This window comes from Leguminivora glycinivorella, chromosome 7, assembly GCF_023078275.1.
Source record: "Leguminivora glycinivorella isolate SPB_JAAS2020 chromosome 7, LegGlyc_1.1, whole genome shotgun sequence".
Lineage (NCBI taxonomy): Eukaryota > Metazoa > Arthropoda > Insecta > Lepidoptera > Tortricidae > Leguminivora > Leguminivora glycinivorella.
Window position 1 is genome coordinate 16,771,008 of NC_062977.1, and position 576,716 is coordinate 17,347,723.

General features: G+C 37.7%; 18 protein-coding genes, 1 long non-coding RNA gene and 1 other non-coding gene across 28 annotated transcripts in view; 11 read left to right on the plus strand and 9 right to left on the minus strand.

Moving 5' to 3' along the window:
* Positions 1-27,692: 27,692 nt before the first annotated feature.
* LOC125228137 lies at positions 27,693-31,088 on the minus strand. The gene is made up of 4 exons (XR_007177251.1): positions 30,577-31,088; positions 29,999-30,128; positions 29,415-29,552; positions 27,693-28,958 (listed from the first exon to the last, which is right to left on the minus strand). It is a non-coding gene; the product is annotated as an uncharacterized LOC125228137 (long non-coding RNA).
* Positions 31,089-68,292: 37,204 nt separating this feature from the next.
* Positions 68,293-68,364, plus strand: Trnat-ggu. The gene has a single exon. It is a non-coding gene; the product is annotated as a tRNA-Thr (tRNA).
* Positions 68,365-147,492: 79,128 nt separating this feature from the next.
* Positions 147,493-207,546, plus strand: LOC125228258 (glycine receptor subunit alpha-4-like). Its single transcript, XM_048132756.1, is given in 11 exon segments — positions 147,493-147,801; positions 174,055-174,122; positions 196,752-196,819; positions 198,049-198,263; positions 198,946-199,028; positions 199,671-199,829; positions 204,568-204,621; positions 204,624-204,765; positions 205,354-205,561; positions 205,763-205,876; positions 206,491-207,546. Coding segments are annotated over 11 exon segments (1,422 nt in total). The 5' UTR covers positions 147,493-147,709; the 3' UTR covers positions 206,710-207,546.
* A 4,499-nt stretch (positions 207,547-212,045) lies between these two features.
* On the minus strand, positions 212,046-214,615 carry LOC125228031 (mitochondrial inner membrane protease ATP23 homolog). The gene is made up of 5 exons (XM_048132472.1): positions 214,286-214,615; positions 214,161-214,206; positions 214,005-214,086; positions 213,209-213,433; positions 212,046-212,836 (listed from the first exon to the last, which is right to left on the minus strand). Exons 1-5 carry the CDS (start codon positions 214,515-214,517, stop codon positions 212,642-212,644), a joined length of 780 nt encoding a protein of 259 aa, XP_047988429.1. The 5' UTR covers positions 214,518-214,615; the 3' UTR covers positions 212,046-212,641.
* A 2,218-nt stretch (positions 214,616-216,833) lies between these two features.
* Positions 216,834-218,820, minus strand: LOC125228057 (protein-lysine N-methyltransferase EEF2KMT). The gene is made up of 5 exons (XM_048132504.1): positions 218,531-218,820; positions 218,126-218,446; positions 217,742-218,003; positions 217,391-217,606; positions 216,834-217,024 (listed from the first exon to the last, which is right to left on the minus strand). Exons 1-5 carry the CDS (start codon positions 218,615-218,617, stop codon positions 216,834-216,836), a joined length of 1,077 nt encoding a protein of 358 aa, XP_047988461.1. The 5' UTR covers positions 218,618-218,820.
* A 46-nt stretch (positions 218,821-218,866) lies between these two features.
* On the plus strand, positions 218,867-240,787 carry LOC125227903 (uncharacterized protein YdcI). Its single transcript, XM_048132304.1, is given in 18 exon segments — positions 218,867-218,969; positions 220,725-220,856; positions 221,323-221,388; positions 222,377-222,469; positions 229,366-229,470; positions 230,395-230,660; positions 231,526-231,677; positions 231,680-231,896; positions 232,283-232,528; positions 232,912-233,146; positions 233,771-233,892; positions 234,458-234,605; positions 234,779-234,862; positions 236,882-237,024; positions 237,614-237,826; positions 238,695-238,951; positions 239,951-240,147; positions 240,633-240,787. Coding segments are annotated over 17 exon segments (2,691 nt in total). The 5' UTR covers positions 218,867-218,945; the 3' UTR covers positions 240,139-240,147; positions 240,633-240,787.
* A 167-nt stretch (positions 240,788-240,954) lies between these two features.
* On the minus strand, positions 240,955-263,302 carry LOC125227902. The gene is given in 27 exon segments (XM_048132303.1): positions 240,955-241,091; positions 241,401-241,523; positions 241,947-242,059; positions 242,384-242,521; positions 243,075-243,207; positions 244,538-244,657; positions 250,921-251,036; positions 251,469-251,612; positions 252,082-252,255; positions 252,880-253,122; positions 253,464-253,734; positions 254,107-254,183; positions 254,454-254,642; positions 255,092-255,262; positions 255,337-255,403; positions 255,582-255,749; positions 256,015-256,178; positions 256,266-256,398; positions 256,534-256,640; positions 256,836-257,013; positions 261,031-261,112; positions 261,447-261,729; positions 261,844-261,963; positions 262,210-262,364; positions 262,500-262,572; positions 262,574-262,720; positions 263,192-263,302. Coding segments are annotated over 27 exon segments (3,900 nt in total). The 3' UTR covers positions 240,955-240,991.
* Positions 263,303-263,656: 354 nt separating this feature from the next.
* On the plus strand, positions 263,657-319,378 carry LOC125227959 (activated Cdc42 kinase Ack). The gene is made up of 10 exons (XM_048132377.1): positions 263,657-264,034; positions 264,408-264,661; positions 264,849-265,263; positions 268,731-268,932; positions 272,469-272,664; positions 288,993-289,118; positions 289,945-290,018; positions 312,244-312,450; positions 314,423-314,542; positions 315,104-319,378. Exons 1-10 carry the CDS (start codon positions 263,945-263,947, stop codon positions 316,273-316,275), a joined length of 2,856 nt encoding a protein of 951 aa, XP_047988334.1. The 5' UTR covers positions 263,657-263,944; the 3' UTR covers positions 316,276-319,378.
* Positions 319,379-325,754: 6,376 nt separating this feature from the next.
* Positions 325,755-364,029, plus strand: LOC125227969 (receptor-type tyrosine-protein phosphatase N2). 3 transcript variants are annotated; one of them, XM_048132388.1, is made up of 23 exons: positions 325,755-326,140; positions 334,654-334,737; positions 342,629-342,682; positions 345,733-345,796; positions 348,621-348,755; positions 349,093-349,180; positions 349,287-349,416; positions 349,519-350,040; positions 350,114-350,260; positions 350,533-350,688; positions 351,436-351,532; positions 351,630-351,719; positions 351,800-351,879; positions 351,968-352,035; positions 352,173-352,397; positions 353,248-353,396; positions 353,819-353,873; positions 354,255-354,476; positions 354,778-354,975; positions 355,741-355,907; positions 356,417-356,470; positions 362,455-362,632; positions 363,291-364,029. In XM_048132388.1, the coding sequence occupies exons 2-23, from the start codon at positions 334,659-334,661 to the stop codon at positions 363,405-363,407; spliced, it is 3,075 nt and encodes a 1,024-aa protein (XP_047988345.1). In that variant the 5' UTR covers positions 325,755-326,140; positions 334,654-334,658; the 3' UTR covers positions 363,408-364,029. The 3 variants fall into 3 exon arrangements, with proteins under 3 accessions (XP_047988345.1, XP_047988346.1, XP_047988347.1); XM_048132389.1 differs by having other exon boundaries at positions 352,173-352,391; XM_048132390.1 differs by lacking the exon at positions 350,533-350,688 and having other exon boundaries at positions 325,756-326,140.
* A 5,444-nt stretch (positions 364,030-369,473) lies between these two features.
* LOC125228301 (glyoxalase domain-containing protein 4) lies at positions 369,474-388,730 on the plus strand. Its single transcript, XM_048132805.1, has 6 exons — positions 369,474-369,694; positions 371,032-371,081; positions 372,483-372,748; positions 383,843-383,998; positions 387,179-387,355; positions 388,468-388,730. The coding sequence occupies exons 1-6, from the start codon at positions 369,605-369,607 to the stop codon at positions 388,578-388,580; spliced, it is 852 nt and encodes a 283-aa protein (XP_047988762.1). The 5' UTR covers positions 369,474-369,604; the 3' UTR covers positions 388,581-388,730.
* A 17,113-nt stretch (positions 388,731-405,843) lies between these two features.
* LOC125227975 lies at positions 405,844-450,344 on the plus strand. Of its 6 annotated transcripts, XM_048132404.1 has the most exons (15): positions 415,993-416,126; positions 416,281-416,341; positions 421,840-421,998; positions 433,084-433,180; positions 435,983-436,030; positions 442,406-442,462; positions 442,957-443,066; positions 443,671-443,889; positions 444,419-444,601; positions 445,114-445,289; positions 446,148-446,351; positions 446,885-447,106; positions 447,329-447,529; positions 447,763-449,106; positions 450,101-450,344. In XM_048132404.1, the coding sequence occupies exons 2-15, from the start codon at positions 416,294-416,296 to the stop codon at positions 450,159-450,161; spliced, it is 3,129 nt and encodes a 1,042-aa protein (XP_047988361.1). In that variant the 5' UTR covers positions 415,993-416,126; positions 416,281-416,293; the 3' UTR covers positions 450,162-450,344. The 6 variants fall into 6 exon arrangements, with proteins under 6 accessions (XP_047988364.1, XP_047988363.1, XP_047988361.1 ...); XM_048132407.1 differs by lacking the exons at positions 415,993-416,126; positions 416,281-416,341 and adding an exon at positions 405,844-405,971; XM_048132406.1 differs by lacking the exons at positions 415,993-416,126; positions 416,281-416,341 and adding an exon at positions 405,851-406,187.
* Positions 450,345-460,509: 10,165 nt separating this feature from the next.
* LOC125228058 lies at positions 460,510-466,307 on the plus strand. The gene is made up of 4 exons (XM_048132505.1): positions 460,510-460,545; positions 463,280-463,343; positions 464,208-464,264; positions 465,695-466,307. Exons 1-4 carry the CDS (start codon positions 460,510-460,512, stop codon positions 465,889-465,891), a joined length of 354 nt encoding a protein of 117 aa, XP_047988462.1. The 3' UTR covers positions 465,892-466,307.
* Positions 466,308-466,432: 125 nt separating this feature from the next.
* Positions 466,433-469,263, minus strand: LOC125228122. Of its 2 annotated transcripts, none has more exons than XM_048132579.1 (3): positions 469,210-469,263; positions 467,609-467,665; positions 466,433-467,006 (listed from the first exon to the last, which is right to left on the minus strand). In XM_048132579.1, the coding sequence occupies exons 2-3, from the start codon at positions 467,657-467,659 to the stop codon at positions 466,524-466,526; spliced, it is 534 nt and encodes a 177-aa protein (XP_047988536.1). In that variant the 5' UTR covers positions 467,660-467,665; positions 469,210-469,263; the 3' UTR covers positions 466,433-466,523. The 2 variants fall into 2 exon arrangements, with proteins under 2 accessions (XP_047988536.1, XP_047988537.1); XM_048132580.1 differs by lacking the exon at positions 469,210-469,263 and adding an exon at positions 469,109-469,144.
* Positions 467,288-507,946, plus strand: LOC125228121. The gene is made up of 25 exons (XM_048132577.1): positions 467,288-467,382; positions 469,237-469,298; positions 474,698-474,794; positions 481,385-481,504; positions 483,004-483,188; positions 486,743-486,860; positions 488,247-488,379; positions 489,124-489,242; positions 489,389-489,501; positions 489,840-490,049; positions 490,614-490,725; positions 492,101-492,218; positions 492,804-492,943; positions 493,383-493,505; positions 493,945-494,037; positions 494,386-494,493; positions 495,177-495,247; positions 496,138-496,278; positions 496,741-496,899; positions 499,692-499,792; positions 500,097-500,283; positions 501,273-501,464; positions 503,696-503,801; positions 505,632-505,767; positions 507,079-507,946. Exons 1-25 carry the CDS (start codon positions 467,356-467,358, stop codon positions 507,225-507,227), a joined length of 3,120 nt encoding a protein of 1,039 aa, XP_047988534.1. The 5' UTR covers positions 467,288-467,355; the 3' UTR covers positions 507,228-507,946.
* Positions 507,947-508,872: 926 nt separating this feature from the next.
* On the minus strand, positions 508,873-509,848 carry LOC125228387. Its single transcript, XM_048132937.1, has 2 exons — positions 509,620-509,848; positions 508,873-509,082 (listed from the first exon to the last, which is right to left on the minus strand). Exons 1-2 carry the CDS (start codon positions 509,791-509,793, stop codon positions 508,948-508,950), a joined length of 309 nt encoding a protein of 102 aa, XP_047988894.1. The 5' UTR covers positions 509,794-509,848; the 3' UTR covers positions 508,873-508,947.
* Positions 509,849-518,830: 8,982 nt separating this feature from the next.
* Positions 518,831-546,611, minus strand: LOC125228228. The gene is made up of 2 exons (XM_048132719.1): positions 546,230-546,611; positions 518,831-519,033 (listed from the first exon to the last, which is right to left on the minus strand). Exons 1-2 carry the CDS (start codon positions 546,486-546,488, stop codon positions 518,837-518,839), a joined length of 456 nt encoding a protein of 151 aa, XP_047988676.1. The 5' UTR covers positions 546,489-546,611; the 3' UTR covers positions 518,831-518,836.
* Positions 526,683-529,463, minus strand: LOC125228227 (histone acetyltransferase KAT6A-like). The gene has a single exon (XM_048132718.1). The coding sequence runs from the start codon at positions 529,423-529,425 to the stop codon at positions 526,816-526,818; it is 2,610 nt and encodes an 869-aa protein (XP_047988675.1). The 5' UTR covers positions 529,426-529,463; the 3' UTR covers positions 526,683-526,815.
* A 7,407-nt stretch (positions 546,612-554,018) lies between the features above and the next one.
* Positions 554,019-558,345, plus strand: LOC125228302 (pescadillo homolog). The gene is given in 7 exon segments (XM_048132806.1): positions 554,019-554,168; positions 554,267-554,500; positions 554,858-555,229; positions 555,364-555,487; positions 555,490-556,086; positions 556,571-556,767; positions 558,035-558,345. Coding segments are annotated over 7 exon segments (1,824 nt in total). The 5' UTR covers positions 554,019-554,144; the 3' UTR covers positions 558,311-558,345.
* A 2,196-nt stretch (positions 558,346-560,541) lies between these two features.
* On the minus strand, positions 560,542-567,028 carry LOC125228101 (protein pelota). Its single transcript, XM_048132548.1, has 7 exons — positions 566,882-567,028; positions 566,548-566,791; positions 566,077-566,331; positions 564,972-565,194; positions 564,095-564,287; positions 562,646-562,752; positions 560,542-561,305 (listed from the first exon to the last, which is right to left on the minus strand). Exons 1-7 carry the CDS (start codon positions 566,920-566,922, stop codon positions 561,208-561,210), a joined length of 1,161 nt encoding a protein of 386 aa, XP_047988505.1. The 5' UTR covers positions 566,923-567,028; the 3' UTR covers positions 560,542-561,207.
* A 354-nt stretch (positions 567,029-567,382) lies between these two features.
* Positions 567,383-576,716, plus strand: part of LOC125228260 (CAP-Gly domain-containing linker protein 1-like) — an 86,330-nt gene continuing 76,996 nt past the window's right edge. Inside the window, 2 exon segments of the mRNA XM_048132758.1 lie at positions 567,383-567,686; positions 568,025-568,371. Of these exon segments, the coding sequence (XP_047988715.1) occupies positions 568,110-568,371 (262 nt within the window). The 5' untranslated portion in view covers positions 567,383-567,686; positions 568,025-568,109.

Genomic DNA, 576,716 nt, shown 5'->3' on the forward strand with positions numbered 1-576,716 from the left:
CGATGTCGGATGTCGGAAGGATTTCAAAGGCAAAAATCCAAGACGGCGCCTTAAATGTACGGGATATCGGTCCTACTTCCGATATTGGATCGGATAATGTGAAAACGCACTTAACCCGCGCGCGCGCGCAGCCCTTTATAAGCCACCGCGCGGCTGGCGCTCGCTCATCCCAGTCGTCCTCAAAACGTCGATGTAAGACGGCCCCACAAGGATGGGGCGCGACCAGATACAGCCCTCACAGCGCCCAGCGCCGAAGGGGCCACTTACATCCCAGCAGGGGTGTTGAACGACATTACAGCAGCGCTCGCTCAGTTTGTCTCGCGCAGCGATCCGATCACATTGTAGCTGACTTGACGAGCAAAGCATCACGACCGCCCTGTATTGCTTTGATGGGATAAATTCATAAATAAAATTCCTAACTATCTTCCGTCTCTACTTCGATGGGAGCTCCGTTAGTGCATGCTCCCGAGCATACACCAGAGACACTGGAGCAGGCAATTCCTGCTTTTCGGCAGCGGCATCGCACCCCACACCCTGTCTTGCATCGGCAAAATATAGTTTTGAGAATGGAGTCAGGTGTCACTGGGTCGTTGGTTGTCACTGGCTTTAATATGCCATCGCCTCTTCTAGTTCATCCCCATTCAGTAGGTGGTAAATAAATTGTACGTTAAATACAAAATATTTGTACGCCTTTTTTTTCGGATTCAATAAGTAAAATTTTCCTAAAATAGAGGTAAGTTTAGCACGTGCATTCAATATTCAAGCAGGCGTACAAATATTTTGTATTTAACGTACAATTTATTTACCACCTACTGAATGGGGATGAACTAGAAGAGGCGATGGCATATTAAAGCCAGTGACAACCAACGACCCAGTGGCACCTGACTCCATTCTCAAAACTATATTTTGCCGATGCAAGATTGGGTGTGGGGTGCGATGCAGCTGCCGAAAAGCAGGAATTGCCTGCTCCAGTGTCTCTGGTGTATGCTCGGGAGAATGCACTAACGGAGCTCCCATTGAAGTAGAGACGGAAGATAGTTAGGAATTTTATTTATGAATTTATCCCATCAAAGCAATACAGGGCGGTCGTGATGCTTTGCTCGTCAAGTCATACAATGTGATCGGATCGCTGCGCGAGACAAACTAAGCGAGCGCTGCTGTAATGTCGTTCAACACCCCTGCTGGGGTGTGAGTAGCCCCTTCCGCGCTGGGCGCTGTGAGGGCTGTATCTGGTCGCGCCCCATCCTTGTGGGGCGGTCTTACGTCGACGTTTTGAGGACGACTGGGATGAGCGAGCGCCGGCCGCGCGGTGGCTTATAAAGGGCTGCGCGCGCGCGCGGGTTAAGTGCGTTTTCACATTATCCGATCCGATATCGGAAGTAGGACCGATATCCCGTACATTTAAGGCGCCGTCTTGGATTTTTGCCTTTGAAATCCTTCCGACATCCGACATCGGATCGGATAATGTGAAAACGCACTAAGGCGGGCTGCTAGTACCGGGCTTATAGAGGAGCGCTTATAGCTCATACTTTTACTACGCGCGTTGGTTTCTTTTTACGTTGCATTATAACACGTTTATGTGAAATAGTTTTTGAGTTAGAAGGGGGTCAAATGTGGCTCCAAACGGTTCGTGTAATATTACACACGGTGCTGCTTGCTACTTTTGTTACTTGAACCTGGCTTGACACGCTACCGCGTCTCTATAAGAATAAACGTATTGTTCATAAACAAATGAGTTTATTCCTTTATTGTCCATCTTTTTCCTTCCATATCTCATGAACGATTGGTCCCAGATAAAAAGTGTATAATACTTTTTAGGGTTCTGTAGTTAACTAGGAACCCTTATAGTTTCGCCATGTCTGTCTGTCCGTCCGTCCGTCCGTCCGTTCGTCCGTCCGTCCGTCCGTCCGTCCGTCCGTCCGTCCGTCCGTCCGTCCGTCCGTCCGTCCGCGGATAATCTCAGTAACTGTTAGCACTAGAAAGCTGAAATTTGGTACCAATATGTATATCAATCACGCCAACAAAGTGCAAAAATAAAAAATGGAAAAAAATGTTTTATTAGGGTACCCCCCCTACATGACATTTTTTTTCATTCCAACCCCAACGTGTGATATATTGTTGGATAGGTATTTAAAAATGAATAAGGGTTTACTAATATTGTTTTTTGATAACATTTATATTTTCGGAAATAATCGCTCCTAAAGGAAAAAAAAGTGCGACCCCCCCCCTCTAACTTTTGAACCATATGTTTAAAAAATATGAAAAAAATCACAAAAGTAGAACTTTATACAGACTTTCTAGGAAAATTATTTTGAACTTGATAGGTTCAGTAGTTTTTGAGAAAAATACGGAAAACTACGGAACCCTACACTGAGCGTGGCCCGACACGCTCTTGGCCGGTTTTTGTAGAGAATTTTATGAAGATTACTTGTGTTTCAGAACATTTTTTGCTATGTGCCACAGTTTAAGAGTTATTCGCGAAAACCTAAAAAAAGGGACCTTTACACCCCCCTCCACCCGTTAGCTCCTCCCCTACCCATCAGTACTTTGAGTATGTGGATTAGAACACCATTCCCTACAACTATGCCAAAATTCGCCTATACACGAATTATTTCCCGCGAGATAGGCTTCATTTAGTGGATTAATATCGTAGTAACATTTTACTCAGATTTTTGAAACATGTTTTGAATAATATTCAGTGCAATCGTATATAGTCATGTATTGTTCATGTTATGAGCCATATTTCATACAAAAAAAAAATATGATAGGTAATTATTTATTAGGTACCTATCAAATAGCAATGTACAAAAAATTACGACAACATTACCTCTAAAATAACAATTATGTAATTGTTTATGTTGCATTTTATCCACATTTAGATATACACCGTGTTTCACTTAACACTAAAAACCTGAAAACTGTTTGTTCAGAATCGAGAGTAGAATCGATTGAGGTATATCTTGATGGGGGTAATATTTTTTGTTTTAATTTGTATTATTAGTTATTGTTTACGTGCCCATTCTACAAATTCGTAATACAACATTGTGCATATCATATTGTTAGAGGTTGTATACCTTTTTCAGTATTTAAGGGTATTAATACTGGCTGGTTACTTGGACGATTTTTTTTTCTGCTACGAGATAGACGTTGTGCGTCGGTTTAAATTTAAAGTTTATCATAAGTCATAACAAACTGAACTCGTACCTAATTACAACCTTGTCATTTTGAATTTTAGGTTTAAATTTGCTTACTGAGTCACCTGTCCAATTTGAAGTTTACTGTGAGACAGGTTAAAGTGCTTTACATTGCCATAGCTGTCTATTGGTAAACCTTGTGTCGTTGCAGTAACGTACACAATTAAGCAGTTTGAAGGTTTATGATGGTAGCTAGCAATTATTTTATTGAGTGTAGAGTTAAAAGCCGAGTAGAGCTGCACAGAAAATTAAAAATTCAATTTAAACAAATAATAATCACCAGATTAAAAAATGAACATTCTAGATACGTTTAAAAAAATAAAAATCAGTTGGGGTGTCTGAGGTTTTGAGTGATACCGGAAACACGGTGTATATATATATATATATATATATATATATGGCTGTCAGAGAATTTTTCGGCCACTTGCATTGACTCTGTATAACCTCATTAAAACAAAATTTACCACTGAATAACAAGAAAAATAATGTTCCAGTGGTGTTTACGCTTTAAAAGCAATTAGACTTTCCACTATAGATGTTGCCGCCAATTTGCATTTCCCGGGGTAATTGATGACTGTAAACTTTCTCAGGACCTAATAAGCTAAACTTTAAACATCTATCGAGTTTCCATTCCTTCTAGTAGAATTAGTCCAGTGCCAGCTCGAACTACGCAATACAGCTCTAGACCGTAAACAATGTACTTATCTAATACCGAAGAGATTGCTGTTCGCGTCCCATTTCTATGAAACAGTTTATCAAATATCATGGAAGATGGCGCTGTACCGGTTGCGCCGATTCCTACATCGCGCTAACGATATTTTTCTGAGATAGTATATAAGGGTCGGGGATAATTTTAGCGTTACATGTGACTAACTGATTGATTTTATTGTCAATTTTTGAATAAGGTGCATTGCGCCCTTATTAAAAGAATAAGTGGTTACAGTTGCCTAATGGGTCTCTGGCAGTAAATGTAAAATATACAGAGGCTGCCAATTCAATGTGCAAGTGTAGTATATTTTATTTTATTGCGAAATAGTGTACACTGTACATATAATAATTACTAACTTGCTCTGATCTGATTGAGCCATCGAAGCTGATCCTATAGTAAATAAATAAATAAAAAAATAACACAAACCAGTGTAGGTTCGCCAGAGTTCTGATTGCATTTCAAAAGTTAATTTCGCCCGTTCATGTAAAATTGGAACTATGTTGACTTTCAATATTTTTCCAGTTCTATTTTCCAATTTAAATTAATAAACTGAGCAAATCATGATAGCTGAAAATAGTGATAAACGTAAGTATGTAATATTAATTATAGTCTCAAAATTTCCTCTTTTCCGCATGTATATCATAATGCATATATGTACCTGCTATTCAAATACTACACAGTATTATTTACTTAACAAATTGGATAGGTACAAGGTCAAACTTCTCATAGTCAGAGCATCCCTGTTGTATTACAGTTCTCTATATAAGTATTTATATTCGTAATTTATTACGTTTCTTGTGGAATAAAATAAGAAAAAAATATAACTTATAACAGCTTCCTAGTTACAGAGCTCGGTCTTGCTCGTTAAAAACGTAATTCAAAAAATCTACTTAAAACCAATTTTCTGTAATTCTCGCGTTGCAAGAAATTCCTAGTTTGAAATGAACAAGCTTGCGGCCCATTAGCGTCGGTTTTTTACCTATACTTACACATCATTTTTTTTTTATGTTTAGAATATTATTGGGAAGTAGAAAAGTAGCTACAATCAAACACAGAATGTACATACATACATACAACATACATACACTCACGCCTGTGTCCCATGAAGGGGTAGGCAGAGCACATGAAACTACTCAGGTTTCAATGCCACTCTTGGCAAATAAGGGGTTGAAAGAAAACGAAACTGTGACATTGCACGATTGCAGTGACAGGTTGCCAACCTCTCGCCTACGCCACAATAGGCTACTTGACTCTTTTTCAAAGTATGTCTTATATTATTAATTACTGTCTAATTAAACCAAAAAAAAAATAGTACCATATTTTATTACGACTTAAAAACCCGCAAAAAAATTATTTAAAGTTTACTTTTACGTGATCAGGCAAAAACAACATCGGCCATATTAATCTATAGAATATCTATGACATGACGTCAGTATATTTAGAAAAAAATATTTCACATTGTCACACCCGTCAACCACTATGAATTTTAATACAATAGAGGTTGCTTCTATGGAGATCAGATTACTACCTCTAATTTCCATAGTTGATCTGAATTATGTGACGTCAATCCATTGGCCAACACCGTTTTCGGAGTCCATAATTAAAAAAAAAACATACACACACATTTAATTAAAAATACGCAGTCATCACGCACTTTTAATGCCCGCTAGCTATAAATATTGATTTCTTAAGTCAAATACTACAGAAAACAATAACTTGATGTGCTAAATTCGATACGAGTCTAGTAGCCTATTTAACCCATATCCCACAGTCGCCTTCTACGACACCCACGGGAAGAAAGGGGGTGGTGAAATTCTTAACCCGTCACCACACGGGCACGGGCCAGAATGCACATTTAATTTAAGTACCTAATAACTATATGGTTTGCTGACATACGCAAATATTATTATGTTTTAATAAATGCCCACATGATGGTAAGGTATACCTTCACTGTATACTATACAAACATAACGTTTCGAAGTTTAGAACTACATTCAGCGTCTCACAATGTTGTGTTCCAGGCCAGACCTCGAGGCGTGTACTTCTATAGGTACTAAATTACAAGCTTGTATACGAGTCAAATCCGATAAGTATATACCTACTCGTACAATCATACACCGTGTTCATTATCAGGAACCACCCTGTATGTCACTTTTAGTTAAATTCGCAAAAAAAAATGTTCAACATTTTCATACATAATAAATGAATTTATTAGTGTGAGAGAGCCTTAAGAACAACATTCAAGTTAGTGTCAAGTGATTGACGGCACATGTTAAAACAAATAACATTAGAAATTGGTAAAGGCTGTCACACACGTCTTCAGTAATTATCTTTATTTTTGTAATAACTCGATAACTGTAAGAGTTAGGACGCTAGTTTCTTAAAGAAATTAATTGTATTTGATCTAAAGAATCTTCCCTTAAAGCATGAACAAAATAAATAAGCAGTATTTTATTTTTCCTACAGGCAGTATGTACCTATTTATTCGTTTAAAACCTGAAGCAATATATAGGTACTCGTACTTATGTAGTTATAAAAGGTAGAATTATTATAGGTGACTGGCGCGTGCTTACTAAAGCTCAGTTTGCAAACCAAGCCTCTAACACTTTCTAGTCATTCTATAGGGATAGAAAACCGAGGAAGCCCAACTGAACTTTATTCTTCATTTCAATATTTTGAGACATTCGAATCCGGATCACCACGCTACGCTCCAAGACCCAAAATTGTCGATGTGGCTCGGAAGACGGCCGAGTTAAAATGGGCCTGGGCTGGTCACGTCTGCCGCATGCCAAATCAGTGTTGTGAGTTAAACTCACTACAGTGTGGGAGCTCGAAAATTGTGATTGGGGATCGGGTAGATCCTGCCGGCGATGGCGGGATGAACTGGGTACGTAGCCGAATGGCACAAACGCTCACGAAACGAAACGCTCGTAGATATCTATCTCTATCGCTCTTGCGAATTGGTGCGACAGAGCCAGACTACCTTTCGCGGCGTTTCGTTTTCGTTTCGCGTCGCAGAAATGCCTACGGCTACGGCACCAGGGCTGGTCACGTCTGCGCATATCGAATAAGTTGTGAGTCAAACTCACTACAGTGTGGGAGCCCGAAAACTCTGATTGGGGATCGGGTAGATCCTGCCGACGATGGCGGGATGAACTGGACTCCTTGGAGGAGTGGTCAAACATCAGTGGAGAAATTGAGATGATATTCCGATACTTCCGATCACTTTAATGTCATCATTTCCAATATGTCGGAAACCGACATAGCTCGAAGCTATAGGTACACAGATTATGTTGAGATTTCAAAGTTAGAGTTGGCATCTAGTTGACGAAAAGTTTCGCCTCATTAGCACCCGTCCTTCATAAACCAACTGTCTGGAAAGGACGCAGTAAGTTACCAGTAACAAGTTCACTGAGGTTCTATCCTTGTCCTCGCATTGTTTGTCTTTGTAAATGTACAACTACTATTTTACCTATACCTAGTCCAGATGCCGTAGCCGAATGGCATTTCTCCGACGCGAAACGAAAACGAAACGCCGCGAAAGGTAGTCTGGCTCTGTCGCGCCAATATGCAAGAGCGATAGAGATAAATATCTACAAGCGTTTCGTTTCGTGAGCGTTTGTGCCATTTGGGTACGCACCCAGGACTAGTAGTAAATAGTAGCTTGGAGTGCTCGCGCTCGTAATTATAACCTTTAATAAATCCTTTACGAGTACTTTTATTTATTATTCATTTATTTACACACGTAAAGCATAAGCGTAAGCATAAGCTCTTTATGATAATTATGTTCAGAAACGGCAAGTATGACCGTCATTGGCAAATGATCACTATTAGATTGAAATTAAAGTTATATCAAAAAAAATTGTTTGTAAGTTGCATTAGGGTAATTACGAATGACAGAAATGCTGGTGTAATTACGAAAGTGGAATCTTGATATGATGGAAATAATGGTGATTTTTATGCGACTTTCGAAATTAGACGACTTTCAGAATAACCCTAATGCACCTTATTTGAATTTGTATGCCTGCTAACCGAATTGAATATCATAATCACTACATATGGTAGTTTAGGTAAAGAATAATCTGAGTACTATTATTATTTCAAATTTCCCTAAAACCCGCTGATTGCCTGCATCAGCGTCTGTACTCCCGAATGTACCCGATGCTAAATAATTTTGAATTTATTTAAAGAACCTTCATCAATCTAACAGCCCGTCAAGGAAGCCTTTTCATCAAAAGCATCAAAGATCAGCAAAAGGAACCAATCAAAGGCAGCGATAGCAATGGACGTGACGTATTTCTAATTTAACTGGCATCCTCAATTTTAAATTCACTCGCAATAAATATCTTAAAGAAGCCTCGTAATGTATTATTCAAACAGATAGTTAACGGGAAAAATAACCGTTCATCTATTCATTTTTAAGTACTTACCTATGATATTTCTTACAAAATATATTTTTGAAACTCTTCCGATAACACTGTAAATAGGTTACTGTTTTTTTTTCCTTTTTCTCTTATTCTCTTATTGTTTGTTTTCAATCATTGCTAAAACTCATTACTGCTGTAAGTACCTACTTTAAATATTGATACATATGTAGTACTAAATCTTCAAATATATTTCAAAATTTTCTGTAATTTTGCACGCATGTACTTCTCGCATGTAGTTTCTATCTGTGGAAACTTGTTATTGGCTCATTGTTTTTATGTTATAAGCCTTATTGTAACTTTAGCTGTGAGTTTTCCTAAAAAATTAAATTAAATAAAATAACCAATCGAATAAATACTACCCACATTTCCAAAACCTAAATGTATTGGGTTGGTAAGAAAGTAATGAGCGATCGATTGAATTCCACATAAAATTTTTGAGAGAGTTCTAGAATCTTCTGTGGTCGAAAGTATATAAAGGGCGAGTCGCACAGTTTCTCGTCAGTCATTCACTAGCTGTGGCCGAGCTAATATAAGGAAGAAAATGGACGAATTAAAAGTGCATGTAAGACATTGCTTACTATATGAATTTCAGTCTGGCCATTCAGCCGCCGAAGCAGTGCGTAATATATGTCAGCGTGTTGCTCCTGAAGTTGTGTCTGAGGCCACGGCGAAACGATGGTTCCAGCGGTTTCGTAGTGGCGACTTTTCATTATCAGATCAACCTAAGTCTGGTCGACCGGTGAAGATTGATGTAGCCAAATTAAAAACCTTAATTGAAGGAGATCCGAGGCTAACGAGTCGTACTCTTGCTACCGAGTTAGGCTGCTCTCATGTCACCATAGAAACACATTTACACGAGTTGGGAAAAAACTACAAATACAGTGTTTGGATACCGCACGAACTTGATAGAGATCAACTAAACCGCCGTGCCGATATCTGCATACAACTTCTATCTTTTCGCCGCACATTCAACTGGTTGGACCATCTTATCACTGGAGATGAAAAATGGGTCTTATATATAAATCACACACGCAAACGTCAGTGGCTAGCTCCAAACGAAAAAGGAATAGAGGCACCAAAAACAGAGCCTCACCCGAAAAAAGTTATGCTGTCCGTTTGGTGGGATATTCATGGTATTATTCACTGGGAACTCCTACCAAGTGGAATGACTGTTACCGCATCAGTATACTGTAATCAGCTTGAAAATTTAAACCAAAAAATCTGCCAGAATCGTCCACAGCATGCTAAAGTTTTTTTCTTACACGCCAATGCTCGCCCACACATTGCAAAAGTGACTCGGCTAAAGCTATTGGAGCTAGGTTGGAAAGTGATACCTCATCCACCGTACTCTCCAGACTTGGCACCTACGGATTACGCATTGTTCAGATCGCTAAGCAATGCCTTGAATGAAAAAAAGTTCGATGATCAAGCCCATCTACGACAGTACATAGCTGAGTTTTTTGAATCTAAACCTAAGAACTTCTTCGCCGATGCTATTCATTCTTTACCAGAACGATGGAGACAAGTAGTAGATAACGAAGGCCGTTATATTTTTGATAAATGATTAAAATAATAAATTAAATAAAAATTACAATATTGGTTATGATTCGCTCATTACTTTCTTACCAACCCAATACCTATCAAACCGGGGATCCGGCAGACCACACCGGCGATGGCGGGATAACCTGGACTCATTTTTGATTGGCTGGCCAGAAATAGCACTAGACAGAGAAGATTGGAAAAAGAGGGGGGAGGCCTTTGCCCAGCAGTGGAACACAGTAGGCTCTGAATAATAATAAATGTATACTCGTAGTAGGTACATCACATAATTATGACGACTGCCAGAGACGAGTAACAATTTATTTCACACTTTCGGCAAAACAATTGAGGCCTTCTGACTTCGCCGGACGAATATCGGCATGTCAGTGAGAATAAAATAAGTTTTTTTGCAAAAAATTCATTTTTGGCACAAGCTTTTATCACCGACTGTACCTTTCTTTCAACAGTCCTCTAAACCCTCTCAGAGACGTTTCTAAAAACCCCTTACTGATGGAGATACGACATTTCATAACAGTTCCTATGACCACCTTTCTGCTCCGTTATCAGATCAGCTTCATGATACCATAATATTGCAATGTCACGTGATTTACATATGTGTGCAAAATTTCAGCTCAATCGGAAATCGGGAAGTGGGTCAAATTTAGCTTCTACGTTTCGACACAAACTAACATATGTAGGTACTAACAAAGCAAGTTGAATAAAAGCTTCTTAAAAATGACAGCGCTGAGTCAAATATGATTTACTCAAATAAGCTACAGTGATCATTTTATTCTAAATAAACAATACAACTAACAAAATTGATTTTATTAAACGACATTGAAATAATAAATGTATCTATAAAGCCGAAGGCGTCTATGCGATTGGGTTAAATTGTGGCGTAGGCGAGAGGCTGGCAACCTGTCACTGCAATGTCACAGTTTCGTTTTCTTTCAACCAATTATTTGCCAGGAGTGGCACTGAATCTTTGGTAGTTTCGTGTGCCCTTTATGGGATACAGGCGTGATTGTATGTATGTTGTATGTATGTATCTATAAAGCCGTTATCGTCTGGCCAACTGATAGTTAGTGTCCCCAAGAAGCATCACCGACAACTATTAGGTAATTTATCAAAGTGTCCCGTGTAGAAGATTCGGGTATCGTTACAGGCCTGAGACCGTCTCTAATTTCGCGAGCCGTCAAAACATGATCGATCGCCAGGACATTTGTTTGTGTTCCGAATAAAGGTTAATATAAGACGATATCACTTGTTACACTCGATCTTGCATGTCATTTTAACCCCCGTCGCAAAACTGACGGGGTGTTATAAGTTTGACGTGTCTATATGTCTGTGTGTGTGTGTGTGTGTTTGTGTTTGCCGAACCAACTTAAATTTGTTTTTTTTTTTTTTTTGTTTGATAGTTGAATTGGTCGGGAGTGTTCTTAGCCATGTTTTTGTGGTTAGGTTCTTTGTGTTGCTTTAGTTCTTACCTTGTATGTTGTGGAAATGAATAAAGTTTTTATCTATCTCTTAAATCGTCACGAGAACAAAGGACAAGTCGTAGATAAATTGCACCACTTAGAGAAGGATTGCTAGGTGTGTTCCTAACACAGGTTTTGCTATTTACTTAATAGGTGGTATTTATATTGCTAGATAAAAAATATCAGTTTTCAGATTTTCTTACTCTTTGCACGTTTATTTTAAAAGTTGTTATAATATTTAAGATTTTTCTTAAGGTCAACAATTTACGATAAAGAGCTTAAATACTTTATAACTTAATATTTACCTATGTGAGATTGTTATTCCAACATTAAGAAAAAAAGACCTATTAAAACTTTTAATGATTTCCCTGAATCGAACAAAGAATGGACGTGAGAACCCAAAACGAAACCACTTTAAACATTTCACGCAAGTCAATCTTTCATAGCCTTTTCCTACTCAAATTTATAAGCACAAAATAGGATTAAGGATTGGCGGTATTAATATCTATGGAAGACCACGGTTTTCCATTAAGTACTGGAATATTTCCATTATCGAAAGTACAGAGGGCCTATTACCGTAATTATATGCAATGCGACATGGAAAACCTCTCTGTTTCGATTGCGTGATAACAATCCGATCAGGAGGAGGCCGCAATAATAAATAAATTATTCAGAAAACGCAACTGAAGCCTGAGAGAGCTCCTTTATTTGTGACCGATGAACATACATATAAGAACATAGTGACATATGTAGACTGTGCTGACATAGGTATTCTAAATTGCACATCTTAATACAGAAAAACAATAGATCGTGCGAACTCGTGTGGGATTTTACCGGTTTGCTCTAAACCGTTTAAATGGGCCCTTAATATTTCAGAAAAGATAATACAACAGGCGAACTTACCTTTCGCTAATAAGTTTTCTCTTCCAGACAACCGGGGTTTAATAAATGTCAGAAGGTGTGCTATATGTAGAGATAGAAAGATTTTATGTTCTATGCTAACCTGGCAGCCAAGCATGGTCGTGCGATAAATGATAAAACATCAGCTTACAAATAGTGCGATAGGGACGGCCAGATGATTGATCATTTATACCATACTTGCCTGCCTGTAATCAATACCTAGAGACTACATACTATCAAATACTATGTAATAATGAGTTTCGTCAAGAATTACACAAAACAGCCTGTTAAAATTTCTACACAAGTAACAGCAAATTGTTTTGGTATTCAGAACAGAGCCGCGAATAAAATTCATGTCAAGAGAACAGATTTAAAAAAAAAAATTTCAAACAAACATTTGAACTAACATGCCATCTCTAGACACACGATTCAAACATTTGACCCATATTCCTTTCCGCACATGTCCGTTAGAAGGATTATTTATATAGGATTTACATACTTCATACTAAGAATCGTACGTCGATTTTTTAGCGCCACCTATTACATACTATCATAACTACACTGATGAATTTTTTTTTTCAAAATGTGTATTGACGTGATTGATCATGATTTTAAAATAAATAAATATGTCATTTGTTCTTATAAATCATAAAAACACGCCAAACTATTCGGGGAAAATATGGTTTTGGTCCGTTAATTGTTAAATATGAATATATCTACCCGAGCATCAATAAAGATGTGGCGCCATCTAAACGAGCGTACATTTTCCCGGTACTTCCGAGGTACGTTTTTTAGACTTTATTTATTTTAAAGAGATCCTCTATAATCTCTTCCGTAAGCTGATTGGATCAAGACGCTGTTACGACGGATCCGACAAAAACGGAAAAGCTTTTGACAACTTCCTGTTGGAATGTAGAACCAAAGAGGATCGAGTATTATAGAGAGTTACTGTCGAAGTAAAATGTGTAATCACAGTGCATAGACTGCCATCTCTTGACACATGCTTAAAACTTTTGAACCTCAGTTTTGACATTTTGGCCCATATTCTTAGCTTGATATGTTTTAAAATGTCAAATATTAATATTAGCGCCATCTAGCTGAGCGTACCCCAAAGGTGTAATGCCATCTAGGCCACCGTACCTTTTTGTGTATGGTACTGAGGTACGTTTTTTCATAGACTTTATCTGTCTATACGGAGTTATATATGTCTTTGGTAGAACTATTCCCAGCTGACAGCGCTATTGGCTTGGAAGTGAAGCTTTGTGCTTTGCGATTGGTTCCCGGGTGATTCAATGGAAAGTCCCAACTTAAATAGGTATAGTCAAATACTTTCCATTTATTACGATGATAATTTTAGTGCTTATTATGATCGTCACCGCACTCCGCACTTTTGCGATTAAAAAACTTACAATTTAGTTTGCATGAAAATCTATGTAGGTATTGGTATAGTAAATAATGAAGTATGAAAATGACTCTGACTAACTGGAGGATTTTAGAAGCTTCAGCGTGCGTAGCTGTATGCATAAACGCTCACGAAACGAAACGCTCTCGTAATAGATATCTACTTCTATCGCCCTTGCGTATTGGCGCGACATAGCCAGACTACCTTTCGTGGCGTTTCGTTTTCGTTTCCCATCGTAGAAATGCCATTCGGCTACTACGGGGCCTGTTCTTGATCGGCCGTGGTTCAACTTAACAAAAAGTAATGAATATATATTCATGAATAAATCAACGATAGGTAAATAGAATGAAACATGTTTGTTAAGAGCTGAGGCTGTTGAGGATAACTTTTTTACTTATTCAAAATTAGTTGAAACAGGTCGTCAAATCCGGTGCTGAATTCTATAGTCATTGAAGTCATTCTGTGCCCGATCGAATTCATGGTATCACGTGACAGACAATGACAATATAATAGGTATACCTCGAGAAACAGAACGAAATAAAAAATGGATTAGGTGGGCCATTTTTGTCAAAGTTGTCCAGTCCACCCCACTTTTTACAGATTTGGATTTTTTATATGGGGTCCACTCAGAATCGCGAGCTCTTTTCATCTTAATAGGAGAAAAAAGTGTCCCAATGCTATTTTTCGCATTCCGTTACCATTTTTTCATACATTTTGTATGTGTTGATTTGAAAAATGTATGGAAATCTTGGGACATTTTTTTCTTCTATCAGGATCGAATGACATCGCGATTCTGAGTATGAATCGCGTAAAAAATACCCATGTTACAAAAAAAGGGGTGGACAACTTTGACAAAAATTGCCCAGGTATTTCAAAGATCCTGACGATTTGACTTTCATAAAACATTTTTATATTAACGTTTCTTTGAATAAAGTCTCAATAGGATGCTACGGCTAAAAGTTTTAATAAAAACGGCACCACGTTTTCGCTTTGCAAAGCAACTCTTTAAGTAGTATCTGCGGGCCCATATTTCACTCCAATGACTTCTTTAGAAGACTTTCTACATAAACTCGAATTCATAATAAAGGTCTGAGATAGTTACTCTCGGAAAAGAAAATAAAGTCAGGTTGTCACTGTAGCCACAATGAGTTCTTCAGCAGTTCTCAAAAAGTTTGTACATAGTCACGTCAGCAAATTTTAATTGACCCTATTTTGTTACCAACATTTATAATATAAGTCGACTTTCGTAAGATATACAGAGTGAGGCCTGTAACAAAGGCGAAGAATTGAACTGTAGGCTATTCTCCTTATACTGATCAACATTTGAGCAGTGACTTAAAAATTATGAAGTCATTAATTTTTTTATTTTTCATACAAAATAAATATTAGCTTCAATGTACGCCATTATTGTTGTCATTGACGTTGTCTGTCACACTTTAGACTTAACAGAATTCGCAATACATTACCTCTTAGAAAAAACTTTCAAGGGTGATAAAAATCAAAATACAAGTTATTTTTAAAAGTCGCCGAACAAATGTTGATCAGTATAAGGAGAATAGCCTAGAGTTCAATTCTTCGCCTTTGTTACAGGCCCCACTCTGTATACAGGATAATTGTTATAATTAAGAATATATAGATACTAAAAACCGGCCAAGAGCGTGTCTGGCCACGCTCAGTGTAGGGTTCCGTAATTTTTCGTATTTTTCTCAAAAACTACTGAACCTATCAAGTTCAAAACAATTTTCCTAGAAAGGCTTTATAAAGTTCTACTTTTGTGATTTTTTTCATATTTTTTTAAACATATGGTTCAAAAGTTAGAGGGGGGGACGCACTTTTTTTTCCTTTAGGAGCGATTATTTCCGAAAGTATTAATATTATCAAAAAACGATCTTAGTAAAACCCGTAGTCATTTTTAAATACCTATCTAACAATATATCACAAGTTGGGGTTGGAATGAAAAAAAATATCAGCCTCCACTTTACATGTAGGGGGGGGGTACCCTAATAAAACATTTTTTTCCATTTTTTATTTTTGCACTTTGTTGGCGTGATTGATATACATATTGGTACTAAATTTCAGCTTTCTAGTGCTTACGGTTACTGAGATTATCCGCGGACGGACGGACGGACGGACAGACAGACATGGCGAAACTATAAGGGTTCCTAGTTGACTACGGAACCCTAAAAACCTTAATGACGAAATAAAACTTACTAGAATCTCAATCCATCAAAAAAAATGCGTTTGAACTGGGTTTGAACCTGATATAGGTTTACTGTCTTTTCTTATGTTTCTTATTTCTCGAAAGATTTAGTGACAATTATAATAAATTGCCTTGCGATCCAAGCATGTTCATTTATGCAAAAAATCTTTATTTATAGGAAGATTTAATAATTCTATTTCTACCATAAAATAAGAGGAACTTATAATTATTTTCTTTTATTATTTCTTTTTTTGGCGACCGGTCTGGCGCAGTCGGTAGTGACCCTGCCTGCTGTGCCGCGGTCCCGGGTTCGAATCCCGGTAAGGGCATTTATTTGTGTGATGAGCACAGATATTTGTTCCTGAGTCATGGATGTTTTCTATATATATAAGTATTTATAATTATATTAAATATATCGTTGTCTGAGTACCCACAACACAAGCCTTCTTGAGCTTACCGTGGGCCTCAGTCAATATGTGTAAGAATGTCCTATAATATTTATTTATTTTATTATTATTTATTTATTTTCACTATTATAGAAAGTAGAAATAAAATAAACGAACACTACTTACGCGTATAAAATTAAAACAAAATAATAATACCTATTTTAATTGAGTATAAGCTTACAAATTTACTTTGTATGTATCCAGGTACAATATTTTAACTATATTTTTGTCGGTCACAATCACGAACTAGATTATTTGCCAGACATGTTCAAGAAGAAGCGAGGAATGGCAAAATACATCTATTTTCTCTGTTTTCATAAAACGTTGAAGACTGTGTTAGCAATTTAAAAATACAAATACAGTTGAAGCAACGTTCAGAAAAACAAAAAATCATAAAATAGCTTCTATTCGTAATAATTTATGACAGTGATATATGCAATATATGCATCATGTAATTTTGTTTTATGACTTTAGACGATTCTAGATTGTTTCAAAAATAAGAGGTACCTAATCTTGTCGCTAGTAAGATTTCTCTTATATTAAAACCGAAATATTAAAACATGAAAGAAAAAAAAGTGACCAAGGCCTCCAGTGCCTGAGGCTGGAATCGAACCAGCGTACTCTGCAATCGCGGCAGATGCCTGTTTCCGTTCGGCCATCCAGGTCACAGCTGCTGAGGTCGAAATTATCTCTCACATGAGTAATCTATACAAGGACTCGTAGCGCCCTCTGAATTTCTCTTATAATTTGAACATGACTGCATTGCGTGGGTATCACAAGTAACCTGACGACACAAATTGACCTTTCCTTTGTTGTTTACCTTGAATCTCACCTGAAGCATAAAAAGTAAACCACACTTAAAGGGCGCATAAAAAGCCGGGAAAGGCAGTGTGAGTGGGCATTATACCCGGCCAAGCCAAAGTGACAATTGTTTACGGTACTTGGCCATCGAAACGCAGTCTGGCTCTGTCGCGCCACTACCAGGGGCGGCTCACTCCGCCATTCTTTAACCGAGCTACAAGTACATGCCAACGGCCGCTTATTCGTGGTTCATTCAGTGGTAACGTCCTTTGCGCGGCACAATAGAACTCAATGTCGGCTGCTCGCGTGCGGTCCATTCGTTAATATATACGTAAGAATTTTATTATGAACGCGGCTTTTTGTGAACATCACAGCATGAATCTTCTGTCCTTGTATAGGTAAAACCATTACGGAAGAGCGATAGAGAGAGAGAGAGAGAGAGAGAGAGAGAGAGAGAGAGAGAGAGAGAGAGATAGCAACGGAGCGTGAGCCATTGTAACGTTGGCTAGGTACCCAGAAACAAACTCACAGTGCTCGTTACGAGAACTGCATGCACTTAGCACCAGCGGAGAAACATTTAAGGCTTTAGTGAGGATAAACGTCGGAAAGCTTATTCAGTAATGTACCATTCGAAATCAAAGAGATCTCAATATCCTTTCATTGTTATGAATGTATTGTATGCAGTAAGTAAGTAACAGTTTCGCCCCGGACAACAGTTTTGCCTTAGAGTGAGCGTAGGACAAGTTTTTTTTTATGGGATAGGAGGCAAACGAGCAGACAGGTCGCCTGATGGTAAGCGATCACTGCTGCCCATGGACACCCGAAACACCAGAAATGTTGGAGGTGCGTTGCCGGCCTTTAAGATGTACGCTCTTTTCTTGAAGGTTTGAAGGTCGTATCGGTCAAATCATTAAAACGATGATAATTGTATATTTATTTATGTATTTTGGGGGTCTCATAAACGGTGAAACTTTGCTTTGATTTTTGACACGAAAAATAGCTATAACCCGTTAAGCAAGCAGAACTTGCGGTAACATTGCTCAATGCTACACCTGGGAGCTTGAAACTTACAATTGCAAGCTTGTAACGTTAGAGCAATGTTTGAGCTATATTGATGTTAAACGCTTTCGGCCGCGCTGTAGATAAACCCTGTAAGTTTCCCAGATCGGAATTTTACAACTTTCTATAACTTTGAATAGCAATGTTGCTGATACATTGAAATATAAACTTACTAGAAAGTTATGACGAAAACTTTTAAGAAGTTCATTTTTGTACATTGCAACAATAGCACATATGCAACTTGTGCGTAACTTACACGCTATTCATTACGGCAAGGTTACATTTGTAATAAACCAAAAAGTTTGAAATTGTATGTTATATAAATTTTTCACTGGCACCTTTTAATAAGTTACAAATGTAACATTGCTTTAACAACTCTAGTGAAGTTCCTTGCAAGTTACACTTGTAATGTACCTAAAAGTAGCGCTCATAATGTTTCTGGTATATAACCATTTGGTATGTTGTGTCAATAAATCACTGGCAACTTACTAGTTTAGTCAAAAAATAATATTGCTAGAACTTGCTAATTGCACGTCATGAGAAAGTAACTCGTGAATCGTTCGCACAACATTTCATAGGGATATTGCAGGGAAATTAATTTTTGTGGTTGATAGGACGTCGCAAATACAAATGCACGCAAGGTGCTCTGCGAGCTGCGTGCGGACCGCAGCGAGCCTGGGCGGGCGGGCGGGCTCGCCCAGGCTCGCTGCTGTTCGTGTGCAGCTTAATAACTAGAAACAAATAAAGTCAAACTTTAAAAATACCACACACAAAAATCATTGATGTTTATAAAACAAAAACATGGATATACAGCCAACATAATTTATTTCATTTTTTTCTTTTAACCCTTCAGACCAAACCAGCACCATACTAATGTACAATGATAATACTTATTTATACTAATGGTGTTACATATTTGAATTGACAATGACATATCTATTATAATACACACAAACACATTTTAAAACAGTGTGCGTGAATACTACTACTATTATTTAGTGCCTAAAAAATCGAAAAAATCAAGGTTTTGTTCTCCACTGTTTCGTTCTCCAAAACCTAACCAATCGTAATCAAATGTTTAAATCTGGATGATAATGATTGTCTGTGTCGGACTGTTTAGTTTTTTGGACAGTCGATGTCAGATTTGAATAGGTACCACGCCTATCTTTGCAGCTGTGTCAAAATAAAATCAAAAGAAGCAAAACAGTCAGACACAATATGAAGTATTGGTAAAAGGGGCATTCCACGAGAATGTCCTGTACAAAATACAATTATTCTAATACTTCTGACAACGCTAAGAAAGCGATTTTGTGCCTGACCATCTTTCATGACTTAAGAGTATTTTCTCGAGCTTCACTGACTTGATTGGAATAGCTGCCTTATATACGTATTTCGTAAAGGATATTCTCGTGGAATGCACTAAAAACCAAGCTCTAACTTAAAAAAAACCAATGAAAGATACAGTCGAGAATATTTGTATGAAGAAATTACTATTCCTGTTTCCTCTTAACTAATACGCACATAAGTTTTCATGAAAACATGTTTTTTAAATCATAAATACAAAATACAAACATTTATTCAGCAAGTAGGCCACAAGGGCTCTTATACACGTCACTAGCCACAGCACATGAAATATACATAATAATATGTTTAAACTTTCAGACTGAAATACATGATAAACATTTACATTACATAACATGAAAAACATTCAGATATAAATAAATACAACAGCCAATACCTGGGTACACTTTAAATTGAAGTCTAGTCTCGATGGAGTTTTAATAAGCTTTATAGTCAGTGATCGGAATAGGCAGAGTACATTTACCTACACTTGGTAGAACATATAAAAAGTAGATTTCCTTACGACATTTTTTTTTTGCGTAACTAACGTCCCGGGAACCTACCGTAATTAATATAGTTCTAAATAGGTCAAAATACACTGCAAACTGACCTAACTCGAAAATAAAGTGTGCTACTCTGCGGCGGCGCCACCATAATGAAATTCAACTAATTATATGTTAAAATGATGTTCGTAAGACGTACAGTATGTACGTATAATTTTATGACTGTACCTATAGCGGGAAACGAAATAATGGGCTTTTATTGTGGCGCCGCTGCAGAGGATGCTCTGCAGCGGCGCCACTCAGTTCTCATAGATAGATATGACATCATCTACTTTTTTCTCATGGAAATTGATGTACCAATGCTGTTTATTATGTACGTATTGAAAAAATCACTATAACTTAGTAAATTTATGTACTTTCAGTAATTCCGCATTCCGCCTGAACGGTATGAGCTAGTATGTAAGGAGGTGTACCTACGGGTAAGCGAGAGGGAGATATGTTCCTTCCCGCTCGCTCCCGCGCTCGGCGCGTTTCGTTCTAGGTTTCAATAATTATTATTAAATTTATGCCCCTGTTGTACACTTTGCTTTTTACTTCGATTGCGAGGAATTAATTATATTTTTCTCGGCAATTTACACCACGAAATTGTCGTAAAGCGAAAGAACATAATAGGTACATAAGATAACCAATTCCCGCCAACTTTTTTTTCAGCATGTGATCAGAGTTTCAGACGCTTGGTTTTTTGCCAAGTCAAAATTTTTTTAAACGATAAGTAATCGAATCCTATTTTATTTAATTTACTTAATTTAATGACAGAAAATACGGAATTCTAATAAATTATAGCAAAAATAAAATAACCTATCAAAGTTTTGTCACCTACACAATTTTATTGCTCAATAAAATTGTGCAATATGTTTTAACTGTTTGTCTCTTGAGACCGATTACCTTAGTCTTAGGCCGGCACGGCAACAGACAGTCTTAAAATTCATAATCTTAAAAAACAAGAGTGTGTGTGGACTAGGGCTTCCAAATACCGGACCTTATCCAATACCGGTATTCATTCCGGTATTGGCGATTTCAATTCCGGGATCCCGGTATTGAAATCGGGAAAATATAAAAACCAAGTAATTTGCTTAACACTTTCGAAACCGGGCTCTACGCGGCGCTACGACATTTTCGCTACATACGGGGAAACCCATGTAATCGGCTACGCTTCTACGAGCGGTGTGCCCGACAGTCGGGTTCTTGGTAGCGAAAGTGTTAAAATAACAAATTTTATTCAAAATCTCGTTACTTTTCATGCGTGTTATATACTACAGCGGAATCTTGCCAATCCGACTTAGTGAGGTGTCAAATCGATTACATTTCCAACTTCATAAGTTTCGATTTCAACCCAAACGGTTCGCAAACTTATGTGGCCAAGTCCGTTCAACTTCTATTGTTTTTAAGTATACATAGTTGAAAGGGCTACGCCCTGTGCTCTTTATTTTTGTTATGAGTCCTCAGTCCCAAGTACGCAGTATAAAAGCAAACGGGAAAGAGCGCCAGATCTCTACTCAGGTGATTCTGTAAGTTAGATATCGCCGCCATATCGGACATTTCACAAGAAGACGCGGCTATAGCAAACCATGTTTTCTGCCAAATCGATCTCTTTAAGCTCGTGCGGAATAGAACCTTTTACATTTTAATAATAACAAGCCTTTGCATATATAACCAGATGGTTCAAACGGCATCCTTGCGACACTTACGTTTGTGGCTGTACAGCCCAATTCGATAGAGGATCCCTCGTCCGCACACACGGCAGGTGTATGCTCCCCCAGATGAGCGGGGTTTAGAGGCTTGCTCGTGACGCCTCATGCGTTTATCATTCAAGGAGGAGAACCAGGCATTGTCGTGCTTGGATTGAACGTCATGGACAACACGGCGCCACGTGGTTCGGTCTTCGGCCAGTCGTTGCCACGGGTCGCATGGAATATCAAATGTGACCATGTCACGCTTCACGCAATCTTTAAAGCGCAGCGTTGGCCGTCCGACCGGTCTTTTTGCATCTACAACATCTCCCAGCGTGGCAAACGAGTCCGCTCCATTCGATACACATGCCCGAGCCACCTCAATCGCCTCTTCTTTAGTATGGCTGTGATACTAGGAAGCTGCTGTGGCTCATTCATGCTGTGTTACATTTTATAGTCAGTGTTAATGGTGTAGTTGTGCTGTAGGTTTAACTATAATATCACTTTATTAAATAACAAGCATTAAGAAGCATTTCTCGATTATAGTTTCATCATTGACTTTTGAAATTAGAACATGAGATGATTTTTTTTAGAAACACATTGTAATCAATATCTGTGGTACAATTTAGTGGTATTTTTGTATTTCGTGGCGCTAGAGGCGCTAATGCACTAATAAAATAAATCCGCCAAATCATTGAACAATTAGCCAAAAAAGCTGAATTGTCCGACATAGATTATCAAAAATCACATTAAATCACATTATTTTTTTTTTTTTTTTTTTTTTTTTTTTTTTTATTTATTTTATTTATTTAAGAAATAATCTATGGAATCACACATTACTTTGCGGAAATCCATGATAATCAAAATCAAAAAGATTATCCGCGGAATAGGAACACTTAATTTACGGATTAGAAAAGTATTTTTCTTGATTTTGATAGTTAAGGAGTGATTTCCCAATTTCGGTACTAAGTATAGGGAATGTTATGTACGGCAAAGTTTTGAGCTAGATAGAGTTCAACACACTAACGCACACGCATAGTAAAAATAGAGTAGCTACGGTATACGTTAGTTCGTATGCATTAACTAATTTTTTGAAAAGTTATATCTATGATATAGATCAGGGTGTCCACTTTCTGGAAAGTCAGGGAAAGTCAGGGAAAAGTCAGGGAAGCTCATAGTGGTCATGGAAAGTCAGGGAAAGTCAGGGAAATTATTTGGAGGTCAGGGAAAAATTTGGCACCAAGAAAAAAAACAAAAAGTATTGAAAAAAAATTATATGATTTCTTGGGTTGGCCACATCCATGACAGCAAAGATGGATCTTAAGGCAACTTAGAATTGTCTCTTTAGACTTTTTATGACAAGTATAGTGCCTGGCCTCCATCCTAGTGATTACTAAGGAGGGATATCTTCATGCTCTAGCTGACCTTAATTTATTTACATATATTTGTACAACATTTATAATGGGCGACGTGAAAACGACAAAGTTACGTCGCTGTCCAAATTCTAAGTATCTATCCGACGTTCCAAAGCGGAGTTCCTCATAAAGCCAATGGCAATGGCGCAGAACACATAGACACATAGAGGCGCAATTTTGTATGAGTCAAAGGAGCATAGGAGGATAGTAAGCCTGACGATAAGAATCACTTTGAAACCTAAAGGCATGTCGTGGCAAAACACCTAAATGGGCATCCCGACTCTGACAACAGACGAAAAATTTCGCGTTCGCTTCGCTCGCGTTTACTACTTTTACATAGGTCATATTTCAGTTCTTGGTCAATACTTCGCGCTCACTACGCTCGAAATCTCGTTTTCATTTCAAGCCTGTTTTCCTGCTCGCTCTGGTACTGCATTTTGTTTGCTATGCTATCAGCTGCAAAAGTGCATGGCGAATTTTGCAATGAGTTCATTTATACTTTCTCCATGCAATTTTGCAGTTCACTGTACGTAATAACTACTATCAGCGCCAGGGATGTATAAAACGGGAAAAATTTTCGTGCTCGGGCTGGCACTGCAATAGCCAAAAGTAAATGGCTATAACTACCAACTACAGATTTCGTTAATGTTAGTTTTATAAAACCAGAAATTAAAGTTTAATAATTAACATAAAGGTAAAAAAACCGTCTACGTATGAAAGTATGAACTGCCTTGAAAATTTTAATATTTCGTACTTTACGTACATGAGAAAACAAACATATTCCGGAAAAAAATTTGCTGTGACAGACGGACAGACAGACGCACGTGTTGGATTTGCCATTATAATGTTTAATAATTGTAACATTTTAAGGTACGTTTCTCTCAAACATTTAAATTTATGGCAATAATGTCGGTAGACAAAGAAACCGGGTCGGTCTGGCAAGTTTACCTGGACTGGTTATAAAAGGGACTGCTCGTCGGCGAGCAGTCACTTTTAGTTCTACCAGCGCCACGAACAGAGATAAGTACCTTTATCTGATTATATCATAATAATAATAATAATTGTCTGAATTAATTTATGAAATTATTTGAAGTACCTTAATCTGATTATTTAATAAATACCTGAATTTATTCAATGAAAATTGTCTGAATTAATTTATGAAATGGGTTAATGAAGATGTAATTAAAAAGTTAATGTTTTAGTGTTTCGTTATAAACAACTCTACAACGCTGTTTATGTCTGATTATTTAATAATAATTACCCGTATTTAACTATGAAAATTAATTAATGAAAACTACCTGAATAAATTGATGAAACTGACTAATGAAATTGTAATTAAAAATAAGCATATTTTACTATTTCATTATACGTAACTTAATAGTAACCATGTTTATGATTTTACTCCCTTGTTGAGTATATTTTGATGTGTCTCTAACGAGTAAATATATAATTGGTGTCATTGATTTATAACCAACGCAGTTTTATTATGTCCCATATTTGCCAATTGAATTACATATTTAAATTTATCCCAAAAACAAATTTAATTAGGATCGCTTAAATGGAGAATTGCCCGAATTGTAATACAAATAAATGTTTACAATTATTTTATCATATTAGTCACTTCAGGTCATATGACATTTGGGTAAAGCTAATTTGTTCTTTGGAAGTTAGTTATTTCGTCATATTAGTAGTCACTATAGGTCATATGACATTTGAGTAAAGCTAATTTGTTCCTTGGAAGTTAGTTACCTCTCTTGAAGTAAAAACGTTGATTATTATTTTGGACAAAAGGCTGCATATTATACCCATTTAACATACTCTGTCGCATAATTGAATTGATATGATCTCTCAAACAAGCATAAAATAAAAACGTTTCATTATATAACCAAAATGCTAAATCACGAGTGATCCTATAACGGTTCCGTTTTTAAAAAAAAACTGCCTTTTTTTTCAAGATAGAAAAAAACCGTTTTTTCACAACCCTGAGCAAAAGTGGTAAAAATGTCATCATAGAATGAAAATTTGGTCAGGGAAATTTTCTTAAATGGTCATGGAAAGTCAGGGAAAAGTCAGGGAATTTTTTTTGGGTTTAGTAGTGGACACCCTGTAGATGCATCAAGGCGATTGCCCAAAAAAAGGCGGGATCCCGTGATACCGGGATCCCGGTATTGGAAGCCCTAGTGTGGACGGTCGCGAAATTGTATGGAACTCCGTGCACTCGATCTGATTTTTGTACTGATTATGGCTTCCCACAGACAGTCTTAAAAATTCATAATCTTAAAAAAAAATTGTATGCAAATTGACACTGACAGATCTGTCAGTGTCTTGTCAGTGTCAGTTTGAACTGTCAGATTGCATACAAGTTTTTTTAAGATTATGAATTTTTAAGACTGTCTGTGGGAAGCCTATGACTTTATCAAATTATGAATTTTAAGACTGTCTGTTGCCGTGCCGGCCTAAGACTAAGGTAATCGGTCTCAAGAGACAAACAGTTAAAACATATTGCACAATTTTATTGAGCAATAAAATTGTGTAGGTGACAAAACTTTGATAGGTTATTTTATTTTTGCTATAATTTATTAGAATTCCGTATTTTCTGTCATTAAATTAAGTAAATTAAATAAAATAGGATTCGATTACTTATCGTTTAAAAAATTTTTGACTTGGCAAAAAACCAAGCGTCTGAAACTCTGATCACATGTTGAAAAAAAAGTTGGCGGGAATTGGTTATCTTATATACCTATTATGTTCTTTCGCTTTACGACAATTTTGTGGTGTAAATTGCCGAGAAAAATATAATTAATTCCTCGCAATCGAAGTAAAAAGCAAAGTGTACAACAGGGGCATAAATTTAATAATAATTATTGAAACCTAGAACGAAACGCGCCGAGCGCGGGAGCGAGCGGGAAGGAACATATCTCCCTCTCGCTTACCCGTAGGTACACCTCCTTACATACTAGCTCATACCGTTCAGGCGGAATGCGGAATTACTGAAAGTACATAAATTTACTAAGTTATAGTGATTTTTTCAATACGTACATAATAAACAGCATTGGTACATCAATTTCCATGAGAAAAAAGTAGATGATGTCATATCTATCTATGAGAACTGAGTGGCGCCGCTGCAGAGCATCCTCTGCAGCGGCGCCACAATAAAAGCCCATTATTTCGTTTCCCGCTATAGGTACAGTCATAAAATTATACGTACATACTGTACGTCTTACGAACATCATTTTAACATATAATTAGTTGAATTTCATTATGGTGGCGCCGCCGCAGAGTAGCACACAAAATAAAATATAAAAAAAAACGTTAAACTAATGTCCACTAACTTTTTAACAGATAAATAGTTAATTAAAGAAATTTAAAAACCGTGACGAGTGGCGGAAAACAGGGTAGCACGCCCAACTTTTAACTGCCTGTCGGGGGAAATAATTCGTGTATAAGCGAATTTTGGCATAGTTGTAAAGAATGGTGTCTTAATTCACGTACTCAAAGTACTCTTGGGTCGGGGTGGTAATGGTAGTATGGAGGGGAAAAGACGGACAATAATAGTACATTGTACTAACGAGAGTAAGTTGGCTTGCTGGAGCGATTTAAAGAGTCGAGTTAGTAATATTCATACTTCCCGAGTAACGCACAATGTTTTTCATCACACTTGCATTATAAAAAAAATCTTCCCTGTCCATCTTTTCCTATCCATATTTCATGATCCCAGATAAAAAGTGAACATATTTTTCTTTGTAGAGAATTTTCTGAAGATTACTTGTGTCTTGAAACATTTTTTGCTACGTGGCACAGTTTAAGAAGTATTCACGAAAAACTAAAAAAAGGGACTTTTTCCACTCCCCCTCTACCCGTTATCTCCACCCAAACCCCGAGTACTTTGAGAATGTGGATTAAGACACCATTCCCTACAATTATACCAAAATTCGCTTATACACGAATTAATTCCGATGAGGTAGGCTTCGTTGAGTGTGCTAGGGGAGGCCTTTGCTCAGCTGTGGGACACAATATAGGCTGTTAAAATAGTATCTTACGACGTTTTTCAGTACAGATGAGCCTCCGAACGAGACTTCGGAGTCCGAAGTTTCGACCTGGCATATAATGAACCACTTCTCGCACTAGTGCGTAAAAAAACCACCATCTGTACTGAAAAAATAGTTAATTGTTTTACAAGGGGGCAAAGTTATTGTTTAACTGCACGTGCCAATATTGATACTCGAGCAAGCGAAAGATTCCAATATGGCAAAATAGTACATTACAATACAAGTGCGTAAAAAAGGAAGTTCGAAACGAGTAGCGATAAATTAAAACACGACCGAAGGGAGTGTTTTAAATCGACACGAGTTACGAATTTCCTTTTCGCACGTGTATCGTACGACGTTTTTCAGTACAGATGAGCCTCCGAAGTTTAGACCTGGGGCCCGTTTCTCGAAAGGTACAAGCCTTGTATTACAAGTGTGTTTCCATGACAACCCATACGATTTGACAGTTCGCGCACTTGTAATACAAGGCTTGTACCTTTCGAGAAACGGGCCCCTGGCGTATAATGAACCACTTCTCGCACTAGTGCGTAAAAAAAAACACCATCTGTACTGAAAAAATACTATCGCAAGGAAGTCATTTCGTTTAAAAATAAATATATCTACTCTGCCTATTCCGATTGCTTATAGTACAAGAACTTATTTAGTTAAAAATAGAATAACTAAGGAACTTATAAATTTGGTCTTCTAGTAAAATTTACCGTGTAACAACATGCACTGTCGTCTGTCTAACACAGTCCGTTCTCTATTGGGAAAAGGTGAATTTTTGAGTAGGGCATTGGCGTTTGGTATGGGTATTATACACGTCCTCCCGAGTCAAACAAGACCGGTAGCCACTTTGAACTCCGTGTCCGAAGGGGGGAGAGGGGGTCAAAGTATGGAGCTCCTGCTGCTCAGAAAAAAATTCTGGCCGATTAGTTTGAGCTTTTGAGTCAATTTTAGTGTCAGTTTTATGTAACTACTTTTTTAGGGTTCCATAGCAAAATATAGCACAATATTTAATATAATGAATTTTTAGTAGCCACGAAATGCAAACAAATCCTCATATTTCCATATTTTTATACTAATCATGATTTTTAAAAAATATTTTTAAAAAGCCTATTTTATTAGTAATCTTTGATGATTCTAATATTTGATGTAAAAAAAATATTGAAAGTACTGCAACGATCGCCATCGCAGCATAGGGGACAGCATAAAGATTTTTAATAATCATTATACTGCGCCCCGAGTGTTACCCACGATCAAGAAGAAGCGACGTGTTAACTTAGGGTATATCTTACTTCCTCCATACTTAATTTTATAAATAATATTTGTTAAGGCACTTGGGCGTGGCGTGAGGAAGTAACAAACACAGTATGCTCACAAACTTTTGCCTTAATAATATTACTGTGATTTTTAATCTTCTTCAATTTAATAATGAAGCGAACAGTTTACATAAAAATGACACCAAACTTGACTCGAAAGTTCAAAACTAATAGGCCAGAATTTTTTTTCTGAGTACCGGGAGCTCCATACTTTGACCCTTTCGGACACGGAGTTCAAAGTGGCTACCGGTCCTCTTTGACTCAAGAGGATGTATATAATACTCATACCAAACACCATGTCTGTACTCCAATATATATACCTCTCCATACAAGCATGCCCAATAGAGAATGGACAAAACAGTACAAACTGACGTCTCTTGAGTTGGGTCTCAGCAGCGTGTTGAAACCATTACATGTCTCGAAACTTTCCTCCGTTACATTTGGAAATGTCTGCCTTACAGCACCTGTAAAATTTATAAAATGTTAGGAAACCTTTAGATATATTATTTTAAATCAATTTGGACTAAACGCATATGAATAAGTCTTTTGCAAAAACGTCTTTTTTGGCACAAGCTTTTTTATTGCCGACTGTACCTTTCTTTCAACAGTTGTCTACTGCTCTCCGAGATGTTTCTAAAAACCCCTTTTACTCAATGGGGATACGACGTTTCATAACAAAGTTCCTATGACCACCTTTCTGCTCCATCATCAGATCAGCTCCATGATACCATAATATTGCATTGTCACATGATTTACATATGCATGCAAAATTTCAGCTCAATCGGAAACCGGGAAGTGGGTCAAATTTAGCTTCTACGTTTTGACCCAAACTAACACTAACACACTAACAAGGCAAGTTGAATAAAAGCTTGTAATAAAAGATGGACATTGCCCTTTATGAAGGGTTCATAAGTACTTACGTTTTAGAACATTCGTCAGTATTAGGGTAGATGATGAAATTGTTTTTTCCCTGTCCAGAAGTCATCCCACAAGATTGGTTCCAAACAGCAATTGATGCAGTCCCGTTCCTTGCCTCCTTCTGTTTGCCTTAGCATATCCTAAAAAGAGAAAAGAGAGTCAGTGTTATTCAATCCATAATTACTTCAGCAGAAACGGGCGATTTACTACAGCAGGGGTCAATTCTCCATACAAAAGCTCTCGACTATTTCCTCCCTGGTTTTTTCAACACAGATTATTATATTTATTATCGTTTATATATGTGTCGGACTGTCGTAGGATAGTCAAAATGGGTCAACAATTAGCCAAAAAAAACCAAACGGTATGACACAGATTATTTCATTATCATTCAAATCCTCAAATTTCATCCTGATTGATTAAGTTTTAGAGGAGGAAACAGTTGAGAGTGGAACCTCAATTTTTATACTATAAATCTAGTTAATAACACAAACTAGTAAGAGATTTTTGCTATACCCTTTTCAGGGTCCAAATATGTACATATTGTAAAAATTATATGGTATGCAAATAAAGAACAATAGTATATTACCTAAGATTCTCTAATTGAAAGGGGGAGCTCCTTTCCATTTTCGCTCCTGTTGCCCTTCAATGCAGCCCGTGGAGCAGCTGTGACATACTCCATGTTATTATGAGCAAAAGTAACAAACTCATACCTAAAGCTGAAAACATAAAATTAGTTGAATAAATCAGCATCATTAATATATTTACACAAGTAGAAGTAGTTAGTTTCAATTAGATTTGAATGGTTTTCTCCTCATACCATAAAATTTATTCTATATCTAATCTATCTCATATAATCTAATTAACAGGATAACGTTAGATTCTTCACTCCTACGGTTGCACCTAGATCAGCATACCTAGGGCATTTTATTTCTTAAATAACTAAAAACTAAACCAAACAAACAAACTCGACCAAAATCAATAAATAACCAGAACTGGCAGGCAAGCATGGTCGTGCGATAAATGATAAAACATTAGGCCATCCCATGCTTGCCTGCCTGGCGCTAAGAATAAAACACATGGACGCCTAACGCAAAGTGCAGTTAACTCGATAGAACTCATTTCATTCAAAGAATCCATACAAAACTTAAGAAACAAAATACTTACTATATGATCCTGGTCTGCATTCCGTGGGTTTCCACTCCGTTCTATATGTGACGGTTCTGTGCCAGGTGGGCCCTGCCGTTTTTTGATGTCATCCGACCATCTGCTCGTGGTTTCCCGCCACCTCGGCCACCCAGGCTAGGTCTCCACAGCAATACTAGGCGACCCCATTGATCGTCATCTCTGCGAAAAATATAGCCGGTCCATTCCCACTTGAGTTAATCCTTTTTGCAATGTCGGTAACTTTATTGCGTTGGCGAATATCCTCATTTCGAATTCTGTCTCGCAATGAAATTCCTGGCATCGCGCCCTGATAGCTCTTTGCGCCAGTCTGAATTGACGAATTCTTCCAACAGTCAGCGTCCATGTCTCCACGTGTCCACTAAAGTAACACAATTTGTAAAATACCAAAAATTACTTAAAAAACGGCACGGTGGACGTCGGCAAAAACTAATTACAAAATTTACAAGTCAACAATCAAAAAGGTAAGAAAGATGGCGGAGCTTCGCAGCTCGCTTGTTCGTGGCGTCACAAGGGGCGTCAGGGTTACCAACTTAAATGTTTTACCGCTACTTTTTCGTTTTCGCTACAATCCTTACAAAATTTTATAAAAGCAATACTTTGAGAACGAGGTATTTATTTCATTTATTTGTGTGGTATTTAATATGTATTTAATACGAAATTGTCTATTTTGATTTGATTTCCTAGTAATTAGTCTCATTTATTAGTAAGTATATTTAAAGAAGTACGTTACGTAAAATATGCATGCAATGCAATTAAGAAATAACTGACAAATAGTTTTGATACTTATAATTTTTCCATATTTATTCTTTATTCAATTTTTTTTTAACACGGAGTTTGTACTAACGGTATCTCGAATAAAAGATAACATATTAAATGATAATGAAAGTTGGAATGCACTGCACTGCACATATTATGTGCTGAGCTGTGCAACAATAATAATTATATCAAATTCAAGCATTCTTATAAGACTGGGGCGCTTGGTATGAGCAACTGATGGGAAGGCTATACGAGTACATTACGTTTAGTTAGAAATTGAAACTTTCTGCCCGTACATGGAATATAATACAATCTTATACTTTTAAACGAACAATTCTTGTATATTTATTTATATATTTATTTATACTGACGATCTCGGAAACCGCTCTAAAGATTTCGCTGAAATTTGTTATGTGGGGGTTTTTGGGGGTGAAAAATCGGTCTAACTTATCCTTAGGTCCGGAAAACGCGAATTTTCGAGTTTTCATGCGTTTTCTTCGCGCGCCATCTCATGTGCAGTAGTTGTACTGTTAAGACAGAATTCTTTCGGTCGATGTAAGTACTATTTATTGCAAACACTAGATGGCGACACAGGTCAAGGCTAAAATGAATAGAAAAATACACTATTTGAGTTTTAATGGCGAAACGCGCGCCATCTCGTGTGGAGTAGTTGTGTTGTTAAGGCTGAGAATTCTTTCGCTCGATGTAGGTACTATTCATTTTTGAACTAGATGGCGACACATGTCAATGATACGAAACAGAACCAAGCGAAGCTCGGTCACCTAGATATTTATATTAATAAGTGACACATTTACACTTTGCTACACCCGTATCAGGGTCCATGTATGTACATATGTATGTGGGCCTATGGGTGTACAGAATGAATGAGGTATGCAAATAAATTCTCTATTCTCTATAATATTTTCAAGTTCCTATGGGTACAAAATATCGTGAGTGTTTTTTTTTTATGTGAACACTTAATGTTATTCTTCACATAATAAAAAATTGTAACCGGTTATGAAATTTGGTCGGTTATTGCATTCCCTAGTCTTAGGCACGCCATAGACACTCTGAGAAATTCATAATCTTAAAAAGATTTGTATCCAACCTGTCAGTTCATACTGACAGAATTTTCAGATTGAACTGACAGGTTGCATACAAAAAAAAAAGGTTGCATATAAACCTTTTTTTTCCACACTGTGGCGTGGTGTGCCTTAATTTATACATGCAGCTGAATAGGCAGATTTCTAGCAAGTAGTTTTTTTAAGCTGTCACTGTAGTATCTAAGTCATAAAAATAATGAGTTCAAGTTTAATTGGTTTTACATGAAAACTAGTGCCTGTGCTATGAATGCGTCACCTACAGAGCTGAATTTTTTTATTTTTATTTACAACATATCTGTTAAGGGTGCGCGGCTCGCCCACGGTTATTAAACAGCGTCCATCAGCGACGCGTCGAATCGCATATGAGAACTCGATTCGACACAGTTCGATTCCGCCTTAAGCCTGGCATCCACTAAGGGCACTAAGAACGGCAACAGAGTCTGAAAGAGACAGTCTGAAAAAATCATAATCTGAAAAAAGATTTGTATGCTGACACTGACAAATCTGTCAGTGTACGTTTGAACTGTCAGTTATGCATACAGTCTTCATTTCATAATCTTAAAAAATCATAATATTAGCGCTAGGAGGTAGGGCATAGCGAATGATATTCCGCTTTCTGTGGTAGGGCACACGGATATCGTTTCGCTCGAAGCTAGAGCAGAGCCCAACTGGGGAAGTACCTCCGCCTAACAGAAGACCGCAGCCAAATAGCACTAGACCCTACTCATAGTGTTGTGTTCCTGCCGGTGAGTAAGGCTCCCAGAGCTCAACGAGGGTGCGGGGTGCTGACCACGGGAGGACTTAAGGAAATAATTTGTTCCGTCTATTGTCTTTTGAGTCGTTGGCAACCCAAACCCTCCTTTGAACTTGTGCACTCCTTTTTGCTGTGTACTTATACTTAACACAGCAAAGGGGAGTGTACAAAAGTTTCTAATGGGGTGGCAACGCGCATGTGACACTCTTTGAGTTGCAGGCGTCCATAGGTTACGGTAACCACTTTCCATCAGGCGGACCGTATGCTTGTTTGCCACCGACGTAGTATAAAAAAATGAAATCAGATCGAGTGCAATGAAAATTCATATTATTCGCAATCTGTCAGATCGATCTGAAAAAAAAAACATAATATTAAAAAATAACACGGACAGTTGCGAATTGTATGGAAATCCTTGCACTAGATCTGTCATACAAATCCAAATTCAGATTATGAATTTTTCAGACGGTGGACGCCAGCAGGCTTTCGAGACGGTCAATTTAAGTGTTATGGCTCCTCGATGATTCCGTTCATCCAACTTCAATGTTTAGGATACATTTTTCTAATTTGCCGGCTTTTTTACTGCCGAGATTTGGTTGACCGTCTTTAAATAAAAAAAAATGTTTATAGTGAATTAATACTTTTAATTACTTAACGCTTTTATATCAGAAATGCACAGAACATTGAGAATATTTTGATATCTTTAATTCATGCATTCAGGTTTACCGAGCGGTTTAACTTCAAAAAATTAGAGACCTTTTCATAATCTCCGAAATTTTCCGATTGTATCTGATCTCCGCTAGAGGCTCAAATTCTCAGCAAATCGGAGAAAAATCTCTGAACTGACAACACTGGTCGTGCTATAATTACGTTACAGTGCTGTCAGCATAACAAAAACTCCTTGACGTTTCGTTTCGATTGACGGAATATGTGAAACCATGTAACTCATTTTCAGATTTTACACTCTAGAAAGTTAAAAAGTATTTAAAGTGCATATTTTACCATCACATTGTATTTAGTATCGATTCACTTTAAATGTATATTCTTTCTACAACAATTATTAATGACACAAAAATACTTTTTAAAATATATTATGAAATTTTATGTGGATCAAAACGTAACTCAAAATGTAGTGATTATACAGATCTGTCAGTGTCAGTTTGAATTGTCAGTTTGCATACAAATCTTTTCTAAGATTATGCATTTTTATGACTGTCTGTTGCCGGCCTATAAATTCTCTTTGATGTCCTGAGAGGAAAACCTGCCCGACCCGACAACCCAGAACAGAGCGTCCTGGCGCCGTAGAATTAGGATAGCCGACCCTAGCCCTACATGAAGTGGAAAGAATCAAAGAACAAGAAGAAGACTTGTTTCAGTATTGGTAAATTCACCATTCTGGAAAGCTAAAGAAACACCTGTTGTTTTTCCACCAAAGAAAACCGTACGTAAGTATAAACCATATTCTTTCTTTTAGTATGAATTGTTTATATTGCTAAATACCAGGGCCCGTTTCTCGAAAGACGGGCCACAGGTCTAATAATATAATAATTATTTATTGTTACTTAATCTACCTCTTCTATTTTGCAGTGGATCCTCCCATCATTTGAAGGAAGCAAGTTCTGAGACAGAAGCAAGAGCACATAATTATAAAAGTACAAGTACAGAAGGCTCTGCACTGTCATCAACCTGTCAACGGACTGCATGCAACTTTGAGTTCTATTGTGCAGGGAGACGGTCATCAAACTCTAAGCCAGGACTTGCGGCTGCCGGAATGTATGAAAGAAAAGTTGAGTGAGCCTCCCTGGCAAGAGTATATTTGTAATAATCAGGTAGAACCATCACAAACAGAAGACTTCAAATTCAGTACCATCATTGTTCAACCACAGGATCTATATAAATTTATAAGGGCATGTGGGCCTTAGAGAAAGAGTTGTTAATGTGAAGACTAAATAAATTCAACAAATAAAATCTCAACTATAATACTGTCTTTGGTACACCCGCTACCATCACGTCCAATAGTGAAAGTGCAGTTCAGTGTAAGCAAAGACAGTGTACAAGATATACCACTCACCTATGGCATTAGTGTTACTAGACTACGTTAATACATAAAGACTATTTTTCTAAAGTTGTCCAAAAATTTTATTAAAAAGGTGTCGGAACGCCTTATTGGTGTCTCGGCGGACCAAAGAGCCGGTTCCTTCTTTGCTCAGAGGTTGAGTCTGGCGGTGCAAAGGGGAAACGCCGCAAGCATTCTTGGGTCTATGCCAGAGGCAGGGGATCTGAGGGGGGTTTTTTATATTTAGTTATAACCTGCTTGTGTTAGTTTTAGTCTTTAGGGTTTTAAGATTTAATTATAAGATTAGATATATTGTTCGTAGTTGTTCTTGAATAAGCAGTGTTTGTGTGTCTGACTAACGAAAATATAAATTCATATTCTAAACGTCTAAACTTGTGTATAGCTCTGTGTTGTCTTAATAAATCCTATTGGAAACACTGTTGTTGTTCTGATTAGCCAGGCCTGAACATTACACTTCACCATCTTATAAGAGTGCCGACTATTGGGAACCTGAACCTAAATGACAGTAAGGGTCACTTGCACCACCGAAAATCCGAGGTTAACCTTAACCCACCATTTTATATGGAATTTGACAGTCCACTAACCTTGACTTAAGCAGGTGGTACAAGTGGCCCTAAGGGAACGCCATCACACAATGAAGCTAGGAATATATTGCGCTGACGTCCGCGATCGCACGTGCACGACCGACAACCGATAGTTTGCACAATTCAATCTAGGAACATACTACGCGGACGTCCGTCGTAAATCGACCGCGGACGGGGATCTGGACTGCACAATGAATATACACTTAACCGTGCAAACTATCGGTCGACGGACGTGGACATGGCATTGAGCGCATGGACGTCCGATCGAAATCTGGCTCGCTGGATGTTTTGGTGACCGTGCACACTGATCGGTCGCGGTCGATTTACGACGGACGTCCGCGTAGTATGTTCCTAGCTTCAGTGTATATTCATGAAGCTAGGAACACACTACGCGGACGTCCGTCGTAAATCGACCGCGGACGAGGATCTGGACAATGAATATACACCTCACCCAGCAAACTATCGGTCGACGGACGTGGACGTGGCCTTGAGCGCATGGACGTCCGATCGAAATCTGGATGTTTTGTTCCGTGCACACTGATCGGTCGCGGTCGCGGTCGATTTACGACGGACGTCCGCGTAGTATGTTCCTAGCTTTATCCAGATCGCGTCCGCGGTAGAGACCCATAATATGTTCCTAGCTTTACCAGTTCCACAATATAATATATAATATTATGTGGTCTGTACGTGGCTTGGCCCGAACCCCACTGATGTACACGCCGCTATGGTGGGGAGGCAAGTATGGTCGCGCGATAAATGATAAAAAACATCATCGTTTATCGCTCGACTATACTTAATGCCTGCCAGGGAGCACACGTAAGGCCGTTTTCACATTATCCGATCCGAATATCGGATGTCGGAAGGATTTTAATGGAAAAAATCCAAGATGTCGCCAGTAATGAATGGAATAGCGGTTCAATACATCCGATATCGGAATGGATAATGTGAAAACGCACTAACGTCGTTATACTCGTACCTACAGCGTCAAGCTAGGAACATACTACGCGGACGTCCGTCGTAAATCGACCGCGACCGCGACCGATCAGTGTGCACGGAACAAAACATCCAGCGAGCCAGATTTCGATCGGACGTCCATGCGCTCAAGGCCACGTCCACGTCCGTCGACCGATAGTTTGCACGGTTATGTGTAATTTCATTGTCCAGATTCCCGTCCGCGGTCGATTTACGACGGACGTCCGCGTAGTATGTTCCTAGCTTCACCCTCGGATTAGGCTGGTTTTACGTCACGCGGGCCGACCGCGCGGAGTGTTAAGTTAACACTGTTAACTTCAGGGAGCGGTTTAGACTTAGAGTGGCATGGACCGGGTCCGCGCGGACGACAACATCATCATATAAATTGGTCGCGATCCGCGCGGACGGGCCGCGTGAGACTAGTAAACTGCATGCTGGGGATGAATCACAGAACTAAATTCTGTGGGATGAATCTATTGAGTGGTTCGTGATGGAGTCGTTGGATATCCAACATAGGTCTTTCAAAACGTATAGGGGTTTCGAAATGAAATTCGTCCTTGATGTAACTTACCCTTAATACCTACCCACCGAGCAGTAAAAAAGCAATCTGAAAAATCTAATATACTTAGCTTAAAACATCTATTGTGTTTATAATTTGCCCTGATGTTATGCTATTTTGATACGGGTAATATTTATAGATTCTAAAATAGATTCATTAAAGGAAATATCAATTTGTGATAACGCAGCAAAATTATAAAAAATATATTTAAAACGGTCAATGACTGTAATATTGATGTTAAATGTTTAATAAACGTTATTATTTAAAATTGGTGCAACATTGAGAAATTAATTCTTAAAAAAAAACAATTGCTGTGACATTGTATTTATAATTACCTGTAATGTTACAAAATAAATATACCGGTTATATCAAAAGGTTTTATTGAAGTAAATCTTAATTTGTGATATTGCAGCAACTGCATAAAACCAATATTTCAAGTGGTCAATTGCAGTAATATTGATTTTGAACATTTGGGAAACTTTAAGTTTAGACATTGAAGTAACATTGAAAACTTGATGTTTAAAAGTTAATGTTGCTGTAACGTTGCATATGTAATATAGCTAATACCTTGTTGCAGCAATGTAATAAATGAACATTTAAATAACTTGTGATCAAAACATCCTTGCAATATTATAATATTAGTTTTCATTTGTCATGTTACAATAATATAGCACTACTAATTTTCTGAAAGTTTCAAATTACCAATAAGTTGAATGTTGTTGTCATATTTCTCCGACCTTACATTCTAAACTTACAAATGTGAGGTATGTAAACTTACTGCAAGTTATTGTAAGTTTCATGCTCAGTGGGAAGTTTGTCTAACCTCTCCGAAAACGCAAAATTCGATCTCCCGGATATTTTATTCAGAATATAATTTGAGATTTATAACATTACTTAAAAAGTAATCCCAAACATTTTTTTAAAACAAATTAAATGTATATATTTATACAGGTTTAAAGTAAATCCTTTTCGCTAAGAGACAACCAGAAGAGAATCGAATATCATGGTTCGAAATATCAGAAAAGAGAGAAATATCTGCTTGCGTGTTTTTTTAGAACAAAATTATATTTATATAACAATAAACTTAAATGTCTACTATCAAAAAATCAATGCTAGTAATATCTTTATAAAAGTACAAGTTTCTCATCCTCCGTTTTCTTCATTTAAACTGAAAAGCAAAGCAATTTATTTTGGTGCAATATATTGCAGCACAGTGACGGCGGGATCAAGTGTCCCTGGCCGCCATTAATCCAGCCGGCTGATGATGATGTCTGTCCTTCGTAGACCCGAGAGATTGATGAACTTACAACGTACTTATGTTATTTAAACTTAAAAATTGAAATATAAACGAAAAAGTGACCAACCCCGAAGGGTAAATGTTTACATTAGTAGTTTTTGTATTTGTACGTGTTTAAATATTTTTTAAAAATATTTTTCAGCAGCTGCCATTAATTCAGTCGGCTGATGATGTCTGTCCTTCGTTGCAGACCCGAGAGATTGATGAACTTACTAAGTATTTACTTCTGTAGGTAATTTAAATTAAAAGAGAAAATAGACACTTTTTCTTTAAATAGGTTTATAATATTGAGAAAAACCTCGAAGGGGAAATGTTTACATTTTTAGCAATGTATGCGTTTTATCGGTGTTTATTTTTCGATCAAGTGTCTCTCTGGCCGCCATTAATCCAGCCGGCTGTGATAATGTCTTTTCTCCGGCGTAGATCCGAGAGATTGATGGACGAATGTGTACCTACTTCAAAGTAACGTTGTTTGTTTTATTAACCCCCGACGCAAAAACGACGGGGTGTTATACGTTTGACGCGTGTCTGTTGTGGCAACGTAGCTCCCGAACGAATGAACCGATTTAGATTTTTTTTTTTTTTTTTGTTTAAAGCTGAGTTAGTCGGGAGTGTTCTTAGCCATGTTTCATGAAAATCGGTCGACCATGTCGCGGTCGGAGGTTTTTTAAAAATTTTAATTTTGTGGTTAGGTTATGTGGCTATTTATGAGGTGATCATGATTCGGAATCTAATGATTATAGTTAAAATAATTTTGTTTCCTTTTTTTTTCAATTTACTTCTAATAAAACAATATATTTCATTTAAACTAAAATACACTGAAATATAAAAAATGCCGTAATTTGCGGAAAAGAGTTTAGTCACCTTTTAATTTTACAACATAATGACATAAATTTGGTGTGTAAGATTTAAGTACCTACCTATACATTATTTTCAAGAACTACTTAAAAATACAATTTCACAAATAATATCATTAAATATTCAAATTGAGTTTTGTGTAGACCATTCACGCGTGGAAATTCTGTGACGGCGTATACAGAGTGGGGCCTGTAACAAAGGCGAAGAATTGAACTCTAGGCTATTATTCTCCTTATACCACAGAATATATAATAGTACAAGTACAGAAGGCCCACTGCTTTGATGTTCACGAAATGCCGCCTTTTTAAATGCCTACAAAATTCTAACAAAGAAAGGAGCCGCACGTGCGCAGCGTCGGACGATAGGGTTGCCTATGGATTAAAACGAATTAATATCAGATAAAATGTTGTACTATTATAGTCAAGTTTTGGGTACTCTCTTGGTACAGTATTTATATATTTTTGTAAGTCCCAACATCACAAGCCTTATTGAACTTTTCCGTGGGTATGTCCCAATATGTGGATATGTGTAAAATTGTCCTATTTTATTCATGATGTCTATTTAACTAAGTATTATTAGCCATTCGATACGCGGACATCGCATATGAACCTTAAAAAAACTTGCGACGTAAAATAACAATAGAAAGTGCGAACGTGCATTCCGTGAGAACGCGCGCCAATCCTGAGTAGGCCGCGAACTCGCGGCCGCCAGGATGTACTTGTAGCGCGGTGATAGAATCGCGGAGTGAGCCGCCCCTGCTTATACTGATCAACATTTGTTCGGCGACTTTTAAAAATAACTTGTATTTTGATTTTTATCACCCTTGAAAGTTTTTTCTAAGAGGTAATGTATTGCGAATTCTGTTAAGTCTAAAGTGTGACAGACAACGTCAATGACAACAATAATGGCGTACATTGAAGCTAATATTTATTTTGTACGAAAAATTAAAAATTTAAAGACTTCATAATTTTTAAAAGTCACTAAACAAATGTTGATCAGTATAAGGAGAATAGCCTACAGTTCAATTCTTCGCCTTTGTTACAGGCCCCACTCTGTATACATTTATACCTAGGCCAATTTCCATACTATGCTTACTACCTAAGTAAAATAAGCTTTTAAATATTAAAGCAGGTTCATTCCAATCCCCTAGCCAAACGAAATAGAACGTAAAAGATAACGGTGGTTGGAGGGTAAAAAGGTTATAATAAACAGTATCGATTTTAATTAAGGTTAAAAGCATGCTCGAGTTCTCGAAACTCACTCACGAAACTCAAGTCGATGGAGTAACCCGAGTGAAGCGATAGTAATAAATCTTTTGATCCGTTTCCCGCCCGACTTTTAACAACAAACTGATTAAACCCACGAGCCGCTCAATCTCCCGGCCGCTGCGACCGACCCTTCCCTTTTGCGACACCCAAGAAAAACATTTATTATCGATCGACTTTACTCTTTCACTCTTTCTTACCGTCACAAAACAAACTCTATTCAGCTACATCTTTTTCAAGACGGCGAAAGTTAATGAGAACCGTGAAAATCCACTTTTGTTTCCGACGTCTTTAGGTTGGCCGAGTGAATTTTAACTTTTTAAACTTTTGAATGAAAACCGAATATTATTTACTGCACAAATAGATAAAACAACTAATTCTTGACAATTTAATGCCTAATAGATGACACCGTTTTGGCCCATTTACTTTTTTATTTTATTATTGTTTTATTTTACGAGTATTATGTTTTATTGTTCATGTCTGCTAGTTATTATTCATTGTCAATTTGTTTTTAATTTGTATAGTAATCTTATTCTGTATTGTGTCACCAATGTATGAGCTATATTGCTTGAATTAAATAGTATGTAAATACATTGAAAATTTGACAATGACTTAACATCAAATGTGGCATCTACTGTTACTTAAACTGCCGATCACTTTTACCGTACTAAAACAATTGTTCAACATCATCTTATCTTCTCAAAGAATGAATGTTATTTATTTCGAATAAACAAATATTCACTGTAAAATAACCGTTTATATTATATCACTGTTATTTTACTGCACTATTTTCTCACAAACTGCTGATACAATAATTGGTATTTCGGCCCAAATACGTTTTCCTCGTAGGCCGCGATTGGCCCACGCTCAATAAAGATTTATGCATTCCCTTCCGCTATATCTTTGCAGCCGTAGAGCCCTGTGAATAGTTACCTAATCTTTTATAGACTTTTTTATTTTATCCGTGTATAAACGTTTTATTGTGAACCTAAGTATGCGTTAGAGTTAAGTTAGATATCATCATCATCATCATCATGTCAGCCCTTTATCGCCCACTGCTGAGCATAGGCCTCTCTTCTAGGCTTGTGCCGTTTCGTTCGTTGATCGGAGCGCTCCGATCTCGTTCAATCGCTCCCACGAACTAGTTCGCTCTTTTAGGTCTTTTGCTCATTTAGTTCAGACAAACCAGTGACCACTGCGGTCGGAAAGATCAGAACGAATGGGACCAAATAGTGTCAAAATGATATGAATAGTCAACAGATAGTAACATTCCGGGCCCAAAGGTGGTAAGTAACCGAAGTTTAATATGAAAACTTGACTTTTTTTGGTGCTCTGCTAAGTAGCTCTCGCTCTCGGTCGGCGCAGTCACACACTCGTTCTTGATCCAAACCGCTCGCGTTCGCCGATCCTATACTGAACTAAATGAGCAAAGACCGATTCTCAGAGCACGGAAAGATTCAGTTCATTTCGGTCATTGATGGGATTTTATTCCTAACAGTTCATAGTTCGTGAACGACACAAGCCTACTCTCTTCTAGTACGCCATGTATCCCGGTTAGATATACATACTCTAAAGTACTAGTACTATTAAACAAACATTCGTATTGTAAACAAACATACTACCTTAAAATAAGTAGCTAAAAATTCTAATGGTCCATATTATGATCAAATTGAAGATGTACTTATATAACTATATATAACAATTTCACAATAAATTTAATTTTTTTTAACAAGCAGAAACGTCTGCTAACGATTCTAAACATTTTTATATTAAAGGAAAAATTGGAAAAATTTACGCTTCCGGCGGGACTTGAACCCGCATCATTTTTTGCAATCCGTGCAATGCTCTCACCAATTGAGCTACGGAAGCCACGCCGGACATCGCAAATCTTAAATAAAGAAGCGTACATTTTTCCAATTTTTCCTTTAATATAAAAATTTCACAATAGTACCGATTAACATATATATTATTATTTATCTATTCCATATTCAGTTAGTAATAATCAAGAGATACTAGGTTATGCACATAACTAAGCAAACACGGTCGTACAGTTAAACCCGTCTGTGCCCTTACAATTTGTCCTACAGGACCTTAATCTAAGATCTACGAGCCCTTAGAGCACAATCTAAGACCTTTGTTTAGTGTTCTAGTTCAAAATAAAGTACCAGTACTCGACACGCTACTGTTCAGTAGATGACACCATTCTGTCACTTTTATTGACAATGACTTTTTGAAAGTGGCATCTACTGGCACAATGTCGAGCACTGGCACTTTTACCTTACTTATTCCCAAAAAATCAAATTCAAATTCGAATGCAAAATCTTTTTAACGTCAAAATACAAAAAATAATAATACAATAAAGAAAAAAATAAAATAATCATAAAAACTAAATCAAAAAATCATAAACATTAAAAACAGAAATTAAAACAAAATGTCAACAAAAAAAAAGTGACCAATATAGAATGAAGAAAAAATAACGTTATACTTTAATCTGCTGGCGTATCATGCTTCCAATGTGGATAAAGTATCCGTCATGATGAGTGACGTCGATAAGTGATAAAATTGCAATAATCGGAAGCATAATACGCCGGTTGTTGTAAGCTCGCATGAGCTCGCATGATATAAATTTCCACGTAACTATTCAGTAATTGAAATTATTTTGTTTTTAATAATTTGTTTATTTTTCAAATACTTCGTTTCTGAAATGTTTTCTTGCAGTTTAATACAAGCTGCGCTGAAAAGCTTGGAAAAATATTAAATATAACAGTAATTTACGTTCGCTAAAATAAATCAACTTGTAAATTGTGTGTATTTTTGTTTCGTAACGCAGAAAGAGTATTAGGCGATGTCACAGTCCCAAACTAATGAATTTAATTTGAAGTGTTTGCTGAATAAGTATATTCATTTTCGTTGAAATTTTATCAAAATGAATAGCTTAGTTAGCGTTGTACTAGTAAATCATCTCTGATTACTGTCGCGAAACGAAGACGCAGTCTCGTCAGACAGATAATTGAATTTATTACATTTATTAATTGCTAGCCCGTTTATTCCAGAAAGTTGATATCTGTTTCCATTAATTTATTTCTGAATTCAAATTGTGAACGGTATTTAAACTCGTAAATTTAAGTTTTAAATTTGTGTTCAAAGTTTCGAGGACGGCACTGTTCCCGTGGTCTTGGAAACGACTGGCTAAAATTGACATCAAAATTTTCTTCCCGCGCGAGTTATTCGTCATTACCGTCAGTTTATCTTGATTATTCTACGTACGCTTGGTCGTCGTACCTACCTACCTACGTACACTACGTCGGAGGCGAATACGAAATTAAAGTTCAGATGAAGTCCAAGCATTCAATTTTAATTTACTTAGTGTACAATTTGACCGGGTACATAATTTAGCTAGTTATGTAGCTTTGCTGGACAATTTCCGCCAATAAACAACCAGTGGGCATATTTTACGTGAAAATGCTAACCTAGCTTCTTTGTGAAACCTAGCAAAATTTTTATTTTGCAAACTGCCTCTTTCAGAAATACAGGCAGACCAAAAAAGAGATGGTGGGACGAGTTGGCCACATTATCTGTGGATTGGCAGCAAAATACAATCGACAAGATTGAGTAAAGGAAAAGAGGACTTTCCTTATCAGTGAGACACAGCAGGCCTTAAAAATACAAAGAATCACAGTAGGTACTTTGAATCATATATTTCTGGATTGGCAGGAAAATACATACGACAGGGTTGTGTAAAGGGTCCAGATACCGCTGCTCAACACTAAAGCAGGCTTAAACAATTCTTAAAAGATAATCAAAATCTAGAAAACATCAAACAGTTGCCGAAGCTCAGACCGTTAACATCTCCAGCATCTCCTGAGCATATCTCGTAGAGAGGCGAAACATTTGTCGAGTAAGGTGTATTAGGGTAATTCCGAAAGTCGTCTAATTTCGAAAGTCGCATAAAAATCACCATTATTTCTACCATATCAAGATTCCCCTTTCGACATTACCCGAGCATTTCTGTCATACGTAATTACCCTAATGCACCTTATTGTGATTTGTTGTATTTATTTGAGTATTGTTTTTTGCGTTGGGAGAATATTTATTACATGAAAAAAAAATACGCACGTAAGTATAACGGGTTAACACTGTTTGACCGCTCTCTGTTGTCGGATTAGCAAAGTAAATCTGTAGATTTTGACTATCATGGATTTCCGCAAATTAACGCCTGATTCCATCGATTAATACAAAGACACACAGTGGATACCTTGGACCATTTATTATCTAGATAAACTCAGAATAGTTCCGTCAGGTACAAGCGTGGCGATCGACAAGGTAATTAATCTGTTTAGGATTAACCGAAACTCGGGTGAGTCCTTAGCTACGGGCAAATTTGGGGCGGGATTATAACCCAGTTACCGAAACCGCTGCTGGCTCACGATTGACTACTCTAAATGCTGGAGGTTTATTCTAGTTGCCCAAGATGCCGTTTCGTGTTGATTCTCGGTGATGTGCATAAAATTGCACATTGTTCAAATTGGTCAAAATTAGACATTTTGCTATCTACAGTTAGTAGATAAAGGGGGTCTTATTAGTTTTACTTTATCTATCAACTGTCAAAAATCAACATTTATATTTGATGATGATATGTTGATTCTATCAATTCTTGATTGGATCAACTAGGAGTATAATAATAATGAACAGTGTACTGAAATAGAAACAATAATGTCACAAAAATAAACTTTTATATATTACTACTAAGGTACAGCGGGACAATTCCCGACTGGGGGAAATTGTAACTGATCCGTTTTTTCCATTATTACGCTATTAAGTTGAGTTCCACATGTATCCACTGAACACGCGTGCCATATATAACCAGTGGAGACTCTAATAAATAATGGCAACATTGTAAAACATAGAAAAAAATGGATCAGTTGCAATTGCCCTCCAGTCGAGATTTTCCCCGCTATACCTTACGCGGTTTTATAATGGTTTAGTTTTGTTGTCACACTTGTGAAGAATACAAATGTCAAATTTTGACAGGTGATGCGATTTTTTTACCTGCAATTTTACCCACTCAAACACGAATCGTCAGTTTTGGCATGTCGAATGAAGTTGTCTTCTAAAGGTTACTAACGAACATTGACTACATAGATTTAAAGGGTATATATGTACCTACAGGAGGGAAGGCCCATGTAGCAAGCTCTGGTAGCACAATTATCTGGTAAAATTGAAGGGAAACGTTGAGGATGAATTCAGTACGGGACTAGAGAGTAAATAAATCGTAACAAGGCTTAGTTAATAAATAGTTAAAGGCTCTGACATATTTTTAATTTTTTGCTGCTTGGAATGCATCGGTAAAATGTTATACAAATAAAAAGGGACTAAGTACGGCTATCTACTAAAATATTAATCAAAGGTAATGTATTTATGCTTGTTGTGCACCACATTATGAAAAAATATAGGTTAAGACTACAACTAGGAAACAAATCAAATTATTTTATTGAATATTTTTTGATTTGTTCTTTTTTCAAGTAGTCACATTACTATATATAAATTATAAATTGAAATAGATATCATACACGAAATTCGTGTATGATATCTATTTCAATTTATAGGTTAAGACTATTAAAAAACAAATAACAAGGTGAAGGTCTTTATACAAATATTTCCTATTCGCTTTTCGGTTAAAGAAAACATCGTGAGGAAACCGGACTAATTCTAATAAGGTCTAGTTTACCCTTCGGGTTGGAAGGTCAGAGGGCAGTCGCTTTCGTAAAAACTAGTGCCTACGCCAAATCTTGGGATTAGTTGTCAAAGCAGACCCCAGGCTCCCATGAGCCGTGGCAAAAAATGCCGGGATAACGCAAGCAGATCGACAAGGCACTTCCAATCTAGATTGGAGACAAGTATGAAACTCAGAAAATGTTTATGGTTAGTATTCAACAACTAAAATATCCATGCAAAACGTAGCGTTGGAAAGCCTTTGTTTTAAAGACTCGCAAAAGGGACATGATTTTTTTTTCAGAGGTGGAGGTAATCCTGATTGGATACTGCCGACCCGGTATTCGACAGCATGCGACTCGGCTACGCTGGAGGTTCTCCTCCCAACCGCCTACGGACTAAAGCCCTCCACCCTGTAGTTTGTTACCGGTATTTACGCTTTGTTTCTGAGTGTGTGTTGTTTGTATGATCCAGGATGATTTGTGGAGTTTAATGTGTGTGTTAAGTGTACCTGTGTGCGTAGCCGAATGCACAAACGCTCACGAAACGCTTACGATAATATCTCTTTCGTAGTAGCTATCTATCTCTATCGCTCTTGCGTATTGGCGCGACAAAGAGACTACATTTCTGCGGCGTTTCGGTGGCGTTTGCCGTCGCAGAAATGCCATTCGGCTACGGGGCCTGATTGCCTTTCACATTGACTACTCGGAGAAGGTCGCAGAACAACAAATGGAGTGGCACAAATGCGTTATGGAGGGCGGCTAAATTCGTGATAAGTGGATTACTGCACTCGCTGATAAGAGACAGAAGCGACGCCAAGGTGTTTTAAGGTCGACTTCTGCAAACTTTTCTCGTTAGTCCTGCCTGCTAAGTCATTAGAAGACTTGATTTTCGAATGTTACACGATGAACCGTCTGCAATAGACATTAAGGCCATTAATGATGATGAATATAAGTGACCTATTTTATAAATTTTAATAACAGAAGGCCGTCAAATATATAAGACGAATAGATAATATTCCTAATCATTTGTTTTGTCTCCACTGTATCTTTTCCTGTATCTTTTGCTGAGGTGTGCCAATAAAGAGTATTCTATCTATGTATCTATCTATCTATTCCTCAAACATGCTGCTATCATGGCTGTAAAAACGTAAAGCATTCCAAGCGGACATTTCATCCATAAAACCACGAATAAATCGTTTTTCTCGTTAAAATGAAGTCTCAAGTAATTGCAACCTGATTTCCTACAGATCACGTAGAGGTGAGACTCCACACGAGCGAGGTAAATTAAGTGGGTGGGTCTTTTCTTTAAATTTCACTTGAATTTGCTGGAATTAGAATTTGTGAGTGTGCACGGAAAAACGACCCACTTTGTCGATTGCTATAAAGCCGCTTTGTCAGTTTATATGTGACGTTATCTGGGTAAAGGGACCTTATTGTCGATCTCGCCTTAATTATAACCGACAAAGTGGGACGTTTTACTAAACACATTCACATTCACATTATTTACGAGTATGTTATTTCTGCCGTGGTTTTTTCATATAAAGTAATAATTATGGTGCGACTCTGTCCGTCTGTCTGTCCGTCTGTCACATTCCTAAATATCTCGAGAACTACTAATGCTATCAACTTGTTTTGTATTAGGTTATCGTATTAATCGAAGACATTTTTACGGTGTAACAATTTACAGATCAACTTTTAAGTAAAATGGATAATAACAGGCCTTTGCATCTATATCAGATGATTTAAGCAGCATCCTTGCGACACTTACGTTCGTGGCTGTAGGGCCCAACTCGAGAGAGGATCCCTCGTCCGCACACACGGCAGGTGTATGCTCCCCCAGTCTTGCTCGTGACACCTCATGCGTTTATCATGCGTTTAATCATTCAAGGAGGAGAACCATGCAGGCACTATCGTGCTTGAATCGACCGTCATGGACAACACGACGCCACGTGGGTCGGTCTTCGGCCAGTCGTTGCCACTGGTTGCATGGAATATAAAATGCTACCATGTCACGCTTCACGCAATCTTTAAGACGATACGGTATGGGTCAATTCTCCATACAAATGCTCTCGACTATTTCCTCCCTGGTTTTTGAAGATAGAGCAATGATTTTTTCAACACAGATTGTTATTATTTTTGTCTGTGTCGGACCCAAAGACCTTTACAGGGGACAGCTCAATCACATTTTTTACCATACGAAATTAAACCTTATTACTGAAACAGAAAGTCGATCGTATCAGACTAGCGAAAACGGTCCACATGAGAGGGCATTGTTTGGGCTGGTGTCCCTCTCGCACGTGTTGCCAGTGTTAATGAGGTTCCCATATTAGTAGTATTTTTATCTATATATTACCTGACTTTATAACTTCTTATTTTATTTTAATGTTATATTCAAACTAGGGTTTCGATATATTTCAAAAAATTTGAAAATAATTATAATGTAATTATTTTGATGCCAGTAAATCAAAGATTTGTATAATTAAAAAATACTTTCAATTGGGTGTTAGTAGATTTAGTAGTAACTTTGAAAATTGACTGGTATCCCCAATTTATGACAGTGATGACGTCACTGAATAATGTTGACATTATCAGCAAGTGCGAGAGGAACACCTGCCCAAACAATTACCTCTCATGTGGCCACACTTTTTGACCTAACTAAACAATCTAGTTTAATAATTCTAAATCTATGGTCGGACCGTTTTGATTTTTTTGATATTCTGCCTTTTAAAGATTCTAGAGCCAATCAAAAATTTCCAAAAACGGGCTTTTTCGTTGTGGCGCAAAAAAAGGTGTGATACTCAAGATTGGTAACAATTAACCAAATAATTTTTAAGAAAAAAAAACCGTCGCCTTTCGGGTTCTGGTGAAAGTTACTTGCGAATGTTGGATTATGTAGAAATGTGTAGGAATTTTTTAAAACTGCTTTTAATGCTTTAATTATTAGATGGCAACATAAATGAATATACGTATAACGTTAAGGTTTGAGGAGTTTCCTCAATTCCTCATGAATCCGATATTATATTATAAGAAATCGAAGCTTGACAAACTTTGACTTGAAAACTCAATATGCTTAACAAACATAACTAAATAAATAAATGTCACTGTTCTGAACTTAAATGCATGCTTTTCTTGCAAAAATACCAAAGTCACTTATGAGTGTGCCGTTCAGATTTGAGGAGTACGGTTCTGACTATCATCAGCAGTTCCACTGCACCAAATGGCACTGTTCTGGACGCAAGTGCATGCTGTTCTTATAAAAATACCAAAGTCACTATAAGCGTGCCGTTCAGATTTGAGGAGTTCGGTTCTGACCATCAGCAGTTCCACTGTACCAAATGTCACTGTTCTAGACGTAAGCGCATGCTGTTCTTATAAAAATGGCAAAGTCACTATAAGCGTGCCGTTCAGATTTGAGGAGTTCGGTTCTGACCATCATCAGCAATTCCGCTGCACCAAATGTCACTGTTCTGGATGAAAGTGCATGCTGTTCTTATAAAAATACCAAAGTCACTATAAGCGTGCCGTTCAGATTTGAAGAGTTCTATTCTGGCCATCATCAGCAGTTCCACTGCACCAAATGTCACTGTTCCGTACCTAAATGCATGCTGTTCCTTTAAAAACACAAAAATCACTATATGTATGCCTTTCAGATTCGAGGAGTTCCCTCGATTTCTCCAGGATCCCATCATCAGAACTGGGTTCTGAGAAAAATGGGACCAATCTGTATGCATATACATTCAATTAAAAAAAAAATTTCAAAATCGGTCCAGTAACGACGGAGATATCGAGGAACAAACATTAAAAAAAAAAAAAAAAAACATACAGACGACTTGATAACCGTCCTTCTTGAGATATGAGGCGACGGTTAAAAAGCTAAACGGTTTGACATAGATTATTTCATTGTTGTTCAGATTCTCAAATTTCGTTCCGATTGATTAAGTTTTGAAGGAGTAAAGAGTCGAGAGCGGAACCTCGATTTTAAAGATTTTTTTGAAATATTATTTGATTGAGTTGTTCTTAATAGACAATTTTTTTCGATAAATCTAGTTAATAACACTTGTATATTTAACTAAAATTACCAAGTTGAAAGGGGGCTCCTTTCCATTTTAGTATTTTTGCTACCGTATCCTCTTAAAGCGCAGCATTGGCCGTCCAACCGGTCTCTTTGCATCTACGTACAACCTCTCCCAGCAGGATTACTTACGTTTGGACCATTATGTCGAAATAACGTGTTCGTTTGAAGAGACTTCACATTCGACAATGACAATCAGTATTATATCGTGATCCAAAAAGGATTATTCGAATACAACAGTCTATTTCGTATAGTATTTTCGTCTTAATATTAAGAATAGACATCGTAAAATACATACATAATAAATATTCCTGTAAGTTATTCAAAGCCTCGCAGTCCCTCGATAGAGTTGTTTATAACGCTAGTTTGAATGTCAGGGGATGCTATTTATAGTTTAAAATAATTGTGTCGCTTAACTTCAAAACTGGGTAAATCCGTTCTGCTATAAGGTTAAAATTATCTTTCAGATCATAATATATTTTTTATATATTCAACCTTAAAGCTTAACTTTAAACCTGAGTAAATCCATTCTATTTACTCGGGTTTGAAGTTAAGCGACACACAGTTGGTATCATTGACAACACAGATAAATTTTAACAAGTTGTAACCTTTTTTGACCGGTTAGTTTATAATAATCCATAGATTTATTTACAGAATCAGTTAGTTTATTTTATATTGGATTGGCACAAAAGTAATGACACACTCTACAAAACTCTATACATTTCCTTTCTTAAGTTAATTGTTTTCGATAATATTCTAGTATGTTGTAGAACATTCTAGGTACTTCTAATGTGAGGGTATGTAAAGCCGCCCTCGTGATTGGTTTAGTTAGATTGAAATAAAATGGACGAGCGACAAGTTCGAACACTTTACTTATACGAGTACTTGTTAGGCCACAGTGCGCGGGCTGCGGCTGACAATATCAACACCGCATTGGGCGCTGGAAGTACAAGCCATGCCACGGTGTCCAGATGGTTTGACCGTTTTAAATCAGGAGACAGGAGCTTTGAAAGTCAGTCACGCTCAGGGCGACCACCTGCATTCAATGATGACGATTTACGCCGCGAACTACAGTCGAATCCTGATGCTACTACTCGTGAATTAGCGGAAGCACTTAACTGCAGTCACCACGCTGTGGAATACCATCTGCATAAGCTTGGGTATCGAAAAGTTTTGGCTCGATGGGTACCGCACATCCTTACCGACGCCAGTCGTGCAGTCCGTGTCGCCATCTGTCAATCACTTTTGCTGCGACCCCGACGTAAAGAGTTTTTGACTGATCTGGTTACGGGAGATGAATCATGGATTTATTATGAGAACAATACACGTCGTGCTTTTTGGATGCCTCGAGAAGAAACGCCACCAACTCAACCGAAGCTGAGTCAAAAGAACCGCTTAAAAGTTTTGCTTTGTTGTTTCTGGGACTCGCAAGACATGCTGTTTCATGAACTATTACACAATGAAACTGTAAACGCTAACAAATATTCAACACAGCTCACCGAACTATCTTCTGCTATCAAGAAAAAACGACGAAGACGAGCCACTGTAATTTTACTACATGATAACGCTCGACCTCATGTGGCATCTACCGTTCGCCAACAGCTGCAGAACTTGGGCTGGGAGACGATACCCCACCCACCTTATTCTCCAGACCTCGCACCATCAGACTTTCATTTGTTTAGAGCCTTGAAACGACATTTGCGGGGTAAACAATTCAATGATTTTCATGATGTACAGGTGGAGTTGAAAAACTTTTTCTAGGCACAGCCATCAGAGTTCTGGGCGAAAGGCATCCAAACTTTGCCGGATCGTTGGCAAGAAGTCATAGATGCTAATGGTGATTACATCATCGACTAAGCTTTTTGTATTGTAATAATAATAAAAAATATAAAACGTAAACCAAGTGTCTCATTACTTTTGTGCCAACCCAATAATAATCTATGAAATATATTTCCGGAATAAAATAAATTTCATTTCATTTCAAATTAAAGGTCTGGTTTACTAGGGTTTATTGTTATCCATACTAATATTATAAATGGGAAAGTGTGTGTGTCTGTTTGTTTGTCCGTCTTTCACGGTAAAACGGAACGACGAATTGACGTGAATTTTTAAAGTGGAGATAGTTGAAGGGATGGAGAGTGACATAGCTTACTTTTTATCTCTGTCTAACGCGAGCGCAGCCGCGGGCAAAAGCTAGTTTTTCCATAAAAATATTTGCTATAAAATTTTAGTCTTATAAGAGATATAAGTTACCCTTCCTTATTTAATTAAATTAATAGGTACATATATATTATTACATATAAAACATGCCGCGAAACAAATTAAGTCATAGTCTGGAACCCACTTTTGTTTCAACAATTTGGGTTTAAACTCGTTTTGCAGAGACCTTGATAACGTTTTTTTTTATGGGATAGGAGGCAAACGAGCAGACAGGTCGCCTTATGGTAAGCGATCACCGCCGCCCATGGACACCGGAAACACCAGAGGTGTTGGAGGTGCGTTGCCGGCCTTTAAGATGGGTGTACGCTCTTTTCTTGAAGATTTGAAGGTCGTATCGGTCCGGAAATACCGCAGGCGACAATTCATTCCACAGTTTAGCTGTACGGGGCAGGAAGTGTAATTTCCATTATTTTATTTTTTACAATCCTCCGTTATCGCGAGCGATTTTCAACACCATATCAAAACCAGTTCAATATCATATCAAATTGTTTAATCTGAATCAGGTTCCAAATTACAAGATTGAATAAGATTTGGGTAAGATTAAGACGGGACCTTATCTCAATATGAATAGAAAAAAGAATAGAAAGAATAGTAAAAAGGGGATAAAAGGAGAAATTATCGTAAAATTGGGCCACCAGGGCCACAGGGTAAGCGCAAAATGTGCGCGACGGTATCTCCCCTAGAGATAGACTTCCCGTCCTTTTCTAACTGTATTTATTAGAGAGGAATGGATAGTCTATCCTTCGGGCGAGGTACTGTCGTGCACATCGTGTTTGCCCTGTTGGGTCTGAAGTTCAACAGGTTCATTAATGTGCCTTTCTATGTAGGTTGGTTTATTTATAGGAAATAAATGTCCTAGTTATTAACTTTTCTGAGTCTTAGGAATATTTCTGTAACAATAATGATTATAAATAGCATGTCTGTATGTACACTGAGAGAAATTTGCATTGTGAATTTAACAAGTTCGACTTGTTGCGGTTTATCCGTTTGAATCAGCCAAACGTATGTTTAAAACAATATGTGTCAGGTTGTTTTTATGAAATCGACTTGTTGATTCAAATATATATTGCCGATTCAAATGACAAGTAGCTTGTTGTTTGAACCAAAGAGCACGTAGGCGCTATTTTAACCAAAAAACTTGTTGAACGAACATGAAAACTGGTTGTATTTTCTCTCAGTGTAGGATGTGTAAGTAGATAAGTAAGTGTGGTAAACTTATATTTATGTTATTATTTTATATATTTGTTTAATAATACTATATTTACTGAAATTGTAATTGGAACAGAATAAAGAGCAAACACCTCTTCATGTTCTCTTTGTACCCACTGCATAGTCAACTAACCACAAAATTAAAAGGAAAAACCCCCGACCGCGACATTAGTGGACTGATTTTCATGAAACATGGCTAAGAACACTCCCGACTAACTCAGCTTTCAAACAAAAAAAAGTAAATCGAAATCGGTTCATCCATTCGGGAGCTACGATGCCACAGACAGACACACACACAGACAGACAAACAGACAGACAGACAAACAGACAGACAGACCGACAGACCAATAGATAGACAGACAGACAGACACGTCAAACTTATAACACCCCGTCGTTTTTGCGTCGGGGGTTAAGAAACAAAAGACCTAATTCTATTTTAATCTCTGTTACAAAAACTACATAAATAAATAGATAATTATACCGTGGATTGTAAGTCCGTTTTCACATTATCCGATCCGATATCGGATGTCGGAAGGATTTCAATAGAAAAAATCCAAGATGGCGCCTGTAGTGTATAGAATATCGGTCCGACATCCGATATCGGATCGGATAATGTGAAAACGCACTAACACAAGAAATACTACTAATATTACTAACTAAACTTATCTACTAACCAACATTAATTTTGTTCTGTGACTGTTCTAACTATATTTCCTTCTCACTCCCACAGTCTCATTTACTGACGTAGGTGGGGACAACCAAAAATACACCCATTTTATAAAAAACATTCTTCATACATCCTATCCTTCGTTACTTTACACCAAAGACATACATAACTCCGTATCGACAGATAAAGTCTAAAGAAACCAAAAACAATATTGTACCTTAATTTTCAGTACCATACAGAAAAAAAGGTACTGGTGATTGCGATGACTAGATGGCATGTACAGCCTTTGGAGTACGCTCAGATAGATGGCGCTAATATTATTTATTTAGTTTATTTAATCATTTTATTGCACTATAAAGAAAATCTTGCAGTTTACAAAGGCGGACTTAATGCTTTAAGGCATTCTCTACCAGTCAACCTCAAGGCTAAGCAGAGAGACTTAATACTGAGAGTGATTAATACTTGACATTTTAACACGTCATATCAAGCTAACAATATGAGCCAAATTGTCAAAACTGAGGTTCAAAAGTTTTAAGCCTATGTCGAGAGATGGCAGTCTATGCACTGTGATTACACATTTTACTTCGACAGTAACTCTCTATAATACTCGATCCTCTTTGCTTTACACGAATCGTGATATGTAAGCTCAACTTTAAAATTACAACTCACATTAAGAATAGGCTTGTGCCGTTTCGTTCGTTGATCGGAGCGCTCCGATCTCGTTCAATCGCTCCCATGAACTAGTTCGCTCTTTTAGGTCTTTTGCTCATTTAGTTCAGCCAGACCAGCGATCACTGCGGTCGGAAAGATCAGAACGAATGGGACCGAATAGTGTCAAAATTATACGAATAGTCCACAGATAGTGACATTCCGGGCCGAAAGATTGTAAGTAACCGAAGTTTAATATGAAAACTTGACTTTTTTTGTTGCTCTGCTAAGTAGCTCTCGCTCTCGGTCGGCGCAGTCACACATTCGTTCTCGATCCAAACCGCTCGCGCTCGCCGATCCTATACTGAACTAAATGAGCAAAGACCGATTCTCAGACCAATTAAGAATCTCTGATTTATGAAACAGCGGCAAAACATTTGACAGTCTCGCAGCATTAATTAATCACACATAAACACAGCAATAATACGTCGCGGAAAAAGAGACAAACGAGAAAGCCTCTAGCCAAGAGAGTACAATCGTTGACGCTCGGTGGCGTACTGTAGTTGGGCCATTTTTTCAAAGTTGTCCATCCCACTTTTTTTTGTATTTGGAAATTTTTATGTGGTTTCCACTCAGAATCGCAAGCTCTTTCTATTTGTCCCAAAGTTTTTTCCCATTCCGTTACCATTTTTTCATACATTTCGTATGGCGGTAACGGAATGGAAGATTTAAAAAAATGTATGGAAATCTTGGGACATTTTTTTTTCCTATCGCTCGCGTTTCTGAGTAATAATCGCGTAAAAAATACCCATGTTACAAAAAAGTGGGGTGGATAACTTTGAAAAAAATGGCCCAGTTAGCTCTCTCTATCGCTCTTCTGTATTGGCGAGACAAAGCCAGTTGCGTATTGTTTGCCACGGAGTGTTAAAGATTGTACACTGAGAGAAATTTGCATTGTGAATTTAACAAGTTCGACTTGTTGCGGTTTATCCGTTTGAATCAGCCAAACGTATGTTTAAAACAATATGTGTCAGGTTGTTTTTATAATTATAAAATCGACTTGTTGATTCAAATATATTGCCGATTCAAATGACAAGTAGCTTGTTGTTTGAACCAAAGAGCACGTAGGCGCTATTTTAACCAAAAAACTTGTTGAACGAACATAAAAACTGGTTGTATTTTCTCTCAGTGTAGTTTTGGCTACAGACCCAGAACACCCTTATTAATCTTCTCGTAGCAGCTGAGCGCGTGAGCTATGATACTTTGAGGCTTTTACAATTGTTACATTAGGAATATAGCTGTATTTTGATGTTAGGGTAAACTTTACGGCATATAATATACATATATAGGTAGTATATGTGGGAGCTAAAGACCTTTCAAATTGATCTTGACAAATAAAGTACGGTCCACACAGAGCGTCGAGAATCCAGTTCCTTGCTCAAATGGTCAATGTAGAGTTGTTCCGGCTAAGGCATCACAATGCACCTACTGTTGCAATCGAGGACAGTCTACATTGAACATTTCCAACCAGTTTCATTTGCCCCCGAGAAGATTTGCCCCGCTGTACCTTAATCAAAAACTTAAAAGTGTTTGTCAATCTCTGTCTCTCTGTCTCAATTAAATCTTATAAATTCCCGGCATGACTTCACAAAATTCAACTTCATTTCGTTCTGTAACTTCGGCCCTTGTACTGTATTAAGTACTATAAACTCTAACCCCCTTATTCATAAACGTACTCTAAAGTTATCAAGCCGATAAAGTTCGTTTGTCCCTTTCTATCACACCAATACGTCAGAAAGGGACAAACTAATTTTATCGGCTTGATAACTTTATAGTAAATAGGTACATTTATAAGAGGTTAAATGTGTACAGTCAACCAATTGGAACCCTAGGCCACTCTACAACCATGTCAAAATGACAAGCAGTAAAAGATGTCTTACAATCTGATTTATAACGTCACTGTGACATAGTCTTACATTGGTTCCAATCAAGAATCTTATATACATGGATGTTGCACGCCGAACATTACTTTGAAGCCAGAAAATTTGACCTTGAATTACGTCACGCCGGTCTTGCATCTCTTTCTTTAGGGTGTCCATGATTAAGCATACATTAGGGATATCCCGCGGAATTTGACGTATTACATCTCTCGACACAGGCTTAAAACCTTTGAACCTCCGTTTTGACAATATTCTCAGCTTGATATGATATTGATATGTGTTAAAATGTCAAATATTAATATTAGCGCCATCTATCTGAGCGTACCTACCCCAAAGGTGTATCGCCATCTAGCTCACCGTACCTTTTTCTGTATGGTTTTGAGGTACGTTTTTTTCTTAGACTTTATCTGTCTATACGGAGTTACATAAGTATTTGTCTTTTACTAACTGACACCTGTGTTTATTAAAGGTCACTTTAAACCATCACAATAATATTTTGGTAGTAACTACTGGGAAAACTAATCCCAGTAGCTATCAACCCCGGTGTGGTAATTAACAATGTGGGGGAAATTCCAGTAGTTAGGACAGGTAAAAACTTGGTGGTAACTAGTGGGAATAGCCACAAAAATATAAGGGAAGTATTTGTCAATGGGGAAATAATGAAATACTAGGACGTTTTAAAACAGTATCTTTATTTTTAAGCGCCACCCCAAATCTCAAGGAAGGTGGTTCTCAATTCGTACGTATTTCAATTCTCTTCGCATGTATATATGTATCTCAATTTAATGTTTATGCCACGATATATCCGTCGTTACTGGACTGATTTTTAAAATTTCTTTCTGTGTCATAATCTTCAGGCTTAAAGTGCAAATCTGCAAATTGTCGAACGCTCTGAAACATTTCCTTTTATCGGTACAATCGACAGCCAACAGCCAATGCTGCCTCCTTCCTTCATCTTTTGGAACACTGAAAAGTTTAATATTATTCATGTTAATTGTAAAGACATAAATTATATAAAGTTGGTATTATTATACTGTGATATGAACTATGAACATAGAAACCGTACCAAGTTGATAGATTTAGCTCCATTCAATAAGAGTAAATACCATGCAAGAAAAAAGATTGGTCACCCTAGTCGTAAAACCACACATAGCATTATTTTTCTTTAAAGGTCATATTTATCGTTCTAAACCTATTCGTGGGAATTTTGATATAATTTGAGACAATGAAAACAATATAATGATAAGAACTAACCAAGATTACAAGCAAAATAGAAGAAAATTTATTGCCAGTGAGGTTTATGAACATTTTGGTAAAATAAGTACTTACTTGTGAAATTTTACGTCGGATTTCGGTTTCCATTTACTTCCACAATGGTTCACTATGCAATACATAGCTCAGAACTTAAGTAAATCGTCGAAAAACGTTTATTTTGCAAAATAAATCTCTGAATCGGTGAATGAATTTTGACAATTCTGACATATCGGGCATATTTTTTTATTATTAGTGTTCCCATAGTACGCAGGAGGTAAATACCGGAGAAATAAGGTTTTTGATTGAGTTTTTTTTTGTATAATACAAAGAAAAGTAAGTCAATTTGATTGAAGAATGTTTTATACGTTTTTTTTATTAACTTATCTGGCAATACATCACAGTGTTGGAATGAGATAGAACATAGGAGTAAAGGTGAATGAACCTGGCTTCAACTCATTGGTCGGCACGCACTATCCAGAGATATATATAAAATTCTTGGTTCCAATTGGTTGACTATACCTGTGACACTGTATACTTACTATCAAACCCCATGCAATCCATTTACGACCGGTCTGACAAAACTACGACCGGTGACCCTGCCTGCTAAACCGCGGTCCAGGGTTCGAATCCCGGTAAGGGCATTTATTTGTGTGATGAGCACAGATATTTGTTCCTGAGTTATGGATTTTTTCTATGTATATAAGTATGTATTTATCTATATAAGTAAGTATATCGTCGCCTGGCACCCATAGTACAAGTTTTGCTTAGTTTGAGGCTAGGAGATTTAAATCATTGTTTTCTGTAATAGCTTATATCGTATTACGCGTCCATGTCAGCGGCAATATGCCTTCAAAGTAAAAATACAACTGGCAACCGAGATTTTTGTTCAATGCAATCTGAATCTTACTCCATCCACGATAGAGGTGATATTATTTTAAAATGCTGATGTTACTATGAATATTCTTAAGTTACATCACTCTTCGTTGGATGACACTTGTTCTTTCGTAACGAAAGAAACTTATATAAGAACAATTTGTTTGATCTAAGAAGTGTGTATAACATTCTGCAAGGTACAGCGGGGTAAATCCCGACTGGGGGGCAATTGCAACTGATCCATTTTTTCCATTATTACACAATTAACTTGAGTTTCACGCGTGCTATTTAACCGGCGGTGGACACTATTTTATAATGCAAACATTGTAAAACATGGAAAATAATGGATCAGTTTCAATTGCCCCCCAGTCGAAATTACCACTTACACTTACTTACCGCTGTAACTTACCACTTACACACCAGTTACATGCTACTTATGCATATACATACAACATACAATCACGCCTTATCCCTTAAAGGGGTAGGCAGAACAGATGAAACTACTCAAGTTTCAGTGCCATTCTTTGAAACAAAACGAAAATTGTGACATTGCAGTGATAGGCTGCCAGCCTCTCGCCCACGCCGCGATTTAACCCGAATCCCATAGTCGACTTCTACGACACCCACCCGTATACCTGACTTGCTAGCATGAGTTACATCGCGCGTAACTCATCAGCTCAGTATTAAATATATTAGCATGCAACAAAATCAGTAACCAATCACAATCACTGGCCAGTGTTCTCGAGGCCGTAATCCCCACAGCGGCCACCACGGGACGGCTGTAATCCCACGGGCCGAGTTAAGCCTTCGAGTGATGAATTGCTCGAGTCTTCCACTCGACTTGCGTCGCATTGAGACAAATTGCTATTGAATCATTAGGTGTAAACGCCTACGGCGTGACGGCGTAGCGGCGCGTAGCTTGCTACAGTTGCGTAGTAAAGGGCGATCAGTCATTTTTAGGTCGGTTCGCGTTGGTTCGTCTCTTAGAGCACTTTGTCAAAGAATTTAAGTTTTAAAAGTTGTTTTCAAGACACAAAATGAATAACCTGTTTATTATAAATCTAAGATCTAAGCTTATGCGCTTTTGGAAGTTAGACGGAACGATCGACTTCATGCAGAAAAATATTTTGCAAGTTTTGTTCAAGGACATATAAGTAACATTGGAGAAATTATCTAAAATCTTTTGAAAAATATATTCACTTTACAAGTTCTTGAAATAATGATAATAAAATCCTTGACTCGAGGTTGGCAACTCTGGTCCAATGAAGTTACTTTTTGAGTAATTAAAATTTTGTATAATTTTGAAAAATGCAACAATGAAAGATATTTATTTAGTTATTGAACAATAATAGAATAGCTAATTTAAGTGATTTAAATAAAATTATTAAAAAAAATTGTATTTAATTTCAAAACGCCGAAGATCTCTCATTAAATTTTAACCCTGCAATGCTTAAGATATAATCCAGTCGGGACAGTAGGGTTTATTTATGTACGCCGTTAAGAAGTGGGTCACCCTTCGGCTCTTAAATATCATCCTAGGGAGCTCACTAAATAAAATATGCAGGGAAATCTTAGGGAAAACAAAGTATGAAATATTACGCCACTGACAGGGATACGATTTATTAACTACCGGTGGCAGATAATTTATAGTGCAATGTTTACATAGTTTACATATACTTTTCATAGTTTGAATATGACGGGTTAAGAATTTCACCACCCCCTTTCTTCCCGTGGATGTCGTAGAAGTCGACTGTGGGATATGGGTTAAATTGTGGCGTAGGCGAGAGGCTGGCAACCTGTCACTGCAATGTCACAATTTTCGTTTTCTTTCAACCCCTTTTTGCCAGTGAGTGGCACTGATACAGGCGTGATTGTATGTATATAGTACATATTGTTCATGTGTCTCTGTCCTCGCTACGGGCCGGTTGCTCTTTATGGGATACAGGTGATCTGATTGTAGGTAATGTATGTTAGGTTTTTGTATCTATTATATATTTGGTGTAACTTAAACTGATGATTATGAAATTGTCGCACATTTATCTGGGACATCAGATAAAGTTTCACATGGACAAGAGCCTAAGACTAAGAGCCGTGGCCTGTTAGTAAGTGAAAGCTTATGGTTGTATTTCAGACACCAACTTGCGCGTGTTATAACTACGAGAATAGGCTACTAGACTCATATTGAATTTGACACAATAAATGATTGTCTTCCGTTGTATTTGACATAAAAAACCAATATTTATAGATTTTGGGTATTAAAAGCGTATGATGACTACGTATTTTCAATTAAAAATGTGTTTAATTTTTCTTTGGCCACCGAAACGCTGTCAGCAATGTAGCGACGTCATCGAATTCGAACTTACTTCATATCAAAACAATCAGTAACATAACGAACTTTATGCTTCATACTCAAAAGTCAGAAAATAATGTTTTCGGTCTAGCGCAGTCGGTAGTGACCCTGCCTGCTGCGCCGCGGTCACGGGTTCGAATCCCGGTAAGGGAATTTATTTGTGTGATGAGCACAGATTCCTGAGTCATGGATGTTTTATATGTATATAAGTATTTATATATTATATATATCGTTGTCTGGGTACCTACAACACAAGCCTTCTTGAGCTTACCGTGGGCCTCAGTCAATCTGTGTAAGAATGTCCTATAATAATATTTATTTATTTATCTAGAAGGACCTGATGCACAGATAATCTATATAACATGACTGTCTTGTTTTCGTCTGATTACGTAAAAGTATACTTAAAAATATTTAATGCTGTTTTTAGGTCATAATAAAATATGGTAATATTTTATTTCGGTTAATATGACAGTGCTTAATCATATAAAACAGACTTTAAATAAAAATTAAAATTTTGAAAAAACCCCCGACCGCGACATAGTGGACCGATTTTCATGAAACATGGCTAAGAACACTCCCGACTAACTCAGCTTTCAAACAAAAAAAACTAAATCGAAATCGGTTCACCCGTTCGGGAGCTACGGTGCCACAGACAGACACACACACAGACAAACAGACAGACAGACAGACAGACAGACAGACAGACAGACAGACAGACAGACAGACAGACAGACAGACACGTCAAACTTATAACACCCCGTCGTTTTTGCGTCGGGGGTTAAAAAAGGGTCAAGTAGCCTATTATCATCACTGTATTTAAGGGGCAATCATATTTTTCACGAGCACAAGGAAAATAATACTACTTAAGTACGCATTTTTTGTGTCTCTATAACTTACTATTTCTATTATCCCTTTTCTATTCTTTCTCCTCGATTATTAGTGTATTTCCAAAAAAAGCCTTTGAATGGCTGCCCAATATATCTCAACACATTGTTCTTACATAAAACATTCGGGGCATGATTCTCCCCTAATTTCGTCGACGTAATTAAATAGAGTAAATTAACGAGAATAAAGACTATGTGAAGGCAAAGAGGATCGAGTATTATAGAGAGTTACTGTCGAAGTAAAATGTGTAATCACAGTGCATAGACTGCCATCTCTTGACACAGGCTTAAAACTTTTGAACCTCAGTTTTGACAATTTGGCCCATATTCTTGGCTTTCTGTGTTAAAATGTCAAATATTAATATTAGCGCCATCTAGCTGAGCGTACCCCAAAGGTGTAATGCCATCTAGGCCACCGTACCTTTTTCTGTATGGTACTGAAGTACGTTTCTTAGACTTTATCTGTCTATACGGAGTTATTTATGTCTTTGGTGAATGTGTACTCATTAGTGGAGCAGTGCGACGTAGCCTTACAAAGTTTCTTAGGGCTTTTGAATATGTCGTGAATACAGTATGGTCATGTACAGTGAACCAATTGGAACCCTAGGCCACCGTAGGACTATGTCATAGTGGCGTTATAAATCAAATTGTATGAAATCTCTTACTGCTTGTCATTTTGACATGGTTGTAGAGTGGCCTAGGGTTCCAATGAGGAGGCACACTCAAAGGTTATGACAGATGGCGCCACCCTATTACTCCATTGCACAGATAAAAAAAAAGTCATACGTGAGTGAGTATTTGTTTTCTCTCTCACACATATCAATGACAGTGACATGCCTAGACACTTGCACAGGCGCCGCCTGGCGGGGTAAAATATCAGCGTGTTTCCTCATTGGTTGAATGTACATACAAGTGTACGGAATACATGGCAGGCCCATTTACTGCCATGATTTTGACTGTTTCACATGCGCAGTTATTCTTATTCGAAGTTCTATATATTCTCAATGTATTTTCATTTTAAGAGTACCTAAATCTTACAAAATAGAATAATACACCGTTAACATTATTGATGTTACAACGTGTATAACCAGTTGATAGTAACTGATACGTTGAAATACGAAATGGAGAGAGGTTATGCTTTAATCGTACACGTTTTTTTCTTTATCAGAAAAGTAATTCAGGGTTACTTTAGGGCAGGGCAACTTTTATTTCAATTCTACTTGTACCATCTACTAATACGGTCCATGAGCACGTATATCTACTTTGTAACATCTTATAACACCATGGATGCAATAAATAAATATGAATATGAATACCGATTTTCATCAATTCATCATTCGAAAAGACAATAAATAAAATAAATACGTATTATAGGACTTCTTACATAGATTAACTGAGTTCCACTGTAAGTTCACGAAGGCGTGTTGTGGGAGCTTAGACAACGATATAAGTAAGTATATGTATAAATTGTAGAATATAGAAATAGTCATGGATGTTTTCCACGTATATGGAAACAAATATCTGTGCTCATCACACTCACACTCAGAACAAATATCTGTGCTCATCACACTCACACTCAGGAACAAATATCTGTGCTCATCACACTCACACAGGAACAAATATCTGTGCTCATCACACGAATAAGTAAATGCCCTTACCGAACAAATACAACTTGTATTAAGTACAATAGGTGCATCTTGTCTTAAAGAAAAAGCTGATGTAATAATAATTATGTCTCATTATCACAGCCCATTATTTACTGTTATCAGCATATACGAGTACAATGAAGATAGCACTATGTTGCCGTCCTAATGGGAAACAATGGCCGCCAGATGCATCACACAAAGGACACTTCCCGATTGACGTGTTCATTAAGATGGCCCTCTGTATCGCTGGAGGAAAAGTTTCCTCTGTACAAGTAGGTCAAGCTTCAAGTTGCCGATAATATGGAGAATGGGGTATAATGGGGGTATAATTATTGAGGGAAATTGGTCAATTTAGCCCCAAACTAAGCATAACTTGTACTAAGGACGACGATATACAAACATAAGGTGATAGCAAATTAGAAGTAAAATTCTTAATTTCAGTTTTGTGGTAAAAACATCGTAAAAAGTATAATATTTTAAACTCAAATATACTCAGGCACAGAGTACTAACCTAACTAAAAAATTAAAATTTTGAAAAATACCCCGACATTGTGGACTGATTTTCATGAAGCATGTAGCCATTCCAGAACACTCCCGACGAATCCAGCTTTCAAACAAAAAAAAACTGAATTCAAATCAGTTCATCCGTTCAGGAGCTACGATACCATAGACAGACACACACACAGACAAACAGACGGACAGAAAGACACGTCAAATTTATAACACCCCGTCGCTTTTGCGTCGGAGGTTAAAAATACCGGTAGCCAATTTGTTAGCACCTTATATTTTATGTATAAAAAACATAGAAAACAACAACGACTCGGAACAAATAACTAAGGTACAGCGGGACAAATCTCGACTTTGCAATTGGGGCAATTGTACCTAATCCATTTTTTCCATTATTCAGCAATTACCGAATAGTTTGTGCATTTGGAACACGACTCCGATTTTGATAAAAATTGGTAGGCTGATAGAGTCCATGATGTTGAGCAAGATCCATTAGGTTTCCCAAAATGTCCTTTTTATCAAAATCGGAGACGTGTACCAAATGTACAAACTATTCGGGAATTGCTCTATTACACTATGATGTTGAGTTCTACATGTATCCACTGAACACGCCTACCATATATAACCGGTGAACAGTCTATTTAATGCAAATTTTTAAATCATGGAAAAAATGGACCAGTTACATTTGCCCCCCAGTCGAGATTTGCCCCGCTGTACCTTATCTATATTTAAATCAGACAGGACTAACCACAAGGCCAGACCGGTCGTCAAATTATCTATGCCTTTATTAAAGCTATCTTTTTAGGCAAACAAAACACGACACTTAAAAACGTCATAAGACTCATAAGATTTATATCTCATTGTCACCAGTGAAGGTGATACATAGCCGTTATATTTTCCGGGTAAATCGTGTGGCTAAACCAAATTTATGGGGGCCTAAAAGGCAACGCCCGTAATCTGTTTCATTACACTCGGAAATGACGCCGCAGCGTTTTGAGTACTCCATTCGAGGCCATCACTCATATTTAGTTGCGTCTTTTCATTCTTGTAATCTTCAATTTAATTTGAAATGTTTGTAAAACACTGATTTAAACTTTCACGATTATCCATACTAATATTATAAATGGGAAAGTGTGTGTGTGTCTGTTTGTTTGTCCGTCTTTCACGGCAAAACGGAGCGACGAATTGACGTGATTTTTAAGTGGAGATAGTTGAAGAAATGGAGAGTGACATAGGCTACTTTCTGTCTCTTTCTAGAGACAAAAGAAAAAGCGAAGCCGCGGGCAGAAGCTAGTTACACATAATTTTATTATTTTTAAATCGTTACTTAATCGCGTATGACGTATTAAACTGACCTCCAACGTTTTAGGGACGGCGTTGTCCCCGTGGTCTCGGAGAAGACTCAGACCAGAGATCAGAGTCGCGATTAAGTCCCGATTTAAAAATAATTATTTCAAATGTTTGTACTGTACCTCTAGGTAAGTCTTATTCCTGAGTTGATTATTAAACTTACCCTTTTCGCCGCCATTTACTTGATAGGTATAAAGTATTACTAGTATGTCTACGTGCAGTTTTCGTTCCCTGATGCTAATTTATTACTTTGGTGACGTGACGGCAAAAGGGTTAAGTATAGCAACCAACTGGCCAAGGTATATGTCATACTATTTTTCTGTTCGACGAAACTGAGAAGTGTTAACTTCGTTTACCGCAGCGGCCTGAATTTTGTCGCTTTCCAGGACAGAAAAGACATTTTTTTTTTCATTCGAATGCCTACCCATGAATCCCGGTTTCATGCTCGATGAATATTCAGTATCGTGCGTGACATGGGCCGATTTGCATACTAACTGTATCAATTGGAGCAAGCTGAGAGATGGCTGAGAGAAGTCGTCGGGTGAGTAGAATGTGCAACTATCTTACTATTTTATATTCTGTTCATTTAAATAATCAAAAAAAAAATGTGCGTGGAGTCCCTACGCGCGAAAGAAGTGGAACTTCGTAACATAACCTTAAAACATTCTGTCAGGTGACTGTCACGTTTTTGCGTTTAGTTACTGTTTTAAATATTTACATAGCTAATTGCTAAAATTATTGAAAAAACAAACATAAACTCGTGAAATACGGACAAGTTCAAGAGTTTCACTTCAAAAATTGGCATATTCCTGGCATCAGTCTAGCATTAGGCGAAATTAGCACTGAGCGTTAAATATTTAACGCTGTCAGTTGGAAATCGCATTAGAAGTTTCACTTCAAGAATAGTAAAATAAATAATTTACGGTAGTTACAACATTTGTCGGTTACCAAACACGCTGGTAGCCTAGCGGTAAGTACGTGCGACTTTCGTTCCAGAGGTCGTGGGTTCGAACCCCAGCTCGCACAAATTAATTTTTCGGAATTTATGTGCGAAATTTCATTTCATATCTGCCAGTTGCTTTTCGGTGAAGGAAAACATCGTGAGGGAACCGGATTAATTCCAACATGGTCTAGTTTACCCTTCGGGTTGGAAGGTCAGATGGCAGTCGCTTTCGTAATAAACTAGTGCCTACGCCAAATCTTGGGATTAGTTGTCAAAGTGGACCCCAGGCTCCCATGAGCCGTGGCAAATGCCGGGATAACGCAAGGAGGATGATGATGACCAAACCAAAAAATATAAACCAAGCGGGTCTGTCACTGAGCGACCTGTCTTTAACCTTCTTAATTGGCTGTGTAATGTTTTCAGGTATCATTCACCCTCGTGGCTTAAGGAGCCTTTTGAGGGTAAACTTTGTTTACATGTTAGTATTTATTTAAATCCCTCAAGATACTATTAACCTTTTCACCGCCATTGGCTTAACGTGAAGTCAGTTCATTTTCATTCAAAACTCATTACGGGTTGTTTAAGTGCAATTTTCGACATTGCAATTTAATTATATATAAATATTACACAAAATCTTTGTTTCAAGTTACAACAAAAAAATATGTAGCTTCATGATTTACATCTACCCTTGAAAGTTATCACAGCAGTAATAAAAATACTTTCTACTTTAAAACCTCCAAAGGGAAATAAGTACTTACGCCCGACCGACCTAAGTATTCCGTAATACCTATACGTTGGCGCGTTACCAGAATACACAATTTATCTTCCCGACAAATCAGGGTATGTAGCCAAATGCACAAACGCTCACGATAATATCGTTATCGTAAACATGAAATAAATGTCATATACAAAGAAAAAGTGACCAAGGCCTCCAAGTGTACCGAGCTGGAATCGAACAAGCGTCCTTCGTTTACCGGACGGATACCTAAACCGCTCTGCCATCGGGTCACGAAGGCAAGGGTCGAAAATTCCAAGTACATTATATGACATTTCCGAAAGCTTGTGGCGCCCTCTAAGCATCCCTGAGGTAGAACGATATGGTTCGACCTCCTGGCTGAATCGACTCAGGTGATTACAAGCTAGCAAAGAAAGATGGCGCTACCATCGTCATTGGAATTTTCGACCCTTGCCTTCGTGACCCGATGGCCGAGCGGTTTAGGTATCCGTCCGGTAAACGGAGGACGCTGGTTCGATTCCAGCTCGGGATATTTGGAGGCCTTGGTCACTTTTTCTTTGTATATGACATTTATTCCATGTTTATGAAGTATAATAGTAGTGTGACTACTTAAAATACAAATTAAAATATTTTCATACAAAATAATTTAAGTAATTTGTTCGTTATCGTAGCTTGCTATCTCTATCGCCTTTCCCTTTTGGCGCGAGAGAGCCAGACTGCGTTTCGATCGGCGTCTGGCGTCAACGATTGTCATTTGGCTAGGTCGACAGGAAAGGACCGGAGATGACATTTCATAATCTTTCTGAAAGGTAATTCTGCTGAGTTTCAAATCCTGTGAATTTTTATACGGGGAGCTTTAGAGGACGTTTGGATGAGGATAAATACGTATTCATTAATCATTTGTAATATAAAATGTCTTTTAGGAAATGGAACGGTTTTTAAAGCAAATCATTTTTGGATTATTCATTGAGTTATTTAAACATGTCTGTTTTAAATCATACGAAATACCACATTATATTGAGGGTGCGCGAATAATTGAGTTTTTATAACTTTTTAAATTGTTATAAGTACGCAGCTTTGGTATCTTTTACAAATAAAAAACATGTATATTCCTACTACGTGCTGCGGCGGACATACCTAAGTAATGGGATATTTCGCAAAACGCATTTCGTAGCCATTGTCCAAGTTAAACACTCAGGCTGCAGAACATTGCCGTAATATTCCCTAAGCATTCTCTTTTAATCTCTGGCTCGGCTCGACTGCACTGACGATGACGCACATACTCATACTGATCAACTTATTTATTAAATTCCTATAAATAAATAAATATTATAAGGACATTCTTACACACATTGACTGATTCCCACGGTAACCTCAGACAACGATATATATGTATATAATTATAGAGGAATAAGTAAGGGACAGTAAGTCAGTAAGTGACATCTAGCGACAATCACGCGTCAAATAGCGTAAAATTATCAGTACCACTACTCGATACTCTAGGTGTCAACGGTGTCTCGTCTGCCAAAAATGTAATATTAGAATAGTTTACAACTTATATTACAGCAGAAGGAATTGAAAACAGAATACTGATTAATACTATTGTAATATTAGCTAAAAATTGGTGAGCATTAGACTCTTCGTTAGTCGCGACATCTATTGACAAGTAGCAGTACTGATAATTTACGCTATTTGATGCGTGATTGACGAGTGATTGTCGCTAGATGTCACTACAAATAACCCGCATTGACTGATGTTTGGAGTTACATCTCTTCCCTTACTTGTTCCTCTATGATATAATATACAAATACTTACAAATACATAGAAAACATCCATAACTCAGGAACAAATATGCCCTTACCGGGATTCGAACCCGGGACCGCGGCGTAGCAGGCAGGGTCACTACGCGCTAGGCCAGACCGGTCGTCAAAATATATATTACTAGCTTTTGCCTGCGGCTTCGCTCGCGTTAGAAAGAGACAAAAAGTAGCCTATGTCACTCTCCATCCCTTCAACTATCTCCACTTAAAAAATCACGTCAATTCGTAGCTCCGTTTTGCCGTCAAAGACGGACAAACAAACAGACACACACACTTTCCCATTTATAATATTAGTATGGATTTCTATTCTTCTACAAGGCCCAGGTATCGATGGATCGATGAGGTCCAGAAAGACCTGTGTGACCTTCAAGTGACGGAGTGGCATCAGATCGCACAGGATAGGAGCGAATGGCGGAATCTAGTGTCGGAGGCCAAGATCCACTTCGGGTCGCTGAGCCATCGCAGTAAGTAGTAAGTAAAGTAAGTACAATTCTTCTACAGTCGACATTCTTCGGTATTCTTCGGTATTCGGTTTTCTTAGGTATTCAAACTTGTAGTTTTCTAAAGTAGGTACACTCGGGTTTAAAAGGCCACATTTAATCCTAGTGATTATGCCCCAGCTTGAACGGTGCGTTCCTTTGTGCATCGGCGAGGTATGTAATCTCCTCTAATCTTCGGTTCGACTCAGCTGCACTGAGGCACACACCCATACTGATCAACTACGTTATTAAATTGCTACGTTTTATGAAACCTTGTACGACGAGTTACGACATCAAACTGACGGGGCTATTATCCAGCGACGCCTTAGTTTGCAACGCTAGTGATGTTATATTTTATTAATTTAGAGGTAGTATTGTTTAGCTTTCTATGTATTAATATTAAAAGGTGTGTAACGGTTTTATTTACTTTCAACCTTTTTTCTAGAAGCTGTTTGATGCTGGCCGTTTGACATACCTAATTGTAAAATTCAAATTTCTTATTCGCTGCTTCGATATGTCTGCGGGAAAATGCCAGAAGGTCACCGGCAGGCTGTGAATTTATATCTTTCTAAATATCTAATTCTTCTTCAAGCATCTTTTGTTAGTCTAATTTGAGTGTGCTGCGGTTTTCTGGTTCGGGTAAGTGTTGTAGTAGATGATTTTCACAATTAAAGTTCCACTGCGATCTGTGTCTCCTTCTTTCATTTATATGTATCCCACATCTACTTCTATTTTCCTTAGTGAACACCAAACACCAAAGTATACTTCAATCACTGAAAATCCCCACTTTGGTGGGCCGGGTGTGGCAAAATTCATGCTATAAAATAATATTTGCTACTTATTTTTTAATTAGTCTTACCTTTTATTTCCCAATTCGTCTAGACGCGCAGCGTGCGCTTAATGGTTATATTAACCTGAATTGCCCATGTGATGAAATTCCGCAGACAAACTTATTTTACCCTTAATAGGGCAGAAGAATTTCGGAACTTAGTCAAATTTGAATTCTATCAAATTGTCAAATAAAGTCTAAACTATGGTGGTAAATATATGGCAGGGTTAGCACATGATTGCCGCGAGAATATCTCTCCGCGTGATAGACTACTCGTCAAAGAAGATGTGCTGTACTGCCCTATTAAGGGTAAAACATATGTAATTACGTATTTTGTTCATTTCCTTCTTCATAAAATAAAGAAGTACCAAAATAAATTCTAAGTTACTTCCCAAACAAGTGCTTAAAAAAGAAATCGTTTACTAATAGGGTAGCATTAGTAAACGATTTTCGTGATTATCTTTTAGCTATGTATTTATTTATCTCCTGTATCTGACCTTTATGTTATCTGATTTATACCTACATATTATCTGATGCTTGATGAAATGAGATTTAACTATACCCTCCGGTCATACACATACTTACGTCAAAAAAGAAAGTACATCAGATATAGATAGGTACCTATTTACTTACTGCTTCACCCCATAGCACAATCACTATGCAAAGGACTGTCGATACTTCATACTAACACTCGAATCCAAATTTCACAATACATATTTCTGTCCTAAAATTTTATGTTTCTAATACGTCAATACACCGCCATTAGCAGCGTTGATTATGCAGATACCAAATTAAATTCAGTATCGCGCGTCGTATTATGTCGTATTGGCGAATTTGCGTTTATTAGGCGTCAACCCGCGAGTAACGAGTGTATACAGACTGTGGTGATATTGTTATTACTTACAGAGCAAGGGTACAGTACATATAAGGACGACTGGGCAAGTCCAAAGAACATAAATTGTATAAATGTCAGTGTAAAGATCGAAGCACGGTAAAACCTACGTTTAACCGATACTAAGGCCCACTTGCACCAATCACTTAACTCAGGGTTAGTGGGCTGTCATCTGTCAAATTCCATATAAAATGGTGGGTTAACCTTCGGATTACCCCACTATTTTCGTTGGTGTAAGTGGTCCTAATTGGAAAAAGCCCGCAGTGAGAAGTATTTGTTGTTTACTTCGGACTTTTACCGACATTGATTTGGTAAAACCTACCACGACGGTCGGTAAATGTTGGCCGAAGTTTTTGGGAAGTTTATGTAAAACTTGTGTCTGTCTTGTCTCCACACTTGTCTCTCTCTACCCAAAACAGAGGAGCTATAGAGAGAGCTTGCTAAGATAAGATGTTATTATTAAAACTCTAGATCCCAGCGCGAAAATGTTTTTCGGAGAAATCGCGAAGCGGCTGGCTGACGTAACTGCGTGCGTAGCCGAATGGCACAAACGCTCACGAAACACTTACGAAACGAAACGCTCGTAGACATCTATCTCTATCGCTCTTGCGTATTGGCGCGACAGAGCCAGACAACCTTTCACGGCGTTTCGTTTTCGTTTCGCGTCGTAGAAATGCCATTGCTGGCGACTACCTCACGCAACGTATCAGCATTGTGGCCAATGCCTCAAGGGTCTAGTTTAGATGTGAGCTAAGCTATACATTTTTTCATTGTTGTCCATGATGGCTGGGTACCCAGCCTTGGCTGGCTGGTAGGTACCCCCGCTGGTCTGTATTCTCGATTTACTAGTACTCGCTCATCATTAGAGAATATACTAGCATGGCGTTGCGAATTGCCGAGGTTAATTAAAAGCTTGCGAATATTCCTTTAAGGCCGGTTGCCAAGAGAGAGAGAGAAATTAAACGTTTAGAGTCCGCCCGGGAACTGAAATGAAATTATTTGGCAAGGCTAGTGGCGAGCTCTTGGTTGCCAAATTATTTTATTACTTACATTTGAAATCTTTTCTTTCTATTCTTAATACTTGGAAGCTTTCGTCTACGAGTATATTATACAATAAATTTACTTATTTTTACTTAGGTACTTACATGTTAAAATCTAAAATTATATAAAAATGTTAATTAGTCATTATCTTAATTACTTTTAATTAATTAACAACTGTAAATGTAACATACGGTGGGCTGCAAGATACAGGCCTAGTCTAGTTTGCAGTCCACCGGATAATGCCTGCGTGTAAAACTTTGTGTTTTTATTTAATTAATTAATTTACTTTACTTTAAATACTTTACTTTAAATAAACTTTTTCCCGTGGCTTCGCTCGCGTTAGAAAGATACAAAAAGAAGCCTATGTCACTCTCCATCCCTTCAAGTATCTCCACTTAAAAAATCACGTCAATTCGACGCTACGTTTTGCAGTGAAAGACGGACAAACAAACAGACACACACATTTGCCCATTTATAATATTAGTATGGATAAGTAGGTTGTGATACTCATAGAGAGTTGAAATCTATGTAGCTGATATCTAACCAACGCAAAAATACCTTAAATTTCTTCCCAAACAGCAAATAAGAAACGATTTTTTTACTTCGATTTCTTGAAATTCGTGACTTTTTTCTAAGTGAATATAGAAATAATTCAACGACAGATCTTGTAACAAATCTATATAGGAACTGAGTTTCTTGCCAAGATTCCTGATGGTCCATATCCATACTGAATACAAATAAACGGTACCAAATCTCTTCGTATCACTCTTCCATCTTAGTGACAGCAGAAGTAGAGGTACTTATTGCAGTTTCTTTCGCTACATAGCGTAAAGAATTGTAATACAACTAGGGAACGAAATCAAATTATTTCATTGAATATTTTCTGATTTGTTCTTAGGACGTTCGATTCCCGGCTCGGCTACCAGTGGGCCTTATCGTTTTTTCTTTCGTGTTGATATCTATCTCAATTTATAAGAATTGTAATATTAACGAGTTACGAAGTCCGTAAATGAGTGGGTAACATGTTATTGTAGTTTTATTCTAAATCAAAATTCCTATTTCACAGAATACATTTTATACGAGTATAGAACGTACATATATAGGCCTATAAAACATTGACAGAATTAAATTATCACAGTGAGCACTCGACCCAAGGAAGGAACGCGCCGAGCGAGTGAATAATTCCAGCTTTTCCACACCCTTGCGGCTGTTATAATGAAAACATTGGGATATCCTATAAAAGATAATTTCACCAACGCCTTTTACACTTTATGGTTATTACTGTATTAATTTAAAGTTTGCAAACCGAATATTTGTTAATGAGAGTTGAGAATGAAAGCATAGTGGGCCCTAGGGTCAATTGAAAATGAACGAACATTTTATAGAACCATTATTTTTCAGTACAGATGGTGTTTTTTTTACGCACTAGTGCGAGAAGTGGTTCATTATATGCCAGGTCGAAACTTCGGAGGCTCATCTGTACTGAAAAACGTCGTACGATACACGTGCGAAAAGGAACTTCCTTTTTTACGCACTTGTATCGTAATGTACTATTTCATGCGCGCACCGCGAGCTAGTGAACTATGAGCTATCGGCACTCCCGTGTAAATAAAAGAGACGCGAAGATGTTTATAGTTACTCGCCCAGCGGTGAACTATCAATATCGCCGTGTCTCATTTATTTGCACGGGAGTACTTATGTTTTGTTCGTTTTTATAGCCGTTAGCTCATAGCTTACTAGCTCGCGGTGGGACCAGTGCCTTACGCTGCTGCAAATCCTAGTTTTAGTAACAGTACTAGTAGGACACAATACAAAATACTATTTATTTATATAATAGGTATATGTTTCTTATTCTTGAGTGCCACATAGTTTCACATGTAATTCATAAAATTGAAAATGCAGATGCCGTACAATAAGAAAATCAACATTGATTGACTCTGGACAACGTAGGGCTCGAACTCACGTCCTTGGATTGCCGGTCCAATGCATTACCGATTTCGCGGCATCTGCATTTGCAATTTAGGAGTATGAGGATTCTTTACAGTTGTTACTCTTACCCAGTGGTTGATTTACCTCATCTTACCTTATTCTAAGTCTGAATTTTCATTTATTTATTTATTGTAAACTGGCCAGTGATTGAGAGTGACTAAGGAGTCGCACCTGAATTTTCATTATCCTATAAAAGCATATTTTTAGTAGTCTAGTTAGTAACAACATAAAATTTACCTTCTCGCTAGCAAAGTTTATCTATAAAGATATTTTGCTCCAGTAAACGTGGTTTCTAGAATATACTCATGTGTACTCAAATGGAAATTAGTTATTTTAGTAGTACCTACAGCATTGTTTGTTAGAAACTAGCAGTTTCATGGTTGTTTACGACTAGCTATATTCAAGCTTTTCAAACAATAGATTTTCGGTCTAAACTAAGTAACTTAAAGTGTAACGGACCAATATGTGGGCGAGTAATTTACTCAAAGTAAATGGAAATAGAGCAAATTGGGATTAGGTTAGAGTAGGAAACAAAGTTTATAACACTAATTGATTTTGTTTATTCAGCGACCGATATACTAGACTGTTATCAAAACTGACTAAAGTAAAATCCACAATCCTACGGACTAAATTGACAAATGACTGACAGGTAAAGTGTTACCAGGAACAGCAAAATAAAAATAGTGAAGGGTATATGTCGATAACAATATATCGACAAATTGTAAAGTACATATAACAGACAAGTTTAAATCAAAAATAAGTTTTAAATATGAGGTACACATTTTGGCTTGTTCTATTTTCGAGGTAGTGGATGGATACCATGCGTCTTTACCCACTAGTTTTAAAACATAAAAAGGTTTCCAAGCCTGTAGGTAAAGAATAAAATACCATGTCCGACGATAATTTTCCTAATCTTCATTATAAAATATTATTCATTCCCAGCCGGTGTATTATGCTTTCAATTTTATCACATATCTATGGGGATAAAGTATCCGTCACGCTATGGCAATTATATCATAAATATCTATATAATTTTCAAATAATATTATTGCTGCTTTGAAATAAAAAAATATCTCTAATTAGGGGTCTACAGACCTTTCGATCTGTCGAAATCACAGAAAAAGTTGGTATATTGATTAGTCGATCAAATTGACAATTTGATTGTCCCGTCTGGGTGCACCTTAAATCTAATCTACGATGATTATTTAATATCGATAAGTACGACACTAGCCAAGCTGTGGCAACATTGTTCACAGTTACTTGTCAATTTGGTCCGTAGGATTATGGATTTTACTTTAGTGGCAAAAAACCGAAATATATAAAAATAATATTTCTTAAAGAAACTTTACTTATATTATGGCTTGTATAAAACAACAAACCGTTTAAAAACTATCATAGTAACCTCAAATCTTCCTAAGCACACCCCGGATTACGGTATCACTTTTTGCACACTTCTTATCAAGGGTCATAATAGCCCACTTGCACAGCTAAGAATAAAACAGTGATAAACAGCTCATTATAATATCCCTGTCCCTCGACCTTTTTGAAGCCAGCATTATCAAGATGAATACGGCCATAAATCGCTCATGTCCCCGAGAAGCCAAGCCTACTCGCGGCTTAACACAAATGCCCCAAGTATCAACAGTGTTGAACACCACCTCTCAAGTTTTCACCTGATTGCCTTCTATTTTAGACAGTATTTCCTTAGATCACGAATCCTTTTTCAAATATAGTGTGTTTTCAAATAAGACTTTGCGAAGTTATCAGCTTGAAGTGTCTGTTCTAATCTCTGGAAGGGCCACATTTCGAAAAACTTGTTTGTCTGAATTCGGTACTAGTAGGTGTATAGTATAGGTTTACACGCGTGCAAGAAGTTGGTAAACAACTATTAAATGTTCAGTAAGCAGTTAAAATAAACAATTTTGTTAGTTTTAGCTCTCAATGTACTCAGTTGTGTACAAACGTAGTTTGCACGAAAGAACAAAGGTTAATTCGGCGAAAAGTCTGAATTTAGGTAAGTAAATATTTATTTGATAGTGTTGTATGGAGTTCATAATCAGCATAATAGTAATAGTGCTCTGGTTATATAATTTAAAGTAACATAATTATATTTACTCAGCGTCTACCTTGAGTTTTAGAATCTGGGGATCGATATTTGAGTCTCACGCGTTCGAATTCAGAAAACTGTCACTGAAAATAATAAGCAAATCACTGTTTCCAACCGGTATTTTAGTGACAAAATCCCGTATGCGAGATTCAAAAATCGCCCCCCTGAAGTTTTTACATTAAATAAATAAATAAATAAATATTATAGACATTCTTACACAGATTGACTGAGGCCCACGGTAAGCTCAAGTAGGCTTGTGTTGTGGGTACTCAGACAACGATATTATATGTGTGTTCATTATATGTGTTCATTATATCATTATATGTGTTCAATGTATAAGGTCGTTCATTCATCCATAATCAGAGTGTATTTTCGTCAAACAAAAAACAGCGACATCGAAAGATAAAGAAACAGACTTGAGTTGTGAAATCATCAATCCCCAGGGTACCTAGCCAATTTCACAATCGCTTACGCTTTGTAACCGTATCGTAGGTAGCTCGCTCTATAATGAGATGGCAACCCGTATTCCACATACGTGAATACGTGCTTTACTAAGTAGTTATAAATAGGTGATTAAAATTGCCATCGGTTAAAAGTAATAAATTTAAAAATGGCTAGCCGAAAAAAAGGGCGGCAATAAAAATAGAAAGCAGGCTGTTTCCCATTTTCGGATTGCTCAATATTTTAGTTAAAAGATATTCTATAGAAATTTAAAAACAAAACCCATTATAAGATTTATTTATGAGTTTACTGGAACAACAGAAAAACCGCTATCGCACAATGCACACCGTACGCCAAACCTATAACGTAATTATATTCTAATATGGTATATTATTCCATACAAAGTCTACTCTCCTTGTTAAACTGTTTCCAGGACATCTGGAGCCCATTGTGTCAAGGCATTTGACCATGACCGTACCACTCGTTGCAAAAGTGACAGCGGGGGGTCCTTCTCAAGCCCCTGACCACGCCGAGCGAGACAACGTGCACCGCTGCAGTAAGAGAGAGCGAGACAGCACACTAATCAGAGCCTTGGAAGGGATAAAGTCCCATAGAGAAAGCGTGGGCGCAATTGGATAATTGTAGCGACGAAATCCCTATATCATTGTTAATAAAGTTGATATTAGTAACGTAAGTTGGGTTTGCAGGGACTCCAGTTAGGACGAAGGCCGAGAGTTGAGGACACTCTGATTTTAGACTCGAAGGGAGACCCAAGTCTTTCCAGCTTTGTTTCAATTTGTGCCCTGATCATATATAATTGTAATAATTGTTAAATTTTAATTACTAGTTATAGTAGAAAATAAAGCCAGTGGTTCCGGATCCGGCGATAAACGAGCTAAGTACCTCTTTTATCCAAACATCTCAAGTTGTATTTTAAGTAACACAACATAAATATTTAATTATCTTTGTCAAGTGCAAGGCAAGTTCAACTCTTGCTTTATAATCTGGATTTATTGTTGGGGCAGGTTCTATAACCTTGTGACGGTTAATTAGTATTTTAAAGTAACTGTATAATGCTTCTTTAGTTCTTTCAGCTTTGTGTTACATATTTTGTATGACACTTTATTGATGAATATTAGTGCGAGTTCGAGCCTCGCCACTATGTTAAATATTTTCCATATATATTTGTTGAAACCAGGATTCGAGTTCCTGAGATATCTAATGTACCTAAATACATTTCGCAAAGGATTGAAACGAGACGACCGATATTATATTGTTATATCCTACAGATTAAACAACATGTGCATTTATTATAACTCAAACTGTGTTTAGAGTAAACTGTCTTGGAAATTCTGTTATTACAATTCCTAATGAATTATTGTATTGTTGTATTAAATAGAGCATAATTATAGACGTTATGTAGACATTGTATGTAGACGTTACATTAATAAGGCGAAGTAAGGGTTTTAGCGGGTTTTCCCTTACTTCATGAGCCATTGATTTAATATATTGTCCCCGCAAAGGTATGGGCTTGACTTGTATTGTATACACTTTGTCTTATAATTTATATAAATATTTCAAGTGATAAAGGCCTAAACTGTTTTCCTCAAGTACGTATTTCTGTAGTGTATTCAAGTTCGCATTCATAGATTTTTGATTTCATTTTATATAACGAATGCCTTATAGATTTCTTTGATAGGAACGCCCTATACCTTAATAAATTTGCGATAATATATTTCAATTTTATAAATCGCCATGTGCCTTTCCTTACAACTACCCCATATAGTAGCTCGGACTCCTTAGATTCATCTACACCTTAATCAATCTAATTTATTTAATTCTCTAAAGCCTTCAGCATGGTATTTTAGGTCCCCCAATACCATTACACGTGGCGCTCGTGACGCAGGATCTAGTGCTTGTGTCTAAAATCATTTAGAAAAAGACACAACTAGAAAAAGAACTTCTAACTTTTAAAAACTAAACACAACGTAGGAAACCTTAAATTTTATAAACTTAATACTTATGACGATCACTTCGATTACCTATGAAGAGTCTGAGAGGGGTGTTAAGTTGCTGTATAAAGTGCTATAATGATTAGCAGTTTTAACAATATTTGTGTATGTAGTTTGCTGTAATGTTTTACAACCAGAAATTCCAAGACAGTATACCTACTTTTATTCCGTTGAATTTTATTGTATATCTGTGTGTGTTTTGTGTGCAATAGCGTGTTTTGTGCTGATATTTAAATAGCAGGAGTCAGTTGTTCCCGCGATTTATATAACTTAAAATCAGTAATCTAGTATCAGTTTTAGAAATATGTTTAGTTGTAACTAAAATGTAAATGACGGTCAATAATCGGGATAGTGTTACCTGGGCAGTTCGAGATTATATAGCAGGTTATTATATAACAAAGCGTGTCGGAAAAAAAATTGACCGTATATCGGAATACATATAATAAAATAATACTAATTTTGTCAAGACTGGCGTGGTATATTATTTTCACTCTTGGTGATACAGATTATGATTTAATATTGGCGATTAATATTATAATAAATATAGCTTGCAGTTAGTGAATTCGAACAAGCTACATTAGCAGATAGACCTATCTACTCGTAGTTCAGTTAAAGGAAAATTTGATGATATTATGGAGGCTTGTGACAATAAAGAGAATGTCAAATCGGTGATTTGTGATGATACATAGGTAATTACCAAGGTATATTTCTAGTACCTACATATATAGATGTCGTAAATAGTAACGTTCAAATGTTAATGCTTTTATTAAAGTTTGGAGAAACTAAGAGATGATGACCAATCAAATGGCAGTAGGTACTATATAAACATTTTCCGTTTACGAATCTAGATTTGATGACATTGAGGTGGATTATAATTTCATTTGCAGCTTACCTATAAATTATTCCAACAATGTAAAATATACTATGTATGAATGTATTTTGCGTAGAGATATAGATATGAAGTTATTTCAAATATAAAATATGTAGTATGTATGTTTGTCGTAAAGATTTTGTTTGAGATACACGATATTGTTTCAATCAGTCAGTTACCGATATTTATCGATACTAGTTAATGGAACGAAGCATTTTAAAAAGCAGGTAGAATATTATTAGTTATAACCATGCATTGTTTATCACAATAGATAAAACAAGAAAAAAAAAAAGAACAAGTGTTCGGACGGTTTACTTGGTTCCACATTACCTGGTTTGAAAGTTAATGTTGCAGCTCGATTTTCGATTGTTTATGTTATCACGAAAGAATTACCAATTTAATAATTAAAGTCCTAAAAGTTTGGTTCTCTTAATATACATATAAATAAATAACACATTTAGAATAAATAAGTGTAGAAACACGCGATGTTTCAGTTGTATACCTATACCTATTTATGCACTCAGTATAACGTTGTTGTACCTCTCGACCTTAAATGAAAGATGCGATAAATACTCGTTTCGAAATAAAAGAGTAAAACCTTATAAAACACATTTTAGGAACAAAAATAAATAAGTACATAAATATTTTGTCTAAAGTGTTGTATTTCAGGCAGAATGCGTATTAATAATGATGAGGACAATTATTACTAATCGTGCAGGTTTCAATGGTTACTGTAAAAACAAAATAAAAGGTATACCATGTTTTGCATTTTAAATTTGAATTTGCAATTATTGAAAAGACTTGAAAAGAAAAAGTACATAAATCTTGCAGTTATTGGTTGGACAGACAAAAGGTATTTTGTTGCAGGATAGTTTCAGTATACCTAACATACCTGGCTTTAATAGGCGACTAAGACCGATCCTAGGAAAAGACTGGTGTGAATTGTGGCAGTTTTGACGCGTCTAGAGGCAAGACACGACGCCGCTGTATAGCCGACTGTGGACGGTCTCGACAACGCCTTTTGGGTTGACCTTAACTTACCGATGTCTGATTAATTTTATCCAATTTATTTTTGGTTTGTTGTTGTTTGGGTAATTTGGGACTGAATCGATGCTACCTGGTCGGTCCATGGTTTCTGTCACGAAAGGTTTTACTGATAAAAGTAGTTATAGATAGACATCTCTTACTATTCATAAATATGGGATAGAAGCTGTTTTATTACTAAATAAATCTCGATGTAAATTAAAGTTCTTTGCTGTCGTAGTTTGTAATGATTCTATAATTATAACATTCGGAAAGGCGAAAAGAAATAAACACACAACCTGTTCCGCATGGTTTAAATTCCTTTATTTTTTTTTTGTTTGGTTTATACGTCTCAATGATACATAACACAAATGTTGGGTCTTCATATTTAAATTAAAGGTGTACAATTTGTGTGAATTAAATGTACAATATTGCTATATGCAATGTTTATTATAATACTATCTTGTTAATGGTACTCGGAGTATTCACAGAGAAAAATCAAACCTGGAATGCACCTAAATATTGAAAACTAATAGCAATTTATGACAACCGTGGATTCATTAATTATTTGAATATGTCTCACGAAAGTTTAACGTGTATAATCAAAGATTGTATGAAATCAATTACCCCAAAACTTAATCAGGTATAAAAACATTTTAAATAAATGTACCACAAGTTCTAATATTATTAATTTCTTTCATCAAGCCTATCTATGAAATTTTATCGGTCAAGGCATTTGTGGCGGGGCTCATGAGTCAACTAGATACTGCAATCGAGGGCCTAGGGACGAGATTGATTGCCAGGTCACACCTCTGTTATATGACTTGCGTAGAATAACCTGACTTCACTTGAACTGAGGCGCCGGGGTTAGCCGCAGTGATCACTCACAAGTAGTGTCAAAGGTATACCGTTTAACATCTGACACCAAATCATTACAAATGAATGTCCTACCATGCGCTTGCGCATTCGCTAACCCCCCCTACGATACTTTGATACGTAGCCTCACGTTTCGAGTAACTCAGACTCTACGTGGGTAGCAGACGGGATCAGTTTTAGAAGCTTTGGCACCTCAGGGCTGCCCTGAGTAGTACATCTCACTTACGCTTAGGAAGGACTGTTTCTACGCCTCCGCTCACGCTGGACGCAGTGTGACCCGAGAATTAATTCTCTCGTCTCAGACGAACGCGTTTTATAGTAGATCAGGCTCTGTCCATGAGGAAGTGACTCTGAGGTGTGTGGCTGAGGTATTTGTCTGTCCAAACTTTACTAAATAGGGCCATAATACCATTACACGACGTATGGTCAGGCCATTGTCTGTTCAAATCATTATTTCATAACAAAAGTTAAAGTGAATTTTCATTTAGCTGGCATCACTATCATAATACTATCTAAATACCCTAAAGTATAGAGATGACAAAGGGTTTTATTTTATGACAGCTATACTCAACAAATTTAATGGTTTAAATAAATGTCCCTAAATAGAAAATAGACATTTACTATGCCACAATATAAATTATATGACACAAAATTATTTTGATCAGTGTAATTTGAGATGCGAGATCTCTTGACGACAACATAGGTGTTATTTACATATGTAATAATCTACTACAAGCTATCAAGTATTATTGAAAGTTGATTGTAAATTGTAATCAATAAACTAGAGGTCTTATGTGTGAACTTCGTGTGGAAAATCCCTGGCCAGGGTAATGCGTGGTTGTGAAAGGAGATGTGTGATTGCAACTTAGTATCTTGGGAAGGTGACGATGTGTGAATTTCGAAGATAGTATGGTGATGTATGAGTCAAGAGATCTTGTTAACACAAACTGTAGTGTACTTGGTTAACGTGAACTATAGATAATTATATGAAAACGCATAAAGCTTGAAATACAAGAAATAAAAATAATTAAATTTCATTAGCACTACCAAATAACGCTCTAAGATAGGCTGTCGTTTGTGCAAAGAGACATATGGTTAATCCGTTAAAGGCAGTAATTGTAACGGTCTAAGTGCAAACAATAAGATACAAAAAAAAAATACTTTATAATCTTAAATTTATTATTATTTTATTATCCGTGCCCAAACGTCAGGTAGTTTCTTCAGAGGTATAGGCGCCGGCGCTAACATATTATTGTTATTGGTTTATTGCCCATTACAAGGTTCATAGTGTGGTTTTGTTAGAAAAGAAAGAAGCATAATTAACTTGTTTAAAGCTACCTTCCGTTTGTAAACATTGGGACAAAGACGCGAGTAGCAGGATAGCATTGATTGACAAGCGCGTTACCTTTTTGCGGATTAATAAAGTAGTTTTCTAGATTTGAGTATCGTGGACGTGCACAAAGTAACGCCAGATTCCATCGCTAATTAAGTAATTATTAAGATATAAATAAAAAGTGTTTACATTTTTTCCAAGTTCTCGTATTCATGTTATATAAGTTACGTAGAAGACGGGGTAATTTTGTTCGACTAACCAGAGAGGGGCGTGAGATGGCAACCCGTATTCCACATACGTGAATACGTGCTTTACTAAGTAGTTATAAATAGGTGATTAAAATTGCCATCGGTTAAAAGTAATAAATTTAAAATGGCTAGCCGAAAAAAAAGGGCGGCAATAAAAATAGAAAGCAGGCTGTTTCCCATTTTCGGATTGCTCAATATTTTAGTTAAAAGATATTCTATAGAAATTTAAAAACAAAACCCATTATAAGATTTATTTATGAGTTTACTGGAACAACAGAAAAACCGCTATCGCACAATGCACAGTACGCCAAACCTATAACGTAAGCATATTCTAATATGGTATATTATTCCATACAAAGTCTACTCTCCTTGGTAAACTGTTTCCAGGACATCTGGAGCCCATGTGTCAAGGCATTTGACCATGACCGTACCACTCGTTGCAAAAGTGACAGCGGGGGGTCCTTCTCAAGCCCCTGACCACGCCGAGCGAGACAACGTGCACCGCTGCAGTAAGAGAGAGCGAGACAGCACACTAATCAGAGCCTTGGAAGGGATAAAGTCCCATAGAGAAAGCGTGGGCGCAATTGGATAATTGTAGCGACGAAATCCCTATATCATTGTTAATAAAGTTGATATTAGCGTAAGTTGGGTTTGCAGGGACTCCAGTTAGGACGAAGGCCGAGAGTTGAGGACACTCTGATTTTAGACTCGAAGGGAGACCCAAGTCTTTCCAGCTTTGTTTCAATTTGTGCCCTGATCATATATAATTGTAATAATTGTTAAATTTTAATTACTAGTTATAGTAGAAAATAAAGCCAGTGGTTCCGGATCCGGCGATAAACGAGCTAAGTACCTCTTTTATCCAAACATCTCAAGTTGTATTTTAAGTAACACAACATAAATATTTAATTATCTTTGTCAAGTGCAAGGCAAGTTCAACTCTTGCTTTATAATCTGGATTTATTGTTGGGGCAGGTTCTATAACCTTGTGACGGTTAATTAGTATTTTAAAGTAACTGTATAATGCTTCTTTAGTTTCTTTCAGCTTTGTGTTACATATTTTGTATGACACTTTATTGATGAATATTAGTGCGAGTTCGAGCCTCGCCACTATGTTAAATATTTTCCATATATATTTGTTGAAACCAGGATTCGAGTTCCTGAGATATCTAATGTACCTAAATACATTTCGCAAAGGATTGAAACGAGACGACCGATATTATATTGTTATATCCTACAGATTAAACAACATGTGCATTTATTATAACTCAAACTGTGTTTAGAGTAAACTGTCTTGGAAATTCTGTTATTACAATTCCTAATGAATTATTGTATTGTTGTATTAAATAGAGCATAATTATAGACGTTATGTAGACATTGTATGTAGACGTTACATTAATAAGGCGAAGTAAGGGTTTTAGCGGGTTTTCCTTACTTCATGAGCCATTGATTTAATATATTGTCCCCGCAAAGGTATGGGCTTGACTTGTATTGTATACACTTTGTCTTATAATTTATATAAATATTTCAAGTGATAAAGGCCTAAACTGTTTTCCTCAAGTACGTATTTCTGTAGTGTATTCAAGTTCGCATTCATAGATTTTTGATTTCATTTTATATAACGAATGCCTTATAGATTTCTCTGATAGGAACGCCCTATACCTTAATAAATTTGCGATAATATATTCCAATTTTATAAATCGCCATGTGCCTTTCCTTACAACTACCCCATATAGTAGCTCAGACTCCTTAGATTCATCTACACCTTAATCAATCTAATTTATTTAATTCTCTAAAGCCTTCAGCATGGTATTTTAGGTCCCCCAATACCACTACAGTCACTACCGACTGCGCCAGACCGGTCGTCTATAAGTCGACTGTTACAGTCGTCAGTAATGGCGTGACAGAGCCAGCCTGCGCTTTGATCGCAACATATCGTATTGTTTCTTCAGCTAGGCCGGCTAAGAACATATAAAAACAAGAAAAATAAACAAAAGAAGAAGATTTACAAGAGACTAAAGTATGGAACCCTTAGCAATTGTTCAACTTTCCTCATTATAAATAATATTATGTTTATAAAATGTCAGAGGAATTCTTGGAAACGTTTGGAATTTTATTTTTATGCTTATTAAGGTTGCCGCTCGATATCATTCTGTTTATTTTACACGCTACCATGGTTGTCGTTTTTAACAATGAATATAAGTACCTATTTGATTAATTACATAAAGTCATGAGAAAATCAGGAAAAACTAAGATCATATCAATATCAAAACTGGAAAATGTAGGAGATTGGGTAGTTATATGAGACGTAAGCGTTACTTATTTTAATTGCCATTTGATCTACCAGTTTCATATTTGAATGTAATTCATTTCAATTCACAACCCCTTTATTTACACGAACATATTTACATAACTATATAAGAAACTAAGACTAAAGTTATAAGCTAGCTAATATCTAAAATAGGCCCTTGAGGCATTATACCAAGGATACTGGCAACATTCATGACTATGTTTAAATAAGAAATATGAGTCAAGTAAAACATCTGAAATAAATATTAAACCCAAAACGGAACTCGGACATTAAATGGAAATCTTGGCTGAAATAATAATCATTTAATGGTTTATAGATAAAACAGAAATAATATAGTAATAATATGTTCTTAATAATAATGTTAAAGCAATATTCAATCAAGAACTGAATGTTACGTATAGAAATGTTATAAACCTATTTTATATTTCAATCTGCTTTTATTTATTTGGTTTCGAATGTTTCGATTTAGAAAAGTCCATGTAAGGCGCCAGACGAACCAATAGGATGTTTATTGGTCTGTCGGGCCGAACCCGTTTGTCTCCAATATTAGGTGGCCTATTCGACTAGTCCGAGTGAATTTTGAAACTTGGCTACACGTTATTGGCGGGAGTGAATTATAGACACGAGTTTTCAATATCCCCCTATTTCTTGCACCTATTAAGCTTTCCCTTGATTAGAGTACAACTCTCTGATACGCAAAAGAAATATATGGAGAAGTTGATGGATGACCAGAAGCTGAAGAGGATCTTTACATTAAGCTTTTATAGATCTGTTTGGCCCAAAGGTTAGCTGGTAGAGAATGCCTTCTGGCATTAAGTTCGCCTTTTGTACCTTCATATTTTTTTTACTGTGCAATAAAGTTTAAATAAATAAATAAATAATAATGAGCATTTCATGTGATTGTTGATAGCTGATATAAGTAAATTGTAGCAAAATTGGCACTGGTGGTCTAGTTGTACGAGCGTAGGCCTTTAAATACGGAGGTCGTGGGTTCAACGTCGGCTACTACCAACAATGAGTTTTCCCCATGAACCGTGGCAGACTGTCAGTTTCATACATTTACGAACGATGAAGAATTGAAGATCTTAATTCAGACTCTGAATAAGATAATATGTGGCCGCACGTAGATTAGATAGCAATTACAAAGTCAACGTAATTCACAAGAATCACAAGCAAGAGACGAGGTTAATGTTGCAATACCTTCATCTTCATCAACTACAGGCACTACAGCCACTACGCTGACATCGTTGAAGACAATGGCGGAGGAACTGCAAGAGGCAATAGATAAGTCTATGTCTAAACCCCAGTCGAGCAGGATATCAGTTTTAGACTCAGAATTTGAAGATGATTTGATTTCTGTGATCAAAGTGGAGATGGCTCTGTATGAGAACGGAGGTGTCAAGGGCAAGTACCTTTTACAAGTGTACAACACTTTGTTAAATGTTCCTCCCACGAGCGTAGAGTGTCAGAGAGTGTTTTCGTCAGCAGGTTTATTATGCCATCATCTGAGAACCTCGCTGAGTGATGATACTTTAGACGTTCTCTCGATACTACGATCTCAATATACATCTCTCAAGAAAAATTGAGATTTTTAAAATCTTATAACTTTCTTGGGAATATAATAGATTAGATTAGATTTCTTTATTTCATGATAAAAATTACACTATAAATTAGCTACATGTCAAAATTATGTTTATCTTCTCATCATGATCGTCAAAAATTACATAATAAATTCCAAATAAAAATAATTGTGTCTCCCAAATGAGGATCGTCATTTACAAAGAAAGAAAATACACATGCCAAGCTAAATAAAATTAATAAATTGAGTTACAATATCATGAAATTATCACGAAGCAAGAAAATATTATATAACAGAGAAATATAGGTATAATTATATCATCGGTCATTAAAAATTCAAATCCATGTACTCATTTACAGAGTACATGGGGTTATCTAACAAAAGGTTTCTCAATTTGCGCTTAAATGCTTCGTCACATGGCTCATTTCTCAGATCGGCAGGTAAGTGCTCATAGTAAGTAGGGCCGATGACTCGAGGGTTCTTTCTTGAAAGTGCCATGCGACGGGGGACTGTTCTCGGACGGCCTGTAGATCGTAGCTGTTTGCCCGGAAAGTCAATGCGTGCAAATTGGGATATATTATGTCTAACATACAGCAGTACGTCGCACAGATATTGTGAGTAGTGCGTCATTATACGTTGAGAACCGAAGAGCTCTCTACAAGGGTACCTGTCTTTTACACCGGCAAGTGTACGTATTGCGCGTTTCTGCATTACAAGGACTCTTTTTGCATCAGTTGAATTGCCCCAGAGCAGTGAGCCGTATGCCATGATAGAATGGAAATGCGCAAAGTACACCTGCTTTAAGGCTTCTGCCGAAATAAGAGGCCTCAGTTTTCTCAACGCAAACGACGCACCACCCAACCGATCACAAAGATTGTCTACATGGCACTTCCAATTTAGAGTATTGTCAATCAGGAACCCTAGAAACTTACTCTCTTCGCACATGGTCATTGGAAAGTTAGCCATGCAAGGTGGTGGTTGAACCTTTCGACCAGAGAATAACATAACATTCGATTTGGAATAGTTAAGTAACAGTCCATTTGCTGAGAACCATGACTGCAATTGGTGGCAAGCGTCATTAATGTTTATTGCCAGCTGGTCATAAGAACTTGTACTAACCAATACAGTCGTGTCATCCGCAAACAATACAGGCAAGCCAGCTTCAATATTCGACGGTAGGTCATTTACAAATAACAAAAACAAGGTATTTCCAAGGGACGAACCCTGTGGAATACCTATATTTATGCTACCTATGTCAGACTGAATTGACTTGCCGTCAGTGAGTATTTTCACGACTTGTTTGCGGTCTGACAAAAAAGAGGTAAACAGCTCATGAGCTGTACTATCCATTCCGTACATCTTCAATTTCTTCAGCAGTAATTCATGACTAATGACGTCGAATGCTTTAACTTTCTTGATCTCTAATTTAGAAATAATGATTACTGATCTCAATTCATATTCCGTGGCACAATTTATTTTTTTCAAAATGTGTATTCACGTGATATCATGATATGAAAATAAAGAAATATGACATTTAATATTGTCTTCGGTTACCGCGATAGTTACTCATGTTCTTATAAAAAATAAAAACACGCAAAAATATTTGGGGGAAATGTGATTTTTGCCTCTTCCAGGCCGCGAAACAGCGCCATCTAGTTTCATCCCTAAAAGGCCCATACATTTCAAGGCCACACTTTATGGGCTTTGTCATTCCCTGTATATTTCATCCTTGGCATTAGCTAGTTATTTTCCCCGAAACCCTTCGGTGATGCAACGCCGCCCATTTCTTGTATCATATAAACGGGTACCTGATTAGGTACTCGGCTCGGGTTCCCTGGCCGAGCAAGGGTTCTCATCAGTCGCCCGGGCGAATCACAGTCGAACTAGTTCAATGTGATCTGTGCTTTTATTTAGTTCTATTTATTTATTATGTAGTAGGCAAAATTGTATTGGATTAAACCTTTTGTTTTACAGGGTACTACTGTCTAAGATTTACTATTGCTCATTTATATTAAGACAAAGTGCTATACAAAGTGTTATATCCATTGCTGTTACAGCGGTTACCAATTTAAGAGCTAACACTTTAGTAGGAAGAATCACTGACGCCGAGTGGCTTTGACTTAGTTGGGAGACAGGTCAACCGCTTACCTAATTGTCGTTCGTCGCGTCTCATTACTATCCATATCGATAAGATTTGTATGTATGTATGTATGTATTATGTCGTATGCGTCGCATCGCAATCGCGCGACCATTCGCGCGATCGTCGCCCACGCAAGCCACGGCGTAAGCCAGACAGAATATTTGCCAAAGTGGCACTGAGCTTTAGTAGTTTCATGTGCTATGCCTACCCCTTTATGGGATACAGGCGTGATTGTATGTATGTATGTATGTATGTATGTATGTATGTATGTATAAACTCTTAATTGTACAAAACACAAAACACAAATATGACACAGGATAGACAGTACAAAGGCGAACTTATCCCTTTAAGGGATTTCTTCCAGCTAACCTTTGAGTAGGGAAAATGTGATGAAGAATGGTAGACAAATATAGCACAGTACAACAGACTATAGGAAAGCCCATAAAAATATAAAAGAGACGAAAACAAAAATAATAAAATAAAATTGGAATAAAAGGTACATCAAATATAAAGAATATAAAACTATATATATAGTATCTATAACTAGTTACAAACAAATCATCCATGTTCCGATAGCCACAGCTTCTTTAACTGCCCCTTGAGCGAGGTAACGGACTGCGATTGCCTTAAGGACGGAAGCAACTCATTCCAAAGTTGAACCGCTCGCACTGCAAAAGATTTACTATACGCACGGGATTTGTGATGAGGTGTTGCCAGTGCAAGATTGTAGTGACTACGAAAGTATTACGCCGTGTCTTGCGTGGGCGACGGTCGCGCGACCGTCGCGCGACCGTCGCCATCGCATCGTCTACTTCCATATCGATAAGGTTTGATTTCGTATGCGTCGCATCGCCGTCACGCGACCATCGCGCGACCGTCGCCCACGCAAGCCACGGCGTTAAGTAAGTACCTATCTTGATGTCCGAAATTTATCTTGGTAGGTTTATGTTCTCCGAAAACATTCGGTGATGCAGTGTCGCCCATTATGTGTTATGCCACATGGGATGTTTTTTTAATGGAAATTATGATGTCCGTAATTATTCTTAGTAGATACGTAGGTATAACTATATTAAATATATTCCCTGAAAACCTCCGGTGATGCATCGCCGCCCATTTCTTGTTTGAGATAAACGGCTCTTGATTACTGCGGTCAGGTTCCCAGGCTTAATCCCGTTGCCCGGCCAAAACGTAGTTGAACTAGTAGGACGTGATCCGAGATTATAATATAGGCAAATATATATTCATTAAAAATAAGAGTAATAAGATTTATTAGTTACGAATGCTACGATTTATGTTGACAAAATTTAATCCGTCATAATATTCGTATGGGTATTTAGTTACTTATTACTGTGTCGGGTGAGCGACTGGAACGACATCTGGATGTGGGTCACTTTCAATTAACGACGTCAATTACTTGTCCGGAAATTTGCTTTCCCGTTGGAATATAAATTACAACCCAATATGAAGTAATCACGGGGTAATTGGTCAATTAAATTAACTGTTATTTTAATTATAGCGGGAATATTGCCTGATGATGTGTTCTTATTTCAAACGAAACCGTCGTTTTTGCGTCGGGGGTTAAAAATAGATAAAAATTAAAGAAAAAGAAAAAGATTCTAGAGATTTTGGTTCTAATATTAGCCACTCATACACTTAGGGCCGTTTGCACCAACGAAAATGACCCTCAGGTTAACCCACTAAAATCAATGTCAATAGAAATTGTCAACAATGTAAACAAACCATTAATATTATAAAATATCAATATTTTAGCACAATTTTAATTTTTTGACGGTTGAGGATCATAATGTAATATGAATTGATTAAATAACACATGGATTTAGCCAGTATCTGATGAGTTAGAATGGAAATCAGAGACATTTTGACTACACGGTTTGTTTACATTGTTCACAAATTCTATTGACGGCGACTTTATTTTATATGGAATTTGACAGATGACAGCCCACTAACCCTGAGTTAAGTGGTTGGTGCAAGTGGGCCTTAATGATCTTAGTCTGCATCTAAAAATAAAATGTGGTAAATAAGACGATATTGTGAGGAGGGTGATGCAAAATGTTGTTTTCGCATAAAATGTACTCGATGCCGATTATGTTTCCGAGGGAAAATTTTGAGAAAAACTTAAAAATTAATGTTGGCTTGATACTGAATTATGAATATGAAAACATGGTTGTCTTTTTATATTTTTAGGTTCTACTACAATGATACCTATGGCTTAAGTATAGGTATGTACTAGAAACTTCAAAAAAAAAATATAATATTTTCAATTAAGTACGAGTTTAAATACGCCAATAAAATTTTAAGTTACATTTTTACTACAAAAAGTTGGTCGATGAAACGCAAAGTGCAAAGGTGGACCTCTGACACGATGTATCTTGCAATTAAAATGTTGAATAATAAACCCTTCATCTCAAAGAGCATAGGTAACAGCAGCGGCTGGCCCATACAAGCCGATTCCCACCGGCTTGTCTAAAATTGATCACTTATTAGTAAAGTACCTATGTTAAGGTAGGTTTCTTTTTGCTCAGTGTTGCCTAGCAGAAATTTTCACCAGCCGCCACTGATAGGTAATTAACTTGTTTATAATTACTCTCTCTTATATACCCGATATTTAAACATATTGTAAATAAACAAGACAAGCACGTGTAATCCAGCCCTAATTACTCATTCGGTTCCACTCGTTATTCGTCATTCACAAACAATAATCGTTGCCATGATTAATCGCTTAACGAACATAATCCTTCAGCTCATATTTCACAACAAATGTGCTTACGTTAATTGTTTATTGAATGGTCTGAAGGGAAAATTATATCTACATAGAATACGTAAGTAAATAAATATTCATGCCCAGATTTTTTGTGTTTCCTACGCCAATGCCCTTCGATTTTAATCCATTGATATTATGATAGTTTCTAAAGTCTATTATATTAACAGCATCGTCTTTAAACAAAATATTATCTCATACTTACTTCACAGCTCATTGTTTCTGTGATATTTGGCATCAAAGTTGAGTAATTTTAGGGTCGAAAACTAGTTATTTGATCATAACTTTTGTTTTAATTACTTTAACCCCTTAACTGCCTTGTTCCAGATCTGTTCCAGAAAATTTTAACTGTAATTGACAGATTGAAGGTTATTAAAATCTCTCTTGAATTAAACATGTCGATTTCATGTATGTAACTCCCTTCACAAAAAGCAAATTTCGATAAAAGTATTCATAGATGATGTTTAAAAAAATCATAAAAAAATATGTACTTTTTTTTTACTATAGCAGAAAACTGAACGTCTTTACTATAGCAGGAAAGTACGTGAAGTGATTGAAATCAGGAAACATCGTAATTTCAATCAAAATGAAGGGCAAGGGATTTCATCTTCGTGGAATCCAGTGATTAGCAAGTGTAAACGTGAGAAAACTTCCGGTCCCATACCATCGGATGTCGTGAGTGTTGTATGTAGGCAGAGTGGCAACCCTAGCGTAAAAGTGACTGATGACAATCAAGTGCGGGTAGTTCGAAAAACTCGTACAGCTAGAAGATGTTGATACAACTCCCAGCCAGTCTACCCGTGACCACGGACGTAATGTCATGTCCGAAACATCGGGTTAAATATAAACGTAAGTTTTACGCGATTAAGTCCCGTTTTAATTTAATAATATGAGTGAAGATCGTGTTAGTTTAAATCAATATACTTTTTTTTCTTCAAAATATGGCTCTTTCGAATAGAGATAAAATATTGAAGAACCGATGGCCGTTGGTCTTATTTATAATACTATCTGTAGTGCAAATTTAGGAGTTTCGACTCAAAACTTGTCAAAAATCGATGATAAGCCGAAATGGCAATCGTTGACGCTAGACGCCGATCGAAACGCAGCCAAATATAGCCCTTTTTTTGTCGGAGTGGGGAATGCGTTACGCACCGTCCCCCAGCCGCGGGAAGGCCTTGATGGGGGATGTGTGGGACTCCCTCCTTCGGCCCCCTTTTATCGAGAGGGAGGGAAAGAGGTTTACCCACTAAACCCCACTCCGGCGTTTCGCCCTCTGTGCCGTTCGCGAGAGCGTCATGGGATCATCGGGTCTCCTCTGTCCACCATGGCGCCATCCGGCAGCCCCGAATTATTTCAGGCCATCCGCACAAGGGAGTCAAATATAGCCCTGGGTACCTACGTATCCAAATGCACAAACGCTTACATATCGTTATAGTATCGTTATCGGTGTAGTATCGTTATCGTTATCGTTATATATCTATCGCCGTCTAGCATCAACGTTTGTCACTTCGGCTAGACAAGATGCCTATCTTTCAAGTTTCGTGGCGTATCGTAGTTATATCTAATCGCTCTTTCTTGGTGGTTAAAACTCTGAAAAGTAGCGAATAACTACTACATATAGGCATGGTGGTTAAAAGGTTGCATTAATTACCCTGTAGGCAGACAACACTTCTCTATATTATTTAGGAACCACTTAGATATAACGGATCGCCTACGAGTGTCATGTCTACGAATAAGCGCTACGAGATGTATACTATCGCTGCTACATGCGTGAGCTATGCTACAGCAAAAATATTATTCTGAAGCAACAGGTAAAGCTTTTACAAGCTTTTATTCAACGACCTGCTTCATTTTCATTGCTTTTATTTGACGACCGGTCTGGCCTAGCGCGTAGTGACCCTGCCTGCTACGCCGCGGTCCCGGGTTTGAATCCCGGTAAGGGCATTTATTGCGATGAACACAGATATTTGTTCCTGAGTTATGGATGTTTTCTATGTATATAAGTATTTGTAGTATTTTATACATCGTTGTCTGAGTACCTGCATCACAAGCCATCTTGAGCTTACCGTGGGGCTCAGTCAATCTATGTAAGAATGTCCTATAATATTTATTTATTATATTTTTATTCAACTTGCCTTGTTAGTACATGTTAGTTTGGGTCAAAACGTAGAAGCTAAATTTGACCCACCGATTGAGCTGAAATTTTGTACACATATGTAAATCACGTGACAATGAAATATTATGGTATCATGGAGCTGATCTGATGATGGAGCAGAAAGGTGGTCATAAGAACTCTGTTATGAAACGTCGTATACCCATAGAGTAAGGGGTTTTTAAAAACGTCTCGGAGAGCAGTACCTAAATGACTGTTGAAAGAAAGGTACAGTCGGCGATAGACGCTTGTGCCAAAAAGATTTTTTTTTTTTGCAAAAAACACTTATTCAAGATAAGATCGTGATTAATCTTTGATTAGGTTAAATCCTGCTCATACCCATATCAAATCAACACAGACAACAAAGGTAGCATATTGATGAGAGTCTTCATTAAAATAACAAATAAATTATAGTTCTATTTATTTTAATGAAGTCACACCCGATCATTTCCTTTTAACTTGCGAACTTTCTTTTGTGTTAATCAAATTCCTAAAAATCAAAGTATCGTTAAGCAATTACACACCCACTTAACAAATTAATGACTTTGCAGTCATTGACCTACGGGTATACAATCAAATGCTAAGATTAAAGGCCGAGGGTAGCACCCAAATTAATTAGAAATTTAAATGGACTGTTGTACAGTCAGCAGCAGAAGTTCCGTAGCGGGCAAGGTGTTCAAAATGAACTTGACACGATCTTATTTTTAAGACAATGAGAGCGTGTTAGGATCATTGTGAACACCCTGCCCGTTACGGAACTTCTGCTGCTGACTGTACTGTTGAACTTACAGTCAACAACACAGCTGTGAATACAGACAAAGTCCCAAAAATATAATATTTATACAGAACTTTATTGCCTGTACATTAAGGTGTGTATACATATTTTTTGGACTTTGTATTTGGAGCTGTGTTGTTGACCGTACGCTGCACCATTATTTTTCTTTTACATTGTCCTAGTTTTGCAAAATTAATCCCGCGGGAAAGATTACTTACGCGGAAAACAAAGTGTTGTGCTTAAGGCGACCACAGTATGTAATAAATAAGAGTATATATAGACCAGTGCGCGTCAAAATAAAAATTTCAAAATTGCTACACTGAATAGTGTATTGAATTAAGATTTTGAAAAAAATCTTCGACATAGTGGACCGATTTTCATGAAACTTGGCTAAGGACACTCCCGACTAACTCAGCTATCAAACAAAAAAAAACTGAATCTAAATCGGTACATCCGTTCGGGAGCAACGATTCCACAGATAGACACACAGACAGACAACAGACACGTCAAACTTATAACACCCAGTCGTTTTTGCGTCGGGGGTTAAAAAGGTGAAGAAGTATTTAAGGAAATTTCCATTTTCTAACAAACAGATGGAAAGATTTTTTTTTTCTTTTAAAAAATGGAATAATGGCACGCGCAATAATAGTTTCATATGAATATTAGCCATGTTGAATTGTAATTGTATTATAATATTTGTAATTTATAAAATGTTGAATTAGAATTGCATTATAACATAATGCACTGAGAAACGGGAGTCAGCATATTTAATTTGATGGTTACAGTCAAATATTTACTTCGGAACCAAAAAACATGTTTTTTTACAAATTATCCTGGAACAAGCTCTTCATGTAAGTTTAAACGCCCAACAATGAACATACAAAACACTGCCCTTAAAGAGGTTTCTCTTGCACTTGGCAGATTGAATGCACCACTACATCCTACCCGTCTAAAAATAGACCCACGGCAAACGTGCAAGTAAGAGCGAACTTGGCTGACCATACCTAGACCTTAACTCTTTTCAACAAGGTTGAAGTATAAACAGGTATATTTGGAGACAATTTACGTAGAGAAAAAGCTTTCCGCCGCTAAGACGATTATGTCGCTGAGAGTTAACTGCTAGTAGGTTAACACTAAGTAGAAAAATAAGACGGGACCGAGGCCACAGTCTTTGTCTTGGTTCACTGATACTATAAAATAAATAAATGGTAAGAAAATACGTGCAGGTTTTACGCTGGACGTTTGGAATAGGAACACTTATTTTTGCTTGGTGCACAACTGGTGCTGCCCTCATTATATAAGGTTTTTTTCCCCTCACTAGCTCGGAAACACGTGTTTTGTCCTTTAATACCAGCGGGTAAAAACGCATTTTATCCACTAGTGGGTAAAGTAATTTGACGTTGAATAAAGTCAAATTAACTGCTTTTAAATTGATAAAAGTAGGTGAATCTAGTAATAAAGATGATTAACCACCTGTGAAACTACTGGAAGCAGTGATAAATGCATTTTTTGCGTTGTACTTTCCTCGCTATAGTGAGGGGAAAAGTTTTGTGTTACACTCGGGTGCAAATGTATTTTACTTCTCGTGTGTTAAAAAACTCGCAAGTTCAGGATTCTATTCTCGAACCAACTCTTCGCTCGTTTCACTATGCTCGTTTTTCAACTCCACTCGTTTTTACAACTTTCCACACTCGACATAATGAATCTTATATAACAAATGTTGAATCTTATGGCGTGAGATGTTAGAACCATGTCATGGGACCACTACCGTGTCCGTCCATAGGTGGGAAAAGATATTTCCTGTTGTTCATTGATGACTTGTCAAGAAAAACATTTGTTTATTTTCTTAGGCGGAAGGATGAGGTTTTTGAGATGTTTAAAGAATTCAAAGCTCTCGTGGAAAACCAAACCAATAAGAAAATAAAAGTTCTTCATAGTGACAATGGTGGTGAATATGTCAATTCTAAATTTCAGAAGTTCCTGAAGGCGCATGGAATTCGACATCAGACCACGGTTCCAAGGTCATCAGCTCAGAACGGAGTCGCGGAACGCGCGATAAGAAGCGTTACGGAGAAAGCCAGGTGCATGCTTCAGGAAGCAGGCTTGAAAAAGGAATTCTGGGCAGAAGCGGTTAACACCGCCGTCTACCTTAAGAATCGCTCTCCGACTAAGGCTGTGATGGGCAGTACACCAGAAGAAAAGTGGACAGGTAAAAAGGAGAATCTTAGCTACCTGCGCATTTTTGGCTGTCAAGGGTATTCCCTTCAGCACAAACGGGACAAACTGGAACCCAAAAGTAAGAAGTATATTTTTGCCGGATACTGTGATGACACCAAAGGTTACAGATTGATAGATCCGGAGAACCCGAAGACTGTCATAAAAGCTAGAAACGTGATTTTTCTAGAACATGCTTTTTGGAATGACACTTCATCAGATGAGTATGACAGTTCATGTTACACTCAGATTAGTTTGACGAACAATGTAACTGTCACTGATAATACTCAGGTGCAACCCGCTTTACCCGTTTTACCCCAAGAGCCCGCAGAAATATCTGATGAAAATGCTCAAGATAACAGCAGTGAGACCCCAGATGACCCTGCGGATGAGACGTATGTCCCAGGAGATTCAACACTGGAAGACTTTGAAAACTCTACGGACGGAACGAGTGAGTTTGAGTCTGCTAATATAGCAAACACTGTATGCAGTGACACAGGGGACCCTCAAACAGTTCGCGAGGCGCTGAGTGGCCCGGATGCGAGTAAGTGGAAAGCCGCGATGGCGGAAGAGTATAAATCCTTCATCGATAATACTTAAGTGTTGGACTCTGACTGACCGCGATGCGAAGCAACGGCCTGTCAAATGCAAGTGGATCTTTAAAAGAAAGCTTGGCCTCGATGGGGAAATACCGAGATACAAAGCGCGCCTTGTTGCAAAAGGTTATACCCAGAAATACGGTATTGATTACGAGGAAACTTTTTCTCCTGTAGTAAGATATTCCACTATACGTACGTTACTGGCTTTAGCAACGGAACATAACATGAATATCGAGCATCTTGATGTAAAAACGGTGTTTTTGAATGGAGATTTAAAAGAAACCGTTTTTATGGAGCAGCCAGAAGGCTATAAGATTAAAGGCCAAGAAGATAAAGTTTACAAGTTGAATAAGGCCATATACGGACTGAAGCAAGCTTCGAAGTCTTGGTATGAGAAAATAAATGGCGTTTTGACAAACAAAATGAAGTTCAAACGTTTATCTTCCGAACCTTGTGTTTATGTCAAGTCGAGCGGGAAATCCATGATTATAATTGCGCTCTATGTTGATGACATAATGTTGTTTTCTTCAGCTGATTGCCGAGATACGGCTGGAATCAAAGAAGAATTAAAGAAGGCCTTTGAAATCAAAGACTTAGGGCCAGCTCAAGCTATATTAAGAAGGTGCTAGAACGATTTCATATGTCGGATTGCAAACCTGCGCGAACACCTATGGAAACAGGTCTAAAGCTCGTGAAATCTACAAAGAAAGATTGTACGCACGACTACAGAGGCCTGATAGGATGTCTAATATACATAGCGGTATGTACGCGACCAGATATTGCGCATGCTGTCAGCTCACTCAGCCAGTTCAACGACGCGTACGACGCGAACCACTGGAAAGCGGCGAAACGCGTTCTTCGCTATCTGAAAGGTACGCTTAATCATTGTTTAACTTTTCAGAAGTCAGGTTTAGACATCGTCGCATATGCTGATGCTGATTTTGCGTCAAATGAGGTCGATCGCCGATCTTATACCGGTTTTGTATTCAAAATCGGAAATTCTACGATCTCATGGGAGAGTAAGAGGCAAAAGACAGTCGCTCTTTCAAGCACGGAGAGTGAGTACATGTGTCTGTCAGATGCTTGTAAAGAGGCTCTCTTTCTACGCAAGTTTCTGTTCGAAATTTACGGGGTACAGTATAGGATTACTTTGTTTAATGACAATCAGTCTGCACTGAAATTGTGTGCTAATTCTATGTACCACGCCAGAACGAAGCACATCGATGTACGGCATCACTTCATCAGGGAAATCGTTGAGGAAGGTACTGTCGTTTTAAAATACCTGTCAACTGATGAAATGGTGGCCGATGTTTTAACGAAACCGTTAGCAAAAGAAAAACATGATAAGTTTGTTAGTCATTTATTTGTATCATTAAATAAGTGACTTGGCTCTAAGCAATATACTATATACTTGTGAAGGTATAGTTTGTTTTAGATCCGTTTCATGTATGTTTTGACTATTTGTAGTTTTATATGTTACGGATACTTTACGAAATTTACTGATACCTTTGCTATGCCTATTTTTGTGTTGTAGGTAATGTTTTGTTTTTAGACAGCGGATGTGTCTAATGTATTTGCTTAGATTACTATGTGTTTAATGTATGTGATGTACATGAGTTTATATTGGTTCAAGGGCCAATGTTAGAACCTACGTAAGTTTATTAACTATGAAGTTCGTATGTGTACCATTATAAACTCTACTGGTTGAATGCCGGCCGCACAAATATACATTGGAAAACTATCTAGTATTTTATTTACTGTGTCCACGGATATTTCCAACTTGAGATTCGTTTGGACGGGCGCCGCTATCATTAATGGTCGTCAGGCCCATACGAGTACATAGATACGTATAAAAATATATGTGACAAGCAGTGCCACTTTTTACACACGTTGCCAATGAAGTATTCATAAAATTTAAGGCGTTTTAATAAGCGTCTTCAATAACAAGATAAATCAGTGAGAAATGAAATTTTGAACAATTAAGAACTCGAAACACTGACTCAAACGGATTAAAAACCATAAATTATTGATTACATCGCTTTGCGTAACAATTCATAAGCCATAAGCCCTGAAAGGCTTCACTTCGAGTAATAAATAATAAGCAGGAGCTTATTCCCGATCAGAGGACAACAAAGGATTGCCGAAGTCACGAGGAGAGTATTATGGAGGACTATGCAAGGCTGCACAATCTTAGATTTAAAGTCACTTTTACTTACGACGCGATAATTTTTTTTATTTTATTTTATTTATTTACAATTAATAAAGTTTATCCAACTAGTGTACTACGTCCGCGGGTTGGACGCTCGCCGTAATTACGGAGTGAAGTCCCAGCAAAGTGTCAATGGAGATGTGACACCAAACTACCCGATATTCGTTTTTCATAAATGTTCGGGGTAGATAAAAAAGGGACTTTAAATATGTATGCAGAACGCGAGAATTTAAAGTTATACTAAGTTAAGTACCTACTCAGGTGAGGGATGGGACAGTTTTCTGTTAGCATAGGGTCTGATGACTCGGACGAGTCCTAAAGGCGGGTGTAACACCCGATTCCTTTTGCAACCCTGCTTACCGACGATTAAGAAGGACTATGCGGGGCTGCACGATCTCAGCTTAGGGAAGTGACAGTTTTGTCAGCGACGTAAAGGGTTTGATGACTCGATGGAGTTATAAAGAGGAGGACGGGGCTAACATTCATTTTTTATTGGTATTTAAAAAATTTCAATCATAATTTTACTTAGTTGTTTATTTTTCTGAATATTTCAAAATATTCTTTATTGAAAAACAGAAAAATTCTTAAAACATGAGCTATCTTAATAATTTAGGCAGTTATTTGCAGAGGCAAATTTTCTTCCCACGTTGAATACCTATGTATGTACTTACCTGAATGGCTAATTATAAATCTGGAGGCAGTTTTAATAGGGAACTTGCCTGTAGTTAAAATAATATATTTTATTACATGCACAAAAAAAAATCATCAGATAATGAAAAACATGGACAGAAGTAATTTTTAAACCCAATTTCTATTTTATAAGTCGGAGAGAAAGATATAAATGAGTTGACCTTAACTCAGCACGATTTCATATTAATAATACCATATTAAATTAGCAAATATGTAGTTCAAATTCGTTTTGACAGTTCTTAAAAAGAAGCTGATTTCATTAGAAACCAATGAGGAGGCACACTGACATTTTATCCCACCAGGTGGCGTCTCCTGTACAATGTGTCAATCATATGTAAGAGAGAAAAAACATATCTTCTCGCTCACACGTATGAAATTCTTTATCTGTGCAATGTAAGTGCAATAGACGATATGACGAGTGGCGCCATCTGTCATAATCTTTGAGTGTGCCTCCTCATTAGTACAGTATACATGAGTAATATCTCCATTTCTATAAGTACCAGCAAATTGCGCAGAACCCTACCTAGATTAAGTTATATTTATTAAAAGGGCGAATATATCACATGCATACATTTATCTCGGTGATTATATATCAAAACTACTAACCAACTAAGTTTTCGCATAACATAAGTTTTCATCACGTTTCGGCGGAACTCGATAAATTAGTCCTAACTGCGCAGCTCAAGGCAATTAGGTGTATATTATTAGTTCCTGCTTTTCATCTAATTTACTCGACTGGGAAATTAATCTCAAGTCCTATAAATTTGTTGTTTGCGCCACAATTCAAAACCTCTTTTAACATATTACGGCCTCCTTGTCGGTTGTTGTTGACAAGGAGTTGATATAAAGAAATAAAATGACAGTAAGTCAGTGTCACGACAGAAAGAAAAACGCATTATCGAATAACATGTTGCGAAGATTAATTCATTTTATATAATTAAAGGGAAACTAAATAAAATACATTCAAATAAACAACCTAAATACCTATATCAGTGAGGACACTCGCCACGGAGGGAACCAGTGACCAATATATATATTCGGTAAGTTATCCCGCAGCCCCATTTGTATTTAGTTACCTACATATTTGGTTGGAGCCGTTATTTTATTATTTTTTTAAACTATGAAATTGACATTATATAATTTATTGGATACATAATTATAAATAAAAACAATAATACTAAATCATAAACTAAACCTTAATCTAATAGACGGAGAGCTGGCAGGATTTTGGAGTAGGTCCTTGAGGCAACCTGGAAAGGTGCTCAGATGCTTCTCTGATCATAGCCAACATCAGGTCTGCAAGTCTGGCAGCTGGGGAGCGGGGCTTTATCGAGCTATGAATTTTTAAAGATTTAATTTTTTGAGGCCCAAAAAAGGTGTTTGAGGCAACCTGGAATTATTAAAAAGTGAAAATAGAGTTCCTCAGAAGTCGCATAGTATTTATGCCAGATCATTTGGCCGGGTCCTTCACCGTGCCAGAACGGTACAAAGTGGTAAAAAAAAAAATTCCAAAAAAGGTTCTTGAGGCAGTCTGTCATTTTTACCAGTGAAAGATGAGGGTCTAAATAGCCATGGAAAAATAATGCCATGACATGAGGTGGGGTCCGTACCCTGCCATTCGATCTTGAAAGTCAATTTTTTAGTTTTTCGTAAATAACTCGTAAACGGTGGCCCACAGCAAAAAAATATGTTAAACAGAAAATATCTACATAAAATTTCCTACAAGAAAGGTTATGTATGTTTTTTCGATAGGATCAATATATAAATGGATAATTTAGTAAGAAAGTTTTTTTTAATCGATTACATGCTCCGTTTTTCGTCAATACCTCGTAAACGGTGGCCCACAGCAAAAAATTATGTTAAACAGAAAATATCTACATAAAATTTCCTATAAGAAAGGTTATATAAGTTTTTTCGCTAGGATCAATTTTTTAGTTGGAAAGTATTTTTAAATAGATATTTGGGCCGTTTTTTGTTGATAACTCAAAAACGGTGGCTCACAGCCAAAAATAATGTTAGACAGAATTAATCTACATAATATTTCCTACAAGAAAAGTTCTATAAGATTTTTCGCTAGGATCAATATTTTAGTTGTAAAGTATTTTTAAATAGATTTCATGGGCAGTTTTTTGTTAATAACTCGAAATCAGTGGCTCACAGCCAAAAATAATGTTATACAGAATTAATCTACATAATATTTCCTACAAAAAAGGTTCTATAATATTTTTCGCTAGAATCAATATTTTAGTTGGAAAGTATTTTTGAATAGATTTCATGGGCCGTTTTCTGTTTATAACTCGAAATCGGTGGCTCACAGCCAAAACTAATGTTTCACAGAATTAATCTTCTTAATATTTCCTACAAGAAAGGTTCTATAATATTTTTCGCTAGGATCAATATTTTAGTTGGAAAGTATTTTTAAATAGATTTCATGGGCCGTTTTTTGTAAATACCCCGTAAACGGTGGCCCACAGCTAAATAAAATGTTCAGGAGAAAAAATCTACATAAAATTTCCTACAAGAAAGGTTCTATACGTTTTTTCGCTAGAATCAATATTTTAGTTGGAAAGTATTTTTAAATAGATAACATGGACCGCTTTTTGTTGATAACTCAAAAACGGTGGCTCACAGCCAAAAGTAATGTGATACAGAAGTAATCTACATAATATTTCCTACAAGAATGGTTCTATAAGATTTTTCGCTAGGAGCAATATTTTAGTTAGAAAGTATTTTTAAATAGATTTCATGGGCCGTTTTTGTAAATACCTCGTAAACGGTGGACCACAGCTAAATAAAATGTCCACGAGGAAAAATTTACACAAAATTTCCTATAAGAAAGGTTACTGCAGTTATAGGTTACTACAGTTTAAATCCACATCCACATCACTTTTGTCTGAACTCATTTTGAAATTTGAAAAGTATAGGTATTTGATAAATCCGAGCAAACATAGGTATATTTTTTTAAATTTCCGCGCTTAAACTTTTTTTGAAATCTTTTTGAGGCAAAGTTTTAACCGGTGACATTTACCGCATTAATAGTCTGGCAAAAAAGAGTAGAAATTAATAGGGGCGCCACAGTCTATGTAAACCGTTTTGCGAGGGGCGACCGTCGCGCGGCCGTCGCCGTCGCGTCTCATCGCATCGTCTACTTCCATATCGATAAGGTTTGATTTCGTATGCGTCGCATCTCCGTCGCGCGACCATCGCGCGACCGTCCCCGCAAGCCATAGCGTGAGCATTTCTTTTTTTTGCCACTTTTATGAAGTGTGATATTTTTGAAAAAAAAAATGCTATATCTACTCAGAATTACTAGCTTTTTAAAATAAATAAAATAAAAATAGTTTATTTGCCAAAAAGTGTTACAAAAGATTTTACCTTTGACCACCACACTAGGCTAGGCCTGTCTCGTGGAGTCAGTCCAAACATTACCATTTACATATTACATTTACTTTTCCTACGCTGAAGAAACAATTCAAATGACTAAAAAATATTTAAGACTAAAGCTAACCAGACAACAAGGGTAACACGGTTAATCACAGTATAGTTCAGTAACGAATTTTCGATTTTACTAGTGTTAACACATTTAATTAATAACATTTATTGTATATTAGTAGTTTTCAATCCTAGTAGTTAAAAAAATTGTCCCATACAATTTTTTCTTATTTTGTTACCATTTTCCGTACATGTTGTATGGGGTAACAAAAGAAAGTAACAAAAATGTATGGAAATTCTGGGACACTTTTTGTCTCCCAGTGAGATTGAAAGTACTCGTGTTTCTGAGTACAATTGACCTAAAATTTCCTAAAACAATCAAATTTTTTTTGTTGTCAATAAAAAAAGAAATGCTCGCGTAAGGTCTGCAATGTACAGTCAACTACAAAGAGATGTGTCCATGTTAGTCTTACAAAATGAAGCAAATTTTCATTTGCATTAATGAATTACCCTTGGTTCGTGACATTTCTAGTAACCATCAAACCTTACATTATCATCGACTCGAAAAAATGCTAAAATGGAAATGTCCCCCTTTCAAATAGGGAATATTTGTTAAATATACTCTTGTTATTTATTAACTAGGTTTATAGAAAACAATCGAGGTGCCACTCTCGACTATTTCGTCCTCTAAAACTTAATCAATCGGAACGAAATTTGAAAATCTGAATTTTTTTATGCTTCCCGTGCTGGATGTAACAAATAGGATTGTGATCATTTATTACCCCAAATAACATATTTAACAGCACAATCACGATTCTAAACGAGTTATCCCACTACGAAATTTAAAAACGTCTTCCGAAGAAACTGATTTGTTTTAAGTATAAAAAGACATATTTTAAAATATTATCTTATGATTAACTAGCTTAAGATATGTTCTTTTAGGAACATTATCAGTTTTTTAATAATCACTTAAGTATCTTTATAGTTTTGAATGAAAAATGTTACATTTTGCAAAAAACGCTCTTCTTTAGGAATAAGGCCTCTTAACCTTGGTTGATTCCGTTTCGCGCTACTTAGATAGAGGGATGCAGGTGGACGTGCTGTACTTTGATTTCAAAAAAGCCTTTGATCGCGTAGATAACGACGTACTCTTAAGCAAATTATGCAGCATTGGTTTTTCGCCTGAACTGCTTTGCCTTTTTGCTAGTTATCTACGTGATAGACGGCAATATGTGCAGCACGGATGCTTTGGTGTTATGGTCAATGATCTGGCCTTGGTGCCTAAGCATGCGCAATGCCTACTCTATGCTGACGACCTGAAACTAATTTACAGGGTCCAGGAAGATTCTGACTTACAATCTTTACAAAGTGATATTGATCGGGTTTATGAATTGAGTCTTGTAAACAAACTTCTGAAACATCAGTTCAATGTTGACAACTGTGCGGTTATTACTTTTTGTAAAGCGCGTAGTCCCCTGTGTAGGCAGTATCTCCTGGGGTGGAAACCCATCGCCCGTGTCACATCGATACAGGACTTGGGGGTTGTTTTAGATTCCCACCTTAACTTTCATGAGCACATGACAATGCTTGCTGCAGACTGTTACCGCAGGCTTGGGTTTGTTGACATAAAGCTTCTTTATACTGCCCTCGTGAGAAGTAAGCTTGAGACAGCCTCAGCCGTTTGGAATCCCCATGAAGCGCCCTACATCCTGCTGCTCGAAAAGGTCCAAAAAACATTTATGCGTTTCTTTTATAAAAAAATGTACGGGTATTACCGATTCTTGTACCTAACAAAATTCCTTTTGGGGACGTTGGGTTTCTTCTCGTTAGAAGTTAGGCGTAATGTCGTGCTGATGTCTGCATGTGGTATTTTGAAGGGGGAGTCAGATTGCCCGGTTTTAGTATCCCAGCTGGTACGTCTATTTGTTCCCCCTGTGACGAAATATGCTTTTCATGAATCTACATGCACCCCCTACTGGAGGTGCCGGCCGCTCGAACCGTGTTTTGCCGCAAGTCACCGCTAGTTTGTGCACTGCAAATAGTGAATGAGTTTTTAGACGTGGCACCTAATGTTGATATTCTTGCGAGCAGATGGGCGTTTATACGTGACGAATGCATGAGGTTTTGTGTGTGATTGGATGCTAGGCCTTCATCTGTTATTTATTAGTTATGTTATGGTATGTAATGTTTTGATTTTATTTATTTATTTATTTATTTAAACTTTATTGCACAATATAAAAAAGTACAAATGGCGGACTTAATGCCAGATGGCATTCTCTACCAGTCAACCATGGGCTAAACCGAAAGATTAAGTAGGTGCAGGGTCCTAGTATAGTTAGCGTGTAATGGAAAAGAATTTAAGATACAAACAATATCCTTACTGTTTATTTTACTGTTTATTTAATATTTAATTTTGTGTTACTTGTTGTAATGTTTATTTAAAATTCACGGTGCTTTAGTTTTGTACACTGTCATACTGTGTAACTTTCTTTCTGTAAATAAATAAATAAATCTATTTAAATATTATTGATCCTAGCGAAAAAACGTACAAAACTTTTACTGTAGCAAATTTTATGTTTGAAGATTAATTTAGCTGTGGACCACCGTTTTCGAGTTATTTGCAAAAAACGGCTCGTGTAATCTATTTAAAATACTGTCCTACTAAAATATTGATCCTAACGAAAAATCTTACATAACGTTTCTTGTAGCAAATATTACATAGATTATTTCTGTTTAATATTATTTCCGGTAATGGGGCACCGTTTTTGATGTTATTAACAAAAAGCGGTCCATGTAATCTATTTCAAAATTTTTTCCAACAAAAATATTGATCCTAGCGAAAAAACGTATAGAACCTTGCTTACAGGAAATTTTATGTAGATTTTATTCTCGTGGACATTTTATTTAGCTGTGGGCCACCGTTTACGAGGTATTTACAAAAAACGGCCCATGAAATCTATTTAAAAATACTTTCCAACTAAAATATTGATCCTAGCGAAAAATATTATAGAACCTTTCTTGTAGGAAATATTAAGAAGATTAATTCTGTGAAACATTAGTTTTGGCTGTGAGCCACCGATTTCGAGTTATAAACAAAAAACGGCCCATGAAATCTATTCAAAAATACTTTCCAACTAAAATATTGATTCTAGCGAAAAATATTATACAACCTTTTTTGTAGGAAATATTATGTAGATTAATTCTGTATAACATTATTTTTGGCTGTGAGCCACTGATTTCGAGTTATTAACAAAAAACTGCCCATGAAATCTATTTAAAAATACTTTCCAACTAAAATATTGATCCTAGCGAAAAATCTTATAGAACCTTTCTTGTAGGAAATATTATGTAGATTAATTCTGTCTAACATTATTTTTGGCTGTGAGCCACCGTTTTTGAGTTATCAACAAAAAACGGCCCAAATATCTATTTAAAAATACTTTCCAACTAAAAAATTGATCCTAGCGAAAAAACTCATATAACCTTTCTTATAGGAAATTTTATGTAGATATTTTCTGTTTAACATAATTTTTTGCTGTGGGCCACCGTTTACGAGGTATTGACGAAAAACGGAGCATGTAATCGATTAAAAAAAACTTTCTTACTAAATTATCCATTTATATATTGATCCTATCGAAAAAACATACATAACCTTTCTTGTAGGAAATTTTATGTAGATATTTTCTGTTTAACATATTTTTTTGCTGTGGGCCACCGTTTACGAGTTATTTACGAAAACTTAAAAATAAATACCTAACTAAACTAAAAATATTAAAAACTAGGTGAACTCCTTAGGCATGGTGCCGTAGACACTGGCAGTATTTCCTAGCTGTATCGCTGGGCTTATTCTTTGGGCGAGGAAGCTGCCAGTCCTACGGTCACCGTTTAATTAAAACACATTTCCTTTTATGCGTGTGTTTTTTGAGTATTAACCTAAATAAGTGTAGTTTCATATGACATTACATCCCTACTTAAACCAGTTAGATTAAAAAATTACCCAATAATACCATCTGCCGACGTACCACCTTATCCACGTGGATAAGACATCACTCTGACATACTTGCCAAAGCGTGACAGAAGTCTTATGGATTCATGATACGCCGGCTGAACTAATTTCATGATAATCATTACATAGTTTATCTTAAAGTGACCCCTTGAAACTGATTATAAATATATAATATAGCAAATAATGTTAAATGGAATGTGATCACAGCTAGGACATAAGTGGAGCTAACCAATTAGCCTAGGTACTCGTATTCATTCTTGCTTTAAAGAGCCAAGGTCATATTCCTCAGGAAAAAACAGGTAAAGTACTTAAAATTATCTGAGTTTTGTTTTTAGGGTTCCGTAGTCAACTATAGTTTCGCCATGTGTGTCTGTCCGTCCGTCCGTCCGTCCGTCCGCGGATAATCTCAGTGACCGTTAGCACTAGAAAGCTCAAATTTGGTACCAATATGTATATCAATTATGCCGACAAAGTAGTAAAATAAAAAGTGAAAAAAAAATGTTTTGTTAGAGTACCCCCCCTACATGTAAAGTGGGGACTGTTTTTTTTTTTTCATTCCAACCTCAACGTGTGATATATTGTTGGATAGGTATTTAAAAATGAATAAGGAAAACTACGGAGCCCTACACTGAGCGTGGCCCGACACGCTCTTGGCCGGTTTTTTAAATTTAATTATAAAAAACTGGAACATTTCACATTTTTACTTTTTCGAATAATTTCAGTTTTCTCAAAGTTGAGAAAAGCACAGTTCTGCCAACTGAAGTGTGGAAACAGAAAAAAAAATCAACTGACTGTGAAACTAAAGCAGCACTTAAACCTGGTGGATTATAAGAATCCCAACTTGCGCAGACTGTTAATATTACTTTACACATCATAGCAGTAAATAACTTATGTTTCATGGACCCAGGAAACAAAATGAAAATATAATAATAATTCTCAGACATCTGGCCGCAGGTAACCGCTATAAATTCGGACCCTACTCTATTTCCTCGATATAAATCTCCCCGTGTTATCTTGTATAACGTATCTTGTATACGACTTCATTATCATTTTGTATTATTTATTGGGTCTTGTTTATCATTCGGTAAGAGTATTAATGATATAAGTAAATTTCGAAATTACTTATATATTTTTTGGAATAATGTGGCGTTGTCAAAGACCCAAGGCTTCTATGAACTGTGGCAAATGCCGGGATAAAAGGAAAGGAAGATGATAACGTATGACATGTGTCAGTTTTAGTGACTTCGTGTAAGAAATTGATTTTATACAGTACCGAAACCCTTATAAGGAATGAAAGCAGGCTATAGCTGCATAGTTATTAAAAGGAAAAACAAAAATAGTTTTACTTGCAGAAAAAAATAGTGCGCGTGTGTGTGTGTGTGTGTGTGTGTGTGTGTGCGTGCGTGCGTGCGTGCGCGCGTGCGTGCGTGTGTGTGTGTGTGTGTGTGTGAGAGAGAGAGTGTATATGTATAAAAGCACATGGAAATCCCGACAGTCGAATAAACAGTAAGAAAAAAGCATAACAGTTAACAGTATAAAACAGTGCACAACAGGAACAAACTTCACCAGCTAAATAACAGTCGGTTTTTTGTTCAATTAAGCGTTGCCAGTCATGAAGTCATGATAAAATCTGGAGTAATAATTCAGTATCATCATAATTCCGTTGTTTGAGATACGTAGTTACAGCATTTTTGCAACCTCCGCTGGTGTACTTCTGCAGGTCAATATGTTTAGCTAAGCGGTTATACAAGAAGGGCCCCAAGAAGAATTGAAAGTTGTGTCCGAACTTCGTTTTACAAGGTGGAATACTAAAAACTCGATCTCGTCGTCTTTGGAGAGTTCTTACACCAGGAATATCCCTGTGCTGTCTACAAACCAGCGCCGCAATGAATAGCTGTCTGACAGTAAGTGCATTAAATTCCTTATAAATAAGAGCTGATGATGATGTTGCGTTGTGGTATGGGCGATGGGAAAGCTACCTATCACTGCAATACCACAATTTTTTTTCTATCCTCTATAATTGCTGAAATTTGCATTAAAAGTTGAGCAGTTTCATGTGGTTTAACATATTTTAGTAAATATTTAGGAAAACATTATCCTACATCCACATTACATTTTAGTCGTGGCTTTACATTCAGGACCTCGCAGACATTTGGTCTTTATAAAAATATTCAACTATGTTTTATAAAAAAATTCTTGCGACAATATAAAAGTATTAAGTTTGAACAGTAAGAGCTAACGAATTCCCAAGGCATATCTCTAGGCAAAAAGGGGGAGGGGAGGGTGTAGGTAACTTTCTTACTGAACATTAACATGTTTACCGAAAAATTGTATTAAGATATTTATATATTTTGGTTTGAATATGTTTTCTCTGCAAAAAATTGCAACGAAAGATATTTGCAGGTCTATTTGAAAGCTTTTGCAAGATTTTAAGGCAGTGACTGCCTAAATTAAAAAGTTAAAATTTACAGAATAATATAAATGAAGTAGTAACTTCACATTACTTTACTGTTACAACATCGTTGTCACCACTGCACCTGTTAATATCCATAATGAAACCAATTGCCTTTGAACCTTCGAGCTTTGGGATCATAACTTCTGTTCAGGCAATTGTAAAATATTTAGTAACTGTCTAAAGTTTAAGCTAAATCTAGCATCCGATATAAAAAAATGGGCACAAGTCTCACGCAGCTTTGAAGCAAAAGGACTGAAGTGGTGTCTACTTACATCACTGAGAGAAAAAACAACTAGTTTTCATGTTCGTTCAACAAGTTTTTTGGTTAAAATAGCGCCTACGTGCTTTTTGGTTCAAACAACAAGCTACTTGTCATTTGAATCGGCAATATATTTGAATCAACAAGTCGATTTTATAAAAACAACCTGACACATATTGTTTTAAACATACGTTTGGCTGATTCAAACGGATAAACCGCAACAAGTCGAACTTGTTAAATTCACAATGCAAATTTCTCTCAGTGCACCCTTTTACACTTTTCAGTATTGCTACAGCATTTTACTTTCAGTAAAACTTACATTTCTAAAAATATGATCTAATAATCTTATCCAGTTTTCTCCAAAACTTTTCTAAATAAAATTATGTTGCCTTTGTAAAATGATTGTGTTGTTTTGGGTACATTTTTGTTTGTAACAAATTACGAAGACGAAAACACTTTAGGCAATTTGTCAAAGGTCATTTGATTATGAGAAGACCCCGTCCCTGTTTAACGAAATAAACGCTAATTAGATTAGGACAATTTAAATGATGTCGTGCCCAACTGCCCAAGCTGTTTGCCGGCCGGTTTTCAACTTCGTAGTGAATTTAGGGGTCTACTGGATGAGACATGGAGGTGGGTGACGAACGAACGAAACGAACGAATCGTCCTCCAGTTGAGATTTGCCCATACTTTGCCCGATTTGCTTACAACCTAAGAAAACGTAATACCTACGCGTTTTTCTTACATTCAAAGAGAAATCCTACAACGTCTTACTAAAATAACACGGTCATCTCAGACAAGTTGGCTTAAAAATATTTGAAAGAAACCAACTTTTGAATGGCTGACGCGATGAAAAGAAACTGAAATTGCTGTAACCGACTAATCATAAAGCACACAAAAGACTGAAAGTTTTTACTGTAGGACTGATAATTTCAGCCTTCATTTGAGGAGTATAATCTTCGAGTCAATTACTTTGCAACAAAAATGTTAACATAAGACGCAAGAACTATTTCTAAGTACTTATATCCATCATAACTTTGAGACGAGAAAGTTTAGAAGTTTTTTGTTTAGTCCGCTGTATGTTTTAGCATAGTAAACAATGTCGCCCTCGGGAGGTGGGCAAAGTTTAGACATGTAACCAACCAAGAAGCAGCAGTTATCTGCAAAATACACTGTTTATAGTTAGCCACATACCTACTTACATCAAATAAGTAGTCAAATTACTCACTTAAGGAATTGGTACAACACTTTCTTTAATACTCAATGAATTTAATTTTATCCAAAAGCTGTTAAAACATTTTACAATCAATTTTATATTATTATAAATATACTTATGCCATATAAGTACATACACATACATATAATCACGCCTGTATCCCATAAAGGGGTAGGCAGAGCACATGAACTACTAAGTTTCAGTGCCACTCTTGGCAAAAAGGGGTTCAAAGAAATCCAAATTATGACATTGCCATATAAGTATTGTATTCTAAAAAAGGATTATTTTTGTTTGGAAGCGTGTAATTTATCAAGATACATCATATTTATTTTTAAAGGCAATATTTTATAATATCTCATGATGTATTTATACGTACCTACGATTATATGGTATCTACATAGGCTATAAACTAATGAAAGGATTTGATAAAAAACATAAAAATCAACTTTTTTTCATTTTGTCATCTAAATCAGGCCCCATAGCCGAATGGCATTTCTGCGACGCGAAACGCTACCAAAAATTACGCAGAAATGTAGTCTGGCTCGATATTATCATTATCGTGAGCGTTTCGTGAGCGTTTGTGCATTCGGCTACCCACACAGGCCTCTATATGACGCGTAGGGGAAGGTTGCGATTATTGGACCAGCGCCTTGATTGAACCACTTAAATATTTCAAAATCGAATCGTGACAGACGGCATCCAGTAAGGTAGAAGGTGACCTTAGGCCTCAACTTGGGCCAACCCGTAACCTCAGTCGCACCTCGCTTCCCGGAAAAGAGTGACGCGTCCAAGTGTCGAGCGCTGTTGAAGTTAAAATCACGAAAGTATAAATACATTTGCAATTGAATTTGTGTTTTGACGTATAATGCTTAAACATTTATTAATAAGCAAATTTAAAACAACAGTTTCCAGCCATTTGTTTTCTATATTTGTTAATATTTTTATTTGTGAAATGATACCTAGTTGCTATCAAAGACAAGTTCGTGGGGCCTTCGGGCCCTGCGCACCACCAAAAAAAAAGTACGGTACATATAAATAAATAAATATTGGACGACACCTTACACAGATCAACCTAGCCCCAAACTAAGCAAAGCTGCACTATGGGTGCTAGGCGACGATATACATACTTATTATACAGAAAACATCCATGACTCAGGAACAACTATCTGTGTTTGTTACACAATTAAATGCCCTTACCGGGATTCGAACCCAAGACCGCGGCTTAGCAGGCAGGGTACACCAGGGTGCGTAGCCGAATGGCATTTCTCCGACGCCAAACGAAAGCGATACGCCGCGGGCTCTGTCGCGCCAATACGCAAGCGCGATAGAGATAGATATCTACTAGCGGTTCGTTTCGTGAGCATTTCGTGAGCGTTTGTGCCATTCGGCTAGCCACCCAGACCAGTCGTCTAAGAGTAAGTAGTAGGTACGTATAATGTCGCTGGCACTCATAGTACGAGCTAGTCTTACAATTAGTTTGAGGACTTTGAGGCTAATAGGTTCGTTCTATGGAAGGTGTCTTTTAATATACATATTTTTGTATATTTGCAACTATGACGACCAACCTTGACGACCGGTCTGGCTCAGTCGGTAGTGACCCTGCCTGCTGAGCCGCGGTCCTGGGTTCGAATCCCGGTAAGGGCATTTGTTTGTGTGATGAGCACAGACATTTGTTCCTGAGTCATGGATGTTTTCTATGTATATAAGTATGTATTTATCTATTTAAGTATGTATATCGTCGCTTAGCACCCATAGTACAAGCTTTGCTTAGTTTGGGGCTAAGTTGATCTGTGTAAGGTGTCCCCAATATTTATTTATTTATTTATTTTTATTTATTTATAAGTTTTCGACACCGACTAGTAAAATTTTGAATGAATGAATGAACATTAAAAAGACCAAATTCTCAAGCAACCGCTGCCGGTTCCATTTACTGCCGCCGCGCCGCTACAGATTCTGATGCATTATTTGAGTAAAGTCGCCGTCAATAGAACTTGTGAACAATGTAAACAAACCTTGTAGTTAAAATGTATTTAATTTCCATTCTAACTCATCAGATACTGGCTAAATCAATGTGTTATTTAATCAATTCATATCACATTACGATCCTCAACCTTTAAAATAATAAAATTGTGCTAAAATATTGATATTTTATATACTTAATGGTTTGTTTACATTGTTGACAATTTCTATTGACAGCGATTTTATATTAATACTTACTGAATTTGAACTACAATAAATCATTATTGTTTGATCTTAGTAATAAAAGTATTTCGCGGCAGTTTAATGTTTTAAATTTTGCATACGATGGTCTTAAACGAATCGAAAGAGACAACATTGCTTCGGTATGTTATATGCGGCCGCCGGCGTCATACATTCTAATACTTATTTGAGGAGATGAATATGTTTTACTATAGAAAATGTATATTTATTGTAATTCTTATTAGTTAATCTTAGTATTTTTAATAATTTTTGATTGTTTTATGCTTTAATTTTCGCATACGATTGCCTCAAACGAATCGAAAGAGTCACGATTGCCATCAAGTTTCAGTACATTGGCAGCCGTTGCCGCCGCCATAGTTTCTAATGAATTATTTTATAAGATGAATAAGTTTTACTATAGATAATGTATATTTATTTTAATCCTTATTAATTAATCTTTATGTTTTAAGTAATTTTTGACAGTTTTATGCTTTAATTTTTGCAAACGATATCCTCAAATATGAACAATCGCCATTTTTTTGTAAAAATTGCCACATTATTGAATTTTTCCAGCTGGTCATAAATAAATATGTTAGTTTTTTATAATATTTCGATAGTTCAGCACTAGGTCTATTTAACAATACCATTTTATGTTACAGCACAATACAATTTTTGTAAGTAATAGCTGAACAAACACTACAAAAAACGTCATTTTTGGCCCGAATTGAACGCTTTTACCCCAAAAGTGGCGCCATCTGTATCAGCAAATTATGTATGTCCGAGTAATGGCTACTTTCCCCTATACGGTCATATTAAAATTGTCTATGTAGGTATTATAGTTACAGAGATATAAGCCGCCGCGCCATAACACTTTTCGTTACACCTGGTTTTCGGTCCGGTCACTCTACTACGGGTTTTTAAAGACGTTCACCTAACGTTTCACGTCAAAAACATTTCCGTACTGTTACTCAGTAGAAATAGTACATTACATCAGAGGCCGGGAAAATGAGGATTTCCGGCCAAGTGGGTATATACGGCCGAGCGAGCGTGCGAGCGAGGCCGGATAGGGATACGAGGCCGGGAATCCGTTTTCACGCCGAGGCATGTATAGTGCTTTTCTCAAACATACAATGAAATAAAAAAAAATGCTCTAAAGGACAATATTTTATAAAAAAAAGTTACTTTGCAGGCCTAGGCCTGAAAAATAATATGAAATCCCTTTACAGTCCTCTCGAGTTGTTGCGCCCAAAAAGCGATACTTCCCAGCCCATTTTAAGGAACGTAAAGACAATATTTCATTGCATGTTTGAGAAAAGGTTTCTTAACGGCGCTGATGCGCAATTGTGGAGCATAGTCTCACAGTAGTCATTGATAGATGTCAAAATGTGACAAGAAAAACTTCCAAATAATTTGGTTTTTAGAAAAATAAATGAAGGAACTCATTTTAATTGCCAACTTTATGGATAAAAAAAAAATTATGTGAAAATACGTCCAAAAAAGTAAAAAAAAAACAACAAAAAAAATTTTTTTTTTTTGGCGAAAAAATTTAAAATTGATATTTTTATACTACGTCGGTGGCAAACAAGTATACGGCCCAAAAGTGGACCCCAGGGGAGGGTGTGGCAAATGTAACTTTCTTACTGAACATTAAAATGTTTACCGAAAAATTGTATTAAGATATATATATATATTTTGGTTTGAATATGTTTTCTCTGCAAAAAATTTGCAACGTAAGATATTTGCAGGTCTATTTAAAAGCTTTTGCAAGATTTTAAGGTAGTGACTGCCTAAATTAAAAAGTTAAAATTTACAGAATAATACAAATGAAGTAGTAACTTCACATTACTTTACTGTTACAGCATCGTTGTCGCCACTGCACCTGTTAATATCCATAATGAAACCAAATGCCTTTGAACCTTCGAGCTTTGGGATCATAACTTCTGTTCAGGCAATTGTAAAATATTTAGTAACTGTCTAAAGTTTAAGCTGGCCTTCCCTTGTAACTATAATCTAGCATCCGATATAAAAAAAAATGGGCACAAGTCTCACGCAGCTTTGAAGCAAAAGGACTGAAGTGGTATCTAGTACTTACACCCTTTTACACTTTTCAGTATTGCTACAGCATTTTACTTTCAGTAAAACTTACATTTCTAAAAATATGATCTAATCTTATCCAGTTTTCTCCAAAACTTTTCTAAATAAAATTATGTTGCCTTTGTAAAATGATTGTGTTGTTTTGGGTACATTTTTGTTTGTAACAAATTACGAAGACGAAAACACTTTAGGCAATTTGTCAAAGGTCATTTGATTATGAGAAGACCCCGTCCCTGTTTAACGAAATAAACGCTAATTAGATTTGGATAATTTAAATGATGTCGTGCCCAACTGCCCAAGCTGTTTGCCGGCCGGTTTTCAACTTCGTAGTGAATTTAGGGGTCTACTGGATGAGACATGGAGGTGGGTGACGAACGAACGAAACGAACGAATCGTCCTCCAGTTGAGATTTGCCCCTACTTTGCCCGATTTGCTTACAACTAAGAAAACGTAATACCTACGCGTTTTTCTTACATTCAAAGAGAAATCCTACAACGTCTTACTAAAATAACACGGTCATCTCAGACAAGTTGGCTTAAAAATAGTTGAAAGAAACCAACTTTTGAATGGCTGACGCGATGAAAAGAAACTGAAATTGCTGTAACCGACTAATCATAAAGCTCACAAAAGACTGAAAGTTTTTACTGTAGGACTGATAATTTCACCCTTCATTTGAGGAGTATAATCTTCGAGTCAATTACTTTGCAACAAAAATGTTAACATAAGATGCAAGAACTATTTCTAAGTACTTATATCCAAGATAACTTTGAAACGAGAAAGTTTAGAAGTTTTTTTTTGTTGCATACAACGGTTGCGGACTAAACAAAAAACTTCTAAACTTTCTTTTAGCATAGTAAACAATGTCGCCCTCGGGAGGTGGGCAAAGTACATGTAGCCAAGAAGCAGCGGTTATCTGCAAAATACACTGTTTATAGTTAGCCACATACTTACATCAAAATTTGATAAGAGTCTAATCTTATTTAATAAAGTCTAATCTAATAATCTAATGTGTGAATGTCACGTCTTGCCAGAAAAAGAGTGAAGAACTTTAGAGCAGGTTACCTGGTGCCAAAGAACTTCAGAGACCTACACACGAGCCTCATCATCTGATACGTGGAGATGGTCGAGAAGCTCCTGAATAACTGAAGGATCTTAGGATCGTAGGGGGTAATTGCACAAAAGATCCCGATGAAGGTCGGTGGCAAACAAGCAACGGTCCGCCTGATGGAAAGCGGTATACAACGCAAACAGTGTCACATGCGCGTTGCCACCCCATTAGAAACTTGTACATTCCATTCCATTCAAGTGTATCCGTAAGCAGTTTTAAGATAAGATAAGATACATCAAATAAGTAGTCAAATTACTCACGTAAGGTATTGGTGCAACACTTTCTTTAATAAGCAATGAATTTAATTTGAATCCAAAACCTGTTAAAAATATGACAATAAATTTTATACATATTATACTTATGCCATATAAGTATTGTATTCTAAAAACAGGATTATTTTTGTTTGGAAGCAGATTTGGTGTAATTTATCAAGAGACATCACGTTTATTTTTAAAGTTTTTTAAAGTTAATATTTTATAATATCTCATTATGTATTTATAAGTACTATCCGCTGCAAAAAAAGTGCATGGAGAAATTATGAATAATAAATTCATTGATAAATTCGCCATCCACTTTTGCGGCTGATAGTACCTACGATTATATGGTATACCTACAATAGGCTATTAAACTAATGAAAGGTTTTGATAAAAAACATAAAAACATCTTTTTTAGGGTTCCGTAATCAACTAGGAACCCTTATAGTTTCGCCATGTCTGTCTGTCCGTCCGTCCGTCCGTCCGTCCGTCCGTCCGTCCGTCCGTCCGTCCGCGGATAATCTCAGTAACCGTAATCACTAGAAAGCTGAAATTTGGTACCAATATGTATATCAATCACGCCAATAAAGTAATATTTTCGGAAATAATCGCTCCTAAAGGAAAAAAAGTGCGTCCCCCCCCCCTCTAACTTTTGAACCATATGTTTAAAAAATATGAAAAAAATCACAAAAGTAGAACTTTATAAAGACTTTCTAGAAAAATTGTTTTGAACTTGATAGGTTCAGTAGTTTTTGAGAAAAATACGGAAAACTACGGAACCCTACACTGAGCGTGGCCCGACACGACTATTTCCGAAAATATTATCAAAAATTATTATTATTATTAATATTATCAAAAAACGATTTTAGTAAACCCTTATTCATTTTTAAATACCTATCCAACAATATATCATACGTTGGAGTGGGAATGAAAAAAAAATCAGTCCCCACTTTACATGTAGGGGGGGTACCCTAACAAAACATTTTTTTCCACTTTTTATTTTACCACTTTGTCGGCGTTATTGATATACATATTGGTACCAAATTTCAGCTTTCTAGTGCTAACGGTTACTGAGATTATCCGCGGACGGACGGACGGACGGACAGACAGACATGGCGAAACTATAAGGGTTCCTAGTTGACTACGGAACCCTAAAAATGTAATATTATTTCAGCTTTCACAAATTAGTCTACTGTCTGTAACGAAGTTAAATTAGGCCCGTACCTGCCAACAAAAACGCGCAATTTCCGCAAAACTCGTGAGCAGTTAATAAATCATGAATACGTATTGACAGAACTTCTAACTCCCAGAGCTCCGTAATTTATTCATAAACATTCTCCTAAAAATAAGCAGAATCGAAAACAATGGAAATGTCTAATGGGAAAAGTTGGGAACTCCACAATTAGGTGCGGACAAACAGACAAATGTTTGTGCGTTGAGGTGCGTTACGGCTTCCTTTGGTTTGTTCAGCCGTGGCGATAGTACTATTTATTAGGGATGTACCGACTATTGATTTGGCCGACTAGGCCGACTACCGACTAGTCGGCGCTTGGGTGGCCGATTAGTCGGCCGACTAGTCGGCTAGTCGGCCAGAACATAATTTTCGATAAATTCACATTTTGAATGTCATTTTTGGTCCTTCGTTCGCGCTTTTCATGATTTTTTACAGATGTTCAAAGGTTCATGACAATATTTATATACATTTTCCATTTTTAACAACTGGCTTGGCTTAGTGGGTAGAGTAGTGATCCCGCCTATGAAGTCGATTCCTAGGTAGGAAATTTATTTCTGTGGTGATAACAGATATTTGTTGTTTTGACAAAAAAAGGAATTATTAATAGCTACATAATACAACCATAATTTTCAGCTGGTAATTTAATTTTGTACTGTTTTTCTATCACTAATAAAGTGCCGACTAATCGGCCCTTTTTGCCGACTAGTCGCCGACTAATCGCCGACTACAAATGTGGCCGGATAGTCGGCTTTCCCGACTAGTCGGCGACTAGTCGGTACATCCCTACTATTTATTATACTGTGGCCGTGGACTGCCGCGGTCGAGCGGCACGAGCAAATAAATAGACTGAATCTGCGTCCGTAGCCGAAGGCACAAAGGCTCACGAAACGAAACGCTCGTAGATATCTATCTCCATCGCTCTTGCGTATTGGCGTTTCGTTTTCGTTTCGCGTCGTAGAAATACTTAAACAAAGGATACTATAGACTAGACAGCCAAATAATAATACCACTACCGAACGAGATGGTCACATACAAATTATAATAAGAGTGACAGAGAGCAAACTGTTATTTTTTGTCTTTGTCATAGTTTCACTTTTCCGCCGCTGCCACAAACGAGTTTGTGGCAAATAATAAGGACGTGACTTGTCAAGCTTATTATCCGCCCAAATTACGTAGGTTGTTTATGGTAAACTGTCAGCCATTTTTAAAGTGATTCTTAAATTCGCTCCATTATTCTATATCTGTCCCTTACGGGTGTACGCTTGCGTCAAGTCTATAGTATCCTTCGTCTGAGTAGAAATACCATTCGGCTACTACGGTGCCAGTCTTGGACGACGGTTGCCGCGTGCATCGGGCTTGTAGCCTTACGATTCAGCTAACGATACACGAACACATATCTACCTATTTCGTCAGCAATTTTTCCAAGAGTGCGTTATCGTTTATGAATCCTACTTGATCACGACGCTCTATATACAGTCTGACCAAAAATAATGAAAAAAGTGTTTGCACTTTTTAATTTCTACTTTTTTTTTGGTCAGACTGTAACCGAACTAACTCAGATACCTATTATTGTAACCGCACACCTTAAGCACACCTCGGACACTGGCGATCAAATATATGAAAGAGGCGCGTTCCTAGCACACAGTCTAAGCTTGTGTAAGTGAACGCGTAGGAGTTGCTATGCTTGTAGGAGTGAAATATGACAGGCCGACTGTTCGCGTTTTTGACAGGCGGTAACTGTGAGGTAACCGAGAGGGGGTGGGCGGCACTTACAGCGGGGAGCGAGAGTGGCCATACTGTACGATAGTACTCTTTATTATACTGTGCCTTAAGATTGTGCACAGGAAGATTAATTGATAGTCCTCGTCGCAGCAGCGAAGTGTGAAAACTGTGAAATGCATCTCCCCCGATCAAAATCCTTACGACATGCGACGCTTATACTCTAGGGGCTCGTAAATTTTACCCCGGCAAATAAAATTGCAGCTAGTAATTCTCGAATAAATAATGTATTTGTATTACATTGAAAACACGTTGGTTTGTGAAGGCACCAAGTGATAATCAGTATACCTAACGGTACCGACCAGCGGTTGTCACAATAGTGACAGTTGTCGCTCTACAGGGTCACTTCGCCGTTCATTTCTTGTTCAAGAAGGGAATATTGATAATAACAATGTTACTTATCGACCCATAAATAGGCACAGCATTGTCAGACTCAACTATCTCAACAATGCTGTGAGACTCTCAAGTGTCATAGTCACTGTGTTGAAATAGCCCACACGCTCTATCATTTTTTTCTGAATGACACTATGTAAGTACCTACTTACTTTTCTACTGGACAGGCCTCCTGAAGACTGACCGTTAGTGGACTGGCACTTTAGATGGCAAACAAAATGCACCTCGAAATATTAAGACGCTACGGGAGCGAAAATGCTAAAATGGAAAGGATTTCCCCTTTCAATTTGGGAATTACAGTTAAATATACTAGTGTTATTAACTAGATTTATCGAAAAAAAATGTCCATTAAGAACAACTCACTTAAAATATATTGCGATTTTTTTTTAAATCGAGGTTCTGCTCTTGACTGTTTCCTCCTTCAAAACTTATTTAAACGGGACGAAATTTGAGAATCTGAATAACAATGAAATAATCTGTGTCGGACCGTTCAGATTTTTTGACTAATTGTTACCGATCTTGAGTATCACACCTTTTTTGAGCCATATTGAAAAAGGCCATTTTTAGAAATTTTTGATTAACTCTAGCGTCTTTTAAAATAAAAATAGCAAAAAAATCAAAACGTCCGACACAGATAAAAATAATAATCTGTGTTGAAAAAACCATTGTTCTATCTTCAAAAACCAGGGAGGAAATAATCGAGAGCGTTTGTATGGAGAATTTACCTGTCGTCTTTTCAGTTGAATGGGGTAGGCTAAGGAGTACCAATTTTTTATAGAAAATGTGAAGTGATCTCCGAGTCATCACATGACCCCTTTTATTAAAATTGATACATCGACCGGTCCTTTCTCATCCCGTTCTAGCGTGAGTGATCCTACTTCACTGCGTTGGATTGCAATTATATGTATAAAAACTAAATGAATGGAGACCTAGATTATTTTACTTATATACGTGCTTACCCAAACGTTTATATACTGACAGTCGTAAAGATATATCTTTAATTTTCTTCTCTCACGCTGTTTCTAAAGATAATGCAAATTTGAGCACATAATATATCAAAAACTTATTCTCATTCTTATAGTTTACGACCATCACGTTTTAGAAGTTAGCTGTTTAGTACTCATTTAAACATAACGAGTATTTTCTCCGTTTATGAGTTTGTCGTAAACTATAGTTTTATGACTTACGTTAAAAAACACTAAACAATTTAAGGTATTTCTATATAATATATGTAGAATAATATAGCCACATGGATTTTTAAGTCTAATGATGGGTGTAAAGTATGAGTTTAAAATATATTTAATTCAGTGTTTTTTGCTAAACCTTACTTTACTACTTACGTACTTCTGTATCCAAGCAATAAGTTAAAAATATACACTTGCATCTAAAATTCACACTTGGGCAAACTCAACTTTAAAAGTAGATTTTGACCCGCTAAGCTCATTCCGAACATTTATTGTATAAATAAATATTGGGGACACCTTCCACAGATCAATTTAGCCCCAAACTAAGCAAAGCTTGTACTATGAGTGCTAAGTGCTAAGACAATATACGTACTTAAATAGATAAATACATACTTATATACATAGAAAACAGCCATGACTCAGTAACAAATATCTGTGATCATCACACAAATAATTAAATGCCCTTACCGGGATTCGAACCCAGGACCGCGGCTCAGCAGGCAGGGTCACTACCAACTGAACCAAACCGATCGTCAAACCGACCGGTATGTTTTATATTTTATTCTACCTTTATGTTTACTTTTTCCCGTCATTTTTTCTCGGTATTTTTATCAATTTACCATCCCCTCGAATCCCCAAATCCTCTGATAATGTTTGCTAACTCCTAAAGACATAAATTAATCCAATGAGCGTTTTTAAAGATCAGCCGGACTAGCCGAAGTGACAATCGTTGACGCTAGACGCCGATCGAAACGCAGTCTTGCTCTGTCGCACCACTACAGAAGGGATAGAGATATAGCTACGATACGCTTACGAAACCTAAGCGATTGTGACGTTGGATAGGTACCCAGAAGCATTAGCGTCTCCCAATTTAAGCGAGAGCCGTAAGTTTAAGAGCCATTAGTGCCCTTCGGATTCGGAGCTTCGCCGATTACAACTTTGCTTTTGCTCCGAGGCTATCACAAGATAAGACAACACTAATTCTTTTATAAAGTTAACGATATCTCTTTTAGAGACTTTTTTCAAAAATATTTATAATCCGTTACAACGGAGAACGTTTGCACCTCGGAAATATCAAGAAGAAATTATGCTGACCTTTGATGAATGCTTGGTTAGATGGCGACACTGATTAAACAATGTTAACACATATCAGTCAAAATAATTGTATGGGTCTCAACAATGAGGTTCTAAATCTTAATTGAGATGTACCAGGTGGGGCCTGTGACAAAAGCAGAAAATAAACAATACGCTATACAGGCTTATACTCCATAAACTGACCAACATTTGTTCAGCGACTTTTAAAAATTATGAAGTCTTTAATTTTTCATACAAAATAAATATTAGCTTCAATGTACGCCATTATTATTGTTATTGACGTTGTCTGTCACGCTTTAGACTTAACAGAATTCACAATACATTAAGTAACTCTTAGGGAAATCTTGCAAGGGTGATAGAAATCAAAATACACGTTATTTTTGAAAGTCGCTGAACAAATGTTGATCACTATAAGGAGTATAGCCGACATCGACAGTTAATTTTTTTGCTTTTTGTTACGGGGTCCACCCGGTATTATAATGGCGTTAAATGCACTCTGACTACTATCTAAATTTATGTACTTTAATTTTACAATACCTACTCGCATGCTTTTATATTCCGTCTCTTTGATTCTTCCATTGCAAATCGTGGGAGTCATTCACAATTTAATTTTGCCGTTTGAATTTAAAAATAAATTGAAAAGAAGCATTTTGTGCAAACATTCTTCGAATGGTGTTATCTTTTACTCAATGCTATTTACGTCCTTTGCTAGAAACATCGCGTATTGACCATCCAATATAAACTTGCTTGTCTTAACACATAGTGGCTAGGATTTTTGAGGCCAAGTTATAGTAGAAACGTTAATTTCATTGAGACATGTCTTATGATTGGAGAATGATAAAGAAGGCTCGCAATTCGCTGTCTTCAAAGGTCCCTAGCTGTAGCCATTGTGTTATCTGAATACCATCATGGTTTCGCCTCGTACGCTATTTGATATAAAACATCAATTTTGTAATTGACTGATGACCAATGAAAAGAGGTGTAGATATTTAAGGAAAGCAAAATTGCTCCTTTAAAATTACAAGCTCATTTCAGAAGACGTGTAGCTTACTTAGACATCACTTACTTACTTATTTTATTACATTTACGTATACCCTCCCCACCCCACCCTTAACTTCACCCGTGACTTCAAAATAAATGTCGCTTTTAGGGCACGGTCTCAAAAATGACCAGTATTTTAAGACAATATTTTTTCCTGCACGGTATTTTAAGACAAATAAATAAATTGATTGATTTATATTACCTACATCTGAACGGACATATTAGAATTATCCAAGAAAGAAATAATGCTATTATTTTACTTAGGGCTGGTTTTTCAATCGCCAGATAAATAATATCTGTCAGATAAATGTTAGCTGTCATTGTCATTTATACGTGTGATGAAAAGGATAGTGATAACTTTATCTGGTAGATATATTTATCTGGCGACTGAAAAACCGGCCCTTACAAAACAACAATTTGCATTTAAAGGGTAAAAAATAACCTTTAAAATCTTAATATTATTTCACAAAATCAAATAGACATTGCTTGAAGATTTATTACCTTTTTGTCCGACCGAGGTAGGTTTGCGGTGTGTTTATGATGGCACGAAAAGGTTAAACACGCCTCAACTGTACTTAAATATTTATTCTGAGCAAATTTACGTTCCCACATCTAGATTTAGTATAAAACAATTTGCATGATAACTCAACGATAGCGCCCCTGGATAGAATGTTTATGAATATTAATGTAAAATAGTTATAGGGACGACTATTATGTACGTAAGAACGATACGGATAGTATGTTATACGGAGAAGACAGACTTATCTTCATATTTGGCCTGTTTAAGCAAGTGTTTCATGGGATGAGAGGAACATAGATAACTGTACAGTGGCTATCTGTTCTCAATATTTTCTTTCTATTTATTAGTTGAATAAAAATATAGCGAGACAGATATCAAAATAACTTGTCAAATTATCCTCAATAAGTAATTTCCAATTTTTTTTTATTATAAATGAGCTTACTCCTGGCTACAGACTAGTCAAAGGCAAATACGTGGTCTAAGATAGAATGAGCTCGCCCAGAAAATACCCGTTCACCTCAGATACTGCTTCAAACAAAAACATTTTCAAATTTCCTAATTTGTAGAAGGAAATATCTTGCGGTGTTTACGGGCGGATATGACATTCGAACTTAAAAAAAAAGCGTACACCTCTCTTAATGGAAAAGTACTCCCTACTCCTAAGGTATTACAGGTGTCCACAGGCAGCGCTAATCATTTACCAACACCCTCCTTTATAAATAAAAATAACAAGCGAATATCTCACTTTTTAATTTCGAATTTCGGACCTCAATATTACAAATGCTTTTAATTCCACGACGAGCCTCCAAGAGGACGCCTTTCGGTCGGACGAAAAAAAAACAATCTCCTTAGTGAAAACCTTGTGTTTGAATAAAACATGCCGTAAACTGCTTTGGTAACGGGCCCGTGATACCGCTGAAGCCTTGGGTCCTGCAGGGCTATTATGCTTCCAATTTTATTTATCCACGTGGATAAGACATCTGTCACTCTCGCACTGACGCCGACGATACTTGCCAGAACGTGACGGATGTTTTATCCACGTAGATAAGTGATAAAATTGGAGGTATTATACGCCGGCTGAGAAAAAAGTATTAAGTATCCTTTCAGTGGAAAGTGACTTAATCCATTTTTGTACTGAAAGAAACTTTTATCTGCATATTCCAACTCCCGCAGGTGAAAATTATATGGAACATTAATATTGTTTTATAATTTAATCTTATTTTATAGTTTGACTGATTTATTATTATTTTTTATTTTTTTAATTAATTTTTTGAATAAGTAACTCGATAACAGTACGATAACATTAGTTAGAGAAATCAACCTAACGAACCTTTCTCAAAATTAACGGATATCAATAATAACGGGTTGTATACCTATATTATCATCTCCTACATTTCTTACGAATACCTATCTACATTTGATTCGCCTATTCGTCCAAGGTTACCGATGCCGAGCCTGTTGAATGCCTCACTAGAACACGTGACTATAAGTTAAGAAAAAATGTATATACAGGTACATTTCATTGCTATTTTTCTTTCCAGAAACACAGTATAATAAAGAGTACTATCGTAGAAATAAGTAGCAATTATTCATCACGAAAACTCATGAATTAACTAGTATGATGAAAATAAATTATTTATTTTATTCATTCTTGACCTTTCGTCAATTATTTATCTGTAATAACTTCCAGAATACAGCCGTACGTATAACAAGTACCTACTCAGAAAATGAAACGAAAACAAATGGTAAGTAGTCAAAGTTATAAATGAAAATTAGCAAGTAATATCTGTGTAATATCTAAACAATATACCTACCTCAAAAAGAGAAATGTCCTAAGACTTATTAAAAACAATCCAAGTAATCCGGCTATTCAGATTAAAACAAAAGAAGAATAATACAAAAGAAAAAAATAAACATTTCTAGAAACGCGTAATCAGCGCTAGAAACGCGTAATTAGCGATGCTAGCGCCATCTTCGGGACTATTTGGAAACACAAGCGCCACTGGCGCCGGAAAACTTTGCTACGCAACTCCGTTTCTTCAATGCTCCATTTTCCAAACATTTTCTTTCACTTCAGCTAGATGGCACTAATGTGACCACTCAATCATATTTAATCAGTTGATAAGCAGTTGATTGGTGCACCTGGACTACCTGGTCTATTAGGAAAAAATATTATATTTACAGTAAGTATACTAAATAAATAAATAGTATGGCCTCTCTCTATGAGGCTAAGTGCGGAAATCACAGCCCATAACCATAACCATAACCATAAGGTGCCTTGTATTGTAGTAGCATAAGTATAATCTGTCGAAGTATGATTTACGAAACATTCGAAGTTTCGCCAATATTTTACTCGTACTAACTTACAATCAACAGTTGATAAAAGTCGTTGTTTTCAAATAAACCAACAGTTTCATACTGAAGTACTATTTTCATCTTAATGGATTAAACTACTATTATAACAGTCATCAATACACTAAAGACCTTACACAAACTTCTACTTTTACTTACTGTTACTTTTTTGACGACCGGTTTGGCCTAGCGCGTAGTGACCCTGCCTGTTAAGCCGCGGTCCCGGGTTCGAATCCCGGTAAGGGCATTTATTTGTGTAATGAACACAGATATTTGTTCCTGAGTCATGAATGTTTTCTATGTATACATACTAATTATAAATGGGAAAGTACATGTGTCTGTTTATTTGTCCGTCTTTCACAGCAAAACAGAGCGACGAATTGACGTGATTTTTAGGTGGAGATAGTTGAAGGGATTGAGAGTTACATAGGCTACCTTTTGTCTCTTTCTAATGCGAACAAAGCCGCGGGCAAAAGCTAGTATTATATATATCGTTGTCTGAGTACCCATAACACAAGCCTTCTTTAGCTTACCATGGAACTCAGTCAATCGTTGTAAGAATGTTCTATAATATATATAAACTTGTGTGCCGGGGCTTTTCCCTTCAGGTGACACATACATTTCAAACCTACGATATATATTATTGTAATATGTGTCATGTATTTTGCCGTACCTAAATGAGAGACTGCGTCGGAAGAGCCTTGAGGCAGTCACGCAGACCTTCATTAAGCACCGCCCTTGATTCGGTTTTAGCAGGTTTAGCAAAAGTCACACGCATTCTGGCAAAGTTTTTGTAGCGTAAAACTTTGTGTTTGATTTGGGTTATAAAAGTCCGCACAGATAAAATAAACAGCCTTTTAGCACGAGTTTTAAGCTTTTAATTTCTTTGAATGTGGTCGATATCAGTAGTATAGAAATAATGTGACACATGGTCGCTTGTGCAAAGGCTCAAAAAGGTCGACCACGGAGTTGAATGAACAAAAGATTTCCTTTGGCATAGTTAACGTTTGTGGTCTTAAGTTGTATTTATTTAAGAAGTGGAGCCACACATTTTGATGCAGGAGGGGGGGGCTGCTTTTAACCTGTCGTCTGTTTCTGTCAATAAATTGCGAACAGTAGTATGACGAATCCACACCCCCACACACATCAAATTCTTTAAAAAATGACGAGTGTACAGTGTACGAGTAGAATGATACTGGACATTTTCAGTTGTGTATGAATACAATTAAATTGTTTTTATTAACTCTGAACTAAAATAAATATCATACATGAAAGAAAACACAACCGAGCCCACTATACACCACTAGACCACCCGCCCGCTGAGGTATCTGACGAAAATTCTGACAGACATTTCTGACTATACTCTGTCAAACACGTCTGTCAGTAAATAAGAACAAAGAAAACTATATGTATCCTTTTCTTTAGGGTGCTAGAGAAGAATACCTATAGTTTTCTTTGTTCTTATTTACTGACAGAGTATAGTAAATAAGTACATAGTTAGTTATTATAGCTAAACAATATGAGTCAAATTCAGGCGGATGTCAGTAGCGCTGAATTTTAAAGTCTTGTTGAATCAATGCCGCTGCTTACGTAGTTAGCGGAGCGTCAAGCGGGGCACGAAGGTTCCGTCAAAGTTGGCAAGGATAGTCGGATATGAATAACAAGATAGACTAATTATATTGGGAAATGTGGCACAATTGGGATTTGAAACATCTGACCGATTTTTGAGATTGAAGCGCTCAATATTCTAAAATTCACTTCTCAGATAAATGTTTTTAGTTAGGTTGAATTTTTAGTCAGCTTTAGTTTAGTACCTGTTAAGTAATTCAATTCCTATTTGACATATTTCCTTATATAATATAACTAGCTTTTTCCCGCGGCTTCACCCGCGTACTCATCTAATTTATCCATACAAATTAAACTAACCATGAATCACGCTTTGTACACATATTTAAAGTCACATACTAGTAGAGCGGCGAGAGGGTCTCGGGAAAAGTTGATGTGACTGGAGAGTATACTGCTGACAAGTGGTATCGTTGTGATCGGTACACTTTACTGAGTACGAAATAATGACTTGTCACTTTCTCAGACTGTGGGGGGGTTAACTATGACGTCACAAAGATCGCGGTCCCGGGTTTAATTTTTTTGCCAATTTGTCTAGAACCCCTTATCCAATTTTGAAAAATGAGGTGTCGATTGAAAGCGTATAACATGCTGATTAAGATTTATTATATGTGAAAAGTATAGTTTTGTTAGTTATTTTTTAATTAACAATAATGCAAAAAATACGTTTTTTTTTACTCTCTTTTTTGATTTTTGTGACTCAAAAAGGCAATGAAAACGGCCACTTAGCTAAAAAATATGTTATATAAATCATTTAACTACATTATTAAGCTATCTGTTGCTTTTTGAATTTCTACGATCGGATAATAAATGAGCAAACTACAACCACATACCTGTAGGCGGGGAGTACCGCTTGACACGCGTTCCCATACATTCGGCGTCTACCAAATTACACCTCGCGCAAAATTCGTTTCAAGCAGATATACCTCTAATCTTATTCATCGTAACCTATCAATATTGATATCATTTGAAAGCACAATTAAAGTACTTTAAAAAACAATGTCAATCATTTTTTTAAAATCAATAATCGCCAGTCTGTGGTGGTTACAAAGGAAAAAAGTGGGTATGCAATTTGACTGGTTTCCTAGGTTTGATACCCTAGACGAGTTTAAAAGGGGAGGTAAAGGTGACATATGGGTTTTTCTCTGGCCTAAAAGCTACACAGAGGGTCAGGGAGAAAAAACTAGGGTTTAAGTTTAGTTTTAAGTTATTTTTTCCTTTATTTGTTGATTTTATTGTGTTAAATTTTTTTGTAATTTTATCAAGGATACACGTTGGTTTCTTTTGCTAAAAGTTGCCTTTTTTATGAGAAATGTTATGAATTTTATGGCTTTTTCCGATAGAGACTAAAATTAACTTTCAAATAAGGCCACATAGTCATACTTTTACTTATATAATATTAAGGGTATGACTATGTATCAGTAGGCCACATAGTCATACTTTTACTTATATAATATTAAGGGTATGACTATGTATCAGTATGACTATGTGGCCTTATTTGAAAGTTAATTTTAGTCTCTATCGGAAAATGCCATGAAATTCATAACATTTCTCATAAAAAAGGGAATTTTCAGCAAAAGAAACCAATGTGTATCCTTGATAAAATTACAAAAAAATTAAACACAATAAAATCAACAAATAAAAGAAAAAATAACTTAAAACTAAACTTAAACCCTAGTTTTTTTCTCCCTGACCCTCTGTATAGCTTTTAGGCCAGAGAACAACCCATATGTCACCTTTACCTCCCCTTTTAAACTCGTCTAGGGTATCAAACCTAGGAAACCAGTCAAATTGCATACCCACTTTTTTCCTTTGTAACCACCACAGACTGGCGATTATTGATTTTATGAAAATGATTGACATTGTTTCTTAAAGTACTTTAATTGTACTTTCAAATGATACCAATATTGATAGGTTACGATGAATAAGATTAGAGGTATATCTGCTTGAAACGAATTTTGCGCGAGGTGTAATTTGGTAGACGCCGAATGTATGGGAACGCGTGTCAAGCGGTACTCCCCGCCTACAGGTATGTGGTTGTAGTTTGCTTATTTATTATCCGATCGTAGAAATTTAAAAAGCAACAGATAGCTTAATAATGTAGTTAAATGATTTATATAACATATTTTTTAGCTAAGTGGCCGTTTTCATTGCCTTTTGAGTCACAAAAATCAAAAAAGAGAGTAAAAAAAAAGTATTTTTTGCATTATTATTAATTAAAAAATAACTAACAAAACTATACTCTTCACATATAATAAATCTTAATCAGCATGTTATACGCTTTCAATCGACACCTCATTTTTCAAAATTGGATAAGGGGTTCTAGACAAATTGGCAAAAAATTGAAACCCGGGACCGCGATCTTTGTGACGTCATAGTTAACCCCCCCACAGTCTGAGAAAGTGACAAGTCATTATTTCGTACTCAGTAAAGTCTACCGATCACAACGATACCACTTGTCAGCAGTATACTCTCCAGTCACATCAACTTCAAAACTAGACGACATTTATTTTTTCAATTCCGCCGCCTTACTAAAATGATTTCTCAGTAACTTGAGTTCATTTCAATTTTCCGTAGAAATTGAATGGACATGCCTTCTTCGACGTAATGGGATATAAAATATTCTTAGGTTTTATTCTACTGAGAAAAGTGGGCTACCTATTTATGTTAGTATATTTCCTTTATTTAGACCAGTAGATAAATGCCATAGGAATGTCAATACAAATTATATATACTTATAATTATATATAACATAACATAACATAGCCTTTATTTCCATGACTTAAAATAAGTTTTAACAATCTGTAAATATTTCAATCTCAAAACGTGGTTAAGACATGGCCCCTGTTCGGGTATAGGCCTCCTCCAGCTGCCTCCAATCACTTCTTTTTTGTGCCTTTTCCATCCAGTCTGTCCCCGCTATGTTTTTGATTTCATTGACCCAACGATCTTTTGGTTTTCCTGATCTCCTTTCCCCGCTTGGACCCAACCATTTTGTGACACGTTTTGTCCATCTGTTATCTGTGACCCTGGCAAGATGTCCGGCCCATTTCCACTTTAGCCTTTGAGTGTGTTGTACTGCATCTATTATTTTTGTTTTCCTGCGTATGTCATCGCTTCTTTGTTTGTCTATAAGTTTTAGTCCTAGGATGCTTCGTTCCATAGCTCGCTGGCATGATCGTATTTTGTTTTTTATTCTATATGTAAATATCCAGGTCTGTGCACCATAAGATAGGCATGGCAGCAAGCAAGAATCAATTACTTTCTTTTTTAACTTAAGCGGTAGTTTTGATTTTAATATTTCTTTGAAACTCCAATATTTCTTCCAAGTAATGTTGACTCTGCGATCTACTTCGTCTTCGTGTCTTGTTCTGCTAAAAGATATTTGCTTGCCAAGATATATATAGCTATCTACATACTCTATCTGTGTCTTGTTTAAGATTATTGGATGTTTGTAGCTATTTGTAGCGACTTTTGTTTTCATAGTGTTAAGTTGTAATCCTATAGCTTGGCTAGCCTTATTCAGTTCTATAAGCATTGTTTCTAGTTGTTTTGATGTATTTGTGAATATTACAATATCAACTTTACCACACTACTATAGAAAGTGATCCTTAAAAAGTAAGGGCTTAAAGGGCAACAATATATATCAAGGTGACTTACGACTATATTTTTATTTGTAAATTTCCTTTACGACACAAATAATAATTTATAATTAATGACTTGATATTTACGCCCCTTCAGAAAAACTATTTTTGCAAGTCCATAGTAGAAAATCTTGGTCGTAAAGGCAACTTTTTAAGAGATATCGAAATTTTAACTACACAGATCGATAGCGCTTGAAATTCTGAACAAAACTGTATATATAACTCATTTTCGCCAAAATGTCCTTTACGCCAATTGAACCCAGAGGTATCGATATATATGTACAATACAAATTATATTTATGTTTGTAAGTAATTTGTAGGTAAATAATAGATAATTACCTATGCAGCAATTGAAGATTGAAGACTTTCCGGTAACAGACATAAATCATTGTTAACGTCATAGCGATTTGATATTTACTGTTGCATGATAATTTTCATCACTTTTACAGTATAAGGGTAAGTGTGTCACAAATATGTAAGCAAGTTAGACTGGAGTTCGCCTTTTGTGCAAGAGCACGCAAAATAACTTGCTAAAGAAAATAGACTTCAGTGGACTCCGCAGTAGCCAATAATAATTCGAAAACAGGCGCCGATTTTGAACAAAAATCTATCTCGAACTAGATTTTATGTATCAAGTTTTTCTAATTAATTTTCAAAATTTGCATGTGCTGTCAAATTTGCATATAGTCGCATGAAGGAAAAATAAATACCTAAATGTAATTTAAATTGCCTAATTAATTACGTGTGAGCGTGTATATTATATCAGAATAAGCAAAGAAAACTAATTTTAGTGAGCACGCGAACGAACGAATGGCACTGTCAAGGACTCGAGCTAAAGGATTCCCGTCATACAGAAACGGTAGGTCGCGATCGGGTTTCGTCTAACCAGCAGGCTGAAATAAAACTTAGGTACAGTCTGACCAAAAAGAGAAGAAATTAAAAAGTGGCACACAATGTTGCCTGTACGTCTATGGATACCTACTTCTAACAATTGTTAGGAATATGCCAGGAATTTCTGGCATAGAAAAATAAAGGCCAGTTGCACCAAACCGTCTGTCACCGTTAAAGCATCGTTAAATTTTATTGTATGGGGTTCCATAGACTTCTACTGCGTAACGATGATGTTTCTGTCAAATGTAGTTGATGCAACTGGCCCTTAGACTGTAAATAGAAGAGCGTCTATATACTTTCTAATTGTTGGAAATAACTTCTGGATTGATGTCATAATCATCATCCTCCTTGCGTTATCCCGGCATTTGACACGGCTCATGGGAGCCTGAGGTTCGCCTTGACAACTAATCCCAAGATTAGGCGTAGGCACTAGTCTTTACGAAAGCGACTGCCATCTGACCTTCCAACCCGAAGGGTAACTAGGCTTTATTGGAATTAGTCCGGTTTCCTCACGATGTTTTCCCATAATATTCTTTACAAATTAATTTATTTTGAACTTTGATGTATATTGGTAAATACAAGCAGATACAAAGTTTACTATTTTCAAAAATGGATGTAGCATGTTTACTTATACCAAGGATGATTTATATAGGATTTAAAATCTTCATACGAAGAATCGTACCTCAATTTTTTAGCGCCACCTATTAAATACTATCAAAACTACACTGCTGATGCCTACAATTTTTTTTCCAAATAAGTATTGACGTGATATCATAATATCAAAATAAAGAAATATGTCATTTGCTCTTATAAAAATAATTTTTAAGAAAAAAAAAACCGCCTTCCTTTGGGGTTCTGGTGATAAATACTTTCAAATGTTGGATTATGTTATCAATTCGTCTGTATATTTTTAATGTTTGTTATTCGATATCTCCGTCATTTCTGAACCACTTTTGAAATTTGGATGATTCTGAAGTACTTACAGATGAGAATGATTTTCAGAACGGAACTCTAACCAGGGGCGGCTCACTCTTCATCAGTAGTTCCACTGCACCAAATGTCACTGTTCTGGACGTAAGTGCATGCTGTTCTTATAAAAATACCAAAGTCACTATAAGTGTGCTGTTCAGATTTGAGGAGTTCCGTTCTGACCATCATGAGCAGTTCCACTGCACCAAATGTCACTGTTCTGGACGTAAGTGCATGCTGTTCTTATAAAAATACCAAAGTCACTATAAGTGTGCCGTTCAGATTTGAGGAGTTCCATTCTGACCATCATCTGGAGTTCCACTGCACGAAATGTCACTGTTCCGTACGTAAATTCATGCTGTTCCTTTAAAAACACAAAAATCACCATATGTATGCCTTTCAGATTTGAGGAGTTCCCTCGATTTCTCCAGGATCCCATCATCAGAACTGGGTTCTGAGAAAAATGTGACCAATCAGTATGTATACATTCAATCAAAAAAAATTTAAAAATCGGTCCAGTAACGACGGAGATATCGAGGAACAAACATTAAAAAAAAAATACAGACGAATTGAGAACCACTTCCTTTGAGATTTGGAAGGCGGTTAAAAAATAAAAACACGCAAAGATATTTGAGGAAAATAAGATTTTGGCCACTTCCAAGCTGCGAAACAGAGCCATCTCGGCTTTGTCAGTTCCATAGTAAATCGTCGTTGCTTATACTATTAGCCGTTGTAAAGTTACCGAATCAACATTGCACCATTTCCGGCATGAGGCAGGTTCAAACCCTGCGGTAAGCACAAGTTTTTTGTTTGTTTAATGAAACATCGCGACTGCAGAGACTTCCTTGCCCTACTTCTGGCTGTCACAGAGTTAAGCTTCGTTAGCACGCACGGCCGTACCAAATTGTTGCCTTATAAGTTTTTATTGGGTACTTATAAAAAATAAAAACACGCAAAGATATTTGAGGAAAATAAGATTTTGGCCACTTCCAAGCTGCGAAACAGAGCCATCTCGGCTTTGTCAGTTCCATAGTAAATCGTCGTTGCTTATACTATTAGCCGTTGTAAAGTTACCGAATCAACATTGCACCATTTCCGGCATGAGGCAGGTTCAAACCCTGCGGTAAGCACAAGTTTTTTGTTTGTTTAATGAAACATCGCGACTGCAGAGACTTCCTTGCCCTACTTCTGGCTGTCACAGAGTTAAGCTTCGTTAGCACGCACGGCCGTACCAAATTGTTGCCTTATAAGTTTTTATTGGGTACTTATAAAGGAAAATTATGGGTTTGTGTCCTCTACAGAGTGTCATGAGCCGTCCTGAAAAATAGTCGCATTCAGTTACACCTACGCACTTAAGCGAGCAAAAACATCTGAACACGCTCGTAATGTATCTTCTCTCTCTTCTTTAAATCCACCCTCTGCTGGAGTGTACTTAAATCCTGGCTGTCACAGAGTTAAGCTTCGTTAGCACGCACGGCCGTACGAAATTGTTGCCTTATAAGTTTTTATTGGGTACTTATAAAGGAAAATGATGGGTTTGTGTCCTGTACGGGGCAAAGGAAAATGTTTTCATGAACCGTCCAGCAAAACTACAATTTCGTCCAGAGACATCTTCACAATTACGCAAACAAAAATATCTGTACACGTACCTACTCGTAATATATTAAAGTAGTGTTTACATATTTTTGTTCGGATAGCCACATAATATATAATAATATATATGTATAACGGAACTCGACCAGACTATAACTGCATTGCATGAGAGAAGAAGAAATCCAGCATTGGGCTTCCCTCCAGTATCATCATCATCTCCTTGCGTCATCTCGGCATTTGCTGCGGCTCATGGGAGCCTGGGGTCCGCTTTGACAACTAATCCCAAGATTTTGGCATATGCACTAGTTTTACAAAAGCGGCTGCCATCTGACCTTCCAACCCGAAGGGTAACTAGGCCTTATTGGAATTAGTCCGGTTTCCTCACGGTGTTTTCCTTCACCTAAAAGCGACTGTCAATATCAAATGACTTCCCTCCAGTATGTTAGTAGATATAGGGCTGTAATAATAATTTAAAATAAAAACAATAATACTAATTATAAACTAAACCTTAATCTAAAAATAAATACCTAACTAAACTAAAAATATTAAAAACTAGGTGAACTCCTTAGGCATGGTGCCGTAGACACTGGCAGTATTTTCTCGCTGTATCGCTAGGTTTATTCTTTGGGTCAGCAAACTGCCAGCCCTACCGTCACCGCTGACCGCTGTCAGTTTTTTCGACATTTACCTTAAATAAATTTAAGGCGTTCAGACCCCACGGGCCAAGGTCTCAACGCAAATGGTACGAAATTGTATTTGGCGCCAAGACCCCTGTATTTTGCTTTCTTATTTAAAATTATGTTCTAGATTTTGAGCTTTTCTTGCTTTGCCGATTTTCAAACCGCAGCTCATGAGCTTTTATATCATGCAACCTGTAAACACCAGGAAATATTTGCATAAGCTTAATGTTTACTTCCTATTTCAATGAATGCATTTGCGTGTACATAAACCTAACTGTCAGCACATTTATAATTTGCTCAGAAATCGAACCTTGACTTTTATTTAGGTACCTTTTGCACATGCCTTCTCGAAATGTACATAATAGTTAATGGAGATTAAAGGATGACTGATGCTGAGAAAGGGATTTGATAGCCTTGAAATCAGGTCTGTTTTTTTAATTGACACATTTGGTGTGACTCATTGCATGACAATATTGTACATTATTGTATTATTCAATGACGTTACATGAGAGCAGGACAACTATTCACTATGAAGAGCAGTTTGAAAGATTTTCATCAAACGAGAAATGTATTTCAGAGATCGATGAAGATATATATGAAAATAGCTTTTGCCCGCGGCTTCACTCGCGTTAGAAAGAGGCAAAGAGTAGCCTATGTCACTCTCCATCCCTTCAACTATCTCCACCTAAAAAATCACGTCAATTCGTCGCTCCGTTTTGCCGTGAAAGACGGACAAACAAACAGACACACACTTTCCCATTAATATTAGTATGGAGAGGGCTGTTCTCGATGACTACTAGAACAAATAAGAAAACACTACATTTAATTTCATCAATTAAAATACCTAATCAATAAAACGACGTAGAAAAATAATTTAGCGCAATTAATCGTGTGTCAGTGTCGGAAAGACGCAAGCGCTGCTGCACACCTTAGTCTAATTAAATAAGGTATATAACTAAATAGATCTAAAAATGTCACTGTATGTGTACTGACAAAGACAGCACGGGGCATCTGGCACGCTCTCGTCGCGTAGCATATTCCGGCCTCACTCCTACACCTAAATAACCAGATTTTTCAAATACCAGACGATATTACGCAATGACAATTGACATTAGCCGATGCCGCCATCTATTTAAATCAGAAGCGATAACTCTAAGATCCGACCTCGCATATTTTCAGTCATTTCATCTGTTACGACTCAGTTAACACTAAACTGGATTAGGTATTTTTTTAAGTGTTAGTTGGGACATTTTTTTTTTAAGTTGTCCACCCCACTTTTTTTTAACATAGGTATTTTGGCGCGATTCGTACTCAGAATCGCGAGGTCTTTCGATCTTGATAGGAGAGAAAAAAAGTCCCAAGCTTTCCAAACATTTTTCAAATCTTCCATTCCGTTACCGCCATACAAAAGTATGAAAAAATGGTAACGGAATGGAATAGAACCTTGAGACACTTTTTTTCTCCTATTAGGATTGAGAGAGCTTGCGATTCGGAGTAGAAACCACATAAAAATTTCCAAATCAAAAAAAAAGTGGGGTGGACAACTTTGTAAAAAATGGCCCAGTTACAAGCGTGGCCGGAAAATAAAATCAAAGGGCGCGTTAACTAGCCTCGCCAGCAGCTTGGGTGCGATTTATTAATAAATCCAACATTGACAAAGACCGCCAAAACACCTGGCGGACCGCCAGGCACGAAAAAATCAGCCTACGTTGGCTGTCGCTCGCGGAACAATCCCATGACGTGACACCGAGTTGAAACATTTTTATCTCAATTGTGTGTACTGCCCTAGTATAATTTGATCTTCGAATTCTATAGCCACTACCCGCTATCAAAGATCAATGATGTAGACCTTTATTTTCACTGAGGCGCTAACAAAGTGTTCGTGAATAAATTTTAGCGACTGCACTCCCGAAATAAACTGACGGAAACGTTGATGTTTCTCGGAGATTACGCTGTTAAATGAGTCTACAATCGAAGTGTGTTTGTGTTATGACAGATGGAGGTCTGTGACGTGACGTGCGATATCTACTCTCGGTCAAATGTTCTGTAAAGTTTGAGATTCACTTTGAAACTGGTAGTAAGATGCGGCGTTTGAAATGGTCTGAAACTTTTTTGACGGTAACAATTAAAGAAAATGGTATAGGGTAATATAATGGTAAGCTTCAAAATTTATGACATAATTTTAAGAAGTGTTAGAGATATAAACGTTGTTTTATGAGACCGCATAAAGTCTGCTAAATTATGAAATATGTAAAATATTTGATCTTCCTTTGCCAAAGTTTGATACTGGACACCGGTTGTAAAACAGTGTCATACCGACAAGACGTTACGCCACGCGCCGTCTCGCCCCGAATCTGGAGGCCTACCACGGACACTACGTTCACAAATTACGATCTTTCTCTTTTCTCTAAAGTGACAAAGATGTGTGAAAAGAGAGTCGTTACTGAAGGATGACACCGTCACACCACAAACCGTATTGTCCCGGCTCTGAGGGCCTACCGCTAATACCGGTGTCGGCAAAATTTGTGTCATATTTTCCACTCATAATTATAATTAGAGTGACAGAATTGGTATGAGACTCGTGAACTTCAGCGTTCGCGGTAGGCCGGCACGTGCACGTTTGCGTGTAACGTGCGCGAAAACAATGTGTTAAAATTAGCGCGGCCGCCCCAGCCGCCACGAGACGCCGACTAAATATTTACCGAACTTCCGAACCAGTAATTATCGGCGGCAATTGACCACTTTGCGCCCGCGGCAATTAAACGCGCGGTGATTACCTGTTGTTTGGTTGCGAATTTTCGAAAATAGAACGCAATGAGGGACGCGTTTTATGAGCCCGCGTTTAACGGCGCGAAATGCGTTTCAGCAGCTTAGCTTGACTTTTCGTTACATTTTTTTTGCAAGTAGTTACTCATGATGTTCCTGGTTAATTTTCAAACTTGGCACTAAAATGGGAAATATGACACGATGAGGGTCGCTTTTTACTTATATACTCTCATTTTACTTGTCAAAAGTGTAGCAAATTGTGCTTATCAACAAATTAGTCGTATATAACCATTGAGTGACGCTGTCCCTCGACGACAGATGCTACTTAAATCATCTGTTAAGATGTACTTCAACTGCAAAAGTGCATGGCGAATTTATCCATCATTTATAATTTCTCCTTGCACTTTTGCTGCTGATATTACAAGGTCTAATGATGATTATGTATGAATTACCTACATAAATATTATTTTAAAACCCTGTTATAATAGATTATTGGCAGAAAGAGGACTTTATAGAACACATTGGTTTCTGTACAGCCCACAACTTCTCTTTCCACGCAGACACAACTAAGGAAACATAAATTCGTAAAGAGTATTTAAACTACATCAAACATTAAACAGCGTTCTATTCAGAATAAATTGCCACTAGCAAATAAAACAGCCGTAAATACCGTAACACATGTTGCATAAAGAAGCAGTGATTGTGTTAGTGTGTTACCCAACACGGGTAAAGGGAATCCGGTCAAGTGCAAGTTTACAACGTTCCATGGCTGCTCGGCGGAGCTACGCGTTTGGTCACCAGCGAAAACTGCTTCACGCGAGTGCTACACGTAGTCGCGTAGTTGAGATCAAGTATAAGTATAAGGAATGTATCCTCTCATGATCTGTGGTCCATTTCTCGAAGCTTAAAGCAGAAGCAGCTTAATAAAATGGTTAATATCCAATGGTTAATATATGGGTTAAAATTGTGGCGTAGGCGAGAGGCTGGCAACCTGTCACTGCAATGTCACAATTTTAGTTTTCTTTCAACCTCTTTTTGCCAAGAGTGGCACTGAAACTTGAGTAGTTCATGTGCTCTGCCTACCCCTTTATGGGATACAGGCGTGATTGTATGTATGTATTGTATGTATGTTAATATCCAACTAAAAAGGAGATGGCGAGACAACTTTGTTTTTAGTGAGAGCTGTTTAGGAAATAAGCAAATGTTTTATTGTGTGTTTGAAACATTGTCTCGTGCTCGTTTATTTCTGTTTGCTTTCCAAATAAATTAAATTAAAAAAAAACTTGGACGCACTTTATCCGAATAGGCGGGAATTTACAAACGACAGGTTTGAATGGATGAAGAGAGGGACGTGTTTTTCCAACATTGGGACACTATTTTGGTTCATAGTTAAGACAGGATTTTTCAAAAGTAGGTACCTACTTACTTACTTCATCTTCACAAAATTAAGTGTTTCAGCCTGCCTAGCCGAAGTGACAATCGTTGATTTTACTACGACCGAACGCGGTCTGACTCTGTCACGCCACAACAGAAAACCGATATAGAAAGCTACCTACGATACGAAAGATTTCGCTAGGTACCCTGAAAAGGTACTCCTCTCTTTATTTATACCTCTATCACGGACGCACTCACAGTCAATTTGATTAAGAATCTGTTTTGAATCAACAGTGTCTGAATGCACGCTTGGGACAGTAACCATCATGAATAATGTCTCCAATAAAATAATGCAGGGCCGAGCGCGTCTTGGATTCGATCCAAGACTCAGTACGTGTGTGACCAATAGGTGTGAAGTGCATACACCACTCCACTTTCAGCGCCTGTGACGTCAGAGTCGTCAGACACACAAGCGCCAGCGCCACCAATTCGTATTCTAACATTCTCTGATCTAAGCTCCTACAGTAGTGGAACACAGTCCTGCACGGGTAGCATGGTCAGGCAAGCAATTATGGTCGCGCGATAAATGATAAAATATCTGGCCGTCCCTATCGTACTAATACTGCTAACTTACTAATAGTGCGATAGGGACGGCCTGATATTTTATCGTCTATCGCGCGACCATAATAGGCTAGTTTCCTACTAGTCAAATCAGCTTCTTTTTATGAACTGTCAAAACGATTTGTTAGTATGGAATTACTATGAAATACTGAGGAGTGACGTCACGGTCAATTCATTTACTTTATATCTTTCTCTTTGACTTATTAAATAGAAATTATGTTTAAAAATAACTACTGTCCATATTTTCTTCTTATTATGTGGTGCTTTATTTCGTGCAATGCATTAAATATTTTATTTTAAGTATAGGAAACTAGCCTATTGCTTGCCTGGGTGCATAGCCGAATGGCACAAACGCTCACGAGACGCTCACGAAACGAAACGCTAGTAGATATCTATCTCTATCGCTCTTGCGTATTGGCGCGACAGAGCCAGACTACATTACGCGGCGTTTTGTTTTCGTTTCGCGTCGCAGAAATGCCATTCGGCTACGGCACCTGGGTGCGTACACTGCTACGTTCTTACGGGCACTGGCTACGTTCGGAGCCCATTGCTACGTGGCAATTGTTAGGATTTGTACTTGCATTTTCCATGCGTTGCGACAGATAAAATAATTCATCCATCTTTAACAACCCTAAACAGTAGAAAGGGACAGCAGAGACAACACGATTCAAGTCAGAAACTGCTCTCAAACTTCTTTTTTGTAGGCTTCTACTATGAATTTTTGACGTTTTAGAATACGTTACTGAATTTAGTGTATACGTCACCAAAAATGTATGTAATTATTGGTTCTAGTACCTAACCGTTTAGCGATGCTGTTCTAAATAAAATAAATGTCATGTTTTGTGACGTTTACGATATCTAGTAACGTATGTTAAAACGTCAACAGGTTCTAATCAAATCTCATACCTAATGCCAACACTACAAAGGAGTTGTAAGCAATTTCCCTATCAATTCCCCGTAACTATAACATGTGCATGACTCAATGATAATTTAAGAGCATTCAAACATCGATTGATCCTCTAACCCTTCTAAATTTACTCGCAAAACAACATTTGCATTCGGTTCGAGATTATGAACGGCCGTTATCATTCGATCGGAACGATAAATATCGTCTGATGGTTGAATGCCGAATCGGGCGAGCGAGGTTCGGAGCAAGCGGCCCGAATCGAACATTACTACACGTAGAATATTAGATCTATATACGATATGACTCTGATATGTCAGATTTTTTTAGAAAAGCAAAAATGACGTTTCTGACTTACCTATCGGTATCGTATCGCAGTGACATCTCAGCCACTCATCGGTATTACTGATATATATTTAAATATTTTAAATATTTTTTCCCCTCACTAGCTCGGAAACACGTGTTTTATCCTTTAATACCAGCGGGTAAAAACGCATTTTATCTACTAGTGGTTAAAGTAATTTGACCTTGAATAAAGTCAAATTAACTGCTTTAAACTTTATAAAAGTAGGTAAATCTAGTGACAAAGATGATTTACCACCTGTGGAACTACTGGAAGCAGTGATAAACGCATTTTTTGCGTTGTAGTTTCCTCGCTATAGTGAGGGGAAAAGTTTTGTGTTACACTCGGGTGCAAATGTATTTTACTTCTCGTGTGTTAAAAACCTCGCAAGTTCAGGATTCTATTCTTAAACCACTCGCTTTGCTCGTGGTTCAACTATAGCATCCTTTACCTTGCTCGTTTTTCAATTCCACACTCGGCGTTAAAATACAACTTTGCCCCCTTGTATAACAAATAACTATTTATTCATGGCAAAATAATACAAAAAAGACACACACAAATACAGAACAACAACAGAGAATTATTTACACATATAACATCACAAAAAGGTAAGTAGGTACACATAATTGCCATGAAGATGGTCCTGACTCAGCATGGTGTTAGCCTAGGTGGCCAACGCTGATCTTCCGTCAGGGCCATACCGAATGACACCACGGAAAGTACGAGTATACACATTACAAAGGAAATTACATCACATAGAAAAAGTATACAATTTAGAATAAGTTGATATCGCTGTGCTGGCACCATCTGGGTGCCCGTACTGCCCATATGCCACGTCCTTAGAGAATAATATATAATTCAATGCAAAAATTAAATAAATTCAAGCACGCAAGTGCCTCGCCAGAACGCAACGCTACGATACTTTGCTAAATTTACTATCTTATGTCGCACGTAATGCTTAATACGAGTTATACGAGTAATCCCGTTTTAATGTACGGGTGACCTCGAATATCTTTGGACGCTTTAGTTAGCACATTGCAACTTTTTGAATTTAATTTCTTATTAAACCTGACACACATATGATGTGAGTTGATTAATTTTGGGAGCTGATTTTATAAATGAAACTTAAAATGCTCTTATAGTATTTTATGCAATAGGCGTTTAAAGGAGGCCAAAAAAGACGAGTAGCGTGGGTAATAATTTGAGGCGAAGCCGAAAATTATTATTAAGACGCCACGAGTATTTTTTGACTCAGATAAACACCGTTGCATAGAATACTTTTTCTACGACCATGCACTTAGTTTTTAATAGTTTTCTTGAATAACTTTCGTGAAATTCACAGTTTCCTGTATTTTGACGCAAAGGATTGCACTGTCAGCTCAGCTGCCCAAAGCCTTCCCGCGCACGCGCGCTTTGTCGTTATAACAATGCGTTGCCATGGTTACAGAGCCAAACAATGCGTTTTCAGTTTTTTCGATACTGCGCGCATGCGCGGAAAGCCGGCGGACGCTGGCTTTGGGGAATAGACTTTTATGTAGGGTTTTAAAGATCTATGCACGACCCTGTAAATAACGAATAACAGTTCGGGAGTAGAAAAAAATCATAAATGACTTTAAAAATTCGAACGTATGAAGACACATAAATATACAGAAATATAGAGGAACAGCGTGTCAATATCCGGAGAGAAAAATAAGGACTTTGTTTGTATCGATTTTCCCGTCCTCTTAAGCACGTTGTTTATTCTGTAACCACGGAGCTTAGCTTACATTTGTTTTATGCCTAGCGCTAGACTACCTAGTGTTTGTTGAGGTACCGCGTAGTCTGGTGGGCACGGCGGCACGCGAACTCACAAAGCGAATCATTTTATTAAGCTTACAACCGTGTACCAGATATTAATGGCCGTTTTATCACATTTGTCGTTAACATGCACTTCAGTTTACTGTATGTGCGTAAAATTATTTTCGTAGTAGACTACCAGTCTAAAGTCTTCAGTAGCTGTCAGTTTTAGTAGCAATTGGGTCTCTTCTAACCAGTTAATAAGAACAAGATCTTTTAAAAATCTTTATTTACATGAACATATTTACATAATTATAAAATAAACTAAGACTAAACTTGTAGATGTAGTGTAGGGACGCCCGGCCGGAGGCAGGCGGGCTGTCGATCACTTGCTGTGTTCATTCAGCCCAAAGACTAAACTTAAAAACTACCAGCTAATGTCTAAAATAGGCTCTTTGAGGCATTGTACCAGGTACTGGCGACATTTCCACGCTGTATCGCAATGCTGATACGTCGTGCGAGGAAGTCGCTTAGCTCTTCGGTCACCAGACACGCGATTTCTGTGAACAACTTGTTCTCGCTGGGACCCCATGGACCTAGAGTTTCTACGCCAACAAGATTATAAAACAAACAAATAAGAATGATAAATATACATTCACCTACTTACTATGTATATTAGACTTTACCGTACCTATAGAGGTATATTGTGGCTATGCTTACCCTTACCCTTACGTATACATTGAATTTATGTACAGCGTGTAATCAAATTATTGCCAAGCCACTTCAAGGTAACGTCCATCTTCACATGGAATCTATTGACAGTCGAACGCTTATAAATAATGTAACAAATAACCTAACCACAAAATTAAAATTAAAAAAACCCCCCGACCACGACATAGTGAACCGATTTTCATGAAACATGGCTAAGAACACTCCCGACTAACTCAGCTTTCAGACAAAAAAAAAACTAAATCTAAATCGGTTCATCCGTTCGGGAGCTACGATGCCACAGACAGACACACACACAGACAGACAGACAGACAAACAGACAGACAGACACGTCAAACTTATAACACCCCGTCGTTTTTGCGTCGGGGGTTAAAAAAACCGTGGGGAAAAGGAAGGAATCTAGTTTTTTGATTTAAAGACCTCACTGATTTGTGAGCGAATCACAGAACTAGATTTACATAAGTAGAAGAAACAAATTTGTATAGGGGCCGAGCGTTTCAGATTTTGTACTGAAGTTGTTACATGCCTGTGATTTTAAATATGTCTCAGGCCCTTAAGTGTTCATTTTTCCAATTGTGCAATAAAGTTTAAATAAATAAATAAAAACTTAAGAAAGTCACCTGTTGTATGTGTGAGTGGCGTGTTCGAATAGGCGTTTGTTTTGGTTTGTTTTGTTTGTGTTACTAATTTTAAATATGTGTTCTCTATTCGAACACGTCACTCACACATACAACAGGCCCCGTAGCCGAATGGCATTTCTCCGACGCCAAACGAAAGCGATACGCCGCTGGCTCTGTCGCGCCAATACGCAAGCGCGATAGAGATAGATATCTACTAGCGCTTCGTTTCGTGAGCGTTTCGTGAGCGATTGTGCCATTCGGCTAGCCACCCTGGTGACTTTCTTAAGTTTCTCACCTATACGTTTGCTTGATCTATGGTATGATATGACATCTGTGGAGCGAATGATGCGAATCCATTCGGCTAATCGTACGCGTCACGAGGTCATTCCCGTGACAGAGTACGTAGCCAAACACACAAACGCTCACGATAATATCCTATCCTACTCTTGCGTATTGGCGCGACAGAGCTAGACTGCATTTCAGTCGGCGTCTGGCGTCGACAGTAGGCTACTTGACCCTTTTTTAAAGTCTGTCTTATATGATTAAGTACTGTCCAATTAACCGAATAACCATGTTTTACAATGACCTAAAAACGGCAAAAAAATATATTTTTAAAGTATACTTTTACGTAATCAGGCGAAAACAACACAGTCATGTTAATCTATAGATTATCTGTGCATCAGGTCATTCTACTCGAAATTAACATTTTCTGACTTTTGAGGCATCATAAGGCATAAAGTAAATGTCACTGATTGTTCTGATATGAAGTAGGTTCGAATTCGATGACGTCACAACATCGCTGACAGCGTTTTCGGTGGCCAAAATTAAAAAAATTACACGTGTTTAATCGAAAATATATAGTCATCATACACTTTTAATACCCAAAATCTATAAATATTGCTAAAGAGCGATTTCTCCATACCTTGCTTTCATCATACACTTTTAATACCCAAATTCTATACATTTTTTATGTCAAATACTACAGAAGACAATCATTATGTCAAATTCGATATGAGTCAGTAGCCTATTGCCATTCGGCTACGCTGGCAGGCGGGTTGTTTACAGGTGCAGGGCGCATACGCTGTAGACGGTTCTGATCTCGCGTCAGAGCACGGGGTGAGCGCGAGCCGCCCGCGAAGGTTGCGCCCGTGACCGCGCCCGCCGGCCGCCGCGCCCGCAGTACCGTGCCGCGCTCGCTCCTCCTCGCACCTCCCAGCCCGAGGACCGCCAGACCAGTGTAGTGATGTGCCCTTGCTGATCATGTGTGGCCGCCAGTGTGTGACAGTGCGGAGGCCCCGGCCCCGGTAGCCCGACATGTGGACTTTGGTGCTCCCGCTGCTGGCCCTGGTCGCTTCCGGCGGGGGGGCCACCTTCGGAGCCAACAAAGCCCTGCTCGACTGTGCAAGGTTCGCTACACCTGAACAGTCAGAAGTTATAAACACTTTCAAAAAGGCAAAACTTTGGACGCAAGGAAAACTCCATAATGAAAGGAAGTATGGCCAGTTCCGGTCCTTTTCAAAGTTTTGTCTCTTTAAATATGATTTTACTTCACCTGCCCTTTCGCACACCTAGATTAGAAATAAGGGAACTTCTATAAATAAGCACTACAACTTTTTACTTTTTTTAGTTTTTCAAACTTTATCATGTTTTTATATACTACATAATATTACTTAGGTACAGGTACATATATGGAGATCCATATACATATGTATAATGACAACGTATATAATACAGTTCAGTAAACATCTTCCTAGAATAATCTAAGTACCTACTTAAATAAATACCGAGAGTTCGCGCTCAAATTCTGCACAATACTAAATATAGCACAATTATTGTTTGAATGCAATAAAATTCAGCAAATCTACATAGTAGTAAATCGTAATTGAACTGGCAAATTGTGCGGGGACCTCGGATCCGAAAATAATTTGGATGCGACACGCGAGCCATCGCTGCCGTCTGCGAACTCGCCCAAATAATTATTATACAACTTTTGCTTTGCTCAATAATGATTTTAATACGAAATATTGTGACGAAGCACTGAATTCTGAGTTTACGATTTTTAAACAGAATTAAAATAACTGACTAGCTTTTGCCCGCGGCTTCGCTCGCGTTAAATTCAAAAATTGCTGAATGCTCTATGTATACAAACTTTCACCACAATATAATAAAGAGTACTATCGTACAGTATGGCCACTCCCGCTCCCCTCTAAAAGCGCTGCCCACCCCCTCTCAGTTACCTCACAGTTACCGCCTGTCAAAAATGCGAACAATCAATCTGTCATATTTCACTCACACAAGCATGGTACGCGTTCACGTACACGAGCTTAGAATGTGTGCTAGGAACGCGCCTCTTTCAAATATTTGATCGCCAGTGTCCGAGGTGTGCTTTCACCCCTTTTAAGGGAAGTGTAAGGGGTTAGAAAGAGAAACAAAAGTAGCCTATATCACTCTCCATCTCTTTATCTTTTTTTTTATCTTTACTAAAAAAAATCACGTCAATTGATCGCTCCATTTTTAACCGACTTCAAAAAAGGAGGAGGTTCTTAATTCGACTGAATGTTTTTTTTTTTTTTTGTGTTTTCCCATTTATAATATTTAAAAAATATACATATAAAGTATAGTACGGATGATTGTTTTTGTTTGATGCTGTAGTCCAATATTGCACAAATTCTCCGATACCACAGGTATCATCCTTGAAATGACGGAAATTAGTTTTGTAACTTCATTAAGTGTAGTATAAACGATTAAGTAACTTTAAAATGCTAAAAGTTATAACAGAATACGGGATTTTAGTAAATACATATTTTTATTGCAAAAGTATAATAAGTAACACACGAATTGGCAAAATATCAACCTAAAACTAATGAATATGCCATCATGGCGATGTTTTGAGCATTCAGTGGGAAAAATGCATGCAAAACATAAACAAAACATTAAATATTATGACGTTTATTATGATGTTTACTAAGTTATTTCAGGATCATGACAATGAAAAGTAAGTTATTCTATCATATACAATATAATTTAATTTTTCACTAAATGTGTGTAGGTATAGGTATAGTGCATGGAGAGAAAAATCAGTGAGGAATCAACGAGCGATTTCTAGAGCAATTGCATATACAGAGTGTGGCCTGTAACAAAGGCGAAGAATTGAACTGTAGGCTATTCTCCTTATACTGATCAACATTTGTTCAGTGACTTTTAAAAATTATGAAGTCTTTAAATTTTTAATTTTTCATACAAAATAAATATTAGCTTCAATGTACGCCATTATTGTTGTCATTGACGTTGTCTATCACACTTTAGACTTAACAGAATTCGCAATACATTACCTCTTAGAAAAAACTTTCAAGGGTGATAAAAATCAAAATACAAGTTATTTTTAAAAGTCGCCCAACAAAATTTTAATCATTATTTTTAAAATCGGGACTTAATCGCGTATAACTACATATTAAACTGACCTCCAACGTTTCAAGGACGGCGTTGTCCCCGTGGTCTCGGAGAAGACTGGCTTGAAATGACATCAACACCTTCTGACAGCCGCGCGAGTTTTTCGAACTACCCGCACTTGGTTTTGATTATCAACTTGAACTGTTTGCTCACTAGGGATGTTACTCTGTCGACATACAACACTGACGATATTTGATTTAACGACTGTCGATGTGTGGTGGTGTCGATTTTAAAAATAATGATGTGTAATAATCGTGAAAGTTTAAATCAAAATTTTAATGTTGATCAGTATAAGGAGAACAGCCTAGAGTTCAATTCTTCGCCTTTGTTACAGGCCCCACTCTGTATATGTATATTGATACATACCTACATACCTACCTAATTATATTATTTATTTTAGCATTTCGTAGTCATTCAAAAAGTTTGTGAGAATAATATTTTGTTCAGATATTTAGCAAGGCCGCATTTTTCTGGCTTCTGTTACTCGTGACATGAAGGAAGGCCGAAGGTGAAAAATATCGATAATAGTTGCGAACTGAATGTGGCTAAAATAGTCCTTAAAGGATTTCATCAGAGGCCGGGAAAATGAGTGAGTATATACCGGATAGGGATACGAGGCCGGGAATCCGTTTTCACGCCGAGGCATGTATAGTGCTTTTCTCAAACATACAATGAAATAAAAAAAAAATGCTCTAAAGGACAATATTTTATAAAAAAACTTACTTTGCAGGCCTAGGCCTAAAAAATAATATGAAATCCCTTTACAGTCCTCTCGAGTTGTTGCGCCCAAAAAGCGATACTTCCCAGCCCATTTTAAGGAACGTAAAGACAATATTTCATTGCATGTTTGAGAAAAATATCTTTTCACGATACGCAAGAAACTGTTTTTAAAATAAAAGTCGTCATCTTCTATACTTGCCACGTTATTATATTTTTGGCGTAAAAAGCGCTCATGACAGTCTGGGGTCAACTTGACAACTGATCCAAAGAGTTGGTGTAGGCACTAGTTTTTACGAAAGCTAGGACAGAGATCTAGGCCTTATTGGGATTTTTCCGGTTTCCCTACGATGATTTTCTTTCACCGAAAAGTTCATACAAATTTCAAATTACTCATTGTAACCAATGAGATCCAGCTTTGAACCTAGAATCCTCCGGGTTGACTGTCGCACGCTCTGGGCTCACGCGGCTAAGCTACCCTTCTATTTTAAGTTACATCATGCAATTTGTAAACATACAAAAAACATTGGAGAATTGATCCTTAGTTTAAAAATCTTTGGTGTCAATATACGAAACAGTGCAAAACAGTAGGAATCCGTTTAAGGTCATATATATTTGGTATCGTATTTTGATCACGAAAAATTAACGCAAAAAGAATGGCTTTCGTATGATGAAGAGTTGGCTGCATTTAAACTTATAATATACTAGCTTTTGCCCGCGGCTTCGCTCGCGTTAGAAAGAGATAAAAAGTAGCCTATGTCACTCTCCATCCCTTCAACTATCTCCACCTAAAAAATCACGTCAATTCGTCGCTCTGTTTTGCCGTGAAAGACGGACAAACAAACAGACACACACACTTTCCCATTTATAATATTAGTATGGATTACCCGCAGAAATTATTTTTCGACTCAAAAATTAACTTTTTTTTATGTATGTACTTTGTATGTCAGGACATGATGCCGAATATTATACGGATTCCCACTATTTTTGCCACATCTTTCGACTTTTTATCCAAAAATAGTTAGTAAAGTATTTGCATCTGCATGTTTCATTCTTAAAATACTATAAGATACATAGAATATGGAACATCGAATGTGCACAGGCAGACTATGGTTTTCCCAAACGTATACAGCGTGTGGATTCCATACGAGCGTATTACGAATCGTATAGGATAATATTTTTTTAGAAAGTGTTTTTAATTAAGAGTACAGATGTAGTGCGAAAAGATTTGCCTTCGAATTGTTACGGAAACGTACGAACGTGTCATGCTATTTCAGTCAGTCTCAGTACAAGATGTACTGACATTGACTGAACTAGTAACTGAACGATAATTATTTTTTTAATTCTGACTGAGCAGCAATGTACGCCGTCCAACTTAATTTGACATGACATAAACGTCATGTCGTAATGACAATTAGGTACCTACAGACACCGGCATAAATAAGTTATGATTTCTATACCTTGTCGTTTTTAATCATTTGACAATTTCGAATGACATTTCAAACACGACGTTAAAGTGACAAGGTAAAGAAATCATCACTTACCTATTTATGCCGGTGACTGTACGCTAATTGATGTGGACGTTATACATTACTTGCTGAATTATTATGTATGAAAAAAAATCTCATCTATTAAAAAAACCATGTAGTTTAGACTCCTTAGGTCCGATACTAATCATTATTAAGCTATGCGCCCGTATGGAACACACACGCTGTATAACACGTTTGTTACCCTATTGTCAACTAATGTAAAAAAACAAAGGATATAATCCAGTTAGTGCCAAAAACAATTCGTTAAGCCATTTTCGGCTCATCATTGATTAATCGCCCAATTAGTTTTCTCATTCAAAAGTATACAAGATAGATTACCCGATTCATTCCATTATTACCGTAGCATATAAAAGACTTCGCAAATAAGACATCAACTACTCATTTGTTTTTTTTTTGCGACGTCAGTCATCTGTTTAAACCAAAGATAAGTTTACAATAAGAACTGTCAATATTTGTTTATGATTTAGATAGCGCAGCGAGACGCTTCTTAATGAGGGCACTTATTTTACTAGCTGTATATCTAGTGAGATATGTACATACGTACATACATACAAATCATACAATCACGCCTGTATCCCATAAAGGGGTAGGCAGAGCACACGAAACGACCAAAGCTTCAGTGCCACTCCTGGCAAATAAGGGGTTGAAAGAAAACGAAACTGTGACATTGCAGTGACAGGTTGCCAGCCTCTCGCCTACGCCACAATTTAACCCATATCCCATAGTCGCCTTCTACGACACTCACGGGAAGAAAGGGGGTGGTGAAATTCTTAACCCGTCACCACACAGGTGAGATATACTTATGTACTTCAAATAAAATTGCTTAAGCTGCAAAGTATTTTAAAGTAGATCAAAACAGTTTAGGGCCTGTTTACTTTCTTCATACTTATAATATTCATTATATGAATAATGTTGGTGGCCTAGCAATAAGAGCGTGCGACTTTCGATCCGGAGGTCGCGGGTTCGAACCCCGGCTCGTACCAATCAGTTTTTCGGAACTTATGTGCGAAATGTCATTTTGATATTTGCCAGTCGCTTTTCGGTGAAGGAAAACATGGCGAGGAAACCGGACTAATTCTAATAAGTCCTAGTTTACCCTTCGGGTTGAAAGGTCAGATATATGGCAGTCGCTTTCGTAAAACTAGTGCCTGCGCCAAATCTTGGGATTAGTTGTCAAAGCGGACCCCAGGCTCCCATGAGCCGTGGCAAATGCCGGGATAACGCAACGAGGATGTTGTGAATAAATTTGGACAATCCTCAATTTTTCGTGACATTCTTGCTATTGAGTATCGTATTACTCATGATAACTGCAAAGTTCTAAGCAACTCGTTATTTTTTTAATGCGATGGAAGACAGACGAGCAGACAGATCGCCTGGTGGTAAGGGATCACTGCCGCCCATCGACACCCAAAACACCAGAAGGGTTTGCGAAGTGTAAGAGCAGGACTCAAGTCCTCGATTTGGAAGTCTACATCGTTACCGCTAGATACAATACAATACAATACAAATACTCTGTATTGCACACCTCAATACAGGAAACAACATAGTAAGTATAAACAACAAAATAAGAGGTAAAACAAGAGGCGGTCTTATCGCTAAAGAGCGATCTCTTCCAGTCAACCTAGGTAGTGGAGAATAATAAATTTAACCTTGTAAGTATTAGGTGTACTAAATGTAGACAGAGGAAATCTAGCACAAACTATACTACGCAAAACAATATACTACACACATAAAAATAAAATACAATACATAAACATACAAATACATAATTATATACAACAAAATACATGCCAGCTATAGGGGACATGAGTCTATCAAGGTATCATTGATCAGATAAAAAGTGAAGCTTGAGAAGTGTCTTAAAAGAAGTAGGAGATTGAGCGCGTCATATATTTAGGGGTAGGGAATTCCAAAGCCGCACAGCTTGAAATGTAAAGTTAGGAGTTTTTATAGAATTTAGACGATCTTCTTTACTTTGTGTATGTACCTACAATTGTACAGTGGGCTGCAAAATTGCATGGAGAAATTATGAATGAATTCATTAATAACTTCGCCATGCGTTTTTGCACATCACTGTACGTTGTAGATACGTACATCGCCATACATTATAATTTAGGTGTCTTTATTGCAAACCTATTATTTCGCAATAAATGTTGTTCAAAATAAGAAGGCTCTTGTAATACAGAGGTTTAGTCGTCAGAGCGATTGCATATCATTATATTCAAGTCACGTCCGGTGTTTCTGGGTGCTTTGTGACACGATTCAAAAGAACATGCGTATGATATATTTACCGGCACAATTTTGCTATAAATTACATTTGCATACGCTATACGGAAAACAATACTAACATGGAGTAAATATTTTTAGGGATGTGGAAAGAAAGGAAATGAGGTCTTGTTTCCATGTTTGTTTTTTTTATACTACGTCGGTGGCAAGCAAGCATACGTTCCGCCTGATGGAAAGCGGTCACCATCACCTATGGATGCCTGCAACTCAAGGAGTGTCACGTGCGCGTTGCCAACCCATTAGAAATTTGTACACTCCTTTTTGCTGTTTTAAGTACACGGCAAAAAAGAGTGTAGGTACAAGTTCTAAGGAGGGTTTCGGATTGTTTTCACAGTAGACATCGCTTTTAACAACACTACATGAAACTTGACTTATTGAAACCTCCTTAATATGATGCTGGCGTAGGGTTGCAAATAGAAAAAAAAAACATGTTTTTTTTTTTAATTATAAAATGGGCTTAAAACATGGAAAAAAACCAAGCACCATGGTTTTTTTTTCTAAATATGGTTATTTTTCAGATGAACAAATAATACGACAATAACGGTTTTTCGTGATTTGTGACGTTTCAATAACAATAACGTACATTTTAATTCGATAAACATGCAAACGTTTATTGGGGAATCCCCGATGCGGCGTGGAGCGTGGAGAGGCGGTGGTGTTGCCAACAGTAAATAGCGACGACTACTAACTACAGATAGTATAAATGTTAGTTTTATAAAACCAGAAATTAATGTTAGTAAATTAAATTTCGTTTAATAGTTAACATAAAGTCTAAAAACCCATATAAAAGTATTAACTGTTTTGCAAATTATAAGATTTCGTCCTTTAGAAAAAAAACATACTTCAGAAAAAAACTGAATTTTTTTCACGGTTTTTTATTTAATGTTTTTTTTTTGGCTGGCGATACTGACACTATGCAAGTATTATACAGACACTATGATTTTTAGCAGTTTTGTTTATAAAGTATGTACATTTGTATCATTTGTTTTATTTTAATCAGGGGAATATTTCCAGCAATTTTGGAAATCTTCCCGGGAAGAATGGGAATATGCCCGGGAGTACCTATAGGGAATTCACTTTTCAGCATAAGTTACACGGTCTAATATCTTGTTTTTTTTTACGTAATCCTAGAAAATAAAATAATTATGTATAAATACAATGTCAATATTCCCCTATATTTCCGTTGAGGGGGAATATTCCCTGGCACGTTTCCGCGAGTAAACGCGAGTAATTTGTATAGCCATAGTTATAGTGACATCTAGCGACAATCACGTGTCAATCACGCGTCAAACAGCGTGAATTATCAGTACCACTACTCGATACTAGGTGTCAATAGTGTCTCGTCTGTCAAAAATTTAATATTAGAACACTTTACAACTTACATTACAAGCAGAAAGAATTGAAAACAGAATACTGATTTATACTATTGTAATATTAGCTAAAAATTGGTGAGCATTAGACTTTTCGTTCGTCGCGACATCCATTGACAAGTAGCAGTACTGATTTACGCTAGTTGACGCGTGATTGTCGCTAGATGTCACTATAACTATGCTCGCATTTACTGATGTATGGAGTTAAAACTCTTCCCTTACTTATTCCTCTATGGAAATCATCATTTCAGTGGTGACGGGTTCCTCCCGTGGGTGTCGTAGAAGGCGATTATGGGATATGGGTTAAATTGTGGCGTAGGCGAGAGGCTGGCAACCTGTCACTGCAATGTCACAGTTTCGTTTTCTTTCAACCCCTTATTTGCCAAGAGTGGCACTGAAGCTTTAGTAGTTTCATGTGTTCTGCCTACCCCTTTATGGTATACAGGCGTGATTGTATGTATGTATGTATCATTTCAGTCTCGTACTTCACCGAGCAAATCATAAATGCCTTTCATAACAGTTACTTGCCTACTATAAATATAAGTAGGTATTCTTTGTTTACAGAGAAGAGTTTTTTTTTAAATTTAATTTCTTAATTGGTTAATTTTGTGTGTTAATGATAATTTAATTTAATGTAATTTATTTATAATTTTGATTTTAAGTTTAATATTTAATATTTATAAACTATGTATGAGCAATTAGCTTGAAACAAATGAATTTTATTTTTTAAAATGGACCACGTTTGTGTTAAATAAACGGTCGTATGATTTCCTCTCTTAAATCATTTCTGTTATCCATTTACTTACATGCCACTTTATGCGTTTTATAAGGGGTATCACGTGTATTTATATCTCAGAGATAGCGAACAACATAGCAATAAAACTGCAGTTTAAATATAGTTTGTAATCATATTACTGAGTAACTATAATGGGATTATGACATTCGACATGGCACTTTTGAGCCGTCTCGACACAAACACAAATTTCTTGGTTCACGGTCAATTTCACTAGACTTGTATGTATTGACCGCGATATAGACCGCGATTAGGTACCCCTCAGGTGCCGTAGCCGACTGGCATTTCTGCGATGCGAAACGAAAACGAAACGCTACGAAAGGTAGTTTGGCTCTGTCACGCCAATACGTAAGAGCGATAGAGATAGATATCTACGAGCGTTTCGTTTCGTGAGCGTTTTGTGAGCGCTTGTGCCATTCGGCTACGTACCCAGATCATATAAATATAAAGCGGACAAGTCACCCGCGGACATGTCGTTAGTCTCGTAGTTGTTAGCTCATTGAGCATACAGATGTCGTTGTGTGCGTGCGTGATGATGATGACACGATTCGCCATTCGTTTGCATGTACCTACACACACATGGAAATAATGCGCGTGTGTTGTGCAATATGAGCATAGGAGCATCCATCTACGTGTGTGTTTTGTGTGCGTTCGAGTAGGTACTTGCGACAGGTGTATTCAATATGGCATGCACCTACACACACATGGAAATAATGCGCGTGTGTTGCGCAATAAGAGCAGAGGAGCGTCCATCTACGTATGTGTTTTGTGTGCGTTCGAGTAGGTACTTGCGACAGGTGTATTCAATATGGCATGCACCTACACACACATGGAAATAATGCGCGTGTGTTGCGCAATAGGAGCAGAGGAGCGTCCATCTACGTGTGTGTTTTGTGTGCGTTCGAGTAGGTACTTGCGACAGGTGTATTCAATATGGCATATACCTACCTACACACACATGTAAATAATGCGCGTGTGTTGCGCAAAAGGAGCACAGGAGCGTCCATCTACGTGTGTGTTTTGTGTGCGTTCGAGTAGGTACTTGCGACAGGCGTATTCAATACAAATCGCCCGGCATGTCCGATCTCCTTTCTTGCTAATATATCTGTGGTATTCCCGGTCTATACCCCGGTCTAGTGCAATGTCGTCACAGTGTGGGCGATGCCTCGTTACCCGGTGACAGACCGCGCAATGAGAGGAGTTCAGAGCAAGGGTATATTCCTGTTATCACAGTTAAGGTACGGTACGGACCAGTCGTTAGTTGGTGATATGGAATGTATTTTTTTTAGGCTATTCCACAGACTTTAGTATGCGTACCAAATAGCAGACATAAATGCGTTAATTTTGGCTCGATAGTACAACTATTGTTATCATCAGCCCATCCGTCTATTTGACCCAATTTGTCCAGTTTATTTGTTTATATTAAATATAATGTCTTAATTTATTTAAGACGTCCAAGTTTTTGTAATTTATTACGTAGGTATGTTGTGATTAATTTATAAATATTGCTACCTATTGAATATATTTTATTTTCAAAGTAATAGAAATCAATATACACCGTGTTTCACTTAACACTAAAAACCTGAAAACTGTTTGTTTAGAATCGAGAGTAGAATCGATTGAGCTATATCTTGATGGGGGTAATATTTTTTGTTTTAATTTGTATTATTAGTTATTGTTTACGTGCCCATTCTACAAATTTGTAATACAACATTGTGCATATCATATTGTTAGAGGTTGTATACCTTTTTCAGTATTTAAGGGTATTAATACTGGCTGGTTACTTGGACGATTATTTTTTCCGCTACGAGACAGACGTTGTGCGTCAGTTTAATTTTAAAGTTTATCATAAGTCATAACAAATTGAACTCGTACCTAATTACAACCTTGTCATTTTGAATTTTAGGTTTAAATTTGCTTACTGAGTCACCTCTCCAATTTGAAGTTTACTGTGACACAGGTTAAAGTGCTTTACATTGACATAGCTGTCTATTGGTAAACCTTATGTCGTTGCAGTAACGTACACAATTAAACAGTTTGAAGGTTTATGATGGTAGCTAGCAATTATTTTATTGAGTGTAGAGTTAAAAGCCGAGTAGAGCTGCACAGAAAATTTAAAACTCAATTTAAAAAAATAATAATCATCAGATTAAAAAATGAACATTCTAGATACGTTTAAAAAAATAAAAATCAGTTGGGGTGTCTGAGCTTTTGAGTGATACCGGAAACACCGTGTAGATGAAGTAATTTGCATGTAGTTTTATTGTAAAATAAAATATATTCAATGTTATGATATATATCTACAGTCATTTACTACAATAAAATACATATGTTAATCAAATTAATGAAATTAGAACTATTACCTGTTTCTAAACTAATCTGTAATGTTATAAAAATAAATCTTACAAGTTAGCTATACATTTATAGTATTTAGTAGTTATACATATAAGTATAGCAAACGAACTAAAGTGCAAAATAATGTCAAAATAAAAACACTCGTGTAAAGGTTTACATTTCAAATAATCTTTGGCAAATCAGAACATTAAATTCAAAAGTGAACAAAACAGTTTAAAATGCCATTACAATAAAAAACGTTATGCATCTCATGACTAAGTATTACAATTAGCCCAAAAGTGACAGAAATATAGGTAATTTACATTAGGTCATACATAGGTCATCATACTCATCATCATTATGATCATCATAATATCTTTGTTTACGAAAAAGATCATCAGGCAGGATGCAACCATCGTATACACGTCTTAAATAGTTATTTCATTGTTTTTTGGTAATTCATTTCATGGATACTTATGGCCTAGTAAGTTGTTAAAATTTGCATGCGACTTTTTTTTTTAAGTAGTCGCACATAATAATGTATGTAAGTACCTAATAACATTTTCAGTTCAGTCCCATATGTTGCATTTCTTTATTTGTTTACAAAATGAATAAATGGTTTACTGGAAGAGATCCCTCAAAGGGTTCGCCTTTGTTCTTCACATCTTAATGTATGTTATTTTTAATGTGTTTTTGTACAATAAAGAGTTACTATGACTACTACGACTAAATAATGAAGTTCATCCGGTTAAACTTACACGCTGATAATATCTTATAACCTAGGGAGGGAGGGAGGCAACAGGTGACCCTCGCGCCGGCAGCTTTCTCGCGCAAAGAATTGCTATTGCAATACAGCGCGGGAATGCTGCCTGCGTGATGGGCACCTTGCCGAGAAGCCAGGGCTTAGACTTTTAGGTATTTTTATTTTTTTAGATAGGTTTAGTTTTAGTTTTCTAAGTCTAGTATAATTTTAATAGTATAATTTAGGATACTAGCTTTTCCCGCGCAGGGCTTGGATACCGGTTAAATTTTCAAACCGTTATCATGTACTTGCGGACAAACCTTAAAATTTCATTTTCGCTCGAAAAACCGCTATTTTTAAACCGGTTTTTAGGAGAACTCTTTCATAATGGTTTCGTTCGATTAACCGATTTAGAACAAAATAAACCAAGAACAAAGTAATACTGTTCGAACCAAACAAAAAACTCGCCACTTGAACGTAGGTATTTAGGTGCGTCTCGTAGCTCGTCGAATAAACCGGTTTATTTCGGTTAAAATAAAGTTCTCATAACGATCGCGTTCTTTAAAAAGTTCGGAGTAAAATCGAAATAAACCGGTTTTAACCGGTAAAAAATAAACCGGTTCCAAGCCTTGGCTTGTTCCCGCGGCTTCGATCGCATTAGAAAGAGACAAAAAGTAGCCTATGTCACTCTCCATCCCTTTAACTATCACCACTTAAAAAATCACATCAATTCGTCACTCCGTTTTGCCGTGAGAGACGGACAAACAAACAGACACACACACTTTTCCATTTATAAAATTAGTATGGATTACATTTTCTGCTAAAAAGAACATTTTGAGCCAGAAGTGCCAGAACTATATAACGAGTGAAAGACTACAACTCAACGAAATAAATGTATACATTTTATACCATATCGGAGCAAACACGCATACGGCCAGCATGATGGTAAATAGTCCCCGTAGCCTATGGACGCCTGCAAGTCCAAAGGCCTTAACCGTACCGACCCACTAAACCCCTAATATATGTATTTGTTTTGAAATAGGTATAATTTATCATCAAATAAAAAGATTTATACCTAGTTATACATTTATAGTTTGAAGGGCTATTGACCCAGAAGCCTAGTCTTGATTTTCATATCGCCTAATAACGAGCCAAATATTTGAGATATTGGCGGGAAACATGAACTTTTGTGTGTTTAAGATCTCTGATAAGGCAGTTATAACCTTTAACACGGTCAACACCTGTTAACGGTTCCTATAGGTACCAAATAAACGTTATATTTTCATATTTAAAGCCTGTAGCGGGGGTGCGCGGTGAGTGAAGGGAAACCTAAACCGAGGTGTAGATAGACTTATATTTATAGAGCCTTTACAATGACGACGAAACTGACGCGTTCCCCAACCAGTTAGTGTGAGAGTGTGAACTGGAGCGGAAGCACGTTTGCTAGACGTTACTTTTCTATAGTGCGTAGTTCCACGAGGAAAGCAGGAAGCAGGGGACCATAGGAAAGTATTGTCCGTAACTAAGATTCGATACATATCAAGTTTCAACCGGCGAACCTAACCAAATCGGGAAAAATCTTAACACCGCGATGTACGAATTCTATGGGATGCGGTCAGCGCCATCTAGCGGTTTTTTTGGTAACTAAACCGATGTCGCCGCTCGGCATTGGTCGGTGTAATATCTGGTGATGTTACAAGCCTGATTAGAAATATATGACTACGCGCTATGTTGCGGAATTTCATTAGGACTATTTTCTTCATACTAAACTGAACTGTCACCCCATGACATCAAAATAACAGCGCCCTCCTGTCAATATAGATTCTGGTCAGGGTACGTAGCCGAATGGCACAAAAGCTCACGAAACGCTCACGCAACGAAACCGTCGTAGATATCTATCCCTATCGCTCTTGCGTATTGGCGCGACAGAGCCAGACTACCTTTCGCGGCGTTTCGTTTTCGTTTCGCGTCGCAGAAATGCCATTCGGCTACGACACCAGGCTTTATCTACTAAAGCTAATTCACGAAGGCTCAATCAGTTTTTGAGCAGTTTTCAAAAAGTTTGTAAATAGCCACGTCAGAAAATTTTAATTGATCCTATTTAGCTACCAACATTTAGTAATATAGGTAAGTCGACTTTCGTAAGATATATACAGGACAATTATTGTTATAATTAAGAAAATATAGATACTAGAGAACTTTAATGACGAAATAAAACTTACTAAAATCTCAATTCATCAAAAAAAACTTGGTAACAAAATAGGAATAATAAAAACAAATTTAACTTTTTCCTTAACTTTTGTACAAACTTTTTGAGAACTGCTGTTTTATGATCACAAGCCCAATTCTTAATTAGATTTTTCCAATCGAACAATCGATATTATATCGATATCGAGATGTTAGAGGAAAAAGGAAAATCGTTTACAATTTCTTGCAGCAAAAGTCTCTACCAATACAAGCCAGTGTAATTTACATATGGCACCACCTGTGCGGCATTCGGTTACGACGAATATTGTGCTTATTGACTATGTTTTGCTACCGGTTATAAAAGAAGATTTCTTAGAAATCGTTACTTTAATTCAAATCCTATAATCTACACCTTAATAATTTCATTTTAATCAATAATTTGGTCTAAGTAACATTTTTTTCGTGATTCCTGAATAATACTACCTATTAATAACCTTTTTAGGGTTCCGTAGTCAACTAGGAACCCTTATAGTTTCGCCATGTCTGTTCGTCCGTCCGTTCGTCCGCGGATAATCTGAGTGACCGTTAGCACTGAAAAGTGGGGAGTGTTTTTGTTTTTCATTTCAACCCTAACAAGTGATATATTAATATTGTCTTCGGTTACCGCGATAGTTACTCATGAAATAAAACTATGGAAACGGATTAAATCGCGTATAATGAATTTAAAATACATCCCGACGTTTCGAACTCTTTACAGCGTTCGTGGTCAACGGGTGACTGAGGAAAAATTAAAATGTGCAAAAGCTACCCACTTACAAGAAATATTAACGAACCATGACCACAAATAATATAGATTTCTAAGGCAGGTTCACTCACCAGGCAGGCAGGCAGGTTCGGGATGTATTTTAAATTCATTATACGCGATTTAATCCGTTTCCATAGTTTTATTTCATGTGATATATTGTTGGATAAGTATTTAAAATGAATACGGGTTTACTAAAATCATTTTTTGATATTGTTAATATTTTCGGAAAATTATATATATTTATAACTTTGTAAAGGCTTTCTAGGAAAAATATTTTGAACTTGATATGTTGAACACGTTTTGAAAAAAAATACGGGAACTACGGAACCCTACACTGTGCGTGGCCCAACACGCTCTTGGCCGATTTTTAATTTATTTATATCAAAAAAAAGTTACGTTTGTCGGCGAAACGCTTTTTTCACAAATGGATTTTCATAAGATTCGCTTACACAGTAGACTGGCGTTTTCATTTACTCGTATATTACAATACTATTTGACGCGTTAGCTGATCAAGGATCTAAGACAAGTGTTCAATCGTTCACGCTTTGTATCGTATCATAGTTATCTTTGTCTCTCTCTCTCTCTCTCTCTCTCTCTCTCTCTCTCTCTCTCTCTCTCTCTCTGTCTATCGTCCGTGTTAATGCGACAGAAAGCAGCAACAATAACCGCACGTGAACAATGAACCACTTGTCTTCACACCCTGCGCAGACGACTGGCTCACAGCCAAGCACTCACAAGACCAGACATACGAACGACAATACATTTTACATCTAACCTCGACAGAGCTAGACGCATAAACGACAATTCTTTTTACATGCTCCCCTCATCTGTATTCCCGGGCGAATACAATCTGGGTGAATTCAAGTCAAGAGTGAATAGGCTGTTACTGAACCAGTGAGCTACAACCTCGGCCTTGTCGTCACTTTCCATCAGGTGCGACTAAGGTCAATCACTGGCCAGTTTATAATAAATAAAATAAAAATAATAAATAATAAATCTCTTACGTCAGCCAATGCGCCGAGAGGACAACGCATGCCGTTTCAATACTGATTGTGAAGTCGAAAACAAATGTAATCAAATTTGTTGGTTTCTACGCAAACAGCGCACTACTATCAAACACCAACAGTGGACCAAAGCAATCTAGCATCTTGAGCCAATGCTAGTCAGAGTTCGTATGGCTATCATCGTCATCCTTTTCCACAGGCATTTTCCACAGCTTATGGGAGCCTGGGCTCCGCTTTGACAACTAATCCCAAGATTTCGCGTAGACACTAGTTTTACGAAAGTAACTGCCATCAGATCTTCTATAATCGCTTATAACAATCACAATAAATAATATACAAAGACCATTGCCCCTTCCACGTAGCAACTCTACCTCAAGGTCGCAAAGACCATTTTTTAAAGTTTTATTATTTATTTTCGTGTCAACTGTGATCAGGGTACCTAGCCAATGTCACATCCGCTTACACTTCGTAAGCGTTTCGTTGCTAGCTTTCCCTATCGCTCTTCTGTAGTTGCGATAGAGCTACACTGCGTCTCGATGACCTGCGCTTATCGTCAACTATTGTCACTTCGGCGATGCTGTCAATTGAGGAGGCACACTGACATTTTACCCCGCCAGGCGGCGCCTGTGCAAGTGTCTAGGCATGTCACTGTCATTCATATGTGAGAGATAGAAATAACATATCCTCTTTTCGCTCTCACGTATGGACTAATAGGGTGGCGCCATCTGTCATAACCTCTGAGTGTGCCTCCTCATTGCGTTTCAATCGCAACGATGCGTTAACAATTGTCACTTTGGCTAGGTCGGCAGGTGGCCGCGATCCATCAGAGTGAAATATGCGGATTACGGATGCTTGTGAACGGAGATCTGAGACAGCTATGATAGAAATTGTATCTGAATGTGCAATTATAATAAATTTCAGTCACAAAATTACTTTTTCCCCTCACTAGCTCGGAAACACGTGTTTTGTCCTTTAATACAAGCGGGTAAAAACGCATTTTATCCACTAGTGGGTAAAGTAATTTGACCTTGAATAAAGTCAAATTAACTGCTTTAAAATTGATAAAAGTAGGTGAATCTAGTAATTAAGATGATTTACCACCTGTGGAACTACTGGAAGCAGTGATAAACGCATTTTTTGCGTTGTAGTTTCCTCGCTATAGTGAGGGAAAAAGTTGTGTGTTACACTCGGGTGCAAATGTATTTTACTTCTCGTGTGTTAAAATACAACTTTGCCCCCTTGTATAACAAATAACTATTACACGTGTGTAGCTTTTAATTTTATAATTTAAGGACATAGTCGAGAGCGTTTGTATGGAAAATTTACCCCTCCTGTATCGTCTTAAACTGACCTCCAACGTTTCAGGGACGGCGTTGTCCCCGCGGTGTCGAAGGAGACCACAAAATCATCAGTGTGTTAAATCAGTGTTGTGTAGTAATGCTTCTGAAGGTGAAGCAAATATCGTGATTCACGTGATTGATCACTTTTTTAAATAGGTGACGTCACCAGTAAACTGAGATGATATTTGAAAAGCTGGTGAGCTTTAAAGAAAACGTCCAATACCCAAAGGTAGTCTGGAAGAGATCGCTCTTAAACAATAAAACCGCCTGTTGTTACCTCTGTTTAATATGTTTTTGTTTCTCGTGCGTTACTTGTAAACTGTGTGAGGTGTGCAATAAAGAGTATTGTATTGTATATGTCATAATATCATAAACAATATCTATTTCGCCACATCCACAGTGCATAGTTTGTAGCTTTGTTTATTGGCACACCATTGTGTAAAATCTTTATTTGAAACTAGCATTTCAGAATTGTTACAGCTTTGTCACGGATCTATGACAGTCGTGGTAAAAATAAACACACCTAACTAGCGGCGTTACAATAATGTTTACGAATGATTTATGAGCTGTGTTTACAATTGAAGGAGAATTCTTTGTACACCCACCGATCCTCACACAATTAGCTACATAAGAGTCTCTTACGAGTGAGATATTATGCGACCTGCAGGGATAAAACTTGAAGAGTGAACAGGCATCTTCTGGGCGAGCTCACTCCATCGTAGGCCACGTCTTTGCCTTTGGCTAGTCTGTGGCTAAGAGTAAGCCCATTTATAATAAATAAAAAAAAATCTGACAGTTAGCTACCTTCGCTAAAGATAACGTCGTAAATATTTTAGTAAAATATAGCCTTCTAAAATGTCCTCCGTTATCGTTCTAATAATTCTGTACAAACTTAGACCTAGTTCGTTCTAACCCGCACGATTCCAACCAAGTGTTCGAGAATTTGCTCAAAACTTGGCTTTTAGTTCGTTCTAACCCGCACGATTCCAACCAAGTGTTCGAAAATTTGTTTTTAGTTTTTGCTATAGCAGTTTTCTTCTAGATTTGATTAATTAAATCGGAACTATTACTACTTCTACGAAATTTTAAATAATATTTTCTATGCAATTTAGAGAGATTTGAAGTCACGTAAATTGTAAGTTAGTTTCAGAAATGTGTGAAAAAAAGCGCTCAAAAATTAAATAAATTCGACGTAATCTAGACAAAAACATATGTTTATGAAGGCGCTAAATTAAAATAGAACAATAGAGCCGTAACGTTCTTGAGACTCATAAATGTCGGACGAACGGGTAAAGCAATGAAACGCCGTTTCAGCTGACTGTTTATATCGTAATAACTACTCTTACCTACTTACTACTGAGGAGACGGATTCATATATCTTGTACGTAAAACAGAAAACATTTGTGTGTAGTATTTGAGCCCAACCACCTTTGGAGTCTAATACTCAAACATTTCACTTACAAAAATCATTTGATTGTTGTAGTTACTAGCAAGGATGATTTATATAGGATTTACAATCTTCATACTAAGAATCGTACCTCATTTTTTAGCGCCACCTATTAAGACGATACGGTAGGGTTCAATTCTCCATACAAACGCTCTCGACTATTTCCTCCCTGGTTTTTGAAGATAGAGCAATGATTTTTTCAGCACAGATTATTATTATTTTTATCTGTGTCGGACCGTTTTGATTTTTTTGATATTCTGCTTTTTAAAGATTCTAGAACCAATCAAAAATTTCCAAAAACGGCCTTTTTCATTATGGCGCAAAAAAGGTGTGATACTCAAGATTGGTAACAATTAACCAAAAAAGCTAAACGATTCGACAAAGATTATTTCATTGTTATTCAGATTCTCAAAGTTCGTTCCGATTGATTAAGTTTTGAACGAGGAAAGAGTCGAGAGCGGAATTTGACTGAGTTGTTCTTAATGGACAATTTTTTTGCGATAAATCTAGTTAATAACACTTGTATATTGGACTAAAATTCCCAAGTTCAAAGGGGGGCTCCTTTCCATTTTAGCATTTTCGCTACCGTATCCTCTTAAATACTATCATAACTATGATGGCTATTTTTTTTTCAAAATGTGTATTGACGTGATATCATGATATTAAAATAAAGAAAAATGTCATTTGTTCTTATAAAAAATAAAAACACGCAAAAATATTTGAGAAAATAATACTCCCATTTATTTTATCCCGTTTATTGTAAGCCTTTGTATGTTGTGTTGTGGATACAAATTATAGTATTTTATGCAACAGGCGTTTAAAGGAGGTCAAAAAAGACGAGTGGCGTGGGTAACAATTTGAGGCGAAGCCGAAAATTGTTATTAAGACGCCACGAGTATTTTTTGACTCAGTTAAACACCGTTGCATACAATACTTTTTCTACGACCATGCACATACTTTTGAATAGTTTTCTAGAATAACTTTCGTGAAATTCGCACTGTTTCCTACAAGTATTTTGACTTGTCCTCTGCAATGTTTCTGCACTCACCCTGTCGCTCGCACTCCCCCGCGCCGCCGCCCGCCCCCGGCCGGCGCCCCGCGGCCCGCTATATCCCTTAACGGCTACCTAACAATGCTGTAAGAGCTATATCGTATGCGTGGGTACGCGGGGCGCCGGCCGGGGGCGGGCATCTTTTATGTAGGGTTTTAACAATCTATGCACGACACGGTAAATGACGAATAACAACACGGGAGTAGAAAAAGTTATTTATCTATCTATCTGTCTATCTATCTAGCATAAGGAAAGGTTTCTTTTTACTCCCTGAAATAGCCCAATTTTTGTAATTATTTAAAGGGCTTTCTTTATGTAGGACTAAATCATTTACATAACAACTTCGTATTGTGAGATTATCCCATTAAAAATTCAAAAATAAACCAAATAAGTATTACCAAGGACGATACATAACTGACAAAATCCGTACAAAAAAGTGTACCCCTGAAATGAACTTTTAGGGATAAAACTAGATGGCGCTGTTTCGCAGCCTGGAAGTGGCAATAATCATATTTTCCACAAATATTTTTGCGTGTTTTTATTTTTTTATAAGAACAAATGACATATTTCTTTATTTAAATATCATGATATCAAGATAATACACATTTTGAAAAAAAAAATTGTAGGCATCATTAGTGTAGTTATGATAGTATTGAATAGGGGCGCTAAAAAATTGAGGTACTATTCTTAGTATGAAGATTGTCAATCCTATAAGTATATAAATCATCTTTGGTGTAACGTAACACATTTTATCCTTTTCTGTACAAATGTGTTGTATTTACAAAAAGTATTCACGTTCGTAGCAGCCACTGTGTGATATTAATATAAGCTACGGCGTAGCAAGATATAATTACGTAGAGCAACTGAAGTAACATTGTTCTTTGGTATCGGAGGCAGGTCCCAAGTACCAAACTGATTTGAATATTAATAAACATCAATTATAGATCTCGATATGATATGGATTTCAAAAGTAAAGTTTTTGTTTGAAGACACGTCACTATTGACACTAATAGATCGGTATACCGCAGTGGCATTTTAGTCACATCACATCTTATTAAGAATCATCATTGTTTGAATACGGCAGTTCGTTTCCGTCTGTGGTTACCTGGTTACCGGCGTGTTCTATTAAGATAGTTTATTCTAAATTTTTTATAATGATATCGTTCATATTCGTTAAGAAAAACCGATCGTTTAATTTGAAATATTAAAACAAAATACTAGTATACCTAATCTTTTTCAAAAATCTTTATTACTACTTTTTACTACAGCTTTTAGGGTTAGTATTTGGTATCCATTAATTTTGTATCACTTATTTTTATGAGCTACTTACGCTGATCGGTGTTCACAGTTGAATCAATGTCGTTTCAAAACAAAACAAGATAAAAATATTATAAAATTGTTGACACGAAATCGGCCTCCAGTTGCGTGCGGGCAGTTTCCGGCAGAAATAAGTATTGTTCAGTAATCACATCCGAACGACGAAATGTCATGTTTACTTACTATGATATTTTTATTATTTACTCTCATTCTGTGGAATGGTTCTTTACATTTAAGTCTTTGCTTTTATTAATGTATTTTATTGTATGTTTATGAAATCTTTCTGCGGGATTTAAGAATAAAATCAGTCACCAACATTTTCGCGGATAAGTCAAACTGTAGATATGTACATTTAGCACTCCATACTAGTGGGGTAATTACTGGCAGATTTGTATGGACGACCTTGCAAAATGTTCGCAAAGGAAACCACTTGGCACAGTTGTTCCTTGGGTCATTCTGAGCTATTTAAGCCCGGTTGACACAAGTACCCCCCGACAGATAGATTTTTCCATTCACCACACCTATCAATTTCTTAGCGTAAAAAAGAAAACATGTTTTCTACTTTTTGAAATGAAAACATGATTTTTAATATATTTTTTGGGCTCTATATAAAATATAATATGTCTATAAGTGCGTATAAGGATATTTTCTTTTAACACAAGGCTACCTAATTTACTTAGGTTAGGTGTCTATTATTTATAAATGCATCATAATTAGTCACGAAATGCATAAGAATATTTCCTTTTCCGAAATAAAGCAAATAAAGCCATATCCATCAAACTAGTCCCTGAGTCATACTAAAAGACCTACTTACTTAAATAAAATGAATCATTTTATGCTGTGCAATTGTGAATTATTAATATTATTCTTAAACATTAATAGTCACACATACCTACATTACTTAATACTCTGAAAGTTATTGACACCTTTTTACAACCTATGTGACAAGGATAACATAATAATTAGAACACTTTTAGTACTACCACACCTCGGACACTGGCGATCAAATATATGAAAGAGGCGCGTTCCTAGCACACAGTCTAAGCTCGTGTAGGTGAACGCGTACTATGCTTGTATGAGTGAAATATGACAGATCGACTGTTCGCGTTTTTGACAGGCGGTAACTGTGAGGTAACCGAGAGGGGGCGGGCGGCACTTTCAGCGGAGAGCGGGAGTGGCCATACTGTACGATAGTACTCTTTATTATACTGTGGTACTACTGTCCTATAATATTTTTATATACCCCATATTGATGTCCCACTGCTGGGCAAAGGCCTCCCTTCGCTTTTTCCATTCGACTCTTACAATCGAAAACCCCTCCAAATTGGTTAAAATGCATTTAAGTCATCCCGCCATCCCCTTTTTGGTCCCATCATATTTATGAAATTTACTTATAATGGGGTCCCAGCGCGAACAAGTTGCTCACAGAAATCGCGAAGCATCTGTTTGAGGTAACTGGTGACTGAAGAGCTGGCGACTTCCTCGCACAACGTATCAGCATTGCGATACAGCGAGAAAAAATCGCCAGTATCCTTGGTACAAATGCCTCAAGCGCCTATTTTAGACATTAGCTAGTTTTTAAGTTTAGTCTTAGTTTCTCATATAATTATAAAAATATGTTCATGATTAATTTCCATTTATAATTTACTTATTGATTTCCGATATTCTTACTATAGAATAAAGCCTGTAATATTTACATTTCCTTTATGAAGCGCTGGTAGCCTAGCGGTAAGTGCGTGCGACTTTCGTTCCGGAGGTCGCGGGTTCGAAGTTTGAACACCGGCTCGCACCAATGAGTTTTTCGGAACTTATGTGAGAAATGTCATTTGATATTTGCCAGTCGCTTTTCGGTGAAGGAAAACATCGTGAGGAAACCGGACTAATTCCAATAAGGTCTAGTTTACCCTTCGGGTTGGAAGGTCAGATGGCAGTCGCTTTCGTAAAAACTAGCCTACGCCAAATCTTGGGATTAGTTGTCAAAGCGGACCCCAGGTTCCCATGAGCCGTGGCAAATGCCGGGATAACGCAAGGAGGATGATGATGATTTACATTTCCTTTATAAAACAAAGGTGAGAAACTAAGTGACTGAAGTTACAAGTGCAAGCGATGACCTATAACGATAAACAATCCACAATTTCCGTCATTCTTCATTCTGGCACGTTTTAGTTTGTAGCCGCCTTCGTGTGGTCGAACATGCGATATTTCATTACCAGCCCGTCGTGTAATTAATATGCCTACTTCATGTGCAACTCAAAAAGCGTTGTTTTATTCATGTGAGCCAAATTAAGAACAATAAAGAGGAAGAAATGTAAAAGGTTACTTGAATTTATGAGTAATAAAATAATGACTTTACTTCAAATTTAAACTAAACTGTGCAATAACAAAATAATTGCACTATAAACCGGCATTGTGCTATGCAAATCAGATTTTTTAAGCATATTTCTTTAAGGAGCGGCTAAAATGTATTGTCTTTCTGTATTTTTAGGTATTTAAAAGAAATTTATTTTTGCCTGTGTGGTGACGGGTTACGAATTTCACCACATCAGCTACCTGTTTTCTTCGTATTTGGTGGATGTCATAGTTAGAAAGGTGATTTATAGGGATATGGGTTATGGAGGGGACTTCCGGTTGGGAGGCCAGAGGCTGGCAACCTGTCACTGCAATGTCACAGTTTCTTTTACTTTCAATGTTATTTACCAAGAGTAATATTGATAGCTTATTTAGTAAGTTTCTGATGAAGAATTGTTCTCGAAACGCGTTTAGCCCCTTTTTGGGATACAGGCCGGTAGATTGTCTTGTAAAATGTATGTATGTATTTACAAGTGCTTTTTCGGGTACTTCTGCAACATTTGTTCGTCATATCACCTGGATGTTATTAAATAGTCGCAATTACCATCTATTTATAGTCATACTTGTTATAGAGGATTTTTGGCCAAAAGCTGCACTTTTAGATGGAAGCAAGCCGCTTTGCATCGTGATAGTAGACATCATAGTAAACGTTTTTTTCCGAGGATATCGAAATTTCATCCCTTCGGAAGCCGAGCGTGGCTTATGGCGGCATTAGGCACGGCACGAAGCATCGGAATGTACAAGCACCTCATTTAATGAGGAGGCACACTGACATTTTATCCCTCCAGGCCTAGACACTTGCAGAGGCGCCGTGCAAGTGTCTAGGCATGTCACTGTCATTAATATGTGTGAGAGAGAAAAAACATATCATCTTCTCGCTCTCACGTATGGGCCTTTGAGTGTGCCTCCTCATTGTTGTTTGAAACGTCAAAGCGGACCCCGAGCCATGACGAATACCGGAATAACGGAGGAGGGTGATGATGATGATGTTGCTTGAAACTGGGTATATTTTTCATCACTAAGAAGCGTCATACTACACCAACAGGCTAGTTTCCTATACTTGAAATAAAATATTTTATGCAGTGCACGAAATAAAGCACCACATAATTAGAAGAAAAATATGGACAGTAGTTATGTTTAACACAATTTCTATTTAATAAGTCAAAGAGAAAGATATAAAGTAAATGAATTGACCGTGACGTCACTCCTCAGTATTTCATAGTAATTCCATATTACCAAATCGTTTTGACAGTTCTTAAAAAGAAGCTGATTTGACCAGTAGGAAACTAGCCTACTGTACTAGAATCAATATATAGACAATTATATACCAGGAAATACCAACGCACCTAAACTGTCTCTAGAGCAGCTTAGCGGCCCTAATCCACGCAAATGCCACGTCGATTCTTCACCTTCCCCTAATTGTATTAGCGGAATCTTCTTATGCATTATCTGTTACATAAATAAATGCCATTGTAGACTATGTCTACACGTAGGCTACGTCGATTCGAACTTCAAGATACAGCAGATATTAGCTCTAGTTACGATACGGATCCATGGTTTTCAAAGTTGTCCCCCCACTTTTTTGGATTTGGAAATTTTTATGTGGTTTTCACTCAGAATCGCGAGCTCTTTCAATCCTAATAGGAGAAAAAAAGTGTCCCAAGGTTTTTTTCCCTTTCCGTTACCATTTTTTCATAGATTTTGTATGACAGTAATGGAATGGAAGGTAGCGGTAGCGGTAGCGTGCCAAGCCAAGTTCAAGTAACAGAACTGGCGAGCAGCACCGTGAGTTATATTACACGAACCATTTGGAGCCACTTTTGACCCCCTCATAACTCAAAAACTTACATAAACGTGCATGTTACATTTTACATAAACGTGTCAAATTTGGCTCATATATTGAGACTTGCGAGATACATATATGCTTTAAATTTGATAAACACATCTCAAACGGTTATTCAGATAACAACGTCTAAAAGTCGTCACTTTTATCATATATTTAAGAGTATAGTCGACTTTCGTATTTATTAACTGAGATTAACAATTAGTTATTGTTTCAATATTTAGCGCATGTAATTTATCTACAGAAAGTAATGATATCGCATCAAAAACATAATTGTGAAATGAGAGCCAAGTTCAATAATATTATGATACCTTTATGCCTTGGTTGTTGACTTCAGCTAAAAAAGAAGTGAGATCTAAATGGGTGCCAAGTTCAATGGTCCGTCCTGAAATGTATTTATAACAACATAAAATATCATTTCTTCTTATTACTTAGGATAATGTATTGTAGCCTGAGGTCTGACTTGGCTAGTTTTCATATACAAATCATATTATAGCCCTCGCAAGTTCTAAACTTGTTACCTACTTCTTATTTTATTATTCCGAAATTTGGCTTGCTGGTAGAAACTAGTCATCGAACATAATAATTCGTATATGAGAACTCGCCAAGTCAGACCTTAGGCAGACTAGTATATTATCCATACTAATATTATAAATGGGAAAGTGTGTGTGTCTGTTTGTTTATCCGTCTTTCACGGGAAAACGGAGCGACGAATTGACGTGATTTTTTTTAAGTGGAGATAGTTGAAGGGATGGAGAGTGACATAGGCTACTTTTTGTATCTTTCTAATGCGAGCGAAGCCTCGGGAAAAAGCTAGTGTTTTATAAATGGGAAAGTGTGTGTGTCTGCTTGTTTGTCCGTCTTTCACGGCAAAACGGAGCGACGAATCGACGTGATTTTTTAGGTGGAGATAGTTGAAGGGATGGAGAGTGATATAGGCTACTTTTTATCTCTAGTACATATACATATAAGTATAGGCTCATTTTGTGTTTCGTCAACCTTCCATTTACATACCATGAAATGTAGACTCGTAAGTTAATAATCTGAACACTAATCAGTGAACCTTGTTTCCAGCCAGATCCTGTACCTGGAGCAGCAAACCTACGACATACCTTCAGACTATAACAGAAACATTCCACCTGGTGAGTTCTTACACTTTGACATGGTACAGCGGGGCAAATCTCGACTGCGGGACAATTGTAACTTGTAACTAATACATTTTTTCCATTATTATGATGTTGAGTTGTACATGTATCCACTGAACACGCCTAGCATATATAACCGGTGGTCACTCTATTTAATGTAAACATTGTAAAACATGGAAAAAATTGACCAGTCACATTCGCTCGCTCGAAGTTCTGTTTTATTTTGAAGGAAACGTATGAATTTCAAAGAATAGCTTTTCCCGGGACGTAAGACTAAGCTAGATCAATTTTTCACCTCAGAAAACCCCCACATAACAAATTTCAGCCAAATCGTTAGAGCAGTATCCGAGATCGCCGGTATATACCTATATATAAACAATAATCCATACTTCCATACTTACTATACTTACTAATATTATAAATGCGAAAGTAACTCTGTCTGTCTGTCTGTCTGTCTGTCTGTCTGTCTGTCTGTCTGTCTGTCTGTCTGTCTGTTACGCTTTCCCGCTTAAACCACGCAACCGATTTTGATGAAATTTAGAACAGACAATCTTTAGACCCTGAGACAGAACATAGGCTACTTTTTATTTCGAAAAAAAGGGATGAAGGGGTTGAAAAAGAGGTTGAAAGTTTGTATGGGATTTCTTAATTTTAAATGATAAAACCATGAAACTTTATATTTTAGCACTTGATAAGAAATCATTAAACATATATTTAAAGTCACATACAGGTCGAACGCGATTAATTAACATTATTTTTACCTTTAAAATAAACATGGTGGGAAATAAACATTAACTAAAAGCGGGTAGATTATATTTATTTGTCTACCCCGAACATTTATATAAATTAATATCGGGTAGTTTTGTGTTGTTTACATCTCCGGTGACATTTTGCTGGGACGTCAGTCTTCCGCGACCACGGCCAGTGCAACCTGGCCGAAACGTTGGGAAAAAAGGTAAAAATAATGTTAATTAATCGCGTTCGACCTGTATGTGACTTTAAATATGTGTACAAAGCGCGAGAACTTAAAGTGTTATATCATTAAACATCTTGATAAGGGATAGGGATAGGGATAGCGATAGCGATAGGGATAGTGATAGGGAAAGCGATAGGGATAGCGATAGGGATAGCGATAGGGATAGCGATAGGGATAGCGATAGCGATAGCGATAGCGATAGCGATAGCGATAGCGATAGCGATAGCGTTAGCGATAGCGATACGGATACGGATACGGATAATATGGGTATCGTTAGCGGGATACGGATAATCGGTCGGCGGTCTCTTACAATCAATGTGCTCTAAGACGATCGTTGTTTGCTTGCTTGAAGATTACGTTTGCGATAAGTATAAGCAAAATGTAAAAAATTGTAAGGGATAATAGAAAAAAGTACTTTTTTCCCACCGATCATAGTGTCGAAATACGGGCTATGTGGGATGTTTATAAAGGTTTCCCCAGCGTATATAGAATTACCTACGCTGTGGTCGATGTGTAATATTTCTACAATCATTGCAAGCAAAAGTATTATGTGCAATCGAAATAATCGCAGATAAATATACCTACAGAGAAACCTACGGTCCCTACGGATCCAAATGAAAATATTAATGAATACTTTTATTACGCGGGCGAAGCCGCGGGTAAAAGCTAGTAATACAATAAAACTATGGAAACGGATTAAATCGCGTATAATGAATTTGCAGTTTGTTTTTGTCAATTTTGTGTAGATTAATTGATTAATTGTTTTTTAACATAGTAATGGTATTTTTTTTAATATTGTATAACTAGCTTTACTTATATTTTTAGTGTGTGAACCTGGCTTAGAAATCTATATTATTTATGGTCATGGTTCGTTAATATTTCTTGTATGTGGGTAGCTTTTGCACATTGTAATTTTTCCTCAGTCACCCATTGACCACAAACGCTGTAAAGTGTTCGAAACGGCGGGATGAATTGTAAATTCATTATACGCGATTTAATCCGTTTCCATAGTTTTATTTCATGAGTAACTATCGCGGTAACCGAAGACAATATTAATAATAATACAAATATACAAGAATTGCTCATTTAAAGGTATTAGTAACATAATATGCGAGTGTGTTTAGTAAAACGTCCCACTTTGTCGGTTACCATTAAGGCGAGATTTGCTTGTATCTTTATATGAATAAACTGACAAAGCGGCTTTATAGTAATCGACAAAGTGGGACGTTTTCCCGTGCGCACTTAGATAGATGTACTCCCATTCGAAGTGCGTTTTCACATTACACGATCCGATATCCTATATCAAAGGAGCAATCTTTGACATAGGGTAGACCGGGGACAACTGAAACAATTTATACTTAATCGCCTGTAGCATTTTAATTTGAATAGTTAGGAAGATATGAAAGTTATTTTTTAGAAGGAAAATTATTAGGCTTTTAAAGAAAATTAGTTTTAAAGGTATGTTGCCCATGGTTATTTTGTATGCGGGAGTTTTGTATTATATGTAAGCGGGAGAGTGGTACAATTGACCCCACATGGTTGTCAATTGAAACACTATGCGAGGTCATTTGAAACACCTTAATTAATTTGGGGAAAAATAAAGGAATGTTTTTATTCATATATTTAATAATGACTGCCGTGTTATAAGAACAGACCACCAAAAGATCACTTTCGTAGTACAAACTATACAAAAAATATCAGCGCCTGAAGATTCTTTCAAGATCTTGACAAAAGAAACGTATGTAAGAAAAGAAATACATGACTTTTAATCTTCTTTGTTTCAGTAACTTCTTACATATAAATTTATCATTTTGGTTAAGATGAAACAATAAGATATAATTCTATGGAATAGTCGTAAAAAAATATTAACGTTTTTCATACAAAAGTGGGTGTTTCAATTATAACCTTGTTTCAATCATAACCAGTCAGTAGCACAACGGTGTGCACTGTATGTAGACATTTTTGAAGATCTGTCGGTCGCATGCTTCTGTTTTCAGGTCGGAGTTATACGTACATGTTGCTGCTTTCATTCGTGGAATTTACACGCTGCTATATTTACAAAAACCAGAACCCCATTTTATTGATAGTCGGTTACTTGTGGGGACGATTAAAACACAGGGACGTTTGAAACGTTTCAATCGTCCACAAGTACGTTGTTTCTATCGTCCCTACAACACATGTTTGATTTCAAAATCAATTATTTACCAATTAATGACACTTCATCACTGTTTCATGGCACTTAACATATTATAGAATCCACACTCATATCACTTAGTGAATTAAAATTTCCATACTACACTGCTACACAAAATTAGACAAAAATATACGAGAGCACCAATAGTTACTTTTTCGGTCGAAAATTTTCATCGGCTCCCTGACACTGCCACGTCACTCGCGTGCCCGATCCTTATTGGTTCAAACTTGCAAAATGATCGACCGCGTGTCGTGAGTATTGCGTATTCAACGTAGGTATTGTAGTTTTCGAGAAATTTGGCTTGTTTCAACCGTAACGTGTTTCTATTGTCGCCGGTCTACCCTATATATATAAATATATAAATAAATAAATATATATATTATAGTACTTTAATATATATATATATATATATATACACATACATATAGTACTTTAATATATATATATATATATATATATATATATTCCTAAAAACGTAGTCACTATTTTATCCTCTTCGTATTCAATAATTGATTATACAATTATCTTTGATCACCACCACGTGCAACTCATATAGGTATATTATACACCGTGGTTTTTTTTGTTTTTCGTTAAATTTGACAAGCAGTTAGGTTCATCATCAGGAATCACTCTGTATATCGCTTTTTGTTAAATTCGAAAAAAAGAAATGGATTAATTAATGTGAGAGGACCTTAATCATAACATTGAAGTCATTGTCAAGTGTTTGACGGCACATGTCAAAACAAATAACATTAGGAAGTGGTAAAGGATGCCACACACGTGTTCAGTAATTAAATATATTTTTTCAATAATTCGATAACCGTAAGAGTTAAGACGATAGTTGCTCAGAGAAATTGATTGTATTTGAACTAAAGAATCTTCCCTTAAAGTTAACGGAATTCATTAAAAACACGGTATATGTAGCTCAAACATATATCTAAATCTTTACACAGGTGAATGACTCGTTCCTGAACCTTTAAGAACCATGAAAATTAATGACGGAGAAGACAGTTTAATGAGCTAGAGAATATATTAATAAAAACTTACACCAGCGTCTGGTGTTTAAAACATGTTTGTTGATCATTTTGAAGATGTGAATGTGATTTACACGATTATGAGTTCCATATTATAAATGTAGTATATTTTCTTCTTTTATTGATATAGAAGGTAGACAAATTTCCTAGTGGTAAGCAATTACCGTTGCCTATGGATTTCTATAAGCCCTGTTTTAAGCGCGTTTCAAGAGAAAAGGGAAATTCTACTTCATTGCCGCAGTTTCCTCGTTATCTCTAATTATTTTTATTTTTTATATTTAAGAGCGTGCGACTTACGATCCGGAGGTCGCGGGATCGAACCCTGGCTCATACCAATGAACTTTTCGAAACTTATTTGCGAAATGAGATTTGATATTTGCCAGTCGCTTTTTGGTGAAGGAAAACATCGTGAGGAAACCGGACTAATTCCAATAAGGCCTAGTTACCCTTCGGGTTGGAAGGTCAGATGGCAGTCGCTTTCGTAAAACTAGTGCCTACGGCAAATCTTGGGGTTAGTTGTCAAAACGGACCCCAGGCTCCCATGAGCACAGACACACACACAGACAGACACGTCAAACTTATAACAACCCGTCGTTTTTGCGTCGGGGGTTAAAAAATTTAAAAATAGTCTATTATTAATTTTCAATGGTATATTTTTAGACTAGACATCGCGCTAACGATGGCTGTGATCCATCCACTTAAGGCCGGATCCGGATATTATTCGGCGGAATCAGCGCCACCTCGTTTTTAGCTTATCATTCATTAACGTTCATTAACTCGAATCAACAAGACTTTTTTTTATTAAACGCCGCTTTATTTTACTAGTACATATTTAGTTTGAAAGCGAAATGTAATTACGAAGAAAACATTTTCTTTTTACAAGCTTTTATTTTATTGAACTTGCCTTGAATTTTTTAATATAATCTGTTCATTTCTAAGAATCATACATAAATTTACTAATTTATCTGCGACTAAATTAAAAAGATTATTTGAGTTAAGGAGTCTAGGTACATATGTATTGTTATTTATACATTACTAAGTTCAAAACGTAGGAGCTAAATTTGACCCACTTTCCGGTTTCCGATTGAGCTGAAATTTTGCACACATTTGTAAATCACGTGACAACGCAATATTATGGTATCATGGAGCTGATCTAATGATGAAGCAGAAAGGTGGTCATAGGAACTCAACTTTATTGCCATTTATGTGAGATTAGTTGTCATGGTGACTTTTCACTAGAATTTCCGGTCATAACTGCGTTTTTACATTAATCGATCCGATATCAGATGTAGGATCAATATCCTACATAATAAAGGCGCCATTTTTGACATTTGCCATTGAAATCGTTCTTATTTCCGATATCGGATCGGATAAAGCGGAAACGCTCTATGGATAGGATTTTGGGTTAGCGGCATAATTATTCCTTTTAACTTTTTATCCAATTCCATAAAGGGTAATTTTAGGTTATGTTGATGTACTTAACAAAAATTATCATTGCTGATGTTACTTCAGAAATATTATGCAAAAGAATAATTACATATTTATTTATAGCCCAATTTTGATTTCTCAATTTATTGCAGTTTTGATACGACCTTGAAGATTACTTTAACACTGAATACTAAATTCGAAATGAAGCAAAAATCATAGGCACGTTAGATGCGTATAAAATCAGGCGTGACCATGGTCATCGTCCAACGTCGTTTCAAAACCAGTAAAACTCCATAGCATTTTTTAAAAATAGCATCTATCTCCAAAATTTCCCTGCAGTCATACACTATTACAGACCATGCATTGCCTTATTGAAACGAATCTATTGATTACCTACCGAGGCATTCCAAAAACATTTGATATATCTTTCCTTTATATGCATGCTTAAACATTTTTATTACTAAAACCTGAATCTTAATTTTAAATTCAAGGTTTGCTTGATCAATCGCCCTGTAACACGTTCAGGGGCCTTATGCGACTCAAATTAACTGTCAAAGTCACATCATTTGGAAAAAGAAACAACAGTGGGTATTATGGTGTGTCGCTTCAAGTCTTGATTCTATGTAAGCTAATGGAACAGAAATCAAGCTTGTTTTACTATAGGTACGGTTATAATAGTTTTTTTTTTGTTGTTACACTAGTCACCTAATTTTGGAATACAAATATCTTATCTAGATTGGTGATTTTACTATTTGACAACTGGCGGTTTAGCACAATTTGCGGTCTCGCCGCTTGCGTGCGAGCCCATACTTGAAGACGCGCTACATGTATGGACTCGCACGACAGAATGCAAGCTGTGCTGTGCTCTGTGCTAAACCGCCTGTGTGCTTAGCCGAATGCACAGACGCTCACGATAATATATCTTTCACTACTTAAGCTATCTCTATCGCTCTTGCGTATTGGCGCGACAGAGCTAGACTGCATTTCTGTCGGCGTCTGGCGTCGCAGAAATGCCATTCGGCTAGCAGGCCGTGATGCCCGTGATATTATTGGCATCAATTGACAATCAACACGAAACGTCAGTTTTATCGTGTCGAAATTAAGCTCCTGTAGTAAAAGTTTTGGTTGTTTATTAAAGTTCCACCGCTTGCGGCTCTGACGTAGTCATTTTGGCGGAATTGAACTTTAAGTATTGATTTAACAGTCGTGATGCCGTTGTAAAAACCCCCTCGCCCCACCTAAACGCTACCTTAAACCCAAAGACCCATTTACCCAATAACTAACCTAAATCTCAAGGAACTCTACTTTAACTATCTGTCTCTGTCTTGCATTTAAACGTTTGGCCATAAAAGTGATGTGATCGTCTAGTAAGTGGTAGGACTCCGTAGTTGTGCGTAGTAACCCCTGGTTCTTTAACAAGGAGGAGAGTTGCATACCTACAAAACTGGAATTTAATGAAACTAAGATAATTAATTAAAGGTAATTTACTATAAAGTTTTAGATCTTAGAAAGTTAGATTATATTAAAGTTAGGTTATTATGAGAAGTAGATAAATAACAAAAGCAAAGTAACAAAGAACATGTTTTAATCAATGTAATATAACAAACACAATAATAATTTAGTTAAGTAATCATTCATGTAATTGTACTATACTGCAGAATCTGGATACTGGAACTCTCGTCAGTCGTTGGAGTTGGTTGACAATAGCAGTAGCTCAGCTGGAGTAGAAACAGTGGTCCTTGTAGTCCTTCCAGGTGTAACGATGTAGATAATAAATACATAAACATAAAAAAGGTTTTTGGTAAAAATCCCCAACTCCTACTTGTGACTCCTGTCGCACGAGAAGCGTCGGATAAGCCGAAGTGACTCTAAAGTTATGGAATTTAACCTAATAAAATCTGAATGCTAAAACTAACGCTTCCTATACTAGGTGGGGTATGGAGTCTCCCTAAACCAATCACTGTGGGAAAATCCCTCGATTGGGCTTCCTAATCCCTACCTCCCTATTCCTAGGAGTATAAGACTCAGCGAATGGCTAGAAAACGTTTCACAATTCCTAATGGTATTCCGATGATTGAAACGTCAAGTATTCACCAGAAACCCCTACCTACTTCATTTCACTCTAAGCTAATCCCATAACCCATTCCCAAAAGCTGTAAGCTTTGATGGCAGATCCGTAGATCAATTTATACCCTTAGGTAATAAATGCAATAGGCCTTAGCCTTAACATGACCTTAGTCAAACTGTAAGCCTTGATGGCAGATCCGTAGATCATTTTTACCCTTAGGTAATAATTGTAATAGGCCTTAGCCTTAATATGACCTTAGTCAGACTGTAAGCTTTGATGGCAGATCCGTAGATCATTTTTACCCTTAGGTAATAATTGTAATAGGCCTTAGCCTTAATATGACCTTAGTCAGGAATACAATTCATTAGGTATAAGTTGCGCGAATCGACTGTTTCTATTATACAGTACGACTCCTAACTCTGCGTTCCGCTCGGTTAGTGCACTTAAACCATAAAATGTCCACCTGAACATTATGTCAAACAGCAGCGAAGAAATAACATAGATCTTACTTCGTGCCATCAAAATGAACTGATATTTCATATCAAACAGCAGTGAAGAAATAATAAAGATCTTACTTCGTGCCATCAAAATGAACTGATATTTCATAAATGTTAAAAACATTATCAAAATTAATTTCAATCAAATATTCAAAATCTTCTAAGTAGAAACAGCTAATAATAATATAGAAAAGAAAATAATATAGATGATAAAATTTTACCAATGATGTTATTCAACATACGTGAGAGAGGATTGTCCACATATAGACTTTTTAGGAATATGGTGCATAATGTATTCATTATATTTCAGTAATGCAATAATTCTATGTTAACTCATCTAACTTCTCGTTAATATTGATGAGTAACATTTGTTCACATTAAATATATTATTTGGGACATAATTCCCCATAAAGAACTTTTAGTAATATGTTGCATAGTGTATTCATCATATTTCAGTAATGCAATAAGTCTATGGTAACTCATCTAATTTGTTGTTAATATTGACGAGTAACATTTGTACACATTAAATATATTATTTGTGACATAATTCCCTATATTCAATATATTTCAGTAATGCAATAAGTCTATGTTAACTCATCGTATTTGTTGTTTATATTGACGAGTAACATTTGTACACATTAAATATATCATTTGGGACATAATTCCCCATATTCATTATATTTGAGTAATGCAATAAGTCTGTGTTAACTCATCTAATTTGTTGTTAATATTGACGAGTAACATTTGTACACATTAAATATATTATTTGTGACATAATTCCCTATATTCAATATATTTCAGTAATGCAATAAGTCTATGTTAACTCATCGTATTTGTTGTTTATATTGACGAGTAACATTTGTACACATTAAATATATTATTTGTGACATAATTCCCTATATTCAATATATTTCAGTAATGCAATAAGTCTATGTTAACTCATCGTATTTGTTGTTTATATTGACGAGTAACATTTGTACACATTAAATATATCATTTGGGACATAATTCCCCATATTCATTATATTTGAGTAATGCAATAAGTCTGTGTTAACTCATCTATTTTGTTGTTAATATTGACGAGTAACATTTGTACACATTAAATATATTATTTGTGACATAATTCCCTATATTCAATATATTTCAGTAATGCAATAAGTCTATGTTAACTCATCTAATTTGTTGTTATATTGACGAGTAACATTTGTACACATTAAATATATCATTTGGGACATAATTCCCCATATTCATTATATTTCAGTAATGCAATAAGTCTGTGTTAACTCATCTAATTTGTTGTTAATATTGACGAGTAACATTTGTACACATTAAATATATTATGTGTACTCAAATAGTAATCAAAATACATAATAAACAAAATAATCATCTAATCACATGATATTATGATATAGTTATTTCATTAGGAAAACATCGTAAAGTCACTTCTTTTATCAAACCGTAATTCAGAACACTAAACAAAAAAATATCACTCTCTTCTTTACTTTACACTCAGTCAATTTGTGTAGGAATGTCCAATAATATTTATTTATTTATTTATCATCTTTAAATTTATACTACAGTATCAAGATTGCTTAGTCTTGCTTAAATTCATAATCAAAAGTAAAACTGCTTTATTGTAAATCAAATCAAATCAAATCAAATACTTTACCTAACTACCAACGCTAATGCGTTGGGATATAAGCGTTCTCTTTTAACAACCGCTTTACATCAGGCGAGTCGTATGCTTGTTTGCCACCGACGTAGTATAAAAAATACGTATAATTGAATGACACTTAATGTACATATCATACAAAACAACTTTTAAATTCAAGTAAACACAGTAACAACACGCCCAGTATAAGTTGATCCCGACGCGCTCAGTTATCCACCAATAGACACAGTGTAATTTAAAATGGCCGTCCGCCTCGCGTCGCGTCGAACGTGCAATCCAAATTATTTTCGACTTTTAGAAATACACTAAGAAATCACTATTCATATACACAGTAAATATTAAAACAACTACTAGATCGCATTGAAACACGATATTGGATTAATTCACAGAATATATATTAGTACGTTAACAGCAATTCCCGTTAAGTTTGTACATTTGGATCACGTCTCCGATTTGGATAAAAATTGGTAGGCTGATAGAGTCCATGATGCTGAGCAAGATCCATTAGGTTTCCCAAAATGTCCTAGGTTGATTGTATGAAACTTTCCTTTTTTGTTACCGAAAATGTATAGAAATCTGGTAACAAAAAAGGAAGGTTTCATACAAACTACATAGGACATTTTGGGAAACCTAGTGGATCTTGTTCAGCATCACGGACTCTGTCAGCCTACCAATTTTTATCAAAATCGGAGACGTGATCCAAATGTACAAACTATTCGGGAATTGCTGTTAAATAGAATATCGAAAGTACAGAATTCGCGACTAAGTGTCGTGTCGTCGCGAGTCGCAACAATCCGCCATTTTGAAATTTGAAGGTCAAATCCCAACGCTCGCCGGCCCGCGGCGTAGCTAGTACCGAATCAGTAACGTTAGGCAGCGTTCCCACTTATGAGACGCGTGTCTCGGGGCGCGCAAAGGGCGTCGGCGCCACGCCACCTGAGTGTAATTCAAAAAGCGTCTCTTCAGTACATTTTGTATAGGAAGGACGTAAGGCGCGCCCCAGGTGGCGTGGCGGCGGCGTGGCGCGCGCCGCGCCGCCTGGGGCGCGTCTTACGTCTAAAATAAACACAACGGACGTGGCGGGGCGCGGGCGTGGCGAGGACGAGGCGCGGACGGGGCGCGGGCGCAATCTAAATTACACATAAGAGGCGAAAACACGGCGCGATGCGTCATTATACAGGCTGATTTTGTTGCGGAAACATATTAATATTATCAAAAAAACAATCTTAGTAAACCCTTACTCATTTTTTAATACCTATCCAACAATGTATCACACGTTGGGGTTGGAATGAAAAAAAATCAGCCCCCACTTTACATGTAGGGGGTACCCTAATAAAACATTTTTTTCCATTTTTTATTTTTGCACTTTGTTGGCGTGATTGATATACATATTGTTACCAAATTTCAGCTTTCTAGTGCTTACGGTTACTGAGATTATCCGCGGACGGACGGACGGACGGACAGACAGACATGGCGAAACTATAAGGGTTCCTAGTTGACTGCGGAACCCTAAAAAACATTCAGTCGAATTGAGAACCTCCTCCTTTTTTTAACTCGGTTATAAAAAACAACCTTCATTGCCGGCTGGCAAACGGCTAACCGTTGAAACAGAAATATAAATGAAAGAGAAAGAAGGCTGCACCTGCGTTCACAGCTGCGTCGTCGGCGAATTCAAAGAAAAAAGCACACGTGTGCAGCCTCTTGGCTACCTACACGGCCAGGTGCGGGCGCGGCTTTCGACCTTCGCGCCGCGCAATAGAATTCAATGTCGTCTGCTCGTGTGCGGTTCATTTGCTTTGAAGTGGCGGCTTTTTAACATCAAAGGGGTGAGCCTATTTTGTGCAAAATTCTGTTATATATCGTCATTGAATGTCGAGTATATATAGTATCAAATTATTATTTAATGTTTTAAAAATAAATTCTTATCAAATTATATATGTAGTATCATCACTTTATTTCAGTGTACGAATTTAGACACTAAAACCCCGCCCCTAAATTTGATGCGATAAGGACAATTGCTGCTCAGGCGAGAAATCCTGCGTACTTAATGAAAAATACAAAAATCGAGATTTCTTAAAAACTTCCTCTCAATCAGGATAATGATGAAATAATCTGTGTCGGACCGTTTCGATATTTTGGCTAATAATTGATCTCAGTTTTGAATACCACGTCTTTCTTTGTGGCAAATTAAATTAAGCCGTTTTGACCAACTGAAAGGCTCAACTTGTTTCTTTAATAACCTAACCACAACATAAAAAAATAGAAAAAAAACCCCGACACAGTGGACCGATTATCACGAAACATGGCTAAGCACACTCCCGACTAATTCAGCTATCAAACAAAAAAAAACTAAATCTAAATCGGTTCATCCGTTTGGTAGCTACGATGCCACAGACATACACACACACACACACACAGACATACAGACAGACAGACAGACACGTCAAACTTATACCACTCCGTCGTCTTTGCGTTAGTAAAAACAAACATGCCAAAAAAGCAAAACGGTGTGACGTGCGACACAGATATTGATAATAATAATAAGTACATAGGTATAAACCAGGGAGGAAATAATGGAGAGCGTTTATATGTCCTGTTTTGCCTTAATTCAATATCATCACATATTTTTGTTGCTGATAAAATAATACATCCTGTATATCAAGCGGCGCGCCCCCTGGGCGACGCTCGAGTTGTGTCTGCTAGCGGCGCGTCGCTTGAGTTGCCTGCGCCGCCTGCGCCGCGCCGCTTCAGTGTAATTTAAAAAACGTCTCCTCAGTACATTTTGTATAGGAAAGACGTAAGACGCGCCTCAAGCGACGCCGCGCCCCGTCGCCGCCACCGCGCCGCCGCCACCTCGTTAAATTACACTGAGGCGGCGTGGCGGAGACGTCTCTTGCGCGCCCCGAGACACGCGTCTCATAAGTGGGAACGCTGCCTTACGTCACGGGAATAATTCGCATGTCATTTTCGCTCGGTTTAACGCGATGCCTTTTTAATCTAAATTGTTTGTAATTGATACATACCGATAGGCAAATACTTAAAACTACGTGGTGAAAGTATACTTGCAATAACAGTGTAATAATGAACTAAAATTATAACCGCGAAGATCTAATCTTACGTACTTTGTAGACTTGTCACAGAGCCTTTAAATTATCAACACTTTATTAACTTTTTGTGTATGTGAAAAATAATGGAAAGCAATAAGCATTGTGTTATAAACTGTGTTTGTGTCTTAGTGAATTGGTTAGTGAAATATTTACACTATAAAAGCAAGCTAGTGTCCCGATGGATTGTAAATGTAAAAAGGTATGTAGCTAAAATAGTTTTATTGCAATTACGTACTTAAAGCGGGGTTCTTTAGTTTATGCCACACGAACTATATAGTATTATTTAAATAACACACATAAAATGCCAATGAAAACCGTCACGTAATTAATTATGTAGTTCACTTGCGCACTAAAATTATTAAAGAATAATTAATACCTGTTTTCTTAATGTCAGAAGGTCTTCTTTATGTCGCCTTCGATGGCTAGCTCCTTCATTCTGCATAACTATTGGCTTACTCACCAAATCTCCTTTTTCTGAACTATGCAAACCTTAGCTCCAGCCTTCTCCGTAGTCACAAAGTACCTATTCTTATAATGTTATGTCTTCAACGTTCCCGAACCTAATGACCCCATCTGACGCTGCGCTCAGAGTTTTATTCCCCCGAATATGACGCATGCGCTGTTCTTGGTGACGCTCCCCAAACGCCCGGGACGCGATTCTCTAGCGTCTCATTGGTTGAAGTTTTTCGTCCAAAGTTCCGCTTTCCTCGATAACAACGCTTACGGCAATAGTGTAAGGAATGTTTGATTTTGTAAATTACGCTAACTTTCATATTTTTATCCCGATTTACTGCTTTCCTCGATAATAACGCTTTTGGCAACAGTTTTAGAAATGTTGATCTTTGTAAATTATGTACGTTTGAATTCCGGGAATAATTATTATTTTTCTATCGTGTGATCTCCCCAGCGTGGCCTTGTGCTGCGGGTAGCAACAGTGATCGTTGTGCGAAATGTGCGTGCCCAAATTCCGAGAATTGTTATTTTCAATTTCCTGGAATTTTTGTTTCTAAGCATATTTAATTTTACAAATACTGTATTCAAATAGTGTAACTATTTGATTAGAATATTACTTATTATGAAATCATACAACACAACATTAACATAGACAATTGTCTAAAAGAAACAAAGTCTGATTATTCAAATAATTATATACATAGATTTGTAAGAGGCGAGGACATCGGGTCGTTACACCGTTTAGAGCTTGAAAGTTATGGCCTAAGTCAGGTAAACATTACTACGTTTGTGAAAATTATTCTATGTTTTCTGTTTAAAAAATGACATGGGTTAGAAATTGCAAACTTAAAATTCAATTGTATGTTCCTAATAGAAATAAATCTCATAAGTATATCCTCTTAAGACCCACTGTAACTATATTTTAAAACTTTTTTAAAGTACTTCACACCTAAGAAAACCCGGTTCTTAAGCTTAATCCTACTTTTATATTTTCATACTTTTGTAAGTGTTAAAAGCTAAATTATGTTTCTAAAGTCGCCGTCAATAGAATTTGTGAACAATATAAACAAACCTTGTAGTCAAAATGTCTTTAATTTTCATTCTAACTCATCAGATACTGGCTAAATCCATGTGTTATTTAATCAATTCATCTCGAATTATGATCCTCAACCTTTAAAATAATAAAATTGTGCTAAAATATTGATATTTTATATAATGGTTTGTTTACATTGTTGACAATTTCTATTGACAACGATTTTATATATATATTTTTTTTACATCCTTCCATAATTTATTGAACAAAAGAAATCATTAAAAATACATACGTTCTATATTTCGTTCGTTGTTTCTATATTTGTTAGCACCATAAACAAAATAACAAGTTTTTTGAGCTTTAATTCATTATTTGGTTCCAAATCAAGAACAAAATATTTGCACTAGTAAAAGGGTCCTTACTCCCCTTATTTTTTACTGGACCTTATAGGTCCTTATGGAGCACCTCAAACATTTCGTTTCAGGATGATATACTATCTTATGAGTATACATACACAGGTCTAAAGCTTCCGGAAAAGTACAGTTTTATCACACCTCGGACACTGGCCGTCAAATATATGAAAGAGGTGCGTTCCTAGCACACAGTCTAAGCTCGTGTAGGTGAACGCGTACTAAGCTTGTATGAGTGAAATATGACAGGTCGATTGTTCGCATTTTTGACAGGCGGTAACTGTGAGGTAACCGAGAGGGGGTGGGTGGCACTTTCAGCGGGGAGCGGGAGTGGCCATACTGTACGATAGTACTCTTTATTATACTGTGGTTTTATGTAACGGAAAGTCACAAAAATTCTCAGAAATAAGCAACCATAATTTAAATTGTGCAAGCCGCTGAAACAAAGTTTCCAAAGTTACTTACGCGGATATTTCTAACAAAGTATGAAATATTTCAAGAAGTTAATGTTATTTTTAGAAACACGAAGGTATTGAGGAGGTCACGTGTGGTGATGGGCTTAAAAGGTCTGCCTTTCCTACCGTGGGTGTCGTAGAAGTCGACTGTGGGATATGGGTAGGGTTGCAAAAAAACGGTTTTTTTTCTGGCTTGAAAAAAAAACATGAAAAAAAACCGTGAAAAAAAAACAGTTTTTTTCTGGATCATGTTTTTTTCTAAAGTACGAAATCTCAAAATTTGCAAAGCAATTAATACTTTTATACGGTTTTTTAGACTTAATGTTAACTATTAAAAACATTTAATCAAATAATTTTAATTTCTGGTCTTATAAAAGTAACATTTACGAAATCTGTAGTTGGTAGTTATCACTATTTACTGTTGGCAACACCACCACCTCTCCGCGTTGCACGCCGCATCGGGGATTTCCCAATAAACGTTTCAAAATTCTGAAAAAAAATATTTGGTTTTTTTTCTATTTGCAACCCTAGATATGGGTTCAATTGTGGTATGGGGAATGGGCTAACCACCTGTCACTGCCATGTGCTCTGCTAAATGCTTGCTTTACAGGCAAGAATGTAATGTATATATATAGTAAATGGCACCCCGTTCTTCGGTATCCCGACTTATAATATCCAGCCTATAATTGTGATAAGTATATGAAAATGATTGGTTGATTGACTCCAGAGACAAATATAGAGGAACGGTGCATCCCAGTTATAAATAGAATCGAGGCGACGCTTTAATCGAAGCCTCTGTTCTAATCACTGAACATCGTATTAACACGAAGTATATCGTATTGTATAAATAAACCTTTGAGACATATATTTGCAGTCCTTAAAACATGACTTGCATGAGTTTCAAATCCTAATAATTTAGAAAATTATTAACCTCCTCAGTCCGCGTGTACAAATTTTCACATACTTATTCCATAATTTTTAACCGCCGTCCCAAATCTCAACAAAGGTGGTTCTCAATTCATCTGTATGTTTTTTATGTGTGTTCCACGACATCTCCGTCGCGTCGTTACTGGACCGATTTTTTTTTTTAATTGAATGTATATGCATATAGATTGGTCCTATTTTTATTATAAGAACCAAGTTCTGATGATGGGATCCTGGAGAAATCTAGGGAATTCCTCAAATCTGAAAGGCATGCATATTATTATGGTGATTTTTGTGGTTTTATAAGAACAGCATGCATTTACGTACGGAACAGTGACATTTGGTGCAGTAGAACTGCTGATGATGGTCAAGCGGAACTCCTCAAATCATAACGGCACACTTATAGTGACTTTGGTATTTTTATAAGCAGTTTTAAAAAATACCTACACATTTCTACATAATCCAACATTCGCAAGTACCTTTCAGCAGAACCCCAAAAGCGGCGTTTTTTTTTTCTTAAAAATTATTTTAAACTTTAATTGAGTAACAAAAGGTTAGGTTAAATATATACCTTATTTATCCATAGATTTCATTGTTTTTAATTTCTATGTCCTGTAGGTAAATAATTGTTTTATTTTAAATTCAGGCTCTGAAATAAGTAACGCTACTTTTTTTGTTATTGGTTTGCGGACATGCCAAAATAGGATAAAAAGGCTCGCCATGTTACCTATAGGTACACTACACACATCACAATGATATAACTATAAACAACACAACACATACCTACATAGATGATGATCAAAACGACAAAGACTGTAGTGGCTGTTTGTTTACCCCAATAAATAGAAAAAAAAAAAAAACCGGCCAAGTGCGAGTCGGACTCGCCCACCGAGGGTTCCGTACCTACAAAACTATTAGGTACTTTTACGTTACTCACATAAGTCTAAAGACTGGGCTAGGCTAGAAGTATAGGTTCTCTAATGAGCATAATTGTGTTTAACGCCACCTCTCGACGAATTCGCGAACTAATTAGCACAGCTTGCGTGAGGTCTTTTATAATGTTAACCAAATTCATAGTTATTTGTTATACAAGGGGGCAAAGTTGTATTTTAACGCCGAGTGTGAAATTGAAAAACGAGCAAGTGAAAGGATTCTATAGTTGAACCACGAGCGAAGCGAGTGGTTCGAAAATAGAATCCTGAACTTGCGAGTTTTTTAACACACGAGAAGTAAAATACATTTGCACCCGAGTGTAACACAAAACTTTTCCCCTCGCTACAGCGAGGAAACTACAACGCAAAAAATGCGTTTATCACTGCTTCCAGTAGTTTCACAGGTGGTAAATCATCTTTATTACTAGATTCACATACTTTTATCAATTTTAAAGCAGTTAATTTGACTTTATTCAAGGTCAAATTACTTTACCCACTAGTGGATAAAATGCGTTTTTACCCGCTGGTATTAAAGGACAAAACACGTGTTTCCGAGCTAGTGAGGGGAAAACATTTTTTATTTTATTTTAAAGTAGGTGTTTTATGTAAAATTTCGTAGCTATAAATTTTAACACCTTTATTCATAAACGTACACTAAAGTTATCCAGCCGATAAAGTTCGTTTGTCCCTTTCTATCACACCAATACGTCGGAAAGGGACAAACGAACTTTTCCCCTCACTAGCTCGGAAACACGTGTTTTGTCCTTTAATACCAGCGGGTAAAAACGCATTTTATCCACTAGTGGGTAAAGTAATTTGACCTTGAACAAAGTCAAAATAACTGCTTTAAAATTGATAAAAGCAGGTGAATCTAGTAATAAAGATGATTTACCACCTATGGAACTGTTGGAAGCAGTGATAAACGCATTTTTCGCGTTGTAGTTTCCTCGCTACAGTGAGGGGAAAAGTTTTGTGTTACACTCGGGTGCAAATGTATTTTACTTCTCGTGTGTTAAAAAACTCGCAAGTTCAGGATTCTATTCTCGAACCACTCGCTTCGCTCGTGGTTCAACTATAGAATCCTTTCACTTGCTCGTTTTTCAATTCCACACTCGGCGTTAAAATACAACTTTGCCCCCTTGTATAACAAATAACTATTATCGGCTTGATAACTTTAGTGTACCTTTATGAATAACGGGGTAAGTATTACCGTACTGTAAAAATGTAATGTATACGGATTAATGAATTTAATATAGATAGGTAATTATTGATATGTGGCAAAACGAAGGAAATTGTTTACACCTTCGCAATAAGTATCTAAAGATATTTTTTTAATTTACCATGTTACTTCACGTACCTACTTAGGTACTTATTTTAAAAACTCTAAAAATGTCTATTGAGTTTCTGCCACAGACCACCATGTGGCTTCTGCACGGCTTCTGCATATTCTGCGCTGTGATAGAATTGCCATAGTAGGTATGTATATATTGTATAATAGGCAGTAAGAGGCAAAAAACATATTGTGCTAAAATATTTAAAATACCTACAGTCATTTCCAAAACGTGTGAATTCATGTCAATACTTTCTTTTATCAGTATTACACGGAGTAGGTAAACGTTTCGTGGCAGCGGCAGCGCACACTGCAGAGAGCGCACGCGGACACCGGCGCGGCGCCACAGAATATATAATAGCACAAGTACAGAAGGCCCACTGCTTTGATGTTTCCGATATGCCGCCTTTTTAAATACCTACAACATTCTTACAAAGAAACGAGCCGCACGTGCGCGGCGTCCGGTGATAGGGTTACCAATGGATCCAAACGAATTAATACTCACATTAAATGTTATATTATTATATTCAAGTCTTGAGTACTTTCTAGGTATATACGCTGTATTTATATATTTTTGTTCAAGGTTCCAACATCACAAGTCTTATTGAACTTTTCCGTGGGACTTAATCAGTAGTAGATCTGTATAAGAATATCTTTTGGTATTTATTTTATTCAATATGTCTATTTAACTAAGTATTATTAGCACAGACCAACCCCTATAGACATCCATTACAAGACGACTCGCGGTCGCCACCCTTCCTAGTATTTGCACTGATATAAGCGCGGGCGCTCGCCGTGCCCGATCAGTATCGACCAAGTAACAGACCCGAAAGCAGCGCGTGTTTTTCGCACTAAAAAATTGGAAAAGGGTATTTTGATGCCTTAAAGATGTCCACCTGTAGTGTGAAATGGTGTGGAAAGGTAACAAGAAGCTCAAATTTAAAAACAGACGGCATTACATTCCACAAATAAGTCATATTTATAATTTATTCAGAGCCGGCATAGGTCAACTTACATTGGCCACTTACGCGTCAGTAGAGGGACAGTCATACTTCTGTCCCTTTTCATCTGGCGCGACTGCCCGCCGTCCTTGAAACGGCCAATCACAGCGCGCTTAACACATTCCCCGCCCGCTCCTCGCACCCCAAACACTGGTGACTCGTATCGCGAACAAAATATACATGATTGCGACTCTATAGGAGGTTCTCTGTGATTATTAGACATTCCACCCGCGGACATCGCTTAATAAACCTTGCGACGTAAAGTAACAATGCGAACGTGCATTCCGTGAAAATGTGCGCCACCCCTGAGTAGGCCGCGAACTCGCGGCCGCCAGGATATACTTGTAGCGCGGCGATAGGATAGCGGAGTGAGCCGCCCCTGGCGGCGCCAGCGGACGCGTCTGTGTGCGTGAGCTAGGTATGCATACAACTACAACTGCTGTAGGCACCGCCCCCCCTCAGCGCGTCCGCTGCGGCGCGGCGATAATCACCTAGGCCTAAGGCCCTGGTTTCTCTGGCCCGTCACACGCGCCCGGCGGCGTCTGGATGTGAGCCGCATGTGCCGCTGTGCCACACGCCGTCGGTCGCGGGTGCGTGGGTTTTCTGACCCTTGGTCACCCGTCGCCGGCGACGGAACTCAGAAGCTCTGGTAGACTGATTTTTGATTTGTTGTGTTGTGCTCTGATCAAAATGAATGCAAAAATACTTACATTGTAATTCTTAGAGGAAGAAGATTATACGCGACTTAATCCGTTTCCATGTAAATATTGATTTTACCCAAAAAAAGAGACAATCAAACGATATTTTTGTATGAAACCGGCAAAAAGAAAGTGAAATTTTTAACTTGGTACTCAAACACTTGCATTGTAGTAAAGAAAAATTTACATCATATATTCGATTATATCGAAAACAGTTCACAGAAGTACAATTCATCCATTGAATTACTATGTACTAACATACTAGAAATGACACCCCAAACAAAGTCTGTGCTCCGGCCGGCAGCGCGCGGCGCATGCGTGGGGAGGTACCGTGTCATAGAGTAAGACTTGACCAATGACCACCTACACGGGAAGCATGGTCGCGCGATAGACGATAAAATAGCAGGCCGTCCCTATCGCACTATTTGTAAGTGCGATAGGGACGGCCTGATATTTTATCGTCTATCGCGCGACCATACTTCCCGTGCTAGACGCGACACTCTTAGTGTAGACCTTTTTTTATACTTTTTGTAAAATACTAAGTAGTTTAATTTTAGCAATATCATACATTGTGCTATGTTTAAGTTCTACTAAGTGAAACAAAAATACATTATTGATTTTTTTCATATACTTTAATTGACCTTGAAGAAAATCATAGGTTATTATTCTATGAAAATATCGTGACTCGTGTTAGAACTATGTAGTGAAATAAATTTAACATTTCTCTTTTATATATTACAAACAGAATATAATCACAATTACTATACTTCATTACCTACATGTCAAGTCTGTGCGATTATGATGCGATTAATCTATGATTTCGTTCAACAAAATGGCAGCGATAGCTTCGCGTTTGAGGAGCGCGTCCCTTCATTGAAATAATTACTTAAATAAAGATCGATTAACATAGCGTGTGTATACTAACCGATGAAATGTGACACGTCAGTTTTATTCGATTTTCTCGTATGGCTTAAACAGCATCTTGTTGCGCAGGAAGGCATTTTTACATTTTATTTGTGTGCAGGCAGAAACAACCTCCTCACGCTACGCGCAGAGACTGACTGAGCCAACATAAGTCCATGGACTTATGTTTGTAGCGCAAACTTTTTGCTCGCAGTGTCCTCTCTAGTATTACCTCAATGAGTTCATCATTATCTTTAGTGAAGTCAGTCATTTTCCATATCAAGACGCCACCCGCCGTCCGACGTCTGTTGCTATTGTACAAAACGAATACAGACCGTCGCGTGCGGCGTGTGACCTTCGCCCGTCGAACCACCCGCCGCCGGCGACGTTTCAGAGAAACCACCCTCAAACATTTCCGAACAAAACATTCGAACGTCGTCAGTCGCGGACCCACGTAAAAAACCACAACGTTCTATGAACATTGGTCAAGTGCGAGTCGGTTTTCGACTTTTCCATACAAAGAACTCATGAGCGCCTGAACGACTGTGATGGCAAAGTTAACTTTTCGCACTTTCAAGACTTTACGTATATATCTCGGAAACGATAAGAGATAGAGCAAAATGGACTTCAGATTTGGGCTGGCGGTGGCACAAATTCTATGTTTTCGTCAACAGAGACCTGTTTTTGGACCGATTTCAACAAAATTTTGCTCAGTCCACTTACAAACGGTCTTAAGCGCCTCCTTTTTAGTAGGAACTTAAGTCATTTTGGCAAATGAAAAAAAAAAATTGAACAATTTCTAAAAAGAAAAAGACAGAAATGAATTTCTTTCTACCTGTCCATCACGCTTACAAAATTTTAAGACGTTTAGTAACTGCTTGCAGCGTCAGTGAGTGAAAATCTTAATTTGAGTTTTTTTCTCGTAAGTCCGACTTACGCTTGACTGTAGATTTCTAATAGGTTTTCCTTTAATCTAGAGGTAGAGGGCTATCTCGTGTATTTTTTTGAAAATTTTACGCTAAGTAGTTTCGGAGATAAGGGGGGGGAATGGTCATTTTTTGTCTATTTTCTTAAATTACTTCTAAAGTACCAAAACTAAAAATTAAAAAAAAATATATTTCAAATGCTCATAAAATCCTCTTTCATTTGATATATAACACAATATAGTTTTAATAACTTTGATTTTTAATTTTCAAGTTTACCCCCCAAAAGTGACCCCTATGATTAAATTTCATTAAATTAAATTACATGTCCGTCTTTGGGCCATAGGTTTACATATGTGTACCAAATTTCAAGTAAATCGGTCCAGTAGTTTCGGAGAAATCGGCTGTAACAGAGGGACAGACAGACACACGAGTGATCCTATAAGGGTTCCGTTTTTCCTCTTTGAGGTACGGAACCCTAAAAAAGACGAATGAAGAAAGTTCCCAAAAATCCACATTGACACGACTTATCTCGGTCTGCCCTACATATGACACACGTGTAATGTAACGATCCTTGTTTTATTTTCAGGAAAGAACACCACCGTGTTCATAGGGCTCAATGTCAACCGTGTTTCGGGAGTGGATGAGAATAAGGAGGTAAATATATGTCGCCTTATTTTAATTTTATAAGCCTTACCTACCCAGTCCTTCTAACATACACAGTCTTTAAAAAGGGTCACTATTAAATTTACCTTATCGCTAAAAGACTATATAGCTGACATGTCTGGATTGTGTTATGTCTTTGTGGCTACGTAGACATGAATGCTAAATGCGTCTTTAGCAAAACGTCTGGATCTTAAAACGTAACAATTTAAAATGATCTAACTGCAAAACATCTTCATCTTCGAATGTCTGTATTACAAAACAGACATGAACGCTAAACAGTCGAGGAGCAAAAAGTCTGGATTGTTTAATGTTTTTATTGCTAAAAAGAATAAACGCCAAACGATCCGTTAGCAAAACGTCTGGTTTTAAAATGCTTAAGTGCCTTGAGAATTCAAACCTTCTCGCACTGTTAATAAGAACTGTTACATATTTATTATAAACCATGACGTCCATGACACATTATATTTCCGGACGTTTTGCTACTGTATCGTTCTGTGTTGACGTCAATTAACTAATTTCACTTTTGACTTTTTAGATATGCTAATCATACGGAATATGTATATTTCCAGACGTTTGGCTATTCATTCATTCTAAGTCTTAGCCATCCAGTTAAATTAACTTTTTGGTGATTGAGTATTCTACTTTCAAGTCATCCCAGCTGAATTGACTTTATGCTGACTGTATATTTACATTTTCTGACATCTAGCCGAAATAGTCGTTTAGCGATAAGATAAACTTGATAGTGACCCTTTAAAAAAGCTGGAGGATTAAATGTACCTATTTTACAAAGGTTTTTTAACCTGGCTATTTCTGTTAAGCGACAGTCATTCATTTTTCACGGTTTCAATGTGCAATAAAGTACCTGTTCTTAAATTTACCACTTTCACGGCTGAGTAGAGTTTATCAAACCGTCAGTTGTAGTTGGTGCGAAGCCAAATGCACAATTGCACAAGCGCTCACGATAATATCTGTATCGTAGCTATCTATCTCTAACGCTCTTGCGTATTGGGGCCACAGAGCCAGACTGAATTTCTGTCGGCGTCTGGCGTCGACGATTCCCATTCGGCTACGCCGACTGGCTTTTAGTCTTCGAAACTAATCGCTCAGTTCGACTCATTCGAATATTTGTTTACCCGCTTTCGTTTTCAATTTTTATAAGCGGTGACCCATGTTTTCTTCTCCTCGACGATATTAATTTCAAATACACATTTCTATTCCAGGAGATAACCCTGGACGTGTTCCTACAAGTATCCTGGAAGGACCCCCGGCTAAAAGTGGGCATGGAGTCCATAGACCTGCCCTGGGAGTTCCGCCAGCTGATCTGGACGCCGGACCTGTACATCTGGCAGCTGCAGACCATGAGGATCCTGTCCGTGCTGCAGGAGATGGCCTCGCTCAGGCTTTATAGGAATAGCACCGTCTCAGTCAGTATTGGGTTCGTCTTTTGACAATATTTATTGATATATGCAGATAATGATATTTTAAACAGACTTTCACAAAAAACTGTATCATATTGGTATTTTTATTTTTACTTTAGTTACTTTTAACGTTTTAGATCTAAGTAAGGTAAAATGGGGGAAGATTGAAGGGTTTTTCTTGAGGGGTAAGAATATATATGTTCAGTATAACGAAGCATTGCAAGGGCGGCTTTCCATCTTATCCCGCATGAAAATACCTTCAACCTTCCCGCACCTTACCTTACGTAGAAAATTGATGCCATATTTACACCTTAAAAACAAATTTTAAAGTCCAACATATTTTTATATTCCTTTTGTATTCAATGTCGAGCACACATTAAAAGTGATTCTTTATATTTAAAAAGTTGCTTGGTAATAAAATTAAAAACAAAGTAATACTTAAACAAGAAGGTACTTATTTATTACCTTGATTTTAATTTGACCTTGATTCAAGCAGACATGTGGAATGCGTTATTTTTTTTTATGTCGATATAAAACTAGCTATATTGTATCTAATGTCGTTGACAACTTTCTTTCAATTTACAACGGCCGGAAAAATGAAAAGTGTTTCGCTACATGTTATGTGATCGGTTAATGGACTAGACATGTGTGATTAAGATTTGATTTGTGCGAAAATAAAGTGTTTTGTATTTATTTTAGCGCGACGATAACAATAAAATGCGAGATGGACTTCGTGTTATACCCTTTAGACGTGCAAACCTGCAACATTGATTTTAGCAGCTGTAAGTATTATTGAAAGAAGTAAATTTTATAATTACTGAGAGTTTGTATTAATAATTATATTATATTGTTTGTAATGTTCGAGTACTTACCTACTTTTTGAACTTAAAAATGATTATGAGCTCATGCGTAGCATCATTACGTTTTTAGGGTTTAGTACCAAAATTACAATGAATCCTTCCTGTGCCCTGTGCGACTCTGTCTCTCTGTTCGTCCGCCTGTCACAAATCTAATTATCTCAATACCTCCTTAAGTTATTATCTGTTCTATGGTGATTTTTGGTTTCTAAACATGTCATTCTTGCTGTTAACATAAAATTATATTTGAGTACGTATGTGATATTAATTTTGTTGTAAATGCATGCAAGTCTTTTTTAAATATTTATGTTTCTTTAGCACCTCTGTCCCTATATGTCATAAACCCCGTTTTCTTAAATGTTTCGTGACTAAAGCGTAGGTAGGTGTCACTTGCTATGGCCCCGACGGAAGATCAGCATTGGCCCTTCGAGCCTAACGCCATGCTGAGTCGGGCACATTTTGTGGTAAATGTGTGTACCTACCTTTTATGGTATATGTAAGCTGCTGTTCGAAGGTCTTCATATTTCAATATATATCATAACTGATCATAACCTAACCTGTTTCCAGACAAGTACACATCAGAGTACGTGAGATTCGAGTGGCGGGAGATCCCTCCGTGGCTGGGCTGGCGGCTGGCTGGCGGGCAGCGCAACCAGTTCCGCCTGCCCAAATACGTAGTCAGCTTCACTACTGACAAAAGTAAACATATTGCCCAATATGGTGAAGGTAAATGTATATTTATTGCTTTGCGCTTAAGTTTGCGCCTCATAAATCACTAATCATGTACGTATACAATTTAGGACCGAGTGGTGAACATTTTGATAGGTAGCGATTCCCTTTAACGAAATGTTTCAACAAGGTGGTGCAGCTATATACTTACGTATAGCTTGCTTTTTCAATCCCTACACTTGTGTCAAAGTCGTGCTTCTGAAATTCCTTTTCAAGCAATTCTCATACCTACTTCAAAACTGTTTGAGAAAGAGGCATAAATATAGCGTTAACTACTCAAACTCAAAACTTGCAAAGTTGCAAATCCCAACAAAGCCTAAGTTCCAAAAATGTTTTATTGGAGACCTGTAGAGGGAAAATGGAGCCTAGTCATCATCATCGTCCTTGCGTTATCCCGGCATTTGCCACGGCTTATAGGAGCCTGGGGTCTGCTTTGATAACCAACCCCAAGATTTGGCGAAGGCACTAGTTTTACGAAAGCGACTACCATCTGACCTTCCACCCCGAAGGGTAACTAGGCCTTATTGGAATTAGTCCGGTTTCCTCACGGTGTTTTCCTTCACCGAAAAGCGAGTGGCAAATATCAACTGACATTTCGCACATACCTAAGTTCCGAAAAACTCATTGGTACGAGCCGGGGTTCGAACCCGCGACCTCCGGATTGAAAGTCGCACGCTTAAAGTGGAGCCTAGTGAAAACTCAAAAAACGCAATTTGGAAATAATCAGTATAGTTGAATTTTGTTAAATGTATTGGGTGTCGGAATGCCAAGACAGCGTTATCATTATAAAAATTAAATTTTGTATATTAGCTCCAAAACTTCTTTCTATTTTACCTCTAAAAGTTTTTTTTTTAGTGTTATCTTCTGATTCTGAACTCGACCGGGGTCGAATCTTTGTTAAATGGTTATTTTGTGAATACAAATTAAGTAGGTAATCTTATGCCTAAGCCGTTTTACCTAATAATTTGTGCTAGATACTGTCAAAACTGTTTCACGCTCGGTCGAACTACTAATTCTATACTGCTACGCGCTGTCGCTTGCCGCTAGCATGACGCAGGTACTCTGGCCCCGTAACCGAATGGCATTTCTACGACCCGAAATGAAAACGAAACGCCGCGAAAGGTAGTCAGGCTCTGTCGCGCCAATACGCAAGAGCGATAGAGATAGATATCTTCGAGCGTTTCGTTTCGTGGGCGTTTGTGCAATCGGCTACGCACGCTGGGTTCGGATGACACACAATATTACAATTATTTTGTCAACAACGACATATAATTTCACACAAACTTGCATATTTGCTGTATCATCGTCATCCGCGCCTAGAAAATGATACCTTTCTGTTATGTTCGGTTATTTATTTGTTAGTATCTGTTACTCTTCTAATATATATGTTTTCATAATCATAGTGTGTGAGCTTGGTGGGTAGTTTTGTGACATGTCGTTAACAATACTGATGTTTTATTGTGTCCTGTCTTAGTTTTATAGATGATGAGCACATGTTGGTGGAAGACTTAGGTAATAAGTAAAATAAATTTAAATCGTAGTCACTTTTAGTTAATAGTTTAGAAATAAAATGTTGAGTATATGTTGAGTCATAGAGTAGATAATGAGAATTAAAATAGCATTTTCACCAGACCAACTGATAAAGGCTTACTTTGGTATTCGAAAACAGATAGCAAAATTGCATTTTATCAACAAGAATGCAAAGGAATTTCATACAAATTTTGAATATCTTTAGCTGGCTGGTAGAATTTACCTATAAATGATGATTTTGAATAATAAATAATTAAATAAATTGATAAATTTGATTTAGTTTCATGTTTTAGAGTCAGTATTTTGTTCGTGTTGGTGTGGTGAATTTTTTTTTGTTTCACTCGGCGGCAAATTTTGTTTAACCTTCGTGCCTTGAGACCCTCGCAACGCTCAAAATTCCAATTTTTGAACCACTCGCTACGCTCGCGGTTGAATATTGGAATCTTTCGCTTGCTCGGGAATATTGGCACGTGCGGTTAAACAACAACTTTGCCCCCTTGTAAAATAAATAACTATTAAGTATTAGTTACCTAACAGTAACTTTTGGTAAAATACATATAGAATAGAAGTCAGGCACATGTACCTACGATCACTAGTAAATGGTAATTGAACCTTTCGTCTCCACTCGTGATAGCAACGAAACACTTCTACTTGTATTAAAGTCCACCAGAACTAAATCAGAGGGAAGTCATACAGTTATAGGTAGCTTGATAAAAACCAAAGATCTAGATTTTGTTTAGGTGTCCGAACAGTGAAACACCTGAATTTTATTTTATGAAACAGACTTCTTTGCATGACAATTGGGTAGGTAAAGTTTTTAGGGTTCCGTAGTCAACTAGGAACCCTTATAGTTTCGCCATGTCTGTCTGTCCGTCCGTCCGTCCGTCCGTCCGTCCGTCCGTCCGCGGATAATCTCAGTAACCGTTAGCACTAGAAAGCTGAAATTTGGTACCAATATGTATATCAATCACGCCAAAAAAGTGCAAAAATAAAAAATGGAAAAAAATGTTTTATTAGGGTACCCCCCCTACATGTAAAGTGGGAGCTGATATTTTTTTTCATTCCAACCCCAACGTGTGATATATTTTTGGATAGGTATTTAAAAATGAATACGGGTTTACTAAGATTGTTTTTTGAAAATATTAATATTTTCGGAAATAATCGCTCCTAAAGGAAAAAAAAGTGCGTCCCCCCCCTCTAACTTTTGAACCATATGTTTAAAAAATATGAAAAAAATCACAAAAATAGAACTTTATAAACACTTTCTAGGAAAATTATTTTGAACTTGATAGGTTCAGTAGTTTTTGAGAAAAATACGGAAAACTACGGAACCCTACACTGAGCGTGGCCCGACACGCTCTTGGCCGGTTTTTTGAAGATAGACAAATTGTACCTATATTTTTCTGATAGTGTACGTTATAACGATCACGGAAAGGTGACTCTTTTATTTTTATTTCGTAGTATTTTTAGGGTTCCGTACCTCAAAAGGAAAAACGGAACCCTTATAGGATCACTTTGTTGTCCGTCTGTCCGTCCGTCCGTCCGTCTGTCAAGACCCTTTTTCTCAGGAACGCGTGGAGGTATGAAGCTGAAATTTATATCAATTACTCAGGTCTACTGTCCCTTGAAGCTGTGAAAAAATCAAACTTCTAAGCCAACGCAATCAAAAGATACAGCCGTTTATGCCGCAAATTTTCGACACTTGCAAGGCAATCAAAACCTACAGGGTGCTTCCCGTGAACTCAGAATCTTGAAATTTGGTACGAAGCAACGTCTTATAGCATAGATAAAGGAAAAATTACGAAAACCATAAATTTTTAGTTACATCACATAATATATTTTTTTTAATAATTTTAACCTTACTACCCATTTCCTCATAAACGCGTAGAGGTATTAAATTGAAATTCATACCAAATACTCAGGTCTATAATACCTTTAAGCTGTAACAAAATCAAACTTCTATGTCAACGCAATCAAAAGAAACAGCAATTTAAGCTGCATATTTTGAAACTCGCAAGTACTCGCAAGGGAATCAAAACCTAAAGGGTACTTCCAGTCGACCTAGAATCTTGAAATTTGGCATGAAGCAACGTTTTATAGCACACATAAAGGAAAAATTCCGAAAACCTTAAATTTTTAGTTACATTACAAAATATATATTTTTTTAATAAATATAAACTTATTACTTTTTTCCTCATGAACGCGTAGAGCTATCAAGTTGAAATTCTTATCAAATACTTAGATCTAATTGCCTTTAACCCGTGAAAAAAAAAATTCTAAGTCAACGCAAAAACGCAAAACGCAAAAGTACCACCATTGATACCGCATATTTTGAAACTCGCAACTACACGCAAGGGAATTAAAACCTAAAGACCACTTAACTTTTTCAGTCACCATTTACAGGTCTGGTTCAAATTTAATACTTAATTAATATTTTTGAACCAGATTTCTAAATAGTGACTAAAAAACTTAGTAAATAAATAACTTTAATAAAAGAACTTTCGCAAGTCTGCTGCAAGGCTAGTATAAGTGTTTCAGTTATATTATTATAGATAAATGATATGTGTTAATATAAAATAAAGGATTACTTAAACGATAAAGAGATCTTTGTCTTAAATTTATGCTCCTCCATCTTTCCCCATTGTAATGTTATGAATTTCATTTTGCAATAAAAATACCATAGTTATGACTCGATTGTCGTAATGAACGAACTTTGTAAACCTTGCAGGTTTGTACGGAACCCTCGGTGCGCGAGTCCGACTCGCACTTGGCCGGTTTTTATTTAATTATCATTTTTAAACTAACCGAAATGACGTTTGTGACAATGCATTAGCACGTTCTGAATATATGAAATTAAAAAAAACACCAATGACAGCTAAGTGACACAGCTTTTTTTTTCTAATTCCGTACATTTTTGCAACCGCAAAGGCATGGTTACCTCATATGCCATTAAATTTCACAAACGTCATTTCGGTCACTTAAAAAAAGATAAATAATACGAAATAAAAATAAAAGAGCCACCTTTCCGTGATCCTTATAACGTATTCTAGCAGAAATATATATTATTTTCCAGTCTTCCAAAAACTTTACCTAACCAATTGGTAATGTTCTGCTACGCTACTATGACTTCTTTCTGATAATAAATTATCTAGAATTTTCTTGTGTCTACATTTAGAACCTACCTACCTATTTGTTATGCCTCTAGGCGAGCATTCGGCAGCGCGGCTGCAGATGACGCTATCACGGGAGCTGCGAGGGTATCTCTGGAGAGCTACCTACCTTCGTCGCTGTTTGTCATCATCTCATGGGGAAGCTTCTGCGTGATACCAGAGATCGTGCCTGGGCGAATGGTGCTGCTTGTGACTACTCTGCTGTCTCTTGTCACCATGTTTGACACAGTCAGGTGAGTACTCAACTATTAAGAGCAGTTACCTCTTGGAAAGTTACCTACTTTCACCACTGTTTGTAATCCTCTCCTGGGGAAGCTTTTGTCTCTTGTCACCATGTTTGACACAGTCAGGTGAGGACTTAACTTTTAAGAGCAGCTACCTCTTAGAGAGCTATGTGCTCGTCACTGTTTGTCGTCATCTCATGGGGCAGCTTCTGCGTCATACTCAGATCTTGCCTGAGTGAATGGTGTTACTTGTGACTACTCTGCTGTCTCTTATCACCATGTTTGACACGGTCAGGTGAGTGCCTAGCTTTTAACTTTTTTATATCTACTTCTTAAAAAGCTAGCTTCTACAGTTGTTGTGCGTCATCATCTGCTCGGGTATTTTTCCTTCCTTAAACTTGAATAATAAAACTTTAAGAGCATCTTAAAGAATAACCAAGATACTTTAAGAACACTGGAACATCATTGACATTCTTTATTAGCTGGTCACATTGCTCGAGGCTGCTAAAATACCTACATATATTATGTTTTATAAGTCAAAACGAAAGTTACCGGTTTGTATTGTATCGTTATTAATTTGTGCTTCTCAATTTCCAGTACAAACTCACCCGATGCGCTCGAGCTGAAGTGCATAGAAGTGTGGCTGATCTCGTGCACGATATTCGTGTTCCTGGCGCTGCTTGAGTACTTCGTGGTGCTGTTCGGCATCCGCTACGACAAGAGCTGGTGCCGCCGCCGCGCCGACATGCGCCGCGCCGCCTCCGCCGTGCAACTAGCGCCACCACCTCTACACGTCAACCATCAGGTACGGAGTACTATACTAAGATAGATGCATGAGTAGCCTTTCACTCCATTTTATTCTTGATAGATCGCTTATTTTGCTACATCTCACACAATCCGCCATGAGACGTGAGTGGATCTCAATGCCCGAAAGCGGGTCAACTGTATTTTGTCGGACGTGCATGCGGTTGACCCCAGGCCATAAATTATTTTCTTGCGATTCCAGAGGTTGAGTTGCACTCCCGTGACAGGCACCCCACAGGGCGGAGTGTTCTCGCCGACCCTCAGTGTGGAGGACGAGGGACTCAAGCAGCAGCTCGGCAACCAGACCATCTCGAGGGTAAATATTGAACAACTCATGTAACACGCCTTTAGATTTTTGTATGTTTAATACTGTGTAGTTTGCATTTTGTAGAATTTTTTGCGAATAACGTTCATTCGGTAGGCATAACCGTGCCACTAACGTTTGCTCTGTGTGTTTAGGATGTTGCATAAATTATGTTTTAAAAGTGACCAATTTTTAGTCATCCCTCTCGGGGAAAAGGAATTGGAGAAAAAATAGGATCGGAACTGAGTCAAGATCAAGTAGTAAGGTAAAGATAAATTATAGGCACCGCACCGTGTGGCTAACGCTCATTGCAGGTCGTAGACGGTCACGTCTAGGAATAGGAAGATTAATTGTAGTGAGACAGTCGAAATCACGCGCAAGACTAGACTAATTCCTGAAATTTCTTCATCTTTACTGTCGCTATTGACACCGTGTAAGTACTGTACTAGATGCTCAAGTAGGTAGGCCCTAATACGCTTACGTAGCAAATAATGTTATGTGTATATCTAGTGCACAGCTTGCGGCGCATGTTAGGCCTTGATGTGTAAAGTAGGCTCGAGGAGGTGGCTCGGGTCTGAGCGTTTACCGGGTGGCTGTTGTGTGTACTATAGTATTTTGTCCGGTAGGATTCGCCGCCGATCATGGAGTCGCTGGGCAGTCGCGCTGGCCAAGGTCCGCTGGCGCGGGTGGGCGCGTGCATCGACAGAGGCATCATGTTTTGCGGCGCGCAGCACGGCGCGCTCGACCGCTACGCACTCATGCTCTTCCCGTGCTGTTTCGTACTCTTCGCTATCATATACTGGACCACGTACCTAAGTGAAGTGCACCGGCACGCGCAGAAGTGAAAGTGACAAACGATTTACAATGTGAAGTGCCTGTGCGAGACGTTGTGTTAATTGTAAATATTGTTAGACAAATGCTAGTCGACTATACAACGTTTGTTTACTAAGTACGATCTATGTAAGTTAGGTTAATTTTACAACGAAATTAATAATAATTAGAATTATCTTCAAGTGTTCCGTAATAGTATAAAATACTTAGGATAATTTGATAAAATTATATCTCGCTATTATTACACTACAGTAAACTGCAAAAAGTTATACCCCCTGCTAAAGAATAAAATTCTATGCAGGGAGGGTAACTTAGATAACTCTGCAGCTTGCTGTAGGTACTTACTTATGCTTGACGACGCTGTAGGACAATATTTAAATTAAGATATAGAAGAACAAAGATGACTCCTACATTGACAAATGTAGGTACATATCCTATGTTTAGGTATTGCCACGGATTTTGAGTGATGCTTAAGTAGCTTGACAATATACAAATCATTAAATTTTAATCTTACTTGTTAGTATCACTTTTTGGAAGTGCCAAGAGACATCACCAGTCAAAATCTGTGTCTCAAAGTTTGTCTGCGAGTAAACTAACTGGTATCTACATGCAACAATAATAACAACCGTCCAGAACCAAGTCTTGTGCCTTTGTAACAAAAATTGTAGTTATACTACCTAGGAACCCATATCAATCTAAATAAAAATCGTACATACTTACAGCACAAAGTGTGGAGGTGATTATTCATAGAAATTTGCCGTTTATGCTAACTTCACAAGCTGTGAAACAAGGTGCAGAGTTAACATGGATTGACTGGAGGGACATACCTAATTCTCACTTTGACTAATAATTACATACATACATACATACATACATTAACATACAATCACGCATGATAAAGGGGTGACTGGCAAATAAGGGGTTGAAAGAAAACGAAACTGTGATGGACATTTACCTAATTCTACGACACCCACGGGAAGAAAGAGGGTGGTGAAATTCTGTGACATTCACAGACTTTTATATGAAAATACTTCTCTAATGTTTTGTACAAAGAAACTGACTAAACATCTGGAAATACCACAATTAATTAAGGTAGGTAATTAAATTTAAATATTTCGGTTAAAATACAACTTTCGACTGGTACTTACCTGTCGGTTTAACACAACTTGCGGTCTCGAGCGTGGGTCCATACTATTTTCATTTCATTTATTTGCCATAAATTGTATGTTTACATAAGATGGTACATGTACATGTTTAAGTGTTAATGTACTTTTAAGTACTTAGTACCTATTACAAGTCGCTCTAGTTGTAACGCAACCCGTGCTAGACCGCCTGATCGACATACAATGATTCCTTTAAAAAAAAAATAGCCACAAATGTTCAATAAGTATATCCTTTTTAATATTACCTACCTAACCTAACATAATTTTAAGGGACCATTCAACTTATTGGCAAATTTGCTCATAAGTTTGCTCAGATGTTTTGCGTAGTGGTGAAATTATTATACCTGATACTACTGCTAAGAAAATGTTCTAAGAAGACCGCCTTTTAAAAAATGGCGCGCTGCACTTTTATACCACGAGAGAAGTAAAGTCATAACCCGGTTTGCAATGGTCTGGTCAACTGCTATTCTGGAATTGCTCTGCAAATATACTATGTACTTTTCGAGTTCTAAAAATCTGAGTTAGGTACAGTCATATTGTATACAGTATAATATAAGTGTTTTACATAGGCACAGGGACCTCTTTGTTAAGATATTGGCTATATTATTCGTTCTTCGCCTGATACAGCGAATTCGATTGTCAACAACTTTTATAATATTATAATAATGTAGTAAGACTGCTCAGTAAGAATTTATACTGTGTAGATTATGTACATAAGTTTGTTAAATCTTATCGCTTAGATTTAAATTATGATTAAGTTAAATAAGTTTTCCAATCTAGTCAAAATACGCAGTACTTAATTTTGTAGTAAGCACCTATTACTTTACAAAGTGTTTCAGTATGTGCCCAAATCTGTGTATTTAGATAAAAGACGATTATGCGAAAAGGCCTTTATATTAAAGCCTTAATGAGACATTATACGTGCTGCGTTTAAAGCCGTTTTATTTAATTGGATGCCCGAAACGATATCGATACAGGCCAGGGGTTTCTAAAGCTAGGAACATATTACGCGGACGTCCGCCGTCGCGCGACCGCGGACGCGGATCTAGACAATGAATATACACTTAACCGTGCAAACTATCGGTCGTCGGTCGTGGACGTGGCCTTGAGCGCACGGACGTCCGATCGAAATCTGGCTCGCTGGATGTTTTGGTTAGCCGAAGCCACGTCCCGAAGACCGTGCACGCTGATCGACCGCGGACGTCCGCGTAGTATGTTCCTAGCTTTAGCTATGCGCCGCTGTGGACAGTATGAAAAGGCGCCGTACACACCTACATCCTACACCTTAGAAACTATACATCCTAGCAGCGACATGGTGATTATTATAACGAATAAACACTGATTAAATTTTCCAGAAGTTCGATATTCTGTGTACCTACCTTACCTTTTGCAAATAATCTGGTCTGGTGTACTGGTAATCTTAAATATTACTATCTGTGGGCCATAATTATGAAGGACCTATCAGTTGAATATGAATATATGCTTTATTATTTTTTCCCAAAACTATCTTCAGAGAAGTGTTGTCAGCTAAAAAACAGCAACTATGATACAGACGCGGGCGAAATTCTCAAGATTTCTGCTTTTATTTAAGTACATACTCCTGTGATTTTAAGAGGCTCTGTGTGTAGCTCAAGCAAGTATCAAGACTGTTTGCTTGCTGACATCGCGCGTTATAAAATTTAGCACAAATTAATGTAGGTATAGTATTAACGATAGACAAAGACATCGGTGGTATAGAGATAAGTTAACAAGTTGATTTTCCCTAACAGACACTGGTCTCGCTATCGGCTCAGAACAGGAGTGTCGCGACAGTCGTTCCTATTCGAACTTTAGGATACGTCAGATATTATTTCCATTGGAGACTCGTACGGGTCGGGTATATGGCAGTAGAGCTAAAAGCCCATAAGTTCGAATTGGGCCGATGAGAGTATCTTGCCTGCGGGATAGACTACCCTTCCATCTCTGGTAAATACTTATATAATTATAAAAAGATGGCTAGGTAGTGCGTCTCTCGGAGAAGAATCGTACTATCAGGGCGCTCCAGTGCTAGCGATAAAGTCTTTGCTCTCATTATTCAAGGCAACACACTATAGCTTGGCAAAAAAGAGTAGAAATAGAACTATTTTTTTATCATAGTAACACTTAGGTACTTTTCATACAGAAGTGTCAAAATAGTTGCCACGTGCAATACGGTTTACATAGACAGTGGCGCCCCTTTTCTACTCTTTTTGTGGCAAACTGTAAGTGACGCTGCAGATGTAGTGCGTAAAGCTTTTCCTTCGTATTTTTACGGAAACGTACGAACGTGTCATGCTATTTCAGTCAGTCTCAGTACAAGACATACTGACGCTGTCTGAACTAGCATGTCAAATACTATGGAGATTAGAGGTAAAAAGCGAAAGCTTTTAGTATCAGAAGTGCACCTATAAAAGAAAAGACAAGTGGCGCTGCAATCGAAGGTACATAAGGGTTTGATGACAAATACGAACGTTTCCGGAAAAAAATCGAAGGAAAAGCTTTCCGCACTACATCTGTAACGTCATGCTCCACGGCAGCGCCACCTTAGCTTTGATGAACATAAACATATGGGAAAATATCTATATAAAGTCTATAAAATTCTAGACTAGTTAAAAAAATATCTATGTTTCTAGTTTCGGCGTGAGCTCTTATACATTGTGGCGCTGCTGTAGAGCATACTCCACAGCAGCGCCACCATAAAATATCAATTACTGCATATGGTACAGGCACGTATATGGCTTCAAATAATTCTATAACAATTCTATATTGGCCTAGCTTACAAAATCCCTACTTTTATTTTGCTTGTAGGAAAATACGATGCCACAAATCTTTTATAACAAATAATTATCGCAGCGCCTTAATAAAAAATCAAGGCAAACACACTAACAATTTTGCCGAGATTTTCAATAAGGCGCTGCGATAATTATTTCTTACAAAAGGTTTGTGGCATCGTATTTTCCTAAATGCAAAATAAAAGTAGGGATTTCGTAAGCAAGGTCAATATAGAATTGTTATAGAATTATTTTAAGCCATATACGTGCCTGTACCATATGCAGTAATTGATATTTTATGGTGGCGCTGCTGTGGAGTATGCTCTACAGCAGCGCCACAATGTATAAGAGCTCACGACGAAACTAGAAACATAGATATTTTTTTAACTAGTCTAGAAATTTATAGACTTTATATAGATATTTTCCCATATGTTTATGTTCATCAAAGCTAAGGTGGCGCTGCCGTGGAGCATGACGTCATCTGTAACTCTGATATCCGATAGCCGGTAACTAAGGGTTATCCAAAATCAGAAAATACTTCGTAAAGGCGAAACGACGTGTCGTAATTAATTATGGATTAATTTGAGGACAGACATAATTAAGTATTCTTAGACATGGCTAACAGCGCTTATAGAGCACAGAAAAAATATTTTTATATCACGCAACTTGTTTTATGAATAAGATTTTTTTTTTATATTTCACCTGTTTATGTTATCACAGCTTAGACGGAAAGTTGTGTGTGCAACGAGACTACGGTTACATGCACCTCGAACTTTGTACACTCGCTATACCCAAAAATAAAATCACTGGCAGCAAAAAATAAACTATTCTCTCTTAAGTCTTGTTGCACAAACAACATTTTCTTTTCTGAGCTTGACAAATGTATGTATACTCTGGCAAGTAAAGTTTGACAGGCGGATTTTTTTTAACGTAGGAGCTAAAGAATTACGTTGTAACCTACCTACATATTTTTTTTAATTTCCCGCCTTTTTTGTTTGCAAGAGTATAGGTAAGTTTATAAGTGAGATCATATCTCGACCAAATCCAGAACTACTGCTATAATGTCTTGATAAAATAAATGTGACTATTATTGCATATTCATGCCTTAAGTAAAGACGAAGGAACCATTTAAATCTATAAAATCTAGATGTAAATATGATATTGTAAGCCAAATTATTACAAATATTCTAGGGTATTTTAGACACAGCTTCGAAATTATAACTACATACATAGCTCATCAATTTGTGCCTTTTCTATAACACTATGCTTGTTACTCAAATGTAAAATGAAATGGGAATGGGCTGTATATAATAGTACTTCGAATTCTTAAGCAATAATAATGTAAATTAAATAATAATGTTGATTCTGTAAATAATGAAATAAAAGACATTATTTTAAATTCAACGCCTATTTTATTCCTGTCTACATGTCAACAATCTTAATACAATTTACTCTTCAGCTACAAGGCCATTTATTTATTATTTTATTTCTAAATAATCAGAATAATAATCAATTTCGATCCAGGAGAAATAAGAGGGATTTTTTTTTTTTACATTAAAATGGTAATATTCTAATATTATGGAAAAATGGTATGGGGCACCATGGGTCCTGATTATTCTCTGTTAGTTGCCCTCTTGGCACATTTGAGTACCAACTACCATCAGCTGCAGAATTGTCCTGGTCTGGCCATCTTTAATAGTCAGTAGGACACACATTAGGATCGAAATAGCTTGTCATTCTGAATAAAAATACCTAACAACTAACAATAAAATACTATCCCCATATTCATAAACGTAAGTCGATATAGTTCGTTTGTCCCTTACCGACGTATTGGTGTGATAGAAAGGGACAAACGAACTTTATCGGCTTGATAACTTTAGTGAACGTTTATGAAATAAGGGGGTATGTGTATACATAAATAAAATGGCCTTAATATATTTTTGATAAAAATACACTATACAGATATAGTCATGTTTATTCTATACTGATAAGCATCAATCATACCCATAGTAAGAAGCATCTCTAAGCACTCTGATCATATCATCAGAGTTTCTACGTATCCGTCTGCCTATGGGTTCCAGGTCTGCATAGCATTTTGGAAATACCTTTTCGATGATGTCCACAGCCTCAGCTTTGCCGATTTGACGCACTGCCAACACTGAGTACAGAGCTTTCGTTTTTACGCAATCCTGTAATGTTACATAAATATTAGTTACATTCGGAATATAAATTGTTGAAGTAAATTACTTGTGTGTGCTTCAGGACTAATTAAAAGTGCAAAATTTATTGTGATTTAATCCCATGAGCAGTGGCAAATGCCGGAATAACGCAAGGATGAGTAGTGGTGATTTTCTTATGTAAGTATGTATTCACCATCACCATGCATTACAAAAGACTATGCAATATATGCATCCAATACTTGCGTGGTTGTATGGAGCCAGGCAGAGGGTTAATCAAATAAAGTATGGTAAATGTTCCCGTCCATGCAAGGCAGCAACAAATCACTAACCTAAGCCTACTCAAAAAATGTACTTCTGGTCTTTATTAGAAGATTTACCAACCTGATGAGCTTTCTTAATCTTAGTCCACGAAGCATCCCCCTGAGACCAGGCACTAGTGAATGAGCAATGCGTCAGGTTTGCCGCTCGGATCTCTGAGCAAGCTAAATGTTCCATATTCTTGAAGTCCAGCTGGTTCCGGCAGTAGTCGAACATGTGTATCATCTCATGGACCAGGACGCCTTGAACCATGCCCTTGCGTGTGGATACATTCTGGCATACTACAATCTGTAAGCCAATTAGAACATTTTTAAATACCAGAAGACAAAAAATACTTATTAGGATTTGCAGCTTCCAACATCTTGCCTATCATTATATTGCAAATATTGCAATCCATATACTAATATAAATGGGAAAGTGTGTGTGACTGTTTGTTTGTCCGTCTTTCTAGGCAAAACGGAGCGACGAATTGACGCAATTTTTTCAGTGGAGATAGTTGAAGGGATGGAGAGTGACATAGGCTTTTTGTCACTTTCTAACGCGAGCGAAGCCGCGAGAAAAAGCTAGTATCCTATAAATTGATAGGAAAAATCAAATTAAAATTTGAAGAAACTGAATGATGCAATAGTGTTGTAATCATTAACCTCTCGTGTGAAAGAATGCAGATCCGCATATGAGGAAACCATATGAATAAAATTATCCGGCACACAAGAGGTTAAGCACATAACACCAGTTGACAATCTGATTATAAAAGAAATAAATCAATTCGGTCAAATTAAATCAATTATTTGAGAGAGGAGAAACACATTATTTCGTATTCAAATGTGTAGGGGAATGACACCACCACAATTAAAATTACCTGATTGAGCTCAGGATCATAGCCCCCGCTGACAGAGTAATCACACACTTCACATGAAAAATGTCTCCGAAGGTCTATAGGGCTGTAACAGTAATTACATTCTTAGGAAATTGTATGTTATCAAAATATTTATAAATAATTGAATTTTTAACTGACCATCCGGAGCTTTTAAGAGCTTTCATCATAAGCTTCACGATAGGACCTGAGGAAAAATAAAACATCGTTTATTTTTGTATAATTCGCCAGACAAATTCACCAATATACTTTATATTGAAACTCACTGGTTTTAACACACTCAACAACATTTTGTTCACATTTTAATTTCTCTACATTTTCTTTTCCTTCTTTTCCAATAAGAATATTTCCTATTTTAGGGGTAAATGTTCCTCGTCTCTCGGGATACAAGTCATAACCCCAAGCTTCTTCCTTTTTGGCCCCAGCTTGTGTAGTCGTTGTACCAACGTCAGGACTGGGTTTACTTTCTGGTTCTGGGGCAGCTGCGTTACTAAACATTTTTATACATAAATAATGCACGGAAAATTATTATAAATTTAATATGAGCACTTCTGAATTCAAGGGTTCACAACTTCACATAAGTGCCGCAAGTGCCAAAAAGTTACCATATGATTTTGACAGTGACACTGACAGATATATGGGGTCGATAAAGACAATATTTTAAAAGTTGTTTAAAATTCAATGAAATATGTAACTCTTAAACTAATATTAAAGTATTATCCTTTGCATGTATCATTATCAAATGTAACAAATAATTTCACAACTAACGAAACCAGACCTTTTTAGAAGTCTTAAAATTCGAAAAAATCAATTAAAAAAAAATTGAAGCTGCAACACATTGATAACATGGTTCAGATTTGTTAGTTCTAATGTAATTTCAGTTTGAACTGTACTAATTTTATGGTGTTATTCATTATTTTTATAGATTTCGCTGTTAACTTTTACCGAAATTCGTTAAAGTGACAGTCACACTGACAGATGACAATCGATGATATGACATCCAGAGTTGCTGTTTTAAAAAAATACTGGGTTCAACTTTCATTAGCCAGACTTTATAATTCAATACCTTAGTGGGATTATATTTAGGACGTGTTCAACAGAAGCTTAAATAGTGTAGTAGGGTTGCACATAGTTTTCGATTAAAGCAGAAGAACTCGATTAGTAAACCGACAGGAATATCATCGAACAATGTTACTTAACCCTTTAACCGCCAGAGTCTGATACATAAGACATCACATATCCAGCTCATTCCGCCAGTCTAAATAAGACAAAGATCTGATTTGGTTTTTATAGCCCATTTATAACTCCCATAACTATGCCAACCTTACTCTGCGTGGTACAATACCTGTCGGTGGCGACACGAGCACGCTCGATCAAAAATTTCTGGCGGTTAAAAACTCTCCTTTCCTGAAAAAGGCGAAATTCTAAATGAACTATGATAGAATTGAAGGTTCTATGTAAAGCCAAGTCATCAAATGTATTTACTTTTGTTTTTAATTATCTTTTTTTCTCCCCGTGTGGTGACGGATTAAACAAAATATGAGAAAATGTCCAAAACTGGTAATAATTGTACCGGTGAAGGCTCGTTTTCAAAAAATTGGCAAAAATCAATAATAGCAATTTATAATCACTAAGGCATAACAGCAATTTAAGTAAACGTTGCAGATTAATTTAGTACAAAACTTACTTCGATGTGATGTAGATTTTCAAAGAAATTGTCACTTAATTTTAGGTAATTTCTGAAAAAAATTGAATTCGCCTTAGGCTAGATTACTCTTTTTCAAAAACTTAAAATAAAAATCTAGTCTGAAATGATTGTGGTACAGGATATACGAATTATAAATTTACCCGTTTTAATATTCATAATTGTCCAAATTTTACAAATAAGATCGACTGATTCAGCTCTATACATGCGTTTTTCTAAACGTGCATTAGAGAAAAATTCATAATTAATTTAGTGAGTTAGTTTTCAAAAATCCAGTCTTATAAAAATCAAGATAATAAGATGCTCTAACTGGAACTTGAATTAAATAAATCTATTGGATAACGGAAAGTGTAGTATTTCACCGACTAAAACTATCAATTTTACATTCTTTTGACGTTTTTTTTGAAAGCAGCCTTAAGAATTTCACCACCCCCTTTATTCCCGTGGGTGTCGTAGAAGTCGACTGTGGGATATGGGTTAAATTGTGGCGTAGGCGAGATGCTGGCAACCTCTCACTGCAATGTCACAATTTGGATTTCTTTCAACCCCTTTTGCCAAGAGTGGCACTGAAACTTAGTAGTTCATGTGCTCTGCCTACCCTTTTATGGGATACAGGCGTGATTATATGTATGTATGTTATGTATGTATCTTTTTTTCTAAGTTTCTAAAAAATAAAAATGTGTGTAAAATTGTATAAGGCTAGCTAACACATTTTGCCAGTTAATAAGATTCTTATTTGTAAAATTTGGAATATTAAAAATGAAGGATATTGAAAATCTACATCACATTGAAGTAAGTTTTATACTAAATTAATCTGCAACGTTTACTTAAATTGCTGTTATGCCTTAGTGATTATAAATTGCTATTATTGATTTTTGCCAATTTTTTGAAAACGAGCCTTCACCGGTACAATTATTACCACTTTTGGACATTTTCTCATATTTTGTTAGACCAAGTAGAAAAAGTCCTATAATGTGATATATATTTATAAACTACTCGCAAAGCCCTTTAATTTGATACCACACACGGTATGATCGAGCGCTCGGCTGCGATTTCACTATTTTTAACACGAAAGCCCTCTTAAACTACATCTTGTCACAAATTTTGTTCTATCTCATATGCCTAAATGTACTTATTTGTGGCTGTGAAACAGGAGCTGAAACTAAAAGCCTTTCATATAATATAATATTTTTATTTTTTCTTATTATTTTTAGTAAACATCTCTGTTCATTGTTGTAGTCCCAATCAATGAATTTGCTGCACTCCAGCGAAATTTTACAAAATGATAAATCATTTTTTTCTGAAATCAAAATAATATAGAGATAAATAAAATAAAATCAATGATAAACATTCATAAAGATATAAATATAAAACAAACATTTGCATGTACAAAGAAAAATTCAGCTCATTTAATAGTCTAACCAACACAGCAATAAGATCAGTAATAAGTTCAGAGGTACTTTGGATTGAATGAGATGTCCAAGAGCATGAAGCATGTACTAACAGGAATAAATTTATTTCCTGGGAATTTAATGAAGTCACAATTTTGTTATACGAAAATAACAACATTAGTGGAAATTTAGTAATTAAACCAATATTTAGGCTAGATTTATTTTGTATAAATATTGACTTTATTATATTAAACTAATTTCAGGTTCAAACTTACCTAATATCCTAAGAAAATCATTAAAAGTGTCTTCATTGCGGATAACACTAGCAATATAAACTTCTAATTCAACATTCCTGTCAAACAATCTTTCTAGGACATTACAAAGTGGTTGCAGTATTGAAGGATCATATACTATGTCTGCTCCAATTACTATGTCAGGCACCAAACAACTAGGTATTTCATCGTCATCGTTCCAATCCAACATCATGGCATCTGCAAAACAATCATATCATAGGACATTAAACATATTTTATATCAGTTTCTCTTCATCATTTCTCATCATTAAATCTATATAATAAAATGAAATAAACTATGTTAAATACTTAAATAAAATAAGCATTTATTTACCTATATTTGGCCGCGAATTTCTTTCTTCTTCAATCATGTCATTATCGTTTGCATTAATGTATTCATGAAAATTAATAGAAATATTTTCATTGATCGCTTTCAACACATCCTCATGACAGTCAGTTAAAACTAAAGACTTGATTTTACAGTGTTTTGCTATGGTAATCCCAGTGAAACCCACACCAGAGCCAAGTTCTAATACATTTTTATGTAAAAATGCATTTTTATTACACAGCGCCCAGTCTGCTAGCATTAGAGCAGCCTGAAAACAGAATCAATGTTTAGGTTAATGTCAAAATATATTTTTCAATATGTACAAAGACATAATGAACTAGGCCAACTTATATTATTTAAAAAAAAATTAAGCCAGCTTAGGTTAATTACCTCCCAAGTTCGCATCCCAGTGGTCCCATTCACAACCATGTTATTTGTTTCCTTTATTGTTATAATGTCTTGAAGGTCAAATCCAATAACGTAATGCCGATAACAAAACATATCTGAACTTTCACTTTTCATTGCTGCGCAGAGGAATTCGTAAATATCATCGTGAACTTCTTGATAAGGTTCAAGAAAATTAATAAGTTTCTTAAAAAAAAGTTTCGAAAACTCGTTTTTAACTGGATAGCGTTTTAATAATTCACTGTGAACTGTTGCATCAAGAAACGCTCTTTGGGTTGCCCATGTCATTAGTTCAGCATCTTCAGGCTATAATCCAAGAACATTAGTCGTTTAAATCAATATATAACTTTTTGTAATACATCTTTTCCTTCAACTTTATCATTTACTCACCTGTACAGAAAATAATAACGATCCTTTGAAATAATTCCTTATTAGGGAATTCAACACACATTCGACTTTCGTATTGGGTGTAGTCATTATTTTGTATATAAATAATTAATTAATACAAAGTGTAATTTTCCAGATATTGAGGTTATGAACCATGTAGAGGTGATAATGATATATAAACAAACAAATGTCAATGTCACGTCACGTCAATTCCCACGACAGATAAGTTTTCGTTCGACTCGATCATCAAAAGAATCGAATCGAAATAATCGCCCTAGAAAGTCAACACTATTGAATGCCCTATCAGCACAAACGAAGATAAACAATTATTATTCAAGTGAAACGAACCAGTACGCACTTCAATGCTGTTACATTATTATTGAAACTTGTGTACGCGCATTAAAATTATTTAAAGGAAATGGGATCATGCCAGTCGTGCTTGGTAAGTACTTTTGTAAATACGTAATCATCATAACACACCATTTGAAACCGATAATTACTTACTTTGTAATTTGTACTTAATAAATAAGTCAGTACGATAAGGTAATAACATGAGTAAGCTAAAGAAGACATAATCCTTTTTATTTCTAATTTCATTGTGGGTTTTTTTTGTTAAGAAACTGTTGTTTTAACACTATTAATACTTCGTAACAGTAGTGTAGGTATACATTTAAATGTAGGTACCATGACATCTTGGTAACGAAATAGTGATGTGCCTATCTACCTACATAATTAATATCGATATACAATTTATGTTATTTATGCGCGGGGATTCCCCTTTCGTTATGATTATAATTACTCAACCTTGCAAAAATTGCATAATTGGCCAATTATAATTTTATTGTCGGACGCATGTTCCAGCTGAGGATCGGAACCGGTTTTTCCTCATACGAAAAATACCGGATTGGCTATTTAATTTTATGGTTTATTATTTCATTTTTAAGGGAACTTAGTATCTAATGAAATAAAAGTTTCTTATCGTAATACATATATGATCAGCATGAACTACATACTCGTAATATTAAGTTCGTTCGTTTTTTGTTTTAAATCTGTTCCTCGCCGTGTATCAATTCTTATTTTTGTTTTTCAAAAGAAATATACCTGTCTTTCCAGCGGGTGTCGATGCGTAGTCATATCGCATATCATATTAGTGCATTGTCTTACTCATTCTCATGGTTAACTCACACCGCTTATTGCGCACGTTGTGTTACTTGTGTAAAGCAACAAGTATATTTATGGAGTAGAGCTAGTTTTAACTCAAAAAGTACAAAATAAAAATTATGTTTTACTCCACAAAACTACAGTTACTTTGACTGTGGAGTCGTATCACTCTTTCTATACATCATTTCATATTTATATAGTTAAAATATACAAATTAAAATAGAATATCTAATAGTTGTATGTAAGGTCCATGGAAGTTCATAGTAAGACTTTATATATGTAAAAAAAATTAACATACATGAAGGTAATATTGTCTTCGGTTACCGCGATAGTTATTCATGAAATAAAACTATGGAAACGGATTAAATCGCGTATAATGAATTTAAAATACATCCCATTAGTTTATCATTAGTTTGTTTCTTTGTCAATTTTGTGTAGATTAATTGGTTAATTATTTTTTAACAGAGTAATGGTATAATTTTTTGAATATTGTATAACTAGCTTTATTAATAGTGTGTGAACCTGCCTTAGAAATCTATAATTATTTGTGGTCATGGTTCGTTAATATTTCTTGTAAGTGGGTAGCTTTTGCACATTTTAATTTTTCCTCAGTCACCCGTTGACCACGAACGCTGTAAAGAGTTCGAAACGTCGGGATGTATTTTAAATTCATTATACGCGATTTAATCCGTTTCCATAGTTTTAATACATGAAGGTATTTAAAAATATTTTAAGCGGGTTACTCACGTATAAGTCGATATAGCGTTCGACATGTTTCGATCCAATTTTCGAGGATCTTTCTCAAGAGTAGCGACCCCGCCTTTACATGTCGAGAGCGCGACGCATACTAGTAGCGAGTATTAACGCTATATCGACTTAATACGTGAGTAACCCGCTTAAAATATTTTTAAATATCTGTGAGTCTCACGAGAGTTTTATAGTTAAAATACACGAAGGTATTTATCAAAAACTATTATTTTTATATTTACAATACTATAACTCAGAATTGTATGAATTATTAGCTTATTATTTTAAGGGGGACAGTGACTCAACGTCGGATTTAACGGATAGCTCCCGGTCACCTACGCCTAGACGAGCACAGCGTAAACGAACTAGCACTACACGTGGAAGGCAAAATCCTTCTTCAAATAATGGGGGAGTTGCACAGGTATAGTATAATACTCAAATTGTAACCTAACTGACATAATCGTTGAAATAAGATTATCATTAGAAAAAGGCGACTTTTTTCTTTAAAATGATAAATATTCACGCCATCACCCCTACAGTTTTTTAATTGCCGCTTTTTTCTAGAGACGAAAAGCTTGGCAATATATTCTACTAATAATCTAAAAATGTTATAGTTATATATTATTTTCTAAATACATGTGATACATAGTATGTGTTAATTAGATAGGAATAAACTAAAATGTTAAAATAAATGTTGTCTGCACACGCAAGAAATCAGCTTTTGTCATGATGTTAAATGTATTTACAATGTAAATACAAACATTGACTGTACTTTGTAACCCTTATTTGTAAAAGTAATCATAAATACAACTTTAAATTAAATTTAACTCTGTAATCTGTTCATACTTACTGTACCTGTTTTATTGCGCGTTTGTCGATGTTCACAGGGTGTTCCATTTGGGCGTCCACAAAATGAAGAGCACATTGCATACGAAAGACTAAATCGACCTGTGGTAAGTGGAGTCACTTCAAGGTAAATTTTACTTGCACAGTCAGACAGTTAACTTCGCAGCGATTTTTAGTACCATTTTAATTATTTTAACGTTTGGTATATCACTTGAATAGTCTGTGCTATCAAAATCACTGCAAAGTTTTTTTGTCAATCAACTGGTTCCGCTTGGTATGATTTTTTGTTTTCTGCTCTATAAGTATTTTCCTGATATAGAATTATGCTGGCTCTGTAGATATTTCAAACTATTTAATTGTATAATTATACCAGATACACTTTTATTGCTATATTTTTTTCCTTTAATTACTTTAAATGGCTGCATCGATTTTTTAGATTGAAAAATAGACCTATGTCTGCATATGTTTATAGGCTACTAGACTCATATCTAATTTGGCACAATAAATGATTGTCTTCTGTAATATTTGACATAAGAAACCATTATTTAATTATTTTGGGTATTAAATGTGTACGATGACTACGTATTTTTAATTAGAAAATGTAAGTAATTTTTTTTTATTTTAGCCACCGAAAACGCTGTCGGCCGTGTAGTGAGTGTAGTGACGTCATAGAATTCATGTCAAATCAATCACTGACATAATGACCTTTATGCCTCGTACTTAAAGTGTCAGAAAGTGTTGTTTTCGCACTGAATAACTTCATTCCCAGAAAATCTATAGATGACATGGCTGATGTTATTTATGCCTGATTACGTAAAAGTATTCTTTAAAAATATTTTTTGCGGTTTCATCATATAATAAAATATACTTAGTAATATTTTTTTCGGATAATTGGACAGTAAGTAATAATCAGAGATCGGACGGATTTGCGACATTCTTAGTGACTTACGTCATTTTAATGACTTTTAGTATGAAATGACGCACAAAAATCCGATCTCTGGTAATAATTTAAGACAAACTTCAAAAAGGGTCAAGTAGCCTATTATGAAGTATGTATGTATATGTTTAATATCAAGAAAATATTTGTTTTTTTAGAGGCAACAGGTGGTAACACCGATACGCAACAACGTTCAACCTGGTAGGAACTGCTATGTTCCAACTACGTCGAGAAGTGGTACCAGTTCAAGGGTAAGAAATATGTTAATTTACAGACTGGCAAATTCATACACGTACACGCCATTCCAGCAGCCATAATAGTACATTACGATACAAGTGCGATAAATGAAAAAATTGAAACGAGTGGCGGTAAATTAAACCACGAACGTAGAAAGTCTTTTAAACCGACACGAGTTGCGAATTACTTAATATTTTTTAATATTATAGAACATTCTTACACAGATTGACTACGATGAACGATAATATAATATAAAAATACTTATATACCTACAGATGGTGCTTTCAAATAATTTACTGCGAGAAATAGCGAGACTGGCTAAGGTGATGGTGACTGTTCGCGAGTCTATTGCGTATAGAGATGTGTCAACCCGGTTTGCCAACCCGGTTCAAACCGAGTTAGGCTCAACTCGGCCCGACTCGGTTTGACAGTTCACCAAACCGGTTCCAACGAGCAGACGGAACGCAGCCGAACGAACGTACCGATCGGTCCCCCTCCCACATGACTCAACTCGAAAATGTTGATAACGAAACCGGCAATATCGGTATCGGAACTGCAAGCCAGCGAGTGCAAGCAGGATAGCTGTACTTTCGCGTGGAAGTGGCGCCACGGCCAGAATCTGAAACACACTCCCGGTCCGCCCGACCGTGCTCGCTTTGGTTTGAAATCAATTATAACAGATGGTGCTCTTTTTCCTAATAATAAATGGGGAAATATAACAGTTTACAACTGTAATTAAATGCTCCCGCTATTCTGCCGTTGCCGCCCTTACCGATATTCTGTGAATTCTGTCTCCGTTACGAATATTTTGATGAAATGAAATATATTTATTTGCATTAATTTAGTTTCAGTTTAGCTCGTTCAAACACAACTTTAATTTTAAATAAATAAAAAAACACACGTTTATATCATGTGTTTCGGGCATAACTTGACTCGACTCAACCCGACCGACTTGATTCGTGTTCAATTTTGACGAATCGCTTCACACGGGCCAATCCTAACCGCTACATTAATACGCTAAGGACCGTCGTAGCAACTCGGTTTGGTCAAACCGGGTTGAAACCGGTTTACGTAGAAAATCAAACCGTTCAGCCCGGTTTGCGATATTTTCGGTTTGGCACATCTCTAATTGCGTACTGGCTCTGTCAATTGCATGACAGAGCAACCGTTTTTTTTTAATATTCGAATTTCAACCGTGACAAAGTGTTGCCACAGTTAACATGAAAAAATATCCGAAGAATGATGGGCAAAACTGAACATTCCGCCCACCAAAATACACTAGTATTTTGACGTAGTGCGAGAAAAAAAATAATAAAAAAAGAATGGCGAAAACGATACGGATACGAAAACATTAAAATTAAAACGAGAAAATAGACGACACAATTGAACCGCTTTAGAGCAGCAGCTACACCGGCAATGGGCACAGCTTGACCACAGGCCGTTTGTACAACCCTGTGGCAGTGCGCACGGAAACCACACGACAGATTCCATCGGATCCGGGGTGTGTCTCGACGATGCGACCCAGGGGCCATTTCATTGGGCTCGTCTGCTCGTTTATGACGAGCACGAGTGCTCCGACCTGGATGTTAGACTCTTTGTCGTGCCACTTCATCCTCTGTTGGAGAGTATGCATGTACTCCTTAGACCATTTGCTCCAGAAGTCTTGGTGCATTTTCTGCAGCAGCTTCCAGCGTTGGAGAGGGCCAACCCGGACGTCTGCCAGATCCTCCTCAGGCACGACCGACAGGGGTTCTGTGGTCAAGAAATGACCCGGAGTCAAGGCTGAAAAGTCATTAGGGTCGGAGCTGAGAGGAGTGAGTGGCCTTGAGTTCAGCAAAGCCTCGACCTGAGTTAAGACCGTCGAAAACTCCTCGTACGTCAGCCTTTGGTTCCCTATGACGCGCGAGAGGTGTGTCTTTACCGCCTTGATCCCGGCTTCAGCGAGTCCTGAGAAATGTGGGCTCCCTGGCGGGTTAAATTCGAAATGAATTGCTTCGCGTGCGGCAGCATCCTCCACGAGACGTTGGAGGATGTTACTCGCACCGACAAAGTTTTTGCCTTGGTCAGAGACTAACCGACTGCACCGACCTCGACGGGCGACGAAACGCCGGAGCGCAGCCAGAAAGGCGTCTGAGGACAACTCCGTAGCCAGCTCAGTATGTATCGCCTTTGTCGCGGTGCAAACGAAGACGCAGATGTAGCCCTTGTACGTCTTGTTCCCGCGACCACGACCAAGGGCGATATCGAAAGGTCCACCAAAGTCGACCGCTGAGCTCGAGAAAGCCTTTAGTTGAGTGATGCGATAAGCTGGTAGGTCTCCCATGAATGGCGCAGGAGCGCCCAGCGGGCGAACCCGGAAGCATTTCATGCACTTTGAGACCACAGCGTAGATAGCCCGCTTAGGACTCATGATCCAGAAATGCTGCGCCAGCAAATTATGGAGCGTTTGGATGCCCGGATGCATAAAACGTCTGTGGTATTCGTCAATCAAGAGATAGGTCAGACGGTTGTCGCGAGGTAGCAAAAGGGGATGTTTAACATCGAATTCGAGAGAGGCTCGCGACAAACGTCCGCCCACCCTCAAGAGACCCGCGTCATCTAGAAATGGGCACAGTTTTTTTAATGCCTTCGGGAGAGAGTTCGAAAGGCCACTTGTTACCTTCTCTATCTCCGAAGCAAAGTGGTGTTTTTGCGCATGGCACACAAGGAACATGAGCGCCTGCTTAAGTTCTAGCAGTGTCAGGGGACCGCTCAACAAGTTGTTGGGCATCTTTTGGTTCCTCGCGTTATATGCGAACCTGCGACAGTATGCAAGGACACGTTGCAGTGTCCTTAGCGACGAGAATTTGTTCATCAGGTTGTCTGTCCATGATTCTTTCACTGAGACAGTGAGCACAGTGACCTTGCGCTCTTCGTGTAGAACGTCCAGATCCACTGCCACCGTGGACTTAGGCCAGTCAACCTTATCCAAACCTAGCCAAGATGGGCCCTGCCACCAGTTATTGTGGTGAACCAGGTCATCTGGCAAGAGTCCTCGCGATCCACAATCCGCAGGATTGTCACCAGTCCTCACGTGCCGCCAACAGTCTGGAGGGATGATATCCTGAATGTGACTCACGCGGTTAGCCACGAAAGTTTGCCATCTGGACGGGCAAGACTTTATCCACGTCAAAGCAACGCTGGAATCAGACCACGCACAAATTTCACAAATCTTGTGGAGGGGCGTCAGAGCCTCTGCAACAGATGCTATCAAGTCAGCAAGTAGAACCGCAGCCAGCAACTCTAGACGGGGTATCGACAGCTTACGAAGAGGTGCCACTCTTGATTTGCTGCAGACCAGATGAACATATCGCGTTCCATCCTCACCTGACGTCCGTAAATAGACCACCGCGCAATACCCTCGCTCTGAGGCGTCGCAGAAACCGTGGACTTCGAGCGAGACGAAATCCTTGACCATACGGCGCGGGACAGACACCGATTTCAACGAAGGAAGCTGCGCTTTGAATTCTTGCCATTCGGATGCAAGGTTCTCTGGCGCATCATCATCCCATGACCCAGACCATGACCTGAGACCCAGAGCAACTGCATGAGGTACTTCGCGAAGAACGTCACAGGTGAGAGGAGGCCCAGAGGGTCGAAGATTCGAGCGATCTCTGAGAGGATAGTGCGTTTAGTGCACCGTCGATCCTCGACAGACACTTTGAAGGTAAAGTCATCCGTCTGGGGTAACCACGAGAGGCCGAGAATTTTTAGTGAGATGTCCCCAATGGAGTTGAACTCTCGAAAGTCCTCGGAATATAGGTCTGAGGAGGGGACACCCTCGAAGAACTCCTGGTGGTTGGACGTCCATTTCCGTAGATGGAAGCCACCAGAAGCTAAGATGGTAGACAGCTCCGATCGAAGCTTCCGTGCTTCTTCGACAGACTGAGCTCCAGACACCACGTCGTCGACATAGATGTCTCGGTCTAGCACTGCTGAGCCAGAAGGGTATTCTTCTCCTGATTCTTTCGCCAGTTGAGCTATTGTCCGAAGAGCTTGGTATGGAGCTGAGGACACGCCGTAAGTAACGGTCAACAGCCGATAGTCCCGGATAGGCTCATTGACAGACGGACGCCAGAGGATGCGCTGATATTCAGCATCTTCCGGGGACACTGAGATCTGCCTATACATTTGCTTGACATCTGCTGTGAACACAACACTATGCCACCGAAAACGAAGGAGCAAGTGGAAGATGTTGTTTTGCAGCTTCTGCCCTGGCAGTAGCGCGTCATTTAGCGAGACACCCCGGCTGTCCTTGGCACTAGCGTCGAAGACTACCCGAAGAGGAGTGCTGGTCGACGAGGGCCTCAACACTCCATGGTGGGGTATGTAAAAGAACCCACCCAAATCCACCTTTGGAGGATCACATTCCTCAAGGTGGCGACAGCTTTTGTAGTCCTTCATGAAGGCTACATAGTTCTGGTAGAAGTCGGAGTTACTTAATAGCTTCCGCTCCAACGACAAGAATCTCTTAAGAGCGATGGCTCGAGAGCCCGAGAAGATAGGTTTATTAGAAGTATCAGCAAAAGGTAAAGGAACGACAAATCTACCTTCTTCTGTGCGACGAAAATTAGCGAGAAAATATTCCTCGCACAGCTGATCTTCCTTCGATAAAATGACGGTGTTCGGAGAGTTGACATCTTCCAACTCCCAGAACCTCTTAATGGAGTCGTCAAGCGATAACTTGCCCACTACCAGCTGACAACTGTTGTTACGGAACCGAGAACGACAAATGTCCGTAGTACAGTCGCCTGCGTCTCCCATCAGAATCCATCCAAAAACGGTGTTGACGGCAGTCGCCTGGCCCGGGGCCCCATGGATTAAACCTGGGCGCAACGAAGAAGCGAAAATATTGACATTCAACAATAAATCAACAGGTCCTGGAATGTGCCAGTAGGGGTCAGCTAATTCTAAGCCCCTAATATGTTGCCATGATGACAGGTCGACAAGTTCAGGCGGCATCTCAGGACAAATTTTAGGCAGCAAATAAGCCTGAAACGAGAGGCTAGTATCAGCCTTCCCAACGCTCGGTGTGATGGTACATGACAATGTGCCACCAGGCTTCGACACGAGTTCACCGATACCAGTGATGGCATGGTTCCCATATTCTGCCCGGAGACCAAGTCTCTGTGCACATGCCTCACTTATGAAATTACAACCACTGGCACAGTCAAGCAAGGCCCTTACCTCAACTAAATTACCTCTGGCATTCTCCACCAATACTCTCGCAGTCGAAAATAGAGATGAAGCGGCAACATTATTGGCTACCATCACCAGAGGATTTGTTGAGCTCGATGGATGCTTCAAATTATCCACATCCGTTGCCAGGGGTACGGGCACCTTACCACTATTAAAATGCAACAGCGTATGGTGAGAGAACCGACATTGCTCACACCGCTGCTTCGACTTGCAAGACCTCATAGGATGTGACCCCGACAAACACAGAATACACAACTTATTCTCTTTTGCACATTTAAACCGAGAAGCGGGGTCATAATTCAAAAAGGTTGGACAGGATGTAAGACTATGGGCCTGTCCACACACCTCACACTTAGGAGCCGAGACTACCAAGGCTACTTTTGGCTTATTAGATGGCTTGCTACTACTTGGCTGCGGAGCACTAGCGACAAACCCCGATGCCCCTGCCGCGTCTAAGGCACGGTGTCGCTTTTCAATAAAATCCTGCAATTTACTAAACTCAGGAATGTCATCAGAGTTATGTTCTAATTCGAATTGCTCTTTAGTGTTCCTATCAAGCTTCGACCAAAGTAGCTGTACAAGAAGGAAATTTTTGTCCGGTAAGTTGAAACCTTTCAAAATCGACAAATTTTCAGCAAAAACCCTATAAACCCGCTGCAGGTCACTAGCCCGAGATGCCTTCACCGGCTCACACTGTACAAGCTTCTCATAGTATGTAGTAGCAATTAATCTAGTTTTGTTATATTGCTTGTACAGCGCTTCATATGCTACCTTATAGTTGTCATCGGTGACAGGATAATTCTTTATAAGGTCATAAGCTTCGTTTTGCACACTGGACAAAAGATAATGTAATTTTTCAACCGAAGCAATGTCAGTCCGCTTGTCCACCAAAGAATTAAACAACTGCATAAATGTTACCCAATTTTCAATTTTCCCATCAAATGCTTTAATTTGCAGTTTTGGTAACTTAGGCAAGACCGGCTGCGGCACGCCCGAGACTGACGAAGTCCCAGCACAAGGCTTCCTATTCTGCAACCTCGACCGTACTGCCCTTACTTTCGAATCGAACATCGCGGTATGTGAGCAGATCTCCCTGTGTTCGGACCGAGGAGCACTACTTAATAACTTTATTTGCGCTTCATGGAAGTTCTTCGCTATAGAACACAGCTCACTCTCGTCACATAGCGCAAGTTCGGAGTCCGACAACATTTGCAAATATTCAATTCTCATTACCTGATAGTCACGCGCAATCATCACCGTGTCAACCTCGGTTCCGACAGACTTATCGCCATTCGTCATTATTACGGCGTTAAATTACACTAAAAACGGCGATATTAATATAAAATTACAACAAAACTAATCTTCACAGAATAAATCACAACAACACAAAAGTCGGTTGATTGACACTGACAGAAGTGACAGGTGTCAGCTGACAGGTGACACTTGACAAAATTGTTGCCAGTAAAATGAAAAGTGAGTGAATGATTTTTGTTAAAGCACCATTACCCGACCAACTTTCTTGCTTACCCACAAAAACCTACATATTGTGTTATTTTCTGAAAGTAAGATTATTCGTACTAGGGCAACAAATGAGTACTTACTTACTACGGGCATACGGGCCAGTATGAAGAAGTTAAGGTCAATTGACATATCAGTGTTTTTTTTTTTTTAGATACCGACCGTACCCATAATACAGCAGCAAAGGTATCATCAGGATCAACAAATAACAAATAATAACAGACCAATATTCACCATAGGAAGTGCCACCAATTCATATGTAAGTTAAGGCATATTAATCCGTGATCCGGGGGATTCGTGTACTGCCCGAAAGGTCGATGGACAGATCGAAAGCAGAATCGGACAAATTTAGGAACGTGACGAAAAACGAACGAGTCGACCCAAGAGTATACCACTAATCCCAGTCTTCATTTGTATATTAAGCTAGGAACATACTACGCGGACGTCCGTCGTCGCGCGACCGCGGACGGGGATCTGGACAATGAAATTACATATAACCGTGCAAACTATCGGTCGACGGACGTGGACGTGGCCTTGAGCGCATGGACGTCCGATCGAAATCTGGCTCGCTGGATGTTTTGTTCCGTGCACATTGATCGGTCGCGGTCGCGGTCGATTTACGACGGACGTCCGCGTAGTATGTTCCTAGCTTTATCGACAATAATAAACAAATGATATATTATCCCAACACTGCTGTCAGAGCTAGACGCAGAATTCAGGGAGAAACCATCATGTGTCTTGAGTACCTTCTAAAACGATACGATGTATAGTTCTGTTATACTTTATACTCGAACATAACCACGGTTTCATGTCCAATTGTCCACATTTTTTTTATTTTCGGCCTTTTTCTACGGACAACGTGGGTTTTCCAGAGTACAGTTCGTGATGTGTTTTCTTTTTTGATATCCGAACGCACAAATCAGCTCAGAAACGTCACTGTCACTGTCCGTGTCCGCTGCTGCTGTCAACTTGTGTTGTAAACTTGCCGCTTTCGTGGTTATTTTACTGTTAAATGTATAACTTATTTACATAAAGTGCAGGAAGAAGTAAAATAGGCTAAACTTATTAATTTTGTACTGCAATGGATAAACCTAAAACTACTACCCGAAAACGGAAGGCTGTTTCAAAACAAGAACCATCACCAAGTAAAAAACTAAAGACTGATAAAGATGAAACTTTTAAGGTGCCAGCAAAACCTGCCTCTAAAGCCAAAGCCACAACTAGTAAATCGAAGAAAATAGAAGCAGAGTCGGACCAATCTTCATCTGAAGATGGGCATGAAACTACCGAGCATATTGTTACGTGGGATGAAGCTGAGGTGTTATCACAAGTTGAGAGGGTGCCGCTATACTTGGCTAAAAGTTTTGTTTCGCTCCTAGGGCTGGGGTGTACTTTACCCTTTATTTGCCGATATAGGAAAGCGGAAGTGGACTATTTAATGCCTGACCGGTATGTTTTTTTTTTTACATATTAAAAGTTCAAACAATACGAATCTTTCACAAACTCCAATATTTGTACTGGTATTGAAATCAAATGTCATGGAATTTATTCCATAATTTCTTTCTTCTATTTAATGATAATTTAAATCTCCTTTTCTTATGTTATTGTTAATTTTCACTACCCAATTCAACCTTACTTTCATATGCTATCATATCTCTCAATATTAATCTGACATTCCACATCTACATTCTTGTGCCTTAATCGAAGTTGGCGATGTTTATTTTCTTTTTGCGTGGGACCTTGTTCTGTACTGGTGGCAATTATGGAACGGCCTCCTTATTTCTATAAATATTTTTCACGGCAGAGCTATATGCACCTTAAATAAGAACAAAAAATATATTTAGGCTAAACGCGAAACCAACTAATCCGTACATTAGAGCCGCACTACAAATGGTCAGTACCGGACATGTCAAGAACCGATTTCAGAACATTGGTATCTAAATGCTGTGAAATCCTTCATCCTTTTTTGTTGTTCGTAATTTATCACGTTCAGTATAACTATTTTCACTTTTATTAATATTATTTTGGGCCAAATTGTGATGAAACCGTTAGAAAATTTAAAATATTTACTTCTTGTTTACATCACTGACATTCGATGACTTTCGATGACGGGTGTCAAATAGTAATTCTTGCCAGTAAAAGAAATTAGTTCAGCTGAAAATCCGCAACGTGGCGAGGGTCAAATAAAATCTTGTCAGGCTATACAGTTACTTAGTCTGTTTGCAGAAACACAAGAGTTGTTGAATGTTGTTTCTCTCTGCACAGACTTAAAAAACTAGTTATTGTTGTTACAATGTAAGGCTTTATCTTTTAGGCTTCAAGAATTGTTTGAGAGCTACCAAAACATTACCACTTTGAAGAAGAAAACAAAAACTGTTATGGAGACATTGAGGAAATCTAAGAAATTAACACCAGATGTTGAAAGAAGTCTTTTGAATGCTCGGAATTTATCAGAAATTGATTTAGTGGTAAGATAAGATCTTGTATTTTACTACCTTTAAGCAGGTTCTAAGACTCAGGCAAAAAAAAACTAAAGCTGCTCAATGGAGAGTACGTTGATTTACGGACATTGTGTACTCATAATGAGGAGCTGTCGACAGTGGACAAAGTGGAGACGCATGTGACGCACATCATTGCTGATGTTATTTATAAGGATACAAGAGTTATTGAACAGATGAGGAAAATGTACGTTTATATATCATTTTTTTTTTAACATCAATTATATTTATATTTTTGCAAGCGGGCCACCCCAGCTTATACGTATAAACCTTCCTCTTGCAACACTCTATCTATTAAGAAAACCGCATCAAAATCCCTTACATAATTCTGATGATCTATGTATGCTACATAGGGAAATAACTAATGCAACTGTTTTATGTTGCTGATTGCAATTACAATGAATGAAAATGTAAATAAATTGGCAAACATTTAAATTAGGGGTTACCCATAATATTCTGTCACACAACACAATATTAAATATAATAAATATAAAAAAAGTAAATTTTACTTTTTCTACTAACTGGGGTATTTGATGGAACTTTAAACTATTCCAATCGTTTTTTTTATTACAGGAAGGAAGAAACAAAATTCACAATCCAAACAAACCGCACCAAAAGTTCAACAAAACCAAAGGAAAATGATAATATGAAAGTTGATACCAAATCTGACCCGGATACTTACAAAGTGTATTTTGAGTGGAAGTGCCCTTTGCAGTTTGTTAAGCCACATCAGACGTTGGCAGTTAATAGGGGAGAAGAGGAGAAGATACTTAGCGTTAAAATAGTGGTTCCTGATTGGTTTCATCAGAAGCTGGAGAGGTAACGAAAATAGTTTAGCTACTACATGCCATGATGTGCTCTAAAAAAGAAGTTTCATAAAATACAAATCAACCATAATAGAAAAATATCTCGAAGTATCTTCCATTGTCATTGGCAAATTTGCTCATTGAAAAATTTTACAGTTATTAATTTCAACTAATCGTAATTTGGAAATGGCTCTTCTGTACCTTATCGCAGTCTCATTAACAGTTTCCGCAATGCAACAACCTTGTGACGATTTTCATATTTTGCCTGAAAAAAAGGTAGTGGTTCTCTAGCCACTCTAGCTCTTCTAAGAAACCAATGTCTTTAAGGTGCTAATTGCCTCTTTTGTCCCTGTGTTCTAATACTCCTATGGAATAATTATTATACATTGCTTTCAGATTCTGTATGACATTATGGAAGAGCAACCACTGGGTCCACAAAGGTTTAGAAGACGCATACAACCGGCTCATCAAGCCATGGCTGTCAAGGAAAGTTAGAAATGATCTCACTACAGAAGCACATAAAGAGGCTGTGAAGACCTTTACAACTAATCTGGAGAAGTATCTGTTGACTGAGCCGGTGAAGAACAGGAGGATAGCGGGGTTGGATCCTGGGTTTAAAGCTGGCTGTAAGGTAAGTGTTGAAATTTGAATTTTTATGCCTCCTATAGACAGAGGTCGGCAAGGGTGAGCTATTTTGACAAAATTTGACATGTCTGACGTCATATTAGTAGGTAAAAAGCTCACCCCCGCCAATCTCTGTCTAAACTATGCTAGACTTGAATTGAATGTCATGTCTGCCATAATGTTTTCGTATGAAGTAAAGGGTAACCATTTTGATTACGTATGAAGTAAAGGGTTTAACCCTTTAACCATTTTGATTGTTCTTGTCTTGTTCTACTCATTCGATTTTTGACTGTAGTTATTGTAGAGATGCGTTTTTGTTTTAAGTATGATGGCAAGTAGTTTTCCGCTTCCGATTAAAAGATTAACATAGCGTTATGATTTAAAAGACAGGGTTGCTGCTAAAAAAGATTGCGCCAATATAACAGGAGTGAATAAACTCGCTTTTTTTCTTTTGCATCAAACCCAGTATCTCAGGTGTAAGAATAGATGACGATTACGGATTCTGGTGTTAACATACGTGGATTTAAATCCCGTATTGGGTTCATGGTTAAAATAGGGTTTGCATTTTGAACTTAAAGTTGTATACTAGTACATATTCTAGTTTGCTTTACGATTTTTTACTTGTTTTCAGATAGGCATCATAGATTCAGATGGTGAAAAGTTAGAAGCGTGCACTATTCATCCAAATCTAAGACAGAATATGCAGTTCGATCCAGCCGCTGCACAATTAAGAAATCTGTTAACGAAACATAAGTAAGCAAAGCTGACATTACTAAATTTGTTGAATGTTCTAAGTTTGCTAAATATTATGTTCACATTAATTAAGTCGATAAAGAATATGTACCTTATTATCGTATAACCTAACCACAAAATTCAAATTTTGAATAAACCCCTGATATAGTGGACTGATTTTCATGAAACATGGCTAAGAACACTCTCGACTAATTCAGCTTTCTAACAAAAAAACTAAATCTAAACCGGTCCATCCGTTCGGGAGCTACGATGCCTCAGACATACACTCACACAGACAGACATATACGTTAAACTTATAACACCCCGTCGTTTTTGTGACGGGGGTTAATAAGAGTCGTGTAATGTATGAAGTCCAATACATTCCACGACCCTTCTCTTTCCAAACAGACTCTACAAACTTTTTACGATACTCGCACAGTATCTAAACTCGGTCAAACAAGTCTGTCAGAAATAAGAACAAAGAAAACTATAGGTATCCTTTTCTCTAGCACCCTAAAGAAAAGGATGCATATAGTTTTCTTTTTATGTATACCCTATTTCGTGCTTTAATTTTTTTTTATTACAGCGTGGAATTGATTGGCTTAGGCAACGGCACTGCATGCCGCGAAACGGAATCATGGCTGAAATATCACCGGATATCGGACTCCATTCCTGTCATTATCGTGCCGGAGCAAGGAGCATCGATTTATTCTATTAGCAAGGAGGCACAAAAGGTAAAAAACATATTGATGTAATGTTAATGATGAGGTACTTTAAGTTCTGCTTGCAAGAATGTATTACCTACACATTGTAAACTTAACTAAGTAAGCCCAAAAGTAACCTACATGAAATTATCATAAAACTGACTGAATGAATCTTGATAATTGTATTGTTTTTCAAATTCCAGGAACACCCAAACATGGATCCTAACCTCATATCGGCATTATCGATTGCTAGAAGAGTTCTGGATCCTCTAGGAGAGCTGATCAAAGTGCGTATAAATACACTACTCGATTCTATATTAATCTACATATAGGAACATGGAGCGATCGTTTCTCAAATAGTTCGATATAGGGTTGCAAATAGAAAGAAAACCGAATGTTTTTTTTTTTAGAATTATGAAAAAAAAAACAAGCACCATGGTTTTTTTTCTAAATTTGTTTTTTTTTTTCAGATGAACAAATAATATGACAATAACGGTTTTTCGTGATTTTTAACGTTTCAATAACAATAACGTACTTACATTTTAATTCAAGAAACATTCAGTATACAAACATTTATTGGGGAATCCCCTATGCGGCGTGGAGCGTGGAGAGGCGGTGGTTTGCCAACAGTAAATAGCGATAACTACTAACTACAGATTGTGTAAATGTTAGTTTTATAAAACCAGAAATTAAAGTTATTGAATTGAATTTGTTTAATAGTTAACATAAAGTTTAATAAACCGTATGAAAGTATTAACTGTTCTGCAAATTTTGAGATTTCGACCTTTAGAAAAAAAAACATTCTCCAGAAAAAAACTGTTTTTTTTTACGGTTTTTATTCATGTTTTTTTTTCAAGGCAGAAAAAAACCGTGTTTTTTGCAACCCTAGTTCGATAAAATCTCAATCGTTGAACTCTCCTCTACCGCTTAATCTTCGTGGGTCATTTTTAACCGTCGCCTCATATCTCTCAAGAAGGACGGTTATCAAGTCGTCTATGTTTTTTTTTTATGTTTGTTCCTCGATATCTCCGTCGTTACTGGACCGATTTTGAAAATTTTTTTTTGATTGTATGTATATGCATACAGATTGGTCCCATTTTTCTCAGAACCCAGTTCTGATGATGGGATCCTGGAGAAAACGAGGGAACTCCTCGAATCTGAAAGGCATACATATGATGATTTTTGTGTTTTTAAAGGAACAGCATGCATTTAGGTACGGAACAGTGACATTTGGTGCAGTGGAACTGCTGATGATGGCCAGAACGGAACTCTTCAAATCTGAACGGCACGCTTATAGTGACTTTGGTATTTTTATAAGAACAGCATGCACTTTCGTCCAGAACAGTGACATTTGGTGCAGTGGAATTGCTGATGATGGTCAGAACCGAACTCCTCAAATCTGAACGGCACGCTTATAGTGACTTTGGTATTTTTATAAGAACAGCATGCACTTTCGTCCAGAACAGTGACATTTGGTGCAGTGGAACTGCTGATGATGGCCAGAACCAAACTCCTCAAATCTGAACGGCACGCGTTTAGTGACTTTGCCATTTTTATAAGAACAGCATGCGCTTACGTCTAGAACAGTGACATTTGGTACAGTGGAACTGCTGATGATGGTCAGAACCGAACTCCTCAAATCTGAACGGCACGCTCATAGTGATTTTGGTATTTTTATAAGAACAGCATGCACTTACGTCCAGAACAGTGACATTTGGTGCAGTGGAACTGCTGATGATAGTCAGAACAGAACTCCTCAAATCTGAACGGCACACTCATAGTGACTTTGGTATTTTTGTAAGAAAAGCATGCATTTAAGTTCAGAACAGTGACATTTATTTAGTTATGTTTGTTAAGCATATTGAGTTTTCAAGTCAAAGTTTGTCAAGCTTTGATTTCTTAAAATATAATCGGATTCATGAGAAATTGAGGAAACTCCTCAAACCTTAACGCTATACGTATATTCATTTGTGTTGCCATTTAATAATTAAAGCATTAAAAGCAGTTTTAAAAAATACTTACACATTTCTACATAATCCAACATTCGCAAGTAGCTTTCACCAGAACCCGAAAGGCGACGGTTTTTTTTTTCTTAAAAATTATGTCACTCAAACAATGAATGAGTTATGATTTTCTAAGCACCACTGGCGACAGTAAGAATTGTTGGAATAAGATAAGTAATAAAATATTCCGTCTATTAAGTAATAAATTAATTGTTGTCCTTTGTTCAAATCAGACTAGCATCATACGTAACAGCACTCGCATTTTTTATTGTACATACTTTGATAACTTAATTACACCAACAGGTTGACCCAAAAAACCTCGGCGTCGGGCTGTACCAGCACGACATACCGCAAAAGATGTTAGATACAGCACTGGATTGCGCTGTGGAAAAAATCGTCAGTTTGGTTGGCGTGGACATCAATACCGCTTCGTTAGCTTTACTAAGGTGGACTTTATAAACATTCATGTATTTCCTATGTTACACAGCATTCTAACATATTTATCCCATCAAAAACAAAGCTTGTAAAAAAACCAAGTCTCGCAACTCAGCGTAAAAAGTTCTGATATTCATGTAATACCAAATCGGTTAATTTATTCAGTCGGTTCGGCCGTGCCACTTTTTTGCTTGACTTAGCGCTTGCATCGACAGATTAACCTTTTGAAAGCCATCTGCAAAACTCAAAAATGTCTGACACATGGCAGTATCACTGGAAGCTAGAAAAAATCTTCGAATCGTGTTGTCTCTCCAGCCACACACTACTCTACTCGCGCGATTAATCGCAACGCTCCCATACCTTTCTTTAATTTCTTTGGACTATTGATTCGCATCGAAAAACCGACATAACAGAATGGTCCGTTTGACGAGGAGCGCAGCAGTCGCACCTACGTCTCTGCCTACTTTCCTCGGTACTTCCCGTGCCACCCGTCGAAGATGTGACCGGGACTTTGCAATTCTCAAATTCTATGAATATCCATGCAACGACGGAAAAAATTACTACCTACAAATTAATAGTAAGTGTCTCTTATTATTTCAGGAGAATATCTGGACTGAACGAGGGCCGAGCTAAAAAACTGATCGCCTACCGCAAAGATAACGGAGGGTTCACGGCGAGGGCCGAAATACTCAAAGTGACGGGCATTGGGAAAATCACATTCCAACAATGCGCTGGTTTTCTGAAGGTCATCGGTGGGAGCGAGCCTCTTGATTCTACCATTATACATCCGGAGAGCTACGGTGTAGCGAAATCGTAAGTTTTATAATCCCTATCATTACAATTTTAACTTCTAAAGGTAGCATTCGGATCCCAGCAGTCGCGACCCGGCAGCCGCTGCCCAGCAGCCGCGACCGGGTCGCGCCGCACCGCTTTGTAGGGATTTATATGCGATAGTTTCCGACACAAGCGACCGAGCAGCGCTGCCGGGCCGCGCCTTTAGAGTCAGGTCAGGATATGACTTCAACGACTTTTTTAGCAGCTGTTGAGTAAACTTCATTATTTCATCAAAGTTTGACGTTTAATAAAACATTTCCACCGGTTAAAATCGTTGCCAACAATGAACAATGTGTCTTGTATTGACATTTCGCCCTAATAAGGTCGATGGCACTATCTGCGTGGATGACAATAATGCCGCGCTGCAATCGTTTATTAGCCAATTTTAAGTGTTGAATATCTATAGTCTTTTAGAACACTATTTTTAACCCCCTACGCAAAAACGACGGGATGTTTATAAGTTTGAGGTGTCTGTCGGTCTGTCTGTCTGTGTGTGTTTGAAAGCTGAATTAGTCGGGAGTGTTCTTAGCCATGTTTGATGAAAATCGGTCCACTATGTCGAGTTTTTTCGAAACCGACGACCGGTCTGGCTCAGTCGGAGTGAAAGCCGCGGTCTGGGGAATCCCGGTACGGGCATTTATTTGTGTGATGAGCACAGATATTTGTTCCTGAGTCATGGATTTTTCTATGTATAATAAGTATGTATTTAATTTAAGTATGTTATCGTCGTAGCACCCATGTACAACTTAGTTTGACTTAGAGTTAACAATATTTATTTATTTATTATTTAATTAAAGTTTAGTCCTTGTTGAACTGACTTAGTTAACGATCCTACGTTTTTTTCCAGATTCGCAAAGAAATTCAGCCTTGACATAAAACAACTTGCCCAATCACACTTCGCCGTCATAGTCGAAAGGAAGACCTCGAACCTCGACATGAACTCCCTAAGCAAAGAGCTAAAGACTGACGCGGCTACATTAGAGCTGATAGTGAATGCGTTTAAACAGAAACCACACGAGGATAATATTATAGTTTTCTGTAAGCCTGTGTACTCTATGGCTATTCAGGCTACTGATGAGTTGAAGGAAGGTCAAACACTGACAGGTGAGAATTTTATATTGTCTTTGAGAAGATATAGTTGCTTTTAGATCTATTGGAAATATCTGAACACATTATGAATTTTTTTTTGTTGGCACCTTGCCCGTCCCGTCCTGTTAAGTATATTTGAGGCGAAGTGTCTATTACCATTCAAAAACTAGAACTTACCAAAAATGTCCAACGTTTTCTTCTTGTAATTCTAGGGCAAAGCACAGCACAAATAACACGATAAAACCTACCTACTACTATAGTTAATTTGAATGAAGTCTCGATTCGAATCCCTCTCACGCAATAAACCAGTCAATTTGGTATACATAAGAATCGGAATGTTCATGTAAAATTGAGTTGATTTCTTCAAGTTTTTTTTTATATTAAAAATATCTGGGCAACCGAGCTTCGCTCGGTTCTGTTTCGTATCCTTGACATGTGTCGCCATCTAGTTCAAAAATGAATAGTACCTACATCGAGCGAAAGAATTCTCAGCCTTAACAACACAACTACTCCACACGAGATGGCGCGCATTTCGCCACAAAAACTCAAATAGTGTATTTTCTATTCGTTTTAGCCTTGACCTGTGTCGCCATCTAGTGTTTGCAATAAATAGTATTTACATCGACCGAAAGAATTCTGTCTTAACAGTACAACTACTGCACACGAGGTGGCGCGCGAAGAAAAACGCATGAAAACTCGAAAATTCGCGTTTTCCGGGACCTAAGGATAAGTTAGACCGATTTTTCACCCCCAAAAACCCCCACATAACAAATTTCTGCGAAATCGTTAGAGCGGTTTCCGAGATCGTCAGTGTAAATAAATATATATATAAATAAATAAATAAATAAATATACAAGAATTGCTCGTTTAAAAGTATAAGATTACTTCAGATGGGCTAGCATGTTGTCGAGAACGCGTGATTCCATACTTCAAGCCGTGCCAGAATGCTAACGCTTTAAGACAGTTGTTCCTACTAACTAAATAATGCTAAAGTTTCATTATTCCTTTTCCCAGGAGTCGTCCGCAACGTGGTTCCCTTCGGCTGTTTCGTGGACTGCGGTTTCAAAGACAACGGTCTCATCCACCGGAGCAACCTCGGCGGTAACCAAACACCAAAGCTAGGTGACCGAGTGAAAGTCACCGTCATCGCTTCGCCGAAACCGAAGAAAATACAACTGAGACTGGAGAAGATTCTCGACTGATAACCTGAGGTACGTTTTCGTGTTTTGTCCCACTCCTGACGGTTTGGTGCAATTTGCGCTCTCACTCGCGAGTTTATACTTGAAGTCGCGCTATATGTATGGACTCGAGCGCAAGAGGGCAAGCTGTGCAAGACCGCCTGGGGCATGCCTGGGGCATGCCTGGGGCCCATTTCTTGAAAGATATTAGTCTAATAATAGTAGGATAATAGTGTGTTGTCATGGCAACCTATACGATTTGACAGTTCGTAGACTAATAATATTAGTTTAATATCGTTCGAGAAATTGGCCCCTGGTGCCGTAGCCGAATGGCATTTCTGCGAAAACGAAACGCCGCTAAAGGTAGTCTGGCTCTGTCGCGCCGATACGCAAGATGAACAGAGATCTACGAGCGTCTCGTTTCGTTAGCGTTTGTGCCATTCGGCTACGCACCCTCGTTGTGACATAGTTTAGCAATAATTCTTGAATGTTTTATTAATAAATTGATTATTATTTAGATTATCGGGTCAGCCACCTTAATCGCTTCGCTGAAACCGAAGAAAATATAACTGAGCCTTGAGAAGATTTTCGTCTCTCGACTGATACCCTGAGGTACATTTTTGTAATTGTTTTGTCCCATTCCTGATTGTGATATAGTTTAAGAATAATTGTTAAATGTTTGATTAATAAATTGATTATTATTGTCAAAAAGTTTATTCATAAAATTAAGACTAAAGAACACACATGTTAAGAAACAGACATGTTAACTTCTCGACGCAAGTCTCTTCTCATAAAAAAACTCTTTAACTCTTTCTTCGCCACTCCTCGGGTGTTAATATATTTGGGATCTTTGGCAGTCAAAGGTTAGAAAATTCAATTATTCAGCTTCGAAGATGGATATTTCGTGCTTCGGGTTAAGGTTGTAGACGTGGTAGATGGCTTTGTTCACGATGGCATCGCAAATTCCCGACGTTACTCTAAAAAATAACCATGTTAAGTTAACCGGTGATATTAAACTTGATTTACCAAGAACTTGTAGAAAAATCAATAGCTATATACCTACAAATTTTGCTAAGGAAAACCTTCCATTTCTCACCTTTCTCTGTGTGTTAGAGTATGTGAAAATTGTACAACCGTAATAGTTTGGAACTTTGTAGACCTTAGAAAATACCTTGTATTGTAGACGAGCATACTTGGTGGACGGTTTGCCCCTCATTGATCTAGTGATAAATTTCAGTTTTTTTTACTTGTAAACCTTTTATGTAGTATAGTAAAAAAGTGCTTACCGTCTGCTTAAATTCGTTTTCGCCTTGCATTCTATAGCGTTAATCAAATGGGAATATGTTGGTATGTCTTCTTTGGCATAGTACTCAATTTGGTTCCTAAACATTTTGCTATGTAGAGCATCCCTGGAATAATCGGTGAAATCACTTTCTATTCTTACTTTCTCGTCAACAATATGTAATCGCTCTAATTTTCGGTGAAGTTGACGTTCAGTAGGACTAGCACATGATTGGCGCGAGATAGAATACTTGTCGTTATGTCACTAATACAAAAAAAGACGTGATCTATGTCGCGGCGAGATACTGTACCAATCACGAGCTAGCCCTACTGAGTTGAAAAAATCAGATGAGATGGCAGTCGGATTAACGCAAGTAAGATACAATGCTTCGAATATATAATAAATTACCCCCTACTTCATAAATGTTCAGTAAAGTTATCAATCCGATAATAGTTAAGTTCGTTTGTCCCTTTCCGACGAATTGGTGTGATAGAAAGAGACAAACGAACTTTATCGGCTCGATGACTTCAGTGAACGTGGAAACACTTACCATAGTATCCCGTCTATAATTCTGAGAATATCCAGTGTAGTGAGCCCGTTGCCGGTATTCCCTTTTTGATAGTAGTCGCTGAGTTCCGATGTCAGTAAATCGTAGGGTGGCGTCTGTAAAAAAAATCACCAAGAGCGTTTGGAGACCTCGTGTTAGTTAGTTGAAATAATTGCTAATTGAATCAATTTTAGCTTTTGGGTACGTTTTTTAGCGGCCAAGGTTAAAATACGAATCTCTTTTATGGTTACGTATTTATGGTGGACCACCATGACCATGACATGCACATTTTGTTCGTAACAAACTAAGACACTATTACCCCTTCGACAACAGGACAGAACAACAAAAATGTAATCGACAGTGTTAATTAAATAAATCAGACTGATGAGTAGACTATCTAGATACATGTCGACCATGATAATATTGATAATGTAGAATACCTGCTCCCACTGTTGTTTCAAAAGCATCCGTGGGAACCCATCGCGTTGTCCTTTAGACGATATCGATATAGTCAGCGATAAGTAGAACGGTTGTGGCTTCTCTATGTCCAACACGTATGGTGGCTCGTCGTTAATGCCCTATTAGAAAACAAAGATATAGAAATTTACTTGCGTAGCACATTTTATGATTTTACTAACAGCCATCACCACTGACTGGTAAAATATGTATGCTTGGAAGAAGCCAACAAAATGCTAATCATAAGTATATATCGTCACTACTTTGAAAAATCTCGTATCTCATGCTTCTCCTCAAAGTTAAAACGCAGTAATTCTATATGCATTCCATACATACTTACTACAATTTTCTTTTCATTGACAGACGAAGATACAAGTTTTTTTCAAATTAGTGGCGATATGCTCTAATAGCAAACGATACAGCAATTTTCTCTATCGTTTTTCCATATTAGAATGGCGGGAGAAGCAATTATATATCCAAAGGGGCGGCCTACTCCTAAGAGCGCGCATACTATTACCTACGCTTTGAGAACTTCTGCTCTAAACAACCAATGCTGACAAATTATACTGTTCCTCTTCTCGCTATGCAGTTTGATTACTTTCGTCTCTAGGTATACCTAAGTTTGTCATGTTCACTTTAAAAGTTATACGTTCTTCCCAATGTATTAAAACTTACAGGTTTAAAATATCCTTCTTCGGTAATTATGAATTCTTGATTACACTTTTCCGTTTTAGTTTTCCGCAACATCTCATTTTGTTGGTAGCGTCGGCGTTCGGTTAAATCTAATAATTCACACGCCACTGTTGTGCTGTAGGTAAATCAGATTTTTTTTTAAATACCTATTATTATTATTTGGAGCCCGTCGTGTCCCACTGCTGGGCAAAGGCCTCCCCCCAATTTTTCCACTGATCTCTATCCAGTGCTATGTCTGACCATTCCTCCAAGAAGGAGTCCAGTTCATCCCTCCATCGCCGGCGGGGTCTGCCGGATCCCCGATCAGAGTTTTCGGGCTCCCACACTGTAGTGAGTTTGGCCCACAACTCATTAGGCATTCGGCAGACGTGACCAGCCCAGTCCCATTTTAACTTGGCCGCCTTCCGAGCTACATCGGCGATTTGAGTTTTAGAGCGTAGCGTGGTGTTCCGGACTCGATCCACCAATTTGACACCTAGTATGCTACGCTCCATGGCTCGTTGGCAAACCCCGAGCTTGGACTTCTGAGCTTTAGTCAAAGACCAAGTCTGTGCACCGTAGGTCAGAATAGGGAGTATGCATATGTCCATGAGCTTCCGTTTGAGTGTCATCGGAAGATTACCTTTCATAAGATGTTTCATGGACCAATAGCTCCTCCAGGCGTTTTCAATTAGTCATTAGCTTGGTCTTTGACATATTCATCTTCAGTCCAATCTCGAGGCTTGCAGTGCTTAGTTCTTCAAGCATTTCTTGTAACTCGGAAGCGGTTGAGGAGAAAACGACTATGTCATCAGCGAACCGTAGATTGGTTAATCTGCGTTCTCCGACGACGAGCCCCTTCTCTCCCCAACTAGGCGCAAGTTTTCTGAAGACGTGTTCCAGAGTGCTGGTAAAGAGTTTCGGCGATAGTGGGTCTCCTTGCTTAACTCCTCTCTCTGTTTTGAAGGAAGGGCCAGATGATTGCAGTTTAATGGCGGCGGTACTATTTCTATATATGTTGCTACCTACGTATATTTAATGAAGCGGATGCTTGTTCAATGCAGCAAACTGTTGTGTGGATGGGTACTATCGACATAGTTCAGCCATCCAGGCTTACAAGTCTATTTCTGTGTATTTAATTTAACCTTTTGGTAGTAGAATTTTTCACCGAGCCGTGCTCGTGTCGCTGCCGATAGTTCGTTATACGAAGATTTGTATTGTTTGCGTCCGTGGCCCACAAATGGTCTCGCCGGAAGATCAGCGCTGACTGTATGGTTAGCATTATGCTGAGGCGGGACCATCATTTCGTGGTAAACGATAATTTTATATTATGTTATTATAATTAAATGTGTTAGTTTGTATTTTAATACTTATTTGTAATGTTTACCACGAATAAACGATTTCTATTCTTAGTTATCAGACTTAGGCGAAATGAGTCGGATATTATCTAAATAATGTAAACTTACGTGAATGTAGCAGGCTCTTGCAAGGTATAAACCGTCATAGTAATCCACTCGGAACTCTTTGGTTGAATCACTCCCCAACACGGAGTCATCACCACGTTTACTATGTTTGCAATTCTTTCTCTAAAAGACATACATGTACATTTAAGGAGATCTTGCCCTTTAATAGTAGAATAAACTATTACCCCCTTATTCATAAACGTTCAGTCGTTCACTAAAGTTATCAAGCCGATAAAGTTCGTTTGTCCCTTTCTATCACACCAATACGTCGGAGGGACAAACGAACTTTATTTATCGGCTATCACACCAATACGTCGGAGGGACAAACGAACTTTATCGGCATAACTTTAGTGAACGTTTATTCTATCACACCAATATGTCGGAGGGACAAACAAACTTTATCGGTTTGATAACTTTAGTGAACGTTTATGAATAACGTGCGGGGCTAGTTACCAAATACGAATTAATCTACATAAAATTGTGTACTATTAAGCTAAAACCTTTCTGTATTTCTGTATATATTTTTGTTCAAGTTCCAAAAAAACTTATTGAACTTTTCCGTGGGTAAGCCCCATTTAGATGGTACGAGTTTCTCGCCTCGAACGTACGATTATCGAAGTACGAGAAAAGATATCGTGTTATGTAAACTATGCGTACGATATCGCACGGGAGGAGGCGATAATCACCTCGCCTTTGATGTTTGTATGTCTCCGTGTAAACAAAACACGTATGCGAGTATCGTATACGAGTTTATGCGCTACTCAGTCGAAATGAATTCTCTTTACCTAGAAACAGAAATCATGTAAATCATGGTATTTTTATATTTACAGCTAACTCTCAGTAACTGCTAAAACCAAAAATAAATTAGGGTTATCATTATGGCGACCGGTCTGGCTCAGTCGGTAGTGACCCTGTCTGCTAAGCCGCGGTCCTGGGTTCGAATCCCGGTAAGGGCATTTATTTGTGTGATGAGCACAGATATTTGTTCCTGAGTCATGGATGTGTTCTATGTATATAAGTATGTATTTCTCTATTTAAGTATGTATATCGTCGCCTAGCACCCATAGTACAAGCTTTGCTTAGTTTGGGACTAAGTTGATCTGTGTAAGGTGTCCCGAATATTTATTTTATTTATTTATTTATTTATCAACATTATAGAGTTAATGTTTAGCTATCATTTAAAATAAATCTTATCTATATTTTATGTTCAATTATATCCTAAACCTAATCGCAAGTATCGCAACCAAGATTTTATTAGCTAGGTAACGCTACGGTCGAATTCGTTATTTTCCCTATTATATAATTATTATTTACACCGTCATAAATAATTTATAGTGTTTTGATATTATTGGGTAGGTACTATTCAACTTAAATTCAAATAAGGTCAGTGTGGGGAAGACCGTCTATCCGGAAAGACCGTCTATTGACTATAACTTTTGTGTTTATATATCTACGCCTCTCACACCTCCGAAGGTATATCAGTTTTTCATCCTTAAGCCATTGGTCTTCAATACATATCCCTAGGACGAACACTAGTTAACAATAAACTTGATTCGTGTTTCGAACTCGAGCATCGAGTTCAACATGGTTCCGCAAAAAATTAAAATAAAATAGAAGCAGTCGGAATATTTGTATATCATATATGTAACGTAGTCATTTAATAACCGTTCTTTCTGACTAGTACTATTAATCTACTCAAAACGCGTTCAATTTCTTGTTTTATGTTCTGAAATATGTAACTTAGAAATTGTGCCTACTCAGAAAGTCCGGCATAAAAGAGAAAGGCAAGACCGGCATACGATAAACAAGGAGTTGCCAACCTTTTTAGGCTTTATTGGAAATAAGTCGAGTGTAAACAATATCAATATATAAGTACGTTTTTGGCTTATGATAATTGTACTGTTTTTGATTTTAACTTCGAAATACAGTTTTGGTAATGATTCGTATGGTGTTACTAATATCATTCGAAAGTATTAAATAAAAATGATATAGTTGTGAAGAATTATAAGTGGTGAACAGAACTAAGCCTACTTGCGATTAAATAACGATTTTAAAACGCCCTTGTAAAAAAAATAACTTGGTATTAACAATGCCAATTTGACGTATTTTAACAAAGGCTGTAATGGATAAATAGTGGGTAGTATTTTTTTATTTAGCATTTAATAGTACATTGTGCATCAAGGGAAGGAACTTGAATATTACTAACGAGAGTAAGTTAAATCGCGACGGCATGCCAGAGCGATTTAAAGACTCGAGTTTGTAATATTCATACTCCCCGAGTTACACACAATGTTTTTCATCACACTTGCAATATAAAAATATGTAAAAAGATAAAAAAAAATTGAATACGATACTAGAAATTTCATAACTCCCTTGGGAGAACGATTTTTCTATAACTCACGCTCCGCCTGCGTGCAAAATCACATTTAGTGTGCGAGTATGATGAAAGAAAAATAACGCGAACATTCATACTGTAGTGACTATAGCAAAACCACAGATGTCATATATACCATAGATCAAGCAAACGTATCTACTTAGCGTGTCAAATGAACTCAGTGAAATCCACTGAGTTGTCCGTCTTTACTCGCAGCTTGCAGCTTTCGGGCGTCAATTTTTGTAAGTTGAAGTCAACCAAAACATAAAAAATGCCTCGTTACGTGATATTCAATTGCAACAACACAAAAATTATGAACAATCAAGAGCCTGAGACATATTTAAAATTACAGGCAAGAATCAACTTCAGTACAAAATTTGACACGCTCGGCCCCTATACAAATATATGAATTTGTTTCTTCTATCTAAATTAAGTTCTGTGAGCAAAACCAAGCATTGCTAAGAAATGTTAGCAAACTAATTTACGTATCTTAATATCATCCTATTACGTTTTCTTAATAACATAGTTTCAAAAACAGATAAGTAGTTGGATTTATATGAGCCTGTAATATCGTGACTAAATTGTATTCGCATGTGTTCGTTGGAAAAACAGTATTATGCAATATCTGGTCTGGAGTAACTGGACCTGAAAAGAAAAGGTTATGAACCCCATATACGGGACATATGCCGGTCTTGCCTTATAACGCTGGAGTTTGAAGACCAAACTGTTTTCCTGGGAGTCACTTTAGACTCAAAACTGCAATGGCACGCACATATTGCTACTTTAGCTAACAAACTTAGTTCAGCTGCCTACGCAGTAAGGAGAATCAGACAGCTAACAAACGTAGAGACGGCCAGGCTGGTATACTTTGGTTACTTCCATAGTGTTATGTCGTATGGAATTCTGTTATGGGGTAAAGCCGCAGATATTCAGACGATATTTGTGCTGCAAAAGCGAGCTGTACGTTCCATATATGGACTGGGCGCTCGAGCTTCCCTAAGAGAGAAATTCAAAGAGGTGAACATTCTTACCGTTGCCTCTCAGTACATACTTGAGAATATTATGTATGCTAGGAAAAACATCCATGAATACAAGCTTAACAGTGATATCCATAACTATAACACTAGAAACAAACATAAACTTGCCGTGCCCTTCCACCGTCTCCGTAAGGTTAGTACGTCTTTCGTTGGGAACTGTACACGTTTTTATAACAAAATCCCCATTGATGTAGTGAACTTGCCACTCGGCAAATTTAAGTCACATGTTAAGCGCTGTTTGCTAGGTAAAGCTTACTATACGGTAAATGATTTTATAAATGATAAAAATGCCTTTAAGCCAGTAGCTTGATTATGGTAGCAGAAGTTTGTAATACAACCGTACTAGTATCCAGTAAAAATGACACAGCGTAATTTTTCTCATGTGATTGTATTGTATCATTAGTTATGTTAGTAGGACGCTTAGAGACCTTATACACCTCTAAGATTTTTGTTTTCATTATATAGCGTAGTTATATAAAATTTATTTAAAGTATGATAGTACACTGACCCTTAGAGACCTTTACATCTCTAAGTCACGTTGAGCATGTAATTAGTTATGTATAGCTATACTAGGCATTGTTGCCCTCTTTAATGTCACCTACAAGCTTAATGTCGTGTTTCACTGTGTCGATTTTTCTTTTGTCAATTTGCTGTTAGCTTGAACATGTCATGCTCGCTTAAAAGTCTTTGCTTACGGTGGCGTGTTGATCGGGTCGCCACCTTCCCGAATGGAGGTTGAGGGAGGCGATGGCTGAGATACGCGTCATACTCGTGAACGGGTGCTGTTTGTGGAGACTGGTCTGTTCAAGCTTACCTGGGCCACATGTTTTGTTAGATTATTTAACTTTACTTTTGAGCGGATTGCGAGACACTACATTCGGTTCTTGTAAGAATTAAACTTAAGTAAGTAATGTCTTAAGGATGACACTAGAGACCATCACTTTGTCGTTTAATTTAGTTTTCCCCTCACTAGCTCGGAAACACGTGTTTTGTCCTTTAATACCAGCGGGTAAAAACGCATTTTATCCACTAGTGGATAAAGTAATTTGACCTTGAATAGAGGCAAATTTTCTGCTTTTTTTAAATTGATAAAAGTGGGTTAATCTAGTGATGAAGATGTTTTACCACCTGTGGAATTACTGAAAGCAGTGATAAACGCGTTTTTTGCGTTGTACTTTCCTCGCTATAGTGTGGGGAAAAGTTTTGTGTTACACACGAGTGCAAATGTATTTTACTTCTCGTGTGTTGAAAAACTCGCAAGCTCAGGAATCTATCCTCGAACCACTCGCTTCGCTCGTGGTTCAACTATAGAATCCTTTCGCTTGCTCGTTTTTCAATTCCACACTCGACGTTAAAATACAACTTTGCACTCTTGTATAACAAATAACTATAATTTTAGCTTTTGGACACTTAGAGACTTTATACATCTCTGAGATTTTGATTATATTTTATTTTAAAATAGACTCCTTACTTTAATGACCTTGTTGTCGTTTGATTAAGTTAATGTTAGTTTTTTGGACACTTAGAGACCTTATACATCTCTGAGATTTTGATTATATTTTTAAACTTAATTTGTAACCTTGATTGGCCCTTATTTGTAAACTTGATTTGTTCTTTAATGATTGACAACTAGAGACTTGTACATCTCTTGAAATGTGTAATTTAGCTGTTCATTTTCTGTATTTTTTATTTTTTTTGTATTATTTGACAAAGGCTTTTACTTTTAAATATTTTAATTTTATAAAATTTGACTCTTGGAGACGCTATACATCTCCATGGATTATTTGATTAAGTATAATATTTTTACTTGTAATATTCAGTCTTTTACAACTATTGAAGTATTATAGATTTCTTTTATCTTTGTATCTGTTTGCACTTTCTTTATGTATTGATTATAGTTAGTAATAATATGACATTTAGAGACTTTATACATCTCTAATTCTATATCAGTGTATAGCTACTTTGCTTATGATTAATATTTTTAGTTAATATTTCTATTAATTTCATTTGTTTAACTTTAATGAATACTCTGTAATGTTGACATGTAAAAGTGCCCCCGTGGCCTATTTGCTGAATAAATGATTTTGTATTTTGTATTTTGTATAAATAGAAAAATGCTTATATGTTCAAAATTTCAACGTTATTTTAATAATTATCTAGCACATTCTGCCCCGTTATTACGTAAAATAACAATGATCATGATTTTGGAACCTAGTCTCATATGAAATTACGCGACAACAAGCACTAGACGGTCTTTCCGTGCTCATCGCGGGAGAACGGTCAACCCGCCGAGCCTTAAAAAATGTGATTTTTATCACTTAAAAGTACCTTATTTCACCAAAATATTGTAAAAGCTTTGTAAAATATAATATTTGCTATCCCATAGGACCATGCGCATTACGCCAGACTACATTAATTATAGAGTTTTATCCACTCAAACTTTATTTCAAATAAACTATGCCGGTCTTGCCCGCACTGACCTTAAATCCAAAGTAAATTATATACAATATTATAAAAAAAGCATATAATATGTGTGTTTTATAATTAATTATTGAGCAACTAAGCACGCAAGTTGACAGGCAAAACTCGCATGAAAATCGGTTCGCTCCGATTCGTGCGATAATCGCACGTTCGAGAAGAAATGTCATACGAGAACCGGTTTAGACGAGTCGAGAAATGTTATGGAAATATCTCTCGAAAATTCTACACTCCGTCTAAACTATTTCGCCTGGCGAGTCTCGCATACGATACTCGTATGCGAGTTTTTATTTCTCGCACGAATGTAAACGTTTTCGTACGATACTCGCCAGGCGATTATCGCATACGATAATGTCATACGAGTTTCTCGACCAAGACGGGCGAGAAACTCGTACCATCTAAATGGGGCTTTAGGCTCAGAAGTAGTTGAATTGAAGGACACAGTAAAAACTCTGTTCTTAGTTTTGTTATTATAGTTTAGACGGTATCGAACTTACGGTAGCCATATAAATCGTATTACGTGGTCTGTGTCGTTACAGATCGCTAGCGTGTCTCTGGTTAATGAATGTGTAGGCATTATTGGAATGGTCCGGTGTTCCATAGACAAATATACCTGAAAAAATAATTATGTCATCTAGTGATTGTATCATTTGTAGTTTCATCTTCTTTCTTAGGCCTGATTTAGGCTTACGGCGTGCGAACTCGCGTGCGATTTTAGTTACATTGCGGGCTGTTGTTGGTACATACAATTTTGCAATAAAACTCGTACGCGAGTTCTCGTACCATCAAATACCACAATGTAATAAAACTCGTACGCGGGTTCTTGTACCGTCTAAATGGGTCCTTACCTACTCTATGCCTGTTTACATTAAGTCTTATCCCCTTATTCATAAACGTTCACTAAAATTATCAAGCCGATAAAATTTGTTTGTCCCATTCTATCACACCAATACTTCGGAAAGGGACAAACGAACTTTATCGGCTTGATAACTTCAGTGAACGTTTATGAACAAGGGGTTACCCCCATATGAAATGTATTACTTACAACATCTTTTCTGTACGCAGCCCTGATACATTTTTCAACGTACAATGGTATGTCAAGTCTTGTCTCCACGCAGTTAGGGAGACCACCCTGCCCTTTGACTAATATTTTAATCGTATCATACCCAAACGAGCAGGAAAAAGTGGCCTGTTGATAAAATATTTTAGATTAAATAATATAAAAAATATATATTCCTTACAAAAAAGAGTGGAGTGCATTTACTCCCCTCCCCATATACAAGGAGAACAGTTTACGACGTCCCCATTCCCCATTTATTGTCGTCTCATCAGCCTCCTTGGGTTATCCCGGTATTCGCCGCGGATCTTTAACAACTAATCCCAAGATTTGACGTAAGTAGTTTTACGGAAGCGACTGCCATCTGATCTGACCTTCCAACGCCAATGGTAACTAAGCCTTATTGAAATTAGTCCAATTTCTTCACGATGTTTCGTTCACTGAAAAGCGACTGTCAAATATCAAATGACATTTCGCACATAAGTTCCCAAAAAACTCATTAGTACGAGCCAGGGTTCCAAGTGTTCCAACCGGCGACCTCCGGATTAAAAGTCACACGGTCGTGTTACCGCTAGGCCACCAGCACTTCATTCATACTTACTTCATAGTCCACCATTTCTGTAGGCATAAATGCGAACGGGATCGCCAGTTTTCCCAAAGGCGGGACTTCGGCGAAGTAAAGCAGACACTTGATAATTGAGTCTTGGCTTGTCGTGTTTCCTCGAAGGAGCCTCCACGTTGTGAACACCTCAGTGGGGTTGTAGAACCATATGATCTGCAAATACGAGTATATAGGCATTATGTTGACGAGGGACACAAAGACGGGTTTCCTCAATGTGCTCAAAGGTCAGGGTATATAGATACTAGAATCACCTGGTGGGCTACCTAAAAAACCCTCGCGACGGGCGGTAGATTGAATATCGCTGTTGTAGATGATTTTTTATGTTCTGATAATTGTGTTCGTACAATGTGTTTTATAATATTTATAGTCGATTGAAAATGACTGTCATGCATGAAGTTAGCGCCAGATAGTGTCATGATGAGCAAAGTAAAAATTTGGTGTCCCCATCTTTTTAATTTCAATCAGTCCTAAACTTCTTTGGTAGCTATGTATGAAGGGTATAATATAGTCGTTGATTTATTCTAATAATCGGATCCAAATTATTTATCGGAACTTTTCCACATTCCAGCACAGCCAAGTAATCGCTTGTGTCCACCTTAGGTCTCCTTAAGGAGTCAGTATCCCCTTAGTGATGACGTTGGCAAAAATCATGCCCCATGGTTACCAAAGTTGGTGTCCCCATCTTTTTCATTCAGTCCTAAACTTCTTTGTTAGGTATTTAACTATCTATCTATCATGTATGAATGAAGGGTATAATAGTAGATGACCATGACTTACTCTAATAACCGGATCCAAATTATTTATCGGAACTTTCCCACATTCCAGCACAGCCAAGTAATCGCCCGTGTCTACCTTAGGTCTCCTTAAAGGAGTCAGTATCCCCTTAGTAATAACATTGGCAAAAACGTGGATGTATAGATACAATGACCTCTGATTCGGCAGTGTTAGCACGTAACATAGCGTGTTCAGGCCTTCGAATGTGTAATTAAACTTGAGATGTAACAGCGCAGGATTGCCGGTCTGAAACGTTATTAATCATCTGACATACTTATAGATTTTAGTGCTCGATCAATATATGATTTTTTTTACTGAACATACAAATGGGTGTTAAAATATATACCGTATTTTCTTTCAACATACTTGCGTAAATATCCGTACTACAACCTACAGTCGCAAAAATGCAATCCAGAGGAAAACACTAACTATTATCTGTAGGTGTTGAATGTTGTAAGTTTTTCAATAAAGTAATGGCTGAGCCTTTGGTTAGGCATAATAGGCATATCAATCCCAAGTTTTGACCAAATCCTACCACATAAGTATATAGAAAAAAAAAACTTGAATGTTGAATTAACTGAATTTACCGAGACAATTCCATTCGAAGGCGACAACTCAACCAAAGACCGATGCACGCAATTATGTCGCCACTCGTACGTAGATATTCCCTTCTGGACCTCGATCATAGCGCAGTCGCATATCTTCTCCCTCCGTAGGCTCCAAGCCACCGGTACATTATAGACACAGCCAATCACGAGGATGAGCTCTACATCGCCGGCTCGCACGCAAAGGTCGGGAGCGTGTAGGTTCACGGTCAGAGGCTCGTTTGGTCGACAGTCCATTAAAGCTTTATTGAATCTGCGATGTGGGATTAAATACTTCCTATCTGTGATGCGCCGGACATAGTTGTTAGTTGCCGGGCATAATGCCTACCGCGAAGGACATTCGCCGTGTTTTCTCAATGTCACACTTGTAAATTCGTACGTAAAGCGTGACATGTAGGCAATACGACGAACGTGGTTCGCGGTTCAGATTTGTCTTTTTTGACGACGGAGATGAGGAGAAGGCTTAACCTACACATGCTCGTAAATTTACGGTTTTCTTCGGCATAGTATTCAATCTGAATTGTAAGATATTTTTCATGTCATTAAAAATACTTAGGTGCAACCTATTCTACTCATGCGATGTTAGAAAAAACTTAATTAGAAGATTACAGAAGTAGGTACTTACTCATCCACATTAGTAATATTCCAAACGCAATGATTGCTCAATATCACTGGACATTTTACAGATATCGTTCTCTTTACCTGGAAATCATTTATAGAATCATAACAGACTTTGCAATGAAAGTCAGATACCTATAGTGTAAACTTATAGACCCATTTGTTTATGACAATAATAATTTAATTTTTACTGCTGGGTACCTAGTTAGACAACGTCACAATCACTTGCGCGTCGTAAGCGTATCGTTGCTAGCTCTCCCTAATGATCTTCTGTACTGGCGCGACAGAGTCAGACTTCGTTTCGATCGCCAACGATTGTCACTTGCCAACGGTTGTTGCTTTTGGTTAGTTTACCTTGATGCTAGGATATATTCCGTCGTACCAAACGATGCATATAGTCTTGGTTATAGGCTGGATCTCCTCGATCTGGTCGAACTCGTTGCGGTACAGCACCGTGTAAGAAATGCTGATCTGCCGCGGTCCGGCGCCATCGGGTGTCACCGTCAACTTGACTTCGCAGTGGTTGGATGGTTTCAGGCTGTTCTGTTAAACCGGTTTAGGGATTTCATTTTGAATCATGTCACAACTGAAAACTTTATTGTAGAATTTTAAATACCTACCATGCATTAGTGTGCTATTTAGAAGCATTTGTCAAGCTCAGGCCAGTCAGGCCCCGTAGCCGAATGGCACTTCTACGACGCGAAACGAAAACGAAACGCCGTGATAGGTAGTCTGTCGCGCCAATACGCAAGAGCGAGAGAGATAGATAGCTACGAAAGAGATATTATCGTGAGCGTTTCGTGAGCGTTTGTGCATTCGGCTACGCACACAGGGCCCTTAGATACAGGCCTAGATCAAAACCACTTAGAGAGCTAACGAAGAATCCCTTACTCTGAATAAGGCAAACCGAGAACCGAGAGTTTAACAAAGTTATTGGTCCTATTCCCATCTCATTGGAATGCGTAGGTACCTAGTTTTTAAAATGTACATACAATTTCTGAGTCGATTTCCATCCTATCACCACTCCAATCGTCGTCCATACCATCGATGGTGTAGTATAACTTTGACGTAAAAAAACAAGAACAATAGTTGTAAATGGTGATCGTTTTCGAAACACGCTCTTTGACCACTATATCGTGAAGATTGTTTAATTTGGGTAATACCTGCAAAATGAGAATACCTAATTACCTAAGGACCTACGGAAAAATATTAATACATACATGTGCATTACACTTACTCTTAAATCGGGTAGTTCTGAAAATCCCATAATTTGGATGAATATTTCCTTTGGCTCGCCGATGGGTCTGAAAATAAAGTGAGTCAATATTGTAATTACCCAAAATTGCGCTAAAAGCCTGTGGAAACATAAACATGAGTTTTAAAAAACTGCATCGTCTGCATCTGGCCACTCCCCAGAATTAACTTAGATGGAGTCTAACCAATCAATAACCTATTAGTTCTCTTGAAAGTATGATATGTTACCTGCCATTTATGACGACGACGCATGAGCACGTGATGGTAGTCTTGTAGACTTTGTTGGCCTCTTTCGGGAAGAACCACCAGTGGTAGCACAGGATCTGCTTGGGAGGTATCACGAATGACCCGCAGTCGTCCGCACCGAGCCATGGTACGGAGTTTAATATTCTTATGCTAATAAAAAGAGTAGGATTTTAATTTCAACGTAGGGCTTTAAAGCGAAGGCACCCAAGAAAAACAATGAGATTTCTACCTAAAACTATTATTTTCCAAGGCCTTCTCAAGTCAAAGACTCCCAATTCTTAAACTGGACCTTGTGTCCTACAATTATTGAGAATCGACCTTTTAAGTCACTGGAAATAACATTTGAAGCTCTTTAAGTTGGTGTTAATAAAGCTGCTAGACCCACAATTATCATTATCAAATAAATATGACTAACTGTATACTCATCCTAGTCACGTTGTGGAGATACGCCGTGCTGTAGTTAGTACACCCAGTAATGGTGGGTGGAAACTCGTACAGCGCATGAGTGTCCGGGTTGTATCCGTGGGACATCAGTTCTATCTCACTACTCTCAGCGCTTCCAGTCAGTCGTATGTAAGCCTAAATAGAATATGAATACTGACTTAGTAAAATCCATTGAGTCTTAAGGGATAACCACGGGATAACGTAGGATAACGTATGATCTACCTTGTGATTCTTGTTGATCCTCAAGTCCCATGTTTCGTAGAAGTTTCCTAGGGTCTTAGGTTCCATGGCTACTGTTATTATCTGCCATCCTCGTCCTTGCACTACTCCGCACATTGGCATTACCACAAAGTTCCTGGATTCAGTTAATAATTTCATTAAATCATTAATTGAGAAATTGTACCCAGTGTGATCCATATAGAAATAATTGGGATAAGTAGTCATGGTGTTTCCCGTCAAGTAGTTCAAGTTATTATATAATAAAACTTACGTTCCCTCCGGAGCTTCAAATTTGAAATACATAGCAGTTTCGAGTCTATTTGACAACATAAAGTTGCCATAAGTGGTTCGGTGTGGGATAGTGGGCGGTAGAATCAGCTAAAAATAATTACACTTATTAACACGGAACAAATAACTTCATTTAGCCAGAAGGGATCTTAAATATTTTAACGAAACGGGAACCAATTTGATAAGCGAAAAATTTGGTCCGTCTGGACTGGCCTTGACGACCCTTCGGACGGGGATATAAGAGACAAACATATTACGGATGGAATAAGAGGTAAGTAAACGTACTTCCGACGGACAATCCCATTCTGTAGCCCAATCGGTGCAATGAGACCACGTGTTGCCAATGCAAGGTATTCTAAACCACGTGTGTTTGATTTTCACCTCTTCAAGATCTTTGTCATAGCTCTCGTACTGGAAATTGCCGCACATAAGATAGCCATAAACTTCTGCCTCCTCTTTGGGCCTACAAATAAGATTGATGCGAAACAACTCTCTCAAAATGTAAAGCACCTACTTAATCTTAAAGGCCATGCCAGGATAAGCTAAGTGAATCTGCCCCCAGCGAGTTTTGGCTTGAATTTTTTTTTATTGATTCGTCTTTGTATTAGTATCGAGTATGCCAAATTTCAGCTCCCAAAACTTTATAGTTTAGTAATTAAAAAAAAAAAACGAAATTTGAACTTTCTTCGATATTTTTTTTTCTGGGCAGCCGATTTTGACGTGCGTCACGTATATTATGCATGTAAGTAGGACAATTATATGATATTAATTTTGTGTTATGTTTCCATACAAAAACTCAAAAAAAAAAATAAAAAAAAAAAAACATTTTTTTTAAGTATTATCATGCAAGCGACACCTCCAGATTTTTCATCAAAGTAAGCCTCTTTAATAAGCTACCAAATGAATATAAATACTTAATTTTATCTGTGGTAGAACAAGGTGTTTTTTTTAATTGAATACCGTAAAACGGTCCTACTTTGCTCCTTGGGTGGTAACTTTGCTCCAAGAAAAAAAAAAGTTAAGTTCCGTTCCAGACGAAAGTGGTTGTTAGCTGGGTAAATTTTTATGTTTTTGTCGGGTAATACAAGATTTCACCTGGCAACACCGGTATGATTGACTGTCAAAAGTTTAAACGTCATGTCAGTAGCTGTCAAAACTTCAACACGCGTGTATGCAACCGATTTTGTTTATTCAAAAAATCTGTTCTAATCTCCAACATCTCTGGATGAAATTTGGTGAGTGTTTTATTGTTTCATCTAACATTTCATTACCTACCTGGAAACATCATATTTAAGTGATTGCTTTGATAGTTTCCAAATTAGTAATTTTTTTCACGAACGGGTTTACTATGCACATGGTTTTGGGGATATTTTGCTCTAGGAGCAATGTATCCCTTTTAAAGAATGTTTTCAGTTAATAATTTTTCTGGTATTGTTTTTTTTAGATAATCATGCCCAGAAAGTACGTTAGAAGGATTGACGCACGGCGTTATAAAGCCTACACTGAAGATGCGTTGGAAGAATGTCTGCGGGCTATAGAGTCGAAAGTTTTTTTTTTTTATTGAGAAGTTCAACAGCGTTTACAATAAAAAAGTACAATTTTATAAGTATAGCCAATAACAGAACTCCCTAGAATTTATACAAAAATATCATCAGAGGGTAGACGTGTGACTTGAGCTGTCCATATTTACATTGTACATTATGATATAACTTTACCCAAAGAAAAGCAGCTGCAGAATTTAATATTCCAAGAAGAACACTCATCAACAGAATTAAGGCTAGAAAAGACCGCAAAAAGGTTGGTGGACCCGGATTTCCACCCATATTTAATGATGAAGAAGAATTACATTTCTGCGACTGCGTTGAAAGAATGGGCCAGTACGGATTTCCACTGTCGGAGTTGGATTTACGCATGATTGTTAAAGCGTACCTTGACAAAATTGGCCGAAATGTCAAAAGATTTAAAAGTAATATGCCAGGGACAGAATGGGTTTCCTCATTCCTGCGTCGTCATACAAGCTTGTCCAAGAGATTTGCAGCCAATATTAAACGAGCAAGAGCTGCTGTCGATGTCGATGCTTTAACCCAATTTGTTGACAGATCTCTTTACATTTAATGGTTGCAATTAAAAGCAATAACTTGCGAAATGTTTATAAACGTTGATTTATGAGAAACTTTATGTGTAATAATAAGAATTATTCAAGTTTAAGACTGATTCTAATGGAGCTACAAGGTATATTTTGATTGATCTCAATAAAAAAAACTGTGATTCTGAGCGAAATTTGTGCTTTTCTGCTACCCCAACTATCATCCAATGGAGCATTGATGAATAAAGCACGTTATTTAATGCTCCACGCCAGAAATAGCTCCGAATCCAAAGTAATCTTGCCTTGGAGCAAAGTATCCTGTTTCATACAGATTACTTTGCTCCAAAAACAAAGTTTTAAAATATCGAATGTATCAACTAAAATGGAACAAATTTCAACCTAAAGGGTATATAAAGAGTACATATTTCCCAGAAAACCATTGAAAGTACAATAACTCCATATTTATAAAAGATGCGATGCGATTCGTAAAAGTGGAGCCAATTTTGGAGCAAAGTAGGACCATTTTACGGTACATCACAATACATTTACTCCCATACACGCTCGTTAAAAGGTTAAAACGAATCGCTGACAAACTCCAGAGAAACGTGCGCGTTGGTCATAAACACTGGCCACTAATAAAAATTAAAAAAATATATATATGCATATGTTTTTTTTTATAAAAAAAAGTCACAAATTGCAAAAAACTTTTCATATACAATTTCTATGAAAAACATTTTTTTTCACATGGTGTTTTTCTGATGCCAATCGATTCCATTCCTATTCAGTATCGAAAGTTTCTTTGAGCTTAACTTGCGGTAATGTACTAAAGAGCCACATATTGAAGAAAACTTTTTCCACATTTACCCCATAACAAAATGTATGGAAAATGTATCCATTGATTTGTGGGTTTTTAATGCAAAGCAAGTATTGATACTGGATAAGAATGGAATCGATTGGCAACAAAAAAACTGTTTGTAAAAAATAGTTTCATTTTTGTAGATATCTACATATACACACTATGGGGTAAATGTGGAAAGTTTCCTACAATTTTCGGCTTTTAGTACATTACCGGAAGTTGAGCCCTAAGAAACTATTGATACTGAATAGGAATGAAATCGATTAGCATCAGAAAAACACCATGTAAAAAATTTTTTTTTTCATAGAAATTGTATAAGAATTTTTTTTCGCAATTTTTTTATAAAAAAACATTCATATATATATATATTTTTTTTTAATTTTTATTAGTGGCCAGTGTTTATGACCAACGTACACGTTTCTCTGGAGTTTGTCAGCAATTTTAACGAGCGTGTATGGGAGTAAAATGTATTGTGATGTATTCAATTAAAAAAAACACCTTGTTCTACCACAGATAAAATTAAGTATTTATATTCATTTGGTAGCTTATTAAAGAGGCTTACTTTGATGAAAAATCTGGAGGTGTCGCTTGCATGATAATACTTAAAAAAAATGTTTTTTTTTTTTTTTATTTTTTTTTTGAGTTTTTGTATGGAAACATAACACAAAATTAATATCATATAATTGTCCTACTTACATGCATAATATACGTGACGCACGTCGAAATCGGCTGCCCAGAAAAAAATATCGAAGAAAGTTCAAATTTCGTTTTTTTTTTTTTAATTACTAAACTATAAAGTTTTGGGAGCTGAAATTTGGCATACTCGATACTAATACAAAGACGAATCAATAAAAAAAAATTCAAGCCAAAACTCGCTGGGGGCAGATTCACTTAGCTTATCCTGGCATGGCCTTTCGTATCTTCTTTTTTATCAATTTTACAGACCACTGACCTCTTAATAAGATACTCTAAATCCGCTACAGTATAACGTTTCATTTTTATTAGTGCACTAATAGCAGGGGCGGCTCACTCCGCGATTCTATCGCCGTGCTACAAGTACATGCCGGCGGCCGCGAGTTCGCGGCCTAATCAGGGGTCGCGCGTTCTCACGGAACGCACGTTCGCACTTTCTATTTTTACTTTACGTTGCGAGTTTTTTTTTTAAGGTTCATATGCGATGTCCGCGTGTGGAATGGCTAATAATGCTTAGTTAAACAGACATCATAAATAAAATAGGACAATCTTACACAGATCTACTATTGATTAAGTCCCACAGAAAAGTTCAATAAGGCTTGTGATGTTGGGACTTATAAATGCTGTATATATATATATACCTAGAAAGTACCCAAGACTAACATTTTATTTGAGTATTAATTCGTTTTAATCCATAGGCAACCCTATCCTCCGACGCTGCGCACGTGCGGCTCGTTTCTTTGTTAGAATTTTGTAGGCATTTAAAAGGCGGCATTTCGTGAACATCAAAGCAGTGGGCCTTCTGTACTTGTACTATTATATATTCTGTGCTAATAGTTACATACCTAAACCTGACAGTAAACAATCTTGATTCTTCTGCGGGTACTATTGACTCAATTGGGTCTATTAAGAAGATATTGTCAGGATCTGCAAGTGTATTTTTATAATAATCAGCTTAGAAACCAGACTCTTGTGAGCCGTGGGAAAAACGCTGGGATAAGAGTAAAGGAAGAAGTAATGTTGAAGTTATCTTAACCGTTTTGACAGTTGCATTTACGCCTGCCATACATGATGGGCGAACCTTAAATCCGGTGGGTGGGTTACCAAATCGATTAATTGACATTTTTGGAGGGTGGATTTTGAGGTAATTAAAACGTAAAGCTACCGTATTTAAGAAATAAACAGATTCAGATCAGACCCCTAAGCCTTTGGGACGTAACGGTGTACAAAGGTTCGCCCAACAAATTTTCCAACGTTTAACCTGGGATCCACTGTATATAGCCATCCTGCTCTTCGTGATTCGTGACACACAGCGTCTGCGATATGTTCCTCGTGACATCCGACACACTTCCGACTCCAAAATCCAGGTATTTATCGTACACTGATGCTAAAGGAACGTAGCTCAAGCGATTGAGACTGTTTTCCATCAAATGAGAGAAGCGGTTTTTGCGTTTGATATTCTTTTCGACGACGTGGTTGGTCATACTGAACATTGGATTGCCGGGTAAAAAGATGGTTGCTATCATGTTAAGAAATTGTGGAGCCTGGAAAGAGTGGAGATAGCGAATTTGTGAAGATTTTGGTTCGCATACCAGTTACGTTGATGTTTTATGGATTCAGATGATAATAAACAAAGAACATTTTAACAATAATTTTACCTGATGTAAGACCAGCAAGGCTAGCTCAGCTGTGTAAACTCCAAGAGCAATTCCGCTAAACAACACAGTAGTCTTGATAGTTTCGTATGCTCTTATCAATCCACAGTTACCTGTGGATATCTGAAACCATCATATTCCACATGAATGCAATTCCCGGGGACATTAAGGGTCGGCAAACTGTCTGTTGACGAATTTAGCGTTCGCAATTTTTTGGTATGGGAACTCATAGACTTCTACTACTGCGTGACAAGTTAACTGATGGTGGATGCAACTTGCCCTTAGTAGAATTACTGTCAAACAGTTCGATTTTCTTTCTTCAGATCCCAATAAATAATCATCAATATAATATGACAGGTAGACACTTACCTGGAAATATCCTTGTCCAGATAAGGGCAAAAGCCATTGATAAGTAGTTTCTACAGCGGATCTGTTGATAATATTCACCACTGCCTTCCTTTGCTCCAGAACACTTTTACATATTTTAAAGGTAAGCTTCTTTTCACTCAGCGTTACATCTGGACCTAAACGGTTTTAAAATACATATACTCTACGTCGTTGACAGAACAGAATATAATAATACAAATAGTTGACTGCAACTAGGCTTGCCTACTTCAGGCCTACCGATTTTTATCAAACAAAGAAGAATACAAACTTACCAATGGACTTCCCAAAGACGGTGAACCTGTAAGTGTTACCAGCCGTATCATCGACCATATAATAGTCCGTGTATAGACTGTCCCGGGACTTTGGGCCGGAAGCGAGCTAGAACCTCAACGCTTTCCCGCGGCTTGACTGGAGCAGACGTCACCGATAGTTTGAATACTTGGTCAACGGTGTTTATGACGTAGATTAGGGCAACGCGGTAGGTCAGCGGTTCCTGTAAATTATAATTAGTGGGAAGTATAATACAGTTCAATATCCCGGCTCGTACCAATGAGTTTTTCGGAACTTATGTGCGAAATGTCATTTGATATTCGCCAGTCGTTTTTCGGTGAAGGAAAACATCATGAGGAAACCGGACAAATCCCAATAAGGCCTAGTTACCCTTCGGGTTGGAAGGTAAGATGGCAATCGGACCCCAGGCTCCCATGAGCCGTGGCAAATGCCGGGATAACGCAAGGAGGATGATGATTTAACTTTAACATGATAAAAAGAGGCAGTACAGGCATGCGGTACACATTCGAATTACCAGCTTCCACTTTCCAGTCTTTCAGCGTCAGAAACCTAATAAGTTTTACCACTTTTTGCCTGTTACTTTTTACAGTCAGACGAAGTCAGTTAAATTGAATATTCTTTTCAAGTCCAGGGTATATACTATATAGGAATATATATAATCAGATAAACTCACATTGGATGTATTTTCAACCCATACTGATTTTTCAACAACTGTGTCGACTGGAACAGACCCGAAATCTACTTCTTTAACTTCACATATACTTTCCTCCGATAAGGCATCCATTGAAAATCAATTTAAGTGTTTGTAGAATAAGAAACATTAAATTATTTTCAAATAAACGTAATTTCTTAATGGCAGTTCAATTTTAAATCAGGATTGCCGCCATATTGCCAAGCATGTCAAGTGAGAAGCTATTCCAGCAACATTGTTTGACTATTTCCGTCATCAAAACTTATTTTCTCAATTGAATATACTTATTTCCATTAAATAATTGCTTGTTTACTATTGTTTTATTTATCAAACAAAACACCGACAACATTGAGCGTTTTTTTATATACCTCAAACGCTCGCAACTGATCGATTTGATTTTGACATTTGATGTTTCTCCGCCTCCGCTCCGCCTCCTCACCTCAACAACTCAGTCTCAGTTTCGTGTTGCAAGATTCCTTTACCTGGAGAAATATGTGTGTACAGTGAATTATTTTCAGAATGTGCTATTAATTGTATTTATTCTGTTTTTAAACACGAATGTGGTGCTTTATAAGTGATCAATCCCTAGTTTATTTAAGTGATCTTCCCTTGTTAAACCTGTTCGACGCTAAATGCTTCCTTCTCGATTCTAACTTCCTGCTTGATGTGTTCAAATGTTCCTGACTGAATACACATGAGGAATTGAACCAGCGTCACCTACGCTGAGCTTGCAGAATGGACCCGGACACCACAGATTGGCTGCGAGAGACTTTACGAAGTGTTCAATTGGAACAGTTTTATTTACCAATTAGGGATCAACTTCAGGTAAACATAACATTATTATTTATTACCTCTAGGACCTTGTCTGTAATTCCAGTTATGTACATATTAATTTTGTCAGAGACTTTCTGAACTTTGTGGTTAAATAACTCTGCTCTTTTTTTTTGCAAATGCAAGTAACACATTATTTGGCATTTTGCCATATCCTGTAAGTAAAGTAGTTTGTTTTTATTTGTAAAATAAACATGAAACATAAGTTACCAAAACTTAAGTCAAATGGATTAATGGTGAATAGGGCCAGTTTATTGCAAAACATGCAGTTGACCTTTCGCAACACCATCAATGCATAGTAGTCAAGGTTGAGCATTTTTTATCTCAATAGATGTGACAAAAGTTTTTTTTCTTACATTTGTTCTAGATAACAAGGTTAGCCCACTTTGATTATGTACATGAAGATGATTTGGAACAAATTGGTATCGCTAAGCCTGCAGTGCGCAGGTTATTAGAAGAAGTAAGAAAAAGGAAGCAGAAATTATGGATTCAGAAGTTTTGGACAAAAATATTTGGGACCACTTCAAATTCAGTGGCTAAGGAAAAAGCTGGTTTGGCACCGGTAACACCCGCTGTAGTTTCTGGACGGTCAACATGTATTATATTAGAACAAGACATTACGTAAGTCTCATTTCTCTCCATAATTACTAAGAAGCCTATGATTTTGTCTGTCAGGATGGTGAGAGTACTACATTTTTGTTTCTAGATTATAGTTTTTTTTTTTTTTTTAATAGTATATTTATTATAGTTTATTTATTATATTAATGGTTTTAAATTTGGCAAAAAACTTAATAATATTGTTTTTCAGGCTTCAAACCGAATTAGGAAGTGGTTCATTTGGTGTAGTAAGAAAAGGAGAATGGCAAATGCCGGACTCAGGAAAGACAGTGGCAGTTGCCGTCAAAGTTTTGAGGAATGATGTCTTTTCTCAGACCGGTGTCTATGATGACTTCCGACGAGAAGTCGAAGCCATGCATCAGTTGAATCATAATAATCTTATTAAATTACACGGTGTTGTGTTCCATCCATTGATGATGGTGTGCGAGTTGGCCCCTATGGGTGCTTTACTAGACTACATAAGAGCGCAGAATGGAAGAGTCTCACTGAAGTTTATATCAAAATGGTCGGAGCAAGTGGCAGGAGGCATGGCTTATTTAGAAAAAAGTCGGTTTTTACATAGAGACTTGGCATGTAGAAATATTCTGCTCAGCAGACTAGATCTGGTAAGTGTTGAATTTTTATTAAGTAGATTAGATTTTTAAAGCAACTTCCAAAAATGTATTGTTTTTAATTTGTTGTTTAGATAAAAGTTTAGTTAAGATGTAGGTATACCTTGTTTTCATTTATTCTTGTTATGATGGTTTTGTGTGACTTCAGCAACTGTAGGTTCTTACTTCTAATATAATTCTGTTTAGCTTTGAAATTTGTGCAATTATAGAAAAAGTAAAGCAGTCAAATGTGGTACTTAGTACATAACTGAACAGTGTTTATTATTTGCAAGGATGTTTTTGTTTCTATTAAGTCCTATATGGATGGTGATAAGCAATAATGTGTCAACCCACAAAAACTAAAAAAATGAGATTTTAATGCCATGTTATAGCTGGATTTTTAAACTTCTATTTGCAAAAATGACCTTTTCATTTTGAAAATTTTCACTATCCCAAAAGTAAAAAAATAGGTTAACACAAATCCTTTATCGTGTGTTGCCTGTTTTGCATTAATGTGTCAAGAACCTTAACTTATTATAGTAATTGGCAGAAGACATATTTAAATTACAATAATGTGTTATGAGGGTTGACTCAACGATTTTTTTACACTTGACTCATTCTTGCAAAACGCAAAAAATGACATAGTTACCCACTATGAGACTTGAATGATTATTGCAAAATGATATTTTATTCGTTGCTTTATGCTACGACCCGTGTTATAAAACATAAGTCATTATTGTTAAATTATATTCGGGTCATAAATTGTTCGTTTTTGTTGTAAGTACCATGACACTATATTGTAAAATATAACTGTTCATATTAATTTATGTTTGAATAAGTTATGACTTAGTCCATTAGTATATTTTTGCACATGAATGGTAAATTCAGTACGAAATTGAACATTTTAAGTCATGAATATACATATTCGTTATTATAATTTGCAAAAATTTTTTACAAGTACGTGTTTATATAAAAATCTAATATAAGCTACTATTTTTTTATAATTACTAATTACATTAAGACGTGTTAATGTATGCATAAAAATATTGTTTAAATTTTTGAATACTTACTGAATGGTAGTTTATTATTTTGTTAAAGATATTTTATGTTTTGTTCTTGTACAAGTCATGAGTTATTCATAATTTAAATGACTTAGTCTATTTCTTAGCGTAAAAAAATATTTTGTTGTATATTTTAGATAAGTAGTTTATTTTTTTTAAAGATGATTATTTGGTTTTTGTAACGATTTTTTGTTGAAAAAGCACAGATAAATATGTGTCTAGAAATTATCATTACTCTAATAGTTAATTTGTAGTATTTTATTCAACTGGCATTTAAAGGAGGTCAAGAAATATGAGTGGCGTACTTTCCACGAGTATTTTGGAGTCAGTTAAACACCATTGCATACAATACTTTTACAACGACCATGCACTTAGTTTTTAATAGTTTTTTTAAATAATTCTCGCGAAATTCACACTGTTTCCTGTATTGCAAAGGTTTGCACTGTCAGCTCAGCTGCCCAAAGCCTTCCCGCGCACGCACGCAGTATCGTTAATGCAATGCGTTGCCATGATTACAGAACCAAACAATGCGTTTTCAGTTTTTTCGATACGCACAATCCTGTTAATGAAAAATAACAGTTCGGGAGCAGAAAAATCATTAAAAGGTTTGATTAATAAATAATGTATTGATTCCTACATACCTAATAACATAAGTGACCATGACTGATATCTTACTTAACACTTATAAAGTTAAAAATATGCATAGGTAGAGTATTTTACAACAACAATTTATGTGCTTTAACATGTTTATTTAAGACTCATAGATATTTTTAAACAATTAGCAAAAGTGGGTTAAGTATCATAACACAGTCTTGAAAAAGTTTGACGTCGTCGAACAATTCGCAATAAAAGAAAAGGGCATTATTTCGTCAAATTGAAGTTTGTTTTGAAATTAAGCTACAATAATCACTACTACTGAACGTATTATAGCTGAAAAACACAACAATCTATATAAAAACATTTTTTTTAAGAGAAACACAAAAAAATGAGAAAAAATCTTTAGACGCCATTTTCTCAAAATGGTTGGCGTGTGGGTTGACACATTGTTGCTTATCAGCATCCATATTACGTCACTATGTCATGCTTATAGGCGGTATAATCCAAACAGTTTCACCTTGTGTTGTAGAACATTAGAAACATACTCGTATATGTATGATTTCGCCTGTAGTTAATACAAATCACAGAACAATGACCTTCAAATTGTCACCGGACAAATGGAGGGTTGCCACCCTAAATGGGATTATGTAGATTTATTTTATCTGACCACTCACACTTCTCTCGGATTATTGCGTTCATTGTCGACCACGCTCATTTGAATATCAATACAAACATACATATGTTTATACACACGTTAAACGGTTTATTTGAATACCAGGTAGGTGATTTTGTGTCTGTTGATCTCAATACTCTGCATAAAAGTAAAAAAATAAATATTCATTATGTAAAAAGTAAGATAAGTTCGAAAGTGGGGAGTAATAGTAAAACTAGAAATATGTAGTTCACTTTAGGTTTAGCAAAACCCGTCTAGCTCTTTCGCGCGAGTCCGTACTTGAACTACTTGAAGTCACGCTAGAGACTCTCGCGTGAGTACCTACTCGAGTTGTCCTAGACCCATGCGCGGATCCAGGGGGGGGGGTCATGGGGGTCATGACCCCCCCCTGGAGCCCAGGTTGGCCATACAAATAGACCACGTGACCCCCCCTCTGGGGCCTGAGCCTTTACCACGTGACCCCCCCCTGGGCACGAAGCTGGATCCGCGCTTGTCTAGACCGTCGGGTGCTTCTAACTTAGTGTTAGAAAGGACTACTAGAAGTTTTTATGCGAGGTTTTCGGGTAGCCTCCAGAGGTGAACATGACTGTAGACTGTGCTAGAGAAAAATCATCTTTTCGTTTGTTTGAAAATTTTAGCCACCACAAATAGTAAGGCATTACGGCAGATCTCGCCAGAAATGGCGCGACAAGCTTGACTCCTTTGACAAACTTTAGGGGATAGGGATATGTGGAGGAATTTGAGGGAGGTCTTTGCTGCGGGACAGTATGGACACAAGAAAATTTTCGGCGAAGCTATTCGGCCTTAAAATAGTTGCACTGTGCGATCATCTAATAACATGTCGACTGCATGACGTTGTCTTGATGAGCATGTTACGTCACTATGCTTCTGATTACATTGTGAAAGTATACACTATACTATGCACCAAACCGACGTATTACCTATTGATGGGTTTAAAAATGTTTTCGAATTATTATTACCACTGGGACATCTTTTAATAGGTCAAAACAATGAGTTGTACAGGCGTCGTCAAAGGTTTTTTTACACTGTCAAAAGGGAGAAATGTAAATATTTGACTTCTACCGTAAGAAAAAGTTTACATTACTTTCTCGTTGTGTAGCTTCAAGTTTAAAAATATTCCCCAATTTTAGGTAAAAATCGGCGATTTCGGACTAATGCGAGCACTATCCGATGCCGACGAGTTCTACGTGATGAGTGAAAGAAGAAAAGTACCGTTCCCTTGGTGTGCACCCGAGTCCTTACGGCATAAACAGTTCTCACATGCGTCTGATGTGTGGATGTTCGCCGTGGCCTTATGGGAGATGTATTCCTTTGGAGAGGAGCCGTGGATTGGTAAGTTGAAACTTCTATCTGACGCTGATGTGATGAGTTGTAACTTAGGCTACAAGTTACAACTTGAAGAGCGAATTACGAAATGCCCGTACGACGAAATTAACGTCTAAATTCAGTCGTGCGCCTCCGAGTGTCTAGGCATAAACAGACTTTTAGAATCTTATTCTGAAGTAAACTCATTTTTTACTAGGGCGCACTAATTGCAACTTTAGGCACGTCAAATATATATGTGCATTGGGGTAATTTCGAAAGCCGTCTAATTTCGAAAGTCACATAAAAATCACCATTATGTTTATCATATCAAGATTCCCCTTTCGAAATTACCCGAAAGCACCCTAATTCGCGATGTCAGTTCACTTACGTACATATTAGAGCCTTAGTAAGGTACATGCCGTTTCCTATAAGAGGTAATTAGTAGGGAGGTACCTATTAAATTAAAAAACAATGCTCTATTAATACCGATCATCTACGAATTATTTCTTAATTAAATTACATACATGTATAATCTGGGTTGGACCGAAATTCCTGAGTGTTAATTACTTTAATTAAAAGATTTTTATTATGGGTTGGGCATGGGAAGGTTGAGGGACGGAAATATGCTACTTTTTAGGGTTCCGTAGTCAACTAGAAACCCTTATAGTTTCGCCATGTCTGTCTGTCCGTCCGTCCGTCCGTCCGTCCGTCCGTCCGCGGATAATCTCAGTAACCGTTAGCACTAGAAAGCTGAAATTTGGTACCAATATGTATAGGTATTTAAAAATGAATAACGGTTTACTAAGATCGTTTTTTGATAATATTAATATTTTCGGAAATAATCGCTCCTAAAGGAAAAAAAGTGCTTCAAAAAGTGCCCTCTAACTTTTGAACCATATGTTTAAAAAATTTGAAAAAAATCACAAAAGTAGAGCTTTATAAAGACTTTCTAGGAAAATTGTTTTGAACTTGATAGGTTTAGTAGTTTTTGAGAAAAATACGGAACACTACGGAACCCTACACTGAGCGTGGCCCGACACGCTCTTGGCCGGTTTTATTAGCTGTGGGAAAAACCATAGTAGGGAGATTTTAGTAAACTAGAATAGGCAATGAATTCTATGCTAACATTTTTTATACAATCCAATGGAGTCGACTCATTATCAAAAAGTAAAAGATGGCCTATATGTATTGAAATAGTAAAACTGATACGGTATGCCGGGTATGCGTATAAAGAAAACATTACGATAAGGTTTTACGATAAAATGGATAGGTAGAATAACGAACCCATGAATTCCATGAATAGATGATGAAAGCTTGAATAAATAAAGGCGCAGGGAGGCACTCCTTAGATACCCACAAATAATGAACTTGAAAATGATGGTAATATTATAATTACCTATGTACGAGTAAAGCTAGGAACATACTACGCGGACGTCCGTCGTAAATCGACCGCGACCGCGACCGATCAGTGTGCACGGAACAAAACATCCAGCGAGCCAGATTTCGATCGGACGTCCATGCGCTCAAGACCACGGCCACGTCCGACGACCGATAGTTTGCACGGTTATGTGTAATTTCATTGCCCAGATTCCCGTCCGCGGTCGATTTACGACGGACGTCCGCGTAGTATGTTCCTAGCTTAAGTCGCCTACACTACACTACAAGGCACGAGCATGGCTAAAAGAAGTGGGTCTATGCGTTCTCTTCAAGAAATGGTAGGAAAACTGCGATTTGAAATACTTATCTATATTTTGTATAGGCTATAATAGAGGAGGAAAATACTATAGGGGGCTAGAGTTAGTGACGATTTTGTTAAAGTCTGGCACGAAATATATGACTACTAGTTTTTGCCCGCGGCTTCGCTCGCGTTAGAAAGAGACGAAAAGTAGCCCATGTCACTCTCCATCCCTTCAACTATCTCCACATAAAAGATCACGTCAATTCGTCCCTCCGTTTTGCCGTGAAGAACGGACAAACAAACAGACACACACACTTTCCCATTTATAATATTAGTATGGATTGTCAGGAGGTCGCTGTTATTCTGATGTATGGGCTGCCAGGTCAGTATAGTATGAAGAAAATAGTTCTAATGATATTCCGCAAGATGGCGCGCGGTCGTATATGTATATCTGCACGGGTAGCATGGTCGCGCGATAGACGATAAAATATCAGGCCGTCCCTATCGCACTATTAGTAAGTGCGATAGGGACGGCCAGATGTTTTATCATTTATCGCGCGACCATAATTGCCTGCCTGGTCAGGCTTTACTAACAGTCTTTATAATTGACTAGTTTTTTCCCGCGGCTTCGCTCGCGTTAAATTCGAAAATTGTGGAATGCTCCATACAAACTCGCAACCCTCATTTTAGGGAAGTGGGGGATTATAAAGAGACAAAAAGTAGCCTATGTCACTCTCCATCCCTTCAACTATCTCCACTAAAAACATCACGTCAATACGTCGCTTTGTTTTACCGTGAAAGACGGACAAACAAACAGACACACACACTTTCCCACTTATAATATTAGTATGGATTAATAATCCTAGATATAATTTGTTGATTTGAAATTGACAGCACGAACTTCGCCCGTAACTAGCAGACCTAGCAGTCCAATAGTAGGTCACTAGTATCATTAATAAGTCTTATCGGAAAAGTATGACGACTTGCCAGTGCAGTGTTAGCACATCTCTGACACTGGCGATCAAATATATGAAAGAGGCGCGTTCCTAGCACACATTCTAAGCTCGTGTAGGTGAACGGGTACCATGCTTGTATGAGTGAGATATGACAGGTTGACTGTTCGCGTTTTTGACAGGCGGTAACTGTGAGGTAACCGATAGGGGTGGGGTGGGTGGTTTCAGCGGGGAGAGGGAGTGGCCATACTGTACGATAGTACTCTTTTTATTATACTGTGGTGTTAGGGACAAATGTCAAGAGATTAGAGCCTGATTGTAGGTCATTCGCTAAGAGAGGCTAATTTAAGTGTTATTCAACTATTTAGATCATGGCTGAATTCGACCTGGATTATATTGGCAGTGCAGTATTAGTCTACCTTCAGAAGTAACACCTGCGGAGAGTATATTTATTACTAGTGCATATTTACAAAATGTCTGGCCCCGTGTCAAAACGTGAATACAGTTAATTTGTCTAAAAAAATTGTTAGAATGAGACCTCTCCAGGTTTTTACGCAGAAAATTAAGAGACAAATATGTATCTAGCCGAGCCGAGCGGACATCTTACCTACTCGAGATGGCCATCACGCGATTATTTCTTGTGATTTTCTAATAGTACAGATAATATTGATTATAATGTTTGTAAATACTGAACATCCATACTAATATTATAAATGTGAAAGTGTGTGTGTCTGTTTGTTTGTCCGTCTTTCACGGCAAAACGGAGCGACGAATTGACGTGATTTTTTAAGTGGAGATAGTTGAAGGGATGGAGAGAGACATAGGATACTTTTTGTCTCTTTCTAACGCGAAGCCACGGGCAAAAGCTAGTTCATTATAAAACTACAATTTTACGTAGTCTCTAAAAATATTCACAAACCAATTTGTTTTAGATTTAAACGGATCGGAAATACTGCGACGGATAATGCGAGACGGACAACGGTTAGCGGCGCCTACGGCCTGCCCTCCAGATGTTTACATGCTCATGATGCAATGCTGGGACGTGGACCCTAAGAAAAGGCCTACCTTCGAGGGCATCCTTCGGTACATTCAGGGGAACAAGTTTGAGACTGCCACAGCTGCGCTAAGGTAAGGATAAATACTGTGGTCCTAGTGAAAAAGGGTATAACTCAAATTGACTCGGTGAAAAAGGTCACAAGTCCGAGGTGAACTTAGTGACTTGTGCCCTTTTTCACCGAGTCAATTTGAGTTATAGCCTTTTTCACTAGGCCCACAGTATGTTCATAGTTGAAATCGGACATACATACTGCGATGGGTAATGCAAGACCTCCCACATGATGCACACACATTTGAGATTGCCATAGCCGCGTTAGTCCATTTTCACATTATCCGATCCGATATCGGATGTCGGAAGGATTTCAATGGAATAGATCCAAGATGGCACCTGTAATGTATGGGATATCGGTCCTACATCCGATATCGGATCGGATAATGTGAAAACGCACTTAAGGTAAGGATAATCTCATAACGATTCGATAAGGTAATAAATATTCTTGTTTTTAGCGCATATTTGCGAACCGTCAATTCCACCGGGTCACTATCAAGTTTATCTTATCGCTAAACGACTATTTCGGCTAGATGTCAGAAAATGTAAATATACAGTCAGCATAAAGTCAATTCAGCTGGGATGACTTGAAAGTAGAATACTCAATCAGCAAAAAGTTAATTTAACTGGATGGCTAAGACTTAGAATGAATGAGTAGCCAAACGTCTGGAAATATACATAGTCCGTATGATTAGCATATCTAAAAAGTCAAAAGTGAAGTTAGTTAATTGACGTCAACACAGAACGATACAGTAGCAAAACGTCCGGAAATATAATGTGTCATGGACGTCATGGTTTATAATAAATATGTAACAGTTCTTATTAACAGTGCGAGAAGGTTTGAATTCTCAAGACACTTAAGCATTTTAAAACCAGACGTTATGCTAACGGGTCGTTTGGCGTTTATTCTTTTTAGCAATAAAAACATTAAACAATCCAGACTTTTTGCTCATTCCACCGGAAATTAAAATTTCGATTAAATTAATTACTTGTTTGAGGTCATTCATCTCCGAATAAATACCCATTTACGTTGTGTTACACTTAGGTACTTGAATATTCTTGTTGCCAAAAAAGTGTTAATGTTAATTCATCATAAATAGTATCAAAGAGGATCGAGTATTATAGAGAGTTACTGTCAAAGTAATATGTATAATCACAGTGCATATACTGCCATCTCTCGACACAAGCTTAGAACTTTGAACCTCAGTTTTGACAATTTGGCTCATCTTCTTAGCTTGATATGTATTAAAATGTCAAATATTAATATTAGCGCCATCTAGCCGAGCGTTCCCCAAAGGTGTAACGCCATCTGGGCCACCGTATCTTTTTTCTATGGCTTTGAGGTACGTTTTTTTCTTAGACTTTATCCGTCTACGTCTATACGGAGTTACATATGTCTTTGATAGTATGTATGGCAAAACGAAATCAATTTTATATAGTTTTCTATAGGCATTGCATTCCCTTGACCCAATTTGAGCAAGATGCAATAAATCCGTCTAATGGACGGTGACCTGATGACATTGCCCTGCCTTCGCGCTTCCGATTTACCGCATCTGTCCGGTAAATAGACGCCTTTGAGCTAGTTAAAAGAACATTCATATATTACTATACGACACGAGTTACGAATTTCTTCTTTGCATGTATGTATGTGTGTTGTACGACGTTTTTCAGTACGTTTGAAGTTTTGACCAGACAAGAAATGTAGGTACTACTTTGCGAACTAGTGCGGGAAAACAAACATGTCTATACTGAAAAAAACTAAGTCAATTATGCGATTTACTTTCCTTTGTTTTCGGGTACCCGCCATTTCTAAGTACGTCATTCCTCTCATTTATGGTAGTGGAGTTGTGCTAATAAGCATAAAAATGTTTTTCATAACATTACTCCGACGATATAAAATTCTATCAAAGGGGCGTCTATTAAGGCCATGCATCGATAAATATTAGGATTTTAGATTCACTGGTGTGCTTAGCCCCGGAAACCTAGAGATCTGATTTTTGGATATGTATATCTTGACTATATGATTGAAATTTTTGTACAGCTCGAAACACGAATGCTTACAATTTTCTCGATAGAAATTTAATCCAAAGTAAGGCCTTAATTTTTCGTTTAACTAACATTGTGAAAAAAATATGCAACTTTAATCAGTCTAACCTACTTTAAAGTGAAGGTTTCCAAATTATCTAGTCTCTCGTAGAAGGAAATATTTTTTATTATCGTATATACAAAGATTTATCATCATTTACGATATCATGAATTCAACAGAAAACGGCCATTTTATGCGGTTTCGTTTCTCTTTCTTTCATACGTCAATCGTATACATGTGTCCTTATTGTCAAAAATGTCAGACGGCCGGCGGGCCTCGAGGAGGCAAGACCTATGTCAAATCGCGCAGCGTTTTTGACAATTTATAATTACGAAAATTTGGACGTAGTTTAGCGAAAAGGATTTATCTCCATAAAATTGCCATTGAAATGAATGACTATTGTTATTGTCAGAAAGTTTAAATTCTATTGGCAATGTTTGTGGGTTAGATCCTTTTCCATAAACTACGTTCATTTTGTATATTTATTATATATACGCATGTGTGCGTATTGCCAAAGCTACGTCAAACTCTATACTATTTGAGTTACAAGATGCTATGAAATTTCGACAGGAACGATAATGTGTCCGTGGCCCTGTGGTACCAGCCATCAGCTAAATATGCTAACTTCTAGGTGATTTTTTTCCATTTTATTTCGAAATTTCTACTTTTTGTTTTTTTTTCTTTCTTATTATACCAAATAAATTATAAAATAAAGAAATTAATATTAATTCATCTTCAAATGAAGAAAACCTTTTCTGAGGGAGCCTAACCTAATGTATACAATGTTGTTTTGTGTGTTGTACATAATTTACACAATTATAAGTGAAATAAAATAAAACAAAAATAAAAAAATACATTCATTGAAAAATAAGAATAGATATTGCAATAAAAAAAATTACAATGTTTAAGTTGGTTGGCCACGCAACGGGATTTGAACCCACAACTCTGGAGTGAAATCCTTGTACATATTGGATTGGACTGGCCCTGCCGGCCTGCTAAAGCTGATGTCCCTTGTTCGAATCCCGCCAAGGGTATTTATTAGTGTGAGGAGTACTTACAGATATTTATTTGGCTCATTTTCTCATTTCATCATCTCCAAGGCCATTTACATAAACGACTCATGGTTTTATACGTACCTACTGATAAGTTGGATGTGTTTCAGTACAATTTTAAAATGTTAAATCTGCCGTTTAGGCTTGGCTATTAAAACATAAGTAATTATGTCGTTCTCTGCTATAATTCTTTGATATTTTCTACTTAGTACGTACTTCGCTATCAAACAACCTGTATGGTCTGTGCAGTGATCTTTCTGTTCTGCGGTTGTCTGTGATTAAAACTCGTTGACGTTGGTATGTCAAAATATTTTCTGTAGCTTATGCTAAAAATACAAAAGATACAAAAACAATGGTATAAGAAAGGGAAAAGACAGACTCCAGGTACATGGTTATTTTTTAAATACATCCAGCAGCGGGGCAGGCAGGGCCCAAGGTGACCGACCTACGCGCCGTGTACAGGAGTACCGCCTTCTGCATCTCACCCCTAGCGAGTGTCGCTCACTTTTGCCTATGAGATCGTTCGCCGAAACGACGATGATCGTCGAATCAACCAAGTATCTCGACCATTTTCGAGAACTGGCGCAGGTAAGTACCTACTTGTAGTACGGTACTTCGCGGTCCACAAGATTGTATGGAAAATACTAACTGCTGGAATTATCCTAGTTATGAGGTCATGTCTGTGCAATGTGCCCGAGTGACTCACCGGGATAGTGTCCGACAAATGTTATTATTATTGTTTATATATAGCTAGACTCAAGCTTAATCCAGAACTGTAAAATAAACCTAAGAATTGGCTTTCTCTTTTTTAGGGTTTCATACCAAACATAGGCACAAAAGGAACCTTTCTGGTGCGGTTCGGCCCGTCTATTTTCTGCGTGTTCGGCAAAATACTCGATGACTCTATGTCTCTTACATAGTTTCTCTTAGTGCGTTTTCACATCATCCGTTCCGATATCGGATGTCGGACCCATCCCATGTCCCGTATATTTACGCCACCATCTTTGATTTTTTTATTTTGAAATCTTTCCTACATCCGATATCGGATCGGATAATGTGAAAACGCACTTACACACTACTTTACTTTTTAAGTAAGTAAATAAGTTAATCTTCTTTATTGCCCCACAAAGATAACAGGTTTACAAATTTAATAACAGAATTACATTGAAAATAAAGGCAGCAACAGGCGGTCTTATCGATGTATGCGATCACTACCAGAATTCCTTATTAGGGTAGCACGAAATAAAGCATAGTTTTGGTATTTCCGATGAACTACAGTATGGATTCTTCAAAAAGGAGTGTCCTTAGTTTCTAATGGGTCGGCAACGCGCATGTGACACCCCTTGAGTTGCAGGTGTCCATAATTTCCGGTGACCTCTTTTCCTCTTACCTGCCGCCGACGTGGTATAAAAAAAATTGTAAAAGGTAATTTAAATAATATAAGGTACCTAGTTTTAATTATCAATTTTAAAAACTTGTGTTTTTAACCAACTTCCAAATTTCGAGGAGGTTATCATTTATCAATTCGTGTGTAATTTTTGATGTTTGTTACTAAGTAGACAGGTTTCGATTTTTTTTTAGTGTATGTACATATTATTGAAAGCCAGTTCTGATAATTGGATTCTGGAGAAATCGAAAAAACTCCTAAAGTCTGAAAGGCGCATAATATACACCGTGTTTCCGGTATCACTCAAAAGCTCAGACACCCCAACTGATTTTTATTTTTTTAAACGTATCTAGAATATTCATTTTTTAATTTGATGATTATTATTTTTTTAAATTGAATATTTAATTTTCTGTGCAGCTCTACTCGACTTTTAACTCTACACTCAATAAAATAATTGCTAGCTACCATCGTAAACCTTAAAACTGATTAATTGTGTACGTTACTGCAACGACATAAGGTTTACCAATAGACAGCTATGTCACTGTAAAGCACGTTAAACTGTGTCACAGTAAACTTCAAATTGGACAGGTGACGCAGCAAGCAAATTTAAACCTAACGTTCAAAATGACAAGGTTGTAATTAGGCAAGAGTTCAATTTGTTATGACTTATGATAAACTTTAAAATTAAAGTGACGCACAACGTCAAACTCGTAGCGGAAAAAATAATCGTCCAAGTAACCAGCCAGTATTAATACCCCTAAATACTGAAAAAGGTATACAACCTCTAGCAATATGATATGCACAATGTTGTATTACGAATTTGTAGAATGGGCACGTAAACAATAACTAATAATACAAATTAAAACAAAAAATATTACCCCCATCAAGATATAGCTCAATCGATTCTACTCTCGATTCTGAACAAACGGTTTTCAGGTTTTTAGTGTTAAGTGAAACACGGTGTATAGTGATTTTTGTGTTTTATTAGAACATCATGCATTTCCATTCAAAACAGTCACATATGGTGAAGTGGAACAGTTTATGATGATCAGAGCGGAACTCTTCAACGACGAATTTAACGAGTTAAGTTTTTTAAGCACTTTGAGGTTTCAAGTCAGATTTCGATCATGCTGGAGTTTTGGTGATCTCTTTTGGATACCAATCCATGAAAGATCAAGGGAACTTCTCAAATTTGAACGGCACACTTGTAGTGACTTTTGTATTATCACCAAAGTCTCTCTAATGTTTTGGATTATGAATAAGGGCAAGGACTTACATTTGACGAAGTGGAACTGATGATGATCAGAACGGAACTCCTCAAAAACGCATAGCTCGTGTTATGAGATTGATGAAAGGACTGCTGATGATGATCCGATTAGGAGCCCTTCAGTGACACATAGCTCATGTTAGGGATTTGCTCATTTATGCGTTTGTGTGTATGTAAATAAATAAATAAATAATAAATATTGGGGGATACCTTACACAGATCAACCTGGCCCCAAACTAAGCAAAGCTTGTACTATGGGTGCTTGGCGACGACGATATACTTAATTATATAAATATATACATAGAAAACATCCATGACTCAGGAACAAATATCTGTGTTCATTACACAAATAAATGCCCTTATCGGGATTCGAACCCGGGACCGCGGCGTAGCAGGGTCACTACGCGCTAGGCCAGACCGGTCGTCATCATTTCATGTGTCTCTAAACATTAAAGTTTATTATTTCTTCAGTATCGATCGCAGTCGCATGTGCGTTTCGTGTATGAGGTGCCTGGCTCGCTTTTATGTAGTGTTATATAAATCCGGATTTGTGGCTAGGTCCGTGTTATCAAGGTCCGGGTACCCAAGTTTAATATGTCCGGATTCACGGATTCTAAGTACAGTCCAGTTTGCTTTCTACGTACAGTAGAATGGATGCGTTTTTAATTTTATAACAGTGAGGAATGTAAATCATTCTGTAAAGGACGGGTTCGGTACCTCGGCAACTTAGCACTGCCGGGACTACACGAATACACAAGCAGACATTTAGAACGGGTACCTTTTTCTTTTGACAGAGAACAGGTCTTGGTAATCATAACTATCTAGGAGGCAAACGTTAATTAGTTTTCTTACTTTCATTTGATAATCCGATAATTTTTTTTTGCAAGGTTCAGGTGTTCCGAAATAGAATATTCATTTATTTTCGAACAATACTATAAGGCCCAGAAACTTCAAGGTACTACGTCTTTTAATATACACATAGTTTTAAGTAGAGGAGTTGAGTAGTTTTATGTGCTCTGCCTACCCCTTCATGGGATACAGGCGTGATTGTATGTATGTTGTATGTATTTATGTATAGTTTTAAGTTTATAGTTTTAAGCACAATGTTAAAAGCATGGAGTAGAAGAAGCTCATGTGTTAAAGAATGGTACTTATGTGGTAGCTTTTACATGTGATTAGAAGACTGTAATCAGGTCCGACTAAACAGGTTCGTCCTTGCCACTAAAAAGCGCCGTGATGTCATCGGATAGTGACGGATGAGAGAGTGTTTAGAAAAATGCAATAAAAAGTGTAGAGACTTGAATATCGACCTGTGATATACTGACGTATGTGATATCTGCTGATTCCCGAACCGTTACCACTTTTTATTTATTTGTTAGGTAGATAAGCGACCAATTATATATACCTACTCCATTTTTTTCTATATAGAGGTATATAGAAATAGGAATCGAAGATGGTATGGAAAATATCCTTGTACTGCATTAACCGTCATCTTCATAACTACAAATTGATAATTAAAACTTCAAAACATAAATCATGTCTGTAAAAGTAAGTAAGTAAGTACAAGGAATCTCTGGGCAACTTGCCCGGTGAAAAACCAAAAAGCTATTTATTCTATAGTGCGTTTTTAAATAGTTAAGAGACAAATATTTACATGTTAATAAATATTTTTAAGAAATTTCACAAACAACGAATGGGTTTGTTTCTACAGGACGACGTGTAACCATCATAATTTCTTAGCATAAGGAGTATACGATAAGGCATAACATCGCTTCTGGTATATTTGATAGGTACTAGTACTACTTAGAAGGATTGATCATTACTAATATGTAGTAGACTGGACTGGTATGGTGAAGTTAGAGAGTTACTTCAGATAATATATAAAGAAGGTCCTCTTCGATAGTACTAGGAAACCCTAGGCTTGGTCCATTCCTTGGCCATAGAATTTAGCGAGTAATATTGATGTAATAGGCATAGTTGACTAATTACTCGTACTTCCCGTGGGAATTCATTTTGGTGGATTATTTGGTTATTTTTAAGTTAGTCTATATTTACTGTGTACCTAAGTTTTTATTTCAGATACCATCAGTTAAAGGATTTTATACAAATAATGCATAATATTTATTAGTTCATTATATCCAGTACACGACATGCTAAACGAGCATAAGGTACAAAGTAAGCGTAGGTGTATACCTAAGTCTGTATTATGATAAACTTTTATTTCATATATTAATTTCCACTAATTTTTAGCCACTATTTATAAAACTGAACAGTGTAGTTCCTCTAGGTTATGATACACATCTCACAATATAAAAAAAAACTAAACAAAATTTGTACCTTGGTTATCAATTTAACTAAATAATTTAGGTTTTTTTAATTTTTTTTTATACTATGTCGGTGGCAAACAAGCATACGGTCCGCCTGATGGAAAGCGGTTACCGTAACCTATGGACGCCTGCAACTCAAAGAGTATCACATGCGCGTTGCCACCCCATTACAAACTTGTACACTCCCCTAAATCATACTATACTAAAGATTAAAAAATAACTTTGCTAAAAAACCTTAGTTAACGTTCTATATTTCAAAAACTTTAATTTTGTTTTATATTACATCAGTTTTATTCTAAATATGATGGTTTTGTTAGGTTGTTTTTACAGCTTCAGGTTTTTTACTGATCTATCACATAAAACTTGTCAGTAAATAAGTTCGAATTTTGTACTTTTTTAATGAATTGTGCAATAAAGTTTACATAAAATAATATTTACAAATATACATACAATCAGCCTGTATCCCATAAAGAGGTAGGCAGAGCGCATGAAACTACTCATGTTTCTATGCCAGACTTAGCAAATAAGGGGTTGAAAGGAAACGAAACTCTGACAAAATGTAAAATAAAATAATCATCAGTTGATTTACCTTGTACCTACGTTAGTTTGAGCTAGCCAGTGCGTTTATGTTTAATTTACAGTTTTAAATTAGTCTTGACTAAACTGAGCTTGGCTTAAAATAATAAATAAAATTAATACCTTTCTGATGGATTGGACTTTGACTAAGGGGATTCTAATGTCAGCAGAGATAGGTACTCTATACGTACTAGATAGGTACTACCTAGCTGTGAAAATTGATGAAGATAATATGTTAATGACTAAGGATCTGTCTACAGCTTCAACTACGGACAGTTTTTGAGTAAAAGGGTTCCTAATACCTAGATTTTTTACTATGTTTATGGGACAACATACGTATTGTCTGAAACCAGTTCTGGTAACAATTAGCATTCATAAGTCATAACTACTTATTAATTTGGGCCTCAATCCTCTGTTCTTGAAATTATCGTCCAGTCGTATCGAATTCCTCAATAATTTCACACCCTATTTTTGTTGTTATAAAGCTCTCTCTCTTTCAGTTTGATTAAAGAGATTTTTTTATGTTCAGCTGTTTACCTGATTTGACATCTTTGTTTTAAAAGCGTGATTTTACTACCTACTAAATTTCTTTAAACTTTCAGTTAAATGTCAACAATCAGGACAAGGTTTCGCTTTCATCTTGGCTGCAGAAAGAGGAACCGCCGGACTACCCGAGATGTGTTGAAGATCCACCTTCTGAGTGAGAAAAACTGAGAGAGATACAGATTCTCTCAAGACATATGAATATTCTACACGGTGTTTTCTTAGTTACGTTAATTTTAAGGATGCATTCCTATTATTCCTAATCTTATAATATCATTTACTTGGCACCCGAGCTTGCCTACGATTTTAATTGGATTCCAGACCATTGAGGCCAAATGGATTCTTGCAATTAAAAATCATCAAAAAAGAAATTTGCACATAGCATACCTGTATTCTTCATCTCCTTGAATACATATAAAATAAAACAACATAACTACCAAATTGTTTATTTCAATCACTTATTTTCAGAATTACATCCTTATTTGGTTATGCTTGGCATAGTTTGTATTATACATTATACACAGTAGTATATTTTATCTTGTACAGGTACTGTATGTATACCTCCAACGACTGAGACCATACCGCCATTTAATCGTTATTCTTTATTTAAAATGTATATTGATTCACGGTGTCCTCATAAGTGTACACAATCAAGATACTTAGCCCCATTGAGTGAGTGTTTTTTGTTAAATCCAATGTTTGTAGTTCTTTAAATATATCTATGGTTTATTTGACTAAAGGTAACAATATTTCAGTAAAAAAATGTGTGACCTTCGGTTTTTGGAATGATTGCTGGTACCATATGAGACCGCTAGCCTCGCACAGAGGTAAAAGCACAGAATATATAATAGTACAAGTACAGAAGGCTCACTCCTTTGATGTCCACAAAATGCCGCCATTCTAATTTTTTTACCTACATTAACAAACGGACCGCACGCGAGCAGGCGACATTGAATTTTATTGCGCGGCGCGAAAGTCGTCACCACTGAATGGGCCGCGAATTCGCGGCCGCCGACATGTACTTGTAGCGCGGCGATAAAAGCGCGGAGTGAGCCGCCCCTGGTAAAAGTAAGAAAATACTATAAAAATCTGTTATAATTATTTATTAACAAACAGACCTTTTCAACATAATAATATGTAATAGGTAGACATGTTAGACTACATTTAATAAAAACCGGCCAAGAGCGTGTCGGGCCACGCTCAGTGTAGGGTTCCGTAGTTTTTCGTATTTTTCTCAAAAACTACTGAACCTATCAAGTTCAAAATTATTTTCCTAGAAAGTCTTTATAAAGATGTACTTTTGTGATTTTTTTCATATTTTTTAAACATATGGTTCAAAAGTTAGAGGGGGGGGGGGGGGACGCACTTTTTTTCCTTTAGGAGCGATTATTTCCGAAAATATTAATATTATCAAAAAACGATCTTAGTAAACCCTAATTTATTTTTAAATACCTATCCAACAATATATCACACGTTGGGGTTGGAATAAAAAAAATATCAGCCCCCACTTTACATGTAGGGGGGATACCCTAATAAAACATTTTTTTTCCATTTTTTATTTTTGCACTTTGTTGGCGTGATTGATATACATATTGGTACCAAATTTCAGCTTTCTAGTGCTAACGGTTACTGAGATTATCCGCGGACGGACGGACGGACGGACGGACGGACGGACGGACAGACAGACATGGCGAAACTATAATGGTTCCTAGTTGACTACGGAACCCTAAAAAGTAGGTTAGGGGAGACCGGGGATAGTTGACTAACTTTTGGCTTCAGCTCATATATCTTTGATGTTTGAATCAATTTAATGAAAATAATTGTTGTTACAGATAGAAGAACTATTCGGGTCTCTAAACCCTTTATTTTTGACGCAAGTATTTATTTGCAATTATAACACGTATCTATTCGATTTTCTAAACTCCAGACTTTTAGTTAACCTACCCCATCTTCGGAGTAAGTTGGCTAGGCGATAATTAATGTAAATAAAGAAATTATAAATTTAAATAAAATTTAAATATAGCCGGGGGCGCCACCCGGGGGTGGGCGAGTGGTCTAGTGGTAAGGACGTTAGCCGCGTAAGCTGAAGACCCGGGTTCGATTCCCGGCTCAGCCACCAGTGGCCCCTGGTGGGCCCTGTCGTTTTTTATTTCGTGTATGATATCTATTTAAATTTATAATTTATATATAGTAGTGTGAACTAGTGTGACTACTTGAAAAAAAAAAAACAAATCGAAAAATATTCAATAAAATAATTTGATTTGTTCCCTAATTGTAATGTAAATACAGAAAATTAATAATTTACAATAAAACAAAGTGTACGTAATGTTAGTAGCTTTTATCGAATTACAAGACACACAAACTTCAATCAATTCAATCAAATGAATTTAAGTGATACCATACGGGACCGCTAGTCTAAAATGGGTATATCTGTTATAATCATAGTACCAGGTAAGGTACAGAGAGGCAAATCTTGACTGGGGGGAAATTGTAACTGATCCATTTTATATTATGATAAAAAAAATCTGTTTATTTCTAAGAAACGTTTATTTATTACATACATGATGATGAGTTCTACATAGATCCACTGCACACGCCTACCATATATAAGCGGGCCGGTTTTTGAGTCTCACGCGTTCGAATTCAAAAAATTCTTATTTTCAACCGGTATTTTAGTGACAAAATCCCGTATCGCCCCCAGTGGACACTCTAATTAATAATTCAAGCATTGTAAAACATGAAAAAAATGGACCAGTTACATTTGCCCCCAGTCGAGATTTGCCCCGCTGTACCTTACATTAAAAAATCATAACAATAAGCGCATGATTGCATAATTAATTAATTATACAAGCTATTACTTCTTCTTCCTGCCAAGTTACATCCCTGCCATATTTATTGTTAATAATAAGCAATTATCATCTTTTTTTTTTAATATTACAGCAATTTATTGTTGTGATTAGCAATATTCATTTCAAAATTAAATTCCATGAATTTGGACATACGACGTAACACGGGTACACGGACGTTCATTACATGGACCCTAATTCGGACCCGTGTAACAATGAAGGGACCGCAAACTCAACGTTCTTTCTAAGAATGAAAAGAGATTAAATCGCGTATAATTAATTTACTTATAAATATATCCTGATGTTTTCCGACGACGACATTAAAAGCTAGTTTTATTTCATGAGTAATAAATAACTATCGTCCTAACCGAAGACAATATAATTATAATCTAATGTAAGTCTATGTTGATTGGTCTTCGCGTAGTATCTGAAGTGCCAGTGAGTTGAGGTGGTGTCCAGCCAGAAGTTGAATTTCTGAAATGTTGCATTTGCAAAAAAAAAAGTATTTGCAGCATGTTGTGTTAAAATGACGAATTTGCATACCTAAAGATGAATTTTCTTAAATTTCAATTGGCATGAAGTGGAATTTGCAGCTTGTTGAATTTGCAAAAAAACTTAATTTTTCCCACTTCGTTACCATTTTTCAAACACTTTGTGCTGCGGTTACAAAGTGAAAAGTATGCGAAATAATAGAAAATTTCGGGACCATTTTTTTATCTCTTGTTTTTTGCCCCAGATCGAAAGGGCTCGTGATTCTGAGTAGGAAAACCATAAATTTTACCTACCTTAGAAAAAATATTTTTGGTGATTATTCTCGCGAAAATGCCAAATGTTAATAATGTACCTACTATTTCAGTTCTTACATGTATGGTGTTTTTCAGAACAAGTTCGCATACCAGGCTATTTCTGTCAGGTCGAAATTTCAAAGGGTCATATGTAGGGTAGGCACTGAAAAACATCGTACGATACACGTGCGGAGAGGAAATCCTAAACAAGCTGTCAAAAATTCGACACGAGTTTCTGCACTTGTATCGTAATGTAGGTACTATATACCATTCAGAAATAAAACATAAGGGACAACTGTTCGAGAAACATGAACATTTTGAATTAAAATTTTATTAAGTCTGATAAAAATATGTAAAGTAAATAAATGAGTTGGCCGTGGCGTCAGTAGCTACTCAGTTGCTTTTGGCAACTCTAGTTACTAGCTGTCACCTTTAATTTGACAATAGAGTCCATTGATCATTTTAGAACAATTGATGAGTAAAACTCAATTTCATATTAATTCCGTATCAGCAAAAAGTTCAGAAAATTCATTTTGACAGTTATTAAAATGAAGAGTTTTTTTCTTGCAAAATCTGTAAATTACGCCAATTTTCATTAATTTCAAATCTAGAGGTTTCCTTAGACCGTTTCCGTAAAGCATCACCTGTATTCGCATAGTGGCATAGCAAGATCTGGTAGCTGCTGCGCCACGGGTGTGAAAAATAGAACTAAAAAATGGTGAAGAGGCCGGCTGTGCAATTCCCATTAAGTTTGTACAGTTGGATCACGTCTCCGATTTGGATAAAAATTGGTAGGCTGATAGAGTCCATGATGCTGAGCAAGAACCTTCCTTTGTTGTTACCAGATTTCTATGCATTTTCGGTAACAAAAAAGGTTAGTTTCATACAATCAATCTAGGACATTTTGGGAAACCTAGTGAATCTTGCTCAGCATCATGGACTATCAGCCTACCAATTTTTATCCAAATCAGAGACGTGATCCAAATGTACAAACTAAACGGGAATTGCGGGGCTAGTGACTCGCTGTAGGTACGTAGTGCGTTTTCACATTATCCAATCTGACATCGGATATATGTAGGAAAGAAGTACAAGGAAAAATTTAAAGATGACGGCGTAACTATATGGGATATCGGTCCTACATGTGATATCGGATAGGATAATGTGAAAACGCACTTACCTACATCACGGGGCTAGCAGTGTTGCAGAACGTATGGTATATTCCAAAGGGGATACCCCCATTTGCCAGAATTTCATTTGCCATAATTTTATTTGCCATCCTATTCAACAATCATAATATTGTTTCTCATAACATCTTATGCCATAATCATTGTTTACTATATTAATCTAGTGCCAGAAACTTTGTTTCCCATAAAGTCAGTTTCCATAATGTCATTTGTCAGAATCATCGAAATCCGTAATTACCACATTCCATACCATCATTTGTCATACAAATTAGCGTCCAGAAAAGTCAATTTCCATAATGTGCTTTGGCAGAATCGAAAACTACTATAATAGGTACTAGAAGGACTAGAGAATGAAACTGCTATCAGAAATAAGTAGGTTAGGTTAGGTTAGAACTGTGACCCCCTGGAAAATGAAACTGCTATCAGAAAGTAGCGTCCAGAAAAGTCAATTTCCATAATGTGCTTTGGCAGAATCGAAAACTACTATAATAGGTACTAGAAGGACTAGAGAATGAAACTGCTATCAGAAATAAGTAGGTTAGGTTAGGTTAGAACTGTGAACCTCTGGAAAAGGAAACTGCTTGAAAAGTAGGTTAGGTTAGGTTAGAACTGTGACCCCCCGGAAAATGAAAATACTATCAGACAGTAGGTTAGGTTAGGTTAGAACTGCGACCCCCTGGAAAATGAAACTGCTATCAGAAAGTAGGTTAGGTTAGGTTAGAACTGTGACCCCCTGGAGAATGAAACTGCTGGAAAAGTAGGTTAGGTTAGGTTAGAACTGTGACCCCTGTAGGCCTAGCACATGATGGCCGCGGGAGTATGTCGCCGCGAGATAGATCACACGTCTTCTTCTAACTGTATTAATGACATAAGGACGGGTAGTTTATCTCGCGGCGACATACTCTCGCGGCAATCATGTGCTAGGCCTACTGGAAAATGAAACTGCTATCAGAAAGTAGGTTAGGTTAGGTAATAATATGGGCAACAATTAATATGGCAATAATTTCTTATGGCGTTTGAATATTCTATGAAACCATATTATTGCACTTAATAATATGGCTAACAAATAGTATGGCATTGTATGATTATGGAAGGTAATATTCGGATAAACAACGAGTATGTCATATGATTTTTATGGTAAACAAATCATTCGGGCAAATGAAATTCAGGCAAGTTAGATTCGGGCAAATGAATATTATGTTAAATGACTGTCGGGCAAACAATAGACAACCATTCCAAAGGGTAAGTAAAGTAAGTATTGCAAAACAATAAAAAAAAAATACAACGCGATTTAGATACCTAGGTAGCAAGGAAATGTTATTTGTAAGAGGGGTTAAATAAACTACTTAAACTTAAACCTATACCCAAGAATAATTCGTTAATATAGATATTATAGCTGTCTCTATAAATCTCCTAAGGCGCATAATATGGAGTGTAGAAAAAACTCCATAAGCTATAGTAACGTATAGTAGCTTTGATAGAAACATTAAGAACCATTCGTTTTGTTATTTGAGATTGGGCGAATGAATTGAATACAATATTAGTTACAACGCCATCTGTGAAGCGTGAAATTGTCAATGTCATTTTGCCGAAATATTTTTCTTTGGCTGACTGCCGATAGTTGTAGTTTACATTTATGAAGCTAGATGGAGCTTTAGCTGGGCTATTGCTCCGCGGAACGCATTTCGGCGCTTCTATGTGTGCGTGCTTGCGGGGGCTGAGGTAATTGACAAGCGTGGCCTATGAGCTGTCAGTCGCTCCTTTAGTAGCCCCTTAATCAGGTTATACGTTTTTGGCTTATTTTATTAGACCCTCCCCCCTCCGCCATTGTTAACTTTGGTGATATTTTTAGGACCCTTCAGGACCTTTTTTTCGAGTGCATGAATCTACGCCCTTAAATACACATGGTGAGGACAAACTAAAAAAAAATGAGAATTATAAGAATAATAACCGACTGCACAACGCAAGAGTGCCAACTGCGAGGCAAATTACCGCGCGAGAATTTTTAAAACTCATCTCAGGTTTTGACAGTTTGGTTTTTGTTTACTAACTGTAACACAGTGTAGCACAGAGGAACAATTTTTCCATGATGAGGGGGTCTGTACAGTACCTATGACGTGATTAACCTTTCGAAACCCATTCGTCAAATACGAACACTGGATTTTGAATTATGCCAAAAATAATTAAGGTGTCATTTAAATTTTTAATCTGGCTCTCTGGGGAGCCGGCGGGTCTTGAAAGGCTAATGGCCGCCTCCCAACGACAATTTCGCATTCCTCACGTGTTATGTGTTTGCAGTTATCACAAAAAGGACCAAATGACAGTGGAGGCGGGCGACGCGATAGTTCTGATAGACAAGCGGCCGGAACTACACTGGTGGAAGGGGCAGAACCAGAGGACTATGGAAGTTGGACTGTTCCCTAGGTAAGATTACACACATAAACTCATAATTGTACTCCCAAAAGGGGTAAGGTAGAGCACATGCAACTGCTCAAGTTTCAATGCCACTCTTAATTAAAGGGTTGAAGGAAAACACAATTGTGGTATTGCAGTGACAGCCCATCGTCCATGCCACAATTGAACACATATTCCAGACTCGACTTCTACGACACCTACGGGAGGAAATGGCTTGGTGCAATTAACACGTTACCAGAAATAATAAAAAATTAAATAGTTTTTATGTTGAAAACATCGCTGCGCTGAAAGATGTGACTGGTCACTCCTTGGTCATTCAATAAAAAAGGCTCAGATCTCATGTTTAGACCTCGGCTGATAATTCCATGTTTAGACTTCGGCTTCGCCTCAGCTGACAATTTTATGAGGTTTTTTATTTACTTACCGAGATGTGTTATTGTGATTATTTATTATCATGGTAAACGAAACAAGTTATTTACTTGCGGTGCCGAGAATATTTGAACCACATTTAAATAAAATTAATTGTATTTGTCCATATAAGTAGAACAAGTGCGTGTGCACGGGAAAACGTCCCACTTTGTCGATTGATATAAAGCCGCTTTGTCAGTTTATTCATATAAACATGTAACCGACAAAGTGGGGCGTTTTACTAAACACACTCACATTATTTCTAATTAATGTTAATTTACTTTGAAAACTCGAAGTAATTATATTAGTACTCGAAGTAATTATATTTAGTAGTAACAACGATAACGGCATATACATAATTATTATTTTCCTTACAAAAAATGTGTCGATAAAATAAGGAAAATTAATTCAGATATTTGTTTTTCAGTACAATCTTGAAACCAATTAAAAGCAAAATAGTACCTGGGTCCACTTTCAAGAAGACGTCACCCCCAAGTAAAGGTGAGTAATTTATATTATAACACATCCCTTATTAAAGCCTGATCAAATATATGACTACTAGCATCCGGTCTCCATCCTTACTTGGTAGATATTCCGCGAATTCGCACGAAGCGCTTTGCTTCTTCTTTTCTTATGCGCACTGCCAAGGAGTGGAATTCCTTGCCGGACTTCCTTCCATTTATAATAATAATAATACCATTTACCCGCGGCTTCGTTCGCGCGTGCACCATACAAACTTCCACCCCTATTTTTGGGAAGTGAGGGGTTAGAAAGAGCCAAAAAGTAGCATATCGTCACTACTTTTAAAAAATCTCGTATCTCACGCTGTTCCTCAAAGTTAAAACGCAGTAAGTCTATATGCATTCCATATATACTTACTACAATTTTCTTTTCATTGACAGACGAAGATACAAGTTTTTTTTAAAGTAGTGACGATATGTCACCCTCCATCTCTTTAACTATCTCCATTTAAAAAATCTCGTCAATTCGTCGCTCCGTTTTAACGTGAAAGACGGACAAACGAACAGACACACACACTTTCCCATTTATGATATTAGTATGGATTGTCAAGTGGGCGCTGTTATTCTGACTGATGTATGAGGTGAGAGTTCAGTGTCATCATCCTTGCGTTATCCCGGCATTTGCCACGGCTCATGGGAGCCTGGGGTCCGCTTTTGACAACTAATCCCAAGAGTTTTGAATGATTCACGGTTATTTTCATTAGACTTATATTGACCGGGATATAGACCGTGATTACCTTTTTGATTTTTGTCGAGCTCCCGATATTTCGATATTTAAATCAAAAAGGTAATCACGGTCTATATCCCGGTCAATATAAGTCTAACTAATCCCAAGATTTGGCGTAGGCGCTAGTTTTTACGAAAGCGACTGCCATCTGACCTTCCAACCCGAAGGGTAACTAGGCCTTATTGGAATTAGTCCGGTTCCCTCACGATGTTTTACTTCACCGAAAAGCGACTGGCAAATATCAAATCGTCACTACTTTAAAAAAAACTTGTATCTTCGTCTGTCAATGAAAAGAAAATTGTAGTAAGTATTTATGGAATGCATATAGACTTACTGCGTTTTAACTTTGAGGACCCGCGTGAGATACGAGATTTTTTAAAAGTAGTGACGAAATGACATTTCGCACATAAATTCAGAAAAACTCATTGGTGCGAGCCGGGTTCGAACCGGGTGAGAGTTCAGTGTAGTTTGAAGAAATTAGTTTGAATGAAATTCAGCAACATGGCGCGTAGTATATTTGTAGTGAGGCTTTACACGCAACTGTCTACCATGCCGTGTGTCGTATAAACGTGAACTTTTTGATGACTTTACCGCAGAATAAGATACTAGTCGACGAAAACATGCGTTTGTACGAGACCCGCATAATGAGTTTGACCCGCATACTAGTTTTTCTAGGAGAATAAGTTTATTTTTAGTACCTACTACCGGAAAAAGCCTATCGTCTTCGCTTGGCTTTAAAAAACCTTGAAATTTTAGTACAGGGGAGGGGATCGATTTTTGAATTTCGAACGCACAAATTCGCCGTTCGAAACGACGTAATGCTATTTTTGAAAAAGAACGGCAAGTCATTTGAAAACTAGTGGTGACCACTCGTTTTAGATTCTGTTAGTAGAATTTAAATCGCTAGTAGTGGAGATATTATATTGTTATATTGTTTCTGTAAATTTGTTATTTATTTTTTAATTTATTTTAATGTAATTTTGACGATTCGAAAGAGGTTGTAAAATCCTACTTGAATAAACGATATTTTATCTTATCTTATCTATCTATCTTATTGAACGAATTTCAAGGTTTCAAGGCCCCCAGGTTCTACAAGATTAAATAAAACTAAATCTAATTAGTGTTTTGCGGCAGCCTGTGGCGGCAGCACTATAAACTCCGCGGTAATTTCAACTTTTACAAAACCAGACGAAGGAAGGTTAAGTAAAATATGCTGACACAACACTCGATTTGTAAAACATTTCTAAAAAAATTCGTTACATATGTAACGAACTTTTTACTTTAACTAGCTTTTGCCCGCGGCTTCGCTCGCGTTAGAAAGAGACAAAAAGTAGTCCATGTCACTCCATCCCTTCAACTATCTCCACTTAAAAAAAAATCACGTCAATTCGTCCACCGTTTTGCCGTGAAAGACGGACGAACAAACAGACACACACACTTTTCCATTTATAATATTAGTATGGATGTTCAATGCCGAGCTGGTTTTCCTGATAGTTTATCAATTATACATACCTATTATGGGTATTGTACCTATTGTGAATCATTTAACAACTATGAGTAATATATATTTAATAGAAAATGTAGTCGCTTAGATAACTTCGCCGTCTAACTACTCGATTAACAACTTTGCAAGTAGGTTTTTTACTTATTAGTGTTCTAATACAGACGATTTCTGGTTCTAAGATGCTTGCCATATCAAGCAGGCTTTCACGCAAGTGATATCTTACATACTCAGACTTACTCCGTCGGATGTCATCTATACCTTAATATGTTTTGAACTCCTACTCTGATAAAACCAAGGTTGCTTTTACGATGTTACGTTTCAGATACGATCTTTATGAAATAAGTCGGCAGTTGTGCCATACTTATTAATATGACGCGCGCATTTTTATGCAGCGCATATGGAAATGTTGGGGGACGTTGTCACACATACGTAATGCTCGGCCCAACGTTTGTTATACGTAATAGCACATTATATTACTTACGTGGGTCGTGGGTACATAACCAATTGGAGCTATAGGCCGATATTAGACTATTATTGAAATATGATCATAGATAACATGCCGTCCTTTTTTTTCACGTTGAAGTAAAAGGTAGGCATACAGAGCTATCAAAGATATATGATAATGTTATATGGGCCATAGTCTACTGTACTAGGCAATCTAGTCCTGGACTAGTCTAGTAGACAGTAAATTGCTTGTTACAAACTTCCTAAGCAGAAAGGCCTATATGTATAATTAATCTATGATTTGTGGCGTTTTCAATCAAAAGGTACCACATTATCCATAAGATCGACTTCATAATAGAGCCTTGTTGACAACCGACGATAAGTATCTATTTGATTAAAATGACACATTTTATGTTTAAAACAGTTTTGACATGGTTCCGGCACATACTTTCAATTGTTTGACTGTAATCGTAACAATGAAATGAAAATGAAAAAAAAATGAAAAATCGTTTATTGGTCACAGATATTGTGTTACAAGGTAAGAAAGGGTTGGGACCTCCTATTAAGTATATAAATACTTGTAGCAATGTGTGCAGCCAGCGTTTGGCCAACCATACATTTCACTTTCGTTGATGAAAGTAAAATTTAATTAGTTACGGTAGTAGATCAGATCAATTATAATAACTGTTGGAACAGTTTTTGTCGTTCATTCTGCTTGAAGGGTTTTTAATGGTTCCGTACTTTGACGAAAAAACTTATCTTTAGTGGTTGCGTGCTTTAAGTATGTAAAGATAATGAAGCAAATTAACTTATTAAGCATCTTCTCATGGAAAGTACTTTATTTAGAGTATTACATAATTATTAAAATTGTAATAAATTGAGTACTTTTCCTTTTCATTAGGGATTCGCCCGAGTTATCTAAGTTTATCTTTTACAGATTTCCTGAAAATTGCTATTTTATAATTACGAATGTAATCTATTTTGTACTTAAGTCTTGTAATGTATAAAATGGGCCCCTAGGTAAATGTATTTTTTTCCAAAACCATATCAAGAATTTATTTTTTCAAATCAAGAGTGAACAGGCATCTTCTGGGCGAGCTCACTCCATCGTAGGACACGTCTTTGCCTTTGGCTAGTCTGTGGCCAAGAGTAAGCCCATTTATAATAATAATAATACCATTTACCCGCGGCTTCGTTCGCGCGTGCTCCATACAAACTTCCACCCCTATTTTTGGGAAGTGAGGGGTTAGAAAGAGCCAAAAAGTAGCATATCGTCACTACTTTTAAAAAATCTCGTATCTCACGCTGTTCCTCAAAGTTAAAACGCAGTAAGTCTATATGCATTCCATACATACTTACTACAATTTTCTTTTCATTGACAGACGAAGATACAAATTTTTTTAAAGTAGTGACGATATGTCACCCTCCATCTCTTCAACTATCTCCATTTAAAAAATCTCGTCAATTCGTCGCTCCGTTTTAACGTGAAAGACGAACAAACGAACAGACACACACACTTTCCCATTTATGATATTAGTATGGATTGTCAAGTGGGCGCTGTTATTCTGATGTATGGTGAGAGTTCAGTGTCATCATCTTTGCGTTATCCCGGCATTTGCCACGGCTCATGGGAGCCTGGGGTCCGCTTTTGACAACTAATCCCAAGATTTGGCGTAGGCACTAGTTTTTACGAAAGCGACTGCCATCTGACCTTCCAACCCGAAGGGTAACTAGGCCTTATTGGAATTAGTCCGGTTCCCTCACGATGTTTTACTTCACCGAAAAGCGACTGGCAAATATCAAATCGTCACTACTTTTAAAAAAACTTGTATCTTCGTCTGTCAATGAAAAGAAAATTGTAGTAAGTATTTATGGAATGCATATAGACTTACTGCGTTTTAACTTTGAGGACCCGCGTGAGATACGAGATTTTTTAAAAGTAGTGACGAAATGACATTTCGCACATAAATTCAGAAAAACTCATTGGTGCGAGCCGGGTTCGAACCGGGTGAGAGTTCAGTGTAGTTTGAAGAAATTAGTTTGAATGAAATTCAGCAACATGGCGCGTAGTATATTTGTAGTGAGGCTTTACACGCAACTGTCTACCATGCCGTGTGTCGTATAAACGTGAACTTTTTGATGATTTTACCGCAGAATAAGATACTAGTCGACGAAAACATGCGTTTGTACGAGACCCGCATAATGAGTTTGACCCGCATACTATAGCCTGTCAACCAAATTTTGGCAGTAGCAATGTACATCAAACTAAAGTATGGTATTCCTATGAAACGAACAAAAACCAGCAATGTACGTCAAACAGCCACAGATATTTTTTTTCAAGGGGCTCGCTCCTTCCTTACGAATTAGATAATGTATTAAAAAGGGACGGATATGTGCTAGTTATTTCTCTTTTTGGTAGGACGGAGATTTCCACAGATAAGATACACATGACACGCGAACTTCCACCGATTTTCAAAACTAGTGTTGCTAGACTTGCTAGCCCGCGATTTTTCAAATTTGCCGCGTTTTTCTAGTGACAAGATTTGGTTGACGGTCTATAGTTTTTCTAGGAGAATAAGTTTATTTTTAGTACCTACTACCGGAAAAAGCATAGGCTTTTTCCGGTAGTAGACGATAGCGTCTTCGCTTGGCTTTAAAAAACCTTGAAATTTTAGTACAGGGGAGGGGATCGATTTTTGAATTTCGAACGCACAAATTCGCCGTTCGAAACGACGTAATGCTATTTTTGAAAAAGAACGGCAAGTCATTTGAAAACTAGTGGTGACCACTCGTTTTAGATTCTGTTAGTAGAATTTAAATCGCTAGTAGTGGAGATATTATTGAACGAATTTCAAGTTTTCAAGGCCCCCAGGTTCTACAAGATTAAATAAAACTAAATCTAATTAGTGTTTTGCGGCAGCCACAGATGTCATATATACCATAGATCAAGCAAACGTATCTACTTAGCGTGTCAAATGAACTCAGTGAAATCCACTGAGTTGTCCGTCTTTAATCGCAGCTTGCAGCTTTCGGGCGTCAATTTTTGTAAGTTGAAGTCAATCAAAACATAAAAAATGCCTCGTTACGTGATATTCAATTGCAACAACACAAAAATTATGAACAATCAAGAGCCTGAGACATATTTAAAATTACAGGCAAGAAACAACTTCAGTACAAAATTTGACACGCTCGGCCCCTATACAAATAGATGAACTTGTTTCTTCTATCTAAATATAGTTCTGTGGCGGCAGCACTATAAACTCCGCGGTAATTTCAACTTTTACAAGACCAGACGAAGGAAGGTTAAGTAAAATATGCTGACACAACACTCGATTTGTAAAACATTTCTAAAAAAAATTCGTTACATATGTAACGAATTTTTTACTTTAACTAGCTTTTGCCCGCGGCTTCGCTCGCGTTAGAAAGAGACAAAAAGTAGTCCATGTCACTCCATCCCTTCAACTATCTCTACTTAAAAAAAATCACGTCAATTCGTCCACCGTTTTGCCGTGAAAGACGGACGAACAAACAGACACACACACTTTTCCATTTATAATATTAGTATGGATGTTCAATGCCGAGCTGGTTTTCCTGATAGTTTATCAATTATACATACCTATTATGGGTATTGTACCTATTGTGAATCTTTTAACAACTATGAGTAATATATATTTAATAGAAAATGTAGTCGCTTAGATAACTTCGCCGTCTAGTCTAACTACTCGATTAACAACTTCGCAAGTAGGTTTTTTACTTATTAGTGTTCTAATACAGACGATTTCTGGTTCTAAGATGCTTGCCATATCAAGCAGGCTTTCACGCAAGTGATATCTTACATACTCAGACTTACTCCGTCGGATGTCATCTATACCTTAATATGTTTTGAACTCCTACTCTGATAAAACCAAGGTTGCTTTTACGATGTCACGTTTCAGATACGATCTTTATGAAATAAGACGGCAGTTGTGCCATACTTATTAATATGACGCGCGCATTTTTATGCAGCGCATATGGAAATGTTGGGGGACGTTGTCACACATACGTAATGCTCGGCCCAACGTTTGTTATACGTAATAGCACATTATATTACTTACGTGGGTCGGGGGTACATAAGCAATTGGAGCTATAGGCCGATATTAGACTATTATTGAAATATGATCATAGAGTGCCGTCCTTTTTTTTCACGTTGAAGTAAAAGGGAGGCATACAGAGCTATCAAAGATATATGATAATGTTATATGGGCCATAGTCTACTGTACTAGGCAATCTAGTACTGGACTAGTCTAGTAGACAGTAAATTGCTTGTTACAAACTTCCTAAGCAGAAAGGCCTATATGTATAATTAATCTATGATTTGTGGCGTTTTCAATCAAAAGGTACCACATTATCCATAAGATCGACTTCATAATAGAGCCTTGTTGACAACCGACGATAAGTATCTATTTGATTAAAATGACACATTTTATGTTTAAAACAGTTTTGACATGGTTCCGGCACATACTTTCAATTGTTTGACTGTAATCGTAACAATGTGTGCAGCCAGCGTTTGGCCAACCATACATTTCACTTTCGTTGATGAAAGTAAAATTTAATTAGTTACGGTAGTAGATCAGATCAATTATAATAACTGTTGGAACAGTTTTTGTCGTTCATTCTGCTTGAAGGGTTTTTAATGGTTCCGTACTTTGACGAAAAAACTTCACGGAGAAAAAAGTCTCGTCCATGATACCTGAATAGTGTAATCTGAACGAGAAAATCTAGTAAATTCTGGGACAATTGTTCACATAGTATAAATAACTAAACTAGTCTGTTTAAATGCGTTGAGCTTAGTGAACTAGTTATCTTGTAATTGCTACACATTAAAATAGCGTGTATTACTAGAATATTTAGTAATCATAACACGTGGACCGTACAAATAAATAATATTTTCTTGCAGAGCTTAATAAATGAAATGTGACCTTGACAATATATTCTTGTAAAGGTAATATATACATTACGTATCATAAAATAAAAATATTGTAAGGGTCACACAGTCAAATTGTGTGTATTACTAGATTATTCAGTATTTATAACAAATGGAGTGTCTAAATAAACAAAATAATGTAAACTCCACAAGAAATTCTTGTAAAGATTATAAAACTTTAGTTAGGCCAATAATAGGTATCGTTAAGAATACAAGTCATCTGATATATATTACATTCTCTTCATTTATGTAAACTTCATTAAATGGTTGATAGAACAAGAAAGTTAGTTACAGCAACTGCATTTATGGTACTCTCTAATAAATATACAATTGCGTTAACGTGTTATATTTTTATCGGTACCTATGAATTTGTCTGTGCACTGTATAGACAACTAACATTTCTTGTATCTCTAATGAGGATTCGTCATTTACACCGCGTACGCTACGCGCACGTCTACGTACACGTATCTGGCGTGGCTCAGCCTTTAATCCTACTGTACCACCTTGTATAGACAACAAACCTTTTCTTACATTTACAAGAAATGTTAGTTGTCTATACAGTGCACAGACAAATTCATAGGTACCTACCGATAAAAATGCAGGTTGCTAGGACCAGTTCCAAGAGACAGAAGCCTAGAGTTGAAACTGGGATCCGGAAACCTGGGTCACCCAGCATATGGAATGGATGCTATGAGCGGTGAAAATTGGTGAATCTGAAAGTAAATAAAATAATTATATAATTTGTTAAAAAATATATTTCAATGATCCTTAGTGCAAGACTTTGCTCATATATTCGTCAGTGTTAATAGAACCGTCCTTCATTTCGTCCAAAATTTATATTTTGCAGAATTTTTCCACTTTTGTTCCACAGTATGGCATGGGTCACAGGAAACTTGCAACCATTGTAAATCATCTGAAAAAGACATTAAAATTTCTATGAATAAATTTTACATTAAGTAATATTCTACGTCCACTTCAGATATATATGTCGCAGGGAAATGGCCAAAACAGAGATTTGATCAAATCTCTAAGGGATATGATCAAATCACGCAGGATGTCAAAATGGCGAATCCATTTCATCATTTCTCTAAAAAATTTCAGTCATTTGACTAAATCCCTGACTCTGTTTAGTGAAATCACAAAATCGCCCAACAGACATGGCACGTTTTGTCATTTCACTAGATTTGTTTAGCGATTTGATAAAATCCCTGAACCACAACAGTAAGTTGACACAACGAGCTTATAAAGTCAACTTGTTTTATCATTTCGCAACGAAACCTGTCCAGAGATTTGATCAAATCACCATATTTATTATATGTATACCATATTTCAGTTAAGACTTTATCATTTCCCTAAATTCGTTTAGCGAAATGTTAAAAGAAATTGACTTTTTGAGTTCGTTTCGTCAACTTACTGCCGTGGTTCAGGGATTTTATCAAATCCCTAAACAAATCTAGTGAAATGACGAAACGTGGCGTGTCTATTGGCCGATTTTGTGATTTAACTAAACAGAGTCAGGGATTTAGTCAAATGACTGAAATTTTCTAGATAAATGATGAAATGGATTCGCCATTTTGGCATCTTGCGTGATTTGATCATATCCCTTAGAGATTTGATGAAATCTCTGTTTTGGCCATTTCCCTGCGACATATATAAAGACTGTCCACGATAAAAAGTGGTCATATATAACAAATCTTGAGAATAATGAGAATTTATAAGCAGCATGTTTGTCAAATAATTTGTAGATATTAAACTACATTATAAAAATACAAACAAATTATAAACTTTAGGTGGCCTATGAATTTAAGCAGTATGTATCTCATGATAACAATATTTTTTTGTACAGTGTCTTCTTGCAGTCTTTAAGTACAACAGTTTTAATGACAAAAATATTTTTTTAATGTTTAATTATAATAGCCAAAATATACCCTATTACATACTGATTTTACGATAGTAATAATTTTTCTGATTGTAATCAGATTAAGAAAGTACTGAGATTTTCTAACTTTGCTGAATTCGAATTTTTGACACTTTTTGGCTCTCCATACAAAAACAACTGTCAGTGCTTGGAGTAGAAAGTCTTCCTGACTACCAAAAGTCGAAATGAGTTTCAAAAAGTATTTTTTTGTCTGCTAAGATGTCATTCTAATGTGTGTAAAACAGCTTATAAAAATATAAGTATTTATAAAATTGTGCCAGGAAGCGAGTGAAGTTTGTTAAAAAACACTGTACAAGAAATGAAATGCTTGATGGTATACATTCGGCGAAACCTCAGACACACTAAATCATTATAAGGAATAGCTTTAATTATTATATAGTTTTATGTATACAGATTTATCAAAATATAGGGGGAAGCGGGGCAGATACGTACACCTTTTTTCAAAATTGATTTTAGAGCCCAAAATGATCTTCAAATACATTTTTTTTATACCTAGTTGACAGCATATTTATTAAGGTATACAAAATTTACGTTTTCTTGTTAAATTTATACCCAGAGTCAGAGATATATTGATTAAAACAAAAAATGGTATTTGTGTAATTCTGCCCCACCTGCAGGGCACTTTGATATCTAGTATGGGACACTTTGATACATCAATTTAGGGCACTTTGATACATATCAAACTGCCCCTAACAGCGTGCGTTTCAGAACAACACACTTAGCTGACCAATGATAAGCCTTTTAAACATTACAAAAAGTTTATTAATGGTTAATTAAGTGTGGTGCTCTTGATACCTACGTACCTACCAGTAAGGTTATTAGGAAAGGTACACTAAAGGGGCACTTTGATACGTTCAAAACTGCCCCAACCAAAGTACCCCATTCGACAAATTAAAATAAAATATTTATTAAAAATATACTATGAAGTTTTAGTTCTAAATAATAAGCCAACTTGATAACTGAATAGATATACTTACTGCTTTTGATAATGCTCATCCATTAAACTCTTTAAATTTGCGGCACCACTCGATCAGAAACACGTAAAATTTTTACTTAGGGACCGCGAAAACACGTTTCGACGCGCTGAGCGGCAACGGCTGACTGGCGAGCGGCGCGGCCGCCGGTACGTCACTCACACATACAAAGGCACGTTTGAGTGTTGCCGCAGGTGTATTTAAGCTTGTAGGTAAGGAGTTAGTGTGGGTGTTCAAAACTGCCCCTTGTGCCTAACTACCCCGCTTCCCCCTAATATTGCTTCAAAATGTGCATTCAGGAAGAAAGATTTATCATGTTATGTATGACCACTTTTTATCGTGGACAGTCCTTATTAGTTCAGTATTTAGATTTTGCCCACATAATGTCGTATGAATTTGTATGCAATGTAAAATGAATACAACATTAAATGCCTTTTTACTCACCATTCTAATTATCTACTAAGTTCTACATGATGTACGGTATGTGACTCACCTGCTTTTGCTAACTCTGCCATCTCCCATCCTTGCAAGAGTTTTTGCACCTCTTCATCCATTTCCTAAAATGGAAACTACCAAACGAATGGATAATACGTAGTGAGTACGTTTAACGATAAATAATATAACCTATTGCGATCCGCGTCCACGCATGATCTCTCATGACACGTAAATGGCCGCCGACCACGCCGCAAAACATTGCGTTTCGTTACACAAGCAAAACATTTATTTATGCGGACAATATTTTTGTTATAACAATTATTTTTCGGTGTATATTACGAGAATAATATTGTTATTTTTTACAAGAGGCGCAAAGTAAAATCAACTATACTGCTATAGCATTCACTAAAAGATATACAATGGTACTTGAACATGGCGTTTCGTTACAAAAACGAAACACATATTTATACTAACTAAATACTTTTTCAACAGAACTATTTGTTCACCAGTATACATTACGAGAATATTATTGTCATTATTTACAAGAGCTGCAAAGTAATACCAACTTATAAAACAGTCATATCAACTATACTGCGATGGCATTCGCTACGATACAAATAATAGAGTTGACAGCGATGCGTACATATTTATACAAACTTAATATTTTTAAATATAACTCTTCGTTGAGTTTACATTACAAGAATATTCTTTTTATTTCTTTACGAGAACTACAAAGTAATGGCAACGTATAAAAAAGTTACAGGAAGTATACTGTGATAGTAACCGCTAAGATTAAGATTGTAAAGATAATTTTTATTTTTTTGGCATTACAAGAAGCTTCTTGTTAATAGAATTATCGTAACCTTTATTCTATTAGTTGTAAATAAAACTAGAGTTCTCGTATATGTAATTCAAACAGAACTGTTTAGTGCATATTAATGTTTGCTTAGTTGTATTGAATTCAAAATATAGTAAACGTAACAATACAGTTGTTTTTATTACGAGATTGTAGTATCAGTTACGATAAATCTATTTTACTAAACGTTCTGGTAGTATTGTTAAAATATTTTTTTTCCGTGTTATCTTTAGTGGTTGCGTGCTTTAAGTATGTAAAGATAATGAAGCAAATTAACTTATTAAGCATCTTCTCATGGAAAGTACTTTATTTAGAGTATTACATAGTTATTAAAATTGTAATAAATTGAGTACTTTTCCTTTTCATTAGGGATTCGCCCGAGTTATCTAAGTTTATCTTTTACATATTTCCTGAAAATTGCTATTTTATAATTACGAATGTAATCTATTTTGTACTTAAGTCTTGTAATGTATAAAATGGGCCCCTAGGTAAATGTATTTTTTTCCAAAACCATATAATCTATGAAGGAATAAAACAACGTCAATGCTGTGAAGTTATGAGTTATTTACTTTTAATGTTTATCGTATGAAGATTACGCCCATTATGCCTAGTTCGACATACGCCAACTTTCAAGAAAATTGTGGTATACCCATTTCAAAGGCTGGTAAGGCATTAACAATCCCTCTGGTTTTGCAAGTGTACACGCGCTCTGGGGCCCGTTTCTCGAAAGGTACAAGCATTGTATTACAAGTGCGCGAACTGTCAAATCGTATGGGTTTCCATGGAAACACATTTGTAATACAAGGCTTGTACCTTTCGAGAAATGGGCCCCTGATATTCACTTACTTTGAAAAGAGTCGTCTTCTCGTCGCCCCTATAGATATCGTATATTAATCACATCATCAGTCATCGAATATTTTCTAATAATTAGCATAGAACTTGAATGAGTATAATGAGGGGATTACATGCTCTTCCTATCTCATGTGAAGCCGCAAGTACATTGTTCTCCGAGAAGTTTATGTAAACGACGTTTTTTGTTAGATTGTAAGGAATTAATTAGATGACAGCTGTCGCTAGTGAGAAAGATGACGGATTGATTTATTAGTAAATAAATACAGATGAACTCTGTCATCATTTTACTTGCCTGGAGGCTTTGAAGATAGCCACAGCCAAAGATTATTTAATATAGGATTTACAATCTTCATACTAAAAATCGTACCTCGATTTTTTAGCTCCACCTATTACATACTATCATAACATTCATAACTACACTGATGATGCCTAAAAATTTATATTTTTCAAAATGTGTATTGACGTGATATCATGATTTTAAAATAAAGAAATATGTCATTTGTTCTTATAAAAAATAAAAACACGCAAAAATATTTGGGGAAAATTGATTTTGGCGCCATCTAGTTTTAAGCTTAAAAGACCCATACATTTCAGGGGTACGCTTTTTTGTATGGGCTTTGTCAGTCCAGTATTCTTTGTCAGTTCAAAACGTTCTTGCCACAACTGACGAAAAACATCATCAACAGTAGGTTGAGAAAAGCGCCCTGCAGGGCTAATCTAATACATGATCGGTGCAAGATTATCTCGCCGCGATATAGACTTCCCGTCCGTCATTAATAAAATTAGAAAAATACAAGATTGTGATCTAGTGATATAGTGCCGCCCTAATCATGTGTTGAGGAGGACGGCTGGTTATACGAATAATAATTTTAATGACTAACCCTAAAATGAAGACTTTTGCTTAGCTAGTTAACAATAGAGCGAATGTTGTCTGAGTACCCATAAGTCCCACAACACAAGCCTTCTTGAGCTCACCGTGGGACTCAGTCAATCTGTGTAAGAATGTCCTATAATATTTATTTATTGTATCAAAAAGAAAATTTAAATGGTAGAGGAAAGTGCCATAGAGTTTGGGTCGTACTGATAAATAGGTCTACCTACTTAGACAATTCATTGCGCAACCTAAATGTAAATCAATTGAATGAACCACTCACCTACTCATAATTAACATTGTCATAAGAAACAATCAGATGAGTTCATAGAGATAGACACAATGATTGACATGATTGTATAAGATAAACAGTTGTAGGAAGATAGGTCCACATGTTGCCATAACTGAATTAGCAAACGTTACCTTTTGATACGCGCTCGCTTAACCATCAAAATACGAGTATGTTACTGTTCGGGAATATCTTACTAATGTCACATGGTTGTGTAAGGCGAGATTGACTTGTATTTTATATGAATAAACTGACAAAGCGGCTTTATAACAATCGACAAAGTGGGACGTTTTCCCGTGCACAGTGCACACTCACAAATAATGATTTTTTTAAACAGACTGACTGCCTAAAGTCCGTATCTCTCTTTCGATATTCCGGCTTTACTCGTATACGGGCTCACGAAAGCCTGGGGCCCGCTTAGCAACTATTCCCGGTAATTGGCATATACACTAGTTTTATATTGGCAAATATAACATTTATGATATTCGGCTTAAGAACTGTTTCAGCTATCTCCGTTCTGCTCGGTCCTTCCAGAATTTGCTTCTTTCCGTTCCGTCGTCCTCGTCTAAATTCTATAACAACTCCTTTACATTTCAAGCTTTGTGGCCTTGGAATTCCCTACCACTAAATATTAGACGCGCTCAATCTCCTATTTTTAGTCTAGAGCCAATTTGGCCACAAGTCGTCTCCTTCACGATTTTCGTCGACATCTCTTCTAAATACCTAAAACAGGTATGGATATGTTCCTCGTTCTCTCCAGATTACGAATTGACCTGTTTTAGTTTAAGGAGGGGGGGACGGGTCGAGAAAAAGGGGGGGAAAGATGGCGACCAACCATCATAGATATTTATTCACATCTCGAGTCCTATGGCACCAATCTGTTCGTGCGAGGTGTCATTTGAAAGCTTATTAAACCTACTTTAATTGTTTTCAAGTAACTATACTCATAAAAGTAACCGTTTAGGAAATATTTGAAAATATGTGTTTTTTTATCGCGCATGAATTGCACAAGTACTAGTAAAAAATGCGTCTAACTCAATAAACAATAACTTTACCGCAATTTATGTTATTATAAAATTTTTGCGTCTATTCATGCTCTTTCTAAAAATATAAGTTTCATTGGTATATGATAATATATAACCATGTAATTAAGAATTTTGTTTGGCAGGGGTTATCCTCCAGGTCGCATAAACGGGCGCTGACCGTAATAAAGTATTCAATATTTTTGAGGTCCTATTTTATGGATCCATATGTGAGAGGTATCGTTTGAAAGATAATTAAACCTACTATAATTATTTACACATTACTATAGTATTAAAGGTAGCTGTTTACAAAATATTTGAAAATATGTGTTTTTTATCGAGCATGAATCGCACAAGTACTGGGAAAAAATGCTTCTAAGTCAATAAACAATAACGTTACCGCAATTGATGTTATTATAAAATTTACGCGACTATTCATGAGCTTTCTAAAAATATAAGTTTTATTGGTAAGTGATAATATAAGCATTAAATTACGAATTTTGTTTCGTAGTAGTCACTCGTCCGCCGGTCGCATAAATGAGCGCTGACCGTAGTAAAGTATTCAATATTTTTAAGTTCTTATTTTACGGATCCAAATGTAAGTGGTATCATTTGAAAGAAAATTAAACCTACTATAATTATTTTTGAACTAGCTTTTACCCGCTGCTTCGCCCGCGTACTAAAAGTATTTTTATTCAAACGTATACAAAAATTAAGATTTTCATTTGGATCCGTAGGTTTCTCTGTAGGTACATTTGTCTGCGATTATTTCGATTACACATAATACTGTTGTTTTTAAAGAAATGCTTGCAATGATTGTAGAAATGTTACCACATCGACCTCTGCGTAGGTAGCAGGTATGAGTAGGTATGTATTCTATATACGCTGGGGAAACCTTTATAAACAACCCACATAGCCCGTATTTCGACACTAATGGTCGGTGGGTAAAAAGTACTTTCTTGCATTATCCCTTACAACAACGATCCCTTCCCACTGAGCCGCCTGCTTTTTGCACTGCGTTTTACACTGCCTGCATATCTCTCTAACGATACCCATATTATCCCTATCCCTATCCCTGTCCCTGTCGCTGTCCCTGTCCCTGTCCCTATCCCTATCCTTATCCCTAACCTGATTCCTGTCCCGGCCCGTCCCGTCTCGTCCCGTAGCGACTACATTATATAAGGAACCTACGTGCCAAATTTGGAATCTCTAGGACCAGCGGTTTCGGCTGTGCGTTGATATGTTAGTCAGCCAGTCAGTCAGTCAGTCAGTTTCTTCTTTTATATATTTAGATTTAGAATGTTCGGGAAAGTTCTTATATTTTCTAGAATGTTCTAGAACGTTCCAAAACGTGTAAAACTTAATGTTGTTCATAAGAATGTTCTGGAATGTTCTAAAAATTTCTGAAATGATCTAGAAAAGTCCAGAATGTGTGTAAATGTTTCAATCTATATGGAATGTTCTAGAAAGTTCTGAAAACTTATGGAATAATGTAGAAATTTCATAAATATGTAAAACTTAATTCAGTTTAACACATTTTGGAACGTTCTAGAACATTCTAGAAAATATTAGAATTTTCCAGAGCATTCTATATCAACTGTATTCAGTTTTGCACATTTTGGAACGTTCTAGATCATTCTAGAAAATATCAGAACTTTCCAGAATATTCTATATCAATTACATTCAGTTTTGCACGTTTTGGAACGTTCTAGATCATTCTAGAAAATATTAGAACTTTCCAGAACATTCTATATCAACTACATTCAGTTTTAAACATTTTGGAACGTTTTAGAACATTCTAGAAAATATTAGAACTTTCCAGAACATTATATATCAACTACATTCAGTTTAACACATTTTGGAACGTTCTAGAATATTCTAGAAAATATTAGAATTTTCCAGAGCATTCTATATCAAATACATTCAGTTTTACACATTTTGGAACCTTTTAGATCATTCTAGAAAATATCAGAACTTTCCAGAACATTCTATATCAACTACATTCAGTTTTGCAGATTTTGGAACGTTCTAGATTATTCTAGAAAATATTAGAACTTTCCAGAAGTATCTAGAACTTTCTAGAACATTCCATATCGATTGAAACATTTACACACATTCTGGACTTTTCTAGATCATTTCAGAAATTTTTAGAACTTTCCAGAAGTACAGATATATAAGTACAGATGCACTTACCCACATTTTTTATATTGCGTGACACATTTAAAATTATATTGCGTGATACGGAAGTAGAGATGTACAATACAGAAGAAGGACAGATATATATTTTTTTAACATTTTCGCCACCCACAGCCACCCACTTCCACCCACCGCGACCAAACTCCCTTACTTTCATCTAGAGACCAAAGGGTATTTACCACCCCAACAGGGGGTTGATTGGAATTGATAGTGATAGAAAAAACCCCGGACATACGTACATTAGCGTTAGCATTTTATATATGTATATAGATAACTATAGTTATAAAGGTAGCTGTTTACAAAATATTTGAAAACATGAGTTTTTTTTCGAGCATGAGTTGCACATATACAGATAAAAAATGCTTCTAACTTAATAAACCATAACTTTACCGCAATTAGTGTTATTATAAAATTTACGCGAAATTTTATGCGCTTTCTAAAAATATAAGTTTTATTGGTGTATGATAATATATGACTAAGTAATTACGAATTTGGTTTAGCAGGGGTCACTGCGCCCTGTTACAATATTGGGTGCTGACTAGGGTTGTAAAAAAACGTTTTTTTTTCTGGCTTGAAAAAAAACATGAAAAAAAACCGTGAAAAAAAACAGTTTTTTTTCTGGAGTATGTTTTTTTTCTAAAGTACGAAATCTCAAAATTTGCAAAGTAGTTAATACTTTTATACGGTTTTTTAGACTTAACGTTAACTATTAAACGAATTTAATCAAATAACTTTAATTTCTGGTCTTATAAAAGTAACATTTACGAAATCTGTAGTTTGTAGTTATCACTATTTACTGTTGGCAACACCACCGCCTCTCCACGCTACACGCCGCATCGGGGATTCCCCAATAAACGTTTGTATACTGAATTAAAATGTACGTTATTGTTATTGAAACACGTTACAACTCACGAAAAACCGTTATTGACGTATTATTTGTTCATCTGAAAAAAAACCATATTTAGAAAAAAAACCAAGGTGCTCGGTTTTTTTTCATGTTTTTTTTCATAATTCTGAAAAAAAACATTTGGTTTTTTTCTATTTACAACCCTAGTGCTGACTGACCGTCGCCAAATTTTCTACATTACTCAGATCCTATTTTACTGATAAGTTTGTGAAAGGTATCATTTGAAAGCATATTATGCGTACTATCTTTATTTCTAATACTTCAAGTCGAAAACTGTAGAAGTTTACAAAATATTTGATTAGTAATATGTGTATTTTACTGTGCATGAATAGCATTGGCATTGATAAGACACGCTTCTAGCTCAATAAATTATAGTTTTCCGCAATTGATATAATAACAAAATAAACGGAAAATGTATGACTTGCACAAAAAATAAGTTTGGTTTGTATTGCATAGACAATTAATTTTAATTTGTTCAGCTCACCTACTGCGCACCATCATATATAAATAGATGTCCACCGTCGTTGCCTTTTGTCATGATTTTTCAGATTTTATTTCACTGATCGTATATTCATAATAAATATAATTTATCACGTATCGAATTTACTTATATACTTAATTGATCAGTAAAATAAAATCTGTAAAATGATGAAAAAATTAAGGCAACGGCGGTGGACATCCGTTTATATGACGATTGACCGTGCGCAGTGGGTATGGTGGACAAATTAACATTAATCGTTTAAGCAAAACTAACAAAACTCATTTTTTGTAAAGGCCATACATTTTGCGGTTCATTTCGTTATTATATCAATTGCGGAAAAATATAATTTATTGAGCTAGAAGCATGTTTCACTCGTATCAGTGCGAATGCTATTCATATACCTACAGTAAAAATACACATATTGTCAAATATTTTGTTAACTTCTACAATTACGACTAAAATTATTAAAAAGTAACGATAGTACGCATAATATGCTTTCAAATGATACCTCTCACAAATTGATCGCTAAAATAGGATCTGAGAAATACATAAAATTAGGCGACGGTTAGCACCTATTTACGTCACGGGGGTGCAGTGACACCTGCTAAACCAAATTCGTAATTACTTGGTTGTATAATATCATACATCAATAAAACTTATATTTTTAGAAAGCACATGAAATGTCCTGTAAATCTTATAATAACATTATTTGCGGTAAAGTTATTGTTTATTGGTCATGCACCAAGATACAATCTTAAATTATGAAAACGGCAACGAAAATGGTCATCCATGTATATGACGGTACGCAGTGAGTATGATGGATAAATTAACATTAATTGTTTATGCAATACCGACAAAACTTATTATTTGAAAAGGTCATACTCACAGGTCATAGGGAAATATTTCGCCGTTTATTTTGTTATTATATCAATTGCGGAAAAAATATAATTCATTGAGCTAGAAGCATGTTTTACTCACATCGGTTCCAATGCATATTTTCAAATATTTTGTTAGCTACTACAGTTACAACTAAAATTATTGAGAACTAATGATAGTACGCATAATATGCTTTTCAAAAGATTCCTGTTAAATAAAATAGGATCTGAAAAATATAGAAAATTTGGCGACGGTTAGCATCCATATGTGGCCGGGCGCTGTGGCCCCTGGCCTACTTAACCATATTTGTAATTACTTGGTTATATAATATTATACACCAATAAAACTTACGTTATTAGAAAGCGCATGAAATTCCGCGTAAATCTTATACTAACATCAATTCCGGAAAAGTTGTTGTTTATTGATTAAGAAGCATTTTTTACCAGTAGGTACTTGTGCGACTCATGGTCTATAAAACACATATTTTCAAATATTTTCTAAACAGCTACCTTTATGAGTATAGTTATTTATAAAAAAAATATAGTAGGTTTAATTAGCTTTGAAACGATACCTCTCGCATATGGATCCGTAAAATAGGACCTCAAAAATATTGAATAATTTACTACGGTCAGCGCCCATTTCTGCGACCGGGCAGAGTGACTCCTGCTAAACCAAATTCGTAATTACATGGTTATATATTATCATATACCAATGAAACTTATATTTTTAGAAAGAGCATAAATAGATGCGAAAATTTTATAACAACATCAATTGCGGTAAAGTTATTGTTTATTGAGTTAGACGCATTTTTTTACTAGTACTTGTGCAATTCATGCGCGATAAAAAAACACATATTTTCAAATATTTCTTAAACGGTTACTTTTATGAGTATAGTTATTTAAAAACAATTAAAGTAGGTTTAATAAGCTTTCAAATGACACCTCGCACGAACAGATTGGTGCCATAGGACTCGAGATGTGAATAAATATCTATGATGGTCGGCCGCCATCTTTCTCCCCCCTTTTTCTCAACCCGTCCCCCCCTACTTAAACTAAAACAGGTCAATTCGTAATCTGGAGATAACGAGGGACACATCCATACCTGTTTTAGGTATTTAGAAGAGATGTCGACGACTTTTTGTAAAAGAGGTCGTTTGGTCCCTGACTATTTTAAGATACTTCTCAAGCTTCACTTTTTATCTGATCTGAGACTCATATCCCCTATAGCTGGCATGTATTTTGTATTATATGTACGTATTTGTATGTTTATGTATTGTATTTTATTTTTCTGTGTGTACTTGTGTAGTATATTGTTTTGTGTAGTATAGTTTGTGCTAGATTTCCTCTAAGTCTACATTTAGTACACCTACTTACAAGGTTAAATTTATTATTCTCCGCTACCTAGGTTGTCTGGAAGAGATCGCTCTTTAGCGAAAAGTCCGCCTCTTGTTTTACCTCTTAAGTTGTTGTTTATACTTACTATGTTGTTTCCTGTATTGAGGTGTACAATAAAGAGTATTTGTATTGTATTGTACTTCCGAAAGACTTATTGGTACGAGTTGGAGGAACCTACGACTTCCGGATTAAAAGCAGAGCACTCAGAGCAGGCTCTTACGCTAGGTATTATTTTTATTATTTTTATTTATTCAAAGAAAATTTTACAACATTACAGCTTATACTTATTTATATATAGGCCAATGCGCTGTAAAATTGAAAGAGTTAAGCTAATAGTATAATTAAAATAAACAAAAAGTATAAGCACTCACACACAAATAAAACAATACAGCATTATTAAAAAAATAGCTTACAGAAGCGTATAAAACGAGAGCGAAGTTGTCTAAATCTATCACTAAACAAATCATTAACGCAATGTCACTCGTGGTAGGCTGAACTGTGCAAAAAAGTATGGAATTAAATTTGAAGCATGAATTTGTCTCCCAACTAGGGTTGTCTTCTAACTAAGGTTCTGAAATTCGGCGGCTTTTATACCTAACCTGCGGTTTCAGTACCTACACCGCTGGTAAATATTGCGTAGTATGAAGGCGGGCTGATTTTAGTACTGTTACTTATTATGTGCTATTGTGCAGTTAGCGCAGAGAATCGCTAATCTATGACTAAGTGGGGATTTTATCACGCTGTGACTGTGACTATTACATTAACGCGCTTGGACAAATCTGTCGCCTAATGCAGTCGATATGTAAATGTAAGGATAACCCAATGAGTACTTTACCTTTTAGACTCGTTATTCTTGGGGAAAAGTTTATCCTAGATCCGGTGATCTGCAACCAAGTACCCGTATGGAATTCCTAAATTTTGCTGGTCCAGTAGGTGTTTTTTGAAATGAAATTTGAATGAATTCTTAGTTTTAAGGCATCTTAATGGTGGAGGGATATTATTCCAGCACTTGGTTGCGACTTGCGAGGTACCGGAAGCACCCAGTAAAGGCTACAGTTTTGTGTGGATGTGTTGATATCTGAACATGCTTTAATGTTCGACTCATGTTCAGATAATTTTGTTGTCGTATCTGTGTACATGTAATCGAATGACTGTACCTACCTATACAAAAGCCTCAATTCTGACATAGGACTTCTGCAATTTTAAATCTATGGGCATAAACTGTAGGTAATACTTTAGCGGCCTTTTTTCCGCTTCTGTTTAAGGAAAATTACCTTATCCTATTTTAATGTATAAATTGCGGTCAAGTCAATTATGGTGGTTTGTAACCACAATACACTTTCTGTAATAGTTTTTATAATGGACTTGTTAGACGAGACACATTTACTGTGCCAGTTATTCTTTTACAAATAAATCGGACTAGCGATTTTTGTCACTGAATGTATGCAAAATGTAATTAATATTTTTTATCGCAGCTCAAACTGCAACATCGCCAGTCGCATCAGACGACACAGCGGTGGTACTACGAAACAAGCGAAAAACGATCGAGTCAACCCAACCGCCGAGCACACGAGCAGCGAACGCTGGCAGCAAACAGTTTCACTACAACAAACTTATCAATGATCGCACGTTAGCGTTGAAGAAGTTGGAGCGAGGAGCGCATTCGAAAAGCTTGTCCCAAGGTACGTCACATCAGATACAGCGCTATGGAACAAGAAACAAGTGACGAACGATCAGCTACCGAGCACACGAGCAGTGAACGCTGGCAGCAAACAGTTTCACTACAACAGACTTATCAATGATCGCACGCTAGCATTGAAGAAGTTGGAGCGAGGAGCGCATTCGAAAAGCTTGTCCCAAGGTAAGTCACGACAGATATAACAGTAGTACTACGAAACAAAAGACAATCCAATCTACATGACACTATGGTATAAGAAACAAGTGACGAACGATCAGCTACCGAGCACGCGGGCAACGAACGCTGGCAGCAAACAGTTTCACTACAACAAACTTATCAATGATCGCACGCTAGCGTTGAAGAAGTTGGAGCGAGGAGCGCATTCGAAAAGCTTGTCCCAAGGTAAGTCACGACAAATACAGCACTGGTACTACGAAACAAAAGACAATCCAATCTACATGACGCTATGGAACAAGAAACAAGTGACGGACGATCAGCTACCGAGCACGCGGGCAGCGAACGCTGGCAGCAAACATTTCACTGCAACAAACTTATCAATGAATCGCACGCTAGCGTTGAAGAAGTTGGAGCGAGGAGCGCATTCGAAGAGCTGGTCCCAAGGTAAGTCACATCAGATTTAGCAGTGACATGAAACGAGAGACGACTGTTTTAATGTGCTGTGCTAGCTAATTATTATTTATTCGATGTTTTTTTTATATAACTTGACAAAGCAATGTTCATTTATTTTCTTTTAGGATATAATTTTCTCCAGTGGGTCTCCAATCTCCATAACTTGTTTATTTAACTTGTTTAAAATTATCAAGCAGATCAATAATTAACTGTGCTAGCGGCAAAGAATTTGGAGCGCTAATGCAATCATAAATCATGACATTCCTTTTCAATCAGACACGTCATTTGATACAATTATAATGTGAATAATCGTTTTTGTTAAAATTAAGTCATATGATACCGGTGTTCATGTCCATGAAAACGAAGTGTAACTGTCTAACACGCGTGGGCAACGACGGAAACAATCAGTTCAACTACACTAATGATCACAGGCTTAAGAAGCCAAAACAAAGTCTAAAAAAAAAAACGAATTATAACTTCCTCGTTATGGTATTTTGAAGTGTAATAAAAGCATAAAGGTACATCGGGGCAAATCTCGACTGAGGGTCAAACATTGTAAAACATGGCAAAAATTGAAATTGTAGCCAACACATTGTAAACAATGTTTGCATTGTTCAGTAGAGTGTTCACCGGTTATATATGGCAGGCGTGTTCTGTGGCTACATGTAGAACTTAACATTATAGTGTATTAATGGAAAAAATGGATTAGTTACAATAGCCCCCCAATCGAGATTTACCCCGCTGCCTACTACCTTACCTACAAAGAACGTCAAAAATTATGTTTAATACGATGTTTCCTAACAAAAAGTCACACTTTATCCCTTGTCATAAAGGACCCTTTGACAGGGTTATTAGGCTTTTTATTAGATTTCGACACTTTTGGAACCAAGATGTATAAAATGCTCACTTATCTCGAATCCGTCTGGTGACACTAAGTATAACCAAAGACATAATTATGTAACTCCGTATAGACGGATAAAGTCTAAGAAAAAACGTACCTCAAAACCCTAGGACCTAGAGAAAAAAGTACGGTGGCCTAGATGGCGTTACCTTTGGGGAACGCTCGGCTAGATGGCGCTAATATTAATATTTGACATTTTAACACATATCAACCTAACAATTTGGGCTAAATTGTCAAAACTGAGGTTCAAAAGTTTTAAGCTTTAGTCGAGAGATAGCAGTCTATGCTTTGTGATTACACATTTTACTTTGACAGTAACTCTCTGTAATACTCGATCCACTTTGGTATAATCAATCAATTAAATATTTCTTCAGTCTTTAAATAGCATTTAAAACGTAGGAACTTGCTGAATCTATTTTGAATGTAGTTTTCTTATTATTTGCAGTGAGAACAGACCTCCTGATCGACTTGGACATGCCGCCAGCGACGCGGATGAGCGTGCCCGCTGCCAAGACATCGACCAACATGTCTCTATTGGATGAACCCATTGATGTGCCGGAAGCGAGTAAGTTTTATGAAAATGATGCATATTTTTATAAAAAAATTATAAACCTAAATAGTTGTATTATTTATACATGAGCTCTAAATAAGGCAAGTTTGTGTCCATTGTATTATTATGTCCGACATCACTTGAAAACCGATGGCCCTCTTTGAAATCTCATGGGTGGTATTAAATATGCTTATGAACAAAATGTGGGATCTTTTGTATACGTAACTGACTGACACTGACTGCTTCGATTGGATGCTGATGATTGTAGTATTTTCGCATTCTCTACGGAGGCCTGCTGGATGTGTGCGAATTTATCCATGCCTTTCTCAATTCTCAATTCTTATATTGCATATATTTAAGCCGCCATCTTTGATTTTTGTCTTTGAAATCCTTCCTTTATCCGATATTGGATCGGATAATGTGTAAACGCACTTAGGATGGCGAATAGCAACATCTAAGAATACATCTTAACAGGCACTGGAGTCCCAATTTACATTTTTTTTGTATTGAATATGATTATTAGATGCCCAAAAAAACTTAATTGGCGATTAATCAAATTTTGTTGTTTTCTTTCAGATCGATTATCTGACTGGGGCGAGCCAAGCACAGACAGTCTACCAAGCTACTCGCAATCTCTCCGAGCCCAAAGCGCGAATCTCTACGGAGCCAAATCTCTAGATAACCTATTCCTATCCCAATCCCTCAGTGAACCAGACCCTTTCGACACATCCCAGTGCTGGCCCGTTACACCCCCGACCCAACCAAGACCCAACTATAGCTTACAAGGTGAATTCAGTACTGTACACACCCAAGAATCTCATACATACTCGAATAATTATACACCATCCACTAGTTCTACTGTAGATAATATTTATAACAATGCACCCGCCTATCAAAGTAGCTCTAGCTCTAGTTTAGTTCTTAATACCGGCAGCGTGACGCTTCCAAACAATTCTAGTTATAACCGGTATGGCGCTGTCCCTAATAATTCTAACTACGGAACGGTTCCAAACCCAAGTGCCAACTATAGTATGCTTCCTAACAACAGTGTTGTACCTAATGGGATATCACACAGTTCAAAAGCCCCCTACGGATTACCACCAAACAATACGTATTCAAACTCGTTTATAGAAGAAAATGCATCATCAACCAAGACCGTTGCAGAGGCTCTAAGAGACATATCCTTGGACGATAAAATCTCAGAGTCTCTCAATCTGAGATCGAAAAACACAAATAGCGAAAATATTTACGCAAATCAAAATGTAAATGACGGTCCGTCCACGTCAGCCCCGCCTGCTTCGAGTCGAGATGCGTTCGGTATGCCGATCTACGGAAACTTCGACGCTAACCCAGCCCAACAACAGTTTATCTTAGAAACCGAAGAATTCTACTCAAAACGGTCAAGCAACTACGACAAGAACATCTTTGTACCCGAAAACGAGAAAGAAAATGAGAAATTGCAAAATTTCAACGAATCAGATAGCACAAAGAAATACTTCGCGTCGAAATATGACAGTTCTTTTTATTCGGGCGGCAGTTTTAGCAGCGCTTCGACATCGCGGGGGAATTACAACTACACTGTTCCGAATGACGCTTCCAGTAACATTTACTCGGAGATCGGTGACACTGAGAGCTTGTACGGTGCAAGTGGCGGGTATGCCAACGCTCGATTGTATGACGTGGTGTATGAAACTGCTCCGCCTCGGCCACACCGCCCGGCCCCGCCTTGCCCGTTCCAGCCTAAATAGTTGCAATCTTTACATAGTCCCTTACAATGCAAATTGAAATGTTAATTATTACGATAAGTGTTTGCTGAAGATTCACTGTACATAGAGGTTGAATGATTTGCTGCGCTGGCGTGCCATTGAGTACGAGTAAAAATGACTCTTGCCCTAAAATGGCACGACATTTCAATTGATATTTTCCGTTCTCTTTTTGTATTTTCTGTTTGTTTAATTGATAAAGCCAAACCATTGATGTTACCGCAACTCTCCATCGAAATTGCCTCTAAAAGTACGGACGGAAAGTTTCCAAAATTCTGAAATTTTCACATAGGAAAACTTCGGAAACTTTCCATACTTTGTATGGACGAATGTATGGATGGAAATTTTCCATTTTATAAATTTAAATTCCCTTTATTTTTCGTGAAAATTTCGTGAATTTTTCAAGAAATCTAAGATTTTTTTGGAAAGTTTGCACATCACTACCTAAAAGTAACAAACTGTATATATGCTATTGTCACCTGGCATCAAACACGGTTAAGATTTAAGTAATTAGAATCCTAGATAATGTACTGGGGTTATTTGAGGCAAGTACAGTCCAGTTCAGTCACCTGGCACACGGGAACAAAAATGTCTAAACACAAATCTAATACATATATGATTATGAGAGTTAAGGCATGCTCATTAACGCCTCGGTGTGTATATGTAATACGACTGTACATTGCGATTTATTGATGACAAATGAATAATAGAATGACGAATGATTATGAATTATTCAAATTAATATCTTCACATATATCTGGGTAATGTTTGCTGCTATATTTTATATGACAATGGATAGTTTTACATTATGTCTCCATAGTATTTACGTTTTACTCGAACATCACACGGTGCCTCACTACTAAGTACCTGTTAGATTAGTTGCTAATATAATTAAGATGTGACTCTTTTGCAACTTTGTCTTATTTATTCAAATCCATGTTTGTAACGTCAATAACTATGATTTTAAGGATTGCATCATTCTTAAGGAATGATTAAGATTGAAGTTTTTGATGCAAAAATTTTAGATTTTTTTCCTAAGAACGATAGTCTTCTAGTTTTGACACCGAAATAATTGGTTGTACTTAATAAATGCAGCTAATAATAACTGTCCTATGATTTTGTGATTGTATTATAATTATAGTATTAACCTTTGGAGATATTATGCGTTGATATTCGTTGTAATACTTTTTGTGCGTTTTCGCAAACCTTTTAAATCTTTAGAGTTACATCATGTATGTAGGTAGCTAAATGTATTAAAATAAAGAGTAGTTAACGATAAATAAATCCTGGATTCAAAAAGGCAGAGGCTAGTCCCCAATAATTATGTATCAACTTGAAGATTTTAAAAGATAATGAGATGGTGAAAGAATAGTGGTTATTAATTTCTGAAAGTCGTAAAATAAGGACACCCTGACAAGGGTACAAAATGTATAAGTATAGACTATTTTTGACAATTATTGTTTAAATCTTGTTGTTATCTAGAAATATATTCCTTCATATGAATCTACTTTCTGTGGTATATGTGAAGTGTATTTCAATGGTAGTTATAAACGCAACTGTCCGCTGTGCGGTATCTTTGCGAAGTTAATTCTAAAGTGATATTATAAGGGCGCGGACCGAACGCGCGCTTTTAGCGGGACGGTGAACGTTGCGATCGCCGCTGTCTAAAACAGATCCATTCAATTCTATAAATTTTGATCATGCCGCACGAACAGTAGTTCATCACTCCGCGGGTCGCCCAGTTCCGATCGGCACGAATGAAATGTATAGACTTGAATGAAACTGGTTTAAACGACAGCGGTTGCCACTTGCTCTCCCACCGGCTGCATCGCTTGATGCGAATCGCACCGTGCATTCAGTTCGTAGTCTTAGGAGTTTCTTTATAACTGTTCAATACTATAGTACAAGTAGCGGCAAGAGACTAGCGCTCACAGTTATTTCGCAGAAGTCAAAAACTGGTCTCTCAAGGGGTTACAGGGGGCGAAGAGTATGTGTCCCCATATGCAGCTGTCCCCTCCACATTTCACTCAGCGCTAAACTTGCGTGCCGCTATTTGTAACGATTACGCCTCGGAATCAGCGAAACGGTATGGGCACTGGGCAGATTTACCAAGGACTTCTAAACAAAACATTGATGTTAAAACTGTAAAGTGAAAACATTTTCATCTTTTAATGATATCTCTAAATGTAATATTAGTTGAAAACTTATTGTTGAAGCTATTATTTTCTGCATTTCAGTCTCTTATTTCATGAGCGTTTGTTGAGTGGGATCTGGAGATCATTGGATGATGTTCATGATGTTATTTTGTAAATATTCACTTGTAAGGGAGAGAATATTGTCAGGTGACATTCAAAACTCATTCATTACTACCACAAGTTCATAGCCATATTGAGCTGTATAAGTACCGTTGTAATGTCGATATTTGTTTTAATATTATTTAGTAATTAATGATTTTTTCCTTTCACCTGACGATAAACGTCGATATAAAGGTATAATGGTGCAATAGAACAACACATCACAAGAAATATTCATTTTGAAAATGAAAATCATAATAACTAACATGAGATAAAAAGGTTTCAATTGGCAAGTCATTGCTTTACAATTTTAAGGTGTGCATGGACTTTTAAGAGATGACTGATTATTTAAAGTTTGTGCCTATTTATTGTACAAATGTATCAAATTAGTTATTTTCTGACTAAGTAGTGTGATCGCGTTTTTTGTCTAAATTTTGTCTGAGGGAGATACGAGATTTGAAGACGTTTTGATTTATAACATAAGATATAAATAACGTTCAAAATATTATTTATATCTGATGTAAAGAAAGAATGTAAAACTGAGATAAATGCGATCATGCTATAGCCAGTCTTTTACCCCTATTTGTTGAAAGTGCTGACTCCACACTCAATCGTTGGTTTAATAACTTCAGTAGATAGATATATATCGATTTGATCGAGTAGCGAAGTATTTTGGGTTATTAGCGCGAGTGTGGGAGCAGCATTTGGTATGTTTTTACGGAGTGTCTATAAACTGTACAGTGCTAAAGTAAAAATAAGTGGATTAATAAAAACTTATTGGCTTCGTAATATTTGTTTCATTACTTTCATTATTATCTCCTAATTAATCGCCCACTGCTGCCTATGCCTCCCTTCGCCTACGACGCGTGGTCTGCTGTTTCCAACCACTCACTGCGTTGTAGTTTTAATTTAGCAACGAGTATCTTGCTCAGATCTTAATACAGGTGTTTCTCATCAAAGTGGAGAAAAAAAAGTCTGTTTTAAACCTTTTGGCAGCCCGGCCTTGTCATTTTCTATGGCAGAACTCAACCAGGATTATTAAACTCTCCAAGGTGAGTTCTTGAATGCCTATTCATGAGATTAATTTGAAATAAGTACCTACTCCGACGGCCGCGCCGCTATGGGTAATGAGGTAGAGCTATAACGTCCTACCTTTACTAGTAACTAGTGCTAGTTAATCCTTCGTCTGTGTTTGATAAGGATCCTAACATAAGGCGTTGGACTTTAAAAATGTATAACAAAGTTAATTTTTTTATGACAATTTTTTGACAGACACAGACGAAGGGTTAATAAAGTACCGTGCTACGAGTACACCTTTGACCGTATAGTATGCGTTGCATTCGTATACACAAGTCCTCCACTCACGCAAGATGTAAGGAATTACTCGAGAGAACGCAACTAAGGACCCTTCAACGGGCGCAGTTGGTCCTAATTGTAGCTAAGCCCGATTGTAAGCCTCATCAGGAGGGCGAGTAAGTACTACTAACTACACTTAAGTAAGCTCGCGAGGTTAAGTAGGTAACCCAGAATAACCCAGAATCCGTACTGTAGTTACTACTGTTTCTAGTTATTCCAGTAGGTAAAGTAATAGCAAGTAATAGTATACCGAAGTTGCTAAGCAGGCGAGATGTTCATTTGTTCAAAGTTACCTCGACGCGACTTTATTGAATAAGAGGGTGTCCACTGTCCAGGCCATTTTGAGCGCCTTGCTTAAGGTAACTGTCCCATATTACGGGAACTTAAGACGTTTCCTACTTTGAGTGAGGATTGTAAAAAAAATGTGAAGTTTCTAGTCGTGTTAATTATTTTATTTTAAGGATAAGTCTTCTACGATGGATTTAAGACACTATTTTGCATCGTAACTTCTAATTTATAGAAATTACCGTTGTTTTACTTAACCCTTAGTTTGTCCATTATTCCGGGATACAATTTTGGTATGGCTTCAATTCCGGGAGTCGTTGTACGTAATTACGGGATACCTTTAAAGTCCACGTTGTTGAAGCATAATGTAAAAAACGAATTAAAAAATAAAAAATATTGTTTACATAAATATATAAATGCACATATCGTTTTGATAGATGCTTATACAAAGTGTATTTTTTATAATTGGCAATGTTTTGATGGGTTGGGGTGGGATGGGAAATATGATATTTTACGGTATAACTATTGTATGATATAATGACAGGGTGTTATAAGTTTTACTGTCTGTCTAAGGCATCGCTTTCGAATGGATGAACCAATTTAGATTAGTTTTTTCGTTTGAAAGCTGAATTAGTCGAGAGTGTTCTTAGCCATGTTTGATGAAAAACGCTTTACAATGTCAATGTCGGGGTTTTTTTTTTTCAAAATTTAATTTCAATCCAGAAGCTATTGCCGGTTATAAAAATTGCACGGTACTCGTGAAAATTTCAGTTTTGTGGTACTGGTGATCACTGAGCTACACCGTATACATATATGGTGGTGATACGTTATTCAAGTATGTATATATAAATAAATAGTACTAAATAAATAAATATTATAGGCCGTTCTTACACAGATTGACTGTCTGACTAATTTGTACTATTTTATATTTATATATGTCTATCCTATTATGTATTATCCTCATGTAAATTTTAGCTTTCTAATAGTAATAATGATTGAGCTAAATCGTAGACGGACTGACTGACGGACAAACCAATATGCGGTATAAAGATTTTTAGCTAACTAAGGAAGTTTAAAAACATAATAGTCGGGTCTCTATACCTTAATTTGTGTTTTTATATTTTAATATACTTTATATAGGCATACCGGAATAAGATACACTCATATAAAGTCGTGTACTTAATTACGGCAGTCAAAACGAAGGCTATATTAAAAGACAAACAAGATTTTTTTCTTAGTACATTGGAAGATTATATAACAATTATACTCAAAACATCGAAATAAGTAACCTTTGTGCTTTAATTTTGTGAAATAAAACAAATTTAATGTCGATGCCACACTCCAATATTTCGCGCGTATTACTCAACGAGTATACATTTCGTACTCAATTATGAGACTAAAATCTAAAAAATATATGTACCGTAATTATGTCACTATAATCTGTAATCTTTACTCAATAAATTTACATCAAATATATAAATTTACTTCACCGCAAATAGTAATAAAACATAAAAACATTGCGGACTGTGTTTCCGTTATTCCGGGATACTCCCGCAATTATGTACACCGCGTCAAAATGGTGTACATTATTCCGGGAGCGGGTATTTTAATTAAAATATGCTTTAAATTAATTTGAAAAGATGATATAAATGTCTTTTAATAACTATAAGACAATTATGATACAAATTTAATATAAATAAACTTACCCGCATCACAGTAAACCCTTAAGAAGTTCCGCTGCCGCGTTAAGCTCACCGTCAAACACGCCCATAGAAACCACTGCGTGGTTGCGACTGACGCGTTTGGAGGTACCTCACGGCTTCAAAAGATATGATAGATATTCGAAAATCGACTTTTTCGGTTCTATTTGATCTATGGTTAATAAAATACTGCCTTAAATTAAGATTTTACTGATAGTTTCCTTAGTTTGCGACAAAAACCAAAGTATCCCGGAATAATGTACCACATTTTACTATCCCGGAATAGTGTACAGTTACCTTAGTGACTTCTGCTGTTGACTGTGCAATACAACATTGCCTGCAGCACGTGCTTGAAATTTAGAAACAATAGTAAGGAAATTTCGAATTAGCAGATGCTTCTGCCTGTGCTTCTGCTAACGAATCTACATGCACGGATTGCAGAATTTGCAGATGATGCCGGTTCAAGCCCCGCCCGAAGCGTAAATGTAGGGTTAATATAAAAATATAGATTTGTTAGCACTGTCAGCATAAGTTTCTGCTTGTAAATAATTAGTTTAGTATGAGTTGAATAGTATAGGTTTTTTCCTTTAATATAAAAATATAAAGAATAATTTTCTTTTTCCCCTCACTAGCTCGGAAACACGTGTTTTGTCCTTTAATACCATCGGGTAAAAACGCATAAAATCCATTTAAAGTAATTTGACCTTGAATATAGTAATTTTTTCTGCTTTAAAATTGATAAAAGTGAGTGAATCTAGCGATGACGATGTTTTACCACCTGTGGAACTACTGGAAGCAGTGATAAACGCATTTTTTGCGTTGTACTTGTGCTTTACGCACGATTATTAAACACTCAAAAGGACGGAGAGAACTTGAGAACGCTCGGGAGATTAATTTCACGTAAGTACCTACTATTTCGGCCGCAGTTACTGTGCGTTAACGACCAATAAGGTAAACCAACGAACATGGTTGGTATACCTGTCATCAGCAGTGATCGCAACTATGGGAGCAAATCTTTAAGAGGATACGGTAGCGAAAATGCTAAAATAGAAAGGAGCCCCCCTTTCAACTTGGGAATTTTAGTTAAATATATACAAGATTTATCGAAAAAAAAAGAACAACTCAGTCAAAAGATGTTTCAAAAAAATCTTTAAAATCGAGGTTCCGCTCTCGACTCTTTCCTCCTTCAAAACTTAATCAATCGGAAAACTTTTAATTCAGAATCGGCTTCCTGCAGTATAAACCGAAGTAACCGAACACGAGTTATTATATAGTAAAGACTTAATTAGTACCTGTTGCGGATTATTTCGTTTGTAGGTATATAGTTGACAAAGCCTGTAGCTGATTTGTTTTATGTCCACTTAACGAAGTCTGCGCTGCTGATCACGAACTATTTTGTTTTTATTGTATGGGTTTTGGGTTTAGTTTTAATTTAGGATTTTTTTATTGTATTTAATTTGAAATGAAGACTTAATTAGAAATATAATGATTTAATTGCAGATTTATACGTAGCTTCAAACCATGTACATACTGTTTCGTAGGGTACACTCATAACTCTCATAAGTCATAAGCATGTGAGTAGTTGTACGTTTTGAAAAGAGGCCGGTCTGCTATGGGTCTCGATCTTTTATTCACCTAACATTGGCGCAGTCGCTAGGATCCTGTTTTTATTCATTTCCTTTAACTACAAGGGAAAGTTATTTAGGTAAGTTACAATGATGTATCTAAGAAAGTAGTGTCTTATACACCCTGTTTTTATTGAATTCCGTTAACTTTAAGGGAGAGGAAAACACAGAGAAAAAAAATCATAAGGCAAAATCTTCAATGAATGGCGGTGTTGTACTGCTCGTTGCTATGGCAACGCGGTCAAGCGCAAATCGAGATGGCCGTCACAATTTCCTGCCAGATTGCAAAATATAACGATTTATCTACGTGAAATTTACAAAATAAATGTAAAACACACTAAAATAATTGTAAAACATAAATAAAATGCATGTTTCATACCGTATAATATTTTTTTTATAGCTTAATAGACAAATTTTAGTTGTGCAAAAAAAATCCTCGGCTGATTGAAACATCCTTTGCCTGAAGTATTATACGGATTGTATTAATTATAAAAACGAAATCCATATATTATTCCCTTGGGAATAAAATAGTACATTATTCTTCAGTACACGTAAACGCAATGAGATCTGTAAACAGTAAATATGATGAAATAGTACATTGTGTAACAAGGGGAGGAAGTTGAATATTACTAACGAGAGTAAGTTGAATCGCGACGGCTTGCCGGAGCGATTTAAAGACTCGAGTTAGTAATATTCATACTCCCCGAGTTACATACAATGTTTTTCACCACACTCGCAATGTAAAAAATATGTAAATAGATGTAAAAAAAGTTAAGTACGGTACAAGAAATTTCATTATTCCCTTGGGAGAACGATTTTTCTATAACTCACGCTCCGTCTCCGTGCAATAGCACATTTAAAGTGCGGGTGTGATGAAAAATATATTTAACCCTAAAAGTCCCGGCATACTTGTACAAGTACCTACATATTATTTTCGAGTCTTGAACTCTTGTAATGTAGAAATTTCAACATGTATAATATAATAGTGCGGCCTCTATCATTTACAATAATTATTTATTACGACATGAAAATGGAACACTTATTATTTAATTTATCATGTGTGAAAACAATGAAAAAATGTATTTAATTAAACCTAAAAACAAGTATTTTTCGGAAGGAAAGACGAAGAAACTTCAATTGATATTCTTTTCTCCACAAGGATTTCAAAATATATTAAGACTAGCTTTTGCCTGCGGCTTCGCACGCGTTAGAAAGAGACAAAAAGTAGCCTATGTCACTCTCCATCCCTTCAACTATCTCCACTTAAAAAATCATGACAATTCGTTGCTCCGTTTTGCTGTGAAGGACGGACAAACAAACAGACACACACACTTTCCCATTTATAATATTAGTATGGAAGTATTATGGATTAGGTGAAATGTACCGTTAATTGAGACCACTTTTTAAAATTATAAATCCAGCCATAGACTAGCCCTTTAAATACTACCTACCACAAATTTGTTGGCCTAATAAACCAATATTAGGATTAATAAGTCCAGATAACAGGGAAAGTCGTATCAATACAAAAGCATCGAGACTTCTAAATACCTAAATCCATAATATTAGAAAACTGTAAATACTACTTTATAGTACCTAACTGTTAAAACTGTGCGTGTTCACAGATAAAAGAATATCTAACATTGGAAATGGAACTGGAAAGGCCAAGGCCACACCAACTACGCTACTCATACCTACGAAAAAAGCTCAAGATTCCAGCGAGGGGCCTTACAGACTCAAGTGCTACGAGCTACGTGGGATGCTACAAATCGTAGAGGTATCTACGGAAAAATATTTCATAGGTACCTATTTATGTAACGGTAGATACACCTATCTTGTTTCATCGGTATAATTACTCATTTGTCTAAGTGCCAAGGACATTAAAGGCACTAGTAAGTTAAAGCGACAGGCACTGAATCGAATGTAACACAAAACCGCCTTATCGTAACTCGCATAAGCATAGAGATATTCACAATAAATACATTTGAAAACTCATTAAACTATGTGACTTATTCTCAAGCAATAGAGTACAGAAGTGATTAAGTTTTCAAACATGGATACTGCATTTAGGCTAAAAGTGTCAGAACAGCGTCATTAGCATTCGGGCGCTGTTTACGCGATAACCGGCGTGTGGGCGACACCCGGCTAAGTACTAGGACACGCTCAAACAAGAATACCATCCAACCTTAGCATTCATTAAAATAGTAACGGCGCAGTAATCGAGGGCTGGGCAATTTACCCACATATCTGCCGGAGCCATATTTTTTCGAAGCCCTTTTTATCGCGCCAGCATTATTAGTGTCCGAGTGAAGTGCTTCGAGAGGCTCAGTGCTAATATCGCGTTATCTAATGATGATTGGTGTATAACATAGAATCGGAACGTTATGTGGGCGGCAGAACCGCCGCATGTGAATGGACGGCTCTCGGATCGATAGAGCTCAGTGCGCAGGCCCGCCTTACAGAACACAGCTGGTGGCTTCGCATCCTTCTTCCAACACTTCCACGAACCCAACCGCGTCTCAGTGCCTGTTGTGAAAATAAAAGTGCCTGGCAGATTGCGGATATGTTCGCGACCTCCCGGCGGCTCTAAACGGTGCGTACACCACACCCTAGGCCACACAAACTGCCCGCTCCGCAGCTTTCCGCCGCACTTCAGTCGCCATTGCCAATTATTTCGACGCGAAACCTGTTACACGACCCCTGAACTAATTATTATTATGTGGACGCGTTTGTTTATCAACTATAAAACTATTAGTGAGATCATTTAGCTTTAATAAAGGCATACGAGATTCGTAATCCATAATTATGCATATCAGTTTACGTATTTTGTTATTCGTTGCGTTGGAACTTGATATATCGATAATGTGGGTTATTAATAGCACTTAAGGATTGTTGTACAGGCTAACATGATGAGCATCCTTAGGTATTGTCTGACAGTGGAAGAATCATTTTACATTGATGTAGGCAGCGGTTCGGATTGTGTGGGAGGAAAAGGGCATGGGTGCCTACGTCAGTGGTCCCGGACCGATGTACGTCACGCGCGGGCCGCTGGCGAACAGTTCTTTGAAAGATTTATGGATTTCTATTGAAAGATTATGGATATATACCACAATTTATTAAACTCACTATAGAAACATTCATACCTTTGTTTAAAACTGCCTTACATTTGATAGAAAGTTATATTTATTCATAAAAAAATACCTAAATATACACATATTCAACCTTAAACATAATAACATAAAATTATAAAATATTAAAAGCTAAGAAATATATACAATAAAGTAAATACATTAACTAAACTAAACTATGTACTAACTTAAAATTAACTTACAAATAAAAAATACTCCTTACATTTTGTTATTAAATTTGAACTTTACTTACGTTGGTAGAAACTAAAAACAGGTTGTTTGGTTGCTCCCAATTAGATATAATGGATAAGGAAACCAAAACGGCTACTCATAATATTTCACGGAAGAATATGAAATAGGAAGCTTGAATTACTTTTACCACAATTTATGACTGTCCCTACAGCTTAAAACCTCCATTAACGCAGTATCTAAAGACCAGGCTCATTGATACACAAATAGTAGGTACATTTACTAAATTTCTCTAAATACTTTGAAGTAAACGTCATTCAAAAAGATATCATATCTACATCTACTTGAATATTTCTAATTGTTCTTAGGTATATATCTGCTAAAATAGACATATTTTATTCCCTTAATTTTTGTACAAAGTTGACGGGAATTGCTGATCTGCTAAAATAGACATATTTTATTCACTTACATTTTCTTTGATGTTGTCTTAGTCCTTTAACAAAAGTGTAGGTAGTATATGTAGGTACCTACCTATCTACTGACGTCCTGTGAAGAAGTTTATATCCATACTTCCATACTAATATTATAAATGGGAAAGTGTGTGTGTCTGTTTGTTTGTCTGTTGTGATTTTTTAAGTGGAGATAGTTGGAGGGATGGAGAGTGACATAGGCTACTTTTTGTCTCTTTCTAACGCGAGCGAAGCCGCGGGCAAGAGCTAGTAATTTAATAACTTACCAAATTTATTGGACTATTCGTCACATTGTACAAAATGATCCCTCCAGGTAAAATGATCCCCCGTCGTTTTCGAAAAACCAATTTTGCCATCTATGTAAATTTGCAAATTACGCCTGCCCCATGACCACCACACCAGATGTAGGCCAGTCCAAATTGAATTTTTTGAAGAATTAATTCCAACTAAGCTGCAAACCATACCTTCATTTGATTCAAACTTAATCCAAATGTGTTTCATCCCGGTAAGGGTATTTATTAGTGTGATGAGCACAGATTTGTTCCTGAGTCATGGATGTTTTCCATGTATATATTTAAGTATTTGTATATTATATATATCGTTGTCTGAGTACCCACAACACAAGCCTTCTTGAGCTTACCGTGGGCCTCAATCTGTGTAAGAATGTCTTATAATATTTATTTATTTATTCATCCTAGTAAAGTTCACCGGGGCAAATCTCGACTGGGGGACAAATGTAACTGATCCAATTTCTTCATGTTTTACAATGTTTGCATTATTAAATAGTTGAGTGTCCACCGGTTATGTATGGAAGGCGTGTTTAGTGGATACATAGAACTCAACATCATAGTTTCATAGTGTAATAATAGAAAAAAAACCGTCGTCTCGTGGCGTCGTAGGCGAGAGGCTGGCAACCTGTCACTGCAATGCCACAGTTTCGTTTTCTTTTAACCCCTTATTTGCCAAGAGTGGCCCTGAAGCTTTAGTAGTTTCGTGTGCTCTGCCTACCCCTTTATGGGATACAGGCGTGATTGTATGTATGCATGTAAATAAAAAAAATGGATTAGTTACAATTGCTCCCCAGTCGAGATTTGTCCCGCTGTACCTTAAGTAATTGTTGAAAACTTTGTGCTCTTTTTCAGTGTCTGGTTTATCTCTAAAGCGGCACGCCCATCAGGTTAGGTAGAACTTCTTAAGAACCAAAACTACTTTAATGAAAGTCGTAATAAACTTAAAAAAAAATGAATTTCATAATTTTTGGTGCAATGATTATAAAATTTGAAAACGCTTTTTTTACCACTGTGTGATCCACCAAACCTTGCTTGTCATTGAAATTGATGGTAAAAGGAACTCTTACACGGGGTGCTTGCACTGGAAACACAAGGAAAATGTATCTTTTTCCACAAACTCAAAAAACACTGATTTAGATTCTAAAGAAAGTATTTCCAGCTTGCTGGCAATTCTCCTCTGAAAAGGTATTTTATATACGCTAAATTGTTGATCTTCTATGTAGTAGAGATTTCGAAGTAGGATTCTAGAAAATTCTAGTTTTCTACCTAATTAAAGTACGCAGGCAATCCGCTCATTATTTACAAAGATCGATAATACTATTAACTTATTTATAGATGTAATGATACCGTATAAAATCCGCATGCAGCTATTGATCGACGCTACCTAGCTTTAATTGTGGTTTTCCATGGCATAAGGGTCCTAATGCTTTAAATCCAGTAAGGACAATTTCTTCAAAATTTAAATGAAAGCTCGCCCTTATTACAGATGAAACGTTAGGACCCTTTCGGTATGAAATGACACAATTTATATTACCTGGTGGAACTTCATTAAGATGTCGCTTTATCAGAGTGACATGATTTAATATTAATTTCAAGAATACATTAGGTAGCGCTTTAACCTTTAATCTTAAATGTAAATCTTATACATAGTTAATTTTGAGATTTAGGTTTATAATTAGGTATAGACGGTGTAGTCAAATAGGAATGCCTGGGTAGCCCTGATGATAAAAATAAATAACACAACTTAAAGTTACAATTGAATGTAATTTATTATGTCCTGTCAAGTGGCAAGAGGCTGCGCAGGGTCGGGACAGGTGGCGATCTCTCGTTTCGGAGGCCAAGATGTGGATCACTGAGCCAAAATAGTTAGTTTATTAATTTTTATTTAGTTAAGTGCCATGAAAGGTTGCAAACTCAAGCAAGTCTAGTAAGTAATTTGATTCTATATTGGAATCTTTCACTTAAGTAAGTTTGTACTAGGGTACTAGGTTATCAATATTGCTTAGATTACATAGGTAAGCGAAGAAGTAAGAGATTCAATATTTTTGTCATTCGTTTTTAAAGTATCAAGGGGGCGTTTATCAGTTGGTGTGGTGAAAACAATAATTATATTTTTATTATAAGTACCTTGTCTTGGTATTCTGACTTCTGACATTCAATATTCTTTAGCTTGTAGGCGTCAGTAGTTTGAAGTTGGTTGTTTGCTACGAAATAAGAGGTAGGCGTTGATTTAAACGTAATTATATAACGATGCATTTTGATGAATGTTCATTTGATAACTTTTAAGAAAAAAAAACCGCCTTTCTTTGGGGTTCTGGTGATAAACACTTTCAAATGTTGGATTATGTTATCAATTCGTCTGTATATTTTTTAATGTTTATTATTCGATATCTCCGTCATTTCTGAACCAATTTTGAAATCTGGATGATTCTGAAGTACTTACAGATGAGAATGATTATCAGAACGGAACTCTAACCAGGGGCGGCTCACTCTTCATCAGCAGTTCCACTGCACCAAATGTCACTGTTCTGGATGTAAGTGCATGCTGTTCTTATAAAAATACCAAAGTCACTATAAGTGTGCCGTTCAGATTTGAGGAGTTCCGTTCTGACCATCATCAGCAGTTCCACTGCACCAAATGTCACTGTTCCGTACGTAAATGCATGTTGTTCCTTTAAACACACAAAAATCACCATATGTATGCCTTTCAGATTTGAGGAGTTCCCTCGATTTCTCTAGGATCCCATCATCAGAACTGGGTTCTGATAAAAATAGGACCAATCTGTATGCATATACATTCAATCAAAAAAAAAATTCAAAATCGGTCCAGTAACGACGGAGATATCGAGGAACAAACATTAAAAAAATAAAAAAAAACAAAAAAAAATACAGACGAATTGAAAACCCCTTCCTTTGAGATTTGGAAGGCGGTTAAAAATAATATAAGTAAGTGGGATCCTATTCACTTTGATTTATCAAATTTTATAAAAATCTTTGATGCGGGGGCTATTAAAATATTCCAACGTTTGTAGGACGTCACTGTAATTAGGTGAGTTCAAATTCAATTTAAAAATCTATTTTTGAATTATTGAATGGTGCTGATGAAGATATATCATACCAGTTTATGACTTTCTTGCGATTTCCTTTCCTTCAATTATTATCCGGGTGGGAGATGGGAACAAACTTTGAAATTATTCCAAACACGGAGATAATAAAACCATTTTGCTACTGATTCATATACATACGTCATACATATCCTGGCGTTACCCTACTTGTCGTAGAAATAATCTTAAACGTATTTGTGAATGGTTGACAAAGTATAAGTAAACTTATGTTGACCGGGATATAGACCGTGATTACCATTTTGATTTTTGTTGAGCTCCCGATATTTCGACGCAGTTGCATGCATCATGATCACGGAAAATCGGGAGCTCGACAAAAATCAAAAAGGTAATCACGGTCTATATCCCGGACAATATAAGTCTAATGAAAATAACCGTGAATCATTCAAAACTCTTAAAGTATAAGTAAGGTTACATATAGGTATGTAATACTTTAAATTGTCACACACCATTGTACAAATATTTAGCAATGCAATTAAATATCATTACCTTTTTCCGACGTTTCTGCCAGGTTGCACTGGCTGTGGCCAAGATTAAACTCGCTATGACAGTATAGGTACATTAGTTACCTATATTTTCGTCAAATGTTTGTAATCATCCACAAAAGAGCATTTTTTAATTCCAAAAAGAGAACACACATAGCGCTTAAAGTTTTTAATGACTTCTGACGCTGACAAAGTTCCGGTAAAATAAATTAAAAGTTCGTCGCTTTTACCAGAATTTGGTATTAGATTGCAATGATATATTGGCAGTCGCTGAATTTAGTCCCAGGAACACGTTGTTTATAGATTTTAATCAAGTCTGTCTGGAGGAAATTACAACAGGGATCGCCTTCCTTTGTTACGAAGGAAAAATAAACGATGTTTCATTGTTACGTGTCGCTTCGGTGCGGGCTCTCTTGTCCGTAATAATTAAATAACAGCTCGAAATACGGAATTTCAATGTGTTTAATGACAGTGCATAGCCTGTATTTGTATGGTGTGTAAGGGTTGAACTAGCACTAGTAATTTGAAAGACTATGATACTCGTATATGAGAGACCAGAGAAAGATGACTACCTACTATATTAGGCTAGAGTGTAAGCGATTGGCATCACTTAGCCTACCTAGTTAAGTATTGGAAGATCCAATTAGAAAATTAAATTTCAGTAGTTTAAGATCAGAGCGAATTAGGGTTTCTGATTTCTCGACCTATTTGAAGTCTCGAGTTTCGAGAAATCTCGAGCCCAAAGTCTCGAGTCTTCTCGGGTCTCGGGTAAAATTTTGATAAAATAATAAACAATAATATGATTAGTAGTTTATATTGCACCACGCTATGATAAACAATGCGTAAGAACAATAAAAATCTTCTTTTAAATAAACATACTTAAATCAAATTTTAACAAGAAAACTACAATTATAGTCTTGATAATAATAATACCTAATCCTTTGCAACGACTTTAGCTGCCCCGGCTGTGCACGGGTGAAGTAAATTAAAATGTTCATAACTCATAATGTCATTGAAATTAAACGAGACCATCTCTAACGAGCCCCACACCAAGAGCATTTACCTAAATTCGTCATATTATGCATTCATGATCTCATAATGTGCCCGGATATTCTATGGGTCACTCCTGGCATATTTTCAGCCAGCTCTGGCAAAAATCTCTGCCAGCTTACGTTTGGAACGAGAGATTAGAATGCTTTGTCTCGTTCCAATTTATGGCCGCCGTTCAACGCCGTCCCCACCGCCTCGCGATGAGACCGGGCAAAAGGTAAAATGTTGCATTTCGCCTCAGTTCGTACTTTACATTTGGAACTCGAGAGTTTCGAGTACCTGTCATTTTTTTGTAGTCTGGAATGAAACCGAAATTCTCGAGTTCGAGAGTCTCGAGCAGAAACCCTAGAGCGAATGTTCTTTGCATCAATTGTTTGTAGGGGATAGTGCTAAGGGTTTTCGTGTAAACCACAGAATTAGATTTACGTAGAAGAAACAAGTTCATCTATTTGTATGGCGGCCGAGCGTGTCAGATTTTGTACTGAAGTTGTTACTTGCCTGTGATTTTAAATATGTCTCAGGCCCTTGAGTGTTCATAATTTTTAAGTGGGGCACTGGATATTCTCCACGTGTGAAATCTTGTTTCTAAAATTTTCATAATGTAACACCAAAGTGAGTCTGTCGACCTTATATGTCATACGAAGGTTAGTAAAGTCGTAACCTAATGTCTATATTTATAAAAGCTGAGACATCCCTTTATTACATGACATTAATAACCGCCCACAAACGTTTTCTTTGATATAATTTCAATATGCTTGAATAAATCATTCAAATTAAACTAAGTGCTCCTGATTCTATGTTTTAGAAATTGTTTCATAAAACATTAATTCACACACAGACATAATTAATTTTCTATATTTCATTACAACGCGCATTTTTTGTCGTATGTAATTAATGAATTCATCTAGTCTAATTACGTAGGTACAGTCAGCACACAAGATCCGATGAATTATAGGGATTCCCACGTCCTGGGGGCACTGCCCCACCCACGGTCGGTCGGTTACACTCTGAGCTTTAATACACAGATTCGCCGCGCTGTGTCAAGACGCCTCAAAATACACAGACCCGCTGCGCTGTGTCAAGATGCCTCAAAATACACAGATCCGCCGCGCTGTGTCAAGATGCCTCAAAATACACAGATCCGCCGCGCTGTGTCAAGATGCCTCAAAATACACAGACCCGCCGCGCTGTGTCAATAAGACACCTCAAAATACACAGACCCGCCGCGCTGTGTCAAGACACCTCAACATATCCAATTTCAATTCCGTCTATTTGTAGATTCCTTTGTCCTATATTTAATCGATCCAAAGTTATGTAGTGAAAGTTTTTCAATTAGTCGAGGTCTTTTCTTAGTTGGGTGGGCCTAAGTATGTATCCCGAATTCTCCCACGTTGTATGTATATACCAGATACCTAGTACTTATTTCTTTAGTAAAGTACCGCCGCCGCCTAAAGTGGCCCATCGTTATCCTTATTTTTTATTTTTAACTTGCAGTTTCGTATATGGTAATAAAAAAATCATAGAAACGTGTTTTAAGGTCATTCACACTTACAAAATTATGAAATTATGAACGTGGGATGGCGTAAGAACCGGCGAAAGGTAGTCTGGCCCCGTAGCCGAATGGCATTTCTGAGACGCGAAACGTAAACGAAACGCCGCGAAAGGTAGTCTGGCTCTGTCGCGCCAATGCGCAAGAGCGATAAAGATAGATATATCTACGAGCGTTTCGTTTCGTGAGCGTTTGTGTCATTCGGCTACGTACTCTGAAGTGGTTACACAAACTTCCTTATTTAAATATTTCGAGAAATTGAATTGATGGTAGGCCCGGTTCTTCAATGTAAACTGTTAAAAAGTAAAGTATTGCCCATACTTTTCTGTTACGTGAAGTCGGTTATAGTATTTTATGCAACTGGCGTTTAAAAGAGGTCAAAAAGGACGAGTGGCGTTAGTAAGGCGCCACGAGTATTTTTTGGCCCAGTTAAACACCGTTGCATACAATACTGTTTCTACGACCATGCACTTACTTTTTAATAGTTTTCTAGAATAATTTTCGTGAAATTCACACTATTTCCTGTATTTTGACGACTTCTCTCTGTTCCTGCACTTAACCTATCGCTCGCACTCCCCTGCGCCGCCGCCAGCCCCCGGCCGGCTCCCCGCGCACCCACGCTATATCCATTAAAGGCTTCCTAACAATGCGTTAAAGGATATTACCTATGCGTGGGTGCACGGGGAGCCGACCGGAGGCTGGCATCTTTTATGTAGGGTTTTATAGATCTGTGCACGACACTGTAAATGACGAATAACACTACGGGAGTAAAAAAAATGTTAAAGAACTTGAATAAACTAATTTGGTTATTGTTTTGTCGCAGATGTGATGAGCCGCCAGCGGCCGGCTCTGTGGGCGCTGGCGCTGCTCTGCACGCTGGCGCCCTCGTACGCCGATGGAAACATAGGTAAGAACTTTTTATATACTTTTAAACTACCTGGGGCCCATTTATAGAAACTACAAGTTACAATTTACAAGTGGTAGTCAATATGACAAGGCTCCTGGCCTAACCAAGAGTGCAGTTTGGCCCTTCGTAAGTATCGTAGCCAGGGTACGTAGCCAAATGCACAAACGCTCTCTCTATCTATCTCTATCGCTCTAGCATATTGGCGCGACAGAATAAACTGCATATCTACCGGCGTCTGGCGTCGACTATTGTCATTCGGCTACGCTGGCAGCTCACCCTATAGCCGAGTTTAGCTATTATTTTGTCAGCTTATCGCTCTTCTGTAGTAGCGCGAGAGCGCGATGGAGCCAAATGCGTATCGTTTGCGCGCGAGCGTCAACGATTGCACGCGTAGCTAAAGCGCCCTCTATCCTCAAAGGGCTTGTATGATATTCCACTGTAAACTTTTTCATACATGGGTTTTGTATAACGCCAACGGAATTAAACAAACATTTGTTCAGTTGTCCCCCCCCCCCCCCCCCCCACTTTTTTTGGATATGGAAATTTTTTTATGTGGTTTCCACTCAGAATCGCGAGCTTTTTCAATCCCAATAGGAGAAAAAAAGCGCCCCACGGCTTTTTTCCCATTCCGTTACCGTTTTTTCATACATTTTGTATGGCGGTAACGGAATGGAAGGTTTGAAAAATGTATGGAAATCTTGGAACATTTTTTTTTCTCCTATCAGGATCGAAAGACGAAAAAATAAACGTGGGGTGGACTTTGAAAAACAAATGGCCCATGTGAGAAATAATAAAGATTTACTCAATTAAAAAAAGATGATGTACCTTTATGGTGCCCCCACACTGGGCACAGCACCATTAAATTCTTCTTATCGTGTGAAGGGATCATAAGTTATAAACTAAATAATATTTTGCCAATATCCAGAAGAGCAGAGCTTACAGCCTAATTACTGCTCGGGCCCTCCCCGTGAGTAGCGGCTTACCAGCCGTGAAACCGATTGCTGCGCACCGAAGGCGATCAAAGAGTGAAAAGAAGAGTGCCAATATGCCACCATTAAATTAATTGGCATACTTAGCTACTACGACAAAAATAAACGATAAGCTTTTACTCGTGTAACCTATTTTCACATACAAAATCGTTCCGACGAGTACAATAACATAATATGGCGCTTCCGCTACACAGCCGTAGGAGATTGCTTGTCACTACCAAAAACGTGTCTCAATAGTGTCCGGAATAGTCGACCCTTCTCAGTCTCAAGTAAATATCTTAGTAATTTAAACGGATAGAGAAGATAAACTTGTTTCTTTCGATTACTTTCATCTAGCAGAAAATAAATACGAAGGCCGCAAAAAAGTGACACGCTCTTAGGGGCTCCACACGGTTTTCATGGATTTTTGACATGTTTTGAGTTGAAATTCCGAAATTTGCACATGCACTACAGGTAGAATTATAAGACCAACGACCATCGGTTCTTCAATCTTTTATCTTTATTCCTAAGAGCCATATGTCTAAAAACACTTTTTTCGAAATTTGATTTTAGTGAAGGGTCTTACATACATGAAATGGACATGTTTGAATTTACCTTTGACGTTCCTAAAAAATCAAGAAAGATTTTAATTTTAAACCAATTAAAACAAAAGTTATGACCTAAAAACCAATTTTTGGGTCTAAAATTGTTTAACTTTGATGCCAAATATCGCAGAAACAATGAGCTGTGAAGGAATTATGAGAAACTATTTTGTTTAAAGACGATGCTGTTAACATGATATAGGCTTTAGAAACTATCATAATATCAATGAATTCAAATCGAAGTTCATTGGCGCAGGCATGCCCTTTAAGGGCTAACTGGGCTAAGGCACTACACATAAGATTATATCAGATTATTCTTCAGCCTTCGAAGAGTAACATGTCATTGCTGGTGACTGTACCTATCCTTAGTGAAATCGATAACCCCAAGAAAGGTTAACGAACAGTAGAAAAATTCATATCAACTTTAAAAGTATTCATCAAACTTAAAAGGTTCGTCAAATGATATGGATCGGATAGCCCATTGACGTTTTTCGTGAATGACGTTAGGCCTGATATAGACCTGATTTAGACGGCGTGCGAACTCGCATACCATTTTAGTTACATTGCGGGATGTTGAGGCTACATACAATTTTGCACAGCCATCAAATACCGCAATGTAATAAAACTCGTATGCGAGTTCTCGAACCGTCTAAATGGGCCCTTAGACGGCGTGCGAACTCGCATGCGATTTTAGTTACATTGCGCGCTGTTGAGGTTACCTACATACAATTTTGCACAGCCTTCAAATACCGCAATGTAATAAAACTCGTATGCGAGTTCTCGAACCGTCTAAATGGGCCCTTTTGACGCTGACATAGCTGATCAATATCACATCTAGAGCTAATTTTGGACGTCTCTTAAAATTTGAAACGAACGTAATCTTAAAACATTTGCGAGCGATCGATACTTGGCTATAAATAGAAGCGCTCAGGGCTTGAACAAACTTTACCTGCAATTTCATTTCGTAGGAGCTTTTCGTAATAACATCTTATGAAGCTTGTGAGCTTTGAACTCGTAAAGCCACATGAAAGGAAAAAGCAGCTTCCAATAAAGACCCATCGACAAAAGGGGGTCGTTAAAATCAAATTTGCGAGCTGCCAAAAGGCTACAGAAATGAAATTTCTACATATCGTCACTACTTTTAAAAAATCTCGTATCTCACGCTGTTCCTCAAAGTTAAAACGCAGTAAGTCTATATGCATTCCATGCAGGCAATTATGGTCGCGCGATAAGTGATAAAATAACAGGCCGTCCCTATCGCACTATTTGTAAGTGCGATAGGGACGGCCTGATATTTTATCGTCTATCGCGCGACCATGCTTCCCGTGCATACATACTTACTACTATTTCCTTTTCATTGACAGACGAAGATACAAGTTTTTTTTAAAGTAGTGACGATATGGCCGTAGAGTATGTGGTAAAATACGATTCCGTAATTTTTCGGAACAAATTGAATACTTATTTTGTTAACCCCCGACGCAAAAACGAAGGGGTGTTATAAGTTTGACGTGTCTGTCTGTGTGTAGGTGTCTTTGTAAATTAAATGGTAGCCTTTGTCTGGGAATATATAAGTAATGTTTTGAACCATAGGCGTATTAGGTATGCGGGTCAAAATTCACGGTATGTAACATGAAAGGATCAAAGACACGCAGACAGCCTTTGAGATTCAAAGCTTATAGAAATAGAAACTAGCTTTCAGATACACACATTTACACAAGTGGGTTCGTAGAACTAATGACCCATTTAGACGGTACGAGAACTCGCATACGAGTTTTATTACATTGCGGTATTTGACGGCTGTGCAAAATTGTATGTAACCTAAACAGCCCGCAATGTAACTAAAATCGCATGCGAGTTCGCACGCCGTTTAAATCAGGCCTAAGTCCATAGAATATCGTGGGTATTCATGGCTCTTTCGTATTGGTACGATCGACTGATATATTTATATTTACCTCTTATTAAAATTTTATTCTACACCGTGTTTTTTTTTGTTTTCCGTTAAATTCGACACGCAGTTAGGTTCATCATCAGGAACCAATTAAATTCGATTTTTTTTCGTTTCCATACAAAATGAATGAATTAATTAGTGTGAGAGGACCTTAATCATAACATAAGGACGACGCCTGTTGCAGATTTATGGCTGTAACCTCATGACGAAGCCTGCGTTGCGGATACTCGGTTGTAAAATATTTAGTGTTATTTTTATCATAACATTAAAGTCATTGTCAAGTGGTTGACGGCACATGTCAAAACAAATAACATTAGTAAGTGGTAAGGGATGCCACACACGTGTTCAGTAATTAATTTTTTTTTTAATAATTCGATAACCGTAAGAGTTAAGAGGCTAGTTTCTTAGAGAAATTAAAAAAGTACAAATATTGTATTTACTGCTTTTGGACATTATCTACCAGTCAAACATAGGGCAAAAATGGGGCAAAACATAAATTCACTGATTTAATTAAAATCTCCTTCAAACAAATATTTGATTAATTTTCTTGGTTTTGATAGTCAAATAGATTTGAATATAAATACGGAACTAATTTCAAATACCTTTCGAAGTTGGCTGATGTATGCGGAATTGCAAATTTGATGTCGATAGTTAGGGTAGATTGACTTTAGAGAATAGGGAACTAGACTGTTCTGAAAATAAAATATTTTATACCTTGCACGAAATAAAGCATCAGATAATAAAATTATAAGAGAAACGTGGACAGAAGTTATTTTAAAATCCAATTTCTATTTAATATGTCAGGTAGAAATATTTAAAGTAACGGAATTGACCATGACGTCACTCAATTCGATTTCATATTAATTCCATATTAGCAAGTCGTTCAAATTCGTTTTGACAGTTCTTTAAAAGAAGCTGATTTGACTAAGAGGCAAGTAGCCTATAGAAGGGACCTCTTAAACGAGTATTATAGTTGTGGATGAAATGTAACTTTCTCATTAGTTTTTGAACACCAAGAAGAGCCCATTTGTGACAAACAATATTATCTTCAAAGTATTCTGCCTTGGCTTTTGAATTGATTTTACACAGACTCAAAGTTCTCAGTTTGTGTAAATAACTTTGTTTTACTATGTTAGCATGAACTACATATCGCGAATGCCAAAGTTGCCAATAATATCAACATTTGGTTTTTTCATGTGTACCTACAGATACAGATCAATGAGGAGGCACACTCAAAGGTTATAACAGATGGCGCCACTTTATTAGTCCATTGCACAGATAAAGAATTTCATACGTAAGAGCGAGAAGATGATATTTTTTCTCTCTCTCACACATATGAATGACATTGACATGCCTAGGCACTTGCACAGGCGCCGCCTGGCGGGATAAAATGTCAGTGTGAATGTCATTCGCAAGACCTGGGGGGCAATTTTTGAATCTCGCATACGGGATTTTGTCACTAAAATACCGGTTTGAAACCGGTGACTTGCTTATTATTTTCAGTGACAATTTTCTGAATTCGAACGCGTGAGACTCAAAAATCGGCCCCCTGACATGAATAAAACGAATGAAAATGATTAATGAGTGTTTCTCATTCAATCAATAAAATGGTAGAGAGCAATTGAATCGAATATTTATGTAATGAACAATCTTTTACTAGTCCCTGGTGTACAGTGACCTTTCTAGGTTACATTTGAATGTCAAAGGTCGTTTCCTACCTATTCACATTGGAAAATTAAATTTCCTAGTGTAGTAATTTATTTAGTGTGTATTTAGCACTACTTTTTAACCCCCGACGCAAAAACGACGGGGTGTTATAAGTATGATGTGTGTGTGCGTCTGTGACATCGTAGCTTTCGAACGGATGAACTAATTTACATGTCGTTTGAAAGCTTTTATTTGTTTTTGTCCACTAAAGCTGAACCCTTATATTATGTCTGTCTGTCCGTCCGTCCGTCCGTCCGTCCGTCGGATAATCTCAGTTAGCCTAGAAATGTTTGATGGAAATCGGTACCCCCCCACTATGATATTTTTTCATTCCAAACCCAACGTGTGATATATTGTTGGATAGGTTTTAAAAATTAAGGGTTTACTAAAAAATAATATTAATATTTTGATAATCGCTCCTTTTTAGAGTTGTTCACTTTTACTCTTGATAGGTTCTTTAGTAGGTTACGTTGACGGTGTTGAGTCATTACTTTAGTAGGTTATGTTATAGTCTGTATAATTTATAAAATATAAATTGTATCTAAAATTAACTGCTAAGTATCTCCATTTTTCTATTGATCTTCTGGTGCTTTATTTCATGCTTGGTTTTATATTAAGTAAATAGGTACATTAACTTAGCACGGCAAGTCAAGTCGGACTCACAATGAACATGACCAAAACCAAGTTGATGACCAACAGGGGGAAAGATGCGGTCACGGTTGATGGGCAGGATATCCAATATGTCGACGAATACATCTATTTGGGCCAGATAGCATCCTTCGAAAACAGGCAGTGCAATCGAGAACGCCTAGAAGAGCTTCTGGTCTATGAAGACGCTAATGAAGGGCAACCTTCCACCGACACTAAAGCAAACTCGTCGACATGTGTATCCTGCCTATCCTAACATACGGCGCCCAAACTTGGTCATTGACGGAAGCCCAAAAGTCCCGACTCAAGATTTGCCAGCGAGTAATGGAGCGCAGCATACTCGGAGTCCGCAGATCCGATCGGGTTAGGAACACCAAACTGCGCTCCAAAACTAGTATTGTAGATGTGGGTGTTAAGTTTGCAAGGCTCAAGTGGGATTGGGCAGGGCATGTCTGCCGAATGCATCCAGATCGGTGGGCTAAATTGGCTACCGACTGGACACCACCGATTAGCCGGGGCAGAGGTAGGCCAAAGATAAGATGGCGGGATGACTTCGACGCATTTTGCATCGACTGGCCGGACCAGGCGGCAAATCGTGATGGGTGACGGAAGAAAGAGGAGGCCTTTGCCCAGCAGTGGGACACAATTAAAGGCTAGGAAAAAAAAGGTACATTAAGCAGTCTCCACTTCAAAGGTAATATACAAAATTTATGTATATCACCTAAAACATCTTAGCTATTAATGTTTACTCTATACTTCGTTTCTTTTAAGATTAGAATTATCTGTCAAACGGGTAAACAAAGAAGCAGTGGTCGTAGACCTTCCTTCTTCGATTTCGGCCGATACCACTGATTTCTTGGAACTTATGTACATAGTATTATAAGTTATAATTTCCAAGAAATCAGTGGTATCGGCCGAAATCGAAGAAGGAAGGTCTACGACCACTGCTTCTTTGTTTACCCGTTTGACAGATAATTATAATCTTAAAAGAAACGAAGTATAGGTTGGGAACTAAATACTCTGGAAATCCTCCTATTTAAATTTTTTGCTAGTATTATTCCTCGGCAATACACTTTGCTTGATACTGTTGGAAATGAATTAAAATCCCCTCCCCACGGATTTCCGCAGCATTATGTTAATTGAAGATCCTACGATAATATCATGAATTTCTATTCTATTTTATCTATATGTTTCTGTTATCTTTGACCTTTGAAGGGTCTACCCTTGCAAATGAAATGTAATCTATTTTTCTTTAGATTTTGTGGCATTTGCCTTCAATTAAAACCTGTACAAAAACCAATGTACAATTTTGCAATAGTTACTTTCAGTATCTAGGTATGTATGTACCTACCTAAATGAGATAGGAAATGAAGGATTCTCGTATAACCCACGACTACAAGTATATAGGTTATTGAGGCAGATCTCTTACATAAGATATGAGATTACGTACTTAATCGAATTCGTAGCGTTACTGAATATCGATGACAGAATACCAGCCGAGAGAGCGGATCTTTGGCGTGTTGCCAATTTAACGGTGCCTTATTTCTTTAAATAATAATTTTCTATTAAAAGCTTATTTTGAACAATAAATACTAAGTACCTACCTTTATTGTTAGGCCGGCAACAGACAGTCTTAAAATTTATAATCTGAAAAATCATAATGCACGGACTTTCATACAATTTTACAACTGTCCACACACACTCTTATTATGAATTTTCAGATTAATCTGACAGATTGTATACAAATTTTTTTTTCAGATTATGAATTTTAAGACTGTCTGTTGCCGGCCGGCCGACACTACTTAAAAATATTTATTAAAACCATCAAAAACATTTTTTTTACATTATACAGTAGTGGTACCACTCAAATAGGTATAGGCTCTTACCGAATTTAGAGCATCGGCTTCGCAAACAGGTCTCTTCCACTCCCACTAGGCCAGACCAGTAGTACTATAAGCAGTGACTTTTAACATTATTCGCCTACTTACTTTAAATAATTCACACGACATTTTTTCCAGGTTGCTTATTCAGCTCAACCTTGTGCATAGAGGGCGCGGAGTGGTGCTATGACGGTAAGTTCACTCGTATTTTTTACGACGTCCCGGGGCCTGCTCAAAACTGAAAGTTAAGTTACAAGCGGTAGTCTCTTACTACATGTCGTATTAGACATTGACTACCGCTTGTAAATTGTAACTTGTAGCTCGAGAAATAGGGCCTATTAAATTCTTTTTGCATGCACTATCCCCATTTAAGTAAGTTTATACTTAGTCCCAGAGTGGCCCAGGATAGACGTCAATGGAAAGAGCTAGAGGAGGCCTTTGCCAAGCGGCACACTGAACTAAGAGACATTCTCTAATTCAGAAAAAAGGGGCTTAATAGATAGATAGATAGATACTAAGTCCAAAACTAGAGATCAAATCAAATTATTTTATTGATTATTTTTTGATTTGTTCTTTTTGAGGTAGTCACACTACTATATATAAATTATAATTTTGCTTGGCCTTGGCGGGCGGGTGGTCTAGTGGTAATGACGTTAGACGCGTAAGATGAAGACCCGGGTTCGATTCCCGGCTCGGCTACCAGTGGGCCTTGTCGTTTTTTCTTTCGTGTATGATATCTATTTCAATTTATAATTTATAGTCCTTTTGAACTTTTGTAAGGTTACCTTACCTTGGCCTAAGTGGGGGTATTTGATTTCATTCGTTTTGATAAGCATAACAACTTTCTAAGATTTTATGCTCTCGGTACCTCTATGGTTTCATACAAAACTTTACAAGTTCCTTATTGTATTTACCTACTCGTAAATCGAGCGTATGTTTTAACATTTCATTTCATTTCATTTCATTTATTTCATGCAAAACCATGGTTACAAGAGGTGTTACATAACATACATGGTCGTAGCACTGTCTTATAGAAAACTAGCTTAAAACTAAAAACTTTACATGACAATAAATAAAAGAATATTATCCTGAAAGAACGCGTCAATAATTAATAATATTTGTTTACAACACTTTCAGATTAAATGACTTTAAAAAAACAATAATAAAAATAAGTTAAAAATAAGTTAAATGTCAATATTTATAAAAAAAAACACTAGACGAGGAAGGATTGTCATCAAAGAACTCAGTAATTGTATAATAGCATTTTGAAATAAGTAATTCTTTTAAGAGCCTTATGAAAGTAGAGTCTAGTTCTTCATTTCTAAGATCGTCTGGAAGTTTGTTAAAAATGTTTATTGCCATAACATATGTACTTTTTGAATGTATTTTTAATTTTGATTTTGATTTAATGTAAGAAGTAGTAATGTAAGACTTAAGAACGCGCATACACTACACCACACACGGATGGCGCCACAAAAAAAATGCCTTGTAGCTTTCGATTATACTTGTAGATGTCATTAAGTGTCCCTTTTGACATAGATTTATGGCTCGAAAGTGACACTTAACGCCAATCTACAAATAATTAATGGCAACAAGGCATTTTTTTTGTGGCGCCATTTATACATGGTGTAGTGTATGCGCGTTCTTAGACGGTCGCATTTTAATGTATGGGATGGTATGATCTTATATTTAATATATGGTTTTAAGATGGAGCTTATATTATACACCGTGTTTTTTTTTGTTTTCCGCTAAATTCGACACGTTGTTATACTTGTTATGTCGATTATCAGGAACCAACCTGTATATCACTTTTAGTTAAATTCGCAAAAAAAAATGTCATCGTTTTCATATATAACAAATACGCGTTCTACATGACATCAAAGCTCTCCAAACGGCCTCTATATGTTGGATCTATACGTATATCCCCAGATCCCCACGCACGCCTTATAAATGACCGGGCTCCAAAGACCCGAGAGTTTTAAACGGAGATAGAAATAATAATAAATGAATTAATCAATTCAAGTTAGTGTCAAGTGATTACTGATTAACGGTACATGTCAAAAGAAATAACGGAATTCAATAAAACAGGTTATATTATTAGTGAAAGTATTTCATCAGATCAGTGGTTCCTAAAGTAGAATGGGCTCCTAACAAGTTAAAAGGTCTTAAAAAGTGGAAAATAATAATTCGTAGCGCTCAGATTTCCGTACTTTCAGGGCCCACTCAATATTATCCGACCTCCAGTTTCGTAATTGATGATCTAGTAAGCTATAAGGCTATAAAAACGAACACAAGATAAGCACTCCCGTTTAAATAAAAGAGACACGGCGATGATTATAGTTACTCGCCCAGCGATGAGCTATCAAAATCACTAAGGCACTGGTCCCACCGCGAGCTAGTAAGCTATGAGCTATCGGCTATAAAAACGAACACAAGATAAGCAGTCCCGTGGAAATAAAAGAGATACGGCGATGTTTATAGTCACTCGCCCAGCGGTGAGCTATCAAAATCGCCGTGTCTTTTTTATTTGCACGGGGGTGCTTATCTTTTGTTCGTTTTTATAGCCGATAGCTCATAGCTTACTAGCTCGCGGTGGGACCAGTGCCTTAGGCTATTATTATTTCTGAAAGGTTTTTATGGGTCAAACTAATGTGCTAAATGAAATTTAATTGTTTCTAATAACTCGAGTAGGCACCAACCTGATGATTGGGTGCTTAGTTCTGACTGTATATTCGTTCAGAATGAGGTTGTAATTTATTTTTCCCCTCACTAGCTCGGAAACACGTGTTTTGTCCTTTAATACCAGCGGGTAAAAACGCATTTTATCCACTAGTGGGTAAAGTGATTTGACCTTGAATAAAGTCAAATTAACTGCTTTAAAATTGATAAAAGTAGGTGAAACTAGTAATAAAGATGATTTACCACCTGTGGAACTACTGGAAGCAGTGATAAACGCATTTTTTGCGTTGAAGTTTCCTCGCTATAGTGAGGGGAAAAGTTTTTGTTACACTCGGGTGCAAATGTATTTTACTTCTCGTGTGTTAAAAAACTCGCAAGTTCAGGATTCTATTCTCGAACCACTCGCTTCGCTCGTGGTTCAACTATAGAATCCTTTCACTTGCTCGTTTTTCAATTCCACACTCGGCGTTAAAATACAACTTTGCCCCCTTGCATAACAAATAACTATTTATTAAATAAATCACAAAGGTACGTAAAGTTTTAAAATGTGCCTTGTTTTTTAGATTTCGCCTTCGGGAAGTGTATACCTATCTACGAGAGCGAAGTGGATGAAGGAGCACTCTACCAGTGAGTATCAATATTTACTTTCAATTTAAAACTTCTTTCAAACACTGAACGCTGGAGCCAAATGAAGTTGGATGTTTTTGTAACTTACTGACGACCGATTCTACAAATAAGCTTAAATTTTTTACTCTGGGCTAACTTGACAGAGTTCAATTTACGGATTTCATATTGTAGCAAGCATCAAGCAAACGCATCTACCTACTTACCAAACATCTAGGTAGTCCGTTTCTAAAACCTTTTTTTATAGTCCAGAAAATCGACATTAGGTTAGTAAAAGTCGCCTGGTTTTCGAGATTTTCACACTTTTTAAAATTTTAGGTGGTATTAAAATTTAAAAAAATGTGAAAATCTCGAAAACCAGGCGACTTTTACTAATCCTTAAAGTCGATTTTCTGGACCAGTAAAAGGCGCCCTCTTGGTGGTTAAAACTAGTTGAAAGGTTGTCCATTAATATCCATTAAAATTTTAAAAAGTGTGAAAATCTCGAAAACCAGGCGACTCTTACTAAACCTTAAAGTCGATTTTCTGAACCAGTATAAGGTGCCCTCTTGGTAGTTAAAAGGTTATATATATTTACTCACTGTTATCGCGCGTCATTTTTTGTAGGTGAAAGTGCAAGCTAAAAAATAAAAAACACCTCCTTACATGATATTGAATTGCAATATTTTTACAACACACAAGGGCCATAGATTAACTGATTTCTTCTATTACCTCTAAAATATCTGGGCGACCGAGCTTCGCTCGGTTCTATTTTAATATATCACGTCTTTAGATAAAAAAAAACTCTTATAAATACAAAAACAAAAAAAAGACAAAAAACAAAAACTTAATTTCTGACCGGGATTCGAAACCCTGACACCTACGATCTATCTGCGTACATTAGACCGACCTCGTACGACTGAGCTAAGCGGAATCGATGCGCGCGCGGCGAAATTAACGACCATATTTTACGTTTACTAACGCGAAAGAAAAACTCATGAAAACTCGAAAATTCACGTTTTCCGGGATCTAAGGCTACGCTAGATCGATTTTTCACCCCCGAAAACCCCCACATTACAAATTTCAGCGAAATCGTTAGAGCGGTTTCCGAGATCGTCGGTATATATAAATAAATAAATAAATAAATATACAAGAATTGCTCGTTTAAAAGTATAAGATATAGTTCTGTGGTTCTATTTAAACTACCTATCATATCTTGTTGTTCAGTCGTCAGTAGATTAAATAATCGTGAGATTTTCGAGGTAAAAGGGTTGGATCGCAGGTGCGTAAATGACGTAAATGTAGGTACTCGTACAGTCGAGTTCATAAATATGTGTACAGTCTTATTGCAAGTTCATAGAATATGTGTACATTTTTTCACCTTATTGCAACGAATTAAGGTGAAGAAATGTACACATATTTAAGAACTCGGCTGTACCTACATTTATTTTCATATCCATAATAAAGGAAGGCCTTTACGATGTCACCGTTGGTTACCTCTCATATTATTATTAAAGCATTAATGTTACGCAATATAAGTTCCAAGTTTGAAAGTCAGTATGAAAGGCCTTAATTCATTTCGATATGTTTAGTTATACTTATGAAGTCCTAATTTTGTGCAGATCTTTGACTGTAACGGCCTATTTCGAATTTTAGTTAGGTATTCGAACTGTTTTTGATATAAATACTAATCTGTTAGTCTCAAAAAACGTAAGGCACATTGGGCACTGACAGAACTGTAAAATGTCGAGAACAGATCTAGTGACTAAAACTGGAATATATTTAAAAATAAAAATAAAATAAAATGAAAAAGCTTTATTAATTTGTTTAACTAATACATTACACGTGTTTCTATTTACAGTTAGTTTTATTATGAATCCCTATGGTGGGCAAAGGCCTCCTCCATTGATAGCCATTTTTCTCTATCCTGCGCCGCCTGGATCCAGTCCTTGCCAGCTATCCTTAGGTTATATTTAGCAGTAGGTAATTCTTTTGAAAGCAATTTCAACCAACATTACGAAATAAAATCCTAAACACCTATTTATGCGAATTGTGACGTATAAATATCAATCATCGTGTGTCGCAATTTCACCAGGGTGGCTAGCCGAATGGCACAATCGCTCACGAAACGCTCACGAAACGAAGCGCTAGTAGATATCTATCTCTATCGCGCTTGCGTATTGGCGCGACAGAGCCAGCGGCGTATCGCTTTCGTTTGGCGTCGGAGAAATGCCATTCGGCTCCGGGGCCAGGCCCCGTAGCCGAATGGCATTTCTGCTAGCCACATTTCGGCTAGCCACCCTGCATACTTAAACGCAGTTTTGTAAAATGCAAATAATCACGCGTAATCAAATCCTTCTACATATACCTACCTACTTGTTTAACAACACTAACACACTAGTTTAATAAGGACAATATAATACGGGACAGATAAAGCCCATACAATAAAGCGTACCCCTGAAATGTATGGGCATTTTAGGCTTAAAACTAGATGGCGCTGTTTCGCAGCCTGGAAGTGGCCAAAATCATATTTTCCCCAAATATTTTTGCGTGTTTTTGTGTTTCGTAAGAACAAATAATGACATACTTCTTTATTTTAATATCACGTCAATACACATTTTGAAAAAATAAATAAAGTAGGCATCATAACCATCAGTGTAGTATTGATAGTATTTAATAGGTGGCGCTAAAAAATCGGGGTACGATTCTTAGTATGAAGATTGGAAATCCTATTATAAATAATCCTTGCTGATACGTAACTGTGTCTGCTTTCGTTTGCTATGTTACTAGTAAGACTAAGATAAAAAATCAAAATGCCTCTTACATAACTTTGAATGTTTCTGCTCAGATATGACATGACGTCGGAACAGCTGCAATGGTTCGAAGATGAGCTTCAGCGACTGGCGTCACGCGGCTACCGCTGGGAGCACGCCTACACGCAGTGCGTGCTGCAGGCTATGCTGTACACGCTTCGTCAGGACCTGTTAGTATCTACCCTCTGTTTAGATATGACATTAGGAGTTGCTGCAAGAGTTCGAAGATGATATTCAGTATGAAAATGTCTGATGCTGTTGACTGAATCTTGGTACTGTAAATGCTATATAACAAATCAGTAGTTGTGTGTTTTAACAGACAATTGTTTATCGATCTGAGGTATCAACGTATAAAGAAAGAATATTTTTTCTCAAAAGCATCAGCCATTGACAATAAGGATTTAGAAGATGTACTACCACGTCCTACGTGACTACGTGTTCGCTATTTAAACATATTACACAATGTATACTATACTGATTAATTAATAAAGTCATTTCAAATTTCAGAGACCCAACAAAGATCAATCCAAAAATATGTGAACATTTCGTGGACCCCAAACTAGGGTCGGATGTCGCTGAACCTACTGAAGAAGATGTAAGTTCACGATGTTCAAGACTATTGAGATCATTTTAGGACGTCTCAAGGACGTCTTTAGGACGTGAAGTAGGTAATACTTACATATGTGTGTATTTTCTTTTAGAATGGACCGGATGAACAGGAGGCCTACATTCGTTTTACTCCTAACTCCCAACTTGACTCAAATTATGCGAATGAGGTGTACAGCCCACCGTTAACCGATGAGGAAGCTGCTGAACTTTTGATCCCAAAAGGTATTTGGATATACTTATATTCCTAACATTGATCTGTAGAATCGGGTATGAATATTAATAAGAACCTAAGAATAATAGTTAAACTTGTTTCGATTTACACAGCACCCATAATAACTGAAGAAGATCAAGCAATCTCAGCTGAAGAAACCCCAAGCGACAAATTACGTGATCTAATGCTAATGAGCGGAGATGAAGAGTCACCAGTCATTTTACCTTTCGAGGGCTTCCGAGAAAGGATAAGGGCTGCACAAAAAGCTAGAGCTGCCGATCCAGAAGCATATGCCAGCGCTATTGTGGATAAAATAAAAAAGTCCTTGCCTGTAGTCAACAGAGTCGAAGACAACGACGAAGATTTTGACGAAGAGCGTCTAGGAGCTCATTACAGAAAGATGAAAGTAAAACCACCTCCATTTACGGCAGAATATATCCTCGGAAATAATATCTCGCCTCTCGATGCAGAGGTGCTGTCAAATGCCCAAAAAAATTACAAACAAAGCTTTGCTGAGAAGAATTTCCCATTTGAATATGAAAATCCTAGCGATTTACCAGAACCAAGGATTTACTTTGATGACATGGATGAGGTACCCTATGATTTGGGCAGTGGAGAACTTGAAAGCTGGAAAGGTAACTTAGGTTTAAAGTTGATTATTCTAATAAGGCTAGATTGTTATAGAATTCACATTGAAACTTTTTACAGATCTTAATACCCCGGAGTCTGAAGCTAAACATTCTAAAAATATGGAATACTTGGTGAATTACTGGCGCCAAATTGTGGATTCAAAATTAAAACCGCAAGGGGCTCTATATGCTGAAGGTGGTCCTCTGAAGGCTGAGGATTTGAAAGGTGAGTGTTGGTGTCCCTGATATATTGGTTTTATGTTATAACGACAACGATTGTTGCTTCGTTGCTTTTTTGCGTTGTAGGTACAGGCAGCAACATTATTTCACTTCATCTGTTGAAAGACTACATCTTTCTAAGTTCATATGTTTTGGTTAACCAAACGTTTCTGCTTTATTTACGGCTAGTCGAATTCATATTAGCCCTCCATAACCCCAGAAGCTGGACTGGCAATAACAATTGACGCAAAGTTGTTTCAAATACCGACCATGTTTCAGGTGAAAATTCAAAATTTTACCCCGAGGACTTTCAAGATTTACTAAATAAAGAATGGGGGTTTATGCGTAGGGAACGAGATGATGTTAAAAAGCCTGGGCCTCGCGTGGACGCGAAAGTCCTAAAACATTATTTGCACCAGAATAAGTCAGTGACAGGTTAGTGTCACTAAGGCCTGAGATGTGCTAGAGTTGTCGTTGTTTCTTGAAAAATAAATGCCTCAAATGTATTTTCTTAAATATTCTAACGCTGGTGACAGCGAATATATAACTCTTAATATAAAATCAAAAACGCACTTCTTTACCTAGAACTTCGCACTAAATGTTTCCCTTCCATTGCAGCACTACTTTCCCTTAACACTCAAGGCATGAGGCTGTGGGTTTCTCTCACAAAATGCGTACTGTGTATAAGTGTTGTGTTTTTCAAAATATCTCATTGTTATCATTTTATACTACCTTCTTTTTCCGTGTGCTGGTTTTTCCATTAGCTATCCCTTCTTCGGCTCAAACAATAATAAATCATTGGTGTCGTGTCGTCACGTTTCCTTGTTTCAATTAGGTTTTGTTGTTCTGTTTCATAAGCATTTTCATTTCGTATTAGGTACTTTTTTGTTTTTTTTTCTTTGCTACTTTAGAACACCGCTGTGCAAGGTAGTTTCAATGGCCTTTTTAATTAAAAATTAGCAATTATTATTTAAATTGCGATAAGGCAAAAAAAGTCTTACGCTTTATTTACAAAATAATATAGTGGATTGGTATGTTAAGTAATCTGACAAAAAAGTTTGTCAGCTACAACGGTGAAATGAATGAATTTGCATGAATTATTCCTTGACTTATGTGTGTCGCGTTATATTTAACGTGTTTCTTGAAGCTATATTAATATATAGTTCCGATTTTGTATTGCAGGTCAGGGAACGCCCAGCGCACAAAAGTTTACCGGCGTCCATGACCACAATGACTACGATTACGATCCTTCTTATGCGTATGTTCTCTTCAAAAACCGGTATGCATAATTTCCATATAATCATGAATAATGACTCATGATCCTAATTATACGTAAGTAACAGGTACTCGCGTGCTAATTTCATTAATTGTCACAGATTGTTCAACAATTGGGATGTCGGCGTCTCATTCATTAAGAAGATCGAACAAAAACTGGGATTAGAAGAAAAGACTTTCACAAATCCACGGTATGATTTAGAAGTTTTACTAGCTCAGAATAGGTAAATTTCATTTTAGTATCAAAATCTTATCTAATGTGATTTTACAGAGTGGACAAAGGAGAAGTAACGTTCAAAGTTGAGAAGAATAGCAAGGGATACGATGCAAGCACTGTAGCTAAGCGTATCGGTAAGATGAGGCATTATGTTATATGCGAGGATGAAAGTGTCGTGTTAGATTGATACAGTGTTTTTATTTTTGTACTATAATATTTCAGATGACATCAAAGATGAGTTACGACGTGAGACCGGTGTCAAAATTTTGGCAACAGGAGTCGGGGATCGAGTAAGTTCTCTACAAATCCCTATGTAAATGCTAAATGTTCATTGATTTGTCTGTAAGGGAAATCCTAATAGTGAGATTAGTGAGTAGCAAAGACTCTCCATCTATTTATCGAAAAATTTGTACTGTTGTATTTCCAGAGTAAACGACCAATAATTGAGCATTCAGAGTCTACCGAGACTCAAATATTCGGCTTAGAACTCCCAGTACTAATGGCTCTGGTGGGCAGCTTATCCGTGCTACTAGTTGGTGGTGTGGTCTTCGCTGTTCTGCTGAAACGGGATCTGAATGGGAAGAGGAAGATGACGGGACTGTCCTCGGCTGCGGAGATCGACGCTGAGGCGACTAGAGACTACCAAGTAAAGGTTTATTTCTGACCACATATACACGAATACAAGTAGTTGTTTGATTAACGTACTGATTAGTAAAAAACCGGCCAAGAGCGTGTCGGGCCACGCTCAGTGTAGGGTTCCGTAGTTTTCCGTATTTTTCTCAAAAACTACTGAACCTATCAAGTTCAAAACAATTTTCCTAGAAAGTCTTTATAAAGTTCTACTTTTGTGATTTTTTTCATATTTTTTAAACTTATGGTTCAAAAGTTAGAGGAGGGGGACGCACTTTTTTTTCCTTTAGGAGCGATTATTTCCGAAAATATTAATATTATCAAAAAACGATCTTAGTAAACCCTTATTCATTTTTAAATACCTATCCAACAATATATCACACGTTGGGGTTGGAATGAAAAAAAAATATCAGCCCCCACTTTACATGTAGGGGGGGTACCCTAATAAAACATTTTTTTCCATTTTTTATTTTTTCACTTTGTTGGCGTGATTGATATACATATTGGTACCAAATTTCAGCTTTCTAATGCTAACGGTTACTGAGATTATCCGCGGACGGACGGACGGACGGACGGACAGACAGACATGGCGAAACTATAAGGGTTCCTAGTTGACTACGGAACCCTAAAAGGAGTCGACTGTTTTTATGTGGATCATAGAAATGATAATCATTGAATTAGCTATTATATATTACATCATATTAATTATGGTCGTTTAAACAACGGTTGTTTGAAAAAGGAGTCCGTTAAACTTGTTTGCTCATTGATTAACCTATTTAATGTTGCACATTTTCCCTCAGTTTTGACATTTATTTTATAACTACAGTGTATTGATATTACATATCTAAAGTACAATAAAATTGTTATTGAAGGAGCTGTGTCGTGCGCGCATGTCGGGAAAATGGTCGGGTCAGCAGACCACTACTGCGCCACACCCGGCAGATCCCCCACAGCGGATTACCTCTTTGTCACGTGAACCCGATGGCAACTCTCCATCCACCCGCTCTAGTACTTCTTCATGGTGAGTATGATAGTAGGTACAGTCAACCAATTAGGCCACTCTACAACCATGTCAAAATAACAAGCAGTAAGAGATTTCTTACATTCAGATTTATAACGTCACTAATATGACATAGTTCTACAGTGGCCTAAGGTTCCAATTGGTTGACTAGGTACATAATTGTGTTGCCAATTCTCCGAGCCCTCCAAAGCGCATTACATTGCCTCCTTCCCTCGTGGCAGATCGACAGTCAGTTGCCATCCAATCGTTCCAACACTTTCTTGCTAAGTAAGAATGACTAGATGTCGCATTCTACGGACCCTCGGCAACAGACCGCCTCGCTGTCACGTGAACCAATTCTTCATACAGACCATCCCGTACCTCTTCTATTGAGTAAAACAAGTGAAGCATTAAGCACTATAGCAATTTTTTTTTCTTTTTAGGAGCGAGGAACCAGCATTGACAAACATGGATATATCTACTGGACACATGGTTTTGGTAAGTGTTCTAACCCAATGATAAACTTTGCCCAAACTGACATAACATTTGTGATCCTTAATGTTCCTGCTGACAAAATAGTACATTACGATACAAGTGCGTAAAAAAGGAAGTTCGAAACGAGTGGCGATAAATTAAAACACGACCGAAGGGAGTGTTTTAAATCGACACGAGTTACGAACTTTTTCGCACGTGTATCGTACGATGTTTTTCAGTACAGATGAGCCTTCGAAGTTTCGACCTGGCATATAATGAACCACTTCTCGCACTAGTGCGTAAAAAAAACACCATCTGTACTGAAAATGTTATTTTATTCTACTAGACAAATATTGCTTTCTGTAATTGAAGAGAGGACCTACTTTAAATTCCATATTTTCTCAGGCATACATGGAAGACCACCTCCGCAACAAGGACCGGCTGGAGCAGGAATGGCGCGCCCTCTGCGCATACGAGGCTGAGCCCTGTGCAACCAACGCCGCTATGAAGGAGGAAAACACGGGCAAGAACCGATACGCTGACGTGTTGCCGTACGACCACTCCAGGGTCACGCTGAACAAGCTGTCTAACCATCTCGGATCGGATTACATCAACGCTTCAACTATTGTAAGTTTTTTTTATCATTGTCGCCAAAACCATTGACTACTTATTCGATGGAAGCCCTATTACGGTAGTCGCATAGGTAGGTATATTATACGGTTGACTGGTGTATCTACCATACATTTCGCGACTCTTCTCTTTTGGAACAGATTCTCGATGATCTTAACATCTGATAAGAAGACATCAGATGCAATTTTTAGAAGACCACTCAAATCGAGTTTTGAGAGTAAATATTATTATATTACATCAGACACTACGCAAATGCAAATTAGTAACTTTTCAAAGTCAAATGTATCGAATATTTCAGACGGACCACGATCCTCGGAACCCAGCGTACATCGCAGCCGCAGGTCCCTTGGCTCACACGGCGCCCGACTTCTGGCAGATGGTTTGGGAGCAAGGCAGCGTTGTCATGGTGATGCTGACCAGGCTGACTGAGAATGGACAACAGCTGTGCCACCGGTACTGGCCTGAGGAGGGTTCCGAGCTCTACCATATCTATGAGGTGAGTTTTTAAATTCCATGATGGTGCTCTTGTGGTAGATACTTTGGGAGCAGGGTAGCGTTGTCATGGTGATGCTCTACCATATCTATGAGGTGAGTTTTTGAATTCCATGATGGTGCTCTTGTGGTAGATACTTTGGGAGCAGGGTAGCGTTGTCATGGTGATGCTGACTAGGCTCACTGAGTACGGACAACAGCTGTGCCACCTGTACTGGCCTGAGGAAGGCTCCGAGCTCTACCATATCTGAGGTAAAGTTGTTATCACGTACGTTGGTGTTCTTCTGACAGACGGTCTGGGATCAGAGTTGTATTGGTTATGCTAACCAGAGTTACCAAGGACTGCAGCTGGGCCACCGGTATTTGCTTGAAGAGCGTTCCGAGGTTGTACGATATCTACGAGGTTTGTTGTCTAATATCACGATGTTGCTTTTATGATTCTTCTCGTATATAATTTGGGAGTACCGTATGATGGTATTTATTGATAAAAATCTGACAGAAACTGTGCCACCAATATTGAAAAACATGAGAATTCAATTTTCGAGTTTTGTGAGATTTTTCAATATCAAATCAAAGTGGAAATCAGGGGTCACCATATCTCATGTCTTGGTGGTGGATAAAATTCTCGCAATTTCCGAATTTCCCCTTTATTTTGTGGATGTATCATGCTAATAAATACGAGATATCTCTATGGCGTTGGTGACAAACAATATGTTAAGTATCTGGAACGGGTGAATCAATTTAAATCTCTTTTTCTGCACAATTTCAGGTCCACCTCGTGAGCGAGCACATCTGGTGCGACGACTACTTAGTCCGAAGCTTCTACCTGAAGAACCAGCGCACTGGCGAGACCCGCACCGTCACCCAGTTCCACTTCCTCTCCTGGCCTGAGAACGGCGTACCGGCATCTACTAAGGCGCTGCTTGAGTTCCGAAGGTCTGTACAATGATAACCGTCAGACTTACGGTATCTGCTGTGAGTCAAACAAGATTCATTAGAAAAAGGCTCAAAATTCTTATGTTCTATAGGATAGGACGATAACAGTCGTTTCCTGAGGCCGGTAACAAACGGTATATACCTACTCTATTGCACTGAAGAGACCTACGTCGTCACATAAATCCACATCTTCTCCAGGAATGCCTTAAGTACCTACATTTTATTGTCTTCGGTTATACCGCGATAGTTAGTATAGTTACTCATGAAATAAAACTATGGAAACGGATTCATTATACGCGATTTAATCCGTTTCCATAGTTTTATTTCATACCTACATTTTATTTTGCTTTAAAGATAATAGTAGTACCTACTAAGACTACCTTACTACTTACTACTACTACATAAGTACCTATTTAACCAAAAAAATTGGTATCCTATGGGACCCATTCGAAAATGTGACGGAAAAAGTAAGGTTTTCGTGTCAATAATCAAGCATCTTGTTTCCACAGGAAGGTCAACAAATCGTACAGAGGGAGGTCTTGCCCTATCGTGGTTCACTGCAGGTAAATAACGACCAATTTTCACACAGTTCCTATCTTAGCTAGGTACCTGTACCTACAATAATGTTACTCTTCAAAGGTCTCAACACACGAGACACGCTCTTGACGCACAAACGCTTACGATAATACTTACATTTTCGTATTGACGATTGGCGCATTTGTGGGCGCCAACCGCCAGAGTACCAGTGCGTAGCCGAATACACAAGCGCTCACGAAACGCTCACGATAATATCTCTTTCGTAGCTATCTATCCCTATCGCTCTTGCGTATTGGCGCGACAGAGCTAGACTACATTTCTGCGGCGTTTCGGTAGCGTTTCGCGTCGCAGAAATGCCATTCGGCTACGGGGCCTGACTACGTTTCGATCGGCGTCTAGCGTCAACAATTGATTGTCTTAGTACGTTTAGGCTAGGCCGGCCGGTATTTGTGCTCGTTCGCTGTACCTATCACATAATATTATTGCAGGTCATTTGATACCTAACGCGATAAACCATCATTATGACTAATAATGATCAATAGGTATCTTGGGAATTATTGCGAAAATTTCTAAAGATATGAACACTATCTATAGATATAGGTAGGTATCTATGCTTAGATAGTTCGAATCTTTAAGTAATTAGCATAATGTGAACCTAAATTATTTGATAATGATAATACCGATATGGTTTGGAAGTAATGATTACCTGTTCTGGTTTTTCCTTGTGGTATGTATGATAGCAGGCCTGACACATTTTCCTTGAGTGTGAAAACCTTATTTATACTAAAAGATTGCATATCCCGTTTACAGGCCCGAACCTTTGTACACAAACTGTTGTACACAATATAGTATTTTATACAATCGTGATATAATACAAAGCTTTTCAGTCGAGTACCATGTTTAGGCCACGAAGCTTGCTGAGTGGCCTAATAGTACGGCACGAGAGTGAAAAGCTTAATTAAGGCCTGTACCGAAAAGTTTTTTTACAAACCGTAATTATGATATTAATGAAACTATGATGACCAGCAAAGATATTTTATTTTAGTTATATTATGGATAGTGTCTATTTACAAAAAATATATACATTTTATATTTTTTGAGTTTTGCGGCTGAATAAGCGGATTTTTCTCTTCAAGCCTGCCATTAAGTTTTGCACGGTGGTTTCGGTGACTTTCTTGGCGTGTTTTTTCCACTTCTTTTTAAAATCTGCTTCTGATGTTGCTGGTGAACAGTTTTTACGCAGCTCTGCTTTTACTAATGCCCAATAACGCTCGATGGGCCGTAGTTGGGGGCAGTTCGGGGGGTTCATATCTTTGGCCACACATTGCACGTTATTTGAAGCCAGACACTCTTGTGTGGCTCGGGCATAGTGTGCAGTAGCCAGGTCGGGCCAAAACAACACATCCACTTCATGTTGCCGTATAAATGGTAAAATAAATCCTTTTATACATTTCTGGACATAAATATCTGCATTTATGGTACCTTTTGTAATAAATGACCCAGTGCGTTTCCCACAGGAGCATATTGCTTGCCATATTAAATATTTTTCTCCAAACTTCTCCATAAAAATATATTTATTTTGATCGCTGATATTCGCCTTAGATTCGGTTGTAAAGAATTGATCACCTGGCAAAGTCGAAAAATCTTTTTTCACATACGTCTCATCGTCCATGAGCACGCATGCTCCGTTCAAATCGCAAAGCAGCTTGTACAATTTTCTCGATCTTGTAACGGAACTATTGAATTGTGTTATCGACTGTTTTGGGGCTTTTACTTTTTTATAAGACTTTAAATTTTGACGTACTTTCGCTCTCTGGACCATAGAAGTACTAGTTTTTAATTTTTTTGCCACGTCCCGCACCGATAAACTACAATTTTTCTTATAAGCAGTCACTATTTTCTTTTCTAAAATTTTATTTCACGGACCTATGGGGCGTCCACTTCGAGCTTTGTCTTGAATTCTGTATTCATTGAAGTAACGATTAACTATATTTCGCACCGTTGCACGACTTACATTTACCATTTTTCCGACCGCCGCAAAAGATGAACCGGGATTTTCCAGATACGTTCGCAAAACATTTTCTCTCCGAGTTAATTTATCGTCTTGCATTTTGAATAAAAACAATGCCCAGCCTAAATTAACAATGTCAATTGATACATTAAAATGACATAAGCTGAAAACTATAAACAGAAAAAAAAAACTTTTACCAGCCAGTATTTTAGTAATATGCAAACTTTGTAAAAAAACTTTTCGGTACGGGCCTTATATCACTATTGTATACAATACTTTTTCTATGAGTCATCATTTTCATCATCAATGGACGAAAAGTATCATCATTCAAGTTAAAATTAATGTTAATAGCGTCGTTCACCGTTGTATCAACATCGAATTACCTAGCAACCAATTGTTTGTAATAACCGTCTCTGATTGGTCGATAACGCGATAGATTAAAAAAAATTTGCCAGGTATCGCAAATTAGTAAAGAACTTGTATGAAGTTCTATTTTTGAATTTTTTTCAGTTAACTAAAGTGAAGTATAGTTGACGTGTCAAAGACTATCCAACACTGAAAAGTCGGCACATATATTAGTCAATCAATCAATCAATCAATCAATATCATTTATTTGCAAGAATACTTAATTGTAGTTACAGGTTGTTCTTGTAAGAATTTTCAGTCACAGTATTCTATCGTGGTTAAACGATGTGCAAATATTAAAGAAATAGAAAAAAACCGGCCAAGAGCGTGTCGGGCCACGCTCAGTGTAGGGTTCCGTAGTTTTCCGTATTTTTCTCAAAAACTACTGAACCTATCAAGTTCAAAACAATTTTCCTAGAAAGTCTTTATAAAGTTCTACTTTTGTGATTTTTTTCATATTTTTAAAACATATGGTTCAAAAGTTAGAGGGGGGGGACGCACTTTTTTTTTCTTTAAGAGCGATTATTTCCGAAAATATTAATATTATTAAAAAACGATCTTAGTAAACCTTTATTCATTTTTAAATACCTATCCAACAATATATCACATGTTGGGGTTGGAATGAAAAAAAATATCAGCCCCCACTTTACATGTAGGGGGGGTACCCTAATAAAACATTTTTTTCCATTTTTTATTTTTGCAATTTGTTGGCGTGATTGATATACATATTGGTACCAAATTTCAGCTTTCTAGTGCTAACGGTTACTGAGATTATCCGCGGACGGACGGACGGACGGACGGACGGACGGACGGACGGACAGACAGACATGGCGAAACTATAAGGGTTCCTAGTTGACTACGGAACCCTAAAAAAAGCTACTAATACATAACATTAGAATTACATTAGAAAATTATCATTATCACGGTACATTGAATATAATTTAATTTGAATTAGACATTAATTACCTACTTATTAATAGTTTAGTCTGTGGTGTCCTAATTGACAGATTAAAGTCGACGAGTAGAAAAAAGTGATTACTGGAGAGCGGATTTCAGGTAGCGATTTAAACATTAATATGGATATGACTCGCATAATTTATTATTTATTCTACACAGAAAAAATGTATCGGGACATGCAAATAAAACCCTTTTTGATGCTTTTGTGAATATTAGGCAAAGAGTATGATGATATTAAATAAAAAAAATGTTTGTTATTTTTTAAAAATAGTTTATTTATTTAAGTTCCTCTTCTTTAATATTTCGTCTGTGCATTGCACACTTCTATTAATACTCAAAGAATAATTCGCTTCCTGTAGACAACTCCTTTATTTAGAATAAAACACTTTTCTTTAGTTTTTCTGTAGTTTGGTGCAAAAATAACATCAATTTAATCTAATTCAGCGAAGCTAGCGGTGTGCGATGTAATAATAAAATAAGACCTTTTTATAAACCACATAAGATGTTTTTAAAAAAATGCACTAGTCATATCTATTAAAAATCGCTACCTGAGATCCGCTCTCTAGTGATTACTACTGTAGTGAGGTCACAGTCATAGCAGCGTCATACACTCACACATCTTAAACAGATAACCTTTAGAGAACATTAGATTAACAATAAGATAATAAAGTATCAAGTACCAATTAACTTTTGAAATATGAGAACATAGTATCATGGAATTAGATAATATCCTACTATATAAACACGATGTATCTTCAGTCAAATATACAGAGTTCACCACAGTCTTGTCTTGTTATTTACCTCCGGTACCTCCTACATTTCATGGCGATCCTGCCATCAAACAAAACACCAACACCTTATCAAACGTATTTACTATTATTTCACAATCAGGCAGGCAGTTAAAAAAAACTGACATAGCCTAGATCCAGTAATCACTTAATATTCATAAAATAAAAAAGTGATGTATAGATATTATAATTTATTTTTTCTCTCTCAGTAGTAGCGAGACCGGACAGATCTCAGGCTGTAAGGTACTAAGGACAAGGACAATATCAATATAATATATATAAAAAAAAAAAATTAAACTGCTGATAGGTAAAATTAATATTATTTAATGATAGTAAAAAGAGGATAATATAAATTGTATAAACTTAAATAAAATAAAAAATAATTACATAAGTATGTTTACAAGTAACAAAAAAAAACATAAGATAAACGTCGTTGTCGGGAAAGCAAAATCAGTTAAGTATCGCAACCAACGATTAGCCTGATCACCTAAAAGTTATTGTGACTCTTAAATGCTTTTATGTTTTCAAACCGACATTATTAACAATACTGGGTAGCTAGTAAATAATAATGTAAGCAGAGTACACCAGGATACAAACCAGACAGGCCCCTTGAAACCAAAACCAATTCGAGCGAGCTCTCAATTGTGAAGGTCCTTGGGCACACGCAAAGCTATTGCGTTCTAATGTGTGAAAGCATATGTCTGGAAAACATACTACATTTATTGAGTATGTATCAGCGCGCTATAATAAATATATTTTTTTGTATCCTTAATATTTATATATTGTAATGTAGGGTCGGCCGACCGGATGCGCTAAAATGCGCAGTGTACTCTTTAAAAGAAAAGTGAACTTTATGTATCACGAAGAAGCTTACATTATTTCCCAATGCAGACATTAAGGTACTATGGCTCATGGGAATTGATTTCTATATAATACAAGCAGGTATGAAATCCTTGACGGCTGACCATGATTCGATCGAGAATCAATCGTGGAGACTCTTGGACACACAAAATAGTGTGATGCTTAAAAGCAATTCCTGAATGTATGAACAATACTAAAAGTATAATTGTAATCGCCAGTAGTAAAAAAAAAAAAAACACCTCTAACAAGTTTAGTAAGCAGGTTTTATCTGCGAAAAAGAGGTGTAGGTACTAAAAACAAATACTTTTACCCCAAACAAAATTGATATCACAAAACGACATAGGTATAAAATTTTATTAAAATAGGAATACAAATCTAAAAAAAAAAACACCATAAAAAAAAAGGGGAAAGCTGTAGTGAGGTCACAGTCATAGCAGCGTCATACACTCACACATCTTAAACAGATAACCTTTAGAGAACATTAGATTAACAATAAGATAATAAAGTATCAAGTACCAATTAACTTTTGAAATATGAGAACATAGTATCATGGAATTAGATAATATCCTACTATATAAACACGATGTATCTTCAGTCAAATATACAGAGTTCACCACAGTCTTGTCTTGTTATTTACCTCCGGTACCTCCTACATTTCACTACTATACTACTACTACTACCTTTGAAACTTAACATTGGGCGGCCCACAGGTCTTTTGGCGTCAGCAATTTTCCAATTTCGTCCCAGAGCTCCTCCTCTTGACGTCTTGACTCACGTTTCACCTGTGACAGATGTAGCAAAAGGTGTCATGCTGCCAAAGACCGATGTACCGGCACCACACAATAAAATCACTGCAACTATCATCTGCTAATGTCGTGGCTAATGATGATGATTTAAAACCATGTTACCCATTTTAGGTCCAACTTTAAAATAACCGGCACCATCGAGATCAAATTTCCTTTTTTAAAATCTCGAAAACCTTTTACAGTGACGGAGCCGGCCGTTCCGGGACCTACTGCCTAATCGACATGGTACTCAACCGCATGGCCAAGGGAGCGAAGGAGATCGACATCGCAGCGACACTCGAGCACATCCGAGATCAGAGGCCGCGGACCGTTGCTACCAAGCAACAGTTCGAGTTTGTGCTGATGGCAGTCGCTGAAGAGGTAAGGCCTTATTGACATTACCACAACCACAAGCAGCTAGAAGGCTTAAGTAGGTATTAAAAGGAATATAGACCTAGTTAAGGGCCGGTCAATCAGGAACCGCGTGCCTAGTCGACATAGCAATTAACCGCATGGCCATGGGAGCCTAATAGGAGACCGACATCGCAGCGACATGAGCACGTTCGAGACCAGAGGCCGAGAACTGTTGCTACCAAGCAACAGTTCGAGTTTGTGCTGATGGCAGTCGCTGAAGAGGTAAGACTTGAATCGCTGGAAATCTCGCAGGTATTTCTACAACAGAGGGCGCCGTGGTGAATGACATACATCGATCCCAGCGTTCTCTCACGAACGGCAAAGAGGGTGAAACGCCGGAGTGGGTTTTAGTGGTTAGGGCCAAGTTTCTCTCCAAGGGCTCTCGCTAGGGGAGAGGAAAAACGTCGAGTCCCACACATCGTGCATAACTGCATTCCCACACTGTCAAAAAAAGGTATAATAGAAGAAGATAAAGACATTCATAAGAATCATGTCAGAAATCCGCGCGGCTGCTTAGGTTGACAGATAAAGGTTCGCAGCGCTGCTGTGATGTCACTGGTGTTTTACGAACTTTATAGTCGAAACAGAGGTCTTACGTATAATTTATTATTTTCTACTTCATCAGGTCCACGCGATACTGAAAGCTCTACCGGCCCAACTCCAACAAATGCAAGAAAAGAAGGACAAGGAAAAGGACAAAGATAAAGAGAAAGAAGGAGAGAAAGAGAAGCCTAACAACTGAACACTGCTATTCGTCGTTGTTGCGTTTCCGATGTATCTGTGTGTTTCACATTCCAGGCTGAGAATTTCGCCGATTCGTCTATTTATTGTCTACGTTAATTTGTTTATTGTGTAATTCGAAATTCTCAACCTTGACGACAATAAAGCAATCTGTACCGGACGCGATTTCAAAATGGACTTGACTAAGGCCGCTAAGGTCGTTTAGTACTTTTATCATAAACTTAGGACATAAATAGCGTAAATTGTAACTTCACTTTGGCTGTAAGAGCTGTCGCGGGTATAAACATGAATGTAGCTTCACATATTCAACTTTTCCATTACCTATCGAGTGCAAAAGTGTACATGTTTATAAAAGTGACAGCACAGACGTACTTAAAACGCTACATCACCTATTGTTGCCGTATATCTTGGCATTTATTTTTTTACAGCTTTTTATCTGCAAGAGGAAAATATTTTCATAAGAATATGCATATATAATTTTACGGCTCATACCTACTACTGTTCTAACCATTTATTTATCGAGGAAGGGAACTATATAAGAAACATTTATGTTGTTATAATGTAACCTCTTTATTTAAATGGTGTAATTGTACGCATAATGCCTATTATATTTATAAATATTTATTACCGTAAAACGGTCCTACTTTGCTCCTTGGGTGGTAACTTTGCTCCAAGAAAAAAAAAAGTTAAGTTCCGTTCCAGACGAAAGTGGTTGTTAGCTGGGTAAATTTTTATGTTTTTGTCGGGTAATACAAGATTTCACCTGGCAACACCGGTATGATTGACTGTCAAAAGTTTAAACGTCATGTCAGTAGCTGTCAAAACTTCAACACGCGTGTATGCAACCGATTTTGTTTATTCAAAAAATCTGTTCTAATCTCCAACATCTCTGGATGAAATTTGGTGAGTGTTTTATTGTTTCATCTAACATTTCATTACCTACCTGGAAACATCATATTTAAGTGATTGCTTTGATAGTTTCCAAATTAGTAATTTTTTTCACGAACGGGTTTACTATGCACATGGTTTTGGGGATATTTTGCTCTAGGAGCAATGTATCCCTTTTAAAGAATGTTTTCAGTTAATAATTTTTCTGGTATTGTTTTTTTTAGATAATCATGCCCAGAAAGTACGTTAGAAGGATTGACGCACGGCGTTATAAAGCCTACACTGAAGATGCGTTGGAAGAATGTCTGCGGGCTATAGAGTCGAAAGTTTTTTTTTTTTTTTATTGAGAAGTTCAACAGCGTTTACAATAAAAAAGTACAATTTTATAAGTATAGCCAATAACAGAACTCCCTAGAATTTATACAAAAATATCATCAGAGGGTAGACGTGTGACTTGAGCTGTCCATATTTACATTGTACATTATGATATAACTTTACCCAAAGAAAAGCAGCTGCAGAATTTAATATTCCAAGAAGAACACTCATCAACAGAATTAAGGCTAGAAAAGACCGCAAAAAGGTTGGTGGACCCGGATTTCCACCCATATTTAATGATGAAGAAGAATTACATTTCTGCGACTGCGTTGAAAGAATGGGCCAGTACGGATTTCCACTGTCGGAGTTGGATTTACGCATGATTGTTAAAGCGTACCTTGACAAAATTGGCCGAAATGTCAAAAGATTTAAAAGTAATATGCCAGGGACAGAATGGGTTTCCTCATTCCTGCGTCGTCATACAAGCTTGTCCAAGAGATTTGCAGCCAATATTAAACGAGCAAGAGCTGCTGTCGATGTCGATGCTTTAACCCAATTTGTTGACAGATCTCTTTACATTTAATGGTTGCAATTAAAAGCAATAACTTGCGAAATGTTTATAAACGTTGATTTATGAGAAACTTTATGTGTAATAATAAGAATTATTCAAGTTTAAGACTGATTCTAATGGAGCTACAAGGTATATTTTGATTGATCTCAATAAAAAAAACTGTGATTCTGAGCGAAATTTGTGCTTTTCTGCTACCCCAACTATCATCCAATGGAGCATTGATGAATAAAGCACGTTATTTAATGCTCCACGCCAGAAATAGCTCCGAATCCAAAGTAATCTTGCCTTGGAGCAAAGTATCCTGTTTCATACAGATTACTTTGCTCCAAAAACAAAGTTTTAAAATATCGAATGTATCAACTAAAATGGAACAAATTTCAACCTAAAGGGTATATAAAGAGTACATATTTCCCAGAAAACCATTGAAAGTACAATAACTCCATATTTATAAAAGATGCGATGCGATTCGTAAAAGTGGAGCCAATTTTGGAGCAAAGTAGGACCATTTTACGGTACCTAAGTATAAATTATGTACCTAATGTACTTATTATGTATGTTATCATCGTCATCATGTTTTGTTGTAAGAAATATATTACGGTCAATTGTTGAGGTGTCTAATATGTCCAAATTTGTTTTGCAAGCATTTGATTCTTTGTGCTTATATTTTTGTGACGAAGACCCAATCATGTACAGTCAGCGAAAGAAGTAGCAACGCTGACGAAGTTAACTGATATGATCTGCACCAGCTCTTATTCTCTTGAACATAGAGAATAATGAAGATGATTTGAGTTCTTCGTTCAGCGTTACTTGTGCTGTTGAGTGTACCTTCTCATTTCGAACTTTTGTCAAATCGTGGACGTCCAGTCCGTCGACGATTGCATTTTGTTATTTTGTAATGAAATGCCCGCAAGAGTTACGAAATGACCAAATGTAAAAGTAAAGCTCGCTTAATACGACCACGTTTTATACGTAAGTTATACGTACGTAATTTTCCACCTGTCTTCAGGCATCATGATTCATGGTAATAAGTCTGAATATTCAGGCGTTTTCAGCACCCCTTTTTAGTTCGAACCTTCGAGTCGTATTATGCGGGCTTAATGCACACAATGCAGTTTTGAACACACTATTGCATATTTGATACGAATGTTTGGATGTATTTAATCAAATGTTGATCTTTGTCTTAAAAAATACAAAAAAATATTTTTATTCTACAGTGCATGGGATGCATTAGCTGTGAATCGATCTAGTCTATGAGTAAATTTAATATTTTATCGTTAAAATCGCGTTGTCTATGCTTTTATGGAAGGCGTAGGCTGCTCCAAGTACAATCGATGGTTTAGGTAGAAATCAAATTCGGCATAAGAAATATTTTGGGAGCTTCTCATAGTTGTTTCATGACACGAAGCCAAGGGAATTTAATCTAATTTAAGGAAATCATATGACCTTATGTACAATGCACCTGAAAATATTAATCCTAGTAATTTTCCGTTTAAGCCGATTCCGAGCAATAAAGTTGCTAAGCCTTAAGAAAAAACTCCTGAATAAATAAAAAACGCAGGTATACAAATTGTATAGTATCGGCCCTACCATCGCCGATGATAATAATTTCATATGGAATCCCGAGGTAAAAAGGTATATCCATACTAAGCTTACGCACCAAGGTCCCGCGAAATGGCACTACCTAATCCGATCACTGCGATCATCGGCCTGCCTTCGTGAAATGAAAACAACTAGGAACTCCCATTTTATTCTAGGTTTAGAGATTTGTACTGGACAGCCGCAGCCCTAAGTTAATTGTCGATGGCTGCTAGAGGCGTTGTTTTCTGTTCTTTATTTATTTTTAATCTGTTTAACGTTGTAACATCCATTTAAGCAGTTTCTACAATTGCATTGAACCAGAAAAGCGGACATGTAATGTCCCGGACCGAATCATATCCTGAACTAACGGAATACCTGAGAATGTCTAATCTGAAATACTGAGATCAAAATAAATATTTACAGATCATAGTTGAAACTATAGAGATCGTACGTATCTATATGCATAAAATTTGTGTAAGATTATATTTATTGAAATGGAAAATGTAAAAAAAATATTACCCACGAAATTAAAAATGTAGATTAGATTTAGGGGAAAATATATTAACCGTATTTCTGTATGAAATTATATGTAGTTTTTATGTGGATGATTGAATATTGGATTTTGATTATTAAATTGTTTTAGGGTAATTACACAATTTAGTATCCTACTACTAGTCCCTACCCCTAATCATAACCTTGTCTTACCGAGAATTTTTACGGCTGGCTTATGTTTCGGCTTTTTAAATTACAAAATTCCACAGACAGTCTTGGATTAAAAAATTCATAATCTTAAAAAAACTTGTATGTATATATACTGTATTTATAATTTTTGTTCAACATTACAAGCCTTATTGAACTTTTTCGTGGGACAGTCCAAATCTGTCAGTGTCTTGTCAGTGTCAGTTTGAACTGTCAGATTGCATACAAGTAACAATAGAAAGTTTTTTTAAGATTATGAATTTTTAAGACTGTCTGTAGAATCGGGAAGTCTTACCGAGAATTTTTACGGCTGGCTTAGCTGGCTATGAGCACGGAGAACGTTTTTTTTACCTAAAATCGATTTTTGAATTTCGAACGCACGAATTCGCCGTTCGAAAGTCTGTGGAAAATGACGTAATGCTATTTTTGAAAAAGGACGGGTAGTAATTTTAAAACTAGTGGTAATGGCCACTCGTTTTCGATTCTGTTAATTACCTAGTAGAATTTAAATCACTAGTAGTGGAGATATTATTGAACGAATTTCACGAAATCGAATGGCCGAGATTCAAAAATCGGCCCCCTGAGCCTTTACCATGAGATGAGCTTATAACGTTTTGGAATATGATATTCGATAGCGTTCGCGAAACGACTATGTACTTATGGATAAAGTGAACAACCGGTTACTTACTAGAACCAAAAATTACATACCTACATTTTCCGTAACATTTACGTATAATGAAGTACCTAACGAGTAACGTATTCTAAAACGTCAAAAGTATGAAGCTTTTGTGATCAGCGGGATCGGTTGCGTCGAGGAGTGCTTTAACCCAGAAGACAAACGTTTACCTACGTATCGCTATGATTATCCATATTGGCTGGGTGCGAAGTAAGTAGGTGGTGGGAGACTGGGAGAACCACGAATCGATCGCAGCGCGCACCGTGGCCAAAAAAGGAACTTTCGGCAGACCAACTGTCACTTTTTACAGCGAAATTTACGTAAAAATAAATAAATACGCGTCACGATACTATAAGAACACTGGAAAAAACAGTGATTACATAATTTATAAATTTGCACAAGTAATTAAATGGGAAACGAGACCAACATATGAAATGGATAATCGCTGTTAAAGGAAAAAATAAGTAATTTAACATACTTTTGAAATAGACAAAAAATCTGCATTAGTAACGACACTACAGGCATAAATAATCGTCTTAAATATATATGAAATGCGTTATTATCTAAAATCGGTTAACTTTCGGTTCTTTATTCACATTTCGTGAACTCAACTATGAGAAACTCCGTGTGTACCTACTACCTGAAATTTATGTATGAAGTAGTATGTACAGTAAGTATGAAGTTCATCAAAAACCTACAGATTTCTAAAGGGTGGGCAAGGCCCAAGTAACACCTCTGAAGTTGCAAGCACCCATAGGCTATTGTGACTTACCCCCATGGCTGCAGGCGGGCCGTATGTTGGCCGTATGCTTGTTTGACAACATTTGAGATAGAAAAAAAATATGTGTCAAAGTCAATGTTTTCAATTCAGCCGGCGTATCATGCTGCCAATTTTATTACTTATCCACGTGGATAAAGCTTCCGTCACGCTTTAGCAAGTTTGTCAGTGTGAGAGTGACAGATGTCTTATCCACGTGGATAAGTGATAAAATTGGCAGCGTGATACGCCGGCAGGTCACAAGATGGCAGACCTTCCAAATTATTGTTAGGTCATCTCTGATTTCATTTAAACATAATAAATAACAGAAATGAAAAAAAAAGGCACATCATGACACAACAGAAAAGATGTTGTTACAGCTATATACTTAGTTTTTTTTTTTTTCGTTGTATTAGATCAATATTAGAATTATTAGATGTTATCTAAACCAATCTAAACAAATCAATTATCATTTTTATCATCCTCAAAGAAATTTGCATGAATGCGTCCTATAGATATGGGACTAATCAGTTTATGAACGCATGTCTGCGCCTGTCAATGTCATTGTCATTCGTGCCGTGCCGCTGTCATTCAGTTGTCATACGCCGCGTACTGTGGACGTGACCGGAATTATCTGTGTTAATATTATAACGACTAATATTTTATAATTCTCATTAAATATTCTAGTAATACTAAGAAATAAATTGCATCAAAATGGTGAGCGGTCGTGCGTTGCATTTCGTGTTCAAAGTGGCTGACAGGACGCTCACAGCGAAATTCTACCGAGACATCTTGGGAATGAAGGTAATTACTGCTTAAAATTGGCTAAACATCCATATTAATATTATAAATTGGAAAGTGAGTGTGTCTGTTTGTTTGTCCGTCTTTCACGGCAAAACGGAGCGATGGATGGAAAGTGACATAGGCTACTTTTTGTCTTTTTCTAACACGAGCGAAGCCGCGGGAAAAAGCTAGTATTATACACCGTGTTTCACTTAACACTAAAAACCTGAAAACAGTTTGTTCAGAATCGAGAGCAGAATCGATTGAGCTATATCTTGATGGGGGTAATATTTTTATTTAAATTAGTATTATTAGTTATTTTTTACGTGCCCATTCTATTGTACTCGTAATACAACATTGTGTATATCGCATTGCTAGAGGTTGTTTACCTTTTTTCAGTATTTAGGGGTATTAATACTGGCCGGTTACTTGGACGATTATTTTTTCCGCTACTAGTTTGACGTTGTTTGTCAGTTTAATCTTAATGTTTATCATAAGTCATAACAAATTTAACTCGTACCTAATTACAACCTTGTCATTTTGAATATTGAGTTTATTTGCTTACTGCGATTACCTGTCCAATTTGAAGTTTACTGTGACAAAGCTTTAAAGTGTTTTACAGTGACATCTTAGCTGTCTATTGGTAAACCTTATGTCGTTGCAGTAACGTACACAAATAAATAGTCTTATGGTTTATGATGGTAGTTAGCAATTATTTTATTGAGTGTAGAGCTAAAAGTCAAGTAGAGCTGTACAGAAAATTAAAAATTCAATTAAAAAAAAAGTAACGATCAGATTAAAAGATGAATACTCTAGATGAGTTTAAAAAAATAAAAATCAGTTGGGGTGTCTGAGGTTTTGAGTGATACCGGAAACACCGTGTATAGTTATCTTAGACAAGTTGAGCATGCCAAATAACTTAGGTTCGCTATAGTTGTCTTATAATTGCTCCCGAGAAGCTTCAAGGTCGGTGTAAACAACCAAGAACCGGTAATAATGCGGCGTATCTAATAACTAAACTTTGGTTTTTACACACGTACATTACGTTTAAAGTACTTTTTGATGTTATGCTGGGATGCACTAGTTTACAATTAGGGCCCATTTAGACGGTACGAGAACTCGCATACGAGTTTTATTACATTGCTGTATTGCTGTATTGAAGGCTGTGCAAAATTGTATGTAAACTAAACAGCCCGAAATGCAGACGAGTTCGCACGTCGTCTAAATCAGGCGTTCGATAGGAATAATACTCATTTTCTGAGTTTAAAACTAAAAAAATGGTGAAATTTTGCTTAGTCACTTGGAAGTTTTTAGTGTTATCTATGAGTCTATAACTAATTAAATGTGGTGTTTATTAGGTACTTCGTCATGAAGAATTCAGCGAAGGGTGTGAAGCAGCATGCAATGGGTAAGCCACTTATTAAATAAAATAGGTATTTTTTTTTTGTTCCCTTATTTTAATACTATTTTTTATTTAAATTGAAAAGTAGTTTATGCCAAGACTTGGGGTTCAGGAATGATTTTGTTTACAGTTTTTTGTAAAATACTTACCAAACTAACAACAAAAGCTAAGTGGGCTTATTCACAATTCACAAGTGTAAAACATTCTTACACTCAAAAACCCAGGGTATGGTCATCTATATTAAATTCAAATCAAATAAGGTTCAATTTTATTCATTGTTTCAATATCAATTATTATAACAGAGGTGTCCTTGGAAATATATTTCATGCATTATACAGAACAAAACCTTTTAATTTTAGCAACATTTGTTTGGCTAGCAACACTGTTGTGTAAGATAGTAGTCATTTTTTTTAGTCATTTATTTATTGCAACCATAGTCTTAAAATAAATAAATACATTTAGAGTCGTATGGGCCCTGGCAGGGCATTGCAATGCCATACATTATGTTATTGAATTTTTAACTAATTATACATGCATAGGTATATTTATTATCAGTTCTAGTATTATTCAGTCATATTAGATATTTATAATTAAAATAATATAGTATTGATCAGCCCCAGATTTAGAAACCTAGGACCCCTAGGTAAATGATAAGGCATGAACTCCAGGGACCAAATCAATCTCAAAAACAATGCCAGATTGCCTGGGCCTCTAGGCCCTTGCCTTGGAGGCCTAAGGGGAGATCAGACTCTGGTATTGATAAGTGTGCGTAGCCGAATGCACAAATGCTCACGAAACGCTCACGATAATATATCTGTTGTAGCTATCTATCTCTATCGCCCTTGCATATTGGCGCGACAGAGCCAGACTACATTTCTGCGACATTTCATTTTCATTTCGCGTAGCAGAAATGCCATTCAGCTACGGGGCCAGATAACACTATTAAAGTCTAATTATTTAAATTTGATCTCAATCTATTATTATCTTTGATTGAATGCTGTGCATTAGATAATATTAATCCATTAATTGATAAGTTGTTCCTAGGTTGTATATCCAGTATTTCAATTACTATTAATAAATATTGTTTAAATATTTACATTTAAAATAAGGGATAAATAAACCTATTATCAGCAGTGGGCAATTAATGGCTGAAATGAATGAATGAAAAAAATATGTTATGTAAATACCATTGACTTGGTACAGTTAAATGTAAAAATATGTAGTCAAGTGTATAATAAGAGTGTAGTACCATATTTGTGAGACAATTTTTTCGATACATATTTTTGCACTTGACTGTACACAATGCCATTTTATGAAATACATCAAACAGAAAGAGGAGGTGTCTGTTTTCTCCTTAGGTAAATTCATGGTAGATATTTTCGTAACATAATAATTTTTCATTCACAGACCATACGCAAACAGATGGAGCAAGACTATGGTAGGCTACGGCCCCGAAGACACACACTTTGTTGTTGAGCTCACATACAACTATGGTATCACACATTACGAAACGGGCAATGACTTCATCGGTCTCACCATACAGTCCAGCGAGAGTCTACAGAGGGCTGCGGCTAACAACTGGCCGGTGAAGCAACAGAATGGAATTAAGTACTTGGAAGCACCTGGTGGATACAAATTCTTCATTGTGGACAAGCCAGAGCCTGTTGGAAAAGGTAATTTAATTTAATTACATAATTATTAATTATAGAAGGGAAATTAAATGGAAGGAGAGGAAGGGGAAGGCCAAGAAAGAGTTATATGAGCCAAGTAAAGGAACGGAACGTTGTTTACAAGGGACGGTAAACATGGAAAAGATATTGAAAGGAGAGTGAATGCCGGGAATAGAGTGAATGGAGTACTAAACGCTTTTATGGGCAGCCAGAAAGTGTCGCAAAAAGCACGTCTGGCAGTGCATAGAGGAGTTTTGGTGCCTACACTTATGTATGGTAGTGAAAGTTGGGTGTGGGAGAAAAGACTTCAAAGTCAAGTGAATGCCGTGGAAATGAGAGCGTTAAGAAGCATGGCTGGTGTAAAGTTGAGTGATAGGATCAGAAATAGCGTGATAAGAGAGAAGTGTGGAGTGGATGTAGATGTGGTGACAAAGATTGAGATGGGTATGTTAAGGTGGTTTGGGCATGTAGAGAGGATGGATGAGAGGAGATTAACGAAGAAAGTATATGAAAAAGGAGTGGAAGGGTCAGTTGGTAGTGGAAGACCTAGGCGAACTTTTCTTGATCAAATCGGGGAAATATTGCAAAAAGGCCAGGTCAGAAGTACTCGAAACCGACGAGCGTGTATGAGAAACGTTATGAAAGTGTGTGAAGCGAAAGTGGTTTGTCAGGATCGTAGTAAATGGAAATCCGTGATCTCTGCCTACCCCTCTGGGAAACAGGCGTGATTGTATGTATGTATGTAAAGGAACATGTAAGGGCCGTGTCGTACCAGGACACTAAAAGGCTGGCTTCGGATCGACCAAAGTGGAGACAACTTCATCAAGCTGCACTGACAAGAGCCCCGCTCTTAAATTGAATTGAATTGAACATAATTATTACTTTTTCCATTTGCAAAAAGGGTTTACCAGTTGGTAAGTGGTAATAGTGGTATATATACTAATATCGTAAAAATGAAGTTAAAAACTCTACAATATTAGTATCTTTATACTATACAAAAATCCGCCCGAATGTTTATTGGACAACCCATAATAAAAACGTGCCACTAACGAACGACCTTTTAATAAGAAGATCAATTTTTTAAATTTGAATATTCATAAATTCTCTATCAGTGTTGGAAAAGGTAATTCAATTTAATTACATGAAAAATGAAAAAAAAAAAAAAATGAAAAATGAAAAATGCTTTATTTAGGTATCAAAGTGTCAGCTTATTACATTTACATGAGATGTATGTATAATTATTACTTTTTCCATTTGCAAAAAGGGTTTACCATAAAGTGGTATATATACTAACTAGTTTTTTAAAGGTGCGCGGGGCCCGAGGGCCCCGCGGTCTTTCTTGTTTTTTTGTTTTTGCTTTTGCTTTATGCTTTTTAGTTTTTGCTTTATGTTTTTTTGCTAAGCTTGTTTGTTTTATTGCTTTGCTTGTTGCTTTGCCTCCGGCCCGTCGTTTCGCTTCTCTAAGACACTTTTACTATTGGGTCGTGTTTAAGCTCCAACTTCCCGGACCGCCGGCGAGCCGATCAGGGACGCTCCGGGCCTTCGGCCCTACGCGGAGCTCGGCCTTCGGCCTTAGCTGGGTTTCAGAGCTCCGCGTCGGGCCTTCGGCCCGCCGCGTCGCTTTTTAGACACTTTAATTATTGTTCTGTTCCCAAGCACAGTCTGTACGCAGCTCGGCCTGCGGCCTTCGCGTGCTTGGAAACACTCTGACCGCAGCTCGGCCTACGGCCTTCGCGTGCTTGGGAGCCTCTCAGACACGCTCCGGGCCTTCGGCCCTCCGCGTAGTTTCTGTGGGGGTTGTAGGGAATTTGGAGCTTAAACACGACCCAATAGTAAAAGTGTCTTGAGAAGCTCACGACGGGCCTGCGGCCTGCGGCCTCCGGCCCGTCGTTTCGCTTCTCTAAGACACTTTTACTATTGGGTCGTGTTTAAGCTCCAACTTCCCGGACCGCCGGCGAGCCGATCAGGGACGCTCCGGGCCTTCGGCCCTACGCGGAGCTCGGCCTTCGGCCTTCGCTTGGTTTCGAAGCTTCGCGTCGGGCCTCCGGCCCGCCGCGTCGCTTTTTAGACACTTTAATTATTGTTCTGCTTGGGAGGATTCTCTGCCCGCAGCTCGGCCTGCGGCCTTCGCGTGCTTGGGAGCCTCTCAGACACGCTCCGGGCCTTCGGCCCTCCGCGTAGTTACTGTGGGGGTTGTAGCGAAGTTGGCGCCCCTCTCAGGGACGCTCCGGGCCTTCGGCCCTACGCGGAGCTCGGCCTTCGGCCTTCGCTGGGTTTCGAACCTCCGCGTCGCTTTTTAGATACTTTTACTTATATTTTTTTGCTTGGGAGCACTGTCTGTACGCAGCTCGGACCTCGGACCGGAGCAATGACCGTTGGGCTGTGGAACGCTCCGTCAGGCTGGTAGGGAAATTTGACTTTGTCCCCTCTCGCCGCCGTTTTTGACTTTTCCAAATTTTTTTTTCTCATTTCTATTTTTGGCCCCCGTTCTTACCAAGTCCCAAATTTGAACGCGCTCGGACCGAAAATAAAAAAAAAAAAATTTCAAAGTCGGCCATTTTGGAATTTTGTAAATGCCATTCGATGGACCTCAGATAACTGTACAACATTAGTTTAAGCACTATTAACCTTTTTCCTACCGTTACGGACCTATGGGGATTTAAAAAAAAACCTCCATACAAACTGGTAGGGAAATTTGACTTTGTCCCCTCTCGCCACCGTTTTTGACTTTTCCAAATTTTTTTTTCTCATTTCTATTTTTGGCTCCCGTTCTTACCACGTGCCAAATTTGAACGCGCTCGGACCGAAAATAAAAAAAAAAAATTTCAAAGTCGGCCATTTTGAAATTTTGTAAATGCCATTCGATGGACCTTAGATAACTGTACAACATTAGTTCAAGCACTATTAACCTTTTCCCTACCGTTACGGAGCTATGGGGATTTAAAAAAAGGACCTCCATACAAATTTCAATTGGCCTTCAAAGGGCGCCATTTTGAATTTTTCAAAATTTTCTTTTTGTATACTAATCTTGGGGTGGCTGTCTACCCGTGTGCAAAATTTCAGCGCGCTCGGACCATTTTGAAATTTTTCAAAAAAAAAGTCGGCCATTTTGATTTTTTTTTAATGCCATTCGATGGACCTCGGGTGACTGTATAACATTTGTTTGAGCACTTTTCACTTCTTTGTACCGTTACGGAGCTATGGTAATTAAAAGAAAAACCTCCATTCAAATTTCAATTGGCCCTCAAAGGCCGCCATTTTGAATTTTTCAAAATTTTCTTTTTGAATACTAATCTTAGCGCAACCGTCCACCCGTGTGCCAAATCTCAGCGCGCTAGGACCATTTTGAAAATTTTCAAAAAAAAAAGTCGGCCATTTTGATATTTTTTTAATGCAACTTTTTTCTACTCGGATACCTGTATGACATTTGGTCGAGCACCCCCCGGCTATCTCTTACGGTTTAAAAGTTGCCATACAAAATAAAAGTGGCCAGTTTTCCCACATTTGTAGCATTTTTCAATTTTTTTTATTTCATTCGAATCAAGGCCGCTTGGAGATTCTACGACCAAAATTTGAACACTCCACGATAAATTTGAAAAATTGTCAAAAAAAAAAGTCGGCCATTTTGAAAAAAAAATGGCGACGTCAAAAACTGCCCAGGGTCCTCTATGACATTTGGTCGAACACTCCCCGGCTAACTCCAGCCGTTTGGCCAGGCCGTCCGACATTTTTTTACCCGGAACCGGTAGACCGACGGTCTGATCTATCCGGGGTCGCAGGACCAAACTCTATACGACCACACCAAACACTGCCACCCGCAAAAACCCCCTCTGCCTATTTTTTGAAAAATGTCAGTCGGGTTGTAGCTTTATATTATATAGACTAGTTTTTTAAAGGTGCGCGGGGCCCGAGGGCCCCGCGGTGTTCTTTTTTTGTTTTTGTGCTTTGCTCTTCGTGTTTTGCTTATGCTTTTGCTTTTTGTTTTTGTGTTTTGCTTTTTGTTTTTGAGCTATGCTTTTTTGATTTATTGCTTTGCTTGTTTGCTTTTTTGCTTTAGCCTTTGCGTGCTTGGGAGCACTCTCTGCCCGCAGCTCGGCCTGCGGCCTCGCGTGCTTGGGAGCCTGTCAGACACGCTCCGGGCCTTCGGCCCTCCGCGTAGTTACTGTGGGGGTTGTAGGGAAGTTGGAGCTTAAACGCGACCCAATAGTAAAAGTGTCTTGAGAAGCTCACGACGGGCCTGCGGCCTGCGGCCTCCGGCCCGTCGTTTCGCTTCTCTAAGACACTTTTACTATTGGGTCGTGTTTAAGCTCCAACTTCCCGGTCCGCCGGCGAGCCGATCAGGGACGCTCCGGGCCTTCGGCCCTACGCGGAGCTCGGCCTTCGGCCTTCGCTGGGTTTCGAAGCTCCGCGTCGGGCCTTCGGCCCGCCGCTTCGCTTGTTAAGATACTTTTTGTTATTGTTTCGCTTGGGAGCACAGTCTGTACGCAGCTCGGCCTGCGGCCTTCGCGTGCTTGGGAGCACTCTCTGCCCGCAGCTCGGCCTGCGGCCTTCGCGTGCTTGGGAGTCTCTCAGACACGCTCCGGGCCTTCGGCCCTCCGCGTAGTTACTGTGGGGGTTGTGGGGAAGTTGGAGCTTAAACACGCCCCAATAGTAAAAGTGTCTTGAGAAGCTCACGACGGGCCTGCGGCCTGCGGCCTCCGGCCCGTCGTTTCGCTTCTCTAAGACACTTTTACTATTGGGTCGTGTTTAAGCTCCAACTTCCCGGTCCGCCGGCGAGCCGATCAGGGACGCTCCGGGCCTTCGGCCCTACGCGGAGCTCGGCCTTCGGCCTTCGCTGGGTTTCGAAGCTCCGCGTCGGGCCTTCGGCCCGCCGCTTCGCTTGTTAAGATGCTTTTTGTTATTGTTTTCTTGGGAGCACAGTCTGCACGCAGCTCGGCCTGCGGCCTTCGCGTGCTTGGGAGCACTCTGCCCGCAGCTCGGCCTGCGGCCTTCGCGTACTTGGGAGCCTGTCAGACACGCTCCGGGCCTTCGGCCCTCCGCGTAGTTACTGTGGGGATTGTAGGATTTGTAGGGAAGTTGGACCTCCGGCCTGCGGCCTCCGGCCCGCCGCGTCGCTTTTTAGACACTTTTACTTATATTTTCTTGCTTGGGAGCACTGTCTGTACGCAGCTCGGAACTTGGACCGGAGCAATGACCGTCGGGCTGTAGAACGCTCCCTCAGGCTGGTAGGGAAATTTGACTTTGTCCCCTCTCGCCGCCGTTTTTGACTTTTCCAAAAATTTTTTTTTTCTCATTTCTATTTTTGGCCCCCGTTCTTACCAAGTCCCAAATTGGAACGCGCTCGGACCAAAAATAAAAAAAAAAATTTTCAAAGTCGGCCATTTTGAAATTTTGTAAATGCCATTCGATGGACCACAAATAACTGTACAACATTAGTTTAAGCACTATTAACCTTTCTCCTACCGTTACGGAGCTATGGGGATTTAAAAAAAAAACCTCCATACAAACTGGTAGGGAAATTTGAATTTGTCCCCTCTCGCCACCGTTTTTGACTTTTCCAATTTTTTTTTTTCTCATTTCTATTTTTGGCCCCCGTTCTTACCACGTGCCAAATTTGAACGCGCTCGGACCGAAAATAAAAAAAAAAAATTTCAAAGTCGGCCATTTTGAAATTTTGTAAATGCCATTCGATGGACCTCAGATAACTGTACAACATTAGTTCAAGCACTTTTAACCTTTTCCCTACCGTTACGGAGCTATGGGGATTAAAAAAAAAGACCTCCATACAAATTTCAATTGGCCTTCAAAGGGCGCCATTTTAAATTTTTCAAAATTTTCTTTTTGTATACTAATCTTAGGGTGGCTGTCCACCCGTGTGCAAAATTTCAGCGCGCTCGGACAATTTTTAAATTTTTCAAAAAAAAAAGTCGGCCATATTGATTTTTTTTTAATGCCATTCGATGGACCTCGGGTGACTGTATAACATTTGTTTGAGCACTTTTCACTTCCTTGTACCGTTACGGAGCCATGGCGATTAAAAAAAAACCTCCATGCAAATTTCAATTGGCCCTCAAAGGCCGCCATTTTGAATTTTTCAAAATTTTCTTTTTGAATATAAATCTTGGGGTGACCTTCCACCCGTGTGCCAAATCTCAGCGCGCTAGGCCCATTTTGAAATTTTTCAAAAAAAAAGTCGGCCATTTTGAATTTTTTTTTAATGCAACTTTTTCTACTCGGATACCTGTATGACATTTGGTCGAGCACCCCCGGCTATCTCTTACGGTTTATATATACTAATATCGTAAAAATGAAGTTAAAAACTCTACAATATTAGTATCTTTATACTATACAAAAATCCGCCCGAATGTTTATTGGACAACCCATAATAAAAACGTGCCACTAACGACCTTTTAATAAGATCATTTTTTTAAATTTGAATATTCATAAATTCTCTATCAGTGAACCAGAGGCTACACCGAAATGCACTATTTCACTATAGTTGGAGAGTTTTACGATTATTAACTTGAACAAAATCCATACTAATATTATAAATGGGAAAGTGTGTGCTTCTGTTTGTTTGTCCGTCTTTCACGGCAAAACGGAGCGACGAATTGACGTGATTTTTTAATTGGAGATAGTTGAAGGGATGGAGAGTGACATAGGCTACTTTTTGTCTCTTTCTCTCGAGCGATGCTGCGGGCAAATGCTAGTATCATATAAATCATATTCTACTTTAGACGATTCTTTTATAGGCGAATACTAAATACCTATTGTCATTTGTTTATTACCATGAAATTTTCATTATTTACAGTTCAATTCTTGCCTATTGTTCTAATTCATCGGCGTTTCTGCTAATATTTCTTTACCCGCCGATACATATATTTGAATAGGGATACCCCCATTTGCCAGAATTTCATTTGCCATAATTTTATTTGCCATCCTATTCAACAATCATAATATTGTTTCTCATAACATCTTATGCCATAATCATTGTTTACTATATTAATCTAGTGCCAGAAACTTTGTTTCCCATAAAGTCAGTGTCCATAATGTCATTTGTCAGAATCATTGAAATCCGTAATTACCACATTCCATACCATCATTTGTCATACAAATTAGCGTCCAGAAAAGTCAATTTCCATAATGTGCTTTGGCAGAATCGAAAACTACTATAATAGGTACTAGAAGGACTAGAGAATGAAACTGCTATCAGAAAGTAGGTTAGGTTAGGTTAGAACTGTGACCCCCTGGAAAATGAAACTGCTATCAGAAAGTAGGTTAGGTTAGAACTGTGAACCTCTGGAAAAGGAAACTGCTTGAAAAGTAGGTTAGGTTAGGTTAGAACTGTGACCCCCCGGAAAATGAAAATACTATCAGACAGTAGGTTAGGTTAGAACTGCGACCCCCTGGAAAATGAAACTGCTATCAGCAAGTAGGTTAGGTTAGGTTAGAACTGTGACCCCCTGGAGAATGAAACTGCTGGAAAAGTAGGTTAGGTTAGGTTAGAACTGTGACCCCTGGAAAATGAAACTGCTATCAGAAAGTAGGTTAGGTTAGGTAATAATATGGGCAACAATTAATATGGCAATAATTGCTTATGGCGTTTGAATATTCTATGAAACCATATTATTGCACTTAATAATATGGCTAACAAATAGTATGGCATTGTATGATTATGGAAGGTAATATTCGGATAAACAACGAGTATTTCATATGATTTTTATGGTAAACAAATCATTCGGGCAAATGAAATTCAGGCAAGTTAGATTCAGGCAAATGAATATTATGTTAAATGACTGTCGGGCAAACAATAGACAACCATTTGAATAATCTTCATATTCAATCATAACAATTACCTACTGATAAAAGCCATCTAAACAAAGATAAGTAAAAGATTGTGCCAAGTGAAGGTACATGCGTTTTGTCACGCCGTTTGATAGTGATAAACATTCAGCTGACTTATGGTTATCAGTGTTATCCTAGGATCCAGGACCTAGATAAAGTGAGATATCAGTGCCGTCTGGCTACGCGGGTAGTTCAAAAATCATTCATTTATTGCACTTCATTAAATATGAACCGCCTTAAGCTTGAGAACCTCATATAACCCTCGCCTAGATAGATAATATATAATTTATTTAGACCAGGTAGGGCAATCATGGTCGCGCGATAAATGATAAAACATCGGGCCGTCCCTATCGCACTTACAAATAGTGCGATAGGGACGGCCTGCTGTTTTATCATTTATCGCGCGACCATAATTGCCTGCCTGGTGTAGGCTTAAGAGCCGATGTAGCTTTATTTGACGTTCATACGCGCATTGTAATACCTCCTCCGCCTCCTTGCGTTATCCCGGATTTGCCACGGCTCATGGGAGCTTGGGGTCCGCTTTGACAACTAATCTGAAGGTTTGGCATAGGCACTAGTTTTACGAAAGCGACTGCCTTCTGACCTTCCAACCCGAAAGGTAACTAGGCCTTATTGGAATTAGTCTGGTTTCCTCACGATGTTTTCCTTCACCGAAAAGCGACTGGCAAATATCAAATGACATTTCGTACATAAGTTCCGAAAAACTCATTGGTACGAGCTGGGGCCCGTTTTCGAAAGGTACACAAGTGCGCAAACTGTCAAATCGTATGGATTGTCATGGAACTTGTAATACAACCTTTCGAGAAACGGGCCCCTGGGGTTCGAACCCGCGACCTCCGGATTGAAAGTCGCATTACCGCTAGGCCACCAGCGCTTAATAGCGCATTGTAATACCTATGCCTACTTAAAAAAGAAACTACGTTCACCATGAAAATAATGAAGTACCTATTATCAATTTACCTATCAGTTATCATAGTTCCTAGTCATCCACAATGACATCATTAAAATACGCAAATAATAGGCACTGAAATCTGACATTAGTATAAACAATGTGACTTAAATTTTACTATAACCACTAGTTAGACAATTAGGTATTATTTTATTACTTCAATACAAGTTTACGCAGCTGTCTGTAGGAATACCTAATATAAGTAATATGCAAATAAATAATAAAGTTGCACAATATTTGTGATACAAGCATTTACAGATAAGTGTATCTTTCGTTTGTCATTATCTAAAATTGGCAATGCTTTGCCTGTTTACCAGACAAGTTGACACTTAGATATACTGATAGTAAATGAAAAACTTTCCATTTTTGTTTATCTACAGTCAACCAATTGGAACCCTAGGCCACTCATGTCAAAATGACAAGCAGTAAGAGATTTCTTACAACCTGATTTTTAACGTCACTATGACATAGTTCTATAGTGGCCTAGGGTTCCAATTGGTTGACTGTACAGTCGACTACAAAGAAATGTATCCATTTTTTTACCTTATTACAATGCAATAAGGTGAAAAAGTGTATACCTACATCTAGAGATGGGCCGAATATTCGGTAAATATTCGGTATTCGGCATATTCGGCAAGTTTTTCAATGTTCGTATTCGGCCGAATAATTCGGTTGCATTGCCGAATATTTACCGAATAAACAAAGTAAATAACTAATGAAGATCTTCCGTATTCCATAGGATAATAAACTCCTATTTTAGAAGCATTCTAAGGAACTACTAAAAAGACACAATTACCTATGCGTCAAAATATAAATAGGTACAGGTACAATTGTATTGTTTTCTAAAAAAATAATAAAAACGTAGTTGAGAAGATTTCAGAGTTGTTTTAGCTAAGTTTTATAGTCATCCACTAAATCATAAAAACTTAGTTTTAGTTATGTAATCAATAATCATTAAGTCAATCATTTAACAGTTTTAATCTTAACATCCGCCTTAAAAATATGGCGTAACCGAATATTCGGCCGAATGTTCGGTTCGGTAAGAGATGAATCGAATGTTCGGCCGAATATTCGTATTCGGCAAAGTCCATATTCGGCCCATCTCTACCTACATCTCTTTGTAGTCGACCGTACAATCAGACACGTACTCGCAGCGTGGGCTGTGTGCATGAGTTACCAATAGTCTGCCCCAGAGTACTTAGCCACATGCACAAACGCTTACGATAATATATATAGTTTTGTCTATCGGCTATCTCATTTAAACATTCACTGTATTTGCCTACCTAGCTCTGGCACCTAAAAGTTGGTTTCCTGCCAGGCAAGTATAGTCGCACGATAAATGATAAAACATCTGGCCATCCCTATCGCACTATAAATACCTAAGTGCGATAGGGACGGCCAGATGATCATTTATCGCGCGACCATACTTGCCTGCCTGGATCTTACACTTCTTAGATGACAGACAAATATGTGTTTGCCAGACTACAGATGCCTCTAGACTCTCCAGAGTATAATTTTAGTTTAAACACATAATTTTATTGCGTCAAACTCTGACTTTCGAGCGTGGGAACGCAAAAATTAAAGCATTTATAAATCGGTTACACGTAAGTCGACAGGCCGCGTTAACATGCCTTTTTATACTTTATCCATGTATCATGATTAATACTCATATTGACCACAACTATGTCCCTCTACGCCCGAATGTTTAATTATTGTAAGAGGTGATAGCATCGTAGGTATAAACACAGACAGATAGACACGAATGCGTATATGTATACGATTAATATGATATTATGCTGTTCGTTAAAGTAGATAGATAGATAAAAGCTTTATTTGAATGCTGCAATAACACAAAATTACAAATGGAACACAGAACAACAAGAAGATAAAAAAAAACATACAATTGACTTAAAATTACGTACACAACATGAAAAAAAAATGCTTACTAAAAACACTGTGTGCATTGCAGCAAAAACAAAAGGGTGAGGCACTGATATTATACAATAGAAATAATATTTATTCGTGAAAGACAAATTACACATTATAACAAAACAGAAAGGAATGAAGTGCCACAAAATGGTCTCATCTCAGCGTGTTGCTGGTGACTTCCAGCGCTGATCTTCCGGTGAGTCGATCAAGTGACAAAAATTCATGGAAAAACTATCATAACTTGCTAGGTGAGACAGCTGGAGAAGAATACCTACACATGCGTTGAAGCATCGTCTTTTAAAACCACTAGATTAATCGATTATTGTAATAGTCTTATTTGCTGTCTCTTTCAGACCCAGTACAGAAAGTGTCCCTGGCCTGCTCCAACCTCGCGAGGTCCATCGCCTACTGGAACGGCCTGCTGACGCTCAAAATCTTCGAGAAGAAGGACAAGTCTGTGGTCGTGGGATTCGGTGAGGACCAGGCCAAACTGGAGCTTGTCGAAATTGGTAATTTGATATTTTTAAATTTAAATACCTCATCAAAAGTTGATCATCTTAGAAGCCTACGATAGAAAAATCTAAACTAGCAGGCAAGTATGGTCGCGCGATAAACAATAAAACAGCAGGCCGTCCCTATCGCACTATTTGTAAGTGCGATATACGGCCAGATGTTTTATCATTTATCGCGCGACCATACTTGCCTGCCTGGCAAACACAGACTGTATGAAAATCTCGTGTTGTACCTACTTATATTTTTGTTTAGTGTAATTTGTTACAATCATATGATATGGTACTTTTTATTGGGCAGTAGTATGAGATGTTACATAATTTTCAGTACAGATGGTTTTTTTTTTTTCGCACTAGTGCGAGAAGTGGTGCATTATATGCGAGGTCGAAACTTCGGAGGGCCATCTGTACTGAAAAACGTCGTACGATACACGTGCGAAAAGGCAATTCGTAACTCGTGTCGATTTAAAACACTCCTTTCGGTCGTGTTTTAATTTATCGCCACTCGTTTCGAACTTCCTTATTTACTCACTTGTATCGTAATGTACTATTGCTTAACAGGTTTCGGACAAGATATGTCTGGAACATTGTTATCGAAATACTGTGAAATCCTTCATCCTTTTTTGTTGTTAGTAATTTATCTCGTTAAGTATAATTATTTTCACTTTTTTAAATATTATTTTGGGCATATTTGCGATGAATCCGTTAGAAAATCTAAAATATTTACTTCTCGTTTACATCACTGACATTCAATGACTTTCGACGACGGGTGTCAAATATTAATCCTTGTCAGTCACAGAACACCCCACTAGAAGCCAAATGCAAGCGATATTGTTCGAGACGCAAATCACCAATCCTTGCGGGGTGAGGCGGGCGCGCACGGTGCTGCCATTGGTCGTTTCAAATAATGGCGCGCCTTTATGATTAGCAGTAGGGATGGGAATGGGACATGTCTATTATAGACAATGGTACCGGTACCAGTACTGTGGTGAATTTGTTTTGCAACAAATTATAATATTATAATTAAATTATAATAAGGCCTAGTTACCCTTCGGGTTGGAAGGTCAGATGGCAGTCGCTTTCATAAAACTAGTGCCTACGCCAAATCTTGGTAGTAGTTTCCAAAGCGGACCCCAGGCTCCCAAGAGCCGTGGCGAATGCCGATGCCGGGATAACGCAAGGAGGATGATAATTGTGATAGCATCTCAATAAAAATCATTCTAGTAACTAATAACTAAACTGTGCATTTTTACTTACGTTTACTAAGTTAAATAACCAACTAAATATTCTAAACTAATCAATGAACTAAATACCACTACAGACTCTACAGATTCTAGATAATTATTCACTATTACAAATCTGCTTTCTTTTATATTTCATAAAATGGTAGCACATGGTACGAACGGCAGTACGAAGTTCCCGCAACAGACATAAACTAACATGGCCCCATGCCTAGTCGTTTACGTGAAAGGGATAGCATATCACATTGTTAACTCGGTAAAGAGGGATGGACGCGCCTCGGCGCCGCTCAGCACAACCATATTGACCAGTATAAATGAACTCCGCGGACAATAAACAATACTTGTTGTATTGATCTGTGTTGTCAGTAAAAGAAATTAGTTCAGCTGAAAATCCGCAACGTGGCGAGGGTCAAATAAAAACTTGTCAGGCTTTACTTAGGATTTGTTTCAGAAAAACACAATAAAATATTAAATATGTCTTGGTTATGTTTTACTGTACGCTAGAACATATAATGTATGTACATACTAAACTAAAGTGGCCATCACACGTGTCATATACACTTCAAGTCAAGTTGTTTTAATACCTATTGTTCACAAACTACTATGTAGTTTGTAATTCAAACATACAAGAACAAAATTACCCAAAAATCGATCCATTATAGCTAATTCCTCGGTTTATTCTTATAGAAACTTATTTATAAACTGAAATAAATGTCATATACAAAGAAAAAATGACCAAGGCCTCCAAGTGTCCGATGCTGGATTCGAACCATCATCATTTTATAGTCAGGGAAAAGTCAGGGAAGCTCATACAGATTAACTAGAAAGTTGCACCACAATGTCACCATGTACAACATTCATAAGGTAGGTGCTTCTGTTAGGACGATGTGAAAAAGACAAAGTTACGTCGCTGTCCAAATTCTAAGTATCTATCCGACAATCCAAAGCGGAGTTCCTCATAAAGATAATGGTAAAAGCAAAACGTCACATAGAGGCGCAATTTGTATGAGTCAAAGGAGCATAGGAGGATAATAAGCGTGACGATGAGAGAACTTCAAACACTTGGAAACCTAAAGGCATGTAGTGCCAAAACACCTAAATGGGCATCCTGACGCTGACAACAAAGAAAAAATTTCGCGCTCGCTTCGCTCGCGTTTACCATTTTTCGTTTTATAAATTTAAATTCCCTTTTTTTTTCGTGGAAGTTTCGCGAATTTTTCATAAAATTTAAGATTTTTTTAGAATCATTCCGTAACTTGCACATAACCACTCTGCTCTGATAGACTAGGTACTCCATTTTGTTTCCTATGTTATGTACATAATAACTACTATCAGCCCCAGGGACGTATAAAAGGTGAAAAATTTTCGCGCTCGCTGCGCTCGCGAGATATTTTTTTCTGGTGTAGGATATCTAAAGGCGCCGAAACTTAAACTCTCTCTACCCTGAATGATGCACGGGCCGGCACTGGTATAGCCAAAAGTAAATGGCGATAACTACCAACTACAGATTTCGTTTACGTTAGTTTTATAAAACCAGAAATTAAAGTTTAATAGTTAACCTTAAGCTGAGTTTAGACGAGCAAGTTATTGCTGCAAGTTTTGAGACAGAAGTATATCCAAGAAAGAGATGCAGATATTTGCCACTCACTCTTACCTATAGTTACGTCTCAAAACTTGCAGCAATAACTTGCTGGTCTAAACTCAGCTTATGGTACAAAAGTATGAACTGCCTTGCAAATTTTAATATTTCGTACTTTAGAAAACAAACATATTCCAGAAAAAAATTAGATTGACAGACGGACAGACAGACGCATTTTTTGGGTTAAAACCCTGTTAATAGTAGTATGTCTACTAAAAAAACACAAATTAAAATATTTCATAAAAAATAATTTAATTTGGTGTTAGAGAAACTTATTTCACAATTGAATTTGCTTTTCAGCGGAACCAATCAACCGCGCGAAGGCCTACGGCCGCATCGCATTCGCCTGTCCCTTCGACGAGCAGCCAATCATCGACAGCAAGATCCAAGCAGCCAATGAGAAGATCTTGACTCCTCTCATATCACTCGACACACCAGGAAAGGCCACAGTACGCGTCATCATTCTTGCGGACCCAGGTAAGCATGGCATTTCAACAACGCGAAACGAGTCTGGCCTTGTCGCGCCAATAAGCAAGAGCGATAGAGATAGATATCTACGAGCGTTTCGTTTCGTGAGCGTTTGTGCATTCGCATATGATAGAAAACTATGGCCTTTGAACAGTAGCCAAACTAGTAAATCTTCAACAGCAAGATCCAGGCAGCGAATGAAGATATCCTGACCCCTCTGATCTCGCTTGACACACTCGGAAGATCTTTCGAGTTATCAATTATCATTCTAGCCAACCTAGCGAGAATGACCTAATATTTTCATTGAAACTCCACACAAATTGTGTCAATTGATTATCGGGTAAAACTATTCATCGTCATGGAAAGCGGTCACCGTAACCTATGGACGCCTGCAACTCAATGGGTGTCACATGCTCGTTGCTCACCCATTAGAAACTTGTACACTCCCTTTTGCTGCGTTAACTATATAGCAAAAAAAGAGTGTACAAGTTCCAAGGAACCCTCCTTGGAACTTGTAACTTGGAACTTTGCCGACGACTCAAAGGACTATAGACGGAACATAGGTCCTTCCGTCACCAGCATACCGCACCCTCGTTGAGCTCTGGCAGTCTTACTCACCGGCAGGACCACAACACTATGAGTAGGGTCAAGTGCTATTTGGCCGCGGTCTTCTGTAAGGCGGAGGTACTTCCCCAGTTGGGCTCTGCTCTAGATTCGAGCGAGATGATATCCGCTGTGCTGTGCCCTGCCACACAAAGCGGAATATCATTCGCTATGCCCTACCTAGGGAGTACAGAAAGCAGAAAACCACCAATTACGATTAGTAAGGTTCTTTTTTAACCCCCGACGCAAAAACGACGGGGTGTTATAAGTCTGACGTGTCTGTCTGTGTGTCTGTCTGTGTGTCTGTGGCATCGTAGCTCCCGAACGAATGAACCGATTTAGATTTAATTTTTTTTGTTTGAAAGCTGAGTCAGTCGGGAGTGTTCTTAGCCATGTTTCATGAAAATCGGTTTACTATGTCGCGGTCGGGGGTTTTTTCAAAATTTTAATTTTGTGGTTATTAGGTGCATGATGTTCATTGATTATTGAAATAATCTAAATTATCATATAATTTCCAGACGGCCACGAGATTTGCTTCGTGGACGACGAGAGTTTCCGCCAGCTGTCCCAGGTGGACCCGGCGAGCGACGCCGAACTCGACAAGTTCATCAAATCAGATAAGTCGCGCTAATTACTTTATCTACACGAGTATCTTCAATATATGATAAGCCGTTCGAGTATTATTACTTTGTTGCTTTTGCTAAGACTGACGCCCATTTCATAAGTCACATTGGTGCTAGATACGATTAGATACACGCTATTACCACAGTATAATAAAGAGTACTATGGGATCATCCACATATTACGTCACACCAAATTTCAGGTTTTTGGACCCCTCCCCCCCCCTATGTCACGCTTTTTTGTATCCCTTTAACAGGGCTTGTCACATTTAGTATGACCCCCCCTCCCCCTTACACTGTGACGTAATATATGGATGACGCCTATCGTACAGTATGGCCACTCCCGCTCCCCGCTGAAAGTGCCGCCCACCCCCTCTCGGTTACCTCACAATTACCGCCTGTCAAAAACGCGAACAATCGATCTGTCATATTTCACTCATTCAAAGTATATTACGCGTTCACCTACACGAGCTTAGACTCTGTGCTAAGAACCGAAGAACGCGCCTCTTTCATATAGGTATTTGATTGCCAGTGTCTGAGGTGTGTTATTACACACTGGGCCCAACTGCCACCGAGCAACTTGTTTCATACATTTTTAATGCTTAAAAACAATGTTTATGGCGTGTGCATGGTTGGGTTCCGAATCTTAGGGCCCATTTAGACGGTACGAGAACTCGCATACGAGTTTTATTACATTGCTGTATTGACGGCTGTGCAAAATTGAATGTAACTTCAACAGCCCGCAATGTAACTAAAATCGCATACGAGTTCGCACGCCGTCTAAATCAGGCCTTAATCAGGTTTTGCTGATACTAACAGTGCAACCCAAGTTATTACTGGGTTTTATACCTTGATAATGAAAGTTTTACATATCTACTAGCTTTTGCCCGCGGCTTCGCGCGTTAGAAAGAGACAATAAGTAGCCTATGTCACTCTCCATCCTTTCAACTATCTTCGCTTAAAAAAACATGTCAATTCTTCGCTCCGTTTTGCCTTGAAAGACGGACAAACAAACAGACACACACACTTTCCCATTTATAATATCATTTTTGATACGGATCTGTATTTTGTTTTATGTAGATCGTAGCTTGCATTTTTTATGAAATGGGCATTAGGTATCTGCTCAAAAATGTACAATTTGAGAACCCAAGCCTTGTAATGGGTTTTCGTATCTCTTTAAAATTGTAAAAAAAATCATTGTTTTGATTCATGTAAAATACTGTACTCGCATTGTATCAAGCTTTTTATGTAGTATTTGTAAGTTGTTCCAACATCACGTTTTAACCTTAGCATTCCACAATTTAATAATTTATTGTGTATTAAAAATAAGATGCAATAATAATTTTATGATTAAAATTTTATCTCCTGTTCTGTGTGAAAAGTGATATATTTTAATATATTATTAAAGTAAGTAAATCTTTGTTTTATTATTACTCCTTATTTTATATTTTAGTTCAAGTAAGTAGTTGTAAAAACTGAAAAAGGTAGCTTTTTCAATATGTGTGTGTATATGTGGTGTAATGACGAACTAACAGTAGTTCAAATAAATTGCTAATAATTTTGTAGAAGTAGCAGTGGCGGTTGGTGAAAATTTCTGCTAAGCAACACTGAGAAAAATAAACCTACCTTAACCCTTAAATGCATGGTGATGTTTATATGCATCATATATTTGATGGCCCGTGGCTCGATATGTAGCTATCCAAAATCACATTTAGCTATACCGGAAAATCACATTTATTGCTTAAAATTTTATTATTCATTATTAGATTTGGCCTATTTAACTTCTAACATTGATTTAGTATAAAAATCGATCTTAATTTTTTTTATTATCCCAGAGTCAGAAAACCATTGTCTATCACATATATTAATATCTCGTTAAAAGAAAAATTCATGCATTTAAGGGTTATCATTAGGTACTTTATTAGTAATCAATTTTGGGCAAGCCGGTGGGAATCGGCTTCTATGGACCAGTTGCTGCTAAGAAGTAGGTATACAACAATATGTACTTAGTCAAATGTCTACTGAGGATGTTGCCAAAATACCTGTCTTGACAACATTTCAACGATGTATCCAATATGACTGCATCCAAAACGGTAAGTATTTTAGCCAATAGACGGTGAGAACGGCGGCCAATCAGAAAGCTCGCTAGCGTAAGTTGTACAGTCCACGCCATAAAGTGATGATTTCTGTACCTTGTCGCTTTTAATCGTTTGACAATTTCGTATGACTTTTCAAACAAGATTTTAACGTAACACACTTGCACCAACGACAGTGGAGGGTTAATCCGCCATTTTATATGGAATTTGACAGATGACAGCCCACTAACCCTGAGTTAAGTGGTTGGTGCAAGTGGGCCTAATATGACAAGGTATAGAAATCATCACTTATTTATGCTGGTGACTGTACAGTGTACATACACGCCAACACGTCCAAACAGACACACATCGAGGACATACCCAATAGAGTGGTAATATGGGGCTGTCCGTCTGCGCAACGGATATGTGATTTGTCACTTATAAATGTTAGCGCACGCTCTCACTAAAACAGTACAAAACCAGTATTGGATCCGTGCGTACGTCTCTGCGAATTACGAAATAAATTATAGTTTGTTTTACTATTATTATAATGGCGTGCTGTTCTATTCAGTTTTGTAGAAAAAACAGCAAAACATCTGACTTTAAAACATAAGGAATAACTTTTCATCGGTATGTTACGATTTTTAATTATAAACTACTTTATATTAAATTTTGTCCGGAGGCCAAGTTAAACTGGACAACAAAAGTGAAAGGTGATCACGCAGGCTAGACGTATGTCGTTATTTCTTGCTTCCACGTAACTCAATTCACATCACACCATCTCTTTCCAGTCTGCACTAGTGTTGTACATGCTTAATTTATAGCATCAAGTGGTGTATCGATATCGATATTTAAGTAATGAGTAAGGAATATTATTGTGTGTACCTACTACATAATGATCACACTCTATTTAAATAAAGAAACGAGAAAGTTATCTTGCACTAATGTTTGCATTAATGGTTTATGTCGAATATTTGTATATAATCGATTATGTTAAGCTTGATTGATTATATTAATGTATTAGGTACCTAATCCTTAGGTGTAATTAGATATGTTTTGGGTATATTTAGGTGACACGATTTCGTAAAATCTCTATCTGATATATGTATTAATTTAAATATTACGTTCAAGTAATTTGTACAATAATAAATTGCTATTTAAATCGAAATAAAAAACACAACTTGAGAAACTCGAAGATACATAATTAGGGATAGGAAAATTTCATAACTTTTACTTAAAATAATTATAATCTGATTATTATACCATTTTTACTTCCAAGAAAATATAGTTTTCCCTTTTTGTATACCGTGTTTTATACTAATAATAATATATAGTAGTATGTAATAGATTTCTGCTCCACCGTGTGTGCATGCAATGTTACGGACTTTTGGGGCTTGCACACACGGTGGTGCATAAAGCGCGTAAGGGGTTAAAATATCCTTATCGATAAACCTTACTTACGCACTACCTCATCCCTAGCACCTATTACTTGACCTTGTATCAGCCAATGGCAGCGCAGTGAGAGGGGATATGAGTAGCAGCGAGTTGGCGGAATCGTTCTCGAACAAATTAAATAACATTTCTGCTCTATTAGGGTATGTACTCGATGCAGACACAAAACAAAAAAACAGTCAAAGCGCATTTGTGTAATTACCGGTTACCAAGTTAATCAAACAATTGATGAAACAGACTTAACCCTTAAATGCATAGTGATGTATATAGGTATGCATCATGTATTTTTGACTCTATTGACAGCATGTCAAAATTTAAATTTGAATAAATATTTGTCAAGGTCATGCATTTAAGGGTTAAAAGTTAGGTAATCAAAATCAGTTTGGGGCAATTGTAACTGATCCATTTTTTCCATTATTCCACTATGATGTTGAGTTTTACATGTATGCACTGAACACGCCTACCGTGTATATAACCGGTGGACACTATTTAATAATGCAAACATTGTGAAACATGGAAAAAATGGACCAGTTACATTTGCCCCCCCACTCGAGATTTTCCCCGCTGCACCTTACAATGTTTCTGCGAATAATCATTGCTTGAAGCAATGTGGTCCTTATCTGGTATAACCAGTATTATTAGGGTCGTAGGCACCTATCAAAAGCACATTTGATTTAAATGACTCGACGAATATTCTGCGCTCAGGTAGTCGGAGCAATATCGTGTCGGAATTGGTCATTTTAGTCATAATGAAGACGAGCCAATCATAAATGTCAAATTTATTTGTTGTTTATTCCTACGAGCTAGACTGAAAAAAACCTCAATTCAAGCCTCATCGTCGTCCTACCCAGTAATTTACAAGAATATGTTGTTGCCGGGTGGTATTTTTCAAGACAATTTCCCTATACAGAGTTAGGTACCTATATACCCAATGTTCTTTTCAAGTGTTGGTGCTTTTAGTTAGATCAGATGAATTGCAATAGGTACCTCGTTGGTTATGTAAAATAAAATCTTGTCAAAATTACTTCAATAGTTAAAACATGACAGTATACCTACTTAGATATGGTTCTACGCTACACATTTCAATTTGTTTCGTACTAGCCACGTAGAAAATTACCTGCTGGCAGTGTAGGCTAAACTATAGACACGCTAACCCTACCATAATACTTAAATCTCGCCGCCAAGGGATTGCAGCGGGCGAATGACTTGATCGTATCGACTAAATAGGGCTGCGGTTCACATCGTGCCAAGAACAAGCGAGTCGGGTGCTCAGAGTCTTTGGCGAAAAATAAAAATCTAGATTTCGTTTTACACTCTGTCGCTATTGTATATTCGAACGACCGCATTGTACATCATAATAACAGCGCCCTCTTGACACTAGTGATATATTTCTGGACAGGCCCCGTAGCCGAATGGCATTTCTCCGACGCCAAACGAAAGCGATACGCCGCTGGCTCTGTCGCGCCAATACGCAAGCGCGATAGAGATAGATATCTACTAGCGCTTCGTTTCGTGAGCGTTTCGTGAGCGATTGTGCCATTCGGCTAGCCACCCAGGGGGCCAATTTTTGAGTCTCACGCGTTCGAATTCAGAAAATTGACACTGAAAATAATAGGCAAGTCACCGGTTTCAACCGGTATTTTAGTGACAAAATCCCGTAGTATGCGAGATTCAAAAATTGCCCCCCCAGGGGGCCGGTTTTTGAGTCTCACTGTCACTGAAATACCGGTTGAAAACGGTGACTTGCCTATTATTTTCGGTGACAATTTTCTGAATTCGAACGCGTGAGACTCAAAAATCGGCCCGCATGCTTTAAATATTCCCCGATATTGAGTACAGCGGAAAGTGTTGACGTGGCACTCTTGGTTTGGATCTGAACAATTCCTACTGGCAATCCAACCCCAATATCGCAAAAATATGGGAAATAAATTATGGCAAGTTTCTGGGCACAATTGATATTTTTTCACTTTACTTAGTTTAGCCAAGGACCATTTAATACTAGACTGATATAGCCCATACAAAAAAGCGTACCCCTGAAAAAAGCTTAGTTTTTGCTTTAAAACTAGATGGCGTTGTTTCGTAACCCGGGAGTGGAAAAAAACATATTTTCACACATATGTTTACTTGTTTTTATATTATACTATGAATAGCTATCAAAAAACTTTATTTTAATATCAAAATATTGGCTCAAAACATAATTTTTACAAATTATATTTTTTGGTCGGCCTCGACGTAGTTGTGATCGCTTCGCTGGCTAAGTTTGTTCGCATGTTGTCTAACTATTGCAAAATAAAATGACTAGATGACGTTGGTGGACTAGGAAAATGTCACATCCGTTTCGTTGTTCATTAATATAATATACTTAGTGATAATAAACCTATATGTTGAGCTCAAATACGTTCAACAAAACGCAATCATTGTGCCAACAGATGTGACATCCAGTGACATCTGACATCCATGTCACATCACAAATGTCATTGTATGATTTATTGAATATTCATAGTATATGGATATTAAATATTTTAGAATCGCAGCAGCAATGCGAGTAGAGATACAGAATTAATAACTGTATAAATTAATAATTGTATGACCAATGACCTCATACATAAAATTACCAGTTTAGGTGACAGAAGGCGAATCCAATTTGTAAACATTAAATTTAATGTGCTAAGGAAAAGAATCTTTCCGATTTTCAACGGGACACGGCTGAAGGGGCGAGCTGGTTTCGACTGCGCCCATGCATCTCAATTGTCCAGAAAGTTCATTCGAAGATCATTTTGCTTATAATAATCTGAGTAATCACAGTGAATGGTTTGACAGTATTTCAGCTAACATGTAGAGAGACTTGCTAGCTTCGTCGGTCAGGCTTCGTCTTGGACACAACGCCGATAGTTAGGACGCCAGGTGTGGCACTTTGGATTACGTTTTTATAATAAATTAATGATAGTTTGTATTGTTTTGGTAATATATTTTCTACTCGTATACTATACTCGTTTGGTACTCGTATAAACCTAAACTGAGATAATAAATGAATAAAAGGAAATAATTAGTGAAACTCTGATATAAGTAATAATTAATGAGACTAAATGCGTTTTCACATTATCCGATCCGATATCGGATGTAGGACTGATACCCCATACATTACAGGCGCTATCTTGGATTTTTTCCATTTAAATCCTTCCGACATCCGATATCGGATCGGATAATGTGAAAACGGACTAAGACAATAGATACCTTGTTAGTGTTATATACCTATGCCTATGTATATCCCACCAAAAACATTCTGTAAAAAATAGCCGTCTCAATGGAGCTGCTTGAATCTACATAAAGTTCCGTACTGCGATTTCTTTATTATTATAGTTAACTAGCCTTTGCCCGCGGCTTCGCTTGCGTTAAATTCGAAAATCTCTCCACAAACTTCCATCCTCCATTCTAAGGAAGTGGGGGGATATAAAAAGAGACAAAAAGTAGCCTATGTCACTTTTCATCCAGTCAACTATCTCCACTTAAAAAATCACGTCAATACGTCGCTCCGTTTTGCCGTGAAAGATGGACAAACAAACAGACACACACACTTTCCCATTTATAATATTAGTATGGATGTTGTGTGACTTGGCCGTTGAAGTGTAGCGGTGCTGGCGACAGATTGGTGCAATGGTGTCATGGAGCACCTGGTTATAAACTTCTTTATACCCTTGTGTATAAAGAAGTTTATAAGTTTCATATTCGATGGTCCGAGCTAAGGTTCGTAAAGCCATGAAGCCGAGCTGATAATCATTGACGCTAAACGCCGATCGAAACGCAGTCTGAAGTGGGTGATAAACGTACGATACGAGCAGGTATGCGTACTTATGGCTCGACGACCTTTTTCGATTGTGTGTCACCGTAAGTACGCGTAAAAACCGCTGCGCATAGTAGTCGACCATCCAACGCGTACTTGCTCGTACGCCTATCACCCACTTGACGTCGCGCCAACACTTTATGGAAAAAGCGGGTTTTCGACAACTAAGTACCAATAAGATTTTAGACATTCAAAAATCTTCAATAATACTCAACTGTTTCGGTCGCACTCGTTCAAATATAGGATAGGATTGGTATGAGCGAGACGGTCAGGAGATTGATTGTCAACATGATATCTATCATAAACACCGTTCGAAATGGCCTCATTAAAATCTAAATTTTAAATATATTGAAAGTAATATTACTAATCATTGACGTCACGCTCAAAATGAAAGAGATAGAAAATTTGACAGTATGGTACTCTTATGCATGATTGTCATAATTCAAAATAAGAACGATGGTTTGCGTTGTAAACAGGGACTGAAACATGACACGGGCCCCTAGCGTCATCTATATACTTTTCACTGTATCACTTGTAATGCCGTTGAACTACCGCGTGCGTATTTTAAAAAAAAACGACATTTTTATTCAAATGACACTCTTAGTGACATCTAGTGACATAGATTTACGGCTGCCAACGGGGTACGGTATTTAGTATGGACTCTGCTGGTCCTTTATAATCGTCCTTGGTTTAGCTGTGGAATAAGTAGTTCTAAGTGTAGGACTTGTGAAAGCAATTGGGCTCTGTTGCGTAGCCGAATGCACAAACCCTCTCTATCTATCTTTATTGCTCTTGTGTGTGTGTGTGTAGCGACAGAGCTAGACTGCAATTCTCATCCAGTAGATTTTTTTTTTATATAAATGGGCTTACTCTTGGCCACAGACTAGCCAAAGGCAAAGACGTGGCCTACGATGGAGTGAGCTCGCCCAGAAGATGCCTGTTCACTCTTGATTTGAAGGTCCAGATCCAGTAGATACTTTCGTAAAGTATTAGCGCCAATTCTTGACTTTTCTTTAGCCTATCATGTGCAGATCAGGAGAGGGGGGGAACCCCTGAGGACGAAGCTGGATACGGAATATCCCAGTACGGAAGAATTTCGTATATTTAAAAAAAAATCGCGGTTGACCTTTCTTGTGCTTTCCTATAGGTGAAATTTGTTACGGTTTTTCTGTGATCTCGCCTCGCTCTCGCAACAGCAGCTCGGGTCGCAAAACTGCACGATCGCGTGCCTCGAAGCTTCCGTGGAACTATTCGTGACACATTTTCTCGTCCATCTAATCGATTTTGTTTCGTTGCCCGGTGTGGATACTGCTTTATGATCACTGCCTTTATTTCGATTGTTTATAGCAGGGTACGTAGCCCAATGGCACAAACGCTCACGAAACGGAACGCTCGTAGATATCTATCTCTATCGCTCTTCCGTATTAGCGCAACAGAGCTAGACTACCTTTCGCGGCGTTTCGTTTTCGTTTCGCGTCGCAAAAATGCCATTCGGCCACGGCACCAGGGATATATTGTTGTGAATTAAGACGAATAATAGTACATTATTACAGAGGCTGGGACAAAGGAACCCCATTTCCCGCCGAGGTATGTATAGTGCTTTTCTCAAACATCGTATGAAATAAATAAAGTCTACTGAAAATAGTAACTTTGGATGGCTGTATCTCCTAAACGGTGCGTCGTAGCGCAAAAATAATCGAATTTTCGTTCCCCTTTGGTACCCCGTATACGCTTATAAAAAAACAAAAAGTTAAAAAAAAAACGAAAATATTTTTTTTTTGTATGAAAACGCACCCAAAATCAAATATTGTCTAGGGCCCGTACCAGTTGCAGTCGGCACGTCTATAAAGCCCCTTATAGTTTTTTTTTTAATTGGCTAAATACCTGGATGTTATGTCACAATTATCTGTGTTTGGAAATTAAAAAAGAGGACTTTGCCGGCCTTGGCCTGCAAGGTTTGTATGAAATTCCATTATCTATCAATCGTCCTAGCCGCACCTGCAACGTCATACTTCGCTGCCAATTATAAGGCACATAACATCAATATTTCATACCATGTTTGAGAAAAAAATTTTTGTACCATCAACTGTCGCTCACGGTATTTCCGTTCTGATTATATGTACATTCAAACCTTCAATTAAAGAGCGTATAGGTATTTCTAACTTAAACGCCCAGCGACGCACTTACCTACTCGTACTTTACAGTATTGTAGCTGCCTAATCCGAACGACGATAATTATTCACTTTTTTTCTTAGCCTATTTGAGTGTTCCACAGGTTCCACTGCTGGGCAAAGGCCTCTCCCCTGGCTCTCCATGACTCCCGATTCTCCGTTTCCTCCGGCCAGTTCTTCAGAAAGGTGTCAAGAACTTCTTCGTCGGCATCCACTTGGTAGCTACGTTAGCCCATATCCGGATGAATGCGATAGACGTGGCCGGCCCAGTCACATTTAAGCTTGGCGGTTTTTTTTGCCAACATCAGCAACGCGAGTTTTGGAGCGCAGCGTAGTGTTTCGGACTCGATCCGTCCTGTTGACACCTAGAATGCTGCGCTCCATTATTTGACGACCGGTCTGACATACGTAGATCTTCTTAGTAGTTTGTGGGTCTGACGCAGTCGGTAGTGACCCTGCCTGCTACGCCGCGGTCCCGGGTTCGAATCCCGGTAAGGGCATTTATTTGTGTGATGAGCACAGATATTTGTTTCTGAGTCATGGATGTCTTCTATGTATATCTGTGTAAGAATGTCCTTATAATATTTATTTATTTATTTATTAGCGCGTTGGCAAATATTCACTAAATAATAATAAAAATAGACAGACAGCCGATGTAAGAAGCGTTCTTCGGTGCTTTGATGGGCACCAGATTGTCACTATCCAACGTCATAGAGCGCGTCCCACCGTCATCGGGCGTGTCACCGATTTATCGCCATATTCACCTGACTTCAAGCTATTCCCTTCTCTACTATTAAGTTAATTTTCCAGTGCATTACACTGCAGTAACTCAGTGTATTCCGCTTGTCGTTATGCTCCGACGGTGGCCGATCGCATTTGCAATGCAACGGTTATGGAGGTTTATTGCCTACATGGTAAACAGGGGTTTTGCCTGTTTTGCATTTTAAGGAACTAAAATATGGTTACACTAGCTTTTTCCCGCGGTTTCGCTCACATCAAATTCGAAAATTGCAGAATGCTCCATACAAACTTCCACCCCCCATTTTAGAAAATGGGGGTTAGAAAGACACAAAAATTAGCCTATGTCACTCTCCATCCCTTCACCTATCTCCATTTAAAAAATCACGTCAATTCGTCGCCCCGTTTTGCCGTGAAAGACGGGCAAACAAACAGACACACACTTTCCCATTTATAATTTACTAACTAGCTTTTGCCCGCGGCTTCGCTCGCTTTAAATTCGAAAATGCGCAACGCTCCATAAGTCCATACAAACTTCCACCCCCCATTTTAGAGAAGTGGGGGGGGGGGGGGGGGTTAGAAAGACACAAAAAGTAGCCTATGTCACTCTCCATCCTTTCAACTATCTCCACGTAAAAAATCACGTCAATTCGTCACTCCGTTTTCCCGTGAAAGACGGACAAACAAACAGACACACACACTTTCCAATTTATAATATTAGTATGGATTAATATAATATAGATATTTGGATAATTCCGAATCGACTTATATCTTAAAAGGTAAAATCAAAGATGGCGGCTTAAATGTATGGGATATTGGTCCTACATCCGATATCGGATCGGATAATGTGAAAACGCTCTTAGGCAGTCCGTCTGCTCGTTTGTTAATTTCCTATAATGACAAAAACCAAATCCAGTCCTTCATAAGAAAAGGGCATTGAAATTTTGCAACGATTTGCCCGCCCTCTAAAACACTAAAGTACAAACACAATTATTTTTCACCACTCCAACTGGTAAAGGCTTACTTTGCTATTCGAAAACAGATAGCAAAATTGCATATTATCCACAAGAGTGCAAAGTAATTTCATACAAATTTTAACTTGATGTCTTAAGCTGACTAGTAGAATTTACCTATAAATTATGATTTTGAATCATAAATATTGAATAGATTGATAGATTTGATTTAGTTTGATGTTTTATAGTCAGTATTTTGTTCGTTTTAGTGTGGTGATAAATGTTGTGTTTCACTCGGCGGCAAAGTTTGTTTAACCTTCGTGCCTTGAAACCCTCGCAACGCTCAAGATTCCACTTTTTCAATATTGGAATCATTCGCTTGCTCGGGTATCAATATTGGCACGTGTGGTTAAACAACAACTTTGACCTCTTGTAAAAGAAATAACTATTCCTGAAGTAAACTTCAAGAAAAGAGCGTACACCCATCTTAAAGGCCGGCAACGCACCTCCAACACTTCTGGTGTTTCGGGTGTCCATGGGCGGCAGTGATCGCTTACCATCAGGCGACCTGTCTGCTAGATTGCCTCCTATCCCATAAACATTTTTTTTAGAAATTCATGTTTTTTTTTCGAAAACAGCAAGTTAGCTATAATGAAGGTATGGTGGCGCTAATATTGCAATAGTACATTACATCAGAGGCCGGAAAAATGAGGATTTCCGGCCAAGTGGGTATATACGGCCGAGCGAGCGTGCGAGCGAGGCCGGATAGGGATACGAGGCCGGGAATCCGTTTTCACGCCGAGGCACGTATAGTGCTTTTCTCAAACATACAATGAAATTAAAAAAAATGCTCTATAAAGGACAATATTTTATAAAAAAAACCGGCCAAGTGCGAGTCGGGCTCGCGCACAAAGGGTTCCGTAGCAGCAAATATAAAAGCACAATAACTTAACCAAAATTACAGTTAAATCAACCTATCTCAAAAACTATAAGAGATACTTTGATCAAACCAAAAATCGTTGAAAGAGTTAATTAGCATGCATCACCTCTATTTTTTTTAGAATTTTATACCCCGTAGTTATAAAAATAGAGGGGGGGGGGACATACTTTTTACGACTTTGAGAGCTGATATCTCAAAAACCGTTCACTTTAAGAAAAATGTTTTTTAGAAAACTTTATATCATTTTAAAAGACCTTTCCATTGATACCCCACACGGGTATGTACATCGAAAAAAAAATTTTCATCCCTCAGTTACATGTATGGGGGGCCCCACCCCCAATTCTTTTTTTACTATTTAGTGTCATAATTTTGTAGCGGTTCATACAACACATATTCCCATCAAATTTCATCACTGTAGTACTTATAGTTTCCGAGTAAATCGGCTGTGACAGACGGACAGACGGACAGACGGACAGACGGACAGACGGACATGACGAAACTATAAGGGTTCCGTTTTTGCCATTTTGGCTACGGAACCCTAAAAAGGGCTAGGCTTGAAAAATAATATGAAATCCCTTTACAGTCCTCTCGAGTTGTTGCGCCCAAAAAGCGATACTTCCCAGCCCATTTTAAGGAACGTAAAGACAATATTTCATTGCATGTTTGAGAAAAGTTTTTTTACACATTACGTATCATTAACATGCAACTATGTTGGCGTTACAATTAACATTTCTACCTTTTTATGCAGGTTTTGTAATGAATCAATTAATTCACTCTGTTCGCGCTGTTACGGGAAGGTAAGTATTTATGATATTTTTATGTTAATCAAGTTATTATGCAATAGGCAGATAGTGCATTCTCGTTGCGTATGTTGTACCTAGCATATAGGTACTAGTAATATAATAGTTCCCGGCAACTTTGTACATAGCCACGTCAGCAAATTTTAATTGATCCTTTTTTGTTACCAACATTTAGTAATATAACTCGACTTTCGTTAGATATATACAGGTTAATTGTAATAATTAAGAAAATATAGATACTAGAGAACCTTAATGACGAAATAAAACTTAATAAAATCTCAATTCATCAACAAAATCTTGGTAACAAAATAGGAATTAATAAAAAAAAATTAACTTTTTCCTTTATTTTTTGTACAAACTTTTCGAGAACTGCTGAATTACAATAGTAGGTAACAAAACTTCAAATTTTTTTAGTAGTTAGGGCTTGTATAGAAATATTAGAAATAGAGCGTGTCAGGCCCCGTAGCCGAATGGCATTTCTGGGTTCTGGGAAACGAAACGCCGCCGCCGCAGAAATGTAGTCTGGCTCTGTCCCGCCATTACGCAAGAGCGATAGAGATAGATAGCTACGAAAAAGATATTATCGTGAGCGTTTGTGCATTCGGCTACGCACTGATAAGTTAAAATCTTACATGAGTTCTGAAAAATTTTTGGTAGTCTTGGTAACGTTTTACCTAAAAACGTAACGCCGTGGCTTGCGTGGGCGACGGTCGCGCGATGGTAGCGCGACGGCAATGCGACGCATACGAAATCAAACCTTATCGATATGGAAGTAGACGATGCGATGAGACGCGACGGCGACGGTCGCGCGACCGTCGCCCACGCAAGACACGCCGTAAGTATGATACAAATATGTTGTAGGATACATAGTAAGCGATTACCGCCGCCCATGGATACCTACTTGCTACACCAGGCCCCGTAGCCGAATGGCATTTCTCCGACGCCAAACGAAAGCGATACGCCGCTGGCTCTGTCGCGCCAATACGCAAGCGCGATAGAGATAGATATCTACTAGCGCTTCATTTCGTGAGCGATTCGTGAGCGATTGTGCCATTCGGCTAGCCACCCAGAGGAGTTGGAACTGTTGGAAGTGGGTTGGCGGACTTTACGCTCTAATCTTGAAGGTTTTTAGGTTTGTATTCCTTGATTTACCTCTTTACTAAAACAATATACAAAAAGTGACGTTCTTAAGTAAAGGGTCCCATTATTGTCACGTACCACAAGGATACAATTTGCTTGTACCGTTGCACGAATAACCTGTTAGTGCATCCCTATGTTTAAGCGACAATAATTATGGTATCTTTTGATTGAGAACGCCACAAATGTACATTTATCGCTCCGTAATTTATAAAGGCTTGCCTAACCGACATAAAATACGAATCTCGAAATGGCGCAATCGGCTTAAAAATCAAACAATCCCAATCCGGCCCTGTGTACCTAGCCAACGTCACACTCGCTCACGTTTCGTAGCCAGCTCTCCCTCTATCGCTCTCTTCTGTGTTGGGGGACAACTGTTACTCGCGTCCGCAGGAAGTACCCACCGCTACCACAGTATAATAAAGAGTACTATCTTACAGTATGGCCACTCCCGCTCCCCGCTGAAAGTGCCACTCACCCCCTCTCGGTTACCTCACAGATACCGCCTGTCAAAAACGCGAACAGTCAACCTGTCATATTTCACTCATACAAGCATAGTACGCGTTCACCTACACGAGCTTAGACTGTGTGCTAGGAACGCGCCTCTTTCATATATTTGATCGCCAGTGTCCGAGATGTGCCGCTACCCTGGGTGGTGCTAAATGAATAACGCCTTTAAAGGCCTGAAGGCAATCAGAGACAATCAGAAACATTTATACAATGAATACATGCGATATTCCCACACCAGGAAGCTGCTCTACCCAGAGCCCTCAGACAAGGGATATCGGATCCTAAGTACGCATTCTGCAACTTAATATAGAAGGTATGCTGAAGATCTGAACATCGTGAAGCCGGACCTGGTTGCCTGGCTTAGCAACCTCAAGGCTACACTCTGATTGCTTTTAGATATAATTTGCCATACGATTAAGACGATACGGTAGGGGTCAATTCTCCATACAAACGCTCTCGATTATTTCCTCCCTGGTTTTTGAAGATAGAGCAATGATTTCTTCAACACAGATTGTTATTATTTTTATCTGTGTCGGACCGTTTTGATTTTTTTGATATTCTGCTTTTTAAAGACTCTAGAGCCAATCGAAAATTTCCAAAAACGGCCTTTTTCATTGTGGCGCAAAAAAAGTTGTGATACTCAAGATTGGTAACAATTAACCAAAAAAGCTAAACGGTCCGACATAGATTATTTCATTGTTATTCAGATTCTCAAATTTCGTTCCAAGTTTTGAAGGAGGAAAGAGTCGAGAGCGGAACCTCGATTTTAAATATTTTTTTGAAATATCTTTTGACTGAGTTGTTCTTAATGGACAATTTTTTTTCGATAAATCTGGTTAATGACACTTGTATGTATATTTAACTAAAATTCCCAAGTTGAAAGGTGGGCTCCTTTCCATTTTAGCATTTTCGCTACCGTATCCTCTTGGCGCAACAGAGCCAGACTGCATTTCGACTGATTGTCACTTTGGCTAGGCCGGCAGTCGACCGGCGGCGGGTAAATAAAGTGCAATGACAAATAAACAATGAGCCAACCCGGGGTATTTTTACGTTCTGGCCTTGCCTGTACTGAATCACCGTTACCTTTAATACTTTATGAACCTTTAATGGCTAATTTAAAACATCATTTTTCCAAATTATGGGCCTGATGGGCTGCGTACCAGGTGAAAATTGAGTGCGTCCTGAAACTACTCAGAAATACTACTGATGAGTCAGTTATAATACCAATGATATTTTTGCTCTCTTTTTAAGGATAGCCGATTTGGGTAGGTAATTTTGTTAGCTGGGTAGGGGTTCAGTCAACTTTGGGGACCACATCTAAGACCTAAAGTATTAATATTATGAATGAAAGTGGACGGATGTAATAAAAAAGAAAATCCGAGGAAAAGGTGACCTTTGTGAGAGATGACCATTGACCAATATCACCTCCTACATTTTCATATTGCTCATGTCTGCTGAGAATTTCCTTTATTTAAAAATCCTGTCTTGCTTTCATGATCCAGATTTGATACGAATGAGCATTCAATAATGTGGAATGGAAATTGGGAGAGTAAATTCAAACCTAAACAATAAGTTCTTTTGCAAAAATAACATTTTTGGCATAAGCTTTTATTGCCTACCTTTCTTTCAACAGTCACCTACTGCTCTCCGAGACGTTTCTAAAAACGCCTTACTCGATGGGGATACGACGTTTCATAACAGAGTTCCTATTACTACCTTTCTGCTCCATCATCAGCTCCATGATACCATAATATTGCATTGTCACGTGATTTACATACGTGTGAAAAGTTTCTGCTCAATCGGAAACCGGGAAGTGAGTCAAATTTAGCTGACTGCGTTTTGACCCAAACTAACATATCTACTTGTATAACAAGGCAAATGGAATAAAAGCTTGTAGAAAACAATTTCTCGTTTCATTCCTTTTTGCCAGTTACATTTGAAATTTCTTATCGGATTGTGAATTTATTTCCGTAATTTTGAATTAATTCTCCGAATTCGACGTAGGTAGCACGTACGTTACATGAAAACTTTGTCGTGATCGAAGTACTTACGCGTACATGACTTGCAGGTATTCGACTGCTCAAGATACGATCCATATCCAACGCTTATCAAGATCAAAATTAACTCGCCCCCGTAATCTGTAAAGCTTATCTCGCAAAGCCAATTTAAATCTACGAAGTTAATCCACTTCCGAACACCGCAAAACGCTGCGTCTATCAAACCTGGCATAAATTATTACCCGTGGCTAGTCGATAATAGATCCACGACCTGTCATAAATTTCATTGCAATCGTGGATCTGGGTGATCAATTTGCGAGTCGAGTGACTGGGTTGCTACTGAAAGAAATAACGCCACATTTGTGGAATTCGGAACGTCTTTGATCTTGCGCGGTTAAAAATAAAACTGTTTAGAAGTAATTTTACTTGAAATTCCTTCAGCAGTTTTAATTATCATGATTGCTATCGCAGGTTTTCCTTATTACTTTATGGTTTAGCTTTAAATATAGAAATGAGCGAAAGTAAGTTCGGTAAAAGGTAGTTGTTTTGGTATCGGTTGTGGTGAAGTTGGTATTATCGGGCAGGGCGGGCGCTGGGCGGCCGGTGGGGGCTGTGCGCGCGTGCGCGGGCCCGGGCGGCGGCGGCGGCGGCCCCGGCAGTGCGCGAGCCGTCACCGTCGCAAGCCGCGCGCCATGGCCGCGCCGCGCGCTCGCTGACGCCCGACCGCGCCCGTCCCGCGCCGACCGCGACTTCTCGGCCGAGCCCACACCTCAATACGCCGCCGCTAGGTAAAGTAAACTATACTTGTGTTGACTCGCGACCCTTGTGTTCTCGTCGCATGCTCCGTTCGTGACGGATGGGTAATGTTATCAGTAGTACGCACGTTGCTCCAATACCGCGACGTCATACGAGCTATCTTCGATTTATCTGAACTCTTCCGAGCGGGCTCCCAGCGTCGATAAACGGCCGCGTGCTGCGCATCCAGCTGCTCCGATGCCTTGTCGGTTAGTTCGTTCACCATAATCTTTCTCTTTGTTAGAATTAGCCTTGTTAAGTAGATAGTCCCGTTTTGCCGTCCCGTCCCTATCTGATGTCATCTGCTCGGAGCTTCAGTGAGAGTGGGTGTTACATAACAAGGCTTCCACTCTTGGCTGGCTCTAACATGCTTTTAGCCCTGATTACAATCTGTAGAGCTTGCATGAGTTGAGCAAATGTTTTCAGAGGTTTCATTTATAAAATAACATTTCGATGTTTATGTTGTGTTTGTTTACGTTCGTAGCATAGAATACAAGTGTTATTTCCTTCTTTCGTAGCAACTATGGTAATATACCTAAATCAAAAAGTATGTTAAAGATATGTTTCTATTTTGAGCTTTTTTACAACTTTTCAAGAAATTTAATTAGCAGTATGGGGACTATATGCCTATTTACCTACCACTTAGTAAGATCACTTAGATAGTTTAGGCACCTAAACCAATCGACTATTACAGTTGATTAGCGTAGTTATCAATATTCACGTGCGACTTTTGTAGACACATCTACAAGTCTAGCGACATATCTACAAAGAAAACAGATTGGAGACACGCAGAGGTCGAGCGGTGATCGGTGTTAATTGGTCCATAACGACCGCACGACATTTGAGATGTGTTTTCACCAAGTTGCTCATGGGAAAAGACGTCTTCTCTGTCAGGCGATTGTCCTTCTGCGGGGCATGTGGCTCCCCTCCTAAGGCTGAGGTACGTGTGTTTTTCACCAACAACAATCACCAAAAATGTTTTATCTAAGGTAGGTAAATTTTATGTTTTTCCTACTGAGAATCACAATCCCTTTCGATCTAGGGCAAAAAACAAGATACAAAATAATGGTCCCAAGCTTTTCTATTATTTTGCATACTTTCCACTTTGTAACCGCTGTACTAAGTGTTTGAAAAATGGTAACAAAGCGGAAAAAATAAAATTGGGACGCTTTTTTCCACCTAGTAGGATGGAAAGGACTCGTCATTCTGAGTAGGAAAAACATTAAATTTACCTACCTATTTTAGAAAAAAAGTTTTTGAATCTTTTTTCGCGAAAATGCCCGTATACATAAATGCCACTCAAACTTTTCTTGCCCAATCTCAAATCTGAATTTCTGCAAGATTATTATTTAATGTCAGCTAATCTTCTGCTTGGTTATGTAAAGTGCAAAGGCGCGTCAATATTTAAAATATTGAGGTTCCGTCAAATAAATTCCTAATAAGCATTAGTATAAGTCCGTTTTCACATTATCCGATCCGATATCGGATTGAAATCAATGAGAAAAATCCAAGATTGCGCCTGTAATGTATGGGATTTCGGTCCGATATCCGATATCGGATCGAATAATGTGAAAACGCATTTACGCCTAACCTCTAAATAAGCAAATTAGTTGCGACATCCGTAACATACATTATGTCGTTGCTAAATCATAAACTTAATTAGTAATTAGTGATTACCTATAGACGGAAAGGGAATGGGTACATTCAGCATAGTAATAAAGATATTCTTCAATATATTTGTCAACTTTGATCGTCACTATTTCAGTATTCACTAACTAATATAACTACATACCATCCAGCAATATTAAATTTGTGAATGTGCACGGGAAAACGTCCCACTTTCTCGATTGCTATAAAGCCGCTTGGTCAGTTTATTCATATAAAGATACAAGTAAATCTCGCCTTAATGGTAACCGACAAAGTGGGGCGTTTTACTAAACACACTCACATTTTACTATTCCAATCAATTAAAATCAAAATTGTGTATAGGTATGTTTGTTTTGTTCGCTTACGAGTAATGCTGCAGCCTTCTTACCATCATTATTAAACGATTTGTTAGATGGGCTTCCCAAACGCTTTAATTCCTTGCAACTAATTTTCTTTTCGCATTTTTTCCCGAAAGCGATTATCCTAGTCCGTTTTTTCTTCGGCAGCTTATTTATTACAGTCGCTTAGCTCCTGTTTCCGATATTTTTTGGTCCGAATTTTAACCTGCAGGTTATTTGTGAATTCTTTTTTTTTTTTCGTGCGTTTTTTTATCCGTAGCTTACTAACCATTATTGAGTATAAATTTATTAAAATGCAAATTATATGCACACTTGCATGTCTAAACAACGTTGAGCTAATATTGTTTGTAGGTAATTGTTTCTCCTAGGTTAGTATTTAAGTGCTGCCGCATTAAATCAGTATAATAAATTGGCTCCGTGGTGAGTGAGACATAGCTATAATATAATACTAACAGTGAGCCTTAATAAACGTTTTTAATACAGTATAAGTATGTTAGCATTGTACTTAAATGGAATTTGTTCCTTTTTGACATTAGGTAGGTATGGCTCGCACCACCCTTAGTGCGTTTTCACATTATCCGATCCGATATCGGATGTCGGACCGATATTCCGTACATTACGAGCTCCATCTTGGATTTTCTCCATTGAAATCCTTCCGACATCTGATATCGGATCGGATAATGTGAAAACGCACTTAGTCATGGACCATTGATTACCATATGTCTATACAAATAACTCACATTTACTGATGTATGGAGTTACAACTCTTCCCTTAGAGGGTGCGCCCACGGGCGACTTTTCGAAGCGACTTTTTTGTCGCGACCATGGGCTAGTATTTTATGTGCGATTACGAAGCGACGCAACTTTTCATAAAAAACCGGCCAAGAGCGTGTCGGGCCACGCTCAGTGTAGGGTTCCGTAGTTTTCCGTATTTTTCTCAAAAACTAACTGAACTTATCAAGTTCAAAACAATTTCCTAGAAAGTCTTTATAAAGTTCTACTTTTGTGATTTTTGTCATAAACATATGGTTCAAAAGTTAGAGGGGGCGGGGCGCACTTTTTTTTCATTTAGGAGCGATTATTTCCGAAAATATTAATATTATCAAAAAACGATCTTAGTAAACCCTTATTCATTTTTAAATACCTATCCAACAATATATCACATGTTGGGGTTGGAATGAAAAAATATATCAGCCCCCACTTTACATGTAGGGGGGGGGGGTACCCTAATAATTTTTTTTTCCATTTTTTATTTTTGCACTTTGTTGGCGTGATTGATATACATATTGGTACCAAATTTCAGCTTTCTAGTGCTAACGGTTACTGAGATTATCCGCGGACGGACGGACGGACGGACAGACAGACATGGCGAAACTATAAGGGTTCCTAGTTGACTACGGAACCCTAAAAATACGTAAGTCGCCGAGCAACTTTGTCGCCCGTGGGCGCGCACCCTTACTTATTCCTCTATGATTTTGATGAAGTACAGAAAGAAGTGAAGTCCAAATGGCATTATTGGTTTTGCTGTGATTTTGTATTCTATGTCCTTCCCCGCATTTATGGATTATAATTTTATGAGACACAGGGCCATCTCGACTGGCGATTAATTGAAATGATTTATTAGCCCGTGTGGTGACGGGTTAAGAATTTCACCAGCCCCTTTCTTCCCGTGGGTGTCGTAGAAGTCGACTGTGGGATACGGGTTAAATTGTGGCGTAGGCTCGACTGGCAACCTGTCACTGCAATGTCACAATTTTCGTCACAATTTTCGTCACAATTTTCGTCACAATTTTCGTTTTTTTTTTCAACCCCATTTTGCCAAGAGTGGCACTGAAACTTGAGTAGTTCATGTGCTCTGCCTACCCCTTTATGGGATACAGGCGTGATTGTATTTTATGTTATTTTCCATGTGTGTTACCACTAAACACGCGTACCATATGTGTTCACAGATGCCTAATAAAAAATTATAAACAAAATAAATTAAAAAGTAACTTAGGTACTTGAAGCTTGCTGAATCATAATAAAATTTGAAATTACATATGTCCCTAAACTAATTTTCTTAGTAGCCTGCCTCTCAATCTTCACTTGCCACATAGTTCTAATTTAACTCGCTTATGCAGCTGTCTCTGTTCAATGCGTAGGTTTTATGAGTAAGTTCTGACTCATACGGCCTCATTCGAAGTTTAATATACGTTAATTATTGGCTCTAGATATGATATATGTAAATAGCCAGATCCAATCCATATCGTTGTCTAGAGCTAATATTTGACGTATAAAGTTCGAAGCGAGCCGATAATTGCTTCTTTATAATTAGGGCGTGGATCTTCTGGAATAAGTATGTGAATAGTGTAGTTTACGTAAGTGTTTATTTAAAAAAAACTTAAAAACATGTAATGAAAGTTCCAAGTTTTTTTTTGTTTTATACAAATAGCTCTAAGTAGGTATATTAATTAATATTCTTCATGAAAGAATACAGCAAAAGGGAGTGTACAAGTTTCTAATGGGGTGGCAACGCGCATGTGACACTGTTTGAGTTGCAGGCGTCCATAGGTTACGGTGACCGCTTTACATCAGGCGGGCCGTATGCTTGTTTGCCACCGACGTAGTATTAAAAAAAAAAAAAGAACTGTCCAAGCGCTGGTGACCTAGCGGTAAGAGTGTGCAACTTTCGATCCGGAGGTCGCGGTTTCGAACCCGGCTCGTACCAATGAGTTTTTCAGAACTTATGTGCGAAATGTCATTTGATATTTTCCAGTCGCTTTTCGGTGAAGGAAACCATCGTGAAGAAACCGGACTAATTTCTATAAGGCCTTAGTTACCCTTCGGGTTGGAAGGTCAGATGGCAGTCGCTTTCGTAAAACTAGTGCCTACGCCAAATCTTTGGATTAGTTGTCGAAGCGGACCCCAGGCTTCCATGAGCCATGGCAAATGTCGGGATAACGTAAGGAGGATGATGAAAGAACTGTCCAATGAAATGAGCATTTTTTTTTTTTTCGCCACTTTTATGAAATGTGATGTTATTGAAAAAAATGCTATTTTACTCAGAATCACTAGCTTTTTCAATCCTAGTAGTTAAAAAAATTGTCCCATACGATTTTTTCTTATTTTGTTAACAAAAGAGGAAAGTAACAAAAATGTATGAAAATTCTGGGACACTTTTTGTCTCCCAGTGAGATTGAAAGTACTCGTGATTCTGAGTACAATTGACCTAAAATTCCCTAAAAAAATCAAAATAAAAAAATGGCAAAAAAATAAGTAATGCTCAAATATAGAATTCTTCATGTAAAAATTGTCCAATGAATATTTTTTGCGTAAAAAAGGGAAAAAAAATACTTTTATTACATTTTTTAAATGTTCTTTAGTTATTCAAATATGTGACATTTTCCTTACCTATACCTACCATCCCAAAAGCTTTCGAACTGTTATAACCTAGTTTACAAGTTTTGTTTAATTCCCTATTATAAAGTGCTCACGTTTCTTCACTATTCAGATATGAGTACGGTAGAATTAATCGTACCATTTGCTCGCCACGTTTTCTTTGTCCGAAGCACGTGGCGCGCCGTAAACAAATGTGTTTATATTCGATCACTCTCATAACACTCTCCGTGCTACAGCCACAGTATACATGAGGAATCAGTACGCTTTTTCACTGTTATATGCGATGATGCATAGGTAACTCAGGAAGGCTTATGTAGAAGATACACATTAAATGTACAGTCACCTGCAATAACATTTACTATTCGAAATCCGCAATAATATCTGACGCGATCTTTTGTAGAGCCACATGAGCGTGTCACAGCTTTTTGTGGCCTTCTTAAAGTAACATGCTATTGCAGGTGTCTGTTGACGACGAAGGGAAAGACTGTTAAATATTTATGCTGTTTTGTATCATTTTGATTGGCTTCAATTACTAAAGAGCTGAAAAACCTGAAGTAGAAGTCAATTAATTATTGACTGGTTATTTTTGGACAGAATAACACACTTCTAACTGCATAAATGTCTGTGCTGATTCCAGTGAAAATTCATAAACGGGCACATTCAAATTCATAAACGGGCACTAGTGCCTGATCGTAGTTTGAAATTCGTAATTTGATTTTTTTTTCTTATTGACCCAATGTTTCTCTTCTTCCTTGCGTTTTCTCGACATATTGTTTCGGCTCATAGCAGCCTGGGTCCGCCTTGACAACCAGCGGGCCGATTTTTGAGTCTCACGCGTTCGAATTCAGAAAATTGACACTGAAAATAAAAAGCAAGTCACCGTTTTCAACCGGTATTTTAGTGACAAAATCCCGTATGCGAGATTCAAAAATCGCTCTCCTGTCCCGATAATTGGCGTAGAAAGTAGAAGTGGTTCTGACTTTATAAGTCATAAAATGTAATATACTGTGGACATAATTTATCTGTTACACAAATCCACAACACTAACTGCCGCATGTTTTTGCTCAGCGATAAATAACGGCAAACGTATGAGGTAATAGCGGTTAATAAAACCTATGGTAGATAAACAGTTTTTAAAGTATTTTGGAAGAGGATTCCGGTGTTATTCGGCGATGATCATCATTAACAGTCGTGAACATCTCATCATAGACATTTTATATATTACTCCTTAAGGACATGCTTAACAAGCCTAAGAATAGGCTACTTGACCCTTTTTTAAAGTTTGTCTTACTGTCCAATTAACCGAAAAAAATATCACTATATTTTATTATGACTTATAAACCGCAAAAAATATTTTTAAAGAATACTTTTACGTAATCAGGCCAAAACAACATCAGGCATGTCATCTATAGATTTTCTGTGAATGAAGTAATTTAGTGCGAAAACAACACTTTCTGACACTTTAAGTACGAGGCATAAAGGTCATTATGTCAGTGATCGATCTGACATGAATTCTATGACAGCCGACAGCGTTTTCGGTGGCCAAAATAAAAATAAAAAAACTTACTATTTTGAATTAAAAATACGTAGCCATCGTACACATTTAATACCCAAAATCATTAAATATTGATTTCTTATGTCAAATATTACAGAAGACAATCATTTATTGTGCCAAATTAGATATGAGTCTAGTAGTCTTATTGTACCGATTCTTTGGCGTCAAAATCCCTTTTATTGACGCCAAGCGCGCTTAGTCGCTTCACGACTCAATAATTATAAATGAATATTGTTGAAACATCTATCATTAATTAGTTAGTAACAAGTGCCTACGAAATACGGCATGTGCAGATATGTATGACGATGGTCATGTGCGTTACTACCAAACGCACGCTAATGACCTGTTTTTTTTTACTCGACATCACAGCGTCAATCTTTCTTTAAATATTGTCTGTAATTAGGGAAGGTTTTTTTATATTGATCATGTTAAAAGTAGTTAGGGACATTCCATTATATTGTACATAAGTACTTGCTACTTTTAATTTAAATTATCCTGCCATTGAAATCCTATAAGATAACTAACGAGAGCTCAATATTTCTTCTGTGTCAGTTGCGTCTTTTTGGTATTAACCATGAGATTAGTTGACAAGCTGCTTCTAATTTTAGCAATTGTATACAATTTTTAACACGTAGTCGTACTAAGCACCTATTTGTACCTAAATGTAAGCACGAGTAGAATCTTTCTGGCACATTCAGCGTTTACGTTATGTGGGGTCGGTAAAACTTGTCTTCCTCTTCCATACTCCTCTATTTTCGTCATCTCAGCCGTAACTTGAGTTTTTCTCGTAATATCCTCTTTCACACAAACCATCCATCGTTTGGTCTAACCTTCCCTCTCAGTCCATCAAGATCCATCTCTAACATTATTTTGCTAGTTACCAGTGCAGGACGGCATATTATGCTACATATTATTAGGCAAGTATCTAAAGAATAGATTAATTAAACCTTATATGACGTAATGTGTTGGCCATTTAAGACGTTATGGCAATGACATGCGATTGATGCGTTCCCCTATAAGGGTGGCAGAATTACCTAATGACGTCTTCAGTTGCCTAACTAAGAAAATAATAGGAGGTATGACTTTTTTTTATATTTAGAACACAAACAGTCACATAAACAAATGAGTTGGTGTACTACAATGTAGGTACTAAGTAATGAGGATAAAAAAACACCTAGAGGTTCATTACTGAATATAAAGATTGTTAACATACCAACAAAAATATGTAAGCAAATAGGTAAGCAAAAGAAATCATGAACAGTAGGTAATATAATACTTAAGATACAACACCTTCTTATTTGATAATATGTATCTTATAAACTGCGGAAACTGTCTATCTTCTAAAGGGCATGTTTATAGATAGCCAATTGGTTACGTTCCTTAATTAGAACCGCCAGGTTTATCTACCTCGGTAGAATTATCTTATTTAATTTTATTATTTTAGCCTTTTCGACTAAACATAATATCTAATTAATCTACATAAAAAACTACAAACGCCAATGCCTCTACAAAAATCATAAGGTGAATCACTTCTTAAATCACTGGCAGTGTCTAAACAGTTTAAAAACGAAATTCCTCGGGATCCCACCTAAAATAAATATTCCCACAAATCCACTGCCGTTGAATTGTTATATTTTGTAATTTTACCAATCGATTTAAGAATATTAAATATAGGAGGGACCATATTTGATCTCAGGAACAGATGATGGTTCATGCATAAGTAAAAACTGAAATAGATATCCATACTAATATTATAAATGGGGTGTGTGTGTCTGTTTTAGGGTTGCAAGTAGAAAAAAAAACTAATGTTTTTTTTTAGAATTATGAAGAAAAACATGAAAAAAAAACCGAGCACCGTTATTTTATGAACAAATAATTCGACAATAACGGTTTTTCGTGAGTTGACGACCGGTCTGGCTCAGTCGGTAGTGACCCTGCCTGCTGCGCCGCGGTCCTGGGTTCGAATCCCGGTAAGGTTTGTGTGATGAGCACAGATATTTGTTCCTGAGTCATGGATGTTTTCTATGTATATAAGTATGTATTTATCTATTTAAGTATGTATATCGTCGCTTAGCACCCATAGTACAAGCTATGCTTAGTTTGGGGCTAAGTTGATCTGTGTAAGGTGTCTCCCCAATATTAAATATTAATATTTGTAACGTGTTTCAATAACAATAACGTACATTTTAATTAGATTAACTACATTCAGTATACAAACGTTTATATTGGGAAATCCCTGATGCGGCGTGCAGCGTGGAGAGGGAGTGAGAAGATTTCAGTCCCCCCTCCCAACTGAGGGGGGACTGAAATCTTCTCGAGGCTGAGGCGTAGGGTTAGAGCCGGCGTAGCTTTATTTGACGTTCATATGCGCATTGTAATATGCCTACTTGAAAAATAAATATTTCATTTTCATTTTTTTTTTTCATTTTCATTTTCAAAAGGTATACTACTATTAAAGCTTACTAAAACATTTCTCTGTTTGATGTTCAAAAAAACCTCTTCCAGAATAAGTATTGAACTGGTTTTAATGACTGTGGCCACTTTCATGATGATTGACGTAGGTAGGTACTTACCTCACACATAACATTTAAAGTTTGCACTAACCAAATTACGCGAAAGCGATCTTCATTATAAGGTCGTATCAAAACCTTAACACATTATTAAATCGCAATTAGTCTTAAGTACGAATATCTAGGTGACATTAAGCTTCAGAATCTTTATCTATCACCCTCAATAGTAGGTGCGTGTCGGTATGAGAGATATCACGAGTCCCACATATTATGGAAATGATCACACCTCAAGGCCAAAATTTGCGTTTAAAATTCGGGTCAGAACCGCCTAATTTATTAACGACGCATGGTGTGGCACAGGCGAGGCCACCTACTTATCTCACTTATCTAAAGGTGCTTAAGCCTCCCGAAAATTCCCGCGCGCGTAAAAATTTACGACTTGAGAAGAGATTTTAGCGTTATCTGTTTTATCAGGAGATATTGCGAGGTGCCGTGAGTCTGTCGTTTGCTAAACAATAGTAATTTATCTGGGCGCTATATCGCACGCAGGCCGCTGTCCGCTATATGAATCCCCAGTCTGAATGGTGTTCCAATCGTTTACTCGGCCGTGTACACACTATGAGTAGTGCACATGTTGTGTATAGTGTTGGCAAACGCGTGCATTCTTGAGATGTATGTTTTAGTTATTTACTAGCCGAGGTGAGTGATATTTTAATCTTTCGATTGCTTCAAAGTTGTTGAAATTTACTGTTCCCAGTCTATTTCCATTTCAAAGCAGTAATGCATTGTTTTGAAGTTTTGGAACTTGAATGAAACTTTATTAGCTCTAAACACACCTAATGTAACTTTTCAGATACCACAAATCAATGACATCGTTAGATGAATTTGCACATTCATCAACATGGCTTATCAAGGTATAATAGTTTATTTATTTTATTTACTGCGTCACTTTGGCATCCTAAACCTTATATATGAGTTTAACTGTTATTGGAATAAATTTGGGTAAATACAAAGTTTCTGTGTCTACAGAAAATATTTTGCGTTCAAATACTGAACTTCACGCAGACATATTCGCGGCTGTAAGCTAGTTCGGATCTAAACGGAGCTAACCGCTACGTAAATAGTGGTTTATACTGCGGTAATGAACATTACATAATTTACCTAGTATTACTGCATGTGGCAAGGTGGTTGTTTGTGCCTCGTTTAATGGCCAGGGCTGGACCGATCACGCAAGCATCCTTCCATTATTACTGCGGACTTTGCCGAGTCCGAGTGCAGATTACTAACATTACGAGTATAAATAATGTTAATATTCGTGAAAATATTGAGCATGATTTGATATAAACATCAAACTTACCATAAATCTCATACTTTTAAACGAGCAATTCTTGTATATTTATTTATTTATTTATATATTTATTTATTTACACTGACGATCTCGGAAACCGCTCTAACGATTTCGCAGAAATTTGTTATGTGGGGGTTTTTGGGGGTGAAAAATCGGTCTAACTTATCCTTAGGTCCCGGAAAACGCGAATTTTCGAGTTTTCATGCGTTTTTCTTCGCGCGCCATCTCGTGTGCAGTAGTTGTACTGTTAAGACAGAATTCTTTCGGTCGATGTAAGTACTATTTATTGCAAACACTAGATGGCGACACAGGTCAAGGCTAAAACAAGAGTTTTTGTGGCGAAATGCGCGCCATCTCGTGTGGAGTAGTTGTGTTGTTAAGGCTGAGAATTCTTTCGCTCGATGTAGGTACTATTCATTTTTGAACTAGATGGCGACACATGTCAAGGATACGAAACAGAACCGAGCGAAGCTCGGTTGCCCAGATATTTGAATTAAAACTTCGAATCGAATCACAACTACCTGTTAGACTCTAAAAATTATCAATATTTTCGGCGTAAATTATTTAGGTATACCGGTAATGATATTGGTAAAACCTGATGCGATTCTTTAACAAGCAATGGAATCTTCAACTGACGGTGAAGACGATGATTTTGATGACATCTATGATGACGTAAGTTATAATATAAATTAAGACTACAAACTCTACAAAGTAATAAATATGCTCGGTACTCAGGTTGAATGACATTCGGGCCATCGGCTACCAAAAATTAACTAATGGAGCTTATGATACTTAGATAAAGCATATCTACCGAATTGCTGCTTTTAAATGGGTGCGTTGAGACAATGGACGTTTCCCCTGACTAAATCGTAGGTTTTTGAAGAAGACAAGGAATTTGACTCTCTTCACCCTTGACAGTGTTTATGCTGCATTCTATCCATCTCTCCATTATTCAAATTATCAAAAAGCATCGGCACGGGGTCTGAGTCATCCTTAATGCGTACCGTTACTTGCAATACCCGTAAAAGGATTGATCCACACTAGCCCCATACTTGGAAAAGTACTACGTACTTAGGTACGCTACACCGCACATACATAATTAAACTGTTCCACGTACATATTTATTTATTGAAATGGGCTGATCTCATCAATCACAGGTGGGCTATTTTAAGTCGTTCGTTCACACTAAGAAAACTAGTTTCGATTCGCCTATGAATTATTGATCTTTCTACCAGCTGAGGCATCGATGTCCATGAAACGTGTGTTGTTTTGTTTGTATTTTAAACTGAAAGGAGTGTACCTAACGATATATGGTTTTTATTCGTGTATGCATATTGTAATAATTTATTTGGTCTTTTATCGCGTTCGTTTTTTTTTTCTTAACAGTCTGTCTTTTTCTCTATGTCTCCACAACGCTTAAACAACGCATTAAACCAGCATTTAAACAGAAGTTTTAAACAATGATCATTGTCCATTATACCTACCTACATATTTTTTATCCATCACCTAAGTACAAAAAGTTGTTGCGTTTGAAGCAATTAGACTGTATCGACTTCAATAGTTAGTTTTTATTTGATTAGAAAGAAAGTCGTTAAAGTGTACATGAGGATCATCATCAGGAACAAGATGAATTGAATTATGATATTAATTTCATTATTATACAAGTGCCTGATAAGCATTCTAATGATTATTAATCCTACGGAGTTATTTCTAATGGTAAAAAAACAACCAAGAGCGCGTCAGGCCACGCTCAGTGTAGGGTTCCGTAGTATTTCGTATTTTTTTCGAAAACTGTTCAACCTATCAAGTTCAAAATAATTTTCCTAGAAAGTCTTTATCTATAAAGTTCTACTTTTGTGATTGTTTTCATATTTTTTAAATTTTGTGGTTCAAAAGTTAGAGCCCCCCCCCCCCCCCCCCCTCCCTCTAACATTTGAACCAAAAAATTTAAACACATTTTTTAACAATATCAAATATTAACAATTTACGCGGACGGACGGACAGACGGACTGACATGGCGAAACTATTAGGGTTCCTAGTTGACTACGGAACCCTAAAAAGGCTATAAATTGCAAGTTTTTACTTTCTATTTCTGCGATAATTGCGATGCGTTCAGGGAACTAAAAACGGGTACAAAAAGTTGGACAAGCTGGAAGTGTAGAAGCATATCCACTTACGGACCACATTGAAATTGTACTTTTTTACGTGTGTTTCGTTGAGTTTTCGTTCTGGTAATCATGAGGCATGCGATTAATTTGCTCGTCTTTAATGTAATAATAGTTAACATTATTCAATAATTAGTTGTTATAAATTGTCATTATTGTATACGTAACATTAAACTGTATTTGTCTAGTCCTGTATTTGTTCTATTTGTAGTACTAGATAGCTTTAATGTATTAATTTCTTTAGCAATATCAAAATATATCAATGAATGCATATATTTCTATTTACTTATTTTTTATCATTTTATGAATGCGTTTCTTGAGTGCTACTTTGTATACAGCTTATTTAGTTTTATTTCGCATATATTTTTCCTTTATGAGATGTGCATAATTCATAGAAAATGATCACTTCTAAGTATTTTATCCGTAGTAGTCATAATCATAAATATTTATATATTAATGCAGTTTGTGTCGTTGAAATAAATTTAAGAAAAACGTTTTACATATTTATGAAACACATCCTAGTGAATCGACGTCAATTAATTCATAATTGTAATTTGTGCCACTAAAATTCCACTTACCATTTTTAACGCATAAATATTCGGTATGTTTTGTGTGTGTTGGTTTAAAAAACAAAGTACATAACATGACGCACAATACAGGCAAAATACCTAACAGAACATTGTGCCAGTTTCCGTTCATTGGTAGTTTTCGTTAACTTGGCGATAATAATAATTATAAACCTTTTTTGCAACAATCATTGCAACACTTAGTGTAAGTAGTAGTAAGGTCCGACCGAGATCTCGGTCTCGGTCTCGGTCTCGGCATTCTCGGCCGAAAATCGGGCCGAGATCTCGGTCTCGGTTCTCGGCCAAAATGGGCCGAGATTCTCGGCGAAACCGAGACTGTGATTTTGAATTTATTGCGCACTCGCGTCCGGTTTTTAGCTTTCCGTTGGTTACATCGCCCGTTTGGTATACCGATTTTAGTGATTTTGAAAGGGTTTTTATCGATATTGTATGCCAAAAACAAACAAATACCTAGGTATAATTCATAAAAGAGTGTAAAATTTTTACGACAACTTGATGTGTGTGGAAGACGACTAGACGACGACGACGCGAAAAATCAAATCAGCTAGAAAGAACAATACCTACCTATATGATAGAAATGGCGAATTATGGACGAATATCGAACGAAATTCTAAGCTTTGTGGATGCCGTTTTGATTTATTTAATAAGTATGGGCTTTCCATAATCATGTTTTTGATATACATAATATTTTGGAAATAATCGCTATGAAAAAAAAAAACTAGTTTGTCTCCCTTAACTTTGAATCATGTGCCTAAAAATACGTCAAAATCAAAGTAAACCTTAGTAAATAAAAAAAAACCTGGAAAACTACCCCTAGAAAACACGTTTCGTCAACCTGTTTTATAAGTTCTTGCAAAAAGTCACAAAAATTCAGGGTATTAAACGCGCGTGAAAACCTCTGAAATTGCATGCCTCTAAGGCTGGAAGCGACTGCTTACCATCAGGCGAACCGTATACTCGTACTAGTTTGTCACTGACATAGTCTATTTTGCTACGGTAGATAGGTAAGGGGTGCGGTAGGTTTGGGTAGTTACGGAACTAAACACTAAGCAGGGCCCGACATGCTCTTGGTTTCCTGATTAACAAGCGAATTTCGATTATGAAAACCTTTTTTTTGTAAAAATTGCATGTTTTTTCACTGTTTTACAAATTCTCGGTCTCGGTCTCGGTCTCGGCCGAGAATCAAATTGAATCTCGGTCTCGGTCTCGTTCTCGGCCGAGACAAAAATATCGTTCTCGGTCGGACCTTAGTAAGTAGGTACAAAAAAAATCGTTTCTGGTTAGGTACTTACCTGTACAGGAAAAAACCAGCACAATGACTCTACTATTATCCCGGAGCTATAAGTTCACATGTTTGACACATTAAAATTTTGTTAGGTCGTGCGAGTTTACGTTTTGTGGACGCTGTCATGTGTCAATAACCTAACCACAAAATTAAAATTTTGAAAAAACCCCCGACCGCGACCTAGTGTACCGATTTTCATGAAACATGGCTAAGAACACTCCCGACTAACTCAGCTTTCAGACAAAAAAAACTAAATCAAAATCGGTTCATCCGTTCGAGAGCTACGATGCCACAGACAGACACACACACAGACAGACAGACAAACAGACAGACAGACAGACAGACATACACACAGACAGACACGTCAAACTTATAACACCCCTTCGTTTTTGCGTCGGGGGTTAAAAAGAGGAACTTACAGCTCCGGGACAATAGTTGACATTCTACAATAACCTAACCACAAAATTAAAATTTTGAAAAAACCCCCGACTGCGACCTAGTAGACCGATTTTCATGAAACATGGCTAAGAACACTCCCGACTAATACAGCTTTCAAATAAAAAAAACTAAATCGAAATCGGTTCATCCGTTCAGGAGCTATGATGCCACAGACAGACACACACACAGACAGACAAACAGACAGACAGACAGACAGACAGACAGACAGACAGACGGACAGACAGACAGACACGTCAAACTTATAACACCCCGTCGTTTTTGCGTCGGGGGTTAAAAAAGGAAAGGATTAGAAAGTAGCAATATTGTAACTATTGTAGTGTTATCCCATTTTCTTACATAAATTGAATCGAAGCGGACGACACTACAGTTTTGCCTGCTTTTAGGGTTTTGTACCTCAAAAAGGAAAAACGGAACACTTAAGTATCTCTCGTGCATCTGTCTGTCCGTCTGTCACAGCCAATTTTTAATTTCTACTTACCTACTACTACTACCACCATTTAAATATTTGGTAATTTTTTTGGCAAACTTCCCTATAGAAAATGAAGAATATCGCATCGTTTGTCGACAGGTGTCGGGGGCGCAGCGCGGGCGCGAGCGGCATGCGGCCCCTGCGGCAGACGCCCATGGAGGTCGGCTAGCACGCGCCCAGCCCCCGCGCCCCACCCCCCGCCCCACAGCCATGGAACTCTCTGACGTGCCGAGACACCGACCCCTTGCCTTCGATAAGGTGGGTGTACCGTTGTACTTGAGAACCCATGTGACATGTTATAAATAGGGTGATGACGGTCAGCCAGTGACAGCATCGCGCCCTACCCTCGCCCCACAGCCATGGAACTCTCTGACGTGCCGAGACACCGACCCCTTGCCTTCGATAAGGTGAGTCTACCTCCTTACTGTAGGACTTGATGATACAAACACTATACAGCAGCACCGGCGTATTTCCCACTCCACAGCCATGGAACTTTCTGACGTGCTGAGACACCGACCCCTTGCCTTCGATAAGGTGAGTCTACTTTACTGTAGGATGTTGGTACATGCGTCAGAGCCATGTAGGTCGGATAGCACGCGCAACGCGCAGAACCCCTCCGCCACACTGCCTTGGACCACTATGACGTGCCGGCCGACACACCGACCCCTTGCCTTCGATAATATGAGCCTACTAAGGGCTTGATGATACAAATAGGAGCCCCCGCGCCCCTCTCTTCGCCCCACAGCTATGGAACTCTCTTACGTGCCGCGACACCGCCCCCTTGCCTTCGATAAGGTATATGTACTTTACTGTAGGGCTTGACGGTCCATGTGGCAAAACCATGTGCGTCGGCTTGTAGTAAACCCCGCACCAATACTTTAGCCCCACAGCCATAGAACTCTCACATGCCGAAATACCGACATTTTGCCCTCAATAACATTTCTCTAATGTTGGACATGAAATTCCATGTGACATTCGGCAGAGTCATGGAAGTCGCCTATAGTAGTTTAACATTCAACAACAGCAAAAGTCACTTTTAAAAGGCATGAGGAAACGACTCGAAATTAGCATATGATTACCATGTACCTAATCGCGTTTGTGGAGGTAGGCAGTGCAGTTGTTATTTTTCAAATAGATATTTTCACCTGAGAGTAGTCTATTGATCATGATGAAAAGTGGAATATACATACAGGTCTTCTGGCCGTATTTAGGTACCAACTATGTGTGAGCGTATTAATTCACGATAAAAAGAAACAATAAAGAATAAATGCATTATGCAGGCATTGAATATAGTTACCATATAGGTAGAAAAGTGCGGAAAGGGAAAAGTCCGATGAGACTCTAGTACTTGTACTCCAAATTCCTAAACACAAACATTACCCGGGTGCTTCTATATGCCATTAAGATCTTCGAAATCCTTTAAAAAACAAAACAAGTAACAGCATTTAAAAATAATCTATGTTAATATTTGCTGCCTTTATTTTACAATCAAATAGTTTACCTGTACCTACCTAACTAATCACTAAAATCTGAAGGTTAAACCGAAGTACTTAGCAGCCTCTCATAAATCCCAGCACTTTGATTTCTATTTCGGTGCGGCGGCCACTTTACCCCTACATTATGCATCACTTCGATTCTAGAAGTAACGCCTTTCCCCTGCTATTTATTTTTAACAAGAAAGCCTAGAACGGCGCCTCTGAAAATCGATTCACCCGGCTACAAGCTGGCCTCTTCTTTCCGTATTCATAGCGTCATGCATATCGACGACAACAACGTACAAAGCGCAATCTGCGATTTTTTCTTGTAGCAGATAGCACCTTGTACGTTGGTGGATAAGGTACAATTTTCTGAAAAAAAAAAATTGCAGATTGTACCCTATACGTTGTTGTCGTCGATATGTTAATAAAGATTTTCCGAAATCATTATCGTTTTATCGGTGCAAAAGGCATGCTCCTCTTTGTGGAACAATTTTGATTGAGTCTAGACGAAGGTCATTTGGCGATAAAGCTCCGGTAATGCTTTGGGGACTTGTCCGACCTAATCTCTGTTGATAATTCTCGGAAGCCATTACCTTGAATGTGCCGTGGTCACGGCAGCCCGGTCGTGACGGAGCGCACAATACGGCGCGACAGCCACTTCGATAACTCCGATCCATTACATTAATTTGCGAAAGCTATTACATGAAAACGGTACAGCGAGAAATAGCGAAACCGCTTATTGTTCCTGCCGTTGATATCTGTGATTTACAACCTAACGACTCCCGTTGTTGATTGTGACGACGCCACACACGCTCGGCTGCAACCCTTTGTTGTCCCGCGGGCGCGGAGCCTACACATAATGGTGACTCGAATAACAGGAAAAACAATTCTGTTCCAAAATGCTGTTCTATTCATTAAATATCATAACATCACGATCCTATTTATTCTAAATTAAGCACAAATATTCAACGAAGATTTTTTCCCAGGGGGTGGAATATCTCCGCCTAAATTTTGCACACAATAACCGAGAACCTGATTATAAGAAAGCCTTCGAGAGTTTTGGGATGATGCCAGATAGCGAGCAAGGAGACAAAAAGCGAAATGGGTCCGCCATATTTCCGTGACGTCGGATGATGAGTTAGCAACGGCTATCTATGCGGGTAGCGATCGCTGAAACGAGTTTTCGAGGAGACTTTTTAATCTTTTCCATATTTTGTGGTAGGAGCAGATTGCGGGCTTTCAGGTCCGGTTTTATTCATAGAAGAGGGGTCGGCGGGGAAATAAAAGGGCTGAGTAAGTCCGCAACTTCGCCGCCACCTAGCCGTCCTTCACTCCCGATTGGCTCAATACATTCAACCTTAAACTGGGGCTTTCCTTCATTCAATGCAAGCCACGATCGAACACTGTGTTCCACGGTAGTATATCAGGCGATTCTATGTATATAAACAGGGCATTCTAGTCCACAGTTTAACGACTTGACTGTTTTGAAGTGATTAATGATGGCAGTTTCAGCAAATGGTCCCGCATAATAGTTTAAATGGAGTCGACTACTAATAACGTAGACTACATTTTTTTATGAAAGTACGACAGTGTGTACCTAGTAACGGTGTACGTGTAGATATTTTAGCCAAAAAACTAACCTAAATTCAAAAAAATCCATATATCAATCAGGTATTTCGCGTAGATATAATTAAGTAGTTTTAAATAAACCCTTGTTAAAATTTTAAGAAGGTATCTTTTATCAAATGACTTTGCATACCAACTTCCGTTTCATTATGCGTTATTGTAACTATTGTTAGTATAAATATCCGACCATCATTATATAACATCGTCAACGTCAATGCAAGAAAATAAATGAACAATACAACCCTTCAACGATCCATATCTTAATCTCGCTAATCCTGATAGATCGCAATAGGTATTGTCTTTAACATTGTGTATCTAGCGTCTGAAAACAAAACAATCGCGTGTCGAGCGGTACCGAGGTCCGGACCGCGGGATGTGACCCGGCCATGTAATTCCATACGTTGTCAGAGTATTCGTGTGCCAAATTCTTTACATAACTGGCGTATAGCGAGCTCTAGTTACCTAAAGAAAATGCGCTAACGCAGATCCTTCTTTTATTGGTCGGTGCAAGCTTTCAGTTCGCTCGTTGCCGGTGGGAGGTAGGAACGGCGCCGCTGAGCTGCGATCGATCGGGCCCGTGACGTCACCGCCTTAGCCTTCGCGCTCCCGTCTCCGGGGACGAATCAGCGTCCACTAACACGCTTAGTCCAACAGTTTAACCGACTATTACACAACTATCATATCTTTAGGGTAATCGACGTTCTGCTGAATCAATAAAATGTTAGTGGGTTATTTGCGATGCGCGCTATTCGTTTCTATTTGGATTTGTCATTTCTTCTAAAACCCTAGAGTATTACCGATTCTTCTGCTCCCATAAAGAACCATGCTTGACTACATTTCATGAGAAAACTAAGCACCTATTTAATATTTCATATCAGTCATATAGGAAGGTAAACTTGTATTTAACTAAACTTGCAAGAAAAAACAGTTGATCAAATTGTATCATACAGAAACAAATTAAGTGTTTAAAAACATCCATATGTAAAAGAATTTAAGTTACTGACTTTTCCTAAACTGCAATTGTATCCAAATTAAATAAAATGCTGGTAATCATCATCGTATAGATTAATCTTAGAAAACAACCCGAATAAGCAGAAGTTGTGTTTTCAAGTGTGACCCAAAACAGTAAATTTATTCTACGCTACGTTTTTCTATTCTACTTATATGTTTTTCTGGCGGGCTACATACATTTAGCGCGACTTGAAGCGTGGTCTCTTGCGCGATGTATAAAAATGTATATATTTTCTACTTTTTGAATCGATACATATATCAACAAAACCATTCAAATCAAAACAGACGAACAACGCGCCTACAGAGGCCAATAACAGAAATCTAATTTCGCCGGTGCAGCTAAACGGAATAGGAACCATTAACTTACCCAATTTCACGGAGCCAATACACAGCGCGATCGATATTTTCAATCTGAGCTATTACTACTGAATTTAGGGATTGCAAATATTGCAATCCAATCCGGTGGATCCGGCGACTCGGCCGGATCTGGTATTCTTAGGAAGTAATCCGGTGACTGAAAATTAAATGTGCGGTGAAAAAATAAATTCACTTAAGGTTTTACTGTGAGTTTTTGACTATTTCGAATAAAACTTACTCTAAAGCGTATACATCACGAAAACTGTGTGTATTTTTTGGTTCAAGTAAGCATTAAATAATGTATTTTTAAAGTATCAAAAACTAATGGTTGAAGCTTTTAACACAACACTTTACACGTTTTAAATGACGTAAAAGCAACGGCCTAATAAATGTTTTAGATTGTAAAAGTTCGTTTCTGTAGTGATATTGAAATTAGGTATAATGTGCCACCTTTTACCGCGATTTTTTATATTACAGTGGAAACTGTATATGTGGAATCGCAAGGGACCGGCTGTTTAGTTTCGCTTATCCAGGTTTTCCATTTATCCAGTTTTCCACTTAACCAGGTTCAAATAAAACGTTTTCTCACTTATAGAGGCTCTCACTAATAGAGGTTGTCGATGCTAGTAATGTCGCTTATAGAGGTCACGTATATGGTCAAATAAATATGTATCTTTTGTTTAATATGCATGTAGATATAAATGAACAAAAAATAGGTATGTGATCCTGACTTCAAAAGCAATACTGTAAATAATCCACAATACTGTTATACAAAAACAATATCTTTCCTTTGTTATAAAGTAACTTATATTTAAACAAAATCACTCCTAATATTTATTTATGCAAGAGAAACCAGTATGGTTAAATAAATCAATATATCGATTGTACTTTAATGAAAAAATCCGATTTTTTTTAATTTATCCTGAAGAGATAAACACTTGATTGTGTGTTTAGGCATTGCTTAATCTAACAGCACGGCACCGCACCGCAGCTAAAACCAAACTGAACGAAGTGTAATCTCATACAAAATATATAGTTAAAACAAATCATAATGTTAACGAAACAAACTACCTTCCTTATGGCGACTTATTAAAAATACAAATTTAATAACGCCAAGCTTTTCCACTCATAGAGGTTTCGGAGAAGACTACTTCCAGTTGCAGAGGTAAAAATAAGAAATTTCCGAAAAAATGGATTCCGCTTATAGAGGTCCCAAAATTCCACTTGTAGAGGTAATTCATTGCTAAGGGACTGGGAGCGAGAACTTGGGTCCACTTAAAGAGGTTTTCCACTTACCCAGGTTCCACTTATCCAGTTTCCAATGTATATTTTTTTAAATAGGTCAACATAATATATCTTAAAAAGGTCCTCATATCTTAAAACACGCAAAAAAACAAGAAAATTCTGTAATTTAAATCTTTTAATATCGCTATAGAAAGCCGACTCCGCTCTGGGTGGCTAGCCGAATGGCACAATCGCTCACGAAACGCTCACGAAACGAAGCGCTAGTAGATATCTATCTCTATCGCGCTTGCGTATTGGCGCGACAGAGCCAGCAGCGTATCGCTTTCGTTTGGCGTCGGAGAAATGCCATTCGGCTACGTGGCCTGGCCGGACCCAAAATTTAAAACCGATCAGTTTCGAATTCCTACCGATCTTCACCATTGTGCGGTGGATCTTGACCGTGACGATCGATCTGCATGGGGTAGTCGGTAGACTCGGTAGTGACCCTGCGCCCTGCCTGCTAAGCTGATGATCCTGGGTTTGAATCCCGATAAGGGCATTGTGTGCATTAGGCTAATTCCGAATGACAGAAATGCTCTGGTAATTCCGTAAGGGGAATCTTGATATGATGGAAATAATGGTGATTTTTGTACGACTTTCGAAATTAGACGACTTTCGGAATTACCCTAATGCACCTTAATTTATTTGTTTACAGATATTTGTTCCTGTCATGGATATTTTCTATGTATAAGTATTTTCTACGTGTCGTCACGTATAATACAAGCTTTGCTTAGTTTGGGGCTAGATTGATCTGTGTAAGGTCTCCCCTTAAAGAACAGAAATATCTGTCATTTGAATCTTTAGATATCGCTATAGAAAGCCGATCCGGTTTGGCCGGATTAAAAAGCAATATAGCGAATAAATAACCTAACTACAAAATTAAAATTTTGAAAAAACCCCCGACCGCGACATAGTGGACCGATTTTCATGAAACATGGCTAAGAACACTCCCGACTAACTCAGCTTCCAGACAAAAAAACTAAATCAAAATCGGTTCATCCGTTCGAGAGCTACGATGCCACAGACAGACACACACACAGACAGACAGACAGACAAACAGACAGACAGATAGACAGACAGACAGACAGACAGACAGACAGACTGACAGACATACACACAGACAGACACGTCAAACTTATAACACCCCTTCGTTTTTGCGTCGGGGGTTAAAAAGTAGTAGGTAGATTTAAGAAAATCTATTTGACACAATTCGTTGAATTTCAATTTCGTTTTTACAGTAAGATTGACATTATTCTTTGTTACACTTTCCATTGCTAAGTTTTATATGCGTCCTGTATTACTGTTAAACAGATCAAATATTTTGTCACGCAAACGAAGCATCAGTCAATAAAAAATTTATGTTCCTGAAACAAACTGGATCCGGCCGGATTCATCCAATATTGATTTCGGTTTCCAATCCCTACCGATTACATCTTCAATTCTTCACCGTTGCGGTGTGATCGAGTCTGGCATTAGTTGCATCGGCTTTGACTCGAGGAGGCTTGAGGCTCGAGGGCGCTGAGCGTGGATCTCGGCTCGGCTCGAGTGCACGTTGACCGTGACGATCATCCTGGCTGATGGTCATCCTGGGTTCGAAACCCGGTAAGGGCATTTATTTATTTGATTAGTACAGATATTTGTTCTTGAGTCATGGATATTTTCTATGTATATATATAAATTATAATATGTACACGTAACCTATAAGGCAAGCTTTGGACCACAGACCAACCCCTATAGACATCTATTACAAGACGACTCGCGGTCGCCAGCCTTCCTAGTATTTGCACTGATATAAGCGCGGGCGCTCGCCGTGCCCGATCAGTATCGACCAAGTAACAGACCCGAAAGCAGCGCGTGTTTTTCGCACAAAAAAATTGGAAAAGGGTATTTTGATGCCTTAAAGATGTCCACCTGTAGTGTGAAATGGTGTGGAAAGGTAACAAAAAGCTCAAATTTAAAAACAGACGGCATTACATTCCACAAATAAGTCATATTTATAATTTATTCAGAGCCGGCATAGGTCAACTTACATTGGCCACTTACGCGTCAGTAGAGGGACAGTCATACTTCTGTCCCTTTTCATCTGGCGCGACTGCCCGCCGTCCTTGAAACGGCCAATCACAGCGCGCTTAACACATTCCCCGCCCGCTCCTCGCACCCCAAACACTGGTGACTCGTATCGCGAACCAAATATACAAGACTGCCACTCTATAGGAGGTTCTCTGTGCTTTGGACACATCTGTCATTTACATCTTTGATATCCCTATAAAACGGCCGGATCTGCTCCGGCCGGACCTAATCCGATTTCCAATCCCTACCGATTGCATCTTCACCGTTGCGGTGTAATCGAGACTGGCGTTAGCTGCATCGGCTTTGACTCGAGGAGGCTTGAGGCTCGAGGGCGCTGAGCGCGGCTCGAGTGCACGCTGACCGTGACGATCTATCTGGCGCAGTCGGTAGTGACTGCCTGCTAAGCTGATGGTCAACCTGGGTTCGAAACCCGGTAAGGGCATTTATTTGTTTGATGAATACAGATATTTGTTCTTGAGTCATGGATGTTTTCTATTGTATATAAGTGTACTGTCCTCCTTTGATATATTATATCAAAGGGAGGAGTTCTGTAATAAATAAAACAACTATTTCTCTGTACGGCATTATCCGACCTCACACACTTGACCGGTGCCATGTTGACAGCAACTGAGTGTTGCCAGCACACCGCCATTTATTGGAATACCACAATAAGTATGTATTTATCTATATAAATTATAATATGTACATGTCATCTATACAGGCTTTGGACACATCTGTCATTTACATCTTTGATATCCCTATAAAACTGCCGGATCCGCTCCGACCGGACGTAATCCGATTTCCAATCCCTACCGATTGCATCTTCACCGTTGCGGTGTGATCAAGTTTGGCGTTAGCTGCATCGGCTTTGACTCGAGGAGGCTTGAGGCTCGAGGGCGCTGAGCGCGGCCCTCGGCTCGGCTCGAGTGCACGTTGACCTAAAAGGACATAAATGACGTCACTACATTCAAAAGCTGTCGCCTTGAACGTTGGATCGCTTGTGCTTTCGATTTATTTTTAACTCGAGAAGTTAAGTCGCGTTTTATTTTGTAACTTTGGCGAGACTCTAGAATATCGACTCTAGAGTTGTTTAACTGAAAAATTACTACGTTTATCTACATACTAGTTTTTGCCCGCGGCTTCGCTCGCGTTAAATTCGAAAATTTCGGAATGCTCCAATTGCTCCATACAAACTTCCACCCCCCCCCATTTTAGGGAAATGACTTAGAAAAGTGGCCTTTGTCACTCTCCATCCCGTCAACTATCTCCACTTAAAAAGTCCCGTGACGTGAATTCGTCGCTCCGTTTTGCCGAAGGACGGACAAACCAACAGACACACACACACTTTCCCATTTATAATAATTAGTATGGATATAGTATATATAGTATATAGTATATGATGGATAAGTAGGAAGGGTAAATCACACTAGGTATTCCATAAATTAATACCCACCTAAATACTATTTTTTTTTTGACGGGAAATATGTATCGTAACGTCCTACTTAAAATATGTACATAGTCAGAAAACGTATCTCTATAAGGCAGAATTTCTTAAACATTGCTTTTACATTTAAATAATTCCACGGCACGCTGCAGAGGCTCGTCAAAATTTTTAGGAAAATAACTAACCTATTGAGGAGGTACTCAATAGGTTATTTAGAAACAGTACGTGGATTTTTTAGAGAAATCCGAAACATCGTCAAATCTCCAATCTTAAGAAACCAGTCTCATAAGCAATCTCTTCCAGTTTACAACAATACAACATATTCGTAATTATTTGAATGTTGTGCTTGGTTGTTATAGAAATGTATATTTGTATCCAATTTACATTTTGTAACCTCGCCGTAATCCATACTAATTGTATAAATGGGAAAGTGTGTGTGTCTGTTTGTTTGTCCGTCTTTCATGACAAAACGGAGCGACGAATTGACGTGATTTTTTAATTGGAGATAGTTGAAGGGATGGAGAGTGACATAGGCTACTTTTTGTCTCTTTCTAACACTCCACTTCTCAAATAGGGGGTGAAAGTTTGTATAGAGCATTCCACAATTTTCGAATTAAACGCAAGCGAAGCTGCGCGAAAACGCTAGTAATAAATAAATAAATAAATTTGCTTACAACTATGAATTGCAGAATCGCTTACTCATAATGATAAAAGCTTACGGAATCAGTTCCGTACAATTAGACGGATGTGCGTTTTCTGACGTACACGTCATGTTAAATATTGCTGTTACGCGAGCGAGCACGCGTCGCGTGCGCCCCGTTGTTAGGCACATAATGTTTTAATAATGGTGGCGAAACGTGCACGTAATTTGACTACTTTTTAAATATAGGATTTTTATGTGATGGACGGATGATAAATGTTCATGTGTATAATGTTGGAGTACCTGATAGGAGGTTATTACTTTTCAAACAGAGGCTAGAGGTATTGAAAATCCGGATCGAAGGACCAAACCAGAACCAAAGCAACCTTGTCCACCATGGAAATATATAAATCCAAATTTTCCTTGAAGTACCTTATTGCATGAGAAAATAGTTCAAATCAGATGAAAAATCAAGTAGACTCTATTAGGCCTCAGGAAAACAAAACAATATTTAAGTATATGTGGAGACTTGGAGAGAGAGAACTATACTTGTACCTTCTTAGGTGTTTGGACAAGCTTTGCTAGCACATTGTGGAGAGCCTACCTATCTCGAACCATGTTCGGTTGCCCATGACATGACACTTGACGCACTTGTAAATTTGCACGTAAGTGTGAAAGGGAAGTGACAAGTCAAACCTGGTTCGCCGTAAGCCCTATACGAGTATGTATAAGCAAACCGCTTTGATGGAGCAATTCGTCACTACTTTTAAAAAAACTTGTATCTTCGTCTGTCAATGAAAAGAAAATTGTAGTTAGTATGTATGGAATGCATATAGACTTACTGCGTTTTAACTTTGAGGAGCAGCGTGAGATACGAGATTTTTTCAAAGTAGTGACGAATTCTTAAAAAGAGTTTAAAGTATATAGTACGAGTATGTATAGTAACATTAGCTTCCCTCCGTGACAACCTCCGCTCTCAATATAAGTATGATTTAAAACTGCCTCAAGTCAATAATAAAATCTTTGAAAAAGCACATACATCTCTGCATCGAGTTTTTAATCAGCTGCCAGATGAATTAAAAATGTTAGAGGACTCCAAATTTATCCCTAGTTTAAAGAAATGGTTAATTAACAATGAATTTTATACCTTAAAAGACTTCTTTGAAAGATATGACTGATAATTATGATTCGCCATGACATGATTGCTAATAATGTATACCTAGTATAGTTTTTTAGCTTTAAGTGATAATTGTATAGCCGAATTGGGTCACCGTTGTAACCTACTAATGTAATGAATTAACACCTGTGTAACACGGTTGAACAATAAAGATCTATCTATCTATCTAGTATCTATCTATCTATCTATAAGTTACTCTAAGATTTTGTGTGTATGTGGTAAATAAATATTAATTTGTACCCTTTTCTCATTTCAGATGGAAAGTTTAATAAAAGAAATGCAAGATCCAGAAACGGGTGTCCCTGTTCGAAGTCAAAAACTCTTTCTCACCTACATTCCGTCTGCTTTTATGGGTAAGATTACCTCTTATCTCAATCCTAGTTAATAATAGACTTATTGTTATCTTCACGCAGCCAAAAGAACTTGTCTGCTGAAATATTATCGACTTCCTCAATTTTGGTGATATTTTTAGCATGGTAGCCCAATTTTGCTTCTAAAGCCTGACCAGACATATATTATATCGACACTACTTTGAAAAAAGCTTGTATCTTCTTCTGTAAATGAAGAGAAAAACGTATTAAGTATGTATGGAATGCATATACACTTACTACGTTTTGTGTTTGAGGAGCAGTTTGAGATACGAAATTTTTTCAAAGTAGTTACGATATGTATATTGACTACACGCCTTGTTGCGGAATTTCGTTTGAACTATTCTTCAGACTATACTAAACTGTCACCCCATTCCTACATCAGAATAACAGCGCCCTCCTGATAATAGTCATATATTTCTGGCCAGGCTTTATACAGAGTGGGGCCTGTAACAAAGGCGAAGAATTGAACTCTAGGCTATTCTCCTTATACTGATCAACATTTGTTCGGCGACTTTTAAAAATAACTTGTATTTTGATTTTAATCACCCTTGAAAGTTTTTTCTAAGAGGTAATGTATTGCGAATTCTGTTAAGTCTAAAGTGTGACAGACAACGTCAATGACAACAATAATGGCGTAAATTTATTTTTAACAAGCAGAAACTAACGATTCTCAACATTTGTATATTAAAGGAAAAAAACTCCTTTCCTTTCCTTTTAAAGGAAAAAAACTTCTTTTTTCCTTTAATATAAAAATAATGGCGTACATTGAAGCTAATATTTATTTTGTATGAAAAATTAAAAATTTAAAGACTTCATAATTTTTAAAAGTCACTGAACAAATGTTGATCAGTATAAGGAGAATACCCTACAGCTCAATTCTTCGCCTTTGTTACAGGCCCCACTCTGTATAACCTTTGATAAACTTTCCAGCTTGTTTGTGGGACCTTTTGCACGATATAATATTTGATGCCAGAGGACTGAACCAAAATGACAACTGTGGATAAAAACTGTTATCGGAAAATTTTAAAAACCTGTGGATATTGTGTAACTTTTCGTAGACTCTCAATACATTTTTTTCTGTTCCTTGAGCACTTTGTCGATGTACGATTGTCATCTTGGTTAGGCCCTCAACTGCTCTTAAATACATACATACATACAATCACACCTGTATCCCATAAAGGGGTAGGCAGAACACATGAAACTACTAAAGCTTAAATACAGGGCTATAATCGCGAACACCGAAGTTCGCAAAATGAGACATCTATCTCTAATTGCGCCGTAATTGAAGTACCCACTGATAAAATACCCACCCTTTATTCTACCATCGGACTCTTAGACGCACGGCCGGTTTCCATCCTTAGTGCGTTTTCACATTATCCGATCCGATATTGGATGTCGGAAGGATTTCAAAGACAAAAATCAAAGATGGCGGCTTAAATGTATGGGATGTCGGTCCTACATCCGATATAGGATCGGATAATGTGAAAACGCACTTAATTGGTAGATATTCCGCGAATTCCCACGAAGCGCTTTGCTTCATCTTTTCTTATTCGCTTTCTATGAGTGGAATTCCTTGCCGGCGACTATATTTCCGAGCTCATATAACCCGGCAACCTTCAAATCTAGGGTGAACAGGCAACTTCTGTGCGAACTCACTCCATCGTAGGCCACGTCTTTGCCTTTGGCTAGTCTGTGGCCAAGAGTAAGTCCATTTATAATTTAAAAAAAAATATCCCCACACTTTGGCCACTTCGGTGTTCGCGAAACATGCATACATACATATTCCAATCCAAACACATTCAATTCAAATGTCAAGTGTGTGTCAAATCCTTTATTGCTATTGGGCTGGCGTAAGGACACCGCTCAAACCCTCTTGTGAGAGAAGCCTCACTCATGGTTACATACACAGGCTGGTGAAGTGATGATACTGATTATTATACCTAGATATTTTTCTGGCACGAACGAAGTGACACTAGTGACTTCCTTCCGACATTTTTTCATCGATAACTCAACACAATATGTCAATGACAATATGTCATTAATTATTATAATCATGTCATTAATTATTATAATTATGTCATGAATTATTGCCGTGACACTGAATCTTGAGTAGTTTCATGTGCTCTGCCTACCCCGTTTAGGGAATATAGGCTTGAATTCGTGTGTATGACATTAATGTTTTATACAAATGTCACATGTTTGAAAATAAATGGCCAATAATAATAAAACGAATCATATTTTAATAGTTTACATAATTTCTTATTGATGTTTTTATTTCGTCAAACTTGACGTTCGTGCCAGAAAAATATCTAGGTATACTGATGATATTATATTTTCATCAAATCACCAGTTGTCTTAACTTCAAACTTCGGTAAATCCATTCTGCTATAAGGTTGATTATCTTTCAGATATATCTTTTATATAATCAACGCATACGATACGATTCAAGTTTGAAGTTGAGCTACACAGTTTATAATTAGTTCCAGAAACCAATTTATTTTTTAGTTGCTTATATTGTAGGTATCACGAATTGGCATTTTTATCACTCAAAATTCAATACTATTCTCAAGGTTCATAAAAATTAGGGCTATCCTGAAAACGAGAAATATCAATTTATTTCAATTACAATTTTATACCTTATTTTATTTTGCATTTTCAAAACCATTAAGGACAATGCTGCAATGCTAAAATACAAAGTTACATGTATACTACTTGTTGTTCTTTTTTATTTGCTTCAATGTTATTTTACAAGATTTTGAAATGTAAACTTTATTTTGCATATAGCCAACGCGAAGAAAGAGGCTCTAGAAATGTCTCAGAGTGCGCACTCAGGTACCCACCTAATTTATTTTACAAAATCTTTATTATATGTTGTCAAAAATTATCTACTGCACAGCAGTCTATTTCTGTTTACGCAATTTATCTATCTACATACAAATCAGAAGGTATGTGAAATATGAAGTATATGAACGTTATGACCATAATGCCTATTCATATAGAGTCGTAAGCAAAACTAGTTAAGTATACAAAAATGCCAATTTCGTTGCCGTAACACCCTTTTAATACTTATTAAGTAGTCTGTGTCGTAATCCCCGGTAAAAACTAGTGATCTCCGTTCAGAAAACCACGACAAAAGCTGACAGAATAAAATATTTATGTTTCGAAATAATCACGCGGAAGAAGTGAAACTTCCTAACATAACCTCAAAAACATTTTGTCAAGTGACCATCACGTTTTCCAAATTCATTTAGCACTCGATCTAAATATAAAACACATACATTCCAACCTACGATTCCACCATTCAAACCCATTCTGGGCATTTTGTTCTGTCACTGACTGAATAAGTGAATGGAATGAGTGAGTCGCGTTGAGATAGAATGTTACGCGCTGAGTGAGCGGCATTTACGCAAAGGAACAATGACTGAGTGTTACGCGCTGTCAATTGGCAGTCGCATTAGAAGTTTCACTTCAAAAAGTGTCGACCGACGTTTGAATGGGTCCACGGATTACCAGACAATGACAAGATTAAACGAACTTACCTGAAGTGAAGTTCAATCTTGATTATATGAAGTATTTTGTCCTGGATATAATAACATTGTAGTTATCCCGCGCCAGCGCTACAAACCTCGCGAATCGTTTATAGATGCCAAAAAGAAAAGAATTGACACGAACTGTCACCCTGACGTTTCATATAGTTTAGAGTAATCACGCACTAAATGGGAAGTGACCATGGACTCATGGTTACTCGAGGAGGGTGGGACTATCCCTATCCAGGACAAAATACTTCATATAATCAAGATTGAACTTCACTTCAGGTAAGTTCGTTTAATCTTGTCATTATATTTGTATTTTGTCCTGGATATAATAACATTGTAGATGTTTAGAGGTAATGAAATAATTTACAAAACAATTTATCTCAGAAATCCACTCAAAAAGCCCTACAATCTTGTATTCCTGACAGGCATTATGGTTGTATATAATATATATACATATATCATGGATCAAATTGTATCGAAAGTAAACTAAAAAGCAATAGCATTACTTGCTATGTGAAATATTTCAGGTAGAATTGACTCGAGGAAAATAGTCTGCAGGGTCTATCCTGCTATTGTAATAGGTCCTTACTAGGAGCAACCTGTGTGTGCAACCCATCTACTGAGTTAAATATCTTAACCTGTATAACAAATATTGATATCTAATATAATATATTGGTAAATTCCAGTTATCTGAAGCATCCCATGCGTTACCAAACCTTTTATTCACTGTTAAGCAGTGTCTTCATGACTTTTACCTTAGGTGTTTAATGTGAGACATGATAATTATAATTTGTAAAATGAAAAGACATAATAGAGATAAATTAATACCTAATCATTTAGTATTAAATAGTCTATAAAACATACATAAAAAGAAAACACGGGCATTGTGTGCTTGTTACCCTTGTCAATTATTTAATATGTTCGACATAAATGATATATATGAAGTCATAGTTATACCTTGTGTATTTATATTCCATACAAACATAGCCTCTGGGTATCACCCATTGACCTAAGAATATGAAAGGTTTTATTATTACTCTTTACATATAAACTTCAGAGGATATCACTGTCCTCGATAAACTTATTTTACCCTACCTACCTACCTATACCTACTAGCCATATATATGAATAAATAAATAAATATTATAGGACATATAATAATAATAATTCGAGACTATAAGTTTCAAAGTCTTGATTTAATTGTCAATAAGTAGACTGACCTTGTATCTGCTGTATGCAGGTACTAATCGTTGATTGTATATAATATTAATATTCTAAGATGGGAGCAAAAATATTTTCCCAGTCCTGGTGCATCCTGAGGCATGTTTGGAGCTGAAAGTCCATTACCTAAACCTCTATTTAAAACCTTTGTCGCTATACGGTGACTTGAGTATTTAGACCAGATAGCCTCTGTTTGGTTTTAAAAAGCATTATTTAAAAGTCGTTAATTAATCACTTAACCAAGCAAAATAGTCCCTTACTTACAAACTATACCAAGTAGTTAGTCCGTTACTTCCCAATTAATCAATTAACTTGCTAGCTTGCTACCCTAGCTAAACCTAATTCCATTGTGTTGTATTTTAATAATTTATGTAATGTTTATATATATAGGTATATTTAAAAATATGACGTTTTAGGTATTAATCACTATTTTACTTATTTGTTCTAGTATTTCTCACAAAAAAGAAATTTATAACACAATACTAAACGAGGTGGTAATCACTAGCAGGACAGCATTATATATAGAACATATAATGTAATTATTTAGGGGCTGTGATAACTTTAACCACACTCTTATGTTGATGTTTTATGCTTATGTCTGCAGTAAGATTAATAAAGATCATAATTAGACAACAAAATGTGCATAAGCTCCTTGAGATTAGCAAATCCTATACAGATATTGTGGAAAACAGCAAATGACAATTCTCATTAAAATTAATAATTACAACTGTATACAATCCCTTCTGTTTCCAATATATTGTCATGTCTGTAAATATGTTCTACTTGAACAGACTAATAAGCTTAGGTTGGACCTTTAATCGATGACTAATAGAAAAGTATCTTAATTAGATAAACAAAATGATCCCTTATGGATCTTATTAGGTCTAAAATTCAATATTATTGAGATATAATAATAAGATAATTAAATTGATTGAAGTAATCAATAAATGAAAGTAGTATATAACAATATATTGCTCATTATGACAAAAACATTTAATAGGTATTAACAAAATCCAATCCTCTTTCCTGGTCTACTATAGATAATTCAGTGGTCACTGGTCACCTCACCTAAGAACTGATCTCGCCCGACAATGCTATTTTGTGATAATCCACGTGCAGTGGGAGTTATCTTATCATCATATCAACTTTATCCCCCAACCGTTTAAAGTCGGTATGGTATGGAGTAGTTTCTAAAATAAATTTTGAAGTACATACCAGTTACAGTGCTATTTATTCAAAGACCTCAGGATAGTTAAGACTCTAATAATTAAAATCTAATGATTTCTGCTATATTTGGAAAACAAGTCTGTGTTTGAACCAAGATCTCAATATATATACCTATATCATACCAACTCAATAGAGTTGACTTAGCTAAATCTTTCTAATTATCAACCTACATACTTTACTTGATCCATTGACCCATTTCTAACTTTATATGACAGCTGAATACAAAATGGTCACTATTGGCATGAGCTTGTGCTGAATCGCACCCTATGATAGCTAAAAAACATTGTGATAGGGCTCTAAACCATTGCAGGGTAGATTGTACCCTTGCCATATGAAGACATACAAGTCTAACATTTAAATGAGAGTTTGAAGCCTTGGGATTGCTAGGTATTTATAATAATTAAATATAATTTTGTATTAATATGAACATCTCACTTAACCAATTTTTGTATGCTTATTCCAATGACTGATTCTGGTTGATCCCAATTCCAGTGTACCTTCTTTACCTATCCTTTTATATTTAAAACAACATATTGAATAATAATTCAAAATTTGAAAACAATAATAAAGTTTTAATCACATTTTATTGACACTTTTTTTTTTTTTTTTTTTTTTTGAAGTAAAAATAAATAAATTAGTAACATTTCATTAACTTCACCAAAGCCAGTTGAGCTATAAGATCATAAAATTCCAATGGTCAACTGAGTCATCCATTCTAACAATTTTTATCAAAAATTGACATTTAAATATGAATCATGATACATATACTTATGTTAAAGTTAAAATATATGGAGCGAGCAGCTCCTAAGCATATTATGGGGTTAAGTTATGATTGTGACATTTATACTCTTTATGAGGGTGCCAAAATGATTTTGCAGCACTTAGAGAATTTATTTTACCTTATGACATAACACTAACAGTGTATGTCCTCATATAAATATATATCAATTTGTCAAATTGTACAAAGGGATAAATATGAATAATCATCATTGTAATATGTTATGAACTAGAACAGAATTTTCCAGAAATTACCTTTTTACGGTAGTATTTTATTCATTTTATTGTATTACGAAACGAAATTTTGGTTGTAGAGGAGTTATAAAAATTACCTATACTTATAGTAAATAATTTTCTGACTTAACTGAGCCCAATCTATACATAGATTATAGATGTTCAACATAGACCTTACTGCAGAGACCATTTTAATTGCAACTAGAATACTGTTTTATATGTAAACAGTAAGTATATGAGTATGTACTTAATTAGAATACAATAATGTTTAATGTAGCATGCTTGCCTGAGGACAAAATCTTGATCAGATTGTGCTCTAGTCTAGACATCTATAGATCTAGTACATGTTCTACCTGTACATGTAAAAAAATTCTGCAATTAAACATCACTGGCTATAAGAAATTCGTTAGGTATAACTATACCAAACTGTCAGTCATCCCACGGATGAGGACCATTTCTTGTTCCTTATTATTAGATTTCATTATTGAAAAGTTGGCACACTTGGTTGCCGAACGGGAAAGGCTACACTTGCTAAAACATTTATCCCATGAATGAGAGTTTACATTTGCTAGCCCCACGGGCTAACAGGAACATTCTTAACTACTCATCGGTAGACTTTATGCCCTTGTAATAAGGATTACAAATAATCAGTTAACAGTCGCCAAAAGTACTCTTGCAGCATTGTTGAATATTTGGTAGGCACAGCAGTAGCATGCCTAATACATTCAGTAGCCTCACAGGCATTAGCCTCACAGGCATTAGCATGTCTTAACACATTCATCCCACGGATGAGAATTTATTATTGAATATTTAGCATATCTGTTTGCCCCACGGGCTAAAGTTACAATAAGAATTTTATTGGGATCCAAATATCTTCATTCCACGAATGAAGCACAATCCGCACGCGAATTGTGATGTCAGATGCGTATACAGAACTCCTTTATTATATTTGTCCAACGACAATTGACGATGAAATATCCAGCTGCCTGTTAATCGCCACCTTTACCTCACCTTTTGCGAATAACTCACAGACTGATATCATCCTGCGAACTGATATAATGTGATAATCTGTGAGACACTTGACAAAACATCGTTACTTTTTTTGTAAATCCGCGATAGGTATGGGAAGACCCTAATCCAAAAATCAGCAGTTAGCTATTCTTGAGCATTATGTTGAATTATCTACACCAACTCCATCTTTCCACAAACGTGCAAGATCTACCAATATCGCACGAGGGAATATTATTGGTCTAACAGCAAAATGAGTGATTCTGTTCGCAATTGAGCAATCTACCACTAGCTACGGCATGCGTTGCCCGTCTGATTATAAAATCAATAGCGAGCCATATTTAATGTCTGCCGGCCGTTCACCGCCGCCAATTCTTGCTTATTCTTGCCCATTATTTATTGACTATAACGTCAGGTTCCTATTGCACATAAATGCCTATTAACTACTACCCTATCGCATAAACAAAGCCGTTTCATGTCAATTTTAGCTGTCCCACAAGTTATAGCTTTTCTCATTTCATATTTGATTGTTCTGTCACAAAGTTAGCCAAATCTAAAAAAAAAATCCGAATAAGTAAATAACAAATTGTGGCAAAAATATTTAAACATAACTAATTGGTATTGTGTCATCAACATCATCGAAAAATAATATTTGATTTCCCTTCGTATCAAAACTATGTATTTACAAACGTAGGTTTATTTAATACATTATAATCTTTCCTTCTCATACAATAGGTACAAAAGTAGTTAGTTACATGTAGAGTTAGACTCAAACCTACCCTAAAATGCATGCGTCTCTATTGGATCATAAAAGTTGACACCACACATTTGGATCAAAAAAGTTGACTGTGACGCATGCTTTTTAAGATTGGCCTAACTCTTCTCATTGCTCATTGATAATGCACGTAACTATACAGTTATCTACAACTTCCTCCTACATTTGTTACTGCGACAGATTCATAATAAATGTTTCTTCATTATTTACTATTGGCTTTAAATATCTGTATCCCTACTTGGTGGTTCGCCTTCGGGCGTAGCATATTAGTGGGATAAATTTTATCGCATCGGTGCGTCCCTATCGCACTTACAAATAATGCGAAAAGGACGGCCTGACGTTATATCGTTATCACGCGACCGTGCTTGCCTGCCTGGAGTCAGGGTAACCACAAACAGGGCACAAATTGACTAATTTTCTATTTTTCAGGTTATGATCTTGTCGAATGGCTAATGGACCGGTTCAACCTCGACGAACAAAGTAACGGTATGTTTCCCAACTTTTAATTTAAACTTTTCACAAACTTTAAAAAATCAAATTGTAACAATATTTCATCAATCGTTGTCACGCACAACTAATACTACCCGACTTGTAAGACAAAATAATCGTAATTTTCGTACTACCTACCTACTATATTTTTGGATTTGAAACTAGTGATGTGCAAGTTGCGGAAACTTTCCAAAAAAATATTAAATTTCTTGAAAAATTCACGAAACTTTCACGAAAAATAAAGGGAATTTAAATTTATGAAATGGATGTATGAATATGAAAATAAGTTTCCATCCATACAATTTTCCACACAAAGTATGGAAAGTTTCCGAAGTTTTCCTATGTGAAAATTTCCGAATTTTGGGAAATTTCCGTCGGCTCATCAGTACCTGAAACACTGGATTCTTGCCTCCAGTGTTGAGTGACAGTTCTCTCAACATTACAGTAATAATAGTAGGTATTAAATTGAGTGTTTTTTGTTTCTGTTTCAGTTGAAGCAATAAATTTAGCCAATCAACTCTGCCAGTATGGTTACTTCTTTCCCGTCAACGATTCGAAAAATTTAGTGTTAAAAGATGATTCTTCTCTATATAGATTTCAAGTAAGTAACCCCACTTTTATGTAAATATCCCCTCTTTTATAACATCAGCCATAAATAAATAATACTATCAAACAATTTTATCCCGACTTTCTAGCCCACTGTGGAACATTTTTATCTACCTATGGCATTACACTGTTATTAGTGTGTAAGTGTATGTCAATATCGCAGTAATTATGTCTATTAAAGGTCACAAATTACCTAGTTTGTTCGATAAACGGAGACGCAACAAGTCAAGCTGTTATCGGATTTCAAGTTGCACGAAAACACGAACTTGTTTGTGATCAAATCTTGATATATCAAGCCTTGATCGCCTCCAACCTATCACGCACTATTAATGTAGCATAGGAGTACATGTGATATGTACTAATTGAATTCAGTTTTGAGTGTCCTTTATTTATATTTCCTCTAAACCTGGCTGAACTACGATACGAATCGTTCAGGCTCCGACTCGTTTGTAGTTATCCCTCTTTCTATTTATTGCTTTTCCGTATTAGCACGATAAAGAGAGATCTTAATCTTAACTAGTTACTATACACTACGGAGGGTTACCATTTGGCTTCTAACCTCCTCAGCCTGGTATTTGACTGTTTCTCTCGTTTCTCAGAGTCCATATTATTGGCCGTGGCAACCGCCACGGGTCGGCGGCTCGGCGCCCGGCCTGGCCGGCTCAGACAACGTCGAGTATGCCATATACCTCGTGAAGCGAACGCTGCGCAACAAGCAGCGACACGGTCTCGAAGACCACGAGGTCGAAGCGCTGGCCAATCTAAAGAAGAACCTCGCTGCGAAGTGGGACTTCATTACTATGCAGGCTGAAGAACAGGTTTGTACCTATAGTAGCCTAGATATATGATCAAATACCTCGTGAAGCGAAAGCTAAGTGACAAGAAGCGACTTGGTCTCGAAGACCATGAGGTGGAAGCGCTGGCTAATATAAAGAAGAACCTCGCTGCAAAGTGGGACTTTATTACTATACAGACTGAAGTGCAGGTTTGCTGAGTAGCTTATGTGGGATCCCACTCTGTTGCCCCGGATTATCTGATCAGATAACTCATGAAACGAACGCAGTGCTATAGCAATGACATGGTCTGGGAGACTAAGAGTTCCAAGCTTTTGAAAAGTATAACTTCATTACATTCAGTACCTGTAGATGTATGACTTTAAGAGTTTTGAATGATTCACGGTTATTTTCATTAGACTTATATTGACCGGGATATAGACCGTGATTACCTTTTTGATTTTTGTCAAAAAGGTAATCAGTAATCACGGTCTATATCACGGTCAATATAAGTCTGATGTATGACCTTGACTAATAGTAAATATTAGTTTAAAAGCTGTATTCATTTCCTCAGGTGCGGTTAGCGAAAGATCGCAAGAAGGGGGATAAGATAGTCAGCGACAGCCAAGAGCGAGCCTACTGGAGGGTGGCGCGGCCACCGCCTGGACAACCGAGCGTTCAGGAAACGTGCCCGGTACCTGTGCGCTCGAGAGTGCCCAAGGCTAAGAAGCGGACCATCCAGCAGATCACTAGAGAGGTGGGTCCCTTTCACACAATTTTACATAACATTAGGATAGAGTAAGAGGAGTGAGGCTGCTGAAGAGTAGGCACAGCCAAGACAACCGAGCGTGCAGGAGACGTGCCTTTACGAGAGTGCCCAAGGCTAAGAGCGGATGTCCAGCAGATCACCAGGCAGGTACGTGTCTCTCACGCAGTCATGTAGAACAGTGGGATAAAGTGGAACAGCTAATGTTATAACTGTTGATTCAACGAGTAGAGAAAGCTCTAGCTGTACCTACCTTATCTTATGTCACATCCCCATATCTTCTATTATCATTGTTAGGTTAAATAGAACAATAAGAGTCACAACCCTTTAGAATCGGAATACTTTACGAAATTTTACGATATTCATATCCATCCATGTCTTTTTTACACTTAATTAAATATTCTCCACTGTGCACGAGTTGAAAAGTAGCTTAGTATTGATCCCATACCCTTCACTGTCTCTTGTGCCATCTAATAACCTATATTTCTGGTTTCTCCTTCTAGATCGAACATCTAAACGCGAGTCTGGACCGTACGCGAGTGAAGACGTCTATTGCCCTTGAGGCCCTTATGGCGTACTCGGAGACCTTCACTCCCTACGATCCCTGGCTCACGCCGCCGCAGCCCTCCAACCCTTGGATCAGCGACGACACCTTGTATTGGCAAATCAACAGTCCCTTGTGAGTGCTGCACTCAGTTTTCTATACAACGAATTAGTCCAATACAATAATACTCCTGTACCTCTAGATAATGCCTCGTTATCCTGCAGCCTTCAAAGGTTTAAAAATTCTTGGGTCAGGCATGAAACTTTTTAAACACTAATAATACTCGTTGGCCCATCGCGCGTATTTAAATTAGACAGTCTGTCCTTTGCATTCGAAACCTTTTTTTGATACTGTTTCGACTTGAGATTTTTCATTCAATTGACTGAAACGGTGTTGAAACCATTAAGGTTCTATTAGAATTAGAATCTATTAGATGCACCCTTTATTACTCTGTCTTCAGTATAAATCCCGTAATCGCACAATTTTAGCCATAGCCTACCTTAATCCTATGTTGCCATACCGATAATGAGTTGTTCCATACAAAATAAAGTTTTCTATATGAAACTTACTACAGAGTACCCGAAACCGTAACTTTGCAAACTAATTTTATAGCTTGGCTTTGACTCAATGGAAAATCTTAGTGCTCATTGGCCAATGATATTAGACGATGTCAATTTTGGTACAAGAAGGAGGTTTCCGAAAATCAAGCTTCTTTTAAGGCAGCCTTCATGATTCTCGACTTGCGGAAGAAGCCAACTAAGGCAGCCTCCATTCATGTTATTTTATAGATGGTCAACCAGACTTTGTTCCTAAATTTTCGATCAAGTGTTATGGCTCATCGATGATTCCGCCAACGTCAAGGTTTAGGGAGGCATGCGTTGTATGAAGACAATTGGCCGGTGAGCACTACATTTTCCAAATTTGCCGCCTTTTTTAGTCGCAAGATTTGGTTGACCGTCTGTAAAAAATAATGCTATATGATTGTTCTCGCAGAGTGGAAGTGCCAAGTGAAAAGCGCGTGCAGCGTTGGGCCCTGAGCATCGACGAGCTGGTCTCCGATCCTACTGGGCTGCAGGAGTTCACGAGCTTCCTGCGCAAGGAGTACTCGCACGAGAACATTCGGTTCTGGCTGGCTGTGATGGATCTGAGGAGGAGCAGCGTCAAGCAAATATCGAAGAAGCTTGAGGAGATTTACGAGTAAGTTAATCCGGGCAGGGTCGCCATGTAATGTGTAGAATAAACGTATACTCCTGCCGAAGTAGTGAAGGAACAGTCTAACTGAGATAGCTACTTAGCTACTTACACTAAAGTTCATGTCATTATTTATGTATTTAGCTGTATTTAAAAAAATACATTATTTTAAAGATTTCCATTCCTGAAAAGCTCATCAACTAAATTCTCTATTACGGAAACGAAATGGTTTTGATATTACTCTTTCAATTTTCTCATTTCCGACCACTTCTTATCCACAGCAGTAGGTCTAGCGCAGTCGGTAGTGACCCTGCCTGCTGCGCCGCGGTCCCGGGTTCGAATCCCGGTAAGGGCATTTATTTGTGTGATGGGCACTGATATTTGTTCCTGAGTCATGGATGTTTTTTATGTATATAAGTATTTATATATTATATATATCGTTGTCTGAGTACCCACAACACAAGCCTTCTTCAGCTTACCGTGGGCCTCAGTCAATCTGTGTAATAATGTCCTATATTTATTTATTTATTTATTTACAGAGAATTCCTAAAACCCGGCGCGCCGTGCGAGATCAACATCGACGGCGCAACCATGGACCGCGTAGTCGAAGACATGCGGACTGGATCTCGATACGCGTTGGACCACGCTGCAGAACACGTGTACTCACTGCTGCTGAAGAAGGATTGTTACCCTCGGTTCGTGCGCTCCGACCACTTCCGAAGGCTACTGGAGGAGGGCAAGAATGTGCATCAGAAGAAGAAGTAAGTACAATAGTATACTAGAGCTCCATGGATAGATTGTTAAAGACATGCGGGCTGCTTAGCTTATAAAAATATCTATACAAGCCAAGTTCATCTAATATCATCGAAAAAATTTGATAAAATTTGGCCAGTGCTTGATATCAATCCATTGACTGAAGGACCGATGCAAAGTGGTACTTTTTAGAAAACTAGGTTCCTAACGACAAGCGTGTCTCCTTCCAGGTTCTTTAACTTTGGCGGCGGTCAAGTGAAGAAGAAGCCGGGCAGTACCTCGACTGGTGGTCTGTCGCGGCGGCGAGGCTCTGATCGCTCGCTATCAGGCTCTGCTCACGAGCTGGCGGTGTGTGCGGCGCAGCCCCCGCGCCTGGCTGAGCCACCGCCGCACTCGCACTCGCAGTCCAACCTGGCCGACATTCCGTTCAGGTGAGATTAGTAAAGAAGGGCAGCATGGGGGGCGCGCCTATTGGTGGTATTTTTAAAATTAAAGGCAGATTATTAATTTTTATTTTTTATGAACGTTAAAATTAGTAAAACGTTAAATCTTGGGATTAGTTGTCAAAGCGGACCCCAGGCTATCCCATTAGTAGTGGCAAATGCCGGGATGACGCAAGGAGGATGATGATGATTAACGTTAAAATTAGTAATTGTCTTTGTAGGGACCCATTGGACGATGACAGATCAGATGTGGCGCCGTGGGAGACATCGAGTCGGGAGAGCTCATCGTACAGCGGCGCACGACGTCGACAGGATTCCGCCGCCGACTCGGGCAGCTCCTCGTCCGACGTGAGCGCCGCCGTGTGCGGGGAGCGCGCGCGCCGCCTGCCGCAGCAGAGCACGCTCGACGGCGGGCTGCGCGGCGCGCCGCCGCCGCTGCGCCGCCTGTCCGCCGTCGAGCCGCGCCACCTCGCGCCGCTCGCCTCGCCGCCGCGCCCGCGCCCCGCGCCCGCCGCCGCGCCGGCCCTGCCGCCGCACCCGACGCCCACCATCAGCGTCAGCTCGGCGCCCGACGACGACTCCGCCGGCGAGCCTCCCGACTCGCCCGACGAGCCGCGCTCGCTCGCCGTCTCCGACGAGCCCTCGTCCGTGTTCGCGTCGGCCGACGCGACGCCCACCGAGCCGGCGCGCCCCGCCCTGCGCACCCTCGAAGACGCGCCCGAGCTCGACCCGGCGACGATCGAGGAGGGCGGACCGGCTCCGAAGACGGGCTGCAAAATCGGCGATCTTCCAGAGAGCGTTCCCGGCGGCCCCGACGCGGAGTCGTCGCCGGCTCGGGCGCCCGCGGCCGTGCCCGCCGCGGCATCGCCCGCTCCGGCGCCCACTCCGGCGCCTGCGCCCGCCGGGCCCACACCGGAGAGCCCCGCTCCGCTCACCGCGGCCGGCCCCGCAGCGGTGGTGCCGAGCAGCACTGCGGCGGTGGCGCCGGCCGCCCCGGCCTGCGCTGCGGCCCTCACGGCCGCTCCCTCGGCTGCGGAGCCCACCGCGCCACCCCCGGTGTCGCTGCCTCCGTCCGCGCCCGCGCCGGAGCCGGCGGGCTCGGCGGCGCCGCCGGCCGCGCGGCCGCCGGAGACCTCGGCGGCGCCTCCAGCAGTGCGACCGCCGGAGACCACGGCGGCGCCTCCAGCAGTGCGAGCGCCGGAGACCTCGGCGGCACCACCAGCCGTGCGGCCGCCGGAGAGCTCGGCGGTGCCGGCAGCGGCGCGACCGCCGGAGAGCGCGGGGGTGGGGGCGCCCCGCTCGTCCCCCTCGCGGCCGCCGCCGGTGGCGCCTCTGGCCGTGGGGGAGGACACCGGGGTGGACGACGACCACGTAGACAAAGTGCCTTCGGCGGCCGCGCCGGTCCCGACGGACCTCGCGGCGGCGGCCGAGTCGGACGCGACGAAAAAAATTGCTCACGAAGACGAACTGTCGTCGGTTTCGAAATCTAATATTGTTAAGCGTGATAATAAGAGCGACCTCGGTGACCGTAAACAGCGGAACGACATTTGTCCCTGGGAGGACGAGTAAGTACCGCCGTAGCCCGCACGCCGCCCGCCGCTAGCGCGATGTTTTGTCCGTCACTAAACGATTGATTCTGCATGACAATATGAAATAAACATTCCTAAACACGCTTCACTCCTAGACTATTGAGTGCAACGACTGCCTATTAGAGAAATAAACTTTTGTTTTATATGGGTTGCAATAATTTAGTTATTTTTTGTTATGTTGTGTGTGTATATACAGTTTAGTATTGCGTACTTATTTGGCGTAATTATATAAGTTGAATATTGCCATTTTGTTGTTTCTTTATCCTTGTGTAGAATACTGTTGCACGTTTTGTTTTGAAATGCCTGTACCCTGCTCGATTGCTCGTGTACCCATATACATAAATATGAATGTACTACAAGGAGTGATTAATTATTATATTGAAAATTTAAAAATCGTATAAATTTAAAATTATCCTACAAAGTCATACGTAAATGCTATAAAAAATTAGCAGCCTCAATGGATAACGTATAACAATTTTATGATAACAACCAATTTATTTATTTAAATTTAAACCATATAAAATATTCGTACTCATGTGGAATATCTCTGGGGTACGCAATATTGCGTAACGACTTATATTTTTTCGTGTCTGCGACGGATTGTGAGGATTCATCCCTACTCCCATCACTCCTTCACACTGCTAAAGTATAGACGATAAGCGCAGAAAAAATCGTACATTGACCCGCAAATTCTATTTTTTTTTATACTACGTCGGTGGCAAACAAGCATAAGCCTTACCATTTTATTTACCTATAATTTATATCGTTTTCCCACCGTGCTTTGTCCACCCACCGTGTTAGCACGATGACGCGCGTGCGATAAAGAAACAAGGGGTCAACGTACTAAATTATTCGTGGTTACGTGTCTTTACTTTAACTGATAATTTTCAAGCCTAATCCCAACACGTTAAGGTCGGCAAATGATCAGTAAAGTGTGCTGTTAGTACTAAACCAAGCTTTTCTTTTTCAGGAACTCGTGTGAAAGTGACGCTCCATTTGTTAAAACGTATGCAACGCTCGGTTACTTATAACTTTTAATTTGTGTAGGAAAATATCAAGAATATTTTAAAATTGTCAGGGTTGATTATAGAAGATTGAAATAATATAAATTTAATTTTTTATCTTAGACCCTATGTTCTAATTATCACAGATTAGATCATTATTATGTAATTATATGAATATTTTAAAGTAAATGATCGTTAATTATTAGAAAATTACTTGTTTCATTGTTGCACCCAAATAAAGTCCGTAGTATCAATCAATTGGTAGATAACATAAATATCATTTAAATGAGTACATAATTAAATAATTTCATGAATTACCTATTTAGGTATGCAAGCAGCATAAACATATAAGCAGAAAATAGAAGTAAATATCTAAGTAGGTAGTGCATAGTCGTAGTAGGTCACTCAAATAAAAGTATGAAGTGGAAAATTTTAGTATGGTAATATTTACAATCTAAATAAAAATTAGAGAAAAATCGTACTTAATCTATTTAAAAATAAAACTCATAAATGTTTCAATAAAAACTGTATTTCAAAGTTATAGGAACACACATACACTACATATAAACTTAACTAAGTATAATACTGTAAGGAAGATTGTTCAATAGGGAAACTTAAACAATATTCAGTTAGCTAAAAATAAATTAAGACTATATAACTTAACCTAGTTATAAATGCTTGTTCATATTGTCTGTCATGACATGATAAATATTGATACAAGACAAAGTAAAATGTAGACTTACCAGAAAATTTGATCGAGCTCCCGATATTTCGACGATATGCATCATGATCACGGAAAAACTGACGAAATATCGGGAGCTCGACAAAAATAATAATACTTTGTCAGCTAATGAAAAAAACCGTGAAGTTGATTCAAGATATGTATAGTATACTTGACATAATTACGATACATAAAAGTTTGACTTGACTTCCGATACAAACTTTGAATTCCGCGCCTTTCCCGACCATCAAAGATGTCACGTATATACAGATATAGTGCGGAAAGCTTTTCCTTCAGTAGGTATTTTTCGTTCGTTACTTGTCATGCTAGTTCAGACAGTGTCAGTACCTACATCTTGCTGAGATTGACTGAAATATCATGATATTCATGATACCGTTGTACATTTCCGGAAAAATAAAAAAGGAAAATCTTTTCATACCACATCTCTAACATAATCCATACAATATCATCTCTCCCGATAACATAACCCTACATCACATATCTATCATATCAATAATTGTTCTGAAATCGCGCGCCAACAGCCAAGAAGTTACCAGACTTCGCGGCAGACTCCGTTCGCGTCCATCTTCTGCCCTGCTGGACAATTATCAGGCACTTGGATCATGTTCCTCGGAGCGATGGTTGGTTCCTGAGGTGTCTCTTCGACGGTGTTGGTGTCTCCTGCGCCAGACTTGGCAGGCGCCTCTGCGGCCTTCGCTTTTGCGTCTTCGACTTCGTCGGGGAAGACTACACGGTCGTTGGCAGACATTGTTCTGAAACTGAAATATTATGCGATCATGGTAAAGGTAGGTAAGTATTTTAGTAACTCTATGAACTGCATAATAGTCCTGGTATTTTTATCGATTATTTGCAAAACTAGGAAGTCGGTATACTATACTTCTACGTTGTAAGATTGTAGGTTACGTAGACGAGTTGCAAATCGATCACGGGTCATAAAGTAGTAATTTAGTAAATATCACTATCACTCTTTCATATTGATATGATAGCTTTCATTCGCCACCAAAGACCTATATAACTTCGTATAGACAGATAAAGTCTAAGAAAAAAACGTACCCTAAAACCATACAGAAAAAGGTACGGTGAGCTAGATGGCGATACACCTTTGGGGTACGCTGGGATAGATGGCGCTAATATTAATATTTGACATTTTAAAACATATCAAGCTAAGAATATGGGCCAAATTGTCAAAACTGAAATTCAAAAGTTTTAAGCCTGTGTCGAGAGATGTTAGTCTATGCACTGTGATTACACATTTTACTTTGACAGTAACTCTCTTTAATACTCGATCCTCTTTGTTCGCCACAAAGGGACAACGATTGCGATAGCCTGCAGGGGTCTATTCGACTTGTCATATTATTAAGTCGACAATATGGCCACCTATGTGTTAAACCGAATAAATCACTGACGAGTGAGTTGGTTTGACTCCTGCAACCTTCTATTATACAAAATATTGCTGTTACCTATGTATCTATGTACAATCTACATTCGAGTTCGGAAAATAATCTTTTAAATAAAAATGTAGAATAACATTGTTGATTACCTATGTTTACGTGACTCATCGAGAAAGATCGCGAAAGAAATTATAACAAAAAAGGTTCTCCGTCGATTGAAGGTTAGCCAAATCGGAATGATGCAGCAAAAAACTGTCGCGTCACTTGTGTCACTACACGACTAACCAAGGTCACAAAACATTGTTACGGATATTTGCTTGCATACTTTGATGTGATATAAAATGTGTCTATAATGTTTATAAATTAGGTACACTGGATTTTCCCATTTGATGAATGCCCATTAAATGAATTCTCCTATGGATAAAATAGATTTGCCATCATATACCGTGGAGACTGTTTTAGGTTTGTATCTACAGGCAACCTTATTGGGAGTTATTGGGAATAAAACCGGCCAAAAGCGTGTCAGACCACTCTCAGTGTAGGGTTCCGTAGTTTCCCGTCCGTCCCAATTAGGCCCACTTGCACCAACCACAACTCAGGGTTAGTGGGCTGTCAACTGTCAAATTCCATATAAAATGGTGGGTTAACCCTGGGTCCCTACCCCGAAAAATCGCGCCATCTCTCGGAGACGGTTTAGAACAACTTTTCAAAAACTGTTCAAACCATCAAATTCAAATTAACCGAGTGAGTCACACAAATTATCCCGCGATATTTGGAGACATGCCAATAATATTATTAATACTTACAGGAAATTGAAGTAAATTGCAGTGAAATCTTGCAGAACACAACCGGCCACTGCGTCTTGCTGGGATGAATGGTGTCCGGTCGTTTCGCCCTCTAGTTAAATACTTATCGACTGTTTACAGACTTATCGGCCCGCGCGAATCAACCGGGTGAGTCATGCGAAATATCCCGATGCTATTTACAGATAAGTAAACTAAATAAATTATAAATAGCTGAGATAGGTACGTCATTTATTAAGTACGTAGGTCTTATAAATGCTAGGCGGTCTACCAGGAACGAAAAACGATTTTTTATGATCTGCTTCATGCAAGAAAGATATAGAAAAATCGTTCTTGCACATTTATTTTGGAGGAAATTCGTCACGAGTGCATTGGGGGTAAATTAAAACACGACCGAAGGGGCTGTGAAAAATGTTCCCTTCAGCCAGTAGGGAAAAAATATGATGACCAAGTTCATAGAAGTTCTGGAGATCCTTGGCTTAATTAGGTCTTTATTTAGCAATAAAGTTTGGCATCAGCACTATCAGCAGGCTATACGCGTTATATACTTACTCAAATTCCAAATCAATTAAGGTACAGCGGGGCAAATCTCGACTGGGAGGCAAATGTAACTGATCCATTTTTTCCATGTTTTACAATGTTTGCATTATTAAATAGAATGTCCACCGGTTATGTATGGTAGGCATGTTCAGTGGATACATGTAGAACAGTGTAATAATGGAAAAAATGGATTAGTTACAATTGCCTCCCAGTCGAGATTTGCCCCGCTATACCCTACAGAAGGTTTTGTGTAAGCGCCTTGTATAAGACGTCTGTGGACGACTGGTAGACCAAAGTATTGACTATGCTCAGCAGATCAGCACTATTTCACAGCGTGGCAATTCGGCCAGCCTTCTGCGTATCCTACCTAATTGTAAGGACCCAGGCCATTTTGTATTGTTTCGTATTTAATTTAAGTGTTAAGTGTTATACTGCCATCTAAAAGATGTTATGTTACCCAGCCATGGCGCGTCTTACTTGTTCCAACGCAACCACGTGCAAGCATAAGCAAATCGTATGTAGGACCGATATCCCGTACATTTAAGCCGCCATCTTTGAAATCCTTCCGATATCCGATATCAGATCGGATAATGTGAAAACGCACTATTTAAGATGTCCTCAGTGTAAGTTGCAATTTTATTGGCTTGTTAGTCTTTGCAATAGTCCAGATACCAGTCCTTCCTTATTTCAATCTAAAGGAACTTCTTTTAGATTGAAATTATCAAGGCATCAGGAATTTACAGATGCATAAACACACAGTCAGTCTAATCTAAAGTAAGTTATTATTATTATATACAATTAATCTGCAAAATATCGTTGTTTTCTTTTAATCTCAATTAATTAGAGCATTTGAAACGGCAAGTAGGTACCACAATTATACTAGGTACAGTCAGCAACAGAAAGTTATTCAGCTGATACTACTTTGGGCACTGACTGTAGACACTAAACCATGTTTACCGACAAACTCCTTAGAATTTAGAACTTGTTTTCGGAATGTTTTGTTAGCAATTGTTTTCTAAGAAGTGCTATATTATCCTCTTTTCATGAGTAAATCGATAAGGAACAGTCCTAGTTCCTACCTATAAGGGTATGATTAATCAGACAGGAAACATACATATATCTATGCAGTTTGCCGCATCATAAAGATAAGGATTTACAATACAGAATACAGATACTATTCCAACAGCCTAATAAACAAATGACAATCAAAGTGTCATAAGAACCAGTATATGTTGTTGGCAATGCTGCGCTTGATATCGCGTTGCACTGGTTATACCAATTAGGTACAGTCAACCAATTAGAATCCTAGGCCGCTCTAGAACCCTGTCGTATTGAAACCGTGCTTTACTTTGCTATTGCAGTCACTTTGACTTTTACTGTGAAAGGGTTCTACAGTGGCCTAGGTTTCAGATTGGTTGACTATACACATCAGTCAATACTTATGCTGTGTAAATATACTCGGAAGATATCGATGGGTTATAGGAATCGCGATAACCAATCTACGCAGTGTCTGCGTGCCTAGCCGAAATGACAAGAGTCAAAACTCTTGACGCCGACAGAAATGCAATCTGGCTCTGTCGCGTCAATACGAAAGAGCGATAGAGGTAGCTAGCAACTCAATGATATTATCGTTAGCGTTCGTGCATGTGGCTACGCATCCAGCTGAGTCAACTTATGAATTTGTAGCGTTCAAGGGTACGGCTCAAGAAAGAGACTGCGTGCGCAAAGAAATCCTATGACGTTGGTGCGGTATCCGTTGTAAACATTGTAAACATTTAAAAAACGTATTTAAAAAAAACTTTAAATATGTCGTTTTATCATTAGTCATTTATACGTTATCCTCATGACTTTTATATCGAATTTTATCACTTATCGTTTTGTCAGATGTCAAGTGGATAAATGATAAACGATAAGTGATAAAACCATAATACGCCGGCTGATCGTTGCTGTTGGTGCAATGAGTGTAGGTAGATTACACATGCGGATGTCAGCCATAAATAATTTAGTAACATCGAGAATAATTGCTTGTGTTGCGTATATTGTGTCACAATGCTGCCAATTTTATTTATCCACGTGGATAAAGCATCCGTCACGCTTTAGCAAGTATGTCAGTGTTGACAGATGTCTTATCCACGTGGATAAGTGATAAAATTAGGATCCAGTGTAGTGAGGGATTCGAAGTATTCAAGTTCAAGGTGAAATTTCTTTTACAGTGCATAATGGTAGTGTTACTTTTGGGCAAAGTAATTACTATTTTGTAGCTTATTGCTTATATAACAACTTATAATAGGTACAGCGGGGCAAATATCGACTGGGGGACAATTGTAACTGGTCCATTTTTTCCATTACTATTAAGTTGAGTTCCACATGTATCCACTAAGTAAATACGCGTGCGATGCAAACATTGTAAAACATGGAAAAAATGTATCAGTTGCAATGGTCCCCCAGTCGATATTGGTATAATTATGTATGTATGTACCAGGGATGTAACGGAGTTCTGCTTCTGCTTCCGTTACTGCGGAACTTCCGTTTTGTTTTACACATCCGCTTCTGTTCCGGTTCTGTTATTTTTCAAACGGAAGTTATAACGGATGTCGGAACCTAGCGCGACGGTGGGACATGAGCGGCGTACATCAAAGACCAACAGGTCTATACCTATCATTTGCTCATCTCTCCGCTTGCCACGTGCTGCGATACTAAACATTAATCGCTTCATTCCATTGCGCGCCAATATTTGTCCTGTCCACCTAGTTAGTAGCGAGTGAACAACTATTCAGTGGTGCAGGGCTTATCTACGATCCCCTTAGAAGCTCCCCTTAGATTTGTTTATTAAATACAGTTTACTTCTTTTACAATCACTCCATTTAATTTAAAAATTTAATTGTGTGCTAACAATTACACATATAATTTTTACTGGTTAGTTTTGGATTGTATTATACTACCTACGAGTAAGTTTTCTTTTCGTTTCTAAAACCTTTTACGGCATAATAAAGGTTTAAAAGGATTCTTATGTGATTTTTAGTGATTACCTAAACAACAAACAATCTTAAAGTTCAAGGTGATTTAAATTTTTGGATTGTAATGAATGATATACTTAAGATAAAATATCAGGTAACTTTTCTTTTCGTTTTTAAAACCTAAGTGGGCCTAAAGGCTGATTACAAACTGCTGATTACAGGCTGAACAGTAAACACCTAAAAGTTCTAGGTAATTTAATTAGTTTTGGTTTATGTTATACCTATGTGGTATTTTTTCATTTCGTTTTTAACATCTATAACTTCCGCTTCTGGTTCCGGTTCCGCTTCTGCTTCCGTTAAACTAAATTCAAAACTTCCGCTTCCGCTTCCGGTTCCGTTAAAACCACATCCGTTACATCCCTGGTATGTACGTACCTAAATTGATATGAAGAGATAATTAAAACAAGACATTATGTACAGAGAGAACAAAAATCAGTTTATTAAACCAAGTTACACATTCTCTTCTGATGTTGCAGATCCAAGGGTCTTATTCCGAGACGACATTTTAGTGAGTAATTAACGTCGTGTACACAAATCATTTTAGTTGATAAAGATTTGAATAAATTTTAGTTTCCGATCGAACATTTTATTGGTGTTTAGTAGTTTCAGTTTCAACTTTTGAACTCAACTGTCGAACCTTATGACTTTGTAAAACTCTTCATCTTATTTTACGATTTTGGATATACGTTCTTTATGAAATACGGTTGGTATAATATTTCATTTGCGAATCATAGTTTATTCGCCAAAAAAGAACGACTGGGATGTTATTCCTTCATTTCAATAGCAAATAATGAAACTATAGTCGAAAGTAAACGTTAGAATTCGGCAGATACCATACTATCGGACACTCAAATGAAGAATAAGGCCCTTGTCACACTGGCAAGCTTGAGTTACCACACTTCGCGGCAGGCACCGTTGTAGTACCTCTGCCCCTGGGGGCAATTGTCGGGCACCGTGATCATGTTGCCCAAACGAGTGGGCTCAGTGGAAGAAACTACCGGTGGTGTCATGGCAGCAATAGGGCTTATCTGTTACAAATCAAACACATTTTGCGATTATGCCTTATGTATAATGCTTTACTTGATTATATAATAATTATATCAAGGACGATATAATACGGGACAGACAAAGCCTATACAAAAAAGCGTACCCCTGAAATGTATTGGACTTTTAGGCTTAAAACTAGATGGCGCTGTTTCGCAGTCTGGAAGTGGCTAAAGTCTTATTTTCCCCAAATATATTTTTTGCGTATTTTTATTTTTTATAAGAACAAATGACATGCTTCTTTATTTTAATATCATGGTATCACGTCAATACACATAAAAAAAAACAATTTGTAGGCATCATCAGTGTAGTTATGATAGTATTTAATAGGTGGCGCTAAAAAATCGAGGTACGATTCATTGATTGTGGTTTCTAAATAAATTATCCTTGATTGTATCCGAACATTTAATCACGACTGTGTCTCATAAAGGGGTAAGCAGAGCACATGAAACTACTCAACTGTCAGTGCCACTCTTGGTAATTAAGGGGTTGAAAGAAAACAAAATTGTGACATAGGAGTGACAGGTTGTCAGCCTCTCGCCTAAGACGCCACAATCGACTTCTACGACACCCACGGTAAGAAAGGGGGTGGTAAATTGTTTATACCTACTGAGTAGCAAAATTATAATGGTAAGTAGGTAACATGTATTTTCTTCTAGGGTCAATGAGATTAGTCAGAGTCCGTGCTGCTAGGATAGGAAACTTCTTATGATGTAGACATAGTGTATAGAACTGTACATAATTAGGCATTATGCAAATATGCAATAATTACATAAATGAGCATTTTTTTTTTTTGCCACTTTTATGAAGTGTGATATTTTTGAAATAATAAAAAATAATATGCTATTTCTACTCAGAATTACTAGCTTTTTCAATCCTAGTAGTTAAAAAAATTGTCCCATACGATTTTTTCTTATTGTGTTACCATTTTCCGTACATGTTGTATGGGGTAACAAAAGAGGAAAGTAACAAAAATGTATGGAAATTCTGGGATACTTTTTGTCTCCCAGTGAGATTGAAAGTACTCGTGATTCTGAGTACAATTGACCTAAAATTCCCTAAATCAATCAAAATTTTTTTATTGGCAAAAAAAAAAGAAATGCTCAAATAAGTATTGCACATTAACCCATTATTCACAAACGTTCACTAAAGTTATCAACCCAATAAAGTTTGTTTTCCCCTCACTAGCTCAGAAACACGTGTTTTGTCCTTTAATACCAGCGGGTAAAAACGCATTTTATCCACCAGTGGGTAAAGTAATTTGACTTTGAATAAAGTCAGATTAACTGCTTTAAAATTGATAAAAGTAGGTGAATCTAGTAATAAAGATGATTTACCACCTGTGGAATACTGGAAGCAGTGATAAAATTTTTTGCGTTGTAGGCAAGTTCAGGATTCTAACTCGCTTCGCTCGTGGTTCAACTATAGAATCCTTTCACTTGCTCGTTTTTCAATTCCACACTCGGCGTTAAAATACAACTTTGCCCCCTTGTATAACAAATAACTATTGTCCCTTTCCTACACTATATTGGTGTGATAGAAAGGGCCAAATGAACTTTATTGGCTTGATAACTTTAGTGTTCGTTTATGAATAAGGAGGTTAGAAAATAAATCAACAATATTATATGTATGTACACTTACAATTGCCATAGCCAGCAGCATCACGAAGCTTATCAGTATGGAGCAACGCATTGTAGACTGAAATATAGAAAATATTACACATAATTTATTTGAATATAATTCATCATCATCTTTCTAGGGTTATCCCGGCATTTTCCGCGGCTCGTGGGAGCCTGGGGTCCGCTGTGACAACTAATCCCTAGATTTGGCGTAGGCACTAATTTTACGAAAGCGACTGCCATCTGACCTTCCAACCCAAAGGGACACTAGGCCTTATTGGAATTAGTCCGATTTCCTCACGATGTTTTCCTTCACCGAAAAGCGACTGGCAAATATCAAATGACATTTCGCACATAAGTTCCGAAAAACTCATTGGTACGAGCCGGGGTTCGAACCCGCGACCTCCGGATTGAAAGTCGCACGCTCTTACCGCTACGCCACCAGCGTTTTTTTTTTTTGCGCGAATATAATTATGATAATCAAATACTTAATACTCGTACATCTGCAGAAGTTGTAGAAACTTTACAAGTTTTACATTAAATCAACCTTCAAACTTTCAGAAATAGACCTTACTCCCAGTCTCCCATCTTAAATATGTATATCCAGAAAGTCCAGAAACCTACTTATAACATTGTAATGTTGCGGATGATCGGACATTAATGATGCCATGATGGGACATTAAGCCCTTATTGATTAAATTGATATCAAAAAATTAAATGTGAAATAAATAAAATAAAAAAACGTTTTAAGTAAGTGCCATTTTTATAGTCTTATCAAAAAGAGTAAAAATTAAAAAATGGCAACATTCTAGTGTCATCCGTTTCAAATCGATATGTGTGAGAAAACGGGACGACAGTACAATGTTGCCACTTTTTAAATTCTACTCTTTTTTGACAAACTATACAAATGGCAATTAAATTGTAAGTGAAAATAGTCATCAAAAAAAAAAATTTCACATTTTACCTTAATTTTGACTTAAAATAAAAACAAGAAAATTTTTTTTTTATATAAATACTTACAGTTATTTCTTTGCTTTTGCAAGAAACGATGCAGTTCTAGTTGTTTTCCTGGTATTTATATCAAAATCTAGACACACTTATTAACTTTAGCGATTTTTTTATCTCAAAGTTTGGATAATTTAGTTTCATGGTCATTAGCGTTATTGTTAAAATTAATACATACATAAAACTTTACAACTTTTTTTAATGAAGGTAAATAATGACTATAATGAGCGAGTATGTACCTGAACAGCTGGTATGTTATTTAGACATATTCATATTTAATAAAATTACCTAATTATTACTAGATTCACCTACTTTTATCAATTTTAAAGCAGTTAATTTGACTTTATTCAAGGTCAAATTACTTTACCCACTAGTGGATTAAATACGTTTTTACCCGCTAGGATTAAAGGACAAAACACGTGTTTCCGAGCTAGTGAGGGGAAAATAATATTACATGAATAAAGAATTTGCGTAAAAAATAAAGACTTAACGATACCTATAAACCATGGACGTTAAAGCTGAGTTTAGAACAGCAATATATTGCTGCAAGTTTTGAGACGCAACTATAGGTAAGAGTGAGTGGCAAATATCTGCATCTCTTTCTTGCATATACTTCTGTCTCAAAACTTCTTGCTCGTCTAAATTCAGCTTAACACTTCAATGCAAGACCTTGACAATGATCATTGATCATCTTCTTGATTTGTTCAAATTTGAGTTTGGACATGTTGTCAATAGAGTTAAAAATATATTATGCATAATATACATCACTATACATTTAAGGATTAAATCGATAAAAAAATTAATTAGTCACCCGGTATATTTGAGTGTGGGTTATAAGGCGTCTGCTAATGATAATCTCCTAAACGTAACATTCAATAGTTATTTGTTTTACAAGGGGGCAAAGTAGTTGTTTAACCGCACGTGCCAATATTGATACCTGAGCAAGCGAAAGATTCCAATATTGAACCGCGAGCGTAGCGAGTAGCGAGTGGTTCAAAAAGTGGAATCTTGAGCGTTGCGAGGGTATCAAGGCACGAAGGTTAAACAAACTTTGCCACCGAGTGAAACACAAAATTTTTCACCACACCAACACGAACAAAATACTGACTATAAAACATCAAAATAAATCAAATTCATCAATTTATTCAATATTTTTGATTCAAAATCATCATTTATAGGGTAAAATCTAGCAGACATATTAAGACATCGGGTTAAAATTTGCATGAAATTACTTTGCCCCCTTGTGGATAAAATGCAATTTTGCTATCTGTTTTCGAATAGCAAAGAATGCCTTTACCAGTTGGTGTGGTGAAAAAACTTTTGCCACCCTCTACGTTAGAAGTATGGTCAAATTGGTCATATTGGTCATCAAACTTTAAATGTACAGCTATCATATTCCATTTAGAAAATATCTTCAAAAGACGCATTTACTCTACCAGACGCAAATATCCCGGGTGACTTACTAATAATGTAGATCTACACCGTGTTTCTTTTTTAGGGTTCCGTAGTCAACTAGGAACCCTTATAGTTTCGCCATGTCTGTCTGTCCGTCCGTCCGTCCGTCCGTCCGCGGATAATCTCAGTAACCGTTAGCACTAGAAAGCTGAAATTTGGTACCAATACGTATATCAATCACGCCATCAAAGTGCAAAAATAAAAAATGGAAAAAAATATTTATTAGGGTACCCCCCTACATGTAAAGTGAGGGCTGATATTTTTTTTCATTCCAACCCCAACGTGTGATATATTGTTGGATAGGTATTTAAAAATGAATAAGGGTTTACTAAGATCGTCTTTTGATAATATTAATATTTTCGGAAATAATCGCTCCCAAAGGAAAAAAAAGTGCGTCCCCCCCCCCCTCTATCTTTTGAACCACAAGTTTAAAAAATATGAAAAAATCACAAAAGTAGAACTTAATAAAGACTTTCTAGGAAAATTATTTTGAACTTGATAGGTTCAGTAGTTTTTGAGAAAATTACGGAAAACTACGGAACCCTACATTGAGCGTGGCCCGACACGCTCTTGGCCGGTTTTTTGTTTTTTCCGTCACGTCGTTAAGTTCATTGTCAGGAACCACCCGGTAGGTATATCATTTCATTTTTAGTTAAATTAAAAAATATTTTTTCAGTACAGATAGTGTTCTTTTTACGCACTAGTGCGAGAAGTGGTTCATTATATACCAGGTCAAAACTTCGGATGCTCATCTGTACTGAAAAACGTCGTACGATACACGTGCGAAAAGGAAATTCGTAACTCGTGTCGATTTAAAACACTCCCTTCGGTCGTGTTTTAATTTATCTCCACTCGTTTCGAACTTCCTTTTTTACGCACTTGTATCGTAGTGTGGGAGATCCCTAAGAATAACATATATGTTAGTGTGAAGTATCTGACGGCACTTGTTATAATAAACAATACTAGAAAGTTAAAAAAGCCCGTACTAAACTTATTGAGTCGTTCAATTTATTTTTTGAATAACTCGATAACAGTAATGGTTTAAGACACTAGTTTCTTAGAGAAATTAATTGTAATTGACGTAAAGGACCCTCCCTTAAAGTTAAAGGAAATCAATAAAATAAATAAAAATAAATAAATAAATAAATATTGGGGACACCTTACCTACACAGATCAACTTAGCCCCAAACTAAGCAAAGCTTGTACTATGGGTGCTAAGCGACGATATACATACATACTTAAATAGATAAATACATACTTATATACATAGAAAACATCCATGACTCAGGAACAAATATCTGTGCTCATCACACAAATAAATGCCCTTACCGGGATTAGAACCTATTATTATACAACATGTTTTTATGGTCCTGACCATAAAAACATGTTGTATAATAATAGGTTATCAAAAATAGAATATAGCAGGATAATCGTGTAGAATCAATAATACACGGATACATGACACTTGACCATGCTGTAATGTAGTACATGTATCGATTATAGCCGATTTATAAGTGTGACAAAAGAAGGGTATAAATAATAAGGTGGTTGAACATGATTTCATTTGTTTCCAGTGGCAAAAAAGAAGCTCTCGTAAGTACCCGTACCCTGTTTCTGTATAACAATTATTAACTTTTCAGATATCGTAGCAAAATAAAATAAAAAATCTCTAGGTATTTTGTCTCGCACCAGATGAAGCAAATAAAAATTGAAAACATACTAGTCCAAATCATAACCACGAAAATTTTGTTGAAGGAATTGTGTGCCATCGGTGGCCTAAATTTTACGCATTGTCGATTCTGCCCCCTTGTGGTTTAAATTAGAAACATAAGCAGGGGACTCCTATGCTGCCCGCTATTGCCCGGTTTCCTTATTAACCCGAATCACAGAATATATAATAGTACAAGTACGAAGGCCCACTACTTTGATGTTCACGAAATGCCGCCTTTTTAAATGCCTACAAAATTCTTACAAAGAAACGAGCCGCACGTGCGCAGCGTCGGACGCTAGGGTTGCCTATGGATTAAAAATAATTAATACTCAGACAAAATGTTATGCTATTATATTCAAGTCTTGGGTACTTTCTAGGTATATACAGTATTTATACATTTTTGTTTAAGTCACAAGCCTTATTGAACTTTTGCGTGGGACATAAATGACACAATTAATAGTTAGATCGATAAGATTGTCCTATTTTATTCATGATGTTTAAATTAACTAAGCATTATTAGCCATTCCACACGCGGATATCGCATATGAACTTATGAAAAACTAGCGACGCATAGTAACAATAGAAAGTGCTAACGTGCGTTTTGTGAGAATGCGCGCCACCCCTGATTAGGCCGCGAACTCGCGGCCGCCCCCATGTACTTGTAGCGCGGCGATGGAATCGCAGAGTGAGCCGCCCCTGCCCGAATGTAATATCATACTTACTTGTAAATTATTATTTTTTTACAGAGAACTATGCATTGCTTCAAACTGATAAGCTTCATGATGCTACTAGTTATCACTATTGTAAGTAACTACTACCTATCTAATTAGTTACTACTTATTTACTATATTTTGTAGTTTGTATAAAAGTGAAGAATGCGAATTTATATCCCTTCCAGTGAATCTTTGAGTAAAAAATTATAGGAAAGAAATATTTAAAGACACATTAGGACATGTAAATTACTTATCCCCTTATTCATTAACATTTAGTTAAGTTAACAAACCGATTAAAATTACTTGTCCCTTTCCATCATCGATCGATACGTTGAAAAGAGGCAAACGATTATTAGCGACTTAACTTTAGTAGACATTTATGGATAAAGAGGTTAGGGCCACTTGCACCAACAAAAATGGTGGTTTAACCCGAGGGTTAACCCACCATTTTATATGGAATTTGACAGATGACAGCCCACTAACCCTGAGTTAAGTGGTTGCTGCAAGTGGGTCTTAGTGTTTAATTTATATTTCCTTCCTTAACCTCGTAAGTCCTGGTGTTTTGAACTCTAAGGGTCACTTACGCCACTAAAGGTTAACCCACCATTTTATATGGAACTAGCGACCCGCCCCGGCTTCGCACGGGTACTATACCTACATGTAAACCTTCCTCTAGAATCACTCTATCTATTAAAAAAAATCGCATCAAAATTCGTTGCGTAGTTTTAAAGATTTAAGCATACATAGGGATATAGGGACAGAGAAAGCGACTTTGTTTTATACTATGTAGTGATTTGACAGTTGACAGCCCACTAACCTTGAGTTAAGCGGATGGTGCAAGTGGCCCTTATATAAATAAAAGAATGTTCTAAATTCAAAATCGAAAAAAAGCCTGGAACTCACGAGGTTAAAATAATTGTTTGCTTAAATTTCAAAGTCTCCTTCATATACAGAGTGGGGCCTGTAACAAAGGCGAAGAATTAAACTGTAGGCTATTCTCCTTATACTGATCAACATTTGTTCAGTGACTTTTAAAAATTATGATGTTTTTAAATTTTTAATTTTTCATACAAAATAAATATTAGCTTCAATGTACGCCATTATTGTTGTCATTGACGTTGTCTGTCACACTTTAGACTTAACAGAATTCGCAATACATTACCTCTTAGAAAAAACTTTCAAGGGTGATAAAAATCAAAATACAAGTTATTTTTAAAAGTCGCCGAACAAATGTTGATCAGTATAAGGAGAATAGCCTAGAGTTCCATTTTTCGCCTTTGTTACAGGCCCCACTCTGTATTTGATCGTCAGTGTCCGAGATGTGCCTGCGTTACTGACGATCAAATATATGAAAGACGCGCGTTTTAAGCTCGTGTAGGTGAACGCGTACCATGCTTGTATGAGTGAGATATGACAGGTCGACTGGGTCGACTGTTCGCGTTTTTGACATGCTGCACTTTCAGCGGGGAGCGGGAGTGGCCATACTGTACGTTAGTACTCTTTATTATACTGTGACGCAGGGCTTGAATGCTGGCGGGAATGCTCAACAAGTGGGGTCCCGGACTCCAATCTACGCACTGGCATGATATACGTGCCAGACAACTGCCCGGAACGTCACATCATGGACGCGTACGGGGTCTGCCGAGAACCATGGTGTGAAACCGGCGAGGTAAACTGCAAAGAGCCCGTACCGAAGAGGATCGTCATCGGTCGCTGAGCCGTCTGGGTTCAAGCTAATATGGCTCAACACTATAAAATGTGCAACGTTGAGTAAATTAATTGGCTAAACAATTAAAGTCCTTGACTGTACAGGTGCCGTTTTCATTTCAAATACACCCTTGTTAATATTATGGTAGTCTGTGGATGGTAAAGATTCCCACTTTGTCGCTTCTAGTTATTAAGTTGTACATAGACAGATTGAGGAGAGATGGCAAAATTGGCCAAAAATCTATATACATACTTACCTAAGTAATATTGTGAGTGTGTTTACTAAAACGTCCGACTTTGTCGGTTACCATTAAGGCGAGATTTACTTTTAGGTATCTTTATATGAATAAACTGACTAAGCGGCTTTATAGCAATCGACAAAGTGGATCGTGTTTTCCGTACACACTAAAGATATTATAGACTAAACCAACCAAACAACCTGTGACTTTTATTGCAACGCGCAACGCTTAAATGGCTATTATAAGCGTATCAAACTTTAAAGTAAATCTTACAATAGGCAAGTAAATATCTATCAGACACAAACACAGACACAATAGGTAATATCTTCATTGTCTACAAATACTATAAAATAATCTTTATCTTAAAAGTTGACATTCGTTGCTAATGAAGGACGCCATCTGTTCACCAAATCTCCCGGCAGGCTCCATTCACGTATTTCTGTCCTTTGGGACAGTTGTCAGGAACAGTTATCACGTTCCCTAATGGTCCCGGGGTAGGTTCCGCTTCGTGTGTTGCAGGATTCAGAGTAGCTCCTGGTGGCTTCACTGGTTCATTCTCTGCTTTCGCCTCACGAGCAGATCTTCCTCTTGTGAGAGGAACACGATGCAATGGTTCTGTTGCAGACTCACGTCTCACTTTGTCCAGTGTATTGCTATGAGGCTTTGCTTCTTTGGGTGCAACATGTTCTATTACTGCAGCATTGGCCGCACGAGTGTCACGACGAACTTTAGAGCCCAACAGGGTTAGTTTTCCTTTAGGCCTATCGAGCACTTTTATTCCGTTTCGCCCATCAAGTATGGTATCTTTCCCATGAGGTCCGTCATGCACTTTTATTGTACCACGGCCGAGCTCGGTTGAACGTGTTACCGATCCCTCGCATAAAGCCTGTGAAATAAAAAATTACAGGTAAAAAGATACCTACGTTACGTTTAATAAATTATCACTCCGAAGCTTCAATGAAGTGTGATATTTAATCAGAAATGAAGTTATTTGAGACAAATTTGATAAAAAACCTCTTCGTAAAAAGTTAGGAAAATATAAAACTTAGCCATAGACAATATGTGTGACAGAACCTTTCAGAAAACGAGCTTGTCATTCATTCTTGCGGAAACTCAAAACTTCAACTGTCAAAAATTTTCAAAGAGTTGTGGGCAAATCTATTTATTTATTAGCCATTAGCAAAATATCGGATGCAATATGGTTTTGATATTCGTGCTCAGTCATCGAAGTTGAAATGAAAAAGAGCGTCAGTTTAGAAAAGGTAAGTCCAACATTATTATCTGTATATAAAACATTAATATTGACGGTTTTAATAGGTTCACGCTAACATTTCAAGCATGTAGATTTAGTTTCGTATAATTTTAGTAACAAATTCTTTAAATACGCATTGGGGTATGCGGAGAAGCCATTGTGAGGACCGGCGTAGGTACAATTGATGATTTTCGTCCTGTTTTGGCTGAGGCAAACTCTCATGACGAATTACTCACACTGATGATTGTCAGTAGCACTAAAACGCCAGCCAGCTTGAAGCCCTGCATTGCGAACTGAAACACACATTTGAACTCATTCAATGAGTATCTAATAATAACAAGAGTGTACCAGAACAGTCAACAAAAAACATACATAATATATACCATAACCTATACCTAGTACCTATACCTATAGAGTTAACATTTCAATTTCCATAAAAATAAAGTTATAAAAAAATAGTTACAATAGCTCCTTGGCTGATAGATCGTGCTTCATTCCGTTTTAAGTTTATATATGAATTTATTAGTAGAAAGAAACATGTTTGAGTTAGCAATCTTTTGCATTAATAGGAAACTAGTTCACATAGAATTATTTATCCTTGTCAGCAATGTATTTGCTGTATCGTCACATTCATATTAAGGTACGAATGGTGAGACTAAGGTTCATGCATGCTGGAATTGCTGGAGATAGATTGTCTTGTAATTTCAGTGTTTTATACTTTTACTATGTATGTACAAACATTTTCTACAACAGCTAATTACTTGTAATCCCTACCCCCTACAAAAATGAACTCTCTTAGGTATCAATTCGACACAAGATGGATAGTCAATTCACGTATAAGTAATTAACCGTCGCCTCATATCTCTCAAGAAGGACGGTTATCAAGTCGTCTGTATGTTTTTTTTTTATGTTTGTTCCTCGATATCTCCGACGTTACTGGACCGATTTTGAAATTTTTTTTGATTGAATGTATATGCATACAGATTGGTCCCATTTTTCTCAGAACCCAGTTCTGATGATGGGATCCTGGAGAAATCGAGGGAACTCCTCGAATCTGAAAGGCATACGTATGGTGATTTTTGTATTTTTAAAGGAACAGCATGCATTTAGGTACGGAACAGTGACATTTGGTGCAGTGGAACTGCTGATGATGGCCAGAACGGAACTCTTCAAATCTGAACGGCACGCTTATAGTGACTTTGGTATTTTTATAAGAACAGCATGCACTTTCGTCCAGAACAGTGACATTTGGTGCAGAGGAATTGCTGATGATGATGGTCAAATCTGAACCGAACTTTGCCATTTTTATAATCAAATCTGAACAACATTTGGTACACTGCTGATGATGGTCAGAACCGAACTCCTCAAATCTGAAGTGACTTTGGTATTTTTATAAGAACAGCATGCACTTACGTCCAGAACAGTGACATTTGGTGCAGTGGAACTGCTGATGATAGTCAGAACCGAACTCCTCAAATCTGAACGGCACACTCATAGTGACTTTGATATTTTTGTAAGAAAAGCATGCATTTAAGTTCAGAACAGTGACATTTATTTAACTTATGTTTGTTAAGCATATTGAGTTTTCAAGTCAAAGTTTGTCAAGCTTCGATTTCTTATAATATAATCGGATTCATGAGGAATTGAGGAAACTCCTCAAACCTTAACGTTATACGTATATTCATGTGTGTTGCCATCTAATTAAAGCATTAAAAGCAGTTTTAAAAAATACTTACACATTTCTACATAATCCAACATTCGCAAGTAGCTTTCACCAGAACCCGAAAGGCGACGTTTTTTTTTTCTTAAAAATTATTTTAATTAATAAATTACTCACAATTTATATTAGTTTCGTCGTCCCCAGATATATGATGCAGAACTAGTGTCTCATGTAAGAAACAGCTCTTATATACGCCGATTTCCCGAGTAAGTACTAATTGTTCTTCTCACATAAGTATGACGCGATAGTTGAATATGTATTGTCTTAATTTTTTATAATTTCAACCAATCACATTGAATACAAGGACGCTCAAATCCAAACAAAGTGTTAATAAACCTGGCTCCAAATGACATAACAAGATTCTTGCTAATGCTAATCACTATTTACCTTCTTTGGAAAACCGTTCTATGTCTATCGGTCTTAATATAACCAACTTAGAGTTTAAACTTTAATCAACACTTAATTCTTTTCTTTTAGTGAACCGCAGTCCCGTTTGTAATTTTGATACTTAGTATCAAAATTACAAACGGGACTGCGGTTCACTAAAATAATTATTTGTTCGATAAGGGGGCAGAATTGTTGATTAACCGCACGTGCCAATAAATATACCTGGGTGGCTAGCCGAATGGCACAAACGCTCACGAAACGCTCACGAAACGAAGCGCTAGTAGATATCTATCTCTATCGCGCTTGCGTATTGGCGCGACAGAGCCAGCGGCGTATCGCTTTCGTTTGGCGTCGGAGAAATGCCATTCGGCTACGGGGCCTGAGCAAACGAAAGATTCCAACAGGTCTCCCCGGGATGTCCCTCCGGGGACACTACAACGCAAAAAATGCGTTTATCACTGCTTCCAGTAGTTCCACAGGTGGTAAATCATCTTCATTACTAGATTCACCTACTTTTATCAATTTTAAAGCAGTTAATTTGACTATATTCAAGGTCAAATTACTTTATCTACTAGTGGATAAAATGGGTTTTTACCCGCTGGTATTAAAGGACAAAACACGTGTTTCTGAGCTAGTTAGGGGAAAAGGTTAACACTTATCGCGTCAAGTTGTTGTTTAACCGCACGTGCCAATAGAGATACCCGAGCAAACGAAAGATTTCCAACATTGAACCACGAGCGTAACGAGTTAGTTAGAGGGGCATAAGGTTAAATATTGGGTTTAGACAAAAATAATGCCTATGAGGGCTATGAGAGGGTCCTAATCCTAACAGTCATCGCGTCAAGTTGTTTAACCTTGCACGTGCCAATAAAGATGAAAGCAGGGAACCCGAGCAAACGAAATATTCTAAAATTGAACCACGAGCATAGCGAGTTAGTTAGAGGGGTAGTCGAGATGCTCCTGAATAGCTGATGTATCTTAGGATCGTAGTGGGTAATTGCACAAAAGATCCCGATGGGTCGAAGTGCATCCGCGGAGCCCCGGCAGGATTAAAATAACAGCAGTTCTCAAAAAGTTTGTACATAACCACGTCAGTAAATTTTAATTGATCCTATTTGATTTAATCCTTTTCCATAGTTTTATTTTATGAGTAACTATGGCGGTTACCGAAGACAATATTATGATCCTATTTTGTTACCAACATTTAGTGATATAACTTTATATATACTTTATATAACTTTCGATATATACAGGATAATTGTTATAATTAAGAAAATATGCATACTAGAAAACCTTAATGACCAAATAAAACTTACTAAAATCTTAATTCATGAAATAAATCTTGGTAACAAAAAAAGAATAAAAAAAAACAAATTTTTCTTTTTCCTTAATTTTTGTACAAACTTTTCGAGAACTGCTGATAAGATAGTTAGAGGGTATTAAGTTAAATATTGCGACTAGACATCTAAATGTCCGAGAGACTTGTCTCGTCAAAAAAAAATCTCAATTTCTTGGATTCCCAATATTTTTGGTACACCTCAAATCTTCGATGTTACAGCGTTATAATTGCTCCCAAGAGAAGACTCCGCAATACGCTCGAAAATTACAGTGAAATATATTCTATTGTCATTCGGCCCAAACTACAAAGGAGTTGTTCGTTTTCTGAATTGACCACCAACTGCAGTGACACCAGTAAGTCTTGTTTAGTATCTAAGATAGTACTTAATCCTAGATCGTTTATAATAAGTATATTCAGAAAACATCCCACCTCAGTTTTCTCCTGTGTACTTAATTATGGTCTTTTTGTTTTTTTTCTGACTTCACTTGGTAAGCCCTAAGTTGAAAATCGTTTGCTCATCGCGGTCGAAATGCTATTTTAAGTACAGATGGTCTTTTTTTTAGTACGAGAAGTGGTTCATTATATGCCAGGTCGAAACTTCGGAGGCTCACCTGTACTGAAAAACGTCGTACGATACACGTGCTAAAAGGAAATTCGTAACTCGTGTCGATTTAAACCACTCCCTTCGGTCGTGTTTTAATTTATCGCCACTCGTTTCGAACTTCCTTTTTTACGCACTTATATCGTAATGTACTATTATCTCTCTATCGTGCTTATATGGAAAGTACCATTTGAGAGCCGTAACGTAAGAGCTTGTCACTATATTTCTATCTTTCGTATCGGCGGGACGTGACATTGGTTAGGTAACCCCCTGATAAGTAAGTAACCCAAGCTGGAAATGCCTTCGAACCTCACGTTTACGCATTTTTCTTATTTTCATTCTTATATTACCTACTACCACCAGATTTTTCATCCTAGATAGGAATCTAAACCTTAACAGGTTAACAGGTAATATTAAAACCATGTCATGTGTAACGTCAACTAATAACTGTCAATTTTCTGTTCAGAACTTCTAAAGCCTGGCCAGAAATATAAGAGCATTGACAATGGCGCTTTTAATCTCATATACATATTGTAGTGACAGTCCCAATTTACTAGGAAGAAATTAGTTTTCTTGAAATTAAACATGTCAATACACATACCTATATTTCTGAGCATTTTTTTTTTTTTTGCCATTTTTTAATTTTCATTTTTTTTAGGGAATTTTAGGTCAATTGTACTCAGAATCACGGGTACTTTCAATCTCACTAGGAGACAAAAAGTGTCCCAGAATTTCCATACCTTTTTGTTGCTTTCCTCTTTTGTTACCCCACACAACATGTACGGAAAATGGTAACAAAATAAGAAAAAAATCGTATGGGACAATTTTTTAACTACCAGGATTGAAAAAGCTAGTGATTCTGAGTAGAAATAGAATATATTTTTTCAAAAATTTATATCACATTTCATAAAAGTGACGAAAAAAAAAAGAAATGCTCTTCTGGTCAGGTTTTAGTTGAATATTATGATGTGCTTCCAGGCTTTGTCAAACAGACAAACAGTATATCCGTGCAAAGATACAGTAGTAAGTCGTTCTATGAACAATCAGGAGACGCCGTGGTGAAGTACTGCTCAAATTCGACGTCCAGCACTGCGCATACGCATATGTCGTGGAATTATAAGGGGAAGTGGGTAGATTTAAATAATACAACTATTATTTCATCTTTTGCAGTATTTTACTATAGCACTATGGGCACTCCCGCTCCCCGCTGAAAGTGCCTCCCACCCGCTCTCGGTTACCTCATTACCTCACTCTCACTCACACAAGCATGGTACGCGTTCACCTGCAAGAGCTTAGACTGTGTGCGCAGGGACGCGCCTCTTTCATATATTTGATCGCCAGTGTCCGAGGTGTGACTAAATTATAGTGTATAAATCTTATATTTAGGTACTTATTTACATACACAAAATCCATCGTCAAAAGACTCCGATTTTCATGGAACATACGCTATTAACTATGTAATATATGTATTATTACTAGCTTTTGCCCGTGGCTTCGCACGCGTTAGAAAGAGACAAAAAATAGCCTATGTCACTCTCCTTCCCTTCAACTATCTCCACTTAAAAAATCACGTCAATTCGTCGCTCTGTTTTGCCGTGAAAGATGGATAAACAAACAGACACAAACACTTTCCCATTTATAATATTAGTATAGATTAGTATTAGTATGGATTTTCTAGCCCTTAATATATCAGGTATTATAATTTTAAAATATTGCAAAAGGTCGCAAAAGAAGAGAGCAGAGATGAGCGAAGACACGTACGGGGCAAAATTCGCGAAAGAGTTCGCTCAGACCAACCAGATAGAGTTGCCGCCGGAAAGTAGCCACCCGGAGGATTCCAGGCATGTATCGAAATATTTTTTCAGTACAGATGGTGTTTTTTTTTACACACTTCTCGCAGTGCGAGAAGTTGTTCATTATATGCCAGGTCGAAACTTCAGAGTGCCATCTGTACTGAAAAACGTCGTACTATACACGTGCGAAAAGGAAATTCGTAACTCGTGTCGATTTAAAACACTCCCTTCGGTCGTGTTTTAATTTATCGCCACTGTCGTTTCGAACTTCCTTTTTTTCGCACTTGTTTCGTAATGTACTATTTTATGTCTTTTCCCCCCTTCCGCCGCGTACGTACCTAACCATCGGTTAATTCGTAAGTTCGTAACCAAATGTCACTTGCCAGATTTATTTATACGAAACGAAACCAGTTGCGGTTCCAGAGTTTGTTTATTCTTTGTACGAAACCAGTTGCGATGATAAGTTTTACGGATTGAAAACGGTGTTTTAAAACACCGAATCCTAAACGGGCGAACTTCAGGTATACGCATATCTAATATGCACATATAATAAGTTGATAACTAATAAATAATTACTCACATTAAAATACACCATGCCTAATTTCCAAAACATTTTTGCATTAACCAATTTGGTATAATTGCGCTTGGATACAGATTAAGAATACCAGTACCTAACGCATTCGTCACATATTTCATTACAGTGATTCAAAATATATTTTATTAAATAAAAAGTTACTGGTAAATCTTAAACAAATAAAACTTAAAAATTACAACTAATGCACCTTATAAATCAAATATCTAACCTAATCAAAAAGAGCAAGCTATACCGAGTGCAAAGGTGCCCATCAAACTTGCCGCATTACCACGTTGGATGGCAATGGACAACCTTTGCACCAGGGGTTATTTCACTATAGTGACATTTGACACTTGACGCTGACAATTATGTGCCTATTTCTAAGTTGATATGTAACATCGTTACTCAGCGTCAACAGCGTTGCCTATTTGAATAGGTAATAAAGGGCGAAATGTCAATTTTGGGAGACAATTAATAGGCGAGACGACTAAAAAAACTAATTAGTCCGTCAGTTAGATTATCAAAGATTTTAGACACGTATTTTCCCTTTTTTCTCGTAAACAAAAAATGACGACGGTACAGAGCGATGACGTTTCGCGTGACGTCACGCCTAGGTGCAATTTTTACTTAGAAGTGACGTTACAAGCCCCCATTCCGGAACTTTGATGCTCTATGTCTTTGTATTTTTTCATTAATTAGAAAAAGCGAAAAACATGTGTTTAGTATTATTGGACGATCTAACTGACGGACTAAACAGAATTCCATTTTTTTATTTAATCGTCATCCCTATTGTCACTGTTGTGAAATTGGCCACAGGTACGAGCCCGCACGAGCATTGAAGGGCCTTTCTCTTATTTTGTGCCCCATCTCCTTAATTCTAATAATATTTTTAACGGAATGATATTTTTCAGCGCGGAAAGTACCGATCATGATCATGATGCCTACAGGCGTCCAATGTTTCCCTTTAAAAGCACTCCGAGTGGCAACCTAAAGGTGCAATCCAATCAGGTATTCTTAAATTATTGTCAATTATTATGATTTTTCAACTAAAGCGGCAAGCATTATTTATCAGATATGTATATTTTCTGCCATCCGGCCGGAAAGCGTCAAATTTTGGGCCGCTGCGCTAATTGAAGTCACCGCTTCCCCGCTCCGTCGAACAGGAAAACATTAGCCTTGGCCAGTAAATAAGAAAACTTCAGATCACATGCTTGATGACCTCTGCTCCGACTCGGCCGACAATTACATTTGATCTGAGTCACAGTCTCAGTCATTTCCTACCCTCTGGTACCTATATAATCTGTTATTACAGATGTACTGCATAATAGTTTTCCATCTTATAATATTTGCTCGTAAATGTTCGTATTTGTTGATTTTTTTTTAATTTGGTAATAAGTGTAATATCTCTGACTAAGACTAGGCGAAATCCAGAAAAGTGACATTTTAGTCTTAAAATTGTAACTAAAATTACTCTGTTTTTTCATGTAGCACCGTATAAATAAGATCTACAAATTAATATACCTGACATTATATTTACACCTCCGATTATATTTCCGTACATCACCTTTTACTTTGTATGCGAACAATACGTTGTTTGGAATTAATGTGTACCTACGTTCATTTGAATTGACCAATTTGTAAAGTAAAAAAATTAAGTACCACTTATTAATAATTTGACTAAAAATTTATCCTGTGTTGTTACATGTATAACTGTTTTCTGCGTTGATTTTGACATATGGTTAGTTCATGTCAATTTTATTAAGATACCTGAATTTTGTTATCTATAAAAAAAATAGCCAAGTGACTATAGGTACATTGCTGGGATTTAAAAATCAATTTTATATTTCGGAGCAACCATGGCAACAAATGAGGAACTTTTACAGAAATATGAGGAACTTCAACAACGTGTGTCACTTCTTGGAGGAACCTCTGGGCCCAATTTCATATAGGTGACAGGTGCGACAATTGTCACAAAATATTACATATGTAGAATTATTGGTTTCACCACGCTGACAGGTGCGACAATTGTAGAATACAATTGTCACGACTAACCATAGGGATAAATGTATCAAATTATTAATAGTAGTTGACTCAAATGGCAATAAGTAAATTTATTTAATGGATATTTTTATGTTTATTGGCTGACTATAAATATAAATGCCTTTGTTAACTTCGATAAAACTTATTTAAAACTATTCATTACCTAAATCCTCTCCCACCATTATATAATTTTCTTCGGTAACATTATTTATGTGTAGGTATCAAGTAGGCATTGGTTATGTGTTAGTATTTTGTTTCAAAAACAATATTGCAGTATGGATATAATAAGAAAGATGACTATCTTAAAATTGATTTCCGACCTCAAATTAGTGTTATTTGATAAATTTGATAACAAATTAACATCCGCAATGAAAATAGCTCAACGTTTGATTGAAACGGGTGTATGGCAAAGAAATAGAAATATCTAAGATATATACCTAACTTGGCACTATACTAAGTATTTAATAAGTTTGAATTATTAATTATTAAGATATATAAAATTTATTTCTTATAAACGTGAATAAAAGAAGAAAAAGTAAAAACATTGACCATTACTGCAATAAAAATATACAAATAACAAATAAAACAAATTAAAGCTATTTTAAACTAATTTAGTTAAAATGCTTAACTAAACTAAAAATATTTGAATTTGGAATTCGGTGTACCTATAAATACGAAGGTAACTCGTTCATTTAAAAACGCTCAAAGTAATTTGAGGGTATTTGTAAAAAAAAAATATTAATGATAGCTATTTAGGTACATAGTATGTAGTATTTTTTATGATACATAAGTTTAAAAACACAATTTAGTATAATAATACATATAACGCAGAGAAATCTTAAAAATATACCTAAGTACTAATAATGTTACGAAGGGGCCAATAGCGTTTACTAACAGCAACACTCTTAACTAATCATCGGTAGGCTTTATGCCCTTGTAATAAGGTACTAACATTGCTGCTGCAAAATAAATTGAGATATCCGTAGTTTGCTACAAATTTAATTTCATATTTACGTAGCATTATTGAAACTTATATCGACGGCGAAGTAACAGGAACTCCTAACGAAGTACGAAAACCTAAGTAGGAATTACTGTCACTATCACTAATAAATAGTGTCATTATACTACTCGCATGGGCAGCCATTTTGAACAACGCGTATGTCAACCACAAATTACTACAATTGTCACACAATTCGACACATCTTAATCCTCCTGTCGAGATTCACCGACAATTCTACAAATATGTCGCCTAGAAATAATAATTATTGTTTCACAACATAATTGTAATACATACAATTGTAGCAAAATGCCTGTCATGTTTGTAAGCAATTCTATAGAAAATATTTTATAAAATTGTAATTTGTCACCTGTCATCGACAATTGTCGCTCGACATATGTCACTGACAATTGTAGCCTTTTTGAAACAGGGGCCTGCTCTGCAGGTTAATGCAATTAAAGTCAAACTCCCGAGCTTTTGGACCCAACAACCAAAACTTTGGTTTGCCCAGGCTGAATCTCAATTCGATACAGCTGGCATAAAGTCAGATGGAGCCAAATACGGCTATGTCTTGTCCATGCTTGATACCACAACAGCCAAATTAGTAGAAGAGTGTATATTAAATCCACCAGCAGATAAGAAATACACAAAAATAAAAGAAGAGTTAATTAAAAAGCTTTCTATTTCTAGACCTCAAGAAATACGCCAACTACTTAATGGAGAAGAGCTGGGTGACCGGAAGCCCACAGTGTTTCTGCAACATCTGCGATCACTGGCAGGCACTTCCATGGGAGATGAAGGCATCCTAAGAGAACTATGGCTACGCCGACTACCACTGGAGGTACAGAGAATTATTATAGGCCATAAAGACCTGGAATTGGACAGTGTAGCTGAAATAGCTGATGCGCTTTTGGAGGCAGCCCCTCCTACTGCTGCACCTGCTACATTTGCGGTCAATAGTAACAATATGTCCAGTTCCTCAGATATGGGTGCTCTCATGAAGTGTATCGAGGATTTAACCACAAGAGTAGACGCCCTTAGCACTAGAGACTCAAAGTCATCTCAGTTCTCAGCCCGCTCCCAGCCTAATTCACAGACACCATCCAGATCTGGTGGACGTTGGTGTTGGTATCATAAACGCTATGGTAAGAATGCTACAAAATGCATCTCTCCCTGTTCCTGGACACCCCGTCAAGAGGGAAACTCCTCAAGCAATCAGTAATGGCGGCATCTGATTGCTCTACATCTAGCCGTCGTTTATTTGTCAGGGATTATAAGACAGGGCATTTATTTCTTATTGACACTGGGTCCGACCTGAGTTGTTTCCCTCGCAACTTACTTAAGGGAAGATATAATGCCACTACATTTGATGTTCGAGCTGCCAATGGAAGTGCTATAAAAACCTATGGCACACTTCCCTTACAGTTGGATCTTGGATTAGGTAGATTTTTCAAGTGGCATTTTGTAATTGCAGATGTTAGTGCACCCATCATCGGCTCTGATCTAATGGCCGAGTATTACCTGTTACCAGATTGTCACAACCATCTTCTGATAGATGGCAACACAAAGAAGAATATCCCGGCAACCATTGCTCAAATTAACCAACCGAGCATCAAGGCTATTGTTGCGGAATCACCTTTCTCAGAAATTCTACTAGAATTCCCTGAAATTATGCGACCGCCTGGACTTCCACGAATGGTGAAGCATTCAACAGTACACCACATCATCACTACAGAGGGTCCACCTGTATCGTGCCGCCCACGAAGACTTGCACCTCAGAAATTGGTGGCAGCAAAAAAGAGTTTGATGACATGTTGAAGTGTGGAACGGCTCGCTTATCAAGCAGCCCTTGGGCTTCACCCCTACACATGGCAAGAAAAGGTGAGCATGGATGGCGTCCTTGTGGCGATTACCGCATATTAAATTCTAGAACAGTACCAGATAGATACCCAGTGCGTCACATTGGCGATTTTGCACACAATCTGGCAGGCTCTACCATTTTCAGCACAATCGATTTAGTAAAAGCCTATCAGCAAATACCAGTCCATGAGGCTGATATATGTAAAACTGCCATAACGACCCCCTTTGGACTATTCGAGTTCCCCTTCATGTCCTATGGGCTGCGCAACGCTGGACAGTCCTTCCAGCGCTTCATGGATGAGGTTGTGAGAGGGCTTGATTTCTGCTACCCGTATATAGACGATATCCTTGTGTTTTCCAGGGACCCTGATGAACATGCCGGACATCTTCGAGCTTTGTTCCAGAGGTTGTCCAAATTTGGAGTCGTCGTTAACCCTTCCAAGTGCGTGCTAGCCGCAGATGAAGTAACCTTTCTTGGGTATCGGATAAATAAAAACGGTACATGCCCGCCAGCAGAGAGGATAGAATCACTACAAAGCTTTCCTTTACCAAAGACGGTTGAAGGCCTTCGTAGATTCTTAGGCATGGTAAACTTTTATCGGAGGTTTGTACCAAAAGCTGCTGAACTACAAGCACCTCTTATAAATGTGTTGGCATCAACACAACTAAAAGGACCAAAGCCAGTGCCTTGGACACCTGAGCTGGAACTAGCATTCAAGAAATGTAAAGAACATCTTGCCACTGCTACTCTCTTAGCACATCCTATTGATAATGCTCAATTAGGACTTTTTACTGACGCATCATCAACCCATGTCGGAGCTTGCTTACAACAGAAAGTCAATGGAGACTGGCAACCACTTGCTTTCTTCAGCAGAAAGCTTCCAACTCAACATACGAGCTGGCCAGCCTATTATCGTGAGTTGCTTGCAGTCTATGAAGCGGTACAGCATTTCCGCCATGTGCTGGAGGTACAGCACGTCACCATATACACTGATCACAAACCATTGATTTATGCCTTTTCTCAACGGCGGGAGAAACTGCCTCCGGTACAGCTCAATCAGCTCTCTTTTATTTCTCAATTTACAACAGACATAGTTCATATCCAAGGAAAGGAGAATGTCGTGGCGGACACGATGTCAAGAGTTGAGGCAATAAAAATCGAAGACGATTACGCGGAATTGGCCAAGTCTCAAGAGATCGACGACGAGCTACGTATGTTACAAGGAAATTCATCCTTAAAAATTGAAAAGATTAAATTACCAGGAATAGATGTAGAAATTTTCTGCGACGTGTCGACTGGAAAACTGCGTCCATACTTGACTCCGGCTTTCCGGCGAAAGTACTTTGAGAAGATCCACAGCCTCAGCCACCCTGGAGCCCGGGGCTCGGCCCGTTTGATGGCTGATCGTTTCGTCTGGCCTAACATAAAGAAAGAGTGCCGACAATGGGCACGCAGCTGCCTTGCTTGCCAACGCTGCAAAGTTACCAGACACGTGACTGCACCATTAGAGAAGTTCACCAGCCCTTCTCTTCGCTTACGCCACGTACATCTGGACATTATCGGCCCCTTGCCCCATAGTAAAGGTTACCAGTACTGTTTGACAGCTGTCGACAGATTCACCCGGTGGCCAGAGGCATGGCCAATGGTTGGGATAACGGCAGAAGAAGTAGCAGAAACGTTCACCCGGGAGTGGATATCTCGATACGGGGTACCCTCTGTGGTGACCACTGACCAAGGTCGTCAATTTGAATCGACTCTTTTCCATCGCCTCATGGACGTTTGCGGTACTAATCGCACACGGACGACAGGGTATCATCCACAAGCGAACGGAATGGTCGAACGTATGCATCGTCAATTAAAAGCGGCTATCATGTGTCACGGAGAGACCTGGTCGACAGCCTTACCACTGGTATTGTTAGGCATGAGAACCGCATTAAAAGAGGACTTGAACACGTCTGCCGCCGAATTACTGTACGGCGAGCCTCTTCGTCTCCCCGGCGAGCTCGTCGTTGCCCCAGAGAATACAGCAGATTCCGAGGTAACAGCTGATTTTGTTACTCGATTAAGACACCATATGAAACTACTGAGGGCTACACCGGCTATACATCACTCAAAACCGTCCTCATTCGTTTTTAAGGACCTATTAAAAACTGCGACACACGTTTTTCTTCGGGACGATACAGTGCGGCGCTCACTGCAACCACCTTATACCGGCCCATACCGGGTCAAGCAGAGACAGAGCAAAACCCTTATATTAGATGTAAATGGTAAAGAAGTGACAGTCAGCATTGATCGGGTAAAGCCTGCATACTTAGAGCCCAGTAAAACTCCTGTCCTCGCATCACCTACCATGGCTCCTGCATCTGATGTACCTACTCCGCCAGGGTCCATAGCAGGTCCCACTGGTGATTTCCCAAATTCCAGCCCTGTACCTATAGTCACTAGGGCAGGGAGGACAGTAAAACAAAAGATTAGATTAGACCTATAGATGGCATTTTAATTTTGTGTTTGTTTATACGCGTAAAATCGTTGACGTGTTATGTTAAGAAAGTAACAAAAAAATTGTTTTTTATTAATTATATTTTATGTGGTCTATTTGTCTCCGTGGGGGTGGTGTGGCGAATCGCATTTGGACCTCATCGTGTTTCATTTTTTTTATAGTAAGTATTAACATATTTTATGTCATTATTTTGTATACAGGTAGTATTTCAGTCGTCAACCGTGGGCGTCCTCTTAGCAGATCCGACACAGGCGTCAGTAAAAGTAAAGTTTGAAGGAAAAGCAGCTGGCGAACCGGATGATGACAGCGAAATTAATGACGTTAGTCCTTTTTTTTGCTTTATTTGTTTTATCTTAGAATAAAATTGAGTTACTTCAATTATAATGCCCTTATATGTATAGCTATTAATTAAGTATGTTTTTTTTTACTTATGTGGATGAATGAGTACCCTTACCACTGAATTTGGTTTCTTTCGCCAAAAACTGTAAAATACCTATAAGAAACAAGCTTGGAACGTACTTAACAGGTTAAAGGCGCTTATGATAGTATTTAGTTTAATAGTTATAGATGTAGATCAACTCATTCCTGGCACTAAAAATGGTACGAAATACTAATTTTATAGGGGAATCAAACCTTCGCCCCTACATTTTCAATCAATTTTTAAGTGTTAGGTAGGGTAGGGCTCGTCAATAACTCCGCCAACGTCAAAGCAAAGAGGATCGAGTATTATAGAGAGTTACTGTCAAAGTAAAATTTGTAATCACAGTGCATGGACTGCCATCTCTCGACACAAGCTTAAAACTTTTGAACCTCAGTTTTGACAATTTGGATCATATCAAGCTAACACTTGATATGACTGTGTTAAAATGTCAAATATTAATATTAGTGCCATCTAGCCGAGCGTTTCCCAAAGGTAACTAGGGTTGCAAAAAAACGGTTTTTTTTCTGGCTTGAAAAAAAAAACATGAAAAAAAACCGTGAAAAAAAACAGTTTTTTTTCTGGAGTATGTTTTTTTTTCTAAACTACGAAATCTCAAAATTTGCAAAGTAGTCAATACTTTTATACGGTTTTTTAGACTTAATGTTAACTATTAAACGAATTTAATCAAATAACTTTAATTTCTGGTCTTATAAAAGAAACATTTACGAAATCTGTAGTTGGTAGTTATCACTATTCGCCTCTCCACGCTACACGCAGCATCGGGAATTCCCCAATAAACGTTTGTATACTGAATGTTAATTTAAATAAAATGTACGTTATTGTTATTGAAACACGTTACAACTCACGAAAAACCGTTATTGTCGTATTTTTTGTTCATCTGAAAAAAAACCATATTTAGAAAAAAAACCATTGTGCTCTTTTTTTTTCATGTTTTTTTTCACAATTCTGAAAAAAAACATTTGGTTTTTTTTCTATTTACAACCCTAGGTGTAACGCCATCTAGGCCACCATACCTTTTTCTCTAGGGCTTTGAGGTACATTTTTTTCTTAGACTTTATCCGTCTATACGGAGTTACATATGTCTTTGGTCAAGGTTTAGAAAGGCACGCGTTTTCTGGTGACTATTGACCGGTAGGTCATACTCATACATTTTACCGTCTAAATAATCCCGATCCGTTGTACCTATATTATATAGTATTAACCTAACAGCCGACCTAGCCGAAGTGACAATCATTGACGCTACGTGGCGTACAGAAGAGGTACAGAAGAGGGGGGAGAGGTAGCTACTAGCTACAATACGCTTACGATGGGTAAGCGCTCGTGATGATATCTAGGTACCCTGGTCCACAATCCAAATGTATCAACTTCCACTTCCAGCTACCAGACGCGTGCCACAACGAATGCGGAGGCAAGCCGAAGCTATCCGAAGTGCCACATGAGAAGGGCAGGGACCTGGAGAGCCTCGGGTTCGCGCAGTTTGAGCCGGTGGACTGGCTTCGAGTCCAGTTGCCCAAGAAGCAAGACCTGTTCCAGGAGTTCTATCGACGTGTGCACAACTATGTGTGAGATGTTTAACCTTTTGTCTGAGTAGGATAATTGTAAGGCCTTTTTTTTACGTTGGGGAAATGCATTTACGCTTGCCATCCGGTCCGGGGGACCAGGGGTGATGACGGACTAACCAGAATAGGACTACCGTCTAAAACCACCAACGAATTCCGTCTCCGCCTTGGGTGGAGTGTCGCAGGGTCACTATAAGCATTCCACCACGTACATAAGTGTGTGGTCCTGTCACGGTCGCCATGTGGTGTGGAGCCGATTAAATGAAACACATGTACGTTTCCGTAGACGACTATATTAAGACTATTCATACAATGTTGTATGCAAACTTAACTCTATGTCTATACTATACTATAACATAGTATAGTATAGACATAGTATATATATAGTCCTCCACATCGATTTCGATGACGGCGACCTGAGCAATCAAAGTTGTTTTCTCATATGAGCTCTTATATGGCTGGCCAGGCCAAATTTACTTTTAAAGACTCGGTCACAATTTTGGCAGTATAATTGACCGGTCGTGTTGTATGTATACACGTAGGAGGGCTTAGGTCTTTCCTTGCGTAATTGGCGTTGTAAGTCTAACGTCGCGAGGCGGTTTTCCTCAAACGACTTAACGGATTCAAAGATGGTAGATCGCCAAGATGACCGGTTAGCAGCGAGTACATACATAGTATAGTATAGTTCTGAAAAGACATATGAAGAGATGCGGAATTGAACCCTCTGACTGGGAGAGCAAGGCAGCGCAGCGGCCGGAATGGCGGCGTCTCATACATGAGCGAGTCAGTGATTTTGAGACCGTACGTCGCACTGAGCTCGACACAAAGCGAGATGAAATTAAAGCTCGGCCGCCAACCTCCATTCCCTACAACTATGTTGCTGGTATGCTCACGTGTCCTAAATGCGCGCGAGTATTCAACAGAAAGATTGGATACGCGAGCCATCTTAGGGCACACCAGAGAGCGGAAAAGAACCTACAGTCGCTGTGGCCGAAACCGGTCAGGAGAATATATAACATAAACTACGTACACACCTCAAGTGTAAGGCCTGAGTGCACGCTTATATCACATCTCGGACACTGGCGATCAAATATATGAAAGAGGCGCGTTCCTAGCACACATTCTAAGCTCGTGTAGGTGAACGCGTACCATGCTTGTATGAGTGAGATGAGATATGGCAGGTCGGCTGTTTGCGTTTTTGACAGGCGGTAACTGTGAGGTAACCGAGAGGGGGTGGGTGACACTTTCAGCGGGGAGCGAGAGTGGCCATACTGTACGATAGTACTCTTTATGGGCATTTTCAGAATTTGGGTCCCCCCAAACTAAACTACCAGCAAACTTACGGCTCAGCCACAACATTGGGCTAAGCGCGACAGCGGTGAGCGGCGGCCATACATTGGAGCGAGACACAGCGATGGGACTTTTCATTCGCACGTATGGTTGCCGCTCACCGCTGTCGCGCTTAGACCAATGTCGTGGCTGAGCCGTTATAGTTGTCTTGTTCAATATTTACATCTGTAGGTACATACGGCATAACCGAGGTTTGCATCCTCGTTTTTGACCACCAAGATATATCAGCCAGGTTTTTACCCATAATCGTTTGATATAATAAATATTCAACATTATATCATATAATCCATACTAATATTATAAATGGGAAAGTGTGTGTGTCTGTTTGTTTGTCCGTCTTTCACGGCAAAACGGAGCGACGTATAGACGTGATTTTTTAAGTGGAGATAGTTGAAGGGATGGAGAGTGACATAGGCTACTTTTTGTCTCTTTCTAACCCCCCATTTCCCTAAAATGGGGGGGTGGAAGTTTGTATGAACCATCCGAATTTAAGGCGAGCGAAGCCGCGGGAAAAAGGTAGTGTTGGATATTTTCAATAAGATTTATTTACTGGTTTTACTTAGCTGTCGTTTTACGAATCTCGTGCGGCAAACTTCGGTTCAGATCAAACGGCTCGAACTAGCTATATACTCGAACCTAGTAGGTATTGAACACAAAACGATTGTTACAAACGTATAGTCATTTCGTCACTACTTTTAAAAAAACTTGTATCTTCGTCTGTCAATGAAAATAAAATTGTAGTAAGTATGTATGGAATGCATATAGACTTACTGCGTTTTATTTAACTAAACGGGTGCCAAATTCAATGGCAGTCCTCAAAATGTTTTATGACAATTTTGAGGAGCAGCGTAAGATGCAAACACCATATAAAATCAAAACAACTCTGGTGTAAAAAACAGTGCTTCGTTTATTCTAATTATAAATGGTTAAAAAACCCTTTTCCGAATGAATTAAAATAATTCACTGTTCCTGATCGGTTTAGCCATTATAACATCCGTTATAAATGCACTGAGACAAAGGTTGAGGTTATGTATGAACAGAGGTTGACAGTCAGTTTACATGTAAAATTGTTGCCATATATAGAATTCTTCATTAAAATAATAATTTTCAAAATTTAGTTAAAGTTGTCTGAATCTAAGGTTACGTGCCCCGTGTGCAAACACCATTTAAAAATTATATTGAACGTAAGAAGGTAAGTCATACAGAACAATTTTGTGATAAGATAATATATTATTACAATTAATAACGAATACATTCATAGCACTGGCAATCTTTTTGTATCCGTATATGATTTCCAGTGTCAAAAACAAATGTCATTGGAGCAAATTTGGCGACACGTCCACTCCGAACGAGCCTGATCGGGCGTCTGACTCAATAGAATCTGTTCGCAGTTTTGACGTTTGTATGGAAAATTTACGAAAGTTTATATTCAACATTGATTTTATTCGTTCTCTTTGTAAGGAAAAATATGAAAAGGTAATAATTCTGTAGTCCAGTTATCTAGCTTATAAAATAACATTATTTTAAAACTAAAACACGGTCGTACATATTCAAATTTATGAAGATGCCGACAGGGGCCGACCGCATTTTAGTTACAACTTTAAGTAAGTATGTATCTAAAATTGGAAGTGTTTCCTGATTACCTGATGTCGTTTAACTTCCATTTACTGTATTTTTTTTCAAAGTAGTGAAGATTTTCCTTCGTAAACATGATCGGTTGATCGCATTAGAATTATGCTGTTAAGTATGTACCTATATCTGATATAGTCATAACAATTATTAAATAAAATAAAAACTAACCCGTACATGCCCGTGTGGTAACGGGTTAAGAATTTCACCACCCCCTTTCTTCCCGTGGGTGTCGTAGAAGTCGACTGTGGGATATGGGTTAAATTGTGGCGTAGGCGAAAGGCTGGCAACCTGTCACTGCAATGTCACAATTTCGTTTTTTTTCAACCCCTTTTTGCCAAGAGTGACACTGAAACCTGAGTATGTGCTCTGCTTACCCCTTCATGGGATACAGGCGTGATTGTATGTATGTATGTATGTATGTATGTACCTATGTAAAAAACTAATAACAATATTATTCGCATGCGTCACAAGACATCCGATGACGCAGTACAAGGTGTGTTTCCCCGCCGTAAAAACTAATCTATTTACGGCAATTTTGATCAAATAGATCGATTATCGTACATTTGTAATTTTAGCAACACCGACACCATAATACACATCGGCGATGAAGAGTTCCACTGTCATCATATAGTATTACAAGTCTATTCGGCATTTTTCAACAATAACACGCAAAAGGATATCACACTGCCAGTGGTGAGTTTTGATGACACTAGTAAAGGGGCATTTTCAGAAATTGAGACCCAAAATTACTGACAGTTGTTAACAAAAATTAACTCGATGTCAGTTTAGTGACGACAATTAAGAATAAAATTAGTTTAAAAACTAACTTTTTTTGTTCTAAATGTAGATTATTGCTTATAGTTTATATAATTAACACAAAGGCAATATTTTTATTGAAATTTCATGCTTAATTGTCGTCACAAAACTGACATCGAGTTAATTTTTGTTAACAATTTTCACTAATTTTGGGTCCCAAGTTTTGAAAATGCCATAAGACGGCTTAACACTAGAGTCTTTTGAACGCTGCGTAGTCGTTCTTAAATTTGCGCCGAATCGAGCACAGTGATGAACAGGGGGCCGATTTTTGAGTGTCACGGCGTTCGAATTCAGAAAATTGTCACTGAAAATAATAGGCAATTCACCGTTTTCAACCGGTATTTTAGTGAAAGTGAGACTCAAAAATCGGCCCCGAGAACCCGGATTTTCCACGGCAAAACAAAACTGATAAAGCTACCTACCTAGATGCAGTTGCAAAAGCTCTAGAGGCGCCAGTGCACTATACTTGCCGCAATACCAAGTGGCGATTGATGTTATAATACTATCCCTTTCTATCTCACTGGGTCTCCATTAACATGAATTAGTCGCCAGTTAGTATTGCGGCGAGTATAGCTCCTAAGGCGAAAGACTTGACTGAAACAGATTGAAACAAATCAAATTACACTTGACCCATCCGAATACTCTCCGATTTATCCGAATATTTAGACAAATGGAGAAGTAATGCGACCCGTTTAGTCCGTTTTCACATTATCCGATCCGATATCGGATGTCGGAAGGATTTCAATAGAAGAAACTCAAGATGGCGCCTGTGATGTATGGAATATCGGTCCGACATCCGATATCGGATCGGGTAATGTGAAAACGCACTTAGAGTGCGTCAAATGGGAATAGCTTTGAAGTAAATTACTTCATTAGAACGAGCCAACTTAGATATGTACCATCACTGGGCACAGACCTCCAACGCTCTAGATAGTCATCGATTCAGATTGGGAAATCCACACATGGTTGCATCAGTCAAAACGAAATACTTAAGCAGCATTTAGTACGATTTCATGTTAATAAGTGTGTAGCCCCCCTAACGTTGTCGTAAAAATGTATTGCAGCCGGCGTAATCGAGCGGCAATCGTCGACGCCAAATGCCGACAGAAATGCAGTCTAGCTCTGTCGTGCCAATACGCAAGAGCGATAGAATAGAATAAACTTTATTTGTAAACACACACAAAAGAGAAAAACACACGATAGAGATAGGTAGCTACGAAAAAGCTTTGGCTACGTATCCTGATATTAATAACTGTATTGCAGGCTCGCGTGACGCCGCAGGCGTTTCAATCGTTGTATGAATGGATGATTTTCAGCGGACCAGAAAGCAACAGGGTTCTCAAACGGGATAATATACTGGCACTGTATTGCGCGGCACAGTTTCTGGCTATTAAAGGTTATTTGGATCCTACTCATCATCCTCCTTGCGTTATCCCGGTATTCGCCTCGGCTCATGGGAGCCTGGGGTCCGTTTTGACAAGTTATATAGCGTAGACACTAGTTTTACGAAAGCGACTGCCACCAGGGGCTCATTTCTCGAAGCTGCAAGTTACAATTCGCTTAACTGCTGGGTAAATCCATTCTGCTTTAAGGTTGAATATGTAAAAAATATAATATGATCTAAAAGATAATCAACCTTATAGCAGAATGGATTTACCCAGTTTTGAAGTTAAGCGACACAATTTACAGACCGATGTCTAATATGACAAGTCGGAAAGAGACTTCCGCTTGTACGTAATTTGTCACTTTCAGTTTTGAGAAATGGGCCCCTGACATTCCAACCCAAATGGTAACTAGGCCTTATTGGAATTAGTCCGGTTTCCTCACGATGTCTTCCTTCACCGAAAAGCGACTGGCAAATATTAAATGACATTTCGCACACGACATACATCACTGCCCAATCCCAAATACCTAAAGGATCAAAAGTTTGTAATAGTTTCTTAATAGGTAGTTAGTTGGTAATAGGGTCCATTTAATTTTAAAGATCAGGTTGTGCTTCATCTACAAGAGATATTATCATATGATGCATTGTAAATTACATTGAAATTTGTATGTTTAAATAATATAACTTTTATAATGATAACTCCATACACATTGAATTTGTATGTTTAAATATTATAACTTTTATAATGATCAATAGATTTGGAAGATCAATGTTGGGCGTTTATTGCCAACGAGTGCCTGATAAACGAAGACACAGCGTTTGCGTTGTTTCGAGAAGCGCGAGCAAAAGGCACCAAGGAAGTCGTGGATATAATGGTAAAATTTGTTGTACCGTATTGTTTTTTTTTTATGAAATATCAAGCTATTTAAGATGGTAATGCAAACAATAAATCCTAGATACAGTAGATATATTTGTAATGTCCCACAGAGAAATAGGTACTACAAGTGTATTTTTCCTACAGGTACCACGGGTTCAAAGATTTTTCTTGCCTCTGGTGGCATCGAGAGATTTCTTTGCCCTAGAACTCGATGAGATCTTAATTTTCTTGAGTTCTAATTACATCTGCGTCACCAGGTATTCAGAATTGATTTTAACATTCCAGGGCACTAAGTCCAAGTTTAAAAATGTCCATACGACCCAGGTCCTGTCCAAGTGTCGTGTCAAAATGGACATATTGACTCCATAGACATGTTGATCTTTTCATATATTGTCATTTTGACACTTGGTTCTAGTGCCCTGGAAGGGATTTTAAGTGCCTAAGTACTGGCTTGGAAAACTTTACTTGACTAAACTTTTAACTTTTCATAGCATCTCTTTCTTGGTAAATGTAAATGTGCGATTGTCATCTTGTCGAATACAAGCACATTTAGAAGTAGGTATGCCTTTAACAATACTGAATCATTATATCCCAGTGAGATAGAAGTCCTGATGGCTGGAGTGCGATGGCTTAACGGCAACTGGCCAGAGCGTCGTCGGCACGCTGCTGAAGTTATGCGCTGTGTGCGTTTTGGCCTCATCTCGCCCTGGCAACTTGTGGATATCAAGCGGAATCCTGACAATGCTGAGATTCTAGAGATCGTCAATGATCCTGATGTGCAGCAGATGGTTGATGATGGACTTGCGTAAGTTTAGTGCTGGATTAAGAAACCTATCTCTTTTCTCAGTGAGATGAAAATTATGAATGACTTGAGTACTGTGACTATACGGCAAACGGCCGGCGCATATGGCAGAGGTGATGCACTGTGTGCGTTTCGGCTTCATCTCGCCGCGGCAACTTGTGGAATCATACATACAATTATTGTAAATAATTAAAAATAAAGTATTAGGTACCTAATAATGGTTCCTTTATATTTTGAAATGCCAAATTATTTAATTTTAAGATATTAGGGGTCATCATAAGGAATTTTCGAGTAAAGTCATCATAACTGGAACATCTTAAGTACCTACTACAGATATAGTGCGAAAAGTTACGGAAAAGTAGGAGTTGGGTGTGGGTTACCAGGAAGTCTGTATTCGTCACGTTTGGGATTCTTTGAGGAAATTATCTGGTTAAACTTTATTTTTAAGTTCATGACGCCATAAGGCAACAAAATTTCGTGTACTTAGGTAAGATTAAATATTTTTATTAGGCAACTCCTACATTTAATGTGGGCCACTAGTTTAAAACAGTGAGTTTTTGATTACAGCTACGTCATCATAAAATACTGGTACGGCAACAACTCGAAGAATTATTACCACTGGATAGATGTTCTTGGTCTTACGGAACCTGCTGAAAGGAATTGGATTGGAGAAGAGACGGTAAACAATATATTCTTCGAAAATTTAAACCGCTTCAGCTTGGTTATGCTTACTGTAAGGTACAGTGGGGTAATCCTGACAGCGGGATAAATTCCCCTGTGCCAAACATGTCCTGTATGGTCCTCTATATAGTTTTTTTTAATACTACGTCGGTGGCAAACAAGCATACGGTCCACCTGATGGAAAGCTGTCACCGTAACCTATGGATGCCTGCAACTCAAGGAGTGTCACATGCGCGTTGCCAACCCATTAGAAACTTGTACACTCCCCTTTGCTGTGTAGTACACAGCAAAAAGGACTAAAGGAGTGTACAAGTTCCAAGGAGGGTTCGGGTTGCCGACGACTCAAAGGACAATAGACGGAACAAATTAGTTCCGTTGATCCTTCCGTCACCAGCACACCGCACCCTCGTTGAGCTCTGGCAGCCTTACTCACCTGCAGGAAAGAAAGAAGGCACTATGAGTAGGATCTAGTGCTATTTGGCTGCGGTCTTCTGTAAAGCGGAAGTACTTCCCCAGTTGGCTCTAGATTCAGGCGAGATGATATCCGCTGTGCTGTGCCCTACCACACAAAGCGGAATATTATTCGCTATGCCCTACCTCCTCCTCCTTGTGAAAATATGAAAAATACTTCTTTTGATCGAAATAACGCCGCAGTCAGGATAACCTTCCTGTACCTTACATTCAATAAGTAGTGCCCATGCAAATTGATCTTACGATAACCTCCTGTAAAGTTTAGACATACATGGATTCGACATATTGCAATATACAATATAGCAGAACCGTTACTAAGCGAATTTGCGGCTACATGATCATTTGCACGTGTACATATCGTACGACCCAATACAGGGAAACGTTGACGCAAGTTCTAATAAGTAGTAAATCAAACATACTTACTCGTCAACAAGGAAAACCAAGTGTCTGCCGTTAGATTTGTTAACGGCCAATTGGTAAACAATACCTAATAAACCGCAGTATTTATCTATTTACCCAATGACTGGCGCCGAAACATTAATTTCGCAGAAATATTATGTGTTAAGTGTGGTTATAGTTATATCTTAAAACTTTTGACATGCCTGTTATTTTTCTTGGAAAATTGCTCCTGTTGTTATTTAATATTGCAAAAAGGCACGGTCAGAAGTACTCGAAACCGACGAGCATGTACGAGGAACGAAAGTGGTTTGTCAGGATCGTATCAAACGGAAATCCGTGATCTCTGCCTACCCCTCTGGGAAACAGGTGTAATTTTATATACCTAATACCTATGTATGTATGTTGTTTCTAACCAACGATAGGAGTATGAGGGTTTTAGATGTCAACAAGAATCAAAAGAGCTCATTTCATTACTTGACCTAATGACCAATTCAATATTTCAGAATCATGTCACATACAAGGATTTTCTGAAATACCTTGAGCAGTTCATGGTGCCCAAGGACCAAGTGTACCAGCAGATGGCCCTCATGCAACCACCGCGGAGAAATGATGACATACCCGGTAGCAATAACATCATGAACTTGTAGTACCTAGATTCTGTCTAGAATTTATAATTATCAACAGTTGTTTGGGTGTGGGTGTCCATATTAAATCTAGATAGATAGATAGGATACTCTATATTGGCACACCTTAGCAAAAGATACAGTGGATTCAAAAGTAATGATTATAAATAGAAGCAGACAACAGGCGATCTTATTGCTAAAGAGCGATCTCTGCCAGACAACCTTTGGGTAGCGGAAATAAGAAACAATCAAAAAGAGTGGTGTTGAACAAGATTAAAAAATACTTATATGAGGTCTTAGATCTTTTGAATTCCAAAATATCTTATCTAATATAAGGTGTCTTATCTAATATAAGATGAGCGTATTTCTTTGTCGCTAGCCTCTCATTCTATTTTATTTTGAATTAATCAAAATTGAGTTTGTCTTACCAAGATTTCACATGTAAGCAACTAGAAAATATTTATGAGTAAATCGACATTTAGTACAATAACGACAGTCGGTACCTACTTAAAATAAGACAGCCTGTAAATTTTCCTATAGGAATCAACAGCTACACAGAATTGATCAGAGTATATTTGTATAGGCAGTCTTCGCGGCATGGACGCTGAAAACATGGACTCGCGAAGACCTAAAATGGACTTACCCCTGCCGACGACGTTTAAAGGGTTCGCTGGAGATAAAGAAAAGTTTCCTGTGGGAGAATTTTTTATGGATCGGAGAAAGGTGGGTGGGCTTTAGAAGTTAAATTAACTATTAAATCACATAATGCCGACATGGACATTTGTTACCTCCGTGGACCAACGTTGGACTTTCGAGGAGTCGTTGGAGTCTTTGTTTGGATACTTTATTTTATTTCATATTCTTGACTAAAATGCTTTTCGAAATCCACAATTAAGGGATACATAAGTATAGTATTGATTTTTCTCACGTGTTATTAATGGACATTTAATTTACTAATTTCATTGCGAACATCAAATGCAGTCACATACATGCAATTACGCCTGTATACCATAAGACCATAACGGGGCAGGCAGAGCACATGAAACTACTCAAGTTTCAGTGCCACTCTTGGCAAATAAAACGAACTTGTAACATTGCAGTCGCATAATAATTATATTTATTAAATACATATTCGTAGCACCGTCCACTTCTTCAATTTTAGAATAAAGACCCTAGTCCACAAATGGGCGAGGCACCATCCACGGCCCCTCGTGATGACGACCTGGCGCTGCAGATGAAGAGAATGAGGAACGTACTGCACGGGAGGGCCGAACAAGCAGGGGAGGTAGGGTCACTGATGAGCATCCATAGAACTACTATAGGATAGGCGCCGACTTGAGCCTTCGATCATGACGAAGACCTGACGATGCAGATGAAGAGAATGAGAAACGTGCTCCACGGGAGGAGCGAGCACACAGGGGAGTTAGTGTCACTGATGAACATTCATAGAACTACTACCTAAACAAAGGATAAAGACCGTAGTCCTATGGGGGACGTGCCAATGGGACGCTCACGGTGAAGACTTGGTAGGGTAGGTTTTTATGATACATGTCACCTGATGATATACGATTAGTACCTATAGTTTCCTTGTTTATAATAATTATAACTTTTTGGTGTTAAATATTTTTATATTATCTTCTTTTTGAGTAGCGTTAGAGCCAAGGACATGTTCAGTAAAATGTATAATTTATGTTTGTTCACAAACTATATTTTTTTTACTTTAGGAACGGAAAAGGGCTGTGCAAAGTAAATTCCACCTGCCCGCGCACCGTCCGCAACTGCAGCAGATTCAGATGTGTTTATTGGAACAAGATAACGTAACTTTTTTTAATATTATTTACCTATTTATTTTAAAAGCTTTTTTATTTAAAGATTTTTTTATAACACTTGTAGGGTAGGTAAACATACCTACCTAAATATTTTATAAGATGTCATTAAACTACATAAATCGACTTCTTAAGTGAATGGGGTTACCCGATTAGTTTTTTTTTTTTTTTATAAGTAGCGTACTTAAGACGCCACAATTATTGGCCCATACAATTCTACCATTTTATTTTAAACCGGTATCTATATCGGAGTTTTCTTTTTATCTCAATGTTCTCAAACATAATGTGCACAAAGGACCAAAAAATATTAAATTGATAAATAGTAAAATTGTCTTACAGCAGTCACAGAAACAGCGGGAGCAAGCATTCGAGCCACCTGAGAGGGATTCGATTGAAGACCTAAACACCAATCAGAGTGAGACTAGCGACTCAGAACACATATTGCTAGTAAGTTTTAAAAAGTTTTTTTCCTTCATCATTTTAATCGTCACACTTTCCATCATTTTAATTTCCAATATTCTAAAAAATTACTTTTATATGTTATGTTAGCGATATTAGCCTCCTAAAAGTTGTATGCCGTAAAATTAAACTATTAGGTTTGCTAATTCGGAAATTGCTGAATGTTCCATACAAAAACTTCCACCCTAAGTAGCCTATGCCCCTCTACATCCTTTCAACTATCTCTACTTAAAAAATCACGTCAATTCATTGCTCCGTTTTGGCGTGAAAGATGGAGAAACAAACACACACACACTTTCCCATATAACATTAAGTATGGATTTTTGCCATCATTAGCAAATCTTACCAATATTTTTTGAGTTGTTAGTCTACAAAATCATCGTTTTAGAGCTCCGGTAAACATGACATAATGAAACAAGTGTACACACAGCAGTGTGCGGCGTTAGACACAAGAGTGCAATTCAGATTCATAAATTGTATCGTTTTGATACGACCACGAAGATCGCTTATGCCGATAGGTGCATCGGATACTGATGAGGAGGCACACTCAAAGATTATGACAGATGGCGCCACCTTATTAGTCCATTTGCACAGTCGCCGCCTGGCGGGATACAATGTCAGTGTGCCTCCTCATTACCATCATCATCATCATCTGATATCCTTTGTTTCAGCGTTACGAGAGGCGGCCGAGTGCAGCGGCTGCCTACTTGGCTGCTGCCACGGCTGCCATGGCTGGCCCCAAGTAACGATTTTGTATTTATTTATATTTACTGAATATGTAACTCTGTTTTTAATACTTACTTTTTCTTTTTACATACCTTCATAAAGAAATAAAATATGCCGTCGGAAAGTTTCTAAAATTAGAAAAATTAGAAAGTTTCTAAATTAAATACCTAGACAAGGAAAATTTCGGTCATTTCCATTATTTCTGAAAACAATTTTTTTAATTTCCAAAATTAATGTTATTTTGCATCCTGTTATATTCCCTAATACCTACTGGTCTAATGCCTGATCTTATTTAGACTTCGTGCGAAATCGCATGCTATTTTAGTTACATTGCGGGATGTTGAAGTTACATACAAGTTTGCACAGCAATCAAATACCGCAATGTAATAAAACTCGTATGCGAGTTCTCTTACCGTCTAAATGGGCCCTTACTTTTCATAAACTAACAACCACATCGCAGCTTTCACACATGTACAACATTTGCATAATCTGATAAATATGACTGAACTATGAAACAAAGCTCAAACTTCTGTAAAATATGAATAACTAGCTTTTGCCCGCGGCTTCGCTCGCGTGAGAAAGAGACGAAAAGTAGCCTATGTCACTCTCCATCCCTTCAACTACCTCCACTTAAAAAATCACGTCAATTCATCGCTCCGTTTTGCCGTGAAAGACGGACAAACAAACAGACACACACACTCTCCCATTTATAATATTAGTATGGATACTTACTAATTGCTGATAGTCTATAAAATGTCAATAATACTTATTTGAGATCTTAGCGCTTATTTGTTATAATTCTAAAGTCTAAAGTACCATAATTTAGACTCGACTATAAATTGCAGTTGTTTTTCGGAGAACGATACTATATTTTTTATGCAGTTACTATAGCATTACCCATTGTAGGGTGCAGACAGAGGCAGCATCGTCAAGTGCTCAGAAGAGTCTAGTAGCACCGAGTTCGCCGTTGGTGGGTCGACAGAACAACACGAGTCCCACCATCTCGCTTTTCAACCAATCTAAAGAATCTTTGGCGAAGAAGAATATGTGGTGTATACCTACTTTTCATATTGTTATGTAGTTGTAACTAGGTATTTCTGTTAGAATTCGAGTTACACCATGACAACGGAGAAGGCAAAACATGAAAGCCAGCGTGAATGGAATTAATGAAAGTTTCATCGTATGCGTGTAACCCGTATTAGTATCCATTGGTTATGGCGCAATTTAATTAGTCGATAGGGCCCGCATGCGGGGTACGAGAGATTTCTGGAACGCGTGCCACAGGGTCCGCATTCAGGGAAACGTTTTCATAAGTCGATAGGGTCCGCATTCGGGGTACGAGAGATTTCTGGAACGCGTGCCACAGGGTCCGCATTCAGGGAAACGTTGTCATAAATCGATAGGGTCCGCATTCGGGGTGCGAGAGATTTCTGGAACGCGTGCCACAGGGCCTATAGGCAATATAGCCTGTTTGTTATTTTGGAAATTTAACTGACATTTAATTTTCAGGAATAAATTATCAACATCGGTCCTAGGACCGACCAATAAGATCTACACGGCCGATGGTTCTCTGTTCAACTACAACAGAGAGACTGTGTTGGTGTTCGGGGGCATCGACCCTCATGCGAACTATGGCCTTGGGAGAAATACGGGGAAGGACATATTTAGGTAGCCTAAAAACTAAGTATCTTAACAAATGTAATGTAATATCAATTGCACTGGCTAAATCGCAAACCAACCAAAATAGTATTTTATACAATCGTGATATAATACAAAGCCTTTCAATCGAGTACCATGTTTAGGCCACGAAGCTCGCTGAGTGGCTAATAGTAAGGTACGAGAGTGAAAAGCTTAATTATATCACTATTGTATACAATACTTTTTCTACGAGTCATCATCTTCATCATCAATGGACAGAAATATCATCATTCATGCAAGTTAAAATTAATGTTAATAGCGTCGTTCACCGTTGTATCAACATCGAATTACCTAGCAACCAATTGTTTGTAATAACCAAGCCTCCCTAATAACAAAGTTTGTGAAATGCATATACTCATCCTTGACTTCTTTATGAATTAGATAATGTATTGAAAAGGGATGGATATATGCTAGTTATTTCTCTTTTTGGTAGGTGGTCAGTAGGCTCTTGTTTTGCTAGGGATGTTACTTTGTCGATTCTATTATCGATAAAATACACGCTTACTCATGTTCTCACCTTAAAAATAATATAAACTTGATACATATAAAAGTAACGAAAACATACAATATCTATTATAAATATTTCATTAGGATTATTATGGCTTTTTGACTATGAGTCACATATTCATACTGTATTCTTGGCTAACCAATCTAACCATACCTACGGATTGCAAATAAATGGTTTGTTTATGTACTCAATACCTACATAACCGCTCATTATTCTTCTCTTACTAAGGCCCATATCACATTATCATATATATTTCATCATAGATGTGTATGTCTCCCTTCTTCTTTAACGCGAAGAAAAAGGACGGCATGTTGTCTGTGATCATGTGATTTATATGATAGTGCAATATCGGCCTAAATAGTACGTGTAAAAAATACGAGTATATGAGAAATCAATACATTCTTCTCTTCTCTTTACGCAAAGACCTAAGTAAAATGCTTTTATTTAGCATCTATCTCATGTGAAGTCCACCACTCAGAATCTACTTACCTTCTCTACCAAATGGAAAATAAAACAAACGGCAGTGTAGGTGACATAATTTATTATTTCAATAGTTTCAACTATTTTTAGTTTCTTTTAATCATATAGGAGAATATCTGGAAAAACTAAAAAATATTAATGGTTGAGTTCGCTAGACCTGTTACATTACCAGGTCCGTGATGCCTACCAATAAACATTCATGTCCTTTTTATTGAATGAATGTCGATAGGGTTATCCCTGACGTCGATAAAAATTACACATTTTTACACATCACTATCATATAAACATAACCTAAAAACAGTTTGAAGAAATATCGAAAAAACATGAATAAAACTATGCAGAATTTAATACGGCATTAGTTATATATAAACTATCAATATCGTTTTTTATGTTTCGTTTAGATCCTACAAAAAATATTATCAATAATTGAACGAAATTCACTAATGAAAGGTTACATGTTCTTGGCAGTTTTCTTTTCACCATTTACGTGAATTACAGTCCTTAATCACACAGGTCACAGTCACATAAGGAACTTGAACACATCACAAATAGTAACATAGCAGGTTAATCAACTATCTATTAGGAATAAACACAATATAATTAAAAATCGGCCAGATGACCGCCGAGATATTTGACTTAATATAATACGACTATGTACAGTTGTCAAAGGTGGACACCGACTGTGAAAGATAAACACATATTTAATTTAGCCGTATTGTAACTACTAAAAGGCAACCAAAAGGCAACCACTTGACAATCGTTTAGTGACCACCTTCGGGAAAACGAAAGAAGTTCCGGATTTTTGTCGCATTCGCTCATAAACAAAACGTAATAATGTGTTGTGAGTAAGATTCAGTTCACCATGCTCTTATTTTAGCATGGCTTCCATGCTTTAGTTATACTTCCGTGGTAATAACCGTCCCTGATTGGCCGATAACGCGACAGATAAAAAAAAATGTGTTTCAGATGCAGAAAAATTTGCCAGGTATCGCAAATATATATAGAAATTGTATGAAGTTCTATTTTTGTAATTATTATAGTTAACTAAAGTCAACTATAATGAGATTATTATAGTTGAGTTGGAGCTGCCATAGAGTATCCAACACTGAAAAGTTAGCACTTATAGTTTAGTCTGTGGTGTCCTAATTGACAGATTACAGTCGACGAGTAGAAAAAATGATATTTTGAAATTGTTTTGATACAAACTTGGCAAGTGTCTGAATAATCGGCATAAATCTTACTTCATTTACTCACATCATGGTTCGAGGTCTTATCCAAATATGAATAGAAACTGTAAAAGATTTGAAGTCTGAATTGGACTATTTTTTTTGCAAATGCGAACCGATCTATATCGTATCGAAAATCTAATTTATGGTGGATTGTTTGGAGTGGGTTGTTCCAAAACTCGCTTAGTGAATATGACCTATGGTTGACTGGTAGAGAATGCCTTTTGGCATTAAGTCCGCCATTTGTACATTCTTTCTTTGTTGTCTGTGTGGTGACGAGTTAAGAATTTAGGCAAGAGGCTGGCAACCTGTCACTGCAATGTCACAGTTTCGTTTTCTTTCAACCCCTTATTTGCCAAGAGTGGCACTGAAGCTTTAGTAGTTTCATGTGCTCCGCCTACAAGGGGTAGGCGGAGCACATGAATATATGGGATACAGGCGTAATTGTATGTATGTATGTATGTATGTATGTTGTACATTCTTGTGTATATTTATACAAAAAAGTTTAAATTAATAAATATTTAAACATAGTCATCACGTGAACACAGGTTTGATCCAGTGACTAACACCTGGGATGTCGTTGGAGAGCTTCCTGAGCCGAGGCATCATCATTCGGTTGCTTTCTTACGGGGAAGAGTGTATCTCGTTGGTATGACATGATTTTTATTTGTTCCTATTTATAAAGACGAATTTTATATTAGAAAACGGACAGACTATGGGGTCATTCTTCTACTTTAGACAAGACAAGACGAGCGATTTTTCTTATTACCTAACTGATCTCGGTATAGGATGGTTGGGTTCAGTCTTTAGACTTAATATTTCATAATATGTTCGTTACTTTATCAACGAAAGAAATTCACAACACATTCCGTAAAATTATGTTTTGATACTTTTGATACATATTACTTCGAAATGCGAAAGTCCTTAGCATCACTCTTGCCTATCTTTGCCAGGTGGTTCAGATCCTCGAGACGACGACACACGCGGTAAATCAGTAGTGGTGTCTACTGTCTGGAGTTTTGAGCCGGTAACGCGGGCCTGGTTCAGCGAATCCGGCCTCGCTGTGCCGAGAAAGAACTTTGGCCTCGTCGTGCACAAGATGGCGCTGTACGCCATAGGAGGGCAGGATAAAAAGGGCAGGTAAGTTACCGACAAGGGCGACAAGATACGTCCACCTGTCCACTGTGTGGAGAGTTGAGAGCGAGCCGATAACGGAGGTCTGGTTCAACGAGGCCGGCCTAGTTGTGCCGAGAAAGAATTTTGGCCTCGTTGTGCACAAGATGGCGCTGTACGCTATAGTTAGGGAGGGCAGGATAAAGGAGGGAGGTAAATTTCGGACAACATACGAGTACTAAGCAGTTAATTATGCCTGTATGCGACATGCCATTATGCCAGACAAAGAATGAAGAACTTTGGAGCAGGCTACCTGGCACGAAGTGCTCAGAGAGCTACACATTCATCATCCGATATGGGATGTCGAAAAGGAAAGCTGAAGGATTAGGATCGTAAGTAATTGCACAAAAATCCCGATGGGTCGAAGATAAGGGGCAGGATAAGATAAGATAAGATGTCTGTATGCGGGATATCGGTAGACAGCCTTTTACATCCGATATCGGATCGGAAGAATTTCAAATGAAAAAATCAAAGATACGCTGAAATGTATGGGGATATCTCCACATCCGATATCGGAGTACTGTCAAAACGCACTAATACTCAGTGTGCAGCTGGACCCGGTCACGCGGGTCTGATTCAGCGAATCCGGCATCGCAGAAACGAGCAAGAACTTCGTCCTCGTTGTGCACAACATGGTGCTTTATGCTAGTTATTATATGGTATAAAGGCAGACCCAACACAAGATGGTCGGACGGCCTATGCAAAATAGCCACCGATTGGCCAACTGTGGCAAAAACCAGAGATAGATGGCTGGAGGAGGCCTTTACTCGAAAGGGGTCCAAATCAATTTTGTTTTTTTTTTAAAGTATTTTTTTATATTATTAAGGCACTTTTTTGGTTCAAAAAAGACTTAATTTAAAACAGGCTTTTTATTTTATTTTATTTATTATATAAAATGCACTTTCTGACAGCATACGCCCTCGATTTGACAAAGCTAAAACAAATCCCTATTACAGAGTCCTTCGCTCGGTGGAGAAGTTCGACCCCACCACTGGTTCTTGGAGCGAAGTCCGTTCCATGGGCGTAGCTCGCATGGCGGCCGCGGCAGCTAAGTACCGCGAGTACATCTGGGTCGCCGGTGGCATGACCGGTGAAAAGAAGCGACCTGTCTGCAAGGTCGTCGAGTGCTACAACTCTGAGACTAACCAGTAAGTGTCTAATACAGGAAACTCAGTCTTTCCTCGGTGGCTTTCGATCCCGCTTAGGGTTTCTGGAGCGAGGTGCGTTACATAGGCGTAGCTCTCATGGCGGCCTCGGCAGCTAAGTACCGCGAGTACATCTGGGTCGCTGGCGGCATGACTGGCGAAAAGAAGCGACCTGTCTGCAATGTCGTCGAGTGCTACAACTCTGAGACTAACCAGTAAGTGTCTAATACAGGAAACTCAGTCTTTCCTCGGTGGCTTTCGATCCCGCTAAGGGTTTCTGGAGCGAGGTGCATTTCAAGGGCGTAGCTCGCATGGTGACCGTGGCGGCTAAGTACCGCGAGTACATCTGGGTCGCTGGCGGCATGACTGGCAAAAAGAAGTGACCTGTCTGCAAGGTCGTCGAGTGCTGCAACTCTGAGACTAATCAGTAAGTGTCTAATACAGGAAACTCAGCCTTTGCTCGGTGGCTTACGATCCCGCTAAGGGTTCCTGGAGCGAGGTACGTTTCATGGGCGTAGCTCGCATAGCGGCCGTGGCGGCTAAGTACCGCGAGTATATCTGGGTCGCCGACGGCGTGACTGGCGAAAAGAAGCGGCCTGTATGCAAGGTCGTTGAGAGATCAGTAATGAATATAGCCTGGGACTGCATTACACGCTGATCAAGGGGATTGGCGGTCTAGGTTTAATTAGTCTATGGTTGTAGTAGTTATTCTTTGTAAACTGGCATAATATTTAGATTGAGAAGAAGAAAGGTAGGAAAATTATGAATCAACGGGCTTTCAACAAATTATGGCCCATTTATCAAAGCTAATAGTTACAAGCGGAACTCTCTTTTCAACTTATCATATTAGACAGCAACTACCAGGGGGCCGTTTCTCAAAAGGTACAAGCCTTGTATTACAAGTGCGCGAACTCTCAAATCGTATGGGTTGTCATGGAAACACACTTGTAATACAAGGGTTGTACCTTTCGAGAAACGGGCCACAGGGGCCCGTTTCTTGAAAGGTACAAGCCTTGTATTACAAGTGCGCGAACTGTCAAATCTATGGATTGTCATGGAAACACACTTGTAATACAAGGCTTGTACCTTTCGAGAAACGGGCCCCAGGGGCCCATTTATCAAAGCTAATAGTTACAAGTTACAAGCGGAACTCTCTTTTCAACTTATCATATTAGACAGCGACTACCAGGGGCCCGTTTCTCGAAAGGTACAAGCCTTGTATTACAAGTGCGCGAACTGTCAAATCGTATGGGATTCCATGGAAACACATTTGTAATACAAGGCTTGTACCTTTCGAGAAACGGGCCCCAGGGGCCCATTTATCAAAGATAATAGTTACAAGCGGAACTCTCATTTGGATGTAGGGTTAAAATAATTGTACTTATATGTCTGTTTTTGTTTTTAAATTAATGTGTTATCTGTCGTGGCATCACCAAATGGGCCCTACGGAAGATCAGCGCTGGCTACATGGCTAGCATCATGCTGAGTTGGGTCCATTTCGTGATGAACACTTTTATGTCATTTTGTTCTTTGCCATTTTATGTTTGATGTCTGTACATGTCCGTACATGTTATGTGATCGTCATGAATAAATGTCTTTTATCTTTATCTTTATCTTTATCATTTCAACTTATCATATTAGATAGCGACTACCAGGGGCCCGTTTCTCAAAAGGTACAAGCCTTGTATTACAAGTGTGTTTCCATGACAACCCATACGATTTGACAGTTCGCGCACTTGTAATACAAGGCTTGTACCTTTCGAGAAACGGGCCTAGGGGCCCGTTTCTCAAAAGGTACAAGCCTTGTATTACAAGTGTGTTTCCATGACAACCCATACGATTTGACAGTTCACGCACTTGTAATACAAGGCTTGTTTGTACCTTACGAGAAACGGGGCCTAGGGGCTCGTTTCTTGAAAGGTACAAGCTTTGTATTACAAGTGTGTTTCCATGACAACCCATACGATTTGACAGTTCGCGCACTTGTAATACAAGGCTTGTACCTTTCAAGAAACGGGCCCCAAGGGCCCATTTCTCAAAACTGAAAGTTACAAGTTACAAGCGGAAGTCTCTTTCCAACTTGTCACATTAGACATTGACAACCGCTTGTAAATTGTAACTTGTAGCTTCGAGAAATGGGCCCCTGTAATTCGTAACTTGTAGCTTCGAGAAATGGGCGACTGCACGAAAATTTTCCAAAATTTAAAGTTTAACTTGGTTAATTAAATTTTGAGGTGGACGACGATTTACGACCTTCGGTTTCCACGGTGCTTCTCCACGCTGTTCGCGATGAACGACAAACTGTACCTCGTCGGAGGCGCCGGCAAAGTGTCAGAGAGGGTGAGTTAAACTAAAACGTATTTGTGGTAAATATTTAGCGTAAGGCCTGAGAACATGCTCATATAAGGCGTGCAGCGGGGAGCGTGCGGCGTGCATGTGAAACAATTGAAGATCATACAAATGTCAGGTGCCGTAGCCGAATGGCATTTCTGCGACGCGAAACGAAAACGAAACGCCGCGAAAGGTAGTCTGGCTCTGTCGCGCCATTACGCAAGAGCGATGGAGATTTAGAGATATATATATGTCGCAGGGAAATGGCCAAGACAGAGATTTCATCAAATCACTAAGGGATATGATCAAATCACGCAGGATGTCAAAATGGCGAATCCATTTCATCATTTCTCTAGAGAATTTCTGTCATTTGACTAAATCCCTGACTCTGTTTAGTGAGATCACAAAATCGACCAACAGACATGCCAGGTTTTGTCATTTCACTAGATTTGTTTAGGGATTTGATTTATCATCTCGAATCACTGTCGTGGTTCAGGGATTTTAATCCCGAACCACGATGATTCGAGATTTGATCAAATCTCTGTTTTGGCCATTTCCCTGAGACATATCTACGAGCGTTTCGTTTTGTGAGCGTTTGTGCCATTCGGCTACGAGCTACGTTCCCTGAATAGACGCTGCATAGGGTGTACGCCCGCTCGCCCGCCCCGCCGAACGTTCTGCTCCAAGGGGGGCGATTTTTGATACTCGCATACGGGATTTTGTCACTAAAATACCGGTTGAAAACGGTGACTTGCTTATTATTTTCTGTGACAATTTTCTGAATTCGAACGCGTGAGACTCAAAAATCGGCCCGCAGGCCTTCCACTTACTCGTTTTGTCAGCGATACATAAAAGGTACCTACTAATGCCGAAACTGATGTTTATTAAAAACTATTAGTCATACGTGCTCACTAGTCACGGTTATAAGCTTAATATGACAGAGGCCATGTCGGAGCTGAAAACTATAATAAGTGTAACTGATTCATATAATTTAATCTCCTTTAATTAAAGTAATTACTTTCAATTTTTTTTGGAAATTTTCCGCAACTTGTACCTGAAAAAGCGTAACCAGCCTTGGGTACTGCAAAGTATGTACTCGGTTTCTGTTGTATATTAAATTTTACTTACTTCGGTGGCTCAGCGACCCCAAGTGGATCTTGGCCTCCGAGGTTCCGACACTAGACTTCGCCATTCGCTCCTTTCCTGTGCGATCTAATACCACTTGTGATCAGTCACTTGTTGGTCCCACTGGTGTTTCTGGACCTCGTCGATCCATCGACATGATATCTTATCTACTCCTCTTCTTCATCCTCCTACCCTTTATGTGGGGTCGGTACATGTCTTCCTCTTCCATTCTCCTCTATCTTTCGTCATCTCAACATTCTCAACACTTACATCTTTCTTTCTCATATCTTTTTCACACAAACCATCCATTGTTGTTTGGATGGGCCATTTTTTTCAAAGTTGTTCACCCCACTTTTTTTGTAACGGGTATTTTTTACGCGATTAATACTCAGAATCGCGAGGTCTTTTGATCCTGATAGGAGAAAAAAAATGTCCCAAGATTTCCATATATTTTTTCGAACCTTCCATTCCGTTATCGCCATACAAAATGTATAAAAAAATGGTAACGGAATAGGAAAACAACCTTGGGACACTTTTTTTTGCCCTATTAGAATTGAAAGAGCTCGCAATTCTGAGTGGAAACCACATAAATATTTCCAAATCCAAAAAAAACGTGGAGTGGACAACTTTCAAAAAAACTGGCCCGGATGTACCCCATCCTTTCTATGCATCAACATTCATCGATATGACATCTATACTTATTATGTATTTTAGGAAAAAACTGCGAGCAGTGTTGGCGCCATAGACTACTGGGATTGGAAATCGCGCTGCTGGAAGCAGCAGACAGAGATGTCTATTCCGCGACACGGGCATGCCCTCGCGTACCTCGGTACACAGATGATCATCATAGGTCAGTAACAGTCAGTCAGCAACATAAATCAAGCTGGTGAAGGGTTGAAAACTGCCAGCAGAGTGGGTGCCATAGACTACTGGGCCTTGAAGTTATGCCATTGGCATGTATGATCATTATTGATGAGTAACAGCAAAGAGGATCGAGTATTATAGAGAGTTACTGCCAAAGATGTTAGAGATGTATAGAGTCTCTAAGTGTCAAAGTACATCTAAAATAAAGAAAAATTATACATGATGAAGAAAACAAACGAACTGATACAAATAAAAGATAACTAAAATAACTTTAGATTTTCGCTTAATATGTGTTAAAATGTCAAATATTAATATTAGCGCCATCTAGCCGAGCGTTCCCCAAAGGTGTAACGTCATCTAGGCCACCGTACCTTTTTCTATAGGGCTTTGAGGTACTTGTTTTTCTTAGACTTTAGCCGTCTTTAGGGAGTTAGGGAGTTACCAAAGACTTATGTAAGTCTTTGGTAACAGTTAATCAGCAGCAATGCAGCAAAAGTAACTAAGCGGGTATTTAAAACAAAGTTCAGGCGCTAAATTTCAACCCAGCCTGCTTGGCTACTTTTCTTGTTGAAAATGTATCATACTGACTCATAACAACAATATTAGGTCCAGAACAATCTTTTCCACTACTTGTTTTGAAAGTTAACTACCTGTAAAGTTATCTGTTCAAGGTTTTGTGCTGATAGGACAACAGTCAAAACAACATTGTTATCGGACAACCCGGAACAAGACGTAGTCTAAGACGAGGATATCTATGTGTATCCGAAGATCTTTCAAAACAAATGACAATATTCTATTATTAAAACCGCTAGTATAATACAAATATGATAAAATGACATTATCACTATATACCAGTGTCCAGATAAATGAAAACACCTACTCCTTATGGCCTGCGTGATTGAAACACAAATACGAAGAATAGTTATTTGTTTTACAAGGGGGCAAAGTTGTTCTTTAACCGCACGTGCCAATATTTTTCAAGGCATGAAGGTTAAACAAACTTTGCCACCGAGTGAAACATACAATTTTTCACCACACCAACATGAACAAAATAGTCCGCACTACAAAGCATCAAATTAAATCAAATCCATCCATAGCAAAGTAAGTCTTTACCAGTTGGTGTGGTGAAAACTTATTTACCTACTCTATTTTTTTTTTCATTATAAGTAGATCCTGCTGCACTAACGGTTTCAAATCCATAATATTCTCAAATACTGAGGTCAAATGTACTGAAACTTATCAGATAGGTATCTGTTGCCTTGCCATTTATAATTTTGCTTTTCTTATGTCTGTTCAGGCGGTGTGACAACTATCTACATGCGCGCTCTCAACAACGTGGAGTCTTTCTGCTGCGAGCGGGAGGCTTGGATCAGGGGTGTCGCGTCCATGCCCTCGCCTCTGTCCGGACACGGTGCCGTTACCCTACCACCGGCATCGCTCATGTAACCCTACTTAAACTAAAGGTGTCGTGGTTGAGGGGTAGGTGTGTTCCATACCGTTGTCTCTATCCATCGGCGCCGTTACCCTTCCTTGAGCATCGCTCATGTAATCTTAGTCAAGAGCCAAGTCAGTCACCCAAGCGTCTTTGGAGAGTCCAGGTCTAGTCAATGCTATGTAAAATGGCCTCGCATCGCCAACCTTGCACCTACCATAGAGTTGACTAGACGCTGGCGCTCAAGAGGTACTTATGTTTGGTGGCTCAATGTTCCAGCCGTTTTAATACCGTTGAATTTAATGGCGGTCATCCAAGTGTGACTATTAAGTAGTCTATCCGTATCATTGTAACAAAATGAACGAATGGTGGAGACGTTACGGGTTGACAAGCATTGCATTGGATCAATATTTCTATGCAAAGTTTTTGTGCGCGTCTAAAATTGATTTGTGATTAAATTTTTGTTGTATTTAATTTTGAATATTGTAAATGTAATTTGTTAAATTGACTTTCTTGGTCGCTTGTGTGTTAAGTTAAAATAAATTCTTGTACATGTTGCACGATTATATTTATTATTATAATCAGTAATCACTTACTACGATCATTGAAGAAATATAAAATATTCCACTGCACTTGATAAATACTTATCACTTCAAGAAGTGATAGAGTATTTTTATGGGATATCTTATCAAACATCAAAGTCTAGGTTAGCCGCTGGACTGAAGCACGTTATAAATGAAAGGATTTATAGTTGAAACCCGATAAGTTGAAGCAAACTGGTTTTTGAAATTCAAACTGTGCAAGTTTTTTCCACAATGTTGTTATTTCAAGGACAAATTATCCCCTCTTATCGGGTTTCGAGGAAACTACAACAAAAAAATGCGTTTATCTCGTTAGTTCCACAGGTGGTAAATCATCTTTATTACTAGATTTACCTACTTTAATCCAGTTAATTTGATTATACTTTCGATAAAATGCGTTTTTACCCGCTGGTATTAGTACGTGTTTTTGAGCTAGTGATCAGTATTTTTCTCTATGGGATATCTTATCGAACATCAAAGTCTAGGTTAGCCGCTGGACTGAAGCACGTTATAAATGAGTTGTTTGTTGTTATGTCAAACATTATATCGTAAGTATTTTGGCGTTTCAGTCAAGGGGCAAACACATACACTATTAGTAGGTAAATTCATAATAGCTGTTGCGAGATTTTTACTAAAGTATTCATGGAAACTCCAGCTTTCATGAACCTTTACATTTTTTTGCCGCGTCCATGATACACGAACAAGACTTTATAACCTAAATCTTATACTAGTATCACATTAATATAGAGTTACTTATTATTTACAGTAGATCAAACCAATAGATGCCCATTTAAAACCATTAAATGCCCAAAAAAAAATGTATTGGTTTGAACCGATCAGTTTAACTAGAAAGTCAAAGTTCTCATTCCATTCAAAAGTTAGAGGGGGGGGGGGGACACTTTTTTTTCCCGATTAGCATTTAGTAAACCCTTATTCATTTTTAAATACCTATCCAACAATATAAAGTGACTTCCACGGTACCCTAATAAAACATTTTTTTCAATTTTTTATTTTTGCCCAAGACATTTCGAGTACGGTGATATCCGCGGACGGACGGACGGACGGACGGACAGGACATGCCGGGTCCAGAGTTTTCATCAGTCAGCCATTATGTTTTTTCTATGAGCAAGCAGGTAAAGAGATCTTGATCTAACTAGTCCCAGACTTCTCTGCAGATCCCCAAATAGTCCCGCTTGAAGCCCTCCTCAGGACAAGGCATGTGGCCCATGAAAAAGATCGGGTCATTCCGCGGCACGAAGCGGTTCGGTTTCACGTTGCGTGGAATTTTCTGTAAACAGTGAAAGGTATGTTAGGTATTTGAAACATCAATATATTTTTTGTCTGATGTACCCTAAGTTTGTCTTTTCGTAATCTTATTTTTAGACTTTATAAACAATAACATGGTCACAGTATAATAAAGAGTACTATCGTACAGTATGGCCACTCCTGCTCCCCGTTGGAAGTGCCGCCCACCCCCTCTCGGTTACCTCACAGTTACCGCATGTCAAAAATGCGAACAGTCGACCTGTCATATTTCACTCACACAAGCTTAGAACGCGTTCACCTACACGATCTTAGACTGTGTGCTAGGAACGCGCCTCTTTCAGTATCCAAGGTGTGACTTGGTAGCCAACCCAAAATGTTAGGGACAATACGCAGATTTAAAAAAATACTTTTTTTGCCTTTGCCCAGCAGTAGGACACTTATTATAAGAAAGCAATTATGCATTTATTTTATACCTCTCGTCTTTATAAAATCGGTCAGATTATATTAAATTAACCTAAATGGTTTAAAATATACATGGTGCTTTATTTATACTACGTACCTCTATTACTTCCACATATTCTCTGATTTCCGCAGCTTCTCCATCCTTTTCAGTTCCATCCTTGCACAATTCTACGTCGTGGTGTCTCGCATGGGTGTCTCCATGGGGATGTATATGTCTTGCATTTGCAAAGACAATGACCGTCACAAACAATAATACTATTAGCTTTATCATTGTTTACTATCTTTTAAGGCGTGCGTACTATAACTCGTCTGTATTGTTTGTGAATCTTCACGGTCGCCGAGTCCTTATAAATGATTTGGAGTTATCTTATGTGTCGCGTGTAGACGTCATCGTCATTTTCTCGGTAGTCAATGGCGAGATTACAAAATTGTGTCCTCCAGTGGACAAGTCGAAAAGTAACGTAATTTTGTACAGTCAACAACACAGCTGTGTATACAGACAAAGTGCCAAAAATATGTATACAGAACTTTATTACCTGTACGTAAAGGTGTGTATATATTTTTGGCACTTTGTATACACAGATGTGTTGTTGACTGTACTAAATGACAACATTTCAATCATTAAAGTATGTTTAGGAACAACATTCAAAAGTTTGTACTTACCTCTAGATGTCACCTAGCAACTAGATAGCACCTAGGTACCAAGCAGACTGATGATGATGAATGAGTAATGTTGACACAGATATTGGTAGGTGTGTGTTATAACAACACGACTTACGTCAGAAAAATTCTGCCGGATATTGAAAAATGAGGGCATTGTACTTCAACAATAGCTTTCCCAAGAATCCATACTAATATTATAAATGAGAAAGTGTGTGTGTCTGTTTGTTTGTCCGTCTTTCACGGCAAAATGGAGCGACGAATTGACGTGATTTTTTAAGTGGAGGTAGTTGAAGGGATGGGGGTGACATAGGCTACTTTTTGTCTCTTTCTAACGCGAGCGAAGCCGCGGGCAAAAGCTAGTAAGAAATAAAACTATGACTATAGTTTTCGTATACTTTAGTACTATTTGCTCAGTATCCACAAATTCTACTTTAAGCCCTGGTAAGTAGGTACCTATTTCCTGTGTTTTCTGAACCATACAAATTTAAGACACACACAATTGGGATTTAATCGCGTACACACTCATATTTCAACATTTTCAACACGAAAATTGATTCAGATTTATAATTTATTCTTCATAATGAGGACTAAAAATAGTGTTTGTTTTATTTAAATAAAACAAAGATACAGCGGGGCAAATTTTGAATCGGGGGACAATTGTAACTGATCCATTTTTTCCATTATTACACTGATATGATGTTGAGTTCTACATGTATCCACTAACACGCCTACCATGGATTAACCAACCGGTGGACACTCTATTTAATAATGCAAACATTGTAAAACATGGACCAGTTACATTGGCCCCCCAGTCGAGATTTGCCCCGCTGTACCGTAATAAGTTTCTCATCTCAATTTTTACCTACCCGATAAAGGGATTGTATATTTCAATTTCAATTTATTTTTTTATAACGAAAGTTACATCTCAATATTTTTTTTAATCTAAATATTTATTTCAATCTAAATATTTCTGGTCGGTACATTATGTTTTTTGGAACTATTTCAACCAAATATACCTCTAGATAGGCACCTACACCTTACAGACATAGTGTCTGAGATACCTGACAAGGACAAGATATCATTCAATTTAAGTCAAACCCGGAACCATACAGCTCTACCTACGAAGAGCACAAAATTACGGGAAGCGACAATAATAGTTATTTGTTATACAAGGGGGCAAAGTTGTATTTTAACGCCGAGTTTTTTTAATACACGAGAAGTAAAATACATTTGCACCCGAGTGTAACACAAAACTTTTCCACTCACTATAGCGAGGAAACTACAACGCAAAAAATCCGTTTATCACTGCTTCCAGTAGTTCCACAGGTGGTAAATCATCTTTATTACTAGATTCACCTACTTTTATCAATTTTAAAGCAGTTAATTTGACTTTATTAAGGTCAAATTACTTTACCCACTAGTGGATAAAATGAGTTTTTACCCGCTAGTATTAAAGGACAAAACACGTGTTTCCGAGCTAGTGAGGGGAAAAAGTAATTTATTGGAATAAGCAGAAGAAACTTGTCATTGACGTGGCAGAAAGCTGTGCAGACAAGTATAACTACATCGAAAATAAGTATTAGACTTAAATTATTTTTGGTACTAGCTTCTATCGGTGACTGTACTTATGTAGACAACTAAAACTAAAACTCATCGAGATAATTATTAATGATTTCCATTGCCTCTTTAACATCAGTTACATTTTAACAGAAAGTTACAAGTTACAAGCGGAAGTCTCATTCCAACTTGTCATATTAGACATTGACTACCACTTGTAAATTGTAACTTGTATCTTCGAGAAATGGGCCCATTGACTACCACTTGTAAATTGTAACTTGTATTAGCTTCGAGAAATGGGCCCATTGACTACCACTTGTAAATTGTAACTTGTATTAGCTTCGAGAAATGGACCCATTGACTACCACTTGTAAATTGTAACTTGTATTAGCTTCGAGAAATAGGCCCAATGACTACCACTTGTAAATTGTAACTTGTATTAGCTTCGAGAAATGGGCCCATTGACTACCACTTGTAAATTGTAACTTGTATTAGCTTCGAGAAATAGGCCCAATGACTACCACTTGTAAATTGTAACTTGTATTAGCTTCGAGAAATGGGCCCATTGACTACCACTTGTAAATTGTAACTTGTAGCTTCGAGAAATGGGCCCCAGATCAGAAGAATTATTCAATGTTCATCCTATATTTAAAAAAATTAAGCTCAATCAGAAATCGGGAGATATGTGAAATGTGTGAAATACTTCCATGACCCAAACAGCAAATATGGCATATCCATACTAACATTATAAATGGGAAAGTGTGTGTGTCTGTTTGTTTGTCAGTCTTTCACGGCAAAACGGAGCGACGAATTGACGTGATTTTTTAAGTGGAGATAGTGATGGAAAGTGACATAGGATACTATTTGTCTCTTTCTAAGTCCGCAATGTTTTTATGTTTGTTACCCCCACTAGATTTTAGTCTCATAATTGAGTACGAAATGCTTGAAATGGGGGTGGAAGTTATGTATGGAGCATTCCGCGATTTTCGAATTTAACGCGAGCGAAGCCGCGTGAAAAAGCTAGTATTAAATAAAAGCTAATAAAACAGAAACACACCAATAAAATGTACATGTTACGCGAGTTTTTAATATTCCTATAACTCTACATATAACAATAAACATTATAAATTATAATTTGATGAGATGTAATCTACTTTTCTACTATCACTTACAATAAACACGTGCGATTCACAATGACACTAATTTTCCATTCCTAGTAAAACGCATTAAGTGTTAGATACAATGATGATTACTAGTAAAGATAATTATCATTTTGATCGATCCATTGTGTAACGTTTATTTGTTTATTTACGCTAGGTTTTAGGTATTATTTTATTCATTGTTTTGCTGCAAAATCTTTACCAGACCTAAAAAGCAGCTATACCTCTAAAAAAAAATGAAAAAGTTTATTTCAGAAGTGTCCCATAAATGTGTTAGTAACAGAAAGATATTCTTTTTTTTATGGGATAGGAAGCAAACGAGCAGACAGGTCGCCTGATGGTAAGCGATCACTGCCGTCCATGGACACCAAAAACACCAGAGGTGTTGGAGGTGCGTTGCCGGCCTTTAAGATGGGTGTACGCTCTTTTCTTAATATAAATACAAAACCAAATTAAATCAAAATATAAATTAGCTTAGCCGAAGTCACAATCGCAACGGCCAGACAAATATAATACTTGGGGCAGTTGCATCAACACTATCAACAAATATCAAACACATTGATTACCGTCTCATAAGTCTCAGGAAATTCCCATACAATATTTTTTACGAACGCTACATTCTATAGCTAAGCATTTTTTTTTATTTTGATTTTTTTAGGGAATTTTAGGTCAATTATACTCAGAATCACGTGTACTTTCAATCTCACTGGGAGACAAAAAGTGTCCCAGAATTTCCATACATTTTTGTTACTTTCCTCTTTTGATACCCCACACAACATACGTACGGAAAGTGGTAACAAAATAAGAAAAGATCGTATAAGACAATTTTTTTTACTACTAGGATTGAAAAAGCTAGTGATTCTCAATAGAAATACCATATTTTTTTTAATATCACATTTCATAAGAGCGGCGAAAAAAAAAGAAATGCTCAGCTGACGGTTTGGTCCAACCATCCCTAAATCTAACAAACACACACTTATAAAACCGGCGGCTTATTGTAATAGTCGTTGTTCAAGAACACTTACAGTTTTACGACATTGCAATAATAATCTAAGACACAGTATTGCCTCGTGCCACTCATTGTGATTGTGTTTTATCATGAATCATCATACCTATAACATATAGGTTCAGTTATGTACATAGATATATTAGATATAGACCATAGGGTAGACATACCACGTGTGGTAAATAGATCATTACAAATTAGAATGAATTTTCGTAGGTATATAAGCAAACTTAGCATTATTTAACTTTCGACCTACTTAGCACAATGTACTATAATTATACCTATACAGGATGTATTTTTGATATTACTTCAAACTTTAACCAGACCAAGGTTTTAGCACTAATAACCCATACAACAAGTAAGTAATTATAAATAAAATAAATAATAAATAAATATTGGGGAGGTGTCCCCAATATTTATTACAGATCAACACAGATCAACTTAGCCCCAAACTAAGCAAAGCTTGTACTATGGGTGCTAAGCGACGATATATATACTTAAATAGATAAATTCATATTTATATACATAGAAAACATCCATGACTCAGGAACAAATATCTGTGCTCATCACACAAATAAATGCCCTTACCGGGATTCGAACCCAGGACCGCGGCTCAAAGGCAGGGTCACTACCGACTGAGCCAGACCGGTCGTCAAATATAACTTTGGTACTAACTGCCAGAGCGTAATATTATAAATTTAAAGAATATATTGAGCAGCAATGTATTGCTTGCCCTAATTGACGGTTCGTTCGTACGAAAAGCCAGCAATTCATTGCGTGCTGAATTATTTTGTATGAAAAAAAATTGTATTATTTAATTAAAACATATGAAAATATGTTCCGTAGGGCTTGTACTAATAAACCTTTAAATATGAGGTAATATCAAAAATACACCATGTAATATACACCCTGTAATATAATAAGTTCGAAATGTTCGAATCAGGCCGTAATTAAGTGTGAGGTGAGGTGATCGATCGTACGATCCAAAGTAAATATCGAATGTCATTGACGCACATGTACCACGAAACCTACCTACAGAATAACCTATTCTCTGAAAATGAGTATTACCTACTCAATTTTTATCTTTCCTTTTAATTTTTATCGTTGATTCGATTCGATTAAAGATGAATTGGCGTAACTTTGTACAATAATACGTAGCCAAATGTACAAACACTTGTGATAATATCGTTACAATACAGATGTAGTGCGGATTCTTACGGAAACGTACGAACGTGTCATGCTATTTCAGCCAGTCTCTGTACAAGACCTACTGACACTGTTCCCTGAACTAGCATGACATCAGGCCCCGTAGCCGAATGGCATTTCTCCGACGCCAAACGAAAGCGATACGCCGCTGGCTCTGTCGCGCCAATACGCAAGCGCGATAGAGATAGCTATCTACTAGCGCTTCGTTTCGTGAGCGTTTCGTGAGCGATTGTGCCATTCGGCTAGCCACCCAGATCTGTATCTGCGTTTGCGCATTACTATTTCAATCGCTCTACTGAATTGGCGCGACAGAGCCAGACTGCGTTTCCATTGGGCGTCTAGCTTCAACGATTGTTATTTATTTAATTTTCAGCTAGGCCGGCAGACAGCCAGACAATTAAAATAAAGTAGTTAGATTAAACTTTCGTGAGACATATTCATATATCTAAATATACGGATGTACTCACGTTAATATATCGCGTTTGGCGACAAGTTTAGAGTCATTTGGAATGCACGGAGTTTAGCCGCCCGCGAGCACTCATGCCTAATGACGGATCCCCATTTGACTCGACTTACCTATAGCACTAGGATCTTAATCCCTTTAACGTTGATTTTATACAATTTATTTTGTCAAAACAAACTTTTATCGGGTTGCCTGAACGAATTTCAGTCATCGATCTCCTTTATGAAGTCAAAGTCAAGGTCGATACTCGTTATGTGGAAATTAAATTCTATATTTAATAGCTATATTTTAATGATTCAGGAAAATAACGACAAAACCATCATAAATATGTATATCTACCTAATTATAATTAATTATAAGGAAGCAATATTATTCAAGTAAAGGTTACAAACGGTATTATTTATTGTAAAGATCTTTTGAAAGCTATGTGTAAACGTGTCAAATGCCTACAACAGCAGATTTGTTCTTTAACCGCCGAATTTTCTCCCTTAACTGTCGGACCTCAATGCGCATTTCCTTTCTCAGCATTTGGGTCAAATACGCCATTACTTCTTTAGTTTTCCTTGGTTCCCAGTCACAAGTCGAATCGGTATCCTCGAGGTCGACGATGGTGTTAAAAGAAATGGAACTAAACTCCGACCACAATTCTTCCCCAACTGCTCTCTATAGCCTTTGATATACTCTAACCTCATAGAACTGCCCCGCACAGGGGACAGTTAGTTTCATTTCACATGCCCTTAAATAACATGTCACCAATGATGAGTTTGCTTCCAAAGGTTTAGTGCCAGAAGACCAGTATTCTACTTTATAACGAAAGTCGCCTTTACTGGATCGGAGCATTTCACCAGCACAATACATGTAGGTAGACTCCCACTGAATCACAGCGCCGCGTGATGTTGTGCTGTGTATTGTTAATCCCTGAGCAGCAGCCGGCCTCACGATGGGGACACGTGGTCTATGTGAAAAGTTTGGTTAGAGCAGCCAACATTATTGCAAGATTGTATTAGAAACGAAAATTCTGACACCTCATTCGAATATCCTGGATTATCTGAACTGTACCAAATACAAAACATTTCGATATAAGCCTGTGATTTTGTGCAGAGACGAATATGATTGCTGTTGTTCAAATAATATAAAGTAAATTGGATGTTGGCAGTAGACGACATCCACGTACAGTTGATGTACTCCAAGTTATGCGACAGGCACCGGAAATCCGTAGCCTCAGGGACAGTATCAACTATCACATACGCCTCTATGTCTGCAATGAAACAAGAATAAATCCCGGCGTCGTGTTTTTTTCTTTCAAACCACTTGAGTGATGTTCCATTGATTGTTTGTAATTGTTTTATTCGTTGTTCTCTCTTATAAATGGTAATTTGTGCAATGTCAGGACCGGAACAAATTATTTCCAAAAGCCCCCCGTTCTTCATGACATACCGGTTTTCAACATTACGGATGTTGGAGGAGGATTTGACTTCCATGTGGGGAGTGACAACGACATGAACTGTACTCATAAGAGCAAATAATCTATTGTCAGCGCAGCTTATTAACACTGTTCCTATTTTAGAAATGGTTATCAATGTACGAAGAGTCGTGTTACTTGTGTTCTGGTGCTATTTCTTTACTGTCTTCAGGATTGAGAAATCTTACAGTTGGAGGGCCATTGCAAAATACTTCAACAGGCTGATGGTTATATGCAAAACGATATACTTGCGTTCGAGTATGGTTTACAAGGTTAGTAAAATTTGGTTTTATTATTTCTTTTTGATATTTAATATATGTAAGGGGTTCTACTTTTAGGAGCACACTGATGTTGATGGCGGTGTCTAAGTCAAAGCAGACGATCTCCGATATTTGTAGGTCAGGTTTGTTATCGAACCACTTTATTGTTGTTTCGCTCTCGTGTTTTGTTATTACTGGGACACCATTTTTCGTTATGACGAGTTTAATTGCGTCTGGACTGGTACACAGCGCTGTTAGAGAGCTACCATACTGTATGTTATAATTACTTTGGAATTCATCGTCGAATGACTGAAAATTTGGTGACAGTACATTTAAAGCTGGTGTGATTGTGATAATCACAGTGCGCTTGCAAGCTGTTTCAGTCTTGATGCACGTGTAATTCGACCTTTGTAAACCTGGTTTACTTGTTGACCACGTTATGTCACTTCTATCTTCGTTATTTGTCTGTAATTTTTCACCATCCTTTGTCAGGACAAGGTTAGTGCCGTAACCAGCGGAGCAAGTTACTGTCAAATATTTTACAAAATGCGTGATAATTTCTTCATAGGCTTTGTGAACGTAGAACTGCTCGTAATCAGCAGATACGTAGATTTCAGGTAGATTGTCAAGGCATTGGAATTTATCCGGTTTCCTCTCAGTGTGGTTTTCTCGTACTGGCAATAATGTAGTCTTAGATTAAGTACAAAATACAAGTATAGGACTAGCTTTGCGATAGTACGCATCGCAGCTTACTTGGGTCGCGGGCCGGTAAATACTACCATTATTGCCTTCCAGGGGTTCAGGATTTAGATATTGTCGCCAGTTTCCTCCTCCCGATTACTTGTGGTTACGTTGCAAACGGTTGTCTTCAGGAAGTGCAAGATAATTTTGTTAGTACTTAAGCACGTTCAGACTAATTAATTATTTATCCTCGAAACATCTGATAAGAACTTTGCATGTGACTTTGACTAATCGAAACTGCTTCATTCCGAATCCTTATTTGTTGATTTTAACTAATCTAACTTTAATAGTACATTACGATACAAATGTGGAAAGCGCTGCACGCTGGTGGCCTTGCGGTAAGAGCGTGCAAGTTTCAATCTGTAGGTCGTAGGTTCAAAACTCAAAACCCGACTGATACCAAGGAGTTTTTCGGAACAAAGTAGTTCGAAACGAGAGGCGATTATATTCACCAGTGTACCCTCTATGGTGGGGCGCAGCCCACGCTCTCTCACGTGAAGCAGGTCACATCAATCTCTCTCTCTCTCTCTCTTCTCTCTTTCTCCTCTCTCTTTCTCATCCCTCTTTCTCCTCTCTCTTTCTTTCTCTTTCTATCTCTTTCTCCTCTCTCTTTCTCCTCTCTCTAGCTCTCCTCTCTGTCTCTCTGTCTCTTACTTTCACTCTCCCTCTTTCTATTTTTATTTCTTATGATTTAATTCTTACTTTTAAGCTTCACCATCTTTTTTCCTCATTTAATATTTTTTAAAAGGTGCCACAAACCTACCAAAAAAAGCCCAAAATCTTTAAAGAACATCGTTTAATAATCATCATCCTCTGATGACAGTGATCTATGATCCAGGTCCACATCCTCCTCATCCGTCGTGTTGTGCTGCCTGCCCTCCCTGGGGTCGGGATAGTAGTCCCAGTGGGACTGGTTGAAGTGACTGCTCGTCATAGGTGTGACGCACTGCATGAAATAACCCATGACCTCTCCGGGCGGGCACGTGTCATAGTCTGCAAGAATTTGGAAATATTTTACATTACACTACAATTTTACACGAAAACTCTTAGACCGTTTTTACATTATCCGATCCGATATCGGAAAAAATCCAAGATGGCGCCTGTAATGTATGGGATATCGGTCCGACATCCGATATCGGATCGGATAACGTGAAAACGCACAGGCTATACACGCACTACGCGGCTAGCCGCAACCGCATGCGGCTAGCCACTTAGTACTGTCATAGCCTAAGGGCCCATTTAGACGGTACGAGAACTCGCATACGAGTTTTATTACATGCGGTATTTGATGGCTGTGCAAAATTGTATTTAACTTCAACAGCGCGCAATGTAATTAAAATCGCATGCGCGTTCGCACGCCGTCTAAACGAGGCCTTAGTGTAACGGCTCAGCCACGACATTGGTCTAAGCGCGACAGCGGTGAGCGGCGGCCATACCACAGTATAATAAAGAGTACTATCGTACAGTATGGCCACTCCCGCTCCCCGCTGAAAGTGCCGCCTACCCCCTCTTGGTTACCTCACAGTTACCGCCTGTCAAAAACGCGAACTGTCGACCTGTCATATCTCACTCATACAAGCATGGTACGCGTTCACCTACACGAGCTTAGAATGTGTGCTAGGCACGCGCCTCTTTCATATATTTGATCGCCAGTGTCCGAGGTGTGGCCATACATTGGAGCGAGACACAACGATGGGACTTTTCATTCGCACGTATGGCTACCGCTCACCGCTGTCGCGCTTAGACCAATGTCGTGGCTGGGCCGTAAGGCCTAACGGCCCAGCCACGACATTGTCGTGGCTGCCATACGTGCCGAATGAAAAGTCCCATCGCTGTGTCTCGCTCCAATGTATGGCCGCCGCTCGCCGCTGTCGCGCTTAGACCAATGTCGTGGCTGAGCCGTAAGCAGGGCCTAAGTGGACGCTCGGAGCGATGCTTTCGGCGGGGCGTGCAACGGGGCGGGTGAGCGTGCGTCCACCCTAGGGTTGCAAAAAAACGGTTTTTTTTCTGGCTTGAAAAAAAAACATGAAAAAAAACCGTGAAAAAAAACAGTTTTTTTTTCTGGAGTAGGTATGTTTTTTTTCTAAAGTACGAAATCTCAAAATTTGAAAGTAGTTAATACTTTTATAAGGTTTTTTAGACTTAATGTCAAATATTAAACGAATTTAATCAAATAACTTTAATTTCTGGTCTTATAAAAGTAACATTTACGAAATCTGTAGTTGGTAGTTATCACTTTTTACTGTTGGCAACACCACCGCCTCTCCACGCTACACGCAGCATCGGGGATTCCCCAATAAACGTTTGTATACTGAATGTTAATTGAATTAAAATTTACGTTATTGTTATTGAAACACGTTACAACTCACGAAAAACCGTTATTGTCGTATTATTTGTTCATCTGAAAAAAAACCATATTTAGAAAAAAAACCAAGGTGCTCGGTTTTTTTTCATGTTTTTTTTTCACAATTCTGAAAAAAAACATTTGGTTTTTTTTTCTATTTACAACCCTAGTCCACCCTATGCAACTCCGACTCAGGACACTTGTACGAGCTTCAATTGTGTGACATGCGTGTCGCACGCCCCGATCCGCTGCACGCCCAATTTGAGCGTGCACTCAGGCCTTTACCTAGTTTCACCGCCTCCTTTCATCCCGTGGGGACCGTAGAAGTCGATTGTGGGATATAGGTTTAATTGTGATGGGCTGGCCGTTCTGACCGCCGCACCCAAATCTCAAGGAAGGTGGTTCTCAATTCGTCTGTTTTTCTTTTTAACCGCCGCCTCAAATCTCTCAAGGAAGGTGGTTCTCAATTCGTCTGTATAAGTATGTTTTTTTTTAATGTTTGTTCCACGACATCTCCGTCGTTACTGCACCGATTTTGAAAAAATTTTTTGATTGAATGCCTATGCATACATCCCATTTTTCTCGGAACCTAGTTCTGATGATGGAATCCTGGAGAAATCAAGGGAACTTCTCAAATCTGAAAGGCACACATATGGTGATTTTTGTGTTTTTTAAGGAACAGCATGCATTTACGTACGGAACAGTGACATTTGGTGCAGTGGAACTGCTGATGATGGTCAGAACAGAACTCCTCAAATCTGAAAGGCACGCTTATAGTGACTTTGGTATTTTTATAAGAACAGCATGCACTTACGTCCAGAACAGTGACATTTGGTGCAGTGGAACTGCTGATGATGGTCAGAACCGAGCTCCTCAAATCTGAACGGCACACTTATAGTGACTTTGGTATTTTTATAAGAACAGCATGCAGTTACGTCCAGAACAGTGACATTTGGTGCAGTGGAACTGTTGATGATGATCAGAACCGAACTCCTCAAATCTGAACGGCACACTTATATTGACTTTGGTATTTTTATAAGAACAGCATGCATTTAAGTTCAGAACAGTGACATTTATTTAGTAATGTTTGTTAAGAATATTGAGTTTTCAAGTCAAATTTTGTCAAGCTTCGATTTCTTATAATCGGATTCATGAAGAATTGAGGAAACTCCTCAAACCTTAACGGTATACGTATATTCATTTGTGTTGCCATCAAATAATTAAAGTATTAAAAGCAGTTTTAAAAAATACCTACACATTTCTACATAATCCAATATTCGCAAGTAGCTTTCACCAGAAACCCAAAGGCGGCGGTTTTTTTTCTTAAAAATTATATTTTTATTTTTTTATGTTTGTTCCACGATATCTCCGTCGTTACTAGACCGATTTTGAAAAAAAAATTTTTGATCAAATGTATATGCATACAGATTGGTCCCATTTTTATCAGAATCCAGTTTTGATGATGGGATCCTGGAGAAGAGGGAGAGAAGAGAGAGAGGGAACTCCTCAAATCTGAAAGGCATACATATGGTGATTTTTGTGTTTTTATAAGAACAGCATGCATTTTCATACATAACAGTGACATTTGGTGCAGTGAAACTGTTGATGATGGTCAGAACGGAACTCCTCAAATCTGAACGGCACACTTATAGCGACTTTGGTAGTTTTATAAGAACAGCATGCACTTACGTTCAGGACAGAAACATTTGGTGCAGTGGAACTGCTGATGAAGATCAGAACGTAACTCCTCAAATCTGAACAGCACGCTTATAATGACTTTGGTATTGTTATAAGAACAGCTTGCGTTTACTTTCAGAACAGTGACATTTGGTGCAGTAGAACTACTGACGATGATCAGAACGGAACTCCTCAAATCTGAACGGAACTCCTCAAATCTGAACGGCACGCTTATAGTGATTTTCGTATTTTTATAATAACAGCATACATTTAAGTTCAGAATAGTGACATTTATTTGTTAGGAGATTTATTCTCTTTGTTATGCTTACATGCATATTGAGTTTTCAAGTCAAATTTTGTCAAGCTCAATTTCTTATATGTAATCGGATATCGGATTCATGAGGAATTGAGAAAACTCCTCAAACCTTAACGGTATACGTATATTCATTAAATTTGTGTTTCCATCAAATAATCAAAGATTTATATTAATAAGCAGTTTTAAAAATTACCTACACATATCTACATAATCCAACATTCGCAAGTACCTTTCACCAGAACCCCAAAAGTGGCGGTTTTTTTTTCTTAATAATTATCTTTTAATAACAATCAATCTATATCGGACTGTTTAGTTTTTTGGCTTATTATTTTCAATTTTGAATTTCACACCTAATTCTGCGGCATAAGCAATTAGACCCATATTTGAAAATATAAAACGACACAGATAAAAATAATAATTATCTGTTTTGAAGAAATCATTGCTCGAACTTCAAAAATCAGGAAGGAAATAGTCGAGAGTGTTTGTATGGAGAATTGATCCTACTTCATTCGCTTGACATTTTCAAGTATTTTACCATAAGGAGTACCTCGCATTTATGTGTTAATGTGAATAATATATTATCTTTTTTATGACGGGTTCGAATCATTATGTGGAAAATGTCCCACTTGTAATATTTTTACTTTCGGCATGTTTTTGCCGTGGACTGCCACTGCAGTTTTAGGATAATAAAATTATTACCTAACTGTAGTTACCAAACAAACTCCGAATAGGATTTTTTTTAAATAAAAACACAGGTTGTACAATATGAACATATTTAACTTTATTCGTTTTTAAAAGTGCATATTAAATATAATTATCACTTGGTTTGGTTAAATAAATATAATACCTACTCTTATTCTTACACATGCCCATTAAGTACTCAGAGTGGGTATAACATTTCCAGAACGATGCTCATTCGGAACTTCAAGACTGCGCATTACTTTCTGGTTTAGCATCGATTCCTTGTAGGAAGTTGGTGTTGGTAGCAATACGTTTACTGATGGTGGGTATACATAACCCTTTTTTAATACTCCTTGGTGAATGATCGGCTTGCATCCAAAGAGAAGAGGGGTGGAACAGCCCCCGACAGTCTGGGGGAAGGAAGCCCGGACGGGGCCGTTGTAGGGCCCGTAATACGGTGGTCCCACTGTCCTTACTGACATCGTAGGCAGGATATTATTCATCTGGGCGTCATGCGACAGCTGTGCCAGCAACTCTTCGTAAGTTGAAGCTCTCCTAGTCAGACGGTTAAAAGGCATTAGATTTAGAGCTGGATACATATCTTCGTAGTACGTCGGACTATATTGAGGAACCAAACCATGAATGTACGTATGTATTGGGAAATTCTTATAATTATAGAGATCTATGTTTTGATTCTGTGTCAGAGTTTCGGCGTCTGCTTCATTTTGCTCGATAGCACTTTGCTCTTGAATATAATCTCGTTCCAGCTGGCTTGCGTCTAGTTCCATTGGATTCTCTGATAGCACAGCAGAGTAATCATCGATTTCAGGTATAGTTTCTTCAACCTCGTTATAAAAATGGCACTTCACATCACCTCTGTGAGATCGTAAACACGGATTTCCCGAAAAAGCCTGATAGTTTTCACTTTCGCCTATATTTTGTATACCTCTGGCGTTCATCTTATAATAGTCATAGAATAGGGCCGGGTATGCGTCAGCTAGACCGAGAATCCCGCTAATAATTATTATTCCAGTACACATTATTCTGATTATGACAAGACTCGTTGATTTTATTGTAACACGCCGGGCGCACTTAATCGTATTGCTTAAAATGACTTAAATGACACCTTCCTCAAATTACTTGGTAAACAAATGTTATTGTTAGTATGCAAATTCCTCAAACCGCTAAATGTTTTTAAATGCCCACCTGATATTTGAGACTATAATGAAGAGTGTAAACATTGTTACCAGTATTTTAACTATCACCGCGAACTAGGCGCAACCGGCCACAATTGTCACTGAAATGTATATTATTATTACACGGGTAATAGATACCTAATCATGCGGATGAAATGTAACTTTTCAAAGTTCACTTGCACGTACTAAGGTTTACCAACTAATTCTGGGTTAAACGGTTAACACACAACGTCGTAACGGATACGTCAACATTTGTTACTATGTATTACGTACGAAATAGAGTTGATATTGTTTTAGAATATGGTACAAAAAATACAACGATTATTTGAATATAAAATGATAAATAAAAAACTAGAAAATGTCTGCCTTGGGTGAGACCTGAACTCGCGGCCTCTGGGTTCACCCACTCCACTTTTAAATTTGTTCTTAGCCTAGTGGCATCGATTGCAGACGTTTCTGCTAATCAGAAGTTAGAAATAAAATGGTAAGTTTATAATTATTAAATATTTCCCCAAAACTCCAAAGTTTGTTTTAACTTCTTATGGAATTTGATTTTTAACCCTCGACGCAAAAACGACTGTCAGTCTGTCTGTCTGTGGCATCGTAGCTCCCTTTTTTTGTTTGCAAGCTGAATTAGTCGGGAGTGTTCTGTCGGGGTTTTTTCAAAATTTTAATTTTGTTGTTAGATGATTTATCTCATACATACTCTTAGTAGGTATATGAGTAGCGCCTTGAACCTAAGGAGTGTATACCAATAGTAAATTAACAGTGAAGTAATTTGTACTGTGGGCAGTAAATTGTAGATAGTTTGAATCATTACGTAGTCAATTTTGAATAAACTGGTTAATGTGTTGACTGTGTTATGCAACCATTGGGCTTGTGTTGCAATCAATATTTAAATATGTGTTGGTATACGTATGCACCTACTGAAAAAAACTTATAAAAGTACTAGCTTTTGCCCGCGGCTTCGCTCGCGTTAGAAAGAGACAAAAAGTAGCCTATGTCACTCTCCATCCCTTCAACTATCTCCACCTAAAAAATCACGTCGATTCATCGCTCCGTTTTGCCGTGAAAGACGGACAAACAAACAAACACATACTTTCCCATTTATAATATTAGTATGGATTTTTTTTTAATTTCAACTATCTCCACTTAAAAAATCACGACAATGAAGGACGGACAAACAAACAGACACACACACTTTCCCATTTATAATATTTTAGTATGGATTGGAATGAGTGTAATGAATGACTATACCTTGTACTTTTGGCACTTGAAAAAAGTGTAAACAAACCTGAGCTGTCAAATTTGAGGGTTGTTTATTAGGTAACGTTTGGTTCCTGATATTTTTTCTCTATTTAAAAATAATTGAACTCACTACTATTTTCTATTTCATTCCACTAATATGTAATTTCGTTTAATTTGACGAAACGTATACACCTTCACGAATACAAACATATCGTCATTACATTTAATGAATATTATTATTTTCTTCAGGGAATCATCAACCAAAAAGTACCTAATATTGCAGAGGTTTAAAACTCATGGTTGCATTTTAATCTGGTGTAACTCCGGATACATTATCCGATCCGATATCGGATGTCGGAAGGATTTCGATGGAAAAATCCAAGATGGCGCCTGTAATGTATGGGATATCGAGTCCTACATCCGATATCGGATCGGATAATGTGAAAACGCACTAACTCTACTAAAATATAAAGGTTCACCTTACGCGATTTTTAATTTTATCTGTCTGACATTTGCCATTGCTTGTTATCAATCATCATCATCATCATCTGTTCCGAGTTCGATATTTGCGTTGATGATTGTTATATTTATTTTTTTAGGGTTCCGTACCAAAAAGGTACAAAAGGAACTCTTATGGCGACGCTCTGTCCGTCTGTATGTCTGTCACATTTCTAAGTATCTTGAGAACTACTTACGCTATCGATTTGAAATTTGGAACAGTTATGAACATTTTAAACCTCTACAAGCTGAAACTATTAATTATATTAATTATAGAAAATGGCCAAAATGGAAGGGGGCAAACTGTAAATGTCAAGTTACTAGGTCAAGTGGGGTATCGTTAGAAAGAGCTCAAATTGTACATATCAAAACTATTTTTTATAATTTTATTGTAGTGGAAAATAAAAAGAATTATGAAGGAAAATGGAAAAAATAAAATACCATTCCCCCTTTTCTCCCGAATTTTACCAACGAATAATTATGACTTACGAAATATTGGTTTTAAGCTAAATTTTACAGGAAAAGGTTTCTGGCCTTAAAAGGTTCACTATCCCTTGATCTGTCAAATTTGACGGCTCCGGTTTGTGTACACTTTTTTCAAGTGCCAAAAGTACAAGGTATAATTATAATAAAGTCTATTTCGAATAATGTTTCAGAGGAACATAAAAGTAAACAAACGAAATAACATTTTTGTAAATAGTTTATTATCTATTTGTGATTGCTTTGTTATAATTGTTTCATACAAAAAATAAATAAGTTAATAAATAATTAATTATTATTCCTAAAAAATAAATAATACAATTACACAGTTAGTTTCATAATAGCGGCTCGAGTCGTTCTTTTCCATTTTTAAAGCTTATCGGAAATGAGAATAGTTTTTGCTGCAAATCCCTGTTGGTGGGTGTCCGGTTGATTTTGGTCGGACGGCTGATCTTTGTGATGTCGCGTTTGGAGTGTGAATTGAGGTTGTCACTCCTGTACGCCGAAGCGCCGTAGCCAGCCGCGGCGCCGTATGAATGGCCCTTGGCCAGGTGGCCGGCCACGACGTTTGGAGAGCAGCTTAGTAGCAGCGGGATAGCGCAGCCACCGACGCGTGCGCTCGGGAACACGCCCACCGCACCTGATCCAGATCCATACCCAGAACCGTAGCCGCTCAAACCTGCTATGCCGGACCCGTAAGCTCCTCTAGCCTGCCCTTCCTTCCATGCCTTCGGAACTAAAGCTTCTTTAAAGTCAGAGTTCATCCCGATCGGAGCAAACAAGGCCGCATCTTCAGCCGACTTGCCGTGAGCGCCGTGAGATAATGAGGAATGTAACTTCTCTGAATGATGACCGGAGGCAGCAAACTCGGCGGGTTTAGCGATCACGCCAGACAGTTGACTCTGGCCAGTTAGTTGATCAGATGATTTCATTGTCATCTCGTGTGCCTCTTTGCCGTTCATGGTGGAGATTAAAGATTTATGTTGATCCAAAAGTCTCTCTTTAGATTGGTCTAAGCTGATTTCTTGAGCTTCTTTAGGATGCATGGCGGAGTTCGAAAACTTCTGATGACCATGCTGCGTCATCATACTCTGACCCCTTTGTGATGAGTGTTCGCCTTGCTGTGAGTGGCCCATAAGAGAGGAGTGGCCGCCTTGTTGTGACATCGTACTCTGACCCATTTGTGATGAGTGTTCGCCTTGCTGTGAGTGACCCATATGAGAGGAGTGGCCAGCTTGTTGTGAGTGACCCATAAGAGACGAGTGGCCGCCTTGTTGTGACATCGTACTCTGACCCATTTGTGATGAGTGTTCGCCTTGTTGTGAGTGACCCATAAGAGACGAGTGGCCGCCTTGTTGTGACATCGTACTCTGACCCATTTGTGATAAGTGTTCGCCTTGCTGTGAGTGACCCATATGAGACGAGTGTCCAGATTGGTGACGTTCCGCTGCCATTCTCTGGTGATCATGAGTATTCATTTCATGTTCTTTGTGTAAAGAATGTCCATTTGAACTAAATTGTTCAATTTGTTTATGCTGTTCAGCTTTGTTATGCTCAGCAGACTTCATGAATGTTGTAGTATCAACTAGAGGAGAATCCATTTCGATTTCAATGTGCGCTTGCTTAGCTTGTTTCATATCACCCTCTTCGTTTGATTTCAGTTGGCTTGTCTGAGAAATAGATGACTTGATATCCATTGATTTTTCAGTTGGGACAGATAGTAAATGAGTATTCTTTTCGGATTGAGAACTTTCGCTTCTAAAAACTTGATCATTCGTATGGTGTAAAGTTGTCTTTGACTCGCTCAGTGTAGATGCAGAAGTTTCCATTTCGTTCTTGGAATCCAAAGACTTCTCGTGCTTGCGTGCCTGCCAGCTAGATTTTTCAGCAGTTGATTTTTTCTCCATATTCTGCGCCATTTTCATATCCTCTGCTTGCGATTTTTCATTCTCACGTACTTGCGAAATAAATTTAATATCATGCGATTTTTTTTCCAAATCCTGAACCGTCTTCATATCTGAAATCTGGCTATCAGAACTCTTCTCTTTCTTCAGTTCGATGGCGCCCTCCTTCAAATCGTCGCTTATCTGATGTTGGAGACTGGAGCTTTTTTCAAGAGTAGCAGATTTCTCCGAAAGAGCTTTGTTCTGAAAACTATCTTCAATATCTCTGACTAATTCCACGTTTTTCTGAATAGTTTCAATGGCATCTTTCCATTGAGCTAATCGTTCCTCATCCGTCTTCAGGTCCTTGGAGCTCTTGAATGCTGGTTCAATCTTCAAATTTGCATCATGGACTTCAGAATTCTTAAATGCTCTGGCGTGTACATTCATAGATTCCAAGTTGCCGAAATTGCGCTGCATATGCTCCAGAGCTAGTTTTGCAGTTTCAATGTTCTCGTGCATGTTATCATCGGCCTCCGACTCTCCATGTTTCCATTGCGTCATTCTGGGGTTCTTCTCAGCTAACTGCAGCTTTTTTTGTAATGTATCAACAGCTTCCTTTGCCATCTTTAAGCTTTGAGCAACTTCGCTATCAGATACGCTTCCATCGATATCTTCGACCTTAGTGGCTTCCTCAACTTCACTTGATCTTGCAGAGATTTCATCGTTGCACTTAGCCTCCATCTCCTTCATGCAAGTTTTCTTCGATTCCTTGGCTTCAGACGAGTGCATTTCCAATTGGTCCTCTTCAGAACGGAAGATATGGCCGTAATGGTGTCCATAAGGATGCGATACGATCAAAGGTTTCTTCAGTCCCAGGTGGTGCGGTATGATTGGCTGCACGTAGGGTTGGTGATGATGAATCGGCAGGTGATGTTGAAGGGATCCGAAAGTCGGCGACCGCTTTTCTTTTGTGATGTCGAGGTCTGCGTCGCCGTCCCGATACGTGGGCCCGGCCAGGGCGACCGCCGTTAGGGCGGCTAGCACAACCAGTGTCTTCATCGTGTGCTACTGTTGTGTGATGTGGAGACGAGGCTCTTGATGGCTTTATACTAAACTGTTGTAGTCTGCCCTCCCCTGCCGAAGTGCGAGCGTACGTGCCCCGGGCCGCGAGTCGTGCGGGACATGCTGAGGCGGCCCTTCCGCGCAACCTTGTCATCGTTCCGCATTCTGAGAATATCGTAGAAACATACCTGCGTCACGTGTTTGAGTCAAAAAATCTATACTTACTAATATTATAAATGGGAAAGTGTGTGTGTCTGTTTCTTTGTCCGTCCTTCACGGCAAAACGGAGCCACGAATTATCGTGAGTTTTTAAGTGGAGATAGTTGGATGGCGAGTGACAGAGGCTACTTTTTATCTCTTTCTAACGCTAGCGAAGCCGCGGGCAAAAGCTAGTAAATTATGCATTTAAAATAGATAAGTTTTCCATATCGTAGCCTAACAATTAAAAATCGTGTCTGTCACGATGAAGCCCGAATATGACAAATCTAAACTTTAATACAGGATCCGTCAACTTTGTACAAAAATTAAGGGAAAAGTTAAATTTGTTTTTATTTTCTATTTTGTTACCAAGATTTTTTGATGAATTGGAAATTTTATTAAGTTTTATTTCTCAGGTTCTCTAGTTCTATTTTTCTTAATTATAAAAATTATCCTGTATATATCTTACGAAATTCGTTACCATTATATTACTAAATGTTGGTGACGTAAAATAGGTTTGAAAAATATAGAAATCTTGCTGACATTTTTTTGGCTATTGGACAAAGTTGATTCTGAGGAATTGCTGAAAAATACGCATGTTAATACGAACCACGGGGTGGGCAACTTCGTAAATGACACAATCTATAATTGTGTCACTTCAAACTCGGGTAAGTCTATTCTGCTATACAAAAATTATTCTGAAAGAATTTCGAATCTAAGATTTATTTGCCTATAAGGTGCATTAGGGTAATTTCGAATCACAGAAATGCTCGGGTAATTTCAAAAGGGCAATCTTGATATGATAGAAATAATGGTGTTTTTATTTATACGACTTTCAAAATTAGACGACTTTATGACCCTAATGGAAATAATGGTGGTTTTATATGTAACTTTCGATTAATCGCTCCTGATATGCACCTCTGCTGATATTTAAAATACGGTTTATTTGAAATACAAATTGAGTAAACTTCAATTCAAAATCGCCTAACACTAGACCCTACTATAGTGGTGTTCCTCGGTGAGTAAGGCTCGATATTTAAAACACGGTTTAAGTATTTAAAATATTGTGTGTGCAATGATTGATACAAACAAACGTTGACATAATATTACCTACCTATAATTTCAATAAAAAAAACTAATGATGTCTAGAACCTTAAAAAACGAAAAACAAAAAATTAAAATTTTGAAAAAAAACATAGTGGATCGATTTTCATGAAACATGGCTAAGAAATGACTAATTCAGCTTTCAAACAAAAAATACTAAATCTAAATCGGTTCATCCGTTCTGGAAGACAAATGACACACACAGACAGATATACAGACAGACACACAGACAGAACACGTCAAACTTGTAACACCCCGTCGTTTTTAGTCGGGGGTTATGAATTGTGCCTAAACCTTGACAGTTCAAAAGTGCCATCAATGTTATCATACTCGTAGCTTGCCCATGTTTCAAGTTTTTTTTTTAAAAAGGAATTATTCTACAATAGAATATAATAAATATTTAAAAAAATCTAAAACAAACACAACTGGAGCGAATGATAGAACAAGCTGTGGTGGTAAATTCTTCGACTAGGCCATTTCACTTAACGCTTTCACTTCCCGCTCTGAATTAACGTGTTAAAAACCCATATACATAATTATACATATGTATATTATATCGGTCGGTGACATAAAACGGCCGCCTAAGTTCGTTTTCACATTATCCGATTCGATATCGGATGTCGGACTGATATCCCATACATTACAGGCGCCATCTTGGATTTTTTTCATTGAAATCCTTCCGACATCCGATATCGGATCGGATAGTGTGAAAACAGACTAACGAACCTAAATGAATGTATTTTAACATTATCCGTTCGAAAAGGGAACTTATTCCCTTCCCTGCTACAAGCGTAATAATAACCAATTACAAATAAATTGTCAATTAAATGCGTATTTTTATTTACAATTGATTTGATTCATCAATTACAAATAAATTGTCAATTAAATGCGTATTTTTATTGACAATTAATTTGATTCATTACATACATACTCATAAAATATCAGCATGTTGCAAAATAATTTCAACCTTTGGCGTTAACACTTAAATCCCTCACTGTGCTCACGATTCTCTTATATAATTCTTTGCTTCGTTCAAGATTCAATGTCCAAGCTCGCCGTAAATAAGAGTATGACATTTTGCTCCTTGCATTATACTATTTCACCATATCAACTGTTTACCAATTGGTTCACTTTTATTTTTTCACCACACCAACTGGTAAAGGCTCTCTTTGCTATTCGAAATCAGATAGCAAAATTGCATTTTATCCACAAGAGTGCAAAGTAATTTCAGACAAATTTTAACTTGATGTCTTAAGCTGGCTGCTAGATTTTACGTATAAATGATGACTTTGAATCATAAATATTGAATAAATTGATGGATTTGATTTAGTTTGATGTTTTATAGTCAGGTTCGTGTTGGTGTGGAGAAAAAAATGTGTTTCACTCGGTGGCAAAGTTTGTTTGAACTTCGTGGCTTGAAACCCTCGCAACGCTCAAGATTCCACTTTTTGAACCACTCGCTACGCTCGCGGTTCTGTATTGGAATTTTTCGCTTGCTTGGGTATCGATATTGGCACGTGCGGTTAAACACCATTTTGCCCCCTTGTAAAACAAATACCTATTTCACCACACCAACAACTGATAAAATAAAACCTTTCTTAATACTTCGAAATCGAATGACAAAGTTGCATTTTATCTACAGGTGTGCTAATTAATTTCATACAAATTTTAACTTGATGTCTAAAGCTAGCTGATGGAACTGATGTTTAAATAATGATTTAGAATCATAAATGTAAAAAAAATGATTTGTTTTAATTATTACCTAAACCCTAGCAAAGCTCAACATTCCAAATTCTGAACCACTCGCTACGCTTGCGGTTCAATATTGGAATCACGTGCGATTACACAACAACTTTGCCTCCTTGTAAAAGAAAGATAATTACCGTAAAGGGATTGTCATTAGGTATGCAATGGGTGCATAGTTAAGTATTATAACAAAATTTTAATTTATGAATTTATGATCGTAAAACATGACTTTCGCATCACAAAACGAAAAAGTAAATATTTCAATTCATATTTTATTCCATACAAAAAATAAATAATTGAATAAATTATTACACTATAAGTTTCTCTTCTCCGACTCGCTACATTTTACAAATTGATCCGTTTAAATATAAGTCCATAACAATTACTTGTTAAAATTATATAAAGGACTTCATATCATGAGCATGTTCACCCAAAGCCTTGTGGTCAACGGTAAGATGAAGGCCATCCAGGTGGTGATGATGAGAACCGAGACTCGCGTCTCTTTGAGCTTCTGACCAGGACTTTTCCTTCGCCTCCTTCAGTTCCGTAGTTTCTTCTGCCTGCTTATACGCCGGAGCCGCGTAACCATGGTGACTGGCTAGATGTCCAGCTACAACGTTGGGCGAGCAGCTAAGGAGGAGTGGGACTCCGCAAGGTCCGATCTTTCCGTGAGGGAAATAGCCAACAGCTCCGCTTGGAGCTGCAGATTCTAGTGCAATCGATTGCGCTGACGCTCCGTAGCTCGGCTCATACGACCGAGCGCGTTCAGAATGCTCATCTGTATCTTCTTCTCTGTAGTGCGGGGCGCCTTGAGGAGCCAGGTATAGCGCTAAAGGTGCTGCCCGGCGCACGGAGGGCCGTATGAAGCGCCATAAGGACCGCCGTAAGGAGATCCTGGAGATTTCTTCGTCCTTTCCAGGTTCAAGTCATCTGTGGGAGCAGCGAAGACTGATGAGACGACCAACGTGAGAGCGACTGACAGCTTCATTGTGATGTGAATGGAGAGATGAAATTTGAAGGACTATTTATATTATAGATGTAAGGAAGCAATCGCGGAGATAAGGAGTGGTGTAATTAGATTTACTTAAATTAATTTTGGCACGTAATGGAAGCTTGGTTTATCTAGTTAGACATATCAGTGTGCGTAGCCAAATGCCCAAACGCTTCACGATTCGTGAGTGATTCGTGAGCGACTGAGCGTTTCTTGAAGCGTTTGTGCATTCGGCTACACACCATATACATAATGAATTTAACCTGCCATCCACATCAGCGCAAATCCTGGCCATCAGCCCCAACGTATGTCACGTCGCAGACATAATTTTGGTCCTTCGAGCCGGATGTCGACCAGCCTTGGACCCACGGATTGGATGTGAGAACGCATCGGCAGAGTGCTGCAACGACCAAAAGCTTCGGCAGCGGTGAAGATCTTCGGTGAGACGAGCCAACCTACCTTTACCTACCTTTCCCTAAAACGCTTGCGTCATATCGTGCTTTTCTCAATTCCAGTGCTTGTGCTTTCGTTGTGACCCTATCGCACGTCGTCGAGTCGACCTTCGCAAAAGTCTGCAAGCAACTCGCGTCAGCTTTGCTGCTAGCTGCCTTGCTGTGCTCGACCTGGGTGGTGATTGCAACTGTAAGTACTTTGCGCCTGCCTTTATTCGATTCGCAAAATGACTGGCAAAGACGATGTAGTGTTTCACGCCGCGTTAGGTCCTAATCAAGAAACGGACACAGAAACAATAAAACAATTAAATCGTAGGCGTGGTTCCGTAAAGTGTAGGCTAACTAATTTCAAAAAGTTCGCGAGTACGTATGAGGGTTTAACTTTGTCCGATACCCAGCGCACGGAGCTCAGTTTACGCATGCAAGGGGCTCAGGGTATTTTTGATGATTTTACTGACATTCATAATCAGTTAGAAAGTTTAATTCCCGATAGCGAAATGAATTCACTTTTTGAAACCAGAGAGGCGTTCGAAAGCGAATATTACGCGATTTTAGCTAAGACGCAATGTATGGTGAAATGTTCGGAGACAGCTAACGAACCTAAAATGCAAGCTTCTAATAATCTAGCGCAAACGGTGCGGCTCCCCGTCATTTCTTTGCCTACTTTCGACGGATCTTATGAACACTGGTTACAATTCCGCGACACATTTTCTTCGCTAGTGCATAACTCGCAAGAAATAACCAGCATTCAAAAGTTCCATTATTTAAAGTCATCGCTAAAGGGTAATGCGCTACTTGTTATCGATTCGCTTGAGTTTTCGGCAGACAATTACGCGATTGCTTGGGAATTGCTATTAAACCGCTATGATAATAGTAGATTGCTAGTACACAATCACGTAAAAGCTTTATTTTCCATACAATCGCTCAATAAAGAATCGCCGGCACTGTTAAGAAAGCTTTTAGACACAGTTTTAAAAAATTTACGCGCTTTAAAGCTGCTCGGTGAGCCCACAGAAAGCTGGGACACACTTATCATTTATTTAGTTGTTTCCAAATTAGATTCCACAACCGAACGTGAGTGGGAACAATATAAAAGCACTTTGTTACCAGTGTCGAACGAAAACAAAACCGCGCTTAAGGTAGATGATTTGCTTAAATTCATTCGCGACCGCGCCGATATGTTAGAAACATTATTGGTTACGCACAGCCGGTCTAATTTAAATAGCACTTATCCGCCGCACGATGCTAAAAAATCAAACACACATAACGCGCACACGGCTCCCAAGGTTCACTACAATGTTGTTACCGAAAAGTCCGTAGACAAATCTCACTCTAAACAAACACCAATTAAGAAGTTATGTTCTATGTGCAATGGTAAACATCCTTTGTACTCGTGTCAAGCATTTATTGATTTAAATATGCAAGATAAATTAAAATTGGTACGCGATAAAAGTTTGTGTGAGAATTGTTTACGAACTGGACATGCGCCTAGTGAATGTCGGTACGGCCCGTGTAGGAAGTGTAACAAGAAACATAATTCCATAATTCACGAGGACGAGAAGGATGAAGCCAGTGACAAGCGCTCCGTGGCACTGCTGGCGACAGACAGCGCGCCAAGGTCGCCCGCTTCCTCCTCCTCGATCCCTGATAACAACATCGCACACGCACAACACGTATTGCAGGTATCGAACGCACACATAGATGAAGATGTATACGCGCGATTGTCTTCCAGGCGTCCTGTAATACTAGCCACCGCCCTTGTCGAAATTCCAGATAATTACGGTAATTATCATAAAACGCGAGTGATTCTCGATAACGGTAGCGAAGGTTGTTTAATTACCGAAGCGTTGTGCGACAAATTAAATCCGCAAACTTTACAGTCCACTGAAGAATTAAACGGTATAGGTAATTTAGCTACACATAGTTCGCGAGTATGTGAGATCGAAATAAATTCCCTTGTTACCGATTTTAAGGCGCGATTACAATGTAGGGTTTTACCGCGATTAACCTCATCGTTGCCTACGTTTCCGAGCAAACGTAACCACTTCCGCATTCCAGACAACGTAAGTCTGGCAGATCCTAACTTTTATGAAAGTCGGCCCGTCGAGGTACTCATAGGAGCTGACCTATTCTGGGAGCTCCTCGAAGGTCTAGTTAAGATAACGCGCTTAACTAACGGTGCATACTTAATAAATACGCAGTTAGGCTGGATAGTTTCGGGACCTGTTTCCTCTAACGCGCGCAGCACAAAGCCTATTAATTGTAATTTCGCGCAATCTATTGACATGCCATCATTAGATACTCAATTACGTAGGTTTTGGGAAATAGAGGAGATACAGTCCAACACCAAGTCTTACGATACGCGAAGCGAAGAAGAAATGGCATGCGAAGACCATTTCGTCAAAACTACCACCCGTCTCGAGGATGGTAGGTTTTGTGTGCAGCTCCCTCTCAAGGAGCCCCCCGAGTCTCTCGGCGACTCATTCGCGCAAGCAAAAAGACGCTTTATGTCGCTAGAAAAACGTCTCAGTCGCGACCCCGTATATAAAGGCATGTACAGTGACTTTATAAAGGAGTATCTCGCGTTAGGTCATATGAAACGAGTTAATACCTACGGAACCCCCAATTACTTTTTGGCCCACCACGGAATTTATCGTGCACATGCGCAAAAAACACGTCTGCGAGTTGTTTTCGACGCTAGCGCCCCCACGACCAGTGGCAAATCACTGAACGACATACAAATGGTAGGTGCGCCTATACAAGGTGATTTGGTCGCGATTTTGCTTAGGTTCCGCGAGAATAGGTATGTTGCATGCGCCGATATCGAAAAGCATTACAGGCAAGTTTTAACTGACGAATCTCAGCGCGATTTACAACTTATTCTATGGCGCGATAAGCCGAGCGACGACCTTGACATATATCAGCTGAGCACCGTAACATATGGCACGGCGGCCGCAGCCTTCCTCAGTTGCAGGTGTCTCAAACAGTTGGCGCTCGAATGTACTGACCCCGAAGTAGCTAGGACAATTAGGGACGATTTTTATGTAGACGACTTTATTTCGGGATCGTCTTCAATTCCCGAATTGTTACGAATTTGTGACGAAACCGCGAAAGTTTTAAATTCTGGCTGCTTCCCATTACGAAAGTGGGTTTTTAATTTCGAGTGTACCGATAAACGTTACAACGACGACGATACGTCTAAGGAATTATCACTAGGCGAACACGCGCATAGTAAAACTTTAGGTCTCGGTTGGTACAATAAAAGTGACGAATTGTTCTATCATACGCGACACGAAGAAAATGCGAAACCTGTCACAAAACGCATTATATATTGTCCACCGCATCGCAGGTTTTCGATCCCCTCGGATTATTAAGTCCTATGATAATTATCGCCAAATGTTTACTACAACGGTTGTTTTTATTAAAGGTTGATTGGGATGCAGCTGTTCCCGGTGACGTCACGCAAGCCTGGCATCGTTTCGTAAACAACCTGGCTATCTTACCTAGCATTCGCATACCACGTCATGTTATGTGTAATGACCCTATATGTATAGATTTACATATATTTACAGACGCGAGTCAAGTAGCGTATGGTACTTGCGCTTATGTACGGACAATTGATAAGCAATCAGCTGTTACCGTTCAGCTGCTTTGCTCGAAAAGTAAAGTGGCCCCAATTTCCCCTCCGCTGAGTACGCCTCGGTTGGAGCTGTCCGCGTGTTTATTGGGCGCTAAACTATTTAATAAAATTAAAGAATCGTTCCGCGCGAAATTCAATCAAGTAATATTTCATACCGATTCAACAATTGCATTGAGCTGGCTCCGAATGCAGCCTAATTTACTAAAACCTTTCGTTCAGAACAGGGTTGCACAAATCCACGAAATTACGAAAGAATATTCGTGGCATCACGTTAGTGGCAAGTGCAATCCGGCCGATTTGGTTTCTAGGGGCGTGCAGTTGGACGCTCTTCGCACTTCCTCTCTGTGGTGGAATGGCCCTGATTTCCTCCATGATGTTAATTACAATGCTCAGTCTGTAGATCCGTCATTGCTGCCAGACGAGTCTCAAATACCCGAACGTAAAACTAATCCTATGACTAGTCTGGTATGCAACGATAAAAATAATACATTGTTTACATTCGACAGGTTTTCTCAGTTCAATCGCATGCAGCGCGCGGCCGCGTACGTACTTCGCTTCATTCATAACGCGCGCAACAAGGATGCACGAGCACGTCGTACGGGCGCGCTCACTGTAGATGAACTGAGGCAATCTGAGACAGTACTCTCGCGCTTATCACAATTAGAGTCATTATCGGACGTTCGCGACGAGTTGACAAAGAACAAATGTATCGCAAAGGGTTTTTTAGCTAAACTAAATTTGTTCATTGATAATAATAACCTAATTAGAGTCGGCGGGCGGCTTGCAAATTCGGCTAGGTTTGATTACAACAAAAAACATCCGATATTGCTCTCTAGTAAACATCAGTTTACAATTTTATTGTTCCGATTTGAACATAAACGATTATTACACGCTGGACCGCAGCATATATTGTTCTCGCTTCGCGAGGCCTGGTGGCCTATAAGCGGTAGGAATCTGGCAAGAAAAGTGGTTCACAATTGTGTACTTTGCGTTCGTTTTAAGGGTAAAACGTTAACTCCTATAATGGGTAATTTACCTACAGAGCGATTGGAACCCGGGTTCGCATTTGTAAATTGCGCTGTGGACTACGGAGGTCCATTTTATATTTTAAACCGGAAAGGTCGGGGAGCCACGACTATCAAGGCGTATTTATGTATATTTATATGCTTTGCTACGCGCGCAGTTCATTTAGAGTTGGTTACCGATCTCTCTTCAGAAGCATACCTACTGGCGTTGAAAAGGTTCATTTCGCGTCGCGGTAAACCTTCAAAAATATTTTCCGACAACGGACGGAACTTCGTAGGTCTCATGAACGACTTTTCAAAGTTTTTAAAATCGTGTTCTGGCGAAATAAAAGAGTACGCACTCTCGCAACAGATTGAATTTATTATGACGCCACCTTATGCTAGTCATTTTGCTGGTCTAGTCGAGGCTGGTGTTAAGAGTTGCAAACATCACTTGCGACGTGTGATAGGTGATGTTAAATTAACCTATGAACATTTTAGCACGATTTTGACCCAATGCGAAGCCATCCTTAATTCCAGGCCCTTTGTCCTCTGACCCGCAAGACTACACTCCTTTAACCCCCGCTCACTTCCTGGTTGGACGTCCGCTGACAGCTCCTGCGTGCGCTGACCTCGTCGACGCCCCCGCACAGCGCCTGTCACGATACCAGCAAGTGGAGCAAATGCGACAACATTTCTGGGCCCGGTGGTCGAAGGAGTTCATATCCGAGCTGCAGGTCAGGACAAAATGGACGAAGAATATGGACGACTTAAAAGTGGACACCCTCGTTTTGATCAAGGAGGACCACACTCCGCCCCTCAAGTGGAGCTTAGGGCGGATAACCAAGACTTTCCCGGGCAAGGACGGCGTTTCCCGAGTAGCCGATATACGCACCTCTCGCGGCACTGTACGCCGAGCTTTTTCGAAAATTTGCCCGCTACCTACGCATGATGACTGACGTCGCTGCCTCATCTTCACGTTGGAAGCCAGCACTTCCAAGGCCGGGAGCTTATGTTACGGCCATACCTAAAACGCATATCAACTGACGGCGGCGCGTGACCTTCATCCTGGCGCGCGCATAGCGACCCGCGCAGCACATCCCCGGCTGCGCTGCCCTACCACGAGTCAACCTACGTCACAATACGTCACATGCATCATCATCGCACAATACAATGTAGTACAATAGTACTATAGTACCTAATAATCTTACCGAATTTCACGATATACCTATTGAAAGAAAATGACTAACTCTTAAAAAAATAGATCTCAACAGTTATTTATTTTACAAGGGTTTTAAAATTGTTGTCGATTGTTGACGACCGGTCTGGCTCAGTCGGTAGTGTCAGTGACCCTGCCTGCTGAGCCGCGGTCCTGGGTTCGAATCCCGGTAAGGGCACTTATTTGTGTGATGAGCTGATGAGCACAGACATTTGTTCCTGAGTCATGGATGTTTTCTATGTAGGTATATAAGTATGTATTTACATATCTATTTAAGTATGTATATCGTCGCTTAGCTAGCACCCATAGTACAACTTTGCTTAGTTTGGGGCTAAGTTGATCTGTGTAAGGTGTCCCCAATATTTATTTTTATTTATTTATTTGTTTAACCGCACGTGCCAATATTGGTACCCGAGCATAAGAGAAATTCCAGTATCGAACCGTGATCTTAACGAGTGGTTCGAATGTCGAATCTTAAGCGTTAGTGCGTTTTCACATTATCCGATCCGATATCGGATGTAGGAAGGATTACAAAGGATATCGTTTCTGCATCTGCATCCGTATCCCACAAAGGGTTCGAACACATGAAACTAAATCGTGCCACTCTTGGCAAATAAGGGGTTGAAAGAAAACAAAACTGTGACATTGCAGTGACAGGTTGCCAGCCTCTCGCCTATGCCACAATTTAACCCATATCCCATAGTCGCCTTCTACGACACCCACGGGAAGAAAGGGGGTGGTGAAATTCTTAACCCGTCACCACACAGGTTGAGATATCGATATCGGATCGGATAATGTGAAAACGCACTTACGAGGGTTTTAAGGCACGTGTGTAAGAACAAGTTTTGCAACCGAGTGAAACACAAAATATCCATTCAAGTAAAGTTTGTAGCTACAGTTTTACTAAGCTTAATTAATTAGTAACCTATTAGCAAGAACGATTTAATACTGGACTGGCAAAGCCCATAAAAGCGTACCCCTAAAACGTATGGCCCTTTTAGTCTGAAAACTAGATACGGCCCTTTTTCTCCAATATTTTGCGTGTTTTTATGTTTTTATATTTCTTTATTTTAAAATCATGATCACGTCAATACACATTTTGAAAAAAATAAATTTGAAGGCATCATCAGTGTAGTTATGATAGTATTTAATAGGTGGCGCTAAAACATCGAGGTACGATTTTAGTATTTAGTATGAAGTTGTTATGAAGTATGTAAATCCGATGTATTAGCACACCACGGACACTGGGATCAAAAATATGAAAGAGGGCGTACTAGCACACATTCTAAGCTCGTGTAGGTGAACGCTCAGCAGTGGGCTTGATAAAGGGCATATGACATGATGATGATGTTTTTGAAACAGGCGGTAACTGTGAGGTAATCCTTGGTATTCGATGGTACTTTAGCGGGGTACTTTGATATGGATACTATCTTTAGTAATATTTATTATAGTAAGTTTCATATTTTAAATCAAGAAAATGCGTAGCCAAGATGATTTATTTTAGTAAGTTATCTTAAATTAAGAAAACGACATCTGTCTCTCCTCTTGCACTAATATGAAAGAGTAATAAGGAGGGGAAAAGTGTTTCATGGTCGTTGCGCAAACAATTGTCATATTGGCTAAGCCCCCTGATTTATTCTTGTGGCCGGGATAACGAATAAGTGTGTAGTTTAACTTCAAACTTGGGTTGATTATATAGGAAAATATACCTATTATGATCTGAAAGATAATAATCAACTTTATAGTAGAATGGATTTGCCCAAGTTTGACGATAAGCAACACAGAGTTAGCTGCAAAAGTACATAGCAAATTTATCAATGAATTAATTTATGATTTCTCCATGTAATTTTGTAGCTTGCACTGTACAGCTTATTTATAACTAATTATATGGATGTAATAAATCATAATCATATTTAGTATAAAACTCAAATAATAATTTATTAAGTATCTAAATAAATAACAACCATAATACTAATACAGATACTATTATACTTTAGAGCTAATTCACTGAGTCCTGGCGGGGGTGATGTTGGTGGCTTCGTGCACCGTGGTGGTGTGCGGCTCGGCGGATGGCTGCTCCGACGGCGTCAGGTCGTGCGCAGGCTCAGACTCGCTGCGGTAGGCGCCCGCACCCACACCAGCGATAGCTGCGGACCCGTAACCGGCGTGGGCACCGTACGACGACCCGTGATGCACGATCCGGCCAGGCACGATCGACGGCGAACAGCTCAGCAGCAGCGGCACGTTGCAACCGCTCACGTGCGCGCCCGGGAACACACCAACCGCTCCAGGTGACGCGGCACCAATAGCGGCACCATAAGAACTCGCATGCGGCGCCGCGTAGCTCCCACCGAGCGACACGAATCTCGCTTCAGGCGCGTTGTCCGAAGGCTCCATCTCCGAGAAGCTCATCATTTCGGGTTCCTCGTTAGCTTCTTCTTCTTCAGCTCGGTAATGAGGTCCACCATAACCACCTCCGTAGCCGCCGATGTGAGCATGTCCGTAACCGATGGGTCCGTAGGACTGCGCGTGGTATGCAGGGATAGCGTGATGGTATCCACCAGCGGCGGCCGCACACGGCGAGATGTAACCGCCATAGCCGAGATGTGACCGGGGCACCCTCAGGAACTCGCCGTAAAACGGCTTAGCCAACCCCGACACTGCCAAGGACAGGACGCAAGCTATGACGACCTGCATTTTCGATATTATAAAGTACTGTGATCACATTTCATTACTCGCTAATATTTATACATTTTGCAATCGAACCCGAATGCCTTAGCTTGCATTATGAGTTGACACGCTATTTTTGCATACTCGATTTTGGGTCATATTTTAACATTGTGTGTCTAACACTAATAATTGCAATAAATCATATCTCTATGATCGACCTAAATTTAACGAATAGTCTAGTGCATATTATTTTATAATAAGAAATTCTAATTGTCACGTCCAAAAGAATGTATGTTAAACGACTAATCAGATATCTTTTTTCAAAAAGGCAATCAAAACGTAAATTACTTAACCCTAGGTTTGCTCCATTACGGTAGGTAGTTAGGTCCGCGGTCCGCGTCTTGCTGTTTTGCAGGCTCTACCTTATGAACTGTCAACCTAGTATGGTGACTTCAATTTAACAATATGTTCATATGAATCAGTTGTATAAAGTTGAAAATTATAATCTGTACAAGAAAACATCCAACATAGGTACGAAACGAAGGTATTTTTGCCCAAGCTTAAGCGGAAACTTTCACTATAACGCTCTATTTAAATAGTTATTTGTTTTACAAGGGGGCAAAGTTGCTGTTTAACCGCACGTACCAATATTGATACCCGAGCAAGCGTTAGATTCAAATATTGAACCGCGAGCGTAGCGAGTGATTCAAAAAGTGGAATCTTGAGCGTTGCGAGGGTTTCAAAAACCGGAAGGTTAAACAAACTTTGCAACCGAGTGAAATACAACATTTTTCACCACACCAACACGAACAAAATACTGACTAGGTATAAAACATCAAACTAAATCAAACTCATCAATTTAAGTATTCAATATTTATGATTCAAAATCATCATTTATATGTAAAATCTACCAGCCAGCCAGCATAAAACATCAAGTTAAAATTTGTATAAAATTACTTTGCGATCACAAGATCCATAAGGATAAAATATAAAATGCAATTTTGCTATCTGTTTTCGAATAGCAAAGAGAGCCTTTACCAGTTGGGGTGGTGAAGAAAATATTGGGACGAGACAAGATTATTTTTAGTTTTCGCTATTAATAGGAAAAGTACCTATTATAAAATTCCCGGTCTGTCATTTAGAAAACCTCGACATGTATGCAAAGTTATGTTTCTCAAACATGCAATGAAATATTGTCTTTACGTTCCTTAAAATGGGTCGGAAGTATCGCTTTTTGGGCGCAACAACTCGAGAGTTGCGGGCGTCCATAGGTTGCTAGGTGACCGCTTTCCATAAAATATTGGCCGTATACCTGTTTGCCAGATGTAGAAAAAAAATGCCTACCATGAAAAATTACCGGCTGTATCCCTATCATTTAGCAAACCGCGACATGGCCGGAAATATTTTCCCGGCTGATGTAATGTATCTGTACGTACCCACGGACTACGTAAAGCAAGAGCATTTTGGTCTTGAAAATTAAATACAAAAGATGGTCTAAATATAATTGGGTACCTCTCGTGAGATACATTTTCAGGAAAATGGTTTGACTAACAGTAGAACTTATTGAATCCTGAACGAAGCGAAGAATTCTAAAATATATTGCAATTCTGAGCATAGTTAGAGATATATACCTATCAGTAGCGGCTGGTCCATTCCCAAGCCAATTCCCACCGGCTTGCCTAAAATTGATTACTAGTAAAGTATCTAATGTTAAGGTAGGTGCTTTGGTGTTGCCTAGCACAAATTTTCAGCATCCGCCACTGATACCTATGCAGATGAAGTGTTGACGGCCAAGATACTTAAATAATTGTTTTATCACGTGACAAATACTGCTTCAGACATGCCTATAAGGCGATAATTAATATTTCAAAATATTATTTACTGGAATAAAATACTCTGAGATAGAAACGATGACGACATAGACAAGGAATAAAGAAACAAAACAAAGAATATTTCAAAAATAATCGTCTCAGACATTCATACTTACTAATATTATTAAATGGGACAGTTTGTTCGTCTTTCGCGGCAAAACGGAACGACAAATTGACTTTTAAGTGGAGATAAAGGGATGGAGAGTGACATAGGCTACTTTTTAGGGTTCCATAGTCAACTAGGAACCCTTATAGTTTCGCCATGTCTGTCTGTCCGTCCGTGGATAATCTCAGTGACCGTTAGCACTAGAAAGCATAAATTTGGTACCAATTGGTATATCAATCACGCCGACAAAGTGGTAAAATAAAAAGTGGAATTTTTTTTTATGGTACGCTACATGTAAAGTGGGGACTGTTTTTTTTTTTCATTCCAACCCCAACGCGTGATATATTGTTGGATAGGTATTTAAAAATGAATAAGGGTTTACTAAAATCGTTTTTGATAATTTTCGGATATAATCGAACGAATTTTGAACTTGATAGGTTCAGTAGTTTTTGAGAAAAATACGGAAAACTACGGAACCCTACACTGAGCGTGGCCCGACACGCTCTTGGCCGGTTTTTTGTCTCTTTCTAACCTCCAACATCCCTAAAATGGGGAGTGGAAGTTTGTATGCAGCATTCCTCAATTTTCGAATGTAACGCGAGCGAAGCCGCGGGAAAAACTAGTAAATTATAAAATGAAACAACGATTGCAATAAAATCGTGACATTAAAATGCTGACAATGCCCAAAACGTGAGATAATTCATAACAAGGTTAAAAAGTAGATGAACATTGGCTGCTGAAGTTTTCTTTGAAATCTTATCATAATTATTTAGTAATAATTACCTACATAATGTTACATACCCGTGCCCGTGCGTGCGTTACATGCCCGTGTGGTGACGGGTTAAGAATTTCACCACCCCCTTTCTTCCCGTGGGTGTGTAGAAGGCGACTGTGGGATATGGGTTAAATTGTGGCTTAGGCGAGAGGCTGGCAACCTGTCACTGCAATGTCACAGTTTCGTTTTCTTTCAACCCCTTATTTGCCAAGAGTGGCACTGAAGCCTGAGTGGTTTCATGTGCTCTGCCTACCCCTTCATGGGACACAGGCGTGATTGTATGTATGTTGTATGTATGTATAATGTTACATTTTAGGCCATATCAACACATTAATTTTGCTAATGCCCGTCACTTAAGTAGTTTTATGACTAGTTTAAATATTTTAACATACTTATTAGTTAAATTTTTCATAATTGCTTATGCATTTTAGGAGATTGGTTGCAAAACGGCGAGTTCGCCTGATGTTAAACGATCACCGAAGCCCTGCATGGACATCCGAAACATCAAAAGGGTTGGATTGGAGGTGCATTGCCGGCGATTAAGATAGGAGTATGCTCATAAAGGGTAAAATGTACCTATATACTAATAAGGGCCGGGTGCATCAAACCGTCTGTCACCGTTAAAGCATTCGTTAAATTTTATAGTATGGGAAGTTCCATAGTCGCCTGCTGCGTGACAATGATGTCTGTCAAATGTGGTTGATGTAACTGGCCCTAAGAAATGCGCCGCCAACAGCTTTGACACAAGTTGGAACACAGGTTATTGAACATTGTAATAAATCAATGGGGTTATTTTGTATATTTTTGACGACTTAGGCAGCGTCCCCACTTAGGCGTCGCGTGTCTCGCGGCGCGGAACGCCGCCACGCCGCCTGGGGGCGCGTCTTACGTCCTTCCTATACAAAATGTACTGAGGAGACGTTTTTTTAATTACATTCAGGCGGCGTGGCGGAGACGTCCGTTGCGCGCCGCAAGACATGCGTCTGGTGTGGATGGTCCCTTACGAGTATAAAGAATTATAATACCTGGACAATCTGTAACCATCACGCACTTCTTAGACCACTCATCCCTTAGGTACCCAGGTGCACATCGACAACCAACGTGGCAGGCCCACGGCAGCGGACAGGTCGCATGCGCCGACAACATTTTGATATTCACGCAAGTCGGGGCACATTTCCACGCACACAGGGAGAACTGCTCGTGATCCTTGATACACACCGATGTGAAGTACGCTGTAGTCTGTGCGAGCATGAAATTTGATAAGAAATTTATGGAAACGCGCATGGCGCTTTAATGGTGTTAGGAAACTGAAGTATAAGTATGTTAAAAGCGATTTATTTTGATATCCCGAAGTATCGTATTCGTATTCATACGTTCGGTTTGCTTTTACTGTAATATTATTTTTAGGCGTGTATACTTAATAGTCTTTTATTATTTACATAAATACTAGGACGCTCGATTTTTTTCTTTTTTTCCGTGATTTTTAGTTGTAAAGTTGGTATTGCGCTTGTATCACTTCAGGTATCAATAACATTTGGTGCTATATTTTGCGGTATAGAACAAACTATTGATGATAAAGATATTGTGACCAATTTTTTATACATATATTTTACAATTAGCTAATCAGCGAAATAGTGTATAGTGGGCTTTATGGTTGCCACGGCCGCCATTGTTTTGGAAGCGGCCATGACACCATGGTCTGTCAAACTGTATTTGAATTTATTATTATGTATGATACACAGATATACAGACTACATCTCTGATATTATGATAGACAGACGTTAATATGCAAGTAGCGCTTTATTGACAACCGACACTTATGAACCTTTTAGATAAAAAATGGCACATGTAATGATCTATTGTTTTACCTTAAAGAGAGTATTTGCAAGTATGTAAGTAAGTTTGAGTAATGTTCTTCAATTTATGGTATTTATGGTTCCAAATCTCCTGAGGAGTCTCAGAGATACATTGGGCACTCGTTCAATACGCTAAGGAAATACCTTTCGTGAGCCCCTGACTTCGCCACGCGCCATTCTGAGAGCCAGTTCAGGTGCTACCCTTCAGCAATAACATTCTAATATTGGTAATGGGTTGTTAGACTCCAATGACTAATTTAATAAACATTGGCGAAAATTGCACCGGTGACCGGACTGAGACAGGGCATCTTTAGTGCATACATTTGTCTGGTTTAAGTTGTATTATTATTAGCAACGTGAATGAAGGTGATGTTGATTATCACAAATACACGTAATATAATGCGAATTACCAACATTTATCATTAGTGGCGACCGGTGGAACTAATTTGACGTATGAGAATTAAAACAAAAAAACTAAAACGAATTTTCTTCACAATTTTATCATCAAGTATTCTTGGATTTCTTACGTGCCAAATAAAGAATGTAGAAGGTTGGCGAAACCTGAAAAGTATTTTGACAGTGACATAAATGACATTGACAGCTGTGACATTGACGTATCTGTCGTAGTTTTTTTGGACTCGAATTAGCAATTTGAGTATAGGTATAATTAGCCATAAAGCTAAAGTTAAAGCGTTACAGGGAGATCAAAGTTAGTGTACAGATATATTTATTTTCACCGTGTTTTCACCATACCAACTGGTAAAGGCTCTCTTTGCTATTCGAAAACAGATAGCAAAATTGCATTTTATCCACAACAGCGCAAAGTAATTTCATACAAATTTTAACTTGATGTCTTAAGCTGACTGATAGATTTTACCTATTTGTTTTGAATCATAAATATTATTAACTTGATGGATTTGATTTATTTTGATGTTTTATAGTCAGTATTTTGTTCGTGTTAGTGTGGTGAAAAATTTTGTGTTTCACTCGGTGGCATAGATTACCTTCGTGCCTTGATATCCTCGCAACGCTCAAGATTCCACTTTTTGAACCACTCGCTACGCTCGCTTCAATATTGGAATCTTTCGCTTGCTCGGGTATCAATATTGGCACGTGCGGCAACTTTGCCCCCCTTGTAAAACAAATACCTAACTATTATTACATCAATTACATCACATATACACCTTGTACTACTTAAACTTAGCAAATTTTGGATGATGCAATAATGACATTGAACTAAATAAATAAGTAAGGTAAAATACCCCATAATGGACGGTGATGCCATTATGGACAAAAAAACACAAATCCTTAAAAATAAGTATCTAGAATAAGTTTCTAAAAACTGACGCCTATGTACCATAAACTAGAGTTGTAGAGCTGGTTAATTTTGAAGTTTCAATTAATTCGGTTATTTCTGAAGGATTTGGAGACAAGATAAAATTCACCAGTTTACTGAAAAAAATATCAAGACGAATTCTTAGTAATGTTGCTAAGAGAGATGAGTTCATGTATAAAATAATAAAAAAATAACGCACGGTGTAATCTTGAATGCGTTTACTTACTGCATTAAGCATGAGATAAGGTATAAAACATACTAGTTTGTTGCTCCAAAGATATAAAGAAATGACGTTATTTTGCGAGTGTCCATTACTGGACCCGAAAAACTGCCTACCTCCTATGATGGACAAGGAACAATTTACAAAACCAAAATTTACAAGAAACAATCCTATGTTAAAATAACCCAAACTAATTCTATTTATGGTGTATAAAATTGACTCATTGCGTATCAGTTGGCTTTAAAAGTAAAATTTTAAACTTATTTCACTGTCCATAATGGGGGATCATTACTGGAGAAATGCCGTCCATAATTGGAGAAAAAACACCTAGTTTTAATTTGTTAACTATGAAGAAACCAATAGGAGTATCTATTCTGCAATACGCTTGAAATGTAGAAGAAGGATAGGACATTCAAGATTTAACACGCTTGGCGGTAGAATTTTTACATTTATCAGTGAAATATCAAAAATAGGCGAATTTTTTCTTAAACTGTCCATGATTGGGTCCATTATATCGCTAATTGCTGCGACATGTTTCCAAAGTAGCTCGAAACATTATTTATTAATTATTTGAATATGTCTCACGAAAGTTTAACGTGTATGTATTGAAAATCCATCATCTTCTTCATTTTTTTTTTAAATTTATGTAGCGGTACCAAGAACTGATGATGTAGGCACTATTTCATTTTAACGGAGGAAGCGGGAGAGGAAAGCCGAAGAAAAGGTGGATGGACTGTGTGAGATATGATACGGTCTTCCCGACACTGACCTTAGTGGCAACCCTAGCGTAAAAGTGACTACTTAATGACTACATCGGGGTTTTGGGAGCGGGAGTGATTTACACTAGCTCAATAATGGTGAAAACGATAAAAGATAAACATTACTTTAACATTTCTAGGTACATTTGGAGCTAGTTACATAGTTAAATATATATTTCAGTAATTCAAATGACTATAGACAGAGTTACAAATACACGAATTCATTCCCGCTCCCAAAACCCCTGATATGGAACGAATGCAAATGACTGATGAGATGACGTCCGATAGAGATAGCAAAGACAACCCAACTACAAAATTAAAATTTTGAAAAACCCACGACATAGTGGACCGATTTTCATGAAACATGGCTAAGAACACTCCCGACTAACCCAGCTTTCAAACAAAAAAACTAAATCTAAATCGGTTCATCCGTTCGGGAGCTACGATACCACAGACAGACACACACACAGACAGACAAACAGACAGACACGTCCAACTTATGACACCCTGTCGTTTTTGCGTCGGGGGTTAATCAGCTTTCAGACAAAAAAAAACTAAATCAAAATCGGTTCATCCGTTCGAGAGCTACGATGCCACAGACAGACACACACACAGACAGACAGACAAACAGACAGACAGACAGACAGACACGTCCAACTTATGACACCCCGTCGTTTTTGCGTCGGGGGTTAAAAAAGACATGTTGCGCCGACCCCAAGTAATTAAGATAAGGGCAAGCGAATGATAATGATGATGAATGAATGAATTTTGACAAAGGAATGACGATCTTTGTACCTAAGTCATCATACCTAATGGAAAACGTGTAGGTACCTGCATAGTGTAAAACAAGGTCGCTTATTCCCGCTGTCTGTCCGTCCTTACATAGATCTTTAAAAGTATGCAACGGATTTTGATGCGGTTTTTAACCCCCGACGCAAAAATGACGGGGTGTTATAAGTTTGATGTGTCTGTCTGTCTGTCTGTTTGTCTGTCTGTGTGTGTGTCTGTCTGTGGCATCGTAGCTCCCGAACGGATCAACCGATTTCGATTTAGTTTTTTTTGTTTGAAAGCTGAGTTAGTCGGGAGTGTTCTTAGCCATGTTTCATGAAAATCGGTCCACTATGTCGCGGTCGGGGGTTTTTTCAAAATTTTAATTTTGTGGTTAGGTTAGGTTATTTATAATAGATAGTGATTCAAGAGGAAGAAGCATATATTACACGATACCCATGCAAAGCCGGGGTGGGTGGCTAGTTCTTTATAAAATTGTGTTGGCCAATTTCAACTCATTCTTATCAATAAAATTTAATTATACTTCGGTACGTGATATTTTTTTATGTGTTTAATATCTTTATGATCTTTGATCTTGTATTGTGCATCACGTAAACGCCTACGTAATTGCAGAAGTGCAGTCGACAAGTCGATTTTTAAAAGCATGTTATTTTAACCCACTTAAACTGCAGAGTAAGGAAATGTATGCATTGTAAGAAATAACCTATGTTTGTCAGTTAGGTACCTATTGAAAAAAAAAATAAACGGATACTGATGGAAACATATTTCATGTTTAGGTACTTATTATAATAAATAACCAATTTGTAACCTATACGTAACCGTACTAAAATTAAACTTTAGAAATGTATGTGTAACGCTAATATAGTAGGTAGACTAAACTGTATAACAGGGAGCAAAGTGACATATTAAGACGATACGGTAGGGGTCAATTCTCCATACAAACGCTCTCGACTATTTCCTCCCTGGTTTTTGAAGATAGAGCAATGATTTTTTCAACACAGATTGTTATTATTTTTATCTGTGTCGGACCGTTTTGACTTTTTTGATATTCTGCTTTTTAAAGATTCTAGAGCCAATCAAAAATATCTAAAAACGGCCTTTTTCATTGTGGCGCAAAAAAAGGTGTGATACTCAAGATTGGAAACAATTAACCAAAAAACTAAACGGTCCGACATAGATTATTTCATTGTTATTCAGATTCTCAAATTTCGTTCAGATTGATTAAGTTTTGAAGGAGGAAAGAGTCGAGAGCGGAACCTCGATTTAAAAGATTTTTTTGAAATATCTTTTGACTGAGTTATTCTTAATGGTCAATTTTTTTTCGATAAATCTAGTTGATAACACTTGTATATTTAACTAAAATTCCCAAGTTGAAAGGGGGGCTCCTTTCTATTTTAGCATTTTCGCTACCGTATCCTCTTAAGGCGAGGACGTTTATTGTCTGTGAGCGAAGCGAAGATTTTTATAATTTACTCCCGGTTATCTATTATTATAAAAAATATACTATTATTCTAAAAAATACGGAACCCTAAAAATGAGCGTAGAGAGGGATTCGGTCTGAGTGCCCATTCGGCCAAGGTGGAAATAATTTTGCTGCCATATTAATTTGTCATAATTATCATATTACATATATCTACTGTTACTACATTTTCTATGTGGACAATATTAGGCATGTACCTATGTCTACATTGTCTACCAAGAAAAGTCTGGATTTCACAATTTTGCACATAAATTGCAACAGAATTACGTTACAGATAATAGACAAAAATTACGACCTAGGCTTTTTATTCTTCAGTGCGATAACAAGCACCTCTTAGGTAGATTAGGTACTCGTACTTATTTATAGTTTTAAAATAATATCAATGTTGTTTATTATGAATGTAATGCCTCAGTGTTTACAAACAAATGCGTGCTTAGATAAACTGTAGATACCTAGTATTTAGATAAAACCAATATCTGAAGATACGTTAACGAATTTATCAGTATTGGTTAACCCGCAATAAGTATTCTTACAATATTTAATTGATAACCCTTTCACAACTTTCCAATGCGTGGATTTATCACTGACTCATCTAAAAAAATACGTGCCGTCTAAAAATCAAAAACTGAATCATGTAAGAATAATCTAAGAAATAACCTATCTTCATCTTGATATTTATGTTGTAATGTAGTCAACTATCAGTTACACTTCCTTTAAAACGCAGCATTTCCAGTTAAAATTGTCATTCAAAGTGTCTGAGTCATTAATCAATAAGTTATTATTTAAAAAATAATGTTTAAGGAATTAGCGGTTCTTGTACTAGCTGTTTCCTCTGCAAGAGGGCATCTAGCATGGCCTGGAGGCGATTTCCAGGCAGTACAGGGACTCTACATTAAGCCCTCTGGCGATGGAACTACAGGAGATCTCTACGTAGCGGCCACGGAAGACAACGGAGTCAGTTCTCAGTGGTTAACCGACCAGCCAGTCAACTTCTTAGCAGCTGGATCACATCCCCAGCCTTCCACTCTGCCTTTGTTTTCAGCGCTGTCGAGTAACGCTTTACCGCTTGACGAATCAACTAATCATAAGCGTGCCGCTATAACAGGTTCAAAGTACGGCTACGGGCTTCCTGAATCTGGTTACTCGCCTTACGGCTATGCTGGTATTCAGTCTCCTAAGCCCGAAGCAGCTCCGGCCCCCACTACCAAGCCAGAGGCTTCTACGATTGCCTCGGGTTCTGCTGTTCCCCACTATCCCTACAATTACTTGTACCCTCATATGGTACAGGCGGCATACGCAAGCGCTTTGAAGGTCCTGAAAGACGCTGGTGTAGGCAGCGAGGACAAGTCTAATAACAACGCGGCTACTCCGTACCCGGCGTCTTATTGGCCGGCTTCCTACTACCCTATGCAGTACATAATGATGGACCCCGCTGCTTGGGCGAAACAGCATGCTGCCGCCTTAACGACCACAACGGCTGCAACTCCAGTAGAATCTGAAGAAGAAACTACAAAGTTTGAATGAGATATTTGACAATGGTCTAGGTTTAATAATTTATTCGCATTTACTTTAATAATTTATTATTTCTCTTTCATTTGAATAAAAGACAAAAATATTTGAGTGGTTTAATTTGAATTCTTAATAGGTACCTTATTTGAAACTTTTTGTGTGTGTAATACTTTTATGTATCTATTTATCTATCGTAGACGATTAAACCGAGACTATGCGGTTTTGCCATAGCCTCATGAAAAACATAGTACCGAAATGCACCAAAAGCGTATAATATTATAATTATTTAATAGGTACTACTATACTAATAAATTTATAATGGTTACTGGGATTTTCTATGGTGACTCCTAATTTTGCTTGCACACGGCGCATACCAAGGGTGCCTAGGGCGGGAGCGAGTAAAAGCGCAGACTACTTGTTCCAGTTGCCTTACATACGTAACATACTGCTATTATTTATTTATTACCCATTTATAATAGGTATGTATTTTTAAATTTGAACTTGATCACTATCAATAGAGTTAAAACCGCCATGTATGGCTTCAGATGAAAATTAAATAAAGAGTTAATTTATTACATCAAGTTACATAGCTTTTTAATAACGATGTTTCACAAAACTTTAAACGCATGCTGTTTTCCTATACCAAGTTATGACAATAGTAATCGCATTCGGAGACATTTTGTACATTTATATCGATCAAATCTTGCTCAAATAACACCATAAATATAATAAATTACATTAATTTGTAATCGACGCTTATTTTAGTTATTTTTATATTCAAATCGATGGATTTATTCATCCCGGCTAGACTGGACTTAACGTTTTTTTCTTTTTAATATTTGACTGGCAACACTAAGCGATCCTTTTGTCAAAATGACGTTTTAAGTACTGCGCATGTTGCAGAAATAAATGAAAGTTTTACTTGAATAACATATAAAAAGTACATTAAAACATTAGAAAAGTATTACTAATTTATACATTCAACTACCAAAATGGTGTCAAAGAAGAAGAAGAAGGTTTGTTACAAAATATATTATCATAGTAATAAATAACCAACAAATGTTTAGCTCACACGTGTTTTTTGTGTACATTATCTAAAACCTTTATTTTACAGTATTCGTCCGGAGAGGGAGCTCAATTTATGTCCAGAAAAGCTGCATTAAAGAAACTGCAGCTCTCTCTTAAAGACTTCCGACGAATTTGCATTTTGAAGGGAATATATCCCAGAGAACCCCGCAACCGCAAGAGGGCCCAACAAGGTGCGGGTGGCATCAAAACACTATATCACACTAAGGACATCAAATTCTTGCTACACGAGCCTATAATATGGAAGCTGAGAGATTTAAAAGTAGGTACTCTGGGAATTGGACGCTGGAAGGATTTCCTGTCTTTATGAAACTCATAGATTGTTTTTTATTTTACAGTTGTTATTGATTTTAACTATGATGAATTCGTTCTGCATATTTTTTTCGTAAACATTCTAGCTCAAATATTGAGGTATGATCATTATATAAATATTACACAGATCAACTTAGCCCCAAACTAAGCAAAGCTTGTACTATAGCTGCTAAGCGACGATATACATATTTAAATAGATAAATACATACTTATATACTTAGAAAACATCCATGACTCAGGAACAAATATCTGTGCTCATCATTGTAATTTCTTTGGAATTTATGTTTGAATTTTTTTTGTGTTCAAGGTGTACCAACAAAAAATCCGCAAAGCAAGAGCTATGCGCGAATATGGACGGATGAGGAAGTACTTCCGAGACTACCCAGATATAAACATAGACCATATTGTAAAGGAAAGATACCCTACATTCATAGATGCCCTCCGAGATTTGGATGATTGCCTCACTCTGTGCTTCCTGTTCAGCACATTCCCGTCACTTAAAAAGGTGCCGAGAGATCAGTCTATGCTATGCAGGAGACTAACGGTGGAGTTCATGCATGCAGTCATTGCTGCGAAAGCATTGCGGAAAGTCTTTGTGTCTGTCAAAGGATATTATTATCAAGCTGAAATTGAGGGGCAGACTATTACATGGATTGTGCCACATCATTTCTCATTCCAGGTAATTAAAATACATTATTCTGTAAGATAACCAAACCTTCCATAGCTTTTGAATAGCCCGTCCATACAGAGTGAGGCATGCCACAAGGCAATTTTTTTTGTGTCTTAATTTTCATGGAGTTTTTTATTTTTCAGCCTCAAAGCAAGGATGAAGTAGACTTCAAAATCATGTCCACTTTTGTTGAGTTCTACATAATGATGCTTGGCTTTGTGAACTTCAAACTCTACCACTCCCTGAATTTGGTGTATCCTCCAAAACTGACTGCAGCATTCTCAGCAAGCTCGAGAAAGATCTCATTGATGAAAGAGCTTATGTAGCAGAGAGAATTGCCGCCATGAACATGTCTTTAGCCAGAGTAGCAGGCTCTAATGAAGCCGAAGAATTACCCGAAATTGACATATTCAACACAGAAGATGAAGACCCACAAAAACTTGAAGATGCAAAGCTTGAAGCTGAAAAAGTAAAGAAACTCAAAACCATGTTCAAAGGCCTAAAGTTTTTCATCAACAGGGAAGTCCCTAGGGAACCTCTGGTGTTCTTAATTCGCTGCTTCGGTGGTGAAGTGTCTTGGGATCGCAACATGTTTGTAGGGGCAACTTTTGACGAGTCAGATGAGACAATAAACTACCAGATTGTGGATAGGCCGAGTATGGACAAGCAGTTCCTTTCCCGCTACTACATACAGCCTCAGTGGGTGTTTGACAGCGTCAATGCGAGGACTCTGCTGCCGATCAACAAGTATTTGATGGGAGCCGTGCTACCGCCACACTTGTCTCCGTTCGTTGACAAGACTAAGGATCAAGTGTACATCCCGCCTGAGCAGAGAGCACTCAATGATCCTGACTATAAGCCTCCAAGTAAGTGTGTCAAATAACTAGTATAATTTTACTATAATGTACTATCAGCAGCAAAAGTGCATGGCGAATTTATCAATGAATTCATTCATAATTTCTCCATGCACTTTGCAGCTGATAGTACATTGCAGCCTAACTAATCGGAGTCTTTAGTCAACCAAGCTAACTCTACTGCAATATTATTAGAAGAGACCATGCAAATTATGTAGATTTTGTCATTCATGTTGACAAACAGATTTGTCAAATCTGACGTTTAACACTTTCGCAATCAAGAACCTGCCTGTGGGCACTTGTGAACTTTGCTCATATGCCAGAGAACCCGCTGCGAGGGTTCCCGCCATACAAGCGGACGCGGGATGATAAATTACGACCGTTTCTGACGTAGTGCGCCATTTTTTGTCTGGTAGTGAATGTTCTGGTAGTTAATATCATGAGAAGACAGAAATTTTAAATGTTTGAAGTGTATAAAGCATTTTTTTTTTCATAGATAATGAAGCCTCAGATGAGGACATCGAGGAAGCCAGTGATGAAGACAAGGAGGATACAGAGAAGAACTCCGATGAAGAGGGGGCCGAGGAAGCATTGACCCGGCAGTACCAGGAGGAGGTGGCTGAGGAGTCTTCTTCCGAAGACGAGGAAGGCGATGACGAGGAAGTGGAGAAAAAGAAATTGGCGAAGGAAAAGGTACAATATTTAAAAATAACCTATTGGATATAGACCAAGTTAACTCTGCTTCTGGTAGTATAATTTTAAATCTTAAACTTGAAAGCCTGTGTGGTGACGGGTTAAGAATTTCACCACCCCCTTTCTTCCCGTGGGTGTCCTAGAAGGCGACTATGGGATACGGGTTAAATTGTGGCGTAGGCGAGAGGCTGGCAACCTGTCACTGCAATGTCACAGTTTCGTTTTCTTTCAACCCCTTATTTGCCAAGAGGCACTGAAGCTTTAGTAGTTTCATATGTTCTGCCTACCCCTTTATGGGATACAGGCGTGATTGTATGTATGTTGTATGTAAACTTGAAAATGATGTTCAAAGTAACCCATTACTGCCTGCAGCAGGAGAATTAGCTTGGCCTTAGCATTTTTAATAGTCAACCATAGGTAATGAAGATTATACAATTGAGATTGAAAAGGCGTAAGGTAAGGTGTGGGAAGATTGAAGGGTTTTTCTCGAGGGATAAGGATGAAATATGTTCCGTATATCGAAGCACTATTGGCGGCTTTTTATTAAGGTTCCGTAGTCAACAAGGAACCCTTATAGTTTCGCCATGTCTGTCTGTCCGTCCGTCCGTCCGTCCGTCCGTCCGTCCGTCCGTCCGTCCGTCCGTCCGTCCGTCCGTCCGCGGATAATCTCAGTAACCGTTAGCACTAGAAAGCTGAAATTTGGTACCAATATGTATATCAATCTCGCCAACAAAGTGCAAAAATAAAAAATGGAAAAAAATGTTTTATTAGGGTACCCCCCCTACATGTAAAGTGGCGGCTGATATTTTTTTTCATTTGAACCCCACGTGTGATATATTGTTGGATAGGTATTTAAAAATGAATAAGGTTGTACTAAGATCGTTTTTTGATAATATTTATATTTTCGGAAATAATCGCTCCTAAAGGAAAAAAAAGTGCGTGCCCCCCACCCCTCTAACTTTTGAACCATATGTTTAAAAAATAAGAAAAAAATCACAAAAGTAGAACTTCATAAAGACTTTCTAGGAAAATTGTTTTGAACTTGATAGGTTCAGTAGTTCTTGAGAAAAATACGGAAAACTACGGAACCCTACACTGAGCGTGGCCCGACACGCTCTTGGCCGGTTTTATCTTACCCTGCAAGAAAAACCCCTCAATCTACCTTACCTTATATGTATTTTGTTTCTATTCAAACACAAGACTACCATCCAACATTAAGCAGTCTATTATGTAATATTAATAAATATTTGCATAATTTATTTTCCAGAAAAAGGCCATGGCAGTCACAGCGGGCGTAACTCACAAAGAACATCCCTATCAAAAAGAAATAGAGGACAAACAAGCCTTCCGGCTTCGCGAGAAACTCGTCCGCAAGAAGCACAGAAACCTGTACAAGAGCATGAAGGCAGGCCAAGAAGCGCGCAAGAAGGAAATCTGGCTGCTTAGGAAGAAGAGGCGTCTCCATGATGAGAAAGTGAAGGATGAAAAGAAAACTGCGAAGCGGAAACAGAAGATACAGGCTTTGGAGGCCGCCATGGCTTAATTGTTGCTAAATGATAATAAAGTACTGGAAGGTCATTGGTGTTTTTTTAAGTTGAAATAGCAACAAATAGGGCCCGGTCCAATATCTCTCCTGACTCTCGCGTAGGTACATCTTACGACCTTCCACTCAATTGGACAGGCCCTGTACCTGACCTGTAAGCCCCTCTGTTATTTTGATGGTTCATCCATACTAATATCTATATGGGTAAAGTGTGTATGACTGTATGTCTGTTTCTGCGTCTTTCACGGCAAAACAATATTACATCCCATCCATTCCCTTATATACGCCATACATTATTTGAATCGAGTTTGAATCACTCGCTAGATGGCGCTGTTCCGAGCAGTAAAAATCCTGAACAGAATCACAGAATATATTAATCAATAGTAGATCTGTGTAAGAATGTCCTATATGGTTTTTATTTAAGCATCATTAGACATTCCACACGCGAACATCGCATATTATGAACCTTAAAAAAATCTCGCGACATAAAGTACCAATAGAAAATGCGAACGTGCGTTTCGTGAGAACGCGCGCCACCCCTGAGTAGGCCGCGAACTCGCGGCCGCCAGCATGTACTTGTAGCGCGGCGATAGAATCGCGGAGTGAGCCGCCCCTGACAGAATTTAAATTGTTATCAAAGTAACAACTCACTGGATAGCGCCGTTTTAGTAAAAATCCTGAATCTCGTTCGTAGACTTTCTCTCAAATCCGTTGCATAGTCGCCACGGTGCGACGACATATATATTACAAAGTAAAGTGTATGCAGCAGTAATCAGTAGCTAAATCATGCTAAAACTCACAAATAATGCTAACTATTGTATTTGACCACAAACAACAGGAAGATAAATAAAAAATTAGCCCTGAGTTTTATAGTATAATTATTTAAATATTTAAATAATTACAGTACGCTCATGAGTTGACAACAGTACATAAACATACAACTATGCGTACATTTGATATTTATAACAATAAGAGTCAATGCAATAAGAGTCAATTAGTCGTCAGACAGCAACAACAGAACAATATTCCGACACGAAATAATAACAACGATTGAAAATTACATTATGTTTCACAATTATTAAACAATATCTTTTTAACATCATACAGTGTCTTTTCAGCGTTGAGCCTTCCTCTATGTGGTGAATTGTAACACTCGCCAGTTGCAATATTTTGTTTAAATAATACCAGTACCAGACATAGATATGATAAATGTATACATTAGGGTAAGTAAAATATTCACGCCAACTTTCATACCTTTATGAAAAAGTATTTTAAAGTAATAGCGTATATCTTATGTGAGCATTTCTTTTTTTTTGCCACATTTTTTTTATTTTGATTTTTTTAGGGAATTTTAGGTCAATTGTACTCAGAATCACGAGTACTTTCAATCTCACTGGGAGACAAAAAGTGTCCCAGAATTTCCATACATTTTTGTTACCCCACACAGGTACGGAAAATTGTAACAAAATAAGAAAAAATCGTATGGGAAATTTTTTTAACTACTAGGATTGAAAAAGCTAGTGATTCTGAGTAGAAATACCATTTTTTTTTTTTCAAAAATATCACATTTCATAAAAGTGGCGAAAAAAAAAAGAAATGCTCAGAACACTGTATGAATATCAGACGAGCAAACCTTTGTGTGTAGTCAGCGACAGAAGAAGCTAAGCGGGCAAGGTATTAAATAAATAAATATTGGGGACACCTTACACAGATCAAATTAGCCCCAAACTAAGCAAAGCTTGTACTAAGGGTGCTAATGCTAAGCGACGATATACATACTTAAATATACAAGGTGCTCGCGAGGAACCCGCATAACTTGAACCACGCGTTTCTAAGGCAAAAAGAAAGAAAAAATGTTATATGAATATTAAAATTTTTCGCCAAAAAAAAAATTTTTTTTTTTTTTACTTTTTTGGACGTATTTTCACATAATTTTTTTTTTATCCATAAAGTTGGCAATTAAAATGAGTTCCTTCATTTCTTTTTCTAAAAACCAAATTATTTGGAAGTTTTTCTTGTCACATTTTGACATCTATCAATGACTACTGTGAGACTATGCTCCACAATTGCGCATCAGCGCCGTTAAGAAACCTTTTCTACTGAGTAACAATACGGAAATGTTTTTTTTAAATTGGCAATAACTCTGAAACTAGACGAAATCTAGAAAAGTTTATATGACATTTTAGTCTTAAAATGTGACCAAGAATATGCCGTTAAAGTTATATGGGTTCCTCGCGAGCACCTTGTATAAATACATACTTATATACATAGAAAACATCCAAGACTCAGGAACAAATATCTGTGCTCATCACACAAATTAATGCCCTTACCGGTATTCGAACCCAGGAACCGCAGCCTACTAAGTTCATTTCTTCAGGAGAGAGGATCAATACAACAGATGTTTCACAGCCATAATCACGATTATGATGACACTTTTAAGCAAATTATCTTACGCGTTCTGTTTTTGTAACAAAAAAAGGTGTTTATTGGTTCAAACTTTTATAAGGCATATGTGAGCGGCACGGGAAAACGTTCCACTTTGTCGTTTGCTATAAAGCCGCTTTGTCAGTTTATTCATATAAAAATATAAGTAAATCTCGCCTTAATGGTAACCGACAAAGTGAGACGTTTTACTAAACACACTCACATATGTGTGTCATCATAATATTAAATGTAAACTTTTCACTTAAAAAATGTTTCAATTCATGTGTCAATAAATGAATGACTGGTAGAGGATGCCATTTGGCATTAAATCCGTCATTTGCACATTTTTCTTTAGTTGTGCAATTAAGTTTAAATAAATATATATTCCCTCTACTTTATAAAGGTTTATAAACTCCTATACTGCTGCCGACTGCCAAAGTTTGTATATTTGAGCATTTTTCTTTGCTTAAAAATTAATCGGAATCTGAATCCTCATCTTCTTCGTCACTATCCTCTAACTCGGGCATCGGGAACCGCAGAATAGCTGCCACACCTGTCAGCTGATCCAGTTCTGAAAAAGATAAAGCTGTAATTAGGTATATATACAACTGGTGATTGACTATAACCATAAAGGAATAAGTAAGGGAATACATCAGTAAATGCGGGTTATTTGTATAGGCATAGTTAAGTGACATCTAGCGACAATCACGCGTCAAATAGCGTGAATTATCAGTACTAGATACTAGGTGGCAACTGTGTCTCGTCTGCCAAAAATTTAATATTAGAACAGTTTACAACTAATATTACAAGCAGAAGGAGTTGAAATCAGAATACTGATTAATACTATTGTAAATATTGTAATATTAGCTAAAAATTGGTGAGCATTAGATTTTTCGTTCGTCGCGACATCTGTTGACAAGTATAAGTAGTACTGATAATTTACGCTAGTTGACGCGTGATTGTCGCTAGATGTCACTTAACTATGCCTATACAAATAACCCGCATTTACTGATGTATGGAGTTACAACTCTTCCCTTACTTATTCCTCTATGATTATAACTGTGTTCTTGATCAAATTAAAAAGTAAAACTAATTTCCATATTAGAAATGACTTTAGGACAGATTTTTTTAAATGGCATACTGCAACAGGAATATACTAGCCCTCTTATTCATAAACGTTCACTAAAGTTATCAAGCGGATAAAGTTCGCTTGTCCCTTTCCGACGTACTGGTGTGATAGAAAGGGACAAACGAACTTTATCGGCTTGATAACTTTAGTGAACGTTTATCAATAAGGGGGTAGAGCTGCTGTTGCCATCAGATATATCGGAACAGCCAAGATGCTCAAAAAGAGGCGTATTCAGATATTTGCGAGCGCTTTGGTGGGTCTGATATAATTGATGGTAATTGTATTTCGCCCGATATAACGTATACCCGCAACTCTCTAAGGGGCCATCCACATATTACGTCACACCAAATTTCCAGTTTTTGGACCCAATGTCACGCTTTTTTGTAGCCCTTTAACATGGATTGTCACATTTAGTATGACCCGCCCTTCCCTCCTTACGCTGTGACGTTATGGATGACGCCTAATGGATAGAATGACTGACATAGTCTTACCGCGCAGGCAAGATACTGTTACGGCCATCCTGTACAGTACATCTTGTGTAAAGTCGCCGTCAATAGAATTTGTGAACAATGTAAACAAACCTTGTAGTCAAAATGTCTTTAATTTCCGTTCTAACTCATCAGATACCGGCTAAATCCATGTGTTATTTAATCAATTCATATCACATTATGATCCTCAACCTTTAAAATACTAAAATTGTGCTAAAATATTGATATTTTATATAATGGTTTGTTTACACTGTTGACAATTTCTATTGACAGCGATTTTAGTTTACAACTTACGTTCACCAGAAACGTGCATGCTCGAGAATATCCTGACATCTCCACCATTATCTCTCACTGAGTCGACCAGCGCAACATACTCCTTCCTCTTCTGAATGTCTTGACATCTGTAAACAAGATTTAAACTGGAAAATTAAAGTCTAAACAAATTAATTATAGGGCATTGTGGCGATTTCTCGTGTCCAGATAAATAAATGTTTATGATGCTTAGATTTTGGTAGTTATGGCATTCTTTGTATGTCTAAGGCGTTTAACCCTTCCTCTGTGTCTGTCAAAAAATTGTCATAAAATAATTAACTTTGATATATTATTTTAACAAATCTACCAAAACGACCTATGCTATTGGCCCTAAAATCTATAATTGTATCCCCGAACAAATAACCGCTATATCCAATGATAATGTATTTTACAATAAATTAAAAAAATGGCTTATTGATAATGCCTTCTATGACATCAATGAATTCCTTGAAATGTAATATTTAGCGCGATAATGTATTTAAATTATTTAAATTATATAGAACACATTTATAAATTTTATAATTTAATTCTTAGAGTAATAAGAATTACTTAGTAATAATGAATGTTTATGTTTCTGACGTGTAATGTATAAATATGCAATATCAATAAATATGAATATGAATATGAATATGAATAAAGTCCAACGCCTTATGTTAGGATCCTTATAAAACACAGACGAAGGATTAAGCTATATACCGCAAAGCAAATATTGTTATTATTATTATTTCGTTTTAGACAGGCAGCTGATGCCGGTACGTCTAAATCATAGTCCACTTTGCACGATTTCACTACTTAGATAGTTTGTCTAGTCTATTTTTAAATTGATTAACACTGGTAGAGTTCACAAGTTCAGAGGGCCACTAAAAAAGGCGCGAAATTCAAGTTTTCTATGGACGATAAAGCTTCGCCCCACATTTTCAATATTTTTTTAAAGTGTTATGGCTCGTCGATGATTCCGCGACGTCAAAGTTTAGGAAGTCACGCGCTTTTATTTTTTTTTTTATTTTATTTTATTTATCGTTTATGAAGACAAATGGCCGGTGTGCCCTACATTTCTCAAATTTCTCGCCTTCTTTAGTGACAGTATGCCGATAGTACACTATCATATATAATATACTAGCTTTTCACTACTTTGAAAAAAAACTTGTATCTTCTTCTGTCAATGAAAAGAAAAATGTAATAAGTATGTATGAAATGCATATAGACTTACTGCGTTTTAACTTTGAGGAGCAGTGTGAGATACGAGATTTTTTCAAAGTAGTGACGATATATATGATCATAGGTCAGTATGCCTCCCTTTTACTCCAACGTGAAGAAAAAGGACGGCATGTTGTCTATTATCATGTCTATATGACAGTGTAATATCAGCCGTTCTCAGGTATTCTTTTGAAGAAGTGGTTTAAAATTTTTATACCAAAAGCAAATACAAACCTAAACAGCTTATCAGATATCATCAGGACCTCAATAGCCTGGGCCTCATTAGCTCTCTCAACATGCTTCTTCCCGTAGAAAGCCTTAGCTGGTTCCAGCTGAAGCATAGTGTAGAAACTCTCCAAGAGTTTCACTTCGCTTGCTGCTTTTGTGTCGGAGATTTTTGCCATCACTGCAGGCTCTTGAAGAACCTCTGAAATTACGACAAACAAAAATTGACTACATCATGCAATAACACATACTACCCTGAATTTTTGGGGACCTAACATTAAGTAGTTTATACAACAAAAATCAGCTGGATTGCATTTACAGTATTTACACACATCTATATATCCAGCTGGCCTAACAAAGGTGATAATACTGATAATCACTTACGCTACGAAACCTGTGTGTCTCACGCTACCCTATTAGTGTAACAGTTAGAGCGGTTTCGAATATAAGATCCGTCAAAGCCGTAGAACTATTTGTATGGTACTTTACTTTACGCACTACATCCAAACTCCATCACCCAATGGACTATGCAGGACATCTGAAGCACAGTATAATAAAAAGTACTATCGTACAGTATGGCCACTCCCGCTCCCCGAAGTGCCGCCCACACCCTCTCAGTTACCTCACAGTTACCGCCTGTCAAAAACGTGAACAGTAGACCTGTCATATTTCACTCATACAAGCATACTACGTGTTCACCTACACGAGCTTAGACTGTGTGCTAGGAACGCGTCCCTTTCATATATTTGATCGCCAGTGTCCGAGGTGTGTCTGAAGAATGACGGTCATTCCTCAGATGTCGTGCATAGTACAATACAAACTACAAATAAATAGTTCTACATTAGTAAGTCAAGTAACTCAACTTAAAAACATAACAATGACATACCTTTTAAAGAATGTTTGAACCCTGATGATGCTTTCACCAGCAGGAACTTGCTCTTATTATCAATAAGAAGCTTGTTATCAGTTTTAATGGCTTGCTGCATCATGTATTCGAAGAACTGGTCCTTAACGAAACCAGGAGATGCAATGATTACACACTTCACGATGGAGAAGTCTATGTGCCGGAGAATTCCTTGCATCACTGCATCGTAAAACTTGTTTAGGCCCTGGAATTAACAATTTTGTATTAGGCTTGTGTCGTTCACGAACTATGAACTGTTAGGAATAAAATCCCATCAATGACCGAAATGAACTGAATCTTTCCGTGCTCTGTGAATCGGTCTTTGCTCATTTAGTTCAGTATAGGATCGGCGAGCGCGAGCGGTTTGGATCAAGAAAGAGTCTGTGACGGCGCCGACCGGGAGCGAGGTATTTAGCAAAGCGACACAAAAACGTCAAGTTTTCATATTAAGCTTCGGTTACTTACAACCTTTCGGCCCGGAATTGTTATTGTCTGTGGAATATTCGTATCATTTTGACACTAGTTGGTCCCATTCGTTCTGATCTTTCTGACCGTAGTGGTCGCTGGTCTGACTGAACTAAATGAGCAAAGACCTAAAAGAGCGAACTAGTTCGTGGGAGCGATTGAACGAGATCGGAGCGCTCCGATCAACGAACGAAACGGCACAAGCCTATTTTGTATGTTGAATAAAGTATTTAAAAGTTACAGTTTTTTTTTGTTATTGTGCTTATGTATCTGTTTTTCATAGTTATTCTTGATTGTAGGACAAAAGCAATGATGAACAGTCTAGTAAAATAAAGGCTTGTGAAAGCCAGGGTTTTTTTTTACTTTTCGAAAATACTAGTATCAATAAAAAATTTACAGAGAGGAGACTTCACCCATGCCTGAACTTCTCTGTGCATATGCAATGCCACTGTCTAAATTAAGTAGTCTATTTCCCAAATAGGAAGTAGGTTTAGTACTTTACAAGTGGCTTATTTTCTATATATTGTAGGATTTTTTACACAGATTTATCGAGCCTCATGCTAAATTTAAGAAGTATTTTAATTTATTCACACCTAATTCTCAGAGAATTTCACTCATATACCTTTTCATGTTGTTGTACAAATCCTTTCCGTTTCCTAGGAATAGTGATATCAATCTTCGACCGCACTAAAGTCATGGACGGTGTGATGAGGCACACATGAGCCAGTCCCTCCTGCATCACCACTGCAGCAACGTCAGCATTGGCTGCCGGGTCGCACGCCATCTCCACTCGCTCCAGGGCCACGGAGTCCCATAGTGCTTTTTGTAAATTAAACTTCCTGTTTAGTTCTAAGTCTAAAGTGTGGTATGCGCCCATCTGAAACGATTAATAATGTTATTTTTAGTATAAATTTAAACTATTTCATAGCATCATTGTCAGTTTTGTAAATTCCATAATTTAATTTGTTAGATGCATGATCCTAATCAAGATTCTAAACACTCTTTATTCAAATTCCAGAGGTTTAATTAGGGCCAATGTGAGAAGTCATGGCGAACATTTCACGATATATGTGTATAGTGGATATTAAATTACCTTGACATACTGGTTCTCCACAACATTTCGTCCTTTCAACCGTAGCACACATGCTTGAGTATCAAAGTCTATTGTCTCCACATTTATAGTCAAAGTTGTCCTAACTCTGTTACTAGTAGACGAACCAGTAGCTGATTCTGTTTGTACTTTACGTACGGTCGAGGCAGTCACAATATCTCCCTCAGAAATGAGATTGTACGCGTGCCATATGTCTTCTGGCTCTTCAGGGGTGAGGCTGATGCTCCTGTAATCACAAACAGGTATAATTTCTAAGATAAAAACAGCGAAATGTAGAAAATACACAGGAATAGTCAGCAGCGCAATTGAACCTTACCCGCACCCATCTTTTTCGATGTTTTTGTGATTTAACTTCATCTTCGGATTCTTGGGAACCGTCGCTTATATTAATCCATCCTAGGTTTTCATTTAATAATTTTACGGCCACATTAAATTAATGCTATTTGCGCCATCTGCTACAACACAATCAGTCAATCACGAAAGGCAGACGGCAGACGAGAGGACGAGACATGAGTGACAGCTGTCAGTGTCAAACGGACTGACAGTTGGGGAAGTGGAGAAAGGCGAAATTATCTAAGACAAACGTTAAACCGCTGCTAGAGACATTCAAAGTCATATGAATAAATGTATCTCTTAAGATTGACTTTAATTGGTCCTAGAAATGAATCGAAATCTCACGTGCATTAGCTTGTATGAACATTTCAGAGCCAAAAAAATAATTTTTTTTTGGAACTTGTTACATACCGCGTTTTTAAATAAAACTAGAACAATATTTAATAACTTGACTACGGAGAAAGTTTATCTGTGGTAATTTTGAACGTTCGGTCGGTGACGGAGACGGTGGAACAGCAAATCGCATATTTGTTGTCGTGGTATTAAATAATGGATTCATAAATATTTACCTTAGTGTTTCTAAACTTTGAAATAATGTTTAATGACTCTTAGTGCCAAACTATTTTTAAGGATGTGAAAAGAATTTTCTTTGTGGATTAAATAATATGTTTGTGCAGTGCTAGTGCTATTGATAACGCTGTCAAGCTCAGCTGGGTTTCAACGAGCGGTAAAAATCTCGCGATTTTTTCTAGATAGCGGAAAGCACTTTTGTGCTCCAGTTCCTCAAGGTATGCCGTTACATTTTCTCTATTATGCTAGCTTGTTTAAGATGAGCTAACGACTTCGAGTATGCAAACATAACACGGTTTTGTTTTGTGTTTAATTTTTTAAGCGTACGTACGATGTTTACATTTATTTTACGTTTTGAGTACTCATAATTGCTTCTGAAAAAACGTAAGATATTACAACATTTCTTAAAGTAACGTACTATATTTACAATATCCAACATTGGCCGTGATCCATATTACGTGTCCTCTCGTATTGCGCGGGAACTTGCTTTATTTTTAGCATTCGCATGTTTATCGGTGTCGCGTCGCAAATATTATTCAAATTACGGTATTTGCAGTGAAAACTTAACATGCGGGGGATTGATATGATAGGTCAATGAACTGTTTAAAAAATCGAAGTGCATTAAGAAAAGTTAATCAAGAATGAGTGAACCGCAAGAGACTACGGCGAGCGACGCGACGCTACAGCCGGCCGTGTCGTCGACGTCGCTAGTTGGAGATGCATCTCCCCCCGGATCCACAGCATCTCAGAGCACAGCAGCAGCTTCAGTCAAGTCTGCAGAATCTACGAGTACAAGACCCTCGGGCCTGCCTAAACCATCAGGCCTCAAGCCTCCCAGCAAGATTGGCAGGCTGTGCTCTAACTCGGCCCCAAAACCAGCAGTCCCCATCTCTCCGAGGGCAGGTGAGTGTTATTCTATAATTTCACTTCTTAAACATTTTCAGACTAGGACTGTTTACAAACAAACTGCAATTGACACCAACTTTCGCTTTTGGTGTTATTTTCTCTATTTACTAGTTGATGTGCTTATCAGCAGCATTTTCCTCGTGCCTTTGTTTATTCATTCATTAAAGGCATTAAGCAATTATTGGCAGAGTTCGAGTTTAGCTAATGACTGTTGTTAACAATGTTGATTGATTTGACTTTAGCCATTGTTCCGGTGCTCTTATTATCTTCAATCAATTTAATAGGTCACAAAGCCTCTAGGTCAGATCACAAATTCTGCAAAATTGGTAAAGACATATTTCAAAATATTGAATCATTGATCAAAAATTATAGTTAAGTTTTGACTTAAAATATTGTGACAATTTTCCGGCTTGTCCTTTTATAAATCATAAACAATGTCTAATATACAAAATATACTTATACTTTGATAAATGAAATAGGTAAGCAGCAAATTACAGAGGAATGTGCTTAACTTTAATGTTGCAGTACATTGCCCCAGTTTTACAGGCAGATGTTTTGATAAACCAACAGTAATGCACTTGTTGTCAAAACAGAGCTCATATTCAAGCCCACAACACACATTTTAGGAGATTATCTATTCTTGGAGTAAAATGATAAGATAAATATCTACCTATGTTCTTGAAGAGATAAGAGATGATTTTATTTAATAGAATCTTAACATGTTTACTTGCAAGGCGGTGTTAGGTCATCTTTATTATTAACATATGAGCTGCAGGTGACCTCAGCTCTCGTAATATTGGAATGTCATAAAATTTTGATGAGAAAACAACCTTGAGAACATAATATGAAACCAGTTTGTTGAGTAAATTCGCGTCGATCGTGTTTTCCGAACTTGAGTTTGATGAGTAATTGTAGCCATTAAACATGCAAGGCTGATTTAGAACTAAATGCGGTATTGCAGTTTCTAATTGATATTTATGCGTCATAATCAGACATCGTACTTAACTTATTGTAGCAATATCTAGTTGAATCAAGAACTTATTTAGCTCAAACCAATCGCTAGGGAGATAAATTTTACATGCAAATTCCTATTTAAAAGCCCACTGCAGTGTACAGAGCCCTTTGTTTTAAAGTAACGGTTATTCTTCCACAACGGGCCACTAATATCATGAACAATTGAACATGTTACGTTTGTCCTAAAGCTTTCATTCATGAATTATTTCGTAAATTTCATTCAAGCGTAACATGCCCAGCAGTGCGTATCCGTTTAGGCAACTCAAATGATTTTGTATTACCATATATTAAGCTACATGTTAATGCGATAAGCTATCATAGTGTACAGAGTATTCATTCACATTAGCATGTCACTGTAATACCCTAAACACGGTGTGACAATGACGTGGTTCCTATTTAGTCACGCCTGAAAGAAGTCTTTCGATCGTGCGCCCGTTCGTTAGCGGCTATAACTCGATTTCACCGTGCCACAGTCAATAAGGAGTGTTATTCCAATCGGTAGTTTTAAGGAAAACCAATACAACACGTCCACTCTCAAGTCTTCTCGCCCGTAGGTACTTGTAACGATTCTTAGTCACAGTTACACTGGTCCATTTCAACTTTTAACTCACCTGAGCGTTATAAGATGGTGGAGTATACACTTAGGCTATAATTGTTACGTGATAGGTATTTTTTTACCGTTTACTCTGGCGGCGTGGCTAGTTAGCTAGGTTCCTGACCAGTTGGCACGATCGCATTTATGTCCGGAGTCCGGACTCAAGAAAATCGTCCACCTGCAAATCTAGCAATTAGATTACTGATAGGGACTAATATGTAGTTTATGTCGTTTACATTACTCGATCAGTATTGATTGATTGTTCAAAAAACTAAAACATTCTCGTCAGCGTCAGCACTGCACTAACAAATCCGAATGGACCGGCACATCTCCCGTCGCCGTCGGTGTAAATACATTAAATTTGCATTTAAATGAAAATGTGGAAGTTTAAATCCTGCACTTTGCAACCTGCAATTCTCAAAAGAGTTCTCTGCACATTTTCAATAATTTCAATACATTCGGCAATCTATACCACTTTGGAGGAGTCTTTAAAGTAATTAAAGATAAAAACAAAGAGTTCTCTGCACATTTTCAATAATTTCAATACATTCGGCAATCTATGCCACTTTGGAGGAGTCTTTATCTTGCGGCATATGCGTATTATGATTATTTTTCAGAATGAGACAGATTAACTAAAAAACAGACGGCCTAGCACAACTAGCGTTCTTGAAATCGCGCTTGATGTATATCCTCGCGCACGAGACCGCAAATTGTTCCAAACAGTTGATGGTATATTATACGTAATAGTAACCAGAAAAGTTGAAAGCTCGTCCTAACTAACGCTCTTAATTTTAGTCGTTCACGTGATGTTGTTACATCAAAACTTTCTCATTACAATAGCGCGGAATGTCTAAACGCAAGTTGTTTATAGTTTTTATAACTGCTAACGGGCTTCCCAACAAAAACTTAAATCTTGTTATAGTTAACTGAATCTGAATACCGGTTCTTGGCACGACCTTCGCGTACTACGGAATGAGTGGCGTGAATTATTATAGTACAAATGGATGGTGATAAGCAATAATGTGTCAACCCACACGCCAACCATTTTGAGAAAATGGCGTCTAAAGATTTTTTCTCATTTTTTTGTGTTTCTCTTAAAAAACATTGTTTTTTATATAGATTGTTGTGTTTTTCAGCTATAATACGTTCAGTAGTAGTGATTATTGTAGCTTAATTTCAAAACAAACTTCAATTTGACGAAATAATGCCCTTTTCTTTTATTGCGAATTGTTCGACGACGTCAAACTTTTTCAAGACTGTGTTATGATACTTAACCCACTTTTGCTAATTGTTTAAAAATATCTATGAGTCTTAAATAAACATGTTAAAGCACATAAATTGTTATTGTAAAATACTCTACCTATGCATATTTTTAACTTTATAAGTGTTAAGTAACATATCAGTCATGGTCACTTATGTTATTAGGTATAAATAATAAAATAATAATAAATATTATAGGACATTCTTACACAGATTGACTGAGACCCACGGTAAGCTCAAGAAGGCTTGTGTTGTGGGTACTTAGGCAACGATATATATAATATATAAATACTTATATACATAGAAAACATCCATGACTCAGGAACAAATATCTGTGCTCATCACACAAATAAATGCCCTTACCGGGATTCGAACCTGGGACCGCGGCGTAGCAGGCAGGGTCACTACCGACTGCGCCAGACCGGTCGTCATGTAGGAATCAATACATTATTTATTAATCAAACCTTTTAATGATTTTTCTACTCCCGAACTGTTATTCGTCATTTACAGGATTGTGCGTATCGAAAAAACTGAAAACGCATTGTTTGGTTCTGTAATCATGGCAACGCATTGCATTAACGATACTGCGTGCGTGCGCGGGAAGGCTTTGGGCAGCTGAGCTGACAGTGCAAACCTTTGCAATACAGGAAACAGTGTGAATTTCGCGAGAATTATTTAAAAAAACTATTAAAAACTAAGTGCATGGTCGTTGTAAAAGTATTGTATGCAATGGTGTTTAACTGACTCCAAAATACTCGTGGAAAGTACGCCCCTCATATTTCTTGACCTCCTTTAAACGCCTGTTGAATAAAATACTATAAATTAACTATTAGAGTAATGATCATTTCTAGACACATATTTAAATTATCTGTGCTTTTTCAACAAAAAATCGTTACAAAAACCAAATAATCATCTTTAAAAAAAAACAAACTACTTATCTAAAATATACAACAAAATATTTTTTTACGCTAAGAAATAGACTAAGTCATTTAAATTATGAATAACTCATGACTTGTACAAGAACAAAACATAAAATATCTTTAACAAAATAATAAACTACCATTCAGTAAGTATTCAAAAATCAAACAATATTTTTATGCATACATTAACACGTCTTAATGTAATTAGTAATTATAAAAAAATAGTAGCCTATATTAGATTTTTATATAAACACGTACTTGTAAAAAATGTTTGCAAATTATAATAACGAATATGTATATTCATGACTTAAAATGTTCAATTTCGTACTGAATTAACCATTCATGTGCAAAAATATACTAATGGACTAAGTCATAACTTATTTAAACATAAATTAATATGAACAGTTATATTTTACAATATAGTGTCATGGTACTTACACCAAAAACGAACAATTTATGACCCGAATATAATTTAACAATAATGACTTATGTTTTATAACACGGGTCGTAGCATAAAACAACGAATAAAATATCATTTTGCAATAATCATTCAAGTCTCATAGTGGGTAACTATGTCATTTTTTGCGTTTTGCAAGAATGAGTCAAGTGTAAAAAAATCGTTGAGTCAACCCTCATAACACATTATTGTAATTTAAATATGTCTTCTGCCAATTACTATAATAAGTTAAGGTTCTTGACATATTAATGCAAAACAGGCAACACACGATATAGGATTTGTGTTAACCTATTTTTTTACTTTTGGGATAGTAAAAATTTTCAAAATGAATAGGTCATTTTTGCAAATAGAAGTTTAAAAATCCAGCTATAACATGGCATTAAAATCTCATTTTTTTAGTTTTTGTGGGTTGACACATTATTGCTTATCACCATCCAAATATCGTTATTTTGATACAAACTATGAGGAAATTATTTGATACTTACAGTTATTACTTATTAACTCTTACAAGTGAACGTTTATGTTATTAATGCAATTATTATGAATGCAAATTTAATTGTGATGTTGACAAGTGAAATTAAGAAAAGTTGTGTTTGATTATCACACTGTCATTGAATATTCGAAAGGGATTGGTTATTTTATAGGAATTAGCGATTTCCACAATTATCCCATATTTAAATCCACTAAAATGTACCTTACCCGATATCATGGTGGTCCAGGGCTTATTTTAAATTATACGTGAATAATTGGTAATTGTCTTTATGCATTGTAAAGACATGTTAACTACATAATTGATATAGCAACCCGCTAGTTTCGAATAAGTACACAAGAGACATAATAGTCAGTAATCAGTCGGACTCATTGTGAGATTTGTGTGAATGAAAACCAACCTCAAATATCTGAATTGTTTAGGGTTCATTCGTTTTCTTGTCACGTCTTGTAACGTCTGCGACAAAGACCACTTTGCAGGCTAGCATGCACCGGGCCCAGGATCGAGTGGCGTGGAGACAACTGGTGAAGAGTGTCCACATTCGTCACGTCCCTCAGCCATGAGGATACGACAAAGAAGAAGAAGAAGGAGAGTTTTTCTTGTATCTTTTTGCACATTGTAATTTTTCCTCAAGGGTCCAAAACGTCGGCATGTATTGTAAATTTATTATAGCCATAGGCCTGTGTATGTGTAATATAAGCGGTTTCGTTTTATTTCATTAGTACACAAGACATAAAAACAAATGACATTAATCAGTATTTCACTAAGTACTGCACTTAGATGCGTGTCAAGGATGTCCTCTCTTAGTAAGTGCGCCCAAAATGGCTTATTCGTGTTTTGGTCATGGAGCTCCGATTTGTCTTCGTCCATTCCATTGTTCGTGATTCACTTTCTCCCGCGTGCGTGACTGACTGGACTGTTGTTGCTGACACTTCTCGACTCATTGCAACGGGTATATTTTTGAACTCTTATAGATTAAAAGGTATCTTACTTATGGCACACCTCGGACACTGGCCGTCAAATATATGAAAGAGGCGCGTTCCTAGCACACATTCTAAGCTCGTGTAGGTGAACGCGTACCATGCTTGTATGAGTTAGATATGACAGGTCTACTGTTCGCGTTTAACCGAGGTAACCTAGAGCGGGTGGGGGGCACTTTTAGTGGGGAACGAGAGTGGCCATACTGTACGATAGTACTCTTGATCTGTGCTTATGGTACTACAACTAGAATCCTTGTGTGTCTTGGCCACCTCTGGTGTCGTTTTATATTTGCTTGAGTCTTTTGCCTCTTTCCCCAATTTCCCTCTATTTATTGGCTTGCCTTTTGGTTTCCACTCAGTTATTACTTTAGCCCATCTGCATTGAGCTGCTCTAGGGAGTTCCGTACAAAACCTATGGTCTAACGCTGTATTAGTGCATCTAGTTCGTGGTTCATTCGTTGGCAATTCCATGTGACGTTTTCACCTTTAGAAACCCGGATAAAACTTACGTAGAGTTAAAAAGAGAATATCATGGACGTTTTTTGACCATTATTAGTGTTTTGTTGCGTTGTCTGATTGCCTGTCCAACGATAGATTAAAATCCATGTATGATTTGGTGTTTCATAATTCATATCAATTTATAATTTATTAAGAGGCACAGTTACAATGGTTTCTTAGTAACTAGTGTTAGATAAGCTTCGAGAATGCGCCTTGCGCCGGCGCCGGGCCGGGTTATCCATCCGCTCTATTATCGCTGCTCGATCACGAGCCAACCACTTTTTAGGGTTCCGTAGCCAAAATGGCAAAAACGGAACCCTTATAGTTTCGTCATGTCCGTCTGTCCGTCTGTCCGTCTGTCCGTCTGTCCGTCTGTCCGTCTGTCCGTCTGTCCGTCTGTCACAGCCGATTTACTCGGAAACTATAAGTACTACAGTGATGAAATTTGATGGGAATATGTGTTGTATGAACCGCTACAAAATTATGACACTAAATAGTAAAAAAAAGAATTGGGGGTGGGCCCCCCATACATGTAACTGAGGGATGAAAATTTTTTTTTCGATGTACATACCCGTGTGGGGTATCAATGGAAAGGTCTTTTAAAATGATATAAAGTTTTCTAAAAAACATTTTTCTTAAAGTGAACGGTTTTTGAGATATCAGCTCTCAAAGTCGTAAAAAGTATGTCCCCCCCCCTCTATTTTTATAACTACGGGGTATAAAATTCTAAAAAAAATAGAGGTGATGCATGCTAATTAACTCTTTCAACGATTTTTGGTTTGATCAAAGTATCTCTTATAGTTTTTGAGATAGGTTGATTTAACTGTAATTTTGGTTAAGTTATTGGTTTATTATATTTGCTGCTACGGAACCCTTTGTGCGCGAGCCCGACTCGCACTTGGCCGGTTTTTCTGATTACTTCTGCTATCTAAATGTCAATAAAAACTACCCGAAATAGGCTCTGCAATATTTGGCATGTTGATTACTTAATAGTTAATATACCTATTGCCATAGAGCTGTCTACTCACTCGGGACTTTTTACAATTATTTATTTGGAGCCAAATAACTGGCATTTACTCTTTACAAAGCCGTTAGAGAGCATCAATCAAGTTTTACTCTGTGGTGTCGTTATTTATTTATCACTACATAGTATAAAACAAAGTCACTTTTTCTGTCCCTATGTCCCTATGTCCCTTTGTATGCTTAAATCTTTGAAACTACGCAACGGATTTTGATGCGGTTTTTTTTAATAGATAGAGTGATTCAAGAGGAAGGTTTATATGTATAATAACATCCATTAAATAGTGGAGAAGTACTGTTATTTTTGAGGTTTCTAATGTGATGTCGTAAATAATTACATGCGGGTAGATTATATTTATTTGTCTACCCCGAACATTTATATAAACTAATATCGGGTAGTTTTGTGTTGTTTACATCTCCGGTGACATTTTGCTGGGACGTCAGTCTTCCGCGACCACGGCCAGTGCAACCTGGCCGAAACGTTGGGAAAAAGGTAAAAATAATGTTAATTAATCGCATTCGACCTGTATGTGACTTTAAATATGTGTACAAAGTGCGAGAACTTAGTGTTATCTTGATAAGGGATAGGGATAGCGATAGGGATAGCGATATCACTACATAGTATAAAACAAAGTCGCTTTCTCTGTCCCTATGTCCCTTTGTATGCTTAAATCTTTGAAACTACGCAACGGATTTTGATGCGGTTTTTTTTAATAGATAGAGTGATTCAAGAGGAAGGTTTATATGTATAATAACATCCATTAAATAGTGGAGAAGTACTGTTATTTTTGAGGTTTCTAATGTGATGTCGTAAATAATTACATGCGGGTAGATTATATTTATTTGTCTACCCCGAACATTTATATAAATTAATATCGGGTAGTTTTGTGTTGTTTACATCTCCGGTGACATTTTGCTGGGATGTCAGTCTTCCGCGACCACGGCCAGTGCAACCTGGCCGAAACGTTGGGAAAAAAGGTAAAAATAATGTTAATTAATCGCTTTCGACCTGTATGTGACTTTAAATATGTGTACAAAGCGCGAGAACTTAGTGTTATCTTGATAAGGGATAGGGATAGCGATAGGGATAGCGATAGGGATAGCGATA

Bases quoted from the DNA above. Each gene is read 5' to 3' on its own strand.
- LOC125228387 (XM_048132937.1), bottom strand. From the start codon at position 509,793: ATGATAAAGCTAATAGTATTATTGTTTGTGACGGTCATTGTCTTTGCA. The intron at 509,083-509,619 runs GTACGTAGTATA...CACTGTTTACAG, and splicing joins AATATGTGGAAGTAATAGAG to AAAATTCCACGCAACGTGAA.
- LOC125228122 (XM_048132579.1), bottom strand. From the start codon at position 467,659: ATGCAGGGCTTCAAGCTGGCTGGCGTTTTAGTGCTACTGACAATCATC. The intron at 467,007-467,608 runs GTGAGTAATTCG...TTTATTTCACAG, and splicing joins TGCTACTGACAATCATCAGT to GCTTTATGCGAGGGATCGGT.
- LOC125228058 (XM_048132505.1), top strand. From the start codon at position 460,510: ATGACTATAATGAGCGAGTATGTACCTGAACAGCTG. The intron at 460,546-463,279 runs GTATGTTATTTA...TGACAAAAGAAG, and splicing joins AGTATGTACCTGAACAGCTG to GGTATAAATAATAAGGTGGT. The intron at 463,344-464,207 runs GTAAGTACCCGT...ATTTTTTTACAG, and splicing joins GTGGCAAAAAAGAAGCTCTC to AGAACTATGCATTGCTTCAA.
- LOC125228057 (XM_048132504.1), bottom strand. From the start codon at position 218,617: ATGACTACACCCAATACGAAAGTCGAATGTGTGTTGAATTCCCTAATA. The intron at 218,447-218,530 runs GTGAGTAAATGA...CTTGGATTATAG, and splicing joins CGTTATTATTTTCTGTACAG to CCTGAAGATGCTGAACTAAT. The intron at 217,607-217,741 runs GTAAATAAATGC...ATTGTTTTGCAG, and splicing joins AAATTCGCGGCCAAATATAG to ATGCCATGATGTTGGATTGG.
- LOC125228101 (XM_048132548.1), bottom strand. From the start codon at position 566,922: ATGAAGTTAAATCACAAAAACATCGAAAAAGATGGGTGCGG. The intron at 562,753-564,094 runs GTTTGTATTTGC...TCTTGTTTACAG, and splicing joins ATATCTGATAAGCTGTTTAG to ATGTCAAGACATTCAGAAGA. The intron at 561,306-562,645 runs GTAAGTTGTAAA...TATCTTTTTCAG, and splicing joins CATGCACGTTTCTGGTGAAC to AACTGGATCAGCTGACAGGT.
- LOC125227975 (XM_048132404.1), top strand. From the start codon at position 416,294: ATGACATCGTTAGATGAATTTGCACATTCATCAACATGGCTTATCAAG. The intron at 421,999-433,083 runs GTGGGTGTACCG...TTCTCATTTCAG, and splicing joins GACCCCTTGCCTTCGATAAG to ATGGAAAGTTTAATAAAAGA. The intron at 433,181-435,982 runs GTAAGATTACCT...TTTTGCATATAG, and splicing joins CATTCCGTCTGCTTTTATGG to CCAACGCGAAGAAAGAGGCT.
- LOC125227959 (XM_048132377.1), top strand. From the start codon at position 263,945: ATGGACCCGGACACCACAGATTGGCTGCGAGAGACTTTACGAAGTGTT. The intron at 268,933-272,468 runs GTAAGTTGAAAC...AATTTGTTTTAG, and splicing joins TGGAGAGGAGCCGTGGATTG to ATTTAAACGGATCGGAAATA. The intron at 272,665-288,992 runs GTAAGGATAAAT...ATGTGTTTGCAG, and splicing joins ACTGCCACAGCTGCGCTAAG to TTATCACAAAAAGGACCAAA.
- LOC125228301 (XM_048132805.1), top strand. From the start codon at position 369,605: ATGGTGAGCGGTCGTGCGTTGCATTTCGTGTTCAAAGTGGCTGACAGG. The intron at 371,082-372,482 runs GTAAGCCACTTA...TTTCATTCACAG, and splicing joins TGTGAAGCAGCATGCAATGG to ACCATACGCAAACAGATGGA. The intron at 383,999-387,178 runs GTAATTTGATAT...TTTGCTTTTCAG, and splicing joins ACTGGAGCTTGTCGAAATTG to CGGAACCAATCAACCGCGCG.
- LOC125228227 (XM_048132718.1), bottom strand. From the start codon at position 529,425: ATGAAGACACTGGTTGTGCTAGCCGCCCTAACGGCGGTCGCCCTGGCC.
- LOC125228228 (XM_048132719.1), bottom strand. From the start codon at position 546,488: ATGCGCGTTTCCATAAATTTCTTATCAAATTTCATGCTCGCACAGACT. The intron at 519,034-546,229 runs GTATTATAATTC...AAATTCTTGCAG, and splicing joins GATGGTTACAGATTGTCCAG to ACTATGACACGTGCCCGCCC.
- LOC125228121 (XM_048132577.1), top strand. From the start codon at position 467,356: ATGAAAAAGAGCGTCAGTTTAGAAAAG. The intron at 467,383-469,236 runs GTAAGTCCAACA...CGTCGTCCCCAG, and splicing joins AGAGCGTCAGTTTAGAAAAG to ATATATGATGCAGAACTAGT. The intron at 492,944-493,382 runs GTGGGTGGGCTT...CTTCAATTTTAG, and splicing joins TTTTTATGGATCGGAGAAAG to AATAAAGACCCTAGTCCACA.
- LOC125227969 (XM_048132388.1), top strand. From the start codon at position 334,659: ATGAGCCGCCAGCGGCCGGCTCTGTGGGCGCTGGCGCTGCTCTGCACG. The intron at 342,683-345,732 runs GTAAGTTCACTC...CTTGTTTTTTAG, and splicing joins CGCGGAGTGGTGCTATGACG to ATTTCGCCTTCGGGAAGTGT. The intron at 350,261-350,532 runs GTGAGTGTTGGT...ACCATGTTTCAG, and splicing joins GAAGGCTGAGGATTTGAAAG to GTGAAAATTCAAAATTTTAC.
- LOC125228031 (XM_048132472.1), bottom strand. From the start codon at position 214,517: ATGTTTAGTAACGCAGCTGCCCCAGAACCAGAAAGTAAACCCAGTCCT. The intron at 214,087-214,160 runs GTCAGTTAAAAA...TTACTGTTACAG, and splicing joins GCTCTTAAAAGCTCCGGATG to CCCTATAGACCTTCGGAGAC. The intron at 213,434-214,004 runs GTAATTTTAATT...ATTGGCTTACAG, and splicing joins ATGATCCTGAGCTCAATCAG to ATTGTAGTATGCCAGAATGT.